Genomic DNA, 576,716 nt, shown 5'->3' on the forward strand with positions numbered 1-576,716 from the left:
TTTTTTTTTTGCAGTACGCGGGCCTCTCACTGCTGTGGCCTCTCCCGTTGCGGAGCACAGGCTCCGGATGCGCAGGCTCAGCGGCCATGGCTCACGGGCCCAGCCACTCCGCGGCATGTGGGATCTTCCCGGACCGGGGCACGAACCCGTGTCCCCTGCATCGGCAGGCGGACTCTCAACCACTGCGCCACCAGGGAAGCCCTGGGGTTCCTTCTTTATATCTTTAGTTGTAGACAGTCTTTTCTGGCAGGTTCCAATCTTCTTCACTGATGATTGTTCTGTGAATAGTTGTAATTTTGCTGTGCCCATGAGAAGAGGTGCACTTAGGGTCTTTCTATGCTGCCATCTTGGCTGATCCTCTGCAATCACATTTCTTTCTGATTAGATTTTTAAAATAGTTTTATAGATAAGGAAAAGGGTCTGAAATTAGTATAGTATATAGAGAGTGAGAAAGTGGGTAACCCAGTAGACAATTAGGTTACCTCAAGACTTAAACCGGATGCTTAAAACTAAAAACGAAAGGCTCTGGAGGGACTTCAAATAGTTATTTACTTGATTTAAATAAATTCGAAAATGTCAGAAATGACCGTAATTTTCAATTAGATAGATTTAGCCAGTGAATACTCAAATTCACTATGAAACCAGACAGCTGCAAATCACCCAGATTCAAATTACAGCACAAATAAAATTTCATTCTATGTTAGCTGCATCTCCATGCTCCTTTGCCTGGGGAATGTGGGCGTCCTTGCACATAGCATCAGAGTACTCAGGAAATGTGGTTTATAAATATCTCCAGGTGAGTTCAAATGGAACAGCCTTTCAGATGCACCATTTTGCACCATTTCTCATTTTGTACCATGAATTACTGGGTTGTATTAATTTGAATTGCCAACTCCAAAAAAAATGACCTGAATTCATAGTCTGGTATAGTTGCCAGATAAAATACAGGATGCCTAGTTAAATTTCAATTTCAGATAAACAGTGAATATTTATTTTTAGTATAAGTATGTTCCAAATACTGCATGGGACATACTTATACTAAAAAAAAATTATTTTTTAACTGAAATTCAAATGGGCATCCTTTATTTTTATTTGCTAAATCTGGCCACCCTACCTTCTGCTCATAATAAAAACATAAAATTTCCCTTTAACCACTGCTCCCGTATCCATTCATGGATGAGGGGAGGAGAGAATACTAGTTTAAGAGGTGATGGAAAATATTTACTATTTGTCCTGGCTTTGAGCAGACAGAAAAGAAATAGAGAAGGAAAAAAGTAAAGAATACCTACATGACTGACAGTTTTGCCACATTAGGACAGTCAGCTATTTTCTAATATTAACTAAAATCTGCTCAACGAAGACTATTGGGCCCTTCAGAAACTTTAACTTCCCTGCAATGGTTGAGAAGAACAAAAATGAGAAAAGGCAGCAGGAGACCATGGAATGGATAAGATGTTAGGATTTTCTGAGAGGCTGAGCCTGCAAGGTGGACACAGTGTAAGGAGACAGCTGACACAGGTTAAGACGTTGGCTTTCAAAGTTTCATCCCGTGGAATATATTGCAGAGTGAGAAAGGGCTCGATGTTTCTTAACTGCTGAAATGGAATAATGGCTTCCCTCCACCCCCTTAACCTTTTTTTATATAAACTCTGGAACAGACTGACAGAGTTCAAATCTCAGCTCCATTACTTAACCATGTAGTTTTGGGTGAGTTACATAACACTTCTCTATATTTTATTTGGGGATAGTAGACCTTCAGAGTGTGGAAAATTCAGTAAGTATATAAAAGACACGTAACAGAGCCTGGTATGCAATGAGGATTAAATAATTGCACAGAAACTCTGGATTCTCAAATGCATCCTGTAGAGTAGTGTGAAGGAACTTGGATTTTTAGGGTCCTAGTAGTCTTGATTTGACTACCAGCTCTATGACTTCAGACAAAATTATGTAAGCTTCCTAAGTCAGTTTCCTCATTAGTGAGAAGAGGTATAATAACAGTACTTCAATCATATAGTTATTGAGAATTTCAACTGAAATAATGCATGCTATTATTAAAAGCTCATAAATGTTAGCTACTGTTTTTGTTGAATGTTTTTCTTGTTTGGCTTCCATATTGCTGTAACATTCTGATTCTCTTCTTACCTCTCCGTCCTTTCTTTGCTTGTTGTTGTCTTGGATTCTTTCTCTTTGCCCTGCCTCACTCAATCAACATTTTGCATGTATTCTCTGAGGGAGTCTTTCCAGTCTCTCTGCTCCAGCCCACACCTATATGCTGTCAATTCCTAAGTCTTTTATCTTCAATCTTTTTCCCTCCACTTATACCACACTCATATACAATTTCTACTACCCTAATGTTTTACTTCAGAGTATTACTATCATCTCAAAATGTGCATGTCCAAAATAAAATTCTCAGTTCCCACCCGCCACTAATTTCCATTGGGATTAGGGAGGAAGTAGCAGCTTTTTCCAATTTCCCTGTTTTTGGTGAACATGACCATTCTCTTGTCGTCCCCAATGTCAAGACCTTGTAGTCATCCTTGACACATCCATTCCTATCATCCTTCATATCCAGTCAATCACCAAAGCACTAAGCAACCTCCCAAATACCAGGAAAAGAGAAGTAAAAATCCTTGAAAAACAAAAACAAAACTAACTTACAAAGACACATCTTATAGGAAAACAAAATTAGTTATTATTTAAAATTACCCTCCTGCTCCATACACACACTTCCAACCACCCTTCCCAGGAGGATGAATATTGGTTGGTAATTGAAATATCTTTTGCTTGTCATCTTCAGGATAAATGTTTTTGCATATTTGAAATAGTAGGAGTAGGGAGGACAACTGAGACAGCTGGGACAGAGCTAAGTTGTACTGTATGAAAAGGAGGAGAGATGAGGGGGTCAAGAAGGTGATGATGGGGAGGTAGAGACGCTGCAAGGGAAGGCTAAGGAGACCACTTCAGCAGCACGTAGCTGAAGATGAACTGCAGGAGAAAACAGAAGTAGTGCTGACAAACTCTTCCATTAAGCGTGGGACCTGGTTTGGTCCCGGCTGTACCACTGTGATGGTTAATTTTATGTGTCAGCTTGACTGGGATAAGGAATGCCCAGACAGCTGGTAAAACATTATTTCTTGGTGTGTTTGTGAGGGTGTTTCCAGAAGAGATTAGCATTTGAATCTGTAGACTGAGTAAAGGTTGCCCTCACCAATGTGGGTAGCATCATTCAATCCTTTGAAGGCCTAATAGAAAGAAGTAGTGGAGGACGAGTGAATTTGTTCTCTTGCTTGAGCTAGGGCATCCATCTTCTCCTACCCTTGGACATCCACACTCCTGGTTCTTGGGCCTTCAGACTCAGATGGGGATTTACACCATTGGCTTCCCTGGTTCTCAGGCCTTTGGGTTTGTACTGGAACTACATCACCCAGCTTCCCTAAGCTTCCAGCTTGCAGACAGCAAATAGACAGTAGGACTTCTCTATCAGACAAAATTCACTTACATTGCCATGAACAAGAACCATATGCATGGTTATCAGTTTTCCACAGATTAACTTTCATCCCTACAGAGTTGTAAAATAGCCTAATTAGATCAAAGGCAATTGCTATAGACTGAATGTTTGTGTCCCCCCCCACCACCCAACAAATTCAAATACTGAACCCCTACCTCCCATGTGATGGTATTAGGCAGTGGGGCCTTTGGGAGGTAATTAGGATGAGATGAGGGTGGAGTCTTTATGAATTGGATTAGTGACATTACAAGAGTCATGTGAGAGCTGGTTTTCTCTCTCTGCTCTCTATTATGTGAGAATACAAGGAGAAGTCAGCAGTCTACAACATGAAAGAGGGCCCTCACAAGAACTCAACCATGCTGGCACCCTGATCTTGGATGTCCAGCCTCCAAAACTACAAGAAGTAAACTTCTGTTTATAAGTCACCTGGTCTATGGTATTTTTGTCATGGCGGCCTGATCTAAGACAACAAAGGTGCATCCCTCTTTAGTATCAGATAATCCTCAGCAGGACTGCTAGGTAATGCCTAACGCCTACTGCAAGGACAGCCAGGGACCCTTTGCTCATTACTGAAGCTTTGTCAATTTTTCCTGACATTGTTATATTAACAATTTTCTTGGTGTTTTGAAGCACTTATAAACCTCTTTTCTAGTATATGTCAATGATTGCATAGTTTTGAGTAATTTCTTTAATCTATATTTATGCAGAGTGATACTATTCATGCATTCTCTTGACTGGATTGCCAAATGACAAGGTTGTCTAAATTTGCTCCGCAAGTAAGCTAATTGAAAGTCTTGCCTTATAAAAAACTCAGTGTCCTTGCACTGGATTTTTAAATCAATAAAATGTTTTCATTGCACCACTAATTCCTCCTCAAACATACTGGAAATAACTTGGCAGAACCAGTTAGTAAGTCATTTTGGCATTTCTTCCCTGAACACAGCAGTACAGTATTTACCGTCTGAGTGGTATGTTGCTGAAGCCAGGTTTGTTGAGAAAAAAACACACACTGCAGTATTAGGTCCTTCTTAAGCATATTAGGTTAACAACCTCTTCTGGTCCACCCAAAGATACTCTAATCGATTTCCTGCTTTAGGCTCTTCCCAACTTCCTGGGGGGCACAGTGAAGGCCACAGCCCCTTCCCACTCCCATACATCAACCCATACCAGTTAAATGCAGAAAATGCATCAGATACTAAATGATCAAGGCACAAATTATTGTTATTAAGAAGATGGATGAGATTGATTTATGTCCATGATAATTTAGGATATTAATATTAATTCGGGGAGCAAATCAATTAAATCTCTTAATATATGATAAATATATTTTTTCTAAATCAAACTGTGAGAAAAGAGGAGCAACAGACAATAGGCATTACTAGAAATACATCTAATTTTAAAAGCCTTTTGTAATATGCGGGAATAAAATAGATTCACTACTGAAATAATCTTTTTTTTTTTTTTTTGGGGGTGGGGTACGCGGGCCTCTCACTGTTGTGGCCTCTCCCGTCGCAGAACACAGGCTCTGGACGCGCAGGCTCAGCAGCCATGGCTCACAGGCCTAGCCGCTCTGAGGCATGTGGGATCTTCCCGGACCGGGGCACGAACCTGTGTCCTCTGCATCGGCAGGCGGACTCTCAACCCCTGCGCCACCAGGGAAGCCCTGAAATAATCTTTTAAGCATGCTTGCTGACGATATTTTCCAAACCAAAAATTAGGCTTCATAAAGTCTAGCAAAATGTATCTTTTGTTTTTGTTTTTTGCTATGAGAATATAAAGACATGGGAAAGTTTTGTAGATTTTTTAAAACCATTGTCATACATGGTTATATATTTAATAAATACACTTACTGAAAAAAATACATATAATTGGGACGATCTGGAAAAATCCAAGATGTGTAATCTTCCTGACCAACAATAGTCAATCTTTAAAGTGCTGTATTTCATTGACTCAATTAAACCATCATCTAAAAATCTCACCATTATTTTATGTACTGCTAAGAAAAATAAAATGGCCAATTAAAATATAAAACAATGTTTTCTTATTACTTATTATTCTTATCAACTGTAAGACACACTATGATTTCAGAGAGGTTAAAATGTAAATTAAAAAGGGTGTCTTAGAAGAGATATGGTATTTGATATGGCTTCAACAGACATGAATCGTTTAGCTTTTATTTCTCTGATCAGTAAGGCTTTTTTCACAAAGAGATCTTATGGCTATTATTGCGTCTTATAAGGAAATGATTCCATTGTAAAAGTATAAGTATACAAGAGTTTGTAAAATAAAACATAAGTGGGAAAGGTGAGCTATGGCAACGGTGGCACCCAGTGGCTGGCGCCCTCACAGTGATGGTGCAAGCTGTGGTGGTCTGTGCCAGTGGGTCTAGCAATGTGGGCCCTAGTTGGCTGGTATGGGTATGGCTTTGACTATGGTCCTTGCTGCTGCTGGGCATCCTTTGTTTCTGCCAGTTTTCTATGCTGGGTCCTCCAGCTTTCCAAAGAGTTCTGTGAGCTTCTTATTAACCTTTCAATAAATTCTTTGCCTAAGTCAGCCAGACTTGCATCTAAGGACCTTGACTGATACTTCTGGATTTCAGCCATTTGTTGAACAGAGATAATTGATATAATTTGAAGCAAATCAGTGATTTACTCTTCTAAGGACAGTTACCAATCTCTTCCACTTCTCTAAATGACCATCTCCAAAAAAGATATAAATCCAGCTATATTCAACATTTAAAAAATAGTTGAATCATGCAGTATCAAAAGCACACATACACCCATTCTTTTAGAATATAACTTACAAAGTCCTAGAAGGAATAGGGACTTCCCTGGTGGTGCAGTGGTTAAGAAACCACCTGCCAATGCAGGGGACACGGGTTCAAGCCCTGGTCTGGGAAGATCCCACATGCCGCAGAGCAGCTAAGCCCAACTAAGTCCACAACTACTGAGCCTGTGCTCTAGAGCCCAGAAGCCACAACTACTGAGTCTGCATGCCTAGAGACTGTGCTCTGCAACAAGAGAAGCCACCGCAATGAGAAGCCCACACACCGCAACGAAGAGTAGCCCCCGCTCACCGCAACTAGAGAAAGCCCGCACGCAGCAACAGAGACCCAATGCAGCCAAAAATAAATAAATAAGGAATATACTACCTATTTTACAAAGGAATTAAATCACCAAAATATAATTTGCTCAGATTTACTATGATTCAGTGGAGAAGCTAGAAATGGAAGGAATTCTGCAGTCATCATAAATATGCAAACTACATGGTAGTAAATTGATTCTAGTTCTTACTACTGCTGAAGGATAAAGCAAAAATTAATTAATTTGATAGGCTGATGATTTTTTGGAATTATTTGCAAAGTTTCCCTACCTCATTTCATAATTTCTATGCACTTTACCAAAGCAATGTCAGCATGTCCCTTTTTCTTCAAAGTCTTCTGGAGTGTTGCAGCTTTAGTGAGTTTAGAAGCTGAATATTGCTCTCCTTGAGACATGCAGCTTTTAATAATATATTGATAAATGGTAATAATAGGTAACACCTGTATAGTGCTTCATTAGGCCCAAGCATTGTTCTAAGTACTTTACGTATATTAACCAGTTCAATCTTCATAAGAATTCTGGGAGGAAAATAGTATCTCCCTTATCCTCATTTTTTTTTTTTTTTTTGCGGTACGCGGGCCTCCCACTGCCACGGCCCCTCCTGCCGCTCCGCGGCATGCGGGACCCTCCCGTACCGGGGCACGAACCCACATCCCTCCCCCGCCTCGGCAGGCAGACCCGCAACCACTGCGCCACCAGGGAAGCCCACCTTTATCCTCATTTTATGCATGAGGACACTGAGGCACAGAGGGGTTAAGTTACCTGACTGGTGACACGGGCCAGTAGGTGGCAGAGCTGGGACTTGAATTCAGGCAGGTTTGCTGATGAATTCCTGTGCTTAATTGTTATAACAAGTTGTCTTCTCTTAGAATTTACTTGTTTTTGCTACTACTTACTTGCAGTACATAGTGAACCTGACAGAATTTAAAATACAAAAAACCTGGGTTTCAATTCCAAATTTCCTTGGCAAACCTGGGTAGTTTACAGGCTGAACCTCATATTTTTTTCCATGTAAAATAAGAATAGGGCTTCCCTGGTGGCGCAGTGGTTGAGAGTCCGCCTTCCGATGCAGGGGACACGGGTTCGTGCCCCGGTCCGGGAGGATCCCACATGCCGCGGAGCGGCTGGGCCCGTGAGCCATGGCCGCTGAGCCTGTGCGTCCGGAGCCTGTGCTCTGCAATGGGAGAGGCCACAGCAGTGAGAGGCCCACGTACCGCAAAAAAAAAAAAAAAAAAAAAAAGAATAATAATATTTGTCTTGCCTACTTCATAGGTTGTTGACTAGAATAAATAAAATCATGTGAAAATGCTTTTTAAAGTGTTACATAAAGAGTTATTACTTAAACTTTGGGCACGTCAGTTAGGATGTACCTTCAGCTGTGTGTGATCAAATGTTCTATAAATTTAATTGGGTCACACCTAGAAGATGGCGGAGCTATGACTTGAAACCAGGGTCGCCCGTATATAAAACCGTGCTTCTTACTATATCACTGTACTTGCTCCTCTGATAGTCAGATGTAATTGATGGTACACTGTTGTTTTCCTGTGCAGTTTCATTGAAAATAAGAATGTAAACATAAATTGTCCTTCAATAATTTACCACAAAATGTTTCTCTGGTTGGCCTAAATCATAAATTTCTATCTCTGACTTACAGATGGAACTGGACGGAGGGCAACAGAGGAAGATAGGTCAAGCGACAAAAACTATAATGCGGGTGTCCAAGCAACCAGAAACGCTTGGCTGAGGAAGATTTCTTCTTTCCCTGGCAGGCTGGGGACATTCCAGTTGAGCGCCTTTGAGCCTCTGATGTGGAAAGCAGCTCAAATCCCCACACAAGAGGGGAATGTTTATCACTCTGGGAACATTTTGAGGGTACTCAGGGAAGAGGGTGATAAGGGGTCTCTCCATCTCATAAGCTTACTACTTCGGGCAAGGTCCCTCCATCTTTGGGCAAAAGCGGAGGTAAAAAAAAAAATCTAATAAAAATCATATAAATAGTTAGGACTTTCTCTTTCCTCTTTAGCAAATGCCTTGCTAAGAGTTACAAATCATTTCAATATCACTAAAGTAGAAAATCTATAAATCAACCAAGAAATGTTGGCCGAGTGTCTCCTGTGATTAGCCTATGCATGTGCTTTGAGTTTACATGGTGCCCTTTAGCAGATTAAATTCTTTTTTTTTTTAATTATTTATTTATTTATGGCTGTGTTGGCTCTTCATTTCTGTGCGAGGCTTTCTCCAGTTGCGGCAAGTGGGGGCCACTTCTCATCGCGGTGCGCGGGCCTCTCACTATCGCGGCCTCTCTTGTTGCGGAGCGCAGGCTCAGTAATTATGGCTCACGGGGCTAGTTGCTGCACGGTATGTGGGATCTTCCCAGACCAGGGCTCGAACCCGTGTCCCCTGCATTGGCAGGCAGATTCTCAACCACTGCGCCACCAGGGAAGCCCTAGCAGATTAAATTCTTATAAACCTAACAGGTGAGGCCTTAGAAACCATTACGTGCCAGATTTTGTGTCATCGAACATAAATGTAATAAACTTTGAGAACGTAAGCTCTCTGAATGAAGAAAAATGAAAGATAAAAATGAAAAAGAAAAGAAGACGTTAAAAAAGTTTGAGACTATAGGGCTCAGTAAGGCCAGTTCTGGTTGACTATATCATAATATACCTTAAGTAAACTGCACCAGTCATTACTGTAACCCCGTTTTAATACATCTTAAAATCAATCTTTCTCCTTTTCACATAAAGTGAAAACAAAGACACGTGAGTACCTTTCTAAGACTAATATAGACCTTTTTAGTTAAAAAAAATACAAATACTATATATCTTTCCCTGGTTATGCTATACCTCTGCCATTCATTCATTCCTTCGTTCATTTTTTCAACAAAAGTGTTGACTGTATGAGAGTGGGGACCAGCCCTGTGGCAAGGGATTGGGCTGTGAAGATGAATAAACAGTGGTTCCGTCTGTCTGGGTTCAGTGTAATCACTCAACGAGTGGCAATAACTATAATGAAGGCAGAAAGAAATGACCATTTCCACTGAAATACAGAGCTTAAAGAAGGGTGAGATAAAGTAGTAAACCACTCTAGTCTGGCAGTCTCTGCCCTGGTCCCACATTTCCTGGGTCAGGGAATACTATTTCGCGTGGCGTGCATTCCTGTCCTCTGTTGTTCCCTCCTGCCACTTTTCTCATTACCACTTTTTCTCCTGCAGCAAAGGGTGGAGAAAGTCAATGGAGCTATTGGGTTTACTAGGGGAAGGGGAAGGAGGAAATCATTCAGGTGCAATGCTAGGTCCCCTTTTCTTGAGGCATGGGAGAAAGGAAGGTCTGGGTTCTGATAGAGAGAGGCTTTAGTTGCAGAATCGTGTGTAAGCTGGAAGGGACCACAGAGGCCATCCTCCTTACTATCCACTTCATAGTTGGTGACATTGAGGCTTAATGACTTATCCAAGGCCACACCCAGTTAGTGGCATTGGTGGAACTAGGACTCAGGTGGGAAACTCCACCACTGCCTTCAGCAGTCTCTTCAACCTTATGTTCCTGACCATCAGGCAGTGTTTCATCTCTGGTCCTCCAAAGAAATGAAGAACAATTGATTAAACTAGTCACCCCATAGTCTTCTGTTCCTTAAGGAAAACCGCACCATGACTGTGACTCAAAGGACTTATTTGCATATCTTTTGTCATTTTTGTTACTCTTCCCATAAGACTGACTGATTCTTCTCTCTATCCCTTTGATAATATGGTGACCTAATCTGAGCTCAGAGCTTTAAAGATTTGTTTGATGAAGTAAAATAATGTCTTTGTGCTCTGCTTTTCAATGCCTCCTACTTTGACTTTCTGTTTTTGCTTGTTATTCAATTTTCGGAACAACCTTACTTATTTTCAGGGTGTCAGTAATGACCTGAAGAAATTTCTATTGTTGATTTATTTCTATAAGGGTGCTTTCCTGAACGTTGTCCTGTTTGTATGACGGCCTGTCTCCTCCCCCCGCCTCCCATTTGTCAGCTTGTCAGTAATGACCAGGTGGTACATACATGTCAAGAAAACTAATCACCTTCTAACAGGATTTGGAACGGAATTAATGCGGATCTTGTGCCCTTCCTGTTCCAACTTTAGCAGCCCAAGGTCTATGACTGCTTAGAGATTAGCTGGTTGGCAACTGCATCCCCTGGCACCTCAGGGTCTTGGTTCTCTCTTCAGGCCCTAGGCAGTGAATTTTGAGAGATTCAATACTCGAGTTCCTTGGAGACAGAGTTTGGGTATGTGGTTGAAACTGGCCAACCCGGGACGCCCAGTGAGGCAAAGGCATCTCCTATTTTGCAAGCGATGCCACTGGGTCACAATGCCGCGAAGTCATCGAGTTCCTCCTGCCAGACAAGTTTCTGCTTCTGGTCGCCTCTGAACCTCCGACACTCCGCGGTGTATCAAGCTGCGGCGGCCGCGGAGCCGTTCGAAGGGGTAGTGCTGAGTGCTGTCAGTATTGACCAGGCGTCTTCGAGTAGTTCTTTCAGCCCAGTTGCTCCGTGACGAGTCCACAAGTTCTCACGCCTCACTTCTAAGCAAGCTGCTCATCCCTCCTCCACCTCCCTGCTCCTCACCTTTGTTCCAGCCCGCACATTTTCTCAGCGCCGCCACCTGTGTGCTCGCAGAGACCCGGGCGGAGCCTCGGTCCGGACCCATGACGTCACCCCTCCGCGATGGAGGCGGGGCTGTGGGAACCGCAGTGCAGCGCAGAGGGGCGGGGTGGGGCGGGGCTTGCGGCGCGTGACCTGGCTGCGGGAGGCAGCAACCCAGAGAAAGGTGTAGGGGGGCCGGGACCTGCCGACTCCTGAGTCTGGGGGCGGGGCGGGGAGTGGCAGGGCCCGGGCGGCCGGAGCCCGGTGAAGCGCTAAAACGGGTCACGCTTCCTCCTTCCCTCCCCGTCCTTTCTTCTCCTCCCACCTGGGCCTCTGCGTGGGGACGCGCACCTGGCAACCAGCGGCCGCGCTCCGCCGCGCCCCCACCTTCTCCGCTCGGGCCGGGCGCCCCGAGCCTGCCCCGCACTCCGAGCTCGCCCCCGGCTCCCGCCCCTCTTCTCTCTACCGGCCCCGCGCTCGCAGGGGGCGGCCTCGAGCGCTCGCTCGTTGATGCCGTTTTGGGGGTGACCCGGCGCGGCAGGAGGCGGCGGCGGCGCCTCCACGGTGGGGGCGTGTTAGTGGCCGTGGCTTTGCGGGACGTCGGGTGTGTAGCTGCGGGGTGGCAGGGCGGCCAGCCGGCGAGTCCGCGCGTGCAGCTCGGGTTTCGGGACGCTGGAGGAGAGCGCCACGGCCGCGCGGGAGCGGGACATGTGGGAGCTCAGGCACCGGGGAGGCTGCCCCGGCCCCGTGGGAGCGGTGGCGCCGCCACCCCGCGAGGGAGAGGCGGCCGGCGGCGACCACGAAACCGAGAGCACCAGTGACAAAGTAAGTAGAGCCGCGAGAGGCGCACACCCGCGCCCCGGCTGGGTCCTGGCTGGGGCCGGGACACCTGGGAGGGAGGGTGGGGCCCCACTGAATGTCAGGTGAAGTTGCGGGCTGCGCCGCCCTCCCGGCCTGGCTTTGTTTCCTTCTCCCTCAAGTGGGACCCGGACCCTAGCGATGGTGCGTTTCCCAGTATGACCTCGACCGCTGCCAGGGTAGCTGGATAATTCAACTTGACTCTAATTTAGTTTCTGCCCATTCCAGTCGCCCTTCCCGGGATCTGGGGCCGACGCTAGAATCGGGATGGAGCCTGCCACCCTGAGAGCTGCAGCTTTCTAGTAGCTGCCACTTCACACCTCTTCTCGGGAGAGGAACACAGTTAGTAAGAACTAAACTTAAGTCATGCACCTTCGCTTCTAACATGTCATTGGATCCTGACGCTGGAGGCTTGGCTTCTCGCGCTCCCCCATCAGCACTTTCGTTTCCTCTATCCTTTTTCAGTATAATAGATTTTGGACGTTTGAGAGGCTCCTACACGTGACCCAGTTGTGACCCTCCACGGCCGACAGTGCAGCAGTAGATTTCATTTTACCTGACACGTTAATTCATGAGGACTTTTAAAATTCCCATTTCTGTAGATTGCCTTTGTAAGCAGATGTAATGCCACTATTCTTTTTAAAGGTAGAAGAAAGTCAAAGTGCAGCTTATTTGGTAATAAGTTTAGGAAATTGGGCCAGGCAATAGATTGTTTTATGAAATCTTCTGTTTATAAAATTCCATTTTATCTTAGAAACTCAAAGCACTTAAGCTATTCCTAGAAGCATTCTTTTTTGGAAGCAGGTATTGCAGTTTGAATTACAGAAGTGAAGTAGATTGCTCAAGGTCAAGTCGGTGGCCTTTTGGAACTAGAAACTGTTTCCTGATTCCCTTTTTTCTGGTTTGCACTGTTGCTGAGACTCACTCACTCATCAGAACTCAGAAGTTCTGATTTGGGGGAGGTTCCACCTGGAACTTGCTGTTGATGAACTTGAGGTCACCCCTTATAAAGCTCTGGCAGGAACATATCCCACAATATCATGAAATAATAAATTTAACAGTGATTTTAGGCATGAAACTTTAGAATCAATGGGAAGACAGATCCTATTTTTCCCCCTACCCTTGATAGGCAGGTGGAATACAATGAGTCTGTGATAGAACATATGTATCAAGGAATTATACAAAGTGTAACAGTTTCTAGCTTCTGAAGGTTGATGTTACAAAGCTAAAAAGAGTGGGCAAAGAATAGTTTTTGTGAAAACTGCCTTGGAAACTAGAACAAAAATAGAATTAATTAGGTTGGGGTTTGTTTTGTTTTAGCACTGATACAGTTTAGAATCAAGGAAATACCAGCTTCCCCATGTTCACTTCCTTAACTGGAACAAGCTTTTAATAAGAAAAAACATGTTCAAGGAAGCCATCCATAAAATAACTTTTGAATTAATTAGTTTCTTAACACCCTAATATATTTAAAATGGAAACTACTTCTCTGGTTTGATTTGACTCATTAGAACTGTTGTCTCTAGCTATCTGTGAGTGGGTTACCTCACTGCATATTTATTTATTTATTTATAGATGCCACACTATTGGTTTTCATTAATACATACCCAGCGGGATTTTTTTCCTGAGAGTAGGTGTTGCCATGTGTAACCTGTTCTGTTAAGATTTCTTAGACAAGGATGAGCATTTTCTAAACCATATCTAAAATATTGCATACTTTTAGAGTTTATTGCAAGGAACTTTTGACTTGGCAAGCTTTGTGTCACTGAACTCTATCCTCTGTATGTCCTTTCTTATCAGGGTGTATATTTGAATGCACCTGTATTTCCAGGTCAAGGACCATTATAAAATCAGTTTGCACATCGGAGGCTGGTTAATATTTGGTCCATTGAAATTCTTTTAAGTGCCTTCTCCATTCAAGTTGCAGTAAAGGCAAAACTCTTATGGAATTAATGAAAGAAGTGCAGGAAGTGTGTTATATTCTGCTGTTATGGTATACTCCTGTGCCATTTTGTAGTCTTTTCTTATAACGGCATTATTAACATGACCTTCTCATTGTTTAGGACCTGGAGACATACTGAGAGAAAGTTCTGTGGTCCAGAGAATTGCTTAGAGGATATTCTCACTAGTATTTAGAAATGAGGAAGGGGCAGAGAACATGGAATTTAGCAAAAGATCTTTTATATTTTTATAATACTCATTCATTTAATTTCCCTCTCAGTTTCTTTCTTTATTTTTATTTATGGCTGCATTGGGTCTTCGTTGCTGTGCACAGGCTTTCTCTAGTTGCGGCAAGTGGGGGCTACTCTTCGTTGTGGTGCACGAGGTTCTCATTGCAGTGGCTTCTTTTGTTGCGGAGCACGGGCTCTAGGCGCGTGGGCTTCAGTAGTTGCAGCACACGGGCTCAGTAGTTGTGGTACACGGGCTTAGTTGCTCTGTGGCATGTGGGGTCTTCCCGGACCAGGGCTCGAACCCATGTCCCCTGCATTGGCAGACGGATTCTTAACCACTGTGCCATCAGGGAAGTCCCAGCAAAAGATCTTAAGAGAAGCCACGTTTTAGGCCGAGGAATGTGAGATGTAAAATATTGGTAGTAATTGTAGGAAGTGCCGGTGGAAGGGAGTACAGGATAGCAGCTAGAGAGGACTTGGAGGATCAAGTGAAAATATCCTTTTTCAAAGAAGGGAAGATAGGTATTCATATAAAGAAGTCAGTGGACTTCTGGTGGTGCAGTGGTTAAGAATCCGCCTGCCGATGCAGGGGATACGGGTTCAAGCCCTGGTCCGGGAAGAACCCACATGCCCCAGAGCATCTAAGCCCGCGTGCCACAACTACTGAGCCTGTGCTCTAGAGCCTGCAAGCCACAACTACTGAAGCCTGCATGCTGCAACTACTGAAGCCCACGTGTCTAGAGCCTGTGCCCCACAACATAGGCAAGCTACCGCAATGAGAAGCTCGTGCACCTCAACTAGAGAAGGCCCGTGTGCAGCAAAGAAGACCCAACGCAGCCAAAGATAAAGAAAGAAAGAAAGAGAGAGAGGGAGGGAGGGAGAAAGAAAGAGAGGAAGGGAGGGAGAGAGGGAGGAAGAAAGGAGGAAGGAAGGAAGGAAGGAAGGAGGAAAGAAGTGGGAGTGCAGATGCTGATATGAGGGTGGGCAGTCCCTAGGAAAAAGAAAGTAGACATGGTGTGGAGAGTACAGGTGGTTGGAGTATTCAAGGAAAGGAAAGAAGGAATCGAGGTTAGATACAGAAACATTTTGAAAAGCAGAAGAGGAGAGATCAGTGTTTGATGCTTTAAATTTTCCCAGTAAAGTAGGGTCTGAGAAACACAGAGCTTCAAGAGATCTTAGAAACAATTTAGTTCAACCATACATATATACATATATATGTGTGTGAGTGTGTATATATATGTGTGTGTGTGTGTGTATTTTTAAATAATAAACTTGCCCTAGACTGTGTTTGTTATTGCCCGAAATGACCTTAAATGGGTAGCAGAGCTGGAACTAGAGCTCATCTCTGACTGGGACACCTTTGGAATGTCATTTTAGAGAGTGTGATGTAAGATGACCAAGAGGCAACTGGCAGAATTATCAAACTCAGTGAAGCTTCAGTTGAACTAAAATAACACAAATTTGTTACGTATTGAATTAGCATGGTTCTTAACTCAGTAGCAGTAGTAGTCATAATAGTTGATGCTTGTAGAGTGATTTAGAGAAAACAGTAATTTCACATCTTTCTTTTTTTGTTCCTCAGCTATATGGGTTAGGAATATTTCCCATTTAATAACTGAGAATAAGAAAGGCACTGGGAGTGATTGTGGTCGGGAATGCCAGGACAAGGATGCCAGAGAGGAGTGAGTGAGCCAGGGGGGCCAGGATTGAACACAGTTAGGGTAGGCAAGAAAGTGGACGGAAGCTCAAAGAGGGCTGTTGAAGCCCTGGATGGATTGAGAGAGATTGAGCAATTGAAGTGAAGCTGAGACCTAACTGACTGGACCGGAAGTGGGAGAGAAGGGGGTGCACAGGGAATCGTGGCCAGTACAGGGAGCACAGGTGGAATAGTGCACTGGTCAGACGAGGACCCCATGTACTCATATGTGGGGATGCTACTCTGATACAGATTTGGGTTTGCGAAGTTGAGGGTGAAACAGTCTGGAGGTCAATTAACTTCTGTCCTTCCTCATTTGAGATGGGTGTAGTTTCTTTCAAAAATATTCTAATATTTAAAAAATAAATTTTTAATTTTGGAACTTGTATTTCCATAAATTCTTCACTTTGGTACACTTCACTGTGAGTTGTCTTGGTGTCACTTGAAGGTGTACTAAACATTTTCTATATTTTTTCCATCTAAATATAGGCCATTAATAAAATATGAATATGTAGATCTAGATGTCCAGAATAAAATGTAAGTTGGTATTCCCCAATTGTTCATCAATTGTTAGTCACTGTTATCACCCAAATAAGTTTCCATGTTGTCATTTGCAGCATATTCATTTTATTTAACAACAGTTTTTGAATGCTGGCTCCCCAGATATCACCAACCCACCAGCTGATAAGACAAAGTTGAGTTTATTGCTTCCTGTGGTGAGGAAAAACACCACCTCAATACTAAGCTTTGGCAGAGCTTGGAGGGGGAAAGGCAAGGTTGGATTTTATTGAGAATTGGAAGTTTGGTTTAAGGCAGGTCTTTCAATGCAGGGTCTTGATCAGGACTGGGTAAGGATCACAATGTAACAGTTTGGGATTGGTGGCAATTGCCAGGCAAGGATTTTGAGGCAAGGGATCAAAGAGTTTTAGGAGGAAACTTGTTCGTTGGTGCTTCCTATTAAAGGATTGATGTTTTTCAGAAGTTCTTGTGATGAACAGTTAGCTCCAGAGCAAGCATCTGGGAATAGTAAAGCTATGGTAATGAAGATGATTGGATTCTAAAGTCATGTTCATGGAGGCAGTAAGCTTTGTGGGGTGAAGGCATGTAGTTTCTTTCTCACATCTTTAAAATACATGGAAACAATGAAGAGACTGAGAGAAAATGCTGAAATGAGTAGTATAACCTACCATTCTTTCAAGTAAGACCTGTTTAGCTTCAAGATTTTTAAAAGGCCCCCTCCTTTTAGGCACAGAGCTCTGTGTCATTTGAGGGTTTCCTTTTGCTTGTTTGCAATTTTAATGCTGTACTAGGTACAGCATGGGATCAGTGTGAACCTCAAGGGACCTAGAGTGGAGAAGCTGACCCTGATTGACTCACTTTTTATGGGACCAGGTGTAAAAGGGGTGGAAATTGTGATTGATTTAGTACGTTATCCTTTGTTTCATTCTAAACTGCTGCTTACCTTCATTAGTTTAGAGACTTTGGAGCCATCATCTTGAATGGTCTGGAATCCCATGCCCTTGTTCTTCCTGCTTTCCATTCTCCAGTATTGAGAAGCACCTCAGTCCTCTTTCCTTGTCCGCTGGCTCCTGCGCACTCTTCAGGAGTCACCATAGCTACAAGTGACAAACACTAAAGTGACCATACTTACACTGTGCAGTTGGACATGTGCAACACTGATGAGTTCATCACTGCAGTAAAGATGATGAACAAACCCTGTCACCACTAAAAGTCTGCTCCTGCCCTTCTGTAATTCCCCTTCTACACCTTGATAACCACTGATCTGCTTTTTGGCACTATAGATGAGTATGTATTTTCTAGAATGTTATATAAGTGGAATTCTAAACATACGTGTATGCATATACGCATATGCATATGTATGTTTACATATACGTACTATATGTACATTTTGTCTGGCTTCTTTTATTTGTTTATTTTTAATTTATTTTTTGGCTGCATTGGGTCTTCATTGCTGTGCGCAGGCTTTCTCTAGTTGCAGTGAGCAGGGGCTACTCTTCATTGCAGTGTGGGGGCTTCTCATTGCGGTGGCTTCTCTTGTTGCGGAGCACGAGCTCTAGGCGCATGGGCTTCAGTAGTTGTGGCTTGTGGGCTCAGTAGTTGTGACTCGTGAGCTCTAGAGCACAGGCTCAGTAGTTGTGGTGCACGGGCTTTGCTGCTCCGTGGCATGTGGGATCTTCCCGGACCAGGGCTCGAACCTGTGTCCCCCGCGTTGGCAGGCGGATTCTTAACCACTGCCCCACCAGGTAAGTCCATGTCTGGCTTCTTTTTACTGAGCATAATTTTGAAATTCATCCATATTGTTGCATACTTCAATAGTTCATTTTTGTTGCCGAGTAGTATTCCACTGTATGGATGTAGCCCAATTCGTTTTTTTCAACATTTGAGTTGTTTCCAGTTTGGAGCTATTACAAATATAGCTGCCATGAACATTGTGTACAGTCTTTGTGTGGATATATACTTTCATTTATTTGGGGCAGATACCTAGGAATGAAATGACTATGTCATAGGGTGGATGTATTACTTAACTTTTTAAGAAACTGCCAAACTGCTTTCCAAAGTGGTTGTACCATTTCACACTTCCACCAGCAGTGTGTGAGAGGTCCAGTTTCAACACATCTTCTCTGAGACTTGGTATGTTCAGTTTTAAATTTTAGCTATGCTAGAAGATGTGTCATAGTATCTTACTGCGGTTTTGATTTGCATTTCCCTAGTAACTAAGATGTTGAACATTTCTTCATATGCTAATTTGCCATCTGTGTATTGCCTTTGGTGAGATGTCTGTTCAAATATTTTGCCCATGTATTTTAATTGAGTTGATTGTTTCCTTATTGAATTTTGAGAATTCTTTATGTGTTCTGGACACAAGACCTTTATTTGACATGTGATTTGCAAATATCTTTTCCCAGTCTATAGCTGTTTTTTCATTCTCTTAACACTGTCTTTTTTTTTTTAATAATGATTTTGGAAATCTTCTAGGATTTACTATTTATTTATTTTTAAAATTTTATTTACTTATTTTTGGCTGTGTTGGGTCTTCATTGCTGCATGCGGGCTTTCTCTAGTTGCAGAGAGCGGGGGGCTACTCTTCGTTGCAGTGCACGGGCTTCTCATTGCGGTGGCTTCCCTTGTTGTGGAGCACGGGCTCTAGGCGTGCAGGCTTCAATAGTTGTGGCTCGCGGGCTCTAGAGCACAGGCTCAGTAGTTGTGGCACACGGGCCTAGTTGGTCTGCAGCATGTGGGATCTTCCCGGACCAGGGCTTGAACCCGTGTCCCCCGTGTTGGCAGGTGGATTCTTAACCACTGTGCCACCAGGGAAGCCCAACACTTTCTTTTGAAAAGCAGAAAATTTTAATTTTGAAGTACTTTTATTTATCAGTTTTTCTTATATAAATCATACTTGTTGTCATATTTAAGAAATCTTTGCCTAACCCTAGGTCCCAAAGATTTTATGGAATTTTTATATCTTTATGTAAATGTCTATGATTTGTTTTGAATTAATTTTTGTAAATGGTGTGAAGTACAGATCAAAGTTTTTTCTTCTTCCTTCCTTCCTTTCACATATGGATATTTAATTATTCCAGCATCATGTATTGAATTTACCTTTCAACTTTGTTGAAATCAGTTGGCCATAGAAATGTGGATTTATTTCTGGACTCTGTCTTCTGTTCCATTGACATTTTTTTTTCTTTTATGCCAGTACCGCAGTAACAACTTTATAATAACTTTTGAAAACAGGTAGTGTAAGTCCTTCAGTTTTAGTTCTTTTCCCCAGGTGGTTTTCGCTCTTCTAGGTCCTTTGCATTTTCGTATAAATTTTAGAATCAGTCTGTACATTTCCACACACAAAAAAAGCCTAATGAGATGATTGCGGTTGCATTGAATTTGTAGATCACTTTGGAGGAAAATTGTCATTTTAATTTCCTTTCTGCATCCTGGCTACATTGCTTAGAGCTGTGTAAACTTGGGCACTTTACTTAACCTTTCTGAGCCTAAATTTTTTCAGTTACAAAAAGGATGTGATTACTTATCTGTAAGGTAATGTGAGGTATAAATAAATCAATATTTGTAAAGTACTTTTGCTCTTATTTTCTAAGTACATTTCACTGTAGGAATTAGATTTACAGGGTAATAAAGAAAATTTAATTTTTTCAACTTTCATCCACCATTTACCAGAAATATTTTCATTATCATTTTACATTTGGAAAAGAGTAGTCTTTCATAGTCAGAAGCCCTCATTTTATGTAAGTGCTACTGAGCTCCCAAGCAAGGTGACTTGGCCAAAATTACTCACCTAGCAAGAACAGTTGAGAACTATTTTAATCTTAAATGTTAGCATGAGCTGACAGACTCAGTTCATTCAACACATATTTACATAGTGCCTAATAAATGCCAGCCACTGCGCAAGGTCGTCTGCCAGCCTCTTGTGAGTCAAAAGTGAGGCCAATAGTATTTCTTCTTCTCACAAAGCTTATGAACTACTGGGGAGGGTTGTGGCACATCACCATTATTGCCAAGTGGACTTTGAGGTGGTGTGCTGAAAGTCCAATGGCTTTATTTTTTAAGGAAACCAAGGGCTGAGTTTCTTTAGGGTTAAGTGTTTTGCCTTTTGTCATAGTGCTAGTTAGAGGTGGAATCAGTACTGTCAGCCCTCATATCCGTGGGTTGCAAATCTGTGGATTCAACCAACTGTGGATCAAGATATTTGAAAAAAAAAAAAAAATCCTAGACGGTTCCAACAAGCAAAACTTGAATTTTCTGCATACTCACAACTGTTTACATTGTACTTACAACTATTTACATTGTATTGGGTTTTATAAGTAATCTAGAGATGATTTAAAGTGTATGAGAGGATTGTGTAGGTTATATTCTCTGATTTTTGTATCTGAGGGTGTCCAGGAACTATTCCCCACCCCCCTTCCCCTACTCCCACCAGGTACTGAGTGATCACTGTACTTGCAACTCCTGACTCCTAGTCTGGTGCTCTTTCTGCAACCTGGTCATGTGCCCTTATGGAGCCATTTCCATTAGTCACTGTCTCGACTACCACTCACACTAAGTCTGCAACGCTCTGGGTTACTGAAGGTGAAAAAAAAGAGAGCAAAGCATAGAAAAAAATGTGATGTGTTCCATCATTCTAGATGTCAAAAACCTGCTGGCACATCCGACTAACAGCAGGTTCCCTGATGTTTTCAGGAGATGTCCTGTCTGGTGGTTTACTAGTCAACATCTCTCTTTGTTTAAGTTGCTGTGGGGCCAACTGACTCAGTGTCACAGTGGAAATGTGACATTTGTTTCATTTGTCATTTTTGGTATAATGTCACATTTAATTTTATAATTGTTTAGTAAGAAAGTTGTAGTTAGTAAACAAAAGTTTATTATTGCTTTATGAAAACTGATAATACAGCCTCAAGGCTAACATTTTATTTGTTAAGCCACTTAATGAGGAATTGGATTCGATAGTAATAATAGCTTACTATTTCATTGACTTAACTGAGTCCTTGGCATTATATTAAATGTTTCCATTTTATGGATAAAGGATCAGTTAGAAGGGGTGATGAAATTTGCCAAAACCTTGGTGCTAATAAAGCCTGAGTTCGGTTTGAGATTCCTAAACGTTTTGAATCCCTAGGCGCTTTCATTCCTAGTATCACTTCTGGCCCAAGATTCTGCTCAATGCTCCTTCTGCCTGTATTCACCTCCTGTGAATATTCTCTTCCCTGTGACCCAGTTCAGTCCCCTTCCCCCAATTCCCCCCTCAGTAAACCACTCTCCCAAAGCATTTGTGTGTGTAGCACTCTTTAATGAAGGTTGCTGCTAGGGGTGGGTATAGGAGACGGGAGGACATAGGAGTGGAGGCTGTTCCTTACAGCAGAATGAACAACTTCAAAACTGAGCATGAGGCAACTCTTTTCTTAAAATTCCTTAGCCACTCTATCCCTGGAGGTTCTACAGTGACCATCTGTGTGTAACGGCCCCAGCATACACACATAGTTCTTGTCCATGCACTCTTAGAAGTCAGTTTGGGTTTTAAATAACTTTATAAAAAATCACACCACCAGAGCAAATGCTTTTGATCACAGTTTACCTATAAGTAAAACAGCAATGATAGTGTCTGTTTGACCTGTTTCATTAGGATTGTCTCCTTTTTTGAAAAAACATATTTTTTTTCTGTACCTTATATCCTTGTAGTTATTTACTTTATACACAGTAATTGGTACCTTTTATCCCCTACCCCTATCATGCCTGTCTCCCCTTCCCTCTCCCCCCTGGTAACCAGTAGTCTGTTCTCTATATCTGTGAGTCTGTTTCTGTTTTGTTAGCTTCGTGTTTTTTGTTTTGTTTTGTTTTTGTTTGTTTGTTTTAGAGTCCGCAGGTAATTGATAAGATGCACTGTTTGTCTTTCTCTGTTTGACTTATTTCACTAAGCATAATACACTCCAGGTCCATCCACGTTGTTACAAATGGCAAAATTTATTCTTTTTATGGTTGAGTAGCATTCCATTGTATATATATATATACACCACATCTTCTTTATCCATTCATTGGTTGATGACACCTAGCTTGCTTCCATATGTTGGCTATTGTAAATAATGCTGCTTTGAACATTGGGGTGCATGTATCTTTTTTAATTAGTGTTTTTGATTTTTTCAGATATATACCCAGAAGTGGAATTGCTGGATCATATGGTAGTTCTATTTTTAGTTTTTTCAGAAACCTCTGTACTGTTTCCACAGTGCCTACACCGATTTACAATCCCACCAACAGTGCACAGAGTTCCTTTTTCTCCATATCCTTGACAACATTTGTTATTTGTGGTCTTTTTGACGATAGTCATTCTGACAGGTGTGAGATGATATATCATTGTGGTTTTGATTTGCATTTCTATGATAATTAGTAATGTTGAGCACCTTTTCATGTGCCTTTTGGCCATTCCTATCTCTCTTCTTTGGAAAAATGTCTATACAAGTCTTCTGCCTATTTTTTGATTGAGTTGTTTAGATTTTTTGATATTGAGTTGTATGAGCTGTTTATATATTTTGGATATTAATCCCTTATCAGTCACAACATTTGCATATATTTTCTCTCATTCAGTAGGTTGTCTTTTTGTTTTGTTGATGGTTTTCACTGCTGTGCAAAAGTCTTTAAGTTTAATTAGGTCTCATTTATTTATTTTTGCTTTTATTTCCTTGCTTTAGGAAACTGATCCAAAAAAATAGTGCTACAATTTATGTCAAAGAGTGTTCTGCCAGTGTTTTCTTATAGGATTTTTATGATTTCCAGTCTTACATTTAGGTCTTTAATCCATTTTGAGTTTATTTTTGTATATGGTATGAGAAAACGTTATAATTGCACTCTTTCACATGTAGCTGCCCAGTTTCCAGCACCAGTTATTGAAGAGACTGTTTTTTCTCCATTGTATATTCTTGCCTCCTTTGTCATAGATTAATTGACCATAAGTGCCTGGGTTTACTTCTAGGCTCTCTATTCTGTTCCATTGATCTATGTGTCTGTTCTTGTGCCAGTACTATACTGTTTTGATGACTGTGGCTTTGTAGTATAGTATGAAGTCAGGGAATGTGATGCTTCCAGCTCCATTCTTCTTTCTCAAGATTGTTTTGACTATTTGGGGTCTTTTGTGATTCCATACAAATTTTAAAATTATTTGTTCTACTTTTGTGAAAAATGCCATTGGTATTTTGTTAGGGATTGCATTGAATCTGTAGATTGCCTTGGGTAGTATGGTCATTTTAACAATATTAGTCTTCCAAATTCATGAACATGGTATATCTTTCCATCTGTTTGTGTCATCTTCAATTTCTTTCATCAGTGTCTTATGGTTTCCTGAGTACAGGTCTTTTATTTCCTTAGGAAAGTTTATTCCTAGGTATTTTATTCTTTTTGATGTGATTGTAAATGGGATAGTTTCCTCAATTTCTCTTTCTGGTAGTTCACTGTTAGTGTACAGAAATGCAATAGGTTTTTGTATATTAATTTTGTATTCTCCAACTTTATCATCATTGATGAGCCCTAGTAGTTTTTTAGTGGCATCCTTAGGGTTTTCTGTGTATAATATGTCAACTGCAAACAGTAACAGTTTTACTTCTTCCTTTCCAGTTTGGATTCCTTTTATTTCTTTTTCTTGTTTGATTGCTATGGCTAGGACTTCCAATACTGTGTTGAATAAAAGTGGCAAGAGTGGGCATCCTCACCCTGTTCCTGATCTTAGAGGAAACGCTTTCAGCTTTTCACTGTTAGGTATGATGTTAGCTGTGGGCTTATCATATATGGCCTGTATTATGTTGAGGTATGCTCCCTGTATACTTACTTTGTTGACAGTTTTTGTCATAAATGGGTGTTTTACATAAAAATTTTTGTCAAAAACTTTTTCTGCATCTATTGAGACAATCATATGATTTTCATTATTCAGTCTATTAATTTGTTGTTGTATCATGTTGATTGATTTGTGGATATTGAAAAATCCTTGCATCTGAGACAGATCCCACTTGATCATGGTGTATGATCTTTTAAATATATTGTTGGATTCAGTTTGCTAATATTTTGTTGAGGATTTCTGCATCTATGTTTATCAGTGATATTGACCTGTAATTTTCATTTTTTGTGATATCTTTCTCTGGATTTGGTATCAGGGTGATGCTGGTACCATAGAATGAGTTTGGAAGCATTCCTTCTTCTGCAAATTTTTGGAATAGTTTGAGAAAAATAGATGGTAACTCTTCCCTAAATGTTTGGTTAGAATTCACTTGTGAAGCCATCTGGTCCTGGACATTTTTGTTGGAGTTTTTTTCAAATAAATTTATTTATTTATTTATTTATTTTTGGCTGCATTGATTTCTTCAGTGAGCCATTGGTTGTTTAGTAGCATATTGTTTAGCCTTTTGTGTTTAGCCACGTGTTTGTGGTTTTTTGCATTTTTTTCTTGTAATTGAAATAGTGTTGTAGTCAGAAATGATGCTTGATATGATTTCAGTTTCCTTAAATTTATCAAGGCTTGTTTTGTGCCCTAACACGTGCAGCTTGTGATCTATCCTGGAGAATGTATTCTACGTGCACTTGAAAAGAATGTGTATTCTGCTGCTTTTGGATGGTATGTTCTATATATATCTATTAAATTCATTTGGCTTAATGTGTCATTTAAGGCCAGTGTTTCCTTATTGACTTTCTGTCTGAATGATCTGTCCATTAATATAAGTGGGGTGTTAAGGTCCCCTACTATTTTTGTGTTACTGTCAATTTCTCCCTTTATGTCTGTTAATATTTGCCTTATTTATTTAGGTGTTCCTATGTTGGGTGCATATGTATTTGCAATTGTTATATCTTCTTGAATTGATCACTTGATAATATCATTATGTAATATTCTTTGTCTCTTATAACAGTCTTTGTCTTAAAGTCTATTTTTGTCTGATATAATTATTACTTCCCTGGCTTTCTTTTGATTTCCATTTGCATGGAATACCTTTTTCCCTCTCCTCACTTTTAGTCTTGTGTGTGTCTTTAGATCTGAAGTGAGTCTCTTATAGGCAGCATATATACAGGCCTTGTTTTTATATGCATTCTGTCACTTTGTGACTTTTGATTGGAGCATTTGGTCCATTTACATTGAAAGTAGTTATTGATATGTATGTTCTTGGTGCCATTTTTTAAATTGTTTTTGCAGTTCTTTTTTGTTCCTTTCTTCTTTTGTTGTCTCTTATGATTTGATGATTATCTTTAGTGTTATGTTTGGATTATTTCCTCTTTTTTTTGTGTGTGTCTATTTTTGATTTTTGGTTTCTAGTTATCATCAGGTTTATACATAGCAATCTGTATACATACATGATTGTCTTAAGTTGCGGATTTCTTAATTTCAAATACATTTTAACAACAGTGCATTTGTTCTCACCAACCCTTACAATGACTGTTTTCAACATTATATTTTACATCTTTTTGTTTTGTGTATTCCTTGACTCCTTATTACAGACATAGATGATTTTACTAGTTTTGTCTTTTAGCCTTCCTACTAGCTTTGTATGTAGTTGATTTACTACCTTTACTATATATTTGCCTTTACCAATGAGCTTTTTCCTTTGTAGTTTTCATGTTTCTAGTTGTGGCCTTTTCTTTTTCTCTTAGAGAAGTCCTTGTGACTTTTCTTGTAAAGATGATTTGGTGGTGTTGAACTCTTCTAGCTTTTGCTTGTCTGCAAAACTTTTCATCTCTTCATCAAATCTGAATGAAAGCCTTCCCAGGTAGAGTATTCCTGGTGCTAGGTTTTCCCCTTTCAACACTTTAAGTATATCATGCCACTCCCTTCTGGCCTGCAGAGTTTGTGCTGAAAAGTCAGTTGATAAACTTATGGGAGTTCCTTTTTATATAACTTGTTGATTTTTACCTTGCTGCTTTTAATATTCTCTCTTTATCTTTAATTTTTGCCATTTTAATTATGATGTGTCTTGGTGTGTTCCTCTTTGGGTTGATCCTGTATGGGATGCCCTGTGCTTCCTGGACCTGTATGTTTGCTTCCTATTCCAGGTTAGGGAACTTTTCAGCTATTATGTCTGCCAGATATTCTGACAGATATTCTGTCTGTGTGGCCATAGTTTATCTGTTGTTGGTGTTTTTGTGGATATTGTTTTGGGGTAAGCCACTCAGGCTTGCACAGAATGGGAAAATTCTACCCAATCATTGCAAGCCATTTTGAGTTCTCAGTCTGGGAGTGGAAATGGAATCTTTGGGCTACACCTTGTCTGATCTTTTGTTTGTGGGACCGTGTTTGTTGTTTGTATGTATGTGTGTCAGTACTTATATTGACTGGTCGAGATGTCTTTGCTAAATAACAGGGCTCACATGAGACAATACCAGGGAATCCTTCCCTGTAGTGTCAGGCTTTGCCTGTGGCAGAATGCTGGTTGGGATTTTCCCTTTGGGACAAGCCTTGTTATGGGTAACCAGAGTTCTGTTCCATCTTGTAACCGCCCCCCGCCCCCCAGGGTATTGTTACAAAACTTCGAGAGACCACTGTGCCCAGACCCTCAGGAATACTTATCTTATCTAGACTATCTGTAGAAAAAAAAAAAAAAGATGGGGGGCAGAGGGGGGAAGCCTTTTTAAAATCAAGTGGAAAAACTGAGATTCTGGTTGTCTTTATGTAAAAGTTAACTTGTAAATGAGCTCTATTTAATTCACTTAAAATTGAGCACTTACAAATTAAATCTAAATGTGTAGAAAATGGCCAAGATAAATTTTGGGACCACATGATCTGGGGATTATTCAGTACTGAACTGATATTTGCTATTGAAGGTGGCTTAAGCTTGTTGGTTTGATTAATATAGACATTTCTTTAGAGTTATCAATGTTAAGTAATGCAAGTGAGATAAGAGCTTTTGGGTAAAACTCTTTAGGAATAATTGTTTTAGGAATGTGTACTTAAGAATAATCTTTTCAGCTGCTTGGTAGCTTAATAATTTAGAGTTAAGTTAAATGATGGAAGTTTATTGAATAGGTAGATCATTTCCAAATAAAATATTAAGATACTGAAACATTAATTAGTGAATGTTGGCTTCCCTTGGCAGAGAGGAGACTAAAGGTATTTAGGAATCTAAAGGTATTTGGTGCCACCCTGGGATATTCTCCATAAGAAAGCACATGTTTTGAGAATTGTGCGCGGTCAGGATTTTCTAAGATTGGATTATTAAATCTAGTTAGGTAGATGGATTTTGTTGGGAGTGGGCTAGAGCAAGACCAGATTCAGATTCGGTTTCTCCCTTCAAAGTTTTCTTAGAATACTGCTTTTGACGACAGCTCGTGAGTTTCTTTGCCTTTAAGCGATCTATATTTGCTTTTGAAGTCTCTTCACTTTGGTTAAATGAAATAAGTATTGTGTGACAGATTCTAAAAGTTCTTTCAACCTCCAACTAACGTTAAGATGCTTTAGAAGGCCGAGGCATCTCAGAGAGAAATATTTAATTAGTATGTTAAATTACATGGCATTCCTAAAAATCTAGTATGTCCTTGTAAAATGTTATCAGTCGTAATTCTAGTTATTTAAAAATGTTGCACGTTACAGCAATAACTAAGTTTCTTTTTGTCAATCCCATTGTGATCAAATGTTTAACCATGACTTTTTAAGTCTATGATTTGTAGACAGTTATTATTTTGTATTTTGATAAATCTCAGGTTGTACTGGGAAACTGGGTAAGAAATTAAAAAAAAAAATCCTAAGGGAAAGCTTGATGGTTTCATAAAAAGTTAACAAGAGGATTGGTTACTAAATGAACTGGTGAATATGGTTATAATTTTTATGGGTTTTGTCTGAAATGTTACTGGCTTTGATCTGTGTTTTCCAGATATAGGAAAAAAACTTCCCCTCAAGTTGGTTATGATTTGCAACAATTTGGTAAATTACACCTCTGTGAGTAAAATTGAGATATTTTTCTTTTCCCTCTGCCTGTTCCCTTCAAAAATTGGAGACTCTTGGGTTCTGAGCAGCCTTATCAGGCGAATGAGAAAAACTGTCTCCTGGCATGTGCAGAAATCTTGATATTTTGGGGACCTCTAAAAGAGAGAAATCAACCTAGGCAAAATCTGATGGCAGGCCTTTGATATGGCTTTCTTGGCCTTGAGAGGCCTTTTGGAAATTTAGTCTGAGACTTCTTCTGAGGAATTACACCAGAGTCAATGTGGAAGAACCTATGTGGTCAATGGACCAATCTTATTTTAGAAACAAATTAGTCTTGGCTATACTTGATGAACATGGGGGCAATTTTAGAAAAAAATTATGTTTCACTGAATATTAAATTCTAGTTTTGTTAATTAATGTCTGTGCTTACCAAGACTTACTTCCCAGATAGTTCCTTGTGGTTATGTTATATTGTTCCAAAATTTAATTAAATTGTCAGAAGAACACTCTAAGTTTGTTTCTGAAGCCTAACTTTGTAATCAGTCTTTGGATAAAGATCAGATGCTCCATGATCTAGGAGATTAACACCAGGAGATTAACACCAGGTTATGTTCATTCAAATTTAAAGGGTCACTTATGTTGGGGACAATTAAACCCATACTAGGGATAACCAGACTAGTAACACTAGGAAACTGGGCTGGGTGCCTTATGGATAATGCCAATATATAATTTCCCTTAAAGATGAGGATTGGTACAGAACAGACTAAGTCAGAAGACCTGGGATATACTGGGCTGCACCTAATGGAAGTTCTTAACTTATATTCTGAATTATGACCTTACTAATCTGCTAGCTATATTGTTTTTTATATTGCCTGTTTTGCAAAATTGTTGTTTCTTGCATTACCAAATGTGTGACTGAGCCTCTGATAAAATGATGATGTATAGTTCCATATGAGATCAATGATTGTAATAGTGTAACTAGATATGGGAAGAAGCAACAAGAGGGAATAGTTTCCTGGACCATAAGAGACTAGTAAGACAGGTGGCCCAGAGACTTTTGGTTACTAGTAAGGCCTAGTCCAGTAAGTAAGAGCACATTGAGTGGCCTATCAGCAAAATCTTTGCCAGACCTGGGAATGAGCATTCCTAGCACTGTGGGACAAAATGGTCATGAAATGCCCCCCAAACCATGGTCAAGTTTATGATCCTGAAGGGGCTCTGCCAACTGCAAATTGCCATCTGCCTCTGCAAGGATTAGACCAATGGCCACTGTGGCCACTGACCTTCAACACCCCCTGAAAGGAAATCAGGGTGGAGATCAGGAATGAGTCACTCTGCTCTGAGAAAAACTGGCAGAACAGGGCTTTAGATAGTTAGATATTTTCAGAAGATTTTATGAGCCCAAATTCTTGCATCTTCTCATATCTAGAAAAGCACTGAAATCATTAACGGTGACATCTGCTTTGGCCATTAAGAAGAGAAATGCAATTGGAAGTCAAAATGGAGGAGCTGTTGGTTCAGACATATGGATGTGATTTCAGACATGTTCCTGTATTGCTGAGAGCTTGAATTTTCTGAGCTGTGTCAGACCTAGGGGATGGCACCAGCCAATCTCAAAACAGTGTCCACGGGTACCTGCAACCTTATGGTTTCAAGGTATCCCCTTGTAACTATTAAACTTTTTAGACAATAAAATTGCTTTAGATCAGATATTAACAACAAACGAGGAGACATATTTAATGGCCAATGGCTCCTGTTATATATATCTGAATACCATATCAGAAGTTAAAACCTAGTTAGATAAAATTAGACAACTGGCTACCTGGCTACAAGTCTCCCTTAAAGAGCCAGGTCCAGACTGGGTTTCAGGCTTAAATTCCCAGGGGATTGAGACCTTAATCATACTAAACTCAGATCCAGGACTTGGAACTCAGTAATATTTCCAACTCGGTGTCCCAAATTGAGGCAGGACTATGCCCCATTTCAGCTGGAAGTAGTCAGAGCGGTTGTCACCCTATTCCCTAAAAGATTCAGGGAAAGTTAAAAAAGGGAGATTAAAACCAAGTCCCCTGAAACCAAGTTCCTCTGCTGAGTTTATGATTAATGTCTCTATCCAAAACAGTTATTCCCTTCCTTGTCCAACATCTGTTCTCAAGATTGAGGAATATCAAAGAAAAGGGGGGATTGATACTGAGCAGGGCCCTGTGGGGCTCTTGGGCACAAAGACTTTCTGTGTCCCCCCATTTCTCTGATTGCAGAAAATAGCCTTCATTCAGCTTCCATGACCTTCTCTGAGTTCCAATGGGCAGATTCAAGCAGTTGTTAATTAGGGAATGGAGGGGATGTGAGACAAGGGAGAAACAGTCAAGAGAAACAATAGTGCAGCCTTGGGGCAGGGTCCTGGTTCCCCATCAATGGATACACACAACAGTATCTTGAGCTGTTTTGCAGATACTGAAACCCCCTCCAAGTGGGAAGAGTTAACAATTAATGACAGTATGCTTCCCACAAGCACGTAGACCCCAGACCAGTTGGAACCTTAAGGTTGATGATGCTGACTTCTACTTACCACATCAACCAACCAATCAGAAGAATGTCCACAAGCTGATCACACCCCATTACTGTAAAACTTCTCACTACCCTCTCCAAGTTGGGACACATGGGTTTTGAGGGCATTAGCCCACTGTGGCCCCCTTTGCCTGGCAAAGCAATAAAGCTATTCTTTTCTACTTCACCCAGAACTGTCTGAGATTTAACTCAGGGTCGGGGTACAGAGGCTGGATTCGGCTTCTCTATCTATCTATCTATCTAAAATGCTATGCCAGTGTAAGACATTTCTCTTGTTGTTGATGCTTTGATTGTAATCAAATAAAAAAAGAGACTATGTACAGTTGATCAGAATCTATGTGGCATTAACACCATATTCTTTGTTAAGTAGAAAAACAATGAATGTTTGATTCTGTGGAAAATTTCTGATTTAGATAATATAAGAGTTTCTTTTTGTGTCTTTTGTTTAAATTAATCCTTTATATTGATAGACTTTAGCAAAGATAATCAAACTTTCCTAACTAGGATGTACAACAGTGCTTGGATATTCAAGGTAAGTTAATAGTTATTTTTTTGTTTTAAGTTATGTAAATGAGAGTTGGCACACTGAGCAATAAATAAATGCATTGGCAAGCATGTGCTTTTTCTTCCTTTTATTTTGCAAAGTGATTTTCTTTTTTCTTTAATTTCAGGAAACAGATATTGATGACAGATATGGAGATTTGGATTCCAGAACAGATTCTGATATTCCAGAAATTCCACCATCCTCAGATAGAACCCCTGAGATCCTCAAGAAAGCTCTATCTGGTTTGTCTTCAAGGTATGGTTGGTTGAAGATGAATCTAATGGGTACACAGGATAAACTGTGAGGTTATCCTGGACCATGTCCAATGTAATAAATTTCACTTTTGGTGAGTTTTAGAGCTATGAGAGGAGGCTTTACACTTTTTCACCATATATGAGCACAGTATTAGAGGCTTGATGTACATCCTTTCGTTCATCCTTAAAATCTTGTTAAGTGTGAGAAAACCAAGTCTGAGAGGTTAACTGGTGAAGGTTACAGAGCTAGCAAGTTGTGGACCTGGCATTTCTGCCCTTGTCTGACAGGTTTCTGAAGCCAGTGACCCATTTACCAAATCAGGTTGCCTTTTCTGGTATTGGAACATCTAAAAAAGAAAATTCTATATTCTCTGTTCCCTGTTTTTCAAATGCCAGATGGAAATAGGTATTTTTTTTCCTTTTAACAGAGTTTAAAATCATTGTCCAAAACTCTACAACCCTTTACCACTTTATATTTGTGCTATACTTTTAAATGTTTGATAACCACCCAATTTCAGCTAATTTTATATTGCCCTTCATTGTAGTCTTTGTAATATGAATTATAAAATTTATAAAAGCAAAATAAATACAATATCCAGATTAACATATGAAACCTGAAATATTGGTACAGAACACTCTTTTTTCAAGTTTTTAATACTGTTACACACGGTAAGAGGTCCATTTTACACCATGCCCCAAGAGACACACAAATGTATATTTTAACTGCTGTAAAAATGTTATAAAGCAATTCTTGCCATTGCTATGTGTGATGCTCTCTGATTTCTTTTATTTTTGATAGCTGTTCTATGTTATTGAACAAAAATATGCTGGATTACTAAATTGATTTTACTACCCATGGGCCATAAATTGGAGTTTGAAAAATACTGATTTAGTCATATCTAGTGAATATAATGTGAGCTTTTCTGATTTTTAATTTCCTAGAGGATGATCATAGTAGAATAAATTGGTTCAAAACAAAGTTTTCATATTTTTTAGCCAATAGATATATAGTTTTTTGCTGTCCATTATTAAAAGCATGGTTATCATTTTAGTAGTTCTTGTTCCCAGTTGTTTTCATGACCTAGTTCACAGATGTACCTTTTTTTAAAAATCTCACCTGGTCTTTCTCAGATCTGGATTTTTTTTCATATTGATGTTATATAAGAATAATGCTGGATTCCTTTGTGTCACTCATAACAAGATTTTCCTTAATAATTTTTTTTTCCTGGCATAAAGCAACAATGGCAAGTAGTAGTAGCTGGTATTTATTGAGCATGTATATTTGCTAGGTGCTGCTCCAAGCACTTTATATGTGTTGACTAATTTATTCTCACAACAACCCTGTAACTGTATAAATGGAGAAACTGAAGCACAGAAATGTTTTATATCAAGGGTCGTGTAGCTAGCAAGTGATAGAGCCACATTCTGAACCTAGGCATTGTGCTCTATTTATGAAAGAATTGGTTTTAACAGCAGATAATATATGACTAGTTTCAATCTTTTCGAGAAACTTCTCTGTAAAGATTAAATAAATGTTTTAAAATCTACATTTTACACATTTTAGCCTCTTTTTAATATCCCAAATAGTCTGCCTTACAAAGATTTAGAAATTGTAGATGCATAGGATTAAAAATACTAATTATATAAGGAATGTACATGGTTTGTCGAAGAAAACCCTATAATCCTCCTACCAAGACATTAATATTTAAAATACTGTGATGTTTATCTTTGAAACTTTTTTGTTTTTTACATTGTGTGCATGTGTGTGCCTGTGTGTGTAATGTAAAAATAGCACTGTACTGTTTTCTGCCTTGTTATTTTCATTTTCATTCCATGGTATTAGGAACAACATCCTGAAATATGTGTAAATATTTTAATGACTGTATGATATATTTCTTTGTAGAGCTATAGTTCAACTTACTTAACTTAAACAGCAACTGCTAGACATTTAGCCAATTTCTAAATTTTCACAAAACCAACTCTGCTTTAAATATATTTCTTTATAGCTAACTTTTATTTAGAATCAATAATTATTTTCTTAGTATAAAACTTTAAAAGTGAAATTCCTTGGTCAAAATTTATGTTCATTTTTTAAGGCTCTAATATATAATGCCAGAAAGAGCATAAGCCATTGAAATTGGAAAGAGCGTGAAAGGTCTTCAGTCACTTGGCAGTTGTCCCAGTCTGTTTCTTGACCCGTGTATGGGTCTGTGGAAATGAATATTCATTAGCTAGTGAAGTCTGGCTGTCTCCTTTAGTAAAGAGCTTCTTCAGCAATGGGTCTAACTTAGTAGTTCTCTCTGGAAGGGGCAATGCCTTGGATTTTGTACCTTCCCCCAACCAGTGAACATTTGGCAGTGTCTGGAGACATTTTAGGTTGTCACAATAAGAGATGGTGCTGCTGGGGCTTCCCTGGTAGAGCAGTGGTTGAGAGTCCGCCTGCCGATGCAGGGGACACGGGTTCGTGCCCCAGTCCGGGAAGATCCCACATGCCGTGGAGCGGCTGGGCCCATGAGCCATGGCCGCTGAGCCTGTGCGTCCGGAGCCTGTGCTCCACAACGGGAGAGGCCACAGCCGTGAGAGGCCCGCATACTGCAAAAAAAAAAAAAAAAAGAGATGGTGCTGCTGGCACTTAGTAGGTAGAGGCCAGGGAAGATCCTACAGTACACAGAACAACTCTTCACAACAAAGAATGATCTGGCTCAAATGTTACTAGTGAAGGTTGAGAAACCGTGGAAATACCCAGGCATAGTCTTGCTGGTGCTCTTGTACTCTATAATGCCATCTTCTTTGTCCCTGGGAACCTGCACACATCCCGTTAACTTCCTTCTAAGGCTGGTAGATAAACTTTCTCAAAACCCCTGCTCTTTGCTAGATGGCCCACCAAGTTCTTGTTTGTTCTTGAAGAGTGCTTCTGTGCCCTAATTCTTGGCTCAGGTGAACTGCCTTGCCAACCTAGGTCTTTCTCATTATGCTTGTACCACTAGGAAAATTTTTTAAAAAATTTTATTACTTTTGGGACTTCCCCAGCGGTCCAGTGGTTAAAACTCCGCATTTCCACTGCAAGGGGCATGGGTTCGATCCCTGGTCGAGGAACTAGGATCCCACATGCTGTGTGGCATGGCCAAAAAAAAAAAGCCAATAAATTTTTATTACTTTTTTTGTTTTTGCGGTACGCAGGCCTCTCACTGTTGTGGCCTCTCCTGTCGCGGAGCACAGGCTCCGGACGCACAGGCTCAGCGGCCAGGGCTCACGGGCCCAGCCGCTCCGCGGCATGTGGGATCTTCCCGGACCAGGGCACGAACCCGTGTCCCCTGCATCGGCAGGCGGACTATCAACCACTGCGCCACCAGGGAAGCCCAAATTTTTATTACTTTTGAAATAAAAACCCCTTAAGAGTTGTAGTAACAGTAAGACATTGTGCATCACATAACTGATTTGAGCAATAAATGTGTAACCACTTTAGATAATCTCTTAAAAGGACGCTGCTTAATTATATACTTTTTAGAAATTTCATTTCTAGCTCATATAGGTCCTGGAAACATGAGACTTGAATGGATTTCTCTACTGATTCTGAGTTCCTTTACCTAAAACAATCTGTGAGGTGATGACTTGGACTCAAAATTAAGGCTTACTCTAATGTGATCATGGTGGCATGGTAAAGGAAATCAAGAATTTTGAATTCGGAACCAGACTTTCCTCTGGATTTTAGTTACAATGGTACATATTCTTTTACATATCAGTGCTCTGTTTTGAACTCAGTGCTTCTCCCCTGAGAGATAACTTTGGGTTACTGTATCAATGGATATATATATTAAGTTTAAGTGTGTGCTTTTATGTGCTTAACTTTGTGTTAGGTATTCTTGGGAGATTTGGGGAGTCATTTAAATTAAAATAAGGCAATTAAGTCTTGTTGGGGAGGGGAATTTTTCTGCCTGGAGTAACATCTGTATAATAAAAGAGAGTAGGTCTTTGTTTAAATCTCTGGTTCTCAGAAGCTACCGTTCTCTGCTGGTCAGAGCCACCCCTTTAACATTAGAGGTACACTTGGCCCTTTCAACTCCCACCAGAGTCTGATTTCTGACACTTGGGTAGTATCCTCTTTTCTAGAAGAGGTTCTCAGTAATTCTGAGTCTGAGAATCAGTTATGAAGGAGGGCTAAGTACATTTCTGAGGTTCGTGCAAGGAAGACAGGATTATTATCAGGAGACTGGCTTATGGTCTTTTATTTACCTCTGACTAGCTGTGCGACCTAGCCCAGTTTCCTAATCCATTCATTCATCCTCAAAGAGTTCGTTCTATTAAGTCAAATAGAACCTTTCAGCTGTAGCATTTTTGATTCTGCATTCATTTCAGTTCAGCCCCAAAGCTTACAGTCTCATGAAAAATGTATGAGTCTACATACTTATAACAGTAGAGGGAAATAAAGTTGGGTAAGTACAATTTGACCACCATGTGAAAAACCTTGGAAACTATATAAAAGAGTTTGGACTTACTGTTGGCATTTTAGGTCTTGTGTGGACATGATCAAAGGGATATTTGAGGAAGAGTAGTTAGGGGTATCTAGGCTATATAGGAGAGTGATTGAAAGCAGGGAGTGTAATCAGTATTCGATAAATGGATGAAATCAGCTAATATTTCTGTTACAGAGAGGAGAACGAGGGCTTGTGCTTAGAATACAGTGCATATATGCTACTATACGTTGGGTCAAAATCTCTTGTGATATAATTTAAATGTTAGCATTTGAATTAGTAGAAATCAGAAAATTATTTAAAAACTTTACTGTGAGTATAATGTAAAATGAGTGTAGAATGAATAAACTCAGAGGGCAGCAGTTTTAGATTCAGAAAGCATCATGCTTCTATAGGTGTTGTTAGAACGATCTGAGGTGTTTCATACAGTGGCTGCTGACATTTCTTATGACGTAGCCACATAAAGAGTGAAAATATTTGTAAGGTACACTGGGGGTGAAGTGTGAGGCTCCTGCGATGATGGAGGGCAGGCAGATGGGCTCCCCAGGCTCTTACTGACAGCAGAGCGTCGAGGAGGTCAATTCTCAGTCTACCGGGGACCAGCCAGGTGTGCCTCAGGGAAGCTGTGCTCTAAGCACCAGCAGAGGCCCAAGGAGAAGAGAATACTTTTCTACGAAAGGCTCTGTCCTCGCAGGAAAGCAGGCAGCACACGCTGAGCAACAGAAAGAACTGACCTTCAGTCTGGCCTTGCCCTCAATGACGGACCTCCCCACACCTTCCTCATTTCCTTGAAATCATGGTGCTTTCCAGTTTCAGTTCCGCATTTTCCTTTCTTTACTTTTTCTCACTGCAAGGCCGTGCTCTCTGTTCTACACCACCTTAAAATCCGTACTCTTTTTATCCACCACACAGAAGGACAGACACCCTTTGGGAGGGCTGTGCACCTGGCCCCTCCTTCCCACCTGAGTGGCCCCGGGCAGACACGTGCGCACACCTGCGTTGGCCACCTCACCTCCCAGCCTCGCGATTCATCCTGTTCACATGGAGCAAAAACTAGTTCTTTTCTTCGGCTAACAGGATTTTTACATTTCCTTTAGCTCTCAGTGAGTGAGCGAATGCTATTGGTTTGTTTGGTTGGTTTGCGTTGTTGTTATTGTATAAGGTAAAGTATAGGGGATTCCTAAAATATAGTTAAGGGAAACCTGTAAGTCTGGCAACTCATTACTATAACAACACACAGAAATTTAAGAACACGTTAATGCTAACTCTACAAATATTTCCTTTTTAGGTGGAAAAACTGGTGGATTCGTGGAATCCTTACTCTAACTATGATTTCATTGTTTTTCCTGATCATCTATATGGGATCCTTTATGCTGATGCTTCTTGTAAGTGTTTGCCCAAGTGTCTCTTGCTTTGTTTTTCAGCACTGATATTGAAGTAAATTTGAGCATGTCATGAAAAAGAAGGTGGTTCAAGACTTGACAGCAACAAATTTAGTTCCTTTAAGCATCTTCTAGTTCATGAAATGACCTGGACTAATCTTTTCCATTTGCAAATTGGCCATTCAGTGTGTATCAAGTATACGTGATATTCAGTAGATACACAACTTTGTGTCAGACATTGCACCAAGCATTAGGTAGAACAGAAACACACGACTTCAACGTATATGACTGTTAGCTAGATCCCTGACTTCATGGGACTCATTCTAATGGCAGAGACATGTAAGTAACCATATGAATAAATGGTGTAGTAAATGAGTGGAATAAACCCCATGATAGATCTTGTTGGAAGAGCACAGCAAAAAAATGACCTCATCCAGTGTGAGAGAGATGAGGGAAGACTTCCAGAGGAGGTGATGTGAAAGCTGAGTCATAAAGAAGCACTGGATGGGGGAGGGCATTCCAAGTTGGGGATATCAGGGGCAGGGGTGTAGTAAGGAGAGATTGTGGTCCGTTGGGGGGTTTGTGAGTTATACATGTGGAGAGTGTCTAGGGATGAGACTAGAGAGGCAAGCAAAAGCCATTCTGGGAGTTGGATTTTGTTGTATATGGGAAGCCCAACAAGTTATGAAGTCAGACACATTTTTTCAGCTTTTTAATTCATTCATTTAACACATGCTTCAGGATGCCTGCTACATGCCAGGCAGTTCTGGGGAATGATGCAGTCATGCTGAGAAAAATGCACCTGTGTCTGCCCTCATGGAGCTTACTGTCTACATATTAAAGAACTGATCAGATATGTAATCATAAACTGCAGTAAGCATTTGAAAACAAGAATTGGATGCTATGAGAGCAAAGGGGGGGAGCCAGGAGACTTTCCAGACTTTATCCAGTGCCCAGCATCTGCACTGCGGTCTTGAAAGTTGAGTAGGATTCACTGGGGTGAAGGGAGACCTTGGAGGAAGGATTTTGCTTTTTGCGGTACGCGGGCCTCTCACTGTTGTGGCCTCTCCCGTTGCGGAGCACAGGCTCCGGATGCGCAGGCTCAGCGGCCATGGCTCATGGGCCCAGCCACTCCGTGGCATGTGGGATCTTCCCGGACCGGGGCACGAACCCATGTCCCCTGCATTGGCAGGCGGACTCTCAACCACTGCGCCACCAGGGAAGCCCCTGGAGGAAGGATTTTCACAGCAAACGATTCCCTGTGTATAAAAGCCTTTATATCTAAAGAAGTATGAAACACTTGAAGCCCAAAGTGATAGAAGTAAGAAGGAGAAATACATTCATGACAAACATCACGCATTTCCTGGGTGCTGAACATGGTTTAGCAGTGAACAGCGAGGGCCTGCTCTCGGGGATATGTACAGTGTCCCTCCTTTTTATTATTTGTCTTCATCCATCGCAATTGTATTTATGATGTTTATGTTAAGGGAATATGAATGGATATACACACACTTGGTGCTCAATTGATACTACCTTTATGTGTTTTAAGGTATTATTTACATTCACAACCCTGACTAGGTCATTTATATTTTGAGAAGTACATTTTGTACCTAGCTTGCATTTGCCTTATAATATCAGCACTCAAAAATGACGAATTCAAGAGAGTTTTATTAAAAACTTACTTCTAGCAAATGATAGTTACTATTTTAAGATGGAACTCATACTCATATTCCTTAAAATAAAAGGAGTTTTTTCCCTCCAACCTTCTATTTATAGTGCTTTAATTGTTGCAGTCACAGCTTGGAATCACGCTTTCTAAGTGATGGAGTTGCTAAAGCGTATTTTGATTTAAAGGTAGATGTGAACATATAAAAGATATGAGGTTCCCCCACCCCTTCCTGGAACTCCTATAATAACTGTTTTAATTCACATTATTTAACTTATTTTTAAATAGTGCATTAGTTTTTTTCCCATTGTGAGAGTTATAAAAGTATATTGAAATTACTTTGGAGAAGAGATAATTTAAAAAAAAATCACCCCAACCCTATCATCAACCACCACAACTCAATTAATACTGCCATTTGATGTATTTCCTTTCATCTTTTTTTTCTTTTAAAAACCATGATTGTAATTATAGTGTGACTAAAATTTTGTATCCTTTTTAAACTAAATATTGAATGTTTTGTGTTGCTCCACGGTCTTTATAGCCATCAACTTTAATACCTTCATCTACTCAATGAAATGTAGTACATCATAAGTTATTTAGAGCAGCGTGTTATTTTTAGACATTCAGGTTATAGTCTGGTTTTTATTTATTGTGAATGACATTATCCTAAACATATTAGAATATAAAGCTTTTTCATATGCAGGATTATTTTCTTCAAATAGATTCCTAGAGTGAAAATAGGCACTTTTATTTGGATAACACATAGTTCCAGCTCAACATATCTAAATCTGAACTTCTGTTCTATCGCCAGCCATTCTGCATAACTCTATCTACTTTTCCAAGCCTTCCCTGGTGTTGTCCTGCATTTCCCTCTCTCCCTTAGCTCCCCAGTTTCCTCAAGCACCAAATCCAGTCAGTTCTACCTCCTTGATGTCTCTCATTCCTTATACTCCACCCTCTTCTGGCACTTATCCATACTCACCTGGATGGTGGTATCTTGCCTGCCTTACTGTCTCTTCTCTTGCTGCTTCTCCAGTCAGTTCTTTCTACCTCTGTTATCCCCAGAAATTCACGTCTGATCACGTCCTTTCATGATCGGCACCAACTCCTTTGTGCAGCCTTTCATGCTGTTTCCTGTGGTGCTGTGGCCAGACTCATCTCTCTCTACTTCTCACCCCAGCTTTGTGTTCCAGCAGCTCTGGACTACTTGTAGTTCCCTTAACATCCTCCTCCTCTCCTATGTACATGACTCTGTACATCCTTCTCCTTCACCCCAACTGGGCCCATCCCCACCCTTACCACAGGTTTTTTGTCTGCCTGTGCTTATATCCATGTGGCTGTTTCCATGTAGCTGGTAAGCTATAAGTGACAACCATATACATGGATGTGTGTGATATTAAAAATTCTTTTTTTCTTCTTTCAGTGAAACACCATATATAGTGCTAATGGTTGCTCTTGAACAAATGTATTCATAGAAGTAGCATCAGTTTATTTGATATTCTAAAAGCCCTTGGTTCTATAAATAACATGACTTTGCCATTTTATCTTAACATCTAGCATTGTCCCCATTCTCGGATTATTATTGTTAAAAAAATGACTTGATGTTATACACAAAGGCTATTTGAAGGACAGTATTTAAATTTCCTCTTGTGTTTATAATATAACACATTTATGAGTTTTTCTTAAAAGAACTATTTGTAATAGTTAGGCATAATATTTTCTTACTGTATGGCTGAGGGGACACAACTACTTCTTTTAAGTATGTCATTGGACATGTACTAGGTATAGTGGGAAAAAATAGCTTAAGAATATCCTGGGTAGTAGGATTGGGAAAGCTGGTTTGTGGCGATGTCAAAAAGAAATCCCAAAGTATATTCTTTGGCAGACTTTGGTTAGCTCTTTCTGTAAAGGACCAGATTGTTGTATTTTAGGCTTTAAGGAGCCACATATGTGTCTGTCATATAATCTTTGTTTTTTATTTTTAACTCTTTAAAAATATAAAATCCAGGGTCTTCCCTGGTGGCGCAGTGGTTGAGAGTCCGCCTGCCGATGCAGGGGACACGGGTTCGTGCCCCGGTCCGGGAAGATCCCACATGCCGCAGAGTGGCTGGGCCCATGAGCCATGGCCGTTGAGCCTGTGCGTCCGGAGCCTGTGCTCCGCAACGGAAGAGGTCACAACAGTGAGAGGCCCGCGTACCGCAAAAAAAAAAAAAAAAAAAAAAAAAAAAAAAAATATATATATATATATATATATATATATATATATATATATAAAATCCATTCTTAACTCCAGGGTTGTACAAAAACAAGCCCTTGGGTATATTCTCTAGAGGTTGAAAAAGTCTGCTATATTCACAAAGCTGTTAGTTTACGGTGATGAGTGTTCAGCTTGCCATTTGCTCTTTGAGTCTTGGAATTGTCTTAAGCCAAACACTGGATATGATGCTACAGTCTCAGAAATTACCTTTACCCAGATTGGTGGATTTAGCAGTTTGAAGGACAGCTACATAGACCATCAAAAAGGGATTCTTGAATATAAACCCATTTACTAGGCATGTGTATTGGACACTATTCAGAGAGAACCGCATGGACTCACTTGACTGGCCAGTGGGGCTGCAGATGTAGAAGGCTGCTTATAATTTGTCAAGGAAGCACTGCTTGGGTTGATCAGAGATGTGTGTAGCTGGCTATGGGAGAGTTGGCATGGAGGGAAGAATGAAAAGCTCATGCCCAAACCCCTGGGTGACTGGGTAAAGATATTTTAGCCATTTGTCCTGATAGTATCTTTATCCTTGGCAAGAATACCAGGTTGAACGGTTAAAAATATATACAAGCAAACTTTCACTTATGATCATTTTCCTAGGATAACTCAAGAAACAAATGGACAGAAAGACCATCCATCTTGAGATGGACAACCACAAGAAATGAAGCAGTAATTAGGGATAAAGCCTAGTCAGCTGTGATCCCAATCAGACTACACCCCTCAAACTCTAAACTACAATGCCACCTCCTACCCCGGGAAGGATCTCTCAAACTTTTTGAATAAAACATTGTTTTGCTTGCCTCTTTGGGATATCACTTGATTATAGAGAAGTTGAATATTGAATTTTTGCTGCTGATATTTAGACTAACTAAAAGTGCGTAGGCTGAAGATTTTTAAAATACATGTGACAACAAGCTACTTATTAAATAACCATAAATGTAAATATTGAGAAATGTATGTTAATGTTTTCTCTTGGTTTCAGGTTCTAGGCATCCAAGTGAAATGCTTCCATGAAATTATCACTATAGGTTACAGAGTCTATCGTTCTTATGACCTACCTTGGTTTAGAACACTAAGCTGGTAAGTGACTTAAAACTGTTTCAGATATGAAAATCTGATTCTTTTCTGAAGTTTGTAAGGAAGCATCCTGATCAATCAGTATCTACATGGTTGACCTTATAGATTGATTTTAAATAAATATAAAAAAGAATGAAATTGAATTTTGAAAGAAGGAAATTACCTTTAACTCTCCCATTTCAACACAACTATTTTCATATCTCATCTTTCACTCTTTGTAGAGATACCTGATTTAAATTGAATATAAACATTATTCTTGTGCCCTTTTTAAAAACCTCAGCATTATATTCGACACATTTTTATATCCTTTATAATTACAATTTTAACAGAAAGTTTCATTTTGTAAAATGTTATGAATATGTGTAATCTTTTGCCTTATTTCCCCTCAGTTGATATGAGACCACACACAAAATCTGATATTTCTACAAAGACTTGAAGATGAGATATGAAAATAGTTTGGGGTTTTTTTGTTTTGTTTTGTCTTTTTTTTTTTTTTTTTTGAGTGATCAGTGGTTTATTCAGAACGGGAAAGCCCAAGCTGAATGTCTGTCTCCCTCCTCCCCTCCCATCCACCCCTGCAGGCTGGCCCACCTTCTCCAAAGCCCCCATAGGCCCCAGGATGCCGTTGGGGGGTGGGGGGCAGGGCAGTGAGAGGAGGGATGACCTCACCTTTGCTGCTTCTGGTTTGGTCTCCTCCAGGCCCTGGGCCCTGTGACATGCAACAAGGAGGGTAGTCAGAGGGATGAGGAAGACTCTGGGGTCAGTGCGTAAGGCACCCTGCTAAATATTTCAGGGCAGTTACCAGCCTCTGAAATATTGTATATGTACAGATGCATGTAAAATTAGTAAATAAAAATCACCAAATAATTTTAATATTTAAAGCTTTATATATTTTTAAAACTTTCTAGGTTTCTTAGTTATCAGGACCTTGACCATGAAACATGATAATATGATAGTTCATAATTAACCTAACAGGCCATGTCTTTGAATATAGTTGTTTGATTAGTATCAGCCAGAGGGGCCAGTGTCTTATTATAACAAACGTATCACTTTTTGGGTTTACAGTAGTCAAAAACAGTTTCTTGGTTTTGTTAACACTTAATTTTTCCTTCTGGAAAGTTTCTTCATGAGTGGCAGTGTGTACAGGGAGTGTTAGGTAGATTAAGTAGTCGGAGAGTAATTAAAAGCTAAACTGTGCAGGATTGATTTTAAGTGTAGGGGGAAGAAAAAGGTAGGTCAAGATGGGCTCCAGTGATTGTAGAGGCTTCTTGGAGAAGGTGAGAGAGAAACTGTTACTTGAAATAAAGACAGGCTTTGGCTAGAGAAGAGTGTTCTGGGTTGGGGAAGCAGCATCCATCAGGTTTCAGATGCGGGACAGAGGAGGCATGTGCCACAGATGGTGAGATCTTCCTGGCCCTCCTGAGCAGAAGGTGTATATTTATTAGGAAGTAGTGGCCAAAAAGTTGGATTGGTGGCTGGAGTAGGCTTTGACAGCCTTACAGAGGCGACACAGACAGTTTCCATTGTAGGAGAGAGAAAAATGGTAATACAGCTGATAAAAATTAAAATACTTCCCTTTGGGAACAGTAGGGTATAATTCCATTCATGAGAACCAGAGGGAAACCACCCCTTTCGTCTTCTACTGCCCTCCTGGCTGCCTAGGACTCTGCCCTTCTAAGGAGGATTCCGGGAGGAACCCTAAGGCAGTGTTTCTCAGCCTTTTTTTCTGGCTCACACATGCTCCCATCAGCAAAATCTCATGGGTTCAACTTCTCCCCGGGGACAAAGATATACCAGAACTGGGAGAAGGGATAGGCCATTTATCAAGTTTTTAAAGTTTTTCCAGAGATTTTTACCCGCTGCTATCTCCGTTCCCCACAGCTACCCTTTTTGAGTCACTGCTCAACTAGAGTGCATCTGGAGCATTGAGAAGAGGGGGCAAGACCCCAGTATGTGCAGGGCAGGAGGGTGAGGTTAGAGGTCAAATTACCTCTACCTTCTTTTCCTGTTGATCTTCCCTAGGGCAGGTGGGAATTTGGCTTAGTATCTTTACAAAGCATTAGACCTGTGAGTAGCTGGGAGTGAATTTTCATTATAAACTTAATGCTGTGTGTGTGTGTGTCTGAGAGTGTATGAGAGTGAGTGTATGTCTAGTATTTTCTACAATGTTTCCTAATTATCTGTTTCTGGCATTTAGATATTGAGCTAAATAAAGGCATGAACTATTCAGTAAGTTTTTATTGACTGATAAGTTTGAAATTAAGTTTAAAACAGGAAAAAAAGCATTTGGAGGAATATATCATGAACTGGTCTTCTCGACTTGGTTCTGAACTTTTTGTCATCATCAAACTGTAGAAAATAGTTTTGTTGAGTTTGAGGGGGAAAAAATTCAAATCTAAAGAAGCTAATTGTTTTAAAATTATAGGTACTTTCTACTGTGTGTAAACTACTTTTTCTATGGAGAGACTGTAGCTGATTATTTTGCTACATTTGTTCAAAGAGAAGAGCAACTTCAGTTCCTCATTCGCTACCACAGATTTATATCATTTGCCCTCTATCTGGCAGGTAAGTTAAGGAAAAGTCTTTATTGATATGTAGCCAATATATGTTACATGCTTATTTTTATTTAAATTTATAACATCCTTTATTTGTTACATTTTAATCCAGCTTCTCTTTGTAAAAAGTCTCATATATAAAGCTATTTCTTTCATCACAGTCTTAAGCAGTAGTCACTCCCTAATGGTGGTTTAAAAAAAAGTACTTGCTTAATAGTCACTCCATATATTTGAAAATTTTCTTCACAAATTATAGTAAAGGCACTTTTAAATATATGGGTTATTTACCAAGTATAATTTACAAAGAAACTTTCACATATGTATTGCTTTATTTGTTCCTAGGAAATAGAGTTTTCATATAGAATTATTCGGGGTACTTAGTTTTCCTGACATGGTTTATTATATGTTCATTTATATATATATATATATATATAAAATATACATATTTGTTTATAGTAGGCTATGCCACATGTTTCTATGATTTTAGATTAAGAATCAGATAGTTAGGATAACATTAGAATTAATAGATTTGTTTTCCATTAAAGTTTACCAATCATAAAAGAAATTTCTGAGAAATTGATTTAGATATGTACCGTTTAAAAATCAGATTGCCAGTATGAATCCTGGTTCCACCCTTTACTAGCTGAATAAACCTTGGGAAATTTAATTAATTTACCTGTGCCTCAGTTTCTTTGTCAAGCACTTAGAACAGTACCTGGTACTATTTAAGTATTTATCATTATCATTATTTCCACTTTTAAAGGAGGAAATGAAATTTATTTGTGAGTTTTCACTTTAGCTTTTAATAGTTACTGTTTTAGCTCTTAGGAGTTTCTCATAAATAAATTCTTCTCCAGTTAATACAATTCTGGAAACTGAATACAATATGGATGACTTCCATTTCTCATTAAACAAAAAATATACAGAATATGTGGGGAAGAATGTCCAGTCCTTTAAAAGTATGTCATTTATATTCAGTAATTATGATCTTTTTCATGGTGTTCAATTTTAATAAACATCTCTGCAGATCTTGGTCTCTATTTTATTTCTGATTCTAGGAAGCCAGAGCATGAAATACAATCTGAAATGATAATGGTAATTTTCAGAGAATCATTTTTGGGGCAGGGGAACCTACATTTCCCAAAGAAATTGCCTGTTTTACATTCAGGTTTTTTGTTAAGTCCAGTTTTCTCAGTCCATTACTTAATTTTTTAAAATTATAAATGATATGTCTAACATACATTCTTGGAAATAGATATTGAATGTAGGTATCTTCATTCTTGGAAATAGATATTGAAAAGTATTTTTGTTCTTTCAAGGGCAAAAGAAGTTATTCATTCTAAGGTAGCTATTTCATTTTAAATTCTAATCAGTTTAGAAGAATCATGATTATTAGAGAGATTAATTATGACTGCTAACAGCTAAAATTTTGGAGAATAATATGCTTGACTCTGATTTTACGTTCATTAAACATCATCTGTGACATTTTTTTTCATGGTAGAAAGAAATTTTGCATAGTTTCTCTTATCAAACAAACACGTTTGATTCATTTTGTTAAATGTAAGGTAAATTCTGGGATGGATTCTTTACTATTACAGGAGAGAAGCATACTGTACCTTCTTAGTCTATATTTTTACAGGCAAGACTTCTTATTAGCAAGAAAAGTGTCTGTAATAACAATAACTTTATTTCATATATAATTCTTATAATTAATAGTAAAATTGTGATTAATTAAAATATAAATCATTAACATATGTGCATTAGTTAAAAAATCTGATATGTCAAAAGAATCTGATAATGTTATTGTTAATGTAAACAATAACCCTGCACCCCAACACTTGCAGATTGTTTTCATTTTTCTAAGTAATATGCCTATTTCTTAATTTATTTAGGCATTATCTATTGACTTCCTGTAATAACCTCTGTCTCTTCTCCATACTCAGTTTTTTATTGTCATTATTTATATTATTAAATAGGTACCTAAAATATCACTTTCTATAGAGCCAGATAGTATCTTTGATTACATTTCCATTCTTTTACGATTTTTTGCTTTTCCTGCCCTTAATAGCTGCTCTTTACCTTTTCTTTTCCACCTTCATAAATTTCTGTGTAGGAATCCTTAATTTTCCTTTTGAGTCTGTCCCACGTCTGTTGGTCATTTTTTCAGATGTTCACAGAAATCAGAGAGTTCATTAGTTCCCGTTTTTCCTGGTGACCTTTATCCCAGGGACGTCTGGGCTCCTGTTCCTGTTTGGACTGGCTGCTTGTAGGCCTGCTGTCAGCTGTCCCCTCATGATTTGGCTTTTCCTGTGTCTTCCAATTTCTAGGATAACACCCTCATTCTGCTGCAGCATAGCCTCTAATAGTTTCCTATGAAATGTGCTTAGAAGGTAAATATTTTATGTTCATACATTTCTAATAATATCTTTGTTCTGTTCTCACAATTGACTGCTTTGGCTAGGGTTCCACTTACTAGTAGTAGACTTGTACTTAGTCCTCTAGTTTAGAAGCCCAAGCCTTAACCTTGCCTTCCAGTGAGCCTTTCCTGTTCAGTTTACTCTAGAAAATACTTCTACTTGTCCCTGATTTCTCAGATCTGCTGAAAGTCATCCAGTTGGTTTTCCAGCTTCCAAACTTTGTAGCCATTTTTCTTCTTTTTTCCTTGACATTTCTTCAATTCTCTTTGCTCTGTAGGTTTTTGCCTTAATTTCTTTTAACATGATTTAGTGGGCTACCAGGACGGAAGAGAAAGAAATGTAATACATGAACAATCAACCATTTAAAAACAGAAATCCTTGATTAGTATTTTATTTTTCCCTTGGCTTAAAACAACAACTAATTTTTTTCTCCTGGTCCTGTGGATTGACTGGGCTTCACTGGGCAGTTCTAACTTAAGACCTCCCCTACAGTTGCAGTCAGATGGCGGTAGTGCTGGTCATGTGTGTCCTAAGTGGGCTAGACGTCCAAGGTGGCTCACTCTCACGGGCACGGTTAGTTCTGGCTGGTGACCCGTAGTGCTGGCTGGTGACCCGTAGTGCTGGCTGGTGACCCGGGCACCCGAGTGTGAGCTCTCCATGGGGCTTGGCTCTCTCAGCACCACGCCTGAGTTCTGAATAGGGAGGGCACCAAAAGCCAAGCATCTCAAGAGTCCTTACCTAGGATGTTTTGTTTTGTTTTGTTTTGTTTTTGTGGTACACGGGCCTCTCACTGTTGTGGCCTCTCCCATTGCGGAGCACAGGCTCCGGACCCGCAGGCTCAGCGGCCATGGCTTATGGGCCCAGCCGCTCCACGGTATGTGGGATCTTCCCGGACCGGGGCACGAATCCGTGTCCCCTGCATCGGCAGGCGGACTCTCAACCACTGCGCCACCAGGGAAGCCCCCTAGGATGGTTTTTTAACACTAGTTTTTAAAAATGAAAACATAATACGTTCCCACAGTAAAAATTCGGGCTGAAAAGGAGTATTCCATGATATCTCCCTCCCCGCTCAGAGCCTTACTTACTCTTTCCAGGGGCTTCCTACCACTATTCAGACATTATCTGAGTATTCAAGCTTATATGTTTATATCCTCCTTCCCTCATTTTTGTACACAAATGAGAGCAGACCATCCTGTACCTGTTTTTTCCCACTTAATGTAGCTTATTTTTGGTTTTATATTGGCACATCTAAACTTATCTCACTTTTTCCGTATCTGCAGTTACATCTGATGTGCATACAGCAAAATTTGATGGGTAGCATGTCAGAAAATAAGGCAACTACTATTTCCTTGCTTTGCATTTGCTCTAACTTATACTTGAAAATAACTTCTCAATTGAGAGGGTAAAGACAATATAATTTATTTTCTTTCTTGTTTCTTTTTATAACATTGTATACATGATAGCCTCCCAACCAACCCTTTTCAGTCATTGTTTCTTCATTGCCTAAAATTTCTGACTCTACTTTTATAAAACAAAATCAGTATTTCTTCTTTTTTCTAACTGATTTCCACCATGGACATAGCTTACCACTTGCTCTTTTATAGAATCATGGAAGCTTATTGAAAATCATCAGTGTTGTTCCTTCAACAAACATTTGAGTGCCTTCCAAGTGCCAGTACTGTACATGGTGTTGAGGATACCAAGGGAAATAGGCTGGTAGCGTGCCTTCCAGGGTATTGCAACTGCTGAGACACATGTCCCCTAGTTCATTGCTGGAATGTGAACAAGGACCTCTAAGAGCATAAAGAAGGGGAAGGAGGGCCTTGCTTTGCGGGGGTGGGAAGGCCATAGAACACCTTGAAGAAGAGATGACAGGTGTCGTGAGAAGCAAAGAACAATCAGGTGTTTGCCAGGTGGACAGAAGGAAAGGGCATTCCAGGAGGAGGGAACAGCTGTACAGTCTTGAGAACGAGAGAGGGTGGCGTGTTCAGGACCAGTGAGAGGCAGTGCAGGTTGCAGAGGTAAGCAGGAGCCCCGTCTTGAGAAGCTTTGTGTATTCTGGGAAGAGTTTGGGCTTTATCCCAGGAAAACTACTGGAGGATTTTAAGCTAAGAGATGATATAACCAGATCTGTAATTAAATGAAGGATGAGTTGGATAACGTTAATAGAGTGACAAGATAGGAACCTGTTGCTCTAATTCATACTAAATATAATGTAGGCTTGGCCTGAGGTTTATATTTAATAGTAAGAGGGTTATAAATTTTAAAAAATTATGGGACTTCCCTGGCGGTCCAGTGGTTAAGACTCCGAGCTCCCACTGCAGGGTGCGGGTGTTCATTCCCTGGTTGGGGAACTAAGATCCCACATGCTGCGTGGCACAGCCAAAAAATTTTAAAAAAAAAACCCTAAAATACTGTGGGCTGATCTTAGAAACCAACTGCTATTTATGATAGTCTATGAAAAATTGCTTTTGTATCCCAAATTATTGGCTTGAAATGTACTTTTTGTTGAGATAATTATGTATTTCCATGTAGTTTTAAGAAATAATAGAGAGTCCTTTATGCACTTTGCCTAGTTTCCACTAATGGTAATATTTTGAAAAATTACAGTGTAAGATAACACCAGGATATTGACATTATTACAGTCTTACAGAAGTATTTTTAAAGCAAAACTTTTTTTTGTTTTAAAGTGTAGTTGATTTACAATGTTGTGTTAGTTTCTGGTGTACATCAAAGTGATTCATATATAAATTCTTTTTCATGTTCTTTTCCATTTTGGTTTGTTATAGGGTATTGAATATAGTTCCCTGTGTTATACAGTTGGCCCTTGTTGTTTATCTATTTTATATATATTTTATAGATTGCATCTGCTAACCCCCAAATCCTAATTTATCCCTTCCCCACCCCTTTTCCTCTTTGGTAACTGCAAGTTTGTTTTTTATGTCTGTGAGTCTGTTTCTGTAAAACACAACTTTGTAGTAAGCTAGGAGCTACTGGGATAAGAGATGAAACTTCCAATATAAATTATTCATAGTATTCTATATCTGTTATCATTTTACACGTGTCCTAAATATGGTCCTATTAAATGACCATAAGCACTCACTTTATGTTTCTCTTGTTTTTTTAATTTCCAGTGCCTAGCACAGGGTCTGGCATTTAGGTTCCCAATACACATTTACTAGATGAATGATCAGAGGCTGAGAACATGCACATCCACACACAGTGCTTTTTAGAGAGATTTTTTTTCAGCATCAGTGTTTTGGTTGCTGGGTCTTGAGGCCTTACTGGTGATTCTTGAAGTGATTAGCAACATTCATGAGCTTAGTCTAGCAAATGAAGGTAGACTTTAAAACAGGAGTAAGGAAATAGAAAGTGTGCTCTGTTGAGAGATTTGTACCTTTCTCTCAAATTATGCTGATAAAAATCTCTGGAATTCTTCTCGTTAAACAGCATTCCAAGGGTCCTGCCCAAATTTTAGTTCTGCAGTGGTCAAATGACTTTTATAGGTCTTAGCAGATTTAAAAACCAGAGACAACACAAGCTCTTTCATTGACGTTGAATTTTATTAAAATAAAATGTATGTATATCCAGGTCTGACCCACTCACCAAGGCCCACCACATTAAATGACGTATTTAATATTATACCAGATGACTCACTGACTAGGACCTGGAAATCATCCTGACACTTAGATAATTTTGTTGTAAAATGAATTTGAGTGATAGCAAAAAGAAAATTATAGGAACAACATTTTCTCTAGAGTCTGGATATATTTTAAAAAGATCTTGGGGCCTTGGATTTGGGGCTCTTTAGAAACCAGAGCAACTATGTGATTACATGTCTAGTAATGATGGGTGAATAAGCTTAAGATGTTGGACCCTTAATATCATCACCTTAAGATCTCTTTATCCAACCAGTGATAGGCATATTAAAGGCGTATTAAGTTCAGTGGTTTGGTTGTTTTGTTTTGTTTTGTTTTTGCTTGTATTTGTGCATGGCTAACTGTTTTGACTTCTTTTTAAAAACCCTTAAGGGTAAGTTATAACTTGAATATAATACTTTGAATTCAAGAAAAATCAATGGACTTATAAGATTAAATTATAGCTAAAATTAATGCATGATTAAGAATGTTTTTCCAAATATCCTGAATATGTTTTATCTCAAAGGATGGTGATGAAATCTTTGAAAGATGTCACAAACAACTGTTCATAAAGGACTGTATCTTCAAAACCACTTACAGTTTTTAAATTCAGATGATTAGAATCTATACACATATCAGTCTTGTTCTATACCTTAAACTCACCGTGCAGATTAAGAGAAAACTTTTCTCTATCTTAGCCAATATAATGGTTGGTTTGTGTGAATTTCTACAGTGCACGTTCAAACTTTTTTAAAACAACTCAGTTGTATTCTAGTGGCTGAATATGGGCACACATAATGCAGTGTGCTTCTGAATTTGTTGAACATGATGTTTGAAATGTTTTGGAGTTAGATTAGCTAGGGAAGTGTAATGAAAAATACAGCCATGTGAAAGTAAAGGATGAGTCAGTAAGCTCCAGTATTTAATCCTGGGTCCATCTTTGTTTTTTGAGTTAAGGACTGCATGTGTTTACTGAATTGGTTAATCACCAATAAGAAATTTTAAAAATAACTTGATTATTTCTTTATATTTTCCTGTCTCTTCAACTAGATTATGAGCTCCTTGAGTGGAATGCCTATCTTATCCATTTTTTTGTATCTTGTGTCTAGTGCTCCATAAATATTTTTTGATTGTCCATTTTTTCGGAAATTTCCTCTATCCCATCTTTTGGACTTTTCAGTGTCTTTTTTTTTCCCTTCACTTCTCCTGACTGCTTTAGAAATCTCATTCTTTTTTGTTCTTTTTGAATATAATTGTCTGTAATCTGTTGGGTAACTGGCTCTCCCTAACCACCTGGGAACTCCTTGATACTGGGCAACAAGATATACACATCTTTGCATGGACAGCACAGTGCTGTTTATATAAATGGTGATCAGTAAGTGTAACTAAACATAATTATATATCAAGAACTGTATGTTAGGAAACTTTTTCAATGAATACTTTTGTTTACAATACTGTAACAAATCCTATGATTTTAATTGGAAATATAACCGTACAAATGTTCTTTGTTAATTGGGGAAAAAGTAAAACTATGGATCTAAATGTATAAAGTTATGCTTTCCATAGATTTATTGAAATATAGCATGTATGTATTTTTACACGGTTAAACATAAAATATACACATAGCTAGATGGTTGTGAATGAAAAAGTAAACTTATGTTTCTTTTTTGGATTCTTTTTCTTTGAAAATAATATTTAACCTTAGATATGCTAGGAAAACACTTTACATCCTCCTCTTCCACATTCAGAGAACTGTATTATTTTAATGTATCTAGGAGTCAGATAATTATATCCTTTATTAGAGCACCCTAAACAGCTGCATTGCTACTGGTTGATTTAACAGTGAAATTGGATCAGGTAAAAGTGAGTTGCCAAGACTGTCCTGGATAAAAATCATCATTAGGAAAGTACTGAATAAGTCTGCTGGTAATTTTATTTGAAGAAGTGCTTAAGGGTGAACGGTATTATATAATTTCAAGAAAGAGACCAACCAAACGTGTTGTACTAGTATTTGTGAAGAGGTAATTCATAGTTAATGATGTTGAGAGGTTCCCGAGGCTGTGCAGGGAGAGCCAGAGAGGTCCGTTTGGACAGAAGGGGAGGGTCCAGAGGCATCTGTCTTGCCTCTGCTTTGCTTTTACCCTATTAGCCTCTGAACCAAGTCCAATCTACCTTTAACCATGGACCAATGGCATAAAGCAGCATAGAAATTTCATTATTCCTTAAGCAAAAAAATAAATCTACCTGCTATTGAAGAGAAATTTAAAAGCAATGATTTTTAAAGAGGTCTTTTATGCTACTGGTGATTTCAGTGCCACGAATTCCATGTTTTAATCTCCCCCTGCCCCACCTTGCTTTCTTTTTCTCAAGAAAGTGACATATGGCTGTCAGTTTGCCTCTACTCAGAGAATGTTTCCATATTTCTTTTGCAGTTCAATCAGTTAGATTCTATAGGTGACAAATAGGAGGTGAGGTAGGATCTGGGAGCCAGTGTGCATTCTCTTCCTTTATCATTATCCTTTACACTGACATTACAAATTGGTCATCAAAAAATAGCTGCCGGCAGCTGCTGTTTGATTCTTTGCTCTGGTCAGAGTAGTATCAACCTTGCTTACTCCAGTGGGTAGAATTGCCTTGGTAAGTATAACTTAGATATACAAAGTCTAGTACTTTATTTCATATGGGATAGATTAGGTGACAGTTCGTTTTCTATCTTAGAGAACTCTCTAAAGATATTGCAGAATAGAATGCATGAGTAGCTGTTTAGCTGAAATTAAACTTGGCTTATGCATTTCCAGTATCTACTTCTGTAAAAAAATAATTATCTTTAAAACTTCACAGATATATTGGGCAAAAAGTGCTTCATATTGCCTCCCATTACTTAGTATATAACTATTAGATTTCATTTCATTAGGTAGAATTTTTATTTAGTAAAATTTTATGGTAATAAATTTGTAGGATATAAACAGAAACACAAATACTGTTTGTACATCATGAAATTATTAAGAGTATTATGTTTTACTGTAATTATTATAACATGGGTCTGAGAAATTTCAAATCACTCTTAACCTGAATCTTGCTGATGATAGTTTATGGAACCACAAGACTCTTGAGAGTCATTAGGATCTAAGGGTTTAACTCTTTTCTAGCGCTGTGATCCCCAGTAAATTAATGAAGTCCTTTGTGTATTTTTCTTCATCTGTAAATTGGAGATGATAATGGGTACTTACATCATAGGAAGGTTGGAAGGGTTAAATGAGTTAATGCTTCTCAAATGCTTATACAAGAGCCTGGAACATAGTAAGTGTTCAGTAGATGTCAGCTGCCATAATAATTATTATTAATTTTTATATTATATAGAGATTGAAACATTCTACACAGACATTTGATGGATTGACTAGCAAATAAATTTTAGTGAACTGAAATTCAGGATCTGTTTTTCCATGTCCACACATTAGCAAGGGACTAATTCACTTAATTAATGTAGAAGATGTTTATTGAATTTATGCCATGGACTATATTAGGCATTTTGAAGAATACAGGGTCATTTCCCTCTAGAAGCTTTTACTTAAAATGCTTAATAGAAGAGCAGGAGAGCGTATGAGTGAGTAGCTAAAGCATAGCTAGATGTGGTGTAGAAATTTGGCTTATATGAGCTCAGTGAATCTTAAACTTTGTAACAAATTATACAATAAGCCATGTTTTTTGTTCTTGAACAGGTTTCTGCATGTTTGTGCTGAGCTTGGTGAAGAAACATTATCGTCTGCAGTTTTATATGGTGTGTATTAACCATTATTCTGTAGTCACTGTATGTAATAAAAACCTTTACCTTTATTTTTTTCTGTGGTGAGAAGATATAATCTAATCTTCTAGTTGCCTAAATGTGAGGGATATTTGAATTTTGGATTACTATTATATATAAAAAGTTGAAGTTGAAAATTTTTTGAGGATTTAAAAATTTTAACTGTTTCCAAAGTTTTCCTAAAAACTTTTTCTCTGAATATTTTCAAAGGCTATAAAATTAAATTCAAGTATTTGGGTTCCCTAAATTTGTAGAAATTTGAGGTGTTTCCACAGTCTCCTGGACAGTTAGTAAGTCTTGGAAACATCTACCATCTTTTTGTATGGAAAGTAGCTATGTTTACTTGCCCTTAGCCTGGGCATAAGGGGAACAGAGCTTACATTTTCTTGGCAGCTATAGTTAGTTATACAGTCACATGATTCTTCGTGGCCAAAGATACTTCATTCAGTGTATCATTGAACAGTGTTCAGTGTTTTATGAAGTTTATCATTGTACATGATGACCTTCTCTTATTTCCTTAAAAGGTAGCTAATTATAAGACTGTAAAACGCAAAATGTAGTATTTAGATCTGTGAATTCATGTATTAGTAAGGCTTGTTTTGGATTTGGGGTATATTTCCTATTTTTCATGCTGTGCTTTTTCCCATTAAGACATCCTGCTGAGCACCATAGCTGGGAAATTGTAGTATTTCTTACATTTCTAATTTCTGGGGGTCTTGAGAGGAAAGAGTAGAATTCTCAGTGAAAATCTAGAAACCATCAAGACAATTAGAAATACTAGAATCTGCTATGAAAATATAAATGGTTCCTACTGGAAAAAATCATTTATGCATTTGGAAGCAATCAGGGTAGAAGAGAATTGGATTGTATAAGCAGATGAAAATTAAAAAAAAAAACCCAACCAATATAATATATTTTTTGCTGAAATGGAAAATAGGTTTATTTTGAATAAATCAAAATCCTAAGAATTTTGAAAAGTCATAACTTCCAATAAAAATTATGAGACTAGTACATAGAAATGTTAGCGCTTTTTGTTCACAATTTGCTTATACTAATGATGCTAAAAGTGGTTAAAGTGGCCATCTCTCAGGCTAGATGGAATTGATGAAACACAGAGGACTTTGAAATTTGAAATGGAGTACTGTCATTGCACAGAGCTGTGAAGATCAACTTTCAAGTATGAAAAGATTGAGTTTAAGGGCAATTGATTCCTGCTGGTTTGAATCATTTGAAGTTAGAAATAACTCTTTATTGGAAAATGGTACCATAGTGAACTCAGAGAAAAATCGTTTTTAGCACTTCTAATAACTAGAGAATGCAGCCAGAGTAGAGTTTTAGCTCCTATCTAAATGCCATAGCAACAGCATAAACTTCTCATTATCATTTTAATCTCATGATTCAAGATTATGTTTTTTTTAATATGTCTTTTTTAAACTTAGTAGTGTATCTCAATATTATTAGCATTCGATTTGTGTATAAATTAAGGTTACTTTGTTAAATGTGTTCATGGTTTTCAGATCTCAGTAGGCACTAAAATTAATATAATTTACTAACGGCATTTATTTTGTATGACCTTATCTTATGAAATGTGACCAACAGTCATGCTAGAAATTTGTGTTTCAGAATTGCTTCGTGGGCTGCACTGATCCGTTGTGTTCACTAATTGTTGTATTGTTGTGCTATTAACAGTTCGCATGGACTCATGTCACTTTACTGATAACAGTTACTCAGTCACATCTTGTCATCCAAAATCTGTTTGAAGGCATGATATGGTAAGGGGACAGTATTATGCTGCTTTATATTTAAGTCATAGCACTTTTAAAGCTCTTTTACATTCGACAATGTCTTACAGATTTCTACTAAAATGTACTATTTGTTGTTGCTCTATTCCATTAAAATAGCTTACTGAGTTTTGCTTACTGTTTGACAACTGAAGACAAATGCTTTGTTAACAACTGGAAAGCTTCCTTATTCAGGTTTCAAATAAAATGCAGGAAGTCCTCATAAAAGCACCGAACAATTAATTACATTTTCAGGTGTTACTACACCTTAATATGACTTTTTTTAAAAAAACAAAGAATTGTGTTTAAAAAGAGTGTATTGTTTATGTGGGATGCAAAAAAAAAAAAAAAGAAAAAAGGGAAAGTTTGCTTTTCGGCAAACAATGTGAAAGTTGGGTAAGTTCTACTCTGCCTTTATAATAGGAGTTGGTGTCCAGATTTCGGGTATTTGGAGTTACTTGCTATATAAGCAGTGGGTTGCAGATTCAGAAAGCATTTTTATCAGTTAAAAATTAACTTAAATTATAACAATTATTATAAATTAAAAATAAGAGTGGAGAAAAACTTAAGATTTTAAGAAATCTGGCTATATTTTCTCCACATTCTTTTAAAATACAGTAATTAAAATCTTCTATAATTGATGGGTTTATTCAAGATAAATTTGTTCCCTTGACAGGTTTGTGTTTTTTTAACCAAGATATGTATGTGTGTGTAAACAATTGGAATCATTTTAAGATTGTCTTCCATATACAAACTTTTAGTTGATGGGAGGCAGTTACTGAAATTAGTAGGTTCTGTACAGTTAGTAGGGTTTTAATGCAACTACAGGCTAAGATAGTATTAAAATAATTTTTCCTGAAGGAGTTTGTATTAAGAGCTTGGTGTAAGTTTATCAGATTATACTGTCTGAACAATTGACTCATTTCTCTTTTGAAAGGCTGTTTTTAAAAAATTATACCATTGTAACTTGTTCCTGTCAGCTGAAAAAAATGCACAACGTGAACGTTGTGAGTTAAGTTTTATTTGGAGCCAAATGAGGACTATAGCCTGGGAGAACAGCCTCTCAGATAGCTCTGAGGACCTGCTGCGAAGAGGTCGGAGGGGAGGTCAGTAATACTTGGTTTTAGTGAAGGGGGCACGTGCCAGCAAGCACACATTTTGGCAGAAGGTTGCTGCTGGTCATGGGGAGCAGACGCTTCCGTTAATGATTTTAGTGCTTTTCTAGATATGAGAAGATGTAAGAAATGGGGCTCATAAAATCTTCTCCTAAAAAATATCTAACTCTCTGAAGGACTGTTCTGCCAGTGTTTCCCAGAGCACACAAGTGCCTCATTCCTGATCTCAGTGCTGAACTCCTTTCAGGGTGTGTTGGAGGTCAGCGACTGCAGTGGCTAGTGACCTAATCCTTGTAGAGCCAGATGGCGAGTGACAGTTTTTAGTTGGCATTCCTCATAAAACTGAAATTTGAAAGTCCATAGCTATAGAAATTGATTGTTTAATTTTAAAGTTAAGTTGATTATTTAATATTTTCATTAGCAATATTCTTCTCGTATGTTTATAGATTTTGCTCTGCTTAATTGCTAAATGGGCAAATTTGGTTGGTATTTATTGTGTCTGTTAATTAATCTTTTAGTACGTGCTGTGTTCTGGGCTAGGCTGCAATGTAATCCAAAGGATTATTGCATTGGTTCATTATGAGTCATAAGCTGTAGAAATAGTTGCCACTTAATCATACGGACTTTTTTTTTTTTAAGGTTCCTTGTTCCAATATCAAGTGTTATTTGCAATGACATAACTGCTTACCTTTTTGGATTTTTTTTTGGAAGAACTCCATTAATTAAGGTAATGGAAAAATACCACAAGCAAACCCTGACCATAACTTAAAAGATTAGCCACTGGAGAAATTCCCAGCCATTTGGTGCTGTTGCACATTTTTGATTTCTGAGGTGCTTTGATTTTCCTTAGTTGCCCTCAGCAGCCACAGTGCAGAGGCAGTGATCTGTATTTCCCAATGATTCCGTCTGGTTCTTCATCAGATACTCTCTTGGCTCCTTGGTCATTTCCCCTCTCTCGTGAAGGCTCATGTCATCTTTTTGCTGGTTTCTTTCCCTTGGCTGTTGTGCGGTTCTTTATTCTGCTTCCCAACAACCCTCTAAACAGGCCTGTCCTTGACTCTGCTTTCCTCTCAAGCCATCTCATTTGTCTCCTCCTTCACCAGATTGTTTGAAAGTGTATATTATACCATTGTCACATACTCATGTCCATTTGAAAGACTTTTATACCCAAATTTGTTTTAAGAAAAAATTTGAGGTCCTACAATAAAACACTGATGAATGATGCAAGTGATAAGGAAAAGTGAAGATAAGGGACAGGAAAGTACACATGAGGAGACCATGTAGTTTTGCCTTAGATTTGGTTCTGTTTATAGTCAGTGGAGGCAAAGAAGAAAATGAAGTAATTTATACAGTTCCCATCTTGGGAAAGAAAGAAAGAAACCAACTCCTCATGGAAAAACAGACCTTTTTCTAGAACTGATTTCTTTTAAAAATAAAAATAAAAAAGCTTTTCACGTTGGGGCTACATAGAGGATTCACTCAGTTCAGATATTGGGCAAAGTCTTTTATAACATTCTGACAAATGCATTAATTGGCTATTTTGATGTAATCACATGAAGGCATTTATGGAGGGACTGAGACAATTGTTGAGATAGAAAACCTGTTTTGTTCAGAGTGATGTAAGGATAGTTTATCATTCCTAGAGGAGTGCGTGGACGGCCTGTCCTTCAAAAACACCTTCCTTAAATTCTTCCCCACATAGGAGTCCAGCACACAGCATTAAGCTGAGCTGTGGGGATACTGGCCAGTAAGCTATATACATTTTTAAAGTCTCTAAAGCTTATTTCAGCACAAGAGCAAGTGGTGAAGTAGTCAAGGATTTTATACCAGCTGAGAAGTTGTTGGCTTAGGAGCCCTCAGAGGCTGTAGAAGAATCTCACTGTCTGATTTTGAACATCAATTTCTAGTGAATTACCAGGCTGGATTAGTTGTATAATATACGCAGATGTAATTAAGCAAGTTAACCCCTAAATCAGTATGATATGGGGGGCTTCCCTGGTGGCGCAGTGGTTGAGAGTCCGCCTGCCGATGCAGGGGACATGGGTTCGTGCCCTGGTCTGGGAAGATCCCACATGCCGCGGAGTGGCTAGGCCCATGAGCCATGGCCGCTGAGCCTGTGCATCCAGAGCCTGTGCTCCGCAACGGGAGAGGCCACAACAGTGAGAGGCCCACGTACCACAAAAGGAAAAAAATTAAAATAAAAAAAAAAATATATATATGATATGGGTCAATTTAATTCGATGAGCTATCTTTAAAATAATCAGCAGGCACTTCTGAATTTGAGTCAACTCCTACTTCATGACAATAATATTGAATTATCCTAGGAGACATTGTATATCAGTCACTTCTCTATGGCGGAATTGTTGTCAGATTGGTCAAGAAAGCCTTGGTACTTTATAAACTTCAGGACAAGCGCTCATGTAGTTTAGCATATCACCCATTTCTATCTCAGAAACTTCCCTCCGATATTTATTTGGCTTCTGTTCCCATTGATCCACTGAAAGGAACATCACAGAGGCCGTCACTGATCTCCTGACGATCATAGCCCTGTACTGAGTCCTTATCTTACAGAGCACCTCAGCCAGTTAGCACTGTCTACTCCTAAATCTTTTTCTCCTGCCCCTGCTTCACCAAGTTCTAGACTTTCCTCCAGATTTCTCTCCCTGAATGCTCCATGGACTAATAAACAATAGCCGGAATTTGAAACAAACAGTATTCTCAGAAGCCCAATATGTTTCTTCATGGAGAAAGACATATATAGTGACTAAAGGAGGGAGGATATGTGCATACTTGTGAGGCAAATACTGTACCTAGGGCTGTGGAGCTTTTTGCCATTTCAGAAAGAGGACTGTTGTAAGCTTGGCATTTGGGAATATATGAAAATCTGGGGTGCTGCAGAATCCATGTTTTGTTATACTCATTCTATTTTTGATCAGTAGTAGGTCAACACAGACCATGTATACTTAGAATGAATGAATATGTCTCATCCTTATTACATTATTCTGGGGGTTTATATAAGCATGAACATTATGGGACAATTATTTCAGCATAGAGTTTATAGTCCTTTGAGTGAAAAAAGCAAATTGAGGCTATTTACAGAAACAAACATATTCACAGTATGTAGGATGTCTGAAGGCCTAATAGGTGTTCGACTCTACTAGAGAGATTTGCACAAATAAATCACCATCATGGACTGAAGGAAAAAGGGTTGCAAAGCCTTTCCAATATGAAAAAAAGAAGGAGAGAGGTACAAGGTATTATGGGAATTTATTGAACATATGTATCTGTGTGTTTTGTGAGTGCAGTAACTCTTTCTAATTCTATTTGGCCTTTTTCAGTTGTCTCCTAAAAAGACTTGGGAAGGATTCATTGGCGGTTTCTTTTCCACAGTCATCTTTGGATTCATTGTGAGTTTCACTAAGATTTTTATTTTATTTATATTTTGAAAAGTGGTAGCAAGTTTATTAGTCTATTCTGAACCTAAAAGAATTAAATCAGAAAATGCTAATAATGTATTAACTGAAGCCCACTAGACGGAATCCACAGGCATACCTCAGAGATATTGCAGCTTCAGTTCCAGGCCACCACAATAAAGCAAGTATTGCTATAACGCAAGTCACGTGAATGTTTTGGTTTCCCAATGCATATAAAAGTTACAGTTACATTATACTGTAGTCTATTAAGTGTGTACTAGATTAAGTCTAAAAAAAACAGTGTATATGCCTTAATTTTAAATACTTTATGGCTAAAAAATGCTAAGCATCATCTGTGCCTTCGTTGAGTCATAATTTTTTTGCTGGCGGGGGGTCTTGCCCGGATGTTGATGCTGCTGACTGATCAGGGTGGTGGTTGCTGAAGGTGGGTGGCTGAGGCAGTCTCTTGAATAAGACAGCAAGGAGGTCTGCCACATCGATCGTCTCTTCTTTCATGAAGGATTTCTCTGTAGCATGCAAGGCTGTTTGATAGCACTTTACCCTGCTCAGTAGAACTTCTTTCAGAATTGGAGTCAACCTTCTCAAACGCTGCAACTGCTTTACCAACTACGTTTATGTAATATTCTAAATCCTTTGTTGTCATTTCAACAGTCTTCACAGCATCTTCACCAGGAATAGAGTTCATCTCAAGAAACCACTTTGTTTACTCATTCATAAGTAATTCCTCATCCGTGAACGTTTTATAATGAGATTGCAGCAATTCATTCCCCTCTTCAGGCTCCACTTCTAATTCTCTTGCTATTTTACCACATCTGTAGTTACTTCCTCCACTGAAGTCTTGCAGTTGGAAGAATGGTGCCATTAGACTTGTTTGAGGCAGGGTTGCCATAGACCTTCAATTTGTGAAAAACACAGTACCTGTGAAGCACAATAAAGTGAGTGCAATAAAATGAGGTATGCCTGCATTCTATAGCCCAGTAACTCTCATCGTGGCCTCATAACAGAACCACCTGGGGAGCTTACACAACACCTATGTCCCAGCCCTCTTCCAGGTCAATTAACTCCCTCAGCTGATTCTCATATAAAGCTAGGCTTGAGACCTGCCGTTGTGTTTTGGTAGTTTCTAACAGCTGTTCTGCCTTGTGGGTGCACAGGTGCTGGGACGGGTGGTGGCTTTGAATAAAAGCAGAGAATGCAAATGATATTGAAGAGTTCTGTCTCTTTAACACGTACCAGCTGCTTGGCCTAGTGGGTGCTTACTGCTGTGAGTCCAGTTTACAGAAAAAGCTTGTTAAAAATAATTGATGTTTACTTTTAGCTATGAATAATGGATATTGTTAATGTTTTAAAAATTAGTGTACAGTTATGGAATTTATGTTTTTATTCAAAGGTGTCTTGTGAGAAATCAAAAAAGGTACAGAAAAATGGCTGGATATAAGATAAATATACCAAAAAAAATTACTGTCAGGAAGTTTAATTTTTTAAGAGTCTTGTCCCTAACAGTTCTAGAATATATTCTATAGCCAAATATAGAGTGACTAATAACAACATGGAGCTTTGAGAGGGAGCAAATATACGAATAAATGGAAATGGGCCAGGCTGGAGGGGAAAACCACCATAATTCCTGTTTATCAGTGTAGTTCATTCTCAATGAAAATTGCGATAGAATTAAAAAAATTATTCCAGTGTTTATTTGTTAGAATATCAATGAGGTAATAACTGATGAACAGAATAATGAAAAGGGATCTGGTCCTGTCCAATGATTATACATTACGAAGAAGGGATTATTAAGTTAAATACTACTACAAGAATCTAGTATCATTAAAGACAATTTAGAAATACTACAAGAACAGCCATATCATTGGAAGAAAATAAAGAGCTATCCTATAAGAATGTAATGCATGATGAAATAAGGAGGAGGGAGCTTATATATTTTTTAATAAGTAATTTTGAGGAAACTGGTTGTTTGGAAGCAAAATCAACTTATATCCATTTCTAGTGTCATATTTGCACTTCTATCAACCATTTTTGAGCAGTATAATGGTGTGAATGTCTGTAAAAGAAAGAAAATGAACTATTGTATAGCAATTTAAATTTGTAATAAGATATTTTGTTTTTATGTATCTTCTTCCATGGCTGAGGACAGCTAGTTTTAAAAATTGCAGTGATGTGTCCAGGGAAAGAATAATTTAGTCAACATTGTCTGGGTTGGTTAAGAACAATGGTGTTTTTCACCTGTGCTGTTTTCTTAGTAATTTTGAATCACTGTTTATTTTTTTAATTGATGAAATTAATATAACCTTTATGCAAGAAACTTTAGTCCTGTACTCTCCCATACCTTTATAATTGTTAGCTTCTGCTGACATTAAATGTGTTCTTAAAAAAAGTAAAACCTTGCTATAATTCTTGTCTAAATGTTCAAATCGGCTTCTTTTTCTAACTTTCCCCTTCCCTCTTTTCCTATACTGAGATTATAATCATACGGATTTCCAAAAAGTTTTGTTTTCTAATGGCTTTTTAAAGTTTTTTATTCCATCAGTTATGGTCAGTTAACTTTGAAAATACATGGCAGGATGTGAATGCGAGGAAAATTTGGCATTCTGTTTCTGGCCTTTCTGACACATAACATATATACGTTTAAAAAATTTTATATATATACACACACGCGCACACACACACACACACACACATACACATACATATATTTTCATGCAATGTTTTACAAACGCTTGCTTTGTTATTTAGGCCGCTTACGTGTTATCCAAATACCAGTACTTTGTCTGCCCAGTGGAATACCGAAGTGATGTAAACTCCTTCGTTACAGAATGTGAACCCTCAGAACTTTTCCAGCTTCAGAGTTATTCACTTCCTCCCTTTTTGAAGGCATTGTTGAGACGGGTAAGATAAACATGGTGGGGATCCTCTCTCCCAAAAATTAAGCTTCATTTATTGCAAGAGATCGATTTCTGCAGAATTTTTAACTCTGTAATACAGATCACTGTCTGCTTGACATCAATCATATATTCTATCCCCTTGTGATTTCCCTTTTTTGTATATAAAGTGAATATTACTGTCACAAACCAGTTGTCTGTTAGAAACTTACTTGCCTAATGGTTTGAATACTGGTGGTAATTTATCTTGAAAACATTTTTAAATGTCTCTTAGATTTCTACAAATCAAACGAGTTATAATGAGTTTCACGTGTAACTGGTATAAATTGACTCAATTTAAAACTTAATTAAAATTCACCAGCTCAAAAATTACTTGATTTTTAGGGGACTTTTACTAGTACAGAAAGCTGCTGTTTCTAAAAATCACTTTCCCTTCCAAAAACACTGCTGCCATTTAAAGGTAACCTTGAAGGATGTTGACATGCTGTCCAGTAGATCCCTGCTGATCTATGCTACCAGGACTAGTGGGTGGTTGGTTAAAGTGGGGAATCAAATAATTGTGTGTGTGTACACATGAATGCATCTGAAACATTATTTATTTATTTATTTATTTGGCCGTGCTACACAGCTTGCGGGATCTTAGTTCCCTGACCAGGAATTGAACCCTGGGCTCTGGCAGTGAAAGCACCAAGTCCTAATCACTGGACCTCCAGGGAATTCCCTGAAATATTTAACTTTTAACTAAAGTTACTTTTTAAGAAGAAGGTTAACCAACAAATTATTTCTCTACTTGAGGGCTCAATACATTGATTCCAAGAATTTTTTCAGTGTCCAAGCCATCTATTATCTGCTGTAAAACTCTTTTGATACTGCTAATCTTTGATTGGGGCAAGGCCGTTCCTTTGCGAACAGGTCCAAAGATTGGAGTTCTTAGTGATCTTTCTTAAACCACACCCATTATGCACTCTCTACAATTTGTAGTTTCAGTTTATTTAAAGTGGAATAAGAACTAAGAATTTACAAAATAATTTGGCTGCAGAATTCTTCTCAACTTTTCATAATTGTCTTGCTGATGTTAATTTTGGTAGAAAATAAAGCATTTTATTTTCAGGTGTTTCCACAGCATTTAACTTAATTTTAAGAGAAAGACCAACTTTCCCATTATTTGTCATATAAAATTAAAGTGAAATAAAATACAAGTACAAAATACATTATATAATTACAAAAACAAAGTGCTACTGGTAAAAAACAATGTCAGAAATTAACTGATTCTTGGTAAGCCTATGACCCAAGTGATGTAGAAGTTTCTAGACAAATTAGAAAAGTAGCCTATCAGATTTTAGCACACCAGGCGCTTTCAGTACGCTTACACAGGGAATAGGGAGTGCTGGCTGAATAAGCAGAGTGGTAACGAGAGCTTACACATTTATTTTTTCCTATGATCTTGAAAGTTTGTGAAATTAACAAAAATATGGCATGTGCTTTGACTTAGTGTTTATATATAATGGCTCTGAGTTTAGGTGGCGTGCTCGAATACATTTTTCATGCAGTTAGCCCCAACCCCTCTCCTTTTTTCTTCCCTCTTTAGGAAACAATAAGCTTGTATCCTTTCCAGATACACAGCATTGCTCTTTCCACATTTGCATCTTTGATTGGTCCATTCGGAGGATTCTTTGCCAGCGGATTCAAAAGAGCTTTCAAAATCAAGGTGCGTGTTTTAGATTCTTTGTTACAGTGTTACAGAATATAATTAGAGAATGTAATATAGTTGGAATTTGGTTCTCTTTTGGTCTCCCGCATTAAGCCCCTGGGCAAAAACTTTTCCACCCTATTTGTGTCAGCCTCACAGAGTATATATTCTTTCTTGTTAGGTTTTGGTCATGCCGTGTTAATACATTTTAAAGTGGTATATCACCCTTTTTTCTAGAAATGGCATGTGTCACTTGATGCTGGGACAGACACAGAATCTTGGTCCTTCAAGTGTTCATCCAAGAATCCAGCTATGAATTGTCTAAGTTTAGTGTCCTGTCACAGTCTCAAGTGAAGGGAAGTGCAAGAGTGCCTTTGGATATGTAACTCTCCATTCTGCTGGACCAGGGGTCAGCAAACTCTTTCTGTAAAGGGCCAAATCATACGCTAATAGCAGCAATATCGCAAACTACTCAGTTCTGAAGTCTTCCACCATAGTGTGAGAGCCCCATGGACAATACATCAATGAGTGAGTGTGGCTGGGTTCTAATAAAACTTTACTTACAAGAAACAGGCAGCAGGCTGGAATTGGTCTGTGGGACATAGTTTGCTGATCCCTGTTCCAGATACTTAAAATTAGCCCTATGTTTTGTTTACCTTAAATTCTCGTAAAGTGAGATATATTTGGCCTATTATCTCAACTCTCCTCACATGGCTTCACTAAGTTAAGACTGAATGTGTGCCATTGGGAGTTAGAGAGTGTCTACTGAAGGTGGGGTGCTCAGGGCAAGCTTCTCTGAGGAGGTGGCGTTTAAGCAGGGATACCAGGAAAGGAAGAGAATGAGTCCTGCAGAGAAATTGAAGGAAGGGAGTTCCAGCAAGTGCAAAGGAGTAGAGGAGATCAGCTGCTGGAAGGGGAAGAGGAACACTGTGGCCATGGTAGGGAGTAGGTGGTCAGACTACAGAGAGTGGTGGCCAGATCCCAGAGGCCAGGGAAATAAATACGCGAACTCAGCGAGCACTTGCAATGGGGAAGATACTACCTTAGGTGGAATGCAATATGCAAAAGTGTACAAGATGTTGTCCCTGTTCTCATGATGCTCACCACCGACTAGGGGAGATAATACACATCCACAAAGAATCGTAGCAATAGCTATGCAAGACGAGAAGCCTGTAAAGGCTGCAAACAGCCAAGTGGGATGGAGTTACCACGGCTCTATTGTGCTTGGGTTAGTAGGGAAGAGAAGGAAGGAAATGTGTTGGCAAAAATTAACCAAAGAGTTTTTCAATAGTTGTTTTAAACAGAGAAATGTTATGTTTAGAATGGTCTTTAATGGTCTCCAATCCAAGGTTTCTTGGTGAATGGTGAGGTTTCTTTTCATGTCTGAAATGAAGGTAGAATCGCTGTTGCATTTTAGAGGTTTTTAGGCTGCTTGAGTAAACGAGAAGGACAATTAGTCATTTACATTTCCTGGGCCCTGACACGTGTAAATGGATCTATACAGGGTCAATCTGCAGAGGCTTACTAACCATTCCCTTAATTTGGCCATTTAATGGACTAACATGTCCCAAATGAACTATCTATTTTGATTTCCTTTTTACCCCAACACATAAAAAAAAGAAATATTTATCACAGTAGTAAAATATTTATTTCAGAGTAAGAACCATTAGGATAAACATGAGCTAGAACCAGTTGTATATCTGTCAACAACACTAAAATAGCTCCCCAAATAGTTTCTGATTAAACAGAAGAGCCAGCTATAAGATTAGATTAGTAATAGCTGATAGCATTTTTGATTTAGAAAATGTTTTATTAACTAAAAAAAGTTAGTGCTAGATTTAATTAATATTTAATTAGTGTTATTTGAAAGCTGTGTGTCAATTCAATAGTCATTCTAACATAGGCACATATTCCAACATGCAGTTTTAATCTGTTGGACATGTTCTAATAAGTTTGTATTTAGTGGGAAAATCCAATAGTAAAGTATTTTCCTTCAAGTCCATGATGTCAAGGAGACATTTACAGGTAGGAATTTTAGAGCAGGTGATTTTTTTGAAAAGTTACTAATATGTTTGTTTTTTTCTGAAGGATTTTGCAAACACCATTCCTGGACATGGAGGGATAATGGACAGATTTGATTGTCAGTATTTGATGGCAACTTTTGTGCATGTGTACATCACAAGTTTTATAAGGTACTTCTAGATTTTTAAAAAATGTTTTATTAGATGATTTCTTGGAGTTCTCATTTCGATAGGCATTAGTTTGAATTCGTTACTTTTTTTGTCATTGGTAATCTATAATAGCGAAGGGAACGGTGGCTCCTGGAACCGTGTCACACTGTAGCCTTGGGCAGTATGATTAAATTATAATTATTTCCCTTACATTTGAACAAGTTAAAAAAATAGTATATGTCATAGTCTAATAGGGCTGAGTTAAGATTCAGTTAGAGTGGGTGAATGGTACTAGATTTGGAACAGCAGGAGATTTAATTTCTCAACTGTGGACATTGTGGTGACAGTGAACCCTAAGAGTTACTTAAAAAGGAGGAGGACATAATGATTCATCCAGTCCACCAGTTATTGCTTGAGTGCCTGTTATGTGTTGGGGCATGTTCTGGGCATGGATATAGCAGAGAACAAAACAAACCAAGTTCCTGTCCTCAGGGCTTATTTTCTTCCTGGGGAGTTGGAGGGAGAAGGGGCAGAAGTGGAGAACAAACAAATGTAGCTTGTCTGGTGGTTATAAGAGCCATGGAGAAAAACAGAGCAGTCCGCAGGATTATGGGTGTGTATGTGGTGGGGGTGGGGGGTGGAGAGGCGGGGAGGGGTAGGTGGAGGGTGTTGCTGTTTTATATGGGGTGCTTTATTCTCATTACTAAACTTTAATGTTTTGGATCTGCCCTGAAATGCCAGTTTGAGGTGTGAAAGCTAACCACATCAACCACATGTTTACTTTATATGCCATGGCCTCTACTGGTGTCTGAGCCTAGAAAACCTGTATTTCCTTTAGAGTTATGTGGATTGAAACTCATATTTATAGGTCTCTAAATATGCATTTTAAATATATACTCATAGTAGTGTGAGCATTTTTGTATTAACTTTTATTTTCCTTGAGCCGTCTTGTTAGGAGTTTATCTATTTCATTAATCTTTTCAAAGAATCAAATTCTGACTTCACCTTTCTCTGTTGTGTATTTGTTTTCTATTTCATTGATGTCTACTCTCATCTTTCATTCCTTTATCTTTTTTAAAAACTGTATTGCCGTATAGCTGATTTACAATGCTGTGCTAGTTTCAGGTGTAGAGCAAAGTGATTCAGTTTTACAAATATTCATTCTTTTTCAGACTATTTACCCATATAAGTTATTATAGAATATTGAGTAGAGTTCCCTGTGCTATACAGTAGGTCCTTGTTGGTTATCTATTTTATATATAGTAGTGTGTGTATGTTAATCACAAGCTCCTAATTTATCGGCCCCCCACACCATGTTTCGCCTTTGGTAACCATAAGTTTGTTTTCGAAATCTGTGAGTCTGTTTCTGTTTTGTAAATAAGTTCATTTGTAAAAATTAGATTCCATATATGAGTGATATCATATGGTATTTGTCCTTGTCTGACTTACTTCACTTACTTTACTTAGTATGATAATCTCTAGGTCCATCCGTGTTGCTGCAAATGGCATTATTTTGTTTTTTTATGGCTGAGTAATATTCCATTGTATATATGTACATCTTCTTTATCTACTCCTCTGTCAATGAACATGTAGGTTACTTCCATGTCTTGGCTATTGTACCATAGTGCTGCAGTGAATATTGGGGTTGCATGTATCTTTTTGAATTATGGTTTTCTCTGAATATATGCCCAGGAGTTGGATTGCTGGATCATATGGTAGTTCTATTTTTAATTTTTTAAGGAACCTCTGTAGTGTTCTCCACAGTGGGTTTACCAATTTACATTCCCACCAACAGTGTAGGAGGGTTCCCTTTTCTCCACACCCTCTTTAGCATTTATTGTTTGTGGACTTCTTGATGATGGGCATTCTGACTGGTGTGAGGTGATACTTCATTGTAGTTTTTTAATTTTTTAATTTTATTTTTTTATACAGTAGGTTCTTATTAGTTATCCATTTTATACATATTAGTGTATACATGTCAATCCCAATCTCTCCATTCATCGCACCACCACCACCACCACCCCACCAGTTTCCCCCCTTGGTGTCCATACGTTTGTTCTCTACATCTGTGTCTCTGTTTCTGCCCTGCAAACCGGTTCATCTGTACCATTTTTCTAGGTTCCACATATATGCATTAATATACGGTATTTGCTTTTCTCTTTCTGACTTACTTCACTCTGTATGACAGTCTCTAGATCCATCCACGTCTCTACAAATGACCCAGTTTTGTTCCTTTTTCTGGCTGTACCTCACTGTAGTTTTGATTTGCATTTCTCTGATAATTAATGATGTTGAGCATCTTTCCATGTGCTTCTTGGCCATCTGTATGTCTTCTTTGGAGAAATGTCTATTTAGATCTTCTGCCCATTTTTTGACTGGGTTGTGTTTTTTTGACATAGAGCTGCATGAGTTGTTTGTATATTTTGGAGATTAATCCCTTGTTAGTCTCTTCATTTGCAAATATTTTCTCCCATTCTGTGGGATGTCTTTTCGTTTTGTTTGTGGTTTCCTTTTTCTGTGGAAAAGCTTTTAAGTTTAATTAGGTCTCATTTGTTTATTTATTTTTGTTTTTATTTTCAATACTCTAGGAGGTGGATCCCAAAAGATATTGCTGCAATTTATGTCAAAGAGTGTTCTCCCTATGTTTTCCGCTCAGAGTTTTATAGTGTTCGGCCTTATATTTAGGTCTTTGATCCATTTTGAGTTTATTTTTGTGTATGTATAGTGTTAGAGAATGTTCTAATTTCATTCTTTTACATGTAGCTGTCCAGTTTTCCCAGCACCACTTATTGAAGAGACTGTCTTTTCTCCATTGTATATTCTTGCCTCCTTTGTCACAGATTAATTGACCATAGGCGTGTGGGTTTACTTCTGGGCTTTCTATCCTGTTCCATTGATCTATATTTCTGGTTTTGCATCCTTTATCTTTCTTTAGGTTCAATTTTCTGTTCCTTCTCAAGCTTCTTGAGATAAAGCTTAGATTACTGATTTTCAGCTTTCTTGTGTAATATATTTATCTAACATTATATATTTCCTCTTAACTACTGCTTTTTGAGTGCTCTTTTTAAGTACTTTCAAGTATTCTCATCCCACATGTTATATGTGTAGTTTCATTTTTCAGATACAAATATTTTCTGATTTCCAGTTCTATATCTTCTTTGACATGGGATTATTTAGAAGTATATTAGAAGTATATTGATTTGCTTCCAAAGAAATGGAGATTTTCTCATTCTCCTTCCTTTTTTGATTTTTGCTTTAATTCCACTGTGGTCAGAAAACATACTCTTTATTACTTCAGTATTAATATTTGTCATGACTTCCTTCCATGACAATGTGCCCAGGCACATTGTCTACTCAGATATACATTGTATGTACACATGAATCAAATATGCATTGTGCAGTTTCAGGATTAGTGTTGTAAGTCAACTGGGTGAAGTTTAGCTAAATCTTCTGTACTGAATTTTTTGGTTTGTTTTTCCATCTGCTTGTTCTGTATCAGTTACGAAGAGAGCTTTGTCAGAATCTCCCAGTTTTTGCTTTATATACGTTGAGGTTGTATTAGGTGTCCACACATTTAGAACTCGTGTCTCACTGTTGAATCACTCTTAGTATCATTCTATAATGCCCATCTTTATATACTACTTGTTTAAAGCTTATTTTGTTGAATATAAGTATAGCTACATCAGCCTTCTTCTTAATTGTGTTTGCATAATATTTCTTTGTCTATCCTTTTATTTTTTGTGTGCCTTTTTCCTTATATTTAAAGTGTGTTTCACTCTTTTCTTCTCACAAGGATTTTCTTTTTTTTATAACCCAGCTGACAATCTTTGTCTTTTTAATTGGAGTATTTAATCCATTTGCATATGATTTATTTACTGATATATTTGAGTATTAGTAATTAGTGGCTTTAAATCCTTAGAACTCTTTATCTGCAGAAGATGGCAGCTTTTAGAGCATTAACTCATACTTTTTTTTTTTTTTTGATCTGCTGTTCTCTCAGTAGGGAAAAGTTGTGCTGAGCCATGTTGTCCTCCATTTGAAAGTACACATTTAGACGATTAGAAATACAGTGCTAGAGCCAGAGTGCAACTAGCTGGAAGCCCCTGCTGACAATTTTGCATTTAGCTGAAGTTGCTAGAATAGCATTCCTTTTCTCTGTGGGCCCTACTCTGGGTTTATGTTAGGAAGTTGCTGAATCTTTTGAAGAAACGTAAGGCAAGTTGTGTCCTGACTTGAGTAGACTGTAGCTGCGAGAGACATATGGCTTCAGTTTCTGGCAAATGAGTTGAGCCACGTGTACAAAGGTGACCCATGGGACAGCTAATCCGTGCTATTGTGCAATAAGTCATAAATTTAATTACCCATGTAGATGTCTTTCTCAGAATTCTGTGCCATTCTCCATCTTGCTTTTTCTCATTGGATTTCCCTAATCCCTCTCCACAAAATGTAAGCCCACTCTGCTTTTCCTATTCAAGTGGATTGTAGAAATTGCAAAGAACAATACATCTACATCACAGTTTGAATTAGGTTCATTCTGAATTTAACAAAATAGCACTTTAGCAGTGTAAGTGCAGAAACACAAGTGATCTCCAGCTTATAAATGGGTTGAGTTCTAGTGTGCAAAGATAGGAAATTGCAATCCCCTTACTGTCATGGTGTCTCTGGAGGGTGGGAATCCTGGTTGGGGTCTTTTCTGACCCAGAGTGCACCATCAGAAGGTGCAGAGAGAAGGGCTGGCATGGGGATGTTGGAGGAGCTTCCCCAGAAGGAGCCGCCCAGGGAGAGGCCCCTGCACAGGCTGGTATGATACCTGTTGGAGAGCAGTGTCACTGCCCAGTGGATACTTTACTTAACACTGCCTGGGCTTATTTCCTCCCCAGTGGGGATGCTGGGCAAGACGGGCAGGGCTCTCCACCTGCTAAAGGAGATCCGCTTTTATTTTGTTTCCTATATTGGGGTTTACCTAAGACCTTCTTTGAAAAAAGGCTGTTGTTCCCATTGTAGATCCCAGGTGGGGGCTTCAGGGCTGGGCTCGGGAAGTGTTCCCCGATGGTATTTCTTCAACAGGGTACCTTCCCTGTCTGACGTTTCTTTGAAGCTAAAGACTTAAATTATGTCTTCATGTTCTCTTTTAGTTTATCCTCATCAGGAATGGTCCTTTTTTTTACAGAATGGTTTCCGTGTCTTGTCCAATCTCAGGATTTGCCTTTTTGCAGATTTTTGTGGAACTTAGATCTGCACTCCCTAAATTGCCTCGTGTTCCTGTCTTCTGTGTTTGCACATTCTTCCCACATCTAGACTGTATGCTTCTCAATGCAGATAGTTCTAGGGTTTTTTTTTTTCTCCCTTTGACACTAACGTTGGGCATTAAAGTGGGCTCTGATCAAGAGCTGTTCCGATTCTGTAAAGATTGATCCTCTGCACTTAAATGCATGGTTTATTTTAAATTACAAGTATATGCTTCCTTTAGCTCTCTTAAAATAATAGTGTGAACTTTGTCTTTTCTGCTCTGTTATCAGGGGTCCAAATCCCAGCAAAGTGCTACAGCAGTTGTTGGTGCTTCAACCAGAACAGCAGTTAAATATATACAAAACGCTGAAGACTCATCTCATTGAGAAGGGAATCCTACAGCCCACCTTGAAGGTATAACTGGATCTGGAGAGGGAAGGACTGACAGTAAAGAATTCTACAGGAAAGCACCGACAGATGACATTTTGTAATTGTACAGAAAAGTGTCGAAAATGCAATAGATTGAAGTTTTACAGACATGAATGTTTCTTCTCTGAAATTACTGTGAATATTTAACACTTACTTGATCTAAGTTATGAAATAAGTAGCAAATGCCAGGCAAAATATCCTGTACTTTTTCTAAGTGTATTTTCTGATGTTAACTTCCTTCCCATTACTTGCTAGGTTTCATCACTTAAAAGACTTGTGTTTTAAAGAGTCACAACACTATGAGTAAATTGAGGATGTCTTGAGATTGCACCTGGCAAAGTGCCCTTTGCACAAATATTTACTTTTGTAGTCGGAGTGGCTCTTCATTTCAGCAAAATGTTTTATGTAAGGCACGATAGGAAGTTAGTTCTCCTCTACTTCCTCCTCTTTCAGTCTGAAGTATTTTCTGAAGGGCTGAGTTGGATCCAAAAAAGAAAGACTGTCCACTTTTCAAAGAAGTAAGTAATCATTTGCCAGCGAAAAACATTCCACTTTTAGGTGAGTTTGAAATTCAAGAGAGAGGCTGAAATTTCTACCATTATTGGTTTGCCAGAAAGAGCAGACATCAGACTCTACTTTGATTGAATTGTCTGGAAAAACATAACCTTCTCAAAAACTTTCAAGAGAAACACAGGAGAATTCTGCTATGAAGAACATATGTTCCCATCCTCCACCCATGATCACAACAGACAGTAGCTCAGGAGGCAGCACTGGATGATGACACATGCATAGCCCACCTCTTGGTTGAGTTCTCCACTTTTGTTTCCCTGTGAACTGGTTTCCATAAGTTCTGTAGCCACGAGCATCAGTACATAGGGTAGTGAGTAGGGGTGGTGAATGAGGCAGAGAAGGGGGTGCTCAGCTGAGCCAGAGTGACCTGTCCCTGGATGCGGCTCAGCACACCTGGGTCCTAGGCACCTACCTCTTGGTTCCCGTGAAGCCCACTGGACCCTCACCTGGGAAGAAGTGAGATCTGCCTGGAAACCCATTCCCAGACTAACTCCATGGTAGCAGCTAATTTTTATCACATTCTTCTTTCACATCATGTCAGAAAATCTGAGGCCATCAGCTGATTTTTTTTTTTTCTTTCAACAATGAAAATCAAGCAGAAGTGATTCCCACCAAGAACAAAAAGCACACGAATGCCAAACCTTTCCTTTGGGGGACTGGACACTGTAACCAGATGAGAATAAATTTCTTCTCAGTGGATGTAAATAAGCTATTGTTGCTGTGTGCTCTCTACAGCTGTATTTATTGTATTGTGCAGTCAGCACTGAAACCTTCAAAAATTGCTTAGTGCTCCTTGGCTAAATGTTCAGAGGAAAAATAGATATATTTTAAAGAATGTTTTGCTAATGAAAAGAGTAAATATTTTTGTTTAAATCAGAAACAAATTTTAATTCTTTTATATTTCTGTTCTATTACTCAAAAAAAAAAAAAATTGCAGATATGCCTGGGTTCCACAGATGTCATCTATAACTAGCAGCCTCATCATGTGTACTACAGGATTATGGTGGATATAGTTAAAGTCAGTCCCAAGAGTCTCATTTCTTGGCGTGGCATGCACTCAGTCAATTCATCGCCACTGGATGTGTGCAGTCAGCATTATTTCACACTATTCCATAAAAATTTAGAATTGGCATTGGAGGTATTATTACAGAAGGAAGTGATTATTTTTAAAATCAGGCTACCTTTAAGTTAATTTTCAACATTGCTCATTTTTACTTGCTGCATTAAAAGCTCCAAATGTAGATCATAAAAGAATTTACTTACCAAAATTTAAAAAATAAAATTAAAATTTTGTAATAGGAACTTATGTTGAAAACATGGTGAATTGCACCGTAAGAACTTGGAGATATGCAGTTCCCTCTGCATTTTTCTTTAAAGTGATGAGTGAGGCACTGCAAAACAGAATTATGAGCACATTACTGAATACGTATTATAAAATCAATATTATGGTAAACAAAATATGAAGCTAGAAATATTTGGGGTCACAGTAATAGCTATCCTCAAATACATTTAGAGTTGGATGTATATTATTCTATATGTAAAAAAGTAAATTCTTAATTTTAACAACACTCTAAAGGTTGACGTTTTTAGTGTACTTTTATAGCATGTATATTAAAATAGAATATATTTTATCAAGAATATACTTTAGGGCTTCCCTGGTGGCGCAGTGGTTGAGAGTCCGCCTGCCGATGCAGGGGACACGGGTTCGTGCCCCGGTCCGGGAAGATCCCACATGCCGCGGAGCGGCTGGGCCCGTGAGCCATGGCTGCTGAGCCTGCGCGTCTGGAGCCTGTGCTCCGCAACGGAAGAGGCCACAACAGTGAGAGGCCCGTGTACCGCAAAAAAAAAAAGAAAAAAAGGAAATAAAAAAATATACTTTAGCTAAGATTGCCATAAAACCCTGACTTTGATCATTTTTATATTTGCACTCTGAAGAGGGTTTATATTCCAGTGTAGCAATGTGATGGCAGAAAAATGAAAGACTAGGAACTTCCTTTACAGTAATGGCTAATTGTTCCAAATTTGCTGTTTGGAGAGGTACTCTAATGGTACTAACTGCTTAGTACAAATGTTTCCTCAGTGCTTTTCCCCTTGTGGTGGTGGGTATACATTTTACTGTCTGAGAATAAAAAGGCCACACCCACACACACGCACACACCACCGTTTTATTCTCTTTTATAGTATCTCTTCATTTGTAATTTGGTTTGAACAAAGATAGTACCACCTTGTTCAGGGGAAAAGAAAAAGTGGAAACAGTGTATACTGTATATGGGTGGGAGATAGCTTTTGATACGTGTCAATCAGTTCGCTGAACCTTTTACTGAAACTGAGATAGGAAAATAAAACTGAAACAAATCACATTTTGACTCTGTTGTGCCATTTTCTCTTTGGAGAGGAAACATTCATTCAACTAGTGTTTACAAAATGACAAATACAGAAATACTGTATGCTGTGTATATTTCATCACCGATACCTACAGTGACATCTTCAGGGCTGGGAATAAATAAGTTCTGGTGATCACTGAACATGTGTGTTTGTCTAGAGGTGATGTCCTCTTAATTGAAAGAGCACCGAATTTCTAGGGTACTTTTTAGTTTATAATTACGTATTTATTTTTGTGAATCTTTGATCCAGTCACCACTAGAGCTTTAAGCTACTTGGACAGTGAGAGGCGTCTGTTTTGATGGCCACTGTGTTCTGGCTCAATGCCGGCAACTCCCTAGGCCCTCAAGCTTCTGAACAAATGAAAGGTTTGGGGTCTGAAGACCCAACTGTGTACATTCCCATTTGTGTCTCTTGGACAGCCCCTCCACACTCATCCCAGTTTTCAATTTTGTGTGGTTCTAAGACAGGCTTCATTATTCTTAGTTCCTAGGGTTGTTTTAAGGGTTAAGTGAAAACTCATATGAATGTGCCTTTGTGTTCAACATAGAGGAGTTGATCCTGAGTTCCTTCCTTCTTCCTATCTGCTCCTTTCCTGTTGTCCGTCTCCACTGGGAAGAGACAGTTTGATAGGACCGAACAGAAAGGTAAGCACGTCTCTGGTCACATCTGATTTAGGTAGTGTTAATGTAAGTGTTCCTTGAATGGACACCATCATTCTGACCTCCATGGAGGAGCTGTCTGTCCTGCAGAAAGTCCACAGCCAGATCTTGCCACTGGCTCCTGAAACTTAAGAGCTTACAATTCACTCCTTGGGCGGAGGGGGGCTCTATTTGGGAATCTGCGTGTAGTGGCTGCAAATAAAAGCAGATCTAGACAATTTAACCAAAATCAAAAGCCTGTCCTACCTTAATTCCATTGTCTTCCTGCACAGAAGGGGAGAAGGTTTTAGAATCATCAGATAACAAGGAGAGTCATTTAGTAAGGGCCGAAAAACGGAATGTTATCTGTTGATGGCAAATTGAGTTTCCAAAATGAGCTGAGAGAATACAGTCTGGTCCTCTAATGTGTACAACGGACATGGGCGGTAAAGCAGCCTTGTTTCCCAGAGAGAGAAAATCATTGAGGGACAGCCTGCCCAAAGATGTCCTCTTGGGGAGAGAATGAAATGTCAAACTGCTCTGTCAAACTTACAGGACGACAGGTTATGGATTTGGGGTTTAAGCTCTTAGACTCTCCTTTTCCACTGTGTGTCCAGCTTGAGTTTAATGGATCCAGGTGGTTTTCAAGAAGGTTCATTGCCAAACTTTAGACAGGACTTAGAAAAGTGATAAGTTTGGAGAACATTCTTGAGTAATAAGTATATTTTTGATCAGTTTTAATAAATCTCAAAACTTTGTGAAGGAACCAGAAGCTTCAGCTAGTACAGGTAAGATAGACACATTTGAATCATTAGCAATTCTGTTTTTTTTCAATAGCTTTATTGAGATATAGTTTATGTACCATAACACTGTGCAACTATTACCACCTCTGATTTGAGAATATTTCCATCACTCCAAAAAATTCCCTGATGCCCATTTGCAGTTAATCGTCACTCCAACCCCCAGCTTTAGGCAACCACTGATTTGCTTTCTGTCTCTATAAATTTGCCTTTTCTGGACATTGCGTGTAAATAGAATCATACACTATGTAGTGTTCTGTGTCTGGCATAATATTTTTGCATGTATCAGTACTTTGTTCTGTTTTATTAATACCGTATTTTGATGACCCATTTTCCTGTTGATTATTTGGGTTATTTCCAATTTTTGGTTCTTATGAGAAATGCTGCTGTAAATACTTGTGGACATGTCGTGTGGGCATGTCTGCATTTCTGTCAGATTTCTAGGGTGGAATTCCTGGGTCGTATAGTAAGTTTATGTTTAACTTTTAAAGAAATGGCCAAACTGTCCAAAGTGGCTATACAATCTTACATTCCTACTGCAGTGTACAAGGTTCCAGTTTCCTTACATCCTCACCAAAACTCAGCTTTGTCTTTTTAAAGATAGCCTTTCTAGCTGGTGTCCAAGGTGGTTTTAGTTTGCATTTCCCCAATGGCTATTGGTATTGAGCATCTTTTCATGTGCCACTTGTATACCTTCTTTGATAAAATGTTCATATCTTTGCACATTTTTACATTTGATGTTTTTTCTTAAGTTGTAAGACATCGTTATATATCCTGGAATATAAATCCCTTATCAGATATATGACAACAAATATTTTCTCCAAGGCTGTGGCTTTTTTCTTTTTTCCTTCATTCTTAAGACAATTTAGAGCAGTTTAAGGTTCATGGGGAAACTGGGGGGAAGGTACAGAGATTGCCCATATACCCTCTGCTCTGCCCCACCCTCCAGCCCTGCCTACCACATGCAGAGCCTCTCCCACTGTCAGTATCCCCAACCAGAATGGTACGTTTCTTACAACTGATAAACCTACAGTGACACATCAAAGTCACCCAAAGTGCATAGTTCACATTATGGCTCATTCTTGGTAGTGTACATTCTTTGGATTTGGAGAAATGTATGACATGTACCCATCACTATCGTTCCATACAGAGGATTTTCACTGCCCTAAAAATCCTCTGTGCTTCCCCTATTCATTCCTCCTACACACCCCCAACCCCTGATCTTTTTACCGTCTCCATTGTTTTGCCTTTTCCAGAATGTCATACAGTTAGAATCATACAGTATGCAGCCTTTTCAGATTGGCTTCTTTCACTTAGTAATATGCATTTAAGATTCTTCCATGTCTTTTCATGGCTTTAACTCATTTCTTTTTAGTGCTAAATGATATTCCATTGTCTGGATGTACCATAGTTATTTACCCATTCACCTACTGAAGGAATCTTGCTTGCTTCCAAGTTTTGGCAAAAATGAATAACGCTGCTGTCAACATCAGTGTGCAGGTTTTATTTATTTATTTATTTATTTATTTATTTTTGCGGTACGCGTGTTTCTCACTGTTTTGGCCTCTCCCGTTGCGGAGCACAGGCTCCGGACGCGCAGGCTCAGCGGCCATGGCTCACGGCCCAGCCGCTCCGCGGCATGTGGGATCTTCCCGGACCAGGGCACGAACCCGTGTCCCCTGCATCGGCAGGCAGACTCTTGACCACTGCGCCACCAGGGAAGACCAGTGTGCAGGTTTTTTGACGGACATAATTTTTCAACTCCTTTGGGTAAATACCAAGAATTGTGGTTGCTTGATCACATGGTAAGAATATGTTCAGTTTTGTCAGAAACCACCAAACTGTCTTCCAAAGTGGCTGTACCATTTTGCATTCTCACCATCAATGAATGAGGGTTCCTATTGTTCCACACCCTTGTCAGCATTTGGTTCTGTCAGTGTTCTGGATTTTGGTCATTTTATACATAATGTAATGTTTTAACTTGCATTTCCCTGATGACATATGGTGTGGAGCATCTTTTCATATGCTTATTTGCTATCCGTATATCTTCTTTGGTGAGGTGTCTGTTAATGTCTTCAGCCCATTTTAAAATCAGGTTATTTTCTTACTGTTGAGTTTTAAGTGTTCATGGTATATTTTAGATAACAGTCCTTCATCACATTTGTCTTTTGCAAATATTTTCTACTAATCTGTGGCTTGTCTTCTCCTTCTCTTGACAGTATGTTTTGCAGGACAAAAGTTTTTACTTTTAATGAAGTCTGCTTTACCAATTCTTTCTTTCATGGATTGTGCCTTTGATGTTGTAACCATGATGTACCAACAATTTTAATGTTGTAAATCACTGCCATACCCAAGGTTATCTAGGTTTTCTGTTAAATTCTAGTTTTATAATTTTGCATTTTACATTTAGGTTTATGAACCATCTTGAGTTAATTTTTCTAAAAGGTGTAAGGTCTGTGACTAGATTCATTTTTTTGCATGTGGATGACCAGTTGTTCCAGTACCATTTGTTAAAAGACTATCTTTGCTCCATTGTGTAGGCTTTGTTCCTTTGTCAAAGATCTGTTGACTGTATTTATGTGCTTCCATTTCTGGGCTCTGTATTCTGTTCCATCGATCTATTTCTCTGTTCTTTCACCAATACCACACTGTCTTGATGATTGTAGCTTTATGGTAAGTCTTGAGGTCAGGTAGTGTCGGTCCTCTAAGTTAGTTTTCCTACAGTATTGTCCTGGTATTCTAGGTCTTTTGCCTCTCCATATGAACTTTAGAATCAGTTCACTGATAGCCACAAAATAACTTGGGATTTTGATTGGGATTGCATTGAATCTACAGATCAAGTAGGGAAGAAGTGATATCTTGACAATATTGAGTTTTCCTATCCATGAACATGGAATCTCTCTCTCCATTTATTTATTCTTTGATTTCATATACAGACACACCTCATTTTATTGCACTTTGCAGATTTTGTGTTTTTTTTTTTTTTTTACAGATTGAGGTTTAGTGACAGCCCTGCATTGAGCAAGGGTTGGAGCTATTGGAGCTATTTTTCCAACAGCATTTGTTCACTTGGAGTCTCTGTATCACAAATTGGTAATTCTCGTGATATTTTAAACTTTTTCATTATTATATTTGTTATAAATATCAAACTAATGGATGAGGAGTTGCTTCTTATGGATGAGAAGTGGTTCCTTGAGATAGAATCTACTCCCGGTGAAGATGTGAAGACACAAAGGATTTAGAATGTTACATAAAGCGATTCATAAAGCAGCAGCAGGGTGTGAGAGGACTGACTCTAATTTTGAAAGAAATTCTGCTAAGGGTAAAGTGCTATCAAACAGCATTGCATGCTACAGAGAAATCGATTATGAAAGGAAAAGTCAATCAATGGGGCAAAATCATCATTATTTTAAGAAATTGCCTCAGCCACCCCAACCTCAGCAACCACCACCCTGATCAGTCAGCAGCATCAACACTGAGGCAAGATCCTCCAGCAGCAAAAAGATTGCAGCTCACTGAAGGCTCAGGTGATGGTTAGCATTTTTAGCAATAAACTAGTTTTCTTTTGGCTGCACAGCATGCAGGATCTTAGTTCCCCAAACAGGGATCAAACCCCCTGTGGTGGAAGTGCAGTCTTAAGCACTGGACTGCCAGAGAAGTCCCTATACCTAAGTATTTTATTTTGGGGGTTGCTAATGTAAATGGAATTGTGTTTTTAATTTCAAATTTCACTTGTTCATTGCTGGTATATAGGAAAGTGATTGACTGTTTTATACTACCCTTATAATCTGCAAACTTCCTATAATTGCTTATTAGTTCTAGGAGTTTTTGATCAATTTTTTGGGGGGTTTTCTACATACGATCCTGTCATCTGCCAACAAAAACAGTCATGTTCCCTGCTGTATACTTATTTCTTTTTTGTGTCTTATTGCATTAGGTAGAACTTCCAGTATGATGTTGAGGAGCAGTGAAAGGAGACATCCTTGCTTTGTAGCTGATTTTAGTGGTAAAGCTTTGAGTTTCTCACCATTGAGTACAATGTTAGCTGTAGTATTTTTAAAGATAGCCTTTATCAAGTTGAGGTGGTTCTCCTTCTATTCCTATTTTACTGAGAGTTTTTTTTTTTTATCATGAATGAGTTGGATTTTGTCAAATGCTTTTTTATTTTTGCATATGATATGACCATGTGATTTTTCTTTTTCAGCTAAATGATGTGATGGATTACATTAATTGATTTTCAAATGGTGAACCAGTCTTGAACACTTGAAATAAATCTCACTTGGTTATGGTACATAATTCTTTTTATACATTGTTGGATTTGATTTGCTAATATTTTGTTGAGGATTTTGCACCTATGTTCATGAGAGATTGGTCTGTAGTTTTCTTATAATGTCTTTGTCTGGTTTTGGTACTAGGGTAATGCTAGCCTCATAGAATGAGTTAGGAAGTATTCCCTCTGCTTCTGTCCTCTGAATAAGATTGTAGAGAATTGGTGTGATTTCTCCTTGTTTGGTAGAATTCACCAGTGAACCCACCTGGGCCTGTTGTTTTCTGTTTTAGAAGGTTATTATTTCTTTGATAGATATACGCCTATTCAGACAATTTCTTCTTGTGTGAGCTTTGGCAATTTGTGCCTTTCAAGGAATTGGTCCATTTCATCTAGGTTATCAAATTTGTGGGCATAGAGTTGTTCACAGTGTTGCTTTATTATCTTTTTAATTTCACAGGATCTGCAGTGATGGCCTCTATTTCTTTTCTAATATCAGTAATTGGTGTCTTCCCTCCTTCTTCCTCTCTTTCTCCTTTTTTTCTTTTAAGGTAGACTGGCTAGAGGCTTATTGATTTTTATTGGTATTTTCAAAGAGCCAGATTTTGGTTTCACTGATTTTTTGGTATTGATTTCCTATTTTCAATTTCACTAATTTCTGATCTAATTCATATCATTTCTCTTCTTCTGCTTACTTTGGATTTAATTTGCTCTTCTTTTCCTGGTTTCCTAAGGTGAAACCTTAGGTTATTGATTTTTTGTCTTCTCTAATACATGCATTCAATGGTATAAATCTCCCTCTATGCACTACTTTCACTTACAAATTTTGGTAAGTTGCGTTTTCATTTAGCTCAAAATATTTTAAAATTTCTTTTGAGATTTCTTCTTTGGCTGATGTGTTATTTAGAAGTGTGGTGTTTAATCTCCATATATTTGGGGATTTCTAGTTTAATTCCTTTGTGGTCTGAGAGCGGACATTATATGATTTCATTCCTTTTAAATTAAGATGTATTTTATGGCCCAGAATGTGGTCTATTTTGGTGAATTGCATGGGAGCTTGAGAAGAATGTGTATTCTGCTGTTGTTGGGTGTATATGGGTGTCAATTTTATCCAGTTGATTGACGGTGCTGTTGAGTTCAACTATGTCTGTACTGAATTTCTGTCTGCTGCCTCTGTCCATTTCTGATAGTGAGGTGTTCAGGTCTCCAACTATGATAGTGTATCCATCTGTTTCTCCTTGAAGTTCTATCTCATCATTCCCAGGGTGCTAGTGCAGGCTGTTGCTGTCAGCTACTTTCTTAACAGATACCTTCTTGAGAGTATATTCAAAAGTGGCCTGTCTCTAAATCAAAGAAACATTTGAAAGAGGGCTTGTAGGTGACCGAGAAAGGAGTGAGGGTTGGTTGGTGCTGTTCCCTGAGAATAAAAACCAGTTGGACGCATTGCTGGAGTGAATGTAAAACAGTTTGATGGTTCCTCAACATGCTAAAGATTTACCATATGATCCAGCAATTCCAGTCTTTGGTATATACCCAAGAGAAATGAAAATGCCCATCCACACAAAAACCTGTACATGAATGTTTACAACAGCATTACCTACAATAGTAAGAAAGTAGAAGCAAACTAAATGTCCATCAAGTGGGAAATGGATAAATAAAATGTGGTATATCCACACAATGGACTAAAGTACTTGGCAATACAAAGGAAGGAAGTTCTGATACATGCTACAATATGAATGAATCTCCAAAATACTATGTTCACTGAAATGAGATAGTTCCTAAAGACCACATATTACACAATCCCATTATACAAAATGTCCAGAATAGGCAAATCTATAGACAGAGGGTAGATTAGTGGCTGCCAGGGGGTGGGGAAAGAGAGAATGGGGAGTGACGGCAAAAGGTGTGAGGTTTCCTTTGGTGTGATGAAAATGTTCTGAAATTAGACGATGGTGATAGTTGCACAACTGTAAAGATACTAAACCCATTAAGTTGCATACTTTGATGAATTTTACAGTATGTTAATTATATCTCAATATAGTTGTTTAAAAATCTGACTAGAGAATCTGTAATGGTAGGATCTACAGAGGAAGGTGTTTCGGGTCTGGGGAGGGGTGGGAAAGGGATGCCAGTTGACTCTGCCACTGGGGACCCCACAGCTTGTTCAGTCTCCCATCCTTGCTATCTGATGGGCAGCGCTGAGGGATGGGTGGCTCAATACTGCAGGGTGGTCAGGGAAGGCTTCCCTTAGAAGGTGACCATTGAGACATGACTGAAACGGGTGAGGGGTTGGGGGAGCAGAGCACAGCTGGGTTAGGAGCCACAAGGCAGAGGTTACGGTGGGGCGGGGGGGGGGGGGCGGGTGCGGGCGCAGGCGTGGCAAGTATTCGAGCAGACTAGCAGAGTGAAAGAGGGGAGGAGGTGAGGAGACCTGCAGGGTTTTAAGCAGGGACTGACAGGATCAGGTATCTTAGTGGGCTTGCCTGGCTGCTGAGTTGAGAATGGACCATAGCGGCAAAGGCAGAGGTAGAAAAATATTCACTTTGCTGTACAGCAGAAACTAACACAACATTGTCAATCAACTATACTCCAATAAAGACTAATAAAAAAAAGAAGCCCACAGCCAGCCCCAAACTAAGGATGAATTCACTCACACTTTATGTCAGCAAATGCAAAGTCTGGGTTGGAGTATCCACATTTAAAAGGAGGAATATGCAAATTAATGCTATGACACCAACACAAAACAAAGGCAGGCAGGTAAGAAGGCAGGAAAGTATTCATACATGACCAAGAACCCAGTCTGGAGGGAAAACAACCCTAAAAGAAGAGAATTTTCTGGAAAGCCTTTGTATTATGTAACTTACTGAAAACATATATGAATTCAATAAAGGATCAAAGAATAGATGATATAAAAATACAATGATATGAAAATGAAGATCACAGAGCTAAGAAAACCAGTTGTGATGACAGTGTCCTTCTTACTGAATTAGACACGGTGAGAAATGTAATAGACTTGCTGAAAATTCAGTTACAGATACTATACCTACATGAAGGCAAGCCCCTGGTTTATAGGCTAGACAGTTCTTGAACAGGGTAGTTATGTCATTTTTATATTATCCTCAAGGCTCAGTGTAATATGTATCATCAAGGACATGTAAATTGCTACCTTAAGAGAAGGGAAAATAAATCTACGTGGGTGGATCCAAACTTGAGCCACAAGCATACTCGATAACATTGCTGGAGTATGTCTGTGTTCCTTCCTCTTAGCAGAATCAGCCCGCAGGGCCAGACTGTAATGATCCTTAAGTTTACAGCCAGGCTCCTTAGGTTGACCTTTGCTCCCTGGTTTATTTCTGTCTAAATCAGTTTGCAAAGGAGTGTCTGGCTTTTATGAACAGAAAGTGTTTTTAGGATATAACTTTTGTTTGAAATGGACAGCAGTGCTTCAGAGCAAGATCAAGAAGGATTTGTTTTCCTTTAATGGTCCTCTGTTCTGGAATGCAGCTTGCAACTTTCCTTTGTCTTTGTTGAGCAGGAAGTGTAATACTGCAGTTGAAGGCCAAGGTTGAAGTTCCAACCCTTTATCTTCATGATAAAGCAGGGCAGGATGGTAGGGAAATGATATCCTAAGTACATTTTCATTGTAGTCCCCACTCCTACAAAAAAAAAAAAAAAAAGACCTGGAAGCTGTTTCTAAAGATCATTGGCCTGAGAGTCCGAAGTTTAGGGGTAGAGCAGGGAGTTAAACTTAACAAGCAACAGGGCTTTGGGAATGTCAAAACATCTGAGTCCCTTTCCTCTTGTGCTAAATGAGGGTTTGGGCGGCATGATTTCCCAGGGCTCTTTCCAGGCTAACATTCTGCCTGCTGTGTACCTGACTGAAGACAAACTCCCCATCAGTGGATTTAAATATTTAGGCTTTAGGAAATGTTCTAGTGCACCACTTCATGTTCATATTTCTAAATTAATGCTACAATATATTGAGAACATCTGGTCAAGCACTACATGTCCTACATATATTACCTGATTTAATCTTTGTAACAATTGTCTGGAGGCAGGTATCATAATACAAAATTTACTTATGAGGAAGCTCAGATGTGGAGAAGTGGCCTAATATCACACAGTAAGTGGTAGAACGAGAATTTAAATCCCAGACTGACTCTTGGTCATCAATCTCCTGATCAGTGCACCATATTAGGTAGAACAGTATCCAATATCAAAGGATTACAGTTTTTTTTTTTTTTACATTATCAAAAATTTGGAGTCTTGACTAGAAGAATGTTACTATAAAAAGACCTTCTTAGAAACTCCAGCACTTCAGAGATGCACTCTTGGTCCCTGTGTGCTTTGGGCTGGGGAGGCAGTATTCCAGCAGATGGCCATGGCCCCAGTGGCGAGCCCAGTGAGGCAGGGCCTGGTCTTGCACTTGGCAGGTTTCAACAGGAGCCCCGCTGAAAGCCCTGGGTCTATGATTAGGAACACTGTTCCCTGATGAGATTCAGACCTGCCGCTTTACAATTTAGGGATCATCTCACGTATCTTCTCCTTGGACCACTGCTTCTCAAAGTCTGGGAGTCCCAGACCCCTGGGAGTCCTGAAGACCCTTTCATGGGGTCTACAAGATGAAGACTATTTTCATAATAATATTGAAATGTTGTTTGCCTTTTTTACTGCATTGATATTTGTACAGAACTCAGGTGCAACAGCAACAGTGAGTAAAACTGCTGGAATCCAAGCATGAAATCAGGCAGTGGCACCAAACTACTACTAGTCATCATCAAGCACTCCCAGTAGAAAGAAGGCTCTGTTTCGCTTAAGCATGTCCTTGGAGAAGCAGTAAAATTACTACTTTTATTAAACCTTGAACCTTAAGTTATGTGACACAAAATGAGAGGTACCCACAAGGCGTCTGCATCCTTAAGTACAATGTTTGTCTCGAAGTACTTGTGCAATTGAGTTGCGGCTGGCCTGCTGCTTTTCTCACAGCACATCTTTTCGCCCTGAAAGAACAGCTGACAAACCACGGTTCTTTGACAGAAATATTCTTGAAATTAACAGAGTGAGACTATTGCTTCAAAGAAAACAGCAAACAGTGACTGGTGCCAATGAAAAAATGTTAGGTTTTAAGCAAAAATTCTAATTTTGAAAAACCTGTGATATCCACAACTGTTTGACTTAGAATTTTCTGAGACTGCTGGAGATATTCTGATATTATGTATGATGTGATTTTTTTGATGTATTACAGAATAAAACGTCTTGGAAGATGTACACACACTGTAGTAGTAGTAATGATGTAGTGCTAAATGGCCAATGGGTGCTATAAAATTACATATTGGTGGGGCTTCCCTGGTGGCGCAGTGGTTGAGAGTCCGCCTGCCGATGCAGGGGACGCGGGTTCGTGCCCCGGTCCGGGAAGATCCCACATGCCGCGGAGCGGCTGGGCCCGTGAGCCATGGCCGCTGAGCCTGCGCGTCCGGAGCCTGTGCTCCGCAACGGGAGAGGCCACAACAGTGAGAGGCCCGCGTACCGCAAAAAAAAAAAAAAAAAAAAAAAAAAAAAAAAAAAAATTACATATTGGTAAAAGATAGATTCAATGTACCAGACAGACTAATGGAGTTTAAAGTAGTAGAGTATAAAAAGTTCACTGATGTAGTTTCAAATGCCACATAGTGATCAATCTTTAAGAAACTGAAAGCTATTCAGAAACAATGACCTGCATAAGGTATTAAAATATCCTTCTCCCCGCCCCCTTTTAACCACATACCTGTGTGAGACTGGATTTTCCTCATATGCTTCAACCAAAACGAAGAATCACAAGAGACTGAATGTAGGAGCAGATATGAGAATCCACCTGTGTTCAATTAAGCCAGACATAAAAGAGATTTGCAAAATCGTAAAACCATTCCACTCTCTTCACTAATATTTTTTGTTTATTTGGAAAAGTTTTTTTTCATATAAACACGTAATTGATGTTATTGCATAATAGTTTCATCATTGCTACTTCTAAATAAATTATTTTTAAGATCTCAGTTTTGATCTCTAATACAATGACTACTTATAGATGCAGCCCCTATAAACAAAAATGGTTGGAGGCCTCAAGTTTTTAAGGATCAAAAGGTCTTAAGACCAGAAAGTTGAAAAAGCATTACTTTAGTCTCATCCCATTCTCAGGGTCAGTGTTGACACAGGAAACCTGGTGCACCAAGAGGGATCACATGAGGGGCTTCGGAAGTCCACAAGCTGGGGAGAGCTGCAGGCTCCATCTCTGAATTACTGTGCCAGGGCTCTCCCAACACCATGCTATCTCTGAGTGTGGTAGCTTGGTTTGGTGCCATTTCTAGCAAAAGTCAACAGGAACAATAAATAAATAAAAAGGAGCTTTGCAATGGGTGGGAGAAAATGAGAATATTGATAAGACAAAAAAGACTAAGCTAGTGCTAAGCCAATTCCATTGGACTGCTTCTTCAACACTCCAAAAGGGCCAAAATGAGGGCTGAAGAGGAAATTTTATTAAAGATGAGAAGCAAATGGCAGAAAAGGGACTCACTGATCATTTGCACATTTAAACCCTGAAAAGAATTTTTGCAAGCCCGTATTTGATAGCAACTCTTCTTGAGGTCATTAGAATTATGAGTAGTATTGCATTAAAACAATGAGAACTGCCCTAGGTTTTCTCTCTTACCACTGAGTTATTTTTGAAGAAATATCTACTGTCATAGAAGTTGTTAGCATTCTCTATCTTCTGCCTCTGAAGTGGAGTTGCACTGGGGTGGAATTTGTAATAAGCACAATATCCTCAAATGTGGAACTCTGCTGATCATACTTAAAATGAACTGGGAATTTTGTTAGTATCTTTAGAAAGAAGAAAAATCACTAAAGCACCCTAAATAAACTTAAAAATTGTTTTCTACATTCTCCTGTTCTGGGAAGTCAATTTTCAAACCAAATAAGTGAGTAACTATAAAAACGGATGTAAGTTGCTAACACTCTCAAAGACTGAAATGGCAAATTATCTAGCTAATGACAGTGGGGCACTGTGCTTCCAGAAAGGGGGGGCAGGACACCAGAGTATTCCTGATGTGAATATGGCAGGGGCGGGAAATAGACAGTTAGATGTATAATTTATTACTGCTTACTTTCCACAATATGATGGGTAGAGAATAGGCTCAGGGAAAAGGAGCCCAAACCATGCGATGCAGTCCTTTTCCACAGGTCCATTCAAGTCTGAGGGTCGTGTCTCCCAGAAGCCACTTGCCTCTCCCTGCGGCTGTGCACACAGCCCCAGGAGTCCAGCACAACTGGGAAGCTCAGGATGCAGAAAGCCTGGTTTTTAAAGATGGATCGCACTAGAACTGGAACCAGACCCTAGCAGCCAACAACTCTGCAAGCAGAGACTTTAAGCAGGCACTTCTGAAAGATATATTCACAACTAGAAAAGAACTACACAAAGTTTTATTAGACCTCAGTTTTGTTTTGTTTGTTTTTCCTCCCCTGAAGAGCTGGCTTAAAAACTTTCCTTTTTCTTTTCTTTTTTTTTGGGAGGGGGGTGAGAAGGGGTGGTGGTAGATAGTAGGTATTTATTTGAAATGAAAAAAAAAAAGTATCTGGACTATTGCATTTAATCATGTATTGTAATTGTGTTACTCTACCTTTTTGCATCAGAGACAGATATACAATGAACATTCAGTTATCACAGATTGCACACTAGATAGTAATTCTTCAGGCCTTTTACATAACCACCAAAGAACAGATATTGGATTCTGCAATATAGTACAAAAGTCCACAATCAATCCAGTCTTAGCCAGTATCTTCAATTTACTTCTGTTGCTGTACAAATAATTGGCCATTACTAGGGCTTACAAGTTAATAACAGGACAAAAAAATATACATTGCACTGACACAAAAAGTCAGCTGTGTTAATAGTCATGCAACAAGTAACCAAACTTGCTGAAATTAAAAATACTTTCTAAAAACAGTTTTAATGGCATAAATATTTTATACACAGTTCATTTACCAAAACAAAATGTATTTAAATGATACAAAGGAAAAATAAGTTTCTACCAACTTTATACATAAGAAAGTGCAAAATAACTTATCTAGAGTGTTTTGCTATCATTCAGATGGATGGCTGCTAGGGGCAGCTATTCTTCTCTTCAAAAGCATGACATTACAGTTGCACAATACACACGAATGTTAGAGGACATGGATGGATGGATGGATGGACAAACTACAAAGATCAGGCAGAAGCCCTGTGAGGTACTCTCAGACAAAGAATATGGACCACACAAAGGTGGATGTACATGCTGAGAATATATGTTGGTAAACAAATTTACATGGAACAAAGAAGGACATTCAGAGGAACGATTAGTTTACGTGAGTGTACTTGTATGTGTGAGTGATTAGTGATTTCTACATTAAAAGCAAAAAGAAAAGAAACCCACTGAACAAAACAGTTGCCCACAGCACCAGCTGCCAGAGGAAATACTATCATGAGGGTTTTGGTTTCCACCTTCTAGTTATGGAAGTTGTGTTGGAAAGTTTAAAAGTGTTCATCCCATATAACTTCATATCACATAGAGGAATAACCTTTAAATAGCTACATACAGACATTCATATATTCAAGTCTTTAAAGAACATCTCTGCCATTGGGTTTGGGGTAAACATGGTTTGTGGACACAAGGAGGACGCCTCTTTTAAAAAGTGTAGAATAACACTGCTACAACTCATCTCTAGGGCCGGACAGGGGCAAAGCCCATGATTATGTGAGAGCACAAGTCCTGCAACTGTTGAACATCCAGCATTATTTATTAGAATTGAAGAAAGAAGGTGAGGGGGGAAGAGGAAGGTGGGGAGGAGTGAGACACAGAAAGGAAAACAGAACACAACTTTTCTTCAAGTTAAAGTATTAATGCCAATAATCCTTTTATTAACAAGTATATTTGAACTTTTAGAAATGGAAGTGTTTTAATCAATTTTGATATGTAATCATAAATAGACTGTAGGCTCAAACCTAGGTAAATAAAGGTTTAAATTTAGTAAGCATAAGGCACTAAAGCAGCCTTTATATTTTCTCTTGGAGACCTAGTTATCAGGAAGAACAAATTTGTTCTTAAGCTGGTTTCAGCCCATTAGGTACAAGATTACTATTGTACCAATGCCTATTTTTGAATGCATGTGCATATATGTGCATTTTAGTGCATAAGTGTGCCTGTCACCAGGGCCTAAAGATGAAAAATCGGGAAAGCCAAAGCCGCTGTCCTTCATATGATAACTCCATGAGGTGTGAAGGCCTCTCCTTCCTTTCTTGGGCCATAAATGCTTCTACATTTTCCAAATCACAGGGCTTTTAGAATTGTTCGTAATATTATCACTAAATATCTGAAAATGTTAAAATCTAGATTAATTGTTTCATTTGTTTTATATATATATATTTATATATGTACATAACACACATTTAAAAAAATCCCACCACCAAAGCTTTTTTTCTGTAAACTAATCTCTTAGCCCCCACCAGCTTTAGTCTCCCTGGATTTGTGTGTTCTGTATCCAACTAGAACAAATTAAATAACTAAATATTAAAATACTGTAATTATATTCATAGCAAAAACAAAAAAATAGACATTGATACAGTATAAATCTCACTGTTTTCAGGTAGATGGCATTAAATGGTAAAGGTTAATTATAAGCAGTTCTGACATGATTCAGTTTTACAACAAGGTTTATATGTTAATTCTGTACACTTCTTTTTTTAACCCTTTTTTGAAAATAAGCTATAGTAGAACATTAGTGTCACCAAAGACACATACCTCTTATGTTCTATGCAGGAGAAGTTAAAGTGGGTTACATGCAAATATGTTTCCATTAGCTGAGGCAGGGCTGTTTCCTGCACTGCGTCGATTGCCCGACCACCGCTATGTAGTGCTAAGAGGGGACGCTATGACCAAAGGGCAGTCCAAAGAGAAGTTTACAAGGGGCCTTATGACATTAGAACAACACTGAGGTGGTGCGTAGCCACGTGTGAGATGTAGCCACGTATGACATGCCCAAAGATTTCCAGGGTATCTCATGACCAGACTCTTATTCTCCCACACTGTTTCCTAAAGAAGGTCCACATGACACTGTTTTGGTTACTAGCTTAGGTTAAGTGGAGATACTGCGGGCAACTTGAAAGAAATGACATCAGGCACATGGGCTGGGTTTGAAAGGGGGGGGGGGCGGAAAGACCACAGATAACGTCTCTGAGGATTAAAAAATAAAACATATTTATAATTAATTGGTAAGCAATGTCAGACAAACCATACGTATTTCATTGAGTTAGTGGTTTAGTTTGAAGTCTCATGTTACAGGCAGTTAAGTCCTTATTTAGAAAAAAGGCCTTTGTACCTATTTACAATATACACAGTTACTTGCAAAGAAGTCAGATTTACAACTATTTTCTAAAAGCCTTTTTTTTTTTTTTTTTTTTTTTTTTGTAGTCGTTGGTTTTTCCAAATAAGGATGAGGAGCTCTACAAAAATGAGACGCAAGAAAAGGGCAGTTAATACATGAGGATTTTCTCTTGGAGACAGCTATTGTTAAGGGAGAATCGGATATTGAAATGTTGCTCCTAGGAACCACCTTGTATTCTTCTTGTGCTGTTCACCTGAATAGTGTCTGCCCCATGACTGTACTCTACACCCGTTTATTCAATGTTCCCTTTGAATCCCACACTTCAAACACGTGGTATGAAGAGATGTGTAAACGGAGACTGTTTTGATGCCTTCCGAGCTGCGAGTTGTGACAGGGGAATAGGGAAGGGGGTCTACAGACCGTGGTCTCCAATCGGCTTGTTGAATCTTCAGCAATTTCGAGGCCCATCTTCTGAACCTCTCTCATGCTGTAAATTGTAATAACAGTTCTGACAAACACGTACCGGGGATGAGATTTTCAAGCGTTTGATTTCTGACTGAAATCGGCTGCACCTAAAGGAAAGGCAAAATGAGGTAGTTATGGGTCTTCTCCATGTTTGATCACTGGGCTCAGAAACACGAATTTAAAATCTGAATGGACAGCTTGCGGTATAACACCCAAGACTGTACGGGGCCAGAAGAATGCCCAGAGCCATACTGGTTTGGGTCATGTGGTTTGACCAAGGACCAAAATGAGTGCTGTATTATTTGTGTCATTCTATGAAAAAAAGTAACATTAAACCAAGGCAAGCCATTTATTTGACTGCAGAGAATTTAAAAAAAAAAAAAAAAGATTTTTCTACAGGATGAAGCCAAGGAAGTGAACATCTATGAGGCTACTCTTCCTGTGCAGGATGGAAATGCATTCTTCCTCATGCCCTATAAACTTGGGCAGTATGCCAATGTCTTTACTTGGAGCCTTTTTTCTCTTGGCAAGAGAGGACTTACCACCCATTTCAAAAGACACTTTGGTCACTATCAACTTCCTTTGGGCTTTTAAACACTTTGGTTCACTCCTCAGTCATTTCTTAAACAGGTAGTTTGGCTTTTCTGTCTGGCCCAAATTTTCTCATTTTCTGTTTATCTTGACAGAATTCCCTGAAGTGGACTATACTTAGCGATGTCAGAGTCCTTCATAGAAAGCACTCCTATTCCCAGCCTAAGGCAGGGTATGACCTTGGGTGTGGCACTTCATCACTTTGACCTTGGCTCTTCATAAGACTGAAACAGTTTTATTTCTTCCATTAGACCAGTAAAAGTAGCCAGAGAACACATGAAGTGCAAGCAGCCTAGGGGGTTTAAGGAACTGGACTTTGAGGAGACCCTCAAGAATGAAGGCTGGCAAGCTCCCTCAGCAACAGAAGGGCACAAAGATCACGGTAGAGCTACGCCCTCCTGGACAGCATTCCTTCTGTGCCTGCTCTGTCATAATCAATCACTTGTTTGGTTTGTTTTTCAAATAAAGCCTCCCTCCCACATTTGAGAGCAATAGCTAATTTAAAGAATTACCTACATTTAAACAGTACTTTACAAATTAAACTCTATAAAGAACAGATGTGTGCCAGCATGCAAATGGAGGTGCTATCAGAAATTATTAGATTGGGGACTTCCCTGGTGGCACAGTGGTTAAGACTCTGTGCTCCCGAAGCAGGGGGCCCTGGTTCAATCCCTGGTCAGGGAACTAGATCCCATATGCATGCTGCAACTAGGAGCTTGCATGCCACAACTAAGGAGGTGGTGAGCTGCAACTAAGGAGCCCACGTGCTGCAACTAAGGAGCCTGCCTGCCACAATTAAGACCCGGTGCAATCAAATAACTAACTAACTAAATAAACATTAAAAAAAAAAAGAAATTATCAGATCACTAGGCTTTACAGAGTGGGTGTCTCAAAGCACAGGACCGCAAGACAGAATCCTCTGCCAGCCTCAGAGAAATTCCTATAAGAAATGGCTGGCAGCAACATTCTGCTGCTTCATCTTGAATAAGACTTCCCAGGAGAAAAGGAAGACATTAGTCTGAAAAAAATTAATAATTATAATAACACTTCTTACTGAACACCTATATCACCAGACTTTGCACCTGGTGCTTTACAAAACTCATACACGATTTCATTTAATTCTCTCAACACCTCTATTGGGCAGGTGTAATTATCCACATTTTACAGATGAAGAAACTGAAGCTCAGAGAGGTTAGTAACGTGCCTGAGATGGCACAATGGACAGCAGCCCAGGGAGCATTTGTCAGTGTAAACCCAAGGCCACCCCCTTTCCAATAAGCCAATGCCCCTCAATAACTAACTCAGAAGCAATGATATAATTTGCGTTTTCTGTGAAAGCATCTCTCTAGTAAGGCAATATAAGCATTAGAGGGTACTGCCCATGGGATCTTTTCTGTTGTCTGCCATGGAAAGGACTGTACATGCATATGTGGGACCCCAGGGTATAACAGAGAAGGTATCCAAATCAATGGTGATGGGACAGCTGACTCTTCATACTGGGGAAATATAAGTGATCCCCACCCCATGTCATACTCTCAAATAAATTCCAAATGGATTTGGACCTAAAGACCTCAACATGAAAAACAAAACTTTGAGGACTTCCCTGGTGGCGCAGTGGTTAAGGATCTGCCTGCCAATGCGGGGGACATGGGTTCGAGCCCTGGTCCGGGAAGATCCCACATGCTGTAGGGCAACTAAGCCAGTGTGCGCCACAACTACTGAGCCTGTGCTCTAGCGCCCGAGAGCCACAACTACTGAGCAGCCCGAGTGCCACAACTACTGAACCCTGCGTGCCTCGAGCCGGTGCTCTGCAACAAAAGAAGCCACCGCAATTAGAAGCCCGCGAACCGCAACAAAGAGTAGCCCCAGCTTGCCACAACTACAGAAAGCCCGTGCATAGCAACGAAGACCCAATGCAGCCAAGAATAAATTAAAAAAATAATAATAAAAAAATAAAAATAAATACCAGGTGCTTTGCACATATTAGCCAAAAAAAAGAAAAAAGAAAAACAAAACTTTGAAACTTTTAAAAGAAAATAAATAAGGCTATCTTTATGACCACAGGACAGGGAAAGATTTTTTAAGACCAAAAAACAGCAAAAGTCATAAAAAGCAATACATGCTACTACATCAAAATTAAAAACTTGTGTGACAGAAAAAACATACATAAAGTTAAAACACAAGCCACAGACTGGCAGAAGGTATCTGCAAGACATGTGAAAGACAAAGGATTAGAGCCCAGAATACATAAAACAACTCCTCAAGTAGGGGGAAAAAAATCGAAGAGCAAACGCAAAAGGAAACTGGGCCAAGTTACCCAAGAGGAAACTCAAACTGGCAATAAGCATATGAAAAGATGTTCAACCTCAGAAGCACTGCAAGTTAAAACAACAAAGCACTACTGGCTATCAGATTGGCAAAAGTGGAAAAGTTTGGCAATACCAGGTGTGAATAAGAACAGGGAGAATTTGCATATCCTGCTGGCGGTGGAGTAAACTAGCACTACTGTTCTGGAGAGTATTTTGAATACCTAGTTAAGCTCACGAGTATGTCTACCATCTTCAAGTCCGTTCTGTGGTATCTCCTCTAGGGAAACTCTGGCTTGTGTATTAAGAGGGCATTTATACGGGTGTGCATTGCAGCATTGTTTGTAGTACTGATAAAATGAAAGAAAATCCTTTAACAGTCCATCAAAAGGGAAGGAGATAAATACTGATATATTCATACAAAAAAATATGACAGCAGTTAAGATGAAATTATTAGAATAATAGTTATTTATGTGAATGAATTTCAAAAACAATGTTGAGTAAAAAAAAAATAAGTTACGGAGGGGTACAGACAGTATGCTACATTTATGTAAAACTGAAAACACAATAAACAATAATATAGTGTTATCTATGAACACAACGTATGCACTCAAAGTAAAAACACATGGAGAAGAGGGTGTGATGGGTGAGGGTGAAGAGAGGACCTAAAATGAATCTGTACTGTTTTATATGCAAATGTGATCAAATGTTAGCACCTTCCCAGCCTGAGTCACGGGTGGCCATGTGTTTGTGATGATTACCTCTGTATTTTCCAATGTGACAAATATTTCACAATGGCAGTAAAAAAGAACAAGGAGGAAGTGAAGGCTGGTTTAGACAGACACAGCGTATGGGCATAACGCACATCCTCAGAGCTTAACCCACAGACACTCAGGAAGCTTGTATCTCATCTTACTTCTGGCAGAAGAGCTGACCGCAGTTCCTGCAATGGTGCCGTCTTTCCGTGAGAGAAAACCGCACGGAGCAGCCCGAACAGCTGTCCCCTCCTTCGTCCTTCACCCAGTGGTCAGCGGCGGAACGGCCCGGCTGGTCACTCACAGACCAGCTGAAAACCCGGCCTCGACTATCGCCCACGAGGATCCTACTGTGGTCCCTGCAGGAGACACGACGCAGAGTCACCGCATGGAAGGCCCCGGCCCCCAGCCCCGCCATGCGGCCGGAGAGCTTCCGGTGACGCCAGTTCCCAGGGGGCGTGTGCGCTGGGGAGGGGGTCGTGCGTGCAAAGGGACAAAAATGGGACTGAGCCCGAATGTGCGCTTCCGTTTCAGCTCCCCTGGAATCGAACCGTGCCGTACCTTTGAAGAACACAGAAGGTGAAGTTTTCGTTTTTGTTTTATTTTTTTTTGAAGGCAAAGCTTTTTGGTTTTTGACATTCGGAAGTGAAATCCACACACCGGCAGGTTTCTTCTTCTGATTCGTCTGTTGGAGCCACACATGATGATGCAGATGAAACCTGTGCTCCCAGAGACTGCCTGAGTGTGTGCGCCCAGGCTGAGCAAATGGCCCCGTGGGGAAGAGTGGCCAGAAGAGCTTGGACACTTACTTGGAGACGCCCAGGGCAGTGATCTCGGCCGGGTGTGCGTTGTCCTTCCGGTCAAAGGCCGTGTGCATAGTCAGCTTACTCCTGAACACCAGCTGCCGTTCCCACCGGTACCCTGGGGTGGAAAAGTGCGACGTGTGACTGACAAAGTGAGGGGAGCCAGCGTTTGTTAGGTGCACCCTAACCTGCTGCCCTCAAACGTCAGGGTGCTGCAACACACAGCTCCGGCAGCCTCTCTGTTCTTGGCAGCTGCTGCCTCAGTTAGAGGCACAGAAGTCTGGCTTGACACTGACCATGGACCAGTTCAGGCCTTCACAAAGACACACACGGAGAAGGGGAAATCCTCAGTGCAAGAAGACACAATTTCTCCGGTTGAGGACCCTGCCCCAACTCTATCATAGGCAAAGTTACCCGTGAATACAATTTTATCTATTTATCTATAATCAACAGCTTGCCCATTTTCAAAGGCTTTCATAATCTGTGAATGAACTAAGTTTTGGTCTGAGGTGTTATTCTTTAAAAAAATGCCCAACGTATTGCAAACACCATGGTAGGAGAGAATGCCCAAGGGCCTTTAAGTCTGCCTTACACAAGAAGAAACTTGAGGCCCTCTTTGTGGGGGGTCTTTGTCACAGGAATGGGGCAAGGGAGAGCTACAGCTCACTGCCTCTGTCCACCAACCCTCGCGCCACCCACAAGAGGTGAGAAACAGACACCAGGCTTCAAGTTACCGGGCTTCAATCTGCTGAAATTCCGCGCTTCAGCGGGATTGGGGTGGGGGTGATTAAGGGGAGCCTGCAGGTGAGGTCTGGTCTGGCCCTCTGAATAGTTCACAAATACGAAGCCGTCTTTCTCATCGAGGCTGAGCTGGTCGGACCAGCGCCTGGAGTCATCGGAGCCACTGTCATTACACCAGGTGGCCGTGGCTCGGCAGGAGGCCGCCCGGGGCCTGTGGCTGGTGCTGCTGGGCTGGCTGGGAGTGTCCCCGGGGTCCTGGATGACGCTCTGCTCATCTGCTTCGGAGTCGCTGCTGTCCTCTTCCTGGGCTTCTGGCCCTGGGTATTGCGGTGGGAGAATTAGAGAACACACACACATTAGAGTTAGACCCAGTGTTGTCCCGTTGGTATTTTTCCTCTACTAGTTAAGACACAAGAGACATACTATTTTAAGCTCAATATTACAGTAAGAGAAAATAAATTGCCAGAATTTCCAGCTAGGTACAGATATCAAAACGGTAGAATTCCGGAGTTCACAGAATGCTTCTGGCCAAAATCCTTAGCTTGGCATTCATTCTTTCACAATCTGGCCCAAACCTGCCTTTGTGGATTCTCACTACCTGCCTCACATTTCTACCACAGTTCAGCTGGATGGTGCCAACTCTGCTCTCCACGCAGCCTGGCTGCTCCTCTGTAGAGCTAATTTTGCACACTCGGGTTGGCCCTACCTAGACTCACCTTCCCAATCTCTGTGTGTTCCGATGTTACCTATCTTTGAAAGCACAGCTTAAATACTTCTTTCTCTAAAATCTTACCTGGTTCCTGCAACAGAAAGTAACTCTCTCTTCTGGACTCCTTTAACAGCTGTATGGCTCTCACATATTTAAAATTTTCACCCCAAACTATTACTTTCCGTCATTCTTTCTACAACACAGTGGTCAGTTGGAGAGAAGGGGTCCCAAGCACAGTGCCTTCCATACAGCAGTCAATATAAATGACAACATAGATGAACGAACTGTGGATGTAAGCTTTAATTTAGAGTTTTGTTCTTCCTCCTCTTTCCATTGTTACTGTGCATTTCTTCATCTCAATTCCCTTGCAGTAAAGTCTACTGCAGGGAAAATTTATGGGAAATAAATATATGTAACTGGAAAAAAGGAGAGCAAGAACAAGTGAGCAAGCACCAGCCCACTACAAGTATTTTTTAGCAAGACAAATACTTAATTTGGCTTATGATCATGAAAGTCTTCAAACAGCAGTCTTTGAAGCAGCTTTGATTTCCAGAGAACCATTAGCTTATCTTCCCTTTCACCCAGGCCACTGTCCTCAAGTCCCACCACTTCGACACCGTCCCAAGTCATTCCTTCCTGTGGGCTGCTCTCCCCTCTGCCGCTTCTGCCAAACTTCGTCCACAGTGTGAAACATAAGGAAGACGAAGACATACAAATGTCTCTCCTCCCCAAATCCAACCCCTTCTTCTATCTCTTATTCATCTTTCGCTGTTATCTACTTAACACGCTTTGTTAAAAGGAAGGGAAGGGACCCACTTCTCACTGGACCACACAATCCAATGTCTGACACACAATAGCTATTAACCCCCAAATACTAACTGAATTGAACTGAATTTTTAGGTCCCCAAATGCCCAGATGACTTTCTCAGTGGAGCTACATTTGACTATGGAAATTTACATGCATTAAAGTAATACAAGCTTTAAAATGTTCTGTCCACCGGTTCTGGCAAAGAAAGTAAAGACTACTTTCAGCTTACGAGGGCAGGGGATTTGTGTCTCTCTGATAATGAGCCTTTTTCCTTAACAACTCCCTCACATCGTCAAATTCACGCTGAATTCCCAGTGTACAAAAATTAACCATGGAGAGACGATTTAGAGGTTGAACTTAAAAAAAAAAAAACCCTGTTCCTTTCTATGAAGTGTCTTACACCAACTGTTCTAAATTGATGAGGGGTAACTTCTCTGGAATTCAGTAACCCAAAGCACACCTTAGCCTGATTCTCTGGCATTGTTTCCAAACATTCTGCATAAATATAATCTATCTTTATATTTCACGGGAAAATTTTAAAGTGCTTCACAAATAACAGATAGCAGAATACAGATCACCAAGCTTCTGTTTGATGAATGTTCTTCTTGAGCAGGTCCAGGGCGTGGACCCTGGTCTGCCTCTGTGAATAGTTTATAAACACGATACTGCCCTGTCACTCATAGGGAGCTGTTCAAGTGAAGGGTGAGACAGATGTGGGACTGAGGTGTGGCCCTCTGACTCATCCAACACTGTGCCCTCTGGATCTGCTTTGTATTTTTCAGAACTGAAAGCCCAAGCCTCTGGTATTCCAGGAAGCTTGTAACTGTATTTATTATGGGATGTGGAAGCCGACCACAAAGACACTACCACAAGGGTTGCTGCCTGGTGAACCACACAGAACTTTGCATGCCTGCTCAGCTGGCTTACTAGGCAGTGATCCTGCTTCTGACAGCAACGCCCAGCCTCAGGCTCTTGCTTATCTTGGTTGATGTAAGTTTACGCATAATGACTTAAAAAAAAAGAAACATGAAAACTATTGAAAAACTTTTTAGAAAGTATTAAATACCTATTTGTGCTTCTGGACAGTCTTCCTGCATTTCTAGGACTTCAACAGTCTCAGGAGCTGGTGTTTCAGGAACTTGCAAAAATTCCATTCTCCAAAACTGAATTTAAGTAAGTATGGAAATGAAAAACAGTTGAACTGATTACAGAAACAATTTACCAGTTACTGGATGAAGATTGGTTCGCAGGGTTAAACAGATAACTTAATTCCTATTATTGTGTATAGTTAATTTCCCTGTATCTTGAAAAATGTGGCAGGGACTGCTTACAAATAAACAGTTCTCCCCAAACCGTGTTCCATGAGATATGAGTGGGTGTTTCATGGTCGACAGAAAAGGACTGGGGTCAAAGAGATTTCAAAAACATAGTTCAACTAAGTACACGTCTTTGGTTCTGACAAAGAACCTTGCATATACTAACATATACTCTAGATCTCCAAGAAGGCATACAGGAAGCAGGATCCCCAGACATATTTGGCTACGGAGCTCTTCACGATGCCCCACAGATGGGGTAATGTGGAATGCTGCTCTGCAGACTTTAGGGTGTGCCTGCTGTCTGAGGTGCAGGGTGTGGCGTGGGATTGGCCGATGGCCTCATCGTTGCTCAGCATGTGACTGTGATTACAAGGGCAGCAGCCAGCTGCTCTCTGCTTTTATAGAGTGCAATTAATGAAGAAAGACACAAAGAAAAATCTCCCGAGAGAAAAACCCAAATATTAGAACAGGCTACAAAGGTAAATACTCTGTGGATTTCATTTTCGGTAGAGGCCCAAGGCATGAAAACTAAGAAAAGGATAAAGTATCTAGGATTCAGGTGAAATCATACAGGATCCTAGACAGGGAATGAATGGATGACCTGAGGCCCCTGGAAGCATTTTCTAGCTCAGTGATTCTCTGTAGAGGAGACACAGTCCCCGTCTTCCCTAAGAAGCCATTTGACAAGCTAAAAAGCCAATACTTATGCAAGTGACATTTTTAGCAATCCCAAGGTGACATGGAAATCGTGTTTAAGTGATCTGCTTGTGTCAAGCTGTCAAGTGGTTAGCGGCACTAATAGATCTACTTAATGGGAAGAAAAGAAGCTGAGTCATTGATGTTCTCTGCGTCTGATAACCCAATGGACAATGTTTCTTTCCATCTGAGTGAGAGTTTGCTGAGCAATACGACAACCTCCAGGTGTCCTTCAACTGTGGACAGCTTCAGAAGTTTCAGGTGAACCACGGCAGCAAATACTCTAATGCGTTTCCTCACGGCCGACTTACCCGGACCACACCGTCTGAGTGTCCTGTGACTATGACATTCTGTGTGTCCCACTCGTTCATCTCCGACACGCAGCAGCAGATGATCTGCTGGCTCCTGCCTGTGAATGTGTTCACACTCACGACAGGGTTCCCATTGATGCTCCACACATGGATGTACGTGCCAGCGCAGGACACAATGTCCCCCTGAGAAGGTGAAGAGAAACTTCACTCACTCCAGATTACATTCTAATTTCAGAAGCAAACTGAATCCTTGGCTTTGCTCTTTGGAACCCTCTCAGTCCTCTGACTAGTGACTGAGGAATTTCTGAGGTAGACAGGAATCCAGTGCTTGCTGACTTAAAAAACAGAGGCCTCTTTAAGAATCTAAGGTTGCATGGAGGCTGCGGCTGAGGTGATCTCGCGTGGAGATGGGGCAGGAGCCCTTCCACGCTCCCAGCCTATGCCCCGACGCAGTGCTGAGCCCCGCTTCATTCCAAGTCAAAGCTACCTGTAATCTGAGGGTTGATGAACTGCTCTTTTTCCTCCCAGTATTTACAAAATCTATTTATACCTTCCACTGAGAGGTAGGAATCCACTTAGTTTTATCAAATGAGCCAAATCACCAAAACCATAGGGTAGAAGAGAAATCTGTCAGTCCATGTACAGCTGTAACTCTCTCCAATAAGTGCAAAGATGAAATCCTGGTAACACCGTAACACCCTATTAAAAAATTTGTTATTCACAATAAGAGTGGGGGAATGAGGAAAAAAAGAAGAAAACTAGTATATAGGTCATTTCTTGGCAAACTGAATAAACCCTAAGAACTCTCTCAGCTGATAGCTCAGGTTTTCATGAGTTCTAAAGATGGGAAAAAAACTAACCTTTTCCTTCAAATTCTACCAGGTTGGGGGGAATACAACCTGGTGAGAATACTATCCACTACTGTTAAAGGAAATAAGACACTTCCTGAAGCATCTACTCTGTGTCAGTTAGTGTGGTGGACCCTTTAGACATCCCAAAACTTATTCACCATCTCATGCGGCCTCCCTTACCCCTGAGACAGCCTGACTGGCCTGATGCTAGGTAGTGACTTCAGAAATGATTCGGTGAGTTTCAGTACATGTAGTAGGCACATGAGAACCTACAGAAATTGGCAGATGGTCATCAAAAGCAGAGGGAAGTTAGACACTGAACAGCAGTGCTAACACAAGAAAGAAGGTAAAGGGGAGGCAGGGGTGGCATGATAAGGCGGCCTGGGGCTTTTCCAAACCACTGTCTGTGCTGGTCTTGCTACTGTTTTCTCCCCCCGCCCCCACCCCACCCCCCTCCTCCCTCTGCCCTTAGTCTACCAAGGTGGCAAGAAGCAAACCAAAACCCAAACAAAAATAATACTTAGCAAAGCACTGCTGTGTCTACCTCTGTATCAGCCCTGAACCACCTCTGACAATGCGTGTCAGCAGCTGAATTTTAATCAATGGCCTCAGTCTCTGCAGGAGACAGGAGAGAGCCACTCCACGGTGCACTATGCAAGACCTTCTGCAATTACTCCAGGGTGCCTCCATTAGAGCAAACCCTGTGCTTATGAGGGCTGAGAGTAAGAAGAAGAATCAAGGGCAGCTGCAATGTAGCTTACGCCCAAAGTGCAGAATGAAGTAAAGTAGGCTTGACAATGGCTGAAAAAACATAACAAACAGAAATCTTTTCATGAGTTATGAAGAGATTACAAAAGCATCTTAAAAGGGAAAAATCAAACACATCCATAGTGTCCGCAGCAACTACTAAAATCCAATGGGTGTATGCTGGCTCAAATAACAACTAACGATAAATAAAATTGTCAGCATTTGAGTTAAGAACAACCCCAAAACAGAGTGCTTGAAATAGTACAATTAAGCATTTGACTCAGAGCAACACAGCGGGGATCAGAGTGGTTCCGTTGCACTGACATTTCCATAAACCTCTTACGTGCACTCGTAGGACCAACCCAAGGTGCTGTTCTAAAGACATTTTAAGCCTTTCAAATATACCAGAAGCAAATTTGACTCTTTTTCCCCACACGCTCCCACTCATTCCCAACTCTGATTACTCTTATTATTATGAGACATTCCAAGTGCCATTAACTAGAACTCAGTTAACTTCCCTTTTCCTTTGAATGACTACAAGGTATCTGACTAAAAGCATAGTACTTAGCATCTTCTGGTAGAAATTAAAGATGTAGCCTCCCTCAAAAGGAAAGCTGCCTGTGGGTGATGATACGACATGGCTAGAACTACTCTGCGTCATGTAGGATGATCCCAGGCAGGGCTAAGGGGAAGAGTTGGAATGGATATTTAGAGCTAAGAAGTGATGAGGCTGTGGGGGAGCTGGTTGATTTGCAAGACTGATCTGCCTATGTGATCATCTGTCCCTTGGACACAGAGACCTCAGTCTCTCAAAACCTATCATTAGCATCCCCTGTTTACCAATACGACTTGCAATGACTATCCTCCCCTCCCTGCTCAGTCTGCATGGGGGGTTTCTACACCAGTGCATTTATTTTCTTCTGATTCACTGTATTTGAAAAAAGATAATTTCTTTGATAACTTTGGAATCTGTTTAGAAAACAGTTTTACAAGAATTTTTCTCGTTTGGGTACCCAAATGTTACTCTTTTCACTTTATATAATAATTACTTTGAGTATACTTCATAAAACTTCAACAATTTTGACAAATCCCACAAATTCCTCACCTTAAAAAAAAGCGTATTCTAGAATGTTTAATTTTGTAATAAATCTTGCTCTTTAAAGTATGTTGCAGTGACTGGATTTGAAGACAAAATTGCTCTCTGGGGTACAACCTTTAATATCCATTCGCTTTTGCAAACAACATCTAAAACAAGTGGCTTTTATAAAATGCATGCCTATCAACTTAGAAAACAGAGTCATTTTTTATTTATGTAGGCCAGAGCTATTTGTCTTCCTACATATAAACCAAGTGGCCAATTTACTACTTACTGTTAATTCATTGATACAGAGAGCAGAAACGGGAGCCCGATGGCCTCGGAGCTGGGTTAGGAACGACAGTTTGTTCAGATCCCAAATGATGCAGGTTCGGTCACGGGACCCGCTGACGATGATGTGGTAGGCTAATGATGCGGTGGCACAGGTGACAGTATCAGTGTGGCCAAGTAAGGCCTAAAAGGAGAACAGACAAAACCAGGCTGACCACAGTGGCAGTGCTCCTCACGGGACTCCAGGAGAGCCGGACGCGCTGGGAGCTGACAGGTGCACGTACTGGGAGGGGGTGCCTTGCATAGCAGTATCTGGAAGGTCTTCATTCTCTTCTTGCCACTGTCCCTGCCTCATCCCACCAGGGGGAAGGGAGAAGTCTGGAGGACTCTGGAGGCTCTAATCTCCATTTTTATATTACTTCTCTCCTGGACTCGGGCCAGTACCTTAGAAGGAAAGGAGAATGGCAACTGCAACCCAGCTGGGGTTTCTTCATACCTTTTACACATGGAGATGTATCGATTATGGCCCCCAAATTCAGAATTTAAACTCAGAATCTATTCTTTTGTGCCATCAACTCCTCTAAGTCCATTCTAAGGAACTACAATTGGATGGATTTTTAAAAATCCTAGTGCATGGGTGTAGTACGTGGTCCCAGAAAGATACAGGAAAATGCAGTCCTGATGCGTCTGCTGAGCGTCTGTTACTGAACTGGAGACACCTGGACATCTCCTGTGCCTGAGAGGGACCCTTTCTTCAAACTAGAATAAAAGCTTCTCTTTTGCTGGAATATGAAGAGAAACAGGATCCAGGGAAATGGCAACGTGGGAAAATAAACATTTTGAAGGAAAAGATTCAGATTACTGTTACGAATTCCTGAGTATTTACTATTTACTTAATGAGCTGGCTTAAAATTTTGGTGATGCAGACACCCTTACTGTATACTTAGCAAACGCCAGAAGGCTGTTTTAAGTAAGAAGTACTTTCTACTGAGGGGTTACAGGCTTTGAAGTCCATTTTCTAAACTGAAAACACTGGAAGCAGGAGCGTTTGGATCAGCAAACTGCACTGTCAGCCTTTTACCTGTTCACGTCGAGACCGTGTCTCTTATGGGCTTCCCTTTTTTTTTTTTAAATCTTTTTTGTCTTTTTTTGCGGTACGCGGGCCTCTCACTGTTGTGGCCTCTCCCGCTGCGGACCACAGGCTCCAGATGCACAGGCCCACGTACCGCAAAAAAAAAAAAAGCTTGGGGCTTCCCTGGTGGCAGAGTGGTTGGGAATCCGCCTGTCAATGCAGGGCACACGGGTTTGGGCCCTGGCCTGGGAAGATCCCACATGCCGCAGAGCTGCTAAGCCCGTGTGCCACAACTACTGAGCCTGCGCTCTAGAGCCCACGTGCCACAACTACTGAGCCCACGTGCCACAACTACTGAGCCCACGTGCCACAACTACTGAGCCCTCTCACCACAACTACTGAGGCCCGCGCACCACAACTACTGAGGCCCACGCACCTAGGGCCCGTGCTACACAACAAGAGAGGCCACCGCAGTGAAAGGCCCACACACCGCAACAAAGAGTAGCCCCCGCTCAATGCAACTAGAGAAAGCCTGAGTGCAGTGGCAAAGACCCAATGCAGCCATACATACATACATACATACGTACATACATACATAAGTAGAAACCTTTATGGTAAATTCACATATCAAATATTAAAAGATGATGGCTTAATTATAAAAGGATTCTTGCTTTGATTAAAAATTTATAATAGTACATAACAAGTGATCAAAAATATTTGTTAATAATATCATCAGTGTTTCTTCTGAATACATTCATGAGTTTGTCAGGTTCTTAAGCATTACGATAAATGAAGAAACAGAAAAACAAAAGAATCAAAGATTGAATGGTCTAGATGAATGAAAATCATCCAAAAGAAGTTATTATGAATCAATAGCAAATATAACTTGGTTTGCAAAAATTTAACCTACATATAACTTCTGAGAAACATTTATATTACTTAAATATATTAAAAAAATATCACCTAAAGACAACTTACTTCAGATTTTTAAAAAGGACAGCTTGGATCATTTTCAGAAATAGTATCTTCTGATTTCATTTCCTTTTTAAATTATTTATTTATTTATGCAGTATGCGGGCCTCTCACCATTGTGGCCTCTCCCGTTGTGGAGCACAGGCTCCGGACGCGCAGGCTCAGTGGCCATGGCTCACGGGCCCAGCCTCTCCGCGGCATGCGGGATCCTCCCGGACCGGGGCACGAACCCGCGTCCCCTGCATCGGCAGGCAGACTCAACTACTGCACCACTAGGGAAGCCCCATTTCCTTTTTTTAAGACCCACTTCTAGCAAAAGAACATACAGTGTTTGCTTTTGTCCATTTATGTCTAAATCACCTTGGAATTAACGACAGTTTTCAGTTTCTCTAGAGTGTGGGCAGCTGGGATGGACTGTTACCTGTTTGAGAGTGAGGGTCTTAGCCTTTTCTTTTGAGGCACCCATCTCCCACACACACACGACCGTGCTTGTCCCACCTGTGATGACCAGCTTGGGGTTGGGGCAGATTGCACAGAGAATCTGGGCCCACTCTGACAAACATTCATAAACTGTCACTACCTGTGAAATAGAACAGATGTGAGACACGCATGCCATTAAGCACTACAAACTCCTGGGACAGAACGAGCATACCAAGCAAAGGAGAACCTCTATGTAGGTCCCCGCCAGGCAAATAGCTGCGCATGTGCTGGGCTGGCTTCAGCTTAGCAACACTTTACTGAAACTCTACTCTGAACTCCTCCCTACAGCCTCCCAACTATAGTTGCTGTTAAAAACCATAATAAGAACTTTGCTCATAATGGGGGTCTCCAGTTTCTCCAGTCTGGGAAAATGACGTTCAGATTGTGTGATGCTCTGTGAGATGCAGGGGGTGATCTGGTGAAAGGATGCGTCTGCTGGAGCCAGGTAGAATGTAAAAGGAAAGCATGAGTGCTGCTGTTCATGACAGCGTGACTAAATAGAACTGTTACTGACTTGCACAGACTATGCCCCTCGTGCGTTCAGGAGAGGACTGTCAAGGGCAAACAGAGGGCACCAAAGGATCACTACATGCTGCCTCTCCAAGAGATGCTTATGGGACTCAAAACAGTAGCTGCTGCTTCTTGGGGGAAGGGGGGCAGGTATTCTGCCAGCCATTTAAGAGTAGTGAAATGATTAGAGGGCCGGATGGTGACTCAAAAGGAAGCTCTTCTGGTTGGCAGAAATATTAAATACCTGGTTGGCTAGGACCTCCTGGAGGAATTCTTTGAGTGGGGGGAAATTGCTAGCCCCTAGTACACAACCTTCCAAGAGAGGCTTTTCTGCAGGAAACATGACTTGTCCACTAGCTCCTTTATCCTGATCCGATGCAGTGAAGCTCTCCTTTCCTCTGGGCTGTGGAGAAACAGCTGAGAAGCCCTTGGCCTGAGCTCTCCCCATCCCCATTTAAGCAGGATATCCAGACCACGGAAGAGCAACATTAAATGAGCGAGCCAAGAAACAATGCAAACCTTGTCTGACTCATAGGTTCCTAGCCTGCAGCTGAGGTCTGCGTAGCCCCATGCAAAAGTTTTGTTCCAGGTTGGTGGGATGAGAACCTTATTCTGTTCTACTGCAAGAATGCCTTTGTCTGTGCAGACGATTTGTCCCACAGGCTCTTTGAGTTCTATAAAAAACAATCAACACATTAGAACAAGGACAGGGAAAACTAACTTCATTATCCCATAGGGGATGGTAAAGGGATCTCAAATATTCATACAAATGAAGCATCTTGACACCTACATTAATAAAAAATGACCTTAGAAGTAAGTAGGGCTTGCGTTTTGAGTCTTCTGCAGACCTGCTGGGCGGACATCGACCCTGACTGGTGTCTCCAGTCTGCCTGTTTCTGGACACTTGCTTGGGTTTGGTTCCCAGCCATCAGGGCCGCCTTCTTGATCTTCAGGACTGCCAGAGTGATGTGGGATGCTCCCCAGAATGCTGTACAGACCGTCAATCAACCTAGGCCTTCAGGACCTCCCAGCCTGAAGCTTCTTGAAGGAAGGCTGTGACGTTCCCCAAGAAGCCCGACTCTGCCAGAGGACTCTGCCGACTGACCACACCAGTGTTCCACAACCATCTCTGGGCAGTGGCTGGAGCTGGCATGGGGCAGAGTCTCTGGAATGAGACAAATGGCAGAGAGCTTGTAGCCAATCCAATTAACCAGACTTTGATGCTCCAAGTTTTGGATTTAAGTGACAACTTCAAGACTCTGTAAACCAGTTTTTCATTCTAAGTGAAACGGAGAAGAACCCTGTGGTCCTTGCCCCCCATGTCCTCTGCCTGCCTTTTGTCTGTGGAAAAACTTTAGCCAAAGAATAAGTTTAATCAGAGAAGTGAGAAAATACAGAAGCAAAGGAAAACAGTCAAAGGAAGCCAAATAATAATAGTCTAGTCATTAAGCATAGTCAAGGACCTTTAGTTCCTCCTCAAGGGCTCTAGATAATGTTCTGAGCCGTGTCCTGTGAGCTGTCTTGTAGATACTGAAACCCACACCCAGTGGAAGAAGTTAACTACACGATGACCAGACTGTAGCCATGACGTAAGCTGCCAAAATTCTGAGAACTGGCCCCAAGGAAACGGGAACAAACCAACCTTGGAACTGAACTGATTAACTGTACTTAAAACAATCAAGATGATGCTGGTCAGACCACTGCACAAGCAATTTCAAGATGACTGTCAGAGCTGACTGTGCTATTTCTGCATGTAGTCCCCTCCCTCCATCTACAAAAGCTCTTGCCCACTGGTTGTCAGTGCCGGGGTTGGGGGGTTGCCTTTGGACAGGAGTCCCCCCCGGGTCCCCACAGTTGCTGGCATCCAAAACAAAGTAAACTTCCCTTTCCACCAACCTTGCCTCTTTATTGGCTTTTGAGAGGTGAGCAGCTGGACCCCACTTTCGGTTACACAAGGGAAAAAAAATCTACTTGGAAAAGTAATTTAAGATAACTTAAGATAACATTAGATAAAAGACAGAGGCTTTTAGTTGGCATATTAAAAGCGTAGTCTTCTTACTGCTCTAAATTGGTGGAACGTGTGTAAATGAAGATGACAGAAGTTTTTCTACATGTAGAATATAAAGTTGAACTATAAGGTTTGGTATATTAGAGTTTTTACTATCCTACCAGAGAGGAGAAACTTGTTGGGTTCTTTTTGATGCAAAATCCAATAGGCCCAAAGAAGAAAACAGAAAAGGAAAAAGAGAATCTAACAAGTATTTGGTGATTTACCACTTATTACAAATTATGCTATTGTTGAGAAGCAAATTTATTATTCCTAAACTAGGATTATTAAATATTCCCACAGAATCATGAATCAAAAGCTTATTTCCTGCCATTTTACCTTTTACAGGTGTTAGAGAAGGCCTCAAGTTGTCTAGATGATGAAAAAAGATCTTGTCACTGGTAGATCCTGGTGGGACCAAGATCCCTGCATTGTCTCCGTTGAGTCGACTCCTGACTCGCTTCGGTGGATGAGGTTTTTTAAATAACTGGTATGAGAGATAATGACACATTTTATACCGAAGCTAACATTTATTAAGCCCTTTTATATGCCAAGTATTTTGTTGTTATTTCACTTAAGCTTCACAACAACCATTAGGTATCACATTATCACATTTGACACTGGAGGAAAGAAATTTAAAAAGGCTCAGAAGGTTGCCAGAGACCTCATGCCGCAGTCAGTGGGGACAGGACTCCTACACAAAACCTTGGGTTACCAGCATGCTCTATGCTACACTGAGCTCATAAGAATTTTTCAAAAGGAAATTAATCTCCTCAAATGATAGTAGGTTGACAACTATTTTCCAGTGATGTTTAAAAATTAACCAATTTCTTAGAACGCGATACCATTCTGTGCCACTGAGGGCAGGCAGCCATTCTCTCTAACCGGGTTACTTCTGGCTCCAACATGGGCTTTCTGTATGTGACATCATTTCTGTATCGTTTAGGTGCTACTAATTTGCTGACAGTGTGAGCATTGTTGTCTTCTTTTTACTTTGCAATGTTGTAAAGGAAAAAAAGAAAAGAAGATCTTTGGCATTTCTGTTCAGTATTTCTAAAGAACTGAAAAGTCTTAATATACATTTAAGATAAGTGTTCTTAAAATACCATAGATCGGGCTTCCCTGGTGGCGCAGTGGTTGAGAGTCCGCCTGCCGATGCAGGGGACAGGGGTTCGTGCCCCGGTCTGGGAAGATCCCACACGCCGCGGAGCGGCTAGGCCCATGAGCCATGGCTGCTGGGCCTGCGTGCCTGGAGCCTGTGCTCTGCAATGGGAGAGGCCGCAGCAGTGAGAGGCCCGCGTACCGCAAAAAAAAAAAAAAAGAAAAAAAAATACCATAGATCATCAAAATAGGCAGACTCTTTTTCGATGGACAACTGATATTTGAAGAAGTTATCTGTAAAACCTTAGATGAAATGAGATTTAAGATGACTACAACACCATCACACTCTGTGAATTTGACATTCTGGATTTCCAGGAGAAGTAACAGAAAAAAATGCTTTGTATAGAGAAAGATACACATTTTAGGCTCCCAAAACTTTAAACATATAACTCCCATTTTATCTACATACAGGGCTTAGGATCAGGGTTCTGCTATTTCTCATAAATGATAATAATGAGATAAGACTCTGAAGTTCTATAAAAAGACTCACATACTTTAAAGCATGTTCATGAAAGAACATTTACCGAAGAACTTTACAAGGACCTGAGGACAGAGCAGGCCAGGCTAGCGTATATAAGGATATATCAATATGGTGATCACAAAGCTTAGCTGTTTCTAGGATGGTTACACTTGGAAGTACTCTCTATTAGTTCCTGTAATGTCCTACAAATATGTTAGTATCCTAACTCTTCTATCTCCCAGACTATTTGTCTCTTAAACTCAAAAGTGGAACAAAAATCCTGCAACAGTGCATGTGTCTAGATTTTTTTGTTCAGAGTATTTGTTTCCCAGAAGGTATGAAACACGGTTCCCGCACTTGTAACCCTCAAAAAATGGCTAAGCTTCTTCTGCTATGATTAGAGTTTATCAACAAACATTTCACTTCAAAAGTAAACATGGTTCCTGCATTGGGGAATCAGATTACACTGTAAGTGGTGCAGTTACAGGGTGTCCCGCTGTCTATCATGGCTTTTCCACGAACAAAGACTTGCCATTGTTCTGTGTTTCCAACTGTCAACCCCGGAAACCTCAAAGTTGGTTAACCTAAGAAAAGGGATTCCAGGAGAGATGTCTGAAGCAGGAACAAAGAAGGGTAGCCAGGGCCAAAATGCAGAGGCCAGGGCACTAGGGAAAAGGTGGTGGTCTAAACGGGCGGCAGAGCTAGCCTTCTCCACTGAGCTGCAGTTTCTTCTGGTGCACCCTGCCCTCCTGGTGTGCCTGAGACAATGAGGATGGAGGAAGGGACGAACTCCCTTAACAGAGGTTCGCTCATTGCCCAAGGTGAGAGATCTACAGCATCTGGGTGCTGAGGGGGTCTGGGTCTTCCTCGCCAGGTTCCAGATAGTGGTTGGAGCAGCTGGTGCAGGGCCGGGCCTAGGCGTTACCATGGTGTGCACTCTCACACCCCAGCACCTGTCAGACCTACACCAATAATCAAATCCAAACCGCTCCTATCTGTCTGTTCCCTGAACCACTGTGAGAGCTTCCTGCTCCTCATTTGGCTCCCCTACAGCATGTGCATGTGTAAGATTGTGACCAGAGGGATCTCTAAAGTCTAAATATGACTTTATATGACAATGCTTAAAGTCAGCATTGGTTTTTTACTGGCCGTGGGATGAAACCCCATCTCTGTGTATCCTGTGGCCTCCAAGGCCACATCTGCTTCCCTGACCATGCTCTTCCCGTCTTCCTGCCAGGAATTGTGTGGGTAAGCACTAGCCTGTGAGGAAAACTGCTCTTTGACCAGCAAAGTTTCTGTTTATCTAGACTGTAAAAGGGAGGAGAAAGTAATAATCTAGGGACCTACTGAAACTATTGGGTGATATTTATGGTTCTTAATTAAAAACTCTGTCTAAACTTAATTATTATATGGTCATCTACCATCTATAGAAATATTACAGAGCTTAAAAAAATGTAACAGAAAATATCAGTGATAAGGAAAAAACATCCATACCTGTTTAGGGATCTGACCAAAGTTATTAATGAACCCTATGGTGGCTGTCTCCTTTAGTGGGTCATTTATGTTGTAGATATCCACTTGACCCTCGTAAAAAAGATGATGGAAGACATTTACAGCTTCTACTGCAGCAGGACCTTGCTGTTTATAGCCGAAGATTAAGTCAATCCACTCATGCAGATGGGCACTCACATAGTCACATTCCAAAGCCTGTAATTTCAAAACACAGGTTCAGTCGCTGGCTGGCTTTTATTACTTCCTTAGAAAATAAAACAATTCATCAGTGGTCTATAGGAACCAGAATAACTAAAATTCATACGAACAACATTAGTAACTTAAACACATGGGGGATACATTGCTCAAGGTCTTCTCTTTGTACTGTGGTCAGTGACCCAGTGAGATCTCAGTTCAACTGTAGAGCGTACTGCCATTACCTCACGGTGCACTCGGATGAATTCTCGTGGGTCCCCTTTTGCCCAGGGTGGAAGGATAACATCTCCAAGCTTGGTGCCATTTTGTTTACAACCTGTGTAATTGGATATATTAAAAAGAAAATAAAAGAATGAGAAAAATAGTAAAGTAACAGAGAAATAGTGGGTTAGTTTCATTACCAGGACTATAAAATTTTACCACAGAAAGGACCCTCAGAGATATCTACTCTGGTATTTCCCCAAGACGACTCCTCCGAGCACTCCCTCAGAGAAATTAACTGAGTGTCAGCAAAACTGAGGGGCTCCCGCTGTCAAATGACTTCAGGGAATGCTGAGCTATGCAAGCTTAAACATGTTTCTTTCCTGCAAGACTCCTTGGAGGCACTGCTCTTCTCTAGGAAGGACATTAGATACAACATTTCTGAAACTTAATTGAGGACAGGAATGAAACATTTTATGGGTCTACTGTTTTGAGTTTGGAAAAACTGCTCAAATCAATTTTTAAGCCCCTTAAGACCACTCATTTGTAAGACCATTAGCAATTTCTCAGAAACTGTTCATTTAGGCTTTTCCAGAATGCTTTAAGCTTGGTGAGTCAATAGCAGTTACCTAGTACTGAATTTCTTGTCTGGTCTGCCATTCACATGGAAGAGGTTATTGAAAGGATATCTAACTCCTCAGCCATTTTCAGTCTGAATGCTCTCTTGGCTTAAGGGAAAATAAAAGTACCACAGTCTCCTAGAAATATTTGCAATACATGTGTTCACTCATATTTCTGATTCTTAAATTCTTGAGAGAGCTCTGTAGAACCCACATGTATTTTGCTGTAAGGATTCTCATTAATAAAATAAAATAAAATCTGAAACAATATAACTTTTGGCTGTTATATCATTTAACAGAAAAAAAATTGGGGGAAGACTATGTGGCTACGGGGGGAATTTTAATAATTTATAACAAAGTAATATTTATTCCATGTAAACTGTTATTTTAAGTCATAGCCAGATAATCTCTAAAATATTAAAGAAACCGTTTGCTATGAAATCTATTGACAACAAAACACATTAAATGGGACTGGCATCTGAGGAAATAGGTTTTTTTCTTCTTTTCGAAATAACATCAAAAAGTTAATTTTAGCTTACAGAGTTTTCCTAGGCACAAATCAGACGGTCACTGTAAAAAAATGACTCTATAAATAATGTTGACTCATTAGCTTAATGGCAGATGGTTAGATAAAAAGCTGAATTATAAATTTTCATAGGGAAGTATAATTGTTCACATTTTAGAACACAAAAGGCAGTTTCCAAGTAAGGGCCAGTAAAAATATTTCCTTTAGAAATAATCTTGTTTTCATCATTGCAATTTGATGGCTTCTTTACAATGTGATATAAGTGAGAGATACAAAAATCAGTTTATTGTTTAAAGGAATGTCTTGACTTAGTTGGAAAAATTACCATATAACTTAAAAAAAAATAAAACAATCAAGTTATTACAGCCCCTCCCCTCTCTCTCAGGCCCTTACCCCACCTCCCTTGAAATGCCCTCTAGGCCTACAAGAATAAGAAGCAAGTAATAATTTTTTTTGATAAAAAGAAGCAAGTAATAATCCCCAGGCTACCTGAGATATAATCTACTTTTCAAAATGTTGCTCATAATCCCTAAATACTGTGTGATATAAGTTTATTTTACCAGCACTATCTATAATTTAAAAATGTCATTTAAAGGGAACAGTCTGTAGAAAAGTCTTGGTCTGATTCTGCTACTCTGCAGTTCCCCTCCATGTATATCCAAGGGTACAAAGATAAGAAGACCAGACAAAAAAACCTAATTGCTCCAGAGCCAGGGGAAAAAACCTAAGTGCTTTCTTTTATATCATTTACCATCTTTTCTGGGTGGAGAGATCAACAGTGTTTTGTTTGATTTTCTTTATATTGAGGTAAAGTTCACATAACATAAAATCAACCTTTTTTTTTTTTTTTCCTGTATGCGGGCCTCTCACTGTTGTGGCCTCTCCCGTTGTGGAGCACAGGCTCCGGATGCGCAAGCTCAGCGGCTATGGCTCACGGCCCCAGCCGCTCTGCGGCATGTGGGATCTTCCCGGAACGGGGCACGAACCTGTGTCGCCTGCATCGGCAGGTGGACTCTCAACCACTGCGCCACCAGGGAAGCCCAAAATCAACCATTTTAAAGCGAACAATTCAGTGGCATTTCGTACGTTCACAATATTGTGCAACTACCATTTCTATCTAGTCCTAAAACATTTTCATCACATCAAAAAGAAATCTTAGGGCTTCCCTTCCCTGGTGGCGCAGTAGTTGAGGGTCCGCCTGCCGATTCAGGGGATAGGGGTTTGTGCCCCGGTCCGGGAAGATCTCACATGCCGCGGAGCAGCTGGGCCCGTGAGCCATGGCCGCTGGGCCTGTGCGTCCGGAGCCTGTGCTCCGCAATGGGAGAGGCCGCAACAGTGAGAGGCCCGCGTACCACAAAAAAAAAAAAAAGAAATCTTAAAAGAATCAAACAGTTGTTCCCCATTCCTCCCCACCCCTGCTCCCATTCCCTGGTAACCACCAATCTGTGTTCTGTCTCTCTAGATTTACCTATTCTGGACATTCCATGTAAGTGGAAATCATACATTATGTGACCTTTTGTGTCTGGCTTCTTTTACTTGGTGCAATGTTTTTGAGGTTCATCCATGTTGTAGCATTTATCATTATTTCATACCATTTTATGGCTGAATAATATTCCATTATATGTATATTCCACAATTTGTTTATCCATTGATAGGTATGTGGGCTGTTTCTGCCATCTGGCTATTCTGAATAATGCTGCAATGAATGTGCATGTACAGGTCTTTGTTTAAGTCCCTGTTTTCAGTTCTTCTGGACAGTTCTTGGAGTGGATTTGCTTGGTCATATGGCAATTCAACATTTCCTACCAAACTGCTTCCCACAGTGCCAAACCATTTTACATTCTGACAAGAAACATACAAAGGTTCTACTTTCTCCATATCCTCACTAGCCCTTGTCATCTTCTGTTTGTGTGCTTTTTTTTCATCACAGCCACCCTAGTGAATGTGAAGTGGTACCTCACTGTGGTTTTGACATGCATTTCCTTAATGACTAATGATCTTTTCGTATGCTTATTGGCCATTTGTATAACTTCTTTGGAGAAATGGCTATTCAGGTCTTTTGCCCTTTTGCTTAACCTATTGCTGTTAAGTTGTAAGAGTTCTTTATATTCTGAATATTAGACCCTTATAAGATACATCATTTGCAAATATTTTCTCGCATTCTGTAGGTTTTCTTCATAATGCCCTTGGATGCAGAAGTTTTAAATTTTGATAAAGTCCAATTTATCTTTTTTTGTTGCTTTTGCTTATGCTGTTGATCCAAATCCAAGATCATGAGGATTTACCCCTATGTTTTCTTTTGAGTTTTATAGCTTTAGCTCTGACATGCAAATAGTGTTTTTTAACGTGTGTGATTTCAAGGAGGGAAGATGAAGGTGAGCATGACAAACATACATGACCTTTCTTTTATTTACTTATTTAAAAATAGATGATTTGGTTGGGTTTGTAAGTAGTCTGGCTAGAACATTTCTGCGACATAGATTATTATAACGGACTGTTTCTGGAATATTGAGGGTATCTCTTTCTTTCTGCACCTCTCCGTTATCTGTCTCTTTGAAAGTGATGTCCTTAGGGAAGAAAGTAGCATTCTCCAAAGGTGAATTATAAGTGAACATAATAAAACACTAACGTGCATTCATATTCAAATGCTGTGCACACATTTGTTGTTTTTCCCTGTTCACCATCTACTCTATTTCTTTGAGGAACTGCCACTCCCTTCGACTCTAAGTGTTAGAACTTGATGTCTTTAGCTGCTCAAGGGTGAGCTCCAGGCCCAATCAGAGGTAATGAGACTCAGTTTCAGGCCTTTTGCTGGGGTTATTGAGAGTCTTACTGCCTTTCCTATTGCACCTAGACCTACAATTTCACAAGGTTCAAGCTGCTGATGAACAATTAAATAAATAAAAATTATATTACAAAGAAAAAACACTCAAATATATTGGATATGAATATTCCTTGAATTTTCCATTAATGAATTTTATGAGGTAGTATAGTAATGGTTTATATGTTGAACTCTTAAATACAGTATGATACAGAGCATGAAAAAAGTATGAAAACAGAACAATATCTGGCACTAATATTCTAAAGTGAAACAACGGAATTTTGATATGTCGTAAAAATAAATATTCAGAAACATAGATCAGCAAACTGTCTTCCAAGAAACTGTAGCCAAGGTCAAATCTACTTCCTGAAACTGCTGGACAATATAAAGAGAGAAGAGTACCGAGGAAATTTCTCTCCTTTTTGTAAGTGTTGATTTGGTTCTGTTTTTCTAGAAAATAGTACCCTAACAGGATGAAGAAAGGGATTTACCTAAAGTTATTCTGAAATTCTAACTTTAAATTTTATTAGCATGTAAGCTGAGAATGCTTCAGGCAATACAAAAGATTTAAACAATACATGAAAAATATGGATATGCCACTCTTGGCTGTGAGTTTCAATCATATTAATTTTCAAACAAAATTTCACCTCACCTTTGTTTTCACTGAAATAAATAATGATATTCTGACCATTAGATGTAATTTGTTAATTCTTAATTTTTCCCCAAACTATAGGTTTGAAACAGCTTATTTGGGGGCATAAATCTATTTTCCTTTGTTATATTTACTCTCATACACCCAGTTGTAATTAGCAGCAGCTAAACTCACAAGGAAATAGAAACCAAGCAGGAACCTGCAAGGCCTTCCCAAGAACAATACTCCCTTGCCCCCCAACATGTCCCCTGCCTCTTGTTTGCAGAAAAGCTTTAGCCTCCTAGGCCTACCCCAAGTTCCAAAGAGTAAATTTAATCAGAGAAGTAAGAAAATGCAGAAACAAAGGAAAACACTCAAGCAAGACAAAATAATATTAGTTTAGCCATAGAGCAAAGTCAAGGATCTTTAGTTCCTCCTCAAGGGCTACAGACAATATCCTGAGCCATGTCCTTGAGCTGTTTTGCAGATACTAAAACCCCTACCAGGTGGACAAAGTTAACTACACCAGCACACAGACCCCAGACCAGTTGGAACCAGAAGGTTGATGACTGATATTCCCGAAACATCACCCTGTTACCCTCACTGTCAACCAATCGTAGACTTGTGCACAAGCTGAATGCATATCATGTGACCCTCTCCCTCACACTTTTTAAAAACCCTCCTCTGAAAGCCATCACTGGGAAGTTCAGGCCTTTTCAGCATGAGCTGCCCATTCTCCTTGCTTGGCCCTGCAATAAGTGCTGTCCTTTCCCTTCACCATGACCAACCCAGTGTCAGTAGATTGGCTTTGCTGCATGTTGGGTGAGTGGATCCAAGTTTGGTCTGGAAACAAAATCTTTTCTTGTCAGTGTGTACTACAGACAATCGTCAGAAAACTGACTTATTTCTGTTGGTCTTTTCCTGGCTAACGATCCTAAGATAGTGCCATAGTGCTACATACCTAGATCAAAGTTGTTGGAATTGAACAGGAATTCTGGTAAGTAAAAAAATTCTGGGATAAGTTCCTTTACATCTGCCATGTTGTGCTTTGATGCTGAATACCAGGCCTCGCGTACACTGTGAAACATCCGGTCAGCCAGGTCAAAATGGCCTCCCTGTGGGCAGAACGAGAAGGCACCTTTCTGTTAGAGAACCACTCCCACCTCACAGCTTCCAAGTTCAAGGGCTTGAAACCCAAGTAAATATGTTTGATGACAACTCAATTTCCCATCATCCTATGTTAAATACACAAAATTTTAAATAATCACAGAAAGAAAATTAATCTAATTCTTTTCGGGGTACTCCTTACCAAGGGTGCTCTTGCTCTGTATCAAAGTGAAATCCAAGTACAAAGACTTTAAAAAGTCATTAAAAAAAAAGATCAGTTTTTAGAGAGGGCAAGACTATAAGGAAATTGAGGAGTTCCTCCATTGTTTGATAATGCTCTCCTAAAAAAAAAAGATTCTAATGTAGCCATCTACAGTTGGAAATATTCAGTTTATATATGTATTTGACTAATTTTATAAATTAACATGACATTCAGGTTCTCACACCAATGAGAATTAAGTGGAGAACTCGGAAGGTGATCAAAAAGTTATAGATTGATAAAACAAATTTAAATAGAAAAGGGATTTCTTTTGCTTACACAGCCTCACAGATAACACCACTCCCTTCCTCAGTCCAACTCCCTATGCTGCGTTTGAGTGAATACAGTGTGTTTGTCTTTACAATGACGTTCACTGTGTAAAAATGCTGAAGTCCATACAATGGCCACCAAGGCCTACCACCATCTGGCCCCTGCTACCTCTCTGACCTCATCCCCTATTGCTTTCCCCTGCAGTCACTCTGCTCCAGACATACTGGCTTCCTTGCTGTTCCTCAAGCATCTCAGGGATATGCCTGACTCAGGGCCCCTCATAGGCCGTTCTCTCTGCCTGGAACATACTTTCTCCAGATATCTGCACCAGTAACTCCCTCACCTCCTTCAAGTTTCTGTTCAGATATCACCTTTTCAAGGAGACCTACTCTGACCATCATGTCCTCCTCCACCTCCCATTCCTGTACTTCCCATTCCGTTTCCCTGACCTACATTTTTCTGATAGCACTTATCACATTCTGAAACATTTTACAATATACTTATTTTGTTTGTCTGTCTCCCTCAACTAAAATATATAAATTCCATAAGGCAGGACTTTTGTCTTTATTCACTGATATCTCTAAGCACCTAGACCAGTGCCTGGAATACAGTAAGTATTCAACAAATATTTGCTGAATAAATGAAAGAGAATGTGGAGAAAGGCAATTATAATACAGAAGACAGCAAATGAGCTAGACAGTATTACTCTTTTTTAAATGTTTGTTGAATTCAACCAGTTAAGGCTGAATTCCATATACCTGGCTGGAAAGCATATGTTACTTGCTTATTTGACTAAAGGACCCTGGCACTTGTTTAGTGTAAACAAATTCTAGTTTATTTATCAATTTTGGTCCAGTGAAATTCCACTTTCACTATGTTTTGACTACTTTTGTGACTAAAAACTTCACAGGGCTTCTTGTCAGGCAAGGTAACAACATTAAAGAAAAAAGCAACAATCTTAAATAAAAGGCTTGAATAAAATGCAAAAATTCTAAACTTAAGAGTTTTACCTGTAGCCTTAGGAATATCTGTGTGAAGGGCTCCATCCTTACTAGGTACGAAGCCACAATCATTGCAGATGAATAGTGTGTCCCATAGTGGTAGGCTGGAGTTTCTCCTTGCCAAGAAAATTAAAGCATAATTGAAAATGAAAGAGTAATATGAAAAATAAAATTTGCATTCATCAATAGACTTGAAAATGCTAACGTATGTGATAACTGTGACACTAAGTGCAATTAGCACTGGCATTTGCAGCATGAAAACTTTATGATGACACTGCAACCTCTCACTTATATGTTTGGCAGTTATCCAGTTTAGTATAATTCTGTGCCTTTCCCCCAAACTGAGCACATCTAGCAATTCATGTTTTGAGGCTAACTGTAACAGGTAATCCTTAATAGCAAACCATCTTTGACTAAAGCAAGATAATGAGCAACTTTTTATTAGGTTCTAGCTTTGCAACAGTATAAATTTCTCTAAATTGTTGTCTTCGAATATTATGCAATTTTTATTACATAGTCTCCTTGCAGGAAAAAGAAAGGATTCCACACAGGGAATATAGTTAGGCTTAGTTTTTTTCTCTTTTGTTTGTTTTGCCTGTTTGAAGGGGATACATGATAAACATTAAACATAAAAAAACATAAGTAGGTAAACTGTAGTATTTTAGAAGGTAATCAACTATAATTTTTTAATGCAAAAGGTTTCTAAAAAGTGCCTCAATAAAATTAAAAGAACCTATAATGGAAAACAATCTGAAAAAACTGAATGACTGAATCACTTTGCTGTACACCTGAAACACTGTAAATCAACTATACTTCAATAAAAAAAATTAAAAGAGTCAATAAAGGAAAGTTTAGTTTCTGGCCTAAATACGATTAGAGATAATGGCATATTATGATGGGAAATTTCTACCCTAGACAAAGCAGACATACTTTGCTTTCTGCCAGTACCTGACAAGCTACCTAAAAAATGCCTTCTAAGCATGGCCATCAGTTGGCATGCAAAACCTCATTCTTCTACTCTGATAGTTGTGTATTAAGTGTGCATACGCAACATATATAGATATAATGATATATAAGCAATCTGGGGAAAGATGGAAGGGCATCAGACCGCTAAATAATGGCTTACTTTTGAAACTTGGGTACAAAGTCCCATGACAGGAAAAGTTACTTACCATTAGGATCTTCCCAGTCTTTATATCGCTTCTTATACTGAGCTAATCGTTCATCTGTCTGTGCTCCCATTGGCTTAGCCAGGTTTCTAAATGTCTTGGGATTAGTAAGATCTACCTCCTAAAATACAAAACGAAACCCAATTCCAAATTACTATACATCCTCTATTCTCACCAATGTAGACACAGTGGCTATAGCAATGATGATCTGTAAATGTGCTAGTATCTATGGGGTCACACCAGCAGAACTGGACTCCAAGACAATGCCATGCACCTACTGGTTATCCATATTTTATGGACAGGCACATGGCAGTTTGTTAATTGGTTTGGCTTGAAGACAACTGTTTTGGAAATTAAGTGTTCACAGAGGAAGGCACTCAGGATCCAGGTTTGGAGATGAGGAATAAGAGGGAAAACTGTTCCCAGTCTTGGCAAGGGCACAGCAGGAGACTTTGGACTCAAAAGCTCCAATTCATCTTTATCCTCTGTCACCCACATAACTGGAGGATCAAATCTCCTTTTTATTCTCTTCCCCTCTCCCCCATTTCACTCCAACTTCACTTCTGAGCATTTTCTTCCTAGAGGTGAAAGGGAAGTGAAATAAACTAGAGCACTCAGTAATTTGTTCACCTCCAAAAGACAACATCATACCAGATCAAGTGACTCCAAATGAGATGGTTTCTTTCAGTCTACCAGAGATTATTTTAAAAGCTCATTTCTAGCTGACCTAATTCATGTATTTAAAAGGAAACCAAAATTTACCTCCTGAGGGTTTTAAAAGTAGAAATTTGAAGTACATACCCATGGGATACGTAATTTGTGTCATTTCTATAGGGCATCATGGCCCACCAATTTTGCCAACTTATATTTTAAAAGTCTTGAACAGGAGAAACTGATCCACATTACCAATATAAGTCAGGTTAGTATTTGTCCTCTGAAAATCTACATGTAAAATACCTCATTCATACTTTTTTTGGTTATTTCAACAAAGATTAAAAGTATTTACTAAGAACCGGGCATTGCTCTAGAGCAGCGGTCCCCAACCTTTTTGGCACCAGGGACCGTTTTCATGGAAGACAATTTTTCCAAGGCCCGGTGGGGGGGAGGATGGTTTTGGGATGATTCAAGCGCATTACATTTATTGTGTACTTTACTTCTATTATTATTACATCAGCTCCACCTCAGATCATCAGGCATCAGATCCTGGGGGCTGGGGACCCCTTCTCTAGAGGTTGGAACTTAAGAGCTACATAAGCTAGTCTTTGTTTTTAAGGACCTCATAGTTGAGTACGGTCAGACAAAAATCATGACTACAACATGCTGTAAAAGAAAGCAGCATGATACAGCTACAAGGCAGTGTGGGAACAGAGGAAGAAGGAAGAGGACAGAAGGCTCCCCGGAGGTATACTGGAGTGTGTCCTGCAGGATGAAATACAGCTAGCCAGAGGAACCTGTCAGCGGGAGAGAAGATGGGCATGGGCATGGGGAGAAGTGCAGGCAGGGAGAGCAGCACAGGCAGAGCTGCTGAGAGAGAACGGGGTAGCCCAGGACAGCGGTTCTCGAAGCACAGGAGGGAGATCTATGTATCAGCTACTTTGTGAAGGGTGCTATACCGAGGTTCTAAAATTCTCTCCAAATTGTGATGATGATTTATGCAATAATTTAAAACTGAGGAATGACTCAATTAGATTTGTTCCTGCTGGCTGCAGTGTAGAGGACAGTGACATCCTCCAGTGGATACAAATTTATTAGCACTTTAGGAAATTCAATAGATATCATGAATCCAAGAAGTTCATCAAGTATCCAAACTTTGTACAAGTCTAAGCTAAAGTTCTTCTCATCTTCTTGGGAGTAAGTCCCCTTTGAGAACTTAAACTATAAAGCATATAAATCATTTCAGCCACTGCATTATCTTTTAATTACTTTCGAGAATGTGTTCCACTTTCACAAAATGATTTGAAATTTACCTCTGAGTCGTAATCTGCAAGGATCCAGGGGAAGACAGGATACTGCATGAGGTCATTATATGATCTGCCAGCCAAAGTGTTCAAGTGCATCAAATACTGAAAGTTGCTGATTTCACCTCTCTTGGGAAAGATAAATAGATTCATTTTAAAGCAATCAAATATTTCTGCTACATTCAATTTTAAAAATTTATATGCAAAATGAGGTAAAGGATAATTTCTTGCAGATTTCAGAATAAAGCATTTTTTTCCCTTAAAAACAAAAACAAAACTTTTTTTCTATGGTATATATTTTATAAATTATTAAAGTACTTTTAACTGTATGACTTATACTTTCTAGCTACAAATTACGAAGGAAGCTTACATTTTCATTGAACTTACCTCCCACCTCTGAGTCACAGACTTCTCTCCAACCAGAGTGCTAAGCAACCCAGATCTAAAAATGATAAATAATAAATTGTAGGCAACATAACTTTAAAAATATGTGTAATTACAAAGCTGAAAATTTTAAGTCAATGGTCCACGAATTTTTCAAACTATGGAGGACAACCTATTAGTGGGTCATGAAATCAGTTTAGGGGGTTGTGAACAGCATTTTGAATTATGAAATAACAGAATCAAATTGAAGAAAATAGAAAACATTGGAAGGCACTACATGCAGGAAGGAAAAATCTCTTCTGTGAATTTTATTGTACTATTTGTAACTAAGTTTGTGTGAGTTGGGATGCAATGTAGTTTTTTTTTTTTTTTTTTTGTGTTACGCGGGCCTCTCACTGTTGTGGCCCCTCCCATCGCAGAGCACAGGCTCCAGACGCGCAGGCCCAGTGGCCATGGCCCACGGGCCCAGCCGCTCCGTGGCACGTGGGATCCTCCCGGACTGGGGCACGAACCCATGTCCCCTGCATTGGCAGGCGGATTCTCAACCACTGCACCACCAGGGAAGCCCACAATGTAGTATTTTTTACCGTGGGTTACAGAAAATGAGTTTGAAAAACATTGATCTAGTTCAACTTTCTAACCTTTACAATAATTTCTATATAAACTGATCTAAAGACATTAAATTGGAATAACTGATAAGAGTATACAATATTTTGTACATAGTAGGTGCACAGTACATTTCCTAAAAGAGGTGTTGAAAAAGTGAATGAAAATATAAATATTTTATGACAGGAAAGTCACTGCTGTTCAGAAAATTATAGAACATTTTCTATAGCAGATTTTCTAGAATGCTATAAAACCTTAAGGTTATAATATTGATAATTATTAATCTGAAGATTGTGAGTTGACCACTGAACAAGTAGGAAAGCACTTAACTATATATTTTATTGTCTGAAAGGAAATTAAGAGATTTGTAAACCTTAGTTCATAAACATATCTAGGTCAAAGGTACAGATACCACTTTTCACTTCCAGATAAATTCTTCCCTTCAGGCAAATTGAATGCATAGGGTACTCTCCCTGGAAAAAGAGCTATGATCATTCCTCAACATTGTAGGAAAGGGAACAATTGAAAAGAAGATTAAAGTTGGGAATGAATTTCTGCTTCTTGTCTTTGAGTTTTCAATAGTTCTTCAAGAACTGCCAACTCAGCACAGACAGTAGTAAGAACAATGAAATAGCAAGCTGAAGATTATCTAGGCAAGCAAAAGTACTAGCAATTTGCTTACAACTAGAAAAAAGGCTTAGTATGCTTTAAGGGAGCCTTTCACTTCCTATATTTATCTTAACAGCAACACAAACGATTAGGAATAGAACAGGTTTCTAAGGTTAACAAAAGCATATAAGCAGCATTTGTAAATCTCAGCTAAAGAAAAATAAAAGCAGTAAGTTAAAGAGAAATACACAAATTAATATATTTAGACACATATAGATTGAAATAAAATTTTATTTACAAATTACAGAATCCCCAGAAGTTTTAAGTTATTTTCTTGCATGTTGTAATAATTAATTTGTAGCCCCAAAGCACTGCTTCTTTTTCTTTTGAATTTTATTTATTTTTTTATACAGCAGGTTCTTATTAGTTATCTATTTTATACATATTAGAGTATATATGTCCATCCCAATCTCCCAATTCATCCCACCCACCCCGGCTCTGCCCTCTTGGTGTCCATACATTTGTTCTCTACATCTGTGTCTCTATTTCTGCTTTGCAAACTGGTTCATCTGTACCATTTTTCTAGATTCTACATATATGCGTTAATATACAATATTTGTTTTTCACTTTAGTTTGCTTCCATGTCTTGGCTATTGAAAACAGTGTGGCAATGAACACTGGGTGCATGTGTCTTTTTGAATTAAGGTTTCCTCTAGGTATATGCCCAGTAGTGGGACTGCTGGGTCATATGGTAGTTCTATTTTCAGGAACCTCCATAGTGGCTGTATCAATTTACATTCCCACCAACAGTGCAAGAGGGTTCCCTTTTCTCCACACCCTCTGCAGTTTTTCTTGTTTGTAGATTTTCTGATGATGCCCATTCTAACTGGTGTGAGGTGATACCTCACTGTAGTTTTCATTTGCATTTCTTTAATAATTAGTGATGTTGAGCAGCTTTTCATTTGTCTGTTAGCCATCTGTATGTCTTCTTTGGAGAAATGTCTATTTAGGTCTTCTGCCCAATTTTTTGATTAGGTTGTTTGTTTTTTTAATATTGAGCTGCATGAGCGGCTTATATATTTTGGAGATTAATCTTTTGTCTGCTGATTTGTTTGCAAATATTTTCTCCCATTCTAAGCGTTGTCTTTTCATCTTGTTTACAGTTTCCGTTACTGTACAAAAGCTTTTAAGTTTCACTAGGTCCCATTTGTTTATTTTTATTTCCATTACTCTAGGAGGTGGGTCAAAAAAGATCTTGCTGTGATTTATGTCAAAGAGTGTTGTTATTCCTATGCTTTCCTCTATGAGTTTAATAGTGTCTGGTCTTACATTTAGGTCTTTAATCCACTTTGAGTTTATTTTTGTGTATGGTGATAGGGACTGTTCTAATTTCATTCTTTTACATGTAGTCCAGTTTCCCCAGCACCACTTATTGAAGAGGCTGTCTTTTCTCCATTATATATTCTTGCCTCTTTTATCAAAGATAAGGTGACTGTATGTGCATGGTTTTATCTCTGGGCTTTCTATCCTGTTCCATTGATCTATATTTCTGTTTTTGTGCCAGTACCGTACTGTCTTGATTACTGTGGCTTTGTAGTATCCTCTGAGGTCAGGGAGCCTGATTCCTCCAGCTCCATTTTGCTTTCTCAAGATTGCTTTGGCTATTCGGGGCCTTTGTGTTTCCATACAAATTGTGAATTTTTTTGTTCTAGTTCTGTGAAAAATGCCATTGGTAGCTTGATAGGGATTGCATTGAATTTGCAGATTGCTTTGGGTAGTATAGTTATTTTCACAATGTTGATTCTTCCAATCCAAGAACATGGTATATCTCTACATCTGTTGGTGTCATCTTTGATTTCTTTCATCAGTGTCTTACAGTTTTCTGAGTACAGGTCTTTTACCTCCTTAGGTAGGTTTATTCCTAGGTATTTTATTCTTTTTGTTGCAGTGGTGAATGGGATTGTTTCCTTAATTTCCCCTTCTGATCTTTTGTTGTTAAGTGTATAGGAATGCAAGAGATTTCTGTGTATTAATTTTGTATCCTGCAACTTTTACCAAATTCATTGATTAGCTCTAGCAATTTTCTGGTGGCATCTTTAGGATTCTCTATGTATAGTATCATGTCATCTGCAAACAGTGACAGTTTTACTTCTTCTTTTCCAATTCGTATTCCTCTAATTTCTTTTTCTTCTCTTATTGCCATGGCTAGGACTTCCAAAACAATGTTGAATAACAGTGGTGAGAGTGGACATCCTTGTCTTGTTCCTGATCTTAGAGGAAATGCTTTCAGTTTTTCACCATTGAGAATGATGTTTGCTGTGGGTTTGTCGTATATGGCCTTTGTTACGTTGAGGTAGGTTCCCTCTATGCCCACTTTCTGGAGAGGTTTTATCATAAATGAGTGTTGAATTTTGTCAAAAGCTTTTTCTATGTCTATTGAGATGATTATATGGTTTTTATTCTTCAATTTGTTAATACAGTGTATCAAATTGATTGATTTGCATATATTCAAGAATTCTCGCATCCCTGGGATAAATCCCACTTGATCATGGTGTATGATCCTTTTAATGTGCTGATGGATTCTGTTTGCTAGAATTCTGTTAAGGATTTTTGCATCTATATTCATCAGGGATATTGGTCTATAATTTTTTTTTTTTTGTAGTATCTCTGTCTGGTTTTGGTATCAGGGTGATGGTGGCCTTGTAGAATGAGTTTGGGAGTGTTCCTTCCTCTGCAATTTTTTTGAAGAGTTTAAGAAGGATGGGTGTTAGCTCTTCTCTAAATATTTGACAGAATTCACCTGTGAAGCCATCTGGTCCTGGACTTTTGTTTGTTGGAAGATTTTAAATCACAGTTTCAATTTCATTACTTGTGATTGGTCTGTTCATATTTTCTATTTCTTCCTGGTTCAGTCTCGGAAGGTTATACCTTTCTAAGAATTTGTCCATTTCTTCCAGGTTGTCCATTTTATTGGCATAGAGCTGCTTGCAGTAGTCTCTTATGATTCTTTGTATTTCTGCGGTGTCCATTGTAACTTTTCCTTTTTCATTTCTAAGTTTATTGATTTGAGTCCTCTCCCTCTTTTTCCTGATGAGTCTGGCTAAAGGTTTATCAATTTTGTTTATCTTCTCAAAGGACCAGCTTTTAGTTTTATTGATCTTTGCTACGGTTTTCTTTGTTTCTATTTCATTTATTTCTGCTCTGATCTTTATGATTTCTTTCCTTCTCCTAACTTTGGGTTTAATTTGTTCTTCTTTCTCTAGTTGCTTCAGGTGTAAGGTTAGATTGTTTATTTGAGATATTTCTTGTTTCTTGAGGTAGGACTGTATTGCTATAAACTTCTGTCTTAGAACTGCTTTTGCTGCATCCCATAGGTTTTGGATCATCGTGTTTTTGTTGTCAGTGGACTCCAGGTATTTTTTGATTTCCTCTTTGATTTCTTCAGTGATCTCTTGGTTATTTAGTAATGTATTGTTTAGCCTCCATGTGTCTGTGTTATGTTTTTTCCCTGTAATTTATTTCTAATCTCATAGCATTGTGGTCGGAAAAAATGCTTGATATGATTTCAATTTTCTTAAATTTACCAAGGCTTGATTTGTGACCCAAGATTTGATCTATCCTGGAGAATGTTCCATGTGCACTTGAGAAGAAAGTGTAATCTGCTGTTTTTGGATGGAATGTCCTATAAATATCAATTAAATCCATCTGGTCTCTTGTGTCTTTTAAAGCTTGTGTTTCCTTATTAATCTTCTGTCTGGATGATCTGTCCATTGGTGTAGTTGAGGTGTTAAAGTCCCCCACTATTATTGTGTTACTGTCAATTTCCTCTTTTATAGCTTTTAGCATTTGCCTTATGTATTGAGGTACTCCTATGCTGGGTGCATATATATTTATAATTGTTACATCTTCTTCATGGATTTATCCCTTGATCATTATGTAGTATCCTTCCTTGTCTCTTGTAACATTATTTTAAAGTGTATTTTATCTGATATGAGTATTGCTACTCCAGCTTTCTTTTGATTTCCATTTGCATGGAATATCTTTTTCCATTCCCTCACTTTCAGTCTGTATGTGTCCCTAGGTCTGAAGTGGGTCTCTTGTAGACAGCATATATATGGGTCTTGCTTTTGTATCCATTCAGCGAGCCTGTGTCTTTTGGTTGGAGCATTTAATCCATTCACATTTAAGGTTATTATCAATATGTATGTTCCTATTATCATTTTCTTAATTGTTTTGGGTTTGTTTGTAGGTCCTTTTCTTCTCTTGTTTTTCCCACTTAGAGAAGTCCCTTTAGCATTTGTTGTAGAGCTGGTTTGGTGGTGCTGAATTCTCTTAGCTTTGCTTGTCTGTAAAGCTTTTGATTTCTCCATTGAATCAGAATGAGTTCCTTGCTGGGTAGAGTAATCTTGGTTGTAGGTTCTTCCCTTTCATCACTTTAAATATATTGTGCCACTCCCTTGTGGCTTGTAGAGTTTCTGCTGAGAAATCAGCTGTTAACCTTATGGGAGTTCCCTTGTATGTTACTTGTCATTTTTCCCTTGTTGCTTTTAATAATTTTTGTCTTTAATTTTTGTCAATTTGATTACTATGTGTCTTGGTGTTCTCCTTGGGTTTATCCTGCCTGGGACTCTCTGTGCTTCCTAGATTTGCTATTTTCTTGCCCAAGTTCAGGAAGTTTTTGACTATAACCTCTTCAAATATTTTCTTGGTTCCTTTCTCTCTCTCTTCTTCTGGGACACCTATAATGCAAATGTTGATGCATTTAATGTTGTCCCAGAGGTCTCTTAGGCTGTCTTTATTTCTTTTCATTCTTCTCCCTTTATTCTGTTCCCCGGCAGTGAATTCCACCATTCTGTCTTCCAGGTCACTTACCCATTCTTCTGCCTCAGTTATTCTGCTATTGATTCCTTCTAGTATATTTTTCATTTCAGTTATTGTATTGTTCATCTCTGTTTGTCTGTTCTTTAATTCTTTTAGGTGTTTGTTCTTCAATTCTTCTAGGTCTTTGTTAAACATTTCTTGCGTCTTCTCGATCTTTGCTGCCATTCTTTTTCCGAGGTCCTGGATCATCTTCACTATCATTATTCTGAATTCTTTTTCTGGAAGGTTGCCTAGGTCCACTTCATTTAGTTGTTTTTCTGGGGTTTTGTCTTGTTCCTTCATGTGGCACATAGTCCTTTGCCTTTTCATTTTGTCTATCTTTCTGTGAATGTGGCTTTCTTTCCACAGGCTGCAGGATTGTAGTTCTTCTTGCTTCTGCTGTCTACTGCTTCTTTTCTAATGGATTATAAAGGGCTACCAGTTCCTGAGTACCCGAAAATGAAGCTAGGTATACAGATTCTTGAAATGGCTTTATCATCCAAAAGACTTCCTAAGATTAAAAGCAGCTGAAAAGAGCACAAAGGAACCACTGATAGGTTTGAACACACAAAAACAGAAGTTTATTTTTAAATGTAAGAAAAAAAAATTAAGAGAAAATTTGGCAATTTGTAACAAATATGACAAGCAAAGGGATAATATGCTATTACCAAAAAATCTCATGCACATTGATAATAAGGATTCAGAGGAAATGTTAACTAGACTTACTGAGGTGGTCATTTCACAATATATACAAAATTGAATTATTATATTGTTCACCTAAAACTAATGTAATGTCAATTATATCTGGAAAAAAAAAAAAACTACAAAAAAACCCAAACTGCCACCACCACCAATAAAGAACTCAGTGGAAAAAAATGGGCAAAAGTTACAGATAACTCATAAATGATAATTTTAAATGGCTAACAAATATATACAGAGCTCAAGATTTCTAATATGAAAAGAAATGCACATTTAAAAACAAAGCATCTTTAAACATCGGTAAAAGTGAAAAAGTAAATATAAAAAGCTGGTATCTATTGAGATAAGCTAACTTATCCACTATCGGTGGAATATAGATGTGTATAATTTTTATAGAAATCTAGTTGGTTTTGCATATTAAGAGTCTTAAAATTCATACTATTTTACTACGGGAATTTTATCCTAAAAAAATAATGAGGTATCACATTTCCATTATTATAACAGGGAAACCTGATAAAGATGAAATTTCCAAGAACAAGAGAATGCTTTATACATATGATGAAGGGCTAGTAAATAAAGGCAAAGTTTCTAAAGAATTTTTTTAAAACCAGGAGGCAATATTTACATATAAGACTGAATAAAAGACGCAGAATAAAAATCTGTGTTTTTAGTATGGACTCAATTGTGCACATAGGAATATATGCATGCTTAAAAGATTAAAGGGAATTGATCAAAATGTGATCAATTTGACACTGACCTGACATGAGCCATCATGCATACATTTTCTTTTTTTTTTTTCTAGTTTTCAGTAGTTAAAATTTTTTGCAAACCCCTGGGGGTTGGGGTGGGGTGGCAGAACACTCATTAAAAATATTAAATAGTACTGTCCAGATAGAAATGATCCAACTGCAGTATTAAACTATAATGTGCAAGAAGCAAGCAACCTACCCCTGCTCCACGCTTGTGTTTGGTCGTTGCCCAGACACAGACTCTGAACTGTCAGTTAGAGATGGCACTACAGCCAAAAACCTGGAAAATTTAAAAACAGTATAAAATTGCAAATGATGTTTCAGTCAGGATCTAATGGGAACTTACAAAAGCATGATTCATTTAGATCTTAATTGCTGCATTTACCCCACCACTACTCAGTAAATGGCAGGCAAAGGGAATATACAATAATTAGAACATTCTTTAACAAAAAAGGGTAGGATGACGGCTTCCAAAGCCAAATATAAAGATCCATAGCAAAATCTGTCATTTTGGATTTTTACATATGCTGCCACATTACTTGAAGAAAAGCCCTGACACACTGAATCACAGGAATTAACTCAACTTAATGATGTCCTAAAGAGTGATTAAAAGCTAAATATTCACATGACAGTCAGTAGTGCTAACAGCTAAACAAATGATAGGACAGAGACATCTCTAACAAATGAAAATATATACATGATAAGAACCTTTATGTGACACTACTATAATTATTTTCAGAGTTGCTCATAATGTCAACATACATTTTTTAAGAGCAAAAAAGAATTGTGGGAAAATTCTTGGAATGAATGTGGACCTTGAACTTGGCATATACACAGACATTTCTCATATAAAGACAATCTCATCTCCTTGCCACAGGTTCTAGTTGGGAAGAGCAGATAATTTATTAACACCGAAAGCAATATCACCTTTAGAAATTCATAAGATAGGTAACTAAAATTTCAGTCATTTACTTAGCTCTTCCCAATTAACATCCACAGGCACTTTATTTGAAGAAACTCCCTCATTTCCCTCGTGCTCACAGGTAGTATTACTGTACTGCAATGATAAGCAATGTTGCTTGGTATTAGTTATTCCTCACTTGAAATACAAAACTTCTCTAATAGAGGGATTGCCAGGATCTACACCACTCTTCAAAGAATAAGAGGGCTCTCCTATTATACTATGATAAGTTCATAAAAGCCTTACTATTCACATGCCAACAGAAGTATTTTGAAGCACATGGAAATATACTATTTTTCTTTTATAAGATAAAATTTAAACACAGTTTACCAAAAATGAAATATGGTTAGATTACATCATCTGCTTTACTTGGCTACGCTACTTTTTCCAGGATGAAGGTATCCAACTTCTCTTCCAAAGTCAGCAAAGTTTCATATGAATACAAATTCTAAGGAAACTCAGGCTCTGCATTCAATAGCAAGGTATGACACTGTCTTCATTTTGGTAAATATGAAAGAAGCCTATTTTGAATCTGAAGTATTATTTTTTTAAGCTCCAGTTTCATCATCCTTTTACACTGAGAGACATGGGACTTTATCACTAAGGTGGCTTTTGATGATATCTACTACAAGTTACCAGAAAGAAAAATGTGATTTCAAAATAGAATAGCATCAGAAGAATCACATTTCAAGAGGCTGGCAAAAATGAAACAAACATTTTCTTCAAAGAAGTTAATTCATGGATTTAACAGATTTTTAAAAAACTAGCTGAACTGGCAATGCTTTACCTCCCATTTCTTCCCATGACAGCATTATGAAGTATTTCTAATAAACAATACCTTTGATAGACTTTGTTTCTAATTCCTTTTTGAAAAGCAAGGAGGTAATTCCGTCCATCTCCAGAGAAAACTTCCACAGCAATAGGCTGAAATGATCAGAGAGAAAAACATTAAGAAAAAACACAAATAGGGTTATATATTAACTTTTCCACTATGAATTTCTATAATGCTGAAGAATTAACTTGTTGACTGAAGAACATTTTTAGAGTCATGAATTCCCAGCAAATTAAATTACACAATAAACAGTGCCAGTTTATTCTGCTCAATTTGTTTCTAAAAACGTTAACAGAATAATGGTAAAATAATTATAAAATTTTGTAAATTTATAGTGAGAATGCAATTTTTATATACAAAGAAAATTATAATATAAATTTGGATAGCTATAGGGAAAGATGGATAACAACATATCACTCAAAGTTTTAGGTTTTTTTTTTTTATTAAGAAGGGGGATGTATTGTAAAGTTATGCACCCATGTGACATGAGCTTGTCTATCATACAACCAAATCTAATACTCTAAGGAATAATGTGGATCCTATCATGTATACATCCTCTAAGTAAAGGAACCTGACAAAACATTTATTACTACTAAATCAACCCACCTGTAGGAGATACCTCCTTTTATGAACTTCCTTGATATCTTCATAGGCAAAAATGCTGCATGTTCTCTTGAGTTGACTGGGGCCTTGCCTGGCTCCTCTAGGGATAATTGGCTCATGCATACTATAGGCAGCCCAGAGAAAGGAGATAATAAAAACACAGCAAGAGGTAAACTCACTGTTCAATAAAGAGTGTGTTATTTTCAACATGTGAAGAGAAGCAGGAATCGATATATCTGAATATTTAGTTCAAAAAAGACATACCTTTAAGAGAATAATTTGGTAGCTATTCAGTATACCAGAAACCCCCTTTGATGAATATAACTTTAAAAAAATACTATTCATGCTGTCAGGGCTTATTTTTCAGGCACAGCTGGCAAGTGCCAAGGCCTATATTCTTTTAGGCGGGCCAAGAAAATGTTTTAATTTCTTTTAAAATCAAGAGAAAAAACAACTTTTTTTTGTTGTTGTTGTGGTATGCGGGCCTCTCACTGCTGTGGCCTCTCCCGCTGCGGAGCAACAGGCTCCGGACGCGCAGGCTCAGCGGCCATGGCTCACGGGCACAGCTGCTCCGTGGCACATGGGATCCTCCCGGACCAGGGCACGAACCCACGTCCCCTGAATCGGCAGGCGGACTCTCAACCACTGCGCCACCAGGGAAGCCCAAAAAACTGAATTTTTAGGTAGAAGAAAATGTTTAAATATATAATATGAATATATTCATCTTTAAACCAACACAGTCAGAAAAACATCATTTTAGGTATCTTTATATGTAGGAAGAGGACCGTAAAAGTCATAATGTGGCCCTGACTGCTACTGAAAGTAATTATTTGAAATATCTCCTAGCAATGAAGATGACCATGTCCACATTCACAGTGCATGTTAGGTGTTCAAAATGTTAAAAGAAGAGAAGAGCATGTTGATTTTCTAAGCTTTAAGCTTTTTCATCTTCCTTTGGGCTTTGCCTGTCTCTGGGTTTTCCATTACCCACTATCACGTCCATCATAGGGCTGGCAGAAGAAAAGGAAGATGGATAAACTCAGTTAATTCCTGCCTGTGCTTCAGTCACACTGCTTCTAGGGTACTCAGAGGACATGGATACTTTTACATTTGTTAGAGTATTATATAACTGCCTGTATGTTCTCTACAACTGTGTTCGCACTGAAATTTGAAAAAAAGAACAATTTACAAATTCATAATAACTTTATAAATATATAGATTATAATACAAGGAACTTGTATTATATCTAGTGCTATTAATGCATAGCAATAAATTTTATTTAGTTTTCGTTTTGATAAATAAGGTAAATTTGTCTCTTATAGCCTTGAAATAACTATTACTCTGGTGAATATTTAATGATGGATGCACAAAAACTGAGAGATAACATTACTTGAAACACAATTTTTGCATTAAAAAAAACTATGTAGGACTTTCCTCGTGGCACAGTGGTTAAGAATCCGTGTGCCAAACAGGGGACGCAGTTTTGAGCCCTGGTCTGGGAAGATCCCACATGCTGCAGAGCAACTAAGCCCGTGTGCTACAACTACTGAGCCTGCGCTCTAGAGCCTGTGAGCCACAACTACTGAGCCTGCGTGCCACAACTACTGAAGCCTGCGCACCTAGAGCCCATGCTCCGCAACAAGAGAAGCCACTGCAGTGAGAAGCCTGCGCACCACAACGAAGAGTAGCCCCCGCTCGCCGCAACTAGAGAAAGCCTGCGGCGCAGCAATGAAGACCCAATGCAGCCAAAAAAAAAAAGAAAAAAAGCAAACAAACCCATGTAGATGTATTGCTTTCTAAAGATAGCTGTACTTTGTATCTCTTCATTCACTTACTTTGGAGGTAAGGTTTCAATATCTCTTATTTCCCTGGTTGCTGTCATTGTAAATCCGTCAATCACATAAAAATGCTCTTTACCAAAAAGAAGTAGCCCTTCACTGGTATCTAGGCCCTGGACTCGAGCACAGCGGTACATGTGTTGGATCTAAAAAGAAAACCATAAACATTCATTAATATAGTTTTTAAAAATCAGGTAATTTCTGTTTTTGATATAAATGAAGCAAAATGTCTTTAAACATGGATTTAATGGGCAAACAAGATTTTATGAAGATGTCACTCTGTGATGGCATCCCCTGAGCTAAGCATATTAACCAGAGTTTAAGCATATTAAAAAGAATAGCTAAGATTGCAGTCTGAGTTGCAGCTGACTTTAGTAAAAGGAAACAACCATTACTCATATCCATCCACCCAATCCACTTATCCTAATATTCACTGAGTACTAACTCCATGCTAGGCACATGTGTACTAGGCTCTACAGTCAATGAACAAGTTAGAAAAGGAAGGAGACAGACACAAACTTTGCAGGAAAGAGAATTGAGGCATACATGCGAGGAGATTAGGATTGTGCCCTGGGCCAGGCAGGATGATACAGAGTGAAAAAGGTATGCAGAGCCTGACAATCCTGAGTGAATTCCCAGTTCTGTTGTTTAACTATAGATTTGGTCAAATTTCTTAATGTTTCTGGGCTTCTGTGTCTTCATATAAGTTTCAAATATACTTCATTGGTTTGTCATGAGAGTTAGTGAGACAATGTACATAATCATGTTAGGAATTGTTGGCTGTCTTCTCTTCCACATAGCTTACTTTCCTCTTTTTCCATAACAACCCCTGGAACTGGAGTTGTGGAATTTGTCTCTATTTGCTCTCCACTGGAGTCTGCCTGCCTGGCAGCCTGTTGTGCCATTGTAAAAAGCCAAACTTGGCAGAAGTTGCATTTTCCTCATAGAAGGAAGGACTTGCTAAATCTCTCAACGTTAGCAGTGTTTTCTTTCCAACAGGCAGGATCTAGTCCTTAGTAAAAATTCTTTCTTGCACTCAGTTCAACACGAATCAAGGAAAAAAAATCAGCAATTAAATCAGAGTCAAACAAATGTCAAATAAATGTCAGTCTAAATACACCTCCTTCACTATTCAAACTTAAAGCAATTAGAGCAAAACCTGTACTCATGAGTTTAAAAAGTTAAAAAAATGACAGCATCAGAAAATAGATTTTCTAAAATATGCAAATATAAGTTAATTTTCATCACCACATCTGAACTACTTCAATAATAAAAACTTAGAATGTTACAGGAGAAAAACTGACATACTTTTCAAATAACTCTATTGTAATAATACACACAGAAAAAAATGTTTATTTCATAAGTGCATAGCTTGATGAATTTTCAAATGCTTAAAATATGATGCAACCAGCATCCAGATCAAGAAACAGAACATTCCCAAGACCCTAGAAGCCTCTCTTGTACTTCCTTCAGATCTAATGGACTTTTATAGTTACATACTTTTTTCTTTTTATGTTTTCATTTAAGATTAATCAGGCCATATATTTGAACAGAATTTAAAAAATTAAACCCTAATTTCTAGTTACTATTTCTTAGTGGATAAGATTTCAAGTGTTATACCAAGATCTAATATAATAGGCAAAACAACCTTTAAAAAGGTGATACTCACTATACATTCAATTCATTCATTCCTTTACTCATTTATCCCTTTATTTATTCAACCAATCACTCCTTCATTCAAGGTTTACTGAGTTTCTATCAGGTGAGTGAAACTGTGTAAAGCACTGGGACAGAAATAAGAAACAGTGCCTGCCTCAAAAGAGCTCACTATCTAGGTGAAGAGACAGACACAGGAACAAATAATAATAACATGATAAAATGAGTGATATATATAAGGTGCTATAAAAGCATAGAGGAGGGTGTCTAACTAAGCCTGAGCTGGCAAGACAGTGAAGGAAAGCTTCCTCTGTGTGAGCATTAAAGACATCCAGATAAATGATGTTGCATCAAATGGGAGTTACTAGGACAGAGGTTATGCAAGTGATGGAAAGAGGGGCATTTAGGCAGAGAACACAATGAGTAAAGCGCAGAGTAAAGAAATATCATGGATGTACCGAACTGCAAGGACAAAATGCAAGGGACAAAATGCAGGGGGCTCAGGCTACATGGCAGAGTCAGTAAAGTGAGCCTGGAGGGGTCGCAGGGTATAAGAGGCTGAGAGAAACAGGAAGGCAAAGCAGTCTTTTGTGAATGAAGCAAAGCAGGGGTTAAGTACAAGGCTGGGGATGATGGGCTAGTTGAAGTTGCTTGTGTGGTTACTGGAATTACAGAGGTATAGGAAAAAATACAGGGCCAAATTACCGAATGGGTTGTGTACATGGGTTTGAAACGAGAATTATGGCAAGAGTTGCAGCCTAATGAAGGGTTTAGAGGAAGACAGTGAACTAGGTGTCAACTGTTAATACTATATCTGATGCAACTTCTTGCTGTTCAGCGTGTTCAGAGAGGTCAGAAAACCCTACAGATGAAAGACGCAGAGTGTTGAACCCAAAAGGGCACCTAATACTGATTTCACTGCAGAGGCTAAAATACTTACCTTTGGCTGCCAGATAAATACCCTTCAACTAGTCTTGTAAAATGGAAACAAACCACTTAATACAATCCCTCCTTTTCAGAAGTAAGGTACCTTTTCTCCCTCTTCTAATAGGCGCAGCAGGGTGGCGTTGTCCGTCTTCTCCTCCTCTTCTATAGAGCTACCCTCAGCAATCTGGTCTTGTAGCTGCTCCTGGGTCTCCTCATCTCCTCCATCAGGTGCAGATCGAGACCGTTTTAGAGGCGGCTTGACCAGTCCTGCAGGGTAAGAGCCAAGAGGGTCATGTGGTCTTCCTGGGGTCATTTGAGAGCCGTTTAGTCTCATGTAGTCCCTCCTCTACATTTCCAATTTGAGATAGTTCTGAAAGGTATGGGGAGGCAGCACAGTTCAGTGGTCAACAGCACAGGCTCTGGAGTTAAACAGCTGCATGACCCTGGAGTATTATTTGTCCCCTCTGAACCTCAGTTTCTCATCTATAAAAACGGGACAAGAATACTATCTATCATGGATACCAGGAGGATTGTTGGAGGACTAAATGAGGTAATTCATGTAAAGTGTTTAGTATCATGCATAATAAATAGTAAATTCTCAGTAAGTGTCAGATGATGATGATAAACAGAGGTCTTATCATAATTAATGGTAAAAGTGGTGGTGCTAATGGGCAGGTGTCATTGAGGGGATATCCTCAATAAATGATCAGTCATTATCAGAAACAAAAATTAGGACAGCAAGTTATAAACATGATTATAAGAGATTCCACCTACTTGGAGGGCCCATGAGGACTACTTCAAGACTCATATTACAAGTGGCAGTATGGTCATTCATACATGAATGAATTTGATTAAATCATCAGGTCATAAAGAATAAGAAAACAATTCTTTTAAAAATATAGGGCCAGACAATTTAATGTGCCATGTAAGTTATCATTTTACTGCCTACATTTTGATAATTTTATTGATAATCACAGATGAAATTAAAATCAGCTGATGAAAGTAACCACTGATAACCCAGAGTATGGGAAGCACTCAAAATAAACTCTAAATCTCACATTTAATTTCATATTCTTTAGTTCTGTACCAAAAAAAGTAATGTTGTATCTACCAACGATAGTTACACTAAGAATTTTGGATAAACGTAAATCAGCCTGTTAGAATCCTAGCCTTTGAACACAAGTTATCAGAGGTTCTGCTCTGCCTTGGGAAGAACCTCATTTTCACATGTGAAAGAGTATAATAAATAAACAAGAAAGATCAAGTCTTGCTGAGAATATCCACAAGGCGAAAAGCTTCCAGCTGCTTTATTTTTAGTTTGACGAATCAAAACCTCCAACTCTATGTCTAGCATAGCATCTTGCATATCATAGTAGTGACACCAAAATTTGTGGTTTTAGCTCAATTAGACATTAGGAAAATGAGGCCAAGAGAAGTTAAATGCCAATGACCCAAACACAAGACATCACAAACTCTGTGAATTATACACCTTGGTTATAGCCAGGAAATACAACTTTGGACCCATCTCAATAACTTTGCTGATGCAGTGTCAAGAAATGATAAGGCTGAAAACTTTGTTCAACTAATAAAAGTTTCAGTGATTCTATGAAAATGTTAGATGGATTATGAAATCTTTAGTAATTCATAGTTATCACAGGAGAGAACAGGTATAATGTAATAGGAGAAGCCGATCACAACAGCAGATAAATTTTTTTGTTGACATGGTCATATACTGTTAGTTTTTTATCAATGAGATCTGAAAATAATTTTTAATTTAGAGTTCTTAATTTATATTCTAGGGTTTTATCTATAGACTATGCCAAGACTTTTGAATTTATGATAAATCAGAGGCTTAAAAAATTAAAACAATGTACTGATTTACTTATTGAATATTGACTGAATTCCCATTTTGTGCCAGGCATGTGCCAAAATCTATAGAGTAAGAGGAGAAATAATCTCTGCCCCTGAGAAACTTATAATTTAGGAAAACATAAATCAGTGAAAGAAATCACCGAAACTGCTATAAAAGATATGAGCAAAGTGCTACTGGAGGACAGCGGAGTTGGAAAAGCCTTCAGAGGAGGACAGTTTGACCAGTATCTTCAAGACTGGGTAGGTCCAGATCACAAAGAAGCTGTAGCAAGAGGGCAGGGGGCACACATATGCAGAAGTACAAATCAAAAAGTCCATGGCCATTTTAGTCCAATTCATCACCATATGCATGTCTTTCTAGGCTCATAAAGTATAGCTTTGGAATAATCTGTCTTAGCTCATTAGAAGAAAGACCATTATTTCTTACTGTTAGCCAACATGCACTAATGACACATTTAGTGGTTGTTTTAGTTTTATATATATTTATTTAGTTTTCAGGGCCTTAACTTAAATATCAGGCACCACTGAGAATTCTGCCAGATACAGTGAAAAAAAATTATCAAGCCAACAGGCACATTACATTCATCTGTAGGCAATAAAGAAGAGACAGTCTCTTTAGTTCTGATATAGAAATCAATCTTTAAGAAGGATGTGATAGTAAAATATGTACGGATACTTTTAGGTTGACCCTACTGTTTATAGTTGCTAATATTTTCATATAGATTCAAGTAAAAGGAATGCTCCCAAATGGTTTTTAATTAAAATCAGAGAGGAAGGCTGACCTTTGACTTTAGCAATAGTGTCTTCACCATGCTCTGGTTCTTGTTGAGTAGCTTCACCTTCCGAACTCTCTACGATGGCATCTTGGACAATGGCTGGGTTGCCAGAGGCTAGTCGCTTGTAGTATTCTTTACTGTCATAACTTACAGCTCTTCTGTATCGAGCAGGTTTCTAAGAAACAACAAAAGGAAAGGACTCAGATAATTTATCTTCAAGAATTAATAGACTGTATTTATACAGGGTAAATCCACAGTCTTTTGGGTTAAGTTTCTCTATTTTTAAATTGCACTGATTTAAAAAAAATATATATAAAACAATATTAGAAGTTTTGTTCCTCCCGAAAAAAGAAACACATCATCTTTAGCCAAATGTTTCCATGTTAGTATAGTACAGCCTTACTGATGCGTCAGTACAGTAGAGAGAATGCCCAGTGTCGGAGAGTATCAAGTTGCAAGGGGATGTCTAGTTTCTGAGGAGCCTGAAACCTTGCTTCCACCCCAAGTAAATAGGCCTAAAGGGCCATCCATTCAGTTGGAATTACCTGTGTGAGTGTTTACTTCAGATATTTGGAGGTAGGGACCCAGAACTGCCCTGTTCCCATATTCCCATGTCTCTCTGGAACTCTGGAAATGGCCCAAACCTTCAGAGAGTCCTGACCCAATATGGAATCGACCGACTTCAGGCCAGATGGCACTGTTTGGTTGGCCTGCCACTCCGAGCTGGTATGTCTAATTTGCTAAAACATCCTGTTGTTTGTGTGTAAAAGAATGTGATCCATAAACTTACTAACTAAATGAGTATATCAAGAACATATAAGTCCATTTTGAAGAAGAAATTAATTATGTAGAAACATTAGAAAAGATTTACCTTTTTGGTGTATGATACAAGAGCATTTCCTTTTCAGAATAATTTTTATCCTAAAAACAGGTTCTCCAATTGACCCAAAGTTTTTTTTTTCTTAAAACAATAGTTAATGAAAAATTAAGGTCTAAAATTTCCTACAAAAATGTAAAACCATAGGGAAAAATTTATATGTATACACGTTGATCATAATGAGACCCAGACTTTAAATTAACAATTAAGAAAACGACAGGGTTTGAAACATGCTTAAAGACCTTCCCTTTCTAAACATTATCTTACCTTTCTTTTCCTATGAATGTCTAATTGAAAGTATTCTATCAGCCTAACTCTTCGACTCAGGTAGTTATATGTATTGTCTACAATAATGCTTATTTTAAGCAAGACCTTTTTAAAAAAATGATTTTCAACTAAAGTAGAAAACAAGTGTCCAACAGGAATATTTAGACTAAAATAGTGAACCAATTTTGAGATGAAAAGATGCCTAACTCAAGCCACCATTACCCTTCTTTTAACTTCAGGTATAAAGTTAGAGAATGAAGAGAGCTGCAAGCTACTTTGATGAATGATATGCAGCAAATGGAAACTGAAATACATAACACAGGAAAGTACTGAAATGCTATTTAAAAAAATTACAGTTATGGAAGGAAGGATCTGATGAACCAACTAATAATACTGCAATATTTTTGAAATGAAAGCAGGGTAGTAAATTTTGTACTATAACAATTCTCTACATGAGATCTAACAATTATCTTCAACTCATAACTGTTCATTTTTAAAAAGATGAAAGCATAGTTAGTGATGGGCAAGACAATGAATTAACAGATGTGGGACAACATCTTGGTTACTGACTTCATACCTGACTTGAACTTGGAACTATAAGCATTTTCCCTTAAATATTTTGAGGTATATTTCTGTGACATTTCTGAACTGCATTTTTTTTTTTTTTTTACTTTATTATGTACTGAATCCTTCTGGAAAAAGAAAACAATTATATAAATTTAAATTAATTAAAATAAATTAAAATTGTATTTTAAAAAGTGGTCATATATGCTTAGTTTCCATTTAGTTCCTTCTGATTGAAAAAGTAATTTTAAAAGAGAATACACCTGCATTCTCAAAATATATACTGTTTAATATCTAGAAGAATAAAATGAGTAATTGAAAAAAAAAGTTGGTAGTGTCAGGCTGCCCATTACTAACATGCCTTGGGACTTGTTAGTTTAAGTGTGAAGCAGTACACATTTCATGGTGAGAGCAGTGAATACTCAGCCTGTTAGTGAGCAACATACAGACCCTACAAAGCTAATCAGAACAAAGCAAGAGAGACGAGGACATCTCTCAGCATGAATGAAATTCACTTTTCAACTCTAAGGAACTTATAGAAACAACAAATCGAAAGTCAACCCTTTAGGTTAGTCTAGTCTACCATGCACTAAAATAAAACAAAATAAAACAAAACAAAATAACACAAAGGAAAAAAAAAACAAAACTGCAAGTATTTTGCATTCTTTTATGGTATTTTGTGTTTTACCTTTTGAGGAATGATATCATCGGGTGTCTCAGGCTGTTTACTTGGGATCTCAGACTGAAAACAGGGTATTAAGTATAGACACATCAGAAAAAAATAACAAAGAACAACACAAAAATAAAATATTCTTGAGGACTGTATGGAATATGGAAGATACACTCACACAAAATTAATATGATATCCTAAGCTGCTTGAAATAATCACTTAGCATCTTGTGATTATTTTCTCACTTATCCAAAGTAGTTTTAAAGTAAAAGAAACTACACTAAAATTCTCAAGGCTACTGAACAGGACAAACTTAAAAATCACAGAGACAAAACTTCACCACAGGCTGCCAGTGTCATGGATGATTTACAGGCAACTCTTTATATGGCTTCAAAGGAAAAAACAGAAAACCAGATAATAGAACCTAGTGCTAGCTATCACCTTCCACCTACCTTTTACTGTGTTTATCCCTAGATCTGTTTTGTAACAGAAGCAACTGGTTTAAACTATTATCTGCAATATCCCATACCACAGAAATCACTAAGTGCTTGTTAGTGAAAAAACACCTTCCCCTAAAAGCCCAAGGACCTATTTCCTTTGCTACCTTCACAGCTATGACCTCAGAAAGGCTGAAAGCAGAAGGAAGCCTGGATCATCACCTTCCAAACCAAAAGTTTTTGTAAAAATTACTTTCTAAAGAATTAGGTAGTTACTCTATATTTTATTCTCAATAAAATCTCGACTAACAAGAAGGCAGTATCTGTTGAGCTGGAGTGTGTGACTTGTGCGTGTAAACACACAGACAGCTACAGACAGACAGTAACACATCCAAGAATCATTCCAATTTTTCTTCCTTTTCACAGTTTGTACCTGGAGATGACTTCTAGTACCTTTCCCTAGAGTAAATATGAGCAAGCAAAATGCTTTTACAGATGTTTGCTTCCCCTGGCAAAACAAACATTGAACTACTGGGCATACTTTCAAATACTTAATATGGTTTTAATAAACCTCTCTCCTTAAAAGCAAACTTTTAAAAGCATACCTTATGTTGAAGGATAATCTTGAAAATATACATCTATGTTCTCAATCTTGGTAAAGATTTGGGTTACATGAGTATTACTACACATTTGTTAAAACTCACTGAATGGTACACTTAGAATTTATATATTTCAATATATTAAAATTTATGTCAATAAAAAAGAATTATGAACAAATGTTGAACTCTATTGATATGCATGGGGAAGTATTTAGGGGTGAAGGGTACTGACTCTGCAACTCATTTTGAAATTAATAAAAAAACAAGGTGGATCACTGGATAGATATGTGATAAACCAATATAGCAAAATGACCAATTACTATTGTCAAACCCAATTCTGATGTCCACTATATATCCCCAACCAGAATGTGGGCAGGGTCTGACATGTACACAATTGTATTTTCCATGCAGCACAGGGCACAGTGCTAGTTTAATACATATTTGCTCACTGAACCACTTACTGACTGAGGATCTTATTTTACTAAAAGGTACAACATTCATTAGCGAAGATATATGTTATACTAATAATTTTAGTATTATCATAGCGCTCTTTAAACTTTTATAACTGAATTATTATTATAATTATGTTTATATAGAAACCTAAATTTTTCAAAGTCAGAATTTGTAGAAAATAATTTTATATTCCCTTTACTTCCAATTTTTCTATATTGCTGGCAATGGAATTTCTTGAATGAGTTGCTTAGTTCCTATGAGTCCTGTGATATCTATATATTATATAAAAATATATGTGGAGGCACCCACATGAGACTCCCTTAATTAGAAAAGGAACTTCAGGTAAGTCATTTACCCTTCTGCCCCAAGCAGTCCAACCCAACATTAACAGGAAACGGTGAGGTCTTTGCCCCAATGATATTTGCAAAGAATAGTCAATTTGTTTGAGATTATTATTCTGTGATTATTATTCTGTGAAAATAAGGGGATTACAGAACTAAAACCTGGTTTTAGTACTTAAATATAACTTCTTAAATGGCAAGATATGGAATTTTAGTCTCATTCCTTAGGATTCAGAGTAATTAGACAACTGCTTAAAAACAACCATATTTTGTATTTTCATCATATCCCAGGCTCACATCTTAATATTTATAACTAATACTACCACTTAAAATACAGAATTACAGTGCAATTCAGTATAGCTATTTTAGTTTTGAAAATGGTCCCCTAAGGAAAGTCCCTGTGCAAAGGGGATAAATTATTTTTTTGTGAGATAGGAGAATTTTCCACATGTACATAACTTTTCTCAGGACAAAAAAAATATTGTTGTTCTCATTAAAACAATTTTAGTTGATAAACTTTCAAGGCTTTTAAGTCGGTGGCAAATGAAACACTCACATATGTTCTACATTCTATAAATAAACAACTAATTTAAAAATAAAATTCAAAACTAATAATAAAGGGTAAGCTATTTTTTAATACAGTATGTAGCATTATCCAGGTTTAAGAAATAAAACTTTAATAACGAAAGAAATAATCACTTGATTCTAACACATCAAAGATTTTAAAACAAGAAATAACTTTTAAATCATCACTCTATTTCTTAGTTCAATTAAGAGGCCTAAAGATTTAAATTTTACTTAAAACAATAATTGTTCTTCATAAATAAAGCAAAGATCAAATCATTTGTCCTTACTCCTGGCAAAGCCTGTTTTACCTATCAAGAGGCCTTAAAAGCAATTTTCAGTTTGTACCTGTTATACCTGAAATACCTGTAACGTCGCAAAAAGTACTGCCTATATATTTTATAAACATGGGTGCAAGGAGGGCAACACGTTTATGGGAGCTGAAAGGGAAGACGTGACTGATCTCTAACTCTGGGAGGCAATATTTAATACAGCTCAGACCACAGGAGGATTTATGGTGAAATTAATGAAGCATATACCTCAACAGCCGTCACTTCCCATGGGCTCCTTTCAAAGTCCTGGAAGTGGGGCCCTAGTAATTTTGTATTCATAATTTTGTACTCTTTTTCTTATAGTGCCTCCCCAAGTTATATAAACTTTACACCCCATAAAATTTGACTCTAGCCCTTTTTAGTGGAAAAATAATTAGGAAAATTCTATAAGCATGCTGAATGGGAAGCAATGGATAAACTCTAACTTAGGAAGAAAGAGTGCTGGTAAGTCCATTCACTCAACATTAAGTTCTAGATATTCTTTAGCATTAGAGAGACAAAACCTAGTATTGGGTTGGCCAAAAAGTTCGTGTAGGTTTTTCCATAAGACATTACGGAAAAACCCACACGAGCTTTTTGGCCAACCCAATATGTGGTTCTGTCTGGAAGAAATTCACTGTCCACTGACAACTTCTCAAAACCACCAAAGATTGGAATCCTTTTTCAAGAGTGAGGAACGTCTGAGGAACTGTCAATCTATAGTCATTATATCTTGCTCCAGTACTTAGCATGACCTAGAAGGTGTTCCTTAATTTTCTAGGCTTCTATTTATCATCTGTGGAATTGGGATAATAATATAATTATACTTCAGAGGGCTGTCATGAGACATACAGGAAACTGCAAGTGACCGCTCTGCAGACTATCAAGGCTCACTGTGCTTCGTTAAATATCTGCTCTCCTTTTTTGATTTCACAACAGAAGTTAGTGGGATAGCAGCTGCTCTACTTTTTGGAATTTTCTTTGCTGTTGATATTGCCAGACTGCATATTCCATAAGAAAAAAAGTGGACATTTAATGGGGTTTCAAATTTACAAAAGAGTTTGAACGAGCAACACCAAAATCATTATTCATTCAGAAAACTTCATCATAGCAGATTAACCTTGACTTGTGCATGAACTTAAGCAGCAGCATGAATTCTACAATCTGTAGTCATCTCCCCTTCCCACCTGCTTTTTCCTTTTTTGTAAACGTATCTCTAACATTTCTTGACTGCCTTGTATTTCCCAATATGTAACCCATCTGGTTTAAAAAAAAAAAAAAGTTCCGTATGGTTCATACTTATTTCTGAGACTGTCTGTTTAGATTTCACAGACTGATGAACTCCTTGGCTTAGGTAAAATGCTAATGATATTAAGGTTGTAAGTGTGGACTCTGAATAGGTTATTTTGTTTTTATCTGATACAGAACTTCAAATATACTTTTGTAAAACAAATGACACTGTTATAAAGAAGGAAAGGTGTAGACACAATAAAAAAAATACTATGGTTATGTAACTCAAAAAGTATATGCCTCAGTTATATAGAAATAGTGAATGGTCACGTATTTAGGAGAGCACATCTTCTATTTTCCTATCCCTGAATGGATTCAATTTGAATGAGTGTTGACTCAGTAAGAAATATTTTATCAAATTGCTACAGGCTTAAACTCTTATTCAATTATTTATTTGGGGAAAATGGATGAAGAATAGAGATTATATTGCTAGTCTGATCTGACAAATGTAGGTGCTATTAAAAGGCTGCAAAAATATGGGTGGATTTTTTTTTCTACATAGTGTGCTAGTATTAGAAATTACAGTGCTTTAAATTAAAATTTATCAAGTATGGCATTCTTTTTTTATTTTATTTTTATTATTTTTTAAAAGTCTTTATTGAATTTGTTCTTCTGTTTTAAAATTTTACTTTATTTTTTATTTATTTATTTTTGGTTGCATTGGGTGTTTGTTGCTGCACACGGGCTTTCTCTAGTTGTGGCGAGCGGGGGCTACTCTTCGTTGTGGTGCATGGGCTTCTCATTGCGGTGGCTTCTCTTGCTGAGGAGCACGGGCTCTAGGCACACAGGCTTCAGTAGTTGTGGCTCGCAAGCTCTAGGGCCCAGGCTCAGTAGTTGTGGCACACGGGCTTAGCTGCTCTGCGGCATGTGGGATCTTTCCGGACCAAGGATCGAACACATGTCCCCTGCATTGGCAGGCAGATTCTTAACCACTGTGCCATCAGGGAAGTCCCGATATGCTTTGGGTTTTTGGCCACAAGGCATGTGTGATCTTAGCTCTTTGACCAGGGAGCCAATCCACGCCCCCTGCATTGGAAAGCGAAGTCTTAACCAGGGAAGTCCCCCAAGTACGGCATTCTTGACAGAACGGAATAATTTTGAGAAAAGTAAACTTCAGGGAGCTATCTTAAAAAAAAAAAAACTTAAATAACTATATATTAGCAGGTCTAAGGCCTATATTCTAAGTAGCATCAGGACAAATGTATAGTCAATTAGCACAAGATAAATGGAGCCAGGGTTTTGGTTGGGAAAAAAAGAGACACTGGAACAATGCAAGTTGTCTCATGTTATATGATCTGAACTACTTACTAGAAGACACATGTGTCAAGTCTTCTTTATAAATCTTAGTTTCTTCAATTGTTGAGAGAATCATATTAAAGTCAAGTATGTGAAAGTACTTAAACCATGAAGGGTTTCTCTTCCAAATTTGCAGTGACTTTATTGGGGAAGACTGTATTTTCCCGAACACAAAAACATGATTCCTAGATCATGATTATTTCAGACAAAATTTTTATGGTCAGTGCAAAAATCTGAATGAAGGCTTTAGGAAGGGCAAACTGTCTGAATAAAAAGGAACTTGAGGGGCAAATGTTGTTCGTTTTATACCCGTGGAGCCAGTGATGAAGCTTCTCAATATAAATGGGAAGATCTATACACTCAGGCTATCATTATTCTTTAACTGTGCTCTGTATTTCTTCAAAGAATATTGCTTAGTGGCAATGTTTATTTTATTAACACTCACTTATATAGTGCTTATTCTGTGCCAGACACTATTCTAAGTACTTTATTAATTTTAATTAACTTAATCCTCCCAATAGCTTCTAAGATGGAACTGTTATTTTCTCCATTTTAGGCATAAAGAAAGCAGAAGCTGAAGAGGTTAACGTGGCCGGTACAAGGTCACCAGCTAGTGAAGGGGCAGAGGCAGGTTTCAAACCTGGCAGCTGGCTCCAGGGTCTAAGATCCAAATCACTTCACTGTGAAGGCTCCCTGCTGCACCTTTTCATTCCACCGCCAGCACCCTGGCATTATCAACTTATTATAGTTCATCAAATCTTCTAAATTAGGTGTTTTTCGTAATTAACCAAATAAGGGAAAACGCTTACAAAAAAGAAGACAGACATGGAAGCGTCACTACAAACGCTGAATTCTGCGCACTCACCGCCACATTTGTCTCTTGTTCCGTTTCCGGCACGTAAGGGTAATGGGTGTAAAACATATCATTCCGCACCATTTTCTTCCTCATTCTGCAGGGCCCTTCCGTCATCTCCAACATCCATTTGTCGAGATGGGAACCAATAGGGGGGCCCCAGAGCCCCCGCTCCCGCAGCAGCTCGTACTCGATTTGGCACCACTCCTCCGTCACGTACTTCAGGGCATTTTGCTGACGCTAACAAGAGGGAGTCCAGGTTGGTTTTCAAGCAAAAGCACAAGCAACAATGAACAGTCTACAAGTACCTTGAAACCAAGTTATTCTTTGGAAACAAAAACCAATCCAGGTAATTTCAGGCAATATTATAAAAGTAAAGTTACATTTATTTATGGTTAAAGTAAGCTGCCGATCTTGTGAGAAGGTGGGGTTTTAGTGATGGCCCGATTATTTTAGCACCAAGTATACAATACATGGAAGATCCCTACAGGGTAGCGTGTGCAGTACACCTGACCAGAGTGCTGAAGGAACTTGTAGCTCAGGGACAGGGACGATGGTAATATTACTTATGAAAATACATGGAAATGGTTTGTCCAGTGTGAGTTAATAAAGACAGTAATTTAAGGATGAAACCCCTTCCCCACCCCCAATTGTAAAACAGTTACTAGAACATGAATAAAAGAAAATCTAGAAAGCCACATCAAGAAATATTGCCAACACACTAGATTCCTGGTAATCACCGTAACATTTCCAATAATTTTAGGTAAAGAATATACACATGCATCTCTGATAGGGAACTTAACATTCATATAAAAATTAAAGGAAAACCATTGTTACTTGGCCCTGGTATAGATCCAAACCACCTTACTTAAATGGAAATTTATGACTTGGAATAACTTCTTTCTATTTGTCAAATGTCAAAATGTGTAACATTTCAACAGTAGATGCTTAAAACTAAGCACCTAATGATTAGATGCTTATCTAATAATTCATGGAATATAAGTATACAATTTAAGAATAAAGATCCCTTTATACTGTACAACTAACACTAATGATTACTGAAGGAGTAACCTTGATATTATAATGATACCATCATAGTACTTATGTGTTCCTGGCAGGAGGAAATCCCCTGTAACAACTAAGTATCTAGTATCATGCCCATAAAATATTAGCAGCTTATCATTCAGAAATCTTTAATAAGATATAACTCAGCTGCCATGGAAATAAAATATTTCGAATAAGTTGTTGAGTAACTATGAATTCATCAAGAGGATTTCACTGAAAATATTTCTTACTGACAAAATCACCAAGCACTTGTAATAAAAAATACCTTTATCTTTTAATTTTTTAGAATTTTAGAGACTTCTTAGAGATTTTGATGCACATTTTCATGGTCTCCTTGTTAAGTATGAAAGAAAGGGATCTTTCCAATATTTTAATTTTTATTAAGAACAGACACATGCAATATGTTGGTAGTGAATGTCATTAGGATTCAGCTGTGCTGATCTCCAGTCTGTCACTTTTTAATGCAGTTTGCCTGTAGGAAGTTCCAGTCTTTCTATGTTAAAACCAATGGCCAAAGTAGCTGCTGGCAGGGATAATCAAAAACATTATCTGGGCTTCCCTGTGGCGCAGTGGTTGAGAGTCCGCCTGCCGATGCAGGGGACACGGGTTCGTGCCCCGGTCCGGGAAGATCCCACATGCTGCGGAGTGGCTACGCCCGTGAGCCATGGCCATTGAGCCTGCGCGTCCGGAGCCTGTGCTCCGCAACGGGAGAGGCCACAACATGAGAGGCATGCGTACCGCAAAAAAAACAAAACAAAACATTATCTCATGATAAATTCAGTTCAGCAACTTATTCTTAAAAGCAGGAGGAAGATACCAAGGGAAACAATCTTTTCTCACTCAAAGAATGTAAAACAAACCATTATTATGATTATGATTCTTACCTCCTGATATTCCTTATATTGTGTGTCTACTAAGTCACGAACAACCGCGATGTGTGTAAACATCCACTGAGAAATCTCCTAACAATGAGTGGAAAAAGTCTTAATATTTCATGATTTCCTGGAAAAAAATGTTAACTAGCCTTGAAATAATGCCCCCCAAGTTAGTTAAAATTCTATTAAAGTCATCACAACAACACCCAAAAAACCCCACAGAAAACTCTGAAAGATTAATTATATAATGAATCTGATAGAGGCTTATGTGATGGACACAGATCCATATACCCCCCATCCCCCAGTGCCCCTTTCAAGGAAGGGCTCACTGCCACAACTTCTGGGAGCGCTGTCAGTATTTCAGGGATCTCCTCAGCTGCAGAGAGCTGTGGGCACCCCACAATCACTGGCTGATTTGGAGGCAAGCAGGCTCAGCCATTTCAGCTCAGTAAAGGTCAACTCTGACAGGTCATTTTGGTACCAAAGCTCCACCTGGGTCACAGCTGGGTCTGTTGCCAGACCTGCATTGTAGCCTGACATTTCCCTGTGACCAATCCTGCTTCCTTCTTCTCCCATCCACAAATATCAAGGGCACCCCTAATAAACATCCTGCACACTAAACTCCCTCTCAGAGTGTGCTTCCTGGGGAACCCAACCTGACACATGGAATGACTCATACACATGGTTTCTCCCAGGCCCTTTTCACAGCTGCCACTAATATTCTGCGATGGCAAAGACAGTATGATGAGGAAGAAATTAATGCTGGAGGTAGATGAGTTAAAAAAAAAAAATCAATCTCAGGCATGTACAACAAAATTATAAAAAATAAAAAGCTATTTTGTCTGCTGTTGCTTTAAAATTTATATAACTATTAATAAAATGGAAGGTTTGGGAGAGCTGAGAAAAAATTATCCATAGTCTATCATATATCAATATCTGAATCTCATCTTATGTCCAGTTATGCAATGGATGTAAATACACAACACTCATAGTGCAATTTTATAATAAAATGGGAGAAGGCTCCACAACCTGAGTTATTTCTCTCTTCTGTCTAAAGCAAAAATGCAGAAAAGTTCCATTTCAAATCATATGCTTGCATGTATTCAGTGTATTATATAAAACACTACAACTAAACCTTGAATTACAAATTTCTAATCATATCATTAATAAAACGAAACAATGTACCTGGGTGGAAAGACTGTGTTTATGAAGCCCACTTTCCTTTCGATTCCTTCTCGATCCCGTTAACTTGGAAAGACCAAAACCACTGCTGACACGGGACAATTTGGATTGTGTGGTGGGCACTAAAGCTTCTCCTCGACTTATGCATTTCTTTTCATGGGCTACAAAATTAAAATTAGAGTATTTTACAGTTTCTCCATGTATTTATTAGCCTTACTTTTAATACTTTGGCATAATAGTTACAAACCACAATTCTGTAGTTATCAAAAGCAGCTTATGTTACAGATGCAGACACTCTCAGATATTATATTTACTTATCTTGTATAAGGATAGCTGCATGACATTTATTGTACTAGTTGAACTCACATTTGCTTGAAACCTCATAGCTCTGCAGTAATATGCAAATTTATTTTAACTGTAATCAGTTTCTATGTTAATAACAATTCACAGTCCCCTACCTAAAATCTTTGGTGTTGTGTATACTTTGGAATTTAGAATTTTAAGAAAGTGATACACTGGCTTCCCTGGTGGCGCAGTGGTTGATAGTCTGCCTGCCGATGCAGGGGACACGGGTTCGTGCCCCGGTCCGGGAAGATCCCACATGCTGCGGAGCGGCTGGGCCCGTGAGCCATGGCCACTGAGCCTGCACGTCCGGAGCCTGTGCTCCGCATCGGGAGAGGCCACAACGGTGAGAGGCCTGCATACCGCAAAAAAAAAAAAAAAAAAAAAAAAAAAAAAAAAAATGGTGATACAGTACATGTACTGTATCACCCTAGACCACCAGAAGGTCTAAGGTAACAAACAATAATTAATAATATAATAATTAATATTTCTGCAGCAAAATGTATTAATATTAATGCCTAGTAGGATAAACAAAGATAGGTTAGGTTTTGCTACCAAGTGAGTTTTGGCATCAAATTAATAATAACACCTTGGGTTTTCAGGGCTTTTTGAATTTCAGAATTATAGATAAGGGATGTAGACTCATAACCAAGATGGTGACCATACTAAAGTTGTGAGCAATGTATTATTTACCAAGCTCATAGATGCCTGATGTATAACACATATAAAAAAAAAATTTTTTTTTTAAATTAAAAGAGGGCTTCCCTGGTGGCGCAGTGGTTGAGCCTGCTGATGCGGGGGACATGAGTTCGTGCCCCGGTCTGGGAAGATCCCACATACTGCGGAGTGGCTGGGCCCATGAGCCATGGCTGCTGAGCATGCGCGTCCAGAGCCTGTGCTCCACAACGGGAGAGGCCACAACAGTGAGAGGCCCGCGTACCGCAAAAAAAAAAAAAAACAAACAAAAACAAAATAAAATTAAAAGAAAAATCTAAGAAGAAAAGCCTAATCTCAGCATAATCATTCTAGAATGGGCTATACTGTATTGATTTTCATTTCTATTGTCATCATAATATCTTTCGGGGAAAGTTTTAATTTCATATCCAAAGTGCACCCATATATGATAGTTGTATGTAAGTCCCTTTGTCACATGATATCTGTAAACTGTCTTACCTAGATGATTCTGCCAACATTTCAAACCGGCTTCTTCAATGAGCGGCTTTGCTATAGCTATGTCCACATGGCCTCTTTCATTCACTGGTAGAGTGACTTTGAAAAGCTCCTCCAAGGTTTGTTTCTTACTATGAATCAATTCAGTCCAAACTCTGTTGACAGCTTTTATGAGAAGCTGACGCCCTAGGAAATAAAAAACAGCAACTGATCAAAAAGAATATAAAGGTAGTTAGTATTTTTTTTCTTTTTTATTGAAGAATTTCAACTTAGATGTATAGTACTTAATTGTCCAAAAAATGCTTCATATCATAGCCAGTTCAGTAAAAAAGGATTATTCACGGCTTCCCTGGTGGCGCAGTGGTTGAGAGTCCGCCTGCTGATGCAGGGGACATGGGATCGTGCCCCGGTCCGGGAAGATCCCACATGCCGCGGAGCGGCTGGGCCTGTGAGCCATGGCTGCTGAGCCTGCGCGTCCGGAGCCTGTGCTTCGCAACGTGAGAGGCCCGCGTACCACAAAAACAAACAAACAAACCAAAAAAAAAAACCAAAACAACAAAAAAAGGATTATTCAGATAACCAAAAATGCGATTGGCTACTTGGAAAACTTAAAAAAAAAACCAAAAAACTTTATATCAAGCAAAAAGACTACATATTTATTTATAAAACTGGAAATTACATATATATTTCATTGTCTAGCTTCTTCTATAAAAGAAAAGAACTTATTCTCCACTTAAAAGTAAATTTTAGATCTAAATATTTAAGGTATATTCACAAATAAGTTAATTGTTCTTGATGATTTTGCAAAAGGAAAGAAATAGTAAACAAATATTTTTAGAGCTTTTACTATTAAATTCCATCTTGCTTTGGACTCCTTGCTAATTTGTCCGACTCCTGCTCTAGGCCAGTCCATCTTTAGCAAGCATCAAAATCACCTGGGAGGTTGTTCAAACAGATTGCTGGTCTTCATCCCCCAGAGTATCTGAGTACTGAGTACTCAGTAGATCTGAATGGGGCCAGAGAATCTGCTTTTCTAACTAGTTCCCAAATGATGTCAATGTTACTAGTCTGAGCACCTCACTTTGAGAACCAGTGTTCTAGACTGTTAGTTCCTTGGGGGGTGAAAACAATCACTGTGTCCTTAGTGTCTGGGGTTTAAGAATTTTAGTGAAAGAACAGAGAACAAATTAATGCTTAAATGAATGAAAGAATGAGTGCTGGACCTACAAAGGATAAAATCATATGCAAAACTACCACACTAAATATTGCTGGAGAGACAAACACTTCTGTAATTATCTAATCTTTTCAACTGAACAACGTTGGAAATTAGAAATCAATCCACCCAAAGACTCTCATATGCACGATAATTACAAAATCAGTGGGAAAACTAGATTTAAAAAAGGGAGAAAGAATAAAAATGGTAGTACTGACAATCTGTCTCAAGCAATATTTGCCTCTACTGTGATTGGCCTAATACTATCAATAGCCAGCTCTCTTAATAGTAAGCGCCAAGTTAGTATCATATTTGCACTACTGCTTGTGCAAATGTAAGTATCACCAAGTTTCCTGGTGTTACTATAAAATGTGGAGGGCGAGCAATATCAGGGGTTTACTCATCCTGGCATAAGGAGATGTACAGCTAGCACGTTGGTATATGCTGGCGGGCATATTGGTATATGTTCAGGTATGCCCTATGGAGAGATTGGTTGTCAATGTTGGCGGTTTCTGAAGTCGGATTTTTTGGTTATATCTTAGAAATGAGTGGAGAGAAAAGGGGGAAAAAATTGAGATAACTACCTTCACTAATATCTTGGCTGTAACCACCATCTGGTTCAATGTCCGAGGGGATCATAATGTGCCATGTAGTCATGCGGGCTTCTGCTTCCAGTCCAAACCCATCCACATTGCTGAAAAATTCCAGTCAGTTTAAACTATATGAAGGAAATTACTGCAGCTGTAAACTGTGATGACTAAGTACTACTCTGCCGACACAAGTAAACGCTGGCTCTGTCACAGAGCTCCATAAGTGGCAGACATTTGGCAGATGCACAGAACAGAACTTATAGTTTATCATGAAAATGCCATTTTTAAGCAATGATGTCACAAATCCACTCGACTGAATGTAATTAAACTAAATTACAGCATTAAGAGGAGAATCGTACTATTTAAGACACTTTTTTATCACTATTAACATTTTTACCTAAAAATTACGAAAAGTTCATTTAAGAACATTCTCCTCCTATGACTGTGCCCCCTTTCCCATATCTTATCTCACCACTCTTTGCTCCAGCAGCTGTGAAATACCTGCAGTTTCCTACATGTGCCATATTCTTTTTGCCCTCTGGGCAATCGCATAGATGACTCTTTCTTCCCACATCACTCTTCCCCATTCTCGTTGGAGGATTAACTTCATCCTCAACCAGGTTCAAGCTGTAACTCAGCAGGTGTCTCTCCCAGGCTAGGGGCACCTGTTATGTGTTCCCAAAGCACCGTGCTTGTAGCAAGAGCACATTGCTTAGTTATGGATCCTCCCTCGTAGACTGCATGCTCCAAGACCTGCCACAGGGTCTGTCTCATTCACATTTCATCCCAGTCCCTAATCCAATGCCTGGCCCCCAGCAGACACCAAAGAAATACCTTGCAAAGCAATCAGTGGCAAAATACTAATTTTACCCATTTAACATATATTGCATTTATTTACTGCATTCTTATCTTTTTACCCCTCTTAACCTCCAACAGTGTGTATCTAATTTACTTGAAAAGCAAATTCTTATTTAAAAATTATATATGTGACATGTGATTAACAAAAAATTTAAAGATACAGAAAATTAAAGCAAAAATATACTCATTATTTCACTGCAGAAATTCAACCCTTGTCTTTTACCTTCTCATGAAGTTTTAAGTAAAACCGAGATTAAAGAAAAAAGAAATGTTATAATCAGAAAAGTAGAACAAAGAGTTCTGGTAGAAAAATATCAAAGACAAATTCAAACTGAACCTAAAAGAGTTACCTTCCAACATGCAGGTTAATGAGGCAGTGAGCCAGACAGCTAATGAATTCTTGGTCATGGTTCCCAGGGCCCAGGATCAAGTTCCTGTTTACAGTCAGGACCCTGAGTGAATCAAGGAGAGCTACTTGCTGCGGGACTGTTTTGTGTGCCCGGGAGAACTGGTACAATATGGTCCTATTGAGGCAGTGATAAACCGCATCCAGTGACAATCCCTGGGATCTTCTTTTTGACTAAAGATATGAGAGATACTTTAATAAAATGGACAAAAAAAGTCTGCTTATCATTCACACATGAACATTTATTAGGTTTATTATGTATCAGACACCATGCTAAGTACTGGGGTGCTAAGATAAAAAATACAAAGCTCTTGCTATTATGAGGTTCAGAACCCACGAGACACATAAATGTAATGAGATGAGTGCTGTGTGTATATACAGCTGTGTTCAGAGCAGCCTCCCTCAGAACACGGGCAAGTGCCATCTGGGTAGAGACTCCTACCCCACAAGTTTTGTAAGGGTGATCAATCGCTACTCAAAATTACTAAAAAAAAAAAAATTACCTAAAATGTTAGTAAAGAACTTCTGATGTTGTTTCATCTCACGTGAGAACTTTTCTCTTTGGCTTAAATACAAATTTATTCTTAAAAAATTCTTGGGTGACATGTGTGTGTCTAATAACATGACAACAGTATTTCCTACTTTCTACATCGTGTGTTGAATAAGATTTATCACTTGTGCCAAACCGGAAAAGGTACCACAAACACACACTAATATGACATCTTCAAAGGAACAAGGACTACAGTGAACTTTGTAAAGATTCAATTACAAGAAGAGAATACTCCTCTAATATCAACTCTTCATGCTCTGTTAAATCTTGACACACTGATGCATCATACTATGAAAATCTATCAAATCGTATTAACTTAAGGTCTTTAAACCAACAGGAAGCTGTCCAGCTATGTGGTTAGCAATGAGCAATGCCAGTGAGGAAGGCAGTGGGAGCCCACAGCCTGAGAGAATGAGGAAGCTTTACATATTGGACACACTGGCACCGGGCCACGGGTAAGGGGGGGAATGGTTACAGACCTACGTTTTATTCACTTCTAATAAGCTGAACTTTACATTAAAATGTCAACATTCATTATCTTACTAGTTACACTTATTTCCAACAATTTTGACACCTGAGGCAAAGTTTTTCAATAGGAAAACATGTACTCTACAACTAATGTGACAATGGATTACCTGTGCAATTAGTTGAATTATAAAATCTATAAGAAGTTTAGATTCTTTGTTGAACATGCCTTGCCAAAGCTTGTCCACCACACGTTGTGTGAAATAAAACACATTGTTCACCAATACTTGGTAGCTCCCTCCACTGGTAATAGGCAGAGATGCATCTTCCCCTAAATTCCAGCAGGAAAAAAATGTCTTAAGAAAATTGATGTCCACCAGCCTAAGACCAGACCCTCCAACAAATCAGGCTAAGGCAAGATGAGTACATCTACTACCTTTAGAAATAAGACCATTAGCTCTTATGTACTACTTTAAGCAAAATGATGTTCATGGCCAGAAGTCATGATAAATGTTGGAAGAAATAATTTCTGCAGGATAAAAGTGTTATGGATGGAGACTGAAGTTTCTTACTGACTTAAGACAGTCTGTGATAAGCAAACAGTTCGTCAACTGTCAGTGACACATAGCCTCCCTTTGAGAGAAAAATTAAGTCAGTTTATTAGTTGTAAATTGATTCTGTCTAACTACTAAAGGGCAAAACAAATCATCAAACAAAACTTTAAGCACAATGAAGTAATGGAGGCAAAAGAGAGGTCCAAAAGAACTGTAAAACACAGAGTACCATCAGTGGTGGTGGTGCCATGGGGTACCTCTCACCCCTTCCATGATTCCCATCAGCACTGTTTCTCTTCTACAAGCTGCCCCGGTGGCTTCAGTGTGCTCGCTGTGTACATACTGCCTCAACACTAATCCTCCTGGCTCCTCCTCCAACAGAATGCCCCCTTTAAGCCCCTCCCTCCTTTCTAGAAATTAGGAGCCTTAACTGACTGTAATTATTATTCCCACCTAACTCTAAATCACTACACAATGCAAAACTCTTCGTTTTGTGTCTTTATGTAGTAAGACTGATGTTACTTAAGATTCTCAAGCGATAAGAACAAATACAAAAGTCTGACTTGACACCACAGTTTGAGAGTTGCATGTTATGACAACACTAAAGATTTTCTTGGCAAACTTACTTTGTTAAAAAAAAAATGATAATGTAATAGCATGGAGGTTCTATGATTTATATAATTACCAGAAATTCAAGTAGCAAATATGCTAAATCATTACTTTTCCTTCTTTAAATTTTGTCATTGTTTTACATATAAATGTTAGCTCCACTGTAAATGTATCAAGTTTTGTAGTTTTATTGTAACTAGAGACATACAGGAAAAACATTTTAATGTGCTTTGAATTTACATCCTGAAAGCCATTCTAAAGAATAACATAGATACCTATAACTGAATAATTCCACTAATAGGTATAGTTTCTGAGGGTGCTGGTAATGCATTTCTGAGTGCTCTTATACAGGCATGTTGCCTGGGTGGTAATTCAGAGTGCTACATTTGTAACTTATTTGTAAGTATATCACAGTAATTTTTAAAAGTATTAGATAATTCATAAAAATATACTGTTCACATAATATGGTTTTAAAAACATTTTTTCTCTTTCCTTGTCCTCTTCCTGCCACCTCTGAGCATATGAACGTGGACAAGCAGCTTAAGTACTCCCTGTTGTTGATCCTTTATCCCAGGTTCAAAGGAAGGAGATAGATGGGCCTTTTCCTCATTATAGGAAAATACCAATAAGGGGAAAATGCACAGAAAAGAAGGAAAAAGATGAAGTTAAAAAAGTGGTATACTTGGGGTTTAGATAGAGAAGGGAAGTGATTATAGGTACTTTTAACAGAGTGAAAATAAAACATGATATTACCCAATAAAACATCAGCTGCAAGCAAATGGTCCATCACACTATCCAAAATATAAGTCTGAAATTCTTTTTGCTGAGTTCTTGTCGATCTTTCAGGGGAAGCCTAATCAATAAAATTTAGAATTAGAAACAGAACCCAGTAAACAAAGGTAAGGCTCATCAACCATAGTTATATTAAAAAAAAACTACTGGTAAGTAGTAGAATATGTCACAAGAGATGGTATATATGCTTATACTCTCTTATTTTTCTGACCATAGATTAAAAAACAAATAGAAGCAAAGGTGAAACAATACCTTCTTTTGAATCCTTTCCTCCAAAAGCAGTATTCTAAACATTTTAAGTATTTAATAAATATTTGATATCTATTATCCATCTACCTCACTTCCAAAAGAGATCTGGCAGTTTCTAATGAGATACAGATAAAATAAATCATAAAGCCATTTAAACAAACACAAAAGCTCAGGAGTCTAGTAACCAAGAAGGTAAAGTCAATGGGGAGGCAAGTATTTATATCAAAAAAATCAATTAAGCACACAATTTTGCTTTGAGCTTCCTAGGGTCAAGAAGGAGAAAAAATAATAATATGACTTACAAAGCCTTTAATTATCTATAAAAAAGGAAGCATACTATATAGTCAGCAAAGATGTTTTCCTAAGATTGTTCTGAGAAGAATGTTCCCTGTGGGTTTTTATAAAGAGGACAATGAACAGCCCTGTAGGTTGTACCTTTGATAATGGTTTTATACAGTACAAAGACGATTTTTAAAATTATCTTGAATAAAAGTTTAGGGCACAAAGTTAAACTATAGTTCTCTGATGGCAGTTCTTTTGGTAATTAGGGTGGTATGATCCAGGTGCATAACTTTCAAGTCTCTAGCCTGAGAGGTGGTAAAGCACTGGGAACACAGGGATGAAAGGTAGGAAAGATCTTTTTGTCATTCTTCTCAAATGCCAGTCATGTTAGCTGGCTTTGGATAGGAGCTGGATATTGAACGATTCAATAAACTGACATAAATTTGTTTCTTAAAAAGAGATCTGGATGTTGTAGTTACAAGCAGAGTACTGATGCTTTGCAAGTGAAGTTAAAGAATCTATTTCTTCTCGCACAGACAGGTCTAGGACTATGTTTATGACCATGCCGCAAAAGTGGGCTATAGAACACTGTTCTGCTTTATGCATTTAAAGTTAAAATCTGTTCCACTGGGGAAAAACCCACTTCTTTCTATTCTGATTTTCAAAGTGGTGCTGGTGAAGATTTTAAAAAAGCAGTTAAAATTGGAATCCTATATTCAGATCAAAGATATTATTCTAAGGATTCAAAAACCAACCAAAGTTGTAATGAACGTTTCTCTGTTTTTCTGATAAAACATATTTTGTTTTAAAATGAAAAACATGGGCCTAGCAACAGTTAAAAGAATATTAGTTCTTAGGAGTTTGGTTTGGCATTAGAATAATTTGGGAAAAAGTGAAGGTCATGACATGTTGTTTATAATCTTTTTTTAGAAAATTTATTTATTGATTTATTTTTGACTGCGTTGGGTCTTCATTGCTGCGCGTGGGCTTTCTCTAGTTATGGTGTGCGGGCTTCTAATTGCAGTGGCTTCTCTTGTTGCGGAGCACGGGCTCTAGGTGTGCATGCTTCAGTAGTTGTGGCACACAGGCTCAGTAGTTATGGCACACAGGCTCAGTAGTTGTGGCTTGTGGGCTCTAGAGAGCAGGCTCAGTAGTTGTGGCACACAGGCTCAGTAGTTGTGGCTCGTGGGCCCTAGAGCACAGGCTCAGTAGTTGTGGCTAGCAGGCTCTAGAGCGCAGGCTCAGTAGTTGTGGTGCACAGGCTTAGCTGCTCTGCGGCATGTGGGATCTTCCCGGACCAGGGCTCGAACCCGTGTCCCCTGCATTGGCAGACGGATTCTTAATGACTGAGACACCAAGGAAGTCCCTGTTTATAATCTTAATACATTTTCCTGTGTAGAACAGACTAATACAATGGTCAGCAGAAGAGTTGGGGCCAAGGCCTGCCTATTCCTCATGCTGACAGTACATCAAGACCCCACCCCTGTTAACGGAAGGAAAGCGAGGACCTTCAAGTGGTTAAGTGACAAGACAGATTGATAGGTCTGAGGACTACCCTGCAATCAGATAAGAGACCATTTTCAAACAGCTTGAGTGATCAAAATTTACGAAGGAGTAAGGCTCTCCACTCACAGGAGGATTTAAATACCCCTGAGGATGGCAATACTCATTCAGGATTATAATCAACTCAATGTGGCTAATGGGATAAGTAATAATGAGTAGGGTTTACGAAATCTTAATTAGACAAAGTTTTGGAGTATGTAAAACAGGGAACATAGAACATAGAGAAGTAGTTTGATCTGTCAACAATAGTTATTTTTACTTAATTAGAAAGTATTCTTTTGTATTCTATAAGGATTTAAGGCTGGCTCAGTCACCAACAGGCGTATTTAATCCTCTGATTCCTCTCACTGAAACTGTTTCATGAATGATCATGACCCAGAATTAACTCTGTTATTGGCTCTAACTGCCAAGTTCAAATGTTCTTGCTGATACTCATAGTAGCCTAACTTTTAACGGACTTAAGACTTTATGAGTGCATGCATAGTTTTCTTGGGTGTTTTTTTCTTTTTTTAAAACAATTCACTGGACTACAATTATGTAACTACACAGTGCTTAGTTTTATGTACCTTATCTCATTGTGCACAATATCCTTTTGAAGTAGATACTATCATCTCCTCTTTAGAAATAAGGTAATTGAGGCTTTGAGAGGTCAAGTCACTTGGTCAAGTCACAACTAGGTTTCAAACGTCAGTTTCTTTGACGCCAAAGTTCAGCACTTCACCTGCCATTCCATACTCTTCCAGCCCTACTAAAAATCTCCATACTGAAGTTAACAAATGCACAACAAGAGCAATTCAGCCACAAGCTCTCCATTTTTTTAGATAAACCTGGTTGGCCCACCAGACAACCAGGATGAATTCAGGGTCGAAGGAAGAGAGGGTGAGCCCTATGCTCTGCTCTGCCTGTGAGATCTGTCTTCCCAGAGAAGACAGTGAAGCCAGTCAACAACACGAGTCTTCAAAGACTCAAAGCGTCCTTTTTGAGGCCTGGGAACACCATGCAGAGTCGTCGTGGGCACATGTGCTGCCCGTGGCTGAGAGCCCTCTGGCTCTGCGGGGGAGGCCTTTAGTGCTCCGTAACAGGAAAAGCCTTCAAGGAAGAGGGGTTTGCGCTCTGTCCTTCTGACTGCAGAAGCCTGACTGGCTTCTCTTCTCTCAGTTATTTCATAGCACTCTCTTTGCCCACTTTTGCCACTTCTTTTGGTTTGTTTATTGCTCTGCAGGGGGCGCTGCACTCTGATGGGAACGGGGAGGTCTTTTAGAAGATGGCGGGAGCAGAAAGCAGCGAACTCCTCAGACAGGCACACACTCCAAATCAGCCTCCTTTGTTTCATCATATTTCTTTCCTTCAGGTATATACAAGTACTTTTTGATCTGTTCTCAGGTACTTTCCTTCCGTGGCCACATGCAGCAAATTCATTTGGCCTTTCATTAGATGCCTGGTGGTGACAGCAGAGGACGCTGGTGATTGTATAAGCCACCACAGGCCATTTGATTTTTGAGCAGGTCTTACGTGCCAGGCACTGTGTTATGAATCTTATATGTATTACCTTACTTAATCCTCACAACAGTCCTCAGAGACAGGTTCTATTTTTATGCTATCTTAAAGATGGGCAAACTGTAAGGGGTGAGGAGAACTAAGCTGGGCCAAGGTTACACAGCTATAAGCAGCACATGTTTAATTTCTCAAAATAGTTTTGCTGGGTGATTTATATATATTTAACTGTCACAAAAATCATGCAGGGGAGATAGTATATAACATCATTCTCTAGAGGATGAATTTAGCTCAGTGAGAATAAAATGTTTACATAATAAACCACAGGGCCAGAATTCAAACCAGGTCCTTCTATGACACCACACTGCTTCCCTTGTATTTGGCCTGACTCACACTCAAGCCAGTCTATATGAATGGGAAGCTTCTATTTTTATAGACTGCTAATAAAGATAACTTCACACATTCTTTTATAGATACAATCAAGTAAGTAGACACTCTTACGATGACATCCCAACAATAAGACTGAAAATGGCCTGGCTTGAGCATATCAGCCCAAAAATCAGTTGGTTCAAACACCTTCCTTCACGTAGGTAAATGGTAAATATATAGGATAGTTCTTCTGTTGACTTTCTTCAGAGATAGACTTCATAATTGTAACATTCAGAATCATATGCTTGTAATTTATTATTTTACACCATGGGAAGACATGGAATGCAACAGCATTTCCACTAAATATTTTTTGTATGTGTATTCTGTGTTTGTGTATTAGATTTGAAGTTCCTCAAAGCACTGATTTTTAAAAGCAAATTTATCTCTTTCTTATTAGATGGTATCATATCTTCCTGTTTGGGAACTGCCAGGGATATAGTTATAGTTAAATAATTCAAAAAAACTTAAAGAACACACCAAGGCACTGAGCTAACTTTGTGAGAGACAAAAGGACACATGAAAGTTGGTCCCTAACTTTAAAGAGTTGATAATCTATTTGGGAAATTCAATCTTGACACTCCCTGGTTCTTCCTAAAATACTACCACCCCTGACTCCCTAATGCAATCAGATAAAATTCCACTTCAGGGCAAGTTAGTGTCCACAATAATGAGAATGTTATCTCAAGGTTAATACATGTCATATCAAACTTTCCTTACTGAAAAATACAGAAAACCAAAATAAAAGACAATTATACAATTTACCCGTTGCTAGTTAATTAGCTATTAGGATTCCTACAAGACTGTTATTACTGAATACATACACTTACCTCATTTACTCTACATATGTGTATTTTATTTTTTGGCTCAGTTATGCTTTCTTACACACACCTATTCTTAACTTTATCCTGTTATTTTCTGAAAACCATTTTATTTTGCACAGAATGCTTCAAATTCTTACCCCATGCACTAAAACACTAGCCATCTCTCTTCTTAAAGTTTCCAAAGAGGACAAGCTCCACCAGGCAGGCTTTTAAATTCTACCAGATGAATTCTTGATGAAATCAATTATTTTTCTGCCAATATTGAACACTGTGGTCCCGGTTAACACGCTTTGCATAGGACTTCCCTGGTGGCGCAGTGGTTAAGAATCTGCCTGCCGATGCAGGGGACTCGGGTTTGAGCCCTGGTCCAGGAAGATCCCACATGCCGCAGAGCAGCTAAGCCTGTGCGCCACAACTACTGAGCCTGCGCTCTATCTAGAGCCCGTGAGACACAACTACTGAGCCCGAGTGCTGCAACTACTGAAGCCCACGTGCCTAGAGCCCGTGCTCTGCAGCAAGAGAAGCCACTGCAATGAGAAGCCCGCTCACCACAACGAAGAGTAGCCCCCGCTCGCCGCAACTAGAGAAAGCCCGCACGCAGCAACGAAGACCCAAAGCGGCCAAAGATATATAAATAAATAATAAATAAATTAAAAAATGCTTTAAAGTGCTTAGCGTGACTGGTACCTAAATTACACTGATTTCTTTTAATTGATCAAACAGGTATTTTCACATGAATAAGATAAAACATTTGCTGGGATTTTAAGGTTTCAAATAAAAAGTTAACTGTTTTCGCCACTAGAGGGAGCAGAGAAAGTGCAGGTTCAGTTGTCAAACTGCTGAGGGCGGCATGTGGAAAGCTCCTCACAGAGAGAAGCAGTTAGTCTTTTACACTGATTGAATCTTTCATAAAACATTATTTTCAGAGCTCTGGCATGTACTGCTTGACCCTATTTATATGAATTGGCCAAAAGAATGAACGTATAGGCAACTAATTATATATTAGATCCCCTTCAATGATCTTCTATTTTTTCTTGAGATTTTTCTAGGTGAACATTTGGTTTTCAGGGATGGTCAATTTCTAGAGCCAGCAGTGTGACCACTTTAGGGTTTGTTTTCTGATGCATCAGCTAGTTCTTATCACTTATCAGGAGAATTAGCAAGTGCAATGGACTAAATGTTTGTGTCCCCCCGCAAAATTCATAAATTAAGCCCTAACCCTCAATGTGATGATATTAGAGAGGTGGAGCTTTCTGGAGGTAATTAGGTTTAGATGAGGTCATGGGGAGTCCACATGAGGGGATTCATGCCCTTATAAGAAGAGGAATAACCACCTGAGGTCTTTCTCTGCCATGTGAGAGCAAGGCAGCCATCTGCAAGCCAGGAAGAGGGCCCTCACCACAACCTGACCAAGCTGGCATCCTGACGTCAGACTTCTCAGTCTCCAGAACTGTGAGAAATGACTGTCTGCTACTGAAGCCACCCAGTCTATGGTATTTTGTTATAGGAGCCTGAGCTCAGATACCAAACAACCTACAAGTTTGCTGCCTTGGGGAAAATTCAGTAAGTGCATATTGAGCACCTATTATGTGCAATGCACCACACCTTAAGCCCCACAGGACACTAAAAGCAATAATACCGGAAGTGATAAATAAGAGGGACTGAAGTAGGAAGTTATAAGCTAAGGAGACAATGCTGCTGTAAATGACTAGGGAAGGAGCTGTAACACTAAGGTCCATGGGCCAAATTCAGCCTATAGTTGTTACTGTACATAAAGTTGTACTGGAACACGGCCACGCTCACTCATTTATGTATTGTCTGTGGCTGCTTTCTCATTAATGGCAGAGTGAAGTAGTTGTGAGAGACTGTACAGCCCACAAAGCTGAAAATATTTACTATTTGGCCCTTTACAGAAAACGTTTGTCAATTCCTGGTCTATCCAGGGGAAGGGTGATAAAGGACTAAATTAAGGACATACCAAGAGGAATAGAAAGAAGAGAAACAAATTGATAGGGTGTATATTAGCACATTTGTGATAAAAAATTCCCATAGCTCATGATATGTTCTGCCTTTACAACCCAAAAGAATTAGAAATCTGAAAGGTATGTGGCATAAAACTTGCTTGGTTATTAACGCTCTCATTATAAAAACAAATTGAAAGAGATGTAAATGCATTTCTTTGTCTTTACCTCCAACAAAAGATCAATTAGTGGAGTCTGCTTGCTGGCAGGGGTAAGACAGAGGTTGTCTATTATTAAGACCCGCATGAAGTCAAAAACGAACTTTTTAGCAGGGTGATTGGTCAGGTATGTCTTGACACCCACGTTGCAGTACTCTGATTGGCTTCTGTTCATCCCTGTGTCTGCTGCAAAGGCTTTAAACTCTTCTGCTGGAGATCCAACTTCATCATCAAGATCAGTCACCTAGTAAAATCAAGTGGAAATATATCCTAGTCACATTCGATTTCATTTGATATTTTTACTTCCACCAAATTGTAGCAGCAACAGTATTTTTGTTCAGTGTTTCCCTCCTATTAAGCTATTCAGTGCATTACATCGTTCACTTTGCTTTACTTATTTTCTCTTTTCAGGGTGGTAATTGGGCACCATATGTCACGATTACTCAACACATGCTCTTTCTAATATTAAACTACTCACTGGCCACTAACCATATAACTGCTTTATGTTGAATTTTATCTCTATTGTGGATAACTGAACTTGAAATAAATGAAATAATAAAATGAGAATGACTATATTTGCTTATTTAAAACATACCTACTGAGAAGTCAAGTGTTATAGACTTTCAGATAAAGATCTGGCATAATGATTGCACCCAAGGGCTGACCCATTTTTGTAGGTTAAAAAAAAAAAAAAAACCCAAATAAGTAAGCAATACAAAACTAGTACCAAGTTTGAGCCAACAGAAAAAGAAAGAAGGATTAGAAGACAGATTACAAGATGCCGACAAGGAAAATACATCGAAATATTACTAAAATCTTTTTTTACCAAAAATGTGGATTCTAAAATTATAAACAAGCCATGGTGTTAAGGTTATGTGCTATACTTGCTTTTTTCCTAAAAATCGCCATAATTTTAGAACGAGTATTTCACCATTATACATGAAGAAAAATTAGTATGAAGAAGATACCTTATTCCAGCCTCTTGAGTAAGTGGTAGAAGTAAGACAAAACATCATGAAATTCTGAAGTTCTATGGAAGAACAACTGTCTTTTGGGTTCGTTTTAAAGGACAAAAGAAGTATTTATACTACGTATGATTACAGTCTAATAACTTTCTCTTTAGTGCAAAATATGAAAAATAACCGTTGAACAAAATAGAAAAAGTTGAACAGAAGGGACAAACACACATGTCATTTCTTATAAAGACAATCAATCCTGTAATTAATTTGCAAACACTAAATGCAGGAGATGCCTAATTCCTGAGATAAATGAAGTGGAAATAAATTTGGCCTGACTAGAGTTCTGTAACCTGATTTCACAACTATACAGCTATCATTAAATATAAGAAGAAATGGATCAACAACTGCATGAAGATGGAATTCACTAATGAGGGACTTACAAGAATATGGTAAATGAAAATAGGAAGTAGAATTCACTGTTATTTCAAGGGAAAGCAGAAGGAGCATGTGGGGAGCCAGATACCAGATAATGATGTAAGAGATGAAGCAGAAAGTTATGAAACTGTAACTTGGTGAGAAGCTTAAAAGATTGGCCAAAAAAATCTGCTAACCATTGGAGCAGACTAATTCCAGTTTTGATATTTTCCTCCCCCTTTCCTACCATCTCTGAGTAAGGGCGAATGTTGAAGGGGAAGACCGTGGCTGCTAATGCACACAGGAAGTCGGGGCTCATCCACATGGAGGCCAGGTCTGGGACATTGTGATACAAGTATCTAAAGAACTGCATCAGGGTCACAGGATATTCCCGGAGCCAAGATCCCTCTTCTTCTGACTGCCAAGGCTGTCATGGGGACAAGAGAGGAAACAACATGTTAGAAAAACTGACACTACTAAAAGTTACTCACTACTCTTCTAAAAACGGATAAATTGATGGTCCAGAACTCTTGTAAACCACACACAGGAGCAAACACACAGGCCAACAAATCTAGAAATAAGCTAAAACAAAGGTGATACCCCTAGAAACTGACAGGATATTTTTCTATTCATTTCAGTACTCACAGCTCAGTAACTAGAGTCAATGGTTTTGATTATTCATCGTTATCAACATGAGTATGGCTGGAGCCAGTAGTGGCTCTATTCCCATCAAAGTTGCCCCATCCTCCATCACGCCAGAGAGTTAGGATTAAGATAAAAATGGGGAAGTTGGGCTTCCCTGGTGGCGCAGTGGTTGAGAGTCCGCCTGCCGATGCAGGGGACACGGGTTCGTGCCCCGGTCCGGGAAGATCCCACATGCCGCGGAGCAGCTGGGCCTGTGAGCCATGGCCGCTGAGCCTGCGCGTCCGGAGCCTGTGCTCCGCAACGGGAGAGGCCACAACAGTGAGAGGCCCACGTACCGAAAAAAAAAAAAAAAAAAAAAAAAAGAGGAAGTTACTTGACCTTTCTGAGCCTCCTACTGTCATATAAAAAATGAGAACAGTGCTCTTAACCATTATGCAACTGTGATATTGTGATTCATAATAAGAAATATATATTTAGTCTTTGTTCCATTTCAGGCACAGAGATCCTAAAACCCTTGGCATTTCCTAAGTGATAAAAGAGCCATAAATGTGTCTTTTTGTTAATCATAACAAGCTGCTTTCCACCACACTTGAGTTTATGTTGATGGGCTGTCTTGCCAGGGGAACCAACCATGGCACTAGAAGGCTGGAAGTTAACCGAACCTGTTCCCCACAGCCCCCAGGGACGAAGAGGGGCTGGAGACCAGGCTCAGTCACCAGTGACCAATGATTTAATTAATCATGCCTGTGTAATCAAGGTGCCATAAAAATAAAAAACATGGGGTTCAGAAAGCTGCTGGACTGATGAACACGTGGAGGTGCTGGGAGAGTAGCAGGACGGAGAGGGCATGGAGGCTCCGTGTCCCTTCCCACCTTGCCCTATGCACCTCTTCCAGCTGGTTGTTCCTGAGATACGTCCTTTTATAATAAACTGGTAATCTAGGAGGTAAAATGTTTTCCTCAGTCACGGGAACCTGAAATTTATAACTGGTGAGTCAGAAACACAGGTAACAACCTGGACTTGTGACTGGCATTTGAAGTGGGGCAGGGTTGGTGGGGGGGAGGGGTATCTTGTGAGACTGAGCCCTCAACCTGTGGTACCCGATGCTACCTCCCAGTAGATAGTGTCAGAACTGAATTGAACTGTTGAACACCCAGCTGGTGTGGTGAAACCTTCCACATACTTGGTGACCAGAAGTGTCAGAAGTAAAGTAGCGTTGTAGTAGAATATTGAATAAAGTAGACACATAGGAGTTGTTTTTCCTTAAAAGCCTTACAACAATAACAGTGATGATGATGATAAAAGAGTAACAAAAAAAGAATATATTTCAACAATGCTTATCTTCTGATACTTCCCCAGAGAGTGGCTTCTTTTTCAGCTTAGATTTTTATAATTGTTTATGAATAAAAACCAAAACAAGAATGGCAAAGCATTCTAAATTAACACATTTAATAGTAACATTCTTTTCTTAGATGGCATAAGAATAGTTTTGACTAAAATCAGATTTATCAGGTACTTGTAATCCAAAGAGTCTGGTTAATAATTCCTCTTACAATGTGATCCTAAATCGTGTAAACAAATTAAATCATTATTCACGGTATTCCTGTAAGAAAGGTAGGAACATACATTTTGTCATTTACTCTTTCAATTTTTCATATCTAAGTTAGAAATAATTAGAATAGAAAACATAAAAACAAATACAAAATAAAACTTGCACTGATAACATTTTAAATCTCTAAATGAGAGTGATTTTAAAAGTTCAAACAACATATTGCAATGACATTCAGTACAATATATATTCGTTATATACACTTATACATTGAAATATGTATTTTATAGCGCTAACAGCATCAGTTAACACTTATGAAGTGCTTACTCTACACCAGGCACTCTTGTAAGTGCTTTGTGTATATACTAACTCATACATCCTCACAAGAGTCCTAAGAGATAAATTCTATTATTACCAGCATTTTATACATAAGGAAACTGACGCACATGAGGTTAGTATGTCTGAAGTACCAGAGTAGGGATTCTGAACCTAGCTCCCGAGCTCAGGATCTTAACAACTGCATGGTCTTTCCTTACACTAAAGATAACAAAACACAGAGGCTGAGGTTCCAGAGACCACATAGTAAATAAAGAGTTATGACAGCAAAGGATTCTTCTATTTTAAAAAATATCACAGGCAGGAAGAACTACCGACAGGTATCAGTATCTCAGGAACTTACTGAATTCAGCATGCTGCGGAGCATCCCCAATAATAAGAAAGCAGCTTCTGTGCATACGTTATGGATAGAAGAGACCACAGTTCCACTGGAGGCAGGCACTCCAAAGATAAATGTCCAAATGGAATCTAAATCAAACTGCAGAGGTGAAAGTGAATAAAGATTAGCCATTGCCAATTTTTTTCAGTAGAGACCCTCAAAAGTTCTAATATTCTAAAATTTCTTTCAAATTAATTAGTTTTTTCCAAAGTGAGCAATGACAAAGAGATAGAGACCTAGCACTCCTCCCTCCTATATTTTAAAACTCATTTTTACATTTACAAGGCAAAGTGAATATTATGTATCATCCCGTCTTAGATCTATGTTAAAAACATAATTTTCTTTTTTTTCCCTAAGGAAAACAAACAAAAATAAAATACTTGCTAATTAGCTAGGCGATGAAATTAAAGAACTGATGGTCTTAAGCAGGATCTTTTTAAAAAGCACATTGAACTTACTCTTTCCCCCACTCTCAGCAATGTTCTAATTCACTTTTAGGTTACATACAGATGAAGATTTGATGAAATAAAAATCAGTTTGAGGAGATTTATTCATAGTAGTTTTACATAACACTTTATGACTATGGTGTCATGCTTATTTTGAAAATTACATAACCAACCAAACTCTGCTAAGCATGAATCTGTACTGTGACTTAATGTATGGGTACAGACTCAGCGTTTTCATTTAAAAGGTTTTGTCAATGACTAGAGTTGATTTGAATAGCATTTTGGCATTATTATGGAAGTATAACTGAGTTTAAAACTAAATTCCTATGTCTTTGCAGTGCCACAAACATGAACTATATAGAAATATCCATGACGGTCTCAGATTAGAAATCAGGTAAAGCCTTACTGTTTTCCTAACGTGGACATTATCTATCATTGAGAATTTAAAAACATTTTTCTAATCAGACTTGTACTAAGAATCCTTTCATACCCACCCAATTTATGGTATGTACACTACTCCATTTTTAATTCTACAGAAATTATATTTCTAGATAAAATCATGTTACTCAAAAGAATTCTTTTGATCACCATTAAAATATCATCCAAAGTCTTCACGCATATATAATCATATAGAGTAACCATAAAGAGAAAAAGACCAAACAGGTACAAAGGACTTCTTTTTGGGAAAATTGTCTATGGTACTTTCCGATTTTTATGTTCCAAATCAAATCCCAAACGTGAGAAAGGGATGGAACCAGTTGATTTTAGTGTGATTAACCCATCACCCTGCGGTGACTTTCTAACAAATGTAATTACACTTACACCCTACTAGATAATTCCTACCTGGCAACCCTGCTTACATCGGCTGCTGATGACAGGCACACTGACCTGCAGGTTCTCAGGCAGCTCACTAACTGGCTGCTGCAGAAACAATGCCATGAGGAGAAAATAGAGGGCAGGGACATTAGTGTGTTTAGGAAGGAATGACTGAAGAACTGGAAAACCAGGAAAATGACAAGCATCCCGGTTAATCTCCCTGACAGTCGATCTCCCACCAGCACTCCTGCCCACGTTGAATCCTAAGAGAAGAGGAAACAACGATAAGGACAAAATTAATAATCGATTACCATGCTACATTAACAAAGAAAGGAGTAATTCAGCATATGTGACATTTCCATCCAGAACATTCACATTAATATAAGTAATTAACTATTCAACTGTTGAATTAATCTTTCAGTCAAAAGTTTTACTTTACTATCTCTTTGACTTTGGCAATCCTGTCTATTAGGATACATGTCTCAAAACACAGCTGAGGCAGTCAGATACAAGAGGTAGTATAAATTCTACTCATTAAAAGAATGACCTCCAAAGAGCTCTAACATTTCCCTAAGAAGAAAGTAATATTCAAAACAGCCAGAATTTAAGATGCTACAAAAAAATGTAACTTAAAAATATAGTTAATATATTTCATTTGTCCTGAAAATCATGATAAACTAATTACCTTAAATGATCTATGAATCAAGAGACAAGACAAAATGAATATGCAAAATAATCTTTCCTCACAACATGATCTGTAACTCTGCTGGAAAGCTGTCTGGCAGTGGGATAGCAAGTCTGAACCCACTGTCACTGTGGTTATCTGAACATCCAAAATCTGTTCTAGAACCACAGCTCTACCAGGAGATGATCACTGCTTATTAATGTGGCTTACAGCACCAGCCTTTCTATCAATCCTGTTTCCTACTTTATATAACTAACTAACTAACTTTGGGAAACAACTCAAACATCTAGTTGTTTTTGTTTTTTTTTGCGGTACGCAGGCCTCTCCCATTGCTGAGCACAGGCTCCGGACGCACAGGCTTAGAGGCCATGGCTCACAGGCCCAGCTGCTCTGCGGCATGTGGGATCTTCCTGGACCGGGGCACGAACCTGTGTCCCCTGTATCGGCAGGCGGACTCTCAACCAGTGCGCCACCAGGGAAGCCCTCAAACATCTAGTTCTTTTGCCACCCCAAACCTAGTACAGTGCTCAGTACAGAAGAAATGTTGGCTAGAGATTCAATGGAAAACTTCTGCAAACAGCAAGATGAAAGATTGACTTTTACTCTGAAACAATTTTTATTTCAAATGAATATTCACATTTTTTTCCAAGTTCTTTTTTCTATGATGAAGTAAGCACATACTTGTTACTACTTAAAATAATGAAAGAGAAATTTGTATCTAGGTGGCTTTTTAAACAGTTCATCCAAATCAATTGCTCAGTGTGATATGAATTAATCTTCTAAAGCATGCTCTTCTAATTAACAAAAAATTGGACAGCAAATTACCAACCTCTTTCATGTATCATCTCATTTCTTAGACAATGGGCATGTAAGAAACTGCTATTATCCTTTTTATAATGTAGAAAATATGCGATTTGTTCTAAGTCATAAAGTTAATGAGTGGTGGCACCAGGACTTGAAGCCTGTAAAGCTAAACTGTCTCCGTTGGCCTTCTCAATGACATTGTCACATTTCTGAAAAACTGGCTGCATTAGGATGCTGGGTGATTTTTGTTTGTAGTAAATTCTAAATGAAATCATGAATATAAAAAAGTCTGAGCCTTAAGAAATCAAAAAACATAAAGTGGTATTTTATACATTAAGTAGGAAAAGAAATTTTGATCAAATTATATGTCCTAAATGAAAACCAATACTAGCATTAATTTTCCTTTCCAAATTTTCACACTCTATTTCCACCCCATAATTGATATTAAAGAATATCTAATATGTTATTAGCAATTAAGCATTCATTTAGATTCAAGTTACAGCTACATGGAAGGTATTTTTATAAAGAAAAATCTGACAAAAAACTAAGAAATATGAATAAAATATTCAAAAACTTTAGGTTGTTCATCATATCAAAGAGAAACAGAATCAAATGAGATGATATATCTATATATATGTAGATATAGATATACATCCGTATATATACACAAGTATGTATGTATCAGATATTCAGGGAAAGTTATATTAAATTTAATCAAATTTAAATTAAACTTAAATACCTAGATTTCTCTTTTAGAACCAAAGCAGCATATGCAATATACAAGCAGGTATCAATGAAGCACAAATAAATTCTAAGACATGAAGTCAGGTAGGTCAGATAAGTTAAAAGCACCTTTTCCTGATATTACTGAAGTGATGTAGGACAGAAAAAAGGACAGAACTGACTGTCAGAAGACAGATACTCAGACATATTACTGTCTGACACAGGAAGCTTATGTATTTAACAGTATTATTTTCCTAATTAGAGAGAAATTAATTCTTAATGTATACTCATTAGGTTTATTTCCTATAATATATAACTTATATACCATAAAGTACATACACCCGTATCTGGAATCCTGAAGGCAAGTGAGATGACATATGTTAAATAATTTTGCAAACTGCAAAGTCCTAGGTGAAACTTAGGTATTATTTTGGCCTTCAGTGAGAAGCAGTGCTGTCAATTAGCATTTAAAACTCTTACATTCTCTGAACTCACACTGAATTGTGCCTTTCACTGTTTATTCTCTTAGTAGCTACTAGCTACTATTAAGGTCAAAAAGCTAAATTTCTTGCTACGAAACTGTTTATGACACTTGTTGGCTATATCTTTCTCCCAGAGTCGATGCAAAACAGCAATCTATTTTTCAGATCATAAAGTCTCTATAATGATAATAATTTAAAATGCATTTTTTTTTTTTTTTTTTTGCGGTACGCGGGCCTCTCACTGTTGTGGCCTCTCCCGTTGCAGAGCACAGGCTCCGGATGCGCAGGCTCAGCGGCCATGGCTCACAGGTCCAGCCGCTCCGCGGCATGTGGGATCTTCCCGGACCGGGGCACGAACTCGTGTCCCCTGCATTGGCAGGCAGACAGACTCTCAACCACTGTGCCACCAGGGAAGCCCTAAAATGCATATTTTAAAGCAGACAGTTTTCTTGAGAAATCATTTCACAGTGAATTTCTTTCTTCATCACAAAGTTCCTTGAGACGTTTTTCACATGTGAAATAACAATAAAATAATCCTATGGTGTAAGCTCTATCTTCCTACCATTTGCTTTAACATTTGACAAAGTAGTGCAGGTTGCACCTAGGTATTGATACTTGAACATTTTTTTTTTAACAGATAAATTACATATTAAATTCTGATACCTAATTTTTCCACCTGACAGGGTAAATAGTTATTCTTAATGCTTATTGCAGAATACAATTATATATGATTTTAAACTGTAATGTTATAAAGACAAATATATTTTTTAAATACTTTAAGAACTGAATGACTATAATTTTCAATAAAAACATTATCTTAAATATATATTTTCCAAAATAAGATCATTAATATGAACAGAAATATATACCAGTTCAAATAAATCTAACACAGGAAACTGTAATTTTCTAATATTGTTTAAATGCTCAGTTCCGTGTTGAAAACAGCATAGAACCAGTAAGCAGAGAATAAGGAGCTTTGGCTGAAACTTCAATGAGCTTAAATATTTGTGTGGCAATATAACATAACTATTAAAAGCATGGGTTTTGGATTGAGCGACCTGGATTCAGATTTTTTTTTTTTTTTTTTTTTTAGGTACACGGGCCTCTCACTGTTGTGGCCTCTCCTGTTGCGGAGCACAGGCTCCGGACGCGCAGGCTCAGCGGCCATGGCTCATGGGCCCAGCCACTCCGGAGCATGTGGGATCTTCCCGGATCGGGGAACGAACCCGTGTCCCCTGCATTGGCAGGCGGACTCTCAACCACTGCGCCACCAGGGAAGCCCTGGATTCAGATTTTGACACTTCTTACCTGACAAGTGACTTCACCCCTATGCCTTGACTTTCTCATCTGTAAAATGGGTATTTATATATCATAGTGTTACTGTGAAAATGAAATAAGTTATTGTGAAACTGAAAAGTGTTTGTAACTGGTACAGAATAGATGCTCAAAATATTACTATTAATTCAGTTCTGATAATTTGCAAATTACTTATAGATCAGAAAGAGGACTATACAACAAAAAGAAATCATAAGAAATTTACTTGAGTTTTCACATCTTAATATCCTGTCTCTGACTTCAGTTTGATTTGCAATTAAAAAAGCCAAATTTGAAACTTTTTATTCTTTTTACTCTATCATTAATCAAAATTCATGACTCAATGGTTGTTAGACAAACTGAAGAGTATAAGCTTATATAAGATTTAAAAACAAAACACAAAACAGCTTATTTCAAAGCAGCCGACTGTAAAAGTCCCATACCTAATACAGTCCCGATCTTATTGGTTAAGACGGAATCTGTCTGTTCCAGCCACCCTCCACCACTGAGTCCTTCCTTGAACTTGATGAGAATAGACTGATTACTCAGTAGGACGACAAGAATCCTCATGGCTGCCGTAACTGTGGTGGAATGCAAGTGTTCTTCCATAAACATCATAATCCAGTCAAAACCCAGCGTCCTGACCAGCTCTTCGCAAGCTCTATTCAAAGATAGATGGATTAAACAAAACAAACATTAATTTAAAGGATTATGATTTCAAATTAAAAAAAATAAGACTAGTTTCATTCTTGAGATACAATAAATTTCAGGGTTTAAAAAAAATCTATTAAAAGTCAGTGGCAAATCTTTCTTTTGTCTACCATGAATTAACTAGTAGTAGCAACTATTACCATCAATGCTCAAAAGATTTTACTTACTGCAAATTAATGCTTGTCTTTTCTTTAGATGTGTAAACCAGTTTTAGTAAGATATCTAGAAGTCTGTTCCTCAAAAGTATAAGATTGGCAGATACAAGACCTCCAAACTCTTCTTCAGTTCCTACAATGAAAATAAATACATTAAATTGCCCTAGCTGATAAACTAGGATAAAATATCCAACACTGTTCTAGGAAATCTCACTGAAACACACCTTTCAGAAAACATTTTCTCTAGGAGTACTTTCCACTCAAGTGAACAAGAAAAAGGGTCCAACATTTCTCTTTAGAATCCTGAAAACTGTTCATTTACTTATGAAATTATCTAAACAAGTGATAATAAAGACTGTGAACCCTTTTTTATATTAATATTCCCTTCTCCTACCAACAGGGGTAAAGTAATCAAACGAGGATCACACGAACAAAAATAACAATGCAAACCCTTAATTTCTAGTCTTTTTGAAGGACTTAAATGGTTAAAATTTCCAGATTTAAAAATGAAAAGAGGAAGCATAAATTATTCAATAATTATAATACATAAAGTAAAGTGAGAATTAAATAGCACAGACAAGAGGGAAAGGCACACAAATGCACAGGAGAACTTGGGGAAGAAAGGAAGGAAGACATAAAGCTTACGGTTCTCAATGGATAGTACTGGAAGCACAAGGGACTGGGATCAATGGCCTAGTGTTGCAGGCCCAGCTCTGCCACTAAGAGCTCGGGGTTAGTAAGTCACAATCCACATGCTTTCTTTCCTTTATTCTATAATTGAAGCTCAGGCTAAAGTTTAATGACCATGGTTATATGCTTTTACTTGTTTGGGCAAGGGACTATTTTTACTTTTAAATAGTATCTTTTAAAATGCTAACTTAGTGCCTTAATCATTGAGAAGGGTGCTTTAAGCTTACCAAGGGGAACTCAAGATTCCCTCCCAGGCTAACAGGCATAGGACTGGTAATTTACAAATTGCCTTGTGACAAATGGAATGGACAACCTAAATTGACAAATGAATTACTTCCTTTCAATAAAATGACAATCCACATAGAAATTAAGAATTCTCCTTAGTTTTTATGCCTATTTTTTCACTGTCAGTTATGTCCCGCTAATTTTCAAATACAGTTTAAAACAATTAACTCTGAAAGAAATTTCCAGGTTAACTTCTTTCCATTCGAACTGATGCTTTACTCCACATTGCACTGTGCTTTCATGCAATTTATTTTATTTTGCATTAATTATTATATCACCGTTCACCATTATTCAAGCCATTTTTTGGGCAGGTGTATCCTGAAGACTATGTAAGCTACATGGAAGAAAAAATTATGGTTTTAATTTTTTGGAACATCCTGTTATACTTAAGACGGTCCAGTCCACACAATTAAACAATCAAGGTCATATACTAACAAGACCAGCAATATGCTCCTGACTTTCTCTATTCTTTCAAATGGCAATAAATTGATGAGGAGACTAGTCTAATCAACTTGGCAGATCAAGAGAAAATTTTCCTAATTTATACATCCCTGCTACTGTGCTCTTGTCAAAAAAAGTTTACAGCACTAGTTGTAGTTATTGAATTCAATGGCCAGCAAGAAATATGGAGACTAGAGAAATATTTTTCCCATATCTTTTTTTTTATACTTGAAATAAACATGTTATACAGTTCCAAAGATTTTAAAAGGACTTTCCTTTTTTTTTTTGGCCGCATGGCACAGCATGTAGGATCTTAGTTCCCTGACCAGGGATCGAACCCGATCCCCCTGCAGTGGAAGTGTGGAGTGTTAACCACTGGACTGCTAGGAAAGTCCCAGGACTTCCCTTTTTAATTCCTATTTACTTGGCTTATATTAATTCAGAACTTAGAAATAATCTTTGTATAAGGTAGAATAGTGCAGTGGTTTAGAATGTTAGTATTCAGGATGGCTTAGAATGTTGGACTACCTGAGTTCAAATGCAGTAGTATGATCTCAGGTAAGTTTCTCTTAAACCTTCTGGGCCTCAGTGTCCTCACTTTTTGTAAAACTGTGATAACAACAGGACCAATTTCATAGGACTGTTATAAGATTATATAGAGCACTTAACAGTGCCTGGCAAATATTAAGCACTAAATAAGTGTTATCCATTGATTTGATCTATATGCTTCTCACCCACTGCTAATTTGCTTCACCAAAGAAATATCAACATTCTTCCAAATGGTAGGAAGTAAGTGGTTACTGGCCTTATATTCTGCTCTATGATTAGTAGAAGTCAGCCTCTCAAATCTCTGTTTCACCTTTGGAAAACATAATTACACCACTTTCTCTTCTTATTCATGAAGCACCAGAGAGGCTGTGCTCTGATTGATATAGCCAACGTGGAAGAGAACTCCCAGATGGATAGGGTCATAAGAGTTTTAAAGGAAATCATTTATGTGACATAATTTGGGAATAATGTAACAGGATAATAATGTAAATAATGCTGAACAAATATAAAATATTGTGAATTTAATTACAGGTTAATCTAAAGGTCCTTTTGATGTTTTCCAAGCCAATCTCCTGCTCTAGAATACACAACTGGAAAAATACATTCTAACAAGAGAAAAATATGCTTCAAGGGAGGAAAGTTTTTTTTCAAAAAAAAAAGTGGTTGTCATGGGCCCAGGAACTACAACTTAAGAAAATTTTATTCTATACTTACATAAAGTGAGTCTAGTAAAATGTTCTTTCCCTCAATGACTATTAAATATTTAACAGGGAAATAAAAATAACCGCAATATAGATACAATTCACTTTAGCAAGAATCGATGTTTCTGAAGAGTTTTACATAAATTAAAAAAAAATGTTCAAAAATTAACTGGAAGAGTTTATTATTTAAAGGAACATTGCTATAAATCCTGTAAAAATAAGAAAGATTTTATTTTTAAAGTAAATTCACACCCTATTCAATTTGTAGGTAATTCTGTACTTCTGCATATTGTAGAGCCTTGGTCTAAGACAAATACATCTGTGAAAGACCAAAAAAAGTAATGTAAGGAGAAAAGTAATATAACAGTGTCACATGTAATTCAGGTCTAACTTGTGTCAGAAGAAAACAGGGTATAGTAATTAGGTTCCAAGCTCCAGAACTGACTCACCAGTGTCAGGCTTCTCTTCATGGTTTATTTCCATAACTACAAATTTCTCACAAACTGCGAAGGTTGGTAAAGTAGAAGAAATAAACTGGCCAAACCTTTAAATACAAGAAAAAAGAGGTTATAGATTTTATTTTTTCTCTCTCCGAAACAAACAATACTAAGAAACAAAAAGCAAAGAAATGGAAACCAAAATAGTACTTCTTATTTTAACTAATCTTTTACAGACCTCACATGATTGTATTTCATTTGCTTCCCCTCGAACTGTTGCAATTAACATTATATGTTATAATGTTTTAAAATACGTATAGGGAAAAATACACTTCATCAGAAATATGAGTCCTTTAATGCACTAATCTAAATTTCAAAAACCAAATGGTATGACCCAAATTAAAATGTCCTAACATTATTTATATGGATCTACTGTAGCCTAGTAGTCAAGTACTTGGGTTTTGGAAACACAGGTAAGATCAAAATCCTAGCTCTATCAGTTTTTAATCATGTTACTTGGGGCAAGTAGCTTAACCTCTCTGGGCTTTAATTTCTTAATTTGTAATGCAGAGAAAAATAAAAGCCTTGATAGGTTTCAGTGATAATTTCAGCAAAGTGATCATCATAACACCAGGATAAGACCTAAATAAATATTGTTAATAATAATGACAAGCTCCAAAATAATTTTTAAACTCCAGTTTTAAATCTGTCACCAAGTTAAAAAAAAAATGCTTTCAAGATAACTGTATATAAAATGAGTGATTTATGTGCTACATCAATTAGAGATTAGTTTACTGGGAATACTCTAGCAATAATGTGTGATTTCACCTGTAATACCTGAGCAATTACATGACAAGCAGTGATTAAGTCTAATTTAAGCAGTTATCTACTTGGAAAATATCTTAGGTAGTTTTTTTCCTTCCATTTTCAGTCAAGATGAGAATTATCATGTGCCTATTAGAACAGTTCTACATACACTCCATAAATATGTCTTAAGCCATATTTCACACTGGCAGCAAAATAATACTCATATAAAAGGTCTGAATATACAACAATAAAATACCACCATCAGTTTGGGTGATAGAGAACAAATACAAAAGACATGGCACGTCCACTTTGGGTGTACGTGCATGTGTATATGTGCTTCTGCACGTACATTTGAGAAGTAGCAAGGCTTGGGGAAGAGGGCTGTGGACCAAGAATTCCTACACTGAACGTTTTTATGTCCAGGACAATCAGCCTCACTGGGCTAATTTTAACAACTTTTCTCACCAGAATTCTATTATTCGCTAGTGACAACAACTGGCTTTGCAAGATACATTCATGTTTTCCACGCCTTACAAATATCTTGAATAGTATTACTTTTACACGTGTTACCTAGGCATAGGAACCAATTATGTTCATCTCAGTCATCTTAACCTCGTTGGTACTTTTAGTTAACAAACAAACAAATACAGAAGTTTTCACTACCTGAGCAGATCATTGCTGTTGGGAAAACCTTGCAGTAAGAAGCTCAGCACATTACTAATAGCAGCAATTGTAGGCTGGGATAAAGACATATCTCGAAGAGTCAGTAGTAGCTTTGGGATTAGCTGGAATTCCCTCATTAACTTGGCATTCTTTGAAGCTTCACTATAAGAGAAGGAAGATTTTATACACTGTACTAGTATCTCTTCTATAACTGAACAGCTAACAATTTAGGTATCAACTAATACCTGGACTCTGTGAGCAATTCAATGAAGTGTTCAAATAAGGAAAGATGAAGTTCATACGGTGCATGGAGCCAGACCTATAATAAAATAAAGACCAGTGGTATATTTAGGGTTAAAAATACCCCAAGTTCCAATCCAATAAGCGCAAATGCAGCACATATAACTTATTTCACTTAATTAATTGAATATAACCACTTCATTAGTTTTTATTTATTGTAGCCCTTTAAAACTGCCTGTATATAGGACTTCTGGTTCTGTTCATAAAGAGATAATTGCTGTGGAAATTACCCTCCTAGAGTAAACAACTAGAAAGGCAAGATCTATAGAAAATTTCTCTGGAATCAATGACTGAATACTATTAGTGAATACTGAATACAATATACTGAATAGAATGAATACGGAATATAAAAACTGAATGACAGGAATCTTGTGTGGGTCCAAAACTGGAAATAACCACTGCAAACTGGCACAGCAAACAATTCCTAAAACTCACAAAGGGCTGAAACTACTTTGCACTCCCACCAACCAGTATAGAGACTTCAAAATACATGGGAAGGTTGGGTAGAGGTCTCAGAAGTGTAATACCTTAGTAGGGGGGCTAAATTACCACTAAAGATTAATCAAAGTCCACCCTAACAAAGCTTAAAAGCATGCCTCAAAAGAATCAAGATAACTGCAATACTAGAGCAAAGTTTAATACTCTTTAAAATAATAAAACAAAATTTAGCATTCAACAATGTAAAATTCAGCATCCAATCAAGTTCCCAAGAATGCAAAAAAAAAAGGGAAAATATGAGCCATAAGTAGGAGAAAAAAACCCAATCATTATAAATAGGCCCAGAAATGACAGAGATGATAGAATTATTGAGATCTTTAAAAAGCTATTAAATATGCTCCATAAGCTAAAGAATGTAACAAAAAATATGAAAATGATGAGGAGAGATATAGAAGATAACCAAGATCCAAAATGAACTTCTACAGATGAGAAATAAAATATTCAAAATGAAAAACAGGGGCTTCCCTGGTGGCGCAATGGTTGAGAGTCCGCCTGCTGATGCAGGGGACACGGGTTTGTGACCCGGTCCAGGAAGATCCCACATGCCGCGGAGCGGCTAGGCCCATGAGCCATGGCCGCTGAGCCTGCGCGTCTGGAGCCTGTGCTCCGCAACGGGAGAGGCCACAACAGTGAGAGGCCCGCGTACCGCAAAAAAACAAACAAACAAAAAAAAGAAAAACATACTGGATGGGACTAACAGAGGATTAGACACTGCAGGAAAAATGTTCGGTAAACTCAAAGACATAACAACAGAAACTATTCAAAATGAAGCATGAGAAAAAAATACTGAAAATAAATGACTAGACAGAGTATTAGTGACTTGTGGGACAACAGCCAGGAACCTAAGATACATGTTAACTGCAGTCCAAAAAAGGTGTGTGTGAGTGGTGGCGCTGGAGGGGTGCGGGTGTCGACCAGGGAAAACAGCTGAAGAAATGATGGCTAAAAAATTTCCCATTTGATAAAAATGAGAAACTCACCAACTTAAAAAAGTCAACAAAGCCCAGGCAGAAGAAACATAAAGACAAGGGAATAACTGACAATTTTAAAGTATGAAAAGAATAAAAATCATCAACTAGAATTCTATTCTATGCAAAAATATCCTTCAAAAAAGAAGGAAAAATACTTATTCAGATGGGACAATTTATCACCAGTAAACATGCACTACAAGAAATGTTACAGCAAGTTTTTCAGGCAGACATATCATTCCATTACAAGATGGAAGTCTGGATCTACACAAAGGAATAAAAAATGCCATAAATACTGTTTGCTGCATATACTATGTGGGCAACTATAAAAATTTTTTAATGCCTTTAAAAGATAATCGACTATTTAAAGCAAAAATAATACAAATATTCTGGGGATTATAAACATATAGAAGTAAAATGTATGACAACAATGGCACAAAGGACAGGAAGGGAGAAATGGAAGGGTACCATCGCAAGGTTTTTACACTATAGGTGAAGTGGTATAATGTACTTTGAAGACAGACTGAATTGTTACACATGTATATTGCAAATTCTAGAACAACCATTAAAAAAGAAAATGCTTGGATGCTATTACAATTATTTTACTTATATTGTCAAAGAGCTGTTCTAAAAATAGGGTAAATTAAGTATTTATTGACCACTACAGTTTGGGGTTATTAGGAATGCCATATGAAGCCACAAAGGGAGCAGAGTACTATAAAATGAAGCCAAAATTTGTCAAGCAACTAAATTTCTGATGTTTATATACTGAATTTCAGTCAGAAATCTGAAACTAAAGATAATGTGTCAATTACCACACGTATACAAAGCTAGGCTTATTAAGTAGGTCCCTTAGTACTCTCATAATCCTCTCTGCATACCTTTACCTCTGTGCTTTCACAAAATTTTTATTGTCTATTTGCTTTTCTCTTCTAATGCACTAAATGCCTTGAGGCATGGACTCTACCTTTTATTTTCACATCCTTAGCACCTAATATAGTGCTTGGCTCAAACATATTCGATAATTATTTTCTAACAGAATGAGAGGTCTGTGTATCAGAACTTTGCATATCAGGCTGAGAAATGTGTATTTTATTGTGTAGGAAAGAAAAAGCACTGCAAGTTTTTTAATAAGTTATATGATTATATCTCAGAAAGAATGAGGTTAAAAAAATATAAGGTAGATTGAGGAAAGGGAGAAAGAACTGATCATTATTTTAGTAAGAATAGAATTGATTAGGGCTTGGATTAGGATGTAGCAGGAGAAAGAGAAAACACAGACTACATGAAATGTGGAAGCAGAATCTATATGACTTAATATGGGCTGTTTATAAACAGTGAGGAAGGAGGAAGCTGATTTTTCAACTTCAAGCCTCAGTGAATGGGGGAATGGTGGTGCTATTAATAGAAACAGAAGTTAAAAGGAAGCTCTAACTTGGGGAAGGATGTTAAGTTCGGCGTAGGTGTTGTTGGGATATAAAAATGGAAATGTTGAGGAAGAAGTTAGAAATAAGCCTGGAGTTCAGATATCAAGCTAAAGATTTAGGTTTGTGAGTCACCTCTGTAGAAATGAGGCTGTGGGACTGGGTGAGAATCTAAAGGAAAGAAAACAACAAATAAAGGAAAGGATAAAGCAGCAAAGGTGGACACTTTTATACAAAGTAATGAAAAGTCTATAACCAGAAAATTATGGGGAAAGTAGTGAGCAAGATATATGAACCAGGAGAGTGATGCCTAAAAGCTAGTGAAAGAACTAGGAGATGCAAGAAGAGGGAAATGGACTGCATCAGATGCTGCTGAGAGCTAGGGGTACTGAGAACTGAGCAGATGCCATGGATTTTTATTTAGAAGAGGGCTGCTAATAAGCTTTCAAATAAAGTTTCAGAAAAGCAATTCGGGCACATAGTCTGTTTATTGGAGATTTAAAATAACTGACAAGATCGAGCTTATAAGAGTTACAAAGAAGAAGAGTGAGGGCCAGACATCACAGCAAACACCAAGTGCTAGGCACCATTCTGGGTGGTAGGGATACAAAGATGAAGATAGACATGATCTCTGCATTCAGAAAGCCTTCAGCCTCACAGGGGGAGATTTTATACAGTGATGAGTATGCAAAGTGCTGTGAACAAGAAATGAAATGGAGAAAGGATATGCAAGATTAAGTGATGCCTTGAGAGGACAGAGTGGAAGCTGTTATGGTAATAAGACAGTAGAAATAAAAATTTTGCTATTTTGGCGAAAAGAATATTTTCCTATACAGCTACTAGTAACCAAAATTTCAGATCTAGCTCCTATTTATTGAGGAAAAGTTACTATCAAAATTTTTTGGTGAAAATATGTTTGCCTCTACTGTAATGCCAGTGGCAACAGCAAACTGGCTATAGTTAGGCATATGCATTGCACCATTTCACTTCTATACTACTTGTAAAATGGAATATCTTTGGGAAGAAGGAACCCAATCACTACCTTACTTTGTATATTTTACATTAACATGAGCATCATAAAATTTTAGAACATAAACACATCTTAGAGACAAAACTGTTCAATAGTTAACTCTATCAATATACAGAATAAGAAATCAGTTCCTTGATTATATATTACCAGTTAGTGTTTATATACATACTTCAAAATCACAAAGTAGATCCTGGAAAGCAGTTGAATTTGGAATAATGGAGGTCTCGTGTCCACTGTCAACAGTTCCCACCAAGGAAAAAGTTAGATGGAGAATGTGGCTGTTAAGAAGGGAACGTTTCTTCTTAAGCAGCATTGCCAGCAACTAAAAGAAAGCAACACCAAATGCCTGTCGGTCAATCATCATATACACATATACGCACACACACATACACACACACAAACACACATTGGAGAACACTAAGTAAAGCAATTCCTGAGACTTCTATGCTGGTTTCTAAATTTTTACTATGACAACGCAACATCAGAGAAAATCTGAAAAGCAGGGTAATCCCATCATCCTCTTATTAAAATATCCACTTTTACATAAACTATTCACACAGAAATATTTAAATTGTTGCCAACATGTGTATACAATTTTTTACTCTTGTTCTCTACATAACATTTTATCCAAAGGATTTTTTTTCTTTTGCAACCTAGTTTCCATAATTATAATTTTAAAAGGTTGAATGATATGTGAGATGGTTATAGTATTATTAGTCATTCTCATACTACTGGAACGTTTAGATTATTCCTATTTTTTCATGATAAACAATGCTGCAATTATCATTTTGAAAGTTTTGCAAAACAAAACATCAAATTAAAAAAAAAACCATCAAATTAGGTAATTAAATCTACAGAAAACACTACAGTAAACAGCTTATCTACTACCAGTGAACTACTGGCTAAAGTTAAAAGAAGAAGGCATTTGTACTTCATCTACACTAGAGGAATTTAATCTTGCTCCAAATACTTGTTCCTCTTCTTATAAGTAACTTTCTGCCTAAACCTAGTAGAGATTGTAAATACATGAACACAACATATTTTTTAATCCCACATGCGTTTTCAGGACTAGTAATGGCACACAGTGGCTCTCACATGCCCTAGGTAAGTAAGGGGGCGGGGCGAGTAAAAGATGACTGGGTGTGGAGGGGAGAGACGAGGGTAACGAGGAGAACTCTGGATCTATTAACAACTTGGCAGTCTCTAGAGCAGGTGGTTATACGACCCTATTTAATTTAATTCCTGTTTCCACAGAAAAAAATAACTCCAAACTAACAACTTATATTCTCACTCGAAATATGTTAGTTTTAATAAAAACTACCAACTTCTAAAGTTTACTTGGACAATACTATTCTTCCAGAGTTTGAAACTACATGAACTACAATGAAAATTAGAAGATTTTTAATGCAAAGTAAAGTGAAGACCAAGCTTTATGGTTACAAACCTGGTAGCCCTTGATTCTTTCCATCTCTTTGCTGGCTAGTGGGTTACTCTTGACCACACAAACCAGGGCTTTGACTGCTGCATATAGCCCTTCCACATCAGAAGCCATGGCCACCAGGCCCAGGATGGCTGCAGCTCCACCAATGTACTGCAAAGTAGTGGCAACAGGCTTAGGAACAAATGTTCTTACTCCTGATTAAAAGACAGTGAAAAATAATTAAAATAAATTCCCAACTGTAAACAAGAACTGAATAAATCATCTTAAGAAATATTTAATTTATTATAAATTATACCTAAAACCAAAATACCCTTCTATCCTAAAATAAAAATTCTAGGGCTTCCCTGGTGGTGCAGTGGTTGAGAGTTTGCCTGCTAATGCAGGGGACATGGGTTCGAGCCCTGGTCTGGGAGGATCCCACATGCCGTGGAGCAACTAGGCCCGTGAGTCACAACTACTGAGCCTGCGCGTCTGGAGCCTGTGCTCCGCAACAAGAGAGGCCGCAATAGTGAGAGGCCTGCGCACCGTGATGAAGAGTGGCCCCCGCTTGCTGCAACTAGAGAAAGCCCTCGCACAGATACGACCCAACACAGCCAAATAAATAAATTAATTAATAAACACCTACACCCAACATCAAAAGAAAAAAAGTCTAAAAAAAAAAAATTCAGGGCTTCCCTGGTGGCGCAGTGGTTGAGTCTGCCTGCCGATGCAGGAGACACGGGTTCGTGCCCCGGTCCGGGAAGATCCCACATGCTGCAGAACGGCTGGACCCGTGAGCCATGGCCGCTGAGCCTGCGCGTCCGGAGCCTGTGCTCCGCAACAGGAGAGGCCACAACAGTGAGAGGCCCGCGTACCACAAAAAAAAAAAAAAAAAAAATTCAAGGTAGAATTTGGGAGAAGGCAATAAATGCTGATATATATACTTTCAGAGAAGAGTTGGGAGTAAAGGAGCGAATAGAGAAGAGCGGGTTTGAGAGCAAGCACAAGTGTTTCTACTCTATAGCTTTGGGCATGTAAAGACTCAGAAGTACAGAGGCCTTGGGAATATATTTCTGAAGTAAGGGAGAATGCCTTACTAGGTACTGCTGGAGAATAAACTTGGGGAGAGCAAAAGCACTTCATCTCTGTGAATTGGGGAATGGGATGGAGAAGCCACCCTGGCAAGGATGAAGTATTCCCTATAGAAAAGCCAAACAGAGCGCATTCCTGACCACTGCTCAAAGCTTCTCTTAGTTATGTAATCTGAGTAACAGTACATCAGTGACCCTGAAGAGCACAAATATGTGGAAACACAGTACTGGAACTAACTTTGTCAATTAAAAAAAAAATTCACATCTACATTCCTAACCTTGTTTTTTTTTTTTTTTTTGCGGTACGCAGACCTCTCACTGCTGTTGCCTCTCTCATTGCGGAGCAACGCGCAGGCTCAGCGGCCATGGCTCACGGGCCTAGCCGCTCCGCGGCATGTGGGATCTTCCCGGACCGGGTCACGAACCCGCGTCCCCTGCATCGGCAGGCGGACTCTCAACCGCTGCGCCACCAGGGAAGCCCCCTAACCTTGTTTTTTAAAAAAGACATTGAATGTCATTTGACTACCAATCAAGATTGAGTTTTTAAAAAATAAAGCTAATATGCATTTTATATTTCTGTGTGCTCTCTAGTATCCACAGTACTTTCATATATTATGGCACTGGATTTTGAAAGCTACCTTCTAAGGTAATTAGGGCCAGTATTACTAGTTTGTAGATAAGAAAATTGACATCCATGGAGCTCAATGTCTGGCTAAATCCACACAGTGACAGAACAGGGGTTAGAACCTAAATCTCTGAACTCTTCATTCACTGCTCTTTCTACTATACCACAGTGCTGCTGTATTTTTGCAAAGGACATAGAGCAGTGCTCATTAAATATTTGCTGAATCGAAAAAAGAAAAACTACCATGTGCCTTAGCATAAAGGAAACTTTTATCAATGCAACATAGCCAAAAAAGAAAAACAAAGTTAAGAGATGTGCACATTGCTGGGACAATAATAATCACCTGATAAACATGTAGGATGCTGACCAGCACAACACTTTTTATTTTAAAAGGAACCAATATTCTGTACTGATTTGTACATTAAAATACATAATTGCTAGCTCTGAATTTTAGATGGCATTATTGGGTTATGCCTCAAAATTCTACCTAACCAAAACAATCAATTCTTTCTATGCAGACATTGGGTAAGAGGCTCTGCAGCTCTGACTTTTATTATAGTTGGATCCACAGTGCTCATATTCTGAAGCTATTTCTAGCTCATTTCCAAATAAAAAGCACCATGAGTGTCACCACTGCAGCACCAAACCATGTAACAATAGCAATCATCAGTTATTTCCAAGTCTTTACATCTGTCCCTAAGTGTAGTGTGATCTTTACCTTGAAATTATGTAGACGTATACAGTCAGTGCTCATCAGTGTTGACAAAAGAGGGGAAAAGTTAATGGAATTTTATAAAAGATTATAATTTTTAAAGTTGACTGGAGTTTGGGATTGACATTAACCTCTAAATATTGTAAGAACATTACAGGTCAGCACTATCGAATATGAACTTAAAACACCACACTCAAGTGAAGAAAGTGAACGCAGATTTGAAGGCAAATAAGTCTGAAAGACAAAGGCAATCTGACTCACCCAAGTATCCAATCAGAGTAGCCCCAACTGTCCGTGCTGGTCCATTAAGATGCCCTGCTGAGTTGTGTATCAACTTCACAGGAGTGGCATTCTCATGGGAGGAAATGCCTAACTGAAGAATAGGAAAGGGAAAAATGTAACTATACAGGAACAGTCTGAACATTTTGACTGGGAAAGAAAAAAGAACATGATGGGGAACATATCTTTTCTCTCTCCATAACAGAATATTAAAAACATGAGTATTCATTTTTTAAAAAATGTGCAAATACTTCCAAAGGTGTGGAAACTCAGAGGTACCTGAGTAGACTCAGTTAAATACAGTCTACTGAGAGAAAGATGGTGAGGGGGTCTTGGAAAACAGCCTCAGGGGTCCTTCTGAATGAGACTGTTGTGGTTTAAAGGTTCTTATCACTCGCTGCCTCACAGTATTTCTGATTAGTGAATATAATACTTGCCTTACTCCATAGCCAAGTAAATGTCACATAGATTATCCAAAAGTTTATGGATAAAACATGCCCTGTACACAAAATAAATGTTAAATTTTGCACATACATACACAGTGTGCTTTTAAAGCAAATATAAGGCATAGACTTAATTCTGTTGTTACCGGTAGAATAAATTTATGTAGTTAATATTCCTTAGAAGATTTTATATATATATATATATATATATATATATATTTTCACAGGCAAACCTCTGCAAAAGAGCTTGTCAATACTTACTATTCCCAAATCCTTTCCCTTCCAGCCTCTTGATTTCCTTCCCCTTAGCTTTGCCTCCTCTAATCAGCCAAAACGTCTTGTCAAGCTCACTGATGACTTCCACCTTCCTAAACCCGATGGCCAGCCTTCATCTTTCTGACTGCTCTAACACATCTGCCACAGTGAATAAGACTTCTACAACACCAGATTCTCCTAGTTTTTCTCCATTCTTGCCGGCTCCATAGTCTTTTCTGCTGGTTCTTCATCATCTTCCCAACGCTGTCACACTGGAATATCCCAGGTCTCCATCTGTAAACCTTTCCTCATCTCCCTCTCCATCTCCTCTTTGGTAAGTGTACCTAGTCTTGTGGCCTTACCACCACCTAATGAACACCCGTGGCATTCGAACCTCTCCCCTGAACTCAGATTCATATTTCCAATGATGTCCCCCGCTAAGATGTCTAATATGTTTCTCAAACTTTTGCAAAACTTAATTCTCAGTACCTCCTCCACCCCCCAACTACTCTTCCTATCGTTTTCTCCATATCAGAAAAAGTGACTCTACTTTTGCCTCACCTACCCCGCAGGCCTTCTCTTGTTTTGTTTAGCCACACCTGCCTCTGTGGCAGGCATGCACTTTCCTCAGGGCCTTAGCACTTGTATTTCTGGAATGCAAACCCCACCTGCCCATACATGCATCTTATTCTCCATATTCTCATGCTTTGCTGCCTCATCTGTTTCAAAGGCTGCTCCAATTTCACCTTCTCAGTGAGGCTTCCTCTGACCATCCTACTTAAAACTGTAAGCTTCTTTCTCTCACCTTTCCTGCTTTATTTTTCCACATAGCACTCTTCATCTTCTAACATACTCTATGATCAGGTTATTTCTTTAGCTATTATTGTATGCCTCTTCCACTAGAATGTAAGAACCTTAATAAAGGCAGGGATTTTCTCTTTATCTACTGCTATGTCATGAACAAAATGGTGCCCGGCATTTAGTAGGTTATCCAGAAAAAAATTAAAGCCTTAAAAATAGCAATTGTTGCCTTTAGTTTCCTAAAGTTCGATTTCTTAATTGCCAATAAAAATATAAGAATTAATATAAACTATGCACTTGAATTCTCACTCTTCCAAATTAAGCTATATATCTAAATATGTTTTGGCTTAAATTCAAAGGCAAATAAACCAAAACAATGTATGAAAGGCATTGTTTTTAGCAAGCACTCATACTTGTGTGGTGCCCAGAAGGAAGCTCTGCAACATCTTTCCAGTGAGAATCAGCAGCAGCCCACTGGGGAATCAATCTGCTTACCTGTTTAGCGATGGCTTTGCTGTCCAACTTGTTGTACACTTTCCGGATTCTTGCCACCGTTAGGGCGGACACAGACAGTGCATAAAGGCCAAATGACACCTTTTCCTCTGGCACTAACGACACAGGAGACGGGACCACACCTTCGGATTTTGCATCTTTACCTTCAAAAGAAGAATAATCCTTTTCAAAATCGTCAGTTTTTCTCCTGATCCTAACACAACTTTTTAATTCTTATTATCATTTTTAAATGGGTAGCCTTGAAAATCTTTTAAAGTGGAACAAGGGAGCTAAATTTAAAAACTGTTTTATTTAATTTCCAGCTCTTCATTTATTTCTTTAATTAGAAAATAAGGAAAAGCATCCAGTCATAAAGCTTTACATCCTAAGTTTTACTCTTCAAATATACTTAATATACAGCATAATGTAAAGGAAGAGGAAGAGTTTTAACTGTTACCAAACAAATCACAAAACACTTCCCCTTGGTTCCAAGGAACAAGGGAATGAAAATGAGTGGAATGTCTATGAGCTTTGTAGCACTAGGTCTCCTTCCCAATGAGAGCCCTCATATATGCCTCTCTTTATTCTTCCAGACAACATGGCAAAGTAGTTTTAAAGCGAGATGGTTTAAGTTTGAACCTCTGCTTTATCACTTAAAAGCTGTGTGACCTGTACATCGCTGTACCTCAGTTTCCTCATCTGTAAAATGGGGATGCAAACAACAGCCCCTAAGTCCCAGTGTTTTGAGGTGATGAATAAATACTTGTGAAGGGCTCAGAGTAGCTATGTCCTTCATGCATATTAACTTATTCAGCACACATTAAGTGCTCAGTCAGTGTTAGCTATTATCAGACACCCTGAATCAAGAACCTGAGTGAAAGAGAAATTACTTAGCCATAAGATTATTACCATTTACAACATATTTGTCCCAACTCTTCTGAGAACTTTGGCAGAATGAGAACAAGGGAATGGAAGACATCATTTGGAAAGAGTACTACAAAGGAACTGTAGCTTAACATCAACTCTCTGATTCTAAATTCCTTTTGGGAGAATGGATAACAGGAGTGGACTGCAGGAATAAAGACACGAGGAAAATTGATGTTAACTGGTCTAACCTAAAGAATACACGTGTGTATTTTCTAGACCCATCTTTCTTTCCTTTAACCAGAGTAGATATACTTTAAACTGCTTCATGTAATAGGAGAAATGACAGAGAGAAGAAGGCTGGGGTTAGACTGTTACAAAGTATATACCCACATCTTGAAGCCAACAAGAGAAACTGGAAAACTAGTGACTAGGCATGAAGACAAGAAACAAGAAAGCATAGGATGACCAGTGGAGGGCAGCATTTTGAATAGGAGTGAGTGGTCAATAGTATCATGCTGAAGAAAAGTGGAGGAGAAGGCCCTTTTTTTTGATAAATGTAATGTATAACCTAATCTACACATATGCACTTATTCATGCATCTATACCACAGGAGGTAAGTTTTATACAACTATATGAACAAAGAATATGTTACTCACATGGCATACATACGGCCTGAAAGCTTCCAACATAATTTGGTCCTAGTTCATAAATGGTAGTAACATTTGAAGGAGGTAAAACTTCTTCTAGAAAGTGCGTGGGTCCCAAGCGCCAAACCAACGAAGCGATTTGGCGTTGGGCGGGTGGAGTACCAATGTATGCATAGACTGTGCTAACCACCGGCGGATTGGCAGAGCCTGAGCCCCCGGGAGTACTGTGAACATAATGCAGCTGTAAAGAAAATGAAAGCAAATGTGTGAAATTCAACCCCAAAACACTTTCACCAGGAAAATAACCACTTTTTGTGTATATTTTCATTATCCCAAGACCATGCAACTTTATGAATGTACAAAAGCTGTTGAGCAGAGAAACGTAAGGGCAGGCCAAGATTCTAGAACCCGAACAGCAAGTTGGAAATTTGTAATCCAACTCTGTAATACAGATTAATACAGATAAACTATCTAACGCTAGAAAGGGCAACAGTCAAATATAGGGATTCTGTTACTATCTGGTTGGTTTGCATACCAAATTAACGATGCTGCTATGAAATTTTCAGGTTGATATAAAAACAGCTTTCCAACTATGATATTCAGGCAGTCTTGAAATTAGTTATGATACCTTCAGTATGAGTCTGTTAAATAAAATTATTCATGCAAAGTGTTTTATAATGCGTGAAGGGTTATAAAAGTATTAGAAAAATAGTCTATGTTATAATTTATACACACACGGTTTAATCTCAGTGAAAAATATATGCTCAGGTTTGAAATTACACTGACAAGATGCTTAAATTATCATTCAATTCATTACAATAAATAGATAATTAGAGCGTAAGAGGTTAGGAAATCAAGTTGCTTCTTGCGGTACAGGCAGCCTTCATCGCTTGACAGAATGAGTAACATTCCCCATAGATTGTTTTGTCATAACACTGTCCTAGCTTCAGATCATATTTATTATTCCATATATCAAAGAACAACTCCTTGTGATGTTAATAGTATGAGTATGAAGACCAACGTTTGACGTAAAGTTGGTTTCACAGGACTGTGACTTCTCACAGGCACAGTAATGATGATGATGTAAATATATTAATAATAAATCTCCTACGTCTCAATTCTAGAAGTTGAGGACATTTTTATTTTCAATGATACTAAAAATAATGAAGGAGCAACCTACTAAAGAATCTACAAGCCCATTTCAAACACAATCCTGTATACAAAGAAAATAAATGACTATTCCCAGAGTTCATTTTAGGGTTTATCATACTGAAACACAATGTCACAATAAAATATCATTAAGGAAGGAAATGTATTCAAAAAGGCTGCCCATTTCACTGCTTTTAAAACTTCAATTCACACAAAAGGTAGACCTTTGCTGCTTCTTTTAAGTGATATCACTATAAAAATGGATACCATCTTTTAGAAGTTAAAGAATTTTAAGAGCTTGCTAGCTCAATTCGGTAGAAAGTAACTAGTAGCATTCATCCTGATTCACAAAAAGAACTTCTGATTCTTTACTGGTTGCTTTAATTCTGTTGCCTCTCCTCTGAATACTGTAGTATAGCTATCTAGAGTAATATTTATACATTCATTTATTCAACAAACAATAAGGGAACACCTTATTACTATTATTATCAGGGACTAATCTGGGTGATCTGAAAACAAGGATGAATAAAAACAGTTCCAGCTCTAAAGGAGCACAGAATCTACTGGACTGCATACAGTAATAACAATGAAGTGACAAAATACTGTGTTCATCATTTATTTAATTTAGGCATCCATCTGGTTTCCAACCATCCAACTGGTTTCTCTCTGGTGAAAAAGCACTTAACAATCTGGCTCAAGCACTGACATATTCGCTAACATCTTTAGTACCCTGTAACCCCTCCTTTCGAGTCTTTTCTTTTTTTTTTTTTTTTCCCCGAGTCTTTTCTAATCAAGTGACTTGAATTAACCAGCCACATGACTCTCACATATTGTTTAAATGGGTACTGAAGGTCAACTTAAAATTAAGACAGCAATTTAAAACAATACCCCTGCAAACACCCATACAGGCAAACACACCCACCCCTAAACTGTCTTATAAAAGCAGGTTGAGATTTATAAGCACAAGTACGCTCACCTTCACGGTGCTAACAAGCTGTCCATCAATGTAGAGGGCTGCAGTGCTGTTCTTCAGCATCCCTCTGCTCATCACCAGAACCAGATGATGCCACTGTCCCTCAATGATCAGTTCTCCACAGCGGAAGCGAGCGCAGCATGGCAGAATCTCATAAAAAGAGGATTCTTCACTAAAATCATCAACTAAAATGAAGAGGGGAAAGAAATTAAAAACTTAACATCATCCTCATTCTAACAATTATTCACATCTAGACTTTGACTCTATGTTAAAATAATATGATGATGATGTAAATGAAAATACCCTATTCATTCAATAACTACCTAAAACCTGGGATATATTGTGCTTTGTTCTGTTCAAGATACATATAGTTATAATCAAATAAAGTTATAATAACTATGAAATAAAAAATAAATAAAATAGACAGTAAAATAAAGTTACAATAGACAACAACAAAAAGAGATTAGTTGATTATTACCTGTCATGGTCTGTTATAAAAGGTCTTTTAAAATCCTAGTTTGAGATGAATTTGATTATAGCACTGGTTAGACAAACAACAAAGAAAATCAAAAATTTTATTCTTACTTTATGCTCTCAATGATACAAGGGGGCAACTATCTGCTTTTAGTTTGTGGTTGTACCGCCCTGACCCTTGTCTAACAATAGCTGGTAGTAAGGAGGTGATTTATGGAGTGGAAAGGTTATTTTTTTGGTCCAAGTTTCCTGTTTTACCTGACAACTCTGGTGATTTGCTAACATTTGCAATCACTATTGACTCTAATCTGGCTTGTCTCTGCTACCCTGTATGTTGTCAAATCATGCCAGGAAATAATGGGTTAAGTATTAACTTAATGTTAAGATAGTTAAAAATTAATTTATCTTTAATAAGAATTCAAGAGAAGGTGGGACAGCAGCAGAAATCCAGATGTTAAAAATTAATTCCTTCCCCCACCCCAAGAAAAATTTTTTAAAAAGAGCTAATCTTAACCATGTATCTTAAAGCAGACCCACCAGTTTTCAGTACAAGCACATATAATATACTGAAAGTTAAAAGTTTAAATTATTTGAAGAAAGAATGACAAAAATATTCTACTTCTGGAATCTTAAAATATTTGCATATACTGAAATGTCAAGATTATTATTATTTTTAAATTAATTAATTAATTTTTGGCTGCATTGGGTCTTCGTTGCTGTGCTCGGGCTTCCTCTAGTAGTGGTGAGCGGGGGCTACTCTTCGTTGCGGTGTGTGGGCTTCTCACTGCAGTGGCTTCTCTTGTTGCAAAGCACGGGCTCTAGGCACATGGGCTTCAGTAGTTGTGGCACACGGGCTCAGTAGTTGTGGCTCATGGGTTCTAGAGCACAGGCTCAGTAGTTGTGGTGCATGGGCTTAGTTGCTCCGCGGCATGTGGGATCTTCCTGGATCAGGGATCGAACCCATATCCCCTGAACTGGCAGGTGGATTCTTAACCACTGTGCCACCAGGGAAGTCCCCCAAGATTATATTTTTAAATGACAATTCAGAAGATACATCTACTGATGAGTTAAGACCACTACAAAGACAGCATCTTATCCATAGGTGACCTAATTAGGAAGAGACTTGAATAAACTAGGCAAAAAGCAGCGTCAAATAGCTTTGAAAGGTCTAGTGTTATGGACCAAGGGATGTGAATGAAAAGATAAAAGGTTATGGGTGAAACCAAGAACTGTTCCCTCTCCCTTCCCCAGTTATTAGACTTAATCTTCTTGAGAACTATAGAAGATATTACTTATGAAAATTTTCTGAGGGCTTCACATTCTGACTCAGGCTTAAACTAAGATATACCCAGCATTCAGTGGTGTGTCAGGATATTTGGTAAGCCAACTGGTTTCTGACAGCTTTTAGTTACCTAGGCATCTTAATGGACTATAGCTGTTCAGAGGACAAATGCTTGTAATAGTAGCATCGTTTGTATTACTAAGGTATATGTTACTATAATTTCTAGTTATATATAGACTATCGTAGTCTTGAAAATTACATTTAGTGAAAATGATATAGTTAGAAAACATTTTTTATTGAAATATCCCTAGATCTAATCCTAACTTTTCCATTAAATTCTATCTTCTTTCCAAATTCTCCATTATTATTCACTTTTCTCATTATTTCCCTTTCAAGTCATCTGTGTTTTTCTTCCTTTATTTTTCCTTCTTCTCATTCATTCATTTATACTTTTATATAATATTTGTGGGCCTAATATATGCTAGGCACTATTTTCGGTGGCAGGGCCTAGATTACAAAGATAGTGACATTGTGTGTGGGAACTTAAGAGTTCTAGTAAGGTAGACAGACAAAAACAAAACAAAGAATTAAAATCTATGAAATCCAGATAAGTGATAAAGAATATTAAACAAAGGCTATGACAGTGGACATAGGGAGGAAAGGAAGATTCAAGAAATGTTAAGGAGGCATAATAAAGTAAGACTTAGTAGAAGGGGTGGTATTTTCAAGGATGACTTGAGGTTTCTAGATGGGATAACAGCTAGTGAGGGTGTCATTTACCAAGACAGGAAAATAGAAGGAGATACAGATTTTATGAACAAATATTACAGTTTGAAGTTTTTCAGGAGGACTATTCATATTAAGATATTTAATATGCAGTTGAAAATATGAGGACAAAGCCTGGGACACAGACATACTAAAATTTTTTAACTTCAGAGTCCCTGAGGGTAAAAAGACCTAATGCTAAAAGAAATTGATGTTTTCTCATGAAGAACAGGTTGAGTACAAAGACTAAACATAAGAGCTTGAAGAATACTAATTTTAAGGGGAAGATGGAAGAGAAAGCTGTTGAAAGAAATTGCAAGAGAGGTCAGAGAAATAGTGAAAGAACAAGGAATGGGTATCTCAAATTGAAGACTGCAGATAGTTTTAATTAGGAAGAAAACATCAATAGGATCAAATGCCACAGAAGGGGCAAATAAAGTATCCACTAGGATTTTAAAGCACTTACTGTATTGATGCCTAACTCTGTGCTGATTGTGATGAAGAATCCTAAGTAAGACAAAAAGCCTTACAATCAAACTGAGGAGCTAACATTCATATTCAATTAATATGTGAATACCAACCACAGGGGAAGCAATATGTGCTATTATTTTATTTAGTCAGTTAAAAGACAAAAATCAGATGATAAAAAAGAGGTATATATATATATATGTGTGTATATATATATATATATATATATATATATATATATATATATATACACACACACACACACATACACAAATGCTTATATTCGGAGCAAAGAAAATTCAGTGAACTGAGATTTCTATTTTATGTTACTCATATCATTTAGGAAGGTATTCATGAATGCCTTGAGTTTGAAGTTCTATTGCATAGTAACATTAACATTATGGCACATTGGAGGGAATTAGTGAATTAGGATTATTAAATGGACTGTATTAAGTCTTGAAGGTAAGTGATGAATAAAGTAATTAAAATGTTATTGTGTCTAGCACAGAGTGGCACATATGGTAGGCAGGTGCTCAATGAATATTCATTAGTTAAGCAGAATTCACAGCCAATGAAAATCCCTACTAAAATATATTAAACAAGCATCCTGCATTCCTAGCAAAAGCTGTGATTTCCTGGCAAGTAGAGATGAATCCTTATTTTAGGAACTCTCTCCACTGTTTTCTATCTAAGTCTCTTTTGAAAGTGAAGGTGCCTTAAAATTTCACTGGTAAACAATATTCAAGATTTTATACAACCTGTTCTTTTCTGTAATAATTTAAATTAGAAAAGAATTACCAGCTGGACCTTAAAACCAACCATTAAAATGAAGTTTGCTCAGCCATAAAAAGAAACGAAATTAAGCTCTTTGTAATGAGGTGGATAGACCTAGAGTCTGTCATACAGAGTGAAGTAAGTCAGAAAGAGAAAGACAAATACCGTATGCTAACACATATATATGGAATTTAAGAAAAAAAAAGTCATGAAGAACCTAGGGGTAAGACAGGAATAAAGACACAGACCTACTAGAGAATGGACTTGAGGATATGGGGAGGGGGAAGGGTAAGCTGTGACAAAGCGAGAGAGAGGCATGGACATATATACACTACCAAACGTAAGGTAGATAGCTAGTGGGAAGCAACCGCATAGCACAGGGAGATCAGCTCGGTGCTTTGTGACCGCCTGGAGGGGTGGGATAGGGAGGGTGGGAGGGAGGGAGATGCAAGAGGGAAGAGATATGGGAACATATGTATATGTATAACTGATTCACTTCGTTATAAAGCAGAAACTAACACACCATTGTAAAGCAATTATACTCCAATAAAGATGTATAAAACAAAATTAAAAAAAAATAAAATGAAGTTTGCTACTTTTAATAGTCACAAGAAGCAAAAAGAAAAAGACAGATACTGACCATAGTTTTGGAGTAGTTCCTCTTTGGTGGAGACAATCAGCGATCGGTCTTTTGCTGATAGAACTATGGCAAGGCACACATAATGCTGCTCGGAAGAATTCGCTCGGCGAACAATAGTAAGAAGTCTGACAGGGTGGTTATTTGGAGGAGAACTGAAATGTTCAATGCAAAACCAGCTGGAGTAGCTTAAGCCAGATGGAGGAGGGAAGAATCTTTCACCTAAAGTGAAAATAGAAAAGTAACAATGAAAGAGTTTGTGTTGACTCATATTTATATTTTAAAAAGATGCCAAGAAAAGCAAAATCTCTAAATAAAATATAATCTACTGGGGGAAAGAAAAATCTCATAAGCAGATAAAGTAATATTTACCGGAACCAATGCCACTGACCACGGCCCCATCAGTAAGACCTGTTGTGACGGCATTGTTTGTAGGGGCATTATGAGGGGCCAAACTGGGCAGAAACAGGCAGCTGTTAAAGAAAAGAAAATGCACATATTAGAGAGCAACTGTTTTCTTCTCTTATTACTATGTACTTACCACAGTGGAATAAACTACCATTATTTAAGGGTAACCAGAGATAAGAGATCATGGAATAAGTTTGGATGCCTAACAAAGTCTTTCCTTTCTTTCAATTGTGAGTACCAAAAGATATATTTAAAAAATCTCCATTTTTAAAAATTTAAATTAAAAAAGATCATAGTATAATTTGCACATGGTAAAATGCACCAAAGTATAACCTTGTTCAAGACATTGGAAATTTTTCATCACCGCAGAAAAATTCCCCTGTGCCCCTTTCTAGTGAGTCACTCTCCTCTGTTACACTGTCCTGATTAGTTTTGCCCAGTCCCAAATATATTTTAATTCATTGTTCGATACTAACCCACGACAATGTTCTTAAAATACAATTTATAGTTTTAGATCAATGTAGAAGAATCCCACAAACAACCAGTATAGACATAGGTCTTCTCTCTTAGCGTTTATGTCCATTTTGAGGACGACAGACTTTATAAATATACTCTTCTAGATTCGCTGTAGATTTTTTTTAAATGATTAATATACTTTATTATAGACAGACTTTATAAATATACTCTTCTAGATTCGCTATAGATTCTTTTTTTTAAATGTTAATATACTTTATTATAGAGCTTTTTTTAACTTATTTTTTATAAGCAGAGGAGAATCTCTCTCTCTTTTTGTTTTTCGCCAAGCGGCTTATGGGATCTCAGTTCCCCAACCATGGGTTGAACCCAGGCGAAGGCAGTGAAAGCCCAGAATCTTAACCACTAGGCCACCAGGGAACTCCCTAGATTCTTTGTTACTTCTGCTGTTTAAGTTTTTCTGCCACTTCAAAGTATTTATTCATTTAATGTGATAGTAACTGAATACTTATAATGTATAAAATACTAATATTTATAATGCATAAGATACTAAGTTAGGTAATTTGAGAGAAAAAAGGACAAAACCTAGCCAAAGAGCTTTTAATCTAATTTTAATTTGCATATTATCTGTAACTTTATTGTACTAAATCAGAAGTTGACAAACATTTTCTAGAGTGGGCCAGAGTATAAATATTTTATGCTTTGCAGACCAGATAGCCTCCATCATGACTTTGCAGTCTAGCATGAAAGCAGCCATAGATAACACATATACATAAATGAATGTGGCTGTGTTACCATGAAACTTTACAAAAAGAGAAAAAAAGAGAATTTACAAAAACAGATTTGGACTGTGCACCTTAGATTGCTGACTCTTATACCATATCAATTTATTTAGTATAATAAACAATTAAGAACAATTAAATCCAAAAATCTTAACATGCTCAAGGAACTCAATCATTTGAAAATATATAGCATATACTAAATTTTAATCAAGTAGATTTAAAACCAAAGATCTATTTCTCAAAGGCAAGACTGAGGCATGAAATATAATATAGCTTGGCTACCTGGCAAATTTCTTACCCAAACCCTTCAAGGGATGTGTCAAATTCAACAAAAGTCGGAGTAACTGATGACCCATGAAGTCTGATGTCATGTGGGGTTGTCATGGAGACCAAGCACTTCACCCTGGTCAGGGGTACAGTACTTCCTTCTGCAGATTTCACTAGGCTCTTGCTTATGCGGTAATGGTGATCTTCATGTAAGCTGAAGACACTATCAGAACCCAGACCTTCCATAGATGTGATCATACTACCTGTAAGTCAAAGAAAATCTCTTGAGAAAAATATCATATAGATTTCTAAAATAGTGACTTTAACAAGGCTGATTAATTTTAAATACACTCTTCAGTTTCAATATATACAATAATTTTATTTTTAAACTCCAAAGCTATTATACAGTTGTTTTTTTTTTTTTTTTTTTTTTGCGTACACGGGCCTCTCACTGTTGTGGCCTCTCCCATTGCGGAGCACAGGCTCCGGATGCGCAGGGTCAGTGGCCATGGCTCACGGGCCCAGCCGCTCCACGGCATGTGGGATCCTCCCGGACCGGGGCACGAACCCAAGTCCCCTGCATCGGCAGGCGGACTCTCAACCACTGCGCCACCAGGGATGCCCTCTCCCCATTTTTAATTCTTTCCATATAGCTATTAAAATTAGACACGTGATCACAAAAATACTTGAATTTTAAATTTCCTATATGCATGCAAATGGCAACACTTTTAAGAACAAAAAAATAAAATTTAAACAAGTTATTCTATTCTTTCAGGAATACATTATAAATGTAATGGAGAAAATATTCCCTCTCAAGATAAACCACATGAATTTAATTATTTCCCTCTTAAGTGTGCTAAGCAGTCAGGCAACCATAAAAATATTTCAATATTCTTAGAGAAAGGAACTATTTTTTGTCAATTCTAAGGAACTGCGTAAAGTACAAAAACAACAACAACAAAAATATATACATGCAGGTGATGTATATTAATTGATAAGAAAAATTGAAATACTGTTTTCCAATAAAACTGTGTTGGAACTCAAAAGGTCTTAGTGTTTCCAAAACACAGTATTCACTTATCACTGATAATAAATTGTAGGAGGAAATATTGAGGTTGAAATAATGGTTGAAGGTTGTTTAATCTCTTTGATTCTCACCTGAAAAAAAAAAAAGCTTGAACTAAATGATTACTATGTGCTTGAACAACAGGCATTCTACTCTTCTAGGTTCCATTCTTTCCTGCTTCACTAGTAACGGTTATTTCAATCCATTAACACAAATGCCTTAACTATGGCTAACAACAAGACAAAACAAATTGTAAAGTTAAAACCCACCAAACTATAGAATTAACACTGGGAGGAAATCCAGGGCATCTGAGCTCTCTATTGAGAGTACTCTTTCCCCACAGCTCTTGAGTGGATGGAATCTGACGCTCCTCCATGGTCTATGCCGGATGGGTAGGCAGTGCCTACATCCTAACACACCCCTCTCCATCATCCTTGCATCAGCCTAATGCAAAAACTTCTCTTCCTTGGAGGTTCTGCATCAGCAATCCTATCACACACCTCTCTATGAAACTGCCACCTACTAATGCTGGCATTTCATTCTCACCTCTTCCTTGTACTAATTCTTACCAGTGCACTGAGGGATCTCAAGGTCCACATGAACAACCTATCTAACACCTCCCTTCTATGATCACCTTTCCTCCAATAAGCTTTACCTCTACTTTACTCCAGAGCCAAATTTTGGGCACAGTCCTTTTCTTTGCTTTTTCTCACCGCTCCAATTTTGATTGCCATTACCCTACCTCATTCCTCCAGTTTACCCATTCTTTTTCTCTCACTACATTTGCTTTTTAGCCTAGCCATTCTTCTCCAGCCCAGTGATCTATCCCTTTTCTCCCAGCCTATCACTAGCTGCTTGACTTTACTTCTTCCCCTATCTATCCTATACTCCTTGGTGTTTCTCTTTGACTACTTTTATTAGTATTTTAAATTTCCTGTCCTCCATGTCCTCCTGCACCAACTGTCCTGCAAAGCCACAGCCTGTGAATAGTCCAGTCAACCACTCTAGTTCAGGCAGCAAAGGCTAACTGAGAAAGGTAAAGAAATTACAGATCTTCTGAGAAAAAGGTATTCCCCCTTCCAAGCCAAGGGTTATTCTGCACATAGTTCTCACCTCCTCTGGATCTTGCTTGTATCACTGATTCCTTTGCCACCCCCATCTGCCCGCTTCTCCAGTCAAACAATGAGATCTTACGTTTTTCTATTTAAATAACAACAAATGAAAAACAACAACAAACCCTTCCCTTTCTTTTTTTTTACAGTCGAACTTCTTGAAATAATTTTCTTCCCTTACATGATTTTCATTTATAAGATAAACCAAAAAAGGGAACTTCAAAGGTCAACTTACTTCTCATCTCTGGCTCATAACTCAGTGAACTTGGTTTGTGGACCCTATATTGTTTTAGCAGTTTTTTGTCCCAGGCACCACAATTTAATGGACTTGCCAAACGTAAAAACTCCCTGAAGAAGAGACAAAGCAAAGTTATTCCTTGATTGGGAACATTATATAATTCATAAACTAAACACACAAAAAATGTGACTTAATGAATTATAACAGACTAATTAAAAATACTAAAGCAATCTGAACAGTTACTATAATATACAATGCTAATTTTATGTTTTAATTCATCAAGCAGTGAAAAGAGCACCAAGTATTGTGAAAAGTTACAAAGGAAACCTGAGGAGCATGTTCTCCTGGAATGTGATGGGCAGAAATATAGTGAATTGTCAAGGGGTTACAAAAATAGAAGCCCTTTATATCCAGTCATTTACAGCATCATGTAAAAGGAAAAAAATAAAAAAAAGAATACTTCTCTGAATTTTCAATTACCTACAGCAGAAAAAACAAATATTTAAAGGTCAGGTACCCTTTGCCAGTTTTTCACATAGAGTGTGATATACAATTAGCTCATAATCTATGGCTTGCCAGCAGCTAGGTGCCTATACCACCATGTGACCTTTGCATTCATCTAATTCATTCACTGTGAAAACTGAGCATGTCCAAATGGTTGGTTTCCATTGCTTCCTCTGTTTACCTAAGTAGCCGGTACAAGTTATTTAGTAAAATACAAGCATTAGGTATGAGATAGTCTCTTTTTCTCATTCAGTCTCTCTACTTTTAAAGTAGCAGATCATCAAAAAGGATCATGGGAAAATCTCCATGCTGTTTTCAAAACTTTAGGTCTCTGAATACATTCATAATGTGACAAAGTGAGCAGAGACTGTGTCATTCATCTTCATATTACTAAGGCCTGGCACACTGCCCTGTACAATACTGTTTAACAAATGTTAACCACAGAGGTTTTTCTTAGCTTGGAGTCAGTTAAAAAATATAAATTACAAATAGAGTCCAACCATTCTTAAGAAAGTTCCAAAAGTTTTATGAAAAAGGAGTACTTTAACAGCAGAAAAAAATTATTTTATTTATTTAAAAATATATTTATTTATTTATTTATTTACACTGGGCCTTAGTTGCAGTAGGCGGGCTCCTCAGTTGCAGCTGAAAGTAACAAGATATATGAGAGTATTTTTTTAAGGAAGGACAAGATGATTTAAACGTTAAATCTGTTTGGCTAGGTAATTTCAAGGAAAGTTTTTTTTTTTAATGTTGTTTTATCCCTAAAACACAGAGCACTGTTTCTCTTATATTAAAAAAGGTTATTCAAATATACCTATTTCTCGAATGGCTAAACTGTGCAAGGTATATCCACACCATGGACTACAACTCAGCAATAGAAAGAAACAAACTCTTGATACATAACAATCTAGATGCATCTCAAAGGCGCTATAACGAGTGAAAAAAGCTAATCACAAAAGGTCATATACTGTATGATTCAATTTACATAACATTTTCAAAGTGACAAAATTACGGAGATGGAGAACAGAGTTGTTTCTAGGGGTTAGAGATGGCGGGGGTTAGGGAAGTGGCTATGATAATAAAGAGGGAGCACTGGGGAGGTCTTTGTGACATCTTATTTGCGTGATGGCACATCAATCTGACACAAGTGATAAATAACAGGGGAACTGTAGCATACGTGGGTACATTGTACCAATGTCCGTTTCTTGGCTTTGATACTGTCCTGTAGTTACATAAGATGTAACCACTGGGGGAAACTGGATGCTGGGGACACAGAATCTCTCTGATCTACCTTTACAACTTCCTCTGAATCTCTAATTATTTTAAAATTTAAAAAGTGTTTCTTAAAAGAGTTCGTCCACATAAAATGTTCTTATCTATAAAGTAGATGCAAGTCATACAAATATAACATGACTCCATTTTTAAAGGGAAGTGAGAGTTTGCTGGATTCAAGCAGAAGAAATGACCAATGGACAAAAACATCCTGTTTACTAATAACTAGATTGATCTGTTTCTAAGTGCGATATTTTGGGCATTTTGCCCATTTTCGTGGTGTTTTGGTTTTGCCCACAGATAACTGAATATATGTTTATTAAAGCAAGACTCTTGACTATAAAGACTCTAGAAATGGCCATTACTAATGGTGGCTTATTTGAATGTGAAGAAGAGAACATACTGACCTCAGCACCATGGGCTCCAGAGCCTGAGAGGCTAATCGTTCAAACATCCGCTGGAGGGGCGGGTGCAGTGAGTGGTCCTCATCAGCCAGCGCAGCACTGCACCGCTGCAGCAGTCGCGCATGGAGACCAGCTTCACACATGACTTGCTGGTTTCTTTCTGTGTGCACCAGTGATTGTAAAATATTTGCCACGGCAAGTTGAAGGTCCAAAGCATGCTGGAGTTAACAAAGAAATTCATGCCACCAGGGCATTCTTAATAAGATAGGTGATAGTTCTCTCCTTTCAAGAGTTGAAGCACACCTTTAATTTTAATATGAGGTCTCTACATGCTTCAAATTACATTCAGATGAATTAAGTAGCTGACTTAGAGGGACACAGCAACTCCAGAACAGGGCCAGGGAAATATTTCTGGTCTTCATTCTGTTAGAAGCATACCTAGCTCAACTCCATTTTCTTCCAAGTCTTTCATATTACATGACTATATGTAACTAATAATATTTTTATTTTTATAGAAATAGTGGGTATAAAGTAAATATTTTTCATGGTAAGTAAATAATCAGTTTAAAGAATGACCTATTGTTAACATTTGTTACACTTTAGGCCTTCGAAACCATACAACATTTTAAACAAAACTATCACCCAAACTCCAGTTCACCCAAACTCCTGAGTGTTACAAATGAAAATACATAAATAGCCTCAAAATGGTACCTTCAGTCATTTTTCTTCCTGTATTATTTATTAACAACTTCCACTGCTGAGCAGGATTTACAAGGAGAAAGGGAATTATTTTAGTACCAGAAGTAACTGCATTTTAACAAATGAGTTGTATTCTAAAACATACGTATCTACTACTCATTAGGAAAGTTAAGACTCAAACACGAAAATCCTGTTTTTTTCCTTTACCTACTTCAGTATGTGACACAGAAAGGTTCCATGTTACCTTCTTGGTCCCACTCCCTTGCTCATGCAGTCACACCTTCCACTCATTAAAGACGGGAAGGAACCAATCTATCCAAGCTTACTTCTGGTTGTGTCACTGACCCAACAGAGGCCAGGAGGTCCAGCATAGAAAGCATGGCTCCAGGATGGATGATGACAGCATCAGAACTCTGGAGAGATGAAGTTGCCACATGTAGTTTCAGGTCAGCAACATTTTTAGGAGGGTAGACAGGGGGAGTTGAAACAGAATGATATGCATGCCTATGAAAAGAAAGAAGGGTAATTGGGTATTTAATTCAATCACATTCTCTGTTCATTTTCTTCATCTTCTACTACCTTTCTCCACTGAGTAAAAAAAAGCCTTATAATTAGGGGTTGGGTAACAAAACACCTTAACGTTGGGAAATTAAAAAACAATATATTATCAATTCTTGAGTCACATATAGACAACTTATCAAGTCTTTTAGGCTCTTATATGTTTTTATCACTTACTATTTGGAGTGTTTCATTAAAGAATGGCACATGATGACTAGTTAATATTACTCTATGGTGTATGTGAAAGTTGCTAAAAGAGTAGATCCTAGAAGTTCTCATCACAAGGAAGAAACCATTTTTTCCTTGAATCTATGTAAGGTGATGGATGTTAACTAAACCTACTGTAGTAATCATTTTGCAACACATGTAAGCCAAGTCATTATGATGTACACCTTAAACGTTATACAGTGCAGTATATCAATTATATCTCAGTAAAACTGAAAAAAAGAAAAACAAAAAGAATACATACATGACAGCAGATATAAAGAATAGGTGAAATTACAGTGAGTCAAAGCTCTAAGAAAGATGATATTTCTGATAATTTGTGATGAGAGTACAAGTTATATTAAGTGCCTCAGTGAGAGTGTTTTCTTTGAAATTTCCTATGTGTTTTTAACCTTTCCTTAAACCATGGGTAATATAATCAAGAACAAACAAGATCAAAGCGGCCTACTCTATAACTGGTTCAACTGAGTCAGAGTTGGCTCAGAATGCTGGCCACATGTCAATAAATGTATTAAGAATCAAGGGAGTTCTCCTTTAGCTTATTTGGAACTACATTCATGCTCTTTTGCATTATCCTCCCTACCACTGAGAATATTCACAATTTTTAAAAACTTGGGATATTTTACGTAACAAGCTTCCATGAGTTAGAAAGCCTAGCCATGCCCTTGAATGCACAACATTTCTTCTCATCAATGATCTCCACCGTCTATTTCATACTCTTCTTCTGCAATTCATGAGTTTTGCACATTTTGTATCTTGGCACAAGGAAACAGATGCTTGTGGGTTCAGCCTATGGGAGCTCTTTGTTCCAATGAATTGGTTTCAGCATAATTTGTCTAATGTTGAGCTCTGTCACTGACAGCAGCGCAGTTTCAGCTCTCTGGCACAAGAGCAGCTTGGGAAACAGATGCTTTAAGTCACTGATTTAGTAGCAAAGAACTGGCACTGCCTTTTTTTTTTTTTTTTTAAGTACCATTCTCTTTTTAACAGAGATTCTAGGAAAGTATTCAGCTTCACTTAAAAAAAAGAAAAAAAAAACACACATGTGCGCTACTGTTTAAAGTCAGCATATCCTCCACCTACTCTTTTCCACTCCCTGTTTTTTTTTTCTGTTTTTGTTCAGAAAGATTTAATTTCTAAACTTACTACAATAGTTTTCTAAATGTTTATTAACAACAGGTATCCTCCTCCCATGTTTCTCCCTTTATTCTTTAAAATATTTTGACCTAACTAGAAAAAAAAAAAGATTCCTAATTCCTCTATTGTGTAATAGGAACTTCAAACCATTAAGAAATTTCATAAAAATTGTTTTCATTACACATAAAAACTAATGCAATTTTGAGAAAAAACATCAATTCTAATTGTATAGTCTAGTTACAGGCCTTCCGAAATTATTTCTTAGTTGCCTGATTTAATATACATTTGAACTTAAATTACTGATATGTATAGCTAGGAAGAAGTCCTTTATGTCTTTGGAAACTGAACTCTACTAATATGTAACTATTAAAGTAGTAAACTTTTAAATCTTATATAGAAAAATATTCTAATGTAGGAATTACATTATTCTTCTCAAACTAGTAAAATACTGCAAACATTGTAGAAATCTAAAGTATGGTATTTATTAAGTAAAATTAGGTCTATTTTAACAGCCATTATATAACATTAATTCTTACTAAGTCACTTAGGTATTACCACTTTTTACATTTAGAGACTGTGGTAAGCTTATTAAATTGGTAACTACCAACCAAGACCTAACCATTTGCAAAGACAGGATAAAATGACATTGCAAAATTTAGTTAATTTTTATGTTGCAGTTACTTTTAAAGCTTAAAGAAATCGCTACTTAATATTTCAATCTAAATTCTCATATATACTTAAGACTTATCTACCTCTTTTGGGAATATATACTGAAATATTTAAATTCTGAATTTGCTTTGCCTTAATTATCAAGCGTGTATAGGCACTAAGTAATGGACACCATGTTCGAAAGATAACTAGTACTCGCCACCTATTTTGCAATTGCAGATATGTTCTGAGAGTCTTGATTACTATTTTGTATTTTGTTTTCACCTCCTCTGACTGTGATTGAATAGTGTTCAGCATAATTCTGTTCCATTATTCCTTCTGAATAATGAAAAAAATTTTGAATTTTAGTTTTCCAAAATAAGGTTTCCTAGTTCTTCTTCCTCCGAGTCTTCAAATAGAGAAGAATCTCCAAGATTTTACTTGCCAGACAAGTATCACAAGTTGAAATTTCCTTAGTACCTTAATCTCCACAAGCCATAAAACTAACACAATGTTGGTTTTTCCTTTTGCAAACAAAACAAGACAAAACATGTTTTGCCACAAGAAAAAAGATGCCCATAAGCTGATGTAATTTGAGATGTTCTTGAGATATTCTAACTTCAAAAATTACTATACTGTGAAGTAAAAAAAGTTTTTATTAGCTTATGATTCTTATCACTGAGCAAAATGTATGTAACCTGACCAGAATGGCAAGCTACACTGATCTTATTATTAGCATGAACAGCACTGGGAGCTTCCTTGGGGTAACATCAACTTGTAAGCCTGATTAGAATTCCCATGGATAAGATACACTCAACTACAACTGCTGATTCAGTGACAGTTTCCCCTTAGGTCAAAGACAGGACATCCTTATATGTAGCTATGTTGCAAAAGATGAAAAAATGTTTTTGATCGAAGGCCTTAAATAACTACCATATAGAATAAAATGCTGTTTTCCCTTTGTCAAACTACTATTTAAATAAATAATAGGTTCTAATAGATTTTTAAATATTTGTCCCCTTAATCTGTGAATCCCTATTGAAAGTATTGTAATTTTTGGTTAATACTTAATGAATTTAAACACAGCAATTTTTAAGCCTTTACCACGTATGACAGAATCATAAATATGATTTTTTTAATGATTAAAACTATTTAGTAATTGAAACTATTTTTCTAATATCCAGTAGTTCTCTGGGATAGTAAGCACACATGAATCTTGCAACACAAAGTATACCTTTTACCTTATTCATTTTAGCAACAGAAAAATATACTAGGTCAACTCAAATTGATTTCATAATATCTTGAATCAAGAACTGCTCTTACAAAAACAAAAAAGAAACAGTAGTTTTTAAATACAAATACATTGAACAATACTAAATTGATTTACTAGAAGAAAATGAGCTGTAAGCCCCAGTGTAAATTTAAAAGAAAAAGAAAATATAAGCCCATATACCTAATGAATATAACTCTTAAAATATATTGAAATACCAATTTATAACAAATACTTCAAATTTAGTACTAAATTAACCACAACTGTGTTCAAGTTTCAAAATCTGAACAACAGAAATAAAATTAAACAACAACATAGCAGAACCTCAGGATTCATTTTTAAAAAGCCATAGTGGGAGAGAATTAATACAAGACTTAAGGACTTGCACTTGCTTATGAGGAAAACAGGGGCAGGAAGAGTATTTGGTGCCAAGTGCACAGACTATGATCATTTTAAGTACAGGTCGCAAATGGAATCTCAAATGGATCTTAATTGTACTCTTGTCAATCAACTGCTGGTTCTTTATAGTCATAAGCATTATATATGAGGTAGACTACATCAGTTTAGAAAGAGATTTACACACAACTGATGAAAACAGGAGCTAGGGGAGATTTTTTTTATTCACTTTTTCAAAGGTTAGCCTGCATCACGTTTCAACTGGTTGAACCCGATTGAGAAAATACACATTTCCTCAGCCAGTGTTGGGATGTTCATTTTGAAGTAATACTAAAAGCCAAAGAATGATCCCAAGCACATTTAAAGTGAAAAGAAAAGGGAGAAAAGTATTCTAGTTAAAGAGTAGAGGCATTACATCCTCACTTCTAAATTAATTTTAATAAAATACATGCTGGCTCTAAAATGCATATTTTAGTCCAAATAATAGAGTTGGATGACAAAATGCTACATGTCCTTCATATCTTCATAGCATCAACACATTTTACTCTCATAAATACACTCGGCAGAAGCTGACAGTTTTAAAAAACAAAAACAAAGATATCAAATAGAAAGAAAATAATTAAAGTTACAAAGCACAAAATCCACATTAATATATAACTGAACACAGAAGAAAAAAACCCACACAAGTAAAGATTGACTTCTGTTATTAGATCAGTACCTTTTCCTGGACAAAGCTGGTGTACCCCAAGGAGAGGGGAGAGAAGACTCACTTGTCAGGCAAGGAGGGATCTGTTCTGCACGACTACAGACAACAAAACAGGGTGGTTTAGAAAGGTTAGAACAGGACACAGTTGGTTGGCAGTTGGTTAGTTTCACAAGAAATACCAGTAAAAGTTTAATAGGGAACATCCTCCATACTCAGCGGGAACAAGGAACAAGACTACAACACATGCACTGAGGGAAACAGAAAAGCATGCTTAAGGCAGATGCTTATTCATTAATGTTAACATGTAACATATTTGAAAACAGAGTACTATAGGCCTTGTTTCTTGAGGAAGCAAACTAAAAATAAGGTATACTAACTAGGATAAGTTAGAAAACAAGGGAAAAGAGGTTGAATCTAAATACACAAAATTTAATTTTAAAAAACACCTTGTTCCCTCAACACTACACTCTCCCATGGTTTCTATAAGTTAACAATATATATCCATTTTTATTTTCAAGGCAGGGAAAATCTGCAAACCTTTTTTACATTACCTGTGTTTTCTATCTGAATACTAAGGCCAAAGAAATAATAAGAAACAAGAAACATCTCAGTAGGTATTTCAAAGTAGATAATTTTATAGTTAAGGATATAAAAGCTTTTAGCTCTACCCAATAGAGTTACTTGCTTTATTTATGGGGCCATTATAGAAACGATTCACTTGTTTTATGAAGTAAAACTATGGTAATGGTTAAAAGTGATAATGCTTGGGGCAAATTAGCAGCATGATCAGCATGATCACTCTCACATTATTTTCAAAGTGAGAGCTTAATTGAAAACACACTTTAAGAACTGAAAATAAGTGATTTAGGTAAAGCAGACTTATGATCTTAGAACCCTGGATTTTCCACATCATAGATTTTATCACAATATGTTATTGTTTATTCATGTGTTTGTATTTAAGGTAAAGGATGGATATAACCAAAGTAGCCTTGTGCTGAGTTGCACCCTCAATGCCTAGCATGATGGCATGCGATAGGTGTTTGTTAAGTACTTATTTAATGAAGGAATGAGTAAATTAATCTGATGGACTCTTGAACTATCAATGTCTCCCAGGGAGATATATCATTTTTTGAGGATTATAAAATGTTAGGAATGATTATGAATGTTGAGACTATATCATCTGTCTGAAAATACATGTAATCATAACTATGTTCTATTGATAACTAATATCCGTAAGTCTGGATGTACCTAACGTTCTTGAGAATAAAGAGGAAAAAGAAAACATAGGAAACACCACCATGAAAAGTAAACTTCAGGGACTTCCCTGGTGGCGCAGTGGTTAAGAATCTGCCTGCCAATGCAGGGGATATGGGTTTGATCCCTGGTCTGGGAAGATCCCATATGCTGTGGAACAACTAAGCCCATATGCCACAACTAGTGGGCCTGTGCTCTAGAGTCCACGCACCACAACTACGAAGCCTGCGCACCCTAGAGCCCGTGCGCTGCAACTACTGAGCCTGCGTGCTGCAACTACTGAAGCCCGTGTGCCTAGAGCCGGTGCTTCACAAGAAGAGAAGCCACCACAATGAGAAGCCCACGCACCGCAACGAAGAGTAGCCCCCGCTCGCCGCAAATAGAGAAAGCCCCCGCGTAGCAACTGAGACCCAACATGGGGGGAAAAAAAAGTAAACTTCATTGAAACTGCTCCGTTAACTGCATAGAGAGCTTAACTCTAACCTGGTTTTACAAATAATACACAGATGTCCATGCTGAAAAGCTTAAGATCAGAGCAATAGTAATATTCACAAATAAAGTGATAAGTAAATGAGAGAGAAGATTCATTTGTTTTCATTTTCTTTCAGATTAAATTATAATTTAAGCCTTAATGTTGAAGTCATACATAGTATACCCTTTAATTCAGAGCACTGAGCAGAGCCATACCTGTCAAAAGAATCTGTGGCTACTTTGTAGAGATAAATAAAGAGTTTACTGCAGTGCCGTAGAGTGGGTGACACTGAATCCATCAAGATTACGTCTTCCTCTAAAAGTCTCTGAAATGGCTGTGTATTTGAGGGGAAGACATTCATGGGGCTTATTTTTCTTAGGTCTGAGAAACAGCCAAGAAATCGAACGGCATCTGCCAACTTCTCATACTGAATCTCTGTTTTGAAGAAATGAGAGTTGGCCGGCTCATAGCGCATTGCTGCAGTCAATGTGCAGAACACAGTGTGGAGAAGTTCAAACACTTGATTCTGGTTCACTTTCTCCCAGCCATTCTTGGGTGGTGAGCTCAAAGATCTTTCCATAGCAACAAGCAAGGACGTAATGTACACAAATCCTCCAACTTTCCTAAAAACTGTTCTTGAACGATGGCTTTCTCGAAGGACTGACAGGAGGGCCTACAGGGGACAAAGAAACAACACAAACAAACACAAACTTATAATTCAAATTAAAGAAAAATAACTGTACATGAATGTCAAAGGGGAATGCCATTCTGTGAACATCTGATATGAGTATTTTTGTCATTTACCGAATAAGCAGTCTTATGAAGCACGCCAAATATTTTGCTAATTAAAAAGTGCCATATTAAAAGCAGAAGATCGTTTTAGAAAACACTATCGCATATTGCTTTTGACAGAATAATGGATATATCCAAATCCTGGCCGAAAAACTTTTCCTATATAGTTGATGAATAATGACATCAATGAATTCAGTGATTTTTACAAAGTAATTTTATTAAATAAGTAAAATACATATTCAAGTATAATTTTACACAATCATGAAAACTTACGACTGTGTGTATACAAAATGATTTATTCTAGAAAGGATCAGAGAGATGATCAGGGAAGCCAAGAGCTGAAGTATTCCGATTCATATAAAATGACCATATCCCGATGCTTTGGAAAGAGCAGTCACTTCAGAGGAGTTATTAGACATTCTCTCTTGCAAAGTGAACTGCAGCCTGAGGGCTGAAAGCATGCTCTTTCCCAGAATAGCTGTTAAGGCCAAACAGGTAAAACAATCTTTTATAACTATAAGTTATTTTCTGAAGTGTCATACTTTTAACATAGTTTATTATTAAAAATAACACATTATAAAATTACTTAACATTTTATGGGGCACTTACTATGTATTAGGTATTTCTTTAAGTGCTTTAATACATTAGCTTATTTAATTCTCTCAATAATCCTATGCATTGGAACTATTATTATCCGCACTTTAGAGATGAAAAATTGAGGCCCCACGTGGTTAAATAATTTGCCAAAGGCTTATACAATGGCAAAGATAGGATTTAAATCCAGGCAGTCTGATTCCCCTACTCATGCACTTAACCATGAAGCTATACTGCCCCAAACAGCAATTCGAAATCTGTTTGCAGATACACAGGCTCCTTTTCCCTGTTTCAGCAACTGAAACACCATGAGAACTTAATTTTGCTTAAGATACAATTTACAATCTTCCCAGTCATTACATTTGAAAAGGCCATTTTATTAAAATATCTCATACATTTCTAATAGTATTTGCAAAAGGGAAAAGCTAAATATTCATATATATAATTACCTTTTTCAAATATACTATTGATACTTTAGAAATTATGAGATTCCACTGTACATACCTATACCTTATTATTTTAAAAGACAGAAAATGTACAATCTGTATATGTAAATAAAATTTAGAAATACAGTGTATTTCTTCCATTATTCTGCAGTTAGTTTCGTTTCCGTATCTTCTCAAATTTAATAAACTGTACTCATAATATCAACTCCTATTTACAACAAGACTTCATAAATTTTTGTTATTTTTAAGCATCTTATAACCTAGCCTGAAGGTTAAATGCAAGGGCTAGAGTTAGAACGCTTGGGTGGAAATTTTGACCCCAACATTAAAAATCATTTCACTGTGGTCAGTTGCTTAACCTTTCTGTGCCAGAGTTTCCTCTTATGTAAAATCTAGACAATAATAAGAACTTACTTTACAGGAAATACATGTAAAACCCTTAGCAAAGTGCCTGGCATAAAAACCCATAACCATCATCATCTTCAAAAACACACTGGGGAAAAACTGGACATGTATTATTTTATATATGAGGAAGCACGAGTTAGGAGTCAAAGTAATATGTACAAAATTGTATCGCTGGTCAGAATTATGATAGGGGTCAGAAAAACAGTGCTTATTAATCCTTAGTCCAAAAGTACTCTATGTTGTGTGTTTCTGGGTAAGTTCACCTCCTACTGCCTCAAAACTGGTTACTCTGTTGGCACTGTGACATTATCACAGCATAATCTCGGTATCTGAAAATTTCAGATACCATGAATAACTTAATATCCTGCTTAAATCAATAATTAATGATAATGTAGCAAATGCCAAAGTTACAAGGAGATATAGATGCGAGGTGGTTAATTAGGCAAAATCATCAGCTACATATTCACTCCATTTGCATAAATCTAATGCTTACAATTCAAATTTGTACATTGGCAGAATTATAAAATACTACATATTACAAATTAAACTACATAGGTCTGTGGTTGTCTCAACTGAATGGAGACAGTGAAAAGCAATTCTGAATGAAGCAAAAATGGAAACTGAAACTGGAATCCCAAATCCTCCTCGCTGCTTTCCAACACTACTTCATGCCCTCAAAGCAGTGGAATGCTGGAGCCAGCTCATACTGGTCTGGAGAGCCAACAGTTTTATTTTTGGAATTCTGCATACCAGTTGTTAAAAACATAACCATAATTAAAAATTAAGTTCTATAAATTTAAAACTAAATTAATTATTGCAAAAACAAAAGTGGTAAATACTCAAAACTGCACTTCTTAGTTATTTTCTATGTTTTATTATTATTTGTGCCCTTGAGATATTATACAATGGGGTGCTACTGTATACCTCTTCCCAAGCCACATTCAGTAACACATTAGCTGCCTGAAACAGGTCACAGTGGGAGTATTGACACCATGGAAATCAGTAAATGCAGCAATATCAGGACCCCCTCCTGTCTTCCTCCTGTCTCAGAGTCAGTTACCACCATTTACCAGAACAACACTGTTTCAAAATTACAGGTCAGTTAATTGCCTCTTGTTGGCTTTATCTACCAATATTTTACAAATCCAATTACAAAGGTACCAAGAAAGGAGGAAAATGTATGTTTAAAAAGCTGGCAACCTTAATGACTTTTGAAGGCACTTGTTTTTACCCCACAATCCCCTCAAATATACAAATGTTCCTCAATATTGATATGCATGTGGATGTCTTCCTTGTCTAAGAGATAAATTGTGGTCAGATTATTCTTGCTTTTAAGTTAAAATGCACACTCAAAACTGTCATTATGGGAATTCCCTGGCGGTCCAGTGGTTAGGACTCCTGGCTTTCACTGTCAGGGCCTGGGTTGAATCCCTGGTCGGGGAACTAAGATCCCACAAGCCATGCAGCCAGGCCAGAAAAAAAAAAATTGTCATTATGCTCAAAACAGGGTGAAACATACAACAGCATAAAGAAAAACACACAAATTTCTCATTACTGATGAGAAATTAACTGAATAAAGCAAAAGTTTAATAAAAGAAATACATGATTCTAGAAGGAAGCTATACTTCCTGTCATGTGTGTGCCAGGAACAGGGTGAGGGTCCCAGGAGAGGAAGTCAGAGGGAAAAGAGATAGCTGTCATCCCCAGGGCCCTTGGAGGTCAGGTTAGAGACACTGGCTTTTCTTCAATTATTATTTTGACATAATTTTAGACTTGACGAAAAATTGCAAGAATAGTTCATAATAGTTTTAAGTCATTTAAAAACAGCCACAGATTTTAGTAGTAAAAATCATACCAACACACTTATCAAACTTACTCTTAGGATGTCAGTCTTCAGCTGCAGTTCTGTTGGTGGGGCTGAGTGCATCAACCCCAGGAGCGTGCCCATGTCATCATCCCCATTTGGAGAAAGCACCAACTGCTGGATCATCATCAGGGCATGCTGCCGACATTGTGGGTACCTTACTATATTATGTGCACATCTTGCACCTCCAAATTCTCGAAAAATTCCTTGGAGGAAGGAGAAAAAAGAACAATATGGGCTAACTTAAAACATTCTAAGCCAAATGAATTAAAACCTGATCTTTTTGTAGAAAGAATAACTCTGAAGAATGCACATAAAATCCACCCAGCTATTTCACTTTTCAAATTACAATAGAAAAATCTCCTTTTAAATTTACAATTACAATACAATACAAAACTGTGGGTTGTCAGCAAAGGCATATACAAATTTTCGTAGATTTCCTTTACGCAAGAATACCCTGGGGCTTCCCTCGTAGCGCAGTGGTTAAGAATCTGCAACTAAGCCCACGCGCCACAGCTACTGAAGCCCGTGTGCCTAGAGCCTGTGCTCTGCAACAAGAGAAGCCCACACACCTCAATGAAGAGTAGCCCCCGCTCACTGAAACCAGAGAAAAGCCAGAGCGCAGCAACGAAGACCCAATGCAGTCAAAAATAAAATAAATAAATTTGAAAATAAAAGAAAAGGAGAGAGAGGGAGCAACTGTAAAAAAAGGAAAAAAAGAAAAAAAGCATGTCCTGGTATGATCAACATGTCCAACTTCTCCAAATCCAGACTATTCGGAAATTTCATAGGTAGATACCAAAGAGGCCAATATTTTTATGTAGAGGCTTTACTGAACAATACTTGAAATCAGTTTAGTAAAAGGCTTTTAGGGGCTTCCCTGGTGGTGCAGTGGTTGAGAGTCCGCCTGCCGGTGCAGGGGACATGAGTTCGTGCCCCGGTCCGGGAGGATCCCGCATGCTGCGGAGCGGCTGGGCCCGTGAGCCATGGCCGCTGAGCCTCCGCGCTGCAACGGGAGAGGCCACAACAGTGAGAGGCCCGCGTACCGCAAAGGTAAAAAAAAAAAAAAAAAAAAAAAAGGCTTTTAGATGAACAATATTCCAAATAAATGAGGTTTAAACTGAACAAGGCTTCTAAAACAGTAGCAAGAAAACAATGGAATAAATTATTCTGCAATGAGAAAAATTACAAGGAACCAAACTTTATTAGTTAGTAGAGCACACAAACAAAAAGAAGACAAACGCTATAAACAGAAAGCATTAGGCACTGCTCTGTCCCAAAGGCTTTACGTAGATTGATTTATTTAATCCTCACCCCCTACTACACAGATGAACATATGAGACACACAGAAGTTGAGTAACTTCTCAAGAAGTTGAGTGGCCAAGGTCAGCCATACAGCTAGCAAACAGCCAGCAGGATTTATGCCTATATAGGCGCGTTCTATAGCCTGTGCTTTTGACCATGAATGATACTATTCTTATGTCAAATACCATCTTTTGAGTATATAAAAAAAATGGACCAAGTGATCTAAATCATCAATTAGTATTTCCTCCAAAGTAACTGTTCTATCCTTTATACTTTCAGAGTACCTTGTATATGCCACTATTGTAATAGTTTGTATCAAACCGTCTTAATATTATTTGCTTATATATTTGGTCCCCCGTTAATTTGATATCTTTTTTTTTTTTTTTTACATCTTTATTGGAGTATAATTGCTTTACAATGGTATGTTAGTTTCTGCTTTATTTCCTTCTGGTCTGTGTTTCAAAAAGTGTTTCCTGAAGGAATAAATGTCAAGTATATTTTGTGGAAGTGGCCACTGTTCTCTCTATTTAGTGACTTTCTATTTGCTAACTTCATAAGAATTCTATAACCTTGAAGTGAGTGTAAGTCATGTGCCTGAGAGTTAGCACATGGAAGGCCAGGTTTATTTACTTCCTGGTGGTCAAGTAGTGCCCATTAGACAATCATAATAGCTAATAATTTTTGAATACTTACTATGAGTGAAATACTATTTTAAGTGCTTGAGATCACACAGCTAATAACATCTCTCTTAAGAAGGAAAAGACAGTCAATAAGAAAAGAACTTTGTGAAAATGTCTGGCATGCTGGGAGATGGATTAAGCGACATTTGGTCTTATAGGGTCAACTCTTCAGTGGAATTGTTCAGTCTCTTCCTATGTAACTCTAGATCATGTCATAAAAAGCTAATTTGCGAAATAAATTGTTAGTACATCCTCATTACATTTCTATTTCAGCTAACTAAATTTAGTTAGTGGAAATAAGGAGATTATGATACCACAGACAAAATGTTAGTATCATACCCATTAAATTTTATCACACTTATTGTTTGTATTACCTTCTAAATTCATTCAACTCTGTACTGGCATTTACCAAAACTGTACTTAAATAATTACTTATACAATTATGTGTTTACATCTTTCTTCATCAGGTTGTAATTCCTTTGGGGCAAGAATTATCCTTTTTTGTGGGGCTGCCTTGGGTCTTCGTTGCTGCGCGCGGGCCTTCTCTAGTTGCGGTGAGCGGGGGCTACTCTTCGTTGTGGTGCGCGGGCTTCTCATTGAGGTGGCTTCTCTTGTTGTGGAGCATGGGCTCTAGGCGCGTGGGCTTCAGTAGTTGCCGCACGTGGGCTCAGTAGTTGCAGAACTAGGCCCTAGAGCGCACAGGCTTCAGTAGTTGTGGTGTGTGGGCTCAGTAGTTGCAGTGCGCGGGCTCTAGAACACAGGCTCAGTGGTTGTGGCGCGCGGGCTTAGTTGCTCCATGGCATGTGGGATCTTCCCAGACCAGGGATCGAACCCGTGTCCCCTGCATTGGATTCTTAACCACTGTACCACCAGGGAAGTCCAAGAATTATCTCTGCATTTTGAACGCCTACCATGGTGTCTAGGACACATGATATATTTTATATGTTGCATGTTGGGCTCCTCCGCATTCAGGCAAATAGGCATGCATTTGTGTGTTTGCTAGTTCATTTATTTGTTCATTAACTCATTCATTTCTAGCTTGCCATAACACTTAAAATACAATTCAAGTTCCTCAGCATGGCCTAAAAAAGCTCTATATGATCTGGGCTCAGCCTACTCATCTGAACTCACCTCCTCATCACTTATTCCTTTCAAGTTGTATTGACATTGGTGCCTGGGAGGTTTCTGACATTGGCTGAAATTTTAAGTAAACTTTTTCAAAAGCAAGTGTGATATTTTATGAATACAGTTGGACCGTTTATTAATGACAGGTAGAAAAAGAATGAAGAAAAGTTGAGATTAAAGATAAACAAAAGATTTACTGAATCCATTTTTACCTGGGAGAGGCAAGTTTTATTCTTTTCAGTATTTCCCTAAGGTTGTAACATTATAATACTCTGACTTGAATTACTAAATAATTAAGAGAATCACCATGTTTTGGAAAATATTTAAATAAGCAAAGTTATTTGATGAAGAGTCTGTACTATATAAGTAAAAAAACAGAAAAAGAATACTTCAAACACAAGGCATACAATAAAATATAAGAATATATTTTGAAGTAATAATAATGTTATATATTTTGCCATTCATAAACTTAGGAAGGTCAAAAGTATTGCATTTCTAGAGATATGATAGTGCCATCACTGAATCAGTAGTTTTTCCTCTAAGAGACAGGAGCATTTCAGAAGCAAGAATCATTACAGAAGACAGACCAGAGGTAATATCCTCCCAAAGCATTTGCTAGAAAATTTTCTAATTACCTGCATTTGTGTTTGATCCTTGAAGAAGCACTGTCAAGGTCTCCATGACCAACAAAGCCAGGTGTTTTTGGTCTTCAAATGAACTATTATTTCTTGAGTCCCCTAGGAAAAAAGAATTAAAGGTCCAAATCACAGAAGTTATAAGCTTACTTTTTTCTGGATTTAGCATTTTTTAAATAATTTTAAAAATAATTCCTATCACTTTTACCATCAACACAACTTACATAATACAGCCTTTAAAAACGATACACATGTCTACCAACTACCAAAAGTGAAGTCAAAATCAATGTTCATAGATTTCATTTTGGTGTGGCTAGAAAGCTAGAGCTACCTAACAAATATTAAAAAGGAAAATGCCAATCAAAGTAAAATGTATCCTTCTCACAGGTGCTTTCCTAATCAAGGAGGTCAACAGAAGAATGCTAGATTTTAATGCACCAAAGAGAATGAAGAGTTTATGAATAGTGCTGTCTATTCAACTTGCATTAATTCATTCAACATGTTTAATACTAAGTGCCAGATACTACTATGCTTTAAACAGATTTATCAGGAAGGACGAAAAACATCAAATTTAAGGTACCTAATGATAATACATATGTGTATATATAATATCACTAAAAAGATATATTTATTTGCTCTCTATAATTAATAAAAACATTTCAAGGCACCTAAACATCCCAACTGTTTCTAGAAGCATTTTTTTTTTCCCTCTTAGAAACAAAGTAGTAGACATTGGTCACGTGGATCATAAATGTTTTCCTCAGTTTTTACCTTAAATTCTCTTCCACCACGACATACTTCTGTACCCCCCAACCCCCTGCCTTTCCCCAATTCCCTAACAGAGGTTGAATGAACAAGTTAACCTGTGGGAAACATTCACAAGGATCTCATAATAAAGCACATTATTAAGTAATTCAAATCAATAACAAAATGACAGGCAAAACATGAACAAAACACCCTGCTCAAACCCCTTTGTCAAATAAAAATAAAATTATGGAAAGTGCTTTACCTTGTTCATGTAGTGCCTGAGTTGGATCCTTCAAGAGGGCAGCATATTTGTGCAAAAGGTTTACCATGACCTCCAGAAGGCCCACCTCCCTGAACACGTCTTTAAATATGTAGTCATGTCGTGTAAACTTAAGAAGTGTTTTCATTGCAATAATGCTACAGTGGTAAGAAGAGCTAGATTTTAAGAGGATGCTAACACTAATAAGTTCTTTACAAGGGATATAATTTAAGCTAAAAACGACAAACTCCAGCATCTCGAAGTATTTGTTTTGTACTTCTGGGAGTTTAGAAATCTTTTCTGCAAACTGTGACAGTGTGTGCTGTGACTCTAGGATGAAATAATTGGCATTGTCAGCCATGTAAATATTTGTGATGGCATCAAGAATGATGTGGGCAAGGAAGTTGGTTTTTGCTTTTAAAAATGCATTCTGAAGAACTGCAAAGGCCTGGACGTTTCTCACACTGTGACCTAAAATAGAAAACAAGAACACAAAAGTCAGTGCTATGTGATATTTTCAACATGGCAAACAAGTCTATTTATTTATTTTTAAAATATGGAATTTAATAAATTTATTTATTTTTGGCTGCATTGGGTCTTTGTTGCTACACGCAGGCTTTCTCCAGCTGCGGCGAGTGGGGCCTACTCTTCGTTGTGATGTGCTGCCTTCTCATTGCCGTGACTTCTCTTGTTGTGGAGCACGGGCTCTAGGCGCACGGGCTTCAGTAGCTGTGGCACACGGGCTCAGCAGTTGTGGCTCGCGGGCTCTAGAGCACAAGCTCAATAGTTGTGGCGCATGGGCTCAGTTGCTCTGAGGCATGTGGGATCTTCCTGGACCAGGGCTTGAACCCCTGTCCCCTGCATTGGCAGGCAGATTCTTTTTTTCTTTTTTTGGTAAGCAAAATAATATCTTTATTAATTTAATTTTTAACACCTTTATTGGAGTATAATAGCTTTACAATTGTGTGTTAGTTTCTGCTTTATAACAACGTGAATCAGTTATACATATACATATGTCCCCATATCTCTTCCCTCTTGCATCTCCCTCCCTCCTACCCTCCCTATCCCACTGCTCTAGGTGGTCACAAAGCACCAAGCTGATCTCCCTGGCAGGCAGATTCTTAACCACTGTGCCACCAGGGAAGTCCCAAAAGAAGTCTATTTAAACAGATTATGAATTGTAACATCTATCAACTATTTACTAAGAATACATCCTGTTTTCACAAAAGGTCTTCTTTGTCTTCAACAGGTTCAGTCATTTAATTAAAAATAAATAACACTAATTAAGCTTTTAATGCAGCATTATGAATATTCTGATTCCAGAATAGTATATATTGAAACATCAGACTGTTTTAGAAAAAATAAAGCAAATTATACAGGTCTAGGCTTCAGAGTTTGGAAATGTGCAGGAGTGTTACTTTTTATTATCTGTAAGATTGACCTTGACTATAAGAACAGTTACCTCTCAATGTGAAAAGACTTTCAGGCTGAAGAGGTAACAGGCATGAGAACAGCAAAAATGGCAGCAGGAAAACAGGAGGGGAAAAAAATTCTCTAAGTTCCAGTTTTACATTTTTAATTATAACATTAGAACTTTCATGAAATTTTAATTTGGAAATTTATTTTGTTTTCAAGCTGGAAGTGCAATTTGTTTACATACACATTTGTTAAAGCAATTTATGGCCAGCTACTAGCTATATTTATAAATATCTGATTTTCAAACACACCAACTAGAAAAAACAAAAATCTGTATATAATAGCTCCTGTGAGGCAAATTAGTGACAATCATTATAAAGAAATTAACATAGGAAATATGTGAGGCACATGAAAACAAGCGTTTGTCTATAAAAACTGTCCCCAGGTTCACAACCATTAGGAATATAAAGCATTTGCAAGAGTGACCAAACAGTTAACACAGAGCCTTACAGAATCAGCTGCATTTCAGAAATAGGATAAACACAGAACGAGGAAAAATATAAAATGGGTTAGAAAGACTACTCAGAAATTCTGGTTTGGACATTATCTGAAAAATGCAAAGATTTAAAAAAATCTTCAGTCTATACGTGACTTTAAATTTGTTTGTTTATAACATACAAACTTATTCCATGTGTGCCAAATATCAAATCCTTACTTCCAGTTCCTTATTAATGTGATGCTTGCTCTTTTTGAGTACATCTTTACTTTTTATTACCTGCAGGTAGTCAAAAACCAAGCTTTGATAGACTGATGAACATACAAATGTACAAGTCTGACTACGTGTGATTAATAAGGTTAAAGAATAACTCTAATCAATATTTTGCATCTTTGGGCTATATGACAATATCATTTCTCACCATAAAGAAAGGAGTTAGAAAGAGCTGAACTTAGGGTAATGTGGGAAAATTTAGATTTTTCCGAGTTTAATTTTCGTGATCTGGTTTTAAGTGATGTCACTGACAAAACATAAGGCATGGGGCTTCCCTGGTGGCGCAGTGGTTGAGAGTCCACCTGCCGATGCAGGGGACACAGGTTCGTGCCCCAGTCCGGGAAGATCCCACATGGCACGGAGCGGCTGGGCCCGTGAGCCATGGCCGCTGAGCCTGCGCGTCCGGAGCCTGTGCTCCGCAACGGGAGAGGCCACAACATTGAGAGGCCCGCGTACCGCCAAAAAAAAAAAAAAAAATGGATAAGGCATATTAACCACCAACCCCAAAGAGCTGAACTGAACACAATATGTAAAAATACACACAATTAAAAGTCAAATGTAAAATGTGGTAATCCTCGCATATAAAGATAACAGTAGAAATGCAGTGGTCAGAGGAATTTTGGCTCTTTGTAATTTCTTTTTACTTACAGTAAGTAAGTAATGAATCTGCTCTGATTCATTACTTACTCCTTAATCCCCCTTTTTATCCAATTCATCTAGGGGCCATTAGCAAGTAGTTAAAGTAGGTTGATCAGAGTAAATGACCAAGGAACATCAAGACTAACTGGTCTCCAAGACCAGCTTCAAGAGCAGAGCATTTTAACCAATGCAATCAGTCTTATAGTAACATGTAAAATTCAATCATTCCTGTGACTAATCCAGAAAAAGATTCTGTAATATTATTTCCAAATTTAGTACACCTTATATACAATGAAACTAAACAGAATCTAATAATTTGGCTTTCTATCAGGAAAAACGATCTAAAGGAATGTCAGAACTCTAATTCCAAAATTAGTGGCATACACATTTGAAGTGTTGATGGTATCAGGAGTAATTATTCAGGACTGTCATAGCCATTAAATTCCTACAATATTTAATTGGGAAGGGAGCATAATTAAATCTAAAAGATAATTAAAAGATTGCTCTATATGAGACAGGAATATCCCCTAAATATTGACACATAAATACTCTAATATTTTAACTAAACAGATATATCCTGTATAAGTTTCAAAATTTGCATTAACTGACTAAAATCTGTTTAGCACACAAATAACTAAAATAAGAGTAAAGTAAGGAAATCATTCTAACAGATGACAATTACCATCTCATTACTCTCAAGTCTATATAAGCAGAAACAAAAGAAACTAATTATTCTAAGGTTTAGAAGAACAAGTGTATATACAACAAAGAATAGAGCTTTCCTATTTTCAGAATCTAATGTAAAAGTGAACGCTTGAAAAAAGAGCTTATATGACACAAGCATAAGCAAAATGTAAAATGAAGTAAGAATAAAGGTCTGAATAAAGAAATGCAAGCATTCATTCAGTAAACACACACTGAATATTATTTTTCAGATTCCAAGTCACCAGAGTTAGATTCCATGCAACACTGCAGAGGACGGCTCTGAGGAGTAGAGATGAATAGAAAGGTGAACAGTTACAAAGACTCCTATGGTAATCCAGGTGAGTGATCTGTACAGCCTCAACTAAGGTAGTGGCAGTAGGGCTGTTACCAGAAGGGAGGAAATTAATAAACGTTTAGGAAGTATAAGACAGAAAGTAACGAATGAATTACACATGTGAGTGACCAATCAGAATGACAGCTGGCTATAGACAATCCTCAGGGTTATACTCCCGCAAGCCAGCTGAACATCAGCCCTGGCCACATTGGCATCCAATATAAAGTGAACCAGAATAGATAAAAAGCTCTCAAAAGTAAACCCATGGGGCTTCCCTGGTGGCGCAGTGGTTGAGAGTCCGCCTGCCGATACGGGGACACGGGTTCGTTCCCCGGTCCGGGAAGATCCCACATGCCGCGGAGCGGCTAGGCCCGTGAGCCATGGCCGCTGAGCCTGCGCGTCTGGAGCCTGCGCTCCGCAACGGGAGAGGCCACAACCGTGAGAGGCCCGCGTACCGCAAAAAAATAAAAAAAGTAAACCCATGATGAACAATGCAAGGCACTTTGGTTACTAGCGTGAACAAAAATACGAGAAAGGAAAAAATACATTATCCTTTTATATTGGTTAATGTGTTATGAGAATTAATGTGTTACAAGACAATGTTTGTAAAGGTGAAGCCACAGAAAAGTTCTGAAAAAGACAGGTATGGTCTTTTTTTATGAAGAGATATATTCTCTATTAAACATGTATTAAAAGAACTCGCTGTGTTTAGGGAACAAATTTGGAAGCTATGAATTACAGAGTACAACCTTGCAAAGATGTTTCTAGCATAGTTAAGGTAAAAAACCACCATGGCGTTGTTATTAAACAGAAGGACTGCTACATTTTTCTTTAATTTCCTTCTTTAGAAAAATCTATCTGCTGGTGAGGATACAAAGTTTTATAAAAAGCATTTTCTATATAATATAGAAACGGGAGTCATTTTCAAGCTTTAACATACACACACAGATACATTTACCAGCTTCACTAATAACTCAGTCTACTTTTTCTTTTAAATTTTATATTTCTATACTGTTTCACTTGACCTAAAATCAGCAGTAAAAATAAGGTAGGTAAACTGTAGCTATGTATAGAGCAATATAAGGCAGATATATTCATGTTTTCTCTTTTAAATGTAATTATCAATGAATGGGTAAAAATTCCTTGGTAACAGGAATTTTCTTTTCATAGATAATGAAAGGGAAACCAGTGACGTCAAAGAAAATATTCCCCAAAGTACTGCTAAGAAATAACTGACAAAAAGTATGATAGTGTCAAATATATCAGAATATACACAGCTCCAACTTATAAATAATCCAGACCAAAGAGTTAAAATCTGTAAAGGACTATCACTGCCTCATTCTATCAATGTTTAATAAACATGGCCTCATCACAGCTGGATTTCCTCATCTCCATTCCTGTGCAATAGTCCATTATCTCTTCTATAAACTACAACAAGCAATCCAAAATGAAATTACAAAAACAATTTTATTCACAACAGTATCAAAAAGAATAAAATATTTAAGAATAAATTTAACAAAAGAATTTAAAGTTCTATACAATGGACACTATAAAACATTGCTGAGAGAAAATACTAGGACCCAAATAAGGGATAGTTGTATGCTCATGAATTGAAGGACTCAATACTGTTAAGCTGTCAAGTCTCTCCAAACTGATCTATAGATTCAATGTACTCCCAACGAATATCTCTACAGGCTTTTTTTTTTCGTTTTCAATAATTGACAAATTATTAAATTCATATGGAAGTTCAAAGGACCTAGAATAGCCAAAATAATTTTGAAAAGGAAGAACAAAATTGGACAACTTAAATGACTCTATTTCAAGACTTTAAAGATATAGCAATCAAGACCATATAGTATTGGCTTAAGGACAGACACGTTAATGGAGCAGAACTGAGACAGAGTTCCAAATGTATCGTTAAATAATCTTTTTCAATAAACAGTCCTAGCACATGTGCATATCCGTATCGGGAAAACAAACAAACAAACCTTACTTCCTACCATATACAAAAATTAACTTGAAAGGTATCATAGACCTTAGTGTAAGAGTTAAAATATGAAACTCCTAGAAGAAATCAGGAGATCTCAGTGAATTTGGGTTAGGATTTCTTCAGTATGAGGCAAAACCCACAAAATATTTTAAAAGTGATAAATTGGACTTCATCAAAATTAAAAACTTGTGATCTTCAAAGATATTACCAAGAAAAGGCACAACAAGACTAAGAGAACATACTTACAAAATGTATGTATCTTATAAAGGACTTATCCAGAATATCTGAAGAACTCTTAAAATTCCAGTAAAACAAACAATCCTATCAAAAATTAGACACAGAGATCTGAACCAAAGTAGAGACACAGACAGCAAATAAGAACATAAAAAGATGCTTGAAATATTTTAGAAAAAGGCAAATTATATTTTAAAAGAGATACTATTACATACTTGAATATCTAAAATTAAGACTAATAACACCAAGTGTTTCTGAGGATGTAAAGCAAACTTTCATACATAGCTGATGTGAATGCAAAATGGGACAGCCACTTTAGAAAACAGTTTGGCAGTTTCTCATAAAGTTAAACATACATCTACCATATGAATCAGTAATTCCACTGCTTGGTATCACCCCAAAGAAATGAAAACATATGTCCACACAAAGACTTGTTTTATACGAAAGTTTCTGGTACATTTATTCATGACAGTTAAATAAACACCATCAACTGCTGAATGGATAAACAAATTGCAGGATATCTAAACAATGAAATACTATCCAGAATTAAAAAGGAACTTCAGATATATGCAATAACATGGATAAATGTTGAAAATGAACAAAGCCAGATACAAGAAACTACATAATTTATGAGTCTAGTTTATGAAATTCTAGAAAGGGCAAAACCAAAGCAGATCCCTGGTTACCAGGGCAAGGGGATAATGAGGGGGGGCACTGAATACAAAAAGGAACAAGGAAACGTTTAGAAGGATGGTAATATTCCATATCATGATTATGGTGGTGACAGCACAACCACATATATTTACCTAAACTCATCAAACTCAACACTTAAAATGTATACATTTTAATATATACAACTTATACCTCAATACTGCTGACAAAAATAAAATATATTCCACATTCCCTTTATGTGGAATAGAACTATCTACTTTAGCCTGTATAATAACTCTACAAAGTAGGTCATGGGAAAGAGATAATTTTAAGTTATAAATGAAACTTAAAATGATCTAGCTTGACCCATTCATTTTATAGAATATTACATCAATGTTTCTGAAGAAGAAATTGATATCTAGAAAGGTTACGTCACTCATGATTACCTGAATTCTGACTCTTAGGGCAACGTCCTTTCTAGCTAACCTTGTTTTCATAAACATGTCACTGAATTCTCAAAATAACCCCCAGAGGTGCTAGGTTATGTATGTATCATCCTTGTTATGGATCAGGCAGACATATGAAGAAGGTTAATTTAGATGCATTAATTATCTCATTATAGTAGTGTAATTTCAAAATTATACTCTGTAACTAAATATTATGTCAGTGTTACAAGCAGATTGAGTAACCAAATGAAACAATGAAATCTAAAATAGGATATATATTGCTGAGCTATTTTTAGTTTGAACTCATAGAAAGAGTTAATTGTAGAATACTCAAGCTAGAGTCTACGAATTAGAAGAGTTAATTTAATATTGTTCCTTAATATTAAATAAAATGAAGCCTTGAACTGCTCAGTAAGATATTCCTAGATTTTGCTTATTTAAAAAGTTCTGTATAACCTATACACTGACAGTACATCTTATGGAAGTTTGACTTCAATCTAAGTTGTGACTTTTCAATATAATTTTCTCCAGTAAATTAAATTTAGGATTTTCTAGTATATCTATTTATTCTGACTTAAAAATTTATAACTGCTAGCTTCTATGTCATAAAATACATAGATAATGTACTGTGAAATTTAAATAACCAGACATACTGATATTTTTTGGCTAGTTAAATTTTACATGCAAATATCATAATTGTATTGAATACTTAGTATGTAACAATAATGTGAAAGGAACTATTAGAGGCCTGTGGGCTCAGATTCTTTCAGAATGGTTATTATGCATTTAAAAAGTGAAAATAAACAATAAAACTAGCTTGCACTCTTACATAATTGTTATTAATTATACAATAAATTTTCTTAGTAAAAGATCACTAGATGAAGAACCAAAGTTAGGAAATCTGAACTATAAAAATTATTCTCTGACCCGAAAATATGTAATGTAACTTCTCTGTACCTAGGTTTGCTTAAATAAAATATAAGCATGTACACCTGTGTTTTCTATATACCTCTTACATAAAGACAGGTATAGAGATCAGAGTGTGAATCAAGTTCCATCCACATAAATTGGAAATGTGTGAGTGTCAACATTAGACAGAGGCATGTTTGGATTATTAAATTGTTTGAACATTAAAATGAAATACTAAAATATAAATCTTACTGCTTTAAAAAATATTTTCATATTATATTCAAGTATTTGATCTGCTAAAGACTGTCACTCAAGAAATTATACCACAGAAAGCACCAACTTTAATGAAAAACAGCATATTACTTTTCTATAAATAACATAAATGAAGAGCAATCAAAATCTGACTAATTCATTCTTTCTCTATTTCTTTGAGTGGCTCAGAATGGGGGGAAAAAAAAAAGACTCACCTTTGCCTGCAGGCTGAGGTACTGCAAATCCAGGCAATAAAAAGGGTGCCCCTGTGGTAATACCAGCTGGTTTTAGTTCACTGACACCATATGTTGTTAGGGAAGTTATCAGATTAACCAGATCTTTCAAGGCATCTTTGGATTCTGCCTCTTTTGCTTGTTCCAATCTAGGAAAAGTATGATTTAGCAAATATATTTTCTCTTGTGTTGTATTTTCAAATTTAATAAAGAAAATTTCAATTTTATATGCAATACATAAATGTATAGAGTACTACTAGAAGTTTCTTCTTACATTTTTTTCCTATATGAAAACATACTATTTTTATAAATCCACAAATTTTATTATAAGATATGATGGTGCATTTGAAAGAAATTATACCAATAGTCGGGACACCTGATAAATGCTGATTTTGCCACTAACAGTATTATTTTAGGTAAATCACTAATCTTTGGTATAGAAAGTCTCTATAATATAAAAGGATTAGATTAAATATCTCTTAAGTTCCTTAAGGCTCTAAGGTTACAAAAGTTTCACTGTTTATAACCAAAAACCTTATCTACCATTTCTTTCCTAAGAAATTTTCTCTGTTAATTTTTTTTTTAACATCTTTACTGGAGTATAATTGCTTTCCTCTGTTAATTTTAAAAAGTGAATTCCTTGGGAAGATTTGTAAGACTTTACCTGTATTTCATTAATTAATTCAAATACTCGCATTAGAATACATTTAAATAAACTTCTGAGAGTCTCTAACAATTTTTGAAAAGTCTTAATTCCTTTAAGGTTGTCTTTTTTTAATGTGAAAAGTTTTAATAATATTTTCATACCATACACAGAATGTTGTAACCTGTTTCTTTCATTAACTAGTGTTATGCACATGCCTCTCCGTGTTAGTATAAACTCGCAATAGATATGTTTTTAATGGCTACAGAGAGCCAACCGTAGATTTGGGGAGTGGAGGGTGGGACAGCTAGTAGATACCAGAATTCAGGAGCACTAACATGCATAAAACTTTGTGTGCCTTAGAATTATATCTTTAGGATCAATAAACATAAGTGAAATTATTTTGTAAATGAGTGTAAGGCTCTTGAATTCTCAAAGGACTGCATCAATTAGTAATGTGAATTAGTTATTTCATAAACTTTCATATGTCCTCGTTTGGAAATTAGGATATATATGCAAGATTATATTCTTGGGGGTTGCCTAGTATTAAGTAATGGCAATGAGGTCAAACTGGTGTTAGAAATAAAGTTTACAAAATAGTGCTGGTTTACAGTAAATCAAATGATTTAAAAATAATTAATGGCCCAGGAACAACTATCAAGACAAGAGTATCTTCTTCCTAATAAACTTGTAACCAGCCATTTTCCCAGTATATACATGGAACATTTGGGATGAAAAAGAAGGCTAGTGAAACATTTTTAGACTGACATTTGTTTTATATATATATTTGTAATGTCTCATTCAATCTACAAAATTACTCTTGTTATTAACTACATTAATAGTAACACTGGAGTTACTGGTAAGGAAAATCAAAAATATAATTAAGCAAGAAGAGTTTACACTTCAGGAAGATGTTAATTAGTTCATTCAAACTCTTCTCCCTCAGCTACTAAAGAAGAGCAGATTTCTTCTTCACATCTAACTATTGACTCCACGTTTGCAGCCTACATTTTCCAAATTAACTCTAAATTCGTACTTTGAACTCTCTTGACAGAACAGGAATAAAAAGAAGTGATTAAAGCTAAGAGGATAAAGTATACATTAAATAAGTGATTGGTTGATTTCTTCTTCCCTATAAGCCCAAACTACATTGTTTCCTTTGATGAAAAGACTAAGTAGAAATTTAAAATATATTCTTAAATTATGGGGTTTTACCTAAGCAAGAGATCACAAAGGAAACTGTATCCTTGCCATATCCGAAAATCATCCAAAAGAGTTTGGGAAACATCACTGGAATCTTTGAGGAAACAAGAAAGTCCAGCAAACATTTCAACAATTTCTAGGGGAGACAGGTCATCTGATTGCTGCATATTCTGAACACACGTAGATAAACATTCTTTTTCTGTAAAAATAAAGAACTGAATAAGTATATATATGTATAATTTGTCAACTGCTTAAGAAAATTTCCTTCATTCTTAACTGGTGTTTAATAAAACATTAAATTTTAGTGTATCTATAAAATATTGTAAGATAAATGTTACACATTCTAAAAGCCAATGTAAGATTCAAATTGACTGAGGAAGCTCTACCTCTAAGTAGTAAACAAAGAGTAATACAGGAAGTGTTAAAAATTAGTTGACATTTATTACAGTTTTTACATCATATTTAGATGTTTTACTATTCAACAAAATGACTGCCTGCTGACATGACATTTTTGATTTTTATGAATATAGTAAAAAGTGGAAAAAATAAAAAAACTATCTTCTAAGTTTAAGAAGAAAAATCTACTAATTAGTTAAAAGTTATAATTAGAGTGAATATAGACTACTGACATACAAAAATACTTAAGGAAATAAAATTTTAAAAATTATGTTTGTACTATATATTTACTACTTTAAAACACAGTTATACCCCATAATAACTTTTGGGATTGGAGGTGTTTCAAAGAAGACATTCCTCTCTTACCTTTAATGAAATTTATTTGTCTTAAGAAACCCAGTGTCACGTAACAAAAGCTAACAAGATTTAACATAACAACGGAGGCAAGAAACAATGAATGACTCACTGACCTCAGGTAAGTGAATAGTTGTACTAAAAATTATTTTGAAAGATTTTTCAGTTTATGTGTATCTATATCTGTATCTATATATATAGAGAGATATATATACACATCTATATATATATACGTAAATGGACTATTTGAGATGCTACAACTGTCTATTTCTCCTAATTAGACATTTTAAGGGATAGTTGACACATATTTATATATGAGTTAAACAGAATGGACAATTTCTCCTCAGTGCTGATAAAGAATCTACCTAATTTTATTTATGCTGCATTGGACAGGTTGTCTACTTATGAAATATCTTCAGAAAGACTTTAACTATAGTTTCTCAAAAGAACTTTTCATTCAGCAAAAAAGGAGGGAAGAATAGGCTATGACATAGAACTTACATTATATTACAATTGACCATTTACATAACAAAGCAGTTATTTTAACTCTTGTAGATATCCATCATTTGGAACATGAGAATTTCTTATACCTGAAATGCTTCACAAATAAAAAATAAATTTTTTTCTCCTGGTAAATATACTTTTAATTTAAAATAGAATCTTTGGAGAATTGAGAGATAAAAACAAATTTCCCATCATATGAGGAGAGAAAAGTGGAGGAAATTCAGAGCACCTAAAATGAATACATTACGAGATATTCACCGTGAATATACTTCACCACATTGACACTGAGACCATGTCGGGATATGGTCATAAGGACTTCTCCGGCACTCTTCCTCCAAGGCAGGTTATAGGGAGGGCACCAAGAGGTTATTGCACTGAATAAAAGCTGGAGATCGTCTTTTTGAGCCAGCTCCTCGGCCGGAGAAACAAAACTGCAGAGTTTCACTAAGATCTAAAGAACAAACAAAATAAGTACATAAATAAATGAATGGTTGGGGAAAGGGAGGAGCTAGAAAAGGACTAGATCTGATTATTAAAAACTCTGAAAGTTCAGGGTTAGTACTGAGCGATATCATTAAAGCCATAATGATGAGTGCTTTAACTTAGGCAACATTAAAAAAGACACCTACAATTTAGAAGTGTGTTATGGTAAAACAGTTAATCACCTCTACTTTTATCAGCTTATTTTTTAAAAAAAAATGTTCTATGTTTACAATCCTCTCTTTACCATGGTATTTTTTTTTTTTTTGCATTGCTTCACCCTACCATGAAACGGAATAAATCAAAGGTTAACTTTCAAGATCAGCACTCTAGTTTTCTATCGATAATTTGGTTCCTTAACTCTTAGTTTGTCATAAGTGAAATGTAATTTTCTTCTCTAAAAGGAACAGCTTTAGGGAGACAAGAAAGTAGAAATAGGTTTTTTAAAAGTAAAAGTATTCTCAAATTGTTCCAACTTCTATAAAAGTAGAAGGGGACATCAGAACTAAAAAATCATCTTAATTCAGAAGTATCAGTTATGTCTAGTAGCCAAAAATCTTCTAAAGCATGATTCAACACTTCTTAAACCCTGGAATGAGAACTTATTCCTTACCTATGGTTTGCAAAATACACACTGCACAAGTGTTTACAGCCCTAAGGGCCTGCTACTTGGGGAATGCAGCTATGGTTTCTGCCCTCGATGGACCTTTTTCTTCTAATCTCGATTTGGTGTCAGAAAAAGTTAATTTTTCTTCTCTGTGCTAAATTTTCTCATCTAAATATTTTTTAAACTTTATAAAATAAATAAAATAAAATTGGAGTATTTTAATATTTGTGCGGAAACTACTAAACAGAAAAAAGTATTTAAAGTATCATGTTTTGTCCGAGAAAGCTAGGTCTTCCTTTTCCTATTTCCTTCAATGCAAAATTTTACTTAAATACAAGAATTTCTAATTCATAGCCGCCAAATACCAGGGAAAAAAATTAAGAATTCAGAGAAACAACAAAATATTTATAAAATCTGTAAGTGCAGGCAATCCCCCCCACCAAAAAAATGTCTGGAGACACTGTTGGATACCAAATTTCCATTCATACGTGTAACATGTGTATCTTTTTCCATATGTGTTAAATGCAACAAAAAAGATATATGAAAAAAAGATAATCAATTGCAGCAAAAAAAAAAAAAGCTCAGAAGAGTGTATTGTTGATTATACTTTTCGTTGGTTTTCACACTACCCTTATGTGATTAGAGGGACAGATGTCATTTCTCTAATCTGTAACATAAAAACAAACCTGAAAATAAAATACTTTTTTCCAAATCAAATCTTTGTCCTCAAAAATAAGCTAGATATAATTCCTTGATGTTGACTCTTACGATAACTAGTTCTTAATCTTCAAAGGCAAAAGCTTCTTAAAATAATCTAGTATAATCCTTTCATTTTACAGAAGAGAAAACTGAAGAGTCTACTCATTCCTCTTCGGCCCCTACACTAACCACTTCTATTTGTAGGGACTCTGTTATAAAGTCCAGCGAACTGTGGCAGAGCAGTAATTGGCCACATCAATGCAAATGCAAAGCAAAAAAAAAAAAAAAAGCCTACATGAAGCAGTACCAACTGCTAAGGTCCCAGGAAACCATCTGTCACAAAATATAAACATAGGGATTTCATCTATCATAAACACTATGTGTTCTGAAAACATTTAATAAGTTGTGCCCATTGTTTTTCTAGACAAAATGATGAAAACAATGTCCAGCCTGCAATGAGGAACTAAAAAAGGTAAGTGAGACACTAAAGGAGTACTGGACTAGGTGGTGGGAGAGCTGGGCTCTAATCACTGCCATGCACCTGCTGTGGATCGGTTTCCATAACTGTAAGTGAAGCGTTTCATTTAAATTTTCTTTTGAGTTCCTTTTGGCCTTTAACATTCAATGATTCCAATATGCTAAAGTGAATCTCACATTTAGTTCAAAGTCAGCACCCAGTGTTTTCAGATATAGAAAAAATTAAGTTTTAGGAAAAAAATCTCTGCTACTTATTTAGTGTTAAATATATAAAATTCAGCTTCCTCACTTTGTGTCTAAGTGAGATGATGGATGTTCACTAAACACTGTGGTCCTCATTTCATGATGTATGTAAGTTTAATCACCATGCTGCACACCTTAAACTTCAACAGTGCTGTAAGTCAATTATAGCTCAATAAAAGTGGAAGAAAAAAAAATTCAGCTTCCATTTATTGCCTAAGGTATTAATTAGTTCTACAGAAGGGATTTATTGAAACAGGGCTCTAGTCTGATTACCAAAGACTAACCCACTCCATTCATCAATGTCTTAAAATAGCTTTAATTCCTATGTGATTTACTCTTTTATTTATTCCCACTGCTCTTCTCATCCAATCTAATTGAGGGGTTAGATAAACCTCAAGTCTAATCCCATTTCTGCCATCCACTCACATCATCATTTTTGAGGAAAACAGAAGCTCTGAAGTCATGGATCGTCTTGTAAATTAACACGAGATAAGGGATGCTAAACACCAGCACAAAAGTATCTAATAAATCAAGTGTTGAATAAATATTTTTTGAATTAGTATTTTATTGATAATCTTGTCTTTTCCTTTCTAAACCATCTTGGTCTCCCTCTGCCCGATCTTCATTGCTAGACCTCAACAAAGCCTGGAGCATTCCTGGAGCAACAACCCCAGTTACACCAGGTGTCATCAACATGGGTCCCCAACTCTACCACACCTACTGCAGATCCACTGTCGTCTCTGTTCTCTCTTCCTACTCTCACAGATTATGGCGCTGGTGGTGGCAACAGCAGGAATCACATTTATTTATTAAAAAATAAATATTTTTATTTCATGTCTACTATGTCTGAAGCAGAGAACCATAGCTTTGGTTATTATTCATTTAATCTTTCCCAAAATCCTTGGCATCTTATTTCAGAAAACGGGACTCAAACAGGTGTTGGTTTTTTAAATTGAGGCATAAAAACACATAACAAAATTTAACCATCTTAAATCATACGCAAATATAGAGTACAGTAGTGTTAACTACATGCACATTATTGTGCAACACATCTCTAGAACATTTTCCTCTTGCAAAACTGAATCTCTGTAACACGGAACAACAACTTTCTTTTCCCCACCTCCCAGCCCCTGGCAACCAACACTCTACTTTTAAAAGTTTGACCACTTTACTTATAAATGGAACCATGCAGTATTTATCGTCTTGTGTCAAACATGTATTTTTACATGGACAGATTATATTCTAAATGTTTGTAGTTTGTTTGTTTTGAAAATTTTCTCCCAAGAAAGGATATCAAAATGATGATAATATCTCCAGGCTAGCTAACAAAGGTATACTTAATCTGCTAATGCTATTAAAAGAAGAGTGGCAACAGTGGGAAAGAAGGGCTTTATAGGCAGGGAGCAGAGGAGGTGGCAGCAGCCACTAAAATAAACTGTCTTTTCTAAGCTAAATATTTATAGGCTAAGGACTTCCTATATATAGACAGCAACAAAACAGAATTTCTTGACATTAGAAGAAATATTATGCAAAACTTAATTATATTGTCAATAAAAGTTTTCCTTGCTTAGTTCATTTTAGAGATGTTTTTGCTATATCAAAGGTAACCTCTGTTCAGAGAAACAAATTTGTTAATCCCTCATCTAAATATTCTTCAAAAGAAATGTGACAGATGAGATAAAGTGAACTTATAATAAACAGCATGAAATACTATAGAAAATGGAATAGGCAGGACATCTATTTAAGGAGTGTACCTGTTACACTTTAAATAGAGTGGTATAGATGGCCAGGCAAATAGCACCTTCCATACCTGTACAAAAACTTTCTGGAGTAGTCCACGACGTTCTGCTAGAGGTAGCTCATTCTGTGCACCTCCAACTGCCTCAGGCACATGTGGAAGGTCAAAAAACAGATATAAACATTTAACCAGGGTGGAAGGCACTGACATCGTTGTCATGCAGTCCACGGTTTTCTGGAAAACAAACCGATAAATAAGTGAATAGACAGATAGACAGATAGACATAACTGTACTTGGTGTAGCTAAGTAAGCTCAAATTTTAAGCCAGAAAATTATATATCAAAATAACTTTTTAAATGCCTGAAAAAAAATTAAAATGACTCCATGCTGACAAATACGTATTTCCTATTTGGACAAATTTGCTGTAACCAAATATTGAGAAGTTTGTTATTTAGTAAGGTATTTATTAGGTTGACTATTAAGAGGCAGCATGTTACAAAGAACATAAACTTAAGGATTTAGAAAAGATTTTAACCATGAACTTATTAGGCAAACTAATTTTGTTAGACCTCACCTTTCTCTCCTATAAAATGGATATAATAGTACATATCGCTTAGGGTTAATATGAGGGTTATATAACAAATGCAAAGATACACTGGGTACTAAACTATATATTAGTAGTTGCTTTACTATCACTTTTATTTTTATTGTAGATTCTTAGGGTTAGAAGGGCACTTGAAGGATATAGCCATCACTGACACAAAAAAATTTCTACATTATTTTCAAAGATTACTAAAGGAAGAAATTTTAGACATTCTTATGGTGAACATTTCAGCACTGTTAAGAAATATGCTATAATAATTATAAAAATCTTTCCATGGTACAGTTTGGAACAGAAAGTTCTTCCATGCTGGAGATCAACAGGTTAGCATCATCTGTTGATCTGTTTATTAATTTTGACATTAAACATTTCCTGAATGCCTAGGGTATGTCAGTCAGTGTGTTGGGAGCTCGGCATGCAATGATGAAGGATCCCTGCCCTTCAGAAGACTGTAGTCTAGAGCAGAAGCAGGTTTGTTAATAACTATGAGTTAATCTCTTATGTGTAACAATGGTAGTACATTCAGGCTAATATAAAAGGGAATGATCACCACTGGCAGGAGTAGAATGGAAAAGTGTCGGAATTAAAACAAGAGGGGAAAGATCACCTGGAAGATACACAGGAGTTTAGGCCACATGGTACAGAATGTTTCAGGAACCTGAGTCCAAAACTGCTGACTCCTGAAAAGCCACAATAATAATGTCTAATCTTTAATGAGTGTTTATTATATAACAGGCATAAAGCTAAGCACTTTAAATACATGCTCTCACCTATTTCTCAAGTCATCCCTACAAGGTAGATTTTATTACTATATGCTCCTTACTTTACAAAGGGAGCAACTGAGGCTCATCACTTATATACCCTGTCTGGGGTTAGAGAGCGGGTTAAGTGGCCCATGGTTTATACATGCTCAATGACCTATGCGTGTGGTCTCCCATTTTACTTTTACTTTTATTTTGCTGGGATTGGAGACCCAATGAAGTGTTACAAAGGAGTTATAGAATCAGATTTTAGACAATTAGCTGGTGATAGTATAGACCATAGATTAAAGAGCAGGAAGGCGAGAGCAATTAGGAAACTAGTACTGTAAGAACGGCCGGGCTTGAACTAATGCAGTAGCCGGGTGACAGGGAGGAGAGAGCGCCTAAGGAACAATCCTTTCCAAGATCTGGCCCCTTTCTACATATCCACTATCATTTCCCTCTTCTAATACTCAAAAGCTCTCTGCAGTTCTCATCTACCATTTATTGTTTCTAGACACCCCATGTCTCCATCTGACTCTCAATTTAAACGTCTGTTCATGCCTGAAACTTTCTTTAATTCCTCATCTTTCTTCCTACCCTCACCTACAAAATTTACAACTCCATTTCTATTTTCATAGTACTACATATAGCCCATTATTGCATTTTATGGTATTATCTTCATCCACTTCATCTCTGTCATCTACATGTTGATTCAGGACCATGTTTTTGTCATCTCTATCTCACTACTGCCAACAGAAGATAGCATGCAAACAAGAAAGTCAGCTCAAAACATAACACTGGGGCTTCCCTGGTGGTGCAGTGGTTGAGAGTCTGCCTGCCGATGCAGGGGACACAGGTTTGTGCCCTGGTCCAGGAAGATCCCACATGCCGCGGAGCGGCTGGGCCCGTAAGCCATGGCCGCTGAGCCTGCACGTCCGGGGCCTGTGCTCCGCAATGGGAGAAGCCACAACAGTGAGAGGCCCGCGTACCGCAAAAAAAAACCACAAAAAAACATAACACTGAATTTTCTTTTTAAAATGTCTTTTGCCAGTTAGACTATTACTAGCTATCCTTTCATATTAAGCAAAATGATATGATTTTTCATTTTCATCTTATAACGGATAGATTAAAAGTACAACTGGGTATCCAAACCGGTAATCGGCAACATTTGTAATTTTTTTAAGTGATTCTTTTCTCCTGATTCTTTTCTTATGCTTTTAAATTGGTCTATCCATTTGTGCACATTTAAGTTAATACACATTTACTGATTTTCTACCATGTTCTAGGTGTTATGGTATGACACAGTCTATGCTCACAAGAGAGAAAGAAAAATAGTGCATCTACAGAAAACATGAATAAAACTTAGAAATATTCCAATTAAACACTATTATTTTATGTATTATTCTAACCCAAACCAAACTTTGGTACAGTAACGTAGAGGCATTTATAGTTACCATCGATAGCAAGTAGAATTGGTATTTTGATAGTCACTTGATATGGCCATAGATACATGAAAACAATGGTCTACTTTAGGACTATCTGAAGGTTACTTAGTACTTAGGGTGAATAAACATCTCCATTTGCCCAGGACTGAGGGGTTTCCTGGGATGTGGGCGTTCTATGCCAAAACTCAGATAGTCCCAGGTAAATCAGTACAAGTTGGTCTTATTCGTTTTCTGATTTAAAAAACAAAACGTAACACAATATTGTAAATCAACTATACTCCAATATAAAATAAAAATTTAAAATATAATAAAATAAATAAAAAACAAAACGAAACAAAAATCCAGCAAATTAAAAAGGAAACAGGCCATTCCAAAGAAAAAAAATTCTAGTGCTGCTTACTTTAGGCTAGTAACTGGTTTCAGGATATGGTTACTAAGAAATGTGCACTGTTTCTCCTGTGGCCTGTCACAGTAGTATGATTGGTGTCACATTTACTTTTGTAAATTCCATGAGGTATTTGAAAGCCCATAGTAATTTAGACAATAGTCATTCTCAAGATTCGTGTGGACTTTGAAGGTAATTATACTCTGGATTTTAGAAGGCTGAATAAACTTCCTTCATCCCCAAGACATCACAGGTCACAAATCGGGTATTCAAACAGCACATAAATGACTACATGCCATATGTATCATGACAGATGCTTAAACCTGATTTAAAGGGAAAAAAAGCAATCTCCAGAAAAAATCAAGTAGGAAGGAAATATGTATTATCCTGAAAATGACAATATTTCCTTATTTTGCATAAAAGTTAGAAAAATTTTAAAGTATTTTCCATGTCACTTATTCCTTATTAGCTAAGTGACCTTAGATGAATCTTAGATGACTCTTCCAAGTCAAAGTTTCCCTAACATGGTTACGGAAATGCAGTTCCTGGGCTACTTCCCTCCAGCCACAGGTAGCCCATCTTTTTGCCCAGTGTGCTGTACAAATGGTACCATGCTCTATGTGTGCTATGATGTGACAAAGATGGAAAACACTGTTCTAATTTAAGCATTTCCTCATGTGTAAAATGGAAACATTAACCTCCTTATAGAGATGTTGTGAGAAGCATGAAATAATGTGTAAGAAGAATTAGAAGAATACACAGGTTATCATAAAATCTTATTTGGATATGATGATAAATTTAATTTCACAAAATCCCAAGAGGATAAAAAGACGCTTCAAACATGAAAGCCAAGAACTTACCTGACCAGAGGATGCTAACAAATTAATTGTTGTCAGAAGCATCCAACCTCTACTGGCTTCTTCACTCTGATTGATTTCCAAGAATTGGACTATGGCCCGACTTGCAGCCTCTATAAAACCAAAGGAAAGTCATTAGGTGGAGAGAAATCACGTACAAAATATGTTAAAGAGAGCAATGTTTTAATGGTATATGTAGATGTCATCATATCAATACAGAAATGTAAAAATCAACCTATATATTTTAGGAAAAGGTACGTCACAAACTAGTCAAAAAGAGTCATGGAACAGGGGAAATTTGAGTTAAACCTGCCTGTAAAAGAAGTCTCTCTAGAAACTGGGAGGGAGGGATGGAAACAGAGAGATTAGGCACACTGTATTAAAACAAAAGTGTGGCTAGAGGAATGATCAAGAGGAACAACTGTAATAACATAGGGTTCACATTCTAGAAGAGCATATGCTGAGAATTAGAGTCTAATATCAATAGTAGTGACAGAAAATGCCTACTTACGAAGGAAGGTAAGCTAAGGGCTGTCTGTATTTGACTCTTTGGGCAAGAGGGAGCAACTGTAGTTTCTAGAGCAAAGTAGATGTTGAAAGGATTATTTTAAGACTATTAATTTAGAGTGATGTGTATGACAAACTTTAAGGGCAAAGAGATTGATGGGGGAAACAAATTAAGAGGTTGGCTCAGTGATACACACAAGGGGTGACCTGAACAGCTGACATTAGGAAGAGATAAACAGTGAGGGAGTCATTCATAGAACTGTAGTGTTGGAAGAATCTTTGAAAGTCAACTTAGTTGATTATGTTTTTAAGGATAAGGGAAAATGGATAAATCCTTAACCATGCATTTAATTTTATCAGCACAGAGTTCATCAATTTTTACATTGTAATAGTAGATGAATTAAAGTCAGAAAATAAGTCCAATCTGTTCACTGTAAACCAACATGTTAAGTTACTAAACGTATACTTAACACACGTCATAAAGACACAGGATGTAGAATAGAATTTAGGTTACTTTAGAGGTATTCTTTCCTTTAAGACATTTAAGACAATCAAGATAAAAGTGTTTTATTCAATAATTGAATGATACAAAACTTACACATGATACTGTGCTGGACATATTTCATCTTTATATACTTCCATTTGAAAGAACATGTTAAAGGAAAATTTTTTAAGATACCTTATTTTTACTGAGTCTTAACTGTACAACAAGCACTGTTTTTTTTTTTTTTTTGCGGTACGTGGGCCTCTCACTGTTGTGGCGTCTCCCGTTGCGGAGCACAGGCTCCGGACGCGCAGGCTCAGCGGCCATGGCTCACGGGCCTAGCTGCTCCACGGCATGTGGGATCTTCCCGGACCGGGGCACGATCCCACGTCTCCTGCATCGGCAGGTGGACTCTCAACCCACTGCGCCACCAGGGAAGCCCAACAAACACTGTTTTAAGTGCTTGCAGATTCAACTCATTTAATCTTTATGTAGAACCCTGTAAGTTATTTTCTATTCTTAGACCCCTTATTATAATATAAATTGAGAAATGGAGAGGATAAGTAATTTGCCTAGAATCAGGGACAGAACTTATATTCAAATCCAGCCTGCTTAGCCTGTAAAAGATAGTGATAAAAAAATTTTACTGGAAAAGAGAAGTCAACAGAACCCTGGCTTACTTCGGGTATTCAGTATCTGGTAAATGTTGAAATTACTGTATTCATGCTCACTAATTTTACAGTCTCTTGCCCCTCTCTAGAAAACAAGCACCGTGGGAGCAGACTTTGTCAGCCTTGTTCAGAGCTGATCCCCAGTACGGAGCACATCACTGGCAATAAGTGGGCACTCAATAAACATCTGTTAAATGAGTGAATAAATCAACCCAGGGAGATCAAAGAAGGACACATTGAATTCAACTTCTCAAGAACGTCAGGAGGTTTGCATTTATTATGGGTAACAGAGATTCCTGAAAGTTTTGAAAGGGGAGTAATACAAAGAAAGCAATGTTCAAGGCTGATTAAATAGAGAAAGAAGAAAACAAATAAAAGAATGCCATTGAGAAACCATCTTTAGCAACCATGGTTTAAGATCATTGGCAAAAACTAACCTGCAAATTTTTCCTGCAAGCCTACAATGGACCCCAGCCATTTGCTATATAACACGAGCAGTCTTTCCTTGATAGTAATTAAACGCTCATGTAAGGAAAACAGCTCCTTACCAGTTGGCTAAAATTCTTAATCAAAGGCTGACATGCTATGTTTTCATTTCCTAGGCTTCTTCGTAACCAGGCGACTTTGGTTTGAAATTGTGCATTTCCAATTTCGTAACTCAACATCTTAAAAAAAAACACCTGCAGTCTTCAAATTGCTTTATTTTACAATTACACAAATGTAATGAAATTCTATTTCATTAAAAAAAGAAACATTGATTGGTAAATCAACTGATCAATACCACCTATGTCTCTCACAGAGGGAAAAAAATATTTTGAAGAACTAAGCCTACTTTAAAAGATAAACGAATTTATCTCCCTGGTAGAGAATCTAGAAACCTACAGATAAGACACATTTTGAGTGACTCCAGATTCCACCCATAGTACTTAACACTATTAACATTAAAAGAAGTTTGGACAAATATGTTTTTTCACTGCTATTCAACAAGTTGCCAATTATGAACAATGAATGCCAATGGTTATTTTGAGAACCAAAACACCAAAAATGTACTCTTGGTTTGAAACAGTTCCATATATCTATCTGATCAATGGCATTTACAAAAGTGTGTGGTTTCTTTCGTTTTGGTTGACAATGAACATTAAGATATTCCTCAAGATAAGAAAAGACAATGTATTTTCAAAAATGTCCTATTTGTTATTAAACATTACAACAGTTCAGTAGATTGCTGAGCTGATTAAATGAGATAATACGTATGAAAATAAACCTTGAAAAGGATCAAGACAGTATAATTATTAATGGTGTCCCTTTAACAATTTTACCAACTTAATAATAACAACTGCTCTTTTTGAGAAGAAGATAGAGACTTCAGTTACATCAGCAATAATGTATAATTATGTTATCTGGCTTTGAATTACAGGTGCACACAAAGAAGTCTTGACAATAGTTGTGGCTGAATAATACAGGAGAGATTGGAAACTCTCATTGATAAAATAGACTATCTTTACATATCAAACATATTCAGAAGAACTATTTTACTTTCACCTACTAATTTCAGTAGGTTGCCATACAAAACAACTTGATGGGATCTCCGAGTTATCATTTTAAATAAATCAAGAAGCTCATTGTAAAAGTATGTAACATTTAGTGCTATCTTTAAAAAGTTATGTAGACAACATATTAAACCTCCATAAACCACAGAATTTCTTAAAACTTTGAAAAACGCTCCTAGTCAAAAAATAGAGCATTATGATCTTTTATTTTCACCAATTTTTAACAAATACAAATTTAAAGACTGATTTAACTTAAGATTATAATAAAAAGAACATATTAATATCAGCCCATCTTGAGAGTTGCCAATCATTTTGATTTAAGCTTTAGCTTTCATGCTGCATTACAGTACGCATAGTTAGGCCAAAAAAATGCAGAAATGAAGTTAGTAGAGCTCATTATTAGATTAAATAAGAATATGTAGACGGTTTTAAAGGAAATGTTAAGTTCCCAGTCTACACTGAGAGAGTGTAAGTAAATTCAATTAGACTGCATTCAGAACAACCAGAACACAAAACGTATTAATAATAAGTGTAATACAATATTTTTTCCTTTTGCAAAGTCCATTTAAAGCATAGTCATTTTCAAACTTATGCTTCAGGATGATAATGTGAGACACATCAATAGTACTATTACACTTTTTTCATTAACGAAGAAACCAAGCCCTAAACGCCCATTCCCACCCCTCCCTTCCAAAAAAAACCACTTCCACGTTAGTGAGAAAAATAGTATTAGGACTCATAGCTTCCATGCTTCTTTCAATTTGATAATACATCATCACACCTTGGGAATGAAATTACCTGAAGGTGTTGTGGCTTTGAAATCCTTGGAGGACAGCGGGGCACACTGTTTTTCTGTTTAAAAAGAAAGGCTGGGTTGTCTAACTGGGGATTCACTACATTATACTAATCCCACCACAAGATGCTGCACCAGGTGCCAACTGTGGTCAGCATCATTTGGCTTCTCTATCACTGGGCCGCTGCCCAGTGGGCATTACAGCACTGGGCTTAACAGTGGTACCTAGCATGCAGCAAAGTCATTAACAATAAACTGAAGATACTATTTTTACACAGGTGGGAATTTTCTCTTTCAATGACGTAAAATCGACCATGTGACTGACCTTAGAATTAAACAGACTGCATGGCTGAACTTAACAAATAACTAGAAGAGATAGGGAAAAGTCTTAAGCCATGTCCTGTACACAATATGGCTACAAAATTATATATTTTTTCAAATTAGTTGAAAGTCACTATAGATTTTTAACAAAACCACAGGGAGGCTATAACCAAGAGAATTAAGAGAGACAGAGAGAAGAGGACTACTGTATTACAAATCAGCCCATGTACCCACTTTGCACATTGACCTACCTAAAATTTTCCATTTTTACTAACTTCTGATGGATAGATTTAAACAATATAATTGCCAATAAGCATGGTTCCTACTGAGATATCTACAGTGAATGTTAGAAGTGATCTGGTAAAAAGACTTGATATGTGAATGGTGATTAGGTAACAAACAAAGTAAGTATTTCACACCGAATTCAGAGGAGCTCTGGAAAAATAATCTTTCTCTGATGCACAACAGATAGAGCCAATTTTCAAAAGAATAATAGAGGACTCATTCCACCTGCTTCTTTTTGGAGAAAAATTATGTTCATGTAAATCATAACAAAAATTACTTTCAATGAAAACTTCCTATAAAATAAAAGGTTATGTGAGGTACTGAAAGCAGCCAAACTCATAGAAGCAGAAAGTGGAACGGTGGTTGCCAAAGGCTGAGAGGAGGAAGAAATGGAAAGTTGCTGATAAATGTGTATAAAGTTACAGTTGTGTAATATGAAAAAGTTCTAGAGATCTACTGTACAACACTGTACTTACAATTTACTGTACTGTACATGTAAAAGTTTGTTAAGAGGGCAGATCTAATGTTAGTGTTTTTACCACAATAGAAATCAATTGATCAATCGGAAAACTAGAATGGGATATGCAAGAAGAAAGATGATTCAGGATGTACCTAGATCCTCAACATCTAGAATTTTTTACTAGAAAAATCAAAATATCAAAAAATCTCCATGAAAGTACTTTTGATAACAGCACTGATCAAAAGAAACTTCCAATGTTCAAAACTAAAAATGAAAGAAGAGAACAAGGATTCCAAAGGCCAGAGTTCTTCAAGGCTGACAGAGGAGACACTCCAAAACTATGCTTTTCTCTCTTAAACATCAGTAAGCTGGCTTTTCTAACACTCTTCTAACTCTTAAAGCATAATGGGGTAGGGGGGAGCACAGAGAAATCCTATGTCAAAATCAGTAAAAAATTTTTTGAGCACCTAATCTGTGACAAGCATTCTTTTACAGGGGTGAACACAAGAGACAATAACATTAAATAAGTAAATAAACAAGGTACTTTCAGATGACACCAAACCTCTAAAGGAAGTATTTAAGGTGACTGAATAAATACTCACTGGTGTGGAGATACAGGATAAAAGATCTATATTTGAGATAGGGTGATTTGGAAAGGTTTCTCTTGTGGAGATAAAACTTACACAAAATTGAATTGAATCTCACTGGATTCTGAAGTTAACGAATTTCAAAAGTTTAAAACTAAAACTTACATGGAATCACATGATATGAAAAAATGTATCTTAAAATACCTGGCAAACAGTATGTCACCAATGGAAGAAGGAAGGGCACAAGGGGCTCCCTCTATGTTTGCAACTTCCTGTGAGTCCATAAATATTTCAAAATAGAAAGTTTAAAAAAAAAAAAACGTATGTAACTATTATTGTAATTAACAATGAGACATCTCCTCCATTTAAGATACTCTTCATTATTTCCCTATGGATATAAAACTGTAAAGAGATTTAGGAAAACAAATCTCCAATGTAGAAAAATGTTTTTCTACAAACATGCAGATTAGGTATTCATAAAGACAGCAACAGTGAACAGAGTATAAATAAGCTTTGGAATTTTTTTTTCTAATCTAGGGCTGTCACTCAAAAAAGAAAATGCAGTGACAGGAGTCAACATGTGACAAAGAAATTTCCCTTCATACTACCTATTTAAAATAGCTAAAAGGCATAAAACACAGAAATCTTATATTTACGACAAACTTTTCACTTGTATAGGAACAACTGGAATCAATAAAGATAAAAAAAGGATGCAATCCCATTCTGGTGGAGAAGGGAAAAGACAGGAAGTTTACCTTAAACTATCTTGACCATCTCTCACCAGACTTGCTTCAAGGACTACAAATATAATTAAAACTGCCTCATTTTAAAATCCATACATCAATTCATATAATGTACAGCTTCTGATTAAGAGATTTTGTCCTCAATCTAAAAATACTTTAATGGCTGTTGCTCCAAAGACTCCATAATGGGTCCCCCGTTAAAGATGGAAGCTTGAGCACATGCATTTATCTCCTCTGTCCTGAAACCTCACTGCTATAAACTGAATTGTGCCCCCCCAGAATTCATATTTGAAGCCTTAGTTCCTAATGTGATGGTATTTGGAGATGGAGCCTTTGGGAGGTAATTGGGTTTAGATGAGGTCATGAGGGTGTGCCCCTCATAATGGGATTAATGCCCTTATAAGAAGAGACACCAGAGAGCTCTCTCTCCTGGAGGTGAGGCCACATTGAGAAGGTGCCATCTGCAAGCCAGGAAGAGAGATCTCACCAGAAACCAATCATGCTGGCACCATGCTCTTAGAATTTCAGCCTCTAGAATTGTGAAAAAAAATTCCTGTTTTATACTGGTCTATGATATTTTTGTTATGGCAGTCCAAGCAGACTAATACACCCACTAAAATTGTTGTTTAAGGATTTTTTTTAAAAAATCATAAACCCGTAAGTACAAAGAAAATAGGAAAGGTGAAAACAACAACGTTTTGGATACTAAAACAGCAGAGAAATTAGTGGGAACTGATTTAGCAGACTCTAGAATCTTAAAGCAAGTACAAGGAAAACACAAAAAAGCAGCTAACTACAACACAACCTCCAAGAGGCTCAGGAATTGGTGGCACTAAGTACCTTTAGAAGCAGAAGTAAATGTGGGACTGTACACAGAAGGACTGGTGAAGTCTGTGTAAGAGCAGCTAGACCCCCAGATCCCCACTACTGTGTGGGTAGTAGACTAGAGATTTATTCACTAAAAAGAAAAACAGAGGATGTTTGGATTGGGGTGGAGGAGGGACAATGACATTAAACCAGGCACAGTTGTGGGCTCATCATGAAGATAAAATAGAAGCTTATGTATTGATACTAAATGTTGAGGGTCCTCAGACACTGGCTTCTAAAATGTTCAGAGTCAGACATATACTGTCTAAGTAAACACTGGACATTCCTCTCTGGGGACTCTGTCTAGCTCAAGGGAAAGATGGTCAACAGAATGGCTCAGCAAAATGACCCTAGGCTGAGGCCCAGGCAAGCTCCAGCCACAATTACAAAGCTACCCAGCAACTTTCCAAGATTCCATTCTTATACAGCAGTAGAGGGCCAAGGATGAGACACAGGAGGACATTCTCCAATATAAAAGAGACAAAAATAAAGTAACAAAAAAGACTACCTGAAAGAAACAGACTGTGGAGGAAGATAAAAATCTGAAAAGAAATTTTAAAAAAAGAAAAGAAAAAGAAACCTCAGAGAGTTAAGAGAAGCCATGAAAGGAAAGCAAAAGACATCAATAAAAAAGAAAAAAAAATCTCTTAGAAATTAAAAGTATCGTGTCACAAATGGGGGGAAAAAAAAAAAAACCCATGGAAGGAATATATGGTAAAACCAAAAAGCTCTCCTAGCAAAGAGAGTAAAAAAGCAAAGACAGAAAATAAGAGAGGAAAGATAAGAAAATGAGAGGGACAGTCTTAGGGGTACACGTGATAAGAAAGAGAAAACAGAGGGGAGGATATTATTATATAAACAATTCACAAACCTTTCTCAAAATTAAAGGATATGAATTTCCAGACTAAACAGGTCCAGTGAACTCAGCATAATGAATAAAAATAGGTCCACTCCAAGGCATGTTATCATGAAATTTTAGAAGAGGAGGGCCAACGAGAGGATTCTAAATGCTTTTATAAAACACACACACAAACACACACAATACAGGCCACAGAGAAAGAATGGAGAATTTAGGTAGCTTCAGACTTCTTACTAGGAGTATAGGAATCTAAAATATGATGGAGAAATTATTTTTAAATTCTGAAATAAAATGATTTCCAATCTAGGACCTTATATCCACCGAAAGGAGGATAAATGTAATGTGAGCTGAGAGATTTTCCAAAATAACCTTGGGAGTTCAACCTAGGCTGCCTGGAGAAGGACCCACTGACCATGTTCCCAGAGGTGCTGCACCCAAGCTTAATTTTCTATGACACGCGTAGCTTCCACTCCCTGTGGGAGGGCCTGTAGCTTCCCCTGAGCCCCCAAGTCTCCTGGAACTAAACAGTTAGCATTCTCAAACAACTCCTAGAAACATCCAATAAGAACTCAGATTCAGTACTCAAACAGCTTAGATCACAAACGGTGTTTCTTCACCATTATGATTGCATTCATGCTTTGGGTGGGGAATATCCCAAGCACACTTCTGTGAGATAACGAGGGTGATGGATCTGTGCCTTCTTTTCTCTTGCTGAAGCCTGGTTCTACAAGTTCCCCTTTCTGCAATAAAGCCATCCTGTATGATGTGATAAAGTTTGTTCTAAGCCCCGTACCTGAAAGCTTGTCACCTTCCATGGTTAAGGGGAAGGAACTCATTTTATATAGCAAGAGTCAAAGGAATTTTCACTCACAGATTTCTAATTTTTTTTTTTTTTTGGTGATACGCGGGCCTCTCACTGTTGTGGCCTCTCCCGTTGCGGAGCACAGGCTCCAGACGCGCAGGCTCAGTGGCCATGGCTCACAGACCCAGCCACTCCGCGGCATGTGGGATCTTCCCGGACCGGGGCACGAACCCATGTCCCCTGCATCGGCAGGTGGACTCTCAACCACTGCGCCACCAGGGAAGCCCTCACTCACAGATTTCTAAAAACAAATACAAAATCCAAAAACCAAAATAATAACTGCCCTGCATCCTTTTTCAGGAGGCTGCTGGAAAAAATATTTTACCAAAAATGAGGAAGTTAATTTGAGAAAAAAGGTGACATGAGATTTTGGAAACAGAGACTCTATCCCAAAGAAGTGGAAAAACATCCCAGGATGAACTGAGTGAAGATGAAAAAGTGACAGTTGTCCAGCTGGCCTAGAGAGCAACTACTACAGATTAAAGCAGAACAGAAGGTTCTGGAAGAGCTATTTGCAAGAAGATGAAACTGACAGAATATCTGATGTCTTCAATGATATTGGAGGAAATTCAGAAAAACAGAGGAGTAGGGGAAGAATGCATAATGAAAATGTAGAAAACTAGTTTTTTTAAAAAAAGGCAATTATTAACTCTGATTGATAAAGGGGGAGAAGTTTTCAAGAAAGAAAGAGTAATCAGAGTATATCATATGGCTCATCTTTGTATAATGTTTTCAGTCACAATAATATAATGAATACTGATCTAATCAAATTATGATAGAATGATATGGGGATATAGAAGTGAGAATCTGTGGGATAGTGGTGAGCTTAAAAGTCTCACTTCTCTTGTGGTAAGCCTGGAGATGGTATCTAAATATGAAAAATCAAGGGCACACAGTATAAGCACATTAGTTAGAGACACAGAGGTAAATATCAAAAAAGTTAAGAGACGTAAAAAGTCAGTGTATCTTAGGAGTGCAAAATGAGGATGAACCAGGATGATGGAAGGGAGATACTGTTTTTAATAAACCTATAAACTATTTGACCCTTAAAACCATGCACCTATATACTTTTAAAACTAAAAGTAAAAACTAAATTAAAAAATAGGATTATAGGGCTTCCCTGGTGGCGCAGGGGTTGAGAGTCTGCCTGCTGATGCAGGGGACACGGGTTCGTGCCGGGGTCCGGGAAAATCCCACATGCCGCGGAGCGGCTGGGCCCGTGAGCCATGGCCGCTGAGCCTGCGCTCCGCAACAGGAGAGGCCACAACAGTGAGAGGCCCACGTACCGCAAAAAAAAAAAAAAGTATTATATAACAAAGGCATTACCGTTACAATTGGAAAGATAATAATTCAATGGGTGGAAACGATAAGTGATTTTTCAAAGAGACACTAGAAACAAAACTTAAATTATTGATTTCTTGGTCTAATGCTTCAGTAGGAAAGCTATCACTCAACCACTAAAAACCAAAGCAACAAGATAAAAATTAAGATAAAATCCTTCAAACATATTGCTAATTTAGAAAATGAGTAATGGTAATTAAAATCAAAAAGTTTTATTTTAATCTTGATTAAATGGGATGATACTTTATGAAGTTTAAAATTACCTAATTATGAATAAGAATAGTTATTCAGGCAGCATTTATAAAAGGCCTACTGTGTAAAGCACTGTGGTAAATAAAGACTGTAGGTTATACAAAGACTCATAAATAGTTTATGGTCTAATAGAAAGATAAAGATACATATATAAACACCACTCGTGAAGCTGAGTAGTTAAGAAGAGAAAACTTTTCCTTTGATTAAGGAAATCAAGAAACATTCTATCTAGGAAGTGTGACTTAATCCAAGCTGAGAAGATTTAGATGTACTAAGACGGGGAGAGATGCTCCTTCCTGAATGAAGCATCACAAGGATAGAAAAAAGAGCACAGAAATGTCTGGGACTATAAGTAACTCATGATTTGGTTGAAATATAGAAAAAGGAAACAAGAAATTAAAAAGGGTATGCAAAAATGGTGGGTATATATATGTATTTCCAGGTCCTGAGTTTGTGTTGAATGTCATGCTAGGAATTTGGATTTTGTTCAGAAGGAAACAGAGTGCTGTTAAAAGGGTTAGGTCAGGGGTGGTAGTGGTCCAAGGAAAGTAGTCTTGGGTAGAACTACTCCACTTGAGAGTAAAAGGTGCTGACAGTAAGAATATGACAGTAAGAATGGGAATGGGGACTGGTACTGAAATCCATGTGCTTAAAATCAGGTCAATTTTTTGTTAGATTTCGACACCACTTTTACCAAACTGTCCATTCAAATAAATCAGTTTTTGCTGGTTTCTGTAAAAATACCTGTGGATTTGTTTGATGCTCTCCTTCGAATTTCTGTCACCATCAGTCGTGAGACTTGTGTTGTGAACTGCAGAAGATCAGAAAATTTTTCTGTCATTGTATTTGGCGGAGCATTTCCAAAAACCTGTGATGAGAAAAACAATTTTAATACAGCATTGTCAACTTTTTTCTTTCATTATGTGCTTTTCAAAGTGTGGTATGACTTGAACATCAAATAAAAGAAAGTATGCTTGCATAGTTACTTCGATCTGAATAAGTTTAAAACATATCTCTTTCAATAAATGCCATCTAACCACATTTTCTTATACATGTAAAATAATTTGTTGAATGAATAATTAAATAAACAAAATCTAAAAGCCAAAGACCAGTTATCTATAAAATTTAAATCAAACTTACTAATAAACTTTAGAAAATATAATGTAAATATATTTTCTAAAGTTTATATTTAGAAAATAAATATAAACTTCTAAAGTTTATAAATAAATATAAACTTTATATAAACTTTATATTTATAAATAAATATAAAGTTATAAAAAATATAAACTTCTAAAGTTTATATTTAGAAAATATAATGGTAAAAGCAGGGACTTATCTAATGCTAAGTCCTGGGCTGAATACAGAATTTACTAAACTCATCTTATACCTCAGAATTTCTGAATTCTAACCATAATAATTCCCAAAACAAGACTTAACGAAAAGACTAGAATAAAAATGAATGAAAGGGTCATGAAATACACTTGTCTTTACAAAAATCTACACTAGATGAACTTTAGAATAAATCATTCTTAAACTGGCATAGGTTCAGCAAAGAGAATGAAAAAACTAAAACCTGGACAGACTGTCATAGGAAAAGAAATAGTATATTATAATAGCTATATAACTAGATGCATCCTGGAATATTGTTTTAAAAATGTTTTTTATAGTGGGACATCCCTGGTGGCACAGTGGATAAGACTCCATGCTCCCAATGCAGGTGGCCTGGGCTCGATCCCTGGTCAGGGAACTAGATCCCACATACATGCCGCAACTAAGAGTTCACATGGGGCAACTAAGGAGCCAGCAAGCCGCACTTAAGAAGTCTGCCTGCCACAACTAAGGAGCCGGTGAGCCGCAACTAAGGAGCCCACCTGCTGCAACTAAGACCCAGCGCAACCAAATAAATATTTTTTTAAAAAAATGTTCTTTATAGCTAAAAGAGAATTCTGTGTCTCCTAAAACTATTATGATAGCCCTCTACTGTAATATTAACTAAACAATATTTTATATTCTTGTTATCTGTTCAAATGTCACTGCAAAGGGAGGAAACGTATCTTACCCGTCATTGTGTTCCTTGCCAAGCTAGCACCCTGCCTTTTACAGGGATGTTCCCTGAATATGGCTGTTTGTTTGTATGCTGCCTGCCCCCACAACCAAATTCTAGAAAATGTTTAGGTAGCATGCAAGGACACAAATTATAATATGAGAATATAAACAAAAAGTAAGAACAAAACCAATCAAATAATAAAACCAAGGCTAGGGAGGTAGACTGGGGGAAAAAAGTCTATATTTGCCATATTTAGTCATGAATTTTGGCTCAAACATACAGGAGAGAAAACCTCATGAACTACATGGTTCTCAATGTCCTTAGGTAAGGAAAACATATATTTAACGAAGTACCTCTATTCTTCATACCATAATGTAAAGATTTTCTTCCAAGGATCCTATTAAAAGGATACAACTTATAATATCCTTGTAATAGGAATGTTTCTTACATTCTTACAATAGACAACATGTTTCTTACAATCACCCTCAAATTGAGCTGAAAGTATCAAACAAATGATAAATCAGTTCTACAGGTTATACTTTTAGCCAGGTAGTCTGTTCTTTAACTTGACACACAATTTTAAATTATCTCAAAGAACAAACAAACTGTTCTTTTCAGGAACTCCTCAATAAATTGTTTTTCTGCTGAGATTTTGATAAATGTTATGTGCTTACAGTTAACCTATGTCGCCTGCTAAATACCCATAGTCTTTAATAAACAAATTGGAGATAGATTAGAAATTGAGAAGCCTCAATTTTAAATTTGAGCATACTTTCAAGGAGGAGAGATTTTACCCGTCACTCTCTCTTGAAGTTTTTATTAAATAATTTGTGTCTTAGAAAAATAAAAAGAATGGCCAATTTATTGACCAAATTTATCTCACAGACTTAAAAAGTATGCCCAGTAAGCACAGCCCTGTAAGACTACATTAATATCAAACCAAAGCAGTTTGGTTACTAAAATCAACCTCGCTTGAAGTTCACAGTTGATTATGACAAAGTTTATTCATTCCTTTCTTTCCTCCTTTTTTAATTTTTTGGTCCATATAAAAATAACATATTGCAACTCAAAGTGCATCTTTTAAAATAAACCATCAACTATCTTTATCAAATAAAATATCTACACCATTTGGTTTCTAGTGAGGAAGGACACATGCTTGAATAGCCATTCTACTTCCACCCAGAGATGAGTATGTAACTGCCTAATGAAGGTGTTTACAAAGCAATTGTATATTTTGCTCAGGCAATTATTAAGCCTTTTGACAAACTGATTTAAAGTAGATAAGTATTCCTATTATTCAGAATATACTGATGTATATTTTGCTCCTAAGAATTATTAAGCACTATGTTATCCTAAGAGTAAGACAACTTCATAAAATAAATAGCTCTTTTCTTAGCATAAACATATGGTTATTCAAGCAGTCTTCACGCTGGGTGGATAATACACTGTTAAAAATGCAACTAACTTTTCATACAAATCCTGATATTTACAGCTTTATTTTCATAAGGAAATTTTTTTCAAAAGCTGTGTTGTTTGAATTGACCAAGCCAAATGTTACAGAAAAAGGACCATGTCCTACTTGCTAATCTGAAATGAACTACTGCTTCTTTAACGTAAACAATCTTTAATCTAGTGATCCAACACTACTGATTGATTCACTCTTTCATTTATTCACTCATAAATATTTACTGGTCTACTATATATGCCAGGCAATATTTGGAACCTTGAATACAAAAGTAAATAAAGAACTGTGAATACAAAGGCAAATAAAGCAAATATAATTCCAGTTTTCACGGAATGTACATTTTAGCACAGGAGACAAAAGTTAAGCTATTTTAAAAATGAAAATTATGTTGGATAGTGATGCATTATAAAGGAAGTAAACAGGGTAACTGAAAGGGAATGCCTGGAGTGAGAAAAGGTTATCAGAAACGCTCTCTGAGATGACACTGACCCAGAAGGATGATACTGAATAATGAAAAAAGGTCACAATTCAAACAGCCAAGGAACGAGGGTTCCGGGCAGTGAGAAAAACCGTGCTAAGACCGTGGGCAAGAGATTGGGAGCTTGAGAGATCAAAAGGCGTGGGTGGGGCTTCCCAGGTGGCGCAGTGGTTGAGAGTCTGCCTGCCAATGCAGGGGATGCGGGTTCGTGCCCCGGTCCGGGAGGATCCCACATGCCGCGGAGAGGCTGGGCCAGTGAGCCATGGCCGCTGAGCCTGTGCGTCTGGAGCCTGTGCTCTGCAACGGGAGAGGCCACAACAGTGAGAGGCCCGTGTACCACAAAAAAAAAAAAAAAAAAAAAAAAAAAAAAAAAGGCGTGGGTGAAGCTGGAGTGTTTCCAATGAGAGGGGAAATGCAGCAAGAAAAGGCTGGAGAAGTACAGGGACTAAAACATGTATCTGGCATTTTAGATAATACTGAATGTGTAAGGCAGTAAAGAAAAGAGATTTTTTGGTGACTGACTTCAACAATTAAATCTAAAAATATTAGGTATGTATTCACCACCTTCCACAAATAGTGGGAAATAGTGCTTCAATCATGCATGTAAATGTGCACCACAGAGGATGGAGCACAGAGCTGGGATTCACCTTCCCACCCACAGGGACTCTGGTCAAAATTTTCTGGTTCTTAGTTCCCTCATCTGTTAAAGGGGAGAGTTGAGCAAGAGAACTGGTCGGTAATACACTCAACTCAGAGGGATGATTCTATAATAGACATGTGACATTCATTACCCAGATGAAAAAAACAGTGCTGAGGAACAAAAAGCCTTTTAGCAAACTTAATAAAAATAACAACAATTATCATATAATGAGGCTTTACAGTGTGCCTAGCACTATTCAAATACTTGACATAATGTCATTCGAATCTCATGAAATCCTACACATTACTCCCATTTTTCAGAAAAAGAAATTAAGGGTTAGAGAAGGTAGATGCCAGGAGGTGGTGGAGACAGAATTCAAAACTAGGTCTGATTCCAAGCTGTGCTCTTAGTCACCCAGTAATATACTGCCTGAATTAAACTTTGCAGGAACCCTATCACTATACCTTTGCACAGTGTTCACCTTGCGAGGGAATTAGCACAGCTCAACTTGTTTTTAGAAGGGTCATTTTAAATATCCACCTAAATAAATTTCAGAAAATTTCCTGGCTGCTCCTCAACTAAAATATTTTTGGTATACTCAGGGGGAACAAATGAATGGTGTTGTATAATGGCATGCAGGAAGCAGCGGCTCAATATATATTTGTTACCAAATGAAGCTATTCAGTAAAATTTTATTAAATATTAGTAAAAGAGAGGTAGGAATTTTTACAAAGTTTTCTAAAATGGTGTCTTTTTCCCCCTAAATATACGTAATATCTAAAATTAAGTTACAGAGTATATGAATAATTTGATATATCTAACAGATTTTGAAAATTGACAGTGAAGATGTAATTGCATTTACCAATTAATATAAATCATTACATTAACACTTACAGTCTTCTTGTTCTAAGGACCACGAACTTGCAGGAGAAGAAAATGAGAAGGTGTATCTCAGTCCCTCTCTCTCCTTCTAGGGTACACCCGCCTCAAAAGAACATGTACTCTCATCTGCTCTGAGTGTGGCTTGCCCACTTTTGCCAATGACTGGGTAAGTAAGCTTAACGATATCAAGGGTGAAACTAGGAAGTCCTTTGTTGCACAGACCTAAGCTCCATTCTCCAATATTGGTACTATGCAATAAGTAACAAAGCTGTATATTTGTAAACATAAGTCTCATATATGTAAATAGTTCATTTGTCTGACCCTTGATCTATCTCGCATTTGGTTCTGAACTTGAGTATCCTTCCTCTAAAGCCAACAATTTAAAAAGTAAAGGTTACTTGTGAGGGATAAAAAAAGAGACATTGGGGGCTTCCCTGGTGACGCAGTGGTTGAGAGTCCGCCTGCCGATGCAGGGGACACATGCCGCGGAGCTGTTGGGCCCGTGAGCCATGGCCGCTGAGCCTGCGCGTCCGGAGCCTGTGCTCCGCAACGGGAGAGGCCACAACAGTGAGAGGCCTGCGTACCGCAAAAAAAAAAAAAAAAAAAAAAAAAGAGACATTGGATTCAACTTAGGTGTTTCTTGAATATAAATCAGAAGCAAATTCAAAAACAAGAGGAGTCTCTAAAAGAAGGTCCAGTTAGTAAAGATTATATTTTAACATACACAATTTAGTATGATAACATACACCAAGGTAATTAACAATGGCAGTTAACTTTCAGATGACTAAAATGCTATTCATTTTTTAATACGTTTAAATGAAGTATTTTTTTTCTGTAAGCTTTTGTTCTTGGGACTAAAGGTTAATTATTTTTAAGAATGCTGATTAAATATTATCCAGCTATTCTCAGACCTCACCATAATCTTTCAGTTTGAGAGAACTGGTGAGAAGGAGGATACCAGCAGTGCCCTTGCAGGACTGTGATGAAGAGCACAGGAGGCAGCTGAAGAACCCAGCATGAGTCCTGGCCCAGAAAAAGGGACTTAACACATGCCATTTCTCAACCTCGTGTCTCTTAAAGGCCAAAATCACACACTGAAATAACAGTATGGAGCACACTTTAAAAACGATTCTGTAGATGGATATCCATGTCTAACTGTAATATGGTTTATTTGCCATTTGGCATGAATCAAACAAAGTCTCAAAAATCAACAGTACAGTTCATTTTTGGCAATCGTGGCAGGATGTCTGGAGCCATACTGAGCTATTCATTCATCTAAGCTATTTCTTACTAGTGTAGAACGTTCAAGTATAAATTGTCAAACCATTAAATAAATATGGTTATCTATATCAAAATTTAATGGATGTGATGTCTTATCTAAGGATAATTTTAGTTTGTTAATGATAGGCCAATGAATATAATTTATATATTTTTTAAATTGGTCACAATAGTACAGAAATAACTTTCTTTTCATTAGTTAAAAGTTGATAAAGGAAAAGAACCTGAAAAAGAATAAATATATGTATATATGTATAAAAATATATATATATAACTGAATCACTTTGCTGTACACCTGAAACTAACACAACATTGTAAATCAACTATACTTCAATAAAAAAATTAATTAATTAAAAAAAAACGCTAACCATCATCTGACAATGCAGGGTTGCCACAAACCTTTAATTTGTAAAAACTGCAATAAAGCGAAGCACAATAAAACAGAAAAAAAAAGTTGAATGAAACTTTATGATATTTAAATCACTCATTGTATTAGAGGTTTAGGCAATGCATATGTATATGCTTTTAATCAGCCAACTAAAAACTTCTGACTTGAAAGAATAGAGACTCATGGCAACACAGAACACAACAGAACTAAGACAGTCTAAGCAATAGAGAATAATCACTAAAGCAACTTAAATCTTCTTAAAAAAAAAAACCCCCAAAACCTCAAGTATTTGTTTGAGTCTTCTAGTCTAAGACTCACTTGAATTGACTGTGGAAGCTTAACTGATGAAATACATGGGACACATATGCAGGATATTAGTTATTAATCTATATTAATAGCTGAGAATAACAATTGTCCTAACTACTCTTAACATTATCATCACCTTTTCAGTGTTTATGAATCTGAGAGAAGGAAATTATCTCAAACTACTTAATAGCTAATAGTACATTGTGACATTGAAGTAAAACAAAAACATTAAAAACAACCAACTTCCCAGGACTGGTTGCAATAAAAATTAATGACTGTTACCTCAACAGGGCTTGAAAAAATAGCTTGTCCATAATCAGTTCTCTCCCAATTTCAAAACAGCTGTCTTAAACCTTTCCCTACCTCTCCTCATATTCCTACCCTATCATCCCCTCCCCTCCCTCACTCTCAGCCTTTTTATCTCATAGATTAAAAAATGAACATCCTCTGCTCTGTTCCTATGGTATCCCACCCAATTCCACGAGTGATATGTGAATTAGTCTCTCTAACTATGCTCTGTCCCTCTACTCCTGCCCTTCTTGCTTTACCAGCCCAGCAAAACCTCAGTCCCAATATAACGCATCTATCCGTCTTTTCTACTTCTACACACACGCTGCTTTGTAACTGAATGAGAAAAATCACACACGCCTGCATGGATAAGATCCAGTACAAATTTACTATCTCCAACCTTCACTGAGCCCTCAAAACTCTTTAAGCCCTTTATTGTCCCTTTCAACTATCCTTCTTGATTCCCTTTCATTAATATTCCAAACCATCACCATTCCCTAAAGTCTCCTACTCGACCTGCTTACTCCAGACTCTTAACAGACCACATCTTCTGTTGATAACTATAAGAAACTGAGGTCATCAAGCAAGATCTTATTCAACTTTCCACTACCTTCACTACAAATCTGTGCTCACACCCAACAAGACATGCTCTCCTGCAGCATGCGGTGTCTCTTGTTCAAGGCTCACTCACCCACCTGTAATTTGACTCTATGCTCAATTTCACTGTCTTAAAAATTTCCAATTTCCCCCTCTGCTGGTTTCTTTCCTTCTCTTCATGAGCATGCCTGGATCTCTCCCATTTTTAAAAACAAAGTAAAACACCAGAAATATACAAACACAAACCCCCTATTGCCAAATTCACCTCCATCAATCTCTTTTGTCCCCTCTTCTTTCATATTTCTACAAGCGGAGTCCATACTGTCTCTTCTCATCTCCCATTCACTGCTCAACTCACTGCTTTCTCGTGCTTCCATTCTAGTAACTTTCAAACTGGCAAATCTCATGTACATTTTTCAGTCTCCATCTTACTGGGTCTCTCTAATGTACAGGATGGTGTTGACTGCTCTCTTCCTTCTTGCAACTTTTATCTCTTGAGTTCCATAACCAGCCTCTCCTGATTCTTTTTGTACTGCTACTGACCCATTCCTGTTCTGTATCCTTTATGGGTTCCCCTTCTTTCACTAAACATTCATATTCTCCATGGTTCATCCTTAGCATACTACTCATGGGGCAGTAGGAGGCACGAGTAATGTCTTATCCCCTTCCAGGGTTCCAACTACCACATATCTGCAGTAGTCCCCACAGTCCCTCACCTGAGCTTTCTAATTGCCTACTGAATACCTCCACTTGGGAAGTTCACAAATATCAACAGTTTGGACTCAATGCCCCAGACTGAATCTGTCCCCTATATCTCTCCTTCTCAGCTACTAGGAAAAATATCCACCCAGTTTCCCAAATGAGAAACCTAAGAGACAGCCTTGCTTTGGTCCCTTCTCCTTTCTTATTCTATTGCTTAGAATACTTCATTGGCTCTGCACACCTCGGAGAAAAAGTATTAGCACTTAATATGATATAAAACCTGTCATGATGTGCCTATTAAACTTAACAGTACCCTTCCTCGACATAATGTCAACTTCTTGGACCACTTATAGATGCTAGCACACATCAAAATGTTTGTAGCCTCTACCTTGATTCATGCTTTAACTTCTTACTCTAATTACCTTCTTGGTTAATTTAGCCCAGTTAGTTCCAAGCTGGCTAATGCATATCTTTTAAGGACTCAAGAATCACATCCCATTCTCAAGGGAGACGCCCCTTCCCTGATCCCCACAGACTTTCCGATAACTTTCTTCTCAGGGGTGCCATAATACTCTGCTGTGTCTCTAATACTACATTTCTTTGTTATTCCATTATCTGTTTATGTGTTTATCTCTTCTCCAACAGAAATACATGTTTATCTTCCTCATGACACTTCTGATTTATAAAACTGGACTATCTTATCTCAGAACTCCAATGTATAGCACAATGTCTATTTGTTTGACACATATTTACTGAATCAGTAATGCACAATAACAGAATAAATGAAGAGATAAGCAAACAAATAAACATAGAATATGTAGAGTCTATCCCTCCTCTCTGTTGTCTAATTAGCCTTTGGCTTGGTGTGAATAACACATAAACTAGATGTATTTCAGCATATATTCAATATGAAATTATTTCAGCATAAATAGTTTATAATCTTTGCTTCACCTTGTAATGTCTTTATTTTTAATGCCATAACAACAGTAACAATAATAGACACAAGTTCCCTAGGACAAGCATTTGTTAAGTGCTCTTTAAGTACATTATCTTACTTAATCTTCATACCAACCCCACAAGGTAGATATTCTTATTTGACAGCCCAGAAACTGAAGGTGACTGCTCCTCCCAAGTGCAGTACACACCTGGAGGTCTAACCCTTAGAGAGGAACAACCAAGAACACTGATAGGTGCAAACTGGAGATTAAGTGAAAGTCAATCTACTGAATATGAAACATCAGTCTTGTTCCTCAACTTAGCTTTAAGAAAACACTAGCAAGTATATATGCTCCAGGCAGGAGACTGGAAAACATCCCTTCCTGGAATATCAACATATCCTAGGTTAACGAATCTCTGCATTTTATCCAGCCAGATCATCTTACCACTGGAAAAGTCTAACCCCTGCACACGTACTTTCCAATTAGTGTTTCAATACCTCATTCCTAAATATCAGTGTATAGACAATTATCACCAGACATCTGGAGACTACTCTAATATGAAAGAAAATAATATAAACAAAGAAAAAACAGTAATCTGAAGCAAATAACAATGAAAGAAGCATAAGAAAACTTGAAAAAGCTTTAATATTTTCAGAGGGATGAGGAGATATTACAGAATTTTAAATTAATAAAGAAGAATTCAAGGACGTTAAAAATATGACAGCATAAGGTTAATCCAAAAGAGTTAATATTTGATTGACAGAGCTGCAGAAAAGGGGAAGAATATTAACAAAGAAATATTTCAAAATATTTTCCCAGAATTGAAAAGTACAAGTTTGCAGATTAAGAAGGTTCATCATGAAGCCTCAATAAAATTTCAAAATATTGAGAAGAAGAACCTAGAAAATTTCAGACAGAAAGACTAACAGACACAGAGAACAAACAATAAAGAGATCAAGTGAGACTTTGGGAGGGAGACAATGAGTCACAGATGCAGGGGAAAGAGAAAGACATGGGAGGGGAGAAACAAGGAAAGAGAACTGGGGGGTCGGGGGGGAGAGACAGAGACCAAGAGAGGGGAACAGAGAGAGGAGAGAGAGATGGGGAAGAGAGACACAGGAAAAGACAGGCAGAGATGGGGAGAAAGAGACAGAAACAGGAAGGGAAGGAGAGAAAGATAGGGGAAGGACAGAGATAGGTCTAAGGAGAGAAAAAGAGAGATGGGGGAGAAAAAGAAAGAGACATGAGGAAAGACAGAAATTGAGACAGTTATGTTACAAAGTCTGAGGAAAACAAGTTCTATAAGAGTGGCAAAATAGTGGTGGTTTGCTATAAGGTTCATCTATGAATAATATTTACAGCAGGGTCAGTAGACTGTAAGCACTGAATCTTATTTAAACAAATGGGATTATTGTATGGGAAGGACAAGAGGAGGGTAGCATGTATGAGTGAATGTATGTGTGTGCATGCTTTGGAGGCATGGGGAGTTTAAAAAAAAAGCTAATTCTCCTATTTCTCAGTAAGAAGTCAATTAAAACTGAACAATCACGACAGCAGTATAAGTATTGTTTGTTATGTAAAAGCTGAAATAGCTAAAAGTGGCAGCAACAATTAGCAGTGGAGAGCAGCAGGGCCCTATAAGCCTGCGGAAGTACTTGACTTTTTAAACTATGTACATATACATCTTTGATAAAAATTTTTAAAATCCCCATTAAGATTGCTACATGTGATCAACTTGACAAAATACATTAAAACATTAGCTCTATTTTGACTCTCTAGAGCCTATAACTATCCTCTTACAAGTTCTTTTACAGAAAATCCACCAAACAACAAAATAAACTGAGATGATTCTTCAAAGTGTAAAAAGGACTTGGGCGACTGCACCATTTGATGCCATAAATCATCACTTCAAAAGGTAATGGAAATAACATAAGTGGTAATTTACAACCTATCCCTCTTCCAAGTATCAACCATTAGAGGAACATTTTACAAAATGCTCGCAATCTTCCTTTTATCTGCTAGAACTAAGAGGAGTTCATTCTGACCAGATCTCACATCAAATCACCTTATAGCAAATTGAAAGGAAGGAATCAGCTTCTTAAAAATTCATTCATTCTATCATTTTTTTTTTCCCATCTGTGACTTATTATAACCTCAAGACTCCTGCAGTACCACCCCATCACAAAAGGCATGTGCTTGGCAACCTGGACTCACCCTGTTAAACACTGGCAGCATCATGTACAGTTTCTCTTCTTGTTCCTTCTGAGTCATGTGCCGGGGAGGATGGCACAACTCCGTGAAGAGTCGGCGGAGGTGCATCAGTCCTAAGGCGTTGTCTTGCGGGCTGCACTCCTCCTGCCTCGGCCGCCCCATGATCCTCTTCACCATATTCATCTTGGCTGGTTGGTGATAAACACTTCTAATTCTGTAAGAAGATGTTCATACAGTCAAAATGTCATTGTCTTGACCAGGTCAAGCATGCACGGAGCTCATTAAAAGCCAGAAAAACAAAAAAATTCTGCCTAAAATATTTTTTCTACTTTTTTGAACAGAAAAGGTAGAGAGGCAAAGCTAATTTTGATAAATCTCCCTAAATGACAAGTTACAAATTATGCCACTCAGTGTTCCTTACCGGCTTTGCCACAATTTGTATAAAATGTAAAACATTAAATGTAAAAAATTAATTGTTGCTGGACGAGCAACAAACATTTCCAAGTTAGTCATAACAAAGTTCAACAAATAAAGGGATCATAAATCTTATAATTAATATGTTGCTTAATAGTTGACTATATGGAAAAAGAATAAAAGCACAGAAAATTCACCCTCACTTCAAAACATCCAAACAAGTGAAAAAAACAAAAATCCCCACAAAGTTTTCTGTTTTCAATTATTTAACTTTTTTTGTAGATGAAGGATTACACTTGGGATAGTCCTCACTGAAGACTTGTAGTTTGAAAAATGCAAATTAAATGAAATGATACCCTCAAATATATTATAAATCATAAGAAAAAAGTGAAAATTATCATATAACTTAAGACTGTTTTTTCAAACTACAGTTTGAAACCCTTTGGCAGGTCATGTTAATTCATTTAATAGATCATGACAAGCAATTAAAAAAAAGAAGTAAAATATAATATTGTAAATCAACTATATACCTCAATAAAAATATTTTTAATGAAATAGAAGATATTGGAATACATGTAGTAAGGGTAATTATTATTTCATGAAACTTATTTTAGGTAAGGGTGTATTCATGTGTATTGAATCACAATGTAAAATGTATGTATCCCTGGCTAGAACTGCAGTTAAGAAATAAGTAAACCAATCACTGGGTTAGAACATACACCAGAATCAATAACGCTAAGCTTTCAGAAAGCATCATCAGCCCTTTTCAACCACCATGAACTGTGCCTGCCAGCAATTAGCTAATTTCAGACACAAAAACAGGATATCTTACAAAAAGAATCAGGAAGGCTGGGAGGACACTATGGGATATACTGAACTTGAGTAAAAGGCAATTTTGCTTTCTAACCTGTAGAAAAGCAGGAGTAATCTGAAGATTAATTTTTAATTTTGCCACATAAGCCAGCATGGCATTTCTTAAGAAATGAGAGACCACTGCAGAGCTAGATGTTTATTTACTAAACATCTATTGATTTTTTTAAACCATTAAGAAGAACCAGCATCTTAAATATGCTTGCCCTTGAGAATTTTGAGTGGATTCCGTGTTTGCCTGCGGGCGCATGTTTATGCATTCTAGCTTGACTGCAACAGGAGGCCACCTGCGACTCATCACAGGTGAGAAGCAGGAAAACACCCTGCCAAAGGCTGGTCTGCACCAAGGGACCTCTGTGCAAAGAGCACTCAATACTGCTAAGGTGTCCAGTAGTGGGGAAGAGTGCTCAGACCACAGGCACAGGGCCGAGGAGACCCTCTGAACTACAAATGACAAGTGAAAGTCAGTCCGGTTCAAACTTGTTCAACATATTTCATTCTCGGAAAAACGTGTTAAGTTCCCCAAGTATACATTATAAAGATTTCAACAAATACATTCAAAGAGCCTACTATATGCTGGTATTTTTTGTCCTGGAAACCCCCAGGACAAATATAAAATTTGAAGTTAACTATAAAACTTGCATAAATTAGCTAACACTTCAGATTATACATAGATCTGCTCTTTTTCCTTAACCCATAGCTTCAGTTCATAATCTAAAGCTTGTGGATAGGATTTACAGGATTCATGATCCCCTAACACTTCAAAAAACATTTTAAATAGATCTCCAGCTTTCACAGGGGTCTAGGTCATTAAAAAGCCAAGCATCAATCCTTATTTATAGAGAGTCAAAGCACTTTCAGACCATTCCCTTTGGTCCTCATTCCAACTTAAGCAAGGGGACTGAGGAGGGGATTAATTCTACCTTTTTGTGAGGCCTCAAGACAAGAACAATTTGCTCAAAATCTCACAATGAAAAAGAACTGAATGAGAATCCAGGACTCCCACCTACTGGTTCAGCCCTTCCTGCTTACTTATATTCATGTGCCTATTTTAAATTACAAAATTTTTGGCAACTGTGACTCTGGAATATTTATTTAGCTAGCATCAAGTTGCAGTTAGAATGCAAAAGAAATGTTTGACTTTTCTGAAGATACACTAATCAATTATCAGTAAACACACACACATAATCACACAAAGACATTCGCTAGATGTAAATCAAGCTATCGTACCACCATTATTTTATATTTGTCGGATACAAAGGGATATATTGGGTTCGCCAAAAAGTTTGTTTGGGTTTTTCCGTAAGACGGTATGGAAAAACCTGAATGAACTTTTTGGCCAACCCAATATATCAATCAGCTAAATGGATTTACTGGTATTTCTCGATTACTCAGATAATCTCAGTAATGGGGAAAAAAATTCAGATTCCTCCTTTTCTCCTAATTTACCAAGAAACACTTAAGCATATCAGATTGCTGACTCATTGCTTTGTCTGCACTTCAATGTCTGTAACTTAAAGTATAATTCAGACCAAGAACTATCATGTTTAAAGTACCCTTCAGCAGTGAAAGAGCAGAAAAGAATGGGTACTTCTTGGTGAAATCTGTACCAACACGTCCATATAAGATAGGTAACTTCAGGTGAAAGTCTCTTAATTCCCTTGAATCTTGGGTTTTTCTCACCCGTTAAATCTTTCCTCATAGGCTTTTTGTAATGCATACATAAAATAACATCATTTATATAAAGTGCCAAACACATTAATTATGTTCAACAGTTTTTATACTTCTTCCTTCAGCTTGATCATGAAACATTTAATTTCTTTTCGTTTACATTTTTCGTTATTTAAGCAAGTAAGGCAAAGGAAAGAGTGTGGGCTCTTACAGTACTATGTTTTAGAGACTTACAAAGTGATAAATAAAAAATTAAGGGAAAATTTATTTCTTAGATACTCAATAAGAGGTTTCTAAAGCAATACAGAAGAGATAGGCAAAATTTAATAATACTGAGGACAAATCATAGAAGGATTATTTTGGGGGGTAATGTTATCAGGGATTTTCAAAATATTTACAAAGATTATTGTGCATAAGAACTAGTTTTCTAATGCAAACTCTATTTTGTTTCACAAGAGAAAAGTGTTTGTACTGCCAACAGGGGGTTATTTAAATAGCAATGAGATAATTATTGCAATGAGCCCAGACAGTAGTTCTTATTCTAATCTCTTGTGTTAAAGCTTAAAAATCCTCTGGAAATGCCTGAAAAACTGTTTAAGTCCTTTAAACAGTCTGCCATTATTTAAATTATAGAACAAGTAAATAGCCTAAATTTGTAAACATATATTTGCCAAGTAACTAATGGCCTTTGAGTAGCTCAGCTAAAAACGTAAAATAGCTTTTCTAAGTAACTCCTTAATTCCACGAGAAGAAATAAATAGCTCACAGGACTCAGGGAAAATCTTATAGTTTCATCAAATAATTATATATAATTCCTCAGGTTTTTAATTTTTTCTTAAACTTTCTGGGGAAAAAGATCCTATTTATTTTCTTACATTGTGAAGAGCAAAGGCAAAACTTCTTACACTTTTTTTTTTTTTTTTTTTTTGGGTACACGGGCCTCTCACTGTTGTGGCCTCTCCCGTTGCGGAGCACAGGCTGCGGACGCGCAGGCTCAGTGGCCATGGCTCACGGGCCCAGCCGCTCCACGGCATGTGGGATCTTCCCAGACCGGGGCACTCCCGGACCGGGGCACGAACCCGTGTCCCCTGCATCGGCAGGCGTACTCTCAACCACTGCGCCACCAGGGAAGCCCTTCTTACACTTTTGAAGAATGAAAGCAGAACTCTGAGAGGCTCCCAAAAAACTGTGTATATAACCCAGCAATCTAACCCATACATTGAAAAAGAACTACTAATACAGTCCTGAATTAGAATTTAAAATTTCTACCTGCTGAAACATTGTTTTTGCCTTTCAAGAACAGTCATATCAGATTTTAGCCCCACCTATGAGACATGACAAGATCAGCCATCTCATTTCTATGGCAAAATACAATTACTTAAGACCTATTCCCAACATCCTTCACCCTTCTGACCCCATCGGTGAACTCATCATCCTACACATATACTGAACTGGACAATTTCTCAAAACATCTTTTCCATTGTGCTTAATTTTCTCTTCTCACAGATGAAAGGATATTGCTTCCATTTAAGGACACTTCATTTAGATATGATTTCCAATCATGGGTAGCCACTACTGACATCTCTCTGACACCTTTCTCAAACCCCTCCTTCTAGGGCCCTTGCTGCTGTTTTGGGAGCCCCAAAGGCACATTTACCCCAATAGTTACATGACAGTTATTTGATATGATTAAAATAGTACAATTAAATTATATTATGGGATAAACTTTTGTAGGCTGACCAGAAATTCTCCAGCATTCTCTGAAAGTGTATCTTTATAAGAAAATGTGTTCAAAATTTTGTATGAAAGACCTGTAAAAGAATTTTTGTAGCATGATGCTTCTGTTAAGTTGTGACTGCTTTCTACTGACACATTTTGCATTATACCTGTATCTCCACTAACCTCTAGCTCAAGTCATTCACCTCTGTGAATGTATCAGTATCCTCAGTGGATGGATGGCACACAGCAGGGAGACTAACCTCAGGAGTGAAGTGCATATAAGTAGGCCTAGAACTTTCAGGGCCATATCCTAGACCTAACAGCACTAGGAATTTCTCTATTTCTGAAATTTCAAGTTTTGAAATCTTACTGTGAGATCTTAATTTTCAATCCACCTGCCTTTCCCACTTCCTAAATCTGTGGTCTTCACTGGAATCGCTTATTCCTCTTAACTTTTCCCAGTTCTACTCCTCAGATGATGTTCAGTCTCTTCAATACATTAACAACTGTACCTTCAGTTCTCCTGTACTCCTGCCTATACATATTTCCAACTAGTACCCATGCCTGGATGAATTCAACCACACAATTTCTCCACGTCTAATTTTGGGTTGCTGGATACTGTGGAGAAAATTCTACAATTCTGCAGACCTCTTACAACATAAAGTTTGATTTTTCTAAAATTATTATTTTCATAAATAAAAATAATTCCAAATGGATTAAAGATCTAAATGTAAACAAACAGTAAAACACTGGAAGCAAATATAAAAGGAAACACTTATAATTTAGGGTAAATTCTTCTTAAAAGGAAAAAAAGACAGATTTATAGCTAAAAATACCACAAAGTTAAAAGACAAGCAAAAAAAACACAAAAATAATAGCAACCTTATAACAAAGCATTAATAACGAGATTATCCATGGAACTCTTAAAATCAACAACACGATAACAAAATAAAAATTTAATAGAAATAGACTATCCCCCGTAAAAATACTATACACATGAAATGCAACACAATGCACATATAAGAAGGCACTTAAAAATCTCTAATAATCAGAGAAATGCAAATAAAAACAAGTACAACTATTTGCTCAATTTGGCAAAAAATTGATAGGACTTACAAAATATATACATAGTAAGAATAGAAAAAATTGAAATGTACACACCTTGTTGAATTAGCAGCCTTTTTAAGGGCAATCTCATAGTATCAACATACCTACTCTTTCATCTAGTGATACCTCTTCCAGGAAGCTGTCCTAGAGCAATACTCACAGTACAAGACAGTTTACTGCATTATATGTTATTATAATTGTTTACAATAACAAAAAATCAGAAATAGCCTAGTCCTTTAATAGATGAATAGGCAACTCATGGTACACCTGTATTATGGAATAGTACAATTCTTAAAAGTTAGGAGGAAAAAAGAAGTTAAATTTTTAAAAATCAGGATTTCAGCACCAAAATGTAAGGAGATTAGAAGTCATCATTCCTGTACTTACACAAGAAACAGCTGAATAAACTGGAAACCAAGGATTTTTCTGGAACCCTCAGGGAACTGAGGTTGCAGGGCAAACTAATCCCTGAAATCTGGAGAGACAAGCAAATCCAGAAATTCACAGATGAAATATGCTTATCTATTAACAGTAGGCTAGCATGAGAGGGAGAAACTCCTGGGGGCCACAGCCTTCAGGCTCTCACCACAACTTTCCTGGGTTGCACTTCTAGGAACCCCACCAGATTCTTTCTCACAGAGATGTGGGAAAGATCCCCTCCTCCTGGCTCTGGCAAGAGGGAAGGGAAGCACAATCACTTTGAAATGTTCCCAGAGGATACTCTATAACAAAGGCTGACTTTCCAGAGTAAAAGACTATCTTAGCCTTGTCTCACCTGAGGGAAGGGCATCTCTCCCACCCCACCTCTTCCTCCCCCCCTCCCCACCAACCTTCCAGTCTCACCTACGGGGGCTGAGGGAAGAAACAGCCCTGGAGAAATACTTGTGAAGGTCACAGCCCAAGAGTTACAGGCCCACTAAAACAATGAGATTTAATCACAGGATTATAAAACAGTTCCCCTCTTCCACACTTTACAACCACCAACTGTGCTCTAAGAAAGAATCAAAAGGAAATGCAAGAAATCAAAAGCACTGTAACAATTATGAAGAATGCTTTGATGAGCTCAGTAGTAGACGATATGGCCAAGGAAAGAATCAGTGAGCCTGAAGATAAATCAGCTTCCAGAAGAAGAGAAAAGGGAGGAGTGGCATATTTGAAGTAATAATGTCTAAGTACTTTGCAAAATTAATGACAGACACCAAACCACCGATACAGAAAGCTCAGAGAATATCAAGATTAAATACCTAAAAGAGTACATTTAAGCATATCATATTCAAACTATAGAAGGTCAAAGATAAGGAGAGACTCTTGAAAGGGACTGGGGTGAGGGGGTGGGAGGAGGAGGAAAACCTTACCTATAAAAGGACAAGGACGAATATTATAGTGGACTTCTCATCCAAAACGTTCAAGCAAGAAAAGAATGAAAGGAAATATTGAATATTTAAAATGTTGGAAGAAAAATCCGCCAGCCTAGAATTCTATATCCAATGAAATTATCAGGGACCTCCCTGGTGGTCCAGTGGTAAAAAAAATCTGCCTTACAATGCAGGGGACGCGGGTTCGATCCCTTGTCGGGGAACTGGGATCCCACGTGCCACGGGGCAACCTCAGCCCACACGCCACAACTATTGAGCTCACGCACCTCAACTGGTGAGCCCACGCACCTCAATTAGTGAGCCCACATGCCCTGGAGCCTGCGTGCCACAACTAGAGAGAAGGCTGTGTGCCCCAACGAAAGATCCCGCATGCCTCAACAAAGATCTCACGTGCCACAACTAAGACTTGATGCAGCCTAAAATAAATAAATAAATAATACATAAATCTTAAAAAAAAAAAAAAAAAAGGTGAAGAAAGAATAAAGAATTTCTCAGACACTCAAAAAATGTGAAAGTACTGTGAGGTGACATGCCATACCAGAAATATTAATAGCTGTTTGGGGAGAAAAAAATGATATAGGTCAGAAAATTGTACAGGCATACTGTGTTTTATTACGCTTCACAAATTGAGGTTTGTTTTTTCTTTGTTTTGTTTTGTTTTGTTTTTACCAATTGAAGGTTTGTGGCAACCCTGTGTTGTTAGATGATGGTCTTTTAGGAGTAAAAGATTATTTTACTCTTTTAGGAGTAAAAGTAAATTAAGGTATGTATACTTTTTTAGACAGAATGTTATTGCACACTCAATATACTACAGTATAGTGTAAACATAAATATTATATGCATTGGGGAACCAAAAAATTGGTGGGACTTGCTTTATTGAGGTGGTCTGGAATATCTCCAGGGTATGTCTCTATCTAAATAATAAAGAGAAGAGTGTCAGAGAAGGAATAAATGAAGGTAAAATAAAATTGTTTTATTATCCTTAACTGATCTAAAAGATTGTTTTTAAAGTAATAATAGTGATAATGCATTGGGTGCTTAAAGTTTCTGAATTAGTAAGATGAATAACAGCAATGTCATAAGGAACTGGGAATACTTTTATAAGATACCCATACCATACCTCAGTAATAAAGTGTTATTTGAAGGTAGATGAATATTAGTAAAAAAAAATGTTCACTCTAGGGCAACCACTAAATTTTTTTTAAAAAAGTTTAATTGATACACAGAGAGAGGAGATAAAAGGAAAACATGTAAAATGCTCAGTTAAAACCAGAGAAGACAGAAGGGGAGTAGGAAGAACCAAATAAAAAATGCAACAAATACGAAAGTTTTAAACAAGACAGATATTAATCCAACTATATCAAAACTCACTTTAAATGTGACTGGACTAAATGCACCAATTAAAAGACAGAAGGTCAGAGTGAATTAAAAAACACATCTCAACTATATAGTGTCTATAAGAAAGCCGCTTTAACTAATCAGATAGACTGAAAGTAAAGAGATGGAGAAAGGTAAACCATGCTAACTCCAGTCAAAAGAAAGCTGGAGTAACTATATTAATTTTAGACAACAGTCTTTACAACAAGGAAAACTATCGGGGATAGTTAGAGGTATTACATACTGACAAAAGGGTCAATTCTCTAAGAAGACTTAACAATCCTTAACATGTATAAGCCTAACATGAAAATCCCACATGTGGCAAGCACTGATAGAACTGAAGGAAGAAAAAAACAAATCCACTTTGGAGTTGGGGACTTCAACAGCCCTCATACAATAACTGATAGATCAAGTGTGCAGGAAATCAATACAGTTTACTGAACAGTACTATCAACCAACCAGAACTATAGTTGATATTTTCAGAACACTCCATCCAACAACAGCAGAACTCACATTCTTCTCAAACTCACATGGAACATTCACCAAGACAGATCACAGGGACTTCCCTGGTGGCATGGTGGTTAAGATTCTGCCTGCCAATGCAGGGTACACGGGTTCCATCCCTGGTCCGGGAAGATCCCACATGCAGTGGAGCAACTAAGCCCGTGTGCCACAACTACGGAGCCTGCGCTCTAGAGCCCATGAGCCACAACTACTGAAGCCCGCATGCCTTAAGCCCGTGCTCCGCGACAAGAGATGCCACCCACCGCAATGAGAAGCCCACGCACCGCAATGAAGAGTAACCCCCACTCGCCGCAACTAGAGAAAGCCTGAGCACAGCAATGAAGACCCAACGCAGCCAAAAAAAAATTTAAAAAAAGACAGATCACATACTGAGCTGTAAACACACCTTAACAAATTCAAAAGAATAGAAATCATACCAAATATGCTATCAGATTACAGTGGAATTGAACAGAAAATCAATAACAAAAGACAGCTGGAAACCCCCCAAATATTTGGAAATTAAACAACATGCATCTAAATAACATGAGACAAAGAAGTGTCAAAAGAAATTTTTAAACATTTTAAACTGCATAAAAATATAACTTATCAAAATGCATAAAATGCAGTGAAAGCTGTTCTTAGAGGAAAATTTGTAGCACTAAAAACATATACTACAAAAGATATAAAAAATAGCCTAACCTTCCACCTTAAGAAACTAGAAAAATATGAGCGATTTAAGCTTAAAGGAAGCAAAAGAAAAGAAATAAATGAGGGCAACAAATCAATTAAATTGAAAACGAGCAAAACAGAGAAAATCAAAAAAACCAAAGCCTGGTTCTTTGAAACGATGGATAAAATTAGTCTCAGTCTCACTACCATATGACCGGTGCCCCTGTCTTGAGTGCATCTTCCCTACAGCTCCTCAGTTTTCTTCTGAAAAACAAAGCAGATATACCATTTCTCTGATTGAAAACCTCTGCTGATTCTCTATTGCCTAAGAATAAACTGAAGCATCTTAATCTAATATCTAAATTCTTAGACATTCTGGCCCCATTTATATTTCTAGCCCCCTCTCTCACTAAGCCACCTTCTTTGCTCTAAATTCTGCTCCACTGAAAGTATCTCCCAGCCTTGTTGGTTTCTTTAGCCCTCTGTGTGTTTGTGTATGGTGTTCTCTCTGCCAAGGAAGGCCCCTCTTCCACTTTTCCTAGCAGCTAAGCTCTCAGTCCGCCTTCTCAGAGAAGTCTTTCCCAAACCTCCAGGCAGAATTTGTTGTTTTATCCTACCATGGTACTTTAATAGTCTGGCATAAAATATTCATTAAGAGAGACAGTATAGTATAGTGGTTACAGAGGCTTTGCAACTAATTGCCTGGATTCAAATCCTAGCTGCACCATTTACCAGCTGCGTAACTTCAGCACGTCAGTCACCATCCTTGTGTATCAGATTCCTCAAGTGTAAGAAGAGAGTAACTATCAGAACCTAGGCCAGAGTGGCGGTGTAGTGTAATTCACCAAATGCGGTACTACGCAGAAAACGCTTTAGGGTAATGTCTGGCACTGGTGCTCAGTAAGCGACAGCTATTCTTACTGCTATTCTACTGTAACAAACATATACCAATTAGTGGTTATTTACTCCCACTAATTTATCATGTCTTCAGTGGTGGGAACCAAATCTTATTTAACTTTGTATCCCTAGTTCATAGTAGGTGGTGGGTAAATAAATGTTAAAAGGCTTACATATGGTCATACACCTACTATATGGTAGCATCATATTTTATGTACACACATTCTGAATTCCGGATGTGCTACTTTTACTATTCCTCACAAAAAATTACATATTACACATAAAAATTTTAAAAAGTTATGTCCTAGTTTTCGTCGTATAGAAAGTCTTCACAGTTCATAAATGTCGAAGTTCTTAAACATCTCCAGGAAAAAAGTACATTGACAACCATTTGTTCTTAGTTGAAAAGTTACCAAGTTGCTTAAATAAAGATCATTTCTTTCTGCTTAATTATCAGTATCTCTCATTAAATTACGAATTCCCTAAAAGCAGGCTATGCTCTCCAAATGCTTAACAACTAGCTGAGGATTTAGTACAGAGTAGAAATGAACAAATGAATGTAGCAACAATTCCCATAGCTTTAAGGGAAAGTACAACTTTCAAGGCTCTTCATTACCTGGCCCCTGGATCTAACCCTCCTCTTTATTCCACCCACGCTTTGTCTCCTGCACATCTCCCTGATGTGCCTTCACAGTTCTGTGCCTTCATATACCCTTCCTGGGGTGGGAGTGGTAGGCCTTCCCCCTGCAATTCTACATTTAGCTAATTACTAATCATCCTGCAAATCTCAGCTCAACTGTCCCCTCTTCTAGAAAGCATTCCCTAATCTCTCAGTTTAATAAAGTTGCTCCCTTCTTTTCCCATACAATCCTGGGCATATTTTTATTATAGCATTTCTCACCTTGTTATGTAACTGTTATTTTGTTTATCTTTTTCCAACACTAGACAAATAAGATTATGGAAGGCAAAGATCATGTCCTATGCAACTTCTTCCCTCAGTGTCTAACACAGTGCCTGGCAAAAAAGATACAAGCAATACATGATTAACAAATGAGTAAAAAGTGATCAATAAAAGTTTAGACAATGAATGAATTAGAGGCAGCTCAAGCCAAAAATAAGTTAAGGTTAATTTAAAACAGGCCAAAGAGAAAGAATTTTCTCTAAATTCCTTATCTGTTTATTTTAAAACAAAGAAGGCTTAGATGACTACTTTCTTCTTTATGGTTTGTTTAAATTCAGTCTTATTATTTGAAAAAGTAATAAACCATTACCATATGACTATTTTTATTGGGAGGTGTTAAGTACTCCATAGGAATAAAAGTATTCAGGGAAAACTGGTATAAATTTGGAAAGTAAGAACTATGAATGTGAATGCAGGGGCAGAAGCAGAAAAAAAAAATCACTATTAATAGTTAGGGTTGGTTGGTAAGCAGAGGATGACAAAACAAAAGGCAATAAGTGGAATCCTCCACAGGGAATTGGTGCATCAACAACAAAGGAATATCAAAAAGAAGAGGTCAGCTCCCCAGTATTGATAACAAATCATCACGGAATGAGCTGGAATATATGCTGCGGTCTGAAAGCAATGAAAGGAAAATGACAAATGCAAAAGATTATGCAGAATTATATTAGTAAAACCTCACAAATGAAAGAAAAAAGTAATAAAATAATGATATCAACAAAAATAATAATGGTAATGAGGGTTTAAAACTGTGAGTTCCTATACTTTTATTTTTATAAAAACATCAACATTTATACATTCAGATAAATTTTGCCCCACCCATTAGTTATCTTAGAAGGTTATATTCACAAAATGATGCTGACATGGTTCAAAATACTTTTAAAAATTCCTCTTTAAAGATTGCTTTCAAGGCATTTTATAAGCTATATCTAAAACTTAGTGTCATCATGTATCATGTTTTACCAAAAGTGGAATTACCCAGCTTGCTCATTTGCCTTAGTTTCCAAACTTCCCCCAAGTAACTTCTGCAGATTACTAAATATCAAATCCTTTCAAAAAGACTGAAAATTCACCACTAATATTCAAAAGAATGCATTGCAGACTCTGAAGCTGATTATGGGGAAAAAATTCTAAATAGTTTCTGAGCAATGCCATTGTTGAAATTTCTTAAGTGTCTGCTTACTATATGCAAGTTGCTGTGGGAGTACCAACTCCAGTTTTTAACCACCTCCATGGAGTGGCTGTACTTTTTCTAAAATTCCAAACAGATCAGTATATAACTTTCCTTAAAAATGACACAATCGGGGGCTTCCCTGGTGGCGCAGTCATTAAGAATCTGCCTGCCAATGCAGGGGACACGGGTTTGAGCCCTGGTCCGGGAAGATTCCACATGCCATGGAGCAACTAAGCCCGTGCGCCACAACTACTGAGCCTGCGCTCTAGAGCCCGCAAGCCGCAAGTACTATGCCCGTGCGCCACAACTACTGAAGCCCGCATGCCTAGAGCCCATGCTCCGCAGCAAGAGAAGCCACCACGGTGAGAAGCCCACGCACCGCAAGGAAGAGTAGCCTCCGCTCGCCGCAACTAGAGAAAGCCCGCCACAGCAACGAAGACCCAACGCAGCCAAAAATAAATAAATAAATTTATTAAAAAAGAAAAAAGACACAATCGCCTGCAATGAGGTAGAGTCAAAACCCTTTGCAAGGTATAAAAGGCTCCTCAAAATCTGTTGTCCATCTAATTTTGAAGCTCCATCTTCTGCAATATCCCTCCTCTCAGCTTCGGCTCACACCACATCACCTAAGTTCTGTTCCCTGAACAGGCCATGCAATTTCAAACCCTTGTTGCTTTTCCCACATGGTCTTTCCTCTTCTGGAAATGGCCTACTCAGATTTTTTTACTGCCTGGCAATCTATCATGAATAGTTCAGGACCTTATTTAATTCCAAAACAATTTAAACCTAACTCTGCAGTAGCAACTTGATCACTGATTCAAAGAAATATTTATCAAGGCACTCCCCATCCCACCTGAATCTCTCTCTGCTCCAGCCACGTAGCTCTGCTTTCAGTAGCTTATATTCACCATGTCCTTGCCACCAAAGCAATTAAGACATTAATTTGAAAAGCAAAACTTTTAAAATATTTAGAAGAAAATGTTGGAAAATATCTTTATAATCTCAGGGTGAGGAAGAATGTCTTAAAAAAAAGAACCACACACACACAACCTTATCAAAACTAAAAACTTCTGTACATGAAAAATTAACAGAAAACACAAGCCACAAATTGGGAATGAAATATTTGCAACACCTATAAATAACAAAAAAGCATTAGATCCAAAATATGTAAAGAACAGCTACAAATCAATGAGAGAAAGGCAAACCATCCAGTACAATAATGGACAAAAGACAAGCATTTCACAAAAAAAGGAAAATGAATGACCACAAATATACCAAAGGCTGCATAACCTCATCAGTAAATAAAGGAAATGGAAATCAATACACAATTTTGTCTGCTCTCTGTTCCTTGTTGTACGGATGTTTGTTCATTTACCCTGTATGTCTAATGCACCCCAAATCCACAAATACTCATTCTCATCCCCTAGAAAAACATGCACTTAATATCCACATCAAGCCTCTCCACAAGGGTTATGCTAACAGTCAACAGCCAATAACCTAGTCTGACCCCGTATAAGGGTATTTCTCAACCTACCCCAGGTACAGTAAAAACATCCTAGGATTTATGGAGGGTATTTCCAGTGAACAGAAAGCTTTTCCATCATTCCTTGAAAATGAACCTAGTGTGAGGTCAGTGACGTGTGTTTTTTATAATCAACTTTTTGGTATCTGCCACAGTACCTGAAACACTTTAGATAATTAATAAATGTATTATGGATGGCTGGGTGAATAGTTGGATGGATGGAGTGAGGCAGGAAATCTTCCTACTGACACCTTATTTGTTAACTTTTCCAGAAACTCCTCTATCATAATTATTTTAAATACTCTTTATTCACTTAATAGAGGTATATGAATGAAAACAATTAGGAAACTTATGGAATCTTTAAAGAACATACTTTAAAATATCAAAGGTGGTACTGATATAAATCTTAAGGACAAAAAAATTATGTGTTACCAGATATAACCCTTTGCTAATCAGTGTTATTGCTTCCTTATAATTTTGGCATTAGATCTTCTACAAATGAAACACAAAAATGTCTCATGGCTAAGGGGTACAGGTGCATTCTCACTAAAGGGGTTGAAGGATGGGGGTTGAAGACTGAAGAGGCTGAAAAGAAAGGAGGGGAGAAAAGAATAAGAAAGCTATGTTTCTCTATTCTTCCACCGGAGCAAAACATAAGAATGATTACCACAAATAGCCATGTCCCAATTATATCATTTCACTGTTGTTCACATGTAGCCTATTTTAAAAAATGCCTTTGGGGAAGAATGAGAGGAAAAATGCTATTCTTATCAGTTTGTTATTTAATAGATTTTATAAATCCATCTGAAATATTAACAATAATATTTAAAATATACTGTCTGTTATTCTTGGGAAGTAAGTTACTAAAGTGAATAATCCTGCATAGTACAACCCAGTTTACCATATTTTTCTTATAGTAGTCTCTCTTCCTCTTAGAAGGAATGCCATGTAATAAAATACATAAAATACTACCTTGAATGAACTGACCCCCTGACACTGGGGAGATGGCTATTTCCTAGGTTTGTTTATTTATTTTAAACATTCTATAATAAAGCCAAACTCTCATTATTTGGGGGAACAATTTAAAAAAGCCCTGATTTTTCTTTCAGGACTGAAGGATCAAGCACATTAGCTATTCTTCTCATTCTGCTCCTTTTATATTTCACAATTAACATCTCAACTAGAGCTGAGGGACAAGGGTAAAGACCTTACAACTAAAATCTCCTAGTTTTGATATCTGCTAGCAGGTTTAGCACTGGAGGTTAAAATTAAATACATCACCTAGTTATCTTATCTCAAATGTCTGGGCTTTTGAATCCAAAAGCCTAAACAGAAGAGTTGCTTAAACAGAAAATATAAGCTATAAGAAATAAAATTTTCAATAAATAAAGGGTACAGAGTTTCATGTTTCTAACCGCCTTCCACCTACAAAGCACATACAACATTCTAAAAATTACAATTGGTTTTAAGCAAAATTTACTAGGTAGGGAACAGCAGCAGGCAAAGACTTGAGATTCAAGAAAAGATAGATTATTTTTCATATTTATTTTTCTTTTTGAAATTACATTCAGGAAAGTTATCCTGTGGTCAAAAGTGAGTCATCCCAAGACATTTTCGTTTATGCATACATTTATGTTCCTAGTAGAACATATATTAATTCATTCAAAAGTACTGAGAGCTACACCAACTTTGATTACTTGAAATATTTGGACCTGTTTTTCAAAGTAACTATTCCTACAATGAAACTTGCTATTATATATCCAGGTTTTAAAAAAATTTCACTTATTTTTAATTTTTGAATGATTAAAAATTTTTTATACCATTTAATATACTCTTGAACTTCAGATAACAACTCATTTAATTTCAAATCGATTGTTCCTAAAAAGCAAAATTTAACACTTTAAACAAAATGAGAAAAAAAGAGACCCATGAAACAATTATATTTAATTATATTTTTAAGTGGATTTTGAATTGGAATACAATAATATTTAAAGAAATTGATCAAGAATTTCCAATACATATGTTTCAAGGATCATAACAGTTACTAGTTAGATTGTTAAACATAACATAAATGTCTTTAAGGAAGATAAGAGGTAACAGTGAAACTTGCTGAAACTTCATGAAGCTTGAAAATTAAATCATATAATTTTAAATTTCAAAGACAGTCCTCTACCAAACCATGGTAATAAAACCAGTGGCTGACTGACATAAGAACAAACAAACCAAAGTACAGATGAGAGAGCTCAGAAACAGATCCTCATATGTATTGGGAACCTAATACATGATAAAGGTCACAGGAAAAGGGTGTGATTGTTATGTAGATGGTATTGGGAAAGTGACAAACTCTTAGAATAAAATATATTAGACTCACACCTACAGCCACACACAAAGGTGGGTAAAACTACAAAGTTAAGAGAAGAAAATATATAAGGATATCTTTATGAATCACGCAAAAATTTCTTAAGCATAAGTTCAGAGCTGCATGTCATAAGCAAAAATAAAATGAATGTGATTACATCAAAATTAAATGCTTTGGCTCAGTAAAGAACATTGTGAACCAAGCAAAAAGAGAGATAACACAATGGGAGAAGATATTTGAAATGTCTAAAACTGAAGGGATTATAACTTAGAATTTACAAGGAATTCCCAAATCAACAAGAAAAAATATAGCAATCCCAATTTAAAAGGATATGAACAAGCAAAATGGAAGGCTATCAAACGTAACAAGAGATATTTTAATTTACTTGGTAATCAAAGAAATGCAGACTAAAATAAGGAAAGGCCGCTTTATACCTACTAGATTAGCAACAAGCAGAAAGCTGGAAAATGCCCTGTGTTCTTGGAGATGTGGACAGGACCCACATATATGACTGACGGAAAACAGACAGAGGATCTAAAGGGCAGTGTGTATTACTCAGTATTGCATTCTGCTCCTCAGCATATATCCCAAAGAAATTCTTAAGGGTGAGAACTTGTAAATGTATGTATACTGAACTGTTATTTGTGGTGACTGGGGACTTGTAGGCTATTTGGAGGTCCATATCACTGCCCATCACTAACAAACTGAGTAAGTAAAACCAGGTTGATGTACAATCATTCATATTCATTTAAAAGTATATATTTCACATGAATGCATCTTAAAAACATAATGATGAGTGAAAGGAACTAAGAAATAGGATGAAATATATATTACATACCAGTTCTTGAATATTAGATATACATACACACAAAACAAGTATTTTTCAAGAACACATATGAATGAAAGACAATACCAAATGCTTCAGAAGGGTTGTGCCTGTCCCTCACTAAATGTGCGGCTCTTTAAAGGAAATAATTAATTACCTTCCAGTACTTTTGAATTTAGTTAAACTAAGCCCAACAAATCACTGTTTTATATAAGAACTATGTATTTATATTAGACAACTAAAATTACTTAAATAACAACTTTTTCATTTCTTGAATGACTCTCAATGAAACCATATTTAAATCAGATACAAGTAGGGTTTTTTTCTAAAGCCATTTCCTCAATATAGCCTTTTTATTCCTCTGACATTAAAAAATTTCCTTTGGGCTTCCCTGGCGGCGCAGTGGTTGAGAGCCCGCCTGCCGATGCAGGGGACACGGGTTCGTGCCCCGGTCCGGGAGGATCCCACATGCCGCGGAGCGGCTGGGCCCGTGAGCCATGGCCGCTGGGCCTGCGCATCCGGAGCCTGTGCTCCGCGACGGGAGAGGCCACAACAGTGAGAGGCCCGCGTAGCGCAAAAAAAAAAAAAAAAAAAATTCCTTAAAGGAAATTTTATCTGCTCCATAAGCAACAAGAAAAAAACTGGTATCTGTAGGAATATTTGGCTAAAAGTTTCCTGGTTTTTGTTTGTTTTGTTTTGTTTTGTTTTAACATTCGTGACTGTTAGAATGGTATAAACAAAATAAAGTCTGGATCGACTCGTCCATCCTCTTGGGGAGGAGGGAATAACTCTCTTGGTTGGCCAGTGATGATAACTTGCCACCTATCATAAGCTATAAGGAAACAGGACCTGACTCAGAGAGGGAAGAGCCAAATCAGTCAACTTCCCTCAGATCCAGAAAGATTTCCACTATCGGAGAAAAAAAGGGGAAATAAAACTGGGTTCTTTATTATGTCAAAATAAATTGTGCAGTTTTTAAAAACAAAATAAATCTGAGCTTCTTCCAATCCTCAGAGAAGCCTACCCATGGTTTTCATCAACAGGAAATCACATTGGGAATACCAAGATGGTACTGTAGTATTCAGTAACTTAATAAAAGAAAGCAATTTTCAATTAGTATTTTGGAGTCATTACAACTTTGGCATAATCTGCCATTCTTTCTATGGAATTATGGTTGAGGATGATGACTTCTGCACTATAATATTCTGAATCAAGAGTAAAGCGTAAAATGTCAGCCACTGTTGCTCTAGGTGGATCCTTGGGATACAGTGGTGAATACCAACAACTAGCAAATGTAACATTTACCATTGGTTATGAAATGACAACTCTTTTAGGATATCTGATTTCATGGAGCTTAGAGTCCATGGTGTGATATAGGTGTTGCATGTTATACCATGGAAGTATAAGACACTAGGAGAAAGAAAGCACAGCAGGGAAACCTAATCTATCTGCAGAGTAGCCGGGCTGTGGGGAGGAAGAGTATCAGGGAAGATTAAGCACATTTTTTGAAGATTTTTAACAGCAGAAGAAAACAAATAGACTTCACTGCCCATCCACAGGCTATTCTAGACAATCAGGTTTTTGCAGCTTTGTTTTCTGTATGTTAACGCTTCACGCACAAACTTTTCTATACATGATTTGTAATCAGTTTTTCCAAGTGGAAAACACCAGCCGTTCCGCCCTTGAATCATTTTAAGAGTCTACAGGGACAGCATCAGCAATTAGCAGCCAGGGCTGGAGTTAATTCCTAAGGAACTCTTGTTTCCTGCTTCTGTGTCAGTTTTTGTCTAGGAAATACAGAGTTAAGATCCATACCCAAGTACAATGCTAGTTATTTTTACAGAAATGTATTCATTTATACCCTACCACAAGTGGTACAATGCCGACTTTATTAGATTAAGAAACTGAAGTTCAGAGAGGTGAAAGCAACTTGCCAAAAAATCCAATAACCAGCATTACGTGAAATTTGAATTCAAGACAGGTAACCTGAAGACCAGTGCTCTTCCTATTAACTGGAAGCTGTCTCTTTGTCTTTATGAAATAATTTTATTTAGGAAAGCAACTGTGATTTTATTTTCTAACTATTCCTAGCAATGATAGTACTATTTGTTCTTCTCTAAAAACATTTGGACAAAATTAACCCAAGTATTTTTGTCCCCAAGAAGTTAACAAAAAAAACACACAAAACCCATGTTTACTCTGTGTATCTCCCACCAAGGGTGTAACCAGACTAGCAACAGGAAATATGATTCATGAGTAATATCTTGGCTGAGAGTTCTTAGTATCTCGACACACATCTGACAGATCAAGGGAATATTATATACAACTAACTATATTTTCTTTTCCTTTGAATTTTCTGTTCTCTCTCTTTTTTTTAATATTTATTTTACTTATTTATTTATTTATTTTTTGGCTGCGTCGGGTCTTCGTTCCGGCACACAGAATCTCTGTTGCGGAGCGTGGGCTTCTCTCTAGTTGTGCCGCACAGGTTCCAGGTCGCATGGGCTCTGTAGTTGTGGCGTCTGGGCTCCACAGCGTGTGGGCTCTGTAGTTTGCAGCATGCAGGCTCTCTAGTGGAGGCGCGCAGGCTCAGCAGTTGTGGTAAACGGGCTTAGTTGCCCTGTGGCATGTGGGATCTTAGTTCCCCAACCAGGGATGGAACCCACATCCCATACATCGCGGAAGGATTCTTTACCACTTGGACCACTAGCAAAGTCCCCCCTGTTCTCTTTGGTTCAAGTCTTTCCCAATCCTCACACCATGCACTCAAACACATAGCCCCAAATATAGAACAACAGTCAGAAACAGTAAGGAAATAATTTCTTGGCAGAATTCATTGAAGTAAAATTACAAATAAAAATATATTACCAGCCATTAAATATAACAATGTATTATGTATGTACTTTAACATGTTCTGAGCAATTTTTTCCATTAAAGAAAAATAATATGAGATAATAACCTTAGAAAAAATTTACTCCAACATCGACAGGAACTATTCATCTTATTCTTCTATGAATAAAATAATATACTTTTATATTATCCTTATAAAATGATTGCTTTTGATGTAAAGAGAAATTCAGGTTTCATGGAATATTTTCCCTGCATATTCACTATAAATGTAAATGTCAACTATTTCAGCCTCTACTGTTCCTTACCTTGGTCTTAGGCAAAGCTAAGTGGTGTGGTGGATCCAGCTCATACTAGCTCGTGAAAGCTGATGGCCAAATTTTCAGAAATTGTAGAGAGCCAGTTGTCAAACCTTAATAGCCTGAAACTAGCCATGGGGATAACATTTATATCAAAGAAATCAACAAACACTAAAAATGGGGGTTCCTTGGGGTCTTTTCCTGAATAGCCGGTTGTTAAACATTTATCAGCACACTACTGTGCTTAGGCCTCACTAGCACTTTAAAAGCTTATATTTTATTTACTTCATTATGTCTCTTCTTTTTCTCTTTAAGCTCTGACTCTGCCTTTCTATTTAATTTTTTCCCAAAGCCTACCGTTGAAAATATTTAGACTTAACCTCAGAGAGTTACAAGATTATGACTAAGGATCTAAATTAAAAATATTATTTCACCAAAATACTCTCATAGGAAATGTTTCCCTGAATCCTTATCTGATTGACCTGATTTAGCATACTCTGCTACTTTAAAGGCAAAGTCTATTCCTTGTGAGGTTGCTAAGACTAAATTTTTATTCTGATATAAATATTATGCTTGAAGCTTATGCATATGTTCCTCATAAAACATAAATGTATATAATATCAATACTAAAATTTCTACAGTTTTTTGTCCAAGAAAGTAATAAATTATACAGTGTTGAACATCACAGGCCTTTTGCATTAAGTATGAATCCATATTAAACCAAACAGAAGAGGATAAAGTCTATTAGTCTTTTACTGAAGAAATGAAGCAAGAGGTTATAACTTCTGTAAAGGCATTGAGAACTGAATTAGGCAGAATGTTTACATTATAGAAGCTGTAAAGCAAAGAGCAGGGTTTCCACAGACTCATGTGCAAATAGGTTCTTGCTGCCACTTAGGTTCAGCCAATCAAACCCACTTGCCCAAATTCTGAAAGGCAGAAGTGAAGGACTCTGGATGACATTTACATTTTTAAGCTACAGAGATTTCAGTAGTAATTACCCTCCTGTTTGCTTGAGAGGCAGGGTGTGACACATACATTTGGCTGCCCACAATAATGTGTGTATTCTAGAGCAGGGGTTAGCAAACTTTTTTTTTTAAGGGCTAGATAATAAATATTTTGCCATGTGTTTTCTGTTGCCATCGTAGTGTGAAAGCAACCATAGACAACAGGTAAATTAAAAACTATGGCTGTGTTCTAATAAAACTTTATGTATGGATACTGAAATTTGAATTTCATAAAATTTTTAGGTGCCACAAAACATTCAACCCTTGTGTACTGTTGGTGGGAATGTAAGTTGGTATAGCCACTATGGAAACAGTATGGAGGTTCCTCAAAAAATTTAAAATAAAGCTACCATATGATCCAGCAATTCCATTCCTGGGTATTTATCTGAAGAAAATTAAAACACTAACTAAACGCTAACACTAACTAAACACTAACACCAGCTAACACTAACTAAAGATATATGTACCCCCATGTTCACTGCAGCATTATATACAACAACCAAGATATGGAAACAACCAAAATGTCCACTGACAAATGAAGGATGAAGAAAATGTGTATATATACACAATGAAATATTATTCAGCCATTAAAAAAAAAGAAGGAAATCTTGCCATTTGTGACAACATGGGTGGGCCTTAAGTGCGTATGCTAAGTGAAATAAGTCAGACAGAGAAAGACAAATGCCATATGATCTCACTTATATGTGGAATCTAAAAAAAAAAAAAACCAAGCTCATGGGTACAGAGAACAGATTGGTGGCTGCCAGAGGTGGGCCGGTGGGGGAGGGAATGGGCAAATGGGTAAACGGAGTCAAAAGATACAAACTTCCAGTTATAAAATGATTAAGTCATGAGGATGTAATGAACAGCATGGCAACTACAGTTAATAATACTGTATTATGTATTTGAAAGTTGCTAAGAAAGTAAATCTTTAAAGTTCTCATCATAAGAAAAAAAATAAAACTATGCATGGTGATAGATGTTAACTAGACTTTTTGTAATGGTAATATATACAAATACTTAATCATTCTGTAACCTAAAACTAATAAAATGTTGGATGTCAATTATACCTCAATAATAATTTTTTTTAAACCCTATTATTCTTCTTTTGATTTTTTCAACCATTTAAAAATGCAAAGTCATTCTTAACTGGAGGGACACACATATATTGTTGAAGCCAGATTTTGCCTGTTGGCCATAGTTTGCTAACCCTTGCAACCGTATCCTGATCCATAGAGAAAGTAGGAGCTCCCCTGAAGGCCCAGCTCTGTGGTATAGCACTAGGAGATGTTTATAAAAGGTCAACCATGAGCCTAAAATCTGTTTCTTCAGCCCTTTCTATCCCTTCATAAACCACGAATACCCTGTAATAAGTATCTTTCTGCTTAAACAGGCTAGAATGGATTCTGTTCTCTGCAACTAAATCCTGACTGATTCATACTGCTACTATATATTCTTTAATATCAAGTATCCAGTGTTTCAATGTTCAATTACTTTATAAATGTCATTTTTTATAGTTATTTTATATGAATCAGGATCAAAATAGGGACCAATTATTGCTATTGGGTGATGATGTCCTTTAAGCCTCTCAGTGTGGGATTCCCCAGTTTGTACAGGGTACATACTGCTGCCTACTGGAAGACCTGTGTGTTCATTTATTAAGCAACCACCATGTTCCAGGCAGTGTTCTAGGTCCTCAGAATACAGAGGGGGAATATAGGCATAGTAATAAGTATGTGTCCCTTGGGAGCTCAGATTCTAGTGAAGGAGGGAAAAAAATAAACCAATATATGTCTAATGGTAATGGCTATGAAGAAAAACTAAGTAAGCTTTGAAAACAGAACATTCCCAGGTTGCTTGTTTGAGTCTGCACAGTCAAGGAATGCTTTTCTAAGGAGTTAACACCAGAACAGAAACTTGAATGAATGAGAGAGTAATCCATAAGGATTTCTAGGGGAAGAATCTTCCAGGCTGAGGGACAAGCAAAATCAAAGGCTGGATGGAAGAACGTGCTTAGCATGGTTGGATAACTGTAATGAAGCCAGTAAGGCTAAAGCAGAGAGAGAGGGGGAAAGTGTTAAGCTGTTGATTGTCTGCACTGTGATTCAGTGTTTACTTCTCTTCAGCCACTTTGAATCAACTGATACCAAGGCAACAGCTCTGTACACTGTCTCCTCCACTCTGCTCTGTCTTCCCACTGTTTTCTGCATACTTGCAGCCTCACCAAGCATGCCACTCTATAGCCCCTATGCCACCTACTTTGGGAGAGCTCTGTGCCACGTTTAAGATGTTTGCACACTTCCTCAATTTGCTCTAAAGTTTACAGGTCTTCTTGCAGTCTGAGGATTGGGATTGTGGCTTTCTACTCATTTCACTAAAGTTAAAAGATTTCTTCCCTAGTCTTCATCCTTTTAGTTATGGGCAGAACTTAAATTTCTCAGTTCCTACATTTTCTACTTCAGTCAACAGATTTTCCTATTTGAAAATCTGAGAAATTATAAACCACTGAGATCTATAAACTGATAACTCTTGTTCAAAAAAAATTAGCACAAAATTAATTTTAAATATATACTAAAGTATCTAAATGGAATATAAAATTGTGAACTATAGTAAATTTCTACTATGATACTTATATTCAAGCTAAGAAATGATAAAAGGCAAATAAATGGGTATCAATATCCAAATGAATATGCAGTGAAAAGAGAATAAGTAAACGCTGAAACAACAGAATATAAGTTAAGTAAATATAGCATTATTACTTTCAAGAACATAAGCTCCAGTTATGTTAATAAAAGCTTACTTTGGTTTCTGATTTAAATAATCATCAAAATGTCTTGTACTTACCATAAATCGATTTGCATAAAAAGTATTCTTCTGAATCATCTAAAGGTACTTTAAAAATGTCAGCTCTTTTAAACGGGTAAACATCTTCCTCAATCTCAGTTATTCGACTTAATAGACAAATCCTTTCTTCATAAATGCAAAGTTTAGGTTAGCTCTTACTAAGTTATTAAAAACATTGAATTAGTGAGTTCAAGTGATTATAAACAGTACAAAATTTTGTATGTGTTAACTTTTATTTCCTTGTTCATTTCTAACACTTTTTACATCCAGGTACTCTGCTAAGTGTTAGTAACAGAAAGAGAAACAGACCATGTTCTACCCTCTAGGGTCTCACAGTTAAGTTAAAGATACAGAAGTAATGTGATAACTACTATAACAAACAATAAGTAAACAAGATGCTATGAGAACACAAAGGAACAAGCATTTGACGATCAACAGAGAAAATGACATTTGAACTTTGTTTTGGAAACTGAATAGGCGTTCATTCAGCTGACAAATAGGCCCGACCTTATTTCTGGCAAACAGACCATATGTATACTGAAGAGAAGGCACAAGACATGCTGCTGTGTCTTTCTAGTAGGTTAGCAGAGCTGGAACACAGGGTGAACATGGCGAAAAGCTGGAGATAAGGTTTGCATAGAATAGGTAGACATGGGCAGATCAAAAAAGGCCTTTCATACTAGGATAACAATAAATGCTCATTAAGCAGGAGAGCAATATATTTCTAAGCATAGTGTGAAGTGTGAGATGAATATTTTAATTATCCCTCAGTGATAAAATCAGTGGCAGTGGAGGTAGGGGTGAGGAGCAATGGTATGGGAAAATGTCACCAATACAGGATTAACAATCTGGGAATGAGATGTCTTTCGGGATCAAACAGAACAGACAAAGAATAAGATTTCTAGCCTGAGGTACTGGAAGAATGGGAGTGTCATCGACTAAGTAAGGAAACAGAGTAAAGGAATAAGAACTAATAGGAGGGCTTCCCTGGTGGCGCAGTGGTTGAGAGTCCGCCTGCTGATGCAGGGTACACGGGTTCGTGATTCGGTCCGAGAAGATCCCACATGCCGCGGAGCGGCTTGGGCCCGTGAGCCAGGGCCGCTGGGCCTGCGCTCCACAACAGGAGAGGCCACAACAGTGAGAGGCCCGCGTACACCCCCCCCCCAAAAAAAAAAAAGAACTAATAGGACAGATAAAAATAGAGACAAATTTAGCTATGGTGAAATAAAAGAGCCATGAGAAAATGTAAAGCAAAATAAAAACCCAGGATGTGGACTCAGGAGAGAAAAAAGTAGATATATACCTAAATAACACATCTAAAACAAGAGGTAATATACCAAATAATAAGCAGAGATCTTCAATTTAAATGACTGTAATGTTATTTTCTATTTTACAAATAGAAAAAACTATAAGCATATTTGTAAAACTTTTTTTTAAAAAAGCATTTCTATCTATTGAAAAAGATTTTCTGAAACTTAATATATATCTGGGGTTAAAATAAATACTGCAAAGAAGAAGATACAGTAAAAGTAAGTATCCCACCACTGGGCCCTAGTTGGCCTTCCCAGAATCGATTACTGTTTTCATTTCTTGAATATCTTTGCAAAGCTATGTTACATGTGTATAAGCATAAAGATAGATAGATATTATATGTATGCTTATTTAAATAGCCTATTAAAAATAAACAATATGTGAAGATACATTTGTATTTCCTAAACATGGTATTATATCAAGCAAATTTATAATGACAGCACTAAAAATCTAGTCAATTAAAAAAGACATTTCTACTCACAAGTAATGTGCAATCTTAATTTGCTAATAAACTTAATGGTAGTAAAGATTAAAAACAAAACCCCACTAAATTCTCTTCCCATACACTGATCTTTAGGGGATTCCTTGGATAACAGGTTCTGAATGTGTGAGCACAATAAGGCCCATTTCCCTGACGGTATTTTTAACTCAAGACTTCAAATCTGGGCTCCAACTGGAAAGAGGGGCGGGGAAAGATTATGAATTAGTCTCTAATTCAGAATATTTTACTCGACATGGCTAGCCCAGGTCCACTAATTATGTTATACATGAGGGATTTTCAACCTGGCTGGACCTTATACATGAGGGATTTTCAACCTGGTTGAAAATCTGATTCAAATCTGATTCAACCTGATTCAATCAGAATCAAGTAAGGGCCCTGAAAAAAGATTCTGATGCCCAGGACCCACCCCATTCAAATCAAAATCTCTGGGGCTGGAGCCCAGGCATTGCTTTCACAGCTTCCCCAGTTGATTCTAACATGCACCCAGGGTTGAGAACAGAAACGTAAGATCAGATTTTATGGAAGGCACCCTTAACCTTTTTATCTTGTTACTAAATAATGTTCTAGTGTGGGAAATGTACTTTTAAAACTCTTGGGCAGGGCTTCCCTGGTGGCGCAGTGGTTAAGAATCTGCCTGTCAATGCAGGGGACACGAGTTCAAGCCCTGGTCCGGGAAGATCCCACATGCCGCGGAGCAACTAAGCCCGTGTACCACAACTACTGAGCCTGTGCTCTAGAGCCCGCGAGCCACAACTACTGAAGCCCACGTGCCACAACTACTGAAGCCCGCGCATCTAGAGCCCGTGCTCCACGGCAAGAGAAGCCACCGCGATGAGAAGCCCACGCACCACAATGAAGAGTAGCCCCCGCTCGCCGCAACTAGAGAAAGCCCGCGCGCAGCAACAGAGACCCAACTCAACCAATAAATAAATAATAAAAATGTAAAAAATTAGAAAAAAAAAACTCTTGGGCAAAGGTGGTTCTAAATCATCAGTGTTCCTCATATTGGACAAAGTGACATGGGAAATCTCACAGTGCAGCACTCAGTAGAGCATCACCTCACATTCTCTGGACAAGCCCAACAGCCCAGTACAAACCTGCTCCGAGTAACTGCATTATGCAAGAAACAGGATCAAATGGTGGAAATGCTTTTAAATCTCCCTGATTTACAAAGAAGTTTCACACTTAGAGACAACCAAACTTATATTAAAATTTAACAACCAAACAGCCAGAGACAATTACTACTGCTTGACTGCAAAAATTCAGAAGTGAAGTGAACAAATTAGACCCCCAAGAAGTTGCATACTCAACATCTCTTTTATAGGGATTCTAACCTAGGGGACATGGAAGAGCTTAAGCCTGTGATGTCCAATATGGCGGTCACTAGCCATACTTTGTAACAGGTACCTCCTATAAAAAAAGCATATATAAACAGTAGCACTTCCCACCCACGGACATAACCTTTCAATCATCACATCAAAACAAGTAGGACTATGATTAGTACCAAATGTTCTCCTACCTCTTTGATGTTGTCATGGTCCTGGGGCTTCACTGCTTTTTCAGAAGAGCATAACTAATCGTAAACCATAACCAGAAAGATACACCTCCTTTGCTTTATTCACCATCTCCAATTTCATTAGCTGGTGGTACATCCAAGATTCTTTGCCTTCCCTTTAACCCCACACCCCTGCTTTGTGGCAATGGGAATCACAACAAAATACTACTAATGGAAAGCTAATTCTGCATCCCACAGAAAAAACAAACAGAAACAACAACTTTCCAATAGCAACTGTAGAATGCTGTTCCTTAGAAGAACTCCAAGGCATGAGCATAAACCCAAGATTTAATGCCTAATTTGTCATCAGGAACTTCACAAAATAAAGACAATGATCTCCCAGATGGACTCCCATTATGGATAAACAATCTGGGTTTGAAACTGAAAAAATGAACAAACACACATAAAGAGACTGTATGTCATGGTGTGATGGCGGTCTATTCAGTCACACTCAATTTATAGGAAAAAAGTCAACTGTTTGATTTTTAAATCTAGCAGCTCTCACTCTGATTCTCTGTTCTTAATACATCCCTGAAAAAAACAACCTCCCTGCAATATCTCATCATATCTTAAGTAAGTCAAATAAAAATTACTGAAATTTGGGTATGTACTTTATCTGGGAAGACAAGATTCCTCTAAGCAAAAGACCTCACATAGGGCTTCCCTGGTGGCGCAGTGATTGAGAATCCGTCTGCCGATGCAGGGGACACGGGTTCGTGCCCGGGTCTGGGAAGATCCCACATGCCGCGGAGCGGCTGGGCCCGTGAGCCATGGCCGCTGAACCTGCGCGTCCGGAGCCTGTGCTCTGCAATGGGAGAGGCCACAACAGTGAGAGGCCCGCGTACCGCAAAAAAAAAAAAAAAAAGACCTCACATGAACATGAATACAAGTAGAAGGCAAAAAAGAGTCACAGTGTAAGACAAGACCAAAATCTGTCTTACCATAAATTATATAGGCCTGATGTGCGAACTATAAGGTCTGCGTTCATTAAAATTCCATAATTCAAATATTATTAAACTAAGTATTTAAAAAAATCAATAAACCAGCAGGTTCTTATCAAGTTAAATATATTGATCATGTAGCTGGCAATCCTGTTCTTAGACATTTACCATAGAACAGGGGTTGGAAAATTATGGCCACGTGCCATACCTGTTTTGCAGATCAAGTATTATTGGAACACAGCCACATCCATTCTTGTTTGTATTGTGTATGGCGGTTTGCATCCTACAAGAGCATAGCAGCTGCAACAGAGATCATATGGCCTAAAATACAGCCTATCTAGTCCTTTACAGAAAAAGTTTGCTGATCTGTATAACTTATGATCATATAAAACTTATACACAAAAGTTTACAGCAGCTCTATTCATTATGGCCAGAAAAATGGAAACAACCCAAATGTCCTTCAACCAGTTAATGGATATACAAACTGTGGCACACACGTAACTCAACAGTAAAAGTGAATAAACTTGATACACACAATAACTTGAATGATTCTCAAAGGCATTATGCTGACTGAAAGAAAGCAGTCTCAAAAGGTTACACACTGCATGATTCCATTTATATGGCATTTTTAAAAAGAGAAAACTTTATTGATGAAGACATATTAGTGGATGCCAGGGGCTAGAGGTGGAGAGAAAGTGTATAAACAGATAGGACAAGGAAGTTTTAGGGGTGGTAAAAGTTTTCTATGTCTGTATTGTGGTAGAGGTTACACTAATCTGTGTATCAAAGTTCATAGAGCTGTACTCCAAAGAAAGATAAATTTCACTGTGTAATAATTAGAAAAATAAAAATTTTATAAAACAGTATGTTAGGTTAAAGAAAAACAATAAACTAATAAGGAAACAGACTCCAAAAATTCAGGCCAAAGAATGAGAGTTTACCAAGAAAGATCAGATCAGCAAGTGTGGTCTAGGTCGCTATACTCTTGGGTTTTATTCCTGGTTTTTATCATTGAATCACTATAAAGCATTACATCACAGAGAAATACTCTCTGTGATTTTTGTGCACACAGTTTGACAGGTGATATCTGAGGGTGAACATAAAACCCTCAATGCAATACTTCCCCTGTCAAATATGACATATCACATGAAGAAATACTGCAATCCAAGTTATCTCAGAATACCCCCACTGTGCTCTCCAGATTAGCCATAAATGTACAGGTATGTTTTATATCATAGTTGTCAGCCCTTTTTCCACACTCCCTCATCTCCAAGCTGTCTAGAAAATCTGACATCTTATTCCATACACACATCGAAAGATTCTACCATATATGTTTTAGTTCTGTACAAGGTCTCTAACTTTCTTTTCGGCAGCCAGACCTGCAGACTGCCCATGAGCAGTGTGTAAACTAACTGCCAACCACATTTAATCAAAAGATAAATGTGGCAAATACAAAATAATTTTCAGAGAAAACAGAGGTATGGGAATTAGTTCTTTCACAGACTCAATAATAAAAACAACTTTTAAATTAGTTATATATTTTGTAAATCCAATAAAATAGATTAAAAAAAATCAAACATGAAAAACTAGAAGATTAAGATCCTTGTACCAGTAAGAACATTCAAATTGATTGCTTCCATTGTGTATAATTAACAGACCATGTCTCAAGTTAAAATCTGGAAGACAAAGGACTCAGGAATGACCACTAATTGTAAATCATTTACATCGACATCAAAGAGAAGAAAAATTTTTCATCTTGACAGAAAACACATCCAAAAGTCTCTAGCTTTTTGCGGTGACTTTAAAATGTCAACGAATTCTTAGATACCTTCAAAAAGAGGAGCCTATCTCCCTTCCTCCTGAATGGGGACTCCTAACAAACAGGATGCTGGGAGTTAACACTATGCAACTTCCAAGACTAGGTCATTAGAATGAATTCAAATCCTAGCTCTGCCATTTACATTAATTCCTCTTTCAGGTCTATTGTCAGGATCAGAGATAATGTGCGTTAAGCTGTTTACGTGATGCCAGAACATTAAAAGCTTAACATATAGCTTCTAACAACCATTTACATATAGTTCTCAAAGGCTCCTGGAAGGTGTGTATTATCAAAAGTTAAAGATGAAAAATGTTTATTATGTTGTTAAATGAATGAAAGTCACAAATTGCTGAAATCAAATGAAACTACAAACAGCATAAGACTTTAGAAAAAAAATCTTGCTTTCTATTAGGTTGGGTTATGTAAAATGCGATTTTTGTTAGGTCAGAAACAGTAGACTACCAGCAATTTTATATGGTTAAACCTAATGGTAGTTACACAAAGAAAATACAGGTAGGCATAGAAATATTATGGAAGAGGCATTTTCTTATTACCAAAAACTGAAATAAATTTGTATCTCACAAGTTATGGCATAAGAAAAACTGAAGCCAAGATTGCTATATAATGAACTAGTCAGTCTTTTTTTCACAGCCATTTTAATGTCAGTTGTTAACCCAGCCTATTCTGAGATCAAACAAAAGTTAACTATATTTGTATATAGTTATAGCAGTCTCTATCAGAAATATCACTAGGAGGCATTGAAAGTGAGGGAAATAATGGCTTACAGAAATGCATTAAGAACAATTAATTCAAAGATTTTTAGATTATAGTGAAATATAAAACATGTTTTTCAACAAGCAAGAGACTACTCTCTCCAAATCAGACAAAAGATGGGTCTTATAAAAGTTCGGAAAATAATTGGAAAAACAGCACCTTGAAACAAAAACACAAATTCCCATTCATTTAATTAACATTCACTGAAAGCCAGATGCTGGATGTTGCCATGGAGGTAAACACAGAGAAAACACTGATAGTTAAAATATGTTCATGGAAAAAAGGAGAAAATACTGCTCATTATGAGCTCCTTTTAATTTATCATTTTAAATTGCAAATATTCTGACAATTAAATTCAATAGTAATGGAATTATTTCTAAAGATCATATATCTTATGCTTAAAATCCAATTTATTTATGACAGTTACGTTCTTGGCACTCATTTAATATTCAAAACAACCTGTAAGTGCTGTTATTATCCTCATTTTAAAGAAGAGGAAACTGAGGCATAGAGAGGTTAAGTAAGCAGCCCAAGGTCACAAGACCAGTAAATGGTAGAGCCTAGATTTAATCAGGCTGTCTGGCTCCAGAGTTAGTACTCTTAATGACTTTATTATGCTACCTCTCATATTCAACTTCATTAGGTTACCGCTCAGATTCAACTTTATTAGCATGGATCCAAAGGCAGCTGACTTTCTGATACCAACTCTGACAAGCAAGGCAGAGGAATGAATTAAAATAAACTATTATTCTCAGGCACAGTATTTAAAAATCTCTGACTCATTAATCTGTTAATAGCTTTTCACTGCACAAACTGGCAAATTATTTGTCAGAGTGGGTAACAAATCTGAACCAAAGATCACTCACATGGACAAAGACAAATATCTACTGGTTCATGAACCTAAGTATGATGACCCTGATTTAGACACATACAGATGGAATAGATCAAACAACCAAAAGAAACAAAAAGAAAATTTTAGGTATAGAATACAGGCACAAAGGCTCAAAGATGATCCAGAAGTCATATTTTGGGGAGTGAACGTTCGAGAAGTTGTTTGATCATTACAATGTTCTGCTATGGACTGGCAAACTACAGCTCATGGGCCAAATTTGGCCCACAGCCTGTTTTTGTAAATAAAGTTTTATTGCAACAGAACTATTTTCAGATGTATTGTCTAAAGCTGCTTTTGTTGGAACAGCAGAGTTGAACAGCTGCAACAGGGACTGTATGGCCCACAAAGCCTAATATATTTACATTGTGGCCTTTTACAGAAAAAGTTTGCTGACCTCTTGTGTTATACTCAACAAATCAAGTAGAAAACAAATGTAAAAAACATGATCAGTTCTTAAAAAACTGATTCTTACTTTACATAAGCATTAATTAATATCAAATGTATTCTATGGCTAGAGACTTGCAGTTGAAGGGCTACCAAATTTCATCAAATCCAAGTTAACCATCAATTATAAGACTACTGTTATTTTACGTACCACCAAGAAAAAACACTGCCAATTTTAAAAAAAACATAACTTCCTATTATATCTACTGTAAGATGATTCTAGTTTCAAAATTCTGCAAATGAGATAAAAGTGCATCTTAGAATTGATGAAATACAGTACATCATTCTACAATGATTTAAATTCGTAAACGAAAGGTAATAAGGTTGTAATAAATCTACTAAACGGGATTTCTTATCACAGGGTACCTGAAGGCACAAGGAGTTTCTCTGTAATACTGTGCCAACACCTATAAGTACCGAGAAATATTAATAAAGAACAAAGGACTAAGGTTTTGCAGGCTGTCCCACATGTAGGGCACTAGATAAGGAGGTCTACTGTAAGCCCCACTGTACAATGCATGTTGGTCTTTCCAAAACATTGGTAGCTGTATTGGGTACATTTAGGTGACAGAAGACTGAAATAACACATAAGGAATACATGTTTTCCTTTTGATATTAAACACATGATCACTTATTTCAAAGCAAAGGGACACCTCTAGAGAATTTTCCATAGCAGAGCATACATGAAGAGAGTTTGAGTCACTGCTTTTACTTGGAAGGAGGGAGGGAGAGAAAGGGAAGAGACAAAGAGAGCAGGAAGGAGGGAGGGAGGAAAAGGATGAATTAGAAGCAGACCTCATAGATTCAAATTTAACACTTTATTTTTGCCTTCAAAGTATTAGATTATCCAATTTTATATCTGACAACGAACAATTTAATATGCAATTGAGAACTCTATGTTAATAATTACAAAGCTTTAATACATAAGAGTGAAAATTTTTATAATACTGTTTTAATTCATTCTCATACTCATTAGATTTCATATTTCAAAACAAACCTTTAGGGCTTCCCTGGTGATGCAGTGGTTGAGAGTCCGCCTGCCGATGCAGGGGACATGGGTTAGTGCCCCGGTCTGGGAAGATCCCACATGCCGCAGAGCGGCTGGGCCCGTGAGCCAAGGCCGCTGAGCCTGTGCGTCCAGAGACTGTGCTCCGCAACGGGAGAGGCCACAACAGTGAGAGGCCCGCGTACAGCAAAAAAAAAAAAAAAAAAAAAAAAAAAAACCACCTTTATCTTAGTATCTCATTATTTAAGAGATAATCTTCTTTGAAGGCAGCAGAGTTATGACAGTCTAAGAAAAGCAGGACAAAAACAGTGTATGAACATTTAGCAAAGAACTGTTTTCAGATATTTAAGAAACTATGCTACACACCCATATATTTATGTGTTACATGTCTGTATCTACCTTTCTCTCTAACACTGCATGAGAACAGGGGGAATGGCATTAAATATAACACCTGTTTCAGAGTGGCTCACCTGCTCACAGACACACATATAAACAAATTAAAAGCAAGGAAAGGGAAAATAAAGAATATTGAGTATTTACTATATACCAGACACTGTCCTAGGCGCTTTGGATAAATTAATTCATTTAATCTTCAAAATAACTCTCCTCTTACTTCCTTTAGCAGATAAGGAAACAGAGGCTCAGAGAGGTAAAATTCCAAAGTCATACAGCTAGTAAGTGGCTTAGTTATTCATTCAACAAGTGGCTGGGTGGAGCTTTAAACTTTTTTCTCATATACTACACTACTGTCAAATTGAAGGAAAGAAAGCATATGTATCTTCAATATATATTAGATAGAAATAAACCAAATTTTCTGTGCTGTAGTTTTGCCTTTTGTTGTTTCACAAAATAAAGCAAGAATGTTGCCCACACATGCAAATTCTAAAAGCTGGAGTTCCTAGGGCATTTCCTCCCTAGAAAGGATCTCAACCATTCCACAACTTTAAATACCATCTGTATATCTCCTCTTAAACCTCTGAGCTCCAGGACTGCATAACTGTCTGCCACCTGACATGTCCACCAAATGACTTGCAGACATCACAAAATTAACATTGTCAAAAAAATAAACCCAATTTTCCTTCTCACTGAGCTCCAATCTCATTTAAGGATATTACCATTCACTGGTCTGCTGAAGCCAAAAACCTGAGTATTGTCCATACTTTCCTTCTCCCTCACACTCCATGTTAAGTCCCACTGGTTCTACCTACAAACTAGACCTCAAACCCATCCTCTTCTCTCCCATCACTCTAGAACAAACCTCCATCATTGTTCATGTGGACTACTATCAATATAATGACCTCCTTACCATTTTCCCACTTCCCCTCTCTTCTCTTTTTTTGCAGGCAAAAAATCTTTCTTTGGGGGGCGAGGGGGTTAGCATAAATCATAACTTCAAAATCCTTCAATGGTTTTCAATATGCTGAATAAAATCCATATTGCTTATCATGGACTCTTAAACTAGATAATATGATCCCTTTCTACCCCTCAAACTTCATTCCACTTTCTCCCCAGTGGACATCTCCAGGCATCCTTTCAACTCCTCATATACCAACTGTTCACACTGCAGGGCGTTAAAGCTCCTGGCAAGGATAACTCCTTCAGTTTTCAGCTTCAAGGTCACTTCCCCTGACAATCTTTTTCTAACAATGTGGAAGTATCTGTCTTCCCACAGTCCTCTGTCACTTTGCTTTATTTCCTCCATAGATATCTATTTATCTATTATCTGCTCTCCAACAGACGAACTCCAAGTGGAAAAAATATGTCTATTCTATTCACCAGTACATACCCAGCACCTAATAAAATGCCTGGCACATATTAGGGACTCCAATTTTTCTTGAATGAGCAAGTTATATATATTAGTCTAAAAAGACTAATTTTTGTACAATTAACTTAAACTGTTTTAAGCTACAAGTTCAAAAGATTATCATTTTCTCTTAAAAGTATGTAAATATGGCTCACAGATAGAGATGTTTGATTTTTTGAAGACCTACAATAAGCCTTAAAGCAGTGAATACTGTGTCACATTCATTTTACAGACAATACAAAACTTAGATGACTTTCTTATTTTATTTCCAGAATCTAAGTGAAAAAGCTACAATAAAAATATGAATATTTAGAAAATTAGCTCATTTAAATAACTGTATTTATGTGCAATCTAGTTATCATCACAAATAAGTAAAATATTAAATGGGAAAAGAATTTGAAAAAGAATAGATACATGTATATGTATAACTGAATCACTCTGCTGTACACCTGAAACTAACACAACATTTTTAATCAACTATACTCCAACATAAAATAAAAAGTTTAAAAAAATAAAATATTTTAAAGGCATACATTTAAAATTTATTTCCATTTGAACAAATGCATTTCAAAAGGAGGGAACATGACCTATTTTGGTCACGTCCAAGGGAGAATCATAAATTACTGTTCCACTCTGTGGTGGTTAGTTGTAAAATATAGCCACAAATTCTTTGATACTCCTCCTTTCAAAGGTTGAGTCTCAAAAAAAAAAAAAAAAAAGGTTGAGTCTCTTCTTAATTGTGAGTTAAATTTAGTGACAGAACAGAATGTAATGGCAGTGACTGTGTGATCATGTTATAAAAGGCACTGTGGCTTCCTCCTTGTTATCTCTCTTGGATCACCTGCGTTGTAGGAAGCTGACTTCCGTGTCATGAGGATACCCAAGCAGCGCTATGGAGAGGGCCTGACCAACATCTTGATGACTACAGCCTCATGAGAGATTCCAACCCAGAACGACCCAGCTAAACCAATCCTGAATGGCTGACCTACAGAAACTATAAGATAATGAATGCTTGTTTATTTTTTTTTAAGCTTTAGGGTAACATATCATAGCAATAGGTAACATTCATTCATTCATTCATTTATTCAATAAATATCAATCTGTGCCTATGTGCCTATGTCCCAGTCACCAGGCCCCAAAGATACAGAGAACAAATAAGACACTATATGTATCACAGAGGGGATGAAATTAAAAAGGCTGGTAATAAGGTAAAAGTGCTTTTAATTAAAAGGTAACTAACAAGACTCTACTAGTATACCCAGCACATAATACCAGATTTCAAAAGAAGAGAGAGGAAGATGAGAAGTTGTTGCAGGAGGCAAGAATGGTTATGGGTATAAATATCTACACGTAAGGGGTGAGGAAAGCACAAGAGACAACACCTGAAGGCACTGGACATAAAAGCTCCAACTGGGTAAAGAAATGTGTGATATACCATACTCTGGGCTTTATCTAAAGGCAGTAGGGAGGCATTGAGAATTTCCAAAAGGAGAGTAAGAAAATTAGATTTGCATTCTACAAAGAGGACTCGGGCTGCAGTATGGAAAAGGGCTCCAAAGGAGCGCTTTCTAGTGAAGACAGTTAAGAGGAAATTGCAGGGACTTCCCTGGTGGTCCCGTGGCTGAGACTCCACGCTCCCAATGAAAGGGGCCCGGGCTCAATCCCTGGTCAGGGAACTAGACCCCACGTGCATGTCGCAACTAAAGATCCCGTGTGCCGCAGCTAAGACCCGGCGCAGCCAAATAAATAAATAAATATTTTTAAAATTATTTAAAAAAGAGGAGATTGCAGCCATTCAGTTTAGGCAGGATGATGGCACTGAAAAATGTTAGCAACAAGAAAAAGTAGTAGGTGAAATCAATAGACATTAAAAAGGTACAAAAACAGAACTTTGGGATTATATTTGAAAGTAAATGTCATCAACATCTCAAAGCTCTAAAAAAGGAAAATTACAGTACTATAAAAAATATTTTGAACAAATAAAAGAAAAATCTTAATTGGTATATATTGTATACCTTCTAAATTAATAAAAATCACCAGTACATTCTAAAAATGGAAATGAATTTTAAAATTATGACTGTCCAAAAAAAAGGAGGTATAAAGTCAATATGATGAAAGTGTAAGTGGTTCTGCATCATTCTAATTCACGTAACCTAAAATTTTAAGTCATTTATAACTGATAAGCCCAACTCTATATATTTCTAACATTTTTTTATTGCTGATATCAAGTACAGTTTTATTTTTTCCCCTTTTAAGATAAAAGGACTAAAAGGATATGGCATTACCTCTCCTTGAGTATGTGAGTCAGGTATGTCAGAATACAGCTCACTGTTCTTATTTGGCTCAAGAGTTCTATTTAGTTTTTCTAAGGCTGGACTCAAATTCTTCAGGACTTCAGTGCCCACAAATTTTCAACTTAGGAACTGGCTCAAAGCTATAAAGTAAGCTCCTCTAGGACAGAGATGATGACTTCAAAATTTTTCTATCCCCCACTGCATCTGGACCATAGTAGAAATTCAAAAATTATTTAGTGAATGGATTTGCCCTAAACTGTATACTAGCAGTCTGTTTGTACACACACACACACACACACACACACACACACACACACACACACATGCACACAACTACTAAAATATTTACTGATGAAATGATGTTTGGGATTTTTTTCAAAATAATTCAGGGGTAGAATAAGTGTATGAGGATACAGATAGAACAAGACTGGCCATTATACAACTTCTAAAAAATTGTGAGACCTATTAGAAAAAAGTGAAAGTAATCAATTGAGTTATTAAGGAGGGGTATCTTTTTAATGTATGGGACAGAATTAATTACTTTATAACAAACTTTAAAGAGGTTAAATTTACTTTCTTAGAGGCTTTTGCTTTTAATTTATTGCCCAGTATTCTTGTTACAAAATATTTTTACTTCATGGTTCTAAATCCCAAATAATTTATTTAAGAACTATAGTTAAAATATTGGGGGGAATATTCTTTTAAGGGAAGGGGATACAAACCTACTCTGAAAAAAACTGATGAAAATAAAATTTGTATATCAACAGAGAAGGAAAATAACAGCTGATGTTCAAGTTTTCTAATCTTTGTTGCAGTCTGAAAGGACCAAAATTAAGTTGGATATTTGTAACATAAAAAAAAAAAAGTCTAGGGCTTCCCTGGTGGCGCAGTGGTTGAGAGTCCGCCTGCCGATGCAGGGGACACGGGTTCGTGCCCCGGTCCGGGAAGATCCCACATGCCGCGGAGCGGCTATGCCCGTGAGCCATGGCCGCTGAGCCAGCACGTCCGGAGCCTGTGCTCCGCAACGGGAGAGACCACAACAGAGAGAGGCCCGCGTGCCGGGGAAAAAAAAAAAAAAAAAAAAAAAGCCTAATAAACAGTTATTTGGTTCTGGCTTAATAATTAAGAGTCATTACGAGTTCCTTATTGAAAATGTCCCTTACAAAATGCCAATATTTTCTTTTATGAAATTCCTGAAGAGTTTCATTAAGTAGATTACTTCCAGAACTAAAATAAAAGTGACATTTAACATGAAATTAAAGGATAACTTAATAGATTATGTGAATAATTGGTCTTTCCCATTCTTTTTATTCTTTCTGTGAGCAAATACAATTAACGTTTCATTTTTTGTCTTTATGCTTTTCCTTCTAATTTCCAAAGAAAGTGCAATATCAGTTAAATAACCCCAAATTTGCTTGCTTTAATATTAATTTTCCTGGTAACCTAAATCCAGCAGAACTCATTATAAAGTTGATATTTACAGTTCTTTTTGGAGTACTATCAATTAAATGAAACTATTAAGTGCAAAATTTAAAGATATATTAGAAACCTTTTAAAAGGCACACAAGAATGATAAGTCAGTTAAAAATAAAACATTTGATATAGTAATCAAAACAACATTGTTCTGGCATAAGTATGGACATATAGACCAATGGAATAGAACAGAGAGCCCCAAAATAAACTCTCACATATATGCCCATTTGATTTTCAACAAGGGGGCCAAGACCATTCAACAGGGAAAGGACTTAAAAAAAAAAAAAAAAGTGATGGGAAAACTGGTAATCCACATGCAAAAAAAATTAAGTTGGACTCTTACCTTACACCACATACAAAAATAAACTTAAAATGGACCACAGACCTAATCTGAAAACTAAAACTATAAAATTCTTACAAGAAAACATAAGAGCACTTTTTCATGACCTTGGATTTAGCAATTGTTTCTTAAATGACACCAAAACCACAGGCATCAAAAGGAAAAACAAACAAATTTGACTTCATCAAAGTTAAAAACTTTGTGCATCAAATGGCACTATCTAAAGAGTGAAAAGACAATCCACAGAAAGGAGAAATATCTGCAACTCACATCTCTGACTAGGGTTTAATATCCAGAATATATAAAGAACATCAAAAAGACAACCTAATTCAGGCTCCGCAACGGGAGAGACCACAACAGAGAGAGGCCCGCGTGCCGGGGGAAAAAAAAAAAAGACAACCCAATTAAAAAATAGGACTTAAACAGGCATTTTACCAAAGAAGGTATACAGTAAATAAGCACATGAAAAAATGCTCAAAATCATTAGTTAGCAAGAAAATGCCCATCAAAACCACAATGAGATACTACTTCACATCCACTAGGATGGCTATTGTAAAAAAATAACAAGTTTTGGCAAAGATGTGGAGAAATTAGAATCCTTGTGTAGTGCTGGTGATAATGTAAAATGGTGCAGCCACCATGGAAAACAGTATGGCAGTTCCTCAGAAAATTAACCACAGAGTTACCACATGACCCAACAATCCCACTCCTGTGTGTGTGTGTGTGTGTGTGTGTGTGTGTGTGTGTGTGTGTGTGTGTGTGTGTGTGTGTGTGTGTGTGTGTGTGTGTGTAGAAGAACTGAAAGCAGAGACTCTAACAGGTACTTGTGAGCCAACGTTCATAGCAGCAGATTTCACAATAGCAAAAGGTGGGAATAACCAAAGTGCTGTCAATAGATTAATGAATAAACAAAATGTGGTATATACATACAGTGGAAGATTACTGAGTCATAAAAAGGAATAAGGTTCTGATATATGCTACAACATGGATTGAACCTTGAAAACATACTAAGTGAAATAAGTCAGACACAAAAAGAAGGACAAATTTTGTATGATCACACTTACATAAAATATCTAGAATATGGACATTCATAGAGACAGAAATAGAGGTTACCAGGGGCCAAGAGAAAGGAGAATGGGGAATTATTGCCTAATAGATACAGAGTTTCTGTTTGGGATGATGAAAAAGCTCTGGAAATAGATAGTGGTGATGGTTAGACAACATTTGGAATATACATAATATCACTAAATTGTACACTTAAAAGTGGTTAAAATGGTAAATTTTAGGTTATGTATTTTACCAGAATTTTTTTAAATTAAAGCATTTAAGATTCAATATTATTCGTGAAACACAAAATTTAATTACACCTAAGCCTATTACAACAAAAATTTCAGATCAAGAAAAACTGATGCAGTACTACCTTCAAGATATATAGCCAACATTAATATCAAGCATGCAACTCCACTGGCCATACTAAAAAAGAAGCTTATAAATTAACCCAAAGAAACACATTCTTGTTTTTATAGAAAGAACTTGGCAAAAGTAGGGCCTGTCATATATTTAGGGGTAGATATTAATCATAAAAATGTTTTAATATCATGTTGGATAGGATAAAAAGACCACCTTTTTGTGGACAAGCTGTAATTTTAGAAGAGGGATGAAAAACATCACAAACTAATGCAAAACAGAAAGACAAAAAGGACAAGTCAAGAAATGTAAAATACAAGCAAAAGATAACATTTAGTCCATAGAGGCAAGTTCACAGAAATGGGCAGAGGAAAAACAGTGAATACAGACATATGCAGCAACATTCCCCTGTGATTATTACCAGTCCTCTTCATCCACTTCTTGCCAGAAAGCCTTCTGTCTTGCCATGCTCACTACCATTGTTATCCTCAGTGAAAAAAAGAAACCAAATGTGGACTTTACTTATGCAAATTATTTACAGTCATTAGATGAAGAATTTACTGATTTTCCTTCCTGCCTCTGTTAAAGTATTTTTAAAAGAACAGTGATATTCTCAGAATATGATTACTTGCAAGTGACTATTTGGCTTCTATCTGAGAAGATAAAGCTATTCTAAAACTCTAAAGCTGTAATTCAACTGGGTTTTGATGTATCAAGAATGTTGTGCCAAATAGGATACAGACCCTTAAACTAAAATGAAATGAAGAATCCCAGAGCTTTTGTGATCTCCAGGCATTCTCTGACACTAATCATTGCCTCTCGATAAACTGAAAATGAATATACTGAATTAATAAAACAATTTCCATGGAGGCTATCAAATGAAAACAATATAATTTCAGTTTAAAATAACTGCAGTACAAAGAAAATTCCATTAAGCAAGTTAGAATTTTTGAGTGTTTTCTGTGTTATGTTTAGATTCTAGTAGCAAATTTCTGTAGGTTATCTTCTTAGATGCACTGATAAAAGATATTTGCTAGTTCTACTCTAATAACATTGAACCACGAAAAACATAAATACACTATATATGTAAATATATATGTACACAGTAAACAGTGTTTACTTTGACCTGAAATAAGAGATATAACTTTAAATGCATCGATCAAGCGGACCTCTCTTGAGTTACTCCACTGATCCATGGCAACATTACTACTCTCTGACTTATTATCTTTCTCAACTTTTTTCTATACAATTCAGATCTGTGGAGATGGTGGAGGTACAGAAGCCTGAAAGAGGTCAGGTCTGGTGTCAAGATCATTGAAAAGAGGCCAGAGAGCTTGGGAGGCCAGTTGGCCAAAGCCTACTAAGCTAGTCCAAACTTTCCTCTTTACAAAGATAATTCACAATAACTGAAAACCTATAAATCTAGATCATTTGGCCCAGTAGCTTTAAAAGCTATACTGAAGCTATATGATAGGTATATATAAGTGTTCATTATATGGATGTTTAAAATCTTCTGTAATAAAAAGTTAAAAGTAAAATAAATATATTGGCATATTCTATGTATGAAATACCAGATTATTATTATTATGGTTCGGGCTTTAAAATGTAAAATTGTGAGTCAGTGAGAAACAGGGCACAGAGAATTATCTCTGTTTCTCTGGTATAGATTACTACCTCATTCCTTCACTGTGAAATACACCAAATTCATTATGTTTTCTAACTAAAACTCAAAAATGCCAGGGCAATAGAAGAAATCAATTATAAATTTGACTATATAAAATTTGTTTTTAATCTTTGAATGGCAAAAAAACACCATAAGCAAAGTCGAAAGACAAATGAAAACACCGGGAGATATATTTCCAAATATACATTACAGGTAAAGAACTAATATCCCTAATATACGAAGACCTTAATAACTGAAGGAAAAAAAGACCAAAAATCTTAGCAAAAAATGGAAAAAGACATGTATAAATGTCCCCATATATCTATATATGGCTCTTACAGATCTGAAAGATATAAACTCAACTCACAGGAAAAATACACATTAAAACTATACTGAGATACTATTTCTTTGCACTTCAGATTGGCAAAACTCAAAGGCTTGACAATATACTCTCTTGGTAAGGCTGTGGAAAAATAGGCAGTCTCATATACATTGCTGGTGGGAATGCAAAACAGTACAACAGCAGTGAAAGGGAATTTGGTGACATCTAGTAAAACTACATACATATCCATTTTACCCTTTGACCCAATAAACCCGCTCCTATATTAATCCTGAAGATACACCTCCAACAACAGAAAAAGACATATGCACAAGGTTATTCACTGCAGCACTCTAAAGTTGCAAAATATTACCTGGATAGCCAAACACAGAAGACAGGATGAATAAACTGGCAAACATACATAGAAGAATGATGGCAATCTCTATGAATTGATATGGAGTGATTTCCAGGGTATATTTTTCAGTGAAAATCACTACGTGCCCAAGTACTTATATAGACAGTATGCTACCTTTTGTGTTAGAAAAAAGTGAAATAAGAAAACATAGAGCTTCCCTGGTGGTGCAGTGGTTAAGAATCTGCCTGCCAATGCAGGGGACACGGGTTCGAGCCCTGGTCCGGGAAGATCCCACATGCTGTGGAGCAACAAAGCCCGTGTGCCACAACTACTGAGCCTGCATGCCTAGAGCCCGTGCTCCACAACGAAGAGTAGCCCCCGCTCGCCGCAACTAGAGAAAGCCCGCGTGCAGCAACAAAGTCCCAATGCAGCCAAAAATAAATAAGTAAAATAAATTTATTAAAAAAAAAACCATATCTGCTCATCATTACCAAAAGAAAAATCAGAAGGATAAACAAGAAACCAATGAATGTTTTACCTACAAAAATGGAGTGTTGCTTTTGTTTTGTTTTTGTAGTGGTATAGATGAAACAATTCTGAAATTATTTTAGGTGATACTCATTTAGAGCAAATGCGTAAGAATGTTGGTACTGTTAGGAGCCCATGTTCTCACTACAGAACAAGGGAGAATTGGAGAAATCAGTGTGAATTCATATTCTAAAATATACATCCAGGTTCAAACATACATCCATGAGCATATGCATGCAAATGTGTATATACATACGTACGTGTGTACGTATAAAGACATATTTTCTAGCTCTGTCCCCTCACAGGGCTCAGAAGTAAATACATCAAGTAGCAATGTACATACTGTGTGTCCAGATCTTGGTTCCTACTGTCATTCCCCATTCCCCACTCAAAGGGGCCAGGGCTTCTAGGAGAAATGACTGACTCTAGGCTAGGCAGAGAAGATAAACAATGAGTTGTCTTATAAATGATGAAAATAATGAAGTGATTAAGAAAAAGTGATGGGGACATGAAAAACGAAAGGAGGCAGCATGAAAAGAAGAGGGTCCCACTGGTGAGATCTGAGAAAATTTGAAGGCCAAAATATTTAAGGACAGTAATGAATTATTAATCATCAGGGAAAAAATAGGAATCCATGAGTTTAATAACTAATAATATATATAGAAAAATAAAAGGGCTCTTATTACAGTAGGATGCTGAGTAATGACTGGTAAAAGTAGGAGTTCTGGAGTTAGAAAAAACCATCATTTTAGAACCATGGTTCAAGCAAGCTATCATCAATGGATCCTACATATAGTGGATGACATTTTGATGAAGAGTGGGTTTAATTGTCTTAAAGTATCTCCTCACGGATTGCTTATTAGTTGTAAGGGAGGAGAGTAACACAGTGGAGAAATCAGACAATGAAACAGGTGGTTAAATTTTATATCACAAATAAACAGCAGATGGACATTGAAAGAATACACATATATGCATATGTATTTATAAATATATACACAGAAACATTCATTTACAAAGTGAATAATAAAGCATTTGAGGACAAATGGTTAGCAATAGGTGAATCTGGAGTGAGGGTACATCGATGTTCTTTATATTATTTTTGTAACTTTTCTGTAAGTTTGAAATTATTTCCCCCTAAAATCATTATGTTCAAAATATAACATATTATTTTTCTCCCTAAATTCTATTTTTTTAAATTAAACTTTATTTATTTATTTTTGGCTGAGTTGGGTCTTTGTTGCTGGGCGCCGTCTTTCTCTAGTTGCCGCAAGCGGGGGCTACTCTTGTTGCGGTGCACGGGCTTCTCATTGTGGTGGCTTCTCTTGTTGCAGAGCACAGGCTCTAGGCGCATGGGTTTCAGCAGTTGTGGCACGTGGGCTCTAGAGCACAGGCTCAGTAGTTGTGGCGCACGGGCTTAGCTGCTCGGCGTTACGTGGGATCTTCCCAGACCAGGGATCGAACCTGTGTCCCCTGAATTGGCAGGCCAATTCTCAACCACTGCGCCACCAGGGAAGTCCACTAAATTCTATTTTTTCTTCTATAATTTCTACATAGTGGAACAGGACCACTGTCAACCAGTCATCCAGCTAGAAACTTGGCAGTTAACCTAGATTACCCAAGGGTTTCAATTCATTTCCTTCCTTTCTTTCAACTCCCAAACCCAAAGGGACATATCCTAAGGGACTATCTTGTATATCTGTCCTGTTTTCTCCAATCATACCAAACTGGTTCAGGTCCTAATCATTCAGCATTTCTCCTCTGATTTACTGTTACAATCTACTAATGATCACCCTTTCTCCAGCCTTGGCTCTAAATCTCTCTAACCACCGCTACAGAGTGCCCTTTCCCACATGAAACCTGATCATGTCAGTCTCTATATTTCTCAACTGGTACTGAACATCGGCAGGAAAGAATGCACTGGGTCAACTTAAAAATCCCAATATTGATAAAATACACTGCTTTGGATCTTGAGATCCAAATAAGCAAAAATGATTGCCCAGAGCCTTAAGAGCTAGTCTAACATAATTGTAAACTTAGTCATGAAACAACTGCAAGAGCCATCTTGGACCCAATCCTAAAGCAATTGCTATTGAGCAATATATTCAGTGCCCGTTTTACACAAATAACATGAGATGGGACCTCTGGAAAAAGAGGTCATTAAAAGGAAAGAATGGAAAGAAAAGGTAGGGAATAGAAGGGAGGAAGGGTCAAGTATTGAAAAGTGAGCAGGGAAAAATAGAGAAGGTAACAGAAAGAAAGGGAAAAGAAAAAAAAATCTATTCTCTAGGATTTCAGGATAAAACATAGATCTGTCTCATGGTAAGATGTCAACCTTTTGAGAATTAACTAGCCCTCTTAATTGTTACTAATGGAACAATTTCTTTATGAAATTCTACGTTCTTTATGAACAGTTGACATTTTATCAGAAGTTACTTGAGAGCAGTATTATTCATAATCAAAGTATATTCTACAAGCACTGAAAAGTATAAGCAGTTCAAGGAATCAATATAGACCCATATACTATATAAAACTATATACATATATAATATATATGCATATATTATATACAAAAGCTATGAAATATATATTTGTATCTCAATTCTAGGATCCCACTTTTATACCCATATTGTAGATTTTAGATATCAGTAATAGATTCAAATAATTTTCATGTGGCACTTTAAGCCTCACAATAAAGATAAATAAAACATTTTATTTTATAAATATAAAATTTCTTTATATTTTGTACTAAGAATATAAAAAAAAGATAGCAAATATATATTAAAGAGTTCATTAAACAATTTAGTTCCTCAGGGCAAAAATCTTACTTCTTATAGCTTTTTTCCAGTTTATAGAAATTATCATCCTCTTTTCCTAGAACTGGAACGTTTTTATGAAACTGTACTTTTAGGCAGTGAAAACAAAATCAAAAGGAAGAAAACTAAATATAAGTACTGAAGATTAAATAAGTCTTGGCATGGTCTGCTCTCCCCACAAAAATTTTGTTTTCATCACCATATTTACTCTTTCAGTAACAAGTAACATTTGTCCTTCAAACTTTAATTTAAAAATCTTGGGACTTCCCTGGAGATCCAGTGGTTGAGAATCCGCGCTTCCGGACTTCCTTGGTGGCGCAGTGGTTGCGCGTCCGCCTGCCGATGCAGGGGACACGGGTTCGTGTCCCGGACCGGGAAGATCCCACATGCCGCGGAGCGGCTGGGCCCGTGAGCCATGGCCGCTGAGCCTGCACGTCCGGAGCCTGTGCTCCGCAACGGGAGAGGCCACAACAGAGAGGACCGCGTACTGGAAAAAAAAAAAAAAAAAAGAATCCGAGCTTTCGATGCAGAGGGTGTGGGTTCGATCCCTGGTTGGGGAACTATGATCCCACAGGCCGTGCGGTGCGGTGAAAAAAATAATAATAAAAAAATTTTTTAATAAAAATCTTAACTGTTTGTGCATGCGTGTGGAGGGGGTGGGATGGTGGGGGGAGAGAGAGACAGACAGAGAAGTAATACCAAAGGTCAATTCAGTTGACAGATGGTCTCTTTTGCTTGGATTTCTATAGGTCTAAGCATGTAAATATACTGTCCAATAGTACAGTAAAAACTTTTATATGCCACAAAGTTGTTTAATTTACTCTCCATACATATTGCTTAAAGAATTAAATGACAGTTGGGGCTTCCCTGGTGGCGCAGTGGTTGAGAGTCCACCTGCCAATGCTGGGGACACAGGTTCGTGCCCTGGTCCAGGAAGATCCCACATGCCGCGGAGCGGCTGGGCCCGTGAGCCATGGCCGCTGAGCCTGCGCATCCAGAGCCTGTGCTCTGCAACGGGAGAGGCCACAACAGTGAGAGGCCCGCGTACCGCAAAAAAAAAAAAAAAAAAAAAGCTTTCCTTCAACCAACTCTGGCCGAAAAAGGAAGCCCTTTTTCCAGAACGCCCACTTAGATACAGCAAAGCACAGGATAATCTACTGATGTCAGAGGAAGGTAAAAAATCTTTAAAAGATTTTTTTTAATTATAAAAGATTTAAAAAATAAAACAAATAGTAACTGCTCTCATAAAGTATGAATTCTGATTGGTTCAGAGGTAACTACAAAAATTCACTCATCTGGGGTTTTTTGGACTAGGCAATGATACAGTTAAGAAAGAGCTAGGGATACCATAAGGAGAAAAACAGCTTCCTACAAAACATGTGGTTAAGACCAAATATAAAAGAACCAACTGAAAGGTCAAAAAGTATGTGGAAGGAAACAAGGAAAGAAAGGGAAGGAAGATGGAAGGAAGAGAGAACAGACTATGACAAATAATCTCAGCTATCTAGAAGAGGAATGAACCAAAATATCCTAATCTGTATTTAAAGACCCAAAATGATTATGTAAAAAATTAAAAAGCAAACAATTAAATCAACTTAAATTAAAAGGACCTGTACTTCCTTCCCTATACATTTTGAAATCAAATAATTCTTTAACTCACCTTCTGCTTCAGCATATAGACATATTCACGACAATCCTTCATTCAGTCAAGAGATACTGAATCTTTACTTTCAAAATATGATTCTGGGTTAGGCTTTTTAAAGCTCCTCCCCGACTACACACAAAGAAGATAATAAAACAGCTTTAGAGCTTATATTTCAGAATTCCCCTCCCCCATTCCCTTTCCTTCTATATCATGTATGTTGTATAACACTTTCCATTTACAAGCTCTTAGGAGAGCAGCGGTCTTCTTTGTTTTCATTTATATAAAGCACACACACAACAAAAATGTCCTCAGGCGAAGATAGAGCTGATGTTTGACCAAATTAGGAGCAAATGTACCTGAGCCAGAAACTTCCTCCTAAATTCCCTATTTCCCCCAACTTAGGCATAGATCCTATTTCTAAACGGAGGAGTTTAGCTTTCTTAGGATGCTACGAAGCAGCCACAGTCATCTCACAACCAGATTAATATACTTAAAGATACCTTTTAGTAGAGGTCTTCATAAAACTGAGGTGCAAGGGACATTCCTACCACTGGGAACACAAGACCCAAACGATATATCCTTTGTAAGACTAGGAAAAAAACAGGCACACCTTCTCCCACTCTTTTTCCCCAGGTCAAAACAAAACAAAACAAAACAAAAACCAGAACAGAGTGGCTAACAGTTAAAGTTTAAAAAGAAAATGAAAATGAAAAGCTGACATCCTAGTGTTTCCAATTTTTTTAAAAAACTGTTGTTAGTGACTACAAAATCTCTCCTCAGACCTACAGCAAAAACAGCACACTTACCTGCTCCATTCCCTTTTTCTCCCCCCTTTTAAGTCAATAATTTTGGTGATGGCTCTAAACTCATAACCTTTTATGTAAACTCTATTCTACTTTTCAAAAATAAAGTCTATATGCTAATAAAATATGTAATCAATCAACTGAATACTAAGGGTTATATATTATCATTAACATGACATCATTTTGCTTATATTCTATCCTTCAAAAACATAAGTAAAAATGACTTAAGGCCGATGCTTGTAACAAGAAATGGCAGCTAACATGAATTTAGCTTTTACTTACTATGTGCCAGACACAATATTAAGCACTTTACAAGCATTACCTCATTTAACTCTTATGAACGTCCATTAAATACTATCAATAAACCCATCTAACAGATGAGGACATAAGAAATTAAGAAATTTATACTAGGGCAAACAGCTGTACGCAATGACACCAAGATTTAAACCAGGAAGTATGACTAAGTTTGGAAACTGAACCTTAATACATATTACACACTGCAGTTATCCCCTCTTATATCTACTTTTAATATTTTATACAGTTTTTTAACATATTGTCAATAAAGACTGATGCATAATTTGACCTCAAAACAAGAGCCAAATAAGTGATATTCAGGATCAAAATCAACTCAATGATATAGTCATAGAAACGGTAAGCTCTAGACAATAAACCAAAAGTCTAAGGGAAAAAAAAGAAAAAAGTTTCACAACATGGGTTAAAGTATGATTAAAATGATTCATATTTTTAAGTCGCAAACTTTAAGTATTATTTCTTAAAATAAAGAAAAATTGAATTAAATTTTTAAATCTCAATTCTCCAATTTGTAGTGCTACTTTACTTTTCAACTTATTTTTTCTGATTATAAAAACCTTTTAAATCTGGTAATTTAAGCTTCACATTAAGTACATCTGCACTTTTTATACTGCACTGAGTTCCCTTCTTTGAACTTTTTAAACTCTCTTAATATATGTTTCTAGAAAGAATACATTCTACAGACTTTCATTTGTGGGTAATAGTTTTCTAAATGACAAAAAATGCTATACTATTTTTCTCATATATAGTCTAAAGCCCAAAATCTAGTCATAAATCTATTCCCAGAAGTTTTCAAACAAGGGAGTAAATTATAAACAAAACTCTTAGCTCAATATCCTCGTAATGCAAAATACTAAGAGTTTAAGTTTAAAACTTCCTCTTTGCCATATCAATGCAACATTGCTTTTTTTCTACGAAAAACCATTACCATTTGTTCAACTATAAGAATGAATTCCCCAGTCCACTCTATGTGTGTCAAAAGGAAGTTTTAAATCAAAAATTTTGTATGGTTTCTATTAAACTACATTCCCCTAGCAAGTATAAAGGGATATCACATAGAAATTCTATTGAATTCATACTCATTTAATTTCTGTACAGTATGAGGGAACTTTGAGTTCCAAACCTACTGAGATTTAAAAATAAGTCTCATCATTTCTAATAATAACTAAACTAAAATGTATGATATATATTTATAGTAATTCACAAATAATTATAATTTTAAAACTCCTTATAAAATTCAGTCATGTAATCAGATGCTTTAGAAGTACATGCTCAATCTACCCTAAAGGAGTTAAGACAATCTTTTCTCAATGAATTTGAGATTTTCTTAGACTAAATTTACTAAAACACTGTTATTCCATGTGCTAAACACACACACACACACACACACACACACACACACACACACACACACACACACACACACACACACACACCCCCATTAGATTAACTTATATAGATAATGCCAACTAGGTCAAATCTTGCTTCCAGAAACACAACTATACCGCCTTCCAAAACAAAGATTACAAAAATGAATCCATAACACTTTCCAATTATCTTTCCATCAATACAAATATTGAGAACTACTAGCTGGTAAATGAAGTATACATGATTGTGCCACTATATTCTGTAAAAGTAACTGTAATTGGGCATTTCCCTTAGCCAATTTGGTATACTAAATATCTTCACAAATGTCTGATAATTTCTCACACTTTATAACTTAGTTGTAGAAAGTGACCACAGAAAAGCTGATAAAATTAAAGTACTCAATAACCTACGACCCTTGCTCTTAACTATTTTAGGGAAACGAGGGTAGGCCTTTGGATATTTTATGAGAAATACCAGGTTTTACTCAGCAAAGTGAAAATTCAGGTACCACTTGAAGAATTCTACATAGGATTAAAAAAATAACAAATTTGATGAAATGGAACAAAATTAACTCCTCTTTGCTTTAAAAAAAAGGAAATGATAAGAGATTTTTCCTTTTTTTAAGGGTGAGGGGGTACTTTCTGATTACAAAGCTATATGGCACAAAAGTGAGAAACTTCTGCTTAGAGTTTAAGACTAAAGCTTCCTGAATATTAAATAATTTATATATTTTTCCACTTAGCATATTTTCTTCTTTCTTCATTCTTATAGTCTACGTAGGGAGCTTCAAAATGGCTTCCAATAACCTCCCCTCCTGGGATACACATCCCTGTGTAAGTGTGTACTGGACCTCTCCTTAAGTGTGGACTGGACCTAATGACTCACTCCTAGTGAATGGAATAGGGAAAAAGTGATGGGTTGCCACTTCCAAGACTACACTACAAAAACCAAAGGCTCACACAGCAAGGACTAGTAGGTTGCTGGCAAACAGCCAACATGAGGAACTGGGGCCTTCGGCCCGACAACCAGTGAGGAACTAAGTACTGCCAACAAGCATGTGAGTGAACTGCAGGCAGATCCCCCTCTAGGATTTTCAGATGAGACCAGCCCTGGCGGACGTGTCAAAGGTAGCTTTGCAAGAGACCCTGAGCCAGAGGACCCAGCAAACGGCACCCAGATTCTTGACCACAAGAACTGTGAGATAATGTTTGTTGTTTTAAGTCACTAACTTTTGGGGTAATCTGTTATGTAGTGCTATGGCTTGAACTGTGTCCTGCTCAAAATTCATATGTTGAAGTCCTAACCCCCAGCACCTCAGAATGTGACCTTATTTGGAGACATGACCTTTACAGGGGTAATCAAGTTAAACTGAGCTCATTAGGGTGGGCCCTAATCCAATATGACTGGTATCCTTATAAAAAGGAGAAATTTGAACAAAGAGACAGACACACATAAAGGGAAGACAATGCGAAGAGCTATGGAGAAAACGTGGCCATCTATAGGTCACGGAAAGAGGCCTGGAACAGATCCTTCCCTCATAGATCTCAGAAGCAACCAATCCTGCTGACACTTTGATTTTAGACTTCTAGCCTCCAGACTGTGAGACAATAAATTTCTGCTGTTTAAGCCATTCAGTTTGTGGTAATTTGTTGTGACAACCTTAACAAATTAATACATGTAGCAAAAAGAACTAATACATACACTGAATTCAAAATGACTTTTATTGGCAATACCAAAATTAGCCTCAATGCAGGACTCAAGTAGATGGACAAAGCTTCTAAGTCTTTATTCTGAAAAAAGACATAAGGTTGTATCAGAAAATCTTAGACCACAGATTTTTTTTTTTAAGTTAGCTGGGACTCCTGCAATCATATAATGTAATTGACTCATTTCAAAAATTGACGCTGCTGCTGCTGATGCGCCAGGAATTGTTTTGAACACTTAACATATATTAATTCCTCACAAGAACCCTCTGGGGCACCACTATCATCAATTCCATTTTTAAGATGAAGAAACTGGTGTAGTAAACCGAGCTACACAGAGAATAAGTGATTTATCCAAAATCATAGTTAGTAGTTGAGGTGGGACTAAGCCTAATGGTCCTTTCTTCTACCTTCAAATCTTTTCTCGAAAAAGGCAAATAGAAAGGCTTTTCTTTTACTTGCTGTATTCAATCTTTGTAACACTGCTACCTTAGAAGTATATATTTGACTATCTACCTGCCCTCCTCCTCTACCTACATAGTTACTCATTTTCTTCCACTCCCTGAAACCTAAAACACTACCTTTCAATTCCTAATACTTTTCTTGCATCTAGGTTAATCATTTTTATATACTAGAACACAAGATTTCACTTCCACACAGTTTGGAAAAACAGCTTTAGCTTAACATTTAGAAAAACACCTTTAGCTTAACAAATACACCTGGAAGGAGTAATACTATATTATTGGTCATCTGCATTTTACTAGGAGTAAGTCAGATCCTTTTCAGAGAACAGGTCTTGAAACAAAGATGGCAAGACAGCCACTGCAAACTTGTGCAGGGAATCAGAGTTTTTTTCTGGAATATTTGGGATTAGGTACTTAAGAGTAAGCCTTTCTCTGGGAGTCTGAATTAGAAGATATAAATCATGGGCAGTGGTGGCGACCACGCTTCCCATGACAAAGAATGGAAACATGGAGAAAGCCAAAGAGAGTGAGACATGCACAGGAGAGGCATGCCACTGAGAGCTTGAGAGAGACCTGACTACATTTGATTCCTGGGTTCTCCTTGCACAGCCCAGCTGCATTTCTGCCCTGGATCCTTTGGTGTGCCCAAAAGGCTGATAACTTCCCCTTTCTGCTTAAGCTAATTTGAACTGAGTCACATGCAATCAATAGAGAACTAACATGGTCAAAAAGATACCCTCTCTACAGCTCAAGAACATTATCGAATGACTAGTAATTCAAAAAAAAAAAGAGGAGAACAGAGCACTCCATGTAGTACCATGGCTACAAACAAAAGAACTGATTAACAGAAGCCAAGGTTTAAACAGCTATTTGGAAGACTTTCCAGACATTGGTGGAACAGGAAAAAGAAGTTGCAATTACAAAAGACTATACCCTCTATCTTCCATTTGGGATTTTTTAGTTCTTCTAGTTAAAAAAATCCCATCATCTATATACTTGCTAGGGGTGTGTAAATTATTACAACCACTTTAGAGATCAATTTGGAAATATCTAGAAAAGTTGAAAGTGCAGATTTCATACAACCCAGCAATCTTACTACTAGGTGGCTACTATGGACTGAACTGTGTTCCCCCAAAATTCATATGTTGAAGCCTTAACCCTCAACATGACTGTATCTGGAGATAGGGTCTTTAGTAGGCTATTAAGATTAAATGAGGTCATAGGAGTGGGGCCCTAAACTGATATGATAAGAAGAGGTAAAGGGAGATCTCCCTCTCTTTCTCCTTTTCTTTGCCTTGTGAGGACAAAGCTAGACGGTGACCATCTACAGGTCAGAAGAGAGCTTGCACCAGAATCCAACCACACTGACACCCTGATCTTGGACTTCCAGCCTCTAGAATTGTTGAGAAAATAAATTTCTGTTGTTTAAAAATAAATAAACTTTTCAGTAACAATAGAGCAAAGTAAAATACTAAAACTCAGGCAACTAAGTAGCCATAGTACTCTCAAGTGCCTCACAACATAGTTCATTATTCAAACTAGTCACTCAAAGTTACTATAATACAATAAAGAGTTCCAAAGCCTGTGCTTACAACTAGATTTTTCCAGGAAAAAAAGGAAAAACTTTAATAACATGATTTTATTCTATGTAGGTGTCTACAATAAAAGTATGATGCTTTAAAGCCAGAACTGAAACTGAAATATATTCCAATATATCTTTTTTTTTTTTTTTTTTTTTGGTGCAAAAAACTAAAAGCCATCCAGGAAAGGAGGTTTGTCTAGTTTACCCAGTCATCAGTGGTAAAAAAGGATTAAAACCCAGCCTTTCTGAGTCACAGTTCAGTTACAATGCAACGAGGCAGCAAAGATTATCATGATTCTGTTTCTGGCTTCTTGTTCAACAGACAAAACAATCCTAAAACTGACCTGATTCTATGTTCTGGGCTGGCATGAACCTGCGTAGAAACAATAGGAGTGGCAGGCACTTTCTTCCTGAAGCAGACGTGGAGAAGTATTATACCTGTGATGAAAGAAAAAAAAAAGAAAGCCCAGTTTATTTTCAGAATGTTTTTTATGAGTTGTTCATTTCCTACTAATTCTCTCTTTACCTCCTTATTTCTTGCCAATGGCTTCATACTGGAACACAAGACAACACTTTAAGATAGATAAAATCTGCTCTTCAAACTTCAAAGGAGAATATAGAGTCATTCAAAACTGATCTCTACAGACCATCTGGTTCAGCTTTTTTATTTTACTGGTGAGGAAGCCGAGACCAGGAATAGTTATGCAAAGAATCAACGACAACACAGTTATTTAGTGGCAGAGCCAGGTTCAGAACCTAATTCTTCCCACTCTAGTCCAGTATTCATCTGTACATCATAGATCACAATGTCTCTTTTTGGAGAACCAAATATGAGCAAAAAAGAAAAAAAAATCATGTTATTTCTCTAGGAGTAGTTGAAGATAAATGTGGTATAGAGCTGAATCGATATGTTCTAAGTTAAAATAAAAAATAGGGCTCCCCTGGTGGCGCAGTGGCTGGGAGTCCACCTGCCGATGCAGGAGACGCGGGTTCGTGCACCGGTCTGGGAGGATCCCGCATGCTGTGGAGCGGCTGGGCCCGTGGGCCATGGCCGCTGGGCCTGCGCGTCCGGAGCCTGTGCTCTGCAACGGGAGAGGCTGCAGCAGTGAGAGGCCGCATACCGGAAGAAAAAAAAAAAAAAACAGTGCTTCCTCACTCAATGGTTATAATCCAACCTCGAGTTATTTAGCATGTCTCATATAGGATATTTAACTATTTCTTTTATTTACCATTCAATATTCCAAAATGAAAACACCAGCACACGAATGATGAGATATAGGTTCTGGTCTTTCTTAACTTTGCTCTTAACAAGTTCTATGCCCTTAATCAATTACTTCTTTGGTTCCAAAGCTCCTTTATTCAAAAATGAGGAGCTTGGGGACTTCCCTGGTGGCACAGTGGTTAAGAATCCGCCTGCCAATGCAGGGGCCATGAGTTCGATCTCTAGTCCAGGAAGATCCCACATGCCATGGAGCAACTAAGCCTGTGTGCCACAACTACTGAGCCTGTGCTCTAGAGCCCACAAGCCACAACTACTGAAGCCCATGCACCTAGAGCCTGTGCTCCGCAGCAAGAGAAGCCACCTTAATGAGAAGCCCACGCACTGCAACCAAGAGTAGCCCCCACTTGCTGCAACTAGAGAAAGCCCGTGTGCAGCAATGAAGACCCAATGCAGCCAAAAATTAATAAATAATTTTTTTTTAAAAAATGAGGAGCTTGGATTAATCCCCATGGGCTTTCTAAGTCTAAAAAGTTATGCCTAAGAATAGATTCATCTTTTAACGACATTCTGCTTTTCTGATCAACTATTTGTTTTTGTGATATGTTTGTTAATCTCTGTAATCATGTTAGTACAATAGTTCAAACATCAATATTTGTTTTTGTCATGTTTGTTAATCTGATCAACTGATCAACTATTTGTTCTTGTCATATGTTTGTTAATCTCTGTGATATTAGTACAATAGTTCGAACATCAATAATATTGCCCTCAAATATACAGTTAGTTCTTATTCAAAAACCTAGTTTCGCAATAACCTAGTTTTGCTGTCTATCTCACTACTTATGAAAAAGTATTTTTAAAAATCTACCTCTGGTGGTCTTCCCTGGTGGCGCAGTGGTTAAGAGTCCGCCTGCCGATGCAGAGGACACGGGTTCGTGCCCCGGTCAGGTAAGATCCCACATGCCGCGGAGCGGCTGGGCCCATGAGCCATGGCCGCTGAGCCTGCACGTCCGGAACCTGTGCTCCGCAACGGTAGAGACCACAACAGTGAGAGGCCCGCGTACCGAAAAAAAAAAAAAAAAAAAAAGACTAGCTGATCATGGTTTGTGCCCCGGTCCGGGAAGATCCCACATGCCGTGGAGCGGCTGGGCCCGTGAGCCATGGCCACTGAGCCTGCGCGTCCGGAGCCTGTGCTCCGCAACGGGAGAGACCACAACAGTGAGAGGCCCGCATATCTCAAAAAAAAAAAAAAAATTAGTTACAAATGATTACTGTTTTGGCCTTTCTCACCTTCTGAGATGACCCACACTCTGTCTGTGGAGTGTGTTTCTCTCTAAATAAATCCACTTCTTAAAAAAAAAAAAAAATCTACCTCTGGGACTTCCCTGGTGGTGCAGTGGTTAAGAATCCGCCTCCCAAAGCAGGGGACACAGGTTCGAGCCCTGGTCCGGGAAGATCCCACATGCCACAGGGCAACTAAGGCTGTGCGCCACAGCTACTGAGCCTGCGCTCTAGAGCCCACAAGCCACAACAACTGAGTCCACGTGCCACAACTACTGAAGCCCGTGCACCTAGAGCCCGTGCTCTGCAACAAGAGAAGCCACTGCAATGAAAAGCCTGCGTGCTGCAACGAAGAGTAGTCTTAGCTCGCCACAACTAGAGAAAGCCCATGCACAGCAACGAAGATCAAATGCAGCCAAAACGATAAATAAATAAGTTTATTTAAAAAAGAAATCTACCTCTTAGGTGGTTTCTAAGAAAAATTCTGAACTATTTTCCCAAATCATTCATTCAGTTATTCAGCCAAGTTGTTATTGAGTGGCTTGTCAGATGGCAGACACATGCTTAATGAGATATAAGATTTTAAAACAAGATCCCTCTAGTGAAATTCTGAGTGATGTTTGGGATTCAACTGGCAGTGAGAAAGTAGGCAGAAATGATGACATGTCTCCTAAATCGTAACATGAGAATATACCTGCACTGTTTTTTTAATATATTAACTACCAACTTACGTAAAACATGTTGGTTGTCACCCAACACGAGAACCTAAATATAAGTTGCTCATGTTTTACTGATTTGCTCTTCCCTGTCCTATACGCCACCTCTCTCATCTTCAGTCCTCTGTAATTGCTATCCTATGTTTTGTGTTTATCATTCCTCTGATTTTTAGAAAGCATACCACATATGTACATATCCTTCAACAACACTTTCATTGTTTTTCATTCAATATTATGTTTTCAAGATGTATTCATGATACATATGCAACTAAATGTTGCATATAGTTGTAGTCCATTCATTTCAGGACAGAATAACTCTACATTGTGTAAATACACCATGACTGAATTATTCATTCTCTTTATGATAGCACCTTATTTTCTCCCCAGGTTTTGTTTCGTTTTGCTATTATGAACATTACTGTTATGAAAGTTCTCATACACATCTGTTCCACATGTGCCAACGTTTCTCTTAAGTACTTGCCTAGGAGTTGAGGAATATATGTGTTTTCAATTTTTTCGTGAGGTCGCCAATTTTTCTTTTTCCCAAAGTGTGTTTAGCAATGTATAATCTCATCAGCACCAGGTAGTTCATATTGATCTACATGCTCTCCAACATTTAGTAATGCCAACTTCTTAATTTGGGGGTGTAAAACCATCTAACTGTAGTCTTAATTTGCATTTTTCTGTTGATTAATGATACTGAGCATTTCTTCAGGTTTAGTGGCTAACTCATGTTTCCTCTTTTATGAAATGCCTCTTTATTTCTATTGGCCACTTCCTCCTTAGTTTTTTGCCCTTTACTTATTATTTCATAGAAATTATATATGTATTTTGGATGCTGATTATTTGGTTTTATCCATTTTGAATTACCAGGTACAGCCAAGTATTGAGATAAAGAAGCAGAAAGAGCAGAAAGCCAGACAGAACTGGAAACAGCAAGCTAGAATACCACTGCTTTTCTCAATCCATTTTTGTATTTTATTACAATCTACAGATGTCTTAAAGTACCAGAAATTTAAAATGGTGTATTACTGATCCTGTTTTGTAATCTTTTAATATAAATTTAGCCAAGGGCAAATGCTTTGATATGATTTCAGTGCATTCTAATTACAATATGCAATATAATATAATTTCAGGTATCCATTTTATACAAATCAAAATTTAAATCACATTTTAGACAGAGTTACATTTTGACTCTGACATTTTAAGTGTTTTTATTTCATGCTTTGGTTTGCTCCAATTTAGAATAAGTTAGCTTTATTGTCAAAACGTTGAGTATGAATGTATATGTACATAGGTATAAAAATTGAATTTCAAAACTAAATTATATAAACAAGAACAAGAGACCTGTATTCCAGGCTTGGCTAGACAATTAGCTGTACCTCCTTGGCCTAACTATGTCTTTAAGTTGGTTTTCTTATACCTAACATGAAAATTGTGCTGGTAAATTCTAAGGACCTTTGAATCATACACTTTGAAGATCAATGAGAAAAAAATTTTTTTCCAGATATCCCCAAAAGAGTTTTAGGAATCTCTTCCCGAGTGTTAAGTAAACTGGAGAGAGTAACAAAAAGCTAAATATCTGAAAAACAAAAGTTAACAAGCAGGGCTATAGCCCTCCTATGGCTTCTCAGGACTCTTGGCAGATCACCTGATGAACAGCATCACACAGAAAAAAAAAATTGGAAGCCACATAAAATCCGAGATCACTCTACAATGCTGGCGTTGACTCCTATGTACGCAATCAGAAAAGAACTTATAGAACCACACTCACCCACTTACCTGAATCTGTACCCTTCTACTGTGCTTAAACTTTCTGAAACCACATCAAAGTCTAACTCTTTCACTTTAATACTAGATGTTATGTCCCTACTATTCAAGGAAGTTGCTCTAGTAAGTCCCACTTCTCTTTCCTTTGTCATCAATTTCTTAATTTTGCCCTCCCAATAAAAGCAGAACCACTGGTGTGTGTGTGTGTGTGTGTGTGTGTGTATTTCCAATCATTAGAAAATAAACAACATCAGCAGCAAAGCTTTTGACCCCACACACCCCTCTAGATTATGGCCAATTTCTTTGATTCCCTCTTCAGTGAGAAGTCAGAAAAGAGTTGTCCTTACGGTCTTCAAGTATTCTTCAGTTCGAACTGAACATACTCCAATTAGACTTTTGATCCCGAACACAGCACTGAAACTCCAAAGTCACCAGTTACTTACATATATATTGTAAAATCCAAAAGCCAGTCAGATCTCATCTTTCTTGCCCTATCTGCAGCAATCGGCATGACTCATCAAGCCCTGATACACTTTCTTTACCTGGCTTCCAGAACAAAGACTCTCCTAGTTTCTCCTGGTTTCATCCTATCTCACTGGCCACTCCTCAGCTTCCTTTGCTTATTTCTCCTTTTCTCCATGATCGCTGAAGTTCAAGTTCCGACTCTTCTTTCTAACCCATCAGCAAATACTACTGGCTCTATATACAAAATATATCCAGAATCTGACTACTTCTCATCATCTACGTAGAAACTGTAGTAGTAACTATCATCTCTCACTAGGATTTTTTTCCATAGTTTAGTAACTGGCCTCCCAACTTCTACCCTTGCCCTATTTCAGCCCTTTTTCATCAAAGCAGCCACAGTGATCCTGATAATCTTACATAAATCATATAATGTAACATCTGTGCCCAAAATCTCCCAATGGCTTCTCATCTCATAAACGCCAAAATCTTTAAAACGGCAAAATAGAACCTACATAATTTAGCCCCCATTACCTCTGACCTCATTTCCTACTGACCTCCTTGCTATTCCTTATACAGGCTAGGCATACTTCTGCCTCAGAGCCTTTACACTTACTGTTCTCTCTGCCTCAAAGCTATTCTGAGATGATTATCTCCACCTGCCTCACTCCCTTGCTATCTTCAGATCTTTGCTCAAATGTCTGAGTTAACTCTTTCCTATTCGGTCTATTTTAAACTGTAACTATTCTGCTCCAAGCATCCCTAACACACTTCCCTGATTTATTTATCTCCAATGTTACTAATATTCGTTTATTTCACTTCTACTCCTGTTTGTGTATTTCCTCCCCCAAACACATAAAATCCACAAGGGCAAGAGCTTTGTTTTGTTTCCTGCTACATCTTCAATGCTTAGGAAGGGGTCCAGCACATAGTAGGCATTCAATAAACATTTTTTGAATGAAGAAATGAATAGTTACACTCTTAGGGCTAAATATGACAATCTTTCTGAGTTTACAAAAGAAAATAAATAATCAGGAGACAATAGCTAGATTCTTGATGTAAAAGAATCATTCTAATATTTCTTCAATAGTTAAGTGATAACAACAATAACTCAAAGACTTCAGTAGATGTTGTAGCCAATACTTCCATAAACTTTAAGTAACCACTATAATAAATGGTTCCCCGCCCCCCAACCCCCGCCAGATTAGGTTTTAGTCTCTGGCTGTCCACAGGGTGACATTTATTTCCCATCTGTTATCATATTCAACAATGGTTAGTTTGCAGAGCCGCAACACACATAGGAAAATATTATTAAAATGTTCATTCCAAACTTGTTCCAGATAAATAACTGAGCTCTTTATAAATAAAGAAAGTCTAAAAATAAAGGACAGATATTTTTAAGTGTTTTAACTATTTTGTTTGGAAATAGTTTCAAACTTACAGAAAAGTTGCAAATATAAGAATACAAGAATCACCCTTATACTCAAAGTCACCAATTGTTAACGTTACCTTCTTTATTTTGTCATTTGTGCTCATAAACTTTCTTTCCCTTCACACAGACACACTTGAGCTGTCTTTTTTTTCCCTAAAGCAACTGAGGATAAATTATGTATATCATGGTTCTTTGAGCCTTTGCTTCAATGTGTATTTCCTTAGAGATATTCTCTTTCATAACCACAGTACAGTTATTGTCAGTAATTTGAACATTGCTACAATATTTGTATTTAAGATCAGTACTCCAACTGAAATTTCAATTAATCCAATGATAATCATTTTATAGTATTTTTCTCCCCACCCAGTATAGGATCCAGTCCAGGGTCAGGTATTGCAGTTCATTCAATACCTAGGCTTATCTTTCTTAAGCCTCCCATAATTTGAAACACTTCCACAGCCTTTATCTTTTATGACATTGTTTTCTGTTTTGTTTTGTTTTAAGAGTACAGCCTCCTCCCCTTTTTATTAAGTAGAATGTTCCTCATGTGGGGTTTGTCTATTGTTTCCTCCAGATTCAGGTTATGTAGTCTTGGCCAGAATACTACACAGATGACGATATATCCCCTCAGGGCATCATATCTAGATTCACGTAGTACCCATGTTGTTGTTGGATTTCACCAATGCATAATCCCTATTTTATACCTTGCAAATAATACACAGGTGGTGGGGAGACACTTTAACTCTATGGAAATACCCTGCTCCTCATCAATATTTCCCCCCTAGATTCTGTTATGATTCTTGCCCTGCCTAATAAGAGCTGCAAAATGATGATTTTTCCAACTCTAGAATTCAGAATTCTACTGTAAGCATGAGAGCTCTCTTCTTTATTTGTCCATTTATTTACTAGTTTATTATCTTATGGGTAATGGATTCCTATTTTTAATGGTTCATAGTTCATTACTAATCTGATGACTAGACCAGTAGGACCTCCAACAGGCTTGTGACATGCTCCCATATTTTTCAAAAACATTTTATTTTCTAGCATTAAAAAAAAGGTACAGATTCACCTGGTATATACCCTTGCAATCAGCCATTCCTCTGAGGAACTCCAGTTCCTTTGTGTTGGGAATACTATTAGAGACCGAGATTGGGGGGTTGGTGTGCCCACTGCTCTTTGCCTTTTACTTGGACAGAACTACTAGGAAATACATGCATGCATATACACATATGCATGTAAATATATATGTGTTCATACATACATATGCATGTGCATATGCACATACATACTGGTTTCAAAAATAATAAATTTAAGCTGATACCTTCAATTCCAATCCATCCCCACAGGATTCATTTTTCCCTTCTCCCAATGCATATTTGTATGTCCCTCCTTCCTCAGGTCCTAGCTTCAACAACCTGAAAACATTTACTCAATCCATAATACACCTAAAAATGACCCAGAGTTGCTTTGTCCATATCACTACAAAAAATAAACTCTAGAGGAAACAGTTCAGGATTTGTTTGCAATCCCTCTCTCTTACCGCTACCCAGGATGAGGGTAAACAGTCAAATATTATGTTAAAAAATTACTTAGAGTCACTCTTTCTTCCCCTTCAATGTAAGTATAGTACTAATTTATGGTACAATCAGGTTCATTTGTTCTGGTGGTTTAGGACTTTCCCCATTCCCATCTTTATTTTCAATATGGAAGATAATATGCTTTGAAAACTCAAAACTATATAAAAAGGTATATAGCCTTAAGAAGTGTCATTCTCTCCCATAAATCTTTGTTCCCTACTGCCCCTTCTTTTTGTAAAGTTAAGCAGATATGAGTGCATTTTACCACCACCCCCCCCCGCCATTTTTTCACGAAAGATAGCAAACTAATATGTGTGTTTACACTAACCAGCTCAATCGAGACTGGAGGAAGCTCTTCCCAAATTAATTTATAAGACTAGCAACACCTTAATACCAAAACCAGACAGAAACATTAAGAGAAAAGAAGACTAGAAATCCAATATCCTTTCTGAATACAGATGCAAAAAATTTTAACAGAATATTAGCAATATATAAAAGGGATATTATTACATCATGACCAACTGAAATTTACCCTGGAAATATAAGGCTGGTTCAACATTCAAAAATTAATCAATATAATTCACCATATCAACAGAATAAAGAAAAGCCCATACGATGATTTCAATAGATGCAAAAATAGCATTTGACAAAATTCAACATTCATTCATGATTTAAAAAACTCTTAGTAAACAAGGAATACAACGGAACTTAAGCTGATAAATGGCATCTTTAAAACAAATACAGGGACTTCCCTGGTGGCACACTGGTTAAGAATCTGCCTGCCAATACAGGGGACACAGTTTCGAGCCCTGGTCCGGGAAGATCCCACATGCCACAGCGTAACTAAGCCCGTGCGACACAACTACTGAGCCTGCACTCTAGGGCCTGCATGTCACAACTACTGAACCCGCACGCTCCAACTACTGAAGCCCACGCACCTAGAGCCTGTGCTCCACAACAAGAGAAGCCACTGCAATGAGGAGCCCATGCCCCGCCACAAAGAGTAGCCCCCACTCACCCCAACTAGAGAAAGCCACGTGCAGCAAAGACCCAACACAGCCAAAAATAAAAATAAATAAATAAATAAAACAAATACAGCTAACATCATACATAATGGCGAAGGACTGAATGTTTTCTGTCTTTAACATTATACTGGAAATACTAGCCAGTGCTATATGGTATGAAAAAGAAATAAAAGGTATACATTACTATGGAAGAAATAAGACTGTCGTTATTCCAGGCAACATGACTGTCTATATAGACAGAAAATCCCAAAGAATCTACAAAAAACAACAACAAAAAGCCTACTAGATATAATAAGGGAATTTAACAAGGTTGTAGTATACAAAGTCCAATATATAAAGATCAATCATGTTTCCACATATCAACAATGAAACACTTGGAAATTACATATTTATATTGGGTTGGCCAAAAAGTTTGTTTGGGTTTCTCCATTAAGATGTTATGGAAGAACCTGAATGAACTTTTTGGCCAATCAACTACATTGCCATTTATAATACCACCACCAAACCATGAAATTCTTAAGGATAAATCTAACAAACTATATGCAAGATTTGTATTTTGAAAACCATAAAACACTGATGAGATAAATCAAAGATGATGTGAGTAAATGAAGAGATATCCCATATTCACGGACTGGGAGACTCAACATAGTTAAATTATCACTCCTCTCCAAAATTTATCTACAGATTCAATGCAACCCCAATCAAAACTCAGGTAGATTTTTTTTTTTTTTTTTTTTTTGGAAACCATCAGAATGATTCTAAAATTTACATAGAAAAGCCAGGAAACTAGAATAGCCAAAACAATTTCAAAACAAAACAAAACTGGAGTACTCATATTACATGATACCAAGATTTATTATTATAAAGCCACAGTAATCAAGACAGTGCAGTACTGGTGAAAGGACAGAAACCTAAATCAATGGAAAAGAATGATTTCAGAAACAGAGATAGACATACATGGTCAAATGACTTTTGACAAAGATGTCAAGCAACTGAATGGAGAACAGAAAAGCTTTTCACCAGTGCTAGAACAATTGGACATCCACGTACAAAAATCCAAAACAAAACAAAAAAAACTCAATCAACCCATACATCACATTACATCCAACCTTTAACTCAAAATGGATCACAGACCTAAATGTAAAACCTTAAACTTATCAAACTTCTAGAATAAAACGGTGCTAGGGCTTCCCTGGTGGCGCAGTGGTTGAGAGCCCGCCTGCTGATGCAGGGGACACGGGTTCGTGCCCCCGTCCAGGGGGATCCCACATGCCGCGGAGCGGCTGGGCCCGTGAGCCATGGCCACTGGGCCTGCACGTCCGGAGCCTGTGCTCCACAGGAGGAGAGGCCACAGCAGTGAGAGGCCCACATACCACAAAAAAAAAAAAAAAAAACGGTGCTAAATCAGTGACTTTGGGTTAGGCAAAAAGTTCTATGGGATATAAAGCACAAACCGTAAAAGATAAAACTGAGAAACTGGATTTCAACAAAATTAACTTCTGCTGGGGCTTCCCTGGTGGCGCAGTGGTTGAGAGTCTGCCTGCTGATGCAGGGAACACGGGTTCGTGCCCCGGTCCAGGAAGATCCCACATGCCGCAGAGCGGCTGGGCCCATGAGCCATGGCTGCTGAGCCTGCACGTCCGGAGCCTGTGCTCCGCAACGGGAGAGGCCACAACAGTGAGAGGCCCGTGTACCGCAAAAAAAAAAATTAACTTCTGCTCTTCAAAAGACACTGTTTTAAAAATGAAGCCACTATTTTAAAAATGGGAGAAAGTATTTGTAAAACAAATACCAGCTAAAAGACCGGTATTTCCAAAATATATAAAGAACTCTTATAACTCAATAATAATAAAATAAGCAGCCTAATTTTATTTATTTTTTGGCCGCATCTTGTGGCTTGTGGGATCTTAGTTCCCCAACCATGGATTGAACCCACGCCCTCGGCAGTGAAAGTGCGGAGTCCTAACCACTGGACCACCAGGGAATTCCCAAGAAGCCTAATTTTCAAAAGAGCAAAAGATGTCAATACTTCTAAAATAAACCAGATGTAGATGGTAAACAAGCAGATGAAAGGATGTAAATATCCTTACTCATGAAAAGCAAATTAAAACCATTTTTAATAATGCTGCTATGAAAATCAGCTTTTTTGCAGACATATCCTTTCAGTTCTCTTGGATATATACCTAGGAATGGAATTTACAGCTCATAAGGAATAAGTTTAACTGTGTAAGAAGCTAACCAACTATTTGCTAAAGTGGCTATACCATTTTACCAGCAATGTATGAGAGGAAACTTCTAGTTGCTCCACATCCTCATCAATCTTAACACTGTGAGACTTGATTCTTGGACATGCTAGTGGGTGTATAGTAGTATCTTCATGTTTGTTTGTTGTTTTTAATATATCTTCATTGGAGTATAATTGCTTTACAATACTGCGTTAGTTTCTGTTGTACAACAAACTGAATCAGCCATATGCTTACATATATCCCCATATCCCCTCCCTCTTGAGCTTCCCTCCCACCCTCCCAATCCCACCCCTCTAGGTTGTCACAGATCACCAAGCTGATCTCCCTGTGCTATAATGCTGCTTCACACTAGCTATCTATTTTAAATTTGGTAGTGTATATATGTCGATGTTACTCTCACTTCAACCCAGCTTTCCCCTCCCCTCACCATGTCCTCAAGTCCATTCTCTACATCTACGTCTTATTCCTGCCCTGCCACTAGGCTCATCAGTACCATTTCTTTTTAGATTCCGTATATATGTGTTAGCATACAGTATTTGTTTTTCTCTTTATGACTTACTTCACTCTGTATGACAGTCTCTATGTCCATCCACCTCACTACAAATAACTCAATTTCGTTTCTTTTTATGGCGAGTAATATTCCATTGTGTATATGTGCCACATCTTCTTTATCCATTCATCTGTCGATGGACATTTAGGTTGCTTCCATGTCCCGGCTATTGTAAATAGGGCTGCAATGAACACTGTGGTACATGACTCTTTTTGAATTATGTTTTGCTCAGGGTATATGCCCAGTAGTGGGATTGCTGGGTCATATGGTAGCCCTATTTTTAGTTTTTTAAGGAACCTCCATACTGTTCTCCATAGTGGTTGTATCAATTTACATTCCCACCAACAGTGCAGGATTCCCTTTTCACCACACCCTATCCAGCATTAATTGTTTCTAGATTTTTTGATAATGGCCATTCTGACCAGTGTGAGGTGATACCTCCTTGTAGTTTTGATTTGCATTTCTCTAATTAGTGATGTTGAGCAGCTTTTCATGTGCCACTTGGCCATCTGTATGTCTTCTTTGGTGAAATGTCTATTTAGGTCTTCTACCCATTTTTTGATTGGGTTGTTTTTTTGATATTGAGCTCCATGAGCTGTTTGTATATTTTGGACATTAATCCTTTGTCCGTTGTTTCATTTACAAATATTTTCTCCCATTCTGAGGGCTGTCTTTTCTTCTTGTTTATGGTTTCCTTTGCTGTGCAAAAGCTTTTACGTTTAATTAGGTCCCATTTGTTTATTTTTGTTTTTATTTTCATTACCCTAGGAAGTAGGTCAAAAAAGATCTTGCTGTGGTTTATGTCAAAGAGTGTTTTCCTCCAAGAGTTTTATACTGTATGGTCTTACATTTAGGTCTTTAATCCATTTTATTTTTGTGTATGGTGTTAGGGAGTGTTGTAGTTTCATTCTTTTACATGTAGCTGTCCAGTTTCCCAGCACCACTTATTGAAGAGGCTTTCTTTTCTCCATTGTACGTTCTTGCCTCCTTTGTTGTAAATTAGGTGACTATACGTGTGTGGGTTATCTCCGGGCTTTCTATCCTGTATCATTGATCTATATTTCTCTTTTTTATGCCAGTATCATACTGTCGTGATTACTGTAGCTTTGTAGTATAGTTTGAAGTCAGGGAGCCCGATTCCTCCAGCTCCGTTTTTCTTTCTCAAGATTGCTTTGGCTATTCGGGGTCTTTTGTGTGTCCATGTGAACTGTAAATTTTTTTGTTCTAATTCTGTGAAGAATGCCATTACTAGTTTGATAGGGATTGCACTGAATCTGTAGATTGCTTTGGGTAGTATAGTCATTTTCACAATACTGATTCTTCCAATCCAAGAACATGGTATACTTCTCCATCTGTTTATGTCATCCTTGATTCCTTTCATCAGTGTTTCATAGTTTTCTGAGTACAAGTCTTTTGCCTCCTTAGGCAGGTTTATTCCTAGGTATTTTATTCTTTTTGCTGCAATGGTAAATAGGATTGTTTCCTTAATTTCTCTTTCCGATTTTTCGTTGTTAGTGTATAGGAATGCCAGAGATTTCTGTACATTAATTTTGTACCCTGCAACCCTACCAAATTCACTGATTAGTTCTAGTAGTTTTCTGGTGGCATCCTTAGGATTTTCTATGTATATTATCATGACAATTGCAAACACTGACAGTTTTACTTCTTTTCCACTTTTTATTCCTTTTATTTCTTTTTTTTCTCTGATTGCCGTGGCTAGGTCTTCCAAAACTGTGTTGAATAAGAGTGGCAAGAATGGACGTTCTTGTCTTGTTCCTGATCTTAGCGGAAATGCTTTCAGTTTTTTACCACTGAGTATGATGTCTGCTGTGTGTTTGTCAAATATGGCCTTTATTATGTTGAGGTAGGTTCCCTCTATGCCCATTTTCTGGAGAGTTTTTATCATAAATGGGTGTTGAATTTTGTCAAAAGCTTTTTCTGCATCTATTGAGATGATCATATAGTTTTTATTCCTTAATTTGTTAATATGGTGTATCACACTGATTGATTTGCATATATTGAAGAATCCTTGCAACCCTGGGATAAATCCCACTTGATCATGATGTATGATCCTTTTAATATGTTGTTGGATTCTGTTTGCTAGTATTTTGTTCAGGATTTTTGCATCTATGTTTATCAGTGATGCTGGTCTACAATTTTCTTTTTTTGTGATATCTTTTTCTGGTTTTGATATCAGGGTGATGGTGGCTTTGAGGATGAATTTGGGAGTGTTCCTCCCTCTGTAATTTTTTGGAAGAGTTTGAGAAGGATGGGTGTTAGCTCTTCTCTAGATGTTTGATAGAATTCACCTGTGAAGCCACCTGGTCCTGGACTTTTGTTTGTTGAAGGATTTTTATTTACAGTTTCAATTTCATTACTTGTGATATGTCTGTTTATATTTTCTAATTCTTCCTGGTTCAGTCTTAGAAAATTGTACCTTTCCAAGAATTTGCCCATTTCTTCGTGGTTGTCCGTTTTATTGGCATATAGTTGTTTGTAGTAGTTTCCTATAATCCTTTGTATTTCTGCAGTGTCAGTTGTGATTTCTCCTTTTTCATTTCTAATTTTATTGATTTGCATCCTCTCCCTTCTTTTCTTGATGAGGCTGGCTAAGGGTTTATCAATTTTGCTTACCTTCTCAAAGAACCAGCTTTTAGTTTTATTGATCTTTGCTATTGTTTTCTTTGTTTCTATTTCACTTATTTTTGTTCTGATCTTTATGATTTCCTTCCTTCTACTCACTTTGGGTTTTCTTTATTCTTTCTCTAGTTGCTTTAGGTGTAGGGTTAGATTATTTATTTGAGATTTTTCTTGTTTCTTGAGGTGAAATTGAATTGCTATAAACTTCCCTCTTAGAACTGCTTTTGCTTCATCCCATAGGCTTTGGGTCCTCGTATTTTCGTTGTCATTTGTTTCTATGTATTTTTTTAATTTCTTCTTTGATTTCTTTAGTGATCTCTTGGTTATTTAGTAGTGCACTGATTAGCCTCCATGTGTTTGTGTTTTTTACTGTTTTTTTCCTGATATTGGCTTCCGATCTCATAGCGTTGTGGTCAGAAAAGATGCTTAATGTGATTTCAATTTTCTCAAATTTTCTGAGGCTTGATTTGTGACCCAAGATGTGATCTATCCTGGAGAATGTTCCATGTGCACTTGAGAAGAAAGTGTATTCTGCTACTTTCGGGTGGAATGTTCTATAAATATCCATTGAATCTATCTGATCTATCGTATCATTTTAAGTTTGTGTTTCCTTATTTGTTTTCTGTTTGGATGATCTGTTCATTGGTGTAAGTGAAGTGTTAAAGTCCTCTACTATTATTGCGTCACTGTTGATTTCTCCTTTCATGACTGTTAGCATCTGCCTTATTTATTTAGATGCTCCTATGTTGGGTGCATAAACATTTATAATTGTTATATCTTCTTCTTGGATTGATCCCTTGATTGTTACATAGTGTCCTTCCTTATCTCTTGTTACAGTCTTTATTTTAAAGTCTATTTTATCTGATATGAGTATTGCTACTACAGCTTTCTTTTTTTTTTTTTTTTTTTTTTGGCTGTACGCAGGCCTCTCACCATTCTGGCCTCTCCCATTGCGGAGCACAAGCTCCGGACGTGCAGGCTCAGCGGCCATGGCTCACGGGCCCAGCCGCTCCGCGGCATGTGGGATCTTCCCAGACCTGGGCACGAACCTGTGTCCCCTGCATTGGCAGGCGGACTCTCAACCACTGCGCCACCAGGGAAGCCCCCAGCTTTCTTTTGATTTCCATTTGCATGGAATATCTTTTTCCATCCCCTCACTTTCAGTCTGTATGTGTCCCTAGGTCTGAAGTGGGTCTCTTGTAGACAGCATATATACGGGTCTTGTTTTTGCATCCATTCAGCCAGTCTGTGTCTTTTGGTTGGAGCATTTACTCCATTTATATTTAAGGTAATTATTGATATGTATGTTCCTATTACCATTTTCTTAATTGTTTTGGGTTTGTTTTTGTGGGTCTTTTTCTTCTCTTGTGTTTCCCGCCCAGAGAAGTTTCTTTAGCATTTATTGTAAAGCTGGTTTGGTGGTGCTGAATTCTCTTAGCTTTTACTTGTCTGAAAAGTTCGATTTCTCCATCAAATCTGAATGAGATCCTTGCTGGGTAGAGTAATCTTGGTTGTAGCTTTTTCTCTTTCATCACTTTAAGTATATCCTGCCACTCCCTTCTAGCCTGCAGAGTTTCTGCTGAAAAATCAGCTGATAACCTTATGGGAATTCCTTTGTATGTTATTTGTTGTTTTTCGCTTGCTACTTTTAGTATTTTTTCTTCGAATTTAATTTTTGTTAGTTTGATTAATATGTGTCTTGGTGTGTTTCTCCTAGGGTTTATCCTGTATGGGACTCTCTGTGCTTCCTGGACTTGGGTGACTATTTCCTTTCCCATGTTAGGGAAGTTTTCCATTTCCTTGATGATTAGTGATGTTGAGCATCCTTCTATGTACTTATATCTTTCTATGGGGTACGTATTGGCCATTCATATACCCACAGTGAAATGTCTGTTGAAATCCTTGGCCCATTTTTTGACACAGTTCTTTGTCTTATTATTAAATTATGAGAGTTCTTAAGATATTGCGGTTCAAATGCTTTGCTGGATATATGTTTTGCAAATATTTTTCCCAGTCTTTGGCTAACCTTTTCATTTTTTTAATGGTACAGAATGTTCATTTAGAAAAAATTCATTGAGCTGTACACCTACAGTTTCTTCATTTTTATTTATGTATATACTCAAAGGAATAGGTTTATTTAAAAAGAGAAAGAGGGAGCTAGATAATGGATGGTTCTTTGAAAGGTGACAAAATCATCAACTAGTAGTCTGAAGATGATACAAAATGGTCTGCAAATACTAAAACCTAGAAAATATATCCATATACTTTAAGAGCCCTTCATAGCATAGGTCCGGGTCCTATCAGATGCCCAGGCATGAAAACTAAAATTAGCAAAGGAAAATAATGTGTTGAAGGCCTCTCTTCTGCAATTCCTTATTGCAATTTGACCTCTGAATTCTAGGCATTTCAGATTAGGATATATTATACTTTTTGTCAATTACAGTTTGTTTTGTTTTGTTTTTGTGGTACGTGCGCCTCTCACTGCTGTGGCCTCTCCCGTTGCAGAGCACAGGCTCCGGACGCGCAGGCTCAGCGGCCATGGCTCACGGGCCCAGCCGCTCCGCGGCATGTGGGATCCTCCCGGACCAGGGCACGAACCCGTGTCCCCTGCATCGGCAGGCAGACTCTCAACCACTGCGCCACCAGGGAAGCCCTCAATTACAGTTTTAAGTGGAAACTTTATGTTGATGAGAAAAGCAAAGAGATTCAACTTTAGTGTAATTACATAAAAAACTAATTCATGCAATGCCTTTCAAAAAGCATCTGATTGTCAAATACATATGCTAAAACAAATTTAAAACATTACATATATACTTAAAATAGATAAGCAACAAAGATTTACTGTATAGCACAGGGAACTGTATTCAATATCTTATAATAACAAATAATTGAAAATAACCTGAAATATGTATATATATATATATATATATACACACACACAGGTGAGTCTCTTTGCTGTACACCTGAAACTAACACAATATTGTAAATCAACTGTACTTCAATTTAAACAAAAATTTCATATGCTTTTGTTGGCAGCACAGATAGCTTTATATGTAAGTACTATTTTTTAGTCCTTAATCATCCCAAAATTATCTCTCCTAACATTATAAGAAACAAAAATCATATGTTGGCATTTTTCATATTAATAAAAATACATGCTTAGTAGAATATGAAATGTCAAGTAGAACACATTTTTTGAAGCAAAACAATAATACTGCTCTCTACCACAACACCAACTCTTCTTTTTCCCTAACCCATGCCCCAAATATAGTCTTTAACAGTCTTTAGACATTTTCTCTGCTCAAATGAGTATATATAGGTACACACACACGCCATCACAAATACAGGATATATGACATTTTAAAATTCTATTAACCAAAATTTTTTAAATGAGGCTTTTATGACTGAGGAACTGTAAAACATGAAATCAAAAGGGGAAAAGATTTGAGTCAAGTAAGACAAAAATAGGTTAAAATTTAACACAGCCATTGGATGTGACTTGAAATCTTGCTTAAGTTTTAGGAACTTACAGAATATATTATTATTTCTGTTGTAGACACTTCTTAAGAGTAGCTAGAGTGCCTACAATCCTTCCCTTTTCTGTGCCATGATCAATGGCCTTAAAGAAAAAGATCAGAGATAAAACTAATAGGGAGATTTAGGGAATGGCTATTTGAATGAACCTCTCACAACAGAACCACAGTAAAAAGATTCCTCACCAGAACCCTGCCATTGCCAATCAATGCAAACAAATCAAAATATAAAGCCTGTTAATAATTGGGTGGACAAGATGACTGTCATCATAGATCAAATCATACTTCCTCTCTAGCCAGCCTAGTCCTTGCTCAGTGGTTTCATGAAAATAACCACAAGCAGCTGGCAGGAGAAGCAGTTATGCAAGGGATCAATTACATTGACTCACTAAGACTGACCTCACTGCCTCTACTATTGAGAAGCCAATTGCCTGAGTCCCCCACAGGCACTACCTCTTAGCAGGCATCAAGCCCCTTGGATTACAGAAATGGTGACAGCGATCCTTGCTGTAAGAGTCACCAATTCTGAATTTGCCTCTGCCAGCACCACTATGCAGGATTAACTGAATGCTTCTTATAAATCACATGGCGTCTGATCCAGGAATTCACTTCAAATGGCAAAGGGTAGATGCACATGCCCTGATTAATCTTACCAAATACTCTTATTCAGACACAGGTGTCCCCACAGTAGGAAGCAATGATTATAGAAGCTTGATGTAAGAATTACTGCCAGAGCTAAAAACTTCTGAATTTTGGGTGCTGTCCTGCAGGATACAAAATGGGCTCGGAACCATCTACCAAAATATGCTGTCTCCCATCTCCAAATATACTGGATGTGGGAACCAAACAGTAATAGTGGAGTGGTGTCTTTTCTGCTCTCAAAGTTTTGCTTTTTATCTTATGAACTCTGCAATCTGCTGACCTAGAAGTTTTAGTACCAAAAAAAAAAAAAAAAAAATACTTCTACCAGGAGACAGAATAACTGTTTTACTCCACTGAAAGCTGAGCTTATCATGTTCAGTTTGATTTCTTCATGACAGTAGAAAAACAAGCAAAAATGAAGGCTACAGGATGGGTTAAGAATGACTGTCCATGACTATCAAGGGGAAGAGAGGTTGCTACTCTACCTTTGGGGGCTAGGAAGACCATGAGAAGAACTCAGGGGAATCCACTGGAGTAAGTTCTGGTAGTACTATGCAGTGTTAAGGTTAGTGGAAGCCTATCACACCACCATACAGTCAGAGCTACAAGGAGCTCAAACGCTTTCAGGAATGAAGGACTGGGTCAGGTTGTGAGAAAAAGAACCCTGATAAGCCGAGATGCTAGCAGAAGGTATGAAATCTGAAGTGAAACAGGTCAGGGTGTGTGCACTAATACAATATTAAGGATTGTAGCCACGATTAGTTTCCATACTAGTCACTGGTAGATGGTAAGTACCCCCGTCTTTCCCTTTAAATACATTTTCTTTTTATTTCCTTTCTCCCAATCATGAAGATGGCAAGTTAGCAGGAATTAAATTTACGTTGTAAAATATCAAGATAGAATCACAGTGGAACCAGGGGCAGCATGATATCATCCCGAATCAGTAGCCCTATGGTACTGCCTCTGAATATGGCACTTCAGCTTGCATTTAGATTTTCTCCCACTGGAAAAGTTGCCTCCATGGATGGCATATAGCAGGGTTATCTCAACATTTATACAAGTGGGGAGGGAAGTGAGTGGAAAGAAGAGAAGGGAAGGAAAAGGGGTAGTTAAACTACTAATGGGTGAGATCTTCTAAACGTCCCGTAGGAGGGCTGCCTGGCTTTCCATTTCTCTTTCTGTGGGGATGGTCCCCACCACACAGGGGCAGACTCCTGGGGTTATGACTGCACATCATAACCGTGGGTCCTCTGGCTCTAGGAGACAGATCCCTGAGCTGAAAAGGGCTAATCTAATAATTTCTTGTTGGAATATAAAAATTGAAAAGGCAAGGCAGAGAATAAATCTTTACAGTGAAGTCACATTAATGGCAGGGGTCTGGAAAGAAGGTATAAAAACTCCTGCTGATGAGCTCCCAAGAGCTGCTCTGGTTTCTTCTGTTCAAGCCCCACTCATTCCATTCATCAATTTCCAGTATGGGTTCCAAAAATGCCTTTTGGTCCCCCTTAAGCTGGTGAGTATCAGCTGACTGAAACCCCAAAATGCTACTGACTTCTTCTAGGAAGTAAAAAGGTATGCAAGGTTCTCATTTTAACGTCAAATTATCACAGTCATACATTTTCCTTGCTTCCTCTTAGCCCGCTCAAAAAGTAAACTAACAGTGTACTTTTGCCTTCAGAATTGTGACATTAGAACTCTCATGCCTAACGTGCTTTTTCATATCCTCCTATTTTGCAAGAAAGCACATTTACCCCAAAGCTTCAGTCTGTTCATTTTAGCATCAGTTCCGTGTTAAGACATTACTCTGAAATGTCAGCAGTTCTCTGCATCTCGTGATCCCATACTAGTGCCAACAAAGCAAAGTGAATGATTACTGATTAACAATGGAAATGAATTCTGTCCTTAAAAGACAATAGTATATTAAAAAAATTTCAAGTCTAGTCTGTTTGTGCTCTCCATGTGCCTTGCTTCTCCGGTCACTTATAACCTAGATATAGACTTCTGACAAGGGATGCTTAAGCAGTTTCAGCCCTAATCTTCAATTCTGGATCAAGTCACTATTAACATTAATTCACCCAGCCTTTACATCCCAGATTAGATTACTAGGGTTCCTAGCTTGTTCTGATACCCACTGCGTTCTACTCTTACCCTCTCTGCTGTTCTAGCCCTGTTTATACCTCAGTTATTGTAATTAGGCCTCTGTTCTAACACTTCTGGAGATTCCTAGTCTGGTCCCTGCCTGGTGTCATCCTAGTACTGGGACGCCTACTTTCGATTATCAGTCCCAATCCCAAGGACTGGTATCAGGCCATTATCTAGAGTCCAGTACCCAGACAGAATTCTCTGGCAGCCAATCATATAAATATATGTATAAATTTATGAACTCACTCATTAATTTCTCTCTCTCTCTCTCTCAATTCTATGTGCTTCTTCACCTTGAATTCCCATTAGCAATAGATTATGCAGATTGTTCTCTGCCTGTTCTATCCCTGACATGGGCTACCAAAGAGAACTTTTTCTCAAACACCTGTAGTTTAGGTGAGATTGGCTCTAACATGCAGCAAACTTTCAAATGTGGACTCATTCTAGTCTGTCCTGTATAACAGTAAGCTCGGCCCTACTCTAAAACTTGGCCATGCTCTGTCATATCACAAATACAATAAAACTCTATCAAATCTTGAGATATGGTAAAAGTATACAAACGTAACATAATTTAGAAACAAAACAAACAAATGAGAAATTTTTTCTAAATGGTATGAATTGGAAACTTTGTAGTACAGTGATATTAAAATAACATCATATGAATCCTGGACATTTACATGCCAAAATTTTTTTTTAAATCATCAGATTATAATTTCTAAAACTAGAGAAAAAAAAATCACATTTTATAACTATATTCTATTATAGCATAGAGAAATGACCATTTCATTCCCAAGAGTTCAAGCAGAAATTTCTTGACACAAAACAAATAAGGTACATCAAAACAATAAAGTATATACATCTAATCATATAAATTAGTATATCTTTTGATCAATGCTGAATTCTTCTTTATGAAACATGATTAAATTTCTAATTCCATCCATTGCCAAAAAATGGGATTCCCATTATTTTCTCCAAAGTCTAGCTTTGTTATTAATAGTATATCCTCATTAAAGGTGTTTCCCCTCCTGGCTTTCTCTACCTTGATTCCTAACTAAAGATCAAGTTACAAATGGGATCATTATGGACATAACAAAAAACTGCAAAATAGCCCAAGATTCAAGGAAAAAGGTGTGTGTATTTACCTCAGGCCTCTTACAAGCCAAGAGGGCTGCAGTAAGAACAAGTACAATGGATAATAAGGAACTCCAAATACTGTGGCTAGAAAGAAAAGCCAATAAAACCTCAAAGCAGATGTCGTTACCACATTATTTAATAATTATCTGTTCATAAACTAAACTAGTTTACTAGCTCTTTGAATGGAGAAATAGTATCTTATCATCTTATTATTTTCAGAACCCAAAGTAGACAGTTAATATTCTCTTGTTGAATGAAAAAAAAACAAAAAAAATCAAGGATTCAGATGGCTAGTAAAACAGTGTCAAATGTACTCATCTTACAGTGTAATAAAGCCACTGTGGAATGACAACTGCCAGGCAGGACCTTACTCGAAGAAAACCAAGTATAATGTGAGTCCTAAGTCCCATTTCCCCAAAACACTCCGTACTAGTCGATAAACACAAGGCAAAATGTAGCTCACGTGATGGATTAATTTCATCTGCTTTTAACTATTCACCAGGTAATTATTTCCCTCTATTCTAACTTAATATTACTATAACACTTTCCTCAAACACTATGTTTAATATTTATCTTTTAAAAATTCACCTTACTACTTGTTTACATTGGTAGGACTTCTCTATTTCAGTCATCTGGCCAATTTATCTTCTAAATTGCTGTTCATAGACATTTTCTAGTGATTTGAAGTCCCAAGAGGAAAATAATAATGAAATTTAGTTTTAACTGTAACTCCAATAAGCTATAGCATTTTTTACTAGTCACTCTGTCATCTTTAAACTTTTTTTTAAATAAAAACAGGACTTTCTTATTGATCTCTTAATGATAATTGATGACAAAATGCAAGTCTAACTCAAAACCTGTGCATAGTACTTAACTCTGCTACTTAGAAAAATGAGATAAAAAAAATTTAATACAAATCAGTGTCACCATTACGTTAATCATGTAAGAGCATTTCTAAACTTCAACAAAACACAAGAAAGCACATCCAGGTGTGATTACTATCTATAATGTATGCTTGCTTAATGTTAAATAACAGGACCAAATTAACAATTAGGTCCTGAAATGCAACCAGTCTTCTTCCATTAAAATAGCACTCACTGGCTTCCCTGGGGGCGCAGTGGTTGAGAGTCCGCCTGCCGATGCAGGAGACACGGGTTCGTGCCCCGGTCTGGGAAGATCCCACATGCCGCAGAGCGGCTGGGCCCGTGAGCCATGGCCGCTGAGCCTGCGCGTCCGGAGCCTGTGCTCCGCAACGGGAGAGGCCACAACAGTGAGAGGCCCACGTACCGCGAAAAAAAAAAAAAAAAAAAAAAAAATAGCACTCACTGAACAGAACTTCACTGGACTGGAATGATGCTTTGTTGGATGACATTAGGATATGCAAAGCAACTATTAAATTCTGCACTAAAGTGGGCGTCAACAAGCAGAGTAGCAAGAAGAAAGGTTAGAATATGGGGATCCTTTTAAAGATCTCTTAATGCCGGCAAACAGCAGTCAAAAAATGGCTCATTTCTGATGAATGCATTAGGCTGAGAAAAATCAGAGTTCATGAAAATCCATAAAGAGAAAAAAGAATAAGCTTTCTAAGAAAGACACAATACCCCTAGCTACGAATAGACATCACTAGTATTATCATCTCAGAAAGGCTATTCAGCACATTTTCCCCCTGCCCTCTCCCAACTACACAAGTGCATGTTGGTGCAATGGTGGCCTTAATGCCTTTTCCACAGCTGCCATGTCGTGTCAGGATTCCCCATATCCTCCTTAAAGTATAAACACCTATGCCAACGCATGTGGTGGTTATGTAACCTAACTCAAGCGGGGAATCACTGAACTTATTTACTCTGGTGATTCAGATTTAAATCTAGGTCTCTGTGGAAAAGGAGGCAAAGAATACAAATGCATGTTATGACACCATTTTTCATTAATATTTATTGTATAACTGAAGCAAACTCAACATTTTCTGCTCTTTTATAAGTTTGACGAAGAAACGAGCTTTTGGAAATGCTCCAGGTTTGACTAGGTATAGGTCAGCATCTGCTAGACTGAATGACCTGGGCAGAACAAGTCCCTTTTACAGGGAACTCTTTATTTTCTCTCTCTCCCTGTTCCCCCCTCATGGTGTTTCCACTCACCCACACTGTCCTTTCCCTTCCTTCTCCAGCCTTTGCTTTAAGCCCACCACCAATAGCTACCTCTTAGCAATGCTGAAGTTCACAATGTCAAGATAATTTTTTCAATGCTACTTCACTCCGAGATAATAAAAATACTTTAAACAGTGGTCAGACTTCAGAAATAATAAAACAGCAACAAATCAGTTTTCATCTTGACCAAAGAGGTAACTCATCTAATTTATTTCTGGACTTAGCAAATGAAATGAAATACATAAAGCATGTCTGTCATCAATCCAACAGATCAAGTTATCTTTAAAAAGAATACATGCTAGGGAAGTCATATTTAGTACAATTTTCATGGTGACCTAGTTGTAAAATGCTTCAGGAGCAAAGCTAAGGTTTTCATGTTAAAAATATGTTTTCTTCTAAATGTTTTACTTTATCCTTATTCCTTTTCTTCATTACTTAAATAATAAATTCAGACTAATTTTTTCCCAAGAGACCTCATCTGATTCATTGATGGTGAAATCGATTGATTTTATAATTTTCTGTAATTCTGATATAAGTAAATCTCACAGTTTTCACCAAGGAATTTCTACCAATCCACCTGATATTCAGATCAAACCTCATCTTAGGGTTACCCTAAGCATTTCAACTAAAAGTAATCTTTCTACTCTCTAAGTATCCATAGAACTTCTGTACCCCTCAGACAGACTAATCACATACTGTTCAATTATTTATGCATCCATCTTATCTCCATTATATTATAAAGTTATTGAGAGCAGGACTATCCATGTCTTAAAACATCCATGTATCTACCAGAGTACTCAGGACAGCACACAATAAAACATTTAATAAATAATTAGGAAAAGAGTATAGAATTATTAATATACATTATAGCATCATTTGAGAATCTACTTACAGTGTATTATCATTTTGGGAAATAAGAAGTAGGCTCCCAGAGCAAGTTGAATATAATAAAATTATTAGGCAATCAATCGACAATGATATTTCTAAAAACAACTGAGTTTATTTTTATTTCATACTTGTTTACTTAACTGTGGCATTTATCATCTAAATCACTGTGTTTTAATGAGCAGTGTGCCACAGGAAAAGAACTTGGGCTTTAGAGTCAGAGAAACCCAGGCTTTAATCAAGAAGAACTGATTATGAATTTACTGAGGGATTTCTAGGACAAAGAGAATAAGGAAACATAAAAAAACATATTATCATTCTTTCACTTGATAAAGAAGTCTTAGAATTCCTAGGAGTGACAGTAAACATTTATTTTCTTAAGACTTACAGCCATTTGCGTAGTTACCTGTTGCCCTTTTCACAGAAAATTAAGGGAAGGAACAGACCCTTGGTCTGCTGGCCCATGGAAACAAAGTATAGAATCTAACCTCTTCACTCTCTGGGGAGAACAAAAATATCAACATTCTTGTATTTGTCAACATTTTTCAAGGCTAGCAAGATCACTGTGCTTTTAGTAATAAAGTATATAAATCAGTATTGTACTATAGTCATGTAAGATATTACCACTGGTCAAGAGTGATAGGTGAAGGGTACATGGGACTCTACTATTTTCGCAACTTACTGTGAGTTTATAATTTCTTCAAAATTTAAAAAATATATCAGTAAGGTAATGCAGTTTGAACAAATGTTAGGGAAATTAAAACAAGTAAGCTGCTTTTCTAAACTCAAACACTCAAAATGTACTAAGAAATCTGGATATTTTGAGAAGATACTTGTGGGATTCTTTTTAAAGTGTTGAGTCCTATATATTTACAATAATTAATCACCTCCTAAGTTATATAATTTATAAGCAAAATTTTACTTACATGCTTTTTTTTAGTGGATGCTTTACTTAGGGGAAGGCAATAAACCTAAAAGATTCTGTGCAGATAAACTAGTTGTCCCCCCTAAAGAAAAAATACAAAATAATTTTGGTATGACTTTCTAATATTAGATAATGACTGTGTACCAGATTCCTACTTTTCTTAGGCTAATATTAAATTAATTGGCCTCCGTGAAGTCCATACTGGCTGGAGAACAGAGGGACACAACTAGGAAGAAACATTATACAGGAAGAGGAAGCTGGGCCTGGCAGATTCATCAAGTGTTGAAGATATACCTATCAAAGGTATGTCAAAGGGCTTCCCTGGTGGCGCAGTGGTTGAGAGTCTGCCTGCCAATGCAGGGGATGCGGGTTCGTGCCCCGGTCCGGGAAGATCCCACATGCCGCGGAGCGCCTGGGCCCGTGAGCCACGGCCGCTGAGCCTGCGCATCCGGAGCCTGTGCTCCGCAACGGGAGAGGTCTCAGCAGTGAGAGGCCCGCGTACCGCAAAAAAAAAAATGGAGGGAAAATGACTCATATCACTAAAAAACATTACTTTAAATATTCTTCCTCAAGTCTTTACAGCTTCTGCAGATGCAATACTTAGCATCTCCCAATGTCCTTCTCCTGCAGGTTCAAACACATGCAGGTACTGGGGAATCAGACTGAACGAGGAAGGCTGAGATGTAAGGACGGAGGGATTCGCAGTTACCGTTAACAATTCTAGGCTTAAGATGATAAACTAGATGTTCCAGTGTTGAGCGTGTCTGTGCTGGAGCCTGACATTTCTACAAACTCAGTGGTGAGCACAAAACCCCAAAACTCTGCATCCATACAGTCGAATAATACAGCAGCTATGACTGCCTGTTCAACCAAATGAAACACTACAAAATATGGGCTTTATTGCTATACTAGACTTTTCTCACTCTGCAGCGCTTCTGCTTCAGTTGTTTATAGAAGTGATATTCTAGACCTTGTGTCTTGTTTATTAAATAATCAGTGTCATGTTTATTAAAGATTCAGGGGCCCAGTAATAAAGTAACCTCAAAAATTCCCATTAAAGAAAGGAAAACAGAAGTGTGAATGAACAAAAACATTGTGCAATGAATCCTATTTAGCTTGGAGAGAAATTATCTACATTTCTTTATTATTACATTTGTTTAGAATGAATGAATGAGTGAATTTCCTAAGTATTTGGCATTTCTTGAGCATGCAGTTAAAGGAAGGCCATAGGGAAACATGTTAAGGGATTTGCCCATGGTAAACATGTTAAGGGATTTGCCCAAGGGAAGCAGAGGAAAGAGTGAGCAGAGGCTGGCACATGGATGTCCACTCAGTCATTCATCAAGTATTTATTGAGCACCTATTATGCACAGCTCATTGCCCCAGCACTAAATATACAGCGGTCAGCAAAACAGACAGAATCCACGTCCACATGAGCAATACTCTTGGGAATCTCATACCCAGTTTTTAATGATTAACACCATTTTCAGCAACATAATTCCACAAGCATTCATCCAATGAAACAGGAATTCAGAGGTTTAAAAGAAAAATCTAGGACCTCCATCTAGGGGGAGGAGACAGATAAATAAAGCAGCTATTAAGTAAAGGTATGACAAAAGGTGCTACGGGAACACATAGGGGAGGGACAACCAAGTACTACTTCTGGTAAAAGGACCAGCTTCCAGGAAGGAGAGGGTAGCACACTTCAGAAACTTCAAGCAGGAAACAGAACACTTCTCTGTCCATGCAGAGGACACGCTCTAGGCTCAAACTGAGATCAGAAGTCCTTACACTGCCTACAGGGTCCGTGGGCCTCCACTACCCTGACCTCAGCTCTCACCTCCCTCCAGCCAACCCCCTACTGTTCTCTAAACACTTCAACACCCTCCTGCTTCAGGGCCTCAGCACCTGCTTTTCTCCCAGATCTAAAACTCTCTCACTCCCTTAAATGCGTTAAACCTCTGCTCAAAAGTCACCTTAACAGAGGGGAACACACATTGTAATATTACATGAAAATCAGCTTTCTAAATATTGAAAAGTAATGCTGCAATTATTCATGGATTAATGCTCCTTACAAGATCTGGGATGACTTCAAAGACTACTTGACTGAATTATTTCAGTCTATTGTTTTCCCTTTAAGTCCAAGTAAAAATCGAAGAAATGCTTTATCATTTGAGAATTTTTTAATTCTAAATTTTTCTTAAAGAAACAAAACTTTACCTAGTTTTTTCTAAAACCACATTAAAAAATGTTAACAGCTAAGTATCAGAATTCTCTAATGATGCTTTCTTTTATAAAAGCAATTTTAATAAATGAAAGCCAACTGTACAATAAGAAACTCAAAGAAACATCCTTTAAGTGCTATTGCCTTCATATTGAGATCATGACCAATGACCAGGCCAAAAATTATTTAGCAATGTCTGTCATAAACTTCCTACGCTGGTTCAAATACTATTGAAAGTAAGAATTAATAAGTCAAAAACATTAAAGGAGACCACTAGACATATAACAAACAGCTAAAGTTTTAATAACTGACAATACTAAGTGTCAACAAGGGTGTAGAGCAACTGAAATTTTCTTACGTTGCTTCAGATAAGAATGCAAAACAGTAGTCATTTTGGAAAACAGTTTGGCAGTTCAATACCAATATTGATAAATATACACTTTTCATAGGACCCAGTAACCCCACTCCTAGGTACAACTCAAGAAAACTGAAAACATTTGTCGTACACACAGACCTGTACATACAGCAGCTTTATTTATAATCGTCCAAAACGGAGAACTCAAATGTCCAACTCATGAACGGATGAACAAATCGTGGTACCTCAATATAATGGAATGCTACTCAACAATACAAAGGAACAAATTTAGTGGCGTGCTAGGGCTGACTGGTACAGCTTATGAAAGCCCACTGTTAATTTTCAGGAGTTTTGCAAGCTGATTTAGGTAGCTTAACACGGGCCATGATGAGAGTATACACACTGCAATAATTAGCAGATGCTATCAATCAGGGATTGTTTTTTCTTTTCTGGAGAGCAGGCTGTTACAATGTTTATCAGCACACCATTTAAAAAACTACTGATACATGCAACAACTTAATGAATATCAAAAGTATTATGATATATATATGGAATCTAAAAGAAAAAATGGTTCTGAAGAAACTAGGGGCCAGACAGGAATAAAGACACAGACGTGGAGAGTGGACTTGAGGATACGGGGAGGGGGAAGGGTAAGCTGGGATGAAGTGAGAGAGTGGCATGGACATATATACACTACCAAATATAAAATAGATAGCTAGTGGGAAGCAGCCACATAGCACAGGGAGATCAGCTCGGTGCTTTGTGACCACCTAGAGGGGTGGGAGAGGGAGGGTGAGAGGGAGACGCAAGAGGGACGGGATATGGGGATATGTGTATATGTATGGCTGATTCACTTTGTTATATATAGCAGAAGCTAACACACAATTGTAGAGCAATTATACTCCCATAAAGATGTTGGAAAAAAAAAAAAAGGATTACGATAAATGAAAGAAGACACCAAAGACTACATACTGTACGATTTCATTTATGTGATATTATAAAAGACAACAGGGACATTAATTTGATTAACAGTTGCCAAGGCCTGGAGGTAGAGGGAACAGATTCGCTACAGAGGGGCATGAGAGAACTTTTTGGAGTGATAGAAATGTTTCATATGTTGATTGTGGTGGTGATCAGCCAACTGTATACATCTGCCAAAACTTTTACCACATGTAAATTATACCCAGTAAAACTGACTACAAAAAAATTATAGAGTAGAAGTCATTTATCTCTTAATTCTTTTATGGATGACAAATGCATCACACATACAAAGAGGGAACTGGAACTTAGTGGAAATAGATAACTCACATAAAGAGAAAATGGTAGGAAAAAAAAAGTGAACTTGTAATCACAGGAAGTAAAAAAACAGGGTCGGGATAATCCTGCCAAGAATAATGTAGAAATGGCCCTACTTTGAGTGTCATTCCAGACTAGTATCATTAAGAGAGGTTAGTGTCACTAAGGTCTCTTCCTACTCAGAGTCAGTGGCTCAAAAATCCCGTGATATTTTGTGTTATGGCAATGTCAGATCCACTTTTCAACTACAACGAAACATCAATTACTCATTTTAACATCAAGCAAATGCTGTCATTGACTTAGAGCCAAGTGCAGCCTTGTTGTTAGGAGTGCTGGCTCTGACTTTAGACAGTCTGTGCTCAAATGCTGGCCCGCCAGTGGCTATGACTTTGAACAAGCTTCTCTCGATATCTATTTCCCCATCTGTAAAATGGGATTAACATTTTCCTGAGGTTTCAATAAGAATGCATGAAAAATGACTTCTATGTGCTAAACTGTCAATAACAAACATTTCTTATGTATAATTGGAAGTGAAAGATATAAATTATCAAATCTAATCCTAAGAATTTTAATTTTCCTAACATAGGAGATTTATTCTTTAATTATATATCCAGTGGTTCATAATTCTTTGCATACATAGCCAGATCTTTTTGAGAATGTGTTGACTCCATGGACCCTTTCCCCAGAAGAAAATGCAAATATATGCTACATTCATATGATTCCCAAGGATTCAAGGACCCTCTGAAGCTCATGCATGAAATTAAAAATGCCTGATGTAAACTCTTAAAATTACAAAGTTGAGCAGTGGATTTTAAGAATTGTCAAAGTAGAGAATCCAACTAATATTGAAACAGCACACTGTCATTTACTTTTTTAAAAAAACTTTTCTTTTCCAAGTAAGACCAGAACATCATGTTTCTAATTCATATCTCCTTTCTACAGAAATTTTAAATTAGAAGCATAACATTTTTTACATGAATCAATTTCAACTCACAAAAAGACACTAGTAGTGCCAGAGAATGAATGGTTCATAGTGTAACATGCACCACTGATGCTCAAATATCATAGGAAGGGTTCCCAAGTCAGTCTAATGCAGTATGTATTTTTAAATATCAAAAAAAACTGATTCCTATGCTTAGCGTCCCATGTTAAAGTTTTATTTTTCTTTTCAAGCGAGACTTATATTTTCCTAGACGTACGCACTACTAGCACATCTAGTTTATTTATTTTTTTAATCAAACATATTTTTGGTTGTTTTATGTTGTTTATTTGTTACCCCGTCTGATGGTGGAAACTGTTCCAAACCTGCTATCAAATAATTCCAACCTGGAAATATGCTGCTATCTCAAAGCAAAAGGTTTTGTTTTTCTTTAATTGTTTCGTTTTCATACTACAATAACCACTTGGCACTGACCAACTCATGCCCATCACTGAACAAAAAATAGTTTTTCGCATGCAGTAGCACCATTTTCCCACAGGAAACAACGATTTTTAAGGCACTGGAAGTCGAGGCAAGGGTTCACATACATAGTAAACATCCTTTCAATCGGTTTTATCTGATTATTTCAGTGAAAGGAAAACCTAACACCGTAGATCTCGGAATTCAATGGTAAAAATCAATGAAACGCTGCACCTGAGGATCACACACTGGCCAGGTCTGCCGAATGGCTTTTGGTCGGAAAGGTCACATCTGCTGTTTAAATCCCACAGTAACCGTGAATGTTCGCGATGCCACCACATCCCCCGTACAAGAGAGAAAAAGGGCAAACACACTCCGCGAGAGCATCTCTGGTTGCTTCCACAAACGAAGGTTTCCAGCACAGGGCGTGGGGGTGGGGGGAAGAGCAGGGCTCGGGAATAAGCCAGGAGAGGCCCGCAGTCAGCGGAGACAGCGCCCGAGGGATGGAGGCCTCGCTCGACGGCGCCCGGGGGCGGGGGGCTCCGGAAGCCGAGACCCCGCGGGGTCTGGCTGAGGGACCCGGACCGGACCCCGGTTCCTGTATCGCCAAGTTACGCCCCCACTGCTTACAGGAGGTAGCGTCCAGCCCCCTCCTCCCCCACCCCCCGAACTACCCCAGCATCGCTCCCCACCGACCGCAGCCCTTGACCCCAACCCCGACCCGTCCGCTACGGCGCCCTCTCCAGGCCGCGGTGGAGGACACAGGCCAGGCCGCCAGCGCTGGAGACGGCGGCGGTGGCTCTGGGGCAGCGCTGTCCCGGGGGAGGACGGCAGCTGGGCCGCGGCCTGTCCCCAGGAGCAGCAGGCGCAGGGCCGCGAGTGGGCAGCGCCTTCGCCCCTTACGAACAAAGCGGCCGTGGCGCGCCGGGCGCAGGGCTGGGGGTGGGAGGCGGCGGGCAGGGGGCACTACTCACCGGAGGGCGGGTGGGCGCAGGCTGGCCTGACCCGGAGCGGGACCGGGGCGGGCCGGGCTCCGCGCCGCAGGCGCGCTGGCGACGGGGAGGGGGCGGCGGGCGCGGCGTCCACGGTGGGGCCCGGGAGCCCCGCTGAGGGGGACGAGGCTTCGGGCCGGGATCGATGCTGCGGCCGTGGGGTGCGGGAGCCGGTCGGCCGAGGCGTGCAGCGGCGCTAGGCGGCCAGGGTAGCGACGCCGCCGCCTCTCCCTTCTCCTGCCCCTCTCCCTGCTCCCCTGCGTCCTCCTCCTCGCTGGGTCCCCGCCGCCGCCGCCGCCTCAGCCTCGGCGCTTCTCGGGCTTCTCTTCTCCATCAAGGCCGGGCCGCCCCGCAGGGACCATCCCGGAAAGTGAGGGGCTGTTGCCGTTTCCCGCAGCTGTTGGTGGCCATCTTTAATCCTCCTCCTCCTCCTCCGGCTTTCTCCACCTCCCGCTGGCTGCCTGACTGACTGACTCTGGATCCTCCTCTTTCCCTTCCTGCCCCTCCTACTGAGCCGGCCGCAGAAATTGCAGACGCTCTTCCTCTTAACCCTTCTGTCTTTCCTTCCTCTTTCCTTACTTCCCTTCCCTCTGCTTCCCGCTTTTACCCTTCTCTTACTAGCTGGCTTCGCCCGCTCTTGCAGGCAGCGGGCTCCGATTCTCTTAGCCTGAGTTTGGCCCCCCTTTTCACTCTTGTGCCTCTCTCCCTTCCCTTCCAAGAGGTACACACCCCAGCTTCCTTCCTTTCCCCCGTCCTGCTCTCAGCTGCTCCCGTTTCCCTCTCCCAATCCCAGCCCCTCTCCCGCGGTTCTCACCCTCCTCTGTCCCAATTAGTCCAAAGACTCAGCTAAGAAAGGACAGCTGGGTTCTGCTCTCCTTAACCCTACACCCATTTGCTGGATGCTGTCAGGCAGCGATGGAAGAACGGGAGGCTGGGTTAATTTTACACAAGCTGGAGTACAAAAGGACTGCCCACGCTAGCTGTTCTACTACGCAGCTTTGAAACTCCTGGATGGTGTCGTGTTTGGCTCCGGCCCAATAAAGGACCGAGGCATTGAAAAGCCCAGTCTCGGTTGCCTTCCCTCAGTGACCTTGAGCTGGTCACCTTAAGATTTTAGGGGTTTTTTTTTCCCCTTTCCTGTAAAGGGCATTACTTATACCTTTGCAGTCCTAACAAACAAGTGTTTAGACCCAATTAGCACGCTTTGGTAAAGCTAGAGACGCTAGTGATCATCAGTTTGCCCCTCTGTTGTTTGTTGCTAATCAACCCAGTGGACAGTTTGGGGCATACTGTAGTTCTGGCAATGGAGGCAAGCTGAGCCAGCAATTGTGAGTGGACTCCCTTAAGCAGGCTTAGAGTGGGGAAGTGGTAATATCATCGTTCTAATGACAAACTTGTTTTTCCTAACACAGCAATCTACAGAAGCTTGTGAATTTCCTCTACTAAAGATGAAGCAAGCTGGACTTGCTGTTTGCTTCTTTTCAGCCACTTGGCCTTTGGCAAGTTGGACCCATTTGTAAGGATTCACTCACAGATTACTTCAAGATCCAGCATTGCTGACAAATACAGGGGATATTATATGTGAGCACTTTGGGAAGGGTCATAGTGGCTATCAAAAAAAAGCACCTTGCCCTTGAAGAATAAGATGAGTAGACGTGTTCAAAGGTTATTCCCTTCCATAGGCCAATTATAGAGAGAAATGTTTTAAAATGTAGTTTTATATTCTACTTCAAAGTGAGTAATTTTTTTAAGTTCAAATGTAAAATTTTGTTATGAATATGTGTTTCAAGCTGTTTGAAAAGGATATGTCAAAACAAACCTAAAAATATGTTTTAATAAAAAACATTGGTATACTGTGGGAGGCAGGGAGGTGGGGTTCTAATCTTTTTCTTTGATCCTCACAAAGTAACCTGTACCTAGTTCGGTTCCAGATTTCAGTTGCCATCTTTCAATACCAGTAATTCTTCTATTTGAAATCAACAACCTGTATCAACATCTAAAACTCTTTTAAACCCAAATAAAGTCTTTGAGACGGCTTTGTATAATACATTTTAGAATAAATTATTAAAAACAAAGCACCTGGGCTTCCCTGGTGGCGCAGTGGTTGGGGGTCCGCCTTCCGATGCGGGGGGCGCAGGTTCGTGGCCCGGTCTGGGGGGATCCCGCGTGCCGCGGAGCGGCTGGGTCTGCGTCGGGGGTGGGGGGGGGCGCAGCGGTGAGAGGCCCGCGTGCCGCAAAAAAATTTAAAAAATAAAGTAAAAACAAAGCACCTACATGGTGTAAGGCTGTGTGTGTGTGTGTGTGTGTGTGTGTGTGTGTGTGTGTCTACATGTGTGTTTTCTTTCTGGCCTTTAGGTGTTTATTCTTTATTTAGATTTTGTGTTTCTCCAGTTTATTACTAGACAAAATTACCACAAAATTCTTGATTCTTAAGTATTTCCTTATAAAAGTGAATATTTTCAGAGAAAATAAAATGGATAACATGAACACAGAGTAAGAAAATGAGTTGACTTAAACACTGTGGGCAGCATGGGTTTTAAAAGGATTTTCAGTTAAATATGAGGTTTCAGGAAACTTATTATGATTTTATTTACACCGAAGAAAGAAGAGTTCTACATTTTTAAAGTCATTAACACTTTAATTAGAAACGTTTTTCTTTTGAAGAAAATGCACTGCAATGAAGTGCATGGATAGATCAGTATGCAAATGCAGCCCTTTCTTGTTAATGTCTTACAAACTAAAAATCTCACATAGTTTCTTCAGTGATATAAATATTGACAGGGGTGTGATAGGGAGGGTATTGGGGATATATGTATGCATATAGCTGATTCACTTTGTTGTACAGCAGAAAGTAACAACATTGTAAAGCAATTATACTCCAATAAAGATGTGTAAAAATAAACTAAATATTGACAAAAAGATAAAATATTAAAAAAGTGATAAAAATGTAGCAAGCTTTTTCTGTTTTTACTGAAGCCATGTAAACATAAGCACTGTAATAATGGACAGTACCCAGAAAAATCAGACCCTGCATATTCACTTTTTTGCAGCTCTGCTTCAGATCTGTCATCATTACAGCCCTTACCTTCTTTAGTCTTTGTTGCTGGCTAAGTGTAGTTTCTCTGTCATCTTAGGGTTCGGGGATAAAAATAAAGGTCAGATCAGGTTCTCCAGCAACATGGTTATTGTTTCATATGTATTCACTCTCAGATAAACTCAAGGTCCTCTATAAAACAAAGAATTGTGTTAAACTTGGGTAAACCCTTTGTGCAGAGGCCAGATGGAAAAGGATCGAGACATGTGCAACAAACTCCTCTGGGAATAGAGGAGCAAACACGAAGGGCTATTTCTAAGCAGAGTCTGGTCCCGAAATTACAATTCATGAATAAAATCACTGTGGAGAATAACGATCAAGAGAATATCTGTGACAATAAACAAAACCCATATTTGTTTTTAACATGATTGAGAATTCTATGAACATGAATAAGCAAAGCATAACTTTGGCTCATGAAGAATATTGAAATGTAAGTGGAAGAAAATAAAAAATAGTAGAAAATAACAAATTTGGAAAATTGTTAGGATAAATAATATGTATTGACAATTTGTTATTTAAACAATTATTTTCTTTACATTTACATTTAACACTAAGAATTTAAAGTTAAACAGGTAGAATTATCTCACAGATAAACATAAGTAAGTTATAGAATTTTTAAGATATTTATCACCAGGATACAGAATGCTAAATTATGCTGGAACACAAAGATTAAAAGGAATTGAAACTTCAATCAACATATTTTTAAATTACATAACTATTATTTTTGAAATATGTGTCCATTTTCCCAAGCTATTAGGTACAACAATAGAAATGCCATATTGTTTTCCCTTGCTTGACAGAGCCAAATGGAAAATAAACAGGGCAGGCAAATGAAAGTCTCTGGGGATCATGGGAATTGAATGACTATAAAAAACATACTCCAGACAAGAATATAGTCTTGGATAAATATTCAGTTTTATTCTCATAATCTCTGTTCTTTTAGAAAAGACAGTTAATATTTCTGCTCCACCTCTTCCTCTTTAGATGGACTGTCTAAAATATCAAGTGAATAATGACAAGCCATATTTATCTGCACTGGTTGAAATTTAGTATCATTCTTCACTCCTCAATTTAGAGAACTCCATATAATTAACTGATGAGCTGTCCTCCAGACAGTGCCATTTAGAGTCATTACTGCACTCTAATTGGGGAGAAATGCTTTTAGAAAGTTCTAATTAGAGACTTTTTTTGTTCTTCTTATACATACATTCAAAAGAGGTACTGTTTTGTGGGGGTTTTGTTGGGGTGGGGGTGGGGGGAGGTTAGGTTGTAGCTTGGTGTATTGTTTTTGTATTTTTACTTAAGTAAGTGATACAAGGTAAAGCTTCTTCAGATTTTGAAGAGTAAATGACCACATGAGGAAACTGAATACTAACAATTTTGCTTTTGCTCATCATAATGATCATGATTATAATAGAAACGGATTTTTGAACAATTCATTATTAATGATTTGTATTTCTACTTAAAGTTTGAAGGTTCTCTTAACTTTCAATTCCTTATATCAATATTTCTTTATAGAGAGTTCAGACTTTTAAAACAGTACCTTGACAATGTTTTTACAAGTTAAATATAGTAGTATGCAGACTAGATTTATTAAACTCATTTTAAAAATTTGGCAAAAAATTCAAATGGCTTATTATAGGTCACTTTGTGTATATTTGGGGGTACTCTGAATAAAACCAAGATCTCCCGACTCACTCTCAAGTTCAAAAACTTCAGAGTTGAAAGGATTAATCCTACAGGTGAGAAACTGAAGCCCAATGAAACTTTTAACTATGCCACATTAAATATAATTTAAACTTTATTTCCAGAAGTACTGTTCAACATTGACCTTTCTCAGAAATAAAGCCAAGGAACAAAGTAAAATAAACTGGGTTTTCCTGTTGTTTACAAAAATGAGAACAATTTTTAAAAAATAAAAAGAATTTAAGAAAGTTCAAGTTGACTAAAAAAAAAAGTGTGAATTATTTTTTAATCTGGACCAGCCCCATTCTATAATATTTATTTTTAGATCAAAAAGTGTAAAGTTGACTCTCAAAAATACTGTGTAATTTAATAGGTTGAGTCTAAATTGTAAGAGTCTAAAGGACTCAGGAGAGAGAAAGAAAACAACAAAAACACCTCTATTACCTAAATAAAGTAAAACAGTGCCATCTGCTGACCAGAATGAAAAAAGTAGTTGGTCTTTGACTCATCTATGAGAAAATAAAGGAGTTCAAGCAATAGATATTAATTTATTCTACGTCTTTTCTTTTTTCTTATTTATTTATTTTTTTTTGGCTGCATTGGGTCTTTGTTGCTGCATGCGGGATTTCTCTAGTTGCAGTGGGAAGGGGCTACCCTTCCTTGCAGTGTGCGGGCTTCTCTTTGAGGAGCATGGGTTCCAGGCTCACAGGCTTCAGTAGTTACAGCAGGTGGGCTCAGTAGTTGCGGCACGTGGGCCCTAGAACGTGCGGGTTTCAGTAGTTGCGGAGCGTGGGCTCTAGGGCTCCTGGGCTTCAGTAGTTGTGGCGTGTGGGCTTAGTTGCTCCGCGGCATGTGGGATCTTCCCGGACCAGGGATCAAACCCACGTCCCCTGCACTGGCAGGCAGATTCTTAACCACTGCACCACCAGGGAAGTCCCTCCACACGTCTTTGAATCATGCTAAAAAGTACTATGCTGGTGATGTAAAATTAATCAGCCTCCTATAGGGAAATTTCAGATTATATTCTGTACTAGCTTGTGATTGTTAGTATTATTCAAAATCCAGCCAACAGTTAAATCTGATCATATCAGTAAATGTGGCCATTTGGCTAAAACCACATTTAGTTTTATGGATAAAATGCAAATGAGTACATGAAGTTATTAACCTGTAATTTTGAATTTGATAAATTTTATATAAAGATTTTTGTTTCTAAATGTATAATCACTCTAAAAATAATTTGGAAAATAGAAAAATTTAAAGTTTGATTCTTGACCTAAGTATTTCACTTTGCAAATATGTGAGGGACTGCTAGGCCATAAACTTGATTGCCTGCAGGAGATATAAATAAGATCTAGTATATGCCCTCATTTAGTTCACCATCTAGTGAAGGAGACAGAGGTAAACCTGAAATTATAATGTCTTAAGAACTATAGCAGAGCATATACAGGATGGTACAGAAATACCTCACTCTACGCTAGTGAGACACACAAATCATTATCAACAATTCATATAAACTGAAATATAATAAGCATTTGTTCTTGTCGTCAACTGCTATGACTAATCCTCTGACTTGTGCAAGAACTTTATTTTAAAACTTTCTCCCCACATGGTGTTTTTGTTCTATTGCTTTACTCCGAAACCTCAAAAGGCTAACACATCCTTAACACTTCAATTTCTCTCGTTTCTTGCATCAAGTCTACTGCCAGATACAATTTTACTCCCTAAGTATCTCTTAAACATTAACCTTCTTTCTATTTTCTCTGGCACTATCCTAGGCTCACTATCACAACTGCAATAACCTCTTATCTGATCTACCAACATTCACTTGGATCCCTTCCAATCCATTGTTCCCACTTAAAAATTTCAGTGCCTCTCAGGACCTGGCATGGTTGGTTCACCAACCACCTCTCTAGCATCAGCTCACACCATGATTTCTTGCAATTTCTCTGCTGCTGTCACCCTGGCCTGCTTTCAGTTCCTATGTCTTGGCATGCTCCCTCTGCCACAGCTATTCCCTATCACTCTGCTCTTTACTACCTTAAATAAGCCTTCACTGAACTACCTAAGTCACAAAATTCCACCATTAAACATTTTCATAGAACCACTCAGCTTCCTTCATACCACTCATCACAGATGCAGCTTTGTAGTTTTATATGTTATTAAGTGACTTATGTCTGTAAATTCAATGAGGACAATGACTGTGTCTGTTTTGGCTCTTTATTGTTCCAAACTTATCAACATCATTTTTCATTACAAAAATTTTCCAATTCATATAGAAAAGTTTTGAATCAAGCAATTAAGAACTATCATAACTCAATAAAGTATACTAATAAAAAGGATGAATAAAATAAGCTGGATTATTGATGATTCCAAATGTACACTATTTTCTTTTATTGAAACACTAATTTAGTTTATTATTTCTCCTGCTTCTTTTCTATATGTCACAATAAGACTAGAAAACATATTTGTTTTCTTTAAGATTTGCCTACTGAGTCTAGTTATCGTAATCAGAATGCTTGCTAATTTGGGGGTGCACTATCTTCAAGACATTATTATATTGGGGGAGGAACTACAAATAAAGTTAAACATGGACCTAATATTTTCTAGATCTTCTCCATCATTGAAATGTTTTGTGCTTCCTCTTTTGTTCTTTCTTATCTCCTGACACTTCTACTATCATTATGTGCCTTTAAAAATCAAGTTCCTTTTTTACTGTACTTTTGAAATTTCCAGCAAGTGGGATGGGAATAGAGGGACAAAACAACAAACAAATCAACCAAAACACAACCTACAGCTTCTTTGTTTTATTTTTAAAATTTTCTCAGTAGCTTGGGTTTTCAGATAGAACCAATCACTAATAAATAGATTTCTATTTTCTTACCTTGTCAAGAAATTAAATCATTCTGAATTTAAATTGAGGTTATATAAAATCAGTTGAGGTTATATGGCATCAATCGATGCAATAACAAATACTAGTTTTTCTTTAAATAAACCAAATTTAATTTAATAATATACTGATGGCTAATTTTATGTATCAACTTGACTGAACCATGAGGTACCCAGATATTTGGGTAAACATGTTTGATGTGTCTGTGAGAGTGTTTCTGGATGAGGTTAACATCTGAATTGGTAGACTGAGTAAAGCAGATTGCGCTCACCAATGTAGGTGGGCCTCATCCAATCTGTAGAAGTCCTTAATAAAATAAAAAGGCAGAGTAAGGGAGAATTTGCTCTCTGTGTGACTGTTTTCAAACTGGGACATTGGTCTTCTCCTCCTTTGGACTGGAACTTATACCATTGACTCTCCTGGATCTCCAGCTTGCTGACTAAAGCTCTTGGGACTTCTGAGCCTCCATAACTGTGTGAATCAATCCCTTATATTGGATCTCTTCATTTTATCTATATATATAATATTATATACATTATATTATATATATTATATATTATATTATTATATATTATATTATATATAATATATATATTATATATTATATTATTATATATTATATTATATATAATATATATATTATATATATATCTCCTACTGGTTTTGTTTGTATTGGTCTGGAGGACGCAGACTAATCATGTACCATGACATTAAAGAACGACTATAGGTACCTGGATTTTACACTATTTAAACATAGTTATGTTGATTGATTTTGGTTTTAAATTCCATTCAATTTCATCTTGCATATCCATCAGTTTATGAAATAAGATTGAATGCACACACACACACACACACACACACACACACAATCCTTGGTCCTTTAATTCCAAGTCTCTTCATTGTTCAAATGTGGGGGAATATCTCCCAACCTCTTTTCTTTTCCCTCCAAATTTTGCAAAGCGGTGGCCTATTTATACTCAATTTCTCCACTCAAATCCCTAATAGTCATCAATTGCCTGACTTTAACACTCTGTTGAAACTACTCTCACCAAAATCACTAATGATCTCCTAGTGCAACATCAAATGATTTCCATTTTAAACTATAGGTTCTCTATCCTTATTTTGGAAATGCTGATATTGGTTTGGCCAAAAAGTGCCTTCGATTTTTAAGTAAAAATAAAAGCCACACTTTTCATTTTTACCAAGAGCTTTATTGAACAACGTATTCACCATTTTGTTCCACTACCTTCTACCATTTTTCAGGCAACTTCATAATTCCATCTTCCCAAAACTTTTTATCTTTTGAGCAAAGAACTGTTCCAGGTGCCTTTTACAGTCTTCCAGGGAATTGAAATTTTTTCCATTAAGAGAATTTTGTAAAGACCTAAATAAATGGAAATCCGAAGGTGCAATATCTGGTGAATATGGTGGTTGAATCAGAACTTCCCAGCCAAGCTGTAACAGTTTTTATCTGGTCATCAAAGAAACATGTGGTCTTGCGTTAACCTGATGGAAGATTATGCATTTTCTGTTGACTAATTCTGGATGCTTTTTGTCAAGTGCTGCTTTCAGTTGGGCTAACTGGGAGCAGTACCTGTTGGAATTAATCATTTGGTTTTCTGGAAGGAGCTCATAATAGAGGACTCCCTTCCAATCCCACCATATACATGACATCAGCTTCTTTGGATGAAGACCAGCCTTTCGTGTGGTTGGTGGTGGTTCATTTCACTTGCCCCACAATCTCTTCCATTCCACATAATTGTACAGTATCCACTTTTCATCACCCATCACAATTTGTTATAAAAACAGAATGTTTTCATTATGTTTAAGTATAGAATCACATGAGGAAATATGGTCAAGAAGGTTTTTCTTGCTTAACTATGTGGAACCCAAACATCAAACCGATTAACATAACCAAGCTGGTGCAAATGATTTTCAATGCTTGATTTGGCTATTTTGAGTATGTTGGCTGTCTCCCGAGTGGTATAACGTTGATTGTTCTCAATTAATGTCTCGATTTGATCGCTATCAGCTTCAACTGGTGTACCCGACTGTGGAGCATTGTCCAGTGAGAAATCTCCAACACGAAATTTTGCAAACCACTTTTGACACATTCGATCAGTCACAGCACCTTCTCCATACACTGTACAAATCTTTTTTCGCGTTTCAGTTGCGTTTTTACCTTTCTTGAAATAAAGCATAATATGCCGAAAATGTTGCTTTTTTCTTCCATCTTCAATATTAAAATGGCTACACAAAAATTCACGAATTTTGATAAGTCTCTTTTTAAATGCCACCTGTTATGGCGGCTGTCACGTACAATCTAACAAAATTGTCTCAAGTGAAGTTAAAGACAACTAGATGCTATTAGAGCCATCTTATGGAAAAAAAAATCAAATGAACCCTTTGACCAACCCAATACTTTCTCTCCCTGCTAGTTTCTTTAGTTTATGTGACACTGCTTCTGGATTCCTCTCAAATTCTCTACCCATTCTTTCTGTTTCCTTTACCAAATCTATTTCTTCTGCCTGATCCTTACAGTTATTGCTTTCCAAGTTGACACTGTCATTCCACTTGTCCTGTCAGTAATTCTTCTGAATTCATTTCTATACACTGATTACATAACTTGATATCCCCAACCTAGACCATTCCCCATATTTTTAGTCTCATATCCAATTACTTGTTAGATACTTTGTATTCAATCTCTAAAACTGAAATTATTATCTTCCCCTAAACCTGTTTCTATTCCTATTTCCTATATTTCAGTTGTAGTAGTCTTCATTTGTTTGTTTGTTTTGTTTTTTGCGGTACACGGGCCTCTCACTGTTGTGGCCTCTCCTATTGTGGAGCACAGGCTCCGGACGCGCAGGCTCAGCGGCCATGGCTCACGGGCCCAGCTGCTCTGCGGCATGCAGGATCTTCCCGGACCGGGGCACGAACCCGTGTCCCCTGCTTTGGCAGGCGGACTCTCAATCACTGCACCACCAGGGAAGCCCAGTAGTCTTCATTTGACCTTTTTTTTTTTGAATGAATGAAAATGCCAGCATAGTGGGGCAATCTCTGTGACATATGGAGGGTGTAGTAAATTGCATTATTGTTTACTCTTTTGCTGTTGATCCCTGGTGGACAGTTGTACTTTCCTGCCTTAATGACAGCAGATTTGACCATGAGACTTGCTCTGGCTAGTAAAATGCAAGCATAATGACTGTGTCACTTCCCAGCAGATACTTAAGAGCCAGAACACACTTTGCCATGCTCTTTTTGCCCTATACCAGGACAATCAACAATATTCTAGATGCTTCATCAGCTCAGGTGCTGGCATGAAGGTGACGCCATAGTCGCATGACTGAAAATAAAACCTGAAGATTACAGTCACTGAAATTTGGGGGTCATTTGTTAACATAATAAATCCTAGCCTATACTGACTGATCTAGGACTGGAGAAGTTTTACCCAAATAATTTTACAGTTATCCATGTAATTAATAATGTACAAAGGCAACAGAAAGATGTTCTCAGATATGCAAGTCCTATCAGACATCTTTATATGATTTTTAAGAATGAATACCTTAAATATTTCTCCAACAACTGAAATATGAGAGCCAATGAGAATGAGGGTTTGAAATGACTGTCTGAAACCAATGAAACTAGGTAAAAGAGTGATATCTGAAAAAAAGGGTTGCAAATCTGCTTACAAACTGAATGCAAATATCATAAATAATTCTTAAAAAGGAGATATAAAATATTCATATAGTAACACTTTGGATCTAAATTCTATATTGTATTAGCAAAACTGATAAGGAAAAGAGAAAAATTTACAAAATTCACTGTATCAAATAGAATTAGAAATATATCATTTTACTCTGAACTTTGAATATTAAGTAAAGTTAAATAATTATGTTAAAATTCTTAAAGATAGTTTAGTAGAAACTTGTAGTTAAGATGGAAAAATAAAGATATTTTTATTTCATACCCCTCCTTGATACCTACTAATTGTTAAAAAATAAATTAAAAAAAAATGCAGAAGGGGAAAAAAAAATCTCTCATTTTCAATGAAATAAGGAAATGATACAACCCTAAATTACAAAACAGGAAGCAGGTTTACCAAGCAATGAAGTGAAATGCGGGAAGAGGCTGAGTGCTGAGAATCAAAGCATGCCTTCTCTAGCCTTGAGCAGGACACAGATTTCTCACCAAGAAAGAGGAACAATCCTGAAAAACTGTGACCTGAATAGCAAGATCTGGGCCTGGAGGAGCCTCGGGAAAAGTGGAATGTCTAGTTTGATGGGGAAATGGAACTAGAGAAGACACCAGGCTGGCATGCCATCTTTACAGCCTCCAGCCTGTTGGCGATTGCTAGAGCTAAAGCAGAATGAGGAAAGGAAGAAAGGAGCCAGAAATTTCATATCACTCCCCACCCCTAAACAGATTTTTGCCAATAACTCATTGATGAGTACTCTGTGTCATGGCAGCCACTAGCTCTAAGGAAGGCAGGGAAAACACACAACTATTACAGTTTCTGTGGTACAGACAGGCAATGGAGAAGGTAAGTGAGTCTGCAATTTTTGCCACTACAAAAAAAAAAAAAAATCAGGATGGCAACTAGAAAAAAAAAAGAAACAAAAAGAGAAAGAGAAGATAAATGAACTATGAGAGAGAGAGAATACAGTGCAAGATAAATTACCTAATAAATAGACTGAAAGTTAAAATATGCATTTCCTCATAGTCTCTGTAGTGGGCTGAAGATTGTCACCCCCAAATTCATGTCTACACAGAACTTCAGAATGTGATCTTATTAGGGAATAAGTCTCTGCAGATGTAATTAGTTAAGACAAGGTCATGCTGGATTAGAGTGGGCCCTAAATCAAATGGCTGATATCCTTATAATAAGGGAAGAGGACAAGCAGAGACACACATAGGAAAGAAGGTCATGTATTAGTGGAGGCAGAGACTGGAGTGATTATCTACAAGCCAAAGAATACCAAGAATTTCAGGGAGCCACCAGAAGGTAGGAGGAGGCTAGGAAGGATCCTTTTCTAGATCCTTCAGAAAGAGCATAGCCCTGCTGCCACCTTGTTTTCAGCTTTTTAGCCTCTGAACTATGAATCAATAAATTCCTGTTTTTTCAAGCCATCCAGTTTGTGACTTTGTTATGGAAGCCCCAGGAAACTAATACAGTCTCCAAGAAATTACATACAGCATGAGTGTGGTAGACAGACTCTAGGGTGGCCTTCATGATTTCTGCCTCTTGGTGTTTATACCCTTGTGTTAGTTCCTCTCACTGAGTGAAGGTAGGACCTATGATGCTTCTAACCAATTGAATTCAGTAAATGGATAGGATTATTATATGTGATTACATTACATCACATTGTAATCCAACCTGTTAGGAGACTCTGTCTTGCTGGCTTTGAAGAAGTAAGCTACCATGCTGTGAGCTCCATGCCATATGGAGAGAGCCACAAAGCAAGGAGGTAAGGTTACAACAGCAAGAAAATGGGACTCTCAGTCTGGCAGCCTGCAAGGAACTAAATTCTGTAAACAACCAAATTGAGTTGGAAAGCAGATCCATCTCCAGTCAAGCCTCAGATGAGACAGCAGCCCCAACTGACAAAATGATTGCAGCCTTGTGAGACTTTCAAGCACAGGACCCAACTAAGCTGTGCTCAGACACCTGATGCACAGAAACTGTGAGATAACAAGTATGTGATGCTTTAAGCCACTAAGTTTTTGGTAATATTGTTATGCAGCAATAGATAACTAGTACAACACTCTGTAGAACTTGGAGAATCAATAGTTCAAAATAATAATTTAACGCATGAGAGGAGGAAATATTGAGATGGAATATCTCAGAAAATAAACTAAATAGGTAAAAACTACATTAGACAAATACAGACCAGAGGGCAGACAGCAGAAGCAAGAAGAACTATAATCCTGCAGCCTGTGGAATGAAAACCACATTCACAGAAAGATAGAAAAAATGAAAAGGCAGAGGGCTATGTACCAGATGAAGGAACAAGATAAAACCCCAGAAAAACAATGAAATGGAGATAGGCAACCTTCCAGAAAAAGAATTCAGAATAATGATAGTGAAGATGATCCAAGACCTTGGAAAAAAGATGGAGGCAAAGATCAAGAAGATGCAAGAAATGGTTAACAAAGACTTAGAAGAATTAAAGAACAAACAAACATAGATGAAAACAATACAATAACTGAAATGAAAACTACACTAGAAGGAATCAATAGCAGAATAACCGAGGCAGAAGAACGGATAAGTGACCTGGAAGACAGAATGGTGGAATTCACTGCCGGGGAACAGAATAAAGAGAAAAGAACGAAAAGAAATGAAGACAGCCTAAGAGACCTCTGGGACAACACTAAACACACCAACATTTGCATTATCAGGGTCCCAGAAGGCAAAGAGACAAAGGACCCAAGAAAATATTTGAAGAGAATATAGTTGAAAACTTCCCTAACATGGGAAAAGAAATAGCCACGCAAGTCTAGGAAGCACAGAGTCCCAGGCAGGATAAACCCAAGGAGAAACACACCAAGACACATAGTAATCAAATTGACAAAAACTAAAGACAAAGAAAAATTATTAAAAGCAACAAGGGAAAAATGACAAATAACAAACAAGGGAACTCCCATAAGGTTAACAGCTGATTTCTCAGCAGAAGCTCTACAAGCCAGAAGGGAGTGACACGATATATTTAAAGTGATAAAAGGGAAGAAACTACAACCAAGATTACTCTACCTGGCAAGGATCTCATTCAGATATGACAGAGAAATAAAAAGCTTAACAGACAAGCAAAAGCTAAGAGAATTCAGCACCACCAAACCAGTTTTACAACAAATGCTAATGGAACTTCTCTAAGTGGGAAAAACAAGAGAAGAAAAGGACCTACAAAAACAAACCCCAAAAAATTAAGAAAATGGTCATAGGAACATACATATCGATAATTACCTTAAATGTGAATGGATTAAATGCTTCAACCAAAAGACACAGTCTTGCTGAATAGATACAAAAACAAGACCTATATATGCTGTCTACAAGATACCCACTTCAGACCTAGGGACACATACAGACTGAAAATGAGGGGATGGAAAAAGATATTCCATGCAAATGGAAATCAAAAGAAAGCTGGAGTAGCAATACTCATATCAGATAAAATAGACTTTAAAATAAAGAATGTTACAAGAGACAAGGAAGGACACTACATAATGATCAAGGGATCAATCCAAGAAGGAGATATAACAACTATAAATATATATGCACCCAACATAGGAGCACCTCAATACATAAGACAACTGCTAACAGCTTATAAAAGAGGAAATCGACAGTAACACACTAATAGTGGGGGACTTTAACACCTCACTTACACCAATGGACAGATCATCCAGACAGAAAATTAATAAGGAAACACAAGCTTTAAATGACAAAATAGACCAGATAGATTTAATTGATATTTATAGGACATTCCATCCAAAAACCGCAGATTACACTTTCTTCTCAAGTGCACACAGCACATTCTCCAGGATAGATCACATCTTGGGTCACAAATCAAGCATCAGTAAATTTAAGAAATTTGAAATCATATCAAGCATCTTTTCTGACCACAATGCTATGAGATTACAAATAAATTACGGGGAAAAAAACCCATAAAAAACACAAACACATGGAGGCTAAACAATACATTACTAAACAACCAAAAGATCACTGAAGAAATCAAAGAAGACATCAAAAAATACCTAGAGACAAATGACGACAAAAACATGATGATCCAAAACCTATGGGAGGGACTTCCCTGGTGGTGCAGTGGTTAAGAATCTGCCTGCCAATGCAGGGGACACGGGTTCGAGCCCTGGTCTGGGAAGATTCCACATGCTGCGGAGCAGCTAAGCCCATGTGCCACAACTACTGAGCCCATGTGCCACAACTACTGAAGCCTGCACGCCTAGAGCCTGTGCTCGAAACAAGAGAAGCCACCGTAATGAGAAGCCTGTGTACCACAGCAAAGAGTAGCCCCTGCTTGCTGCAACTAGAGAAGGACCACGCAGCAATGAAGACCCAACACAGTCAAAAGAAAAGAATAAATAAATAAGCAAATTTTTTTTTAAAAAAATACCAAAAAATCTCTGAAACCTATGGGATGCAGCAAAAGCAGTTCTAAGAGGGAAGTTTATAGCAATACAATCCTACCTCAAGAAACAAGAAAAATCTCAAATAAACAATCTAACCTTACACCTAAAAGAACTAGAGAAAGATGAACAAACAAAACCCAAAGTTAGTAGAAGGAAAGAAATCATAAAGTTCAGAGCAGAAATGAATGAAATAGAAGCAAAGAAAACAATAGCAAAGATCAATAAAACTAAAAGCTGGTTCTTTGAGAAGATAAACAAAATTGATAAACCTTTAGCCAGACTCATCAAGAAAAAGACGGAGAGAACACAAATCAGTAAAATTAGAAATGAAAAAGGAGACATTACAATGGACACTGCAGAAATACAAAGCATCATAAGAGACTACTAAAAAGTGACACTATGCCAATAAAATGGACAACCTGGAAGAAACTGGCAAATTCTCAGAAAGGTATAACCTTCCAAGACTGAACCAGGAAGAAATAGAATATATGAACAGACCAGTCACAAGTAATGAAATTGAAACTGTGATTAAACATCTTCCAACAAACAAAAGCCCAGGACCAGATGGCTTCACAGACGAATTCTATCAAACATTTAGAGCAGAGCTAACACCCATCCTTCTCAAACTCTTCCAAAAAATTGCAGAGGAAGGAACACTCCCAAACTCATTCTACGAGGCCACCATCACCCTGATACCAAAACCAGACAAAGATACTACAAAAAAAGAAAATTACAGACCAATATCCCTGATGAATATAGATGCAAAAATCCTCAACAAAATACTAGCAAACAGAATCCGACAACACATTAAAAGGATCATACACCATGATCAAGTGGGATTTATCCCAGGGATGCAAGGATTCTTCAATATATGCAAATAAATCAATGTGATATACCATATTAACAAATTGAAGAATAAAAACCATATGATCATCTCAATAGAGGCAGAAAAAGCTTTTGACAAAATTCAACACCCATTTATGATAAAAACTCTACAGAAAGTCTTCCCTGGTGGCGCAGTGGTTGAGAGTCTGCCTGCTGATGCAGGGGACACGGGTTCGTGCCCCGGTCTGGGAAGATCCCACATGCTGCGGAGCAGCTGGGCCCGTGAGCCATGACCACTGAGCCTGCGCGTCCAGAGTCCGTGCTCCACAATGGGAGAGGCCACAACAGTGAGAAGCAAACAAAAAACTCTCCAGAAAGTGGGCATAGAGGGAACCTACCTCAACATAACAAAGGCCATATATGACAAACCCATAGCAAACATCATTCTCAATGGCGAAAAACTGAAAGCATTTCCTCTAAGATCAGGAACAAGACAAGGATGTCCATTCTCACCACTCTTATTCAACATAGTTTTGGAAGTCCTAGCCATGGCAATCAGAGAAGAAAAAGAAATAAAAAGAATACAAATTGGAAAAGAAGTAAAACTGTCACTGTTTGCAGATGACATGATCCTATACATAGAGGCTCCTAAAGATGCCACCAGAAAACTACTAGAGCTAATCAATGAATCTGGTAAAGTTGCAGGCTACAAAATTAATGTACAGAAATCTCTTGCATTCCTATACACTAACAATGAAAGATCAGAAAGAGAAATTAAGGAAGAAATCTCATTCACCATTGCAACAAAAAGAAGAACATACCTAATAATAAAGCTACTTAAGGAGGTAAAAAAAAGAAAAGAAAAGAAAAATACAGTAAAGAAAAGAATAAAACTTGACTGAATATACAATCTCAAGAAATCACATAATGCAAAATGAAAAAGTATAGCAATATAATAACAATTAGATTTGGTATGAAGAAAAGAAAATACCATATAGGCATAAAGAAGAAAATAGATTTGAGGAAGAAATTTGAGGAAGAAATAGAAATTGAGAAAGAAAATAGAACAAATGAAGTTAAATAAATAAGAAAAAAAGAATTAGATGATATTTACAAGGATTTAATAGTTCCTCTTTCTTTCTTTTTTTGTTACTTTTTATTTGTCTAGATTTATTGCACTATGATCAGAGAATACGGTCCTCTGTCTTTCAGAAATTTTTATAAATTTTTTTTCACTTAATGTACAGTCCAATTTTATAGATGTTCTTCAGCACTGAAAAATGACAATATATGTTTGTAGGGTACAAATCAATCTTCTAATATTTTGTATATTTTAAATTCTTTTTTTGTCTACTCTAAATTAAATCTTCTCATTTATATTTCTGCCAATTTCTTCTTTTATTCAAATAGCTTTTACCTAAAATACTATAATACACATGTAAATAATATTTTGTAAAGAATCATGGGTTAAAAGAGGAAATGAAACTTGCAATTATATACTAGTTAGATAGTAACAACAACACTACCCATATCAAAATATGGGTTGAACCCAAAGCTGTTCTCAGAGAAAAATGCATAGTGTTTGATGTATTTACTCTTAAACAAGAAAAGAAATAAAGGAAGGAAGAAAGATAATAAGGAAAGAGGGAAGGAGTGAAGAAAGGAAGAAAGGAAAGAAAGAAAAAAAGGAAAGAAGGAAGAAAATGAAATATATCTAAGAACAAATAAAAGTAACAATAGACAACTATATAGGGAAATGGAATGAATAAAGATAATCAGAAATTAGTAAGTTAGAAAATAGTAAGACTATTAGAAATAATTAGGTTTAGGAAACAGAAACCATTCTACTTTCAATAGAAATTTAATACAGTAAATTTGGTACTTACAACATAATTGGTACGTCAGGAGAATCAGTCTTTTGTCTGGGTATTCAGGGATTAATGAAAAAAGATTGCTGAACTGCACTGCCAGTGTCAACTTTGCATCTCAAGAAGATGGAGGTTTAGGAGGCTACTGCAGTAGCCAACTGCAGTGATTGAATTCAAGAAGACAATAGCAGACTTTATACAGGAATCAGGAATCTCGGTTCATAAGCTACCCCTGCTACCATTGCTGTTTCTTCTTTGCTCTTCACCACTGGGCTTTGTTCTTGAAGAAAAACTCAATGTCTCTATGATTGGGACAGGCTGCAGCTGCAGCTAGATTAGATGGGACCTAATTTTTACCCAGAACCCTGACTCAAATAGATCTAGAAAATGTGGTTTTCAGATGCTACAGTGTAGAATGCAACGTTTGGAACAGGCTGGAGTGGATGCTGCATACCAGTTACATATAACTACCACAGTAGCTAATATTTCCTGAGCAGCAACATCAGGCACTGTTTTAGGCATTGTACATGTCTTAATTGATATGATCTACACAATATCCCTATAAGTTTGGTACAACTATTAACCTCTAGTTTACAGGCAAGAACAATGCATATAGAGATCAAGTAACTTACTCCAAGTCTTATGGTAAAGGGCTGAGTCAGGATACAAATACAGTTAATCTCTGACTCTAGAAGTTGTACTCTGAACTGTGACATACAACACTTGTTTTCTGTTCTTTCTTTTATAAAGATGAATAAAAATTTAGAACTTTCATCAAAGTTAATAGAGAAAAAAAACTAGGAAACTGAATGCATACCATTAGCAATTAGTGATTCTACCACTGAGCAAAGGAGATGACAAATGCTCCATCATGGTACCAATGGTACGTACCTTGATGGTATTAAATTTGTCAATCTTAATGAAATAGATATTTCTGAGAAACTATAATAGTCCAAAACGGATGCAAAAATGAATTTGGAAACCTGATTGTATCAATAGCCATGGTGAAAAGCAGCCACTCCCCAAAAAAGTATAAGACTGAGTTTAATAAACCACTACTGTAAAATCCTCAAGGAACAGAGAATTCTATATCATGCCTTTTATAAAATTTCTGAGCTACATTATCAGGTATAATGAAAATGTCACATTGTTTACCTGTAGTTTAACTTAACCACAATGAAAATAAGCACATTATTTCAGGGCCGCTATTACAGAGGAAAAATCACCATTGTCAGGTAAACATAATTCCCTTCGTTCTTTTCCCCCTTCCCCTCCCCTCCTTGGCACAGCATTTACCTTCAAAGGGCTTAAGCATAGTCATAATACGGTGGTGTGAGCGGCCTCCAGCTCTTGGCTTGGCCTCTGCCGGGTGGTTCAATTCCCAGTTATAGCAGTCTCTCATTGTCATCTGCTGGGTCCTGGTTGGCCTTATCTGGTTTCCTGTCACGTAATTCTAGTACTGTCTTCGGCTTAATTCCCTCTCTCATCCGTGAGACCTCTCCAGTCTTCACAGCATTCAAACTACCAAGGAAGAAAAACATTTGGCTGCTCTCTCATTCCTTCTTAGGATGTAAAGGGCTCTCTTAGGATGTAAAGGGCATCTTCTTAGGATGTTAAGTGAGTCTGTCTCACTTCGGGCCTCCTAGACATTGGGGAGAGGTCTTACCTAGCTATCTCATACTATGTAGGGCTGAAGAACTCTTTTGTGCTTAGTGTCTTTCAGGTGCAACCAGACCTGAAGCTTTGTTTGTTCTTTTTCATATTCCTTTAAATGCATATGTAATTGTTTATTTTAGAATTTTCTTATTTCTTGAGGTAGGCCTCTATTGTTATGAATTTCCTTCTTAGAGCTACTTTTGCTGCCTCCCACAGATTTTGGACAGTTGTGTTTCCATTTTCATTAGTCTCAAGGTATTTTAAAATTTACTCTTTGATATCTTCATCAACCCAATAACAATACATTGATTGATTAGTAGCATGTTGCTTAGTCTCCACGTGTCTGTGTTTTTTCCAGTTTTCTTCTTGTAGTTGATTTCTGGTTAATACCATTGTGGTTGGAAAAGATGCTTGATATGATTTCAGTCTTTTTAAATTTATTGAGACTAGTTTTGTAGTCTAACATGTAATCTGTCCTAGAGAATGTTCCATGTGCACTTGAGAAGAATGTGTATTCTGCTGTTTTTAGGTGGAGAGTTCTGTATATATCTATTAAATCTATCCAACTCTAATGTGTTGTTTAAAGCCAGTGTTTCCATATTGATTTTCTGTCTGGGTAATCTATCCATTGATGTAAATGGGGTATTAAAATCCCCTACTATTGGGACTTACCTGGTGGTGCAGTGGATAGGACTCTGCCTCCCAATGCAGGGGGCCTGGGTTTGATCCCTGGTCAGGGAACTAGATTCCACATGCATGCCGCAACTGAGTTCAGATGCCATAACTAAGGAGACTGTCTCCTGCAACCAAAGAGCTCACATGTTGCAACTAAGAGCCAGCGCAACCAAAATAAATATTTTAAAAAAGGAACCAATATATACGAAGTTTTAAATATTGAAAAAAAATCCCCTACCATTATTGTGTTGCAGTCCCCTATTTCTGTTACTATTTGCTTTGCACAGTTGGGTGCTCCTATGTTGGGTGCATAAATGTTTACAATTGTTATATCCTTTTGTTGGATTGACCCCTTTATCATTATGTAATGTCCTTCTTTGTCTTTTGTTACAGTCCTTGTTTTAAGGTCTATTTTGTGTGATTTGCATGTTGCTACTCAGCTTTCTTTTCTTTTCCATGTGCATGGAATATATTTTTCCATCCTTTCACTTTCAGTCTATGTGTGTCTTTAGATCTGAGGTGAGTCTCTTGTATGCGACGTATAGATGGGTCTTATTTTTTTTTTAATCCATTCAATTATCTTATGTCTTTTTTTTGTGTGTGTGGTACACGGGCCTCTCACTGCTGTGGCCTCTCCCGTTGCGGAGTACAGGCTCCGGACGCGCAGGCCCAGCGGCCATGGCCCATGGGCCCAGCTGCTCCACCGCACATAGGATCCTCCCGGACCGGGGCACGAACCGCATCCCCTGCATCGGCAGGCGGACTCTCAACCACTACGCCACCAGGAAAGCCCTATCCTATGTCTTTTGATTGAAGCATTCAGTCCATTTATTGATACATTTAAAGTAATTATTGATAGGTATGTACTATTGCCATTTTGTTTTTTTTTAAATTTTATTTATTAAAATTTTTATTGGCATATAGTTGATTTTGTTAATTGTTTTCTGATTCTTTTTGTACTTCTCTGTTTCTGTCTTCTTCTCTTGTTTTTTTCTCTTGTGTTCTGATGTGTTCCTTTAGTGTTTTGTTTAGATTCTTTTTATTTTTTGTGTGTCCATTGGAGTTTTTTGGTTATCATGAGGTTCATATATACCAACCTGCAAATATAGCCATCTATTTTAAGCTGATAGTCATGTAATTTCAAATACATTCTAAAAGCACTACATTTTCAGTCCTTCTACCCAATTTTATGTTTTTGTGGTCATATTTTACATATTTTCATTTTGTGTATACCTTAAATACTTATTGTAGTTATAATTGATTGTTGTACTGCTTTCGTCTTTTAACTTTCATACTAGCTTTCTAAGTGATTGATTCACTGCCTGCCCTTATATTTGTCTTTGCCAGTGAGATTCTTTTGTTTCATATGTTTTTTTTATTCCTAGTTGTGGCCTTTCCTTTTCTGCTTAAAGAAGACTCTCTAAGAAGCCGCCTGCCAATGCAGGGGACATGGGTTTGAGCCCTGGTCTTGGAATATCCCACATGCCGCAGAGCAACTAAGCCTGTGTGCCACAACTACTGAGCCTGCGTTCTAGAGCCCACGAGCCGCAACTACTGAGCCCACGTGCCACAGCTACTGAAGCCCGCACACCTAGAGCCCGTGCTCTGCAACAAGAGAAGCCACTGCAATGAGAAGCCTGCACACTGCCACAAAGAGTAGCCCCTGATCACTGCAACTAGAGAAAGCCCGCATGCAGCAATGAAGACCCAAGGCAGCCAAAAAAAAAAAAATACTCTAACATTTCTTGTAAGGCTCGTTTAGTGGTGATTAACTCCTTTAGTCTTTGCTTATCTGGGAAACTCTTTATCTCTCCTTCAATTCTGAATGGTAACCTTGCTAGATGGAGTATTACAGGTTGTAAGTTTTTTCCTTTCAGCACATTAAATATATCATGCCACTCCATTCTGGCCTGTAAAGTTTCTGCTGAGATATCAGCTGATAGTCTTATGGGGTTTCCCTTGTATACGATTAGTTGTTTTTGTCTTGCTGCCTCTAAGAGTCTCTCTTTATCTTTAACTTTTGTCATTGTAATTATAATATGTCTTGGTGTGGATATCTTTGGGTCCATCTTGTTTGGTACTCTCTGCACTTCCTAGACCTGGATGTCTGGTTATTTTTTCCTCCAAATGAGGGAAGGTATTATTTCTTCATATAAGTTCTGTGACTTTTTCTCTTCCTCTTCTCCTACTGGAACCCTTACAATATGAATGTTAGTATACTTGATGTCATCTCAGAGGTCCCTTAAGCTCTCCTCACTTACAAAAATTCTTTCTTTTTGCTATTCTGATTGGGTGATTTCCACTATTCTATCTTCCAGATTGCTTGTCCATTCTTCTGTATGATCTAAAATGCTGTTGATTCTCTGTAGTGTATTTTTTAATTAAGTCACAGTATTTTTCAACGCTGGTTGGTTCTCTCTTACATTTTCTAAGTCTTTGTTGACATTCTCACTGAGTTCCTCCATTCTTCTCCTGAGTTTGTTAAACATCCTTATGACCCTTTCTTTGGATTTAGTTTCCATGAATTAGGTGAAAAAATTACTTCTACTGGTCTTGAAAAAGTGGCCTTGCGTGGGAGACTGCTTTGTAGAGACTATGTAGACTGCTTTGGCAGATTGATTGGAGCTAGAAGTGTGGTTTTGGGGCAGTCCCTGGGGAGTGCCACACTGAGGCAACATTGGCAGGATGGCTGGTGCTGGCATGGGCCTGGAACAGTCCTGGTGGGAAGTCAAACAATGGTGCTCACTGGCACCTTTTACCCTGGAGAGAGCTCCAGCAGTTCCCTGCCCATTTGGCAGAAAACTTAGGGTTAGTAAATGCATTTCCTTCCTGCATTTCTAGGTGCCCTTTTAACTGCTCGGTTTTTTTGTTTTTTTTTTTGCTGTGTCCCAGGTTGGCGAGTCTGCTCCCAGCTTCTGTCCAACACAGGGGGAATCAAGGTGGCAAACGGCTGAAATGCTCCAACGAGAGGGTAAAGGAAGTGAGGGAAAGGAAGTTCCCACCTGTGCACAGCTCCTACACCCTGGGGCTGGAAGAAGGCAGACCTTGGTTGTAAAGTGCTGTAGCCGCCAGCAGGGCTGGGCACTGGGCAAGCTTGCAAGAATGCAGGCCAGGCAAGGGCACAGGAGCTAGGCATTCCTGACCAGCACATGCCCTGCCATGCTCCTCGGAGGGATAGCTGGGAAAGGGGGACTGGTAACTCCGCCATCAGCCACCGGTCACCTCTTGTCCACATACAAAGCAACACCCAACCAGCACTGCGGGACGGCCCTGCTCACAGCTGAAGGTTCCGGGCCACGGGAGTTTATTGATGTTATGGCCTCAGCCTAGGTTCCTCAATGGAAGCCACACCTGGAGCCTGGGGGTTTCTTGCTGGGGCAGGGGGTGTTTATGCCTGCCACCCCCCAGGCTCACACCTCAAAGAGGATCACAGGGAAATCCACGTGGATGCGGGGTGGGGTGGGGGGTGGATCCAGCTTCACGATGCCCTGAGGAATCAGGTTCTCATGCACTTGCCTCTGCTTGGCCTGCTTCTGCCCGTTCTTGGTGATGACTGTCTCCTCATAGAGCTCGTGAGCCAGATCCCCATCCTCCTCCTAGAACATGGAGCCACAGCACTCCATGATAGAATACGAAGGGGGGCAAGACTCAGCCTTGCGGTCACACCAAAGCTTGCTCAGCAACAGAGCCTCCAGGCCACTGCCCTCCGCCGCCAAGGCGAAGGGCCGCAGGCCCCGAGCTTTGGAGCCGTGGGTGCCCATGTCAGGGCCGCCGGCGCACGGCGGGCCCCGCGGCAGCTTCGCTCTCACAGGGCCTATGCTCGTAGGTGCCGCCGCCTCCGCCACCTTCCACAGGCTCCCAAAAAGTTTTTTTAACAATCGAGAATAATATTTAAAATAGAGATTTACATCCACTGTCATTATTCATGAATATCACATGAAGTGTATATTTTCCCTTGATACACTGGTTAATGATCAGCAAGCCATTTTAACACTAAGTATCTAGAACATGAAGACAAATTCTATAACTCTTCATCAATGTTTGAAGTTATACTCAATCCAGAACTTTATAAAACTTTGCTAAAAATTAATAAAAACATTGAGAGCCTCCTTTAACATTTCTTATTTAATTGCAAAGGCAACAAGCAGTTGTTCACGCTGTTACAGTAAAATGCCTGAAAGAATCCACCAAACCAACAGGCACTCCTTTTACATAAAGAATTGTCAGGAGATGCAGAGTGAACATTGCTGAAGATATGAAAAAAGTTACAACAAATTACACAGTAAAGGAGGACATGATATATAGTAAAATACCAATATTTCTCCAAAGTTTAAGCTTGTGGCATTTGCTAGGTTCTATTTCAATAATTAAATCTACCAAAAAGTTCTACTTTTTGTGTAAGCCACCAGGTAACTTTATCCATAAATCCTTTAATATGTACCACCAAAAAATAAGGATTTGTTTCTGACATAAAGACACTGTTAACGTCATATTAAGTTCAATTAACATATTTTCTTCATATCATTTAATATGTAGTCCACATTTAAGTTTCTCCAATTGCATAAAAAATGTCTTTTTTTCATGGATGATTTATTTGATTCAGGAAGCACATGAGGTTCACAGTTATTATCACACTTATTATATTATTTGCTCTATTTTAATCTAGAACAGTCTCACCTCCATTTTTCCCCTTGCCATTGATTTATTGGAGAAACTGGGTCATTTGTCTCAGGTCTTGAGGAATGATTAATATTCTGCATTTGTCTGCTTATTTCCTGTGGTATTGCTTCCTTATGGTATTGTTTAACTTGTCTCTATCTCCTATATTTCTTAAATTAGAAGTTCGTTTGAAAGCTTTGATTAGATTTAGACTGAATTTGTTGACAAGACTACTTATGCTGTTTACTCCATATTGCATCATACTTAAAGGCTCATAGTAAGTGGCTGACCAACTTTTAGTGATGCTTAAGTTGGATCATTGGTTTTGGTGGTGGCAAGTTGATCCTCCCATTGTTAAGGTCTGTCAGAAAAAACTGATAGTTTTTTCTCTTAATGTTTTTTTCCCATTCTACCATTTCTTTTACATTTACTTTCTGCAATTTTTCTCTAAGTAACTTTCCTTCATCAACTAGGTCTATTTTAAATAAATTGCACAGGACTGATGAGATAAAAGCTTATTTCTTTCTCTATAATTGTCATTTTCAAAATAAAAAGTCAGTGCTCTAACTACCTCTAATGATTTCTGATGAGTTCTTGTTAATTTTTGTTTTTGCTCTCTCGTTCTCTTTTGGAATATCATTATGACTCATACATTTTTATACAATTATTTTCAGTGAATTGAAATGATTATTTTTATGTTCAGATTATTCCATCTTTGGCCAAGCTGGCTCTTATGTCCTTTTGACATAACCCTATTATAGTTTGGTGGTTTCTTTGATTTTTGGCACAAGATATCTAAGGCTCATCTTATAAATTTCCTGAACTGAACCTGAATCTGGCCATTTCTGTAAGGACCCCTAGTTTTTTTTTTATTGGTGAATGATATTTAGAGCTCACAACCTGACACTAGGTGTGGTCACTGATTTTAGACCTTTTCAGTAGACAGAGCTAACTTCTTATCATAGAAATATTTAAACATAGCTAAAAGTCGAGAGAGTAGCATAAGAAATCCCTCTTGTGCCATCATCCAACTTCAGCAGGTATCAATATTTTGCTCACTTGGTTTTATCTATTTCCAACACTTTCTATAAAAAGCCCTTGAACATCTATGATAGAAAAATGAGCAAGGGACAAGAAGTAGAACTCCATAACTGAGGAACCACAAATGGAAATCAAAAATAAACAAATAAGACTACATCAAACTAAAAAGCTTTTGCACAGTGAAGGAAACCATCAACAAAATGAAAAGGCAACCTACTGAATGCGAGAAGATATTGGCAAATGGTATAGATAATAAAGGATTAATATCCAAATTATATGAATAACTCATACAACTCAATATCAAAAACCCCAAACAATCTGGTTAAAAAATGGGCCAAGAATCTGAATAGATATTTCTCCAAAGAAGACATTCAAATGCCCTGCAGACACATGAAAAGATGTTCAGCATCACTAATCATCAGGGAAATGCAACTCAAAACCACAATGAGATATTGCTGCATACCTGTCAGAATGGCTATCATCAAAGAGACAACAAATAACAAGTGTTGGTGAGAATGTGGAGAAAAGGCAACCCTCATGCACTGTTGGTGGGAATGTAAATTGGAGCAGCCCCTATGGAAAATTGTGGGAGGGTCCTCAAAAATTTAAAAATAGAACTACCATATGATCTAGCAATTCCAGTTCTGCGTAGTTACCCAAAGAAAACAAGAATACTAGTTTGAAAAGATATATTCACCTTTATATTCAGTGCAGCACTGCTTACAATAGCCAAGATATGGGAGTAACCTAAGTGTCCATCAACAGATATGGTATATGTACGTACACACAATGGAATATTACTCAACTGTAAAAAAGAATGAAATCTTGCCATTTGGGACAACATGGATGGACCTAGAAGGTATTATGCTAAGTGAAATAAGTCAGACAGAGAAAGACAAATACCATATGGTTTCACTTATATATGGAATCTAAACAATAAAGCAAATGAACAAACAAAACAAAACAGAAACAGAGTTACAGATACAGAGAGCAAACTGGTGGTTGCCAGAGGGGAGGGGGGGGGTGCAGGTTTGGGTGAAAGGGATTAAGAGGTACAAACTTACAGTTGTAAAATAAATAAGTCACAGGGATGCAATACATAGCATAAGGAATATAGTCAATAATACTGTAATAATTTTGTATGATGACAGATGGTTATTAGACATTATGGTGATCACTTTGCAATGTATTTAAATGTTGAATCACTATGTTGTATACCTGAAAGTAACATAATATTGTACATCAACTATACTTCAAAAAAAGAAACGAAGATAAATTACCATCTGGAAAATTATAGGCTCTGTATTTTATGGATTTATTGAAAACATTAACATATTTACCATTTATACATTTTAATCTAATTTGCTTTTGTAATTCTTAATGTGAGATTAAGGGATAAGGAGATTTGGAGGAAGACGTGATTGGTATTGAAATCAGATATCCATGTAGCAGGACTTTCCTGGTGGTCCAGTGGTAAAGAGTCCACCTTACAATGCAGCGGACACAGGTTCGATCCCTGGTCAGGGAACTAAGATCCCACATGCTGTGGGGCAATTAAGCCTGCACGCCACAACTACTGAGCTCGCGTGCCTCAACTAGAGAGCTTGAGTGCTGCAAACTACAGAGTCCATGTGCTCTGGAACCCGCTCACCACAACTACAGAGCCCACGCACCCTGGAGCCTGTGCGCCACAACCAGAGAGAGAAAACCTGCACACCACAATAAGAGAGAAGCCCGTGCCTCAACGAAAAGCCCATGTGCCACAACGAAAGATCCTGCATGCCTCAACAAAGATCTGGCGTGCCACAACTAAGGCCTGATGCAGCCAAAAATAAATAAATAAATAAATAATAAATCTTTAAAAACATATTTAGCATTAAAAAGAAAAGATATCAGTGTGGCATTTGTGCTTTGATTTTTCTAACATACAGAGGGGAAAATTCTCAAGGAATGAGACTTGTCATGAGAAGGCTTCAAACTTGATTACCATATGCACAAAACAACCACATTGTTTTGCCTAATCTGCATGAAACCTCCCACAGTGGTAATAATATGAGCCTCTTAACTGAAATAGCATGTTATATTTTTGGCAAGGAAACAGCAAGACAAAAAAAAAACAAACAAAGCAATTAGAATACGAATTAAGATATAGAAAAGTCATTTGAAAAAATAGCTGTTAACACTTCTCAATTTCAGTAGCAATTCTGCCTCTGAGGCAATATAAATCATGTATTAGACTTTCAGCCTCCTCAATAAATTCTTTATCGGCACCACAAATTTAGAACATATAAAAATATCAGCACCATTATCCCGTGTTAACCAGCATACCTTGGTTCAGCTCTCACAACTGTAGTTCTGTAAAAGCAGATTTAGAGAATCACCAGAACAAATTAGCAATGTTGTTTAATAGAAGACATTATTAAGGTATAAAATATATTTTGTTAGGGAATAGTTACTTATAATTGACAAACAATAATTTGTTTGCAGGCTTTCAATTTTGGATAGTCCAATTTGTCTAAAATCATCTTTCTTTAGTATTTCCTTTTGTCAATTTTATTTTCCTTATTCTATTATTTAGTCTTAACATAGCATTATCTCTGATTTGTTCCAGTGTTATTAAATGTCTACAATTTGCTAGGTGCTGGATAGGAAAAGGAAGGGATAAGAAGATAAGCAATTTTTCTACATTTGTAACATAAATACAGACAACTTGCTAAAATGTAAGTAGTACTTTTAGAAATAATGTAAGTGACTAATAATTAGAAATAATCCATCAACATTTTTCTAGTTTATTAGATCTGTAATTTTAATGTAAATGTTTAGAATTTATTCTCATCATAATGTAAAAGCATGTTCTTTTATCTATAGAAAAAGTATCACAAATTATTTATTATATTTTAAGACAAAGTGTGTGACAGTTGAATAAAAAAAGTTTATTAACTTTTTAAATTAAATCAAAATTATAATTCAAATGAACTTTGGAAAACACTAACTCGTTTGATTGGTTATTTTAATCGAGCCTCTACAATAACCATTGCACTTTAATATTCAAAATTGATAGTCATTCTCTCATGTCACACAGTAGTATAAGTACAGAGACTATTCCTCAATACCTTCTGCAGAAACTATGACCCTACTAATGCGAAAGGGCAAGGCTGTTGATGACCAGACAGCAGGTAGCAGGGAGTCAGGCTGCCCTCTTTTTGAATGCTACCTCTCTTCTAACTATTGTATTGTGTTCCATGGTGTGGGAGGAGGTCAGCGGGAGGACGTAACTGCCGGTTGACCTGTGAACTGGACCTGGGCAGTGGAAGGCTCCTCGCCCCCTCCCCGTCCTTGGGATGAACTTCTGCCTACCGTTCCCACAGTGGGAGCCGTTTTCAAGGATGCAGCCTTGAGAGAGCAATGTGTTGCCAAGATCTTCTGGACAGAATATGTGACTGAACCCCGTTAAGGCCTCTATAAAAACTCAAGATTCTGGCGGGCAGGTGCGAAGATGTACTGGTCTAGCAGCCGCCCAAGATAAGCCTCGTATGTAATTCCCTAGCTTATTAAGCTCGCCACCTACCTGGCACGGCTGCGGCTTTCTTCGGTTTCTCCCCTACCTCCGTGAACAGGGGCCAGTTTCAGATTTCACCTGGGAAGCTCCTGAGGGTGCCAACCAACAACGGAAGGGTCTGTTTCATTCTTTTTTGTTGTTGTTATTGGGGGTAGGAGTTTATTAATTAATTTATTTTTTGCTGTGTTGGGTCTTCGTTTCTGTGTGAGGGCTTTCTCTAGTTGCGGTGAGCGGGGGCCACTCTTCATCGCGGTGCACGGGCCTCTTACTATCGCGGCCTCTCTTGTTGAGGAGCACAGGCTCCAGATTTGCAGGCTCAGTAGTTGTGGCTCACGGGCCCAGTTGCTCCGCGTTATGTGTGATCTTCCCAGACCAGGGCTCGAACCCGTGTCCCCTGCATTGGCAGGCAGATTCTCAACCACTGTGCCACCAGGGAAGCCCTGTCTCATTCTTCTGTCTCTCCTTGCCCTATGTGTTTTGGGCCAGTTTCGAATTTCATCTGGGAGAAGTCCTGAGCTTGTGAACCAACATATGGTAAGACAGTTTTGTTCTATTTTGTTTCATTTTTTAAGCTGAAATGTTTACCCTAGAGTATAAAATTGGAAGGTGGGAGTTTTAACTTTAAATGTTTGTTCTCCTGTGGTCCATGGAAGAGTGATGAAACCTTTTTCTGACCCATTCTCATCTTCATTCCCAATTTGCTCTCCTCTCACTGTCCCCTGCCCTCAGTCCCCTCATCAAGTACTCCCTGGGGAGACTCCAACTCTCTCCATGTGCCAGGAGAATCTTAAGGGGGTCTTGGCCCCAGAGCTTTTCACGCCTCTTATCAGCTCCCCTGTAGCAGATTTCAGCTGCCAAGGGCCTTACTTCTGCTTTGAGACTCCTGGTCTGAAGGGGTAGGAGGGAGGCTGCTCTGCAGAGCTGCAGTGAGTTGGGGGATGTCTGACTTTGTTTCAGGCTCTCCACCAACAATAACTGAGGCTCTTTTCTTCCAGAATTTATCTAAGTACAAATATACTTTACATACCTTAGTTTTCTTCCAAAAACCAATCTATTCCTAATGTGAAGAATATTAATACAACACTAATACACACCCATTAATACAACACTCCTGTTAAGCTTCATAAAGTTGTAGTGTTCAAGTAATTAACAAGGAAGCCATTAGACCAAGGTGTCTCTAATGCCTGGGTTGCCTATGTAAACAAACCAAAACCTAAGCCAGAGTCAATTTCTGCAGATGCCTCAAGGTCAAGAAATGGAAACCTGAGAACAACCAATCACAAAGAGCCAACTAGGCTTTCCCAGATAAGGCAGGGTTTAAGCTACAGCCAATCAAATAATTTCCTTGCATTGTTTCTTAATCTGCTCTCTAAAAGCCTTTTCCTGGCTCCTGTTGGGGAGGGCACCTAATCATTTTCAGTTTGGTGCTGCCTGATTTGAATCACTGTATGCTCAAAGAAACTTTTCAAGAGTTTAATTTACCTTAGTTTATCTTTTAACTATAGTATGTTATTATTTTTAATAGTGTGCAATTATTATTGTGTTAAAGGAACACAGAGGTGATGGATTATTTATGTTGGTATTTAATAGTGTTGGATTGGGTCAGCAATAATACCAATGCTTTAAACCTGGGTGCAGTTTTCCTCCTAGTAGCGTGTGATGAATTTCAGTTCACCTCCCAAGACAGAAACCTGGGAGTCAAGGCTCTTTTCTTGTCCAGTCTAATTTGCCATCATGCCCAGTTAATCCCACTTCACTGTTATCTCTTGACTCTGTTTTCTTTTCCCCAGCCCCTTTCTTATACTATAGGACTGCAGGATAAATTATAAACTTTGAATACAAGGCACTTTATCATCTGACCCTTGCCTACCTACTTTGTGGCCTCATTTGTAGTTACTACTCATTTGTGGTCATAAAAATACAGCACTCATGTTTCCTTCCGCAGGAAGCATAATTGACTGATGGCCCCAGCTGCTGTCCTTCTGGATTCACTCTTGTCTTCATGTAAAGGCCATGTTTCCCAAAGCCTTCTCTCAGCCAAAGTCTGAGTAGCACGGGGATTTGTTCTAATGTGTACCCATTCTTATAGTTACAGGAGTCCTTGAATAGGTGACTTTGGCCAGAGGACTCCCCTGAGTTCTGCCTGGTGGAGACTTAGAACTGTGCCACATCTGAGACCCTGCCTATACAATCCTTCTCCATCCTCTCTCTCACAGGGCAGATGTGCATCATGATTTGAAGGCTTTTCCTACCTCCACAAGCTCCTTCTCCTTCACAGGATTTTCCCCCAATAAATCTTTTGTACATCTAATCCCATCTTGGCATTTTCTTTTTGGAGAACCCAAACTAACAAAAGTGGTGCCAGGAATGATTTGAAGAAAACTACAGGGACAAGAGGGGCTTTATAGCCAAGGAGCAAGGTGGGGGTCAGTGTATGGAAAATTACTAAGAAGAAACATCAGGAGTAAGGAAGGATTCTGGTTAAACTGACTTGACAGGATTCTTGCTGAGGACAGGCTAGGGTGATTAGATATCACCTGGAGGATGGTGAGAAATGAGGAATTTGATCAGATACGGAGGGTGGAGGATTCTGTCTAAACTGACTTAATGGATTCTTGCTGAACTGGGTGTGCAGGCCCAGCCAGGATGGACACTGAAGCCCAAGGTCAAAGCCTAATTGAGAAGGGGGCTTAGAAGAGCCTGACTAAAGTTTGGCCAAATAGAGAGTTTTTGTCCAACAGGAAGTGATCACATATGTACTGCTACCTTTTTACTGCTAACCTGAATAGGAAATATTAATCTTGTGTAGAATGCAGGGTCCAGAGAAAATCACACTATGATTTTATTCAGAGACATTAGCATTAAGTGGATCTTAAAGGCAATCTTAAGGGGAAAAGAAAATGTTATAGGAAATCCACATGCATTTTTTTTGAAGGAGGTATAAGAAGGAGAAACAATAAACCAGTTATATCTTCAATACCTTAATCACCGAGGAAGCAGTGGATAAGTATTTTCAGAACCAGTAAAGGCTCCACTTTATTCTAGGAAAATGAATTATGGTGCTTGCTGCATTCACAACCCTTGCACAACTCTACCCATCTCCCTCACCCCCATACTCACAGCATATACGAAAAAGATAAGCCAAAACAGTCATATAATATAAAATAGCACCCTTGGCTACAGGTATTGAATTAGGAGCACTTGATCTAATGGCAGCCAGTGCATAGATATGTCTGTAATCTATGACATGCATGACTTAGCATGAAATGATGATCTGGGCCAATCATATTCTTACTCCCACATATATGACTGAGAAAAGAGAGAATCAGACAGTTAATAGTGAGTCTGAAGCCAAAGATGCATAGAGAGAAGCTCTTGAGATAGATTTGGGGCTATATATGAGGGATTAGATTTAGGTCTATGAAAAGTCAGGGCAATCTGAGTTATAAGCAGAAGCTTCAGGTGGAGAAAAGTTCCAGAATAAAGAGAGAAAAGAACTGGGCTAGTTGGTATAGTAGAATAAGATGGTTGCAGATTCTTTGACACTTTGTCAAAGGTGAGGCAGACTTTTTTTTTTTTTTTTTGAACACTTGACCACTGCTTAAAATACAGTGGGAGTGATCCTGTGCCACTTTGGAATCTCAAGAGATTGTTAGCTTCCAATTCCCATTTCTTCGAATACTTACTCTGGGAAATAAGCAACATGCTATGCCACCAAAAGGCTCATGGAGAGGCCTATGTAGAGAACTAAGGTCCCTGATCAATAGCCTGGGGTGAGCTCCCAGCCAACAGCAGCACCAGTTTGCCAGGCATGTGAGTAAGCCATGATGGAAGTGGATCCTCCAGGTGTAGTTGAGCTGCCCCTACTGATACCATGTGGACCAGGAGAGAGCTATCCACGACCAGCTCTGCCCAGATTGTGGGTTCATGAGCAGAATAAATGACTGATGTTGGTATTTTTACTTATTATTTTTAATTGTGGTGAAATACACATAACATGAAAGTTATCATCTTAACCATTTTTAAGTATACAGTTCAACGTTATTACATGTATTCATGTTGTTGTGCAGCCATAATCACCATTCATCTCCAGAACTCTTTTCATTGTACAAAACTGAAACTCTATACCCAGTGAACAACAACTCCCCATTCTTCTTTTCCCTCAGCGCTGACAACCACCATTCTACTTTCTGTCTCTATTAATTTGACTCTTCTAGGAACCTCATATAAGTGCAATAACACAGTATTTGTCTTTTTGTGACTGGCTTATTTCACTTAGCATAATGTCCTCAAGGTTCATCCATGTTGTAGCATGTGTCAGAATTTCGTTTGTTTTCAAGGCTGTATTAAATTCCATTATATATGTATATCACATGTTGTTTATTCATTCTTCTGTTGATAGACACTTGGGTTGCTTTCACCTTTTGGTTATCGTGAATAATGCTGCTATGAACATGAATGTATTAATATCTGTTTGAGCCTCTGTTTTCAGTTACTTTGGATATATATTCAGAAGTGGAATTGCTCACTGCCATTTGTTTCTGAAAAGTGAAAATAAATTAAACTAAGGAGTACCATTCTACTTGTTATGAGTGAACCAAACTGGTCAAAAGAAAGAAATTCCTTTAGTATAGGATACATAGCAAACAAATCATTAAACATACAAATATAAATTTTCTAGATAAAAAATTTGACAAGGTATGGCAAATTAAATGTTTTTACAGGATATTATGGTGCCTTGTTCTACAAATTAAAGTTCTTAGTCAACAGGTATGGTCAAAACAAGACAACTTTTTCCAAAGCCATTCAAAAGTTTATGAATTCCTATAAGTACAGATGTTCCAGAGCTTTATAATATTATAAATATATTTTCACAAATGAGTTTATTTTTAGATAATTTTTCACTTAAAAAGACACACTTTATTTTGTCTCTGACTTGTATTAGTCTTTGGAATTTTTTGTGATTGTCCTAAGATTCACAGGTTAACAGAGCCATTGATTTTAACCATTAGCTTCAAGCTCCTATTTTATCTAACGTCTCATCAATAGTAAAATCTCTACCTCTCATGTGCCTATATTACTACCTTCATAAACTCTCTGAAAGGGGAAATTAAGAGCATTGAAATAACTCGAAGATAGCAAGGATCTCAACCATTAAGACAGAAAATTGTCATAGCTAACCATTTCCTGAATATTTGAGTTAGAAGTGTGAATGATCATGAAGAGTGTTGATATGTGAAGGGGTTTAATGTGTGTGTATGTTACACGTGTTTTTGTGCATCACTTGGACTGTCGGAGCTCAGAGAAATCTTGACCCCAGCTGCCAAATATTAGCATCACCTGGGGAGCTTTTATTTTTTTTGGTTAATTAATTAATTTATTTTTGGCAGCATTGAGTCTTCATTGCTGCGCACGGGCTTTCTCTAGTTGCAGTGAGCGGGGGCTACTCTTTGTTGTGGTGTGTGGGCTTCTCATTGTGGTGGCTTCTCTTGTTGTGGAGCACGGGCTCTAGGCACGCGGGCTTCAGTAGTTGTGGCTCGCGGGCTCTAGAGCGCAGGCTCAGTAGCTGTGGTGCATAGGCTTAGTTGCTCTGTGGCATGTGGAATCTTCCCGGACAAGGGCTTGAACCCGTGTGCAGGAGGTGGAAGATTTTCTGAGCCCGCTGCTGGGGAAAACACCTATCACCCAGGTCAATGAGGTGACAGGTACCCTTCGGGTCAAGGGCTACTTTGACCAGCAGCTCAAAGCCTGGCTCCTGGAGAAGGGCTTCTGAAGCCCAGCTGAGCAGCCTGCATGCCCAGCATCCCCCTGAGACTGGAGTCCCGGGGATCTCAGGAGGAAGGAAGTGGCTGTTGGAGCAGCTAGGAGAAAGGGGTACAGAGACCGGGGCTGAGGGCCTTGGAGCAGGCCTTGTTTGCATAAAGGAGGAAATGGGACTCTGTATAGGTGCCAGCACTGGGGGAGGGCTGTCTAATATTGGAGACCTACCGGGAACAGCCAAGCTAGGGGGGAGCATTAGTCACCCCCCCAACTTTGGCGTGTTCCTGCTTTCCCTTCATTGGAGCTCCTTGGACTCAGGTATTCAAACTGTAGAGGTTGTTGACTGCCCCTCTGTTGGAAACAATAGCCCAGCCTAGTTTACAGGAGGGTAACACAGGGCAGACCCATTGGGCACATTCCTTCCTTGGCCTGCAGACCCCCACTGCTGCAAAACATCACTGCGCCCTTGCTCTAGGTCAGACCCGACTTGGTAGAGGCTACAGAGAACACAACATGACTCAGACGTGGGTCCTGGAAATCTTCAGTTCCAAATGTAGTGCACGTCAGCCCCTCGGCTCATTCCTTTTACCCATGGAGAGGTAAAAAGGCCAGTCACCTCTATTCCATTCCATATTAGAGTTGGGCCTGACTGGGTTTCCAGCTCCAGGGAATTAAATGGTTAGCTTTAGCTGTTCTGCCCACAAGGGGCTCCTTGAGAGCTCCTAGCAGCCCAGCACAGAGCCATCCTTCCCAGGTTGCTGACCTAGTATCAAGGCTGGACAGGGGTTTTGCAGGCAGGAAGATGCTGACCTTTTGTCCCTGCCATCCTATCCCACCCCAGCTAAGGAATCTTCACACTTGCCCCATCCTTGGGAGTCACAAGGGCCAAAGGCCTGAGTTCGCACCCCACTCAGCAACAAGCTGGCTTAAGACAGGGTTCAGAGCCTGGCTCCCCTACTTGCTCTGACCTAAGGCAGGGTATGTAACCTTTCTGGGGTTCAGTTTCTTCATATGTAAAATGAGTATATCTTCCTAATACCTTAATATTCAATACTGTGACCAAGAACAGTGTTGGCTTGTATAAGTAAACCCTCACTCCTGGAGATTCCAGGCCACTCTCGAGTCTACGGCCTGAATTAAGAAAAAGGAGTGTGGCACACTGATCATATCACACCAGTTCCACAAGTCATTAATGCAAGTGTTTACTTGGCTGTATATACAATTTAAGCTATTAAAATTTGTGCAATATTTACAAATTAAATAATCATCTGAAACTGTCAAAAAAAAAAGTTCTCCAGATGATTCTAATGAGCACCCAGAGTAGAGAACAACTGGACAATAGGAAAGAAACTATGTTTGTACATTTTGTACATTTTGCCCAAGGCCAAATACACTTTGAGTGCTTATTAAACATTAAGGGTTTCTCTATAGGGCTAGGTCATTTAGTAAACAGATGAGGCTTCAATTAGATAGCCAGTCACTCTATTTTATAGGGCTTTCAGTTTTCGAGTTCACATAGATAAGATGAACAGTATCCATGACAATGACAGATGTGATTCATCCATTCCTTAGCTTTCTGTTTCCTTTAGGACATTCTGTTCCCTCAGATGACATTTGGGGCAGCTCATACACTCTAACAGCCTTCTGGCATAGCTGGTGATTTGAGTTTTTCTTCATCTATGTCTTTTTAACTTTATAATCCTAAGGCTCTGCCTAATGTATATCAGTTCACATATGCTTTAAAAAATGACACTATATTTTCATGTTATGCTAAAATATACTGATTGATTAATTTATTCTTGAAGAATTTACTGAATATGTGTTTCATGGTCAATACTTAAAGGTTGATCCTTGCCCTCAAAAATCTTATATTCCAAGTGATGTTAGTACCCTATTTTATACCATCAAATCTATTTTATGATTTAGGTTCTCAAACTTGTATATGGTGCTGTATTAACCAAGGTTCTCCAAGGAAACAGAACCAACAGGATGTGTATATGTAGAGAAAGAGACTTATTGTAAGGAATTTGTGCACAGGATTACGGAAACTGGCAAGTCCAAATCTACAGCGTGGACCAGCAGGCAGAGACCCAGGAGAACTGAAGTTCCAGTTCCAGTCCAAAGGCTGGCAGGATGGAGACCCAGGAGAGCTGTTAGTGCAGATGAAGTCCAAAGGCAATCATCTGGAGAATTCTCTGTTGCCTGGGGAGGCAGGCCTTCAGCTGATTGGATGTAGTCTAATTGGAGGGCAATCTGTTTAAAGTTCACTGATTTAAATGCTAGTACCATCCAAAAACACCCTCCTAGGTAACACATAAAATTATCCATCACAGGTGCTTAGAGCCAGTGATGATGATGATGATGACGATGCGTACACTATATTGTGTCCTTAGCATGTGCCAGACACTGTGCTACTCAGTGTACACCTTTTAATCCTCACATCAACCCTACGAGGGAATTACTGCTACTATTATCATTGTATAGACAAGGAAATTGAGACTTGTTAACAGTTAAATAACTTGTCCAAGCCACAGTTTGTAAGCCTTGGTTCTACAATTTAAACCCAGGTCTGCCTGGCTCATAGCCCTTGCCCTTAACTACCACAAAGCTCCACAAAGATGTTTTTGGAAGTTTCCTTTCTGCTCTCCTCTGAAGTATACTCTTAAGGGGGAAAAGACATTTTGTTGACCTTACAGAGGAGAATTTTTCATTATTTGCAATGTTTTATTTAATACTAACTTGAAATACTGTAGGCAACAGCATTCTAATGTGTTAAATTCAGAGTGAAGACCTATCACTTTCCACTGGAAAATTTTTATTAGAATTAAGTATGCCTCCGCTTCTTCCTATTAAAATGGAGAGGAGATACTTATCACTAAGGGTTTATAAAGTGCCTTGAGATCCTCAAGTGAGAAATACTTCAAGGGGACGTGTTGCCATGCTGAGTTAAATAATTGAGTCAATTAACTTCATTTCCTCTGATCAATGTAAAATATCAATATTGCTTCTTGGCTCTTCTGACTGAATTGCATAGGTATATTATGAGCATAAAAGTAATGTTGTTAGTAGAGCTGTGCTGAAAATCTGTTAGAATGGGAAGCATAGTTTTACCCTTCATAAGAATGGAGAAAACTGGCTGAGTCACACAAATTATCTTTCAGTACAATATCTTTCATGTCCCTGGTTCACTTTGCATTAATTTTAACTAATTATTTAGTTAACTGACAATTATTCCTTCAAAAAACTTTTATTAAGTGTTTCTCATGTGACTGGTGGCTAACACCTATTTAGAACTTTATAAAGCAGCTTTACACACAGCTCATTATTCTTGCCCCTGTTCTAAGGTGGAGAGTATTAGTTCTTTTCCCTAGGCACTTATTATTTTTGTCATGTTCCCACTCCTTTTCAAAAGTTAATTTTGTTTTAATACAATTTTACTGATGAAGCTGAAGATCCAGTCTCCCTTCAGAGACAAGTTTATAACTGCTGATGTCCAAAGTGTATGGCTTTCACTGACATCTTCCTGCTTGATCCTCCCATTTCAGTCAGTGAGATTAGTTTTTACCATCTGTAATTCTTTAGCTGAATGAATCAAAGTATATTGGTTCCTGTCATTTCCTTCAAAACGTATCAACGATCAGAGTATCAGATTTTTGGAACATTATTTTTGAGAAAATGTTATAGGATGAGAAGAAAAACCTTATTATGTTTTATATTTGTATTTAAATGAAGGGTTGGACATGAGAGGATCATATTGTAAAGACACATGATAGTATTTGGAAAAGGAATTCAAATATGATCAGCAAATGCTTGCCAAGCTTAGGCCCTTTATGTCGCAAAAATAACAGTAGCTAGAAATGTCAACGACAGGTATAAGGCCCCTTTCTGAACTGGATTTCCCTCTCCTCTTTAACGATAAATATTGTATTCACCATTTCTCACTAATCATACTATGCTTTGCTTTGGAAAAGGCTGTCAATTAACTGCCGAATCATCTCCAATATGCTGGACTATGGATTGTACGTTAACAAGTCATGAGATCATTATGACTGTGGACATAGCAAGGTTTCAGTTAGTTCTTTAATCTAGTAGGTTGACTTCATTTTTATTGATACTTAACATCAGTGTTCCTGGAGCCCTGAGCGTCACTATCTACTTTAGGATTACATAGAGATATCTATCTTTCCATATTTTTCTGCAAATGCAGTGATCATAAACACATTAAAATTAATTCATATGAGCTGAAGGCTTGTAGATCCTCATAGTTTTATTTTATTAAACACTTTAAAGTTAATGAGAAAACCTCCTCCTGACCTTTTGGGGAATATTTTCTATATCCCCCAGCTGAATGGGATTCATCAAAACATTATCCAAAAAAAAAAAAAAAAAAAAATTATCCAGGCCACATTTTTAGAGTGAAGTTTAATCAGGAGGGTATGAATAAGACAGCACGCTCTTGTCCTCCCTTCTCAGCTTTCTGTATAAAATTGACAAAATAAGATCTGAGACTTGGACTTGATTTTGGAGTGGAAATAAATGAAGCAGACCTTCTGATTCAGGGCTCCTTAGGCCTATCTAGTGAAGAAAAGGGGTTTGTACTTGGTCTAATCTAGAAAATTGGGGTTTAACATTGGAGCCTGTGACAGGACCCAGGCAGTAATAAAGTGACTTTGTTTTGATTCATCATATGCTCATATACCTCCTTTACAACATTGTGGGGAGAGGTAGGTTAAGGAAGGTTTGGGTATTTGTGTGTGTTAGCAAAGACCACCATAATGGATCTTAATTTTATCTTAATGGCATCCAATCAATTAATACTTTAATCTAGCATTTTAATGGACTATCATACCTGTATAATAACAGAGCCTCAAATTAAGCTCACATGGTCCATTTCCACCCCCAAACTCAAACCAGAGTCTTGAATCTCACTGTTTCAATTCAATGAAAAGTCATACTTGCCTTCTTCAGACAAAAAAGAGGGAATGGGGAAGCATTATGTATTTAGTAGAAGCTTAGAGTAATGGACCAAGCAGTAAACCCGGACTCTAATCTCTGGGGATAGATAAGGGTAGAGGTGATAAGGATATATAACAATTAAATTTAAATACGCTCAGAGAAGATATAGAAGCAAAATATTTGATAACATTTATTGAGTACTTTCTATGTTCTATTTATTCTATTACATCCTTGTTTAACTTTCATCACTACTATGTGACTAGCTAAACTTTACAGATTAGGAAAGTGGGGCTTTGAGATGTTAATATTTCAGAGGTCAAACAAGTAGTTAAGTGATAGCCCCTGATTCTTTCTGTGTTCTGTGTACTCAAGAGCCAGTCTTCCTATTTGCTATGCTATTCTATCTCTATTATATACATCTATCAGTATAGCTTAATTTTTCTAGTTTAAATATTTGGTTCTGTTATGAAACTATTGCTATGCTGGGCCAATGTCCTCCAAAATATTGGCATTCCAATTATACGCTATTCACTAGGACTCTTTGTAAGTGTGGTACTATTTGGATGCTAAAGTATTGTGAAAAATAATTAAAATTCTTTTTTCCCCCTACTGAGAAGAAATCTCTACAGTTTTCCTGCTTAAATGTCTGTACAAAACAATTATTCTGTGATTTTTTCTGTATTTTTTTTCTGGAGTACGTGATAGTTCTTAGATACTAACATTTCATTTAATTTGAATCAGAAATAGAGCCAATCTTGAATATAAGGTCTTGTATCTTAAGAGCTTGATTACAAGATCTAAAGCTTAAAGTCTTTCATGTACTCAATTTGGAAAATAGTTCTATATGGCTGGAATAGAGAGTCCATGAGTGTGTAGAGAAATAAAGATGTGGTCAAAAAGGCAGACTGGGGTCCAGTTGTAATATGGCCCACATGCAAGCGTTGTTGGAATAGTGTTGCTTTTAGCTGTTGGACTACCCCACTCTTTGGAATTAGTCTGCACTAGGCACAGTACCTGGCATATAGTAGGTGCTCATTAACCCTTGAAGGAAAACCAACTCTGGCAATAAAACAAAATTTTAATAGAACATCATTAAGAATCACAGCTGGATTAACGTTTAATATTCTTATTTTTAGTAGCAAAACTAGTTTTGGGAAGAAAACATAAAGGAATATTAGAGAAAGATTAACTTTAAATTGGATAATACTATGAGGAAGAACAAGGTTTCTGGAATAACATTGAATGCAACGCCTACTGCACAGGGAGAGGCTCAAGAAATGTTGAATAAATTAATGAAGAATGATTTAAAAGTGTACAGTGTGTGTTGTATGTGTACACATGCTCACAGATCATACCAGTAAATGGTAACTGGACTTTAAAAATGAAAGTTTAGTGTATTCAAATATATTCACATAAAACTCAAATTTCAACTTTGGAAAAACCTAATGGGAGCACACATTTAACAAAGCTTATTTTTTAATCTTTATCCACTGCTATTAAGCCTTTTTACAGCTTCATTAAAATCTCAAGTTCCCCAATGCAATACTATTAGAAAAGAAAATCTGAAAGATGGTGTTGAAGAGTAATTAGCATTTAACTGGCTGTGAATACAATCATGAAACAATGTCCCAGGGGTAGCAGATAGGAAAAAGACTTGAAGAAGAAGAAAGTAATGATTATCAAAACAACAAAAGAAAATGCTTTTTAGACTTCAGGTTGTAACATCTTTGAAATACCATTGAAGGTTTCAGTAACAGAGAGTGGCTTGTGGGACATCTGAACACTCCTGCTTTATTTGTTTGGTTTTGGGAAACTTAAAAGTAATCTTGGGCCTACAGAGCAAGTGTGGCTTTGTAAAACAATAATTTTAAACCATACCATCCTTTTCCTGCTTCCTCCATGTTTATATGATCTCATTCCATATGAATTCCCTCCTACGTGAGTGCCTCAAGCCAGTCAACTTTAGAGGCTGAGTCTAAAGTTAAACCTCAAGTGGGTAGAATTTTGTAGAATCATTAGGAGTATGTTAGAGTTTGCTTTTGTTAGAAATATCAAACACAAAGAGGGCAACATTTTAATTTTGCCAAGTTATTAATTCAGTTTTAAAATAACACCATCTTTGGTGAGGAGGATACTGAAATTCTTTATCTCCAGCTTTGATCTTTTGTGAATATTCCAGTGCCACTTCTTTTGCATCTCTATAGGATTTTTCTTCTTTTTCTTTTAACTAATTTATTTATTTTTGGCTGCATTGGGTCTTCCTTGCTGTGTGCTGACTTTTCCCTAGTCATGGCGAGCAGGGGCTACTCTTCGTTGCGGTGCGCGGGCTTCTCATTGCGGTGGCTTCTCCTGTTTTGGAGCAACGGCTCTAGGTGTGTGGGCTCAGTAGTTGTGGCTCGCGGTCCCTAGAGTGCAGGCTCAGTAGTTGTGTCGCACGGGCTTAGTTGCTCCGTGGCATCTTCCCGGACCAGCGCTCGAACCCCTGTCCCCTGCACTGGCAGGCGGATTCTTAACCACTGCGCCACCAGGGAAGCCTGTACTTTTCTATTTAGGTGTTCTGCTAAAACTTTATACTTTTCCTCCAACCAATTTTGAACTGTCCCAATCAACACCCTGTTAGTGAATTTTGGAATAATTTTTCCTTATCTTTCCTTGTCTGTTCACAATTTATTACCTTGTCTAATTTTCTCTTTGAAAAATTAAATATTTAAAAATTAAAATTTGATATTTAAATACATCTACTCTTATTGCTATAGACTGAATTATCCTCACTAATTAATTGCTTGTCCAAAATATTCTTCAGGAAAATGAAGGTAACAACAGGGCTGTTGTAAGTTTTAAATGAAATAATGTATGCAAGAGTATGTAGCATAGAGTAGATTCTTAGAAATGATATTTAATAATACATTTTCCTGTTAAAAACTTTTCATTATTTTGTTGCCTCCAGGATAAAATCTAGAAATTCAGACTGATAGTCGAGATCATAAAAGTTTGGCTCTAACTACCTATATCAAATTATTTCCCACTAATATCTAATTGTTATTTAATTGCACAAATCTCTTTATGCCACAAACAGGCCATATTCATTTCAACATCTATGCCAACATTCCTGTTCTTTGTTGGTGGGGAATACTAATTCCTCTATTTAATCATATGCTCCTAGTATCAACTCCAGTTTTGCCATATCTATGGAACTTCCTTTAATTGTTCTAGGTGTAAGGGATACAGCAATGAACAAAGTAGAAAATGTCTCTGTTCTCAGGAAGCTTACAGACTAGCAGGGGAACAGATAGCCAGATTGACCGAGAAATTAACAAAATGTGGCCCATACATACAATGAAATATCATTCAGCCTTAATAAGTAAAGAAATTCTGCAATATGTTACAATGTGGATGAAACTTGATATTATGTTAATCACAAAAAGATAAATACTGTCTGATTCCACTTAATATGAGCTATGTGGAGGAGTCAAATTCATAGAAACAAAAAGTAGAATGGTGGTTTCCAGGGGCAGGGGGTGGGGAAAAAGGAAGTTGTTGTTCAGTGGATTTAGAGTCTCAGTTTTGCAAGGTGGAAATATCGATGTCTTGTACAATATTCGTGTAGTTAACACAACTGTACTGAGTACTTAAAAATGGTTAAGATGGTAAATTTTATGCTTTGTATTTCTTAACACAATAAAAAAGAGAAATAATTGAGATAATCTCAGCTAATTATAAGTACTATTAAGACAATAAAGCAGGATAAGAGGAGAGCTCCTGAGAGGAAATGCTACTTTATAAAGCCCCTATGAGAGAGTGACTTTGAGCTGAGGCCTGAATGATGGCATGTGTCAGCCATGAGCATCAGAAGGAATGGTAAATGCAAAGGTCATGAGGCCGAAACAGATTTGGCCTATTCAAGGAAAAGGAGGAAGGCAGCGTACAGAGTACATGCAGTGAATTTGTTGAGGAAGGCAGACCCTATATTCTGTAGGGACTGGTGGGCTGCAGAAAGGAGAGTGAATTGCATTTAAGTGCAATAGAAATTCATTGAAGAGTTTTAAGCAGTGGATGATATGGTCTGATTTACAGGTTTTAAAAACTCAGCTAGCTGTAATGTGGAAACAGACCCATAGAGGTAAATATAGAAGCTGAAACACCAGTTAGAATGCATTTACATCTACATATAGGTGATGGTGACTTGGACTAGAGCTGAGAAGGAGTGAGGATGTCAGAATTGGGACATATTTTGAGGCAATGACAATTGGATTTGTGGATGGATTGGATGTGGGAATGTATAAAGAAGAATCAAGGATGACTTCTATGCTATTGGCCTGGACACTTAGGGGAAAACTGGGAGAGAACCAGCTTTGGGTTTGAGGGAGTAAGCAGTTAAGGGTTCAGTTTTAACCTCGCTAAGGTCTTTTTTTAAAATATCTGTATTGAGATATAATTCACATACCATATAATTCACACATTTGAAGAAATTCAAGGACTTTTCAGTGTATTCACAGAGTCATGGAATCATCATCACTATCTAAGTTTAGAATATTTTATCACTTCAAAAAAAAAACCCTTTACTTATTCCCCTGCCCCTAGGCAACCATTAACCTACTTTCTGTCTCTATAAATTTCTCCAATTTTGGCATTTCATATTAAGAAATGCTACAATATGTGAGCCTTTAGTAACTGGATTCTTTCATTTAACTTAATGTTTTCAAGGCTCATCCATGTTGTAGCATGTATCAATCAATCAGTACTTTAATCCTTTTTATTGCTGAATAATATTCTATCATAGAGATATACTACCTGTTATTTATCCGTTCAGCTGTTGGACATTTGTGTTGTTTCTACTTTTGGGCTGCTATGAATAATGCTGCTATGAATGTTTGTGTACAAGTTTTTGTTTGGATATATGTTTTCATTTCTCTTCAGTAAATAATCAAGAGTGGAATTGCTAGGTTATGTAGTAACTCTGATTAATATTTTGGGAAACTGCCAAACTATTTTCTAAAGTGGCTGCACCATTTTTTATGCCCCTCAACAATGAATAAGGGTTTTAATTCCTCCGAATTCTTGCCAACACTTGTCATTGTCTGTATTTTTTTATTGTAACCACCCTAGTGGGTGTGAAGTGGTATGTCATGGTGATTTTGATTTGCATTTCCCTAATTACTAATGATGTTGAGCACGTTTGCATGTGTGTATTGGCCATCTGTATATCTTCTTTGGAGAAATATGTATTGAAATCCTTTGTGCATTTTAAAATTGTGTTTTTTTTTTTGTTGAGTTGTACAAATTCATTATATATTCTGGATACCAGCCCCTTGTCAGACATATGATTTGCAAATACTTTCTCCCCTTCTTTGGGTTGGATTTTCAACTTTATGATGGTATTGTTTGCAGCACAAAAGTTTTAAATTTTAATGGAGTCCAATTTATATTTTTTCTTTTGTCATTTTTGCTCTCAGTGTCATATCTAAGAAATGGCTACGTTAAATTTTAGTAACATATTAGACACCAAATGGAGATAGGCAGTTGAAAGTGAGTCTGGACTTTAGAGGAGAGATCAGTTGGATAGAAATTGGGGAGCAATCAGTGTACAGATAGTATTGGGTTGGCCAAAAAGTTCATTTAGGTTTTTCTGTAACACCAAAAATGAACTTTTTAACCAACCCAATATTTAAAACCCTGGGACTTTATGAAATCACTTAGAGAGAAAGAGAGAGCAGAGGTAGACAAGTCTTGAAAGATACAATTTCCATTATACATAGCATGGGGTTCAGTGTGTGCCTGGAGTTCTGGGGTAAGCTACCAATAAAGAGAAGCTAAGTTACTGAGTAAACACTAAGACTGCCCAGTTAGGGGTAAGCAGATATCCCCCTGGAAGAGTTTGTGAAATAGTTTCCACTCTGTGGCTGCTATAGTCAAATTGAGTTTTCTAAATAAACTGGATTAGAATTTTCTTCACATGTTCTTAACCTCCTAAGAAGCTGATCAAATCCCTGTATAGGATGTCCATACTGGTCAAAGAAGCAAATGGAATCCATTCCAGCTTGTTTAAGCTAACAAAGAATTTAGTAGAGAACATCAGGTAGCTCACAGAATCCTCAGCAGGGCTGAAGAAGTAGGCACTAGGTCAAATACCAGCAACCACATCCAGAACCAACGACATACTGGCCGGATAAGCATATTGTTGCAGCTGCCTCTGGCCCCAGAAGCACGGTGCAGAGCTTGCCTAGTGTGGGAACTGCCACTGTCATTGCTACCACAACCCATACTTTAGATGCCAGGAACTCAACTTCCCTCAAATTGCTATACGTATCTCTAAAATTGCTTTAGATGCCAGGTAGTCAACTTTACTGCAGGTTCTACTTTACCCTTTAAAGAAGCTACTCAACTGCCACTGGCATTAGGAAAGTAGATGTCCAACATTTAGCTTGTATCCTCTTGTTATGAACTGAAACCTCATGTGGGTGACCCTGATTGGTGGAACCAAGGTCATCTATTTGCATCCTAGATGCCTAGGATGGTGGGAAAATAGATTTTCCGAGTTTTATCTTGGGAGGGCAAAACTCACAATGAAGAAACATAAAATATGGAGGATATTATTGAAAAGATCATGGGAGGCCATGTGTGAGAAGTCTTCACTATAATGGGCCATGCACACTTACCAATTACAGCATTTCACTAAATACCTGTGAGAGTTTCTTATCCAGATATCATATAATTGATAAAGATTACTGTAGGGCTTCCCTGGTGGCACAATGGTTAAGAACCTGCCTGCCAACGCAGGGGACACAGGTTCGAGCCCCGGTCTGGGAAGATCGCACATGCCGCGGAGCAGATAAGCCCGTGCGCCGCAACTACTGAAGCCCGCGCACATAGAGCCCGTGCTCCGCCACAAGAGAAGCCACCACAATGAGAAGCCCGTGCACTGCAGCCAAGAGTAGCCCCTGCTCACCGCAACTAGAGAAAGCCCGTACGCAGCAACAAAGACCCAATGCAGCCAAAAATAAATAAATTTATTAAAAAATCATAAAATAAAGGTTACTGTTAAATGTCCTCCATTTAGAAGTGACAATTTCTCCATCTAAATATAACATATTTAGATGAACTATATTTGTGAATTCACAGGTTTATCAGCTATTTGCTTTTCTTTTAGAGCAGGCCTCAGAACTGGATGGTAAGTTGTTATACACATGGAATGTTATACACATTTTAATATACACATTTTAATATACATGAGCAACTCAGTGACCTTACATTATTGAACATTAATAATTTCTCTTCATAGAGAAAGACGTTTTATTATGTTATTCATTTAATGAGATCTATGTGCATTATTTTTGTTTGTGACATATCTGGCAAAGAAAAGTCACCATAAGATATAGAACTTATCATTAATTTATTATAAATATTCAAAACAATTTAATGGGGCTTGAACAAAATAAGAATTTTGCATTGCTTAGCTACTGACTTATTTTTACTCAATTTCACTGAGGTATAATTTACATAAAATTAAATAAACCCTCTTTCAAGTGTGATAAATTTTGACAAATATATCCACCCAAATAATCATCAGCCACAATCAAGATATAAAACATTTCTATAACCCCCCAAAACTCCTTTATGATGCTTTATATCATCCTCACTTCCCCAGCCCTATGAAAACAGCAATCTACTTTCTGTCACTACAGATATTGATTTTTGCAAATTACTGAGGCATAATTTACATACAAGATAATGCATTCATTTTAAGTGTGCAGTTTGCTATAGCTATTGATTTTCAGAAAGTAAAATTACTCTCTCTATATGTTTTTCTCTTGAATTTTCAGCTGTAGTTATTAATTAAAAAAACAAACTTACCAATCATTTGGTTATATAGGAACGCATTAAATAAAGTTCTCTTTGTTTTCTATACACACAGACTCACACAGAGTACCTCCATACTTTCTGCACACAAACTGTGTGATATCACAGTATTCTTGATCCAAAAACTATTCTTGAAAAATTGCTGATACAAAGGCCAGTGAAAGTAGACATAAAACTAAGCTACTGATTTAGAACCAAGCTGTTATTAGCTACTGCAACACACATATGCATCATAAGGTCCCTGAAATATCGACATTAATGGTATTCCTAGCTAATCACTCCTATAAAATTATGTTAAGGAAGGTAGAGTATAAATCTTAAGTAAACAAATGAATAAATAAATATACATAGTTGGTGATTTAATGCTTGTGTGTGGGAGAGGATGGATAGAGAATATGTTATCCAGCGACTTCCACTAATTGATGCTATTAGCATGTTTTATGAGTTATTGATTTCTAAATGTCTTCTTCCCAGTTTAGCAAGAGAATCAGATCTTAGAGGACCATGCCAGCTAATCTTTTTTTTATCAGGTAGGATGGATAATGGTTTGAATGTAATCCAGCTTCCTGAAAGTGAATGAATAGAATGACTTCCCAAAGTGTGGTATCCCAATTTGCATGTGAGTTACAGTAACAATTTCTGGGAGCAAATTCTTGTAATTTAGAAATTTGGAGCTCCTGAGAAAATTTTGAAGGAAGGGGCACCTGAACCATTTTAAAATTCACAAAATAAACAAGAATAGCCATCATATAATCAATCAATAGCCATTGTACAATTAATCTATCACTTCATTTTGACAAACGTGTCATGAATGTATTGTATATGAAATACTACTTAAGGCCATGGCGATACACAAACAAAGGAGGGCTTCTGCTCTCGAGTTCCCACTTTAAACAGGCAGGAGAAAGAGAACATTAAATTAACAATTATAACATAGAGTGCTAAGTACACTTAGAAATGTGTCCAGAGTGCCATGGTAGCAGGGATAAAGAACACTGGATTTAGGTCAAGAGAATCAGAGAAAAACTTTCTAAAGGTGATGATATTTTTGTTACCTCAAGGAGGAGCAGAAATTAGGCAAATTAGAGGAAGTAGAGTTTGGCTGCATTCCTAAGAAACCTCTTGTTATTAAAAGTCACATTATAACTTCTTCAATGAAAAAAGGTAAGATGCTAGAGAACTTCGAAATTGTAATAGTAAGGTTTTTTCTCCTGCAGAAATTTCAGTAATAAAGATATCTCTACTGTTATAAGGGTATTTTTATATTATAAACAGCAAAAACAAAAAAATCAAAATGGGCAAAATCAAAACTAAACAGTTTCTCATTTACTCTTTGGTCCACGCAGCCTCAGTTCCTTTTTTGCTGAGTCCTGACCTCACAATTGTGCTTGCTAGGCTTATCGCAGCTGCCAAAGGTAAAGAAAACAGCCCAAGAACAGAAATCCATGGAAAGATGTTGGCAGAGCATCTGGCCATGCAGTCAAAGCAGTCATGTGTTTCCATGCACTGTCTGCATGTTTCCCCCCCTCTACTAGTGAGCTATTAATTCCTAATAGAGACTGACTTATAATCAATAGTAGTTTACACAATGCAAAGTAGGTTTCATAATTAGTTGATTGCATTATATCTAATTCCCATTATAAAAGCTTGTTCTGTTGGAGATATGCCTGAAGTTTGGTGTGACTGGAGCACAAAATGTAACTGGGGGTAGTTTCCTTCAAAAGTGAGCCTGGAGAAGTACCTAGATCCTGGAGGCCTTTGTGTGCCATGCTAAGGAATTTGGATTTTATTCTGAAAGCAATACGGGAGATTGATTAATGAATTACAGGGAGGGTTGAGAGAGAGCCTAAGATTTGAATTTAGAAAAAGCTCCCTGGCAGCAGTGTAAAAAATAGATTGTGTGTTGGATGTTGGTGAGAGAGACTATTTATTAGGATAATGAGGACCTAAAGTAAGGCAGTAGGAAAGAAAAGGAGGGACTAATTTAGACAGATAAGAAACACTGAATGATTTTACTTAGTGACAAACTTGATGTAGAGGTGTGTATACATGTGTGTGTGGTGTGGTGTGTGTGTGTGTGTGTGGGGGGGGGGGGGGCAATACTTGCAACTGTGTAGAGGGAGTTTAATGACTATCTTTATGTCTTAGGGCTACCAGGTGAGATAAGAAAGACAGTAGGAGAATCAGGAACAGGATTTCTGGAGGGGATCGATGGAGGAGGATGGCTCATTCATAAATTTAATTTATGTATGAAATATAAGAGGAAATACTCAATAGGTAGGCCTGAAAATCTGGGAATTACATTACAGATAAACAGGATTTTAGAAAATAAAATTCTACTTAAAATTTTATCAAAGTAAAACATACATGTGGTTAAAAGCATCAATTTATCAGTAATGGCTTAGAAAGAAAAACCATGATTAATTACAGTGTGGCAGTTATGGATTGGAGCCTCTCGGCTCCAAATCCATCTGCCATTGTCAGCTCTGGACCCTCGAAGCATTTCCCTTTTGCAACAAGCACAGTGTTACGCTTTTACAGCAGAGGGCACTGGAAGGACACTGGAAAAGGAAGGGATTTCTCTTACTGATTCCTGTTGTTGCTTCAGTCGGCTCCTGCAGCATGGGTGGCTTCTGCAGGATCCAGCACCAAAAGCCTGAGTGGCCTTCTGCAGATCTAGGCCTGGCAGCGTGCACAGCTTCTCCAGCACACAGTGGTCAGCAGCTTTCTCAGACACCTCCTCTGGCAGCTTTGTGGCAAGTTCCTAGGTGTAACACCTCCCTGTAAAGGGCTTACCTATGAATGCCCTCCTCTGGCACCTCAGAGGGTGGATTTCCAGCCAGCTCCAGGTGACAGATTTCCAGAAAATTCTGCTGGCATGGCACCATGGCAACTCCTCTGTCATCCAGTGAGCCACAGCTGTGCCCTCTCCTGGAAGGTCTGGATATCAGCTCTGAGGAAGAGACTTTCCTTAAGCACTCTAGCTCAGACCTAGGCGGAGGGGCTGCTCTTTTTTTTATACGTTATTCCTATATTCTTCAGAGTCCTCTTCAGTTCTTACTAGTCAATCGTTTGTTACTTCAATTCTGTTTTAGTTAGTAGCATTTTGTATTTAACTTTCCATCTTCAGATTACTGGGATGTTTCTCTCTTCTGATTGAACCCTGACTGATACATCTTTTCTACTTCTCACAAAACTAATGCCACCCTCCAGAGGCAGTAACTTTTTACTATTTTTTTTTTTTTTTTTTACTATTTCTCATTTTAGCTTTCCTGATGGTTTTATGGGCTATTCTAAGATAATGAGGATTTAGTGTATTTCGATATCACCCCCCACCTCTGTCACTTCCATCACTTTCTCCCTTTCTCCCATGCCCCTTCCTCTTCCCCTGGATATGAATATCACCTTTCTCAGTTCCTCCACTGGTCACTCTGCAAAATGTCAAACTATGTACCTAATTCTCATTTCTTATTCTATTACCTAAGGAAAGTATATGTTTTTTCCTACTAATCTTGTAATGTGAGAACATTGTCATTCTTTCCCTTTGCTCCACCTTTGTCTCCCTTTCACCTCCATATATGTATCAGCCCTGCTTTTATTTTCTTAAAATTAAAAAAAATATGGACAAAATTTAATTTGGAAAAATTAAAAACGAAAGACATCATATTATAGGTAAATTCTTAACATTGAAGGCCAACACACAACATTCAGAGTCTTTCAGCTGTTAAAAAAAATATTGCTCTGTGAGGCAAGTAATGCACTCTGATGATACTTCCTTCTCTAAGTTTACAAAGTCAGGATCCAGTGTTACGTACCAGAGAATAAAACTAATATCAAGTTCAAAAGATTTCTTTTTATCATTTCTTCAAACTTACGTTGTGTTTTAGTTTCCTTTAAACTTAAGCTGCCTTTCTTTTATAGCTTTTTTTCTTCCTGTTTGCTGATTTATCTCTCATTCTTTATTTACTTGCACTATGTGCATAAATGCACATAGTCTTGTGCTTTTTCAAGCTCTCGTCCATACTATCAATTATGTTGAATTCTCCCCCATCCCTTTTTCCCTTAAAGATCTCCTGGTACAGTTTTCCACTCTTCTTTTCCAGCTTAAGTTCTTTATTTTCTATGCCTGCTGAACAACTTGAAAATTCTCTTAACTGTTGTTTTTTCCCAATGGTTCAATTTCTTCTTTTGTCATGGTTTATTTTCCTGTTTTGTTGGACCATATCCTCAGACAACTTCCTAAAAAAAGTTTAGTGTGTATAAATTTTGAGTTCTCACATGTTTGAAAATGCCCATATTTTGTCTCCACATTTTATTTGGCTAGGTTGAGTACACCAGGTTAAAATATTTTTTTTCTTGAGAACTTTGAAGACATTGCACCATTATGTTCTGACACCCAGCACTGCTCATGAGAAGCCTACTTCTATAAACTTTTAGGATTTTCCTTTTATTCTTGGTCTCATGAACATTCATAATGATGTATTTCTGATGAAGCAGGGGGGAGGTGATATAACTGTGTGTGGGTACTTTTTCACTCATTCTTCTTGAAACTCAATTGGCCCTTTTATTCCTCACTACTTCATCAGTCACTACCCCTCATCTATTTTCTGTCTCCTATAACTTTGTTGAACTCTATCATGTGTTGGCCCCTGTGCTAGATAGTCTCCATTTGTCTCTGCAGATTCACTTTCCACTCTTCTTCTTCCTGCTGCATGCCCCAGGAGGGTGGTTTTTACAGATGGCAGCACAAGCTTCCTGGCTTCCAGAAGTTGGGTTTGAACAATGGGCGGCATCAGCAGGTTATTGGAATGTGGAAGAAGGTACAGTTGATGTATTTATTCCTATGGAAACCTCCCTGCTGAGCCATGTAAGGGCAGTGGTTGAATTTCTTTACAGAGTGTCATAGCTCTTGCGAGGCTTAACAAGTATTAACAAGGTATAACAAGTAGGTTCTTGGAACTGCTCATTCTTCTTGCCTCTTCAGACAGAGGGATAGTATTTGCCTCTCACTTTTGCTAGACTCATTAGTCTGTACTGGATTCCCCTTATCACTGACCACACTTTTGTAAGTTAGGTATGTATTAAGCTCTCTTCAGTATCCATTTTGGGGGTGCTATTTGATGTTTATGAAGAATCTGACTGATACAGATCCCCAAGTTGTTTTCTTGGTAGGTGAATATATGCATTGAGAAGAGATCATACTTCTGCTTAATCTCCTGTTATTTGAGAATATAAGTGAATCAGAATCAGAACATAGGTAATAGTTGAGGCTTGGATAAGGTTACCCAAGATTATGCTTTGTAGCACATGTTGCATTTTCACCTATCTTGTCAGTGCCTATATTAGTAATTAACTTTAAAAAGTTAATCAACTGAATGTCAGCACATTTAGTTTAGCTCAAACTGAGTATTATAGGAAATATTTTTTTAGTAACTTATTAGGCTTGTTTAAAATTAGATAAAATCAGTCGTTCCTTGGTGTCTGCAGTTGCTGATGTCTCATATATAAAATGGTGTAGTACAGTTGGTCCTCCGTATCTACAGATGCAGAACCTGTGGATATGGACGGTCGACTGTAATTCATTAATTTAGAAGACTTTTCATTCATAAGTAGGTGAATTCTATTTTTGGAGATTTTAGGTTATTTCCTATCAGCTTTTTGTACCTTCAGTGTTTGTTGTTACAATGCATAAAGTAGAAAATAATTTCGCTTACACTGAAAATTTTAACTGGAAGTTTTTATTATTGCTTCTGCTGTAATTAACAATATACATATGTTCTAAAGGGCTAGATACATTTCAGAATTGCATTCCTATGGTTATTTTAGGAAGAGATTAGGAAGCATGGAATTTATATGTATGGAGAAAAATGCAAGAGATCCCAGAGACTTCATAGAGCAGGATAAGTCAGGGTTCATCCTACTAGAAATTTAAGTGCACAGTCACAATAGATTGAGGGGTACACAAGGCAACTCTCTTTGATCTAAACTTTTATCCTTGCTTGTCTGCCATGACATCATTTTCCATTCTAATTTTCTCAAAATTCTTTTTATCTGAGTCATTACTTTGGTGAGCTAATGAAGTTAGGGAGGGGAAAATGGAGAACAAGCATAGCTTGGTGTGGTAACTGGCTACTCCAAAAACCCTTAAGTCCATCCATAGGGGTCAAGATGATGATATAGGCTTAAAATAAAATTGCCCTTTCCCCAACAGAGGCTAAGAGAGAAATGGTACATTAGATTGTGATCATTTTACCTCTAGCCTTCTATTCTCATTGTTAGGAAGACCTAGAAATCCATCTTTCCCTACCCACCAATACTCATAACCTGTCAGCATCCGCATCATGGCTACTGGGAGTACTCTAATATTCCATTTATGTCAGCCACCAAAGGAGTCGCTAGACATCCAGGTTACCTCTTCTCTCCCACACTCTAATCCCCATTGAATTCCATATACTTCCATTCTGGTCTCTTTCCCTACCCTAAAATTCTTCCATGATGCCCTCAGGAATCCCAGTTCCATTAGAATTAAAATCTCCTGTATCCTCAACCTATTCTCTGAATAGTCCTTTCATCTTCTTGCTGTAAAAGAAACCTGGGGGCTTCCCTGATGGCTCAGTGGTTAAGAATCTGCCTGCAGGAGACATAGGTTCGAGCCCTGGTCCAGGAAGATCCCACATGCCGTGGAGTGACTAAGCCTGTGCGCCACAACTGCTGAGCCTGTGCTCTAGAGCCTGTGAGCTACAACTACTGAGCCTGTGTGCCACAACTACTGAAGCCCACACACTTAGAGCCTGTGCTCCACAACAAGAGAAGCTACCGCAATGAGAAGCCCGCACACCACAATGAAGAGTAGCCCCCCTGCCGCAACTAGAGAAAGCCCATGCGCAGCAACAAAGACCCAATGCAGCTAATAAATAAATAAATTAATTAATTAAAAAATAAGAAAAAGAAAAAGAAACCTGGAATTCTTCTGAAGTTTCTGCTTCCCTGAGAGCTGTCTCAAGTGATGGGTGTTTTTCTTATTCATCTCTCCCACCTCTGGGCCTGAGAGTGGAGAAGTTCTCCTTGTACCTCATTGCTGCTTCACACCATTCTCTCTTTTTCCTCCCTCAAACTTTTAAACATTGAATCTCATGCCATCATATTATATCATTCATTACCCCTTATTGTTGCCATTATCTACTGATTCTCTAGCCTTTTCCTCTTACCTTCTACAGTTTTTCTCCTGGCTCATTCTTGCTATCTCTAATACACTCACAATTCTTGCTAATTTAATGTGGACTAAAGGAATCATTGCAACAATCTGATCTGTTATTTCCTCGGACTCTTCTTCAAAGAACTTGTCTCCAGCTTAGTGCAGCCCCTCACTCTCTTGGTTATATCCTAGACCTTGAGATTACCATAAATGCAAACCCTACATAATCTCAATATATATATTTTTTAACATCTTTATTGGCGTATAATTGCTTTACAATGGTGTGTTAGTTTCTGCTTTATAACAAAGTGAATCAGTTATACATATACATATGTCCCCGATATCTCTTCCGTCTTGCGTCTCCCTCCCTCCCATCCTCCCTATCCCACCCCTCTAGGTGGTCACAAAGCACCGAGCTGATCTCCCTGTGCTGTGTGGCTGCTTCCCACTAGCTATCTATTTTATGTTTGGTAGTGTGTATATGTCCAATCTCAATATTCTCATACCCCACTCTCTAACCAGTACCTCTCCCAGCTCACATCCAGCCATACTTGACCTCCACTGGGACCTACAGTTCATTAACCTAAATTGTCCCTCTCCTTGTGACATCTTCATTACCCTCTTACCTGGATTCATCTGTAGGCAATCATAATAATCTCCTTCACACTTGCTCTTGTCTTCCTTGTCCCATTTCTCCCTTCTTTGTACTGCTTCATGAAACTACATTTGGGTTAAATCCTTCCTTGTCTGGGCCATGCAGCTGAGTATTGCTGGAGAAAAACTTGCAACTATAATCATAGTGTCACTTTAAATGAAATATACAAACCATAATGCTACCAGGCAATTGTTCTGGCCCATTCAGTCTCTCATTTTCGTAGACAACTACTTCACATTTTTTTCAGAAGCAAAGGAACGCTTTATTCTTATTCTTTGATCAGAGAATGGAGAGGTGCAGGCTCCCGGTCTACAGCACTCACTCCCCACCACAGGCCATGGGTGGGGATGCTTTATAGGGATCTTGTGAGGGTGGGGCAGTGGGGGGTGTTCTCACAGGATTGGAGCAGAGTCTCTGCACACGATCTGCTGCTGCCATCTTGAATTGATGTGTCACACTCAGCACTTCTGCACTCAGCCAGCAGATTTGGTATGTCACAGCAGCAGTTCTGCATTGGGAACTCTAATCCAATGTGTTAGGTGCAAGGCTTCTGCACACGGGCTCCCTATAGGCAAGTGAAACCAGACTAAGCACAAAAGGAGAGCTTAGACTTTATCTTATTTTTCCTAGATATTATCTTATTTTTCCTGGGGAGCCCTGTGGGCTTTGCTGGTGACATTTACAGGTCATAAAATGGACTTTGCATTTCATTCTAAGTGTTATGGGGAGCCATTTAAGGGTTTTAAGTAAACGAGTGAGATGATCTGATTCACATTTTCAAAAGCCTCCCCTGGTGGCTTCGTGGAGAAAAACATGAAAGGGGGATGAGGGGCAAGCCTGGAAGCAAGGACACATGGGCTTGGCAACTGTGCTCCACGCTCCTAATGTTTTCATGTTACCCGAAGCTCTCACTTGAGAATCTGAAAGGATTATGAATCAAGGGCAAAGGGAAAGGAGCTAACAGATGTGGTGAGGGCCAGGAGAAGCAGGAAACGTTGAGGCAGAAACCACAGAAAATTTCAGAGGGTTCCAGCAGGATTAAGTTTAATGGCTGTTACCATCTTTTGTCTCTAATAAATGTAAAAGTTCACCACAAATAAAGCTTTCACAAGTGGCAATTTCCCCTGAAATTCTGGGAATAGGGAGAAGGTCCAGAACCCTGGAGCTGAACAACAGAGTGTACAAAAATCTAGTCAGAGACTCCCAAATGAACAAAGAATGCTGAAAGGAAGGTGAAAAGGGTCAGCAACATAGGGTCTTGAGATGAGCACAATTTTGCCATCTGAATCTGCATTTGCTGCCCAACCTGCTAAGCTTTGCTACTGTCAGCCACTGAGCACAGGTGAGTATACTGGAAGATAGTAACTCCAATTTCATGTTTATTACTGATTCTCCTCCAACGTGGCAAGGATAAACGATGGAAATCAGTGTTCTCATCCTTGACTCCTCTCTATCAAGCTTCCCCATGTTCAGTTTTCTGTGAAAATGCAAAGAGCTCAGGTGTTTTTTGTGTCAATGAAAAGAGCTGATGGCATCTTTTCATATCTAAAGTTGTGAGAGCACTATTTCAATGCATATTTCATCTTGACACTCTTCTGCCCCATGGCTGCACTTCATGGGAAAGGACTACTGCTTTAGTCATGATTAATCAGTAACTGACTTACTCTGTAACTGGAAATGCAGCACAAGCCTGAGAATGATAATGCAGCTTCAAAGTCCTTTGTTTATGAAGTGTTTTTATCATAATTTAAAAATTCTACTTGTTTTCACGTAAAGCTATGAGGTAGGTTATCGTCACTGCCATTCTAAAGATGAGAATGTGGAGCTTGGATGACTCCTACAAGGTCATAAGAGAAGTTATTTGCTTAGTCAGGATGGAACTCACAGTCCTGTTTCACCAGATTATTGTCCTTTGAGTCACATAATTACAGTGACAAATGGAGTGACCAGAGATAAAATTTTAAGTGAGACAAGCATAGAAGTCCATTGATGCAAAAAGCTGGAAGGCAAAATGTGCCATTTTTCATGCAAGAAACATAGTCTGTGCCATGCTTTTAAGCCACTAAGGAGAAGTAAAATAAAGTTATATATTTGCTTTTTCTTCATTGTTGTTGCTATTTGTGCTATCTCTATTCCGTGAATACTGTCCTTGCTTTTAGGTTTGTCGAATGACTCTACTGTGGCTCTTGTCACTGGTAGAAACCATAGAAGAGAGCTTGATGTTTCCATGAAGTTCGATGTTTCCATGTTTCCTACTCAAAGGGCAAATGGTGAGTGCAATATAAAATAAGATCGAAATCCAGTAGAGGTTTTGACAATCTCATTCTGCCTTTCCTTTTTAGAATCTTATGAGATATATTGCTCTGCTGAGAGAGAAGGATGTTGAGGGTGAGAACAAAAGAGAACGGTCTATCGTTGCACTCAATTTTTTTTTTTTTTTTTTGATACGCGGCCCTCTCACTGTTGTGGCCTCTCCCGTTGTGGAGCACAGGCTCCAGACGCGCAGGCTCAGCGGCCATGGCTCACGGGCCCAGCCGCTCCGCGGCATGTGGGATCTTCCCGGACCGGGGCACGAACCTGTGTCTCCTGCATCGGCAGGCGGACTCTCAACCACTGCGCCACCAGGGAAGCCCTCAATTTCTTGATGTAGTGATTAACAAAAGGAAGTCTTTACATATTAAGTATGTTAATCATAGACGAAGCCTGAGGTGGGGTCAAAAGAAAAGGTCCAGCTTTATGAGCTGGAGAAGGGAATTATTTTATTCAGATCTGATGCTGAAGATTTAAAAGGAATGTCCTTATCATTCCATATCAATTGCCATCCCATCCAGGAGTGATAGGCATAAGCAAGGGCAAGTTGAGTGGTGACAGCTCTAAACAAAATAGACTTAAGGGTGGCTTCTAAGTGTGGAGAGTAACACAGCTTGTAGACAGACACGGGCAGGACCAACCTACAACAGAGGAACAGCATAGGGAACCATTTCTCACCTCTGCACATCAAGAGGAAAAATACTTATCAGTAGGAGAAAGAGTGAATGCAGTGAACATGTGGAAAAAGCCTTGGGAATCCCACGTCAAGCCAAGAGGTGCAAGGGAAAATTGTCCAGCCTGCTTTCCTTTCCTTGGGAGAAAAATCATCTATGAGATACTCATGTATATCAGTTGACTATTGTGGAATTTTTCCTGCACTTCAGGACAATTAGTAACTGAATATTTTGGAGGAGGGAGAGAAAACTGGCCAGGGTAAGCCCCTTCCATTGTTTCCCCAAGGTAACTGCGCTTACAATATTGTGATTGTCTATTTTCTCATTTCTATCTCTGCACAGCTGAAGGCTCTCCGAGGGCAGGGGTCTTGTCTGGCTTGTTCAGTGTGGTATCTCCAGTGCCTAGCACATTGTACTTGGCACTTAATACATTTGATGGTTGTTGGTTGTCCAAAGGAGTGAATGGTGGATCAAGTAAAGGCAGCATACAGACAGGAGAAGAAGTAAACTTTTGTTTTCTGAATCTAATCCTACTGGTAATCTTTAAGGAGATATATAGCATATAATTAAGAACCAGGCTGCCTAGTTTCCAAATCCAGTTTTCTCGTCTCCAAGCTGTGTCATTACAGGATGTTTCTTAACCTTACCTGTGAATGGGGACAAAGATACCCACTTATATCAGTGGTTATGTCAGGATATCAGAGTTTGGCTGCATGTACAGAAAACCCAAATAAGAGTAGTTCAAATAGGATAACGGTTTATCTTTCATTACCTAATAATGTCAGTTGGAAGAAAGGTAGTCCAGGGCTGCATGGCAGGTCTACTATGAAATCAGGACCCAAGCTCTTTCTACCTTTTCTTTTAGCCAGCCTTGGTGTGCGCCTTTTACAATGGTCATGTGGTGGTTGCTGGAGCTCCAGCTATTGCATCTGCTTTCTAGGCAGGAAAAAGGAGATGAACAAAAGCAAACTCCACATGACACTGAGTCTCCGCCCTTTAAAGAGATTCTGAGAAGACTCAACCAAAAACTTTCATTTATAACTCATTGGCCAGAACTGTGTCACACGTTTGCCCATCTGGGAAGGAGTCTGGGAAATGTATTTTTTGTCTTTTAGCTGGGCATATTGCTAGTCTTAAAATAAAAAGGGTCATGTTGGTAAGGAAAAAGTGGAGATTGGATATTGGATAGGCAACTAACCGTATTGGAACAGGTAAAGACTCACACAGTAGGCACTCAGGAAATGTGTTGTGCTCACGTTTAAATTAGACTTGTGATTGTAATTGAAAATGTATTAAAATATATAGAAATGATGGATATGTAGACTTGAACATTGAATTTATAGGACGTATCTTTTGGGTAGCTTCCCAGCTCATGGGTAATGATTAACGCTGACACGGTATTTACTGTGAACCTGGATCCTGATATATAATCACTCATTTAATCCTTAACCACAACTCTGAGAAGTAGCTACGGATATCATTTTCACTTTGTGGATGAGAAAAACTGAGAGTTAAGTAGGATGCTACCACAATCATCAAATGGTAGAACTAGGTAACATTTAAACTTAGACAATCTGCTTTCACGGTCTGTGCTCTTAATCACCAGTGTGAGAGAATGTCTTCCAATAAAAGTGTATTTAAAAGACCTCATTTCCGGGACTTCCCTGGTGGCGCAGTGGTTAAGAACCCGCCTGCCAATGCAGGGGGCACGGGTTTGAGCCCTGGTCCCGGATGATCCCACATGCCGCAGAGCAACTAAGCCCGTGTGCCACAACTACTGAGACTGTGCTCTGAGAAGCCTACGCACCGCAACGAAGAGTAGCACCCGCTCTCCGCAACTAGAGAAAGCCCATATGCAGCACTGAAGACCCAACACAGCCAATAAGTAAATCAATAAATAATTTAAAAAATAAAAAAATAAAACACTTGGAGTTTTTTAAAAAAATAAAATAAAACACCTCATTTCCTTCCTCTAAAAATTTTCCAGTTCCCTGGCTGGAATAAGCTAACTATGAAACCTTACAAATATATTTATATTTATTGTGTCTCTTTGATGCCATGTTCGAAATAAGGAGAATAAATAGCAGATGGTGATATCTGTTAGAATATAAACCAAATAGGGAAAAGACTGCCATTTTTTTCTGGCTGCAGGAAGTGCCTAATTTAGTGTCTCAAATATTATGAAAGTACTTGGCAAATCACATTTTTTAGTGAAGCTCGCACTTTGACTTTCCCAGCTACTGAGGCTCACCACATAAAGATGCTGCAATTTAAGAGCTTCCTTTACAGATGGTCTCCCTGTGCTATGCGGCTGCTTTGCACTAGCTATCTATTTGTGACCACCTAGAGGGGTGGGATAGGGAGGGTGGGAGGGAGACGCAAGAGGGAGAGGATATGGGGATATATGTATATGTATAGCATAGCTGATTCACTTTGTTTTACAGCAGAAACTAACACAACAATGTAAAGCAATTTTACTCCAATAAAGATGTTTTTTTAAAAAAAAGAGTGCTTCCTTTACAGATGGAGCTAAAATTCTCATCTTTAGTCAACATGAAAATATGCTGTTTATAAAAACATTTAAAGCCGAATGATCAGCAACCAAACAGTTCATAAAGAAAGGCACAAGGGCTTCCCTGGTGGCGCAGTGGTTGAGAGTCCGCCTGCCGATGCAGGGTACACGGGTTCGTGCCCTGGTCCGGGAAAATCCCACATGCCGCGGAGCGGCTAGGCCCGTGAGCCGTGACCGCTGAGCCTGCGCGTCCGGAGCCTGTGCTCCGCAACGGGAGAGGCCACAACAGTGAGAGGCCCGCGTACTGCAAAAAAAAAAAAAAAAAAAAAAAAAAAGAAAGGCACATATAATCAATTTGCATGCATATATGTATACACACATACGCATATGTACATATTTTGCATGTATATATTATAAATGCTCATGCTTATAAAAGAAAACACTACCCTGATTATTTTTAGAACATCTGTTGGGAGAAAAGGATATTACCCAGGCACCCTTCAAGGATGACACGGATGGTAGGTAGTGACTGATTATGAAGAAGTGCATGTCATCTATACAAGGTCAGGCAAAACAAAGCTTTGAGCCATTTCGGTGTTACCATGAAGGCAATTGCAATGCAATTTGCTAGTGACCAAATGATTATCAGTATTAACCCTGTCTGCAAAGGCAGGAGAGGGGGTGGCACTTAGCTCCTGTTCACTTTCTATTGTCAACCTACAAGGCATCAGTGGTGGGATGGGTGGCACCTACAACTGCATCTGATTGGCTGCTTTCACATCCTATGAAAGGAGAAGGAAGGGGCATCAGCAGGTGGGTTTACAGGAACAGTTTCATAAGCTGGAGACTGGATGCTATTTCTACTGCAGTAAACCTCAGGGGGCTGCTTTTTCCCTTTCTTCCCTTCTTTGGATTTTGCTAGTTAATACCCAAAAGGTTGACCCTTCACTCTGCCCTCAAAGAAGCCCTTCTGCCAGGGCTGGTGGCTATAGCTTTCAGCCACATGCACTCAGAAGTCAGTAAGTATTTCTCAGACTAGTGTATTTCTTTTCCTGTGGGCTTCATTGTTTTGGTGGTTGTTCTTTCCTTCATGTTTCAACATCTACTGTCATAAAAGTGACTCTGAGGGCCAAAGGAAGGCTGACAATTCTACTCGAGCCCTCTGTGGTACTTGTTGCCTGTTTCAAAAAGTGCCATTGTTTTCGGGTGGTTGGGGGATCATTTGCTGCTCTTGGGGTAGGGGAACCCTATAATGAAACAAATCTCCATAAAGAATATCACCTCTTGTAACATAATATTAATGTTGTTACTTTTGAAATTATTAGAGCAACAATCTTAGCTAGAAAATATCATTGAAGTATAGGAAATCAACTGCCTTTTGATTTCAGTAAAGGAGAAAAGGTTTTTTATCTTGTTACCTTGTCATTGCTTTGTAGTTTTTGAAAATGTGTGTAATTTCCAAGAAAGTGCATATTTCCTTAAGGCTAGCAGGAGATGAATGAGTAACAAGAGGACAATGATACCTACTTCTTTTAATAGAAGTTTTACTTGGTATGCTTTTTTAAAACTTTGTAAAAGATATACACTGATGTTTGGAATTTTAAAAACATCTACTTTTTAAACTGTTTATAAAAATTAGTTACATGGATTAGGGTTTTTGTGTGAGACTATTCAAATGTATTTACATGGTAACAGGATAAAAAATGTGGAATAGATTAGTTAAATCTGATTATTAAAAGAAAACAGCTACTTATGTATTTTGTGGCACCCCAGTTCTTAGTATATCTTTTCCCCTTAGAAACACTCATACCTCATTAATTTGGATGACATTCACTAGCAATTTGTCATAGTTTAGGCTGGATGAAATTTTTCTAGCCAGGTCTTAAATCAATGGTAGAGTAAATAAGTTGAGAAAAGAAGATCATAGAAGTCATGTTTCAACACTGTTTTTTATCTATTCACTCATTCTCTACCCAGAAATAATTTGGAAGCATATTTGCATTCAAACAACCCAGTGGTTATAGGCTTTCTACTTTACCTACAAATGAGTGATACTTCCATTCACCAACTACGTACTGAAAATCTATCTTGTCCCAGGAACTGTGCTAAGCACTTGAGATATCAGAACGAATCAGAGAGGTCGCCACCTTTGGAGAGCTCAAAGACTAGTGACGTGGTAGACGGGAAGTAAATAAACCACAGTGAGAGTCGTCAGTGCTCTTGTATGTGTATGAACAAATTGTGTGTGGATACAACAAGGTGTTAATGTCAGTGGAGCAGCAAGAGACAAGGCTGGAAAGGTAGGTTGGGACCCTCTCTCTACCTCTGCCCTCTGAGGCACTGTGGAGGTTAAGAAACAGCAGGCCAATGGAAAAAGCACTGAACTTCATCATTGCTGAAGCTTTCTGAGCTAGTTTATGTAAAATGGTGTAATAATACCTGCTTCTCAGACTAATGGGAAAACAAAATTAGGAAAAACATGAAAAGTGCCTAAAAACCTACTTGGTTCATAGTTAGCTTGGGTACTTTCCTTTCCCTCTTAAAATGCTATTTCTAGGAATCCTCCAAGAACTGTTTTTGTAAGTGAACAAACCCCCTAACTGAATCTTTTTGTTTCTTTGTCTGTTTTGTAAATATGACCTATGGCTTGTATTGTCTGTAAATTTTAATAACCTTCCAAATTTCTTTGATTATAGAAACATGAGTACAGAATCTGGAAATTAGAGGATTTGGATCTTTAGGCTGAGTTAGATCTATCATTCAGATGCCAACCGGATTTAAACTCACTTAAAGTTTTGGCAAAATTTCTTTCTCCTAGCCTTTTTGTCAAGAAGTAGAAATAATATATTTCTGAGCTAGTTCCTATGGAAATCTTTAAAGGATACATTTAATAATGTATGCAAAAGTGATTTGAAGAGATCCATACAAAGTAATAATAACAATATCTTACAAAATCTTTCATTAGGTAAATGTGGGTTATTTTAATTCTTTTATTTTATTTTATTTTTTTTTAGTATCTCTCCTGAATATTATTTCCTTTTCATTCGTTCTATAGTTTATCTGCATCTTCTCTTTTTTCAGATTAGTCTTACCAAAGATTTTTTTCTCATTATTTTTAATATTTTTTTTACATCTTTACTGGCGTATAATTGCTTTACAATGGTATGTTAGTTTCTGCTTTTTATAACAAAGTGAATCAGTTATACATACACATATGTTCCCATATCTCTTCCCTCTTGCGTCTCCCTCCCTCCCACCCTCCCTATCCCACCCCTCCAGGCGGTCACAAAGCACCGAGCTGATCTCCCTGTGCTATGCGGCTGCTTCCCACTATCTATCTACCTTACTTTGGTAGTGTATATATGTCCATGCCTTTCTCTCGCTTTGTCACAGCTTACCCTTCCCCCTCCCCATATCCTCAAGCCCATTCTCTAGTAGGTCTGTGTCTTTATTCCTGTCTTACCCCTAGGTTCTTCATGACATTTTTTTCCCCTTAAATTCCATTATATATGTGTTAGCATACGGTATTTGTCTTTCTCTTTCTGACTTACTTCATTCTGTATGACAGACTCTAGGTCTATCCACCTCATTACAAATAGCTCAATTTCGTTTGTTTTTATGGCTACTATTCCACTGTATATATGTGCCACATCTTCATCCATTCATCTGATGATGGACACTTAGGTTGTTTCCATCTCTGGGCTATTGTAAATAGAGCTGCAATGAACATTTTGGTACATGACTCTTTTTGAATTATGGTTTTCTCAGGGTATATACCCAGTAGTGGGATTGCTGGGTCATATGGTAGTTCTATTTGTAGTTTTGTAAGGAACCTCCATACTGTTCTCCACAGTGGTTGTATCAATTTACATTCCCACCAGCAGTGCAAGAGCGTTCTCTTTTCTCCACACCCTCTCCAGCATTATTGTTTCTAGATTTTTTGATGATGGCCATTCTGAGTGGTGTGAGATGATATCTCGTTGTAGTTTTGATTTGCATTTCTCTAATGATTAATGATGTTGAGCCTTCTTTCATGTGTTTATTGGCAGTCTGTATATCTTCTTTGGAGAAATGTCTATTTAGGTCTTCTGCCCATTTTTGGATTGGGTTGTTTGGTTTTTTGTTATTGAGCTGCATGAGCTGCTTATAAATTTTGGAGATTAATCCTTTGTCAGTTGCTTCATTTGCAAATATTTTCTCCCATTCTGAGGGTTGTCTTTTGGTCTTGTTTATGGTTTCCTTTGCTGTGCAAAAGCTTTGAAATTTCATTAGGTCCCATTTGTTTATTTTTGTTTTTATTTCCATTTCTCTAGGAGGTGGGTCACAAAGGATCTTGCTGTGATTTATGTCATAGAGTGTTCTGCCTATGTTTCCCTCTAAGAGTTTGATAATTTCTGGCCTTCCATTTAGGTCTTTAATCCATTTTGAGCTTATTTTTGTGTATGGTGTTAGGGAGTGATCTAATCTCATACTTTTACATGTACCTGTCCAGTTTTCCCAGCACCACTTATTGAAGAGGCTGTCCTTTCTCCACTGTACATTCCTGCCTCCTTTATCAAAGATAAGGTGACCATATGTGCGTGGGTTTATCTCTGGGCTTTCTATCCTGTTACAGCGATCTATCTTTCTGTTTTTGTGCCAGTACCATACTGTCTTGATTACTGTAGCTTTGTAGTATAGTCTGAAGTCAGGGAGCCTGATTCCTCCAGCTCCGTTTTTCATTCTCAAGATTGCTTTGGCTATTCGGGGTCTTTTGTGTTTCCATACAAATTGTGAAAGTTTTTGTTCTAGTTCTGTGAAAAATGCCAGTGGCAGTTTGTTAGGGATTGCATTGAATCTGTAGATTGCTTTGGGTAGTAGAGTCATTTTCACAATGTTGATTCTTCCAATCCAAGAACATGGTATATCTCTCCATCTATTTGTATCATCTTTAATTTCTTTGATCAGTGTCTTATAATTTTCTGCATACAGGTCTTTTGTCTCCTTAGGTAGGTTTATTCCTAGATATTTTATTCTTTTTGTTGCAATGGTAAATGGGAGTGTTTTCTTGATTTCACTTTCAGATTTTTCATCATTAGTGTACAGGAATGCCAGAGATTTCTGTGCATTAATTTTGTATCCTGCTACTTTACCAAATTCATTGATTAGCTCTAGTAGTTTTCTGGTAGCATCTTTAAGATTCTCTATGTATAGTATCATGTCATCTGCAAACAGTGACAGCTTAACTTTTTCTTTTCCGATTTGGATTCCTTTTATTTCCTTTTCTTCTCTGATTGCTGTGACTAAAACTTTGAAAACTATGTTGAATAATAGTGGTGAGAGTGGGCAACCTTGTCTTGTTCCTGATCTTAGTGGAAATGCTTTCAGTTTTTCACCATTGAGGATGATGTTGGCTGTGGGTTTGTCATATATGGCCTTTATTATGTTGAGGAAAGTTCCCTCTGTGCCTACTTTCTGCAGGGTTTTTATCATAAATGGGTGTTGAATTTTGTTGAAAGCTTTCTCTGCATCTATTGATATGATCATATGGTTTTTTCCTTCATTTTGTTAATATGGTGTATCACGTTGATTCATTTGCGTATATTGAAGAATCCTTGCATTCCTGGAATAAACCCCACTTGATCATGGTGTATGACCCGTTTAATGTGCTGTTGGATTCTGTTTGCTAGTATTTTGTTGAGGATTTTTGCATCTATGTTCGTCAGTGATATTGGCCTGTAGTTTTCTTTCTTTGTGACATCCTTGTCTGGTTTTGGTATCAGGGTGATGGTGGCCTCATAGAATAAGTTTGGGAGTGTTCCTCCCTCTGCTATATTTTGGAAGAGTTTGAGAAGGATAGGTGTTAGCTCTTCTCTAAATGTTTGAGAGAATTCACCTGTGAAGCCATCTGGTCCTGGGGTTTTGTTTGTTGGAAGATTTTTAATCACAGTTTCAATTTCAGGGCTTGTGATTGGTCTGTTCACATTTTCTATTTCTTCCTGATTCAGCCTTGGAAGGTTGTGCATTTCTAAGAATTTGTCCATTTCTTCCAGGCTGTCCATCTTATTGGCATAGAGTTGCTTGTAGTAATCTCTCATGATCTTTTGTATTTCTGCAGTGTCAGTTGTTACTTCTCCCTTTTCATTACTAATTATATTGATTTGAGTCTTCTCCCTTTTTTTCTTGATGAGTCTGGCTAATGGTTTATCAATTTTGTTTATCTTCTCAAAGAACCAGCTTTTAGTTTTATTGATCTTTGCTATTGTTTCCTTCATTTCTTTTTCATTTATTTCTGATCTGATTTTTATGATTTCTTTCCTTCTGCTAACTTTGGGGGTTTTTTGTTCTTCTTTCTCTAATTGCTTTAGGTGCAAGGTTAGTTTGTTTATTCGAGATGTTTCCTGTTTCTTACGGTAGGATTGTATTGCTATAAACTTCCCTCTTAGAACTGCTTTTGCTGCATCCCATAGATTTTGGGTCATTGTGTCTCCATTGTCATTTGTTTCTAAGTATTTTTTGATTTCCTCTTTGATTTCTTCAGTGATCACTTCGTTAGTAAGTAGTGTATTGTTTAGCCTCCATGTGTTTGTATTTTTTACAAATCTTTTCCTGTAATTGATATTTAGTCTCATAGCATTGTGGTTGGAAAAGATACTTGATACAATTTCAATTTTCTTAAATTTACCAAGGCTTGATTTGTGACCCAAGATATGATCTATCCTGGAGAATGTTCCATGAGCACTTGAGAAAAATGTGTATTCTGTTGTTTTTGGATGGAATGTCCTATAAATATCAATTAAGTCCAACTTGTTTAATGTTTAATTTAAAGCTTGTGTTTCCTTATTTATTTTCATTTTGGATGATCTGTCCATTGGTGAAAGTGGGGTGTTAAAGTCCCCTACTATGAATGTGTTACTGTTGATTTCCCCTTTTATAGCTGTTAGTATTTGCCTTATGTATGAGGTGCTCCTATGTTGGGTGCATAAATATTTACAATTGTTATATCTTCTTCTTGCATCGATCCGTTGATCATTATATAGTGTCCTTCTTTGTCTCTTGTAATAGTCTTTATTTTAAAGTCTATTTTGTCTGATATGAGAATTGCTACTCCAGGTTTCTTTTGGTTTCCATTTGCAAGGAATATTTTTTTCCATCCCCTCACTTTCAGTCTGTATGTGTCTCTAGGTCTGAAGTGGGTCTCTTGTAGACAGCAAATATATGGGTCTTGTTTTTGTAACCATTCAGCCAATCTGTGTCTTTTGGTGGGAGCATTTAGTCCATTTACATTTAAGGTAATTATTGATATGTATGTTCCTATTCCCATTTTCTTAATTGTTTTGGGTTCGTTATTGTAGTTCTTTTCCTTCTCTTGTGTTTCTTGCCTAGAGAAGTTCCATTAGCATTTGTTCTAAAGCTGGTTTGGTGGTGCTGAACTCTCTCAGCTTTTGCTTGTCTGTAAAGATTTTAATTTCTCCATCAAATCTGAATGAGATCCTTGCTGGGTAGAGTAATCTTGGTTGCAGGTTTTTCTCCTTCATCACTTTAAATACGTCCTGGCAGTCCCTTCTGGCTTGCAGAGCTTCTGCTGAAAGATCAGCTGTTAATCTTATGGGGATTCCCTTGTGTGTTATTTGTTGTTTTTCCCTTGCTGCTTTCAATATGTTTTCTTTGTATTTAATTTTTGACAGTTTGATTAATATGTATCTTGGCATATTTCTCCTTGGATTTATCCTGTATGGGACTCTCTGTGCTTCCTGGACTTGATTGACTATTTCCTTTCCCATATTAGGGAAGTTTTCAACTATAACCTCTTCAAATATTTTCTCAGTCCCTTTCTTTTTCTCTTCTTCTTCTGGAACGCCTATAATTTGAATGTTGGTGCCTTTAATGTTGTCCCAGAGGTCTCTGAGACTGTCCTCAGTTCTTTTCATTCTTTTTTCTTTATTCTGCTCTGCAGTAGTTATTTCCACTCTTTTATCTTCCAGGTCACTTATCCGTTCTTCTGCCTCAGTTATTCTGCTATTTATCCCATGTAGGGTATTTTTAATTTCATTTATTGTGTTGTTCATTGTTGTTTGTTTCATCTTTAGTTCTTCTAGGTCCTTGTTAAATGTTTCTTGCATTTTGTCTATTCTATTTCCAAGATTTTGGATCATGTTTACTATCATTATTCTGAATTCTTTTTCAGGTAGGCTGCCTATTTCCTCTTCATTTATTAGGTCTGGTGGGTTTTTATCTTGCTCCTTCATCTGCTGTGTGTTTTTCTGTCTTCCCATTTTGCTTATCTTACTGTGTTTAGGGTCTCCTTTTTGCAGGCTGCAGGTTCGTAGTTGCCGTTGTTTTTGGTGTCTGTCCCCAGTGGCTAAGGTTGGTTCAGTGGGTTGTGTAGGCTTCCTGGTGGAGGGGACTAGTGCCTGTGTTCTGGTGGATGAGGCTGGATCTTGTCTTTCTGTTGGGCAGGTCCACGTCTGGTGGTGTGTTTTGGGGTGTCTGTGGACTTATTATGATTTTAGGCAGCCTCTCTGCTAATGGGTGGGGTTGTGTTCCTGTCTTGCTAGTTGTTTGGCATAGGATGTCCAGCACTGTAGCTTGCTGGTCGTTGAGTGAAGCTGGGTGCTGGTGTTGAGATGGAGATCTCTGGGAGATTTTCACCATTTGATATTATGTGGAGCTGGGAGGTCTCTTGTGGACCAGTGTCCTGAAGTTGGCTCTCCCACCTCAGAGGCACAGCACTGACTCCTGGCTGCAGCACCAAGAGCCTTTCATCCACACAGCTCAGAATAAAAGGGAGAAAAAGTAGAAAGAAAGAATTAGTAGAAGTAGAAAGAGAGAAAGAAAGAAAGAAGGAAAGAGAGGAGGGAGGGAGGGAGGGAGGAAGGAAGGAAGGAGGGAAGGAAGGAAAAAAAGAAAGGAGATAAAGTAAAATAAAGTAAGATAAAATGTAATAAAGTTATTAAAATAAAAAAATAATTATTAAGAGATAAAAAAAGAAAAAAAATTAAAAAACCAAAAATAAAACTGACAGATAGAACCCTAGGACAAATGGTGGAAGCAAAGCTATAGAGACAAAATCTCACACAGAAGCCTACACATACACACTCACAAAAAGAGGAAAAGGGGAAAAAAAACAGATCTTGCTCTCAAAGTCCACCTCCTTGATTTGGGATGATTGGTTGTCTGTTCATATATTCCACAGATGCAGGGTACATCAAGTTGATTGTGGAGCTTTAATCCGCTGCTCCTGAGGCTGCTGCGAGAGATTTCCCTTTCTCTTCTTTGTTCTCACAGCTCCCAGGGGCTCAGCTTTGGATTTTGCCCCGCCTCTGCGTGTACGTCGCCGGAGGGCGTCTGTTCTTCGCTCAGACAGGACGGGGTTAAAGGAGCCGCTGATTCGGGGTCTCTGGCTCACTCAGGCCGGGGGGGAGGGAGGAGCACTGCGTGCGGGGCGGGCCTGCGGCGGCAGAGGCCAGCGTGACGTTGCACCAGCCTGAGGCGCTCCTTGCGTTCTCCTGGAGGAGTTGACCCTGGATTCCGAGACCCTGGCAGTGGCGGGCTGCACAGGCTCCCCAGAAGGGGGGTTTGGATAGTGACCTGTGCTCGCACACAGGCTTCTTGGTGGCGGCAGCAGCAGCTTTAGCGTCTCATGTCCGTCTCTGGGGTCCGCGCTTTTAGCCGCGGCTCGCGCCCGTCTCTGGAGCTCCTTTAAGCAGCGCGCTTAATCCCCTCTCCTCACGCACCAGGAAACAAAGAGGTAAGAAAAAGTCTCTTGCCTCTTCGGCAGGTCCAGACTTTTCCCCGGACTCCCTCCCGGCTAGCCGTGGTGCACTAACCCCCTGCAGGCTGTGTTCACGCCACCAACCCCAGTCCTCTCTCTGCCCTCCGCCGAAGCCCGAGCCTCAGCTCCCAGCCCCGCCCGCTCTGGCGGGTGAGCAGACAAGCCTCTCGGGCTGGTGAGTGCCGGTCGGCCCCGACTCTCTGTGCGGGAATCTCGCCGCTTTGCCCCCCGCACCCCTGTTGCTGTGCTCTCCTTCGCGGCTCCGAAGCTTTCCCTCTCCGCCACCCGCAGTCTCCGCCCACGAAGGGACTTCCTAGTGTGTGGAAACATTTCCTCCTTCACAGCTCCCTCCCACTGGTGCAGGTCCCGTCCCTATTCTTTTGTCTCTGTTTATTCTTTTTTCTTTTGCCCTACCCAGGTACGTGGGAGGTTTCTTGCCTTTTGGGAGGTCTGAGGTCTTCTGCCAGCGTCCAGTAGGTGTTCTGTAGGAGTTGTTCCATGTGTAGATGTATTTGTGGTGTATCTGTGGGGAAGAAGGTGATCTCCGCGTCTTACTCTTCCGCCATCTTCCCGGAAGCCCTCCTATTTTAATTCTTAATAACTTAACACGTCAATAATCTCTTGGGATAGAAATTTCTGGATAAAAATGCAGGTGTCTAAAAGTTTTGAGTATTTCCTTAAAGATGATAAGTACTCAATTCCATACCTAGTTTAGAGATTATTCTTTTTCATTTGGTATAGTTATGCTATGTGGTAGAACTAGAACAGTGCTTTTCTTTCTTTCCTTTTTTTTTTTTTTGCGGTTCGCGGGCCTCTCACTGTCATTGCCTCTCCCGTTGTGGAGCACAGGCTCCAGACGCACAGGCTCAGCGGCCATGGCTCACGGGCCCAGCCGCTCCTAGGCATACGGTAGCCTCCCGGACCAGGGCACGAACCTGTGTCCCCTGCATCAGCAGGCGGACTCTCAACCACTGTGCCACCAGGGAAGCCCAAGAACAGTGCTTTTCATATTTATTTTATTGAATCTCAGGACTCTTAGTATGTTGGCCAAGATTCATTGGTCAGTTCTATAGTCGTTAGTATTGAATACATCTTGTAACAGCTATTTTCAAGATAGTCCTAAATTCTCAGAGAATTATGTTAATTGTTTATCATCATACATAAGGGTTAATTTCTGATTTGTAATCTTAACGTAATAATGAAGGTTGGTAAAGTCCACAGTTACTGAGATGGAGCTTTTCCTTATGTTACATGTTTACCTGGGTCCTTACCAGTTACTGTATCTCATTTGATTTCATGAGTAGCTGATGTTTTCTTTCTGGTTGTGATTTTAGTGGGGTTTTTTTTGTTTTTGTTTTATGTGCGTTTTTTTTGGCCATGCTGTGCAGCATGTGGGATCTTAATTCCCCGACTAGGGATTGAACCCTCACCCCCTGCAGTGGAAGCATGGAGTTTTAACCACTGGACTGCCAGGAAAGTCCTGATTTTAGTGTTCTTGATTGCTGCCATACATATGTCTGTTAGCCTCATGCAATTGCTTGTGTTACTGTCAGGCTATAACCAGTGCATTTTAGGATGTAAACTGTACTTATGTCCAGTGATCAGTTTATAGAGGTAGTAATCACCCAGGTTTATACTTGACAGCCATATGAATGGCTCATGTGAACAATTCTTTTTTTACTTTATTATGTGATATGCAGAGTATTTTAGTTGTTAGGTTTAGATGTTGCAGAAGAAATGTTGCCATTTTTACACGGCCTCAGTACCTTTTAGAATTTGCTTGAAACTTTTAGAATGTAGTAAAATAGTAACATGGTTTATGTATTCCTTTAACTTCATTGCTTTAACTGAGAGGTTTTAATGTTATCTCCACAGGAAAACAAAATGTTTTTCAAGAAAATGATAATAATATTAGTAGCATTAGTATCAACAGTCATCATTGTTTTTGTAAAAGTTTAGTGGCCAACCCTAGCCATCTAATTTAGCACATTTTGTTGTAACATAAAAGAGAAACTATGAGGAAAAAAAATCTCAATAATTTATATGCAATAGATTTGTTTTACTATTCACCTCTGAGGTCTCTTGTAATTTGACCTCTGTGGTAACTATAAAATATTACAGTAAAATAAGATCATACTAAGAATATTTACCTAAGGCAACACATAATTTTAGAATCAGTTTTAATGTATACATTATAATAATAAAATAAGAAAAATCTCCTTGTTATGGTGATGACTTCAAATGCTAATTACAAACATTAATTATTGTTAGCTGCCAATTAATTCTAGAATTTAACCTAAATTTTTCCACTTCATGTTCTTAAATGAAAACAACTGTCACTTTAAGGGATTCTATTCTGTCTCCATATGATTGTGATAGAATTTCCTAAAAGGAAAGCAAAAATTTTCTGAAAGGAAATTGATTGCTAAAATATACATTCAATAACATTGAATACTTATTTTCCCGGTCCTTGACAAATCATGAGGGAATGAATAATAACTGAATGTCTTCTCTGGGTCCAACCCTGCTCTAGGCATGGAGGCTGTAGTAGTAAACGAAGCAAAGTGGCTGCTTTTATGAGCTTCTGTTCTATAGCTAAATGGTTTACTGTCTAACACTTGCCAAAACTCCAACTGATGGAAGTGTTGTTTAAACTACTCTAATGAGCAGCTGTTTTCCCAAGGGGAAACTCTGACCAATGGCTGATTTCAAATTGCTGCATTTTTAATGACATGAAAGTTGCATTTGGAATTAGATCGCAACCCGGTGGTCATGATGGAGAATCTCCATGGATCCCTATGGAATGAGTTTCTCATCAGAGCTCTAGATGGTCTACATCAGTGGTTCTTAAACTTTAGAATACATATGAAACAACTTTGGAACTTGTCAAATTCAGACCTCACCTGGAGAAATTCAGTTTCTTTAGATTTAGAGAGGTGCTTAAGAATCTGCATTTTTAACAAGCAGCAGGTGGTTGTGATGATGGTGGTACCACGATCATATTTTGAGAAACACTTGTATTTAGATTTTATATATGTGGCATTTACTAATATTATAAACTTAATCTAATTTTACTAATTACTACTAACATTACAAACTTATAGACAACCTTAGCTGTTCATTGGTGTAGATGAGATATATGACCCATGTGAGAAATTAATTTTAGCATGAGATGTAGGAAATGTTTATTTTCCCTGGAGAATTATTTTATCATAGTGGAGAATTATTTTATCATAGTGGATAATGTTAAATGTGTAACTTACCATGCTTCCTTTTCCATTTTGACATTCAGGTAGCTTTGTATTAAATTGATAACTGAAAAATAGTCATAAATTTGATCATCATAGGTATTCTGATTTCTCCACATCACCCTCCCTTAATGCCACCAGTTTCTAATTGTCTCTTCCAACTCTTCTCAGTGGTTCTGATGATAAATGTTTATTCATATTTAGCAATTACACTCCATAAGGAGCTGCAAATACTCTGTGATAAATGAGATATATTATAAGCAAGACACTTTGTAATTCAGACTTTCATTAATACAGACAAGTATTTCTTCCAATTTAGTTTAATTTATGTATCACTCTGCTAAAGAGAAAAGCTTGTTTATTCATTTTGCAGTAATCATATTTTTGAAATTTGTATTCATTTAGGAAATACTGAGAATGTGGATAATAAATATTAGCAATTTTAATAACAATCATGCCTGGGAATACTTGATTATGCAAAAGTGATATGAAACAGGCAGTACGCTGAAGTGGAGTCCTGGACCAAGAGTCAGGAGCATGGGATTTAGTCCTAGCTCTATTTATTTTAATGACATGAAAGCTGCATTTGGAATTAGATCACAACCATGTGGCCATTCTGATTATATAGTCATAATAATCACCTTATGACTCTGGAGAAATTGCAACCTCTTTGAACCTCTGTTTTTCCCTCCATGAAATCACATGGCTTTGAGTAAATAATCTCTGGGCTCTTTTAAGGCTTATTTGCAGATTATTATAATTTCCTTAAGATTTATATGATATAAATTCTCTTTAAGTATGGCTTTAAAAGAACAGATAAATGCAAATATCTAAATGGGATATTTTTTAAAGTTGGAAAATCCATCCTCAAGAATTGATTCTGACATTAAGAAATGGGCCAGACTCAATTTTGTGTAAGATGTTTCTTACACATGAGACTGAAAGTGCAGATAAACTGTTGGTGATACCCCCTCCTCCTTTCTTTTTCACAGTAGCTATACAAAGGAGGATATAGGTATGTGTACATATGCTATCAAGAAAATTAAATTATATTCAGACAAATGTAAAGTTTTCATCTCCAGATTTGTCTCAGTACCTTTCTGCCCACTTCCCCTATATCCTGTCTACCTTTCACGCACTTTATTCTCCTCACTCACTTGATTCTTCAGGATAGACCTGAGGTGGAGATGACAAACTACCGACATGGTGATTTTCTAATGCTAACTTCTGTAAAACTAAAATCAGGCTGGAGAATGTTTATCTCTCATAATTGCTCACTTAAAAGATTAGACTTTTAAAAACATTTTTGGATGACTAAAAAATACACTTCCATTTTGCAGTGTTATAGCCTTGATGAGAACCTCAAAGTATTGTAAAATTCAGGGCCTCCTGATAGAATTTGCTGGACACACGATGCAATCTTGTTGCCTAGAGAAGGAGAGAAAACACATTTTCAGCACTTATAATGGCTGGAGCATCCTTTTGTTTGTTTCTTCTATGATAAACCTGCAGCAAGTTGAAGCTGTCAGAATATGTCCAGAAGCAGCACAGTTTTTAGACGTCTGGTGAGTAAGAATATCTCTAATCATGAACACACAAACCAGAACCAGCACTAATTAGTCTTTTTTTTCATTGCACTGGGACAACAGGAATTATTATCAACAAGAATGGCCATCAGATATTGTATTAACATGTGCATGTTCTTTGTCAAGCTTATAATTTTTAAGAAATGTTTGTCTTAATGTAGTCCTAGGGACCACATTAGAGGAGTACAAATAATAGTGGCTGAAATTTATGGCCCATTTTTTTCCATTTCATAAAAGATATTCATCAATGATTAGATAGCAGACTTTTCCTTAAAAACTGTCAGGAGTTGGCTTTTAGCGGACCAGCAGGGACAAACACAACTTTTATTCAAAAATTATTTTGAGCCTATGTATCCCCTATTGCACTGTGTACAAAGATTTGTAGCACATGGTCTCAGCCCTTAGGGAACTGGGAAGACAAGGTATCAGTTCATAAAAGTGTGACTAGTTTGTTAAAAAGAAAACTACAAAGGATATCTTCAACAAAGATAGTGTAGGAAGTGCTAAAAGAATGCTTTAGACAATAAATCCTGAATGTACAGGATGGACAAATTACTGTGGGTAGGAGAAATCAGGAAGGCATTATTGAGGAAGGTGAACTTCAGCTGCTTGTGATTTTATGGCCATTGAGGAAGGAGTGCGACATTTCATACAAACAAATAGTTTGTGTAATATTAAAGTGAGGGCAAGTAGAACTCTAGGAAATAGATTAGACCCACTTATAGAATAGGGTTTGGTTACTGTAGACGGTTTCTGGCAGACAACATTGGAAAGATAGATTGATGTCAGAGAATGATATCTTCTTTAAAAGCTGGCTCAGTAGTTGGAACTCTGTAATATAGGTGATGGAGAACAATCAACAAGCAATCATTTAGGAAAACCTAATTGCAAGATACAGGAAGACTAAAGGAACAGTTTTCAAAGTATGGTCCACAGACCCCTGGACATCCCTCAGATTTTTTTAGGGATCTGTGAAGTGAAATCTAATGTTCATGATAATACTAAAATCTTGTTTACCTCTTTCACTATGTTGACATTTGCACTGATATTACAAAGCAGTGATGGGTAAGACAGTGGTGGGTGGCATCTTTGCATGAATCAAAGCAGTGACACCAAATAGTGCTAATAGTCAGTAGATTCTTTGTCACCACACACTTGCAGTGTGAATTTTGCTTAAGAATGTCCCTGACAAAGCTGTAAAAATGATTAATTTTATTGTCTCACTCTTGAGTACACATCTTTATGTTCTTTGTGACAAAATGGAAAGTATGCATAAAGCACTGCTGCATACTGAAATATGATGGTATTCTTAAGAAAAAGCACTTGCTTTGAGGTAAGCTGACCTAGCCACTTAAAAAAAAAAATAAAACATCATTTTCATTTGAGATAAAGGCAACCTATGGTCATTCAGAGGAGGTACTTGGTAGACATGTTCTCAGAGACAAAATGGATGGGTAGGTTAGTTAGCTTGATTGGCAGAATCATTTCACAATGTACATGTACTTCAAAACATCATGTTACATATCACGTTTGTTTGTAAATCATACCTCAGTAAAGCTGGAAAAAATAAAGTAAAATTGGTTAATCAAAACAAACAGACAAACAGAGTGAGCCTGTCATCTCAAAGAAGACAACTGACAACATTTGTTGCCAATTACAGAATTTGACCTTTCAGGTGAAAATTAGACTTTGGAAAACTTTTGTCTGCCACACTGAGATCGACAGCTTCCCAATACTTGGACACATTTCTGTTGAGATCAGTATCGATATTAACTAGTGTGATTTATATTATGTAGAATGAAAATTGTCAATATTTGGAAGACCTTTATAACTCACTGAAGTAATACTTTCAGTGGCTAGTGCATGTTGTTACAAAATAATGCATGGGTAAAAAAAATCCATTTAAAGTTCAAGACAAACCAATGAAGTTTAGTGTATTCAAGTTAAAAAAATTGATATGATTTCAGATTCCACATTACAACTAACCTTCAGGAAACTACCACTTTTTGAATTTTGCTGGTAGTATTAAGGTAGTATCCACAATTGCCTCCTTTTTTCAACTGCTTATCTGTGTGAGGATGGATTTTCTTCATATATTCAACCACAACAGCATATTGCAGCAGATTGAATGCAGAAGCAGACGGAAGTGTACAACTCTCTTTTGCTAAGTCATTCGCTATAGAGATTGGCAAAAATATAAAACAATAGCACTTAAGACATTTTTTTTGCTTGGAAAAAGTAATTATTTTCATAAAAGTATAATTTGTGTTTATATATAATAGATCTATTATTTTTTAAATGAATTAAATTTTTTTAAATGAAAATTTTATACAATTCTCAGTTTTAATTTCCTATATAATAAATATCAATAACTATCACCTAAATAGTAGGACGTACCCCAAAGAGTTATTGTAAGGGTTAAATGATTTAATATATGTAAAACCTTAAGAAAATGATGGTGCAGAGTAAAGACTTCATAAATGTTTTAAATTATTATTATGTCTCTTTTTACTACTTGATCAGCTCCTTAAGAAATGGGTAATTTGCAGACAAACTCTAAGGGATTCATGTCTTTCAATGGTCATGTATCTGCCCACATAAATAATAGAGTGAAACAGTTGCTTCTGTTTTTCTTTTGCCTTCTAAATCTCATGAGAGCATCTCTCCCTGGTGTATTATAACCCAAAACCATGCCAGCAAGGGATTCTGCGAAATATTGTTCCCTGGCCTTCAGACCCTGTTGTGTAGGAGAGTGGGGAATGGTGCTGAGTTGCTAACAGATAATATGAAGCACAAGGGTTAACAAAATTAAACACAATTAAAATAATTAATTTGGGATTTCTTAAAGTCTTAACTATGCTAATAGGCACTGTAAAACTCCAAAGGAGATTAGCTTAGGTTTTCCAAACATATTTGACACAGAGCTTTTTTCTCCAGATTACTTATTTTCCATGGAGCACCTGGGCCGGGAAGAGTCTATTGTTTTCTCTGAACATACTGGGCTCAATAAAGCATTATGACACATCTTGGCATTGATGAACTAGTCATTAAGGGCCAAATGTCATAGAATCAGTGCTTTAATTCTTGTGATGCTATCAGTTTCCTAGGAACATAGGACATTTCAACACTTGGAACCACTGGGAAACTGCCAGAGTTTGTAAATAACCTCCCATCCCCTGAAGTTTCTCAACTCCAAACTACCCTGTTCATCTTTGGTATGTCATGTGCAAATTTTAGAACAGTCAATAATAATATAGAAATAAATGAGAGTCAACTGATATAACCTTCATAAAATATGTTACTACAATTGTGAATTTTGAATAGTCAGAGGTGCTTTATCTAATTAGTGAGTTATCAGTATGAATCAATTATCAGTGTCTTCATCCTTTCAATCCTCAATTGATGTAATGCATACATACATGTTTGTATGTATGTATGTGTGTATATAGAGAGATAGAGTCCAGGTATGGTGCTAGACATGGAAACATCACATTAGTAATGAAAACTTATCTTTCTCTCAAGGACTGTACAGTAAAGTTTAGTGGATTTCCTTTTCTTTTTCTTTTTTAATTAAAAATTTTTAAAATTTAAGTATAGTTAATTTACAATGTCGTAATAGTTTCTGGTGTACAGCAAAGTGATTCAGTTATACATACACATATATATATTCTTTTTCATATTCTTTTACATTGTGGTTTATTACAGAATATTGAATATAGTTCCCTCTGCTATACAGTAGAACCTTGTTGTTTGTACCTGCTAATCCCAAACCCCTAATTTACCCCTCCCCCACCCCATTTCCCCTTTGGAAACCATAAGTTTGTTTTTTATATCTTTGTTTCTGTTTTGTAAAAAAGTTCATTTGTATTATATTTTAGATTCCACATATAAGTGAGATCATGTGGTATTTGTCTTTTTCTTTCTGACTTACTTCACTTAGTATGATAATTTCTAGGTCCATCCATGTTGCTGCAAATGGCATTATTTTATCCTTTTTTATTGCTGAGTAATATTCCACTGTATATATATACCACATCTTCTTTATCCATTCATCGGTCAATGGACATTTAGGTTGCTTCCATGTCTTGGCTATTGTAAATTATGCTGCTATGAACATTGAGGTGCATGTATCTTTTCGAATTACAGTTTTCTCTGGATATATGTTCAGGAGTGGGATTGCTGGATCATATGGCAACTCTATTTTTAGGTTTTTAAGGAACCTCCGTACTGTTTTTCACAGTGGCTGCACCGATTTACATTCCTACCAACAATGCAGGAGGGTTCCCTTTTCTTCATACCCTCTCCAGCATTTATTATTTGTAGACTTTGTAATGATGGCCATTCTGACCAGTGTGAGGTGACACCTCATTGTAGTTTTGATTTGCATTTCTCTAATAATTAACGATTTTGAGCATCTTCTCGTGTGCCTGTTGGCCATCTGTATGTCTTTAGAGAAATGTCTATTTAGGTCTTCTGCCCATTTTTTGATTGGGTTGTTTGTTTGTTTGATATTAAGCTGTATGAGATGATTGTGTATTTTGAAAATTAAGCCCTTGTCAGTCTTATCATTTGTAAATATTTTCTCCCACTCTCTAGGCTTTCTTTCCATTTTGTTTATGGTTTCCTTTGCTGTGCAAAAGCTTATACGTTTGATTAGGTTCCATTTGTTTATTTTTCCTTTTATTTCTATTGCCTTGGGAGACTGACCTAAGAAAACACTGCTATGATTTATGTTAGAGAATGTTTTGCCTATGTTCTAGGAGATTTATGGTGTCGTGTCTGTGTCATGTCATTTCTTTTTTCTTTAAACACTGTTGATTTTGTTGTTTATTGAAAGTTTAGTGGGTGGACCAGAGGACTCTCAAAGTGTGACTAAAGTAAGATTCCTTATAACTTTTTTTTTTATACGTGGAAAGATTAGCCATTTTCATTAAAGCAATATAGAAATCCATAGGGGAGACAATACAAAATTATTGAATGAAATAATTTTTTTGCTCCTTTATTATGTTACTTATCTGTGCTTTTCTTGTCTCCTGTTGCAACTGATATGAACTTCATTTTTTTAAAGAGTCAAACAGGTGCATTTTCTACTTTCTATTACATTAAAATTACTGTCATGAGTTAGTGCGTCTATGATAGCATGATAAATTCTGTTGGTGTTTGTACCAGTAAACTTAAAACTCAAGCTGTATGAATTATATTCCTTCTACAACTATATATCTACAACTATATGGGTGCACATCTGTAAGAAAATTTTATCAATGGGGCTGCTATGGACTGACTCGTGTCCTCGCAAAGTTCTTATGTTGCAACCTTAATCTCCAGTGAGACTGTATTTGGAATAAGGAAGCAATTAAAGTTAAATGAGGTTATGGGGTGGGGACTGGATCCAACAAAATTAGTGTCTTTGTAAGAGGAGACACCAGAGAGCTTGCTTTTTCTCTCTCTGCCATTGCCATGTGAGGACACAGTGAGAAGATGGCTGTTTGTAAACCAGGAGGAGAGATCTCACCAGAAATTAAATCTGCTAACATCTTGATCTTGCACTTACTAACCTCTAGCACTGTGAGAATAAATTTCTGTTGTTTAAGCCATTCAGTCTATTGTATTATGTTACGGCAGCCCTAGCTGGCTAATACAGATTTTGATAGTGAGAAGTGGAGGTGCTGCTGTAACAAATACCAGGGATGTGGAAGCAGCTTTGGAACAGGGTAATGGGTAGAGTTTGGAGAAGTTTTGAGGTGCATGCTAGAAAAAAAAACTGGATTGCTGTGAAGGGACTGCTGGTAGGAATATGGATGTGAAAGGCATTCTGGTGAGGGTGCAGAAAGAAGAGAACTTCAGAGAAAGCCTCCATCTTTTTAGAGAATATGTAAATAATCATGAACAGAATGTTGGTAGCAATATGCATGGTAAAGATCATTCTGGTGAAATATCAGATGGAAATGAGGAACATATTGGAAACTGGAGGAAAGGTGATTCTTATATAGTGGCAAAGAACTTGGCTGAACTCTGCTGTAGTGTTTTGTGGAAGGTAGAACCTGCAACTGATGAAAGTGGATATTTAGCTGAGTAGATTTCTAAGAAAAGTGTTGAAAGAGGGGCTTGATTCCTCCTGCCTGCTTGTAGTAAAATGTGAGAGGAGAGAGGTGAATTGAAGAAACATGTGCTAACAAAAGGGAGCAGAAGTTAACGATTTGGAAAATTCTCAGCCTGTCTGTATTACAAAAAATGAGAAAGTATGTTCTAAAGAACAACAAGGTTGTAGCTGGATTATCCTAATGAAGAGCTCATAGGATTATGCAAACAGAAACACTGCCAGTTTGAGAAGGAGACAGAGAGGGGTACAGTGAAGGAAGGCTGTCAAACTTCTTGAATTATACAGGACAAGATTATAGAGCTATTTGGGTGTGAATGTGCACTATTCTTCAAAAAAAGGGAAAAATGATTCTGAAGACAATTTGGAAGTCATCAGGGCTACCACTCCCATCACAGGCCCGGGGGAGGCTTTCCTCTTCAGTTTCAGAAGACAAGGCCCTGGCAAAGCTGTATAGGTGGGGGGGGCCCTTCCGAGTCAAAGGGGTGGGGCCACCCCAGTAAGCTGTAGAGGTGATGCTGTCACCCGGCAGGACTGGAAGGCAGGGCTTTGAGCCAAATAGGATTATTCTCAAGCCTTAAGATTTAACTGAATGTGATGTTCTAGGTTTTGAACTTACTTGGGACCTGTCATCCCTTCTTTCTCTATTTTTCTCTTTTAGTTTGGAGATGTCTATCCTATGCCTGTCCCACCATGGTATTTGGAAGCACGTAACTTGTCTGATTTCACAAGTTCATAGCTGGAGATGAATTTTGCCTCGGGATGAATAGTATCTCAAGTCTCTTTCATACCTGATTTAGATGATATTTGATAAGACTTTGGACTTTAGACTTCATAGAGTTAATGCAGGAATGAGTTAAGCCCTTTAGGGTTGTTGGGATAAAATGAACGTATTTTGCATTTGACAGGGACATGGGTTTTTGAGGGCCAGGGCTGAATGCTATGGACTGAATTTTGTCCTCCCAGATTCATATGTTGAAGTCCTAACCTCTAATGTGATTGTATTTGGAATTAAGAAGTAATTAAGGTGAAATGAGGTTTTAAAGGTGGGGCCCTGATTCAATTGGATTAGTGTCCTTATATGAGGAGACATGAGAGAGATCACTCTTTCTCTTTTGACACGTGAGGACACAGTAAGAAGGCGCTTTGCAAACCAGCACCAGGAAGAGAGCTCTCACTGGTAACCAAATCCCCAGCTACCTTGATCTCTGACTTCCTAGCCTCCAGAATTGTGAGAAATAAAATTTGCTGTTTAAGTCACCCAGTTTGTGGTGTTTGATTATAGCAGCCCTATCTGACTAATACAGGGGCCAAATAGATAAAATATTTACCTGTGAAGGTTGAAAACAAGGAAATCTATAATCTTGTTTATTCTAAGAGCCAATGCCAGTTTAAAAGGGATTATTATTATTTTTATTGTGGTAAAAAACACATAGTATTAAAATTACCAACTTAACCTTTTTTTTTTTTGTGGTACGCGGGCCTCTCACTGTTGTGGCCTCTCCCATTGCGGAGCACAGGCTCCGGAGGCGCAGGCTCAGCGGCCATGGCTCACGGGCCCAGCCTCTCTGTAGCATGTGGGATCTTCCTGGACCGGGGCACGAACCCATGTCCCCTGCATCGGCAGGCGGACTCTCAACCACTGCACCACCAGGGAAGCCCAACTTAACCATTTTTAAGTGTACAGTTTAGCAGTGTTAAGTATGTTCACACTGCTGTGCAAAAAATCTCTATAATTTTTTCATATTTCAAAACTGAAACTCTATATCTATTAAACACTAATTTTTCCTCCCCCCCAAGCCCTTGAAAACCATCTTTCTATTTTCTGTTCCTATGATTTTGACTACTTTAGGTATTTCATAAGAGTGGAATCATACAACATTTGTCCTTTTGTGGCTGTCTTATTTTTTTTAATATAATGTCCTCAAGATTTATCCACATTGTAGTATGTGAAAGGATTTCTTTATCTTTAAAGGCTGCATAATATTCCATTACATGTGTACACCACATTTTCTTTATCCATTCATCTCTCAAAGGACATTTGGGTTGCTTCCACCTTTTGGCTATTGTGAATAATGCTGAATGCAAAGGGGATTATTTATCTCTTTATTCCATGAGATGATTTTGGAGAGTATGCTATTTCTAAGGGCAGTAGATTATTTTACGTTTTCATGTCAGTGATAATGATGTATAATAAATGCCTGTCAATACTATGATGACTAAATAATTGGAGGTGTGAAAGAGGACTTTATAAACAAATATAGAGAAGAAACTGCAAAGATTGTATTTATTGGCATAATTGACATAAATCAATTATACATCAGTTCTTGTCATATAATTCATTTGAACTTTTGTAACTGTTGTCATAGACAAGCTCCCAATGTTTTTCTGTCAATGATAATATGATTACTATAATGTATAAAGTCATTTATACATTATAGTAATCATAGTTCTTTTCTGCTAGTTTTCTTTGGAGACATTAATTGGAAATGAAAGACTCAGTTATTTGCATTCTTTTGCTTCTCTCTCTGTCTCTCTCTCATCTTTGTTTTATCCTGTATTATACTCAAGTACATTTTTCTTATAGGGGTCCTTTTGACATGATGGAATACTCCAGACCCAGTCTTTTTTTTTTTTTCCATCTTTATTGGAGTATAATTGCTTTACAATGTTGTGTTAGTTTCTGCTGCATAACAAAGTGAATCAGCTATATGTATACATATATCCCCATATCCCCTCCCTCTTGCGTCTCTCTCCCACCCTCCCTATCCCACCCCTCTAGCTGGTCACAAAGCACCGAGCAGATCTCTCTGTGCTATGTGGCTGCTTCCGACTAGCTATGTATACAGACCCAGTCTTTGCACCTCTTTTCCATCTTCACTTTCTCATCCAGTCCCATGGTTTTAAATATCATACATATGGTAATAACTTATATATCCTATTCCTGCCTCTCCCTTGAACTGATACCCCTGTATTAAATCTCTACCTCAGTTTCTGTAGCAACCTCCTAACTGGTGTCCTTGCTCCAAACTGTTGCCAGTTCAATCCTTTCTTAGTTTTTTTTTAAATAGACTTTATTTATTAAAGAAGTTTTAGGATCATAGCAAAATCGAGCGGAAGGTACAGAGATTTTCCATATATTTATTTTCCTGTTTGGAATCCCCCATATCATATATAGATTAAAAGCCACACTTCTCACCTACAAGGCTCTTCATGACCTGAACCCTGGCTACCTTTTCAACTTCCTTTCCTGTCATTTTTCCTTACTCTCGAGCTACTCCAGCCACATGACTAGCTATTTCTCAAACACACTAAGTCCATGCCTGTTCCTGGACTTTTTATTTGCTGTTTGTTTCGTGTGGACTGCTCATTTGCCAGAATTGTACATGGCCCCCTACCTCACTTATTCAGGTATCAGCTCATTTGTCACGTTGCTCATTTGTCATTCCTTGGCAATCTTCTCTAAAAGAGCAACCCCTGTCACTTTCTATCCTCTTCCCCTCACTACCTGACATTATATTATATGTTACTTTGTGTTTATCTGACTCCCCCAGTAGAATGTAAGCTACATGAGAGCAGAGACGTTTCCAGTTTGTTTTCAACTGAATCCTCAGTTGCTGAAAACAGTGCTTAGCACGTAGAAGGTTCTTTATACCAACTGGTTGAATGAATGAATATGGATAAATTTTGTGCTGTTGTTTGAATGTTGATTAGTTCCATGTTTTTATGCTCAACTGTTCTGTCTTCTGCTCTCCCTTTTTATTCTTATAACAAGTAGTTAGATTTTGCAGCAATGGGTTTTGGTTCATTGGAATATTTCTTTGTAATTTAACGGCATGCAATTTTGATATTCTTATAGTTATCTCTAATGACTTGCTATTTCATTCCCTCTTTCACTACCCATGATCAACACTTCCTACCTTTATATTTGTGGATTCCTTAACCCATCCAACACACTTCTTAGAATATTTTCTCACGTATCCAATGAGAATATAGGTGCTCTTATGTATGAATTCCCTCATGTTCTTTGTTCTTTTAAACCTCAAATTGTATTTACTCCTTATTTAAACTTTCTTCTTTTCCTCTTACAGCAGAGAAAGAGGGCTCCAAGCCTTTTTCGAAGTTTAAGCTTTCTTAATCCTTCTTTTAACTCTCTTTCTTGCCATCTCATCTCCACTGCTCTTTCCCTTGAGCTCAAATATGTTTACCAAACTTCTTTGTATCAACTCTTGTCTGTTTTCTTTTAAGCCACTGCCGTAGCTTACCTTCCTCATACCCATATTATTTTATCATAGGATATTGAATATAATTCCCTGTGCTGTACAGTAGGACCTTTTCGTTTATCCATTCTATATATACCAGTTTGCATCCGCTAATCCAAACTCTCAATCCAATCCTCTCCCACCTGCCTCCCCCTTGGCAACCACCAGTCTGTTCTTATGTCCCTGATTCTGTTTCTGTTTCATAGATAGGTTCATTTGTGTCATATTTTAGATTCCACATATAAGTGATATCATATGGTATTTGTCTTTCTCTTTCTGACTTACTTCACTTAGTGTGACATTTATACTGTTTTTTTATATCCACAACTTTTATCTCAAAATCAACTGTTATCTTCTAATTATCAACTTTAATCATTTCTTCTTCATCTTCATGTCATATGACCTTTCTTTGACATTTGACTTTTTTGATCCATCCTATATCTCACAATCCCATCTCATTTCATAACTTTCTTTAGCTTCATTGTTTCTCTTCACACATATTTGGCTATCATATGTAATTTATTTCACTGGTTCTTGTTTTTCATATTCAACAAAAAAATGGGTGCTACCTGAGGTTATATACTCAGATATTAGTGATAAAAACCCAACTCAGACCAGTCTAAGCAATAACAGATTGTGTAGATGTGGGCCTGACTACGGGCTCTAATATTGTCGTTAGAATCTCTCTATTCTGTATTCCTCCATTTTGTGGGCTCCACGTGGTGGCAAAGTTGACCACTGATAGCTCTAGCTTACAGTATTCTTATAGTTAACAATTATGGTGTAAAGAGAATGTCCCTTTTCTGATAACTTTTTATATATCTAAGATATGATACTTACTGGCCCAGCATGGATTCTGGGATTATCCCTGAATCAATGGCTACAGTCAAGGAAAGGAAGGACTGGAATTACTAGGCCTAGATCACAAACGCCTGTAAATTGGGATTTTTGTCATATGCCTGCCTGAAGCACATGGCGTAAGAATGGGAGAGAGAAATACTGAACATCTTCTCTTCCTATTCTTTACATTGTGTCCCTGTGCTATCATGTCCGCTGTTACAAATTCTGCTATCTTTATGCTGATACCTTGCAAATCTCATAATACAAATAAGCCTTTCCTGTAAAGCCATTGGAAAATTAAATGAAGCTGGAGTTACTGCTCTAAATGCAATGGCTGGTCCTGATGAAGAAAACTAAAGGCACAGCATCCAAAGTGAATGCCACGTTCATGCCTGGTTTGTAAAGTATTGCTACCCGGATCTGGCAAATGAATTAAATAACTGAGTAGGTAGGTATTACTCAAATCTAGGTAGACTTGGAGGACTTCTTTCCAGTCTCATCAGGAAGCCCACCCAAGGCAGGTATGAAGCAGGATCTGACCCTGCAGCTGAGGGAAGACTGGCAGTAACCAGATGGGGCTTCAGGGCCCTACTCAAGCAGGTTGGTTTTCAGTATTACACCCTAGTGCTGAGGCAGACTAGCAAAGTATATAGATTCACTGGGAAGAGCATAGGATGGTGGCAAGCAGGAGTCTAATATGGATGGGACCCGTACAAGGCGGGGAGGGGAATTGGGAAAGCAGTGGCTTGGCATCTACACCCAGGTCTTATTCTTGTATAACAAGTACCAGGTGTGGTTGGAAATAAAACTTTGCTTTAAACCCAAAATATTGTGAATGCTCAAAGATAGGTTGTTTTTTTTTATTTGTTTGTTTGTTTGTTTTTGCGGTACGCGGGCCTCTCACTGCTGTGGCCTCTCCCGTTGCGGAGCACAGGCTCCGGACGCGCAGGCTCAGTGGCCATGGCCCTCGGGCCCAGCCGCTCCGCGGTATGTGGGATCCTCCTGGACCAGGGCACGAACCCGCGTCCCCTGCATCGGCCGGCGGACTTCCAACCACTGCGCCACCAGGGAAGCCCAAAGATAGGTTTTTGAGTACTTCTGTTCCTACCATTTGCATTTGTATTTTCCTCTTTGTAAATAATGAATTACAAATGAAACAACTAGGTTGAATGAACTAATCTCTATCTTCCCAACTATACAAGTATTGATATCTTCCCAACTATACAAGTCTATTATTCTAGGAGTATTCAAGAATATAATTAATAATTTAAGTAAAGGCAGAGATTTTGTCTGTTTTTTCCCCATTAATTCATTAACCTAGAACAGTACCTTGCAAAAAATGATAAATATTTATTGAATTTGAAAGAATGTTGTACATGGAAAAATAAAATGTAGTCTACTTCTTTCACTCTGTATCTTGGAATTGAAGAATATTAAAAAAATTTTTTTTTTGCAGTATGTGATGTGAAAGGGAGATGCTAACAATTTGACTGGAAACATGGAGAATTCATCACTATTATAAGAAAACTGTGGGGCTTCCCTGGTGGCGCAGTGGTTGAGAGTCCGCCTGCCGATGCAGGGGACTCTGCAGGGGACCGATGCAGGGGACTCTTCCCCGGTCTGGGAAGATCCCACATGCCGCGGAGCGGCTGGGCCGTGAGCCATGGCTGCTGAGCCTGCACGTCCGGAGCCTGTGCTCCGCAACAGAAGAGGCTACAATAGTGAGAGGCCCAAGTACAGCTTAAAAAAAAAAAAAAGAAAAAAAAAGAAAACTGTGATAGAGACAGGTCAATTCTTAATGTTGATTTTCAGACAGGTTTGCTTTCAATTTATTTGAATAGCTCTTGGACTTACCTTAAGGGAAGGAAGGAGGTAGTTAGATTCATAAAACAAAATGTTTTTGTTTTAATATTTATTTTCAATTAGCTTTAATTCTAAAAAATAAGACCTTTATCCAGTACCATTCTGTGGAAGACTTTTACCATATGATGGCATAAAGTGAGAAATTTCCTCAGAATCATTAATTTAGGTAGGAAACTAAGAATTTCAAGTTGTCTTTTTCAGAGCTGAAATCATTATTCTTGGTATTGTCAAGCTGTAAGACCAAATTATATCACTAGGTGGCATGAGTTGCAAATTGAAAAGCTGTAGTGTTACCAGATATGAAGTATAATAGCTGATATTTACCTGCACCCTAGCTTATCTTTGTGTGTAGGTATATTAATCTTGGAAACTCTCACCAGGGAGAATATACATTTTGTTTGGATCTTCACTTACGAGCTACATATAATAAAATAGAAAACAGGCATTAAGCTCTTAGTTTAAGAACAATTAAAGAATACAAGAGCTATAGTTTTTATTAATCAAAGTCATTCACTACTGAGTTAAAAAATGAGGGGGCACCATAGGGTAAGTAAAGTTATCCCCAGGCAAAACTGCAGAGTGGTGGATTAATCCCTCTCTCTGTATCCTGTAGGACCAAAATAGATAGTTCTCTTTTTTCCCCATTCGCTTTTGGAAAGTCCCTTCTCCCAGCTGCTGCTCTTCTTGCTGTCCCAGCTGCTCTATGTTCACCACTGTGGGCACTCAGCAAACTCATTTTACTCGTACATTTATCAAAACATGCCTATTCTATGTCTCATCCTCTTAGAGTCAGAACTTTGAGTTCTTTCCATATATTTGCTAATCAAGAAACAAACCCATGCCCATGTATGAACGGGAATTAGGTTTTAATGGGAGAACTGGCTCAGCTTTGTTTCATTCTCCTCTCTTAGATAAAGTGTATTTTCATAGAGGTTCTAGTGGTCAAGATTTGAACGGGAAACAGAAGGCATACTCAAATGGGGTAAGTGGAGAGAACATCAAGTAGTGGTAGGGACCCACTCTGGGACTACTGACAGTGATAAAACTATTACTATTCCCTTTGCCATGGACTAGGGGCATCCCACAAGGAGCTGTGGACATAAATAAGACAGTCGCTATAAACTCGAGGCTCCAGGCTGCTGCTGCTGGTGTGTGTAGGGGGAGGACCAGGATTAAATATTCGGGTTTTTCTTTCCTTTCATAGTCTAGTTTCCTGATGTTGCTTCCCACTGGAGAGATCTTAACCAGAAGCCAGAAGTCAAGGGAGCCTGTGAATGTGGTACATAGAGGTCAACATCTCAGGTCGCAGAATGGGGCAGAGAAATTGGAAAGTGATTGTGGAGTGGCAAATGAAAGCATCCAGCACAGGGGACTTCTGAAAACAGTACTTCTTTTTCTAGACAGGGTCTCCAGGTTGGGAATTTCAACTAATCAGCTTGTTGGCAAATGGGGCCTTAATGTATTACTCAAGTTCCACAAATATACCTTTTTTAGTCGTGAACTATACTTGCTAAATGTCACATAGCTAATATCTATTTATTCATGATTGTCTTTGTACATCAACAAACAACTAGATAATTTATCAGGATATTTGATTCCCCAAAGAGATATTTTTGGAAGTGCTTTCTTCCACCTTCATTAGTGTTTCTTAGTATATCAAAGAACATAGTGCCATATACTCCCATCTTCTAAAAAATAGTCTTGAGAATACTAATACAAGCATGTATTTTGTACCACAAAGATTTTACAGTTCCAGTTTTTATACAATATGCCCCCAACTTTTTCTAAAGTAAGAAACCTTTAGGCCAGAATATGTTTTATTTATATATGTATATATATATCAATACAGGCAATTTCTACTGTGCTAACTCAAGCTTGCTCAGGTGGCTGAGTTGTAGTTTGAGCCCCCTAATAGGTTAATTCTTTTTTCTCCCCATGCAAAATAGTCCTGGCACTTTTACAGTGAGGAAATAACATGGCCATGAGAGGGACTGAAGCAGGGAGGAATTTGCCTGGGACATCACCCAGGATTGATTTGGAAGATTCCATAAAGGATTGAGCCCAAACACAGTTCAATATTCTGCATACAACAGGCAGTTCTGCTCTGCTGGGTCTTAAATAAAAATAATTAAAACACAAAGTGAATTTTCTTGTTCTTTTTTCCCTCGCCCAGATTGCTTTTCTATGAGAAAAGATTAGAATGCCCCCAGAGAATCTGGTAGCAAAGATTTAGAAATGCTGTACCACCTCAGACTGCTAGTTTACTGAGGAGAAATTGTACAAATGATTAGGATTTTGGTCACCCTCTGACTTAGATCCTTAGATTCTCCTGGTACTTCGCTCCAGGTTGCTAAGCATCTGAGGTAAAACTAGGTCATCCTTGGCACTCTTATTCTTTTACTTTAAACATTCTCCAGGCAAATTTATGTGAGCCCATTGCCCCAGCTACCAAATATACACAGATGATCCTTAGCTAAAACATTCTCCTCAGATTCAAACACAACTGCTTTATAACCTACTTTCTAATCTCCTTTTCAGATAATGCCACTACAATCTACCTGTGAGTAATCCTGCATGCCACCTCCTTCCTTGCTTCTCAGTAAGTTACTAATTTCCCTTGACTTCTTCAGTACTGCTGGAACAGTCTTTCCTCTCTCTACTCTTTGCCACTGCCCGTAGGTCAGATCATCATTTCCCCACATGGGTCCTGTGCTCTGGTCATTCTGAATTACTTGCTGTTCTCCAGACTAGCCACTAATAGTCTCTCGTGCCTTTGTGTTGGCCTCTCAATCTTATTTTATCTGCTTTCATTAATTAGCTCAATTCTTCTGTGATAAGTGTCAGTTCCTCTGTGATATGAGGCCATGACTGAATTAGTTTCTTTCTCTTGGTTCTTATAGTGCTCTGTACATATTTCCAATATGTTATAGCAACTACTATTGCACTATACTTGCTTATTTCTATATATGTCTTCTCAAAATCCTGACACTCTTTGAGAGTTAGGACTTTGTCTTAATATCTAAGTATCTCTAATCATAATCAGCATTCAATAAATGTGAATTACTAAATAAATGATTATATGTGGTATAGAACCATCCCCTTGTCATGGAAATGAAACACTATATTCTATTGGTGAGATCTAGTCAAATGGCCTCACTTAACATAGGGGAGGGCTAGAAAATATAGTCCGACTGTAGTCCAACATTTGGTGAATAGCTGGCCTGTCTGCCATAGGAACAGTGTTATTGGGAGGATACATATTTGGAAATATTGGATGCTCCTTTATAATAAAAAAACTTATTATGTAGTGAATCTTGATTGTTCTTTTTACCTTAAGATCTCTCTTTGTCTGATATTAATATAGCCTTACTAGATTTCCTTTGAGTGATTTTTATCTGTAACATGTTCTTTATTATTAAAAAAGCTATATCTTTATGTTGATCATATATATATATGTCTTGTAAACAACATCTAGCTGAACAATTTTTGTAAACCTAACATGACAATCTTTGTTGGTAAACTTAAATATTTATATATGAATTTTATACTTAATGTAATTTGTGACATATTTGGATTTAATTCTTCCATGTTATTTTATAGTTTTTTTTTTTTTTTGCGGTATGCGGGCCTCTCACTGTTGTGGCCTCTCCCGTCACGGAGCACAGGCTCCGGACGTGCAGGCCCAGCGGCCACGGCTCATGGGCCCAGCCGCTCCGCGGCATGTGGGATCTTCCCGGACCGGGGCATGAACCTGCGTCCCCTGCATCGGCAGGCGGACTCTCAACCACTGCACCACCCGGGAAGCCCTATTTTATAGTTTTTATTTGTCCCTTTTATGTGATTCTTTTCTCTTTTCCTACCTTCTTTTGAATAGATCAAGATTTAAAAAATTCCACTTTCCTTTCAACCAGAGTACGTGCATCATTACTTTCCTAGCTGATGCCAAACTGTTTTCCAAAATGACTTTACCAATTATATTCCCACCAGCAGCACATGAGAATTTTCTTTGCTTCCATTCTCACCAGCACTTGATATTGTTCGGCTTCCTTTATTTTTGGTAATCTGGGAGGTATGCAATGGTATTTCAAGGTGCTTTAATTTGCATTTATCTGATGCTAGTGAGGCAGATTATATTTTCATATATTTAGTGACCATTAAGATCCTTCTTTTCTAAAGTGCTTAATCTTTAGCCCATTTTTTGTATTAGGTAGTTTGTTTCTTTCACATAGATTAGTAGCAGTTCTTTATGTCTTCTTTATACTAGTCCTTTGTCAATTATATGTGTTGCAAATGTCGTTTTCCACTTTTTTGCTCATCTCCTCTTTCTGTGGTGTCTTTTAATGAAGAGTTTTTAGTGTTAATGTCATTAAATATATCATTCTTTTTTTTATAGTTAGTAATTTTTGTATCTTTAGATGTCTTTCCGTCTCCTGAAATCTTGAGGATATTTTCCTATATTATCTTCTGAAAGCTTTCTAGTTTGTTTTCCTCATAGGTCTCTAACTTACTGTGAGGTGACATTAGTCTGTGGCAGGAGGCAGAGCTTTTTTAAATGAAGGTACCCAGTTACCAGTACCCAGACCCTTTATTTATAATTTGTAAAACACCTCTGTCATATGACCCATTTCCCTCAACTGGTAATAACCTCTCCCTCAATTTGTAATAATGCCTCTGTCATTTATATATGTGTGTAATTTTTGGATACTCTTTTCTGTTCTATTGATAATCTATTTATCTATACCTGCAGCATTACTAAACAGTCATATTTATCTAGCTATATAATAAAAGTTGTTGTCTTGTGGCAAATTTCTTTCTAATCCATCCAATGTAGCCTTAACACTTAAGGCTCTAGGTTCCAGGGGTCAGCACGTATCCTCAGGACCGAAATCATTTGAGTACTAGTTTATCACACTGTATTTCTGCTTACTTTTTGGATTTTTAGCTATGTATTTAAAAGAATCTTTAGTGCAAGTCATCTCGCATTGATGTTTCGTCTGGAAGGATTTCTCAGGATATCTTGTTCTCCATATTGCCAGAGGCCAAAGCCTCCTTCATTTGGCAAGGAGAAACAAAACCTGCTTTAAAGAGCATTTCCAGATTTTAAGAGGAAATATTGCTCAAAAATTTTTGTGTGAATATGAACAGGGAGAGGAGGATGGAAAAGAGAAGTTTAATTTTATGACTTATCCCCATCATCATGCAATCAGTTATTTTTAGGTCTCTATAGGCTCTATAAATTAAAATATTACATCTAGCATTAAATATTTTCATAGAAATATTTAGTAGCCTTAGTAGCCTACCATGACTTTTTTTTTCTATAACAAATACTTAGTAAATTCTTCTTGGTTGACTGATGGTAGTATCTCAGAAAACAACTTAAAAAAAACATTTATATAATCCTTAGCATGTGCCAGACACTATTTTAAATGGTTTATAAATATTAGCTCATTTAATACTCATACAACTTGGTGAAGTAGGTAGTGTTATAACAAACGAATTAACTAAGATATGGAGTAATTAGTTAGGTTGCCTCACATCAACAGCTGGCAAGTGGTGGAGCAGGGATTTGAATCCAGACAGTCTGGCTCCAGAGTCAGCACTTTTAACCACAATACTATGCAAAATTCAGCTCATGTTTCTATGGAGTTTGTTGTCTCTCACAGGTGATAGAAGTTTTAATGATAAAACATGATAGTAAACTCTGAAGAGAGAAATAAAAAATCATCTAAAGTTATTTCACTACCTATATTTGACATGATTTACAATAATTTGGCAGTGAGATGTCAAATGCAAGCATGATTTGGAAGTGGACCATAGCATATTTTATTTTTTAAATAAATGTATTTATTTATTTATTTATTTATTGGCTGCGTTGGGTCTTTGTTGCTGTGCGCGGGCTTTCTCTAGTTGCGGCGAGCGGGGGCTACTCTTCGTTGTGATGAGCGGGCTTCTCATTCCCGTGGCTTCTCTTGTTGCAGAGCATGGACTCTAGGTGTGTGGGCTTCAGTAGTTGTGGCACATGGGCTCAGTAGTTATGGCTCACGGGCTCTAGAGCACAGGCTCAGTAGTTGTGGCACGGGCTTAGTTGCTCCGTGGCATGTGGGATCTTCCTGGACCAGGGCTTGAACCCGTGTCCCCTGCATTGGTAGGTGGATTCTTAACCACTGGCATCAGGGAAGCCCCACATTATATTTTACTCATCAACATTTTTGAGTACCAATTATGTGGCAAGCATTTTGCTACATCCTGGGGTTAAAAATATGAATAAGATATGCCCTTCCTCTTTCAATTCTCACTTCTAGAATCTAGCAGCAATTTCTCCAGAATGGCAGAAATGGGTTTCAGTGAACAGAAGTACATCTCTGTAGGAACTTTCTTAGATAAGTACAGTTTGGGGTGGGAAGTGTAAGAGAAAAAGGTAAATATATATAAAAGAAACAAATAAATAAAAAGAAGCAAGCAAGAAGATGGATTGATGACCACTGACGGACTTGTTCCTATTTTACCTATACTAGTGGCCTATTTCTAGGTTTCTGAGACAGTACCCAAGGATTTTTTTCCTCTGCTTTGAACATTACAGATAAGATATGGATGTGCTAGGTAATTTTGAGCATGTTAGTTTCCTTCCATCTTAGTGAGGAAGGAAAAAGATGACACATCTCAGAGTTCACTAATTGTCATTTTTCCTGGAATGTGAAACAGGGAAAGCAAAATTGCAAAGTGTTATAAGGTACTAAGGCAAAAGATTATCTGCAATGTGATTGTGGCTGCTAAGACTTCTCATTCCAGTTGAGTAATCAACTTGTATGTGACCTTGAACAATTTGTGCTTGGGGATTTTTCACTACCTAATTCTCAGAACTGTAAAATAAAAGCAACACCAAAATGGAATTCAATCAAAGTATCAAAAACCAAAGTTGATAATTAAGTACAGTTTCTCTGAGTTTTTAAGTTATTGTTTAGTTGCAAATTTTGTATTTTTATACTGCTTTGTGAACACTTTCAAGTCATGTAAATACTTGCAGAAAAATCCACACAATATATTCTTTATATAGAGCTAGCTCTACTAGTCCATGATTGGTAATATAGTTTCTTGGGTTCCTCTTCAAGCAGGGGATAGTTCTATATTACTCTTTCCATTGTTTCCTTTCTCCTGGCTCCCTTCCCCTTTGTGACAAATACCATGTAGAAGACCATTTACGTGGTATTCTGGTGAGATAAAGCATTTATGTAAATTGATTTAATTAGAACATAATTACTTTATTGATTTTTGTACTAAAGAAAATGTTTTTATCATTGCGTTTGTTACATGTCATATTAGAAACCATGTAGAAAACTTCTAGAAAAATGAAGAATTAGGCCAAGGCTTTCAAAGAAATATATATTAAAATAGCAATTCTTTAGGGGATATTAGTAAGAAGATTTATAGGTGAGATGAAACAAAAAGAGATCAGTAGCATCTTAATAATCAGGACAGTGAATGGAACTCAGGTACACATCATTATAAAAGCCTTTTAAAGGGCTGGGAAGCTATCCCACTTGGAGCTTTGTGCTTGATTCCGAACCTTATATGATAGGTATAGTAACGAAACATCAATAAAGACCGCCATGATGATAAAGGATCTTTAGGTCATATGTCCTTGTGGAGACCAAAAAAATGAGATGAGTGTTCATTTTTGAGAAGGAAATGAAAGGTGAACATGACTAATGCAGATAAAGTTTCATGTGTAGGGTTTCCCTGGTGGTGCAGCGGTTGAGAGTCCACCTGCCGATGAAGGGGATACCGGTTCGTGCCCCGGTCTGGGAAGATCCCACATGCCGCGGAGTGGCTAGGCCTGTGAGCCATGGCCACTGAGCCTGCGCATCCGGAGCCTGTGCTCCGCAACTGGAGAGGCCACAACAGTGAGAGGCCCGTGTACCGCAAAAAAAAAAGTTTCGTGTATAAAAAAGGTATATAAAAGGAAACTCTTCAAGGATATAATAGTTCAAAAGCAAGAGGGCATGAAATAGAGTACAAGGGACTGATGTTTGAAGAATGTTATTAAGACAGTGCAGTTCATATGTGGAAATAATGGCCAAAGGACCATGGAGTTTACCATTTAGGGAGAAGGAACTTATTAGATAGGTAATATCATGAAACAAATTGGAGGGTGTTGCAAGTATGACCTGGATGTTCTTTCATGAAGAATTTTTATTTTTTTAACCTCTTTACTGGAGTATAATTGTTTTACAATGGTGTATTGGTTTCTGCTTTATAACAAAGGGAATCAGCTATACATATACATATATCCCCATATCTCCTCCCTCTTGTGTCTCCCTCCCACACTCCCTATCCCACCCCTCTAAGTGGTCACAAAGCACCGAGCTGATCTCCCTGTACTATGCAGCTGTTTCCCACTAGCTATCTATTTTATATTTGTTAGTATTTTAAGTCCATGCCACTCTCTCACTTCGTCCCAGCTTACCCTTTCTTCTCCCCGTGTCCTCAAGTCCATTCTCTATGTCTGCATCTTTATTCCTGTTCTGCCCCTAGGTTCTTCAGAACCATTTTTTTTTTTTTTAGATTCCATATATATGTGTTACCATATGGTATTTGTTTTTCTCTTTCTGACTTACTTCACTCCATATGACAGACTCTAGGTCCATCCACCTCACTACAAATAACTCAATTTCATTTCCTTTTATGGCTGAGTAATATTCCATTGTATACATGTGCCACATCTTCTTTATCCATTCACCTGTTGATGGACACTAAGGTTGCTTCCATGTCCTGGGTATTGTAAATAGAGCTTCAGTGAACATTGTGGTACATGACTCTTTTTGAATTATGGTTTTCTCAGGGTGTATGCCCAGTAGTGGGATTGTTGGGTCATATGGTAGTTCTATTTGTAGTTTTTTAAGGAACCTCCATACTGTTCTCCATAGTGGCTGTATCAATTTACATTCCCACCAACAGTGCAAGAGGGTACCCTTTTCTCCACACCCTCTCCAGCATTTATTGTTTGTAGATGTTTTGATGATGGCCATTCTGACTGGTGTGGTGTGATACCTCGTAGTTTTGATTTGCATTTCTCTAATGATTAGTGATGTTGAGCATCCTTTCATGTGTTTGTTGGCAATCTGTATTTCTTCTTTGGAGCAATGTCTATTTAGGTCTTCTGCCCATTTTTGGATTGGGTTGTTTGATTTTTTGATATTGAGCTGCATGTAAATTTTGGAGATTAAAATCCTTTGTCGGTTGCTTCATTTGCAACTATTTTCTCCCATTCTGAGGCTTGTCTTTTCATTTTGCTTATGGCTTCCTTTGCTGTGCAAAAGCTTTTAAGTTTCATTAGGTCCCATTTGTTTATTTTTGTTTTTATTTCCATTTCTCTAGGAGGTGGGTCAAAAAGGATCTTGCTGTGATTTATGTCATAGATGTTCTGCCTATGTTTTCCTCTAAGAGCTTGATAGTGTCTGGCCTTCCATTTAGGTCTTTAATCCATTTTGAGTTTATTTTTGTGTATGGTGTTAGGGAGTGTTCTAATTTCATTCTTTTCCATGTAGCTGTCCAGTTTTCCCAGCACCACTTATTGAAGAGGCTGTCTTTTGTCCATTGTATATTCTTGCCTCCTTTATCAAAACTAAGGTGACCATATGTGCGTGGGTTTAACTCTGGGCTTTCTATCCTGTTCCATTGATCTATATTTCTCTTTATGTGACAGTGTCAGACTGTCTTGATTACTGTAGCTTTGTAGTATAGTCTGAAGTCTGGGAGCCTGATTCCTCCAGCTCTGTTTTTCTTTCTCAAGATTGCATTGGCTACTCGGGGTCTTTTGTGTTTCCATACAAATTGTGAAATTTTTTGTTCTAGTTCTGTGAAAAATGCCATTGGTAGTATGATAGGGATTGCATTGAATCTGTATATTGCTTTCAGTAGTGTAGTCATTTTCACAGTGTTGATTCTGCCAATCCAAGAACATAGTATATCTCTCCATCTGTTTGTATCATCTTTAATTTCTTTCATCAATGTCATAGTTTTCTGCATACAGGTCTTTTGTCTCCTTAGGTAGGTTTATTCCTAGGTATTTTATTCTTTTTGTTGCAATGGTAAATGCGAGTGTTTCCTTAATTTCACTTTCAGATTTTTCATCATTAGTGTATAGGAATGTAAGAGATTTCTGTGCGTTCATTTTGTATCCTGCAACTTTACCAAATTCATTGATTAGCTCTAGTAGTTTTCTGGTGGCATCTTTAGGATTCTCTAAGTAGAGTATCATGTCATCTGCAAACAGTGACAGCTTTACTTCTTCTTTTCCGATTTGGATTCCTTTTATTTCTTTCTCTTCTATGATTGCTGTGGCTAAGACTTCCAAACTATGTTGAATAATAATGGTGAGAGTGGGCAGTCTTGTCTTGTTCCTCATCTTAGTGGAAATGCTTTCAGTTTTTCACCCTTGAGAACGATGTTGGCTATGGGTTTGTCATATATGGCCTTTATTATGTTGAGGAAAGTTCCCTCTATGCCTACTTTCTGGAGGGTTTTTATCATAAATGGGTGTTGAATTTTGTCGAAAGCTTTTTCTGCATCTATTGAGATGATCATATGGTTTTTATCCTTCAATTTTTTAATATGGTGTATCACATTGATTGATTTACATATATTGAAGAATCCTTGCATTCCTGGGATAAACCCCACTTGATCATGTGTATGATCCTTTTTTTTGGTTTTTTTTTTGCGGTACGCGGGCCTTTGACTGTTGTGGCCTCTCCCGTTGCGGAGCACAGGCTCTGGACGCGCAGGCTCAGCGGCCATTGGTCACGGGTCCAGCCGCTCCGCGGCATGTGGGATCTTCCCGGACCGGGGCACGAACCTGCGTCCCCCCTGCATCGGCAGGCGGACTCTCAACCACTGCGCCACCAGGGAAGCCGTATGATCCTTTTAATGTGCTGTTGGATTCTGTTTGCTAGTATCTTGTTGAGGATTTTTGCATCTATGTTCATCAGTGATATTGCCCTGTAGTTTTCTTTCTTTGTGACATCTTTGTCTGGTTTTGATATCAGGGTGATGGTGGCCTTGTAGAATGAGTTTGGGAGTGTTCCTCCCTCTGCTGTATTTTGGAAGAGTTTGAGAAGGGTAGGTGGTAGCTCTTCTCTAAATGTTTGGTAGAATTCACCTGTGAAGCCAACTGGTCCTGGGGTTTTGTTTGTTGGAAGATTTTTAATCACAGTCTCAATTTCAGTGCTTGTGATTGGTCTGTTTATATTTTCTATTTCTTCCTGGTTCAGTCTCGGAAGGTTGTGCTTGTCTAAGAATTTGTCCATTTCTTCCAGGTTGTCCATTTTATTGGCATATAGTTGTTTGTAGTAATCTGTCTTGATACTTTGTATTTCTGCAGTGTCAGTTGTTACTTCTCCCTTTTCATTACTAATTATATTGATTTGAGTCTTCTCCCTTTTTTTCGTGATGAGTGTGGCTAATGGTTTATCAATTTTGTTTATCTTCTCAAAGAACCAGCTTTTAGTTTTATTGATCTTTGCTATTGTTTCCTTCATTTCTTTTTCATTTATTTCTGAACTGATTTTTACGGTTTCTTTCCTTCTGGCTAACTTTAGGGGTTTTTTTGTTCTTCTTTCTCTAATTGCTTTAGGTGTAAGGTTAGGTTGTTTATTTGAGATATTTCTTGTTTCTTGAGGTAGGATTGTATTGCTATAAACTTCCCTCTTAGACTGCTTTTGCTGAATCCCATAGGTTTTGGGTCGTCGTGTTTTCATTGTCATTTCTTTGTAGGTATTTTTTGATTTTCTCTTTGATTTCTTCAGTGATCTTTTGGTTATTAAGTAGTTTATTGTTTACCCTCCATGTGTTTGTATCTTTTACAGATTTTTTCCTGTAGTTGATATCCAGTCTCATAGCATTGTGGTCGGAAAAGATACATGATACGATTTCAGTTTTCTTAAATTTACCAAGACTTGATTTGTGACCCAAGATATGATCTGTCCTGGAGAATGTTCCATGAGCACTTGAGAAGAAAGTGTATTCTGTTGTTTTCACGTAGAATGTCCTATAAATATCAATTAAGTACATCTTGTTTAATGTATCTTTTAAAGGTTGTGTTTCCTTATTTATTTTCATTTTGGATGATATGTTCATTGATGAAAGTGGGGTGTTAACGTCCCATACTGTGATTGTGTTACTGTTGATTTCCCCTTTTATGGCTGTTAGCATTTGCCTTATGTTTTGAGGTGCTCCTATGTTGGTTGCATAAATATTTACAATTGTTATATCTTCTTCTGGATTGATCCTTTGATCATTATATAGTGTCCTCCTTTGTCTCTTGTAGTAGTCTTTATTTTAAAGTCTATTTTGTCTGATATGAGAATTGCTACTCCAGCTTTCTTTTGATTTCCATTTGCATGGAATATCTTTTTCCATCCCCTCACTTTCAGTCTGTATGTGTTCCTAGGTCTGAAGCTCGTCTCTTGTAGATAGCATATACAGGTCTTGTTTTTATATCCATTCAGCCAGTCTATGTCTTTTGGTGGGAGCATTAAATCCATTTACACTTAAGGTAATTATCAATATGTATGTTCCTATTACCATTTTCTTAATTGTTTTGGGTTTGTTATTGTAGGTCTTTTCCTCCTCTTGTGTTTCCTGCATAGAGAAGTTCCTTTAGCATTTGTTGTAAAGCTGGTGTGGTGGTGCTGAATTCTCTTAGCTTTTGCTTGTCTGTAAAGATTTTAATTTCTCCATCGAATCTGAATGAGATCCTTGCGAGGTAGAGTAATCTTCATTGTAGGTTTTTCCCTTTCATCACTTTAAATATGTCCTGCTACTCCCTTCTGGCTCTCAGAGTTTCTCCTGAAAGATCAGCTGTTAACCTTATGGAGATTCCCTTGTATGTTATTTGTTGTTTTTCCCTTGCTGCTTTTAATATTTTTTCTTTGAATTTAATTTTTGCTAGTTTGATTAATATGTGTCTTGATGTGTTTCTCCTTGGATTTATCCTGTATGGAATCTCTGTGCTTCCTGGACTTGATTGACTATTTCCTTTCCCATATTAGGGAAGTTTTCAACTATAATCTCTTCAAATATTTTCTCAGTCCCTTTCTTTTTCTCTTCTTCTTCTGGGACCCCTATAATTTGAATGTTGGTGCCTTTAATGTTGTCCCAGAGATCTCTAAGACAGTACTCAATTCTTTTCATTCTTTTTTCTTTATTCTGCTCTGCAGTAGTTATTTCCACTATTTTATCTTCCAGGTCACTTATCTGTTCTTCTGCCTTAGTTATTCTGCTATTGATTCTTTCTAGAGAATTTTTATTTCATTTATTGTGTTTTTCATCATTGTTTGTTTGCTCTTTAGTTCTTCTAGGTCCTTGTTAAATGTTTCTTATAGTTTCTCCATTCTATTTCCATGATTTTGGATCATCTTTACTATCATACTCTGAATTCTTTTTCAGGTAGATTGCCTATTTCCTCTTCATTTGTTTGGTCTGGTGGGTTTTTACCTTGCTCCTTCATCTTCTGTGTGTTTCTCTGTCTTCTCATTTTGCTTAACTTACTGTGCTTGAGGTCTCCTTTTCGTAGGATGCAGGTTCGTAGCTCCCGTTGGTTTTGGTGTTTGCCCCCAGTGGCTAAGGTTGATTCAGTGTGTTGTGTAGGCTTCCTGGTGGAGGGGACTAGTGCCTTTGTTCTGGTGGATGAGGCTGGATCTTGCCTTTGTGGTGGGCTGGACCATGTCCAGTGGTGTGTTTTGTGGTGTCTGTGACCTTATTATGATTTTAGGCAGCCTCTCTGCTAATGGGTGGGGTTGTGTTCCAGTGTTGCTAGTTGTTTGGCATAGGGTGTCCAGCACTGTAGCTTCCTGGTTGTTGAGTAGAGCTGGGTCTTAGTGTTGAGATGGAGATCTCTGGGAGAGCTTTCGCCATTTGATATTACTTGGTGCCGCGAGGTCTCTGGTGGACCAATGTCCTGAACTTGACTCTCTCACCTCAGAGGCACAGGCCTGACACCCCACTGGAGCACCAAGACCCTGTCCAGGTACTGGGGAGTTTCTTGCCTTTTGGGAAATCTGAGGTCTTTGGCCAGCATTCAGTAGGTGTTTTGTAGGAGTTGTTCCACATGTAGATGTATTTCTGATGTATTTGTGGGGAGGAAGGTGATCTCCACGTCTTACTCCTCCGCCATCTTGAAGGTCTCTCAGAATTTTTATTTTATATTTTGGAGTATAGCTTATAGTTTGCTCAGAGGTAAAAGATCATGTCTATTGGGCAGCAGGTAGTATGTTACATGCTGCATTTAATTCAATGCAATCAATTATTGTAATGTGAAATTACATTTTAAAGTTTTTATTTACAAGCACATTTATATGCTGTTATAAAAAGAAACCTGTCAGTGGAGAAAGCTTTAGCTTACTAACAATATAATTATAGGAAGACATACATAAGGGCTACTCAGGTAGATATGGGAGGAGACCAAGGTCAGTTTTTCCAATTCAGTAATACTGGATGTACATGAATCTTATCTTTTCCTGAGTTAATCCAGCTTAAAGGTATAAATGTACTTATGTTCATTACAGTAAATTGTGCTTTTTTTCTGGATATTTTACTATTTAGTATTCCATTGTTTACATAACCCCTCATATCTCTTCTATACATATCGAGGGTATATAGGTACATCAACAGGGGATGTCTCCTGTGACCTCACAATTATTTCAATTATTTGTTTTAGGCAGTGCTACTTATGTAAGGTATTTAGCTAGTTGTTTCTGGTGCCCATGGCCTGCTACTCGGCACTGCCACTGGGCACCACCACCAGGTGCCACTGCTGCCCTGGGATGTCCTAAGGCAGCACCGTGCTATGTGAGACCTCAGTGAAATATAGGGCCCTCATCCACACTCAGCTTCCCCCTGCCAAAGTAAGAGGGTGTCTCTTTTCCATGTTGGGTTTGTTTTGTCATGTGGATGTCAAACTGGTGCTGCCTTGGTCTAGGTGCCTTACAAGTTTTAGTGAAAAGATTACACATTAATGTAAACATAACTGGGACTGAGTCAATGGGTCAGGGCAGATGACTTATGGTATACACTTTGCTTTCTCTTTGTTGGTGACTAAGGTTTTCTTATTGGACCAAATCATTTATGTTTTTTGAACATATTCCTACCCCAGGTGCTTGCTTCTCAGTCCTGAATGTAAATGGATTTCTATATTTCTCTCCTTCACCCATTTCCCCGTCTGTCAGAACCTTTAGTAATGCCTGCAGCCTAGAAATGAACCATTTAGGTAAGAGCTGGGAGATGGGGTTGAATGAGGAATCTTCAAAACAAAAAACAAACACACAAGAAACAATAAGGAGGAGAAGAGGTAGAGAAGTAGATGGAGAAGGAGAAAAGGGTAAAAAAGAAAAAAAATAAGAAGGTGAAGATACTCCATTTTTCCATACTTGGTCTTTCATTAATACTCTGACTCTGATGTTCCTTAGTTTAATATTCAACATTTCCCTTCTATTGATATTAAAATCTGATATTTCTTGTCAGATAGGATAAGTTAGATCCCACCAAAATCTTTACATTTTACACTTTAGAGAGTAGATGCAATTTCATGGTTCAAACGAAATTCAGTTTTAAGCATTGGCTACCTTACCAGCATCTAGCTTGATTCTCTTTTTATTTCTGAGAGAATGCCAGAAGTGTACCCCTTTGGTTACTGAAGAGAAATTCTCTTTACAGCTCTTTCCAATTCTCATTACCCCCTGCTTTATGCCAGAATATTTTCGTTGGTGGCTGGCTGCATCTTTTTAATTTTCCATGGCATAAAATATTTTTTCCTTGGAATGTAAGTCACCGTTTCAACCCAGTCAGACAGATCCTTTTCACAGATGTTTCAGTGACATCAATAAAGCTGTGAGCCATGGAACACTGGCAGGGCATGCCATGTGGACTTTGATTCTTTTGATCTCTGGAAGGTAGGGCTGCACAACCTTGCAGGCAAGGTGACGCAAGCCTCCAATACTGGGACACAGGCAATTTCTAAGGCCAGAATAGCTTTCTGTTCTCAAAGAGTAGAAGCATGTCCCGTTCATTTGCTGATGACTTTAGCTGCAGAGTCAACATTGACTGTAAACAGCAAAATTAAGAGGGTGATGGCAGGTTTCTATGGCGTTAGTAAAACCTGTTGGAGAATTTAAGGTAGTCCGGTTTTAAAATTGAGATAATTATAATTCACATGCAGTTGTAGTAAATAATACAGAGTGATCTCTTGCACATTTTGCCTATTTTCCCCCAGTGGAAAACTATAGTGGAATAACAACCAGGACATTGACATGGATACAATTTGACAATCTTAGATTTCCCCAGTTTTACTTATACTTGCACACAGCATGCTCTTGAATGAATGCGTGCATATTAAGTCCTATGTAGTTTTATCATCTGGTATCCACCACCACAGTCAAGACACTGAACAGTTCCAGCACCATAAACATCCCTCGTGTTGTCCTTTTATTACCACATCCACCTCCCTCCTGCCCCCATGTCCCCCTTAACCACTAATCTCTTCCTTATTTCTATATTTTGTCATTTAAATAATGTTATACAAATGGAATCATACACTAGGTAGCCTTTAAAAGAAATAGACTTTATTTTTTAGAACAGTTTTAGGTTCACAGCAAAATGGAGCAGAAAACACAGAGAGCTTCCATATACCCCCTGCTCTCCCACATGCACAGCCTCCCGCATTACCAACATCCCTCACCAGAGTGACACATATATTACAGTGGATGAACCTACACTGACATATTATCACCCAAAGTCCGTGGTTTATATATAAGTCCATAGTTTTTATATTTTACATAGCATTCACTTTTGGTAGTGTATATTCTATGGATTTGGACAAATGTATACTGACATATGTCTATTATTATAGTATCACACAAAATAGTTTCACTGTCCTAAAAATCCTCTGTGCTCTGCCTATTCATCCCTTCCTTTCCCCAGTTCCTGCAACCATGGATCTTTTTATTGTCTCTATAGTTCTGCCTTTTCCAGAATGTTATATAGTTGGAATCATAATATCATAGTTGGATTTTGTAGTTGGCTTTTTTTTCACACAGTGAAAGAGAGTCATCCAGGTTGTTGCATGTATGCATAGTTTCTGTTTTTTTTTTTTTTTTTTTTTTCCCGGTATGCGGGCCTCTTACTGATGTGGCCTCTCCCATTGTGGAGCACAGACTCCGGACGCGCAGGCTCAGCGACCATGGCTCACGGGCCTAGCCGCTCCGCGGCATGTGGGATCTTCCTGAACTGGGGCACGAACCCGTGTCCCCTGCATCGGCAGGCGGACTCTCAACCACTGATCCACCAGGGAAGCCCTCTTTTTTTTTTAATTGCTGGTAGTATCCCACAATTTATTTGACCATTCATCCGCTGAAGGACATCTGGGCTGATGCCGTTTTTTGGCTGTTATGAATAAGGCAGCTAGGTATGTTCGTGTACAGGTTTTTATGCGACTGTGTTTTCCTTTCTCTGGGATAAAAGCCTAGGAGCACAATTATTGGATTGTATGATAGTTTAGTGTTTAGTTTTACAAGAAACTGCCAAATTGTTTTCCAAAATGTATGATTGTAATACCACCAGCTATGTATGAATGATCCAGTTTCTGAAAACAGCTTTGCTAGCCTTTGGTGTTGTCACTTTTTTATTTTAGCCATTGTGTCAGATGTGTAGTGAAATTACATTGTAGTTTTGTTTTGTTTTGTGTTTTTGGATGCTTCTGTTTTTTAAATTGAAGAATAGTTGATTTACAATGTTGTGTTAGTTTCAGGTGTACAGCAAAAGTGATTGCAAAAAGAATCTGAAAAAGAACATATATATTCTTTAACCATTATAGGTCATTGGTTATTACAAGATATTGAATATAGTTCCTTGTGCTATATAGTAGGTCCTTGTTATTTATCTATTTTATATATAGTAGTGTGTATCTGTTAACCCCAAACTCCTAATTTAAATTTGTATTTTCCTAATAGCTGATGATGTTGAACAACTTTTCATGTGCCTATTGCTGTCTGCTTATTCTCTTCTCATGGGCTTTCATAGAGAAAAATTTTAAATTTTGATGAGGTCCTATTTATCAGTTTTTCTTTTTAGGGATTGTGCTTTTGGCACCAATTCTAAGCCTACCTCTAGATTCCAAAGGATTTCTGTATATTTTTTCGTAAATGTTTTACAGTTTCAGGTATTATATTTAAGTCTGTGATCTACTTTGAGTTAATTTTTGTATACTGTGATCTCCTTTGAGTTAATTTTTGTATAAGGTATAAATTTAAATCAAGGTTTATTTTTCTTTGCCTGTGGATGTCCAATTGCTGCATAATCATTTGTTGAAAAGGCAATCCACTGAATTGCTTTTGTAGCTTTGTCAAAAATCAGTTAAGCTTATTTATGTGGGAGCATTTTTGGGTCCTCCATTTTGTTTCATTGATCTATGTGTTTATTACCAAAGTAGTCTATTTTTGTCATCTAATTTAGAGATGAGTGCATGCACTTTAAATGAATTCACTCAGGTCATTCCAGGTTTTTCATGTTTTTAAAAACTGATGAATCCAAAAGCTGAGAAAATGAAAATGACTAAAATTTACTGGGAGTGTATTATTTGCCAGGAACTACTCTAAGTAAGTTTTTTCTTTTTTGTATTATTTAAGTTGCACAACAATGCTAAGCTGTAGGTACTATCTTTATTTTATAGATGAAGAAACTGAAGCAGAGAGGAGATAAAGGTTATACTGCTCTTAAGTCAGAATATGCCCTATGATTCTGGAGATAAGACGGTTATTCACAGTGTTTGACAAGTTCTTACAGAGGGTACGTATTTATACCTTGTAGGATCGCAGATGATATTTCTCATGAAAACTAGCTTTTAATGCCATTATGAAAATTTGCACCTATATTTTGCTAACAAGCTGACCTACCATAAGAATGAGGATGTAGTTTAAAAACAAAATGTGACTACCTGAATAATTTTCTGAAAGCCACCTTTGAATGACGTTTTAAAAACTTTGTTTACTTTCCCTTGCTATTTGATGACCTTTACTTTGATAATATCCACCCATAGTTATACTAATTATAATCAAAAGACATGAAGAAAAAGGTTATCATCTCTGGGACTCTAGGCAGTGTATTGCCCTACTGTGATTACTCCATGGCTTTATTTAAATTACGCCTTGTATACGTAGAAATTGTTACATTAATCTTTTTGTAAGTGAGGTTAGATTTTTTTTTTTTCTGTGGTACGCAGGCCTCTCACTGTTGTGGCTTCTCCCGTTGCGGAGCACAGGCTCCGGACGCGCAGGCTCAGCGGCCATGGCTCACGGGCCTAGCCGCTCCGCGGCATGTGGGATCTTCCTGGACCGGGGCACGAACCCGTGTCCCCTGCATCGGCAGGCGGACTCTCAACCACTGCGCCACCAGGGAAGCCCAGATTTTTTTTTAATAGTGAAAAGAAAAGTGACTTTTCATGGAGCCCTTCCCACTTGGGTGTTTAAAGAAAAATTTATGAAACTCTTTAAATGTAGTCAAAGAATTGTATTGTCAATATTATGAAAATATTGTTATTTTCTTAAAAAATAACTCTTTTAATGACTGTTTTTGTTACCTTTTTATTGTGACTATAGTAGTTTCTTTCACTTTCATGGTGGTATTGACATATGGCATTTTTCTGTTATTATATACTAGGGGCTGTGGTAGGCCAAATAATTCCCGACCAAAGATATCCATGTCCTAATCCCTGGACCCTGTGACTGTCACCCTATATGGCAAAAGGGCCTCTGTAGATGTGATTAAGTCAAGGATCTCCAGATGCGAAGATTATTCTGGGTTATGTGGGTAGGCCCTAAATGTAATCACAAGAGACCTCATAAAAAGAAGGTGGAGAGGGTTTTGTGAAGAAGTAAATGCAATGATGGAAGCAAGAGATTGAAGTGATTCAAGGGACAAGTCATGAGCCAAGGAATGTAGATGGCCTCTAGGAGCTAGGAAAAAACAAGAAAATGAATTCTCCCCAGGGCCTCCAGAAGGAATCAGCCCTGCCAACACCTTGACTTTAGCCATGTGAAACTGATTTCAGACTTCTGGTCTCCAACACTGTCAGAGTATAAATTTATGTTGTTTTAAGTTATCAAGTTTATGGTTACAGTAACCATAGAAAACTATAATCATCTTACACACAGGTAGAGTGATGGAATATTGCAAGCATAGTCTGATTTGAAACACGTCGAAGCCAGAAATTCCTGAAATTTAGCTTAAGGTGGTTGGTTGATTGCACTCTTATTTCCCTTTTGATACAGATATCTTTAAAAAGGTGGTCTGCTCCACCTTTGAGTCCAGGAAAACCAGTGAGAGGAGAGCCTATGGGATGCTATCCAAGGGAAAAGTTGGCATGGCAGGGATCAGGACAAGCCAAGAAGGAACTTTCAAGATGCAGTTCAGGTGAAGAGTTCTTTATGACAAGTCAAAGTCTTAAGGAGGAAGAAACCTAAAGGGCAAGGTGAAGATGGAAGAGAAACACAAAAAAAGACTAACAGGATCAGTGGAGGGAAAAGCTGAGCTAGGCAAGGTTATGAAAGTTGGTGTTAGTTAAAGACCCACCAGAACCATGAAGGAAATGGCTCAAGGTTACTTTCACTTTGATTGCCTAGATGAACTATGTAAATTATGTCCACCAGAAAAGTACACAAATGAATGTATGCAATCACCTGATGCCTCCCTTGTTACTTAAGCATCTGCCACCTAGATCCTGTGATCAGTGCTGCCTATGGGGAATTTAAAAGCCACCAGTTTAGAGGAGATGAGAAACCTCAGGCCTTTCTCTGACTTTTAAACACTTAGTCTGGGTGTGGGGACACGAAACATAAGTGGTCCACTTACTGCTGCTAAAGACATTCCTACCTGTACCTCAGTCACATATGTCTGTGTTTTATTTCTTGTTGTGTTTTGGGCCTCTAGCAGACCTGGACATGACCTGCCACATAAGATTTCCAAGTGTTAAAGAATAATATTTAATAAAATTTCCATTTCACAGTCTCATTTATTTTTTAGTAATTGAGTCTATGTTGTAACTTTCTTCCTTTATTTACCGATAAGGGAAAGAGGATCTGTTCACTTTTGAACTTGTCTGCAGTTCCTGTCAGACAAAAAAGGAAAGTTGAAAACCCTCTGTTATGGGTTGAGAGGGAGAGGAAGAGAGAGCAAGGGGTAAAACAAGAGTGTCTTGTTTCTTCCTTTTCAGGGTGTATATTAGGAAACTCTCAAGCCCCTTCTCGCATTCTGCGTGGTACCAAAATGACATGGCACTGTCATAGTGGGAGATTAGAGCTGGTTGAGGACGGTGTTGGGGGCTAAGGATGGAACATACTCAGAGAGAAGTCTGATGTTATCAGGCTTCATATGGGGGATAAGGAAGTCAGCTGTAGACTAGAAGAGCCCTGTGGTTGAGGCAAAGAGGATGCAGTGTGGAGCCTAGAGATGCTATAGAAAAAGTCATATTTTATCAGATACCAGTGCAGCAGATGTAGCATATCATGTGAAATGAAGGACATTTTTCGAGGAGGTGAGGAAGATCTGAAAAGCAGAGACAAGAGTATGTCAGACATCCCTGTACTGGTGCCACAATAATAAGTAAGGTCCCAAGATTTAGATCAAGCAGAAAAGGGAGGACCTAAACAAGTGATCCCTGAGATGACACCCCTGAAGACTAATCTGAAAGAGGCTGAATTATTCTAAAGACTGAGATAACTTAAGTGGTCAAATGAAAGTTTTTGTTTTGTTTTGTTTGGCTACTGTATAGGAATGGGGGATCAAAACAGAATAAAGTTAGTTATAAAAATAAATTTACATTAAATTTTTTCGTGCAATTGAGTGGGAGGGTGCAAATTTTGACCCTTATCACCCAAGGTTAATCCTTTAATTTGTATTCTTAAATCCACTTTCCCTATCTGCTCCAGGACTGTATGCTTTACCTCTCTGCCTTCTTCCCCACAAACTCTAAGTACTTCTTAGTTATCTCAAGATTAGTCATCATTGACTTCATACTTGCCAAACCTAATGTTCTCTCTATAGTCCTTTTCTATATAATTCCTCTGCTGGTCCAGGGACTATCTGTCCTCAGATTCCTTCTCGTTCATACCTGGTCTGCGTTGTAAGCTGGGGTCTGAACCCTATAGGCTGTTTTCTAGTCTCCCATAGGACTCATTTATGGCTGGGTTGAGACAAGGGGAGGTGATGGCTGAAGACTATAAGGGAACATTTCTGCTAATTCCAGTATCTGAATCATCCCTGGATCTGCTCTGATTGTGTTTTTTATTCTCTTGGTTTTCAGACACATTTTATTTTTTTTCCAAAGATCTATAAATTTTTATTGTTGCATTATGTTACAATGGACTATTCACTGTCTTCTCTATCCCCAACCTAAAAAGTATGTTTCTTAATGATTGCACAGCACTTCACTTATAGAGAACAGACTTTAAATGTTGATTGGCTGAGACATGGAAGCAACCTAAATGTCCATTGATAGATGAATAGGTAAAGCAGATGTGGTACATATATACAATGGAATACTACTCAGCCATAAAAAGGAATGAAATAATGCTATTTGCAACAACATGGTTGGACCTAGAGATTATCATACTAAGTGAAGTAAATCAGAAAGAGAAAGACAAATACCACATGATTTCACTTATATGTGGAATCTAAAATATGACACAAATGAACTTACTTACGAAACAGAAACAGACTCACAGACATAGAAAACAAACTATGGTTACCAAAAGAGAAAGGGGGTGGCGGAGGGATAAATCAGGAGTTTGGGATTAGCAGAACACACTACTATATATAAAATAGATAAACAACAAGGTCCTACTGTACAGCACAAAAAACTATATTCAATATCCTATAGTAAACCATAATGGAAAAGAATATGTATATATATGTATAAGTGAATCACTTTGCTATACACCAGAAATTAATACATTGTAAATCAATTATACTTCAATTAAAAAATACATGTTGATTGGCTAAATGAATAGGTAGAAGAATGGAATGAGATAATAGAGACACTCCCTCCCGCCTCCTGAGGGAATGATCAGTCAGCTATTTGCCAAGATTCTGACATCCTGCTGAGAATCACTCTCTATAAGTGTTACTTATGGAAGAGTGTCTTATCCCCAGGTGTATTCATGCAGAAAAAAGGTAAGAACCATTGCCCTATGGAAATGAGAGCTTCCTATATAGATCTGTTTCTTGACTCATTGGAAAGTAGTAGGACTGGACTGAAAATTAAATTCATCCCCAAATAGTACAAGTATGGAGATAGTACTTCTCAAAGTTTTCCTCCTAAGCATCCATCAGGGTAGAGGAAGGTAAATATATACATCTGGCACTTCCCTGGTGGCGCAGTGGTTGAGAGTCCGCCTGCTGATGCAGGGGACGCGGGTTTGTGCCCCGGTCCGGGAAGATCCCACATGCCGCGGAGTGGCTGGGCCCTTGAGCCATGGCCACTGAGCCTGCGCGTCCGGAGCCTGTGCTCCGCAACGGGAGAGGCCACAACAGTGAGAGGCCCGTGTACCACAAAAAAAAAAAAAAAAATATATATATATATATATATATATATATATATATATATATATGCATGCATCTGGACCTGACCTGGAGGTGGTATGGATCAGGAAGCCAATCTGCCCTGAACTGAGAGTTTATCTCTAGAATTAATTTTAAAGTAGATACTCTGCTTTTGTGTTTATTTTAATAGCAAAGTCTTCTACTTTGAATCAAGTTGACTTTCTCAATGCATGGCATGAGTTTTACTCTGAGAGTTTCTCTACCCATAGCTACATTGTTCCCCAGCAGCTGCTCCATGTTCTTTGTTGAAAAGTACAGATAGACAACTTGCTGGTAGCAGATCTCTTTCTAAGAGGACATTTTGATAGAGAAAGAGAGCTGGAGGCCATTAGGTGCTTGTAATGAGGGGCAGGAGAGAAGAGTTTGTCATGGGTGTGGGAGAGGTCATTGAAAGGTTAGGGTGGATTCCCTTTGGGTTTTTTCTTAACCTAGTCCCGATGTCTTAGAATTGGGATATTGATTTTGATTACTACTAGTCACAACTTTTCCCTTCAGTAGTTCTAAATGCTCCATCATCCTGTTGAAGATACTGCCAGTAAGAGAAAATCTTGCTAGATAACCTGTGTGTCCTGCCCCAAACAGCAACTGTGAATCTAACTGCAGCTTCACCATCTGCTTAAACACTGTTACTGTGATCCCAGAGGATGACAGAAAGTCACATATATGTTCCTTTTATTAAGGCTGACATTCCTTGCTGTGCACTTTACCTTTGCTCTTACCAGATATGTACAATCTCATTTAGGAGAGAAGTGCTGAGATGGGGGAAATAGAAGCTTTGAATACACTGTAAAATCTGATATGAAAATTTTATCACAGTTGCACTATTTACTAAAGTTCATTTTGAGGCACTCTGAGATGTGCCTGAAATTTTAAGGGGAAAACAGGATGTTGTCTACTGAATTTAGAGGCCCTGCAGAATAAATGAACCTGCTTGTTTTCTTATTACCAAGGGAATTTTAAATATAAAATGGAAGCATAACAGTTAGAGAAGAACATTGTAGTATATTATTTGTACTGGGGCATAAACTATACTTGGAGATGAGCTACAGGGTAAATGGGTCTATTGCAGCATAGGTCAAGCTAATAAAATAAAAAGATGTTAAGTTCTGTCTATTTGTACTCTTCTGTACAAGAGTGCCTTGTACTTCTTGGAGAAAAGATTATCTTATTTCTTTCTATCTACCTACCTATGTATCTATCATCTATCTATCTATCTATCTATCTATCTATCTATCTATCTATCTTTTCAAACTCTTTGAGATTTCCCCAGCCATAATTTACTACTTCCTTATCAAAACTCATATTCCATAAATCTGCAACAATTATTTGGCAATTGGTCTTATGTTATTTTAAAACTGATATTTAGATTATGTATTGATATTGTTGCACAGCTAGTATATTTTCTTCCTAACTGGATCATAAGCCTTCAGAGAGCAGGGACTATGATTTCCTTTTTGTATTACCCAAAGGTGCTAATGTAGTGCTCAGTGAATATTTTATTGAGTTTCAGTTATAGGCATACCTCATTTTATTGTGCTTTGCTTTATTGTACTTCACAGATACTGCGTGCTTTACAAATAGAAGGTTTGTGCCAACAAACCTTGCATTGAGCAAGTCTATCGGTGCCATTTTTCCAACAGCATTTGCTCACTTCATGTCTCTGTGTCACATATTGGTAATTCTTGCAATATTTCAAACCCTCCACCAGGAAAACGATTATCACTTGCTGAAGGCTCAGATGATGATTAACATTTGTTAGCAATAAAGTATGTTTAAATTAAGGTACCTATATATATTTTTTAGACATGATACTATTTGCACACTTAATAAACTACATTATAGTGTAACATATATGCACTCGGAAACCGAAGCATTTATGTGACTCATTTTATCGCGACATTTGTTTTATTACAGTAATCTAGAACTGAACCTGCAGTAGCTAAGAGGTATGTATTGATATATGGCACATTTTTTAAACCAATAAAACAAAACAGAGTTTCTAAATATTTTGCAATTACTTAGTAGCCAGGTGTATGAAGTCAGATTATTTTCCTGTTCATGGATAACTACCCATGCCAATTCATTTCATGAATATTGCTGAGAATTTAGCTTTTAAGCACAGTTATGCATAGTGGCAGGTAGCATGGGTAATTTTTTTTTTTAGTTCATGAAATTATTTTATATTTACACTGGGCATACAGGAAGACATATTTCCCTTTATTTTCTTGACTCTAGGGACTGTGTCACCGAGCTCTTCCAATGGAGGGTGAGTGGAAATGATGTGCCACTTCCAGGCCTGGACATAAAAAGTCCCTATGCGATCTGCCTTGATTTCCCCCCCCAACCATATAGTAGGAAAAGGAGACTTTTGAGATGGTGGAACACACAATAGAAATATCCTGAATCCTGAGTTGACTGCTTAAAGAAGCCGCCCAGGAGATCTCCTGGCCAGGAACTTCAGTTCTGGATTTTATAAGAGCAAGAATATTGTATTGTTGTATAAAGCTGCTGAGACACTGGGGTTAATGTTGAATAATACAGTAGAAAAATCAGTGATAGAGATTGAAAGATTAAGGGCTGAAATTAAGGACTTCCCTGGCAGTCCAGTGGTTAAGACTCCATGCTTCCAATGCAGGGTGCCAGGGTTTGATCCCTGGTCAGGGAACTAAGATCCCACATGCCGTGCAGTGTGGCCAAAAGATTAAAACAAAAAAAGAGCTGGAATTAGAGGAAAGCAAATGAGAGGAGAGAGGGAGGGAGAATGGAACCAAATAAGGTGGTCTTCAGTTGGGCTCCATGGAAGGGATGATCAGAAATAAGACATTGCAGGGACTTCCCTGGTGGTCCAGTGGTTGAGACTCTGCACTCCCAATGCAGGGGGCCCAGGTTCGATCCCTGATCAAGGAGCTAGATCCGGCATGCATGCTGCAACTAAAAGATCCTGCAATCGGCAACGTAGATCCCATGTGCTGCAACTAAGACCTGGCGCAGCCAAATAAATAAATTAATTAAAAAAAAAAAAGAAATAATATATTGTTGGAGGTGTTAATGTCTGTAGGAACTTTAAGAATGGAGGTGCCAAATATTTAGTTAAAACGTTTTTAGAAAGTAATACTTGATACATATAAAAGAATATACATACAGTGATATATAGTTTAATTTTTGAAGGATAATAATAAAAGGAACACTTGTGGACCTATCACCCCCTGCCTAAGAATCAGAACATTATCATTATTGTTGAAGCGGCAACTGTATGGATACATTTTAGAAACATGAACTAAAAAAGCAAGTCTCAGAAGATTATATACTAGATAGTAACAGTTTTTATAAAGCTCAAAAAGTATAACAAAATAATGAGATATTCAGGGATACATACATGTTTAGTTTTTAAGTTGCTATGCTGTGGTATTTTGCCCTAAACCTTCAGCAAAACCTTTTTTGAATTTTGTTGGTACATTGGGAGGATAAATTGTGAAATTTAATGAGGGAAGAGAGATACATAAACAACTGATTATGGTTTTATTTCTCAAAGTATGTTCTGTGGACCTGCAGCCTTGGCATAACTTTGGATCCATTAGAAATGGAGAATCTCAGCACCAATGAGACCTACTGAAACAATCTGCATTTTAACCAGGTCCTAGGTGATTTGTGTGCACATTATATTTGAGAAGCTCTGACTACAGCACACTCTCCAGAGTCATCATTGTTTCCCTTCTTCTGAATTGGCTCCATATATGATGTTCATCAGATAGTTCCACAGGGCACAAAAGAATGGGGCAGGAGGAACTAATGTCTATTGAGTACTGATCTAGAAATACAGATATATCTAGGGTTATCCTTCTTTTCTCTTCCCCCACAGGCTGATTCTCTATTATAATCAGGCTTATGGTAGCAGGAGTCACTGACTCAAGTAAACCCCAAATCACTATAATTGCTGTTTAGCCATATGTCTGTGGCATGCCTACTTCCAGGGAAATAGCAGTGGAGTACCTGTTATTGGTTATACTCCCACCGAATGACATACTCCTGAAGAGGATCATGTGTTACAACTTGGGTTAGGGTGCAGGAGTGATTGGGATGAAGCAGTAGTGTGTTCCCTTCTCAAGTGGCACCTCTGTCTATTTGAAATGCTTCGTGTATTTCAAACACTAGTGAATGACATTGCTGGCTGCTAATGAATGCCAGAAAGCATGAATTTGATCCAGTTTTTACCACGTGCTGATGGATCCTGTCAGGAATAGGGCTAAAAGATGAGATTAGACATTTCTTTAACTAGATTTTAAAAAAGGACACTCTCTTTAATTCTGTAAAATGAGTTGACATGTGACATTAAATTCATGGCTGTTATCTGTCATTGGGTTTTCTGAGAAGAATAATGAATGCTAAACTTTATTAGAAATATAGCTCAATCTTAATATCACAAATGTGTTGGTAGACCAGAAGGAATGTAATTGTTTTATCAGAGTAACTTTGGTTTGTGGAAGTATAATTAATGGAAGGGATAGTTTATACCATCAGAATTTCCCATTTAGGTTTTAAAAATCTAACAAAAACCTAACAATGAAATATGCCAAAAATAAATCATACTTCAGAATATAAAAGAGATTGAAGAATAAATGAGGTAACTTATCATTAAGCATGTTAGATAGCATATATGCATTCACTACCACCTCCACTGAAAACTTTGTAGAGATTAAAAAAAAAAAAAGTTGTAATCCTAAGGACAAAAAGACTAAGAGAAGGGACAAGTACAACATAGTTTGGAAGCGAGAAGCAGATGGTTCTGGTTATCTATGTCTGCAAAATTAACTATCTCAAAAGTTAATGGATTAAAACAAAAACTATCTTGTACTTCACAATTTTCTATGGTCAAAAACTTGGGCAGAGTTAAGTTGGGTGATTCTTCCATTTCATACAGCATGACTATGAGACCTCAGGGCTATTTATCTGGCAGCAGGGCTGATCTGGACTATCCAAGATACTTTACTCATGCACCTTAGCAGAGGCAGCTGGGAGGCTGGGCTCAGCTGGATCTCTTTCCCTCTCCGTGAAGTCTCAGTCAGGGCCTTGCACATTGCCCCTCCTGCAGGGTGGTTGGATTGTTCAGCTGGCAGCTCAGGGCACCTACAATAAGTTTCCAAGAGATAGGATATGGAGGTGTCACACTGTTAAGGCCTGTGTTTGACAAGTGGCACAGCTCCACTTCTGCCATATTTTGTTAGTCGAAGTAGTAGTCTCAATAGAACAATGAGGCAAAACTTCATGACCATCTTTAATCTATTACCTAGATATATGAATAATAACAGACTTAGGAGACAAGAGGAATCTGAAACCCAAGGTAGCAGTGATGGAAACACAGGGTCAGCTGAGTCTGCCACAGAGCCCTAGAAAGGTTTAGGTATTTCAGGTACTTCTGAAAAGAGGAAAGGGGTACAAATAGGGTTGAAAATATAAGGATTGGTTGAAAGTCCATATAAAAACAGTTGGATCCCCTGATCCCCTCTCACAGTTTGCTGAGCCCCTTCTCCATGCTGATAGAAGACTAGAGGTTTAATTTCCAGAGAGGTTGGACCAGACTCTTGACTTGGGCACAACTTAAAGCAGAGGAAGCATACAGAAAACAAATACATTGAATTAAAATCTACATATTGTGCCATGACATTCCCTTCCTCTCATTTCCTAAATCAGCTCTGATAATACTGCCAGACTCTTAGGTGAACTGGAAGTTCCTCTCTGCTGAAATTTACCAGTCCAAGAGAAAATGTCTACAGATGTTGACGGTTGGAGGCCCAGTGAAATGGCACCATGAGATCCACATCAATGAAGCAGTCAACAAGTCCCATCTACACACAGAGTGTCTATCAGCTTTTAGTGCCTCACTCTTAAAATGAGCAGGCAATCAAGGATTGATAGACATTTGAGGCAGCTCTTAACATGCAGAGCCCAAACCAAATAAGCAGAAATAAAGAACATAGGGTAAATAAAAAATGTAAAGAAGAACGATAAGAAAACTGTAATTAATATCCCAAAATAGGGGTCTTCCCTGGTGGTCCAGTGGCTGAGACTCTGTGCTCCCAATGCAGGGAGCCCGGGTTTGATCCCTGGTCAGGGAACTAGATCCCACATGCCTCAACTAAGACCCAACACTGCCAAATAAATAAAAAAATTCTTTAAATACATGACAAAATATATTCTATACATGAAACAAAAAGGGACATTGAGTAGACAAACTAGAATTCTTAGAAATAAAAACTATGGAATTAGAAATTAAAAATTCAATAGAGGGCTTCCCTGGTGGCACAGTGGTTGGGGGTTCGCCTGCTGATGCAGGGTACACGGGTTCGTACCCCGGTCTGGGAGGATCCCACATGCCGCGGAGCAGCTGGGCCCGTGAGCCATGGCCGCTGAGCCTGCGCGTCCGGAGCCTGTGCTCCGCAACGGGAGAGGCCGCAACACTGAGAGGCACGCGTACCGGAAAAAAAAAAAAAAAATTCAATAGAATGATTGAAAGGTATATTTGAGGAAATTTTATGAGTAAAACAAAGAGGTGAGAAATAGTTAAAGTATAAAAAAATTAAATAGTAAGTCCAAGGGGTTCCCTATCTAGATAATAGAAAAAACAGAACAGAGAAGACAGAGGGGAATAAACAATTGGGGAAATATATCAGGAAAATATATCTGAAGGATATGAATTGCCAGATTGAGAGGGACCACCAAGAGACCACAGAACAAAGGTTGAGGCAAAGATCCACATTATGGTACATCATCATGAAATTTCAGAAAACCAGGAATAAAGAGAAACTCCCAAAAGCTTACATGGAGGAAAAAAAATTGACCAGGATTCAAAATTGCACACTTCTCATGAGCAACACTTAGATGCTAAGAGGTAATGGAGTGGCATTCAAAATTCTGACTGAAATGATTTCCAATTTGGAATTCTATGTTCAGCTAAGCTATGAATCAAGTGGATAGAAAAAAGGCATAGTGCTTTTAGCTGGTTAAAATGTGATAGAATGTGTTCAGGATCCCTGAAAGTTGAGAGTAATTATTTCTCTTTAGTATGCATTCCCAGCCTCAATTAGACTCTACGGTTCCCAAGGCATAGAATTTTAATTTTTAATTTGCCCTGCATAATGTCTGTGTAAGGTAGGCATTTATGAATGGTGTTTATGAATACATGGACTCTGCTCTACTTTAAGTCATATTTTTTTGAAGTGCTGAATAAACAGCATTGCTTTGAAATGTATGAAAGTAACTTATTTCCTTAGTTGCCATTTTTGATATCATATCTATTATTTATTCTCAGATTTTTTTATCTCTGTTTAGGAAAAAAAAGATCTTTTGTTTTTTTATTCTCTCATTTGGTCCAATAGCTTAAAGGATTTTTTTGCTTGACTCTTCAGGAGGAGGAGTAGAATATGATGCTCATATTTGTTATAATGAAATACTTTCAGAGCCTTTTATTATGATCTTGACCTGAGAACAGCTAGTACCAATAAACTAAGGACAAAATATGAATTTTTCCCATTGTAATTACTATCCAGACCAGGAAAATCAGGTGTTTAATTACTCCCAGCATTATTGTTGTTATATATTGGTATATATACCAATAGGAATATATATAACCAATAAGAATAGGAGCTGGTAATGAATAAGGGAATAAACTGATTGGTTTATATAGTAGAGACAGATGGTTCTGGACCCTGAGAAATGGCTCAGAGAGAACGTGGGAATCTGTATGAGGACCTGGAAATCAAAAAAAAACATTAGCTAGAGTTGTCCAAGAGGGATAAGGAAAGGGAAAGTCAACCTGGATCAGATGTAGAAATATTTTGGGTTTTGAGAGACTGTGGACTTCAGAATGATAGGAAGTGAAACTGACCTCAGGTGGCTGAGCAGAATCAAAGAATATAGGAAATCACTCATTAACCAACACACACCCATTTGTTTTTATTCTGCATACAGGTAACTGTGTATGATTCTTTCTTTTTGTAGTAAAGTTATTTATTTTCCCTTGTGTGCTTTTAGGAAGCCTGACTTATGAATGTGGGATATTTGCTTCCCATTAATTATAGAGGATGTGGCAAGAATTTTACCAAGAGTCCAAAAGAGAGTCTTCTGTGACCTCACTTATTACTTACAATTCCAAGGCCATGCCAAGGCTGATTGTTAGCACTGTGTGTTCACCCCTGAGTTAATCATTGGCACATGCTTGGTGTGCTGAGACCTGTCCAAGTGCAAAGACTGGAACATGTGGGACGTGAAGAATGAATGCCTTTATGGTGGAGATGCCAATCATCCTTTCCCTACACACACCCCTTCCTTAGGGAATCTGGCTTCCTTTAATCCCTGGAAAGGGTAGCCTTCTGTACCACATGAGTTAATTCTCTATGCTGTGGCTGATTGGACCGTAGATGGACCTCTGACCCAGACTGAGCCTGGAATTTGGAGTTGAGCAACAGAGCTTGATTCAAATAGACAGTGGTAGGCACTGGACCCAGGAGATCATGTAAACTTGGGACTTGTTGCCTTGTTGGCCACATGTAGTCATGGAGAGGGAGGGAGCAGAAGAAAGAAGGAAAGACTAAGCTAATGCTTGTGTGACTGCTGCCTGATGGAGTGTGTGATAGTGACTGGCTTTTCAAGTCCAATTCTTATTCATAGGAATCCTGACCTACTTAGATACTTTGAGGATGTAAACTTAAAATACCCTCCAATCCCCATAGCTTGAGTGGGATCTGTCCTTTCAACAGTCAATTCACATTCATTATTCCATTCAATTTTTCTATCCCAGAAATAAGGCTGACTCACCTGCAGACCAGTTAATATATGTTTAGAGAATGCCCAGTTAATTGCAATCACACAATTTCATAATTACTTGGGTTTTATGTCTCATTTGGATGATTGTGAAGTTCTTGAATTGCTTCATATAATAGGGGGTAATTGCTTTTTGAAATTGGGCATTGATGAACTGTAGTAAACTTAGCTTATGAGAACATGCTTTCTCATAAGGGAACAATATTCCTAGCACTAACTATTGGCATGTTTTCAATAAATCCCCTTTAAAGTTTTATTTATAGGAAAAACTAAGGGTGTGTGTGTGTGTTGTGTGTGTTACAATGTGAACATCCTCTGACCCAAACTATTGACTGTATTAAGGATATCAGGTCCTTTGTGACTCAAGGAGGAATCAGTTCTGAGGTCATCAGCCTGCCTTTCAACAGCAGGAGTGAGGAGGTGAGCCTGGCAGTGTATAGCCAGAAGCCTTTGGTCATTATGGTTCCCAAAGAGCCGTTCTGATTCCAGATGGTGTGTATGGCAGATGGTGGGCTTCTCCAGCTTAAAGAACATTTGGGTAAGTATGTATCACTGTAGATATAATTATTTGGCAATTGTTGAGTAAAATCATATTTAGAAAATAAACTGTCTTTAGAGCTAGTTTTCGCATTTCCAAATTAAAAAAAATAGCCTAGACAGTAACACAAGTGTAATATCATTTAATTAGGCTGCCTATTGACTTTCCCAGGAGACTTTTTTCTGGCTTTTCCTGTAATACGTTATAACATTATCATAATGGGACTTTATTATTTATTTTCCACATACATTGCTCTTATAAGTGGAAAAAGTCAGAAAATTCAGCTATTGAAATAAGTGACCTTTACATTTGGAAAAGTAATTTGTTCGACATAAATATAGGAACTCTCATCATGCCACTTAAAATACATAGAATTAATGGTCAGTTTAATTTTTTTTTTGGTTTGTAATTACTAAATTTTAATCAATCAATTCCCCTGAGTATTCTGAGACTACTGTTAAAATACTTTTTGAATTTTATTATATTATTTTATACAACAGGCTATTATTAGTTATCCATTTTATACACATCAGTGTATACATGTCAATCCCATTCTCCCAACTCATCACACCACCCCCCCGCCAACGCCTTCCCCCGTTGATGTCCATACGTTTGTTCTCTACATCTGTGCCTCAATTTCTGCCCTGCAGACTGGTTCATCTGTACCATTTTTCTAGGTTCCACATATATGCGTTAATATACGATATTTGTTTTTCTCTTTCTGACTTACTTCACCTTGTATGACAGTCTCTAGTCTCTTATAAAAGGAAATTGTTTACTTAGTCAAAATATGCATAACATATCTTTCTCTGTTTTCTTTCAGTCACTCATTCTATTTTTTTGTCTCCTCCTTCCCAAGTTTAATATGTTTTCGATATTTATTTTTGCATTTGAGATTTTAAAGATTCCAGATATAAGCAGTAATAATGTCCAGGAAATTAGCAGCAAATGGGTTATAATGGGTATAGGTTGGAGAGAGAACATGATTTATTCACCTTCTAACCCAAGTTCCTCCCAGACTTACTATCAAGAAGCACAGTCTTGGGCTTTAGGAGGTCTTGTTCTTTTCTTCTTCTTTTTTCTTTAAATTGCAAATTACATCAATTTGTACATTTAAAAAGCAATAGTGTCCTAGAACTGGTTCCTTAGTATTTCCTTACTTCTATTTTAGCCTCTCAGGCCCTAGGTTATTGCCTTGTTTAGTTTTCAGCCTAGTCCTTGGCTATTTTGATGAGGGGAAGATAGCATTTATCTATAAAAGGACAGCCAGACCTGAAGGCATTACTTCGACCTCTCCAGCTGTGGGCGGGAACCACTAAGAGCTCCTGGAAGCCAACGTCTCTTCCCATGGGCCTGAGCTGAAGGCTCCAGGAGTGCCAGGACTAGTTCCAACAAGCATTCCTGCTTACCTTCAGCTTTACCATTAAAAGATGAGGCCTCCCAGATTATCCATCATTTCAAAACAATTCTCCTCTTCTTCCTCAGGACATACCCTGGTTTGATGCCATCTCCTGCCTTTCCCTGTCCATCCAAACACTCCCACTCTTCCCTCAGGAACCCAGGGTCTATCATCTGGAAACTGCTCAACATCCTCCAGCCCTTGTCTGATTGTTCCTATCACATTCTTGTTCAAGTGACAACAGCTTGTACTTCCTCTGCAATCACTTCAGGGGCCACTGTGTTTTCTCTCATACTCAGTGTGAACTTTAGGGTCTGACAGTGAGTAGATGGCCTCTTATTCTTCATCACTGCCTGCAAACCTTCCTCTCTTTCTCATTTCCTTTTTAGCTCATGGCTTCAGATTTTACCATAGCCCTCCTTGCAGCTGCTTCCTCTCACTCCTGGATGAACATAACCATGGCTTACTCCTTTATGTCTTCCACTTCCCTTGTGGCTATGCTCAGTTGCTTTTGACTTTCTTAGCTCCAGGAATCTCTCCTTCCTCTCCAACTTCCTGACTCATGCATGCAGTTATATGCACACCGGGTATCACTACTGACTTTATCACCTCCAACATCCCATTTTCCCCTCCGACTTTGCCTCCCAGCCTACTAACTCCCAACTCCTGTACTTCCACTTTGGTAATTCTACCCCTTAAAGATTTCTTATCAACTGACCCTCCACATTTTTGTTATTCATAACCCCTTAATGTCCTCCTTCCCCTTTTTACCCAACTTAGATTCCATATTTTGACACCATAACCATTCTGCTAAAATCTTTAATTCTCCTGACTTCCCTAATCCTTCCATTGTATGCACCTGACCAAACTTCAGCCCTCCTTAAGCCTGGTTATCTGTGCATCCTGGCCCTATACTGGAGCAGCTGAACAGTGCTGGCTAACAATCACACTACAATGCTGGTTGGCCTCGCTGCAAATTTATGACCCCAGATCTCAAAACACTGAACACTGTCAGAAAATCCTGTTTTCCTTTTCTAGTAAATTCACCTTCATCCTCCTTAGGTGACTATTTGACACCTTCTCTTCTCCCCTCCAACCTCAAAATGTTGCTTATTCTTTCTTACTCTCAATTGATGACTTGGTCTTATCTTTCCTAGAGAAAATAGATGTGATCAACAAGAATTACCTATTTTTTCTACTACCTGCCTGTCTTTATATCCACATACTCTGCCTTCCTCCTCTATTACTCTTGGCTTGTATTCTTGATCAGTTTGCTTTCTCAAATTGTTCTTAGGTTTGTCATCTCCATTTCTTTAGCACATCTCTAAATGTTAGAGTGCCCCAGAGTTTATTATTTTTTTTTATTTTTTGCGGTACACGGGCCTCTCACTGCTGTGGCCTCATCCATTGTGGAGCACAGGCTCCGGACGTGCAGGCTCAGCGGCCATGGCTCACGGGCCCAGCCGCTCCGCGGCATGTGGGATCTTCCCGGACCAGGGCACGATCCCGTGTACCCTGCATTGGCAGGCGGACTCTCAACCACTGTGCCACCAGGGAAGCCCCCATGCACAACTTTGATGATACTTGACACCCACTGTTTCCAGTTATTATATCTCTTAGCCCAATGCTGTATGAACATACGTGTAATTTGGAATCTTATCTATCTGTATTTGTATAATTTTCTTTCAAGTTTTTTTTTTTCTTTTAGTTTGTGGTACTTTTTTCTCAGGCTGACCCTCATTTTGTATCACTTGATTGTACTCAATCATTGATTCTAGTAATCTCTTTAGCTCTCTTGAAATAAAGATCTTATCACTGTTGCTGCAGTGACTACAGTCCTAGATTTAACTAATTCTAGCCATGCTTATTCTCTGGTAACTGTGAAATTTAAGTGACAGTATCCTGCTGAAGTCTGACAATGTCTGTGATAACATCACCAGGATTGGGGAACACAGACAAAGATCCTGATCATCAATGTTCTGGTCTGACTTTTGCAATATAGTTGACACAAGAAGATTTCTCATGTTTGGGATTTCAGTTCACGTTTTCTCCTTGACTTCCAGTAAAAACTTTTGAGGAGGTGAGAGTGGCTTAGCAATTATATTTTTAGTTATTATCCAAGAGTTAGCAACTGTGCCACCTGACCCGTATAAAAAGAGTACATTTCCCCCAGTTTTGCTCCAAGTACCAGTAAGGTCAATGCATTTTAATGCATGTATGCTATTTATTACATGGATCACTCATATGTCAGAAATAAGCTGATATTTTTCAGAGGCAGTACCATACAGTAGAAAAGGCCCAGGCATTCAACTCACTTATTGTTAGTACGGTTTTTAACAATTACATTGTACTTCAGTTTTTACATATTTAAGATGGGAAAATGTTCTCCTCACAAGCTTTTTGTGTTAAACGGGATGCTAAATGTAAAGTTCCTAGTGTAGTGCTTGGGACAGAGTAGTATTTTTACTAAATTGTATTACTACTGGCTTGATGATGTCTACTATCATCATCATGCATCCTTATCACCACCACCACAACCACTACCCCTGCCTGGGAAAGCACTGTTCATCTTTACCATTCTTCCCCAAGGAAGAACCTAACACCATAGCAAAACCCCAAGTGGTTTATAACAGATCCCCAAAAAAGCTTTAGGCTCAGCTTTTGGGTACTCTTGTAACATGGACTGAGAAGGTTAATAGAAGTAGATATCTTTACTAGAATTGTCTCTCCTTATTTTATTTATCTCAAGGACCTTCCTATCTAAAAGCTAGTAGAAGGTATTCACCACACACACACACACACACACACACACACACACACACCCCTACAATCTTCTTGTTCTGTCATTTCAAGTTGAACTTGTGCCCCTGAGAAGCTCTCCTGCTACAGACAATGTTTAGAAACTGTCCTGAATAATTGGCTCCAATCCTGGAGAAAAAAACCTTATAGTTCAGAAAAGATGGTCTAAATCATACATCTGTGTGTCCTAAATTATAAACTGATCTGTTTGTTGAATGTTCATGCAAACCTTTGAGCAGATTTATCATTATTGAGCTAATTTTGTTCTCTTTGAAAATTGAAACTTTTCCAAACTACTTTACACAGGAAGATTAGATTGGGGTGATGGGTATTTTGGAGGAAGACCACAGAGGTGATGTGCCATTTTCATCACATAATATCAGGAGTACCTACTATCAGCACGACTTATTACTGTTGACATCGGCCTTGACTACATGTCTAAGGTAGTATTTGTCAGGTTTCTACCCTGTAAAGTTGCTCTTTCTTCATCCCCCTTTCCATATGGTACTCTTTGAAGAAAGTCATTATGTCCATCCCACACTTGAGGAATGGACAGTTAGCCTCCATTGCCTCGAGGGCAGAGTATCTATGTACATTATTTGGAGTTTTTCTGTGTGGGAGATGTATCTAATTTCCCCCATTCATTTATTTATTCAATCGTTTCAGTTGTATTCATACTGGTACTCATGCATATTATATTGAATTTTTACATTATTGTGAAATAGAAGACCCAGGGTAAAGCAGGAAAGATGAAATTAAGAAATACCTAGTAGTCTCACTGCAAGTTTATTCTCACTTTAAGTACTAATGAGCAAAAGTTCAGAAATATTCTCTTTTTTCTCTACCAGTCAGGCAGATGTGTGTAGGTAATTTTCACTTTACAAAGCTTAAAGTATATGTAGGGAGCTAGGATTTGTGTTTTAAAATAAAATACTTCTGAGGACTCATCTCCTTAGACATTCACTGTCAGAAAATATTGGGAGCATAAGACAACAGAATATAACAACTGTAATTTGTATCAGAATCTTTGATGTTATCTTAACAAAGACAGTAAGAAGTTTTGTATATCACCAGGTACAGTAGACATTTCCAAGCAAGGGCAATTTGCTTCACTACTCCTGAAACAAAAATCTAGTAATTGCTTCATAATTTCCCTTTCAAGTTAATTCTCAAAGGGGAGACTTATAGTTCTGATTTCATATTTTTTTTCACACATGCACACTGTATTTTATTTTTACAAGAGATAAATAAACTGACACCAAGCATTGTAAATGGATGGCCACAACAAAAGCAACGATTGCAATTACCAAACACGAAACACACTCATACTATATCATAATATTGACATTCAGTCCAGTAATCCTCCACTGTAACAGCTCCTTTACTTTGCAGTGAAAATTGATTTGTATATTTTTTGCCTCTGAGTCCTTGTGGGAGTTTTTTTTATTCAAACAGAAAGTCACAAAAATTATAATCATCCTCATCAGTTCACTCAGTCCCATGTAATTAATTTTTTTTATCTTGATCTTTTGTTAGCACTTTTGTGAATTCATCAGTTTCCCATTAGAGTTCTGAAAATGCTTATTCATTCAGTTCAGCAGTATAGTCAGTTACCAGAAACCTGTACTTGTCAGAGTCTTTTCCATGAATTCCTTGAAGCTGAAACCCTTTTATAGGAACATTTTTACAAAAGCATCAGAGTACACCCAGAACTGTCTGTAAATGACAAAAGACTTAAAAATGACCACGGTTAAAGATTTGATGAAAGTTAATAATAATGCAATTGACAAGGAAATTTAGTTATTTCTGAGATATACATTTTAAAGTAATAACTAGAATTATGACTTATAACATTATACCAGAACATATAAGAGTTTTAGAAATTTCATGTAATGTCTGAAACATTTATATTAACATATTTCCATACAAATAACCCAAAGAAAGTTTAGTATTAGTTGCTTTTTTGTTGGTTTGTTTATATTGCAGGTTCTTATTAGTCATCAGTTTTATACACATCAGTGGATACATGTCAATCCCAATCGCCCAATTCAGCACACTACCATCCCCACCCCACCGCGGTTTTCCTCCCTTGGTGTCCATACATTTGTTCTCTACATCTGTGTCTCAATTTCTGCCCTGCAAACCGGTTCATCTGTACCATTTTTCTAGGTTCCACATACATGCGTTAATATATGATATTTGTTTTTCTCTTTCTGACTTACTTCACTCATATGATAATCTCTAGATCCATCCACATCTCAACAAATGACTCAATTTCATTCCTTTTTATGGCTGAGTAATATTCCATTGTATATATGTACCAAATCTTCTTTATCCATTCGTCTGTTGATGGGCATTTAGGTTGCTTCCATGACCTGGCTATTGTAAATAGTGCTGCAACGAACATTGGGGTGCATGTGTCTTTTTGAATTATGGTATTCTCTGGGTATATGCCCAGTAGTGGGATTGCTGGATCATATGGTAATTCTAGTTTTAGTTTCTTAAGGAACCTGCATACTGTTCTCCATAGTGGCTGTATCAATTTACATTCCCACCAACAGTGCAAGAGGGTTCCCTTTCCTCCACACCCTCTCCAGCATTTGTTGTTTGGAGATTTTCTGATGATGCCCATTCTAACTGGTGTGAGGTGATACCTCATTGTAGTTTTGACTTGCATTACTCTAATAATTAGTGATGTTGAGCAGCTTTTCATGTGCTTCCTGGCCATCAGTATGTCTTCTTTGGAGAAATGTCTATTTAGGTCTTCTGCCCATTTTTGGATTGGGTTGTTTGTTTAATATTGAGCTGAATGAACTGTTTATATATTTTGGAGATTAATCCTTTGTCCATTGATTCGTTTGTAAATATTTTCTCCCATTCTGAGGGTTGTCTTTTTGTCTTTTTTATGGTTTCCTTTGCTGTGCAAAAGCATTGAAGTTTCATTAGGACCCATTTGTTTATTTTTGTTTTTATTTCCATTACTGTAGGAGATGGATCAAAAAAGATCTTGCTGTGATTTATGTCAAAGAGTGTTCTTCCTATGTTTTCCTCTAAGAGTTTTATACTGTCCGGTCTTACATTTAGATCTTGAATACATTTTGAGTTTATTTTTGTGTATGGTGTTAGGGAGTGTTTTAATTTCATTCTTTTACATGGAGCTGTCCAGTTTTCCCAGCACCACTTATTGAAGAGACTGTCTTTTCTCCATTGTATATCTTTGCCTCCTTTGTCATAGATTAGTTGATCATAAGTGCATGGGTTTATCTCTGGGATTTCTATCTTGTTCCTTTGATCTATGTTTCTGTTCTTGTGCCAGTACCATATGTCTTGATTACTGTAGCTTTGTAGTATAGTCTGAAGTCAGGGAGTCTGATTCCTCCAGCTCCGTTTTTTCCCCTCAAGATTGCATTGGCTATTCGGGGTCTTTTGTGTCTTCATACAAATTTTAAGATGATTTGTTCTAGTTCCATAAAATATGCCATTGGTAATTTGAGAGCAATTGCATTGAATCTGTAGATTGCTTTGGGTAGTATAGTCATTTTCACAATGTTGATTCTTCCAGTACAAGAACATGATATCTCTCCATCTGTTGGTATCATCTTTAATTTTCATCAGTGTCTTATAGTTTTCTGCATACAGGTCTTTTGTCTCCCTAGGTAGGTTTATTCCTAGGTATTTTATTCTATTTGTTGCAATGGTAAATGCGAGTGTTTCCATAATTTCTCTTTCAGATTTTTCATCATTAGTGTATAGGAATGCAAGAGATTTCTGTGCATTAATTTTGTATCCTGCTACTTTACCAAATTCATTGATTAGCTCTAGTAGTTTTCTGGTGGCATTTTTAGGATTCTCTATGTATAGTATCATGTCATCTGCAAACAGTGACAGTTTTACTTCTTTTCCAATTTATATTCCTTTTATTTCTTTTTCTTTTCTGATTGCTGTGGCTAGGACTTCCAAAACTATGTTGAATAATAGTGGTGAGAGTGGACATCGTTGTCTCATTCCTGATCTTAGAGGAAATGCTTTCAGTTTTTCACCATTGAGAATGATGTTTGCTGTGGGTTTGTCGTATATGGCCTTTATTATGTAGAGGTAGGTTCCCTCTATGCCCACTTTCTGGAGAGTTTTTATCATAAATGGGTGTTGAATTTTGTCAGAAGCTTTTTCTGCATCTATTGAGATGATCGTATGGTTTTTATTCTTTAATTTGTTAATATGGTGTATCACATTGATTGATTTGCGTATATTGAAGAATCCTTGCCTCTGTGGGACAAATCCCACTTGATCGTCGTGTATGATCCTTTTAATGTGTTGTTGGATTCTGTTTGCTAGTATTTTGTTGAGGATTTTTGCATTTATATTCATCAGTGATATTGGTCTATAATTTTCTTTTTTTTTAGTATCTTTGTCTGGTTTTGGTATCAGGGTGATGGTGGCCTCATAGAATGAGTTTGGGAGTGTTCCTTCCTCTGCAATTTTTTGGAAGAGTTTGAAAAGGATGGGTGTTAGCGCTTCTCTAAATGTTTGATAGAATTCACCTGTGAAGCCATCTGGTCCTGGACTTTTGTTTGTTGGAAGATTTTTAATCACAGTGTCAATTTCATTACTTGTGATAGGTCTGTTCATATTTTCTGTTTCTTTCTGGTTCAATCTTGGAAGGTTATACCTTTCTAAGAATTTGTCCATTTCCTCCAGGTTGTCCATTTTATTGCCATAGAGTTGCTTGTAGCAGTCTCTTAAGATGCTTTGTATTTCTGCAGTGTCTGTTGTAACTTCTCCTTTTTCATTTCTAATTTTATTGACTTGAGTCCTGTCCCTCCTTTTCTTGATGAGTCTGGCTAAAGGTTTATCCATTTTGTTTATCTTCTCAAAGATAAACATTTGCTTTCTTTATTTGCTTTCTTTCCTTTTGGTAACTTTGGGTTTTGTTTGTTCTTCTTTCTCTAGTTCCTTTAGGTGTAAGGTTAGATTGTTTACTTGAGATTTTTCTTGTTTGTTGAGGTAGGCTTGTATTGCTATAAACTTCCCTCTTAGAACTGCTTTTGCTGCATCCCATAGGTTTTGGATCGTTGTGTTTTCATTGTCATTTGTCTCTAGGTATTTTTTGATTTCCTCTTTTATTTCTTCAGTGACCACTTGGTTATTTAGTAATGTATTGTTTAGCCTCCAGGTGTTTGTGTTTTTTACGTTTTTTTCCCTGTAATTCATTTCTAATCTCATAACATTGTGGTCAGAACAGATGCTTGATATGATTTCAATTTTCTTAAATTTACTGAGGCTTGATTTGTGACCCAAGGTGTGATCTGTCTTGGAGAATGTTCCATGTGCACTTGAGAAGAAAGTGTAATCTGCTGTTTTTGGATGAAGTGTCCTGTAAATATCAATTAAATCTATCTGGTCTATTTTGTCATTTAAAGCTACTGTTTCCTTATTTATTTTCATTTCAGATGATCTGTCCATTGGTGTAAGTGAGGTGTTAAAGTCCCCCACTATTATTGTGTTACTGTCGATTTCCTCTTTTATAGCTGTTAGCAGTTGCCTTATGTATTGAGGTGCCCCTATGTTGGGTGCATATATATTTATAATGGTTATATCTTCTTCTTGGATTGATCCCTTGATCTTTATGTAGTGTCCTTCCATGTCTCTTGTAACATTAAAGTCTGTTTTATCTGATATGAGTATAGCTACTCCAGCTTTCTTTTGATTTCCATTTGCATGGAATATCTTTTTCCATCCCCTCAGTTTCAGTCTGTCTGTGTCCCTAGGTCTGAAGTGGGTCTCTTGTAGACAGCATATAGTTGGGTCTTGTTTTTGTATCCATTCAGCCAGCCCGTGTCTTTTGGTTGGAGCATTTAATCCATTCACGTTTAAGGTAATTATTGATATGTATGTTCCTATGACCATTTTCTTAATTTTTTTGGGTTTGTTTTTGTAGGTCCTTTTCTTCTCTTGTTTTTCCCACTTAGAGAAGTTCCTTTAGCATTTGTTGTAGAGCTGGTTTGGTGGTGCTGAGTTCTCTTAGCTTTTGGTTTTCTGTAAAGCTTTTGATTTCTCCATCGAATCTGAATGAGATCCTTGCCAGGTAGAGTAATCTTGGTTGTAGGTTCTTCCCTTTCGTCACTTTAAGTATATCATGCCACTTCCTTCTGGCTTGTAGAGCTTCTGCTGAGAAATCAGCTGTTAACCTTATGGGAGTTCCTTTGTATGTTATTTGTCTTTTTTCCCTTGCTGCTTTCAATAATTTTTCTTTGTCTTTAATTTTTGCCAATTTGATTACTATGTTTCTCGGTGTGTTTCTCCTTGGATTTATCCTGTATGGGACTTGCTGCACTTCCTGGACTTGGGTGGCTCTTTCCTTTCCCATGTTAGGGAAGTTTTCGACTATAATCTCTTCAAATATTTTCTCTGGTCCTGTCTCTCTCTCTTCTCCTTCTGGGACCCCTATAATGTGAATGTTGTTGTGTTTAGTGTTGTCCCAGAGGTCTCTTAGACTGTCTTCATTTCTTTTCATTCTTTTTTCTTTATTCTGTTCCACAGCAGTGAATTCCATCATTCTGTCTTCCAGGTCACTTATCCGTTCTTCTGCCTCAGTTATTCTGCATTGATTCCTTCTAGTGTAGTTTCCATTTCAGTTATTGTATTATTCACCTCTGTTTGTTTGTTTTTTAATTCTTCTAGGTCTTAAACATTTCTTGCATATTCTCGATCATTGCCTCCATTCTTTTTCTGAGGTCCTGGATCATCTTCACTATCATTATTCTGAATTCTTTTTCTGGAAGGTTGCCTAGCTCCACTTCATTTAGTTGTTTTTCTGGGGTTTTATCTTGTTCCTTCATCTGGTACATAGCCCTCGGCCTTTTCATCTTGTCTATCTTTCTGTGAATGTGGTTTTTGTTCCACAGGCTGCAGGATTGTAGTTCTTGCTTCTGCTCTCTACCCTCTGGTGGATGAGGCTATCTAAGGGGCTTGATGGGAGGGACTGGTGGTGGGTAGAGCTGACTGTTGCTCTGGTGGGCAGAGCTCAGTGAAACTTCAATCCACTTTACTGTTGATGGGTGGGGATGGGTTCCCTCCCTGTTGGTTGTTTGGCCTGAGGCAACCCAACACTGGAGCCTACCTGGGCTCTTTGGTGGGGCTAATGACAGACTCTGAGAGGGCTCACACCAAGGAGTACTTCCCAGAACTTCTGCTGCCAGTGTCCTTGTCCCCCCGGTGAAACAGAGCCACCCCCCTTCTCTGTAGGAGACCTTCCAACACTAGCAAGTAGGTCTGGTTCAGTCTCCCCTGGGGTCACTGCTCCTTCCCCTGGGTCCCAATGCACACACTACTTTGTGTGTGCCCTCCAAGAGTGGAGTCTCTTTTTCCCCCAGTCCTGTCAAAGTCCTGCAATCAATTCCCACTAGGCCTCAAAATCTGATTCTCTAGGAATTCCTCCTCCCGTTGCTGGACCACCAGGTTGGGAAGCCTGACGTGGGGCTCAGAAACTTCACTCCAGTGGGTGGAGTTCTGTGATATAAGTGTTCTCCAGTCTGTGAGTCACCTACCCAGCAGTTATGGGATTTGATTTTTACTGTGATTGCACCCCTCCCACCATCTCATTGTGGCTTCTCCTTTGTCTTTGGCTGTGGGGTATCTTTTTTGGTGAGTTCCAGTGTCTTCCTGTCGATGATTGTCCAGCAGCTAGTTGTGATTCTGGTGTTCTCGCAAGAGTGAGTGAGAGCACATCCTTCTTCTCTGCCATCTTGGTTCCTCTCCTGATTTCATATTTTCTATCTCAATTAGGTGGCTTATGCTACTGTGATTCCATGATGATGACCAAGAGTAATTGTATCTGTTCCCAAATCTGTTTATGCTGGTTAAACTTGTGCTTTTAAATTCTATACTTTAATTAAATATTATAAAAATCTATCTGAGTGTATTGAAACAGTAGTTGTTCTTATGAAAACTAAACTTAATACCGTGGAAAGACTTGTTAAATGTAATTTGCTGAATTAGGTAAAAGATTAAGCTGCATAAAAGACTGAGAAGAAAACTGTCAAATGAATTTATAATTCATGAATTGTGAAAAAATTATGAATTCAGATTACTTAGCAAGTATTTAACTTTTTACTCTGTTTAAAAAACCCTCAAATTGAAAATCACAGACATCATATTATAGATAGGATGACTACACATCCTGTCTTGTCTGGAACCGTTTGTTTTATGGTTGGTGATCCAGCATCCTATTTAATTCAGCATTTTTACTGAAACTAAGTATTATCATTAATATTTGCATTGAAGTAAGCCAGGGTGGGTCAGACCTCTGTTTTGTATTGGAAGCTTCTGCCATGGCCTTTTTACTGGTGTGTGAGATGCATGTGCAGTAAACAGAGATGACTTGTTTAACAAGTTTTGTCTTATATAAATACTTACTGAAGAAAGGCACCCTGAACGTAGGTAAAAAAGCAATATTCTGAAAATATTGTGTTGAAATATTTACAGATTTCTAAGTGAAAAATTACTGTGTGTAGGGAGTAAATATTTTTTAATTTAAAAAACATTATGCCTTCACAGAAAAGTTCATTGAAAGTGTCAATATTTTAAAGTTTATTGGCTATAAAATGCAATCTTGAAGATGATTGTAGGCAATTTTGTGGGAAAAAAAACAAGAAAACAAATCATTAAAAGCATATTAGAAAAATTACATGAGAAAAATACCAGTGACCTAGTATTAGACAGATATGGCTAAGAAACTGATTAAAGCATGTGAATGCATATCAAGACTACTTAATTATTCTGCTTATTGTATTTTAAAATATTCAGATAATTAATATGAAGATTTTTAAACATTTGTTTTAATACTTGTATACATACATTATTTTTTAGCAAGAAATAAAATTTTTTAAAAAGCTGTTTGTCAATAAGTAAATATTTCAAAAAATTATACAACTTTAATTACTTTAGTGACCTCTTTCACTTTCAAGAGTCCTAATTTGGATGATAAATAATATGGTCACACACAATATTGATTTGAACTCCAGTAAGTGATTTCATAATCAAGGAAAAGTCCTTTGGTCCTCATTTCACAGATTGGTGAAAAATTGTACAATTCTATTTCTAAACAAGTATACAATGTTTAATATATCTCTGCATCCTTTTTTTTTGCTTGTAATTATCTGTTTCATTGATTAATGGACTCAGTTGGGATTAGTTTTAATTGCATAGAACAAAACCAGTTAGAAGAAACTAGCTAGAAGTTTATTTGAATCTCAGTATAAAAAGTAGTACATGGTAAAGATAGGATTTGATTCAAAATCTGTGCTCTTGTCCATTGCATGGTGTATAGCAGTTACAATGTGTTCAACTGTAAGTAAGCCATGTTACCACACATGCAAAATGAGTCTTCTATGGGAATATATACAGTTGTGTTTGAGCTTCTTTTCAAAATAGTCTCAATTCTCTTGTATAAGTTAGATACATGCTCTACTTCCATAGTGTTAATTTAAGTAAGTATTAATGCACACCTAATATATGAAAAGTAATCCATGAATTATAGTGGGATATAGAATGAATAAAGTATGATTTCTGTCTTTAAGTATCTTAGATTATAATAAGCTTAAAGATAATTATCATCATTTAAGCCTGTGACATAATTTTATTTTGTAAGTAGAATAAGTTTCAAGAAGCACCTAGATCTATCAGCCAGTAATTCTCCTAGGGAGAGAAACACCAATTACATGAAAATTTAAAAATTTCCAATAGTGTATGTCCTTTTTTACAGTTAAAATAAAATCCCAGTCCAAGTTTATTTAATAAAGATGCTGTCCTAATTGGCAATCTGTGTGGAAGAAAACAAAGTTAGATCCCTTCCTCACAACGTGTATCAAATTCCAGATGGACCAAAATTTTTTAAAAAGGAAATATTAAAGAAAACAGGAAACATGGCAGAAAACAAGATAGGAAACTTAAGCGCATAAAGGGAAAGGCAAATGTAATTCATCATAGAAAAATAAATATAAGTTAATATGACAAAAGACAACAGAAATGAAGTCAAAAACACAAACGGTAGTGTGAAAAAACAATAATGGAAATCACAGATCAAGGGTTATATCCCCAATATAAAAAGATTCCTATAAATTGTTACATGTGCAAGTGCTCTTATGCACTATACAACCAACATGTACGGATGCTTAGAAAGTTTTCAAGTCCTTGTTTAATTAGCTCAATTTGGGGAGGAGGTGTCTATCTCTGTACATACAGAGCAGGTTAGCTTCCTGTCTAGGCAAAACACCAGGCATGCTGGTACATTTTTCACAACATAACGAATAGTTTACCAACTTTATCTCTGATATCTAAAGCACATATTTTGAACCTCAGCTGACATTACAGTCTAGATACAATACAAATGCAGTTAGAGAAAGCAACTTATACTGACCAGAAAGCTGCTTTGCATAAAGTTCCCTTAAGACATCTGATGTTTGAGAAAGAGTTCATTCCATTCTTTGGTGAAATCATCAAGCAGCAGCATTTCTAGGCCACAGTATCTCATCCTAGTATCCTTTTAAGTTTTGCTATGTCTTTATTGAGAGGGTTTATAATTGAAACCTGCATGTGAGTATCATTTCTATGCCATTTATAAAGCTGTAATTGATTAAATGACACATTTTTACAATGTTAGCCAGACTATTATAGTACAGAGATGAATTAGTTCCTATTTATTTCCAGGAATAAGTTTGTTTTTGCTGATGAATTCTTTTTTCTTTCAAAATAAACATTCTCACCATGAAACTTTTTATCAAATACAGTATCCCAATCTAGCAATTAGTTTCTTTCAGAAATCCTGTAACAGCTAATCCCATTTATCTTTTTAGATGGTCAACCTTTGACTTTGAATTTTTTTAAACTAGAATTCTCAAGTTTTACAATATTTTAAATTTATAAAGTCACGCAAATCATTCCAGAAGCAGAAAGCACAAATCCCTCATCTTATAGCAACAAAACTGAGGTTCAGAAATGCTAATTGGCTGGTCTATTCTACTGTTAATTTACAGTTGAACAAGGGCTAGAGACCCAGTCCCTTGACTATCAGTATAGAACTCATCTCAGGTTGCTTTCTAATTTTCTGGCCAAGCTTTCATGAGATATTATTCTTCCAGAATCAAGCCAATTGGAGATTCTAAGGTTTAACAGCAAATCTCAATTTCTAAGTGGGTCTTAGAAGACATTTTTAATTTTTAAAAAGCAGTTCCTAATGTGGTTTAATATCTTTTTAAAGGTATATAATAAGAGCAAGTAGAAATATATTTAGATTTCTAATTGTATTTTTATGATTTTGGCTTTGAAAAACCTAAATGTAATATGTGCTTATAATTGTAATATATAGAATGTCACATAACATTTCTCCTAAAATAACTCGTGAATCCTATTTTGTAAGTGTTCCTACCCAGAAAAAACACCACTCGATATATAACCATTGGAATATGTTTTACGTTTTTTCTTTGTAACCTCTTCAGCTTCATCTCCATTTGATTCTCAGACTAAGAATTCTTAAAAGTGGCAGATGTTCTCCAGATTTTCATAATGCTCTATTCAAAACAACCAATTTTCTATAATTTCCTTTTTAATGGTACTGCATACCATATGACCTAACCTCTGATATCTGGGTTACTAGTCTCCCAAAGGCTGTTGGAGCTACATACAGCATCCAAGTATTTGCCAAGTAAAAAAAGTGTTTCCGTCTGAGGATTGCACAAAAGGAAGCCCTGCTTAGCCATAGCTGCCAAACTGTCTGACCGTTTCTCCCTGATACTTTCTACTGCAGATGAAGAATGTGCACGGTTGCCTTTCCCCAAAGAAAAAAAAAAAAGACTTTTCAACTAAAGTACATCGCTGGTTACACTAAAATAAACATTCTTGAAAAAACAAAAGCCAAATTATCGGGGAGTATCTTTTTCTTTGTATTGAGCCCCTCGAAGTCACTGGAAACTATGTGCAGAAGAATTGAACGAGGGTGGGCAGTGGTGAAACGCTGCCAAGTTTGTAGTGAGTTATCATAACCACCACCAACACATGTTTCCTAGAGCTTTCCACAAGTCTGGATGGCACCAGGGTGGTTGCTATGGGAATTATATTTTAGTTTCATACTGTTATGCAGGGTTATGGGTGACAGCAGGTCACGGGTTTGTGGCAGGAAGAGTGGCTGCCTCTCCACTCCCAACCTCAGCACAAGTACCAGATTTTCAGCTGTGAGGCAAGTGAGAAAGGTGATCATAAAGTCTTGCCTTTTTATTTGCTTTTTGTTCTAAAAGGTAGAAGCTGTCTGTGGTTATACTCAATATTTCAAAAAGGTTATTTAAGTGAGAGAATGTGTAGTTAATAGACCTGAGAAAAAAGGTGACCACTAAAAATCATTAGGGATAAAGATTAGCAGGCAAGATTACAGAGTTAGGCAAATAACAGGAGGAAAAAAAAAAACTGTAAGCAATCCTGATTCTAGGTAGGCAGGTTAAATTTGGAGGGTCTCCATGGTAAGCAATATTTAGGCAGGTTAGGTAGGTCTAGACAATGATTATCCAAATGTGGCAATGTGACCTGAGGCACAGATTCTGTGACATAGATATTCCAAATATTCTTGCCAAAAGGGAGACCAGTATGATAGCCAAGATATAGAAGTATATGAAAGGTGGAGGACAAAGTGAGACTTAACAAATTAAAGTGAAGAAGATTTTCATGTGAACAGAATCAGCCAGTGTATCAGAGACAAGAGGAACTTTAATAGTGTTATAAAACATTACCCCAGAAAGAACTCTGTTTTGCTCTTCCAGCCATATCATGCATGAGCCTATCTAGATTTCTAGAGATGGGGACGCAACTGGTTACTGCAATGCTACTCCTCACTCCTCACAAGGCCTAGAAAATTCATTTTATGTTACAGAGATATCATTTTCTATAAACTTTATTAGGTAATCTGCTTTATCATTCATTGTGGAAAATTTACAATAAAAGCAGAAGAGAGAATATAAAGAACTATCAACCAGCTTCAACAATTGCCAACATATGGCCAACTTTATTTCAACTATAATCTTTATATTCTCCAACTTGCTGCCCTCTCCCCATGGATTATGTTGAAGCAAACCTCAGCTAGCCTATTATTTTACCTGCTAAAATTCAGTACCTATTGTAAAAAACTAAGGACTGTTTATAACATCATCACACCCATCATAATTAACAGGCATTTCTTTTTTTAAAAAATAAATTTATTTATTTATTTTTGGCTACATTGGTCTTTGTTGCTGTGTGCGGGCTTGCTGCACGTGGGCTTTCTCTATTTGCAGCGAGTGGGGGCTACTCTTCATTGTGGTGCACGGGCTTCTCATTCTGTGGCTTCTCTTTTGGAGCACAGGCTCTAGGTGCGTGGCATTCAGTAGTTGCAGCACACTGGTTCAGTAGTTGCAGCTTGTGGGCTCTAGAGCGCAGGCTCAGTAGTTGTGGCACATGGGCTTAGCTGCTCCGCGGCATCTTCCCGGACCAGGGCTTGAACCTGTGTCCCCTGCATTGGCAGGCAGATTCTTAACTACTGAGCCACCAGAGAAGCCCAGCATTTCTTAATGTCACTAAATATTTCTTAATGTCACTAAATATTCATTCAGTATCCAAATTTCCCTGATTATCTCATAAATTTCTGTTTATGCTTGGTATTATTGGAATTGAGTCCCAAACAAGGTCCACATTAAGAGCACATATAAAGCATATAAAGTGCAAATTAAGACTCTTTAATAACAGTTCTTCCTGTTTATTTTGCCATTTACTTGTTGAATAAAACAGGTCACTCGTGTTTAGAATTTCCTACATCCTGGTTTTAGTTGATTGAATTCCAGTATGTGTCATTTACCATGTTCCTCTCATTCCCTGGACTTTACGTGAAAGAGTGGGTAGGTCTAGAATCTTGATCAGATTCACATTTGCTTTTGTAGCAAGAACACTTCATTACTGGTACTATGTATTTTTTATTGAATCATATCAGAAAACTCATAATGTCTTGGTTATCTCTTGTGATAAGATCGATTGGTGGGTTCAGATGTTGTCAGCTGATCTACCATTATAATTTCCAAAATAGCCCTTCATCTAATTGTTTCAGTAGCCACTGATGATTATTGCTTAGATTATTTCATTAGAGTTCCAAAAGGGTTATACTCTAATCCTATCATCCTATCTGTATTTATTACCTAGAATTTATCCATAAAAACATTCTAAAGTCTAGAAAAGTTTGTATAGCAAAGGCAAGGCAACTATTTGATTTTTTATCTTCTGTTTTCATTTTATTTATTTACCTCATTATAACTTTGAGGAAATTATTAAGCCCTCATCCTAATACATTATAAGAAGGTACACACAAACCAGAGAAGCGGCATAATACAATGAGAAAACCAGGGGTATAGACACATGAGAACTAAGGACGCTTATCTTGCTATCGTATGGTGTGTTGAGGTTGGTTTGTACGTGTGACATTTCTGATATATGCAGTTCCTCTGTAGGCTAAAGAAATATCTTTAATTATGAAGTTCATGTTTCTACAAAGAAATTTAATTCTTTCATTCTCATAATTTCCAGCATTATCAGGACCTCTGTCTGCTGCCTTTATTGATACATGCATTCTTAGTTCTGATAAATATATTTGTAATCCCTCTTGTTGCTCATTCTGTTTCCTGTCATCTTCTGTTGTTTATTATAGAAGCATCCACTGAATATCTGGCTCCATTTTATAGAAATAAATTTCCTATTTTGTGTTTTTTATCTCACTTTTCAACTTAATCCATCCAGTCATACTACTTTTATTGAGTTATCAAGCACTTATTTCTGACAGAATACTTATGTATTTACCTACTATGTTTTTCACTTTGATTCTGCTTCTTATTAGTTATGAGAAATTGGGCAACTCACTCCTCTAGACTGTTTCCTCATTAGTAAAATTGAGATCAAGAAATCGAACTCCAGGGGTGTTCTGAAGATTAACAAAGATAATTTATAAGAAATTATCAAAGGACCATTCTTACATTCTGATCTGATGAGTACTTGGTGAGCTCTTTTTGTAGTAGCCACTGTGCTAAGTTCCAAGGATTTGCCAACTAAAGCAGATATGGGTCTTGCTCTCATAGAACTCCAACTAATGGTTCTATGACGTTGGAATACCAACATCAAAATATAATTGCATTTATTCCATAGATGTTCTGCAAATGTTGCTGAATTTGACTATTTTGTCTATTCTATTGGTGATTTATTTCTATGTATTCCCAATTATTAGAAGTTGATGTTTAGTTCTGGTTCACTGCTATTTTCACTGTGCAGATGTCATCTTGGTTTTCTTTACTGGGTTCCAAAGATTAATATACTACTAAGTCTTACTGTAGAACTTCCTAAGTATTAAATATGTAAATATTATGTAGGGAAGCAGGGAATTTCCATTTCATTCATGCATTCATCCATTTATCAAATATTCAATTAGACTAAAATATGCAGAATGATTTCAGAGAAGATAGAGATGCTCAGACCAAATTGTTTTATAAGGCAACAGAAATGAGTTAATCAGAATTAGACAATGTCTCTTCTGTGTTTGACTGGCCATTACTGCCTGCAAATTGAATCAAATATTTGAGATGAAAGATTTGGATCAATATGTCTGATTTAATACACTAGTAAGGCACTAATAACTTGACATAGATTGACCATACTTTAAAAAATAATTTCCTTTAAAATATAGGTAGGACTATGAGATAAGGAAATGAATAGGGAATGTCACCTGCCAGAACTGAACCATGGCTTCCTGTCTGTCCCTTTATAAGCAAAGTTGTTCAGTCTTTTTCTCATTGTCCCCACCCTCACGCCTATTTCCGTTTAAAAAATTTTTATTAATTGACAAACATATCTTTGGCTAGCTTGTTCTGTGCCCTCAGTAATATATTCTCTGTGTTGATATGAGTTATTCTACAACCTGTAGTTTAAAATATCTAAATGTGTGTGTGCATGTGTGTATGTGTGTTTAAGATATTCATTGAGATGATTCAGAAATCTAATTTCTATTCATGTGTGCTAATGGGATTCAGGTCATATCTTTTCATTGAATTCTTAGCTTTATTACATTTTTTGGTGGTGATCAAGGAGAGTGTATAATCTCATCGATACTTTGGTTCTTTTACTCTTTTCCATGATTTGGCTACAATTTATTTCCTTTTAAATTTGTCATAACTTTCTCATAATATTCTCTTAACATTTAGTTTCCAAGAGTGAGGTATTCAAAAATATTATTTTTCTCAATTATTTTTTCCCCTTTTCTGTTTGAACGTTATACTTTCTGACCCCACTGATATCAGATTTGTTCAGTTGACTTGCTGGGCCAATGGGATGCAAGTGGAAGTAACATTTAAGGGCCATCATTTAGTTCTACCATTATAGGCATATCTCAGTTTATTGTGCTTCACTTTATTGCACTTCTTACAAATTGAAGATTGTGGCAACCCTGTGTTGAGCAAGGCTATCAGCACCATTTTTCTAACAGCATTTGCTCATTTTGTATCTCTGTGTCACATTTTGGTAATTCTTGCAATATTTCAAACTTTTTCATTATTATTACATTTGTTTTGGTGATCTGTGGTCAGTAATGTTTGATGTTTACTATTATGACTCACTGAAGTCTCAGATGATGGTTAGCATTTTTTAGCAATAAAGCATTTTAAAATTAAAGTATGTACATTGTTTTTTAGACATAATGCTATTTCACACTTAATAGGCTACAGGATGGTATAAACATAACTTTTATATGCACTGGGAAACGAGAAAATTTGTGTGAGTCACTTTATTGAGATATTTGCTTTATCATGGTGGTCTGGAACTGAATCCACCATATCTCTGAGGTATACCTGTATTCTTTTCCTTCTGCTATGACATCAAAATAAGGGCTGCTCCTTCAGCTTGGGCCCCAGGATGAAGAAGTCATTCAGCAGGAACTGAGGCTGACACAGACATAAATGATGTTATTATTAAAAAGCTCAGATTTTCAGGGTCATTTGTTACTGCAGTATATAACTAAGCTGATTAACACAAAGGAACATGGTAGTTTTATTACTATTAAGAAGTAGGGGGATGAACTGTTAGTGTAACACAGAGGACTGAACATATGTTTTGGAGTTTGAGAGTTATGGGTTTGACCCAGGTTTGAATGTAATTAGTTGTGACTACTTGGAGTAGTTATTAAACTATTTGAACTTCAGTATTTTCACTTCTAAAATGGGATCAACCCACATAAACTTACAACTTTGCTGTGAAGATTAAATAACTGCATTTAAGGTAATGCTTACTGCTGTAACTAACAATCGAATGCAAAACTGCATAATGACTCAGAATGTATAGAAGTTTGTTTCTAACTCACTTAAACTGCAAAATTCGTGATCCTGATTATCCAATGTTTTCTCTCCAAGCAATGATTCAGGGACTTGGCTCCTTCCTTCCATTTTGTGGCTCTGCTATCTGCAAAACACGGTGACCAAGGTTGCTTGGGAACTATCTCCATTCCTGTCATCCAGAAATGGCAAAGGAACATGGAGTATCTCAAGAGGGAGGTTTTCATAGACTAGGTGTGGAAGTGCTAACACATTGCTTCTGCTCATTTTCCAATGGTTAGAACCCAGTTACATGGTCACACCCAAGTACAATGTAAGCTGGAAATGTAGTCAGCTATGTGCTTAAGAAGAAAAGGAAATAGATTTGATGAACAGTTAGCAGTCTCTGCCACAGTGATATATGTTAAGGGCAAGATTACCTACAAGAACCTAGTAGATGCTTAATAAACATTCTTTCCTGTTTGCTTTCTCTAGGTTTCTTCAAGCCTTATGTAACTATCAAAAAATTTTTATCTACTGGGCATCAAACACACGGCTTTAAGATGGAATATATAAATCTTGCAGCCATGAAAAAATGATTAGTTCAGGAGTTTTTCTTGCCTGATAATTCTTTTCTTTTAAACATCTTTATTGGAGTATAATTGCTTTACAATGGTGTGTTATTTTCTGTTTTATAACAAAGTGAATCAGCTATACTTATACATATATCCCCATATCTCCTCCCTCTTGCGTCTCTCTCCCACCCTCCCTATCTCACCTCTCCAGATGGTCACAAAGCACGGAGCTGATCTCCCTGTGCTATGCGGCCTGCTTCCCACTAGCTATTTTACATTTGTAGTATATATAAGTCCATGCCACTCTCTTACTTCACCCCAGCTTACCCTTCCCCCTCCCCGTGTCCTCAAGTCCATTCTCTACATCTGCATCTTTACTCCTGTCCTACCCCTAGGTTCTTCAGAACCTTCATTCTTTTTTTTTTAGATTCCATATATATGTGTTACCATATGGTATTTGTTTTTCTCTTTCTGACTTACTTCACTCTGTATGAGACTCTAGGTCCATCCACCTCACTACAAATAACTCAATTTTGTTTCTTTTTATTTGCCTGATAATTCTTGATATTCATAAAGCAACATGCTTAGTGAAAGTATCTTGGTTCATTGCCTGTCAGAACTAGAGGTAAAGCTAGAAGCATTCAATAAATGTTTGTTGAATGCCTAACTGAGTAAATATGCCTCTTTTGATTTAATAAAATATCATGACTGAACAAGTGTTATACCCTTCTGTAAGGCATATGGTAAAATATGAGAACTAAACTGGCTCTCCAGGGACTTTGCCAACGGAGAATTGGTATCTGACTTTTATTTACTATGGAAAATGCTTGTATTTCTAACATAAAATTAAAAGACTACACAAATTTTCAGTTTTTTATTATGTTATTGAATAATTCCTTTGGGTTTACACTTTCATGATTCTGGATACATGTGAAAGCTACTGGTAATTTCTGCTAGTCGAAATCAGTTTTGTAAGTCTTTGCAGACATATGAAGATGGGCTTGCCCCTCAATTTTTCTTTACCTCTTCCTAGGTACTTGACTTTGGGCAACTTACATTACCTATATGGGCCTCAATATTTTCATCCAAAGCAACAGGATGAAGATAAATCTAGGTTATATATTTATAGTGAGTTTTAAAAGAGGTGTAAGACATAAAACAATGAATACATTTTCTGTAATATAGTAAATACTCAGTAAATGGCAACTTTTCTATTAATATTAATAGCAGTGATGATATTAGTAATATCATAAATAATAATAATAGAATAATAACAAACTATTACCATGGAAAGGTATATCTTTCTCAGAAGTACACTATATATGTGAAATAAGAATGATGTTTAAAAATATTTTCCTTTAAAAGCCATCATCCCTAGAGAAAACATGGAATGAGGTTGGAATATACATCCTATGATGCCCAGACCAGGCTTTTGTTCTCACCTGAGTATTTTCACATTGCGTAATTGCATAGTAAACAGTATGTCACGTGCTTGGCATGTACTTCTTAATAATTTTGAAAAGCCACTAGAGGGTGCTACTTTGTTAGGAAAATAAAAGCACTTCCCAACAGTAGTGTTCAGTCTGCAGCAGGGACGTCTGATGTTAGGGGCCAGAACTGAGCTCTCTGCTGTGAGTATCCGGATACAATTTATTCATTTATCGTTTATGTCGGAAGTAAATAGCAATAGTTTAGGCAAGCTACAAAAGTTGATACAGATAAAATCCTAGTCTTTTCTTTCAGTAAATATTTATACCAGTTCTGTTATGCAAAAGCTGTGAATATTTCTTACCAAACAAAATTCTGAGGCTATATGACTTTCTTATGGGAGATAAGCTGGCTTTAATTATGTGTGTTGGGTTTTGACTAGATATCTGTTGCTCTAAGTTTGGTGTAATGATTTTCTTCTGTCTTTGGTAGTTTTTATCATAAAGATTGGTGAAAATGAAGATCCTGTATTATTTTTGCCCTCTGAAAAATAACATTTCAGTGATCCAAATGTCACAGATATGTTCAGGTGGGTGAGCTGCAGATAAACTAAGTATATGACCTTCATTTTCGTAACTCTGAGTTTAAAGTGAATGTTATGCTGATGAGAGATTGTATGAAGTGTCAGCCTCAATAATGAATAAAGCCTTTAGTCTGTAGTTCTTATTCAGTGGCAAAAGCATCTTTGTGAAGCCAATTACCTAAGGATGAAACACAGTCAACATGGGTTTAGTAAAAAGATTTCTGCAGATTAACTTTTGTCTTTTCAGCCAACCATGAAGTAATGATAGAGATGGAGAAAGATTGTCAGTAGTTGGAGGAGAGGAAGAAATAAATGGGGAAACCTAAAAAAACCCTAATTCTCCAGTAGAAGTGAACTGCACAAAAACTGGGTGTTCTCAGTGTGCACATTTTTGATCCCTGATAGAGGAGTTAACTTCCTGAGGGATTTTTTCCTACTTCATATTACTTCTGAAATATGAGTGGGGGGAAAGGGTTTTGGTTTGACTTGCATTAATAAAAGGAACAACTAAAAAATCTCAGAGAAAATTATCTGGAAGAGTCTAGCTCCTCAAGTCTTCCGAGATTCCCCAGAGCCAAAGTAACTGCTCATTAGTCCGGATTGGACTTGATTACACAGAATATATTCAGGTTACTGGCTCATGGTGTGTGTGTGTGTGTGTGTGTGTGTGTGTGTGTGTGTGTGTGTGTGTGTGTACGCACTCCATACACACACATACACTTTATCACAACTCTAAGAGGTCATGTCAGTCAAGAGCTCACTCTTACCCTACTCTAATTTTTAATGTTAATTCAGCTTCTATAGCTTGTTTCTCTTTTGGAACAGCTGACCCCTCCCCGTGGTGGGAGCTGGGAGGGGTCAGGAGGCTCTGATTATTATTCACTGTTGAGATGTTTTAAATCCACCTTCAAATCTTTTCCAGAGAATTTGAGACTGGGAACACATGGGTGGCACTAGAATATGAAAAAACTATTTTTCATCTCTCTTTTTCATTAGTGTCGATCATGTGTTTCTTTTTGTAAGTGCACTGGAGGATAGTGATGAAATGGAATGGGGTTATCCCATTGTCCATGTTAGGGGTGTAAGGAAACTCTAATTCACCCTTCTCTGATCAGAAAGGGCTGAATTTTTACTGAGAAGTATACCTCTGCTTTAATTTGCCAGCTGTGTGAAAGCATGGATTACAGAAAATAATATGGAACTAGAAGGGAGATGTCTGTTTTAAGCCCTCTGCTTCTGATCTGCTATTCTTAGTTGTGGCAAGTGGGTTTATCTTAAACCATGAACATGACTAAGCTTTAGTTTAGTTTTTAAATTAAAATCTTTTTTTTTTGGTAAGAAAGAATATTGTCTATTTGGTTTGCGACAGAAAAGTGCCCTCAAACTATAGAGGCCAATAGAAGTGTTGTCATGGTCTGTGACAATATGGTAAAAATTAGGCTTTACTAGATTAATTGAACACTATTAAGAAAATACCCTGTTTGCTTTCCCATTCCCTGATTTTCTTTAGCGTTCCAATTTCTCATTCTGTATACTGCTATCTTGCAAATGACTGTATTGAATGGTTCAGCCTGAGAGCAGATGTTAAAGGTGTAATGATGAGGGAAGTAGAAAAGGTAGTTTATCTTCTCATGTAATACACAGTGTCACTGCCAACAGCTGTGCTTTTGCTTTTGTTATAACTTTTCTATGACCCAGTTCCTGCTTTAAGGCATATTGTACTCTTGTCCTTTTAAGTGTAGATGTTCAAATAATTCCATGGAATCCCCTTTACTGACTTAAAACCTGAGTGGATGTGAAATTTGAAATACTGTACTTGAAAGTTTTTTTTTTTTTGCTCGATTTTCTTATTTGGAAACTTGAGGGGAGCAAGTTTTTTCAGTAGCTTTCTTTGGTATAGCTCCATGATTCTCAAACCCTAGATTGAGGCTTCCCTTCAGTCCCTCACTGGACTGAATTTTGTGAGGGAGTCCTCTTCTTTTGCTTTGTACATCCCTAAACAAACCTTGTTTAAGTAAAAAATAAGTGAAAGTCTTGGTTTCCCTGCTTAAGTTAATAACACACATACCTATATGTATATATGTCAGTCTTACCCATAAGGATTGGGTAAGACAGATGGAGATCAAAGAGATCAAAATATCACCTTTATCCTTTATGATTGATCAAACTAATATTGGAGACTGTGATTTGGAGAAGTGGCAATAATGACATCTTAATACCAAACTCCAAGCTCAGCCAGGGGCAGGCAGCTGGGAAGATACTGGGTGGAAGTCTGCCTTTGTGCCACCTAAAGGCAGGTAGAGTGTGTATACTCTCTCAGGGCAGCTAGCTCCCTCCAGGATGTAGGGAACAGAGACTGAGCTGGGTCTACCTAGTTCTTCTCCCAAAAACTCATCAATCAGCTCCCTGACTTTCTGAGGTGAGAAACCTTGGAAATGCCTCATTACAGAAACCTGAGGGGAGGAAAGAATGTCCCAACCCCACTACCCCTCAAAATATTCTCCAGGTCTTTGTTTTCTTACTTTATGGAGCTTAACCATTAAGCTGATGAAAAGCAAGATTACTGCTGTTGTCTTAGTGGAGAAACTCTGCGGTCTGTCAAGACAGCCTGCCCCTACCACCGTGAGGCTGTTGTCCAACCACTGATCTCTGACTTGTTGTAGATCTGCCTGGGAAACCGGTGAGAGAGACACCTTATTCCCCTAGAAGTGTCCAAAAGGGTCAGTCTGTGCTACAGCTGAAAACTCCTCTTTCTGTTCCCAACCCAAATTACTATCTAGCTACATTGTCCAAGTTTATTAGAGCTTTTGCAATAATATCCAGTGACCACATGGAGCTATTCCAATAATAATATGTCAAAAAGCTAGATGTCCCAAATATAAATATAAATCTCTGTCCACTATTAAATTCCTCAACAAAAATTAAAGCGCAAATTTAAACTCCCTTGAATTTTACAGTTCAAATGAATTAGAGCCCAGAATCAAATTATCTTACCTTTGTGATTTCAAAGAAATTAGTGAAAAAAAAATCATCCTTGCCAATTTCTTAGTCTAATCAGCCTCAACAGAGACTTCTTAGTGGCTGGAGAGGATGAGTTTCCCTCAGCAGCTGCAGCATAGCTTTTTTCTCATGGAAATAGATGTAATTCCTTCACAACTTTCAGAAATAGCATTAATTCATTGCCAAGTTTCTGATGTACCTAATTTTTTAGAAAAGTGTTCACAAGATTATTATAGCACTGGCCCCATTCTCACCAAATTTAGAAAAAAAATTAATAATTAATACTTAGTTCCTAGAGTAGTTTTTATGTTCCCCAAACTCAGTTTTCAGTGATGTTAAAGATTCTAGAAGAGACTTATTGAGATCTGAGAACAGGGTGGACAGTCTAGATTTTAGTCTGACTGAGATGCCAGACTTAGAGAATCAATGATTTGGGAACTTGAATTCAACTGGGAGAAATCACCTGTAAATACATTACTTTTGGCCCTGGGGAATTACCAGATCTTGAGAGAAAATGAATTTATGAACACAATCTCTTCTCCAAGAAAGGAACATTTGAGATGTGCTGGGCAAGCTTAGGACTTTGTCCAGGTTTCTACATTCTTATTTGGCATGCTTTTGGGCCTTTTTGGGAGGCATCCTGATGGTGATTTAGTGTGGATTCTGTCTAGTGACAAGTCCCCCACTCTTTTTCCGTGGTGGTTGGTTCCATTACTCTGGCTATAAAATTGCTAGAAATGAAATGAAATATCCTACAGAAACTTTCTTTCTCCTCTTCATCCTTCCTCCAGCTGGGGAAATATCTTCAGCAGATTCCTGAACTCACAATGTCATTGATATTTCTTAAAGCTTGTAGCCTTAGAAGGGTTTAGTGAGAACAGGTATCTCCCTGTGTCCTTCAAGAAAATGTTACCTGGCACAAAAATTTTAAACTAGGACCTCACCCATGTGTGCTCTGAAAGCACTCATAGAACTTAGGCATGCAATTAAAGACAATGCCTACATACATGGTTGAGAAACAGTCAAATAAAAATTGATTCACCTATTGTCCACACACAATAGATAGTTTAAGGTCATGTTGTAGCAGCCTAGTTCTGAAGGTCTCTGTGCCCCATATGACATTATTTAAGGTGTGGGAAGCCCTGCTTGTGTAAAAACAGCCTCTCGCTCTATAAAAATAGACACACATCTGCGGACAAGCCACTGTAAGCTGCAGTCCTCCACCAAATGCAAAATCCCATAGTGACCTATTCCTTTAAAGTACAAGATCTAAAGATGCTACTTAGGCTGCAGTGATTGTAAGCACACCACAAAACTGTGAAAGCCAGTTGCAAGATACAATATAAGCCCCTGCAAACCACCAAAGTCAAGCACAGGCAGAGCCTGACTTCATCCAGTGCCTCATGATTCAATATTATTTTTGCTCTCCAACTTCCACTCCATGTCTATTTCTCAATATTCCTGGCTCAAGGCGCCATATCCTAACAATCCCTTGAATTGAACTTCCAGATCTTGGGCAGAGGCAGAATCTGCCCTGTAAAACATGGGATTTGGAATAACAGAACTGAATGCCTACACTCCATAGTTACCTGGATCACAAGGGAGGGGAAGGCAGAAGGAGCTGGGCTACTCATGTCCAGTTCTTTTCTAAAATCCACCAGTCAGGTAACTCACTGTTCTTTGTGCACGAGTAGCTGGTGGTATTTAGAACATTTAGGGCATTTCGCCTCATAGAAAGCAGAGGACTAGAAAAGTTCTTTCCCCCTTAACAGAATTTGATTGGATGTTCCCCCTGTGGCCTCCTTTGATAGCTTGTTCTTAAAACCACTTCCACTCTCCAGAATAAAAAACCCAAACCGAACAAATAAGTACAAAAGACTTAGGTCTTCTAAGTAATTGAGCAGCTCAACAGCTAAATGGCTCAACTGATGCATCATCAATTTCAATTCTGCTGCAGGTTTTCCCATGTGTTTTACATATGTTAGCTGTAACTGATCTCTTCAAACACTCAATGTAACACATTTCTGGAAATGCTTGGTTAAGTCTGGTTTTCCAAAAGTAGGTTGGAAAGATTTCAAATAACACAAATGGGAAAAAAAATGGAATGAATAGGAAAATGATTCACAGTGCCCATTGATACAGGGAGATGTAATTACATTAAGTTAAATGAGGTAATAGTTGTGAAAGCACTTGGCAAACTTGTAAAATACCATATGAAGGTAAAATCTTAGCTGTTACATTCTGTGCAAATGGATTGCAATTTGAAGTCCACAGTTCCTATGGTAAGAATTTTGGTAGGAACTTTAAAATCAAGTTCCGCTCTCTCTTAAAGAAACAGAGGCCTTGAAGTGGTCAATTTCTCTAAGCCTTAGAGTCTATGGTCATGGTCACCCATTTAATGAATGGCCCAATGGGACCAGAAGACCATTTGGTTCTCTTAATGATTGGCGCCAGAGCTGGTGTTTGCCTAGATTAGTGTGAAATGCAAGCTGCCAGGGCGTGAGATGCCAACAAAGATAAAAACTTGACCATAAGTAATGTTGGTAACATCAACTCTAGATATGAAGGAAAAGAGATATGTATATTTTGGAACCTAACAGGAATTAATTCCCTTTGTTTTCCTTTTTTTATAATGTCAGGAAATTATGTGATCAGTAGTAGTTTCTTTAGAATGTAGTAAAACAGTATTACAAAGACCCCAATCTATGTCCTACTTCTATATAAGTTTAGTGTACATAAAGATTTTATCCAGAGGACTTGTTATTTTGCATTTTATTTAAATGATTAGTTCAATGATGTATTCTTTTATGTCTTAATGAAATATTCCCTTTCAATTAACAAAAAATCCTTATGGATCTACAACGTACAGTAAATTCTGCTATAATGCATGTTTTGAAAACGTGAAATTGTTCCAACACAACTGATATTTTAGGGAACTTTGAGCATGACACAAATTTTGTCTTTGCCTCTGCACAGTTTTGTTTATAAGAAACTCTAGGTGAATGCAGTGACCTGCAGCCGGCTGAACCCAGCTGCAGAGGAATTTGCATAACACACATGCATGCATCTCAAATTCTACCAGGTATCTCCTTTCACCCCATGTATTATAAGCCTCGCCCACCCACATCTGGTGTTAGAACCTTCAGACCCATTTCAGGTAACCCTCCTTTCATCACTTTACAATGACTTACAAGGTGCAACCCTTCTGTAAACTTCAGGTCTTTTTCAAGGTAAAGTGCCACTCTTATTGTAATATTTATATATTTTGTAACTATTTCACATGTGTAAAACTGTGCTACCATTTTTATTAGGTTCCTACCTTTAAAAAAAAAGTCACTGATGAGATTTCTAAGTGTTGTGTCCCCAAACCCATTTTCTCGTAAGCCCTGTGGTTTTTATTGTGTGATTTTGCAAAGCATGGTAATTTTGAGGAATGCAGATGTCGTGTTCTAGCAGAACTGACTGGATTTTAAATTCAGTTTTTCACTTTTATTTATATTTTGGAACAACAAGTAATACAATTATCTATTTCTCTTCTTCCCTCCCCCCAGCTTTTTTGGTAGTGCTGTTAGTTTATTGCAAGATCCCTGCAAAGTGTCTGCAGGCTAGTTTCTGTGAGAAGCAAGCATGTCTTCATTTGCATGGACTGTGAACAATTTTGTGCAAATATACACCTTTGAAACTTTAGGCTCAGAGATATTGACAACATGCATTCTTGTTTCTTCATGCTCTGAAATTGAGACAAACTTTGGCTGTCAAAAACTTCCATATATGATATTTAATAAATATGTGTATGAAATATACATAAGGAAAAAACACTTTTGCAGCATTTTATTTTTATTTTGTGCATCTGTCTCATGCCACATGAGTACTATCACATATATGGTGTATGCATCTACTCTACTCTGATATTTATTGTTGTATTTGTCTTTAGAAGCCCCTTTTTCTTTTCTTTTTTAAACTTTACAAGGTATAATTGACAAGTAAAATTGTAACATATTTAAAGTGTACATCGCGATAATTTGATATATGTATACATTATAAAATGCTTCTTCCCATCTAGTTAATTAACACATCAATCACATCACATATTTATCTTTTTTTTTTTAGAAACTCCTTTGCTTTTCTATACTCCCTTTCCCGTTCATCATGTGATGTACCCTATGCACAGCCACAGTGCATAAAACATAAGTTTTAGACTAGAAGTTCAATGATGTGAAAGAAATGTACTTGTTCATAAAAGCTGAAAAGAGATATTAATATTTATTAACTTCCTTCTATGTTCCAGGAAGTTGGCTACCTTGTTCACTGATGATATATCTCATTCCATCTTCACAATATCCCATACAGTTTTTACTCTCCATTTTAACAGATGAAGAAACTAAAGATCATGCAAGGTCATTAGTTATCCTAATATCAAGTGGTGTTAGAGTCATGTGTCCTTTTGGGTCCCCTGATAAGTGAACACAAAGATGGGATTAGATTTGTAAGAGATTTATTGAGGGAACTGCCTGTGAAAGATAAAGGAGGGAGCAGGAGAGTCTTCAGACAATGATGCAGGTCTGAAACCCAGGAAAGGAGAGAAAAGAAAGGAAAAGCCACAAATTGAATGGAGTTCTGAGAAAGTCTCAGCCAGGCCAGTGCCTCAGGGAATCCCTGAACAAAAGATGTCCATTAGAGGAGTCCTGCACTGGGGAGAAGTGGCCCATTTCTAGTACTCCTGCCATATCAGTCATTGGTTGGGAGCAGCCCAAGGGAAGCATGGACTCTCTAAGCTCCATGTTGGGTCCAAAGGTGTGGACAGCAAGAGGCTGCCAGTCGGCTGTGATCCCATGCACAGATTCTCCTGAAAGATCTGAGCAGTGCACCTCTATGGCCACCCACAGTCATAACTCAAGAAGAGACATGCCTGAGTACAAAGTTCTTCTCTACATGGGTAGCACACAGGGTTAGTGGCAGGGGTCGTTTCCCGCCAAGCAAAATAACACCCTCACTCACCTCTAAATAATATAACCTAAGTAAAATTTGTCGGTTTGATAAGCAGACACAGCTTCAGGATATGTTTCTCAGTCCCCTAGCTTTTAACGGCTTGTTTCATCCAAGTCCCTCCTAAAATTTTGTAGCTGCCACTGAAGAGCCAAGAACAGAGAAGCAGTTTTCTAGAGCAAAGGTTCTAATGTTGGCAGCACATTAGAATCAGGGTGAGGGGATGATTAACCTTTCCTATGGCCAATCTGCACCTCCAGCCAATTAAATTGAATCTCTCAGGGTAGAGTCTAGCGATCAGTATTTTTTAAAGGTTTGCAGGTGATTTCAGTGTGTATTCAAGGTTGAGAGTTACTGTTGTAAAGAATATCTGCCTGAGGTAGAAGAATAGCTGTATCTTTGAACATTCTTCTAAATACTCAGTCTCTCTACCAGTTCCACTCATATCCACCCCAGGGATTTACCTAATTAGTTCAAGAATGTTCCTAGAGGCCATTAAGTTCAAAATTTTTTTTAGTCTTTGTGACAGTTATCCTATACAAAATTTTCCTATCCTTAAGTTATACTTGCATTCTCATTTCTGTTTTCACCATACTATAACTTGAGCACATATGTATATTTTTATACAAAAGTATGATACAAATCATAACAAGAAGGAATCCTGGTTCTCTGGCTACACTTAGCAGTGTAGCTTTCAAAAGTGCTCAGAACTCTAAGAAATTCTGGAGGTAGAGGTAGAGAGAATCCTTTTTGTCTTAACACGGGAAAGACATTGCCACATTTTCTCAAAATTTGAAAGGAAAACAGGAAGAGAGTTAAGAGTGTGGACTGAACCAAATGGAGAGTTCAGATTGGGTGTGTTTTATTTATACTCTTATTTTTATGTTAAATGAGTATCAGTGAAAGTAATATGTTCATTGTAAAACTTTGGAAAAAGACAATGTAGACAGATGAAAGTAGTATGTTTAATACTAATATTAGTTATTTGTTCAGAAATCCAAGTTGGTCAATATATTTGCCTCCAGTGAGCTCTACTTGTTAGATTACGATGAATTGATCAAGGTGTAGCTGTTGGTACCTGACCTCCACTGTGGGATTAATTTTTCTCTGTTATCAAGAAAAAACAAAAAGCAAACAAACAAACCACCCCACCATATGTCTATTCATCTGCAGTGGCAGATCAAGAGTAGAGTTGGAGCAGTGGAAATTACCAGAAACAGGCAATAAGGGGAGGCATGGTCTGTAGAAAAGTTAAAAACAGTAATAAAACTAACTTAAAATTGATTTTTAAAATTATCATCATGCATTGGCAACTCTAAAATGATGTCAGTGATAAAAGTACTCCTCTCTAAAAAAATATATTTTCTTGGTCTAAGTTCTAAATTTCAAATCAACACTTTTTAAAAACTTATTTTAAAATAAACATTGTATTCTTCATTGTATTCTCCATGGAATATTCCCATTTATATTATTGACCTCTGACATGTGAAATCATTTCATACCTTGCTTCCAGAGCTTATTTGTAAAGGTTTGGCCTCCTTCTGGCTTGCTTAAGGCATAGCTTGTCTCCAACCTTTTGACAACATATAGTCCGGCATTTAAACAATAGATTAAAAATAACAATAGTGACACAGAATGTGTAAAGATGATGAACTAGAACTTGAGTTACTTCAATTTTGTCTTTCTTTGTGACTAGTTGGAGTTTTCATATGCATTTAAAGTTTAAACAGTGAAATAATGCAGACTGAGAGATGTAATATTTTTGTTTGGTAAGTGCAAATTTTAGTGCTTACATGAACTATTTTACTGAATTCTTCTTTTTATATATGTTAATTGCTTTAAAACTAAAGAACTACAAGGGAGTAAAACATTGCATCAATATGATTTAGTAGGTTTAGCCATTTTGGTTTTATTAAAATTCACTTAAAAAACTGGCATGATTATATATACACAGAATTTAATAAAAGGAAAAAGTCACTATCTTCATATCTCTTCTGGTTATTACTCATTCTATTTCATATTATTACTGAAAATAATTTTGCTGTATAGAGTAGGATAGCACTGAGAAATGCTCCGCTCTCAGTGCCAAATAATCCAGGTATGGCACTGCTCAACTGCTTTTTCAAAGAGCTTGAAAGTCACTTAATGGGCCTTGTATTTTTTCCTTCATAGTGTCAGTTTTCCCCTTTTCTCCATTCCTATGTCCTTTGCTTGCTCTTAACATCCAATCTCCTAGGGCAGGAAATATCTCCTAGAAAAGTAGAAAGAAGTCATTAATTATATTTACAGTTCTGGCTTTCCTGTATTGTCAAAGAGGGTTAAAGTAATCCTGTCACAGACCTGGTCAAAGATTAGCTGAGAAAGCCTGAAGAAATCAATGAGATTGGTTGTCCAACCCTAAGGGAAGTGTGATGAGTATTCTATTGAGAAAAGTAATCTAATTTGGGTGGTCCAAAGGAGACTGCTCAGATTAAATGGTCACTATATACTACGAGTTCTGTTCAGCAGAAATGTTCAAACATTTAATTGCTCTTTAGTGGGTAAGCAAAGCTGACAACCTCTTCTTGAGGTGCATTTTGAGGGTGAAAGGAAAAAAAGGGTCTCCATAGATTTAGGCTATTAAAGTATGGAAGTAAAAGAAGTATAAGATTGGCAGAGTTATTTCCCCTGTACTCCTGGTTCCAAACAGAACGAGGTGCAGGAGTGTGTGTGGCTAAAATGAGTGGCCAAAGCCCCCAAAGGCAAGTTATGCCAAGAGGATCTGAATTGTCTGAAATGCCTAACAGGTGTCTGATGTAATTTCTATGGACTTGAGATGCAAAGCAGGGAGCAGAGCTAAAGCCACTGTCTACTAGGCTTAGATTTGGAAGCAGACAGTGACCTCCATCACATATGACAATGATAATCGCAAAATCCAGGCTGGTGTTTACTCCTAGGGAAAAAGGGAGAGGAAACAGGATCAGGAAGAAGTAAACCGGGATTCAACAGTAGCCATCATTCTTTATCTCTTCAAAAGAGCTCTGAGGGGAAAATGGCAAAATATTACACTTGTGTAAAATTGAGCATTGGGTACATGAGTATTTGCTATATTATTCTCTTAACTTTTTGTATATTTGAAGAATAGCTTAATAAATAAAATTCAATAAATTAAAATAGATATTATCAAAGTGATACTGATAATGATACAGGAATGTGTTATAGGTATTTGAGTCCTAAAGTCATATGTTTTAGTTGAAGATATTCCCCTCTAGTTTATTTTTGTAAAAATTCAGTGTGATTTCAAGAATTATTTCTTGTTGACAAACATTAAAGGAAACAGTATACTTTTTTGTAGTACTTTTATAGCTCAAGTCAATCTTTAAGACACCATTAAAAGTAATCCAATCCATCTCTATTTTGACTCCCAAGAATGCATAGCCTTGGGCAAAGGCTAACTATTAGGTAGTAAAATCCCATGGAAAAAAATTAAGGGAAAGAGGAATGAGACATAGAAGAAGGAAAAACCAGTTCAAGGTATTTAGCATGACCATCTCATAAAACTGTCTTCTGAGAGGCTATATAAACAACTTCCCAATCCATGGGAAAAAAAGGAAGAATTTATCTGTAGGCTTCCATCTCCCGTTGGTTAAAGCTTTACTACACAGGTGTTTAACTCTTTCCCATCCACCACTCTCACACACATAATTCTCTGTTGTACATGCTTGGGACCACAGCATCACCTGCCTGTTATGAATGAGGATTAGCGGGGGAGGAGATAAGAGTGTGCACAGTGAGTGCTTTTTACTTGCATATGTTTGAAGGTTTTTGGCTTCTCCAAAGAAGACTAATTGATTATATAAGTGTGGGTTTTTTTTCTGGGCTCTCTATTCTGTTTTGTGGATATATGTGTTTTGGGGCCAGTACAATACTGTTTTGATTACTATTGCTTTGTAGTGTAGTTTGAAATCAGGTAGTGTGATACCACCAGCTTTGTTCTTCTTTCTTAAGTTTGCTTTGACTATTTGGAGTCTTTGGTGGTTCCATACAAATTTTAGGATTGTTTGTTCTAGTTTTGTGTAGAATGTCATGGGTATTTTGGTAGAGATTATATTGAATCTGTAGGTTGCCTTGGGTAGTATGATCATTTTAACAATATTAATCCTTCCAATCCATGAATATGGAATATCTTTCCATTTATTTGTGTTGTCTTCTATTTATTTATTTAAGTTGAAGTACAGTTGATTTACTATGTTGTACCAATCTCTGCCGTATGTGTTGTCTTCAGTTGCTTTCCTCAACATCTTATAGTTTTCTGAGTACAGGTCTTTTACCTCCATGGTTAGGTTTATTCCTAGATATTTTATTCTTTTTGATTTAATTGTAAACTGGATTGTTTTCTTAATTTATCTTCCTGCTAGTTCATTATTAGTGTATAGAAATGTAATAGACTTCTGTATATTAGTTTTGTATCCTGAAACTACTGAGTTCATTTATTCTAACAGTGTTTTGGTGGTATCTCTAGGATTTTCTATATATAGTATCACATTATCTGAAAACAGTGACATTTTAATTTTGCCTTTCCAACTTTGATTCTTTTTCTTTCTCCTTCTGGTTTGATTACTGTGTCTAGGCCTTCCAATACTATATTGAATAAAAGTGGCAAGATCAGGCATCCTTGTCTTGTTCCTGATCTTAAAACAATTTTTTTAGCTTTTCACCATTGAGTATAATGTTGGCTGTAGCTTTGTCATAGATGACCTTTATTATGTTGAGGTATGTTCCCTCTATACCCACTTTGTTGAGAGTTTTTATCACAAATCAATGTTGAATTTTGTCAAATGCTTTTTCTACATCTATTGAGACAATCATATGATTTTTATTCTTCAATTTATTAATGTGGGGACTTCCCTGGAAGTCCAGTGGTTGGGACTTGGCGCTTTCACTATTGGTGGCCTGGGTTCAAGCCTTGGTTGGGGAACTAAGATCCTGCAAGCCATGAGGAGTGGCCAAAAAATAAATGATCAGTGTGGTGTATCACACTGATTGATTTGTGGATGTTGAACTATTCATGCATCCTCAGAATAAATCCCATGGTGTATATGTATTGTTGAATTTGTTTTACTAATACGTTGTTGAGGATTTTTGCATCTATGTTTATCAGTGATATTGGCTTGTAATTTTCTTTTTTTGTAGTGTCTTTGTCTGGTTTTGATATCAGGGTGAGGCTGGCCTCACAGAGTGAATTCAGAAGCATTCCTTCTTCTGTAATTTTTGGAATAGTTTGAGAAGATAAGTGTTAATTTTTCTTTAAATGTTTTGTAGAATTCACCTGTGAGGTTCTGGACTTTTGTTTGCTGGGAGCTTTTTGATTACCAGTTCAATTTCATTACTGGTAATCTGCTTGATCATATTTTCCATTTCATCCTGATTAAGTCTTGGGAGATTGCATGTTTCTAGTAATTTATCGATTTCTTCAATGTTGTCCATTTTATTTGAGTTTTATTTGTTCATAGTAATATCTTAGGATCCTTTGTATTTCTGTGATGTTGGTTGTAACTTCTCTTTCATTTCCAACTTTATTGATTTGGGCCCTCTGTTTGTTTTTCTTGATGAGTCTGGCTAAAGGTTTATAAATTTTGTTTGTCTTTGCAGAAAAGTAGCTCTCAGTTTCATTGATCTTTTCTATTTTTTCAAGCCTCTACTTCATTTATTTCTTCTCTAAATTTTATGATTTCTTTCCTTCTACTGATTTTGGGCTTTGTTCATTTTTTTCTAGTTCCTTTAGGTGTAAGATTAGGTTGTTTGTTTGATATTTTTCTTGTTTTCTGTGGTAGGCTTGTAGCACTATAATCTTCCTTCTTATAGCTGCTTTTGTTGCATCCCATAGATTTTGGATCATTGTTTTTTGCTTATTTTTCCATGGGTATTTTTTTACTTCCTCTTTTTTTTCACTAGTGATCGATTGGTTGTTTAGTAGCATATTATTTAGCCTCTACATGTTTGTGTGCTTTTGCAGTTTTTTAAAGTGCAGTTGATTTCTAGTCTCATAGCACTGTGGTTGGAAAAGATGCTTGATATGATTTCAATTTTCTTAAATTTACTGACTTGTTTTGTGGCCTAGCATGTGATCCAGCCTGGAGAATGTTACATGTGCACTTGAAAAGAATGTGTATTCTGGTGTTTTTGGATGGAATTTTCTAAATACACCTATTAAGTCCATCTGTTCTAATGTATCATTTAAGGCCAGTGTCTCCTTATTGATTTTCTATCTGGATGATTTCTCCATTGATGTAAATGGGGTGTTAAAGTCCCCTACTATTATTATATTGTATTATTGTCAGTTTTTTCCTTTATGTCTGCTAAAATTTTCTTTAAATATTTAAGTGTTCCTATGTTGGGTGCATATATATTTATGATTGTTATATCTTCTTCTTGGATTGATCCCTGGAACATTATGTAATGTCCTTCTTTGTCTCTTGTTAGAGTCTTTGTTAAAGTCTATTTTGTCTGATATAAGTATTGCTACCCTGGCTTTCTTTTGATTTCCATTTTCATGGAATACCTTTTTCACTTTCAGTCTCTGTATGCCTTTAGAGGTGAAGTGAGTCTTGTAGGCAGCATATAGATGGGTCTTTAAAAAAAAAATCTATTGAGCCACTCTATGTCTTTTGATTGGAACATTTACATTTAAAATAATAATAATTATTATTTTTAACATGTTTATTGGAGTATAATTGCTTTACAATGGTGTGTTAGTTTCTGCTGTATAACAAAGTGAATCAGCTATACATAAACATATATCCCCATATTCCCTCCCTCTTGCATCTCCTTCCCCCCTCCCTATCCCTCCTCTCTAGGTGGTCACAAAGCACGGAGTTGATGTCCCTGTGCTATGTGGCTACTTCCCACTAACTATCTATTTTACATTTGGTAGTGTATATGTGTCCATGCCACTCTCTCACTTCATCCCATCTTACCCTTCCCCCTCCACATGTCCTCAAGTCCATTCTCTACATCTGTGTCTTTATTCCTGTCCTGCCCTAGGTTCTTCAGAACCATTTTTTTCTTTTTATATTCCATATGTACATGTTAGCATACGGTATTTGTTTTTCTCTTTCTGACTTACTTCACTCTGTATGACAGACTCTAGGTCCATCCACCTCATTACAAATACCTCAATTTCATTTCTTTTTATGGGTGAGTAATATTCTAAAGTAATTATTGATAGGTATGTACTTATTGCCATTTTGTTAATTGTTTTGGAGTTCTTTTTGTAGATATTTTTGGTTCCTTATTTTTTGCTCTCTTCTCTTGTGATTTGATGACTATCATTAGTGTTATGTTTAGATTTCTTTCTCTTTTTCTGTGTGTATCTGTTATAGATTTTTGGTTAGTGGTTACCATGAGGTTCATATATAACAACATATATATGATATATATGATTATTTTAAGTTGATGATTTCTTAAATTTGAATGCATTCTAACAACTTTGCTTTTTTACTGTACCCCCTGTATTTACTGTTTTTGACATCATATTTTGCATCTTTTTATTTTGTATATTCCTTAACTACTTATTTTGGATATTTACCACCTATATAAACCACCTACTAGCTTTATAAGTGGTTGATCTGATTGATCATGCTTTTATTATGTATTTGCCTTTACCAATGAGATTTTCCTTTTGTAATTTACATATGTCTAGTTGTGGCCTTTTCTTTTCCACTTAGAGAAGCCCCTTTAACATCTCTTGTAGAGCTGGTTTAGTGGTGCTGAACTCTTTCAGCTTTTGCTTGTCTGTAAAACTCTTGATCTCTTCCTCAAATCTGAATGATAGCCTTTCCAGGTAGAGCATTCTTGGTTGTAGGTTTTTTCCTTTTATCATTTTGAATACATTGTGTCACTCCATTCTGACCTGCAAAGTTTCTGCTGAAGCTGATTGTCTTATGCAAGTTTCCTTGTATGTAACTGGTTGCTTTTCTCTTGGTGTTTTTCATACTCTTTCTTTATCTTTAATTTTTGCCATTTTAATTATAATGTGTCTTGGAGTGGACCTCTTTGGGTTGATCTTGTTTAAGACTCTCTGTGTTTCCTGGAACTAGATGTCTGTTTCCTTCCCCAGGTTAGGGAAGTTTTTAGCTATTATTTCTTTAAATAAGTTTTCTGTCCCTTTCTCTCTCTGTCCTCCTTCTGGGATCCCTATAATGCAAATATTACCATGTTTGATGTTGTCCCAGAGGTCTCTTAAACTGTCTTCATTTTTAAAAATTCTTTTTTCTTTTTTCTGTTCATCTTGGGTAATTTTCACTACTGTGTCTTCCAGTTTGCTTATCTGTTCCTCTGTGTCATGTAATCTACTCTTGTTTCCTTCTAGTGTATTTTTAAAATTTCAGTTCTTGTATTCTTCAGCTGTGTTTGGTTCTTCTTTATATTTTCTAACTCTCTGTTAAACTCCTCAGTGTGTTCCTCCATTCTTCTCCCAAGTTCATTAAGCATATTTGTGATCATTACCTGAATTCTTTATCTGGTAGACTGCTTATCTTCACTTTGCTTAGTTTTTCTTCTGGGGTTTTGTACTGTTTCTATGTTTTGGACATATTCTTCTGCCTCCTCATTTTGCCTAATTCTCTGTGTTTATTTCTATGTAGTAGGTAGATCAGTTATGTTTCTTGATCTTGAAGAAGTGGCCTAATGAGGAGATATCTATGGGATCCAGCATCAGACTCCCCTCTGGTCATGAGAGCTGTATGCTCTCGTGGTGCCCCCTATTGGGATGCATGCACCCTTCTATTTTGGCAGGCCAACTACTGTGGGCATGCTGGTCCCTGGCCTGATTGGATCCCAGACCCTGCACTGTGTTGTGGTGGTCACTAGCCTGGCCCAGCTGGTTATGGGGGTCTGGGCAGGTGCTGCCTGATGGTGGGTGGGGTCTGGTCCTGGGGTAGCTAGCTCTGGTGACTGGGGCATCCTGGGACTGGTGCTGGCCTGAAGTTGTGTGGATAAGCCTGTTGTACTAATAGGCTAAGGGGAGGACTCCAAAATGGAGCTTGCCAGCAACAGTGTTCTCATGGTAGAATGAGCTGCCACAAATGGCTGCTGCCAGTGTCTGTGTCTCCAGGGGGAGTCCCATTTGCCTCTTACTTCCCCAGAAGATGCTCCAAGGTCAGCAAGTGGGTCTGACTCATGCTCCTTTCAGATTACTGCCTCTGTTCTGGGTCTTGGAGCATGTGAGATTTTGCATGTGTCCTTTAAGAGTGAAGTCTCTGTTTCCTACAGTCTTCTGGCTTTCCAGTACATAAGACCTGGTGGACTTCAATGCCAGATATTCTGAAGATTTATCTTCTCAGGGCAGGACCCCCAGGCTGGGGATCCTGATGTGGAGCTCAGACTCCTTGCTCCCTGAGGAGAACTTCTGCAATTGGGATCATCCTCTTTTTTTGTGGGTTGCCTCCTGTGGGGTGTGAGTCTTGATTACACTGTGTTCCTCCCCTCCTACCTTTCTTGTTGTGGTTCCTTTTTTGTATCTTTAGTTGTGGAAAATCTTTTCTGTTAGTCTTCAGGTTATTCTCATCAATAGTTGCTCTGTAAATAGGTGTAATTTTGGTGTGCCTGTAGGAGTAGATGAGCTCAGGTCTTATTACTCTGCCATCTTTGCCACACTTCTCTTTGCAGTTTTTCTTACTGAAAGACATCAACATTACTTTTATAGTTACCAAGAAATCTTCAGCATCAGTTATTCATACTTTTCCTGTTACATATAAAGCAATATGAACAAACTTTTAGCAGAGAGCCTAACATAGACAAGGAACAGGATGAATATTAATTCCATTCCTGTACCTTTTTCTAAAATGTTATTCCCAAAGGTCCCAGAACTTGGACAACATTTCCTATGCTTTGTAATTGTTTGCACTACAATAGATACCTCATGTTGGATTTTTTAAAAAAAATATATGTCTTTCTCTCAAGACTATGAACTTGAAGGCAGGAATTATATCTCATTCGTCTTTGTGAACAGCACAGTGGTTGGCCCAGTTGACTCTCAGTTAATGGTAGTCAAACAGACCTGACATTTGGTGTGTACATACGTAAGCAGGCATAAACATTTTGGGTATTTAATTGCTTCTCTCTTGATTTCTTCTCTGAACATAGAAAACTATCAGTAGATTGTTGGGAGTTCACTGTGGGGATGGCATGTGTGATTCCTGCTGCTATGTGCAGCTGTTGGAGCAAATGTACTCACTGATATGATAGTTTACCTGGAAAAGGGAATACTCTACAAACAGCATACTCCCAGACAAAACTTATAATGAGGATTCTATAATATCATAAGTGTCTCATTAGCAATAAAAACTATTAAAGCCACTGTTCTTAATGAAGAATTAAAATAGCATCCTTCATTAGAAAGGGTAAGAGTAATGCAATCAACGTCGTGGATGGAGAGTTGGTGAATGTTTGGATGTTGAGGGAGAAAAATAGCTACAATAGAAAATGATCCCAAGGTTTAGAATATTGAGAGTATGAAAGAATGACTATGTTATTTTATGAGTCAGAGAAATAGGAATAAAGACAGATGTTTAAGGAAAGTAGATGAGCTTGATTTTTAACTGGCTTTAATATTAAGGAATGTCCATTATTTCAGGAATTAATACATTCCATTTATATTGAATACCTATTATTACCACACATTGTTGTAAGCTCTGAGCACAGAAATAATATTGTCTGTCAGGAATCTCATTAAAGAACTGTTTGTCAACAGATTTTCAAGTGACTCAAATACAGGTGGAATAACAATTCTGCTAGAAGAAATAATATGAATTTAAAATTCATATTATGAATTGGCAATGATGGTACAAAATTAAAGAGATGAAACTTAATAAAAGTAATTTTGTGTGAAAAAAACTTGGTGTCTGTTAGTAGTATGAAATGGCTACCCTCCAAAATCAAATATATTCTTAAGCTGTATTAATACAAATGTACAATAAAACAAGGGGTATAGTACATGCTTGTAAAATAAAAGATGTATAAGTGATAATCCATTGTGAACTTCTCAGATCACATCTAGGGTACTGCGTTCAACTCCAGGTGCTACATTTTAAGGACTAGTCAGCGAGATGAGCTTATTTCTGTTATGTGAAGGGGCATTAAAGGACCTAATCAGAACTAAGAGAAAAATTACTTTGCAGTGTTTGGCTTGTCTACCCAATGTCAATGTCAAAACTGAGGCCATTTAGGTAGAAATGCTAGGCAGGAAGATTTGACACATTATCGGATGTAACAGTCTAATACCTGGAGTTATCTGGTGTGAATGAGAGCTGTTCACACCACAGATGGATGAAGGAGAAGTAGTAGAAGGCACTGCTGCTAACAGGCAGTAGACTTTATTTATTGTTGCATGAAGTTTAAAGCTATGCATTAACAGCTTAGCAGCCCACTGTCTACTCTAAGTCTAAAGAAAAAGAAACAAAAGTGTTCAATATTTTAAAAAATCAACCTAAAGACTAAAACAGGAGGAAGTAGATCTATAAAATGACTTTGTGATCCAATTCTCTGGGCATTTTTTTGTCAGTTGTTCTGTGAGGTGACATTATCATAGAAGAGGAAAATAAAAAGTATCTTAATTTACAAGATTGGTTGGAGAAGATGCTGTTATGGTTGCATACAGATAAAAAGGTCACATTTAAAGATTCTTCTGTCCCAGGATGTTAAAAAAACATGGAATTCCTTTAAGAAGAGTCTATTAGGGGAACAAAATGGTATATACATTTTAAGTCTTTGTATTCCAGTTGAATTTGCAAATCTAAATAAATAATTGTTTGTGGTTGGGTACTGCTGATGTTGCAATTGTTCATAATTATTCATTCATCTGTTCATCCATTCATTTATCAAACATCTACTCAGGTGCTACCAGAAAATAAGGAATAAATTCAAAAAGTAATGTCTGCAAAATAACTGAGACTGTAGTGAGGCAGACAGGAAGTAATCAAATGATTGAATGCAATGTGATGGGTCATATATTAGGGGCAGTGGTATCCCTAAGTAAGCATGATCAACTTTGCATGTGTATTGAAGAATGTAATTCAGATGGAGGGAAGAACATTTGCGCATAAGAAAGCAATATATGTTAGTATACCAAGATACAATACACTACTATCTGTTTTTCAGGGTTCTGTAAGCAATTCAACACAACAACAACAATAATGATACCTAACAATTATTTTGTGTGTATTATGTCCAAAGTACCAGTCTAAACATGTTATATGTATTAACTAATCTAATCTTCATAGCAATTTAGAATAGTCTGGCTCCAAAATCTTCACCTTTAACTTCCATGTTATATATACTTTCTTGAAGAGATGGTTTTGACAATATGGGAGATTAGATACCTTAAAACTAAGTGGAAATAGGAATCTGGGGGCATAGCTGGATTATGTGTATGCTGCTTCTGGGAGGGTAAATTGTTGTAAACACTTTGGAAAAGAATTTGCTATTGTTTTGTAAAATTGCTTTGGTTCAATCCTAGTTTAAACACAAAAATTTCACTCCTGGATATATTCCTTAGAGAAGCTCTTGAATATGTGCTGCAGGAGACAAGTAGAAAGAGTGTTCATGTCAGCATGTTTGTAATGGCACACACACAAAAAGCAAGCACCCAAAGGTTCATCATCAGCACATCATAAGTAACAGCAGAGTAGATAGAAACATTGTGGTAAATGTACATAATGGAACACTACTGGCAGTAAAAATCAATGAGTTATAGTGCCAAAATGGATGAACATCAGGAAGATTATACTAAGTAACAATAGCACATTTCAGAATACATAAAGCACACATTTGTATAAAGTTCAAAATATGCTAAAATAACATACTGGTTAGAGATAAAAGATATGTAGTAAAATATATAAAAGCAAGGGATGATTCTTTAAAAAAGTCAAAATAGTGTTTCTTCTAAAGGGAGAACAGAGGAATAAAATATGATAAAAGTGTAAACGTAGATGTCACAGTAAAGTTCAATTCACCGTGTTGTTATTCTTCATATCTTATACATATTTTATAAATATTGTTTTGTATCTACTCAATGATCACCATATTTCATAAATTTTTTAAAGGAATTTTGCCTTTTTAAAAAAAATTTAATTAATTAATTAATTTATGGCTGTGTTGGTTCTTTGTTTCTGTGTGAGGGCTTTCTCTAGTTGCGGCAGGTGGGGGCCACTCCTCATCGCGGTGCGTGGGCCTCTCACTATCGCGGCCTCTCTTGTTGTGGAGCACAGGCTCCAGGTGCGGAGGCTCAGTAATTGTGGCTCACAGGGCTAGTTGCTCCGCGGCATGTGGGATCTTCCCAGAACAGGGCTCGAACTCGTGTCCCCTGCATTGGCAGGCAGATTCTCAACGACTGCGCCACCAGGGAAGCCCCATAAATTTTTAAGCCAATATTTTTTCATGTTTTAATATTTCTTAAACTGAGATGCATCTTAAAATTGAAGCATTTTTCTTTCTTAGTTGTTTGCAGAAGATAATGCAGTACCTTATAATTGAGGACATCTGAGATCTAGTGAAAAACAAAACTGTGGGAATAATTCTGATAAATGCCCTTGAGACTGTGTGGAGAATATGCAGAAATATGGTAGGGTATGAGACCGTATTGGTAGGTGGGGGCCAGATCATTGGAGTGGCTGCATGTCATTGCTGAAGTTGTAAATTCCATAAGAGATTGGAAGCTATTAAAGGGTTTCATGAAGGAAAATAACATGACAAATTTATACAAATTTGGGGGACTTAATTATGATATTGGTTTAAACTGATTCTTTGCATTCTTGCTTCAACTTTTAAACAGTAAAGATTATCCTAAAAAACAATGAACTTGAGCAACAATGAATGCAACAATGATTTTTAAAAATAATATCCCATGTGACAGCAAAGAGGTGCCACTCCCTCCTTTCTGGGGTGGTATCAGAGAAGGCCTAGTGAAGAGTCAAGACTTTCACCATTGCCCAGTGGTAATGAGGCCACTTCCATTGCAGTGTCAGTGTAGACCATATGGGGTGTTGTAACTCCCATCCTGCCTAGCAATAATGAAGAGCTGTCCTCCTCTCCTTTAATGTCAATGAAGGCTAAGTGATAACCTGGACTTCTGCGTCTACCTAGCAATAACAAGGCAGTGCCTCCCCTCTCCTCCCAATAGAGTGGCGTTATAGAAAGCTAACTAAAACAGAAGGTTTAAATAAGATCTAGAGTTTCACAACATATTATGAAAATATGCAGCTTTCAAGTAAGAAAAATACTCATAATATTAAGAACCAAGAAGATCTCAAACTAAATGAAAGGAGGCAATCAAAAGCTATAATACCAATATGGCAGTGATGTTAGAATTATCTGAAAAAGCCACTCTAATAAGAATGCTTCAGCAAGCAATTATAAATACACTTGAAACAAATGAAAAAACAGAAGACATCAGCAAAGAAAGAGAAGGTATAATAAAGAAGCAGGTGGAAACTTTACAACTTAAAAGCACAGTATCTGAAAAGAAAACTCACTGGTTGGGCTCAATATCAGAATGGAAGGAAAAGGGAAAAGAATCAGTGAACTACAAGATATTAATAGAAGAATAGAAACAAACCTAATCTGAATGACAGAGAGAAAATAGACTGGGAAAAACCAAATAAACAACCAACTAACAAAGCCTAGGTATCTGTGAGACTCTAACAAGAGTTCTGACATTCATATCTTTAGAATCCCCAAAGGAGAGAAGGAAGAGGATGGGGTTGAAAAAGTACTCTAAGAAATAATATTTAAAACTTTCCAAATTTGGCAAGAGACATAAACCTATGGATTCAAGAAGTTGAGTGAATCCCCAAAAGGATAAAACAAACAAACAAACAAAAAGCTAGACACATCATAGTTAAAATTCTGAAAACCAAGGCAATAAAAAGTCCTGAAAGTAGCCAAAGTAAAATGATTTCTATCTTTAGGGAAACAAGCAAACAAAAATGATAGTAGATTTTTTATCACAAACCATGGAGGCCAAATGGACAAGGCATAATATTTTTCAAGTTGTGAAAGAAAAGAAATTTCAACCCAGCATTTTATACCCAGCCAAAAAACAACAACAACAACAAAAAACCCTGAATAAAGAGAATTCATCACCAGCAGACCTACCTTGGCTTAAGGAAGTTCTCTAAAGAGAAAGGAAACAATAAAAGGAGATAACAATAAAAGGAGATATGGAAGATCATAAAGGAATAATGAACATGATAATCAAGAATATTGCTAAGTAAAATAGCCTTTCCTTCTCCTCTTGAGTTTTCTGAATTTTATGATTGAAGCAAAAACTCTAATATGTATGTCTGATGTGATTTTAAGTGTATGTAGAGGAAATATTTAAAATAATTGTAGTATAAGAAGGGGGAAGAAATGAATGTAAAGGTACATAAGGTCTCTGTACTTGGAATTATAAAATGACAACACCAACAGACTGTGAAAAGTTATGCATAAGTAACATAATATCTAGAGCAACCAGTACAAAAGCTATATAAAAAGATACACTTAAAAACACTATGGAAAATCAGAATAGAATTCTAAAAAAATGTTGAAATAACCAACAGAAATCTATGAAAAAGGATACAAATGAAAAACAGGGAGAACAGTCAACAAAAAATAAAACAGTAGAGCTAATCCTTAAGATATCAATAATTATATTAAATGCAAATATGCTAAATAAACCAATTAAAAGACAGAGATTGGTAGAATGGGTTAAAAAATGACAAAACTATATGCTATCAATAAGAAACTCACTCCAAATATATGATATAGGAAAGTTGAAAGTAAAAGGATGGAAAAAGATACATCTTGGAAACATTAGGCAAAGTAAAGTTGGAGTGACTGCATTAATATAAGTTCAAATAGACTTGAGAGAAAGAAAACTATTAGAAACAGAGGGTCAATCCACTAAAAGACCCAGAAATGCTAAATGTGAATGTACCAAACAGTAGAGCTGCATATTAGGTGGGAAAAAAACTCATAGAACTGAGAGATAGACAACATCACTATTGTAGCTGGTGACTTCAAGACACCTCTCATTAATTGATAGATAAGACAAGACAAAATCAGCAAAGGTATAGAAGAACTCAACACCATCACCTAACAGGATCTATAGAACATTCCATTCAACAACAGCAGAATACACATTCTTTTCAAGTGCTTATGGAACATATACTAAGATAGACCATATCTTGGACCATAAAATAAACTTCAACAAATTTAAAACAATTGAAATCATGGAGATTGTGTTCTCTAACTACGATGAAGCCAAACTAGAAATCAGTAACAGAAAGATGGCAGGAAAATCTCCAAACACTCGGAAACTAAATAATACACTTCTAAATAATCCATGGGTCAAAGAGGAAGTCTCAAGGGAGATAAAAAATACATTGAAGTGAATGACATTGAAAATATAGTATATCAAAAATTGTGGGACACAGCTAAAGCAGTGCTAAAAGGGAAATTTATAGCAATAAATGCATGCATTAGACAAGGGGAAAATTCTTAAGTCAATAATTTTAAGATCTCTCGAGAACCTAGAAAAAGAAGAGCAAAATAACCCCAAAACAAGCAGAAAAAAATAAGAGCAGAAATCATTGAAGGAACAAGGAACTGTTTATAAACATCTAAATGCAGTAGTATCATTTATTAAAATGGCAGTATGTTCTCCATTGAGTTTCATTCTCCCCTTTGTCAAAAATCAATTGGGTATATTTACATGTGTCTATTTTTGGGTCTCTGTTCTTTGACCCTCAGTTCTCTTCTGATTGTTCCTTAATACTCATTATGCGGGAATTAAATTAACCTCTTACAGATAGTAATGGTTATAAAGATAAGTACAAAAGATTGTAAAGGATAATATATAGCTTTGGTAAAAATAGGTGATTTATTTTCTAGGCATTGTTTTCTGACCCCCTTCTACGTCTTATGTAAAATGCCTGTAGATACAGGGGACCCTTTTCTCCTTTTTTAATACAGAATGCCAGTTCTATAATAAGCTTTGAATGTTGGTCATATGGTTGTTAGACATCAACCAGCCCATCACTCTTTCTAGAGGGGCCTCTGATGGGTTAGAATAGTTAATCCTCATGAACCATAAATCAGGTGACCTCCAGAGAGAAGGAGAGGCACTAAAGATATTTCACCCTCTACCTGAAGCCAGAGGCCTGAAGTTCTCCTGGTACGTTCAACTCTCATCTTCTTCTGTGGGATCACTATCTGAACTATGCTCAATGAATGTACAAGGATAATATTCTATGTGTGAAAGCATTCTGGAGCCCTGCCTTCAATTCAGATCTTCTTCATCTCTTTGCTAAAGAATGACTCTTTTCTTTTCCAGGAACTTAGTCAATTTTTTTTTCTTTTTTTTGTGGTACATGGGTCTCTCACTGTTGTGGCCTCTCCCATTGTGGAACACAGGCTCCGGACGCTCAGGCTCAGTGGCCATGGCTCACGGGCCCAGCTGCCCCGCGGCATGTGGGATCTTCCCGGACCGGGGCATGAACCCGTGTCCCCTGCATCAGCAGGCGGACTCTCAACCACTGTGCCACCAGGGAAGCCCAGTCAATATTTTTTGAAACCAGTTTTTTTTAAGAACTATTTTCTAATGTTTTTCTTTAAAAGGCTTAAGCCATTTTGTAAGTAGGCAAGATGGAAAACTTGTTTGGATTGGATTGATAGATGACATAAAAATTTACGGGGGATTCATTTTTACCTTTGGTATCTACAAATTAAATTACCTTTCAGCCAAGGAATTTCACACCCTGCCTTCTAATGTTTGCTAGTGTGATATTGTTTTCCCTTGTGGTAAATGCCCACACAAGGAACAGGAGTCATGTGGATTACTCTCTCTCACTCTCTCTTTCTAGACAGACAGACAGACAGACAGATGACACTCATTTGTACCTAGGTCCATTTTACATGTCTACCTGACAAGGAGATATATACGACAGCTACTGTATTTAAAAAGAAACAAATCTAGGGCTTCCCTGGTGGCGCAGTGGTTGAGAGTCCGCCTGCTGATGAAGGGGACGCGGGTTCGTGCCCCGGTCTGGGAAGATCCCACATACCGCGGAGCGGCTGGGCCCGTGAGCCATGGCCACTGAGCCTGCGCGTCCGGAGTCTGTGTTCCGCAACGGGAGAGGCCACAACAGTGAGAGGCCCGCGTACCGCAAAAAAAAAAAAAAAAAAAAAAATCTAATAATACAATCTGCTTTATGTTCTTTAATAAAAACCAATCCATTTGGAAAGAAGAGAAAGTCTTAAAAAGTAGCATAACATCCCCTTTCAGTTTATCATTAATTCATCCTCTCAATCTTTCTTAGTAAGTTTAGAAGCCTTCATTTCTTAGTCTTGTCCATCTCTGATAGATATCAGTATTTTTTGTCTCAACTATTGCAGTTAGAAAAGACCACACAAATAGCCACAGCTTCTCTGAGTGCTGACAGACACTAGTAAATAAATCAAATGGTATTAATTTTATTTCCCAGGGTGCATAATCACAGACTGCTTCTCTTATTTTAAATTACTTGGCTGGCATAGATATAAACTATTGGCTAAAAGAGAGTCCAGCTGAGAGTGTACAGATAACTGTACACAAATTTGTTAACACTGTCAGAAAAAGAACTGAAAATGAATATGTAATAGTCATATGGGGCAGTAGTGTCACATCTCATAAAACAAATAATTATCTTCTATGTTCCCAAAATCAATGCTTAGTTTTATTTCCCCTAAAGTTGCATAGTAGGGAGAGAGAAATGTGTCTTTGGATACCCTGTAATTTATACTACTAAATTAACAATTTATAGTATAAAGTAATTTTTAACAAGTGGAAAAATCAAATTCTTAAAGGTGAAGTTAATATTAACCATAAAAACAAATGAAATAATGCCATTTGCAGCAACATGGATGGACCTAGAGATTTTCATACTAAGTGAAGTAAGTCAGACAGAGAAAGACAGATATCATATGATATCACGTATATGTGAAATCTAAAAAAATGATACAGATGAACTTATTTACAAAATAGAAACAGACTCATAGACATAGAAAATAAACTTATGGTTACCAAAGGGGAAGGGGGGAGGGGTAAATTGGGAGTATGGGATTAACAGATGCACATTACCACATTACATTACCATATATAAAATAGTTAAACAACAAGGATTTACTGTATAGCACAGGTAACTATATTCAATATCTTATAGTATACTATAATGGAAACGAATAAAAAAAGAATTTAGATATATACATATATATGAATAACGGAATCACTGCTGTATGTTTAAAACTAACACAACATTGTAAATCAACTATACTTCAGTTTAGAAAAAAGGTAAAGATAATTTGGCTTTAAATTTCTTATATTAATATAGTGACTTTTCTGGTCAGCTTAGATTTGACTGAAGGGTGTTTGGGTTTTTAAAAATGCAAAGTGAGTGAGTCAATATAGTGATTCATTTTGTACTTTACATATTAAGCCTTTAGTAAGAACACCCACACATTTTTATTGAGTGCCTGTCTTGAGTTAAAAACGGTGCTTATTGGTGGTGGAGAGAGGGGGCTGTGTGTTACAGCTGCCCTCTCCTGATAGCTATGTGCAGGAGAAGAAAAGTTGTGATGTGTTAAAGCTTTGTCTATGGTCCTGTCTTACTGTGTTATCTCTTGGTTACCTGGACGCTTGGTCTCCTGGTGTGCCCAAGCTCTGGGTGGTTTCAGTTCTTACACCCACACTCTCATCATCAAAAACTACCTGTCCCATACCCTATCTCAACTGGTCGCTTTCCTCATTATCCAAAATGGCAGCCAACTATGTGATCAAAGGGTATGTATACACAAGCCTTCCTATGATTCTTATGTATTATATGTATTTTACAAGTCATCTTTGGGAAGCAAAACTTAAACCCAGGGAGTAATGGTAACATAGGAATTTCAAGTGTTGTGGAAGATACACAGGTTGGTGATTCCATGTGGCTTTCCTGACATCATACTCTGTGAATAGCTGCCTACATTTTCATAGGATTCAGTCTATACATGATAGACGAACATGTTTGTTATACTAGATTTTTATTGCAACAATTAAGTGCACAATCCTGAGATTAAAACATAATGAAAAGTGTTAAATTGATGACATGTTCATTTTTTTTTTTGCAGTTCTAATATAAGTGTGGTAAATATATTACAACTAGAAATGCATGTAAGATAGGTTATGCTTTACAATTAGACCCTCAGTTTTGTGTAATATTCATTAGTACACTGGCAATTTTTAAATAATCTGAATCATTTAAATATTTGGAATAGACAGTTATTATTTGTACATGTTCCTAGGTTTTTAAACATTCATTTATTTATAAATTCAGGCACATTCCTTGAATTCGTATTGTGTTGCAAACTCTGAGTTAGTCTAGGGAACATGAACATTTTCATGAAGAGAAAAAGCACACTGATCATTTGGGATGTATGAGTGGTAACTAGGCATTATACAAATCTTATGCAACTTACGTGTTATTGAAATGAAAAAATAGAAAAAAACAAGCACCCACACACAAACAACAAAAACAAAACAAGCATCAGGAAAAATTTAACTCAGAGTGTATAGTCATCAGCTTTCCAAACTCCAAATCCCAAGCCGATCCTCTTACAGATGCCTACCTCTGCTGCACTGCTTCCTCATTTACAAGATCACCTTATGTACCTTTTAAAACAAGGTTTTCTCAACGTGTTCAACCTATTGCTCACCAACTCTGCAAGGCAGATGGCAAATTTGCATTTAACTACACTCTGGAAAGCAGTTTTTTTTTTGGTATCAAGTCAATGGTTTCATTTTATTAGTGAAACAGCATGGAGAACCTCTTAACTACAATGAAGTATTAACCCACTTTTAATTATTTTCCCTTTAGAAGTAGATTTCGTAATTTTTACCTGGAACATTGTGAAGGATTTCAACTTAGTGGTTGCTTGCAACTACAATATATAAATTTCTTATTTTCCATGTAATGTTGTATAAAACGTAAATCTCCAAGGAATTCTAGCCCTTAAATGAGCCAAATTTGTTTTCTTCTCTAAAGTCAAAGACCATGAGAAAATACATGTCTAGACAAATATGTTATCTAATTTAGAATAAAGTTAGGCTAAGAAATATAAAAATATTGCTGAGTCTACAAAATCTTCACCACCTTCCTGCAGTTACCAACTATATACATATATATATATATATATATATATATTTTTTTTTTTTTTTTTTTTTTGCGGTACCTGGGCCTCTCACTGTTGTGGCCTCTCCCGTTGCGGAGCACAGGCTCCGGACGCGCAGGCTCAGCGGCCATGGCTCACGGGCCCAGCCGCTCCGCGGCATGTGGGATCTTCCTGGACTGGGGCACGAACCCTTGTCCCCTGCATTGGCAGGTGGACTCTCAACCACTGCGCCACCAGGGAAGCCCAAACAATATAGTTTTAAAATTTGTTTTCCTTGTGGTATTAATGCTATTCCAATGATCCTTTACTTATAGTCAGTTTAGAACTTTCACAGATATGTACAGAGCTGTTTTCCAGAGCAAATTATTTTAGTTCTGCTCTCCATCAACACACAGTATTTAATAGCGTTCTATAGTCTTTTTAGTGTTGGCTGTGTGTTGTTGGTTACTGTAAGGCGTTAGTCATAAATTGGTGTCCCTTGGACAGCAAACCATTTTATTTTGCCAACTCAGTGCTTTTATTTTTATTTTTTGTTCAGTTTGTGTTCTTTTAGGTGAACAGGCACTTTTCAATTTTGCTGTAAACCCCAGTAAACCCTTTTATATGTAGCCTATTTATTTTAAATGCCTGTACTTAGCTGGCATTTAAGTTTGTCATATTGGCTGTGTATGTGCTCATAAGACGAGGGATAAATGGTAAAATTGAAAGTGGCAAAAATAAAAGGTAAACATTGCATATAAATATAGCATATAGGATGAATTATTTCACAGCAGAAACAGAAAGAATAAGAATTGGTCATCTATTTTTGAGAAAAGTGTTGGGTGGACCTGTGCAATGATAATAGGAAAACTGATTGACAAAATTGAAAATCTTTGATTGAGAAGCTAGAGGATCAAAGTTGAATGTTTACTAGCATAATGTGCATTCAGAAGATGTCTAGGAGTTTGTTGGAAGAACTAAAATCCAAGCATGGTGAAAATGAGGTTAATGAGATTATTGCTGAAAGCTATGGCTAGTTCTATAGGTTCCAGGCCCATTTGAATCTGCACAACATCAAAGTGAAGCGAGAGGCTGCAACTGCTGATAAGGTAATTTTTTAGAAGAAGGAGAATTCTTTATCCAATAGAGATGAGATTGTTCAATTTTGGGAAAAAGAGACCAATAGAATATATATGTAATGAGGTGGTGAATAGTATGCAGGATTTTAAAACTTCGAAGGACCAATGCAAACCTCCATTGGGAGAATGCATCCTGGGATTGCAAATTTAAGCCTCCCTTATTTCAAACAGCTTTTCAGATTAGGACTATTTCATAATTCACAGAGTTTAAGTCCGGGGGAATGGAGGAATAGATTTGTCCATTGCTATAGCCCTAGTATTATCACATATGAAAGCAAAAATGAACGTCTATAACTTAATGTTATGAATGATACAGTTATGTTTTTGGTATAGGTTAAAATTTATTTTTTATTTTTAAAATTGTGACTCAATTATATGTAACATGAAATTTACCATTTTAACCATGTTTAAGTGTACAATTCTGTGGCATTAAGTACATTCACATAGTTGTGCAACAATTGCCACCATCCATTTTCCGAACTTTTTCATCTTTCCCAACTGAAACTCTGTACCCGTTATACACTAACTCCCTATTTCTGCCTCCCCTCAGCTCCTGACAACCACCATTTTACTTTCTGTCTTTATGGATTTGACTATTTTAGGTACCTCATATAAGTGGAATCACATAATATTTGTTCTTTTATGAGTGGCTTATTTAATTTAGCGTTAACGTCCTCAAGGTCCATCCATATTATAGCATGTGTCAGAATTTCCTTCCTTCTTAAGGCTGAATAGTATTCTGTTGTATGTATATACCACATTTTGTTTATCCATTTATCTTTCCATGAACACTAGGATTGCTTCCATCTTTTGGCTATTCTGAATAATTGTGCTATGAACACGGGTGTACAAATATCTATTTGAGTCTCTGCTTTCAGTTCTTTTCGTATATACCCAGAAGTGAATTGCTGGATCATATCATAACTCTATTTTCAACTTTTTGAGGAATAACCATATCATTTGCCACAGCAGCTGCACCATTTTACATTCCTGCCAGAAATGCAAAAGTTTCCAATTTCTGTACATCCTTGCCAACACTTGCTTTAATTTCTTTTTCTTCCCCCCACTTTTCTTTTTTTTTGGATAATGGCTATTCAAATGGGTATGATACCTCATTTTGGTTTTGATTTGCATTTCCCTAAAAATTAGTGATGTTAAACATTTTTTTCATGTACTTATTGTCCATTTGCATATCTTCTTTGGAAAAATATTTAAGTCCTTTGCCTATTTTTGAATCCTTTGTCTTTTATTGTTAAGTTGTAGGAATTCTTCATATATTTTGGATACTGATCTCTTATCATCTATCTGATTTGCAAATATTTTCTCCAATTCTGCTGGCTGCCTGTTCACTCTGTTGATAGTGTCTTTTGGTGCACAAAAGTTTATAATTATTTTTTTAATGGTAACTTTTTAATATATATATATTTAAAATTAACTTATTTATTTTTGGCTGCATTGGGTTTTTGTTGCTGCACACAGCCTTCTCATTGCGGTGGCTTCTCTTGTGGTGGAGCAGGGTTCTAGGCGCACGGGCTTCAGTAGCTGTGGCATGCGGGCTCAGTAGTTGTGGCTTGTGAGCTCTAGAGTGCAGGCTCAGTAGTTGTGGTGCATGGGCTGAGTTGCTCTGCAGCATGTGGGATGTTCCTGGACCAGGGATTGAACCAGTGTCCCCTGCATTGGCAGGCGGATCCTTAACCACTGCATCACCAGGAAAGTCCCAAGTTTATAATTTTGATGTAGTCCATTTATCTATTTTTTCTTTTGTTACCTGTGCCTTTGATGTTATCTGCAAGAAAGCACTGTTATATGTAATGCTATGAAGGTTTTCCCCTTGATTTTCCTCTTAGAGTTTTATAATTTTATTTATTACTTTTGGGTCTTTGATTCATTTTGAGTTAATTTTTGTATAGGGTGTGAGGTCAGCATTCAACTTTATTTTTTTTTTGCATGTGGATATCTAGTTTTTCCAACAATATCTACTGAATAATTTTTATTTTTAATGGAAAATTCTGAGTTTTATCATGCTGTTTGGTCTATAATTAACCTTTGCTTATGTTCATCACTTTTTTCTATTAGTTTAATGTGAAAAGAGCTTAGTACATCTACTGCAGGAATGTCTGGATAGACACACACCACAGATACACACACAGACACATGCACATCAGTAAATTATAAACTATATGAGCTGTGTTTGCATGAGACCCCACTAGGCTGCTTGGGAAAATTATAGCAAATAAGACATTGTGGGACATATAGACACCACTGAATTTTAAAGAAAGGCTTTTGCAACATTTTGAAGAAAACTAAAGATAAGTTCCTTGCCTTATGGTTTAATCTCTACTGTATATTTTTGTGATTATCAGAGAAAATGATTAGTTAATCACAATATTCTTCAGATATTTAAGTAACAATGGTGGTGGGACATGTATAATGTAACAGCATAAGTCTAACCACCGCCAGCTCTGATGTACACAATTTATGATTAATATATTATTTATTTGAAATAAATTCATGATAATTATACCTTTGACAGTTTTTCTTTAATAATTTCATGTATACTTTTTAAATTAATAAATTAATTTATTTTTGGCTGTGTTGGGTCTTCGTTTCTGTGCGAGGGCTTTATCTAGTTGCGGCGAGTGGGGGGCCACTCTTCATCGCGGTTCGCGGGCCTCTCACTGTCGTAGCCTTCTCTTGTTGCGGAGCACAGGCTCCAGACGTGCAGGCTCAGTAGCTGTGGCGCACGGGCTTAGTTGCCCCGCGGCATGTGGGATCTTCCCAGACCAGGGCTCGAACCCGTGTCCCCTGCATTGGCAGGCAGATTCTCAACCACTGAGCCACCAGGGAAGCCCTCATGTATACTTTTGATTAAAATTTTTATCAATAGAATATAATTTAGTTATGAATAAGTATTTTGATAGATTAGGTATTCTGTAAATATTTTATGAATGTAAACTTCTAGTGAGAAACTTCAGGGCTTCCCTGGTGGCACAGTGGTTGAGAGTCCGCCTGCCGATTCAGGGGATACGGGTTCATGCCCTGGTCTGGGAAGATCCCACATGCCGCGGAGCGGCTAGGCCCGTGAGCCGTGGCCGCTGAGCCTGCGCGTCCGGAGCCTGTGCTGCGCAACGGGAGAGGCCACAACAGTGAGAGGCCTGCGTACTGCAAAAAAAAAGAGAGAAAAAAGAAACTTCAGATGAAATATAATCAGGTTTGCTATTATTTTGGTTTCCTATGGAGGATGAAATTTCTAGACTTAATCATTTATTAAGAAATTTTTTTATTTGCTAGGATTTTTATCATTATATATACTTAAAACATTTAAATAATTTAATAGAAAAATACCAGAGTCATAGAATAGGAGGTTTCTCTTTTGACTTTATAGAATTATAAGTAATTTATTCCTATTTCAAGAGAGATGGACTATGAACTTTGAATGTGAAGGGCTGAAAAAAGTTATAAATGAAGGATGTGATATGTATTGACCTTTATTTGGAGTCAAATTTTGGAAAAAATAGAACAAGCCTATATAATTTCATAGTTCGGATTTCAGATTTTCTGTCATATCCTTCCACTTACGTGTTGTATAAAATTTGTGAATAATAAAATATCAGGAAAAGTATCAATCTAGAGAATTAAACCATTTAAGTATAATATTTACCTTGAATATTTCTGTTGAAAAGTCAAACCAACTTCTGAGTTCAGGAAAAAAAAGTGAATGAAAATATTTTGAAGATTTTTTTCACTGGCATCTGCTAGGAGCCTTTGGGTTCCCTTTATTTTCAACAGATACTTGCTGTGATACTTCATTTAATTATTGAACGGTTGACTATTTCTAGCAGAATGAAATATTCAGTTGCTTTTAATAGGAATAGCACTTCATATTTGCCAAGTTTCAGCCACATTTCTTTATTATTTCTCAACACATTAAAACATGTCTACTTAATGTTTGGTTATTTTTGTTGTTCCTACAAAGTCTTGTTGAATTATAACAGTTTCTAAACAAAATTTTAAGCTCATAAATAAATGCAAAAAGAAAACTCCTCACTAAGTTATAAGCTACCACTAGACTATGTCTAGCACAAGCAATTAATTTGTTAAACATCTATATGCCAGACACTGTAAGTCTTTGGTATATAATGGTGAGAAACTTGGAACTTAAGAGATGAAGACAAGAAAGTAGGCAATTAAAATATGTTGTAATATGTTATTAAGGTTTTTAAAAACATTTTAAAGGATGTCTCATAGTTTCTTAATGTTTGACCCAAATCATATCCATACCCATGCATGTACTGGATGGCAAAGAACAATTTTTGACTCTAAAAAATTAAAGTCAAAGTTTGTAAGGTAAACATTTCATTTTTAATAGGATTACATGTCTGTCTTTGATTAAGTGAGTTCTGCTCAAGAGCTGTATTTGGCTATTTGTGAAGAGGTCAGAATAAGGACATTTGTTTTGTAATGTTTTTGTATTTTTTTAGGATATTGGTTTTAGCTAGTTTTAATAGTTTTCCTTTTGTACTTTTCAGGAGTATAAAGAAAATTAAAATGGAGTGTTGAAAATTCCTTATACTTTCTAGTAATTACATAGCCAATCTAGGTTCACAATTTAAAGAAAGAAAAGAATAGACAAATAAGTCAAGGACCAGCTTGTTTTGTTTTCTTTAAAATAAGTAAAGTTATTTTTACGTTAACTCCAGGACTCCAAGTAAAAAGATAAGCCAGATACCTAACAGCAAAAACAAGCATATAATGAAAAAATTTTGTAATCCTAGACAGTAATCAAATTACTTGAAATAGAAGAAATGTTTGAATTTTTAAAATTCAGAGCAATGAAAGAATAAACCAGTGTTTTAGGATCTCATAACTGAGGCAACAAGATAGAAATCTGGATTATAAATTTAAAGATTATGAAATCTGATTTAAAGGTTATGAAGTTTCTGGTTGTGCTATAGGAAAACAGTGTGATCTTGTTTTCCCCCAGTTGAGTCATTTATAAAGTAAAGATAATACCTACCGTGGCTGCTAAGAAATGAAAATAAAAAGTCCAGTCAATTCTTGGTCTAAGTAAGGCATTACCTTAAGGACTGGGGAATTTTCCTGTTCTTTTGTTTCATTTTCACTTAATCTAAACTACCCATCTTCTGACTATATTGCCATTTGTTATTGATTATATTAATGTGGTCATTAATGAAAAGAAATAGAATGTAAAAGCATTTTTTCTCATTTTATCTTTACCTGTTTTTGTGTAGGTTATCAAAAAGCATTGATTAAAATAAGATTTGAGGTTGTTGGTTGAATGCAACAGTCTAGGGCTGTTTCTTGGGGCTGTACAATGGGCAATATCAGAGGGAACTGGCCTAAGTTAGTTGTAGAACCCAGGTTAGAGGCTACTTACATCTTCTACAGATGAAACCTTTTTCCTGACTTAACTGGTTTGGAAATTTATACATTCAATTTATTTTATTTTAGTGATTATTACTTTATAACATTTACATGTAACAAATTAAAATTGAGTCAAGAGCTCTACCCTTCTTCCAAACAATATAAAGAAATTAATTGCTTTAACTCTCAACTTCCATCTTTCAGCTTCAGTGCTATTGTTGTTGTGTATTTTAGTTGCATCTTGTTCTCTGACCCACCATAATCAGTGATAATTATTATTATTTTAACAATTAATATTTATTTAAATTTCCATCAATTAAGTAATATCTTTATTTAGTCTTGGTTCTTGCATCCAAAGCCTGCCTTCTTGATTCAATTTTCTTATTGCTGAGTTACTTACTTGGTAGTTATTTCAGCAAAGGTCTGTGAGTGACACATATTTAAGACATTGTGCAGGAAAATGTTTTAATTTCACTGTTACCTGTGAATGATCGTTTAGCTGAATATAGGTTGACAGTAATTTTTCCTCAGCACTTTGAAATTGTCTTCTGGCAAGTATTAGTGCTTATGGTTTGCTATCAATATAGTTGTGCTTTTGTAGATAATTTGTATTTTCTCTCAGATATTTTGTAAAATGTTCTCTTTGTTTTGATAGCTTGCATTCCATTAGATGGAGATCTATATTTGTTTATCCTGTTTGGAACTTGTTGTGCTTCTTCAATCTGAGAATAACTCATGTCTTTATTTAATTCAGGACAATTTTCAGTTTTTTAAAATAAAATTTTTTGCCATTCTTTATCCTCTATTTTTTATTTTCATTTTTATTGAAGTGTAGTTGATGTACAATGTTTCAGGTATACAGCAAAGTGATTCTGTTATACATATATTCTTTATCCTCATTTTATTGGAAATTTCTGTCATACATATCTTGGAGCTACTCATTCTATCATCCATGCCACTTAAATAGTCTGTCATATTTCCCATCTGTTTTACCTCTGTTTTGTATTTTGGGTAATTACTTTCAATCCATTCCAATTCATTAATTTTTTTCCAGCTATTTCTAGTCAACTCTTCAACCTATCCATTGAATTTTTTAGTTCGATGACTCTAATTTTTGCTTCTAGCATAAAAAGTGTTTTTCAAATCTGTTTTTTTCCCTACCTTTCTGTTGTTACCTCATGGCTTCTACTTTTCTCTTTTATAGATTACTATATTCAGTTTTGAAGTGCACATTCCACCATTGCTTTAGGTGACTACTTCAAAGAGGCTTATTTTCTTGTGTGGTTTGTAATCTTGTGAGCTAGTCTTCACAAGAAGCTGTTTTTCATGAGAATCAAGAGTATTCTGCACAATGGAAGTATGTCATCAGTTGTTTCAATTTTGTCTCTGTAGAGGTGCCAATAGCATTGTAGACAAGTTCACCCTGATGTCTCACAGATTCTTAAAATTCAGTTTCTCCACAAAGACTACATCATTTCCTCTACCCCAAACTTGCTTCTCCTGTTGTGTATTCCCTTTCTCAATGAAGGGGACTGTATTAGTTTGCTAGGGCTGCTCATAACAAAGCATCACAGACAGGGTGTATTAAGCCACAAAAATTTATTTTCTTACAGTTGTGGAGACTAGAAGTTGGAGATCAAGGTGTCAGCAGGGTTGATTCGTCTGAGGCCTCACATTGGCTTGTAGGTGGCCACCTTCTCCCTTTGTCTTCACATAGTCTTCCTTCTGTGTGACTGTGTCCTAATCTCTTCTTCTTATGAGGACACCTGTCATACTGGATTAGGGCTTACACTAACGACCTCATTTTGACTTAATTACCTCTTTGAAGGCCTTATCTCTAAATACAGCACTTTCTGAGGTACTAGGAGTTAGAACTTCAACATATAAATTTTTGGGGAGGGGAACAGAATTCCGGACACAACAGGTATCAACCAGTTACTCAAGCTAGAAATCTGGACATTGTGCTTTACTACTCCCTATTTACCCTCTTGCTTCAAGCAGTCACCATTGATTCTATTTCCTAAATATCTTACAAATTTATCCAATTCTAAGAATTTCACTGCCACTTGCCAACTTTTGGCCATAATTATTTTTTCCCCGGGATAATAGCAATAATTTCTTTGCTGATTTCTTTCCCCCCAATATTGCATTCTTGTACTCTTTCTTCCACATGATTATAGAATAATTTTTTTAAAAAAGGAAATACTTATGATTATAGCTTTTTCTATCCCTGCTGAAAATTCTTTAGAAGTCCAAAATCTTTTCTGTGGTTAAGGAATCTTTGATGAATGGAGTCTACATTTCTTTCTATGTGTTTAGAAACATTTTTTGTCTTATGCTTTTTTTGTTGTTATTGTGGCCTCTCCCGTTGCAGAGCACAGGCTCCGACGCGCGGGCTCAGTGGCCATGGCTCACTGGCCCAGCCGCTCCGTGGCCTGTGGGATCTTCCCGGACCGGGGCATGAAACCGCGTCCCCTGTATCTGCAGGTGGACTCTCAACCACTGCACCACCAGGGAAGCCCCTGTCTTATGCTTTTTACTAAACCGTTTTAAATTCCCTGCACAAGATATATACTCTCCAGCCTCTGGCCATTTGCATCTTGTTCTTCATACTTGGAGCAGTCTCCTCCCTCCCCTTCACCTCACTTTTGAACTCCTACTTATCTTTTAGATTTTGGCATAAAAGTTTTTTTTTTTTTTTTATGAGGAAGAATTTCACCACCCTCTAAGTCAGGTAAGGGGCTCCTTAAATTGTCCCCCCATCATAGTGCACACCATGTTGCAATTGCTTATTTCCTGGCTGTATTATCCTCTATTCTGGAAGCTCCATTAGAGCAGGGATTATTTGTATGTAGTTCACAACTGTGTCAGTACTGCCTAACCCATAGTAGGCGCTTAGTAAATACTGACACTTGGCATACTCCATATTATTTTTTTGAAATAGTGGATTGAATGGTACCTCATTTTCCCGACCATCCTATTTAAAAGTTCAACCCTATTGTCCTTTCATGCTTTATTTTATAGAGAAGTATCCATATCTGATTTTCTATCTATCTATATCTATCTATCTATTGTCTTTCTCCTCCCTGTCTTTACAAGTGTAAAGCTTGTACTACAGACTAAACATACATGAGAACTGAAAAGTTTACTTATGCTTTTATATGTCTGATGATTGAAGAAATTTTATACAAACTAATTTCCTGCTTCTTACATTTCAAACCTTGGTGCCTTCCATAAGACATGTTCACATCACTATACTACCTCTGGCCCTACACCTTTGTGTCACGATGCTAGGTGAGTTGGCACAGTGAATGATGGGAGGATCCTGGAAGCCATCCCTGCACTGGGGTAGCTAGCAATAACTCAGCCATACACAGGCATGACTGTGACGCTCATAATATATCCCGTGCCACCCCCAACAAAATCTGTCTTCAAATTTCTCTTTAACTTCATCCCCCAAAATGCCTGTGACCACTCCAGTGCCATATAATGTCAAGGGAAATTAGAATGAAAAGAGATAGTGGCCTTAACTAATTGTGTCTGTTTGTTTTTTACTTTTGCAAGTTTTACAAAACATTCAACCATGTGAACACATCGCTAGGGGACTTGGAAAGGTCTGTGCAAGTGAGGGTCCTTGAAGCTTAACTTCATTCTGTTCAAGATAAACGTGCTACTGAAGGCAATGCTGCTCTGGTTAGAGTGAGGACATAGGTGGGATTGGGGGCTGGAGCCAGACCCTGTGAAATCAACTAATTCCTCCCTTCCCACTGCTAGGAAGACTCTAAGAGCCCCCCTAAATTATTTCTGATCACAGATGAAAACAACTGCCCTGTACCATCTTACTTTCCAGTGTCAATTCCTTGAACTTGCTTAAGAACCAGACTTGGAGTAAGAAACATTAATTTTTCAAACATGGAGATAAAGGACAATTTCTTTCAGCCGAAAAGCTCTTTCATATTGTTAAGACTGGTTCTGTCATTTACTATCAAAAGGATAATTCAAATCTCTACTCCTGATCTCTTAGAAAATAGCCAGACTTTCGAGATCATATCAAAACAAGTGGCAAATACCCTCTTTTGAAGGGGAAATGAAGAATCAGTGCAGAGAGCTGCTGTGAAGGCAGTGAGGGGTAGTTCAATCAGACTTTGATTATAGGTATATTACCTCTGTCAGCTGAGCCATCAAACCAGCCGTAGTGATTAAGGTGCACAATATAAATGCCTGCCCATATGAACACAATTTTGTAGGTAGCACATGAAAGTTTCCAGCCATAACCAAGTAATATTATTCAAGAAGAGATGACTTCAAGACTCTCCATGCATGCTATTGGCCCCTTACATGGAAACCGTTTTTAGATTCAGTGATATTCAGCCTCCTGCTGTGAACTCGCAGGCACACAGAGAAAAAATTTAGAATGCAGCTATCATCCAAGAAATGAAGGTGGTATGTAGTTTTGTAACGAAACTGTGGCAAGTGGTATGTAGTTTAATCCCTGAAAAGACAATCCCTGCTCTTTTGTTTTTAATAAAATGGAAACTGAAGTCTAATGTTTGTGAACATTGATAGAGATGATGACAAAGCACAAGTATATGGTTAATTTATATAGTGTAGAAAACTGAACTTTATTCCTGGTGTCAGGATAGGGGAACCCAATGAAGTATCTTCCAAGGACTCAAAAATTTCGATTGTCTACTAAGAGTTAAATTAATCAAGTCCAAATATAATAGATGTTATTATCTGTAAGAGTAAATATGTGGCCAACGAGTAAGGGAACAACTAAAATACCAACAAAGGTGAACTGGACGGAGTCATTTATAGGAGAAAGTAGGGGAATGAGATTACATTTGGGGAGAGGAAACATCACCAATTATTTCATGGTCAGTTTGGAGAATGTGTGACAGTGATGGGCCTTGGAGGCACTGATGGGGAATACTCAGAAGAGCCAATGTTGACAGTATCCATCTAAATACTATCCAGTGGTGAGAATGACTTGGCCAAGTAGATATGTGTCTCTCAAGATAAACTCCATGAGAGCAGGAACACTGCATTTCTTGTTTACTGGCACACAGTAGTCACCCAATAAATACATGTTAAATGAAGTTGTGAAGAAATAATGGTGGCAAGCCTGTCCTTTCATTGAGTGCTGTATCTTATCAACTAACTCGCCTTGTTCTGAATCTATGCAAATTTATGATAATTTGTATTCTTATGTAGCTTGTTTATAGGGAAAAATCTTCTGATTTGGTCAAATTGTCATTCTAGTATCTGAGAGTTTAGTTAATGTTGTCTACTCCTGAGAACTTTATTATTCTCATTTGTGTTCACAAATTTAGGTATCTCTCCTGCACAGTTTATGCCTACAATGAACTTACAGTGGATAACAACCACCTTGGGAGTCTTTTCTGGGAGTTGCTGGTCTTCTTAGGTGACATTCCATTTCACTGACATCTTCTGAGAATGTGCGTTACTTTCTATTAATATTAGCTTTTGGGAGACCTTTTGTTATTTTTAAAGACATAGGCTTTATGATTACAAGGAATATTTTCATTTTGTGTTCATCAGATATAAAGCATTTCCTAAGTAGAATCAATTATGCTCTTGCAACAGGACCATGAAGAGGTGGCTCGAGGCTACTTTCTACAACATAAATAGCTTAAGGATTTAAAAAGTTGTAATAGAGCCTATTTGTTATTCCTCTCCTTATTAAAAGAAAAGACATCTTTCATCACTACTTTATGTTAAAGATGTGGTAGAAATATCAACAAGCCAGGACAAATAAATGTGCTAGCAAGATGTCCAGGCTAGGAAAGTATCACTATTAGCAGGAAACCACTGCTCCTGATCATGATTGCACTATCAAAGTAGAAAGATTATGTTACTGTTCTTACTAATCACATTTGCCAAGATGCTCACAACATAATCCCAGAGCCCTGGTGGTGCTGGGAGAATTGGCAGCAGTGGCAGAGGAGACCATTAATGCCTCTTGCCTTATACAGGGTTTTGTAATTAGAGAATATGCAAGGTGACACATTATCTTAGTGGACATCAAAGGTTATTATTTAATTATTGCTCAAGTGTAAAAACATTGTTAAGATTGCTGTCATGATTTTATTTTTTCACATTGCAAATTAAATAAACAATGACTAAGAGACACTTTATTTCCTCATAGGAATTCAGGATTGAGTATTATTTTTATTTGCAATGAATTGTGAAGGCCACTTCTCTAGTTTAATATTCAGTTCATGTTCAGTTATATAGATTCTCATGCTGTAGTTTTTTGGCGTAGTTACAAATTGACTTGAGAGTTTTGACTACGTTTGAATTCATTCATATAATTCAGAACAGAGATACCACTTAGTGATTTGGATCAGAGAAAGTAAATGTAGTTGAACTCTGGGATACACAAAGAATCTCCATATCAAAAAATGATGTAATTATAGCATTTAATAAATATTTGTCTGGAGTTTAGCATGACTCACTTCTAAGTGGGAGGAATAAATGTACTGAACTTCTAAAGTTATTGTTCTTTTTATCAGTTAATATTTTTATTTTTAAAATAAAATACGAGTTTACTTTCATTGAAATGCACATTATAAATTCAATGAATTTGATAAATGCATACTCCACTGTAACAACACTTTTATCAAGATAAAGACCATTTTAGGTTTGTACAATTATAAATAAAACTGCTGAAAACAGTCGTGTACAAGTCTTTTTGTGGACATACATTTTTATTCTATTGGTAAATACTTAGAAGTGGAATTACTGGGTCATAGCTTGGGAATATATTTAACTTTACAAGAAACTGCTAAACTGTTTTCCAAAATTATTGTCCATTTTATATTTATATATCCACAAGCAATGTATGAGAGTTCTGGGTGCTCCACATCCTGGTCAACATTTGACACTGTCATTTTTTAATTTTTCTCCCCATTCTAGTGGATGTGTGATTATGTCTCACTGTGCTTTTAATTTGCATTTCCCTATAATTAATACTGCTGAACATACACTCATGTCTCTATTGTCTATTAATATAACTTCTTTTGTGAGGTGACTGTACAAATCTTTTGCTCATATTTAACTGGGGTAAATGGAAATTTATCATTGAAATTTTCTTTCATTTCACAGGAAGAGATACAAGGTTGTGATAAGTTAAAAATTAATATTGTAATCTCTAAAGCAATCAAATAACAAAAAAGTAAAGCTAAAAAAACCAAGAGAGGAGATAAAATGGAATAGTAAACTATACTTTCTTCATCCAAAAGAAAACAGGAAAGGGAGGAAAAAGAAACAAAACAGAAAGAACAAATGGAAAAGGAATATCAAGATAATGGACTTAAACCCAACCATATCAATCAATTGCATCATCATTTATTTATTTTGACCTATTTTCTCTTTCTGAAAGTAAAATTACATGTATATTAATCTGCTTGATATTTTTCCACATATGTTTAATGTTTTAACTTTTTTTCCTTGGTTTTCTAATACCTTCCACTTCTGTGTGTCCTCCAGATTATCAGTTGAGCTTGAAACACCTCACTAGCACTTCTCTTCTGAGCCTCTGCTAAACCTGCCTATCCATAGCTTAAAATACAGCTAAATCTCAAGATGACTATGCTCTTGCCTGTATCTCCTTTTCTGGATACAACATAGTCTTAAATGATTTCTTTTTAATATCCTTTAAAATATTATTTTAAGGGTAAGCAAGAGATAGAATAAGGAGTATCAGAATAATTTTACATAAATAGGGAGAAGCAGAGGAGTCACAAAATGATTGGAATTGCTGCAGGAAATACTGCAGTGAAAAAAAAAACAATTTTAATCCATTGTTTGTGATCGTTATAATTTTTTTGTTATATGAACTCAATTCCTTCAAAAGTGGAATTTACTAATACTAGTTACTGAAATTCAGCAGCATATGCTGGTACGGCTGTGGTAGTTGTTAAAACACTGATAGCTTCTGTATATGACAGAATACAGCTGCTGCCTCCAAGCCCTCTGAATGCCTCTGCTGCCCCAGCTGCCCCAGTCACCACAGCCCCTCATCTCAGGAGTCTCTATAACTACCCATAATCCATGAATTTAAGGGTTAAGATTTAGACATTTTTCACAGAATGAAAAAAAAATCCTAAAATTTGTGTGTAATCACAAAAGACTCTGAATATTCAAAGCAATCTTGAGAAAAAATAACAAAGCTGGAGGTGTCATGCTCCTTGATTTCAGACTATAGCACAAAGTTACAGGAATAAAAACAGCATGGTACTGGCACAAAAACAGACACACACAGATCAGTGGAACAGAATGGACAGTCCAGAAATAAACCCACATGCTTATGGTCAGTTAATCTACAACAAAGAAAGCAAGGATATACAATGGGGAAATGACAGTCTCTTCAATAAATGGTGTTGGGAAATTGGAATGCTACTTGTAAAAGAATAAAACTAGAACATTTTCTCACACCATATACAAAAATAAACTCAAAATGGATTAAAGACTTAAATGTAATACCTGAAATCACAAAACTCCTAGAAGAAAACATAGGTAGTACACTTTTGACATTGGTCTTAGTAATATTTTTTTGAATCTGTCTCCTTAAGCAAGGGAAACAAAAGCAAAGATAAAGAAATGGGACTACATCAAACTAAAAAGCTTTTGCACAGTGAAGGAAACCATCAACAAGATGAAAAGGCAACCTACTGAATGAGAGAAAATGTTTGTAAATTATAGGTCTGATAAGGGTTGATATCGAAACTATATAAAGATCTCATACTTAATATCAAAAAAACAAGCAACACAATTTAAAAATGGGCAGAATAGGCATTTCTCCAAAGAAGACATACAGATGGCCAATAGGCATGTGAAAAGATTCTGAACATCACTAATCATCAGGTAAATGAAAATCAAAACCACAATGAGGTACCACCTCATACCAGTCAGAATGGCTATTAACAACAACAACAAAGAAACAACAGGTGTTGTCAAGGATGTAGAGAAAAGGGAACACTTGTGCACTGTTGGTGGGAATATAAATTGGTACAGCCACTATAGAAAACACTGTGGAGGTTCTTCAAAAAGTGAAAAACAGAACTACCATTCGTTCCAGCCATTCCACTCCTGGGTATTTATCAGAAGAATACAAAAATGCTATCTTAAAAAGATATATACACCCAATGTTCATAGCAACATTATTTGAAATAGCCAAGATATGAAAACAACCTATGTGTACACCAAGAGATGACTAAAGAAAATATGGTATATATATATGCAATGGAATATTACTCAACCATAAAAAGAATGAAAATTTGCCATTTGCTACAACATGGATGGACTTGGAAACTATTATGTTCAGTGAAATAAGTCAGGCAGAGAAAGATAAATACTGTATGCTTTCACTTATATGCAAGATCTAAAAAATAAAACATGAATAAATACTAAAAAAACAGAAATAGACACAGATACAGAGAACAAACTAGTGGTTACCAAAGGGGAGAGGGATTGAGGGAGGATCAAAATAGGTGAAGGGGATTAAGAGGTACAAATTACCAGGTATAAAATAAATAAGTTACAAAGATGTAATGTGCAGCACAGGGAATAAACTTTGTATGGTATATAATCTATAAGAATATCAATTGGTATGCTGGACACCTGAAACTAATAAGTCAATTATACTTCAATTAAAAAAAAGATTTGGCTTAGTAGGGGGACTACTGTGACATATTCCAAACTATTGGTGTCTTATGCTATACTATTAGTGGTTAAATATTTCTAAGATCACCCTTACTTATATATACATTGTGATTAAGCTTTGCCATATTCATGGAATTGTATTAAGCTTTCAGCTGGGTGAGCTGATTGGAAAAATATAATAGCTGCAGTCCAAGTATTTGTCAGAGAATATTATCTTGATTTTAATGCCATGCAGTGCTTTTTGGAAGTTGATATTAGCCATCTTCTTAGCCTAAGGATTACATGAGTGATATGCAATCCATCCATTCCCCATTTTAGATATGAAAATTTATCCCTAGAAATTATCATACTAAGTGAAGTAAACCAGACAAAGACAAATACATGGTATTGTTTTTATGTGGAAACTAAAAAAAATGATACAAGTGAACTTATATACAAAACAGAAATAGACCCATGGACATAGAAAACAAATGTATGGTTACCAAAGGGGAAAGGTGAGGAGGAGGAATAAATTGGGAGTTTGGGATTAACATACACACACTACTATATATGAAATAGATAACCAACGAGGACCTACTTTATAGCACAGTGAACTATACTCAGTATTTTGTAATACTCTATAAAGGAAAAGAATCTGAAAAGAAATATATATGTTTTTATAACTGAATCACTTCGCTGTACACCTCAGACTAACACAACATTGTAAGTCAACTACACTTCAGTAAAAAAATTAAAAATATAAAAGTTTATCCTTGAATTAGATTTCAGCAAGATCTGTATTTTAGAGTGAATTGTTTTATCCCTTTCTTGAATTGCTTTAACTAAATTGCAGTTGGTAATATACCATTAGTCTGCACTGAAAGATGTTTTGAGAAATAACATTCAGAATTTTCTTTCTATTGAAATGTATTCTTTATAAGAATTCAGGGGAGAAACTCTTCCCAGGGCCTAGTAGGGGAGAAATAATTTTGCTTCTTCACAGTTACTGTTTGTTTTCATGTAAGGAAAACTGTCTTTTGAGTAACAAATTGGGTTTCCCTTACTGGATCAAGCATTAACAATCTCAGATCCAAATTTGTTTTCTACCTTTAACAATTCTTCATTCTATCTTTATTTCTATTAAAAAATCTTATATGGCAGATACTTTTATAAATTTACATCAGTTTTAAGCAAGGGTGAGTACAATTAAGTAAGCAAAACATGCAAATGAAACACAATAAGCTTTCCACTAAAATATTTCTTTGTGTCCATGAAGCTGGAACCCAACAGCTAGATTGCAAGGGCAGGAGGCTCCAATATTTCTGTGACGTTTCATTGTCATCTGAGGCCTTCATGTTGTGTGTGTGTCATTGATGCAAAGATGCACATCTTTTCCACATTTTATAGTGAAAAATCTAGATGCACTTTACAATTGATAGTGCCTGAATTAGAGGGAATATGATATTTGTATGTATTTGTGGATGGTAAGGAAAAAGAGAGAAGTTGTCTTCATTTTCCCTTTAATAAACTAGCTGAAGCCTTGCCTTTTCTATTATGTATCACAACCTGCATCCCTCTTTCCCCATCCTCTGTCTGGCAAACCTGACGCACTTTTCAAAGCTAAGCACAAATATCCTGTTCCCTAGGAGACCTTCCTTGATGCTTCTGTTAAGGTTAGGGTACTTTTTTCATGCTTTTAGTATCCAGTTCCTCTTTGCACTTACTATACTCTTATAATTCTCTGTTCAGGTGTTTGTGAAGCAACATAGCAGAATAGTTAAGCACTTGGCCTCTGGAAGTAGACAACTTTGGATTTAATTTTACTATATTAACTTTTGGGTGAGTTGCTTAAACTCTGCTGCTCAGTTTGTTCATCTGTAAAATGGAATTATCGTGGTAACCTATCTCATGGGACTATTTCAAAGGTTAAATGAATTAACACATTGAGAGCACTGTTTGGAACAGTAAATGTTTCTCTTCTTCCTCCTCCTCCATCTTGTCTTTCTTCTCCTTTTTTTTTCTTCTTGTTATTACTATTTTTGTTGTCCTCACTGTAATGTGAGCTTGGGAAGCAGGAACTGCCTAAACTCCCTCTAAGTTTTTTATTTCTAATTTCATTTTCATTTCTAATTTCCCAGAACCTACAAGAATGCTTGGTACAAGGAAGTCCTTACTAGATGTTACCAGTAAATAAAATCCTGTATTAGAGATGAATTTTGAGTGATATGTCATATTTTAGTGAAAACTGAGCTGTGTTTATGAAAATGCTTTATGAAATTGAGCTAGTGTAACTATCAGAATATCTTTCTAGATGGTATAAAATCATTCCCTTTATTGGGAAGGATTCAATTACCTATTTAATAAACAGTAAGTGAGTGCCACCTGTGTAAGAAACTGTCCTAGCTACATGGGAATGCAGAGGCGAAAAGAACCTCTGCCTTCAAGGAACTAATTTTCTAATGTAAAGAAGTGAGAGCATATGTTTTTTTTAACTGGACATTTTGTTTGTTATGAAAATGCCCTTAAATCTAGCAGTTTGTGATAGTATATACAAAAATAAAAAAATTTATTATTCCATAAATTTATTTTGTCCCTCAGGATAATATTGAGAATAATAATTTCTTCCCCAAAGTTTAAAAAAATTACTATTTCCTTATCTATTCTCTGATACATTAAAAAACCAGAATTGAGAGGCTAGCTGTTGATTTCTGTGATGTATTCTTTAGATTGAGGACCATTTATGGCGTTAGATATTGTCCTTGAAAAACCTTTTGCATTTCTTGGCTTCTTTTAGTAAGTTATGTTTGATCTTACTTAGAACCACTACAAGTTGTTATATTGAAATTTGGGCCCTTAGTTTCAAGTTTTTCCACTGGTATCCATTTAACTCAATTGCCCAGTACATAAAAGTAGCTCATTAAAATAAACCCAGCTCTCTTATGTTTATGTTGTGCTTCTAAAACAGCAGTAGCTTATGAATCCTTTTTTTTTCAGTTGCTTGTTTCTTTTTAAAGAAAGTGCTTGGGCACCATTGACTTGTACAGTGAAAAATATTTTCTTGAGAGATATTCTTACACAGTCTCTCTTTCTTGAGAATTTTCTTTTTAACCTTTAGTTATTCCATGTGTTTTAGTGCCTACTCCCAAATTCTAGCTGATGTAATTTCTCCTATGGTACATATCTCGACAGATGATTCCTCCAAAATTTATGAGTACTATATAGCAATCCTTAATTCTGGGGCAGGATTCCATCTCCTGAATGTGGTTATCACTTATAGTCTTGCCAGTTTTGCTTCTTTTTACTTATTTTGTCCATCTGGCAGTATACTCCCAAGCCTTTACAATTTATGAATCACTGGCAATATTCACACCCAATTGTCTATGACTCACTAGGAATCTTTGCCAGATTTCTCAGTATTTAAAGGATATATTCCTATTTTATGTTCTCTTGTTTTAACAGGAACGGTTGGCACATATGCTTCTTTATACTGTAATTTCAAAAATGGATGCTAGGTTGAAAATCGTTCCCATATTTAAATCATTTACACATGTAGCCTCTTGTTCTAAAAACTCACAAATTAAGACCTCTTTAGGGGCTGCTTTTAACAAGTGTGGATGTCAGACTTAATGTGAACTTCTCTAGGTGAGACATTAGAGTGAATAAATTATTTCAGTTCTGTAGGAAAATTGGGAATGTTAACTCTCTTTAGATGAATTATAATTTCCAAGGATTTCGTCCTTGTTTCCAATAATGATAAAAGCATAGGCTCTGTTACTCACTAGCTGTGTGATTTTAAAGATATTAATAGCTTTTCACGTTTCCTCATTTGTAAATATTTGTGTCAATATCTATGAGGTTACCTCTTCAGCACTTTAAGAAATTCTTTACATGGAATTTGTTCCTTGGAAAATATTTTTATTGATTAGAAGTAGTTTAGAAGATACTTACATAAAAGATGAATATATGGAAAGAACTTAATATATTTTTTTTCAGACATGGGTATACCCACATATAATCATCTCACCTTTTTTTTTTTGTGGGGGGCAGAGGTGAATAACTCATTATTATCTTAAGTATATGAAGATAGCATATAACTTAACAGAGAACAATACCATATCACTATAAAAATCCTAAAGATATGAACTAATAATTCATGTATGTACAAACACAAAAAAATTACAATTTGATTAAAAACATGGGTAAAATATTCAGTCTCTATAGTGATCAAAGAAACACCAAGTAAACAGTAAAATTTCATTTTGAATCCATGAATTGATAAAGATTTAAAATCATAATAGGTAAGGGTGCATGGTTTTAGAAAATGGATGTTCTTTTTTAAAAAATTTCATTGAAGAAAGAATATCTCAATACCTGTGATTTATTCCAGGAGTTCTGATACAAGGAAATGGACATTCTTATACATTTTTGGTAGAACTGTAATTATATTATTTCTAGAAGTCAACTTGGCATCATGTCTCAAAAGCCTTAATATATTTCTAATGCACTGTGAACCTACAATTTATTTATAGAAATGTATTCTATATAACCAGAAAAGCCCCCACACACATATGTATAATATATGCACATATGCATATTAATTGAATATTGTCATTAACAGTGGGAAATCAAAATAATCTAAATCTCCATCAATAGATTTCTCATGTCACCAACAAAACTGTTCCTCCCTTGGTTTTCCCCATTTCAGTCAGGGGACTTGCTTAGATAAAAAACTTGTTTCTTCTCCTTCTCTCACTTTCCATATAGGGTGAGTCCCAAGTCCACTTTTTGACATCCCAGAAAATAACAAGGGTTATAATGTATAAACTCATTTAAAACAATACATGGCTTTATGTTAACAGCATCAGAAAAGTAAAAAGAAGGACCATATACATCTGTACATTTACATTAGCTCAGAGAGAAGAAATACAGAGCAGAGAGGCTGGATATAACTTCTTTTTGGATGCTTGACTGTGTAAATAATTCTCTTCTCAACTACAAGTGTTTTTATATACCAACTTTAGACTTTGGGTGATAGCCTATTCCTTGAAGGTACCTTAGCTTAGGAGAGACCTTTCTATAAGGCACAAAAACAAGGAAGATGAAGCTCTATCTAATATACTTATTTACCTTCTGAAATAGTTAGAATAATCACTACCCATTGTTTTTATTACTTTATTGTTGTTTTTATTATATTTGGATTTGAGTACATTTTGAACCGTCATATAAGACCTGTTCTTTAACAGCAATTGTCTTTAACAGCAATTGGAAGACATGTGACTTTCTTTCTTTCTACTGATATATGCTCTCTTGATAAAAGTTCCTTCTAGATGTTTTGGAATATTTTAAACAGAATTTTAAATTCTTGTGAAATATCACATACTGGCATTAATTACCTATATTTTTCCAATTGGAAAGATGTGGTGAAGTGAGTGCATTGGCTAAGTTTATTTAGCAAGAAAATCAATATATAAAAAAATGAAAGCAGATATACTGAATATATTGTGGTATTTGTCCAACTGGTCTTCCCCTAACTTTATATTTTCACTCAGCTTACATAAAATGGAGGCTGCAAGCAAAACACAGTGCTGTCTAAACGTAGTTGTCATTGTGGCCTAACAAGTTTGATTAGCTCCATTAGCAAGAATACCCTGCAGGGAACTTTAGGTAAAAAACATTAAAAACTTGTATTATCAACAAATTCTTAATCCTAGCTGAGTCTGGTAGCCAATTTAGAAATTGGTTGTCTCAAGCAGTTGGATTTACCGGGGTTACTGTATCAGTATCATATCTGATACTTCTTTTTTGTTAAGATACAAGTAATAGACTTCTGCTGCCTTCCTCATTATTCCATTTCCATGGGATAATCTGGATTGCCATTGAAAGCATTGTTCGGCAATGTGAAAAAGCATTCATTATAAGGCACTGGATATAGCCAACAGGAGTCCTTTTAATTTTTATTATTAGTTGAATTTATGAAAACTTCACAGGGAAAAGGGAATAAAATATCTCTGCTCATAGTTAGTGCCATATTCTCATTTTTATATTGGTTATATTTTTTAAAAGTTAATGCTTTATAGGTTAATGTGCTTTATATAGAAGTCAAAAAGAATCAGACTGGTTTTGGAGAAGAAGTAATATTGCCTTCTTTGTACCATTGCCTTCTTTGTACCATTCTCTGGTAAAAACATTTCAGAGATTTTATAGGTCATAATTTCAGATTCACATATTTAGGGAAAAATATTGTTTTTCCCTAAAAGTTCTATTTGATTTATAAAGTCAATATGATCCTACCCAGATTCAGCCAGAGGTTTTCTCCTGGTCTTCAACATTCAGATTTCTCATCACACTAGTGGCAGATAACAACTTATCTTCCATAGAGTTCTTGAATGGACTAAATTAAATGAATATATGTTAATCACCTGGAACAGAAAAGGTGCTCAATTCTAAAAAGAAAAGAAAAAAGAGAGAGAGAGAGAGATGCCCATTTATCACCAACCCTTTCCCCCGACATTGAACCAGTTCTCCTTTCCTCTGAACTACTATGGCACTGGGGACTGTGCCATTTCTTTGCTATGTCATTTACTACCTCGTATTGCTAATGTTCTTAGCATTAATAGTTTGAATTCATCATGTTTCACACCAAATCTGTTCCTCATCCGGGATTTCTATCATGGTGAGTGGTAGAACACCATCCAAAGAGGTGTTTAAGCACAAACTGGACACCATGTGTGACTCTCCCATCTGATTCCTCAACAGTAAATGTGAAGTTCTGTGCCATCTCAATATCTCTGTTCTCTGCCACTTTTTGACGTCTTTCCTTAGCTCAAGGTTTGATCACCTCTTGCCTGGATTACTGCTACAACTTTCCACAGCTGGTTGGATTCCAGCATTGTTCACATTTAATCCATTCTCCCTCATGCAGCCAAAAATATATTTGCTAAAATGCAAATATGACCTTATCACTTTCCTGCTTAAAACTTTTCATTGGTTCTGAAATACTTTTAAAGTCCAAATTTCCTACCATGGCATACGAAATATTTTATGATCTAACACCTACTTAGTTATCTAGCTTTATATCTGGGAACTCTTTCCACTGTCCACTCTAATTTCCTCCCATACTGAGGTGAACACAGATATTAACTATGTTGATGAATGTGGAATGGGACTTTTCCTTTTGTCTTAGAATTTCTGCTAAAGCCTCAAAGTTAAGGGCAGTAGGCAATAGGTATTTACGACTTCTAAAGAGAGCTGCTAGACATTTCTATAGAACAGCCTAAAACATAATAATGTAAGTTTGTGACTTATCATTTTCTATCACCCACATCCAACCTATACAAAAGAAAATTAGAAATGCAAAAGACAGTTTATTGGAAAGTAGGAGAATTACTAGTGGCGATGGTGCTATGGTATTTCCCTTCCTCTCACCATGGAAATCCGATGGACTTCATCCACTTCCCCCAAACGCATGAGGAGTCATCAGAAGTATCACTTACAGAGGTTGGAGTTGTCTGAAAGAGGGGAATTCATATCTCTTGTTGTATGTGTACTGTACTGTGTATTGCTAGCTTGGACTCTGGTATGTACTGGAGCAGAGAGTTGAGAGAATTCTTGGAAGAATTCTCCCCTAGGGATTTGAAACATATGAACACAGAGCCTTGTGATTGCCTTCCCCTGGTGAATTTGAAGTCAGGAAGCTGACTGGAGTACCAATGTGAAGAAGACAAGGCAACTGGTAGAAGAAGCATTTGTCAGAGCAAGAATATGGGAGTTTCCCATAGGCCAAGTGGATGTTATAGAGGGAGCACTGAACTGCAGGGGTGAAGAGAAGCCTGCTATTTGTTCTGCATGAAAGTGTACCTCCAGCAGCAGGAGTTTGGAGGGTTTGCCAAAGATCTGTGGAGTATGTGTCTGTTTGGAACAAATGCAGTGCACAGGACCCTGCAGAGGCCAGGGATGGTCTCTAGAGAACATCCAAGCATCTCATGAAGCAACCAGCATTTGAACGCTCTCCATAGTGCAGGGCCTGATATCCAGCTGGGGTCAGCCAAGAGAGAACTACAAGCATACCTGCCAAATATGAAAACCTCTGCCATCTGTCTTCTAATCCTTTCTCCCCTTATTCCCTATGTTGGGGAAGCTTGGAGGGATGGAGAGGAGATAGAGCAGGAAGAGTGAAGAAATGGACCAAGCTCCCTACCCACCACAGGTCTGGGGGATTAAGCTGGGGAGAGGAGAGAAAGTATGCTTAACTCATTCCTTCAATAAATATTTATTGAGAATTTACTGTGTACCTGCCACTTTTCTAGGCACACGGAATACAACAGTGAACAAAAAAAGAATGATCTTTGTCTTTATGGACCTTATAACCTAATAGAGGAAGAGAAATGATCAAATTAAAATGATAAAAATAAGTTAAATGTATAGAAGGTAATATGCGCTACAGAAAAAGGACATATTGGGAGGGGGAGAGGGTTAAGAGTGGAAGAGATGAGAAATGTTTGCTAACCAACCAAGACAACCACATTTGCTGAGGATTAGATGTGGGGTATGAGAGGCAGGGCAGACTAGCGTGATTTTTGGCATGAGCAACTAAAGGATGAAACTCTCATTAACTGGGAAGTGTTCTGCTACAGGAGGAACAGGTTGGGAGCAGGCTGCTTTGAGACATCCAAGTGCAGATGTCATGGCAGGCAGTTGCAAGGGAGAAGTTAGTGTTAGAGAGAGAAATGTTGACACAGTCAGTGTGTGGATATCATTTAGATGAGACTGAAGTTTTGATTTATATGGCTCTGGAATTTTTAATACCTGAAATTAAAACTATTTTTAGAGCTGAAAGTGACTGGAAAGCTATCAGGTCGGCCCAGGGTGGTATTAAGGGGCTGGCATTTGAGAAAAAATCCAAAGAAGTGCATTAAACTCAGTGATAGAAGAACGATAAAAGTTTCCTGTTTGTGTTCCGTCAAAAGCAGCACATTCAACAAACCCGTTACATCCTCAATGTACCTTGCTCTCTCAAATCTTCCCACATTTACACATGACTTTCTCTGCCTGGGTATTCTCCACAGTACCTTTACTTATCTTTGCTCGGAAAGCTAAAGTACATTTTTCTAAAGTGCACTTTTCTAATGCTTTATGGGAAGTGTTTTCCTATTCTTCTGGTTGAATCCATTTCCTTCCTGTGAAAGCTAAGACCCTTCCCTTTATGACACTGTTTCCTTGTTCTTTGTCCCATTCTAAACTGTAAGTTCCTTGAGGGCAGGGCACCTGTCTTATTACCCTTTCTGTCTCTTGTGTCTAATATAGGATCCTGAATAGTATATGCCCAATATATCATTATGAAACGTAAGCAAGCAGGTTAAGGGAAGAGATCATGCCTTATATGTTGTATTGTTTCCTATGGCACTTGAGTAACTTGTATCACACTTAGGAATAAGTCTGTCAGCATCAGTGTAGTGTAAGGAAGGCTGCTGGTCTGTTTTTCTTGTAATGGGTACTACACACTTGATAGTGTTAGACAGGCAGTGTCCCAGTTCCTTTAAATACTGGGGAGTTTCTCTCTAAACTTTATGAAGATGACAAAAAGATTTGTTGAGAATGACTGAACCAATGTTCTGAAATAAAACTGTATACATTTATCTTATGTGTAAATTACGATGCCTGTGAATTCTATATTTAGGTATTTCTCACCGACAACAATATATACCCAAGTTAACATCTTTTTTCTGGTCTGTGCTCTTCTTTTCCTCAACCATTTCCAATGGTGTTCACTTCTGGCATTAATGTCATACAGGTTCTGTGCTGGGATTGTTGTGATATAGTTCAGGATTAGGTGTAGTTGAATAGTACAGAACACCTAAACTAACAGTTACTAAAATAACATAATTGTTTATTATTATTTTTTTTAATGAAAATGAATCCAGAGGTAGATAGTACAGGGTGGATTTGATGTTCCCATAGTCACTAGGGACTCAGGTTTTTTTCTTAATTTCTGCTTCTCCATGTGTCTAGCATGTGCCTCCAACTTCGAGGCCACCTCATAGTCTAAGAAGGTTTTTGATGCTCTAGTCATTGTGTCCCAGTTACAGACCACAGGAAGAAGGTGGGAGAAAAAGAATGATAACAGGGAATTTCCTTCCAAAGGAGGCAGCTACCCTTAGGCTTTCCTGGAGTCCCACTCAACATTTCTGTTTACATCTTATTTTTCAGAAGTAGTCACATGGCAACTGCTTGCTCTAACAGAGGCTAGGAAATGCTGTCTTTTAGCTAGAACTGGGGTTCTATTCTATACAAAAATGGAGATTGGTGGCAACTGGAAAATACAGTCTCTACCATGGCTGTATGCTTGTATCAGGTTTACTGTTTACTACTTTGTCCCTTATTTTACTCCATGTCTTCTTAAATACAAAATCTTTACTTATTGATTTCCACAAAATGCCACATTTCTCTCTAATCTGCTCTGAAAATCCTGGCTGACTGCTTTGCTTGTTCTCAGAGGAGTAGCTTTGGTTGGCCTACCTGGCCCTGCTGCTCTCTTTCTAACCTCAATGCTCTGTCTTATATCTGTGTTCTCAGAGCCAGCTGTGTTCTCCCTGGAGGGCAGGGACAAACAGCAGGACTTTATTCTGCTCTCTTTCTATTCAAATAATCTCTTTCTTGTCAGAATCTGAGCTGAAAATTGCACCTTGGCTTTGCAGTATTTTAATACTTCCTGTGGCCAAAGGATGAGTAAGTGGAGGGTCTCATTGTGACCTGAAGTGGCAGCAGACTGTTGCTCATTTGTGTCAGGTGCCCTTCCATGCTGCTTCCGATATCACTGGGGATAATCATTAACTTCTAGGACATAGAATGACTTCAGCATAACAGTATTCTCTTCTGTTCAATGTTTATTATTTGATAACTTAAAATGCTGTTTTTGTATCATCTTTAATTTCTTTCATCAGTTTCTTATAATTTTCTGCATACAGGTCTTTTGTCTCCTTAGGTAGGTTTGTGCCTAGATATTTTATTCTTTTTGTTGCAAAATGTTCATTGCAGCTCTATTTATAATAGCCCGGAGATGGAAACAACCTAAGTGTCCATCAACGGATGAATGGATAAAGAAGATGTGGCACATATATACAATGGAATATTACTCAGCCATAAAAAGAAATGAAATTGAACTATTTGTAATGAGGTGGATAGACCTAGAGTCTGTCATACAGAGTGAAGTAAGTCAGAAAGAGAAAGACAAATACCGTATGCTAGCACATATATGGAATTTAAGAAAAAAAAATGTCATGAAGAACCTAGGGGTAAGACAGGAATAAAGACACAGACCTACTAGAGAATGGACTTGAGGATATGGGGAGGGGGAAGGGTGGGCTGTGACAAAGCGAGGGAGAGGCATGGACATATATACACTACCAAACGTAAGGTAGATAGCTAGTGGGAAGCAGCCGCATAGCACAGGGAGATCAGCTCGGTGCTTCATGACCGTGCTTCGTGACTGCCTGGGGGGGGTGGGATAGGGAGGGTGGGAGGGAGGGAGATGCAAGAGGGAAGAGACATGGGAACATATGTATATGTATAACTGATTCACTTTGTTATGAAGCAGAAACTAACACACCATTGTAAAGCAATTATACTCCAATAAAGATGTAAAAAAAAATGCTGTTTTTGGATTGAAATGATGCACTTATAATTTACATAGAAATGGCTTCATTCATATGCAATCCCTTTATCCATTTGGTGGGTGAATATTTTAAAGTGAAAGTAATTTAGTTGTCTTTACATTGTTACACATCAATTAAAATAATCAGGTATTTAATGAAAGGGAATACTATGACTTTGCTATTGTGGAAGGTACCTGTTACCTGAACCACTCTTGAAGTAGTGACTATAATCTTGATACTGCTTTATCTACCTAAATAAAGGTAGATAGAGAACTAGCTCTGCTACTGTAAAATGTACTTGGGCTGATGATTTTTCTGAAGATGTCCTAGAGGTTCCACTTATCACTAGGAAGTAAATGTTATGGCCAGTGCTCCTTGGTGAGTTCTAAAGCTTGCTCTGAGAGCTCAGAAACTTCCACTCCACCATTTTTTCATGCATGGGATGATGAGTTTGCTCTAGGGAACAGTTTTTTTAATCTAATAAAGTAGTGATTTGCATTTTTCATACTTTTCTCCTTGAAGCTTCTAATTCTCTTGAGTGTTATATTGTGTTTCTGTGACTGAGGGGAGGAATGTACATAAAGATTATTTTTTAAAATATTCTGCCTTATTATCTTTTTGTGCTCATTTTCCCCTTTTGAGCTGTTATATTAAAATTTCTGGACTTCATATGTATAAATTAAAATTTTCTTTCTTTCTCTACCCTTTCTAAAATCTTCATAAAGATTCTTCTCATATCCCTTAAATGTTATCTTCTTAGGAGGAAGAAACTTGGCCTAAACTGTCACATACATTTTTCATGAATGTTTGCCTGGTGTGGAGAATGCCTTGCAAAGTCTAAGAATTTTGCCAAAGGTGACACATGCATTATATCCCTTCTTTCAACAATTCCTTCACCAGCTCTGTATTGAAGAATACATTTTCCAGGCACTGTTCTAGACACTGGTAAGATAAGTGAGACAGATATGGTTGAGGCCTGAAGGAATTTACAGTCTAATAGGGGAGACAGATTTGTGAGTCAGCTACAGGCATATGTTGGAGATATTGTGAGTTTGGTTCCAGACCACTGCAATTAGGTGAATATTACACTAAAGCAAGTCACACAAATATTTTGGTTTCCTAGTGCCTATAAAAGTTATGTTCACACTATACTGTAGTCTATTAAGTGTGAAATAGTATTTTGTCTAAAAAACAAAATACATACCTTAATTAAAAAAATACTGTATTACTAAAACATGCTAACCATCATCTGAGCCTTCAACAAATCATAATCTTTTTGCTGGTGAAAGTTCTTGCCTCAGTGTTGATGCTGCTGACTGATCAGGGTGGTGGTTGCTGAAGTTAGGTGGCTGAGGCAGTCTCTTGAATAAGACAGCAAGGAGGTCTGCCACATTGATGGTCCCTTCTTTCATGAAGGATTTCTCTGTAGCATGCAAGGCTGTTTGATAGCACTTTACGCTGCTCAGTAGAAGTTCTTTCAAAATCGGAGTCAATTCTCTCAAACCCTGCTGCTGCTGTGTCAACTAAGTTTATGTAATATTATACATCCTTTGTTGTTATTTTAACAATCTTCACAGCATCTTCACCAGGAGTAGATTCCATCTCAAGAAACCACTTTCTTTGTTCCTCCATAAAAGCCAACTTCTCATCCATGAAAGTTTTATCATGAGATGGCAACAGTAAATTCCTGTCTTCAGGCTCCACTTCTAATTCTAGTTCTCTTCCTATTTCCACCATATCTAGTTACTTCCCCCACTGAAGTTTTGAACCCCTCAGAGTCATCCATGAAGTTTGTAGTAATCAACTTCTTCCAAACTCCTGTTAATGTTGATATTTTGACCTCTTTCCATGAATCATGAATGTTCTTAATGGCATCTAGAATTTTAAACCCTTTCTAGAGGTTTTATAGTTCAGTTTGCCCAGATCCATCAGAGGAATCACTATTTATGGCAGCTATAACCTTATGAAATGTGTTTCTTTATTTCAATAAGAAAATCTATTGAAGACAAGAATAATCTATTTTTATACTTTGGTGATTTCCATATAAAAACAGCAAATATTTATTTTGTTATAATGATTGACTAAATTATAATTCTCCTCTCTGTCATTGTCATTTAGAAGTGTCCAATATGCAACATATAATTCCTTGAAATTCTGCTTTTATTTTTTGTTGTGACTTCAAATGTAGTACTTAGAAGGATTTAAGAGTAGATAATCTGGTTGTATCTAGGTCTTGCACCTCAAAGGTCTTGCCGATAAAGAACAGCAGCAGCATCTGCTGCTGGTAGAAATGCAAAATCTCATGCCCCATCCCAGATCTACTGATTCAGAATGTGCATTTTAACAAGATTCCTAAGGGAATCACATTTATGAAATGTGTTTCTTAAATAATAAAACTTGAAAGTGGAAATTATTCCTTGATCCATGGGGTGCAGAATGGATGTTGTGTTAGCAGGCATGAAAACATGAATCTCATTGTACATCTTCATTGGAGCTCTTGTTTGACTAGGTGCATTGTCAATGAGTAGTAATATTTTGAAAGGAATCTCTCTCTTTTTTTTTTTTTTTTCTGAGCAGTAGGTCTCAACAGAAGGCATAAAATATTCAGAAAACCATGTTGTAAACAAATGTGCTGTCATCCAGGCTTCGTTGTTCCATTTGTAAAGCACAGGTAGATTTAGCATAATTCTTAAGGGCCATAGGGTTTTCAGAATGGTAAATGAGCATTGGCTTCAATTGAAAGTCACCAGTTGCATTAGCCCCTACCAAGAGAGTCAGCCTGTCCTTTGAAGCTTTTGTCAGTCATTAACTTCTCCTCTATAGCTATGAAAGTCCTAAATGGCATCTTTCTCCAATAGGAAACTGTGTTGTCTGCATTGAAAATCTATTGTTTAGTGTAACCACCTTTATTCATTATTTTAGTTGTATCTTCTGGATAACTTGCTGCAGCTTCTACATCAGCACTTGTTGCTTCATCTTGCACTTTTATGTTATGGAGGCACCTTCTTTCCTTAAACCTCATAAGCCAACCTCTGCTACCTTCAAAATTTTCTTCTGCAGTTTCCTCACGTCTCTCAGCCTTCATAGAATTGAAGAGAGTTAGGGCCTTGTTCTGGATTAGGCTTTGGCTCACAGGCACGTTGAGGCTGGTTTGATCTTCTATCTAGACCACTAAAACTTTCTTTGTATTAGCAATAAGGCTATTTCACTCTCTTATCATCCGTGTGTTCATTGAAGTAGCATTTTAAATTTCTTTCAAGAACATGTCCTTTGCATTCAGATTTGGCTAACTGTTTGGTGCAAGAGATCTAGCATTTGGCCTAACTTGGCTTTGGACGTGCTTTCCTCACTAAGGTTAATAATTTTTAGCTCTTGATTTAAAGTGAGAGACATGTGACTCTGCCTTTCATTTGAACACTTAGAAGCCATTGTAGGGTTGTCAATTGGCCTAATTTCAATATTGTTGTGTCTCAGGAAATAGAGAGGCCTGAGGAGAGGGAGAGACTTAAGGAAACATCTAGTCAGTGGAGTAATCAGGACAAGTACAGTATTTATTGATTAAGCTCTCCATCTTATATGGGCAGGGTTCATGGTGTTCCAAAGCAATGACAATAGTGACATCAAAGATCACTGATCACAAATCACCATAACAAATATAACAAAAATGAAAAAGTTTGAAATATTTTGAGAATTACCAAAATATGACCCAGAGACGCGAAGTGAGCACGTGTTGTTGGAAAAATGGTACTGATAAACTTGCTAGATGCAGGGTTGCCAGAAACCTTCAATTTATAAAAAAAAAATTGTGTGTGCTTGTATTATAGTCCTGTGGGATAAATGCTATGATTTCAGAAATAGGCTGCCTTTGAGTTGAGTTTTGAAAGGGTAAGTAAGAATTAGCTTGAAAACAGAAAGAAAAAAAGGCATTTGAATGGAGGAGGGTCTGAAACAGTATATATGTTTAAAGCATTTTAAATCCATAGATGTGGACTAAGAGGAAGAAGCATGGGAAGGAGTGATAGAAGAAGTTACAGTAGGTAGGTGCCTGGTCATGAAGAGTTTGTGTGCAAGTGAAGAAATTTACCTCTAATGTGAAAATTATGGGGATATACAAAAGGATTTTTTTTTACATCTTTATTGCAGTATACTTGCAATACAATGGTGTGTTAGTTTCTGCTTCATAACAAAGTGAATCAGTTATACATATACATATGTTCCCATATCCCTTCCCTCTTGCGTCTCCCTCCCTCCCACCCTCCCTATCCAACCCCTCCAGATGGTCACAAAGCACCGAGCTGATCTCCCTGTGCTATGTGGCTGCTTCCCACTAGCTATTACGTTTGGTAGTGTATATATGTCCATGCCTCTCTCTCGCTTTGTCACAGCTTACCCTTCCCGCTCCCCATATCCTCAAGTCCATTCTCTAGTAGGTCTGTGTCTTTATTCCTGTCTTACCCCTAGGTTCTTCATGACATTTTTTTCCCTTAAATTCCATATATATGTGTTAGCATACGATATTTCTTTTTCTCTTTCTGACTTCCTTCACTCTGTATGACAGACTCTAGGTCCATCCACCTCACTACAAATAACTAAATTTCGTTTCATTTTATGGCTGAGTAATATTCCATTGTATATATGTGCCACATCTTCTTTATCCATTCATCCGTTGATGGACACTTAGGTTGTTTCCATCTCCGGGCTATTGTAAATAGAGCTGCAATGAACATTTTGGTACATGACTCTTTTTGAATTATGGTTTTCCCAGGGAATATGCCCAGTAATGGTATTGCTGGGTCATATGGTAGTTCTATTTGTAGTTTTTTAAGGAACCTCCATACTGTTCTCCATAGAGGCTTTACCAATTCACATTCCCACCAGCAGAGCAAGAGTGTTCCCTTTTCTCCACACCCTCTCCAACATTTATTGTTTCTAGATTTTTGATGATGGACGTTCAGACTGGTGTGAGATGATATCTCATTGTAGTTTTGATTCACATTTCTCTAATGATTAATGATGTTGAGCATTCTTTCATGTGTTTGTTGGCAGTCTGTGTATCTTCTTTGGAGAAATGTCTGTTTAGGTCTTCTGCCCATTTTTGGATTGGGTTGTTTGGTTTTTTGTTATTGAGCTGCATGAGCTGCTTATAAATTTTGGAGATTAATCCTTTGTCAGTTGCTTCATTTGCAAATATTTTCTCCCATTCTGAGGATTGTCTTTTGGTCTTGTTTATGGTTTCCTTTGCTGTGCCAAAGCTTTGAAGTTTCATTAGGTCCCATTTGTTTATTTTTGTTTTTATTTCCATTTCTCTAGGAGGTGGGTCAAAAAGGATCTTGCTGTGATTTATGTCATAGAGTGTTCTGCCTATGTTTCCCTCTAAGAGTTTGATAATTTCTGGCCTTCCATTTAGGTCTTTAATCCATTTTGAGCTTATTTTTGTGTATGGTGTTAGGGAGTGATCTAATCTCATACTTTTACATATACCTGTCCAGTTTTCCCAGCACCACTTATTGAAGAGGCTGTCCTTTTTCCACTGTACATTCCTGCCTCCTTTATCAAAGATAAGATGACCATATGTGCGTGGTTTTATCTCTGGGTTTTTATCCTGTTCCATTGATCTATCTTTCTGTTCTTGTGCCAGTACCATACTGTCTTGATTACTGTAGCTTTGTAGTATAGTCTGAAGTCAGGGGGCCTGATTCCTCCAGCTCCATTTTTTTTTTCTGAAGATTGCTTTGGCTGTTCGGAGTCTTTTGTGTTTCCATACAAATTGTGAAATTTTTTGTTCTAGTTCTGTGAAAAATGCCAGTGGTGGTTTGATAGGGATTGCATTGAAACTGTAGATTGCTTTGGGCAGTAGAGTCATTTTCACAATGTTGATTCTTCCAATCCAAGAACATGGTATATCTCTCCATCTATTTGTATCATCTTTAATTTCTTTCATCGGTGTCTTATAATTTTCTGCATACAGGTCTTCTGTCTCCTTAGGTAGGTTTATTCCTAGATATTTTATTCTTTTTGTTGCAATGGTAAATGGGAGTGTTTTCTTGATTTCACTTTCAGATTTTTCATCATTAGTGTACAGGAATGCCAGAGATTTCTGTGTATTAATTTTGTATCCTGCTACTTTACCAAATTCATTGATTAGTTCTAGTAGTTTTCTGGTAGCATCTTTAGAATTCTCTATTTATAATATCATGTCATCTGCAAACAGTGACAGCTTTACTTCTTCTTTTCCGATTTGGATTACTTTTATTTCCTTTTCTTCTCTGATTGCTGTGGCTAAAACTTCCAAAACTATGTTGAATAAGAGTGGTGAGAGTGCGCAACCTTATCTTGTCCCTGATCTTAGTGGAAATGCTTTCAGTTTTTCACCATTGAGAATGATGTTGGCTGTGGGTTTGTCATATATGGCCTTTATTATGTTGAGGAAAGTTCCCTCTATGCCTACTTTCTGCAGTGTTTTTATCATAAATGGGTGTTGAATTTTGTTGAAAGCTTTCTCTGCATCTATTGAGTTGATCATGTGGTTTTTCTCCTTCAGTTTGTTAATATGGTGTATCACGTTGATTGATTTGCATATATTGAAGAATCCTTGCATTCCTGGAATAAACCCCACTTGATCATGGTGTATGATCCTTTTAATGTGCTGTTGGATTCTGTTTGCTAGTATTTTGTTGAGGATTTTTGCATCTATGTTCGTCAGTGATATTGGCCTGTAGTTTTCTTTCTTTGTGACATCCTTGTCTGGTTTTGGTATCAAGGTGATGGTGGCCTCGCAGAATGAGTTTGGGAGTGTTCCTCCCTCTGCTATATTTTGGAAGAGTTTGAGAAGGATAGGTGTGAGCTCTTCTCTAAATGTTTGATAGAATTCGCCTGTGAAGCCATCTGGTCCTGGGCTTTCTTTGTTGGAAGATTTTTAATCACAGTTTCAATTTCAGTGCTTGTGATTGGCCTTTTCATATTTTCTATTTCTTCCTGATTCAGTCTCGGCAGGTTGTGCATTTCTAAGAATTTGTCCATTTCTTCCAGGTTGCCCATTTTATGGGCATAGAGTTGCTTGTAGTAATCTCTCATGATCTTTTGTATTTCTGCAGTGTCAGTTGTTACTTCTCCTTTTTCATTTCTAATTCTATTGGTTTGAGTCTTTCCCTTTTTTTCTTGATGAGTGTGGCTAATGGTTTATGAATTTTGTTTATCTTTTCAAAGAACCAGGTTTTAGTTTTATTGATCTTTGCTATTGTTTCCTTCATTTCTTTTTCATTTATTTCGGATCTGATTTTTATGATTTGTTTCCTTCTGCTAACTTTGGGGTTTTTTTGTTCTTCTTTCTCTAATTGCTTTAGGTGCAAGGTTAGGTTGTTTATTCAAGATGTTTCCTGTTTCTTATTGTAGGATTGTATTGCTATAAACTTCCCTCTTAGAACTGCTTTTGTTGCATCCCATAGGTTTTGGGTCGTCGTTTCTCCTATGTCATTTGTTTCTAGGTAGTTTTTGATTTCCTCTTTGATTTCTACAGTGATCACCTCATTATTAAGTAGTTTATTGTTTAGCCTCCATGTGTTTGTAATTTTTACAGATCTTTTCCTGTAATTGATACCTAGTCTCATAGTATTATGGTGGGAAAAGATACTTGATACAATTTCAATTTTCTTAAATTTACCAAGGCTTGATTTGTGACCCAAGATATGATCTATCCTGGAGAGTGTTCCATGAGCACTTGAGAAAAATGTGTATTCTGTTGTTTTTGGATGGAATGTCCTATAAATATCAATTAAGTCCATCTTGTTTAATGTAGAATTTAAAGCTTGTGTTTCCGTATTTATTTTCATTTTGGATGATCTGTCCATTGGTGAAAGTGGGGTGTTAAAGTCTCCAACTATGAATGTGTTACTGTTGATTTCCCCTTTTATGGCTGTTAGTATTTGCCTTATGTATTGAGGTGCTCCTATGTTGGGTGCATAAATATTTACAATTGTTATATCTTCTTCTTGGATTGATCCCTTGATCATTATGTAGTGTCCTTCTTTGTCTCTTCTAATAGTCTTTATTTTAAAGTCTATTTTTTCTGATATGAGTATTGCTAGTCCAGCTTTCTTTTGATTTCCATTTGTATGGAATATCTTTTTCCATCCCTGTACTTTCAGTGTGTATGTGTGTCTATGTCTGAAGTGGGTTTCTTGTAGAAAGCATATATATGGGTCTTGTTTTTGTAACCATTCAGCCAATCTGTGTCTTTTGGTGGGAGCATTTAATCCATTTACATTTAAGGTAATTATTGATATGTATGTTCCTATTCCCATTTTCTTAATAGTTTTGGGTTCGTTATTGGAGGTCTTTTCCTCCTCTTGTTTTTCTTGCCTAGAGAAGTTCCTTTAGCATTTGTTGTAAAGCTGGTTTGGTGGTGCTGAACTCTCTCAGCTTTTGCTTGACTGTAAAGGTTTTAATTTCTCCATCAAATCTGAATGAGATCCTTGCTGGGTAGAGTAATCTTTTTTGTAGGTTTTTCTCCTTCATCACTTTAAATATGTCCTGGCAGTCCCTTCTGGCTTGCAGAGTTTCTGCTGAAAGATCAGCTGTTAACCTTATGGGGATTCCCTTGTGTGTTATTTGTTGTTTTTCCCTTGCTGCTTTTAATATGTTTTCCTTGTATTTAATGTTTGACAGTTTGATTAATATGTGTCTTGGCATATTTCTCCTTGGATTTATCCTGTATGGGACTGTCTGTGCTTCCTGGACTTGATTAACTATTTCCTTGCCCATATTAGGGAAGTTTTCATCTATAATCTCTTCAAATATTTTCTCAGTCCCTTTCTTTTTCTCTTCTTCTTCTGGAACGCCTATAATTTGAATGTTGGTGCCTTTAATGTTGTCCCAGAGGTCTCTGAGACTGTCCTCAGTTCTTTTCATTCTTTTTTCTTTATTCTGCTCTGCAGTAGTTATTTCCACTATTTTATCTTCCAGGTCACTTATCCATTCTTCTGCCTCAGTTATTCTGCTATTGTTTCCATCTAGAGTATTTTAAATGTCATTTATTGTGTTGTTCATCGTTGCTTGTTTCATCTTTAGTTCTTCTAGGTCCTTGTTAAATGTTTCTTGCATTTTGTCTATTCTATTTCCAAGATTTTGGATCATCTTTACTATCATTATTCTGAATTCTTTTTCAGGTAGACTGCCTATTTCCTCTTCATTTGTTAGGTGTGGTGGGTTTTTATCTTGCTCCTTCATCTGCTGTGTGTTTTTCTGTCTTTTCATTTTGCTTATCTTACTGTATGGGGTTTCCTTTTTGCAGGCTGCATGTTCGTAGTTGCCGTTGTTTTTGGTGTCTGTCCCCAGTGGCTAAAGTTCATTCAGTGGGTTGTGTAGGCTTCCTGGTGGAGGGGACTAGTGCCTGTGTTCTGGTGGATGAGGCTGGATCTTGTCTTTCTAGTGGGCAGGTCCACGTCTGGTGGTGTGTTTCGGGGTATCTGTGGACTTGTTATGATTTTAGGCAGCCTCTCTGCTAATGGGTGGGGTTGTGTTCCTGTCTTGCTAATTGTTTGACATAGTGTGTCCAGCACTGTAGCTTGCTGTTCGTTGAGTGAAGCTGGGTGCTGGTGTTGAGATGGAAATCTCTGGGAGATTTTCAGCATTTGATATTATGAGGAGCTGGGAGGCCTCTTGTGGACCAGTGTCTTGAAGTTGGCTCTCCCACCTCAGAGGCACAGCACTGACTCCTTGCTGCAGCACCAAGAGCCTTTCATCCACATGGCTCAGAGTAAAAGGGAGAAAAAGTAGAAAGAAGGGAAGAAAGGAAGGAAGAAAGAAAGAAAAAAGGAAAGAAAGAAAGAAGGGAGGGAGGGAGGAAGGAAGGAGGGAAGGAAAGAAAGAATGAAGATAAAGTAAAATAAAATAAAGTAAGATAAAATAAAGTTATTAAAATAAAAAATAATTATTAAGAAATAAATTTTTTTAAAAAAAAAGGACAGATAGAACCCTAGGACGAATGGTGAAAGCAAAGCTATACAGACAAAATCTCACACAGAAGTATACACACTCAGAAAAAGAGGAAAAGGGGGAAAAAATCATAAATCTTGCTCTCGAAGTCCACCTCCTCAATTTGGGATGATTCGTTGTCTATTCATGTATTCCAGAGATGCAGAGTACATCAAGTTGATTGTGGAGCTTTAATCCGGTGCTTCTGAGGCTGCTGGGAGAGATTTCCCTTTCTCTTCTTTGTTCGCACAGCTCCCGGGGCTCAGCTTTGGATTTGGCCCCGCCTCTGAGTGTAGGTCCCGGGAGGGCGTCTGTTCTTCACTCAGACAGGACGGGCTTAAAGGAGCAGCTGCTTCGGGGACTGTGGCTCACTCAGGCCGGGGCAGGGGAGGGAGGGGCACGGAGTGCGGGGCGGGCCTGTGGCGGCAGAGGCCACTGTGACATTGTACCAGCCTGAGGCGCGCCGTGCGTTGTCCTGGGTAATTTGTCCCTGAATTGTGGGACCCTGTCAGTGGCGGGCTGCACAGGCTCCCTGGAAGGGGGTTTTGGGTAGTTACCTGTGCTCGCGCACAGGCTTCTTGGTGGCGGCAGCAGCAGCCTTAGCGTCTCATGCCCGTCTCTGGGGTCCGCGCTTTTAGCCGCGGCTCACGCCCGTCTGGAGCTCCTTTAAGCAGCGCGCTTAATCCCCTCTCCTCGCGCACCAGGAAACAAAGAGGGAAGAGAAAAGTCTCTTGCCTCTTCGGCAGGTCCAGACTTTTCCCCGGACTCCCTCCAGGCTAGCCGTGGTGCACTATCCCCCTGCAGGCTGTGTTCACGCCGTCAACCCCAGTCCTCTCCCTGCGCTCCGACCGAAGCCCGAGCCTCAGCTCCCAGCCCTGCCCGCCCCGGCAGGTCAGCAGACAAGACTCTCGGGCTGGTGAGTGCTGGTCGGCACCGATCCTTTGTGCGGGAATCTCTCCGCTTTGCCCTGCGCATCCCGGTGGCTGCGCTGTCCTCCATGGATCTGAAGCTTCCCCCCTCCGCCACCCACAGTCTCCGGCTGCGAAGGGGCTTCTAGCGTGTGGAAACCTTTCCTCCTTCACAGCTCCCTCCCACTGGTGCAGGTCCTGTCCCTATCCTTTTGTCTCTGTTTATTCTTTTTTCTTTTGCCCTACCCAGGTACGTGGGAACTTTCTTGCCTTTTGGGAGGTCTGAGTTCTTCTGCCAGCATTCAGTGGGTGTTCTGTAGGAGTTGTTTCACGTGTAGATGTATTTTTGGTGTATCTGTGGGGAGGAAGGTGATCTTCGCGTCTTACTCTTCCGCCATCTTCCCCTCGTCCCTACAAAAGGATTTTTAAGCAGAGGAGAGAAATGATATTTACATTTTAGAAACATCATTCTGGCAGCAGTTAGGAGGAGCAGAGGAAGCAGGGCAGACTGAAGGAAGCCCATCTAATATCTGACTCTACTGTAATATCCAGCGGAAAAGAGATGAGGATCTTAAGGAGTAGAAAAGAAAGGACAGATTAAAGAGACATTAAATTGATGTCTCTAGTCTGTATTCTACATCTCTGGATGAGTGAGTGGGTTGGTGATTCTAGTCCACAAGATAGGAAATGCAAAAAAAACCCAGGTTTTTGGGGAAAGATGATGTTTTATTTTGCACGTGTTCAGGTAAAAGTGACAAATGGCATAGCCACAGTGGAGACATTCACTCTAAAATTAAATATATGTGTCTGAAGCCAGTAGAGGGTTCTGAGCTAAAGATATGGATTTGGGAGTCATCAGTGTATATGTGGATACTGAAGCTTTGGTGTCAATGAGGAAACAAGACTTTTGGGAAATCTTGACATTTATGAGGCTTGTGGTAGATGATCTCATGCAAGATATTGAAAACAAATAACCCTTAGCATGTTACTTTGTACATCCACATTACCTTTGTGCACTTATTTCATAAGTGGTAAGTTCTCAATAGAGTTTTGAGAGAATGAGTTGGGGGGAGGAGGAGGGCGGGTGGAAGGAAGAAAGGTTGGATGAAGACTGGTGTCTTTAGAATACTTTGTGAAGCTATGGCACCAAAGAGAACATAAGATAACACACTAGATTCTTTTCCTGTAAGCCTTGGGATCAAATCCGATTTACTTTAGGAACATCTATAAGTATTTCAAATTATCTCCATTGTATATTTTAAAGATTATTTTCTAGGGTTTTCATAAAGATCCATTTCAGGTTAGTCTTTCAACCTATGCTGGGGTAGACCTTCCTTGGGCTACTCCTGAATTGGTCCTGGTGCTCAGAGGACTTTGGAAATCACATTGAATTTTCAGAATTATCTGCACATATTAGGTCTATTTGGTATAAACTTGTAAGCCTATTATTGACCAGGGACTGAATATGACCCTAAAGAAGCAAAACGACAGGGTGACAATAGTGCTATAATACTCACATTGGCCCTACCAGCCCTCCACAGTGATTTATCCAGGGCTCTGGGTATTAAGAATACATGGAAGAATCCAAATTCAAGACATCTGAGAGTGTTTATTTAAGAACCTTATACTTCCAGCCTAAGTGTATAACACTTGACACCATGTGGACAAGAGAAGCTATTTTCTTGGTACAACAGAAGTATGAATTTATGAGTTTTGCTTAAATAGCCCATTATTTCTGCCTCTCCCCAGCCCCTTTTAATTTGCATAGATGCCCTCAGGTCTTAGTCAATGCTATCTTACTTTTCTTTTATATCCCTCTAACAACTCTTTATGTTCATAAAGATGTGCAATGTGTTTCCAATTATTACTTTCTTATGGGTGGGAAATTTTTGTCATGTCCATAAATTGGGTATAATCTAGAACCCTTACAAATACTGTGTAGAAGTAGCTATTGCCTTTATTTGGCAGGGTTTTTTTTGTTGTTGTTGTTTTTGTTAACATTTATAAATAAACTTGTAAAACTTTCCAGCTCTTCCTCTTAGCAACATTATGAGAAGGAAAGATTAGCCTTGCACTGCTAATATAGGAAATCTTAATAAGAAGAAATAGGAAATATTATTAAAAAGGAGCTAATTAAAGTAATGCTCACGTCTTTGGACAAGACAATTGAAAGAAAACATGCAGGAGGTGGAAATGGTTCAGTGAAAACAAAAGCTCAAGGCTAGTAATAGGAAAGTGACATTTACTTTTACTTCTGAATTTAATCCCATCAGACAGTCTCCTAGGCAAAACTGTCCAGTAAGCTGTCAGCAGCCAACTTCATACTTTCTCTCTCATTGGGTTAGGCTTGCCTTCTTTTTATGAGCATCGGATGGAATGCTCAGTTAACAGTAGAGCTAATATCATAGGGAAAAAAATGTTGTCCAAAGACTAAAGAAGTCCCTTGAGCTCTAATAAAAAAGCAACGATGAATGTCCAGGTAGCGCACACATCTCAAATTGTATGGAACAGGATTTATTGATAAAAGCTCATAGAGATAGGAATAGTAGCAGGAGTGGGTACCCCTGTTCCCCTTGCACTTTGGGGCAACCGATTGATCTGGCAGTGCCAGACATCAGATTCCAGGAGAGGGAAACTGGTTGTGAGTTTATCAACTGTCAACTTGGCGAAAACCAGCTCCTGCCCTGGTAAACTCAAGGGTACAAGTAAGGACCACGTGGTAGAAATTTGGTGCCTGGCCCCATTTTTTTATCTCAACAACAGGTTGGGAGAACATCAACCTTTCCCTAGGCCTCATCAGGGGTTGGGACCCTAGCCTAGTGGTGGCAGCTCTATGCTTTGGTGGCCCATGGGCCTGATCCACCGACTCAGCCTTCTGTGGGGATGCCTTTAGCACCTGGCTCAGATGTTTCTTGGTGCTCTAAAACTTCCTCTCTGAGCGGCCAGCCTGTCCCAATCAGTCTTGGACAAATTAACCTTTCCCTCTTATGTATCCTCCTGTAATCTCTATAAATACTACCAAGCAGCTAGGCAGCAGGGGTCAAGAGGAAGAAATCTTTGGAACATCACAGTCCCTTCCATGTGGTATTGAGAGTCACAATGGGACTGCCTTACAGCACAAGAGAGACTTGATTTTCAAAGAAATTTCGTGTTGGTTTTAAAAATGATTCTTTAAATGAAGTGTTGTATTTTTCACTTTGTAGCACTAGCTCCTCAAGAGCCCTAGTTCTTGGCAAATCCATTTGCTAAGCAATTTAAAGTTTATAAAACTAACAGTTAATGGGTGCTTATTATGTGACAGGCATATAATGGGGGTGCTGTCATTGTGTTTATGCTACAGATAAGAAAATGGAGCTAGGAATTAACTAACTAACTCAAGGTAACAGCCAATAAGTGGTCAAGTTGGGATTCAAGACCAAGTATGTATACCTGGATTCAAAGCTTGCTAAAATCATGGCTTGTGAAAATACAAAACCCCACGCCTAGATTTATGTGAATTTTCTTCTATTTCAATGGCTTTTTATTTCCTCCTGATTGTTTTTTTTTTTTTTTAAAGAAGATGTTGGGGGTAGGAGTTTATTAATTAATTACTTTATTTTTGCTGTGTTGAGTCTTTGTTTCTGTGTGAGGGCTTTCTCTAGTTGTGGCAAGCGGGGGCCACTCTTCATTGTGGTGTGCGGGCCTCACACTATCGCAGCGTCTCTTGCTGGGGAGCACAGGCTCCAGACGGGCAGGCTCAGTAGTTGTGACTCATGGGCCTAGTTGCTCCATGGCATGTGGGATCCTTCCAGACCAGGGCTCGAACCCGTGTCCCCTGCATTAGCAGGCAGATTCTCAACCACTGCACCACCAGGGAAGCCCCCTCCTGATTCTTATAACATGTTATCTCATATTGACCCACACATGAAATTTGCATCTCTTTGACTTTTACCCAAAATCACCCACACAAAACTGATTAGTAAATAGAATTTACGGAGGATTTCATGGAGGAGTCAGGAAAGGGTTTATATTACTGTGACACAGATGACTTTGTCAGCATAGGTATTACTATTAAAAAATATTCACCCTTGGCCTTGCTGCTGTGAAGAAGTTCTGTCTATCCCAGCCTCGCTTGCCCTATTGCCCTCTTCTTTCTTCTCTTAGCTTCTCTCCTTTCTGCAACTCCCTTTCAGGAGTAAGCAAGCAAGCAAGCAAGAAAAACAACTTACCAAAAAGCCAATTTCTTTCTTTTTTGTTTCTTTTAAACAAAACAACTCTCCTTTTCCTCTGATACTTTGGTGTCAGCCAAAGCCAAGGCCCTCCATATCTTATCTTCCAACCTAAGTGATTATGGATCATCTGCCTCCCTTCTCCCCTCCCCCTAAAAGCATTCACAGGCTAAGATGACTACAGACTTTCTATTGAACACTCAATTCACTTTAGAGCTTGAGCTCTGGCAGCCTACATCCAGCTCTTCCTCAGCGTGGCTACCTGCATTGCTCTGCCCAACCTCAAAGCCTTTCAGACTGAAAAGTTCAGGAAGGGGAAGAGGAAGATGGAGGGAAGTGGAGGGAAGGGGGAGGGAGGAAAGGAGGCTTCATATTTTGTGGGGCTTACTTTGCCTGTAGACTTCTGAAATGCAAGTTAAAATTTTTTCTTAAAGATGTCTGTCCCCATTCACTACCTTTAAACTGTCTATCTCCACAAGTTTTTCTTTTGCTTTAACTCAGATAATGGCCTGGAAAGATCAAAGAGCAAAGGTATGTGGCAGGGGAGGAGACTTTGGGGTAGAGGAGCAGTGTTAAATGCTTTCCTTTAAACATCTTATATGGTACAACCTATAGAGTTAGAAAATAGTTTTCTGAAATCCTTTTTGAGAGTAGAGGAGAAAGACATAGTTGAAACATCTAACAGTCATATGTTGCTAGGTTTTGTTTTTTTAAGTGATTTTTTAAGTCCTAGAAAATAAAAGCTCAGATTATTAATTTATAAAGAGGACATTGTTTTGTATGGTTTTAGGGTTGTAGGGTCCCTTCTTATTCATTACTAATATGGACCGTGATCCAAGGCTGTTACTGTCTACAGATAAATTGGGTAGTAATTGTAAAATTAGCCATGTTCCTCCTATAGATTCAATTTATTTGTCACTTTATAAATGGATTAATTTCAGTTTGATCGGGTCTTTTTTTTTTTAGAGTAAATTATTAGTGAACATGCTAAACATCTTTCTGAATGCTATATACCAAACTCTGTTACTCACCATAATTAGTTAATAAGTAATTTGTAGTTCATCAAATGTTTTAGGTAATTGTTAACATATAAAAAACATTGATTACTGATTTTCCAAGAAATATAGTAAATTATTTGAAGACTATGTTACACTTAATGTAACTTCTATAATAATAAATTGAGTGCTTACTATGCTGTCTATTGTAGATTCTTAAATGAATATAAAATATAATAGATACAACCCTTGTCTGCAGGCCACTCCTGGCCTGAGGGAAGCACACAGTTCATCTCATCTATGTGTACACTGGTGCACAAAGATGCTCTAAGAGCACAAAGGACTGAGGGATTCATTTGGCTTGAATGGTTTTGAGGGAATGATGACTGTAACCTGGGAAGATGAGTAGGGTTTGGTTGGCAGAGAGAAAAAACAGGCATAGTAGGTAGAATGGAGATGAGAACTGTTTAGGAGAGTATGTTTAGAAATGAGCTAGTAGCCTAGTGTGGCTGGAGTGTAGTTATACTGACGCTGGTGGTGGGAGTTAAGGCAGGAAAGGTAGACTAAGTCCTATTTGCAAGGTAAGGAGGCTTTTAAAGACAGTGCTAAATAGTTGGCATTTTATTGTGAAAACCAGTGTTTCACTGAATACAGTTGTTTGGTAGACTTTAAAACTTTTCCCCAAGATACTATAAACAAACAGTTTGGAAAATCCTGCATACATCCTTCTCTCAGGAGTTCACAGTACATAGTGGCACATTAAAGTTTCAGGAAAATCCTGCAGTAAAGACTTATTTTATCTTGTTTAATATAATCTTTCCAAAACGTACTTAACCATGAAAACTTTGCTTCTGGAATCTTTATTAATACATTGAAGGATACCTGTGTTTCATGGAACACAGTTTGGGAAAACCTTCAGCCTTTGCTGTAAGCAATGGATTAGAATAAAAAGTGTTTAAGTTGGACCATGGCATGATCAAATCTAACCTATATATTTTAGGAAGGAATAAAATACAACCTTCCTTTGATTCAGATTATTCATGTATTTCAAGATATTATAGCACATCGAGGCAGCTATGCTATAGTTATGGAGAAGAAATTATAGGGAACTATATTATGATAATAAAAATGGAGAAAGTAGAGTGGGATGACAAATGAAATAGATACAGTTGACTCTTGAGCAACATAGGTTTGAACTGTGTGAGTCCACTTGTATTTGGGTTTTTTTCAATAGTAAATGCTACAATACTACATGATCCACACGGTTGAATTAGTGGATGTGGAACTGCAGATATGAAGGAACTGAGGACAGGGAGGACCTACTGTAAGTTTTATCCAGATTTTCAACTGCATGGAGGATTGGTTCCCCTAACACCCATGGTGTTTAAGGGTCAACTGTACAAGTAATTTCACTGAGATAAGTTGATAGGATGGATATGGGTGTTAGTGGGAGAAAATGGAAGACAAAAGAGATTATTTTCTAATATTATTTCTGGTGTTATTTCTATTTCTGATGTTATTTCTAGACTTTGATGAGTAACTGGATTGTAGTGTAATCATTCAGAGTGAGAAATGCAGGAGAGTTACTGAATTTTAGGGGAAGGGTTTTCAATCAAGATAGGTACCATTTGAGTTTAGGGTGCTGTGAAAAATTGAGATAGATTAGTGATTTTCAAAACATGGTCTGTTGATGCCTGGAGTCTCTAAGACCCTTTCATAGGGCCCATGAGGTAAAAATCATTAGTATTTCATAATAACACTAAGATATTATTGTCTTTTAAAATATGTTGACATTTGCACTGCTAGTGAAAAGCAATTGTGGTTTAAATTGCTGGTGCTATAGCATGAATAATGGGTGCTTACTAAAGCAGTGGTGCCAAATCGTAAGACTTGTCATTATAGTTTTTATTGCCATGTGCTTGCAGCTTAAAAAATGCCCAGTTTCATTTAAGAATGTTACCCTCTGGTGCACATCTTTTAATATTCTACTTAGCAAAATGAGGAAATACGCATATTGAATTACAAAGTTTGTCTGGGGAAGAATCACTTGTGTTTGAATTGCCATTTTTTTTAAAAGAAATATTTTTACTTAAAAATAAAACTGACAGAAAAATATTAACTATTCAAAATTGACTCTTTGTTAGTTATATTCTTGAAAATGAATGAAGTGAGCTGTCATTTCAAGAAAAATAACTGGTAGTATATGTTGCTAATGATAAAATTTGAGCTTTCAAACAAAAATAAGAGTTTGGGAAAACTGGTATTCATCACCATGGTGGCTTTTCTAATGAGATTGGTAGTAATATTAAAACCGTAGTTTAAAACAATATTGTGTGATAAAATGTGCCAACATTTGGAAGATCTGTATAACTAAGTGAGCCAATATTTTAAAAAGACCAATCTATAGTGTTACAAAATTATACAAGAAAGACTGATAGATTTTCAGTTTCAGATTTTCAGTTCATTAGCTCTGTCAAGTCTACTGATAAGCCTTTCAATGGAATTCTTTATTTCTAATATTGTGTTTTTTAATAAATTCAAGTATTTCCATTTGATTCTTATAGTTTTCATCTCTCTGCTGAAGTTCATGTATTCATGCATGCTGGTTACTTTTTCACTAGATATTTTAACATGTTTACCACAGTTATTTTAAAGTCTGATAGTTCCACTATCTGGGTCATCAGATTCTGTTTCTGTTAATTATTTTAAGTTTTGAAAATGAATGATTTTTCTTTTATCTTTTGAAAACAATTCTTTGTTTTCTCTTTTTGTGTGTCTGATGATTTTGTTTTTTGCATTAAATGCTGGACATTATGTATAGAACAGTAGAGACTGAGATAAACAGTATTTTTGCCAGAAAATAAGCATGTCATTTTTTTCCCCAGGACCCTGGGGACTTGACTCAATTTAGTAAGGAGCTGATCTGGATTTGGCGTTTGCCGTTGCTGTTATTATCGTCAGTGCACCAAAGTCATCAAATTTCTCTGGTATT

General features: G+C 37.6%; 3 protein-coding genes, 1 long non-coding RNA gene and 1 pseudogene across 16 annotated transcripts in view; 3 read left to right on the forward strand and 2 right to left on the reverse strand.

Annotated features, from left to right (window-relative positions):
• Positions 1–11,426: 11,426 nt before the first annotated feature.
• On the forward strand, positions 11,427–76,680 carry CDS1 (CDP-diacylglycerol synthase 1). 4 transcript variants are annotated; one of them, XM_019926657.3, is made up of 14 exons: positions 11,944–12,054; positions 28,320–28,384; positions 31,612–31,739; positions 37,499–37,595; positions 42,504–42,601; positions 45,024–45,163; positions 54,928–54,986; positions 56,700–56,782; positions 58,546–58,633; positions 61,245–61,313; positions 64,086–64,238; positions 65,820–65,939; positions 68,010–68,113; positions 73,612–76,680. In XM_019926657.3, exons 2-14 carry the CDS (start codon positions 28,352–28,354, stop codon positions 73,739–73,741), a joined length of 1,302 nt encoding a protein of 433 aa, XP_019782216.1. In that variant the 5' UTR covers positions 11,944–12,054; positions 28,320–28,351; the 3' UTR covers positions 73,742–76,680. The 4 variants fall into 4 exon arrangements, with proteins under 4 accessions (XP_019782218.1, XP_004312043.1, XP_019782216.1 ...); XM_073805424.1 differs by lacking the exon at positions 11,944–12,054 and adding an exon at positions 25,042–25,081; XM_004311995.4 differs by lacking the exon at positions 28,320–28,384 and having other exon boundaries at positions 11,429–12,054.
• Positions 76,681–90,013: 13,333 nt separating this feature from the next.
• WDFY3 (WD repeat and FYVE domain containing 3) lies at positions 90,014–354,715 on the reverse strand. Of its 8 annotated transcripts, none has more exons than XM_073805418.1 (68): positions 353,817–354,701; positions 321,590–321,683; positions 272,854–272,941; positions 266,689–266,899; positions 255,210–255,333; positions 243,887–243,996; positions 239,925–240,086; positions 235,867–236,059; positions 234,367–234,553; positions 232,491–232,657; positions 223,934–224,401; positions 222,925–223,026; positions 219,192–219,385; positions 215,294–215,751; positions 213,365–213,448; positions 208,739–208,916; positions 207,717–207,931; positions 205,528–205,640; positions 203,146–203,377; positions 201,556–201,656; positions 201,187–201,405; positions 196,787–196,968; positions 194,671–194,902; positions 193,151–193,311; positions 191,139–191,250; positions 188,474–188,664; positions 187,199–187,351; positions 183,055–183,128; positions 182,810–182,971; positions 181,352–181,446; positions 178,249–178,369; positions 177,814–178,031; positions 173,390–173,625; positions 172,065–172,199; positions 169,439–169,618; positions 167,829–168,062; positions 160,763–160,862; positions 159,017–159,177; positions 157,776–158,005; positions 156,562–156,671; positions 154,768–154,950; positions 153,256–153,413; positions 152,080–152,157; positions 150,143–150,370; positions 144,005–144,058; positions 141,615–141,783; positions 139,064–139,227; positions 136,375–136,523; positions 134,543–134,663; positions 133,943–134,028; positions 132,343–132,423; positions 124,624–124,678; positions 124,246–124,365; positions 122,282–122,399; positions 121,119–121,225; positions 119,434–119,587; positions 113,898–113,989; positions 113,461–113,673; positions 110,685–110,832; positions 108,818–108,972; positions 107,730–107,888; positions 105,269–105,448; positions 102,301–102,483; positions 101,044–101,140; positions 98,454–98,777; positions 97,726–97,837; positions 97,078–97,275; positions 90,014–93,371 (listed from the first exon to the last, which is right to left on the reverse strand). In XM_073805418.1, the coding sequence occupies exons 4-68, from the start codon at positions 266,866–266,868 to the stop codon at positions 93,248–93,250; spliced, it is 10,584 nt and encodes a 3,527-aa protein (XP_073661519.1). In that variant the 5' UTR covers positions 266,869–266,899; positions 272,854–272,941; positions 321,590–321,683; positions 353,817–354,701; the 3' UTR covers positions 90,014–93,247. The 8 variants fall into 8 exon arrangements, with proteins under 8 accessions (XP_073661519.1, XP_073661520.1, XP_073661522.1 ...); XM_073805419.1 differs by lacking the exon at positions 272,854–272,941 and adding an exon at positions 323,333–323,481; XM_073805421.1 differs by lacking the exon at positions 272,854–272,941 and having other exon boundaries at positions 173,435–173,625.
• Positions 353,323–355,881, forward strand: LOC117312428 (uncharacterized). Its single transcript, XR_004526720.2, has 2 exons — positions 353,323–353,477; positions 355,247–355,881. It is a non-coding gene; the product is annotated as an uncharacterized lncRNA (long non-coding RNA).
• A 22,193-nt stretch (positions 355,882–378,074) lies between these two features.
• On the reverse strand, positions 378,075–378,425 carry LOC101329311 (tumor suppressor candidate 2 pseudogene; annotated as a pseudogene).
• A 121,778-nt stretch (positions 378,426–500,203) lies between these two features.
• Positions 500,204–576,716, forward strand: part of ARHGAP24 (Rho GTPase activating protein 24) — a 775,519-nt gene continuing 699,006 nt past the window's right edge. Inside the window, exon 1 of one of the 3 annotated variants that reach the window (XM_073805426.1) lies at positions 500,204–500,248. The gene's annotated coding sequence lies outside the window, so the exon portion shown is untranslated. The remainder of the gene's footprint in view (positions 500,249–576,716) is intronic. The other 2 variants (XM_073805427.1, XM_073805428.1) reach the window with 2 other exon arrangements.

This window comes from Tursiops truncatus, chromosome 5, assembly GCF_011762595.2.
Source record: "Tursiops truncatus isolate mTurTru1 chromosome 5, mTurTru1.mat.Y, whole genome shotgun sequence".
In the NCBI taxonomy this organism is placed as follows: Eukaryota; Metazoa; Chordata; class Mammalia; order Artiodactyla; family Delphinidae; genus Tursiops; species Tursiops truncatus.

Excerpts from the sequence above, each read along its gene's own strand:
- CDS1 (XM_004311995.4), top strand. The coding sequence starts at position 11,938 with ATGTGGGAGCTCAGGCACCGGGGAGGCTGCCCCGGCCCCGTGGGAGCG. Across the intron at positions 12,055-31,611 it reads CCGAGAGCACCAGTGACAAA|GAAACAGATATTGATGACAG; the intron begins GTAAGTAGAGCC and ends CTTTAATTTCAG. Across the intron at positions 61,314-64,085 it reads CAGTCATCTTTGGATTCATT|GCCGCTTACGTGTTATCCAA; the intron begins GTGAGTTTCACT and ends TTTGTTATTTAG.
- WDFY3 (XM_073805420.1), bottom strand. The coding sequence starts at position 266,868 with ATGAATATGGTGAAGAGGATCATGGGGCGGCCGAGGCAGGAGGAGTGC. Across the intron at positions 159,178-160,762 it reads TGCAGCTGATGTTTTATTGG|GGGAAGATGCATCTCTGCCT; the intron begins GTAATATCATGT and ends GCTGGAATTTAG. Across the intron at positions 102,484-105,268 it reads TCTGTATCAATGAATTAACA|GGGGACATTGTGTCCTGCGC; the intron begins GTAAGTAGTAAA and ends TCACCTTCTCAG.